The following is a 576716-nucleotide window of genomic DNA, read 5'->3' as shown; positions in this document are numbered from 1 at the left end:
AGTCAATTTTCCAATTGCATAGTAGAAGTAAATCCACTATATCAAGTTGAAAGCTAGTACAATTATTCGTAAATACAGCTTAAGCAGAGCTTAACATTCTACTGGATTTGCAGATTATAAAGGGAGTATTTTTCTGCTTATCAAATATTATTCATGACTTCTTAGATGTCAAAAAATTCCTATAGAGAAAGTATTTCAATAATATCTTTATTTTCAAAGGCACAGATGCAAGTTTTTCTTTAGAAATATTTTCAACCTAGAGCATCTGGACCCCCAGGATCACCTTTTGATCATTTTTTTCCAGTGGAAAGTTTTTAGCACGTTCTGCTACTAGAATAATGACATCGCTGTACCTTGGGTACGAGTTTTAGGTTTTGTGGCTCAAGATACAGCTAATCTCCAATAGCAACCCATGCAATGACTTAGGCTCTCCTTTGACCAATATGGTTTTGTCATCAAATTCCAGGAACCGTGAGGCTGCAGTGAGGGGGACTGTCCTCGATGGTGGCACCGTCCTCTGAGGGCACAGAGCTGCAGTGTGCTCTCTGAGTTTTCTGCCTCTTTCGTTCTTCCAGTCCAGCAGTAGTTCCCTTCTGGCATCAGAAGCCTTGGCGGAGCAGCACGGAGCCTTCTACTCAGTGACCTTCATCTTTCAAATGACAGGTCACATCCCTGGAGACTTGGGAGTGTCTCACTGGAACAGGCAGGTGCACCTCAAGATTGGAAAGGTCCTTTCCCCCACCCCTCCTCTGACACCAAAAGCCTTCAAAGGCAGCCCTTAGCTGGGCACCAAGACAATTGCGGCTCTCTGAAGTCACTAAGCTGACCAACATTAACCAGACCTTCCTCACTCCATTGTCCGGTGGCTCCAGGGAGTGGTGTGTGGAAGGTCCCAAGTCTCCTCGCAGCGGAGATCGCCTGGATTCCTTTTGTGCTTATTGCTCCGCCCCAGGCCTGACTTTTTCATGCAAAGATACCACTATCCAGGTGAGACAGAGGGCATTATTGTCTTTGATAATAGTCTCTGAAATCCAAATGACAAACATCTGCTCCAGTATGGCAAATATCCGTTCCTGGTGAATGCCCTGGAGGGGCAGGGAGAGGACAGAAATTCAAAGCTCTAACTTCATGGAGTGAACCTTTTAGGGCAAAGTCATTCCCCTCAGTCATGGCTGCCAGAGATGCTTGCACAGAAAAATTACCTGCTCTATAAATAGCAAGTGCCAAAGCTCCGGGGCTGACTTTTCTGTGACCTGTACAAAATGAGCGTATTCCAATGAATTTCCTGGCAAACGAGAACGTGTGTTACTGTGCTCCTACCCCTTACCCCGGAGTAGAAAGAGCTGGAAATCAGGGACACTGGGAAAGGCAAGGTCTCAGGTTGAACCTGAGGGGTGAGTAAACTTCGGTGTCCCACTACAAGAGAAGTAGGGTCCAGCTGTTTGCCAATTTCAAAAGTGTCAAACAGTCAGCATCGTCTTGGAAATGTGTCTCACAGTCTTGCTCCTTCCTACAGGGGGTTGGCGGCCAGGACAAGTCCTCAAAATAAAATCAATAACAATCCAAGGTCATGTGAGTTCATCCATCTTTTTCCTTCTGATTCGCCCACATAGGTGTCTCCACGATACTTACTTCTCTTTTTTAAGAAAAAGAAAACTAGCATAGTATGATGCTCTTCCATCAAATCATGTGCATACCAACGTGTGTGGTTGAAATGAGTTTGTTCGCACATCGTGAGTTGATTTTTACATTAGCTCTATCTAGGTCAACTGATTTTGTTATCTGTGATAGAAGGAAATTTCATCGTTCATTATGTTTTTCCTCACCAACTTCCAGCCTGTTTTCTAAACTTTAAGAGGCAGAACTATTGCCTTCCTCAACCAAGACTTTCCTCAGACCCTAAACTATTTCCTGAGAAATACTTTGGCCTTCCTGCCAACAGAGGTGGGGGAAATCTTCACACAGGCCAAAGTGTCTTCATTCTTCCCCATCAGAATACACTGAGGAAGTGTCTACATATCTGACAGCAAGTGCATGTGACAGCGGAACAGATGCCCGGGACAGTGAGCCACAGCCACTAGTGTCCGGGCGTCAGCGGAAGAGGCATTCCTGGGCACCTGACTCCATTGCTCTGGGGCATCGCATGCAGGAAACACGGTGCAAAGAGTCTTTGTGGAGGGGGCTTCCATGTCACCACTTACTTGATGTGTGGCCTCTTTACGAACAACCCCTCCGGTCACCTACCAGATCACCAGGCTCTCCAACTCTCACCCACACACTGAAAGGTGGTTTGCAAGAATCTGTGACCTTCAACCCTCCAACAGTCCTCCTGACAATCCAAGTCCAGATTGCAAAAAGTCACACTCTGGGACAATTGCTCAATTCCTTATTTAGTTAACTAGCATACATAGAGAACTGCTTACAACTTGTATTTAATACTTAAGCATATAGCTTGTTTTACGAAATAGGCTTGGACTAGTAATGGAATTAATATCACTACATCCTTGTGAAGAGCCTGCCTTTATTAATGAAATAATTGCCTCAGTGCAATGTCACGTTCTGTCTTGTCTATTTTCGTTTCACTTTCCAGATAGTTTAAGGCAAAAGAATTGCCCTGAATAGTGACCAATTTTTCAGGTGCAGAGGTTCCGGGGCAAAGACCCTGTGTATTCATTGAGTGAAGTATTGTGTAGCCACAGGAAAAGAGAAATCAATCAGTGAAATCAGTTTCCTATTTTGCTTCATTACAGACTTTGAGCAAGAAAAGTTCTCAGTATCAGTTCTCTCATAAATAAAATGGAAATAAGAACAGTGACTACCACAAAGTATTATGAAAAGACTTAGTGGGTTAATATATGCTAAGTACCTGCAAATTAAAAGAAGAAAAAGCCAAAGAAAAGATTAGGTATTGTTGTTGCTGCTTTTGTTATACTATTAAATCTCTTTGTTCCTGCGAGAGCCTTACGTGTGATTCTTGTTGTAATCCACTGCTAATCCATTCTACAGGTGATAGCATTAATCTAAGATAATATGTGTCAACATATCTAAAAATCAAAAGCCATATCCAATGATGTACAGTAGTCACACAGAAGAAAGCAGGAAAGCCTACTTTATGTTTATTAAGGCACTCTTAGAGCTCTAGAGAAAAATTGGAAAAAGTCTATTTCAAATTACTGAGGTGGCCATCAAAAGCTTTTATGATCCCAAAAAGGTGTCACTGAGGGACTGGAGACATGTGGAACAAATCTCTGCCAGAAGACACCCCCAGGAGATCCTGGGAAGGGAAAAATATTGTCTGAGATGCTCAGCCACAGCCATCATGTTCTGTTCCCTGTGGAAAAGGGAGCATTTCCAGGCATCGTCTGTCCACTCTGCAGGACAGCCAGTGCAGAAAACTGAAGGTCCCCAGAGGCTGCTGGGAGCTGGGCCTTAATACTATGGCGGCCCTTGTTTGCTGAGTAGGCAAATGAAGCTATGAATGGGTAAAAACAGGAATGAACAGGGCCGTCCTTGAGGCTGCAGGCTTGTTCTTCTCCTTTGTTCATTTCTTGTGATTTTCCACACACAGCATAGAAAGCCGCGGTTGAAACTCCAGCTTCATCAGATCTCAACTAAATGTTCGTGTGTCACAGCAAAACACATGGCTGTAATCAGAAACAAACAGCGGCCTTTGGCCTTTCCTACGCCACAGTCCAGCTGATTAAAGGATGTTTCTTACGCCCCCAAACCTCACTCGCCCCTCACTTTGGTGTCACGGATGGGCCCTCTGTTGTCCCACAGGAAGGTCAGCAGGGGGATCATACCCAGTATGTGGGAAACAAAGTGACCTTTTCATGTTTTTATTTTTCTTCTGAAATATGACAACTCTTCCACAAGTCTCCAGACCTCTGCCATCTGTCTTCACCCCCTAACACATAAAGTCGGAAGAACCAGGTAATTAATAAAATGACAAATGACTATTTCTTTACTTGGTAACTCGTAATTTCATCTTAAAGAAGCAGACTACTTTGCCACGACTTTGAGATGATTTCTTCTCTGGGAGAATCAGTGTTATCGTTAAGCTGTTCCTTTAAAGAAATAATAAAATAACTATGGCTTATTTTGAAAATAAAATATGAATAACTAAAATGAATTTTGATTTCTTTTGACTGCACAAATTATTTTGAAAGCTAACAACTCTGCACATTTTTAAAATAGATTCAATCATTCAAACTCAATCACCAATTTTCTACCCCATAATAATTTCTAATCATTTCACAGTGCACACACATCCGCATCTAAATGCCTTCTTCCACATGTCAAAATAAAATTCATATCTATTACCACACCTCTGAACCATCAAATCATTCAAAATGAAGATCATAAAATGAAGATATATGGAAATGAAGTGTAATGCCACAATAGAATGTATTCTGCAGTGTGAGCCTGCAGGCTCCGGGATCACGTGTCTAAAACTTTACAGTGTTTAGCCTTTGCAATCATTTATTTTTTTAACTTTTTAAATACTTTGTAATATTTCCAACTGAAACCAAACTTTGATTTTAAAAAATTCCAACTTGTACAGAAAACATTATCATTTGGGGATCGTCTGCAAAGTGAATACTGTTAACGTCATGGCCACGGCCGCTCCCCCATTTATAAAGACATTGCCATAACTCACACAAACACTCAGATTACAAGAAAAAATTACCTATCGACCACATTAAGTTCTGGATGAGCTTAATTTTCATCCAGAATTTGCTCTTCACATTTGAAAAATGTTTTTCATTGTGTTTTTATTAGTGCAAATAATTCATTAGTGAACAATTTTTTAAAAAATTTAACAATCATCCTTCAATAAATGACAATGAAGAAAAATGAGTGAGTCCCTTCACAATTTCCCCCCTTTGTGACCCCTAACCCTGGACACCATGAAGACACACTGAGAAGACTCCCAAGTACATGCACACAACACGCACACACCTACACTCACACACACCCGGATCCATCCTCTCACGCACATGCAAACACATATGCCCCTGTGCATGCACACAGGTGGGACCACCCTGAGGTCCCAGGACTCTTTCAGGACACCTATCTTCTAGGTGCCCCTTAACAGCGGAATCGTATCTTCTGGGCCTTATACACACCCAGGAATGAACTGCCAGGTGGTGAGCGGCTCCTGACCTGAGTCATGCCTGAGGCAGAAACAGCTACCTGTGTGGTGGGCATGGCCACCTGAGGATGGCAGGTGCTGTCCCAGTCGCTCCGTCAACATCAACCCCGGCAACAGGCCCTCCACCAGAGGGCGAAGCTTTCCTAGAGAGGACAATTTCTCTCTTCCCAAATAAACATGCCCCTGCTTTCTTTCTCTAGCTGGACTACCCACTTCCAAACACCTCGTCCCCATCCTGGTCCCACTGATTGAACACCCACTCAGGATGCGGGAGGCTGAAACAGCTCTTCCATGGCAGGTTCCCATGGAGGGCCAGCAAGGGCACCAGCTCACTCCCCTGGAGCACGCAAGGGACAATGCAGGGAGAACGGAGCGCACGTTTCTTCTTCCTTCTCTCCTCTGTCCCTCGTGAGACTACTCCTGTTTTAGTCAATGGCACCCCTCCCTCACTCAGCATGGCCGACCCATCTGTGACAAAAATGTCCCCTCCCTAGTCTGTCCCCTGTGTCTCACCCTGCTCAGTGCAGGCACACAGGTGTCTTCAGCAGGCCACCCAGCTGGACCTGTTCCATCAGCATAGTACTAAGAGTGACTGCCTTTACCAGAACTAGGTTTAGTGAACCTTTTGTCACAACTTAGTTCATTTTCTAAGTTAGATTTGTTTTTCCTCCATCCAGTCATTTCAAAGTGCTGCTGAACTTCCACACATTCCTATTAACTTGTGTTTCTTGAATTAATATCTCTTCCCAAAGCATCCTACTTGGGCACCAACTGTGAAATCCTCTTCTTTCACATCAATAGGGTGTGATTTGAGGAATCATTTGCATTACTGGTTAAATTAAATATGGCAAATATTGTTTCTGATTCATTAATTAGAAGAACTTAATTTTCATCCAGAATTCACTCTTCACATTTGCAAAATCTTTGTCATTGTGTTTTTATTAGTGCATTATAATTGCACATATCAGCAGGGTTCATGGTGACATTCATACCTGCACATAACATGGTTTACTCCATTTCATTCCCCAACCCCCAATCCTGAAGACATATGACTAGACTCACATTGTGCTCTTTGCTCCTCTCCAAAATCATTTAGGCAGCCTCCACTCTCGCAGTATCTGTAAGAAACTAGAAAGGTAGAATTCTAGGCGTTGCCAGGGACACAATGACATTGCGAGAATTACAATAAAGAATGCTTTTGTTTTTCCTTTCTCAGTAAAATTTGGTATCTTTATTTAGCAACCAGGAGAGATCACTTCCTGGCGAAGTGTAAGTGGAAATACCAGGAAGCAGTCATTAACAAAATGGGCACCAGGGTTAGAGGCAGGAGAGATGTCCAGGGCCCAGAGCCTAGAAATAATGTGCCCAGAAAATCAGTCTCTAGAGCCTGCGTTCATCATCTGTATGAATCACCATGCCATCATTCAGTTTTCAAAAAGTGCTTTAGCAAATAACTTCCTCTCAAATCAAACTGTTTAGCAGAAGGAATTCAGCTTCCCTCTCAGCAACTTCTAGCTCAAAGATTCTGCGGTTCCCTTTGTTTGCATTTTTCAGAGTCCTACAAAGCCCCGAGCCTCATCCACAGAGCACCTCTCTACATAAAAAAAAATGTGAACAGTTAAATTTCCAGCACATGTGTCACAGAAATAAATATTCATTCTTTTCCTCAAAGAATATTTCTTGTACATCACCTATTGTCAAAGCACTGAATTAAGAGCTAGGCCACTACAAATCTGAGCAGAATAAAGTCTTGTCTTAATATTTCAATCCTACAAGGGATTACAAAACAGGTGCATAACAAAGAAATGTAAACTAAGAGAAGTATAAATAAAATGCCTTGGGATTCACAGGAGGTGAAGATTAATTTCACCCTAATAATTAAGATGAAGGCTGCTTCACAGAGGTGTGGTTCAGCTGAAAAGAAGAGTTAGGGAGGTTCATGCAGATTAGTGGTGTCATTGAAAGGAGACTGTCATGGCTAAGGGCAGAGGACCACCACAGGTAACTAGAAGTGAGTTTGGGGACAGAGACCAGCATTCCCCTTCTTCTACCCGCATCCTTAAGGAATGAAGGAAAACACATTAGTTAGCATGCTGTGAGGCTGGACCAAGGACAGCCTCCCTTGCCACCTGAGGAATTGTTGATATTCTCAAGGGAATGGAAACCTCCTCAAGGCAGGATCCTGTGAGTAGATAATCAATAGTCGCATCAAGAAGATGGTCAGCTGTGTGCAAGAAGTAGAATGGAGCACAGATAAAAATGAGACCCTTAGGAGAGGACTGTCACAGGACTTGCAAGAGGGGGAAGGGACCAAAGTGCATGAGACCCACCCAGAGACAGAGCCGGAAGATGAGGGAGAAGCAAAGGAGGAGGGACCACAGAGAGTTCTGAGCAACTGGGAGAATAATGAGGCTGTCCAGAGGCAACATGGAAGAAGGAAAAGGAAGATAATAAGCTCATTTTCAAACATACAAATTGTCCAGTATTTCTGAAAAGTGTGGGCACACGCCAGCAGCGAACTGTGCCAAGCCATCTCCAGAGGACGTCTGGGTTGAATAAACACCACTCAAGTCAATCCTGGAGTAATCAAGGCTGTATTAATACCTGGACGTGGCCTCTGCGGGTCTGTTTCAGCTACTGCTCTCCTTCAAGGGAGAAACCAGCAAGGAGGAGGCCTTGGTGTGACAGTGGCAGGAGGAGGAGGAGAGAGTGCGCTTGAGCGCACTCGCCAAAATCAAGAGGGGACGGAGTTTGCAGGAGTGTGTGCGGGGCAAATGCAGTAGTGAGGGGGGGAATTCTACGTGTCCACGTCCTTTCAAAAACTTCCTAAACCCCGTGGCTTACCAAGCACCTTGCTTACCAATGTCACGCTTTGCCTGCTTCCAGTGCTACAGGAAGATATTACTTGTTTCAGGACACTAGAAATAGGAGCGATACCAGCGTTCTCATCATGTAGACCCAAACACGGACCCAGAGAGGAGGCACTGACCATCGCCTGAAGTGGCGGGTCCAGGGTGACGACAGAACTCCAAATCCTCCAAACAAGACCCCATTTGGCTTTGAGTGGAACAGGATCTGACATCATCAGAGGATTTTGCAGTTCAAACCATTCCCCTTTTGTTTGTCAAAGCTATAAAAATTAAAGATATGAAAAAATTATTCTTGCTAAAATTCTATTTCTGGGGTCACAGCTGCAGGAGCAGGATTAACATATGCTAAAGCTAGAGCTACTCTGAAGGTTGATTGTGCACATCCTTTCAAGCACAGCTTAATCACCCAAGAATGCAGAATCACATTTCCGATGTATTTGAAGCGTGAGAAATATTTATATAATTATTGTCTCATCAGATAAATATTAAAATCCCAAACCACTGCATGTGAGGTCCCTGAATTCAGGTGCCAGCTTTCAGGTCTGTATTAGGCAGTCCTTAAACACCTAGCAAAATCCCATCTTCAAACCGCACAACCTCCAGGAGGCTTCCCCTGACACCCTAGCCTGGGTCAACTCGCATGTCTTGAAATCCCACAGCGTAGCACGTGGGTCCCCAACGTGGCACTCACGTGCCATGACTGGCAGTTATGTGCACCGGCACAATCTGATGTCCCTGCCTCCCTGTGGCATTGTGCAATCGCTAAGGGAAGCAACTACAGCCTCCACGTCAGCATATCCTCTCAGACAGCCTCGTGACATGCATCCTGCTTAGGAGGTGTTAAGTATATTTTCTAAACGAATGATGACTGCGTGGAAATTCTCCTGGGCACTCGGCTTTCCCTTTAAAGTTCTGCCTTAGAATATGGAAAGCAAGATTCTGCCAATTGCACCTCGCCCGCGGCTACTTCTTCACCACTAAATCACAAATGAACACCATCTGCTATTCCTCTCTGCTGGGTCCTCCTGGGACCCCCCTAGGTTAATTGCCCGCTCTTGTTCTAGCCTTGGATTTCTCTCGGTTCTTACTCCCAAGGAAACTCAGTAGGGCCCTGGGTCTTAGATGCTGGTTTCTAAGTATTACCTTCAATACCATATGCTTTTCCTCTTTAAGCTCCTAATTATTGCTTTCTTTTTGTTTATCATCATTTCCTCCCCCTTGAAACGTTCCTTTTCCAGGGCTCTCCTGAAACTCTCCCTTTGAGCCATCTAGACAGCATAAGGCAAGCAGATGGTACTGCGACTACACTGGCAATTACCCCCTGAGAAAAGCATCCTTGTTCCCAAAGCAGGTAATTTGGGCTGAAATAGAACTTCCACCAGAATAGCCCAGGTAATAGGGTGTGGAGCTATAAACATATATGAGTGCACTCCGGGCAACAGGAGCCCTCACCACTAGCTCATGAAAAAACCAGGCTGCTGCTGGGCTCCCTTGAGTGAAGAGTGGCCCCATCTGAAACCGGACATTGCTTGCCAGGAGGAAGCCTGGCCGGCTCCGCCCACTTCCACAGGGAAGGCCGCCTCTGGTCACGGATTCGAACACCTGAACCACAGCAGAGGAACTCGGGATCCACCTCCTCAGCAGTCAGGTGCACTTCTCACACCTAGAGAGAAGCACCAGGCCTTTATTTTTTTTAATGATGTTTATTTTAAAGGAAATTCCTGAGATGAAGTTGCCATCCGTTCGTGAATAGTTTGGACTCCTGGCAAAGTCAGTATAGAATCCTGAAACCCGAGTTTGGGACACAGTGAGAGAAATAAAAAACACCTCTGGGCTTGAGAAGAAACTCAATTTTCCGTGCCCTTTCACCAGGCTTTGGGAACCACAGACTGCCGGAATGCTGCGCTGACCACCAGACTAACTGGAGTGCTTTCAGACCCAGAACGGAGCACTCCGGGTCAGTGGGCAAAGGTGGACCAAGGTCCTCCAAATGAACTTCACAGAAGAAGGGGAGCAGTGAGAAATGGCCGCTTCCCTTTCCAGGCCGGACCAGCCCCAATTACCACCCGTTCTTTGTGGCCATCTTTCCTCTTTCTTTATCTGGTGTAATGGTGCGATGACCCCCAGGCTGCGAGTTTGTCATGGGTCTCATTAAAAAGAAGGTCTGGGTTTTAATATGTATCGAGCGCACAAAAACAAGGCAGTGTGCACTGGACATGAGACAGAGGTTAACTACGTGTCTCTCGTTTGTCGCGTCCTTCCTTCTAGAGATGCCAGCGTGCAGGGATAAAAGGGCTTCTAAACCCAGCAGCTGCACTGAGGTCCGGGAGAGCTGGTGACCGGGTTCATAATGGACAGTCTGTGCTCTGACTCAGCATCCGGGTTTTATTTTGTTTTGTTTTGGGGGTCCTAGGGGTCGAAGCTGGGGATGCTCTACCCCTGAGCTACATCCCCAGTCCTTTTTGTTTTTTGAGGCAGAGTGTTGCTAAGTTGCCCAGACCCGGCTCAAACTAGGGGTCCTCCTACCTCGGTCTACCGAGTTCTGGGACTCCAGGCATGTGACGCCATGCTCAGCTCAGCATCTGGGTTCCTGCGAGGCTGTCCTGTTTCATCTAACCATCTCTTCCTTCAATTAATCTGACATTTACAAACTGTCCAGACTGCCTGTGCTTCCTCTTATCACTCTAAACTCCTTCATGATAAACTTGCTGGGAAGACAGAAAGTCGTAAAAGTGAGGGGTTTCACTTTTTTATTTTTCTACATACGAAGTCTCTTATGGAATTAATTTGCTCCTTAAAAGCTATTCATATTAATTCATGGGAGGTAAGATGCATGTCAGAATGCAGCACCCAGCAGCATCAGAACCTAGAAGCACTCACACTGAAAACCAGTGGTGATCCTTAAGGCTGGGGACCAGGAAAAATAACTCACACACTCACTTGTAGTGTCTACTTAAACCACATTATTTGGTTACTGCTTTGTGCGCTAGTGAGAATATCATCAGAATTCCTTGCCTAAAGGAAGTGACTAATATACCATCTAATATCCAATCATTAATTGATTGATATCCAACATGGACTCTGACAATGTCAACAACTCTGTTTCCAACCAGCTCATAACTGCCCTTCACAAAAAGTCTAATTAATTCCTCCAAACCATACTTGAGAGGCTGAGTAAAGCCATGAACTGCACCTCCTATCCATTTATTAAAACAATTAACATCATGTCAAAGTCAATTTAGACAGGCTGTATCAACATGGCCACAGTCTACATGAGACCCTCCACAACCTGAATCTTGAAAATTAGCCATGGGTTTAATGATGGCCTATATTGAAGTTCTGTCATGGACAATAATAATTTATTAGCTAAAAGGAGCCTGTATGTTCTATGAACTATCTCAACAAACTACAGACTGAGGCATAGAATCTTCCTACTCCTCAGAATGAGGAGTGTCAAATATAGTGTTGATCAAAGTCTGACTCTTTCCAGATCAGAAAGTGACCACAACTGGAACACCCAGGATGAGCTGTTCTCAAAGTGAGGTCCCTAAAGCACACCATCCACATCTAATGGAAGCTTTTCAAGTTATCAGCCCCTACCCCAGACCTTGCGAATCAGAACTGGGGGGTGGGGGGACAGCAATTTGCATCCCATAAACCCCAGGTAATCCTGATGTGCATGCAAGTTTGGGAGCCACTGTCCCTGGGAAGATATTTCTTAAAATGTGATATGAGGACCATTAGTTTTAGAATCATCCAAGTCTGTGGTCAGAATGGCAATCATCAAGAATACAAGTAACAATAAACGTTGGTGAGGATGTGGGGAAAAACATACACTCATACATTGCTGGTGGGACTGCAAATTGGTGAGACTACTTTGGAAAGCAGTATGGAGATTCCTCAGAAAACTTGGAATGAAACCTCCATTTGATCCAGTTAGCCCACTCCTCGGTATATATCCAAAGGACTTAAAATCAGCACACTACAGTGACACAGTCACACCAATGTTTATAGCAGCTCAATTCAAAATAGATAAGCTATGGAACCAAGTTAGGTGCCCTTCAATAGATGAATGGATAAAGAGAATGTGGTATATATACACAAAGGAATTTTACTCAGTCATAAAGAAGAATAAAATTACGGTGTTTGCCAGTAAATTGATGAAACTGGAGACTATCATGCTAAGTGAAATAAGCCAGACCCAAAAATCCAAAGGCTGATTGTTCTCTGATATACGGATGCTAACACACAATAAGGGAAGAGGAGAGAGGGAAAAATAGAGAGTCATTGGATTAGACAAAGGGGAATGAAGGGAAGGGAGGGGGATTGGAATAGGAAAGACAATAGAACGAATTGGATGTAACTTTCCTGTGTTCACATATGAATATTCGACCAGTGTAACTCCACATCATGTTCAACTGCAAGAAGGGGAAGTTATACTCCAGATATGTAAAATATGTCAAAATACATCCAACTGTCATGTATAACTAAAAAGAACAAATAAAGACATTTTTAAATAATTTTTTAAAAAATCATCCAGGTCTAACTCATGGAGCCCACCCTGACCTACTGAACTAGGCAATCTAGAATCTGTATTAAAATTTAAGAATCCAGCAGATTTAAACAAATTAAAGTTTATCCTGCTGAAATCCAAAGGAAATAGGATACCAATTAAAGGACTTGCTGAACATGGTTCATATCTGAAGACATTAGCCTAAGGTCCTCTTTAGACTTGGGCACAAGTAAGGAATCCACAAGAATTGACAGCGGCCTCTCCCTGCCGCTTTCAGAGGCCTGTGGTCAACACGAAAAGCCACTATTTTCTAATTGAATAAAGTAAAATGAAACTGCAGTTGACATCTCCGTGTCCTGGATCATTCCATAATCAGCATTAGGCTGCACTCAGCCCAAGGACTGGGCGTTTCTGTACATCAGATATTTTCTTGCGGTCTGCATGTGGCTGCTGAAGGCACTGGATTTCCCACACGGCCCATCAGTCAGCCACACCATCCATCAGTCCCGGGAAGACGCTCCCCCTCCATCAAAACGCAGCCAGAATTAGTGAGCAAAGACTTGCCAACACCAACAAAATAGCGTCACGTCTGAGGGGCGGCAGATGTTGAAACAGGGAAGGGAGGAAACGCAGAGTGAAAAATGTAAAACCGAGATTAGAAGACAGAAGCCAGGCACCATATTAGGTTTAATAAAAGCCAACCACCTCCCCCTTTATCTTGCTGAATGAAAATAAAAATATCTGCAGGCACATTAACATTCCTGGAACAGAGATTGCGATCACGGAAGCAGCCTCAGCGTCCGACCTCTGCCTCTGAGGCTTGGGAAAATAAAAATCCACGGAAAGGAAACATTGCCTAATTTAAAATCTGCACAGTGTAGCGGGTGGACACATCAGGATTTGCCACATCTCCATACATCAAGCACCCTTATCAAGGTAACATGTGTATTTTGCCAAATTAATCCGTTTTATCCGTATCACTGAAATGGCTGTGTCTGCTCTTTGACTTCACAAACAGCAACAAGAAACAGATTAATCTTTCAGATACTGTAGGACACTGCTTTCTCACAAAAACAATGTGGTACTTTGGAGAAAGCAAGATGTGTGTAATACGAAGGCTGGGGGTGCCAATATCTGGTCTCCCATTTAATTTCTGTGTTAAAGGGAGCAAGTCAGGGAAAACCATCTGAATTTCAATTTTCCCAAGTAAAAAGGATCCCTTATAAGTACTGAGAAATGAAATCTACCACATTATGCTGTCCATGAACATATATACCATGATCAATCCTGTTTTTTGTAATTATAATATGCTAATTAAAATAATAATAATAATAATGGAAAAGAGAGGAGTACAGTAGAACAGAGGGTGGGGGAAAGGGAGAGAATGAGATTGATCACAGTATGTTAAGTGCAGGTACAAATATGCCATAATGAATCCCACTATTAGGTAGAATTATAAGGCATCAAGAAATCACAGGCTCCCCTAAAGGGTTAAATTGGAAAATAGCCGTGAAAATGCCTTAAGAGGAGTGGGTTCTCAAACATGCCACTCGGATCCAAGTTCCCTAATGTTAGGGATTGTGTCTTTTCATACATTTTTCTCTATTGCACATAGTAATATATTCTTAATAGACTAATTAATTAATTACATGTTGTGGGATCCTAGCATTGACCCCAAGGGAGTGCCAGTCAAGCAGACCCAAGTGGACATGGGCTCCAGGGTCCAGAGCCACCTAAGAATGTGGTTTTCCAGAATGGAGCTGCCAGTTAGCACAAGCCCATGTCACAGGTAGGTGGGGAGGGTCCAACAGCAAACATTATATATGTCATCTGACCCAAGGGGCTAGAGCAGGATCTGAAAGGTAAAGCCATTTCAAACACTCCTAAAGGGTCAGGAATTAATACAGAGAATAATAAGGTACAAAAGACCAGGAGTACCCCTTGGTATTTATCCAAAAGAACTAAAACCAGCATCCTACCAGCATACTATAGTGATACATACATACCAATGTTTATAGCAGTGCAATTCACAATAACCAAGTTATAAAACCAGCATAGGTATCTATCAACAGATGATTGCAAAAAGAAAATACGCTGAGTGTGTGTGTGTGTGTGTGTGTGTGTGTGTGTATGTGTGTGTGTGTGTGTGTGTAATGGAGTTTTACTCAGTAATTAAAAAAAATGAAATTTTGGCATTTGCTGATATATGTATGGAACTAAAGAACATCATGTTAAGTGAAATAAGCCATGCTCAGAAAGACGAGGGTCAAGTGTTTTCTCCCATATGCAGAAGCCACAAATAAATAAGGAATTTTTTTAAAGGTGAATCTCATGAATATAGAAGGGAGAACAGTGGAACAGAGGAAGCAGATCAGGGGGAAGGGCAGGGGATGGGCATGAAATTGATCAAAGTACACTATGTGCATGTGTGCGTGCATCACCGTGAATTCCACCTTTATGTGTAATTATAATAAACCAGTTTTAAAAAGTACATTAGTGGAAGGGAGATCAACAGAATAGAGAAAGGGAATCGCAGGGAGTAAGGGGGAGAGAAGGGGAGGGTACTGGGTTGAAATGGTTCAAATCGTGTTATATTCATTTATGAACATGTCAAAATTAACCCCACATGTGTCTCACTATAAGTAAAAATCCATAAATTTTTAAAAAGATAAAATTTTAAAGACCAGTAGTGTCACAAAGAGCAGGGTGGAGACGCCCAGAGGACCTGATACTGGACGGTGGGCACCCAGGACCTATGATTCGCTCTGAGTGACAAGTCAGGGTTAGGGCAGATGGAGCATGGCTGTGTAGTTTTTATTTAACAGTATTTCAATGAGTCAACAGACATGAAGATGGGTGCTCCTTGACCTATGTTACTGGGGTGACATTCCAGTAAACCAACCATATGTGGAAAATGCATTCAATACCCTTAACCTACCAGCCCTCAGGGCTTAGCAGCACAGCACCCTGGAGGGGGTTGGTTGCTTCTCCTGGTGATCTCATGGACACCTGGGAGCTGAAACCCCTGGCACTGCCCAGCATCACAGGGTAGTATCTGCTGCATGTCACAAATCCAGGACGGTCAGGAAGAGAAAGGTGCCAATCCAGAATCCAAAGCATGCTTTCTACTGGGTGCATTGCTTTGTACTATCGTGAGGTCAAAAACTCCGTAACCTAAGCACCCAGGTCAGTGACCGTCTATTTTTGAAAGAACATGGGTGAGTTTCAAGCCAGTTGGACCCAAGTTCAAATCCCACTCCTCCGGGGGCAGCTGTGTGACCTGGTGCTCCTTGCCTAACTTTCTGCAGGGCTGCATTCCCCTCTCCCGTGCCGCAGACAGTAGCACCCTCCCCACAGTGCTCTTGTGAGGCTTAAGTGAAGTCAGGAGTCACCAAGAGCCTGAGAGCCTGCAGTCCCTGGAACACACTCAACAAGTGAATGCTGCTCCCTCCTCCTGCGGCGATTTCTAGCACTTTCTCCTGGCTACGTTCTTTTTTAGCGACTTATTAACCCTGTGGAAGGCAGGAAGTGTTTATTGAAATGAGTTAGAACTGACTCTTTTCTCCTTGCCTCGATATCTGATTCTAGCTTTGGACACGCACGATCAAGTCTTGGATTCTGCATAGAAGGCAGCGGCAGGATGTGGGGAAGCAGTCCCTAGATGCTGGGCTATGGACCCTCCAGGAAAGCCCAACTCGCCCGGGCTGGCCAAGCATGCCCCCCCGGCACTCCAGAGAGTAGAGGCTTCCCTGCAAGTGCCTGTTTCCTACTGAGACATGCCCTTTGTGCATCTTGATGGGGTAGGTTACGTCATCCAGAACATCTGTACAATACGTAACACTCAAACGAGAATGATGTGCATTTCCATCTCCACAAACACAAGTTGTTTCTATGTGTAGGGAGATTTTGCTCTTTTTATGGCCATTTTTAAGCAGACCGTAGGTTGCTCAGACCTACTGTGCTAAAGAAGAACCAGAAGTAACTCTTCCACCGAGTTCCTGTGCCCCCTACCCAGCTCCTATCCATGTCCCTGCCTGCTGCTTCCCCGTCTCTACGACCCACTATTCCCTTCCATTTTTCCACAAAGTTGACTTACTAGTTTCTGTAAATGAGTGAGAACATGTGGTGTTGAGCTTTCTGCGTCTAGCTTACTTCCCTTCTCCCTGTTGGTACTGGGGATGGACCCAGGGCCCATACCCGTGCTAGGCAAGCATTCTACCACTTAGCTACATCCCCAGCCCTTATTTCACTTAATATCATGACCTGCAGTTTCATTCATGCTGCTTTACATGACAGAATTTCACTTTTTAAATGACTGAATATTATTCCATTGTGTAAATAGGTTTTCTTGGGATGGAGGCACTGAGGATCAAACCTAGGGCATTGACCATGCTAGGCAAGTGTTCTACCACTGAACTCCATCCCTTCCTATATGACATTTGATCGGTTTATCCATTTATCCACTGAAAAGTTTCTCTGCCAATTCCATATTTTAGCTATTGTGAACAGTGCTGTGATACACAACCATGAATCGATATCTTTAGCATTCACAGGCGAAATACAAAGAAAGCATGACAGTCGACAATATTGAGTTTATTTATATAGTTAGCACGAATTTATTGAGGTACTACTGTGCTCTGGATGCAGCGATCAGAGCTAGAGACAAGGCATTAAACAGACATTGTCCTGCCCTCAGTAAAATTACAGGCTATTTATCAGGACAGTTTAGTGAAGGATAAGCTGAAGGGTAAGACAATAAGCTAGTCTTAAAATCTTGGTAATATAAGAGAGCAAAGGTATATTTCTCATTCACGTCATGTCTGATAAGCACCTGGCCACTCCTGGGCAGCTCTGTCTCCAGGGCCGACATGCAGATTCAAGCTCCCTTCTCTCAGGATACCATCTTCAACACGTGGTCTTCAAAGAAGCAAAGAGAGGAGGTGCTCAGAACCCCAGCAGCCTGAAGTGGTTTACAACCCTCTATCCACATCCCATTTGCCAGAGTCCAATCACATGGACTGCAAGGGAGACTGAAAATGTCATTTTCCTGTATGTCCCCTGTGATGGGCTGACAGATCTGGCTCCATGAGAATGCTATAGGCCAGACTCTAAGGGAAATGACTAAACAGACTCCATTTTGCTCTGAGACTCCATGTTATGTAGGAAATAAGCTTCTCCCATGGGAACACCCCGCCTCTGTGCCCATCATCAGTTACTTGGTGTGACATGTTTAATAATATACAATGGCAACTCCTATGTAGTAAAGAATTGCTCTCTTTTGATTCCTATTGCTCCTAAACAATGTACCATGTAAACAGTGATTGTGTGAGTGTTAGCAACCATTCTTTAGTTTGTACCTAGGTAAGGGTCATTTTGACCCACTTCCCCCTCTGTCGATGATCTCATGATGTTAATGTGTAATTTTGAATCATAGCAACAGATATTTATGATTGATGTGATTTTTGGTATAAGAACCCCTACAACCCTGTGGTCGGGGCTGTTCTCCCAATAGCCATTTTTTGGGGCATTGTGTGAGACAGTCAGTCAACCGGCTTTAATAAAGACTTTCAAATTTGGACATCTCAGTGGTGATCAGTCTGTTCTTTATTTGCTCCCCAAAACACCCCCAAAAAATATCACAGTGGATTTCATGAACATACAAAATTACATTCGACTCGTCTCCTATTTGCAGACTACCACACTGGATCATAAAAGAAGGGAAGCATTGTCTCCTCCCAGGCCATTCTCTGGAGCTTTTGGTCTGGCAAATGGGGACAAAACATACATAAATAACTGTCCAGAGATTGATTTGATATGTAATATCATTGAGGGAATGAGTTCTGGAGAGACTCAGCTACTAGAGCATATTGAAGACAAAAAGTCAATATGAAAATAATTTGGAGAATGTGATATTTGAACTAAGGCTTGAAGGAAAGGATGAACTTTGATAAGTAAATGTGAGGGGAAAGGCTTCCCATGTGGAGGGAAGAGTGAGAAAAGGAAATATTCAGAAATGGCTGCGAGCCCACTGTGCTTAGCTTTCAAAGGCAAGGCCCAGGTCAAGCTGTGCTCAGCTCTGACCATCACACCTTACTGTTGAAATCGCGCATACCTGCAGCAGGTAGAGGAAGCTGAAGTCGTCGCAAGGACTCAGGCCAGACGATGACGCTCAAAACTAGGGAAGTGCCTGTGCCGCCTCTCTAGTCCGTGCCCCAGGAAAGCAGGTGGCATGTCTTCATCAGCTTCCGTTTCTGTTGTTTTGTTTCATTTTTAATGTCCTTCAATCCCCACCCGCTCCGGACATAGAATACTCATTGGGTAAATGATGAGTGACCACACAGCTACCCAAATGGATGACAAGAGCCCTGCCAACAACAGCGCATGCCAAGAGTACAATGAGAACAGCCGCAAATGCAGAGGGCCCATGCACAAAGTGTGGATTGTGCGGAAGTGAGGAGGCAAGCGGGAAAGAGCCCTCAGCATGGGCTTGCTTGGGTTGGGAGAACCGTCACCTGTCGGTCATGAGGGAGCATGACTAAGAGTCCCGAGAAACAAGCCCTCAGCTGCTGTTCTCTTCACATTTATGCTTCACCTGTGGTGGTTCCCGTGGCGACCTGCAAGCTGGTCCCTGGGAGAGCGGGTTCTGGTTCTGCCTCTGCCCCTTCCTGGCTGACTGCCTCAGTCATGCCAACGTCCTGTCCATGTCTTCACGTCGATGCTGGTCCCCTTAAGCAGATTCAACAGAGGAAGGGAGGATGGATGTAAAAATACTTCAGAAAGACTGAAGTCCTGAACTACAAGAAATGCCCATTTTAAAGGCGATTCTTTCCTTCAAGCAGAGAAGGCAGGAAACTAGCTAAAAGAGCAATGAAAGGTAAAGCTTTATTCCCAGTAGCCTACAAAACACATTAAGATATTGCATCAGATCTCAGACCCAGGTGCAGACTTCAAATTCCAGCACATCCTGTCTGATAGGACAAGATCCACAAGAGAAAAATCTCATGCCCAAAAAGCCTTCCGCCTTGGGCCCTGCAGTTGTGATTAGCTGCTCTTATTTTGCACCCAGAGGTACTGGCTTTAGTCACACTATAGATCAACTCAAATAAGGAATTAGATAAACACAGAAACACCTCACTCTCTGAATCAAACCAAGCTGTCATAGAAAATAACACAACTAAGCAGAAACAAAGGCACCAATAAAGTATTCAAGCAGAACAAAGTGTATTCAAAACCATAACAGGGATTCATTATTACAAATCAAAAGGCCAAGAGGCAGCACGCAGAGCTATCCGTGGCTACCTTTATGGACTTACCCATAATGCAAGAGTGCTGAGGCAGGAATGTGAACAGCCATGCAGGCATAATCATAAGCCACATCTGCAGCAGGCACTCAGCATCACAGGGTGCTTTGATGAGCAACATCTCCTTTAATCCTACAATAACCTCTCTAAAATGGGTATTAGCTTCATTTTACAGAAAATGAAACCAAGATTCAGAGTTTATATGACTTGCCCAAGTTCACATAATAACAAACTCACAGAACCAGAACTCCAACCCAGATGACTCACCTGAGACCCAGGTGTTTCCCATTATGTGACGATTAAATTCTAAACTAACCTGCATTAATTTGCTAGGCCTTCTGGAAGGAAGCCATGTTTTCTCATTCAACTGCATAAACAAAGATGCTCTGGGCATCAGCCATGTTCCAAATCCTGTGCTACGACATGGGAAGACAGTCTTTGATCTCGTGGAGCACACATTTCCTCTAGGAATGCTACAGATTGGTGTTTTCCCTCCAGTACACTACTGTAGAAATAATGGAAATAGTCTAAGTAAAACGGCAATGCCCTAGACATGCACCCCACCCCCCACACATAGCATCATTGGCCTATAAATATATAATATAATATAATATAATATAATAAATGGCCATATAAATACCAAAACAGAGTAGTGTAAATATCACTAGCAGGTTCTGACCAAAAAGGCCTTGTAGCATTCCGCCTCGACTAAGCTTTCCACAAACATCTATCTGACCTCCCTTTCCGTAGATAAGTCATTTTAGAAAAATTGCAATTGTAAATTCTTTCTTTGCTCCTTTGAGATGGAAATTTTCCCAACCCAGCAAGGCCTTTCTTAAGAACCTGTAAGCCATTTATTTAACATTTCAGCACCAAGAAAGATAGGATCCCTGCCTCCCTGGAAGGCTAGGACCCTAACTTCCATCAGCACCAATTAGCAGACACAGATGGCCAAGTCACACTGCTCAATCTCCCCCTAAGGTCTTCCAGCACTTTCATACTAGCTCAAAAACTGTCCCACTTCTGTTTCAGTGCAATTGGATTCAATTTGTCTCCCCCTTTGCAATAACATCTAATAAAGTCTCCCTCACCCGCTTAACTGGTCTGGTGCAATTTTTCTTTTACAGTTCCTAGGTGCCAAGTAGTAACGCAGCTACCACTCATGTGAATTCAAACAGGACAGGCACCCACGACAAAGAGCTTGAGGCACAGGCTTGTGGAGGCACCACATCCAGATCTACGGAGACCCATAAAATGCCACCTATAAAACAAAAAGTCTTGAGCCTGAGAATGTGCTTTGTAAAACTGATAACTTCCAGGACAGAAGATAGAGAGGGAAATTGTTCAGGGGAAGAAGCAGAAAATGGTAAGGAAAAAAAAACAACAGAAATGCCAACATCTCTGTCTCCTGAATTTAGAGAATTAGTTTTAGGAAGCCGCCAGAGTGGGTTCTAACCCAGGCACCAAGCAAGGCTCAGAAGTGGCATTTCCTTCGACCCTGAGTCCTGCTTGTTGTCTGAGCTTTCTGCCCTCTCCTCCTTGTCTTGGTCCACGCTGGACCCCACATCACTCCAGCAATGCCATATTTGCATAGTGCAAGGGGAGTCGTGGGCCTTTTGATGGGGAGCATCTCACTGAGTCCTTAAAACAATCTCTCTGAACCGGGCATTTGCTTCACTTGACAGAAGATGAAACAGAGACTCAGAGCTTTTCCCTTATACAATTACACAGTAATAGAACCAAAACTCTAGCTCCGAGACCCAGGTGTTGCCTCTCATTTTGCCTTGTGGTGACATCCAGCCGTGTGCTCCATTTGCATGACTCACCCCTGAATGCTGCGGGCTGTCAAATGCAGGGTCCTGTGTTTTATGGTTTCACCATTACTTCTCAAAGGTGCAACGGCAGAACCAGCAGCAGATGCATTTGGGAAATGAGCCAGGTCGACTGGTCTTTCAATGTGCTAGAGAGCAGGGTTGCCCGTTCCTCCCACTGAAACCCCAGCAATTTTGCATCCTTCTCTGGCTTCTTCTCTATTCTGAGTACTGCTGGTGCAGGATGGGTAGGTTCAATGATAATGGATTGCATGAGGGTAAAAATCAGTGGATGCCAACCTCAAAAGGATCATTTGTGAGCTTAGACAGGCTCTGGGCTACCGGACCACATGGTTTTTGTTTTTGTTGTTTTGGTTGCTTTGGTTTGAGTTTGGGGTTTGGGGAGGTTTGTTTTTGCTTTTGCATTAGAGGATGTGGAAAAGAAATGTCAAACCTAAGACAATGAATTTAAGAAATGAAAAGATAGAATGTGAAGATGGAATGTGAATTTGTTAGTGAAAAGAAAGTCCTTGGTGCATCCCTGTCTGTGAGGATACAACCCTCATGACCAGAAGGACAAGGACAAAATAAATGAGAACCCTGGAGCCACAAGGCTTCCGAAAACCTATATGTGAGAGTCTTAAAATAGCAATGACAATTATATGGCAGAGAAAATAAAGGTGGACTCAGAAAATTAAGAAAGCACCAAGTTCAGTCTCATCGGGGACAACTGACAACGAGGGACAACAGACTGAAGCAATTAGAGAAAAGAAAAATCAAAACAAAGTCAAGAGACAAAGATCGGAAAACCTGCATCAGTCAGAATCCCAAAGGCTCCCTCACTCTATCTTAATAGTTGACAGTGGGTTTAACCAAACGTATGTGGAGGCAGGGCACCGAGACACCAGAGCGCAGAATCCCAGGGCAGCGTGAGCCTAGGAGCCATTCCCACCCCTGGGTCTACAGGGACGTGAGGGAGAACAATGAGGGGGGCCTTCAAGGTGAGACTCACACAGGGGTCACCCTGAGTGGACCCATGGCCTTGTTGAAAGATCACAGTCGGCTTGAGGTTACGCTTCCAGGAAGACTTCCAGACACTAAAGCCTCCCACCTACTCCCTTCTCCCTCTCTACCTCCTCCAGTGTCTCCCCACTGACTACATCCAACCAGAGACAATAGGAGGAGAGTGCTGTGATTTAAGTCCTGCCAGCTAGCCTCCCAAGCCAGAGCCAGAGGAAAAGGTGGAAAGGCACCAAGGGAAAATGTCCAGCTCAGCATCAGGAGAACAGGAATCAACATCTCTGACCTGGGTATAGACTTGATTCCAACAGCTGAACTGCCCAGCTACGGGATGGCAGTGGAAAGGAGAACACCATGTTCACAGGGCCTGTTCTGGCTCCATGTGGAGAACACAAAACGGACTTCACTTACAAACTATCCACCTTTCCAAGCACATATGTATATAAAATCTTAATTTTCTTTCTGTGTAGGTTATAAAGAATATTAACACCAAAGCAGCATTGACACTATTAAATCTGTTGAGAAAGCAAGATCGTGTCACCAGGCAGAAAACCTGTTCTCTAATAAGTACTCTTGAAAAATGGCCCTAATATGGTTTTTTCCAACGTGAGTTTCAGAGACCTCCTTCAGCCTGCACAAATTAAGAATTCAGCCTCTCTGCTGCCAGACGTCCCTGCTCCAGGGCTGGGCCCCTCCTCAGGCAGCCTGCCTATGTTCTCTGCACCAGCTCATTAGTAATCTCTCTCTAAACACTCAGCTTCCCCAGTCCATCTCTTGTAGTCAGTTGAGATTTCTCTTTGGAACATGGCATGCTGAGGTTGAGAAAATAAACACCAGTATTTTTCTTTGGTATGTGCCAAAGAGTTATGGCTGCAGTTATTGCTGGCCCACGTGGCCACAGTTAGTTTCCGATGAACATGCACCTCTCATTTATTAAAGACTATCTGATTTAAGATGCAATAATAAAAAAGTGTTTTTCTACCTATGGCATCAATTATACAGATTGGCTTTCTGGGGGGGAAAGTAAGGGGGCATCATCACCAGCCCTTGGATTTCCAACTTAATTCGCAGTTATCACAATAGTACAACTTCTTATTTGGTGCCCGAGGTTGATGAATTCTCCACAGACTGTCAGTAATTACTCTCAAATATCTATTAGAGGACGTGGGAAATCGCCGTGATGTGCTGACTCAGTCGTGGGTGTGAAAGACTCCCTCCCCTTCCTTCTCTGGGTCCGAGATTTCATCATGATATATCTTACCTGATTCACCCAGGAAAGTTCTATTAAATTTCAAATTATCTAATCAGACTGCTGATGTTATGTTAAGATATACATAAAAGGGACTACAGGCATGATATAGTTATGCATGTCACCCTAGAGGAAGAAAATGCAAAATAAGGCCCCAGATGGCACCAACGGCAGCCACAGCAAGAGCGTTTCAGGAACATAGAGACCAACCATGGGACGCCCTCCCTCCCTGTGATCCCGCTGCAGTTTGGACCCTTTGGTTTCAAGCGGGTGGAACTCAACCTGTACTTGACCAAGGGCGAGTGACTGGATGTCACACTGAGAAGCTGGAGCCTCAGGAATGGCAGAAACATATGGCATCATCAGCTCGCTCTCCCACCAGCCTCAGCCGTCTTCCCCGGTGCACTTGACTTGTCCTCACTTGCTGCGGTCATTTCTCTCCTTGAGGCTGAGGGTAAAAGGCCCACACAAGCTCCAGGTACGCTCTTCCGAGTGTGGAGCCCACGGTGCACAGGCCCTTACAGATATGGAAGCGGGGAATTGGGACTCCAGGCTGGTGCAGAATTTCAGGACCAGGGAGAGCTTTGGAGCTATGCCCATCCCAAAGTCTGACGGTAAGTGAAGGGAGAGCAATGAGCGGGTTCTGCAAGGTGAGACCTACACGAGAGGGCCATCCTGAATGGACCCATGGTCTCATCGAAGTAACACAATCAGTGTGAGGTTTCCCTTCCAGGAGACTCCTGGGGACTCAAGACTCCAACCTCACATCCTCTCTCTCTGCCTATTCTGGGGCTCCCCATTGGCCACATCCAAGGAGAGGCAAGTGGTAAGTCATGCTGGGGAACAGGAAAGGACACTGTATGTGCTAGATAAGGCACTTTAGGACCATCTAAGTGAAAAACAGGCAGTTCTTCAAAGGAAAGGAATGTAATTACCAGTAGGTGAACAGGAAGGAGCATGGATGGACAAGACCAGGAATGTCCAGTACGTCAAACCCAGAAGCCTCCATCCCAGACCCAGGCATCAGGTTTTTTGGGAGTTCAGGGAAACAAAGATGAGATCCTGAGCAGACATACAGGACACTGTGCAGCCTTTAAGACAAGCAGTTGCTTATTATTTGGTTTCTTCCTCTTCGATCCCTGAGGAGAAAATGGAAGAATTTTATCCTTCGTGTGGTGGAGAGGGAAGAGGGATGAGACATGAACTGGGAACCTGGAAAACAAGCATGAGATCTTTTCAGGGTGGATTTCTCTGCCCTCTAGACACCAACAGCAAACAACAAACAAAGAGATCCAATTTTCTTTTAGTTCTCCAGACTAGAGTTTTTTCATAAAATCTTCAAATACAGTCCATAATGACCCAGTGGTCCTTCAACTGACCAGGAGGAAGAGCATAAGGTATTAAGTTGCATAGCTCATACCCATTCCTCTCTATGCCAATTTCTGGAGTTTTCTTAAACGATCAACACTTTCTTGTGACTGAAGAGTTGATTGTGTATTTTGAAACAAAGGTAACTGATGAATCTCCCTTTCCCTACTCCCCTGTTTTGTCAGACAAGGCAAGTCCAATGTGATCTAGAAGCACTGTGGATTCCTCTTAGAAGTGGAGGAAAAGAAAACACTTCTGTGTGGTCTTCTGGAGCTCTGTTCACTGACCAAATGTTTTCCATAGGCCTGGTGGATGGGCAGGATCACTTGTCCCAAAAAAAAGGAACAAGGATCCTGCCATCCAGAATATCAGATAAGAAAGTCATACAAACCAATAAATCCTAATATAAGGGGAGGCAAGAACGTGAATGACCACTCACACAGAAGGCTGGAGGAAAGGTGGCACTCTGCTCGGGGCACGGGTGAAGGGCTCTAGGCGAGGTGACTTGAAGAAAAAGTGAGACTTTTGCCAAGCATACTTATGGGGCAGAATTGTGGCACACCAGGCAAATAGTTCTGTGTGAGAGTCATCATGGAAGTGGGAAAATGTACAACATGGTGATTCAGATATGAGAACCAGGCACTGATAGAAAGTTCTGGAAAATGGAATTTCACTGGGAGACTACAGTAGCTGGGGAGAGTCTCTGTATTCCAGGTGTGTTAATTTCATAAGGTTGCCATTACAAGTTGCCTAACAATGGGTGACTTCAAAGAAAAGAAATGTATTTTCTCTCAGTTCAGGAACCAAAAACTAAAATCAAGGTGGAGACTTTCTTGGCATCCAGGAGCCCCAGAAGTTGGTTGGTTTGCAGTTGAATAACCCCAGCTTCCGTTGTCCTTTGATGTTCTCCCTATATCAATGGTCGTCTCTGTGTCCTCTCTCCACTTATGACACACGAATCATACTGGATTTAGGGCCCTCCCTACTCCAGTATGGCCTCGCTCTAATGTACATCTTCATGATATCTACAAAGTCTTATTTCCAAATAAGGTCACATTCATAGGTACCAGGGTTAAGACATCAACATACCATTTGGGGAAAACAGTTTAACCCACAGCACCATGGTGGCTGATCAAAGGAAAATTGCAAAGGATAAGTTAAACTGAAAAGGAAGACTTTATTGCTGGAGGATCTTAGGGGATATTGGCCAGTATGACCTGGTCATCTATGTTTGCTAATTGGTGCTGATGGAAGTTAGCATCCTACCTTCTCAGGAAGATTGGAGACAGAGACCCTACCTTTTTTCATGCTGAAATTAAAAAAAAAAAAAAAAAATTGGCTTACAGGTCTGTAAGAAAGACATTGCTGATTGTGAAGATTCACATCTCAAAGGAGCAAAGAAAGCATTTGCAATTGCAGATTTTCTAAGGTCTAAGGAAAGAAAAACTCAAGGGCCTGGAGTCTGGAAGAAGCTGTCTAAAATTTAGGCAAGCTGAGGGGACACTGGGCTGTCTTGGTCACTGGTTATCCCAACACCAGTATTTTAATGGTATACAACGGTCACGGGGCTCACGGGTGTATCTAGATTATGGCTTCTCCCCACAGACTGGCACCATGAGCAGCCTATTCCATTCGTTTCTGTGTGTCTTGACATAAAAATGTTTAAATACTTGCTGAAATTTGCTTCTATGGAAGAAATTTTGAAGACCATGTGAAGGGAAGTCTATAAGGAAACAGAAATCAACACAGAGTAACTTACTATGAACTGCTGAAATGTTTTACAGCAGTGTTGAAGAAGATAAGAGACCAGGAGTACTCTTAAAATGTCTGAAATGGTCTCCAAAATTGAGAATAATTCACTGGAGTAGCAGGTGGAGCCAAACAGCCTTACATACAAAAGGCATGCATTCTCTAGTTTTTTGAGGTGTTTGGACAGATAGCTTGAAAAGTAATCACCCATACCTTATAAACCAAAACCCATCAGCTGTGGACTCCATGAAATCAACCTTCCCTCATCACCCAAATGTGGGGCAAGAAGCAGAGGAAGGGGGTTTGGGGAAAGGTGGGAAAAGATTCTTTAGAGTTGGTCCACTTGACAGGTTAAAAAGCAGCACTCAAAAACATCTTTGACAGATCTTGACAAGCCCAAGATCTTCCAAGGACCATGGGTTTTTGAATCACACATTATATTTGGTCTGTAGACTTTAATTTAATTAAAAATGATGTAATAAACCTTGCAAACAAGTCCACTGGGGCATGATTAGATAGCAATAATCTTTCCCCGTTCACCTAGAAAAGAACTCTGTCAGTAAACAGCTTGGATCTAGAGATACCAAATTTGTCACTGTTGAATTGCACCCGTCTGTTTATGGGGATGACTTGTACTCTAAATCAGGGATTGACAAACGTTTTCCTCAAAGGGCCAGATAGCAGATATTTTTGACTTAGTGAGGGCCTTACACTCTCTGTTATGCTACTCAAATCTGTAGCACAAAAGTTACCATCCACGATGTGGAGAGAAATGGGCATGGAGTCAAAAGAGATATGCTTGGCAGTGTTCCAACGAAGTTTTATTTATGGGAACAGAAATTTGAATTTCACATACAATATTATTTTTCTTTTGATTTGCTCTCAGCTCAAAAGCTGTACAAAGACAGGTGGTGGACCAGATTTGGCCTGAAGGCTGTAGATTGCTCACCCCTGGTCTAAACGAAAAAAGAATTGAAAATTCGGTGTAGATCCAGGGGAACTCATTTTCTTGCCTTTCATCAAAATATGAGCCAGTCTAAGAAAACATTCCTGGCACCCATGTTGACAAAAAGAGAAGAAGATCGGGGATTTAGGTGTCTTGCCAATGTCTTGGACTCATCATCGCCTAACAGGGCGTGGCTACAGTCGGTGCTAACACACACTGAAGGCCCTGAATGTACGTTAGACTCACGTCAATTTCAAAAACTATGACAGCAGACATTTGTGAGAATATTCACCAGACCAATTAAATGAGCCTCTCTCAGAGGAGAAGGATAGCCACCTTTAAACCTGTTTTTAAAGATGCCTGCTGCCCACAAGGCCAGCTTGGAAGTTGACTGGATTGCTTTGGGGTGGGCCTAGGCTCAGGTAGCTTTTAAAGGTCTCTGGGTGACTCTAAAGTACAGCCAGGACTGTGAGCGCTGGCCTAGGTTTCAAAGGAGGAGAGTTTGATGCACGAGCCTCATGGGACCCATCAATTGTGCCCACACCTGAAAGCAGCTTGGGCAGGGGCTGCCCTGCAGGCAGCTCATGATGTGAAATGCCCAGGCCCTCCACGGTCGGTTTCAAGACCTCGCAGCTTCTCACCCGAAGGTCCACTATTCCCAGTCAGCTCCCATGCTCCACAGTTCGTATCTCAATTGCTCCTTTCCCAAAACACATGACCTTCAAATTCAGCCTTCTATCACTGTCTTGTACAGCAGGGTTCTCAAAGTCTGCCCCCACCCAGGAGCATCAGGATCGCCTGAAAACGAGTCAGAAAGGTTCGTTCTCCAGCCCCTCCCAAACATGTTGTAAACTCAGAGGGTGGTTCCCAGAAGTTTGGATTTTACCAATCCCTCCTGGTGATTCTGAAGCACACTCAAGCTCTGATAACCCACAGCAGAGAGAAGTGAACAAGAAGGGATTTTGAAGACATCATTTAATCAATCAGCGATTGGTCAAGCAAATGTTAACAGTGGAGTAAAATTTGGAAAGCTAAGACTTTCAGAATTTTAGCTCCTGATGACTTAGCACACTCAAACTCCAACCCAAAAGATAAAGTGGATCTTTTAGTCCAAAACTGAAATTCTTGGAGATTGACATCTGCTATATTAGAATGTTCTCTTGAACTAGATTTTATAAAACACACCACAAGGACTGTCATTTCTAGGTCACTAACATAGAACCTACTTTGAAAATGAGACACAGAACCATCATTTATTACTTGCTGGCAAATTGAAACTCCTGTGAGGGAGTCTGGGGTTGGGAGGGTGCAGGAGAGGGTCGGGTGACAGCCGCACTCCAGAGCTGTGAGGGGCTGGACCCGCTCCCAGCTGGAAAACTACAGGATAGCTCACCAGTCACTCAGGATTGGCCTGCTTTCAGAACCTCTGGTTCCTTTTATTTTCATTGGCGACCTTGCCACCAAAAATGCAAGCCCCAGAGGGACACAAAGCGTGGAGTCTATGTACCCCTGCAATTTGAGCAGAGCAGCTCCAAGCAGGTTCTCCTTGCAGATTGTTTTCAGTTCTGGTTCCTGGCAGGTTTGCAGAACAGAAGGATGATTGTCACTGGCACAATGCACTGAAGGTTCCCTGGCCTTTCACCATGTCTCCTGTCTCCCTTGGCATGCAGGGGCATGCTTTTATTGGCTTACATTTTACTAGCCTAGAAACACTAAAATTTAAAGAGCCACTAGCTCCCAGGAACTCAACATTACCCAAGATTAAGGGCTTAAAATGACTTCCAGGGACTAGAAGTGGGCATGTGTGTATTGAAAAGATGCTGCAAACTCCTCACTTCCCAGGAACCTTTCCCTCACACTCAAGGGCCACTCATTTTCTCCTCTTCTCTCTTCTTTTCTGTTATGGGGCGCAACTTAAGAACAGACTGATCACCACTGAGAAGTCCAAATTTGAGAGTCTTTATTAAGCTGACTGTCTCACACAATGCCCCCAAAAATGGCTACTGGGAGAATAGCCCTGACCACAGGTTGTAGGGGTTCTTATACCAAAAATCACATCAATCGTAAGTATCTGTTGCTATGATTCGAAATTACACATTAACATCATGAGATCATCGACAGAGGGGGAAGTGGGTCAAAATGACCCTTACCTAGGTACAAACTAAAGAATGGTCGCTAACATCCACACAATCACTGTTCACATGGTACATTGTTCAGGAGCAATAGGAATCAAAAGAGAGCAATTCTTTACTACATAGGAGTTGCCATTGTATATTATTAAACATGTCACACCAAGTAACTGATGATGGGCACAGAGGCGGGGTGTTCCCATGGAAGAAGCTTATTTCCTACATAACATGGAGTCTCAGAGCAAAATGGAGTCTGTTTAGTCATTTCCCTTAGAGTCTGGCCTATAGCATCCTCATGGAGCCAGATCTGTCAGCCCGTCACACTTCTCTTCATCTTCTCTCTCTCTCTCTCTCTCTCTCTCTCTCTCTCTCTCTCTCTCTCTCTCTCTCTCTCTTTGACCTGTCAGTATATGGACTAGTAGAACAAATACTATTCTGATTTTCACAAAGTGCAAGTTCTGTGATTTATATATTGGTGCCCACTGCTTATTAATATATTTACCTGCATGGTTTTCCTGATTATAAATATATGCAAATTTCCAGTGGTATGCTGCTAAATGCTTAACAACTAGGTGGAAAGAATTAGGTAGAGAGCAGAGAAGTCTGAGTTTGTCCTCACCATAGAGTACATATTTCCACCCTGGCCCAATCAAGCTACCAAGCAGACACCAGTGCATGCAGAGCTGGGAAAGATGCAAACCTGCAGACCATTATGCATGCATTTTGATGCATTTCAAGTATGTATTATATTTTATATCACTTATTTAATTATAAGTTTTACAATTTAATATCAGATGGGTGGGTGGGTACCAGGGATTGAACTCGGGGGTACTTAACCACCCCAACCTTTTTTATATATCCATATATATATATATATTTTTTTTTTTTTTTTTTTTTTTGAGACAGTGTCTCACTAAGCTAAGGGGCTCACTAAGTTGCTGAGGCTGGCTTTGAACTTGCAATCCCCCCGCCTCAGCCTCCCCAGCCACTGGGATTACAGGTGTATGCCACCATGCTAGATTCACAATTTAATTTTAATAATGTACATGTTGACCGGTAACTCACAAAATTTCTGAAAACTTAATAACTGGCTCTCCCAAACTGATAAGAGGTTGCTCCAGAGCACCACTGTAAATAACCTTCTCATAGTGTTCTCAAATTTTTTAACCAATCCCTCCTGGTGGGTCTTCCAGGGAGCCCCATGTGGAGGTTATACTCCTAACCATCCCCTCACCATACAGCACTGGGTGGACAGGGATGGAGACAGCCCCACTCAACAGCCTCCTTGCCTTATAAGTCATTGGCTTTAGGTATGTCTCTCTCTCTTTCCCCCAAAGGCTAGGTATGTTCCTTAGGAATAGAGACTTACTGTTTGTCTAGGTTTGCTAATGTTTATCATCAAAATGGGGCTCAAAATGTGTTCACTACAGCTAAGTCACTGCACAGCTAGAAAACAAGGTGGAATGACTTTCAGTGGGCAGTGTTCTAACCTGGATTATGGCTCAACCCTCATGGAAACCTGTTGGTGGATCAGAGCAGTAGCAGAGAGCACAGGTAAAACTCCAAGTACTTCTAGCGTGTTGGTCAAAGCTGCTCCAGGGCTCTAAAGCAGGTGGTCCCCCCAAAATGAGGTCACCTATCTGTGCATCTGGAGGCAGACCTTTGCTATGCCATACTCTGTGTGAGCGTGAGCGTGTGTACTCATGTGCGGATGTGTAAAAATAGTGCTAAAATCTCTCAAGTCATCCAGAGAAATGGTATCAGGGGAGAATTAACAGAGGAGAATTAAGAAGTCTCTCAAAGACATTTTTATCTCAGGGAAAGTGGGGCACCACCCACCGCTGCCTCTACCCAGGAGAGAAACTGCTTAGCAAATGCTGATACGCCATGAACCTTAAAAGGCAGGTTCACAGAGACATTTTCTTTTTAACTTCAGTGAGAGAAACACACCACTAAATATTCCAAACTGCTGCTCTCAATTTGTCAAAGAGACAAAAGAAACAGCAGGCGTGTTAGAGGCACGGCCATCTAAACACACCAGACGGTACGAAGCCTGTCTCCTGGGGGGAATCTTGAAAAATAATCAGTGCACAACAAATATTATTAAGTGGCAAAAAGCAAACACAGTAAAATACAGGTGGAAAATATACTTTAGGCAGTAACCGGGCTGGAGAAACAAGACAAATAAGGAACTTCAAAAGACTTCAGGCTCTAATTAGAAGGGCAATGAGAAGTTACTGCCAACCAGTGAGAAGGTGCAGGCTGCAGATGCGACCAGGGTAAGCAACAATGAAGTGCAAGCAGAGGGGGACATACTGCCCAGATGCTGACCCTTATGCTATTGTTCCTATTAAATTCAAACAGAAATCAAAATTGTATACATAGAAGAAGAGCAGGCTTAAGGAGTTTTAACATAGTGTCAACATATAAAATTTGTACCCTAGCCAAGAAATTAAAGTGGATCAAGGTTCTCTTTGGTCTCCAATCCCGGTGTTTTATCCACTGCTGTATTTGATCATGTCCTGCACTTGGAGGAACCCAGCTGCAAGGAAGGACATGAAGCATGATAATTGCTCAAGGCACCCCCTGCAAGGTTCAAGGATGATGTGAGTTTAAGCCACGGGGCCAAGGCGGCGAAAACTTCCCACCGATTCTATGGTTACCAGGAGTGAAAGGTGACCTCACAGTTGGAGCCTTGAAGTTCTTCCGGACTCAAGTAAGGAGAGTTCCCGGAGACCTGGTGTGACTGGTAGGAGGGATGCAGAGGCTGATCAAAGGTTCAGCTCTGCAAAACAAAAATGAAAATGTCCTTGGGGTTCTGAAGGTGGGTATGCACCACAGTCCTCAAGCTGCTGTGATCTTGTCTGATGGGACGTTTATCCATGTTTGGAGACACTAACTGTCACAGTAGAGGAGGGTGTGACTCATATCCAGAGGGTAGAGAGTAGGGATGTCACCAAGCAACCTATAGTTCAGAGGATGACTTCCACCTCAGAGAAGGATCGAGTCACCAGTGCTGAGCTAGAGAATCAAGGTGTAGACCGAGAAGCAGAAACAGGACTGAAGGATGAGAAGAACAGAGCAGCAGCACAGGATGTACAGGAAGTGGAAGGTATGAGGCAGTGTCAAACCGACCGCGCATGAGAAAGTTAGGATGGGCAAGTTGCCACAAGGACAAGGACAGAGTCAAGGAAATAGGATGAATCAGAAGTCCTACTGTGTCCTCTGCGAAATATTTATTGGCTGGAGGAGGCTGCATGGGAGATTTGAGGTCACTTGTGAGGCAGGATATTCAGTGTAGAGGGACTCACCCCTGTGTAAATCACCTTTAGACTGCAGGGGAGAAGAGAGAGGGACAAGGTACGTGGTCTCTAGATCAGTGGCTGATGAATTCTCAAAATAAACCTATTTGTTTGTTTTAGGAGCATTTTTTTTTTTCCCTGAGTAGCAGAAAGAGTGAAACTTTACAAAAGTTGGGACTTACCTTGAATAAAAAGAATCACCTAGAAAGATGCCCCAATCTATAAATTCTACAAAAATGTGTGCCCCATTTATATGAGAGAAAAAAATTATGAAAGAAAACCAAGCTACAAAGGTATATGCACAATTTATGTGAGGAAATAACTAAAATTGTGAAAGAAGACAAAATAGAAATCTTATGTTCTTTTAAGAGTTAAATGTAATTCCAGTTAAAATGCCAGTGGGATTTTATTTGGAATAAGATATGTTGATTCTACATATAGTGTGGTATGTGGAAAAACAAATAAAACAAGGGCATCCAGAAAACCTCTGAGAAATAAGAGCAATGATACTGACTTTTATAGACATTAAAATACACTCTGAAGCTTCAATGATTAAAAAGTGTGCCACGTCACTAGTGTATAAACAAAGCTCATTAGAATACAATAGGAGGTTCCAAAATAGACACAAGTATGTACAGAAATTTGGTGCATTCTGAAAATGTCATTTTAAATTAGAAGAAAAATGGATTTCAAAGAGCTCTCTTCCAGGAAAGAAAAATAAAAGCAAACTCCTACCTAACACTTTGTATAAAAATAAAAACAGATGGAGGGCGGGCATCTACTTGGTAGGCAAACGCTCTACCACCAAACTACATCTTTAGAACCCCCACCTTTATTTTTTTATTAACAAAATATTTAAACACTGAAAATGAAGCACTTAAAAGTACTAGAAGAAACAACAAACAAAAAAGACAGAAAATCAGAAATTGTAGCATCAATATCCTATGAATATACCATCAAGAGCAGAGCTTCTTCCTCAATTCTTTAGCCTTCCACGTTGCTCTCTGGGACCCTGGAACAGAAAGTGCAGACGACTCCAGCAGTATCTCTGGGACAACTGTCCACCTTAGACCAAGGGGTTCTGTGGCCTGGATTTCATTCTGCATCATGTTGACCTGCCCTTACAGAGCCAACCCCAACAGCAAATCTACAAACCCATGGATTGTGGTAGGTAGTCCAAATCTACCGAATTCTACCAGTGGATTTTGTTTTTATCATGCCTTAGACAGTCTCCTTGTAGTCTCCTTGGAACTAAGTACCTATGCTCTTTTTTTTTTTTTTTTTTTAGAAATTTGTGTTCACTGATCCATGGATGTTGCAATACCACCATAAATCCCTGCATCATCAGGCACACTGAGAAAGATTTTATTTTTGGTTGTTTCTTATATTCTCATCTACTTTACCATGAAGCAAAGCCTTTACCCAAATTCCAAAGGGCTGCAACATTAAAAGGATTTCAATGACCCAATGTCAACAGTGGTGCATGATGAACTGAGAAATGTGGAAAACCCCGTTCTTTATCCAAAGAGCCTGCACATGGAGCAACTTTGTGTCAGTCCTCTTGTGATGTTCTTTTCAGAGCCAGAGTGTTTTGCCAATACTTTGGCTAGACCGATTTAAAAATATAGTTGGAAATGACACCTCTAAGTGAATTAGTAATGAGGGGACTTGATAAGGTCAGCACATAGGTAGACTGTGATCATCTTTCAAAATCTGCTTATCTTAGTGTTTATTTAGATCAAATCACCAGAAAATGCCTTATCAAGACATCCTAAAAATGACCACAGAGATACCCTAAAAATTTACACTAAAATAAAACATGTATTTCTTCAAAAGATTATACATATAATTTTTGGTTTTGCTGTATATTCTTTTTCTGTTACTGATATTATTACTTATTTTGGAGAATTCATTCATTCTCATCAAAGTCTCGTGAATGTCACTTCTTATAATCATTGCCCTCAATTCTTCTTTAAACATGAGTTCTAAGAAATACATACAAGCCTGCCTTGGGAATCCAGTTTTCACTTCTAATGACCACAGAAAATACATGAAAATTTCAAATCTTGATGAAATCTAAAGAAGTTTGACTTTGTTGAGCAAGAAAAAAATTATATCTAACTTAGGGTAACCTATAACATACATTAAATAAATTTGAATATCACCCAATTAGTATTTTATTTTCAATTTGCATTTGGTTGAAGTAATTAACATTAAGACAAATTATAATCATCCTAAAACACTTGAAAGCTACTGTTCACTTTTGTGTAGAACTCTTACTATATCATTTAAATATTAACATTCACATGAATAAGTTCATGTGAAAACACAGGAATAAAACAGAAGCACTAATACTAATTAAATTTGTGATAGGAAAGGATTAAAATATTTTCTGCTTAAAAATGATAGCAAAGTTTCTTTGGGAATGTCTATAGGCCAATGCATGGGAAAGTCAAAATTATAAAACTCAGTTTTTTATTTACTACTAGTCTATAAACATCTTGGTTTCTCAAACAACCGAAACTTAAAAGCTGAAGGAGGAAAGAGAAGAACATTCCAGAAGTGCCTGCCATCTTCCAACCACTACCCTGAAGTCTTACGTCTATGCATGACCTTATATTACTGCAAGAAAGGTCACACAGGGCATGAGCTAGCATGTGACTCTAAGCACATTGCACTAGCTCTCCCAATTTCTGACAGCTAACCTTCTAGTAAATGCAGCTTAGTATTCAGTATTTAGTATTTCCCCAATGTCATATATTTTTTACCATCCAAGAATTTTCCAAAGGCTTACAGAAAATAATCCTATTTGATTTCATTTACTGTGTCATTTTCCAAATTAATATGATGGCAGAACCCTCTCACTCTTCTACAAATAGCAGATTAGGGAACATCATACTGCACCAGCCTTTCTGGTGAGGATAAATCGAATATATTATGAAAAATACAAATGATACAATTTATATTTGGATGATCAAAACAAACTCATAAGAGGGAGCCTGTATCTGCCTGCAATGCTGTGTCCTCTCTAATAGTCCAAGATGCAATTTGCCCCAGCAACTCATCATCAAGTGTTGCCGCTTAAGGTCTCTCTCCAGAAATACTTGCACTAAAGAGAGGAGTGTTCAAATCCCTCTTCCTATCCAAGGGAAGATTTGCTGGAGGATCTCACTGGAGCAGCTAAGCTCTGCAAATCTCAGCACCCCATGATGACCTGCTCAGCATCATGACCCAACCTATCTCAAGCTGCTTTTATAAATGTAACAAGGTATCACTTTCCACCAATGCACAGAAACAGTGAAGGAGTGAGCTGTTTATAAAGCAAGCTGAGCTACCTCTTTGAAAAGGATAGAGCTGAAGACGCAAGGTGCCCCAACCTGGCAAACTCATTGATTTCAGGTAAAGAATGGGTTTCCATTTTTTGTTTTTTTTTTTTTTTAAGTAGCATGAACAGTGAAATGTGCAACTTTGTAAATCCAAAACACATTATATGAAAATGACTTTTCTTAAAATCAGGAAGAAACAAAAATTATCTTTGACTACAAGTTTGCTAAAGTATGATATTGCAACCATAATTTCCACATTTAAACATGAAGTATATGCCTAATTTAGGTTTATCAAAGTGAATATCGAAAAACCAAAGGCAATTTAAATGCAGATAATCTCCTATTTTCTTGTTATTGCATTGTCACAGAAAGGTCAACAGAATAAGCAAGACTATGTTACAGAATCTCAACTCTAATATTATCACAGATGCCTCTATTCACAGGTGTTTTTCCCTTGCATCATTGTGTATTAAGTACTGCGTTAAAATGGAACAATGAAAATTTCAAATCCAAGTTTTAGACTCATAACAAAGGAGGCATTGATAGTTCCCCACATACCCACTTACTTGGCAGAATTAAAAACATGCGGTTCTAAGAATTAATTCACTCACTTTAATGCTTCTATACATAGCTACTTCTAAAACATCAATTGTGGGCTCAGTCTGTGCTGAAGACACTGGAGGAGAACGCATGCGCACACACCTAACGCGGCCCCTCCCTCACAGAATTTACAGTCCACTTACAGATCAAAATAAGAATGAAAATGGCTGAACATGACCTTACAACTTCCATCCTTGCTGTTCAGAGGCTAGACTCAAAACACCCCGCTCTCTCTACAGACTTCCCCCAAACCTGAGATGGGGTTTCACCCAGTTCCCACACAGCTCGTTGACTTTCAGAAGTGAGCAGTACCTTCATGCTCAGGTCTGCGTAAACTCCATTGCAAGATTGCGTGAGAGTGTTGGTAAAGCTAACATAATTCAGAAAGAAAGGATGCAGACTACCACGTACTCACTGCAAATACTATTGCACACATAGTACGTACCCAGCACCACTGGGCACCGCAGACACAGCAGTGAGCAAAAGACAGAGACTCCTCCCTCCTGAGGCAAGTGTTCTGGTGGGGCAAGGAAGTGAATCAATACTAAATATTTATCAAGTCCTGTTCTCCGCAGAAGCAGAGACCATGCTGGGAATTGGTTGTGGATGCTATTTACATAGAAGAGTCTGGAAAGTCTTCTCTGATCTTTGGAGCAGAGAACTGAAGATGTCAAGCAGAAAAACACACCAAACCAAGAGGAGTGCATGCAGAGGTGCTGGGGAGACATGGGTGCGCAACTCTGGGGATCAGCGAGGAGGCCAGAGTGGCAGGACGGAAGTGCAAAGGGGATAGGTGGGAAAAAGGGCTAGAGAGGGACGTGCCTGTGGGGCACAGTGCCAGAGCCATCGGTGCCACATCTGACCCAAACATGGGCTGGAAGCACTGTTACCCAGACTTGAAGGCACACAAGATTCCTCTAATCTGAAAGGAAAGAAATAAACTCAAGATTCACATTGCTGTGTTGGCCGTCTGATTTTCCAACATTCCCAGTATGTCTGAGAACATTCAAAGGAAGAGCCAGATTCGACTCGGACATCTCTTCAAAATCAGTCACCCATTCCTGGCCATTTCCTCCCAGGCGACCAACTTCTTGCAGCCAACTGAATCCATCTGACCAGCTCACTGGCTCTCTGTCTTTACTTTATTCTGAAAATCTCTCAAAAAATTAGAAAGTATAATCAAACGAGTCACATATGTCTCCTTGTGAACAGAAAACTTCTGAAAGACTATTTAAAATGTCTGAATAAAAAAAAAATTAAATCCTTGGTGGCCTCAGTCTGCTACCAGCATAAAGTTAACAGAGAGCTTAAGAATGCAAAAAAGTAAGTTTTCAGACGCCTGTCTGATGAAGATGTTCGAGCGTGGATTGGAAAAGAGGTGAGAGCTAATCAAGCAAGCTGATCTCATCCTAAACACACGTTAATTTATGAGGTGTTAACAGCATGAGAATTAACCCAAGAAATAGCTGCTCATTTTATTAAGCAGGAAGAATCCAAATGTGCTGCTCTCATTATAACAGAAATAGGAAATAGGTCCTGCCAAAAGACAAGTAGATAATGACTGAAATGGGTTTTATAGGGACAACATGCCTCCTAAGTAGTCCAGTCCCTTTGAAGTTCAAGATACTGAATTAGGAGCCAAACTGTAAAACTGGTTTCTTTAGCCTTAATAGGAACGCATGGGCAATGGTTGGCTGTTCTCTTCAATTTCCTCAGCTTTCACTGAGGAAAATTCCATTTCACTACTTCCTGAGGGGTATCTTTTGGATTTGTTCATTCTTTCTAAGTGCTAATATTATGGTTTTTCTCTACTGTGTGTCTATAGACCTCAAAACAATCACTTGCAAATTCCAAGGCACAAAAAAATCAATGTACCCTAGTTTCATTTATTGGAAATCTTCTGAAAGGTCATTGGAGTGCATAGCCCAATATTCTGAATATAATTTCTCGTGGTCTGGGATTCATCATGAAGTTTTTTGTTCACATATGAAAAAAAAATCCCATCATTTAATTGGACCCTACTACTTTTATAAAGTCTTTTCCAATCAGCTACTTAAAATGATATCTCCTGCCTTTGAAATTCTCCAGCAACTGTGGCCTGTATTATTCATTTATCAATTTATTTTATAGTGCTTCTTGATAGCTCTTCTATTTTTGCATTTAAGTGCTATTTTAATATTTTATTATTGCATTTTTCCTTACTTGGGGTTTAGCCAGATTTTTAAAACTTAAAAAATAGGAGGAATTAAAGAGCTAAACACACTCTCACCCACACTCAGACAGCTAGGGACATGGTTGGAATATTTCAATTCCTCCCAACAATTTGTTGATTAGGTTTCATGACCTTGGATAAATTGTTGGAGAACAGTGACCAGCTGCCCACTACTGCACGCAAGCACTGATCCCCAAGCAACTAAATCTTCCCCAAAATACTTACTCAAGCCTGAGTAAGTCAATCTATAAAGAAAATCACAGTCTCCACAATACTGAAGCACACAAACATTGTCATTGAGACGTGTACAAGGCAGGGTGTGAGAGAAACTCAACTTTGAGTTTCTAGTCCAGAGATTATTGCTATTGTGACTTCATGTAAGTTACAAAAACTCTCTATGGCTCCCTCTTCTCATCTGTGTCAATGTGACAGTATTTCCAGAAGAGAGCTAAAAACCCCTGGCTGTCAAGGCCCTCACTGGACACTAGCAGGTGTCTATCATTAGCCAGCTGCTCTCAGGGACAGGAGAAGTCTTGTATCCAAGAGTGTTTTTACTTTTAGGGAAAAATCAAAGCTTTTGCCCAATTTTGTTAGTCAAACGAGCTCTGTCCCAGGCAATTTTGTGGACTAAATTACCTTACAAACTCTTCTTTGGTTTTACTCTTATTCAGAATACTTTTTCCACAGGGTCTTGTCTTGCGTTGCATTCACATAGTTGCAAAGTGTTTATGTTGTTTGAATACATGAGCAAGTGAATAAGCTAAGTGATGGACATTGACTGATTTCCTAAAGAATTACCCAATTCAATTATTGGGCTCTAAGTGAGTAGAAAAGAGGTTAAAAGTAAAAACAGCCCATTGATCATGGTTTTCACTTTCCAGTTGATTACCATGCCATTAAGTAGAAAACCTACAGTTCTAGCAGGACTTCATGAAGAAAAACATTTTCATGCTTTAAGCGAGATAACATCTCATGAGGCTATTGTATAGCACGGGATAAAAGAATTGCAAAGAATTAGGAATCAGCTATAAAACTCTCCACTACCACTCTTTCTTGCTCATCCTTCTTTAATGCCATGATTTGATGATTTCACTAAGTTTAACAGGAAACTGACAATTCCTGGAGAAGTTGGAATTTTCATCTTAGCCTTTTCAGTTTAAAATGAGGTCTCTCCAGAGCTTGGTCCATACGATTCTGCACACATTGGAATATCCCACACGACCTGCAAGTGGAAGTTTTGACCTAAATTTCCTTTCTTCACAAAAGATATTGTGTTCCACCTGGTCTACAAATGAATGTTTTTAAATTGCCCTCCCCCAAACGCATTAACTTTTGGAATTGTGACTGACTCATTTCTTTGAGACATTTTCAGAAAAATGCTGATCCTAACAGATTTGCTTTCAAAAATCTGGATATGATTTCCATAACATTTTGGGGGCAGAATGCCAAATGCTTAGAAGTATTAAAGATATTGTAAATGACCATGCAGATGTACAGAAAATGTTATCAACTATGAAAGTCACCAACTGGAAAAGTTTGACAATTAACTCTTACATTTCCTCAGCTACAAATTTATCTGGATCAACTTCTTCAATAAATCTGATTTCCTCTGATTTACAAAGTAATCCTGGGGGAAGGTGTTATGAACAGACAGAATGTGGAGGATTTGCAGGACTATGAATTTCCCCTGCACAATACTATAAAAGTAGATGCACATCAATAGACACCTGTCCAAAGGCATAGATTGCAATACTAAAAGTGAGACCTGATGTAAACTTTATTTGGGGTGATACTTATGCATCCATTTAGGTTCATCCACTGTAACAAATGAATTCTCTGGTGAGAGACACTGGTTGGTATTGGGGGAGACTCTACGTAGGTGGGTAGTGGACATACAGGATATTTCTTTATCTACTTCATTTTGCTGTGACTCAAAAACTACTCTAAAAACAAAGCCTATGTTAAGACACAATCTCAGTGTTATTAGAAAGGGGAGAAGATTGGTACCATCATAGAAATGGAGAGATTTGTCCTGTGACCTCTACAGGTGTGGCATTACCACCCACTCTCTGTTCTCTGTAGGGTCTATACTTCCTCACCTAGGTGGTAGGTACACTTTGTGAACATGGATCAAGCCATATAATTATGTTCTGTGTGCCTTTTGATCTGCAAATTGTAAACCAAAAAGTTTTTAAATGGTTTACACTAAATTATATTGACCTGAAGCTTAGCAGTTACTTTAGTTGATTGGCACAGTTCGCTTTACCAGGACATGTGGTATTCCCAAGGTTTATTCATCTATTTAATTTTATAGCTATCAAAATAGATGTAGAGCTATAAAATTTTATGTACATTTAATCTGAGAGATGTATTCAATCCTATATATTTTGAAATACATGACAAATTCATTACAGTCAATAATGATCTAGCTTGCGTTCACTTTAGTATCTCTCTTCCCTTCCTCTCTTCTATCTTTAATCTATTTTATACTTGGTCTATCACCTTCATGATAGTAGACAAAGAAGGAAAATGAGATCCAAGTCATTTAATGTTTCGTTACTATAGTAGGTAGGCCCAAAGTCTCTTATTATAAAGGAGGTAAATTGTATATCCCAAAGAAAAATGTGATGATTATCAATGGCTCACTCATTTTCATGCCACTTGATGTTTGATTCCTCCCAGTCCCAAACTCATATACTGAAATTCTAACCCGCAAAGAGATGGTTTGGAGAGATGGGGACCTTGATAAATTACCTCCTGAATGAGATTAGTGCCCTTATAAAAGAAACCACCAGAGTTTTCCAGTCTTCTTTCCACTAAGTGAGGATCCAAGGATAAGTCAGTCATTGGTGAACCAGAAGGTAGACCTTTTCAGACACCAGTCTACAGGTCCACTAACCTTGGACTGCCTTTCTTCCAGAACTGTAACAAGTAAGTTCCTGTTATTTACCAACTACCTAATCTGTGGTGCTTTAGTTATAGAAGCCAGAATGACTAAGGCACTTCAGATGCAATCATAAATAAAATCATGACTCCTGCATGGGACCTATTAATTACAGTTTCATATTTGAACATCCAATCAGTTACTTTGGATGTTGTACCAAAGAACTTCCCCTTGTTTTTTCCTTTTAGTTTTTTCCAGAAATGGCTAATGGATTCTTACTATGACATCTATGTGCTTGCTAGTCTTTTGTTTGATTTATAGTTTTCACCTATGGGATGCCTGTTCTATCATTTCACGTGCTCCTCCAGATCCTTATGGCTTAGGAAATCCACTAGGCAAAAAATAGGAACCCAGATTCATAGATGTGTAAGACCCACCCCTTCTGCATGTCTGCAACTCTACCAAATTCCCACCCAGAAGCTGTGAACTTTGCATACAGCTTCCACCAATATCCAACTAACACGAATAACATCTAGAGAGTTTTTCATGGCTATAAAGCACTATTACATGTATTACCTCATTTGATCATTACAATCATCATCTCATATTGTAAGAGGATACTCATTAACCTACTAATTTCATAAGAAAGAAACTTGTCAGTAAATATCTCTTAAAAAAAGTTACAGTGGGAAACATTGCTTGTAGTACAGCCAAGAACAATGGACATGACAAACATTTGTTAGGTGGAAAATATACAAAGGTACTGAGAATACTATTTCAACAACTCCACTTTGTATTTTATCTAACTTTTTCTTAAAACCTTGCACATAAAACCGATCAAAAGGTTCAAGTCAAACCATTAATTGGGGCTTTGAGTGCATCTTCCCCAGCTGGAAAAATGTTTCTCTTTGTCAAGGTGTACAATTAAGAATCCATGTTAATGGCAAGATGATAAGGTTGTTCTGAATTATCTAGACTGACTTCACTCACATAACATTAACAAATTGTTGATTCTCTCATTGTAGATCATCCTTCAAAACAATAGCAAAACTATTTTACTCTGAATTTTATGCAGTATTTAATATATATGAAAGTGCTATTTTAGACATGATCCTAGTTTTTTCCAGTCATATAATATTATTTATCACAAAATTGACATATCCTGCATGAAAATTTAAATTGTGATGAATTATGAGGTTAGCAGATCTCAAGTAAAGGTCATGACTTTGTCAACAGAAAGTGCCTTTCACATGTGTGATTAATAACAAAATTAACTCAATTTTTTGCTAAATTCCCTGTATAAGATTGTGAAGTCCATACCACAAAGATGATAGATATTCTTAATCAGAAGTACCAGAGTTCTCATTAGGTACTCATTAAACCTCCACACCTTAGGATAACCTTGAGAGTTGCATTAGACACTAATGAGTATATGCTTTCATTGTATAACTCTTATTAATGATAATGGAATATGCATGCATGCCACAAAGATAGTATAGATTAATAGTAAAAATAAGAACAATTGGACTTTCATAGCCTAATACCAAAATAAAATATACATATTTTTATTGATTTTTTTAAAATTAAGCTTTCTACATAAATGCCACAGGGTGAAAATTAGTTGAAAGAAAAAAACCTTCAGGCATTTAAATATTGACAATAACAAGTTAAGATTTTTTTAAAAATCTGAATTTTTAGACCAAGAATAATCCTTTTAGAACAAAGCAATAATTTAGGATTCCATAGATGTTACTGTCAAGTTCCTTAAAGTATTTTGTTAGCAGTAGAATTGCTGAATTAATAAAATACTAATCTCTCCTCTGTCCTATTTTGTTTATTATTGTTGTTGCTTTTCTTATTTAAAATATTCCCTTGCTATGAAGAAATGCCTTGCTATGAGGAAAGATATTATATAGGTCAGATAAAACCCAGAGTACTAAGAGCCCAACTATTTACTTCCTCTTGATTCTGGGCATGTCAGAAAATTATTTAATATGTTTATTATCCAAACTGTGTTTCAAGTTAATCTGAAGTTGAAAATCTCCTAAGAGTTCCAAGGCATCTACTCATGAATAGTACTGTCCTTCGGGAAGTTCTTTCTCCTTGTTGCCTAAATTGTCCTGATGTACTTAAATTCCAATTCTTCTTGAATTCTTTTTGGAGATGAGGAAAACAAGGTCACCATCTTGGAACAGTAGAATCTTTGATTCGATGACATTATCCCTCTACCAAATAGTCATTTTCTTCTCACACACTGCTAGCATTGAGAATCTCAGAAATACAAAAGGTGGCCAATTGAAATTGTTAAGACATTATTATTTATAATTAGCTGAGATTTACTCTGAGTGATTTCTGCCTAAAAGGTCTAGCTCCAAAAGATGAATGGAACACGTTTAATTCCTCTTCGATATAACAGACCTCAAATGCATGAAGACTCGTTTCTGTGCTGATGTCTCTTTTCCCATTGAATATTTGCAGGACCTTCAACCACAGCTCATGTGCAGTAGGGTTCACCACCCACTCACCTCTCTGCATAGTGTCAGAGGTGCTCTCCTGCTTTGGACAGACACCTGGAATTCAGCACGCTCCTCTGGCGTGGGCTTAGCAGTACTGAGTGCCGGGAGCTTATTATCTTCTGTGAACTGGGGAACATTCTGGTCTCTATTCATGCAGCCTAGGATTGCATTAAATCTTTTGTCAGCCTCAGCACCTTGGATAACCCTCCATATCCATGGATACATTACCAGGAGGGAATTGAGAGAAACTTTTAACAGACCATCTAGTCTTACCCCCTGATGCCCTGATCAAATGGCAGTGCTTTTTAGCAGGTTATCTGGAAACTTGTATAAATGGGTCATTAAAAACACTGTCATTATTGAAGCACTAAAAAGAGGAAAAAAGATTGTTCAAACTTCCCTTATTCATTCTTGTACTTGTGGATTCTGTATTTCTTATTGAGCTGCGGCCATGCCTGACTGGGACAGAAAAATGAAGAACGGACCCCTGAATCTGTCTCAGTTCCCAGGATTCTCAGACAGGAAAATCAACAGTAACACACTGTGTGCCAGAGCTATGACCAAGGGGCATGGCAGTGGCCTCAGAGCACAGAAGAGGAACACCCAACCCAGCCACGGTAAGATGGAGGTCATGGGGTCATCACAGAGGGTCTCATTCAAGAACAAGCAAGCGTCCTCCTAGCTCCCTCTCTGCTACCCTCAAAGAGTGTCTTGGTGCTAAAAGATGAATGAATTCATATTTAAAATAACACAAATTAGAAAGTTGGACAGTTAATGAATCAATGGGTTAGTTTATTCATGGATTAACTAATTCATTAATAATGAGGATTTCACGTACCTAGTAATTTGGAGATAACAGATGGACACGTTTGTAGAGTGGTAAACATTTGGTTAATGATAGTTTGAACTCGTGGAGCCAGAATAGGCAATGGGACTGGAGAAAGCAGTAAGGGACGAAGGGCAGGTAGACAGAAGAACCAGCTGGTGCTGCTGTTGCAAACGTCTAGGAAAAAGAGTGGGGGAGGGAAGGAGGGACTGATGTGGGAGACACTGAGGGCCACATAGTCGTCAGAGGCAAGGATACAGCTCATAAATCCCTGCTTTCTTGCTTGGGCAAGAAGGTTGCACTTCCCAACCTTCAGACGAGAGGTGGAGCAGGTTTCGAAAGTGGGGAGGTTGACAAATCAAGTTCAATGTGGGATTCAGCGTAAGACAGAGCTTTCATAAGAGGTGCCGGTTCCCATGCTCTAATTGAGGGAGAGCTAAATATAGATCTCTGGGCCCATCAAAGGGCATAAATGATAATTGTCCTTGGTCCGGGTGAGATCACCCAGGGGAAGTACACAATGTGGTGAGGAAAAGAGTAACAAGAAGACCCAGAAAGCACAAGTACCCCGGGGGCAGTCTAAGGAAGAGAAGTCCACATCTGGACTTCAAGAGCATCTGTAAGATACAAGGGACTGAACATATTTGTATGCTGAGTGACAAAGTCCAGGTGAGCAGAATTGAAAACACAGGCAGGTCAGAATAATTAATGGGTCAAGCTTCTTGCATTTATCTCTATTTCTGGAAAGTTCTAGTATCTCTCAGACTTTAATTATAAATTGTGAACTTTACTCCCAAAGACTATATGTTTCTAAGAGATCAGCTAAAAGAACATTTTCTTAATTGTTAACCACTTTTCTTGGGTATCTTTTTCATATTCAGGGTCTCTTCTCAGCTACCACTGGATGTTGAAATTTCTCTCCAAAGTGTTTTAGAAAAGCTGAGCTAGAGGCTGAGTCTGAGTTCAGATATGGGGACTTGAGAGGGAGTTTGGATCTTCTTCTTTGTGAATAGTAAGCTCCCAACCATTAATACCCAGTGTCCCTCCACTGCAATGACCAGATGCTGTGGATAAGCTGATGTTGAATAAGACAACTTCCTTAAGACCTCAGTTATGCAGAAACCCAGGGCCATGGGCCATTCCCGATAGGAGATAGTTCACCACTTACAGCAACCAACCTTCTCCCATGCCTTTTCACATTTTTGATAAAATTTTTCCCTAAAGGCTATCTACAAATATTTCTATCTAAAAATGTTTCTAATCATGTTATATGCAGGAAGGAGAAAATATGAAAGGAGCTCCCTCAACTTAATACCGCCAAGTTTCCCAGCCTCCACATATTTATGTCTCTCCTCTGCCTTCCTTCCTCAAACCTGATCAAGTGATGTGGATTATAGCAAAATCCACTCCTCTTTGGGGCACTGGACTATATCTTCATTTACCTCCACATAGACTTTGCCTGGCAATTGTCAGGAGTCTTCTCCTGTCTCTTTTGCATCCTTACATTTTCCCTCATGACTAGAATGTTCCTTTAAATGCAGTCATACTAGGTCATACTCACCTTGGCAGCTAATGTGCAATATCATGCCCAGCTAAGTCTATGCTTTCTTCAAAGAATGACCTCAAGCAAGGGGTGACTGTTCCCTCTGTGCCTCTTTTCTCTCCTTCCAGCTTCTCCACTACTGATACCAGATTTCTTCTCCTCCCACCAGCTGACCAAGTCAAGATGACCAGCGAGCCCCATGTTGGAACACCCAGAGGTCACTCTTCCACAGCTGTGATAACCTGCTCATTAGCCTTCCACAAACGCTCGCCTCTGTGGCCCTTTCCACTCCCTCCGTCCTGGAGGGCTGCTTGGTTTCTAGCACCACACTCTCACTGGCTCCCCTGTCACCTTCCTGAGAGCCCCTTTGCAAGTTCCCTTTGTCCACTCTCTCCTCCTCCTGTGCTCCCCGCTTTTCTATCTAGCCTGAATCTTATGCTCAAAATTGCAAGACAGCATTTGTGATTCACACCCCAAATCCTTGCTAAGTGTTCATTTCAGTAAAGGCCCACACCCTCATCCACACTGTCACTCAGGAAAAGTCTGGGAATGTCCCTCCCTGCCTGCTCCCGTCCCTCCACTCCCCACATGCAGTCACCTGCAAATCTTGCCATGGCTGCTCCTCAAATAGACCTGACGCTCCTCCCAACTCCCCATCTCTGCTGCTCCCACCAAGTCCAGGAGCCAGACTAGCCCGCCTGAGCCTCCCTGGCCACTGGCACATTTTTCTAGCTCCACTTTTACTTCTCTGCAGTTCTGAGTCATCTTTCAACCTGTTTCAAATGATGTCAGTCTCCTCAGTAAGACTCTCCGATTGTTTCCCTCGCCACACAGAATAGATCCAGGCACACAGGGCCCCGCCTCCTCTCCCGCCTGAGTTTTCCCTCTACTCGCCATGTTCACCTTCACCCCGTGAGTCTTCTGTTCTTTGCAGTCACAAAGCCAGTTCCAACCTGAGGGTCTGTGCACCCATTTGTCCTCTACCTGGGGCCCCTCCCCTCCATTCCTGACAGGGAGTCTTCTTCGGCTCATTCAGTCTCCCCCGAAAGGTCCCCAGATATTAGAGCCATCCCCGGCCATCTTCCCTAGGCTCAGAAGCTACAAGTTGGGACTCCCTCACACTGTCCCCTCTTCATCTTATCACCTTTCACTATCTAAAATTAATCTTTTTATTCACATTTTATATGATTATTTATTTCCCTCCACTAAAATCAAACCAAGTGCCTTGTCTATTTTAGTCACTGTAGGATCCTCCCAGAGCCCAGTATAAAGAAGTGTTTAATAAATAATAAATCAATGGTAAACCAGGGGCAAATGCTGCTTGGCTATGATCCTAGATTTCCTGACAAATTGAAACAGCTTTTATGGAGATAACAATTTTCTCCCTCAAATGTTGAAACCCTCATAACCCGACTGAGGTATATGAAAACCTCTGATTTAAAATTGTAAAGTTGAATGAGGAGCCTGAAGGAATTTGTTTGGACATGCAATCTATACAAGTGTTGAGTAAAGACATTTATATGTGACCTCTCCCAATAAAATTAAATCGTCCTTAGAAAATTTAAGTGCTGTTGACTACTATTATATAGTGAAGGGGTCATAAGAACATTAACAATAGAGTCTAACTTCATTTTTAAACTAGGAAAACAAACTTTGTGGAAATCACCCAGATATATTTCAGTGGGAGGCAAGGACACAGAAAAGTTTAGAAACTTAAATTGCCTTCCTACGAATAAGTGCCTAAGTGGCAATTAGTGGCATCCTGGTAATATGACCCAGTAAGATATCTAGGGGACCACACTCTGGGAAACAGAAGACCTTGAGGAGGGGAAGCCTCCAGCACACTTGGAAACAGTCCGGGCATTGTCTTCAACAAAGTGGTCAGATCATTAGACCAGTGTCCTGAACTCATAAAGGGTTCCCAAGCTGGAGGTCCCCCGTAGGCTGTTTGCAGGTCCCTCCCTGCCTGTGTATCCATGGTGATTAGATTTCCTGGGTTAGAGTACAAGGCCTGAGCACATGTCTTTGGGGAGCTAGTTGCAGACGCCAGGTGGGGAGTTGACAAGGCTTGGGGGATGCTCTGAGCAGAGGAAAGGGGCTGGTGATTGTCACTCAGGCCTCCAGCAAGAAGGAAAAGGGAGCGTGGGGATCCAATTTGGGGCTAACGAGCAGCACAAAATGGATTTGCAGTAAAAATGACAGTGTGATTTCTTAATACCGCAGCAGCAGCAGTGATGGCCAGGCTGAGCGGGACTCGGGAGAGCTCAGGGGCTGCACGGGTGGCCCGCAGGCCCTAGACCTCAGGGATGCTCAGAACTCACGTTTTCTCCTCTGTAAAAACACATCCATGGTTACTGTTTTCTCTGGGTTGCTGGAGGAATTTAATATCAATCAGCCCCAGGGAAGGACCTCATGGAGACAGCTGCTGCTAACAGAGGGCTCAAACTGCAGCTTGCATCCGCTTTCCCAATTCCACCTCTGCCGTCATTGCTTGGCCATCACCCCTCAGTCCATCTGTTTCTAGCGCCTCTTTCTGTCCCCAACTCAATACTGGTCATTCATCTATAAGATCCAGCACTTCTTAAAATTGAAAATAAATCATGGCTTATTTCCTGCATACGCCCCCTCTCCATGGTGCTCGGCACGGCCGAGCTTGGGGGTCAAGCAGAGCTCTGTCTGCATCCTAGCTCAGTGTTCATTGAACATTCTGAGTGAAGGGCTAGCAATCTGTCAGGGCTGCCATTGCACTGACCAATGGAGAGGTGAGAGAAGGTCAGGGTTCCCGTATGAGGAACACTAAAATGTGTTAGAGTATGAACTTTTAAGTAACCTCTCTAAGACAGTTCTTTCCTTACTTCTGAATCATCAGCAAAGAAACACTGACCGGGAGACCATTTACCACTGCTGTGACCTCTACAAGGTGACTACTCCGGGCCTCCATCTCTCAACCAAAATTGGAAATCACAGTGGCAGACCCACTGAGATGAGGTGCAGTCGAGGTGTTTGTTGGAAACCAGTTTCAAATGTCCTTTTATGCAAGAGTAATCATTTTTACAACAAATGGGGTCAGTAATCTGAAGGTACTGAGCAAATTCAGTAGAAATTCAGGGGATGCACTATTTGCTTTGCCCTTAGACAGTTCCCAGGAAACCTCATCAGACATTGGAGCTCAGCAGCCTCTATGTCACAGGCACCAACGCTTGGAGTGTGACTTAGAACAGAGAACATGAGATTTGCCACAGATATGCATTCTCTTGTTTTGCTTCCCTGCATTTAGCTGAGGTTACCTAACTAGTTCTAGATCAAAGGGCAGGGGAGGGAAAGAGTGTATGACTTTCCTCCTCCTTACAGTGGAATGTAAGTTTTCATCTTAGAACTGTCAAAAATAAACTAGCATCTGTGTAGGCAGTTACATAAGTTTTACATTGTTAATATTGTATTTTAAAGGGAGATTCAAGACATTAAACTCAGACAACAGGCATGACAAAAAAGAACTCACCCAAGTACCATTCCACATTATCCTACCTAATATTATGTAGGTAAAACTGAGTCCTGTCTGGGGATAAAATAACCATCTTTATTTGAAAATATTGAGTGTGTTGTTGGTGCAGGACCATTTCCCAACCCAAAAAAAAAAAAAAAAAAACCAACAAAAAATAATTATTTTATTTTATTTTTTAAATGTTTCAGTTTTACGGAGATAAGATTGACAAAATGGTACAAATTGAAGATACACAATGTGATCTTTTGTTATACATTGTGTAATAATTACCACCTGCAAACTAATTAACACATTGATCATCTCCCATAACTTTCATTTTCTGAATGCGGCACAGGCATTGGGGAAGAACTCTCTCAGCAATTCTCAAGCATACAATACAGTATTTCTAACAATAACACCATGCTGTACCCTGAAGCTCCAGAATGGATTAAAAAAATATAAATACAAATCTTAAAATGGTATAATAATTACAAAATCACCATGAGACTCACAGGCGACAGTCCATTTTCTGTTTGTGTTTTGTCTTTAGCTTCTCCTGTTGTGGGGGGAGGGGGAGAAGTTGGCTCATTGCATTCCTGGACAACTGAAACCAGTCCTGTGATTGGCATGTTTTGCTCCTCTCCTCCCCAGACGGAGACCACTCAGCTCTGCAGAGACTCATGCCTCTGGCTAAGCCGACTGGCTCTGCCTGTCACTCTCAGCCTGGTATCTCCTCCAGCCTTTGGGTTTCTCTGCCTGCTTTTGAGGGCACCCATCCTCCCTGGCTCCCTGGACTTCTAGATAAAAGTTTGGTTCCGCTTGCACCCAGGGTACCACATAATAACCCTTGCATTGGTTCGTCTTTCAGTTTGGCTAATGACCCCTGGCTCTCACCTAATGGAGTCTTCCAGTCTGCCAGAGTGAGTGGCTATTTTTTTATCCAAAAGACCATTCATGGAGTCAGCTTGGCAGGTGACTTGAACATCCCACCAAGAGTGTCAAGGTGAGTACTCCCCCTCCTCAGTTGATCGGACGTGCTCCTAGCTTTCACGAATAGAATTGCCCCAGTAGCATGCGGGCAGTTCAGCATCTGCAGACATTTCATTTCTTAGGGATGTCCAGCTAAGATTTCCTCTTAGGAGAACAAAATATCCATTCTGAACAAAAACACAGAAATAGACCTGGAACAATATTGCTCTCTCTTGTCCAAACCTGCCCAGTTCCCATGGGGAGACATCCAAGACTTGTAACCAACCAACTTACATGATCTTCTAAGTTTCCAAGTCTGAAAAAACAAGGCGGCACCAAGCCAGGTTTAGTTTAAGTCTAACAAAGCTGATCATCCTCAAGTTCCATTTTAACGGGGAAAAATAACAAGTGGTCATAAATTATTTTCTAAGGTTACTCTAGACAAGGTGCAAAGAAATATTGTTACTGTAGTGTCCACAGTGCCTTTGATGCCAGCCCCATACCCGCTACACAAATGGCCCTTCTCTTAGCAAGGGGGTCTGACTGCTGCTTACTGTTCCCCTGTCTGATTTTTTTCAGGACAGCAAGGGAGCTGGCTGGGATGAACTCATTCCCAAAAGGCTCTTTCAATTGTCTACAGCAGAAAACAAAGCCTGCGGGGGGAGGGGAGGAGGACATACTAAGTGACCTCAAAAATTAACCAGTGACAATCAAGGGGTATTCTAGGGCTTCACTCAGCCTCAGGATCCTGGAGACCTGCCTCACACAGAGACCAACAGGTAGTGCCTGGTTACTGCTGAGCATCAAGCATCTCCCAGGCTTTTTAGGCGTCATCACCAAGAACAAAGAATGTCGGGCCGGGCACGGGAGGTGGTCAGAAGGAGGGACCAGCCAGGACAAATTGTCCTGAGCATCAAAGGCCACAGAAGCAAAGTACACCCAAGTCATTGAAGGAAGCTGGGTCTCAATAGAGGGAGGACTCTGCTCCCGGTCCAGTGCTGCTGGCCTTGAGCATGTGACTGCAGGATGGCCCGGCAACCTCCTGACCTTATGTCCTTTCACGTTTAGTTGAAAAAAGAGTATGGCAGCTGACCCAAGCAGGAACAATCAGCTTCTGCTAGAGATTTGGAATTAGAAAGCAAAAGAGAATATTTGACTCACTTTTCGAGGTCATGATCTAGGCCAGTGGGCATGATAATAGCTGAAGTTCACTTGATTTAGTCGACTTTTGTGTTATTTTGACCAAAAAACCTGACAAGAACATAAAGGAGGAAAAGTTTATTTCAGCTCGTGATTTCAGAGGTTCAGTCCATGGTTGACCAACTCCATAGTTCTGGACCACAGCCAAGGCAGAATATTATGGTGGAAGGGCGTGGTGAAGGAAAGCAGCTCAGGACATGTCAACCAGGAACAGAGAGAAAGAACTCTGCTCACCAAGAACAAAATACAACCTGGGCCTGGGGCTATAGTTCAGTTGGCAGAGTGCTTGCCTCTCATGCACAAGGCCCTGGGTTCAATCCCCAGCACCACACACACACACACACACACACACACACACGCACACACACACACACACAAAATACACATACATATGTAAACTGCAATGGCATGCCCCAGGGACCTACCTCCTCCAGTCACACCCTCCCCACCCACAGCTTACAATTACTGCCCAGTTAATCCATTTCTGTGAACTCATCCACTGATTAGGTTAGGACTCTCACAATCTAACTGCTTCATCCCTGAGTGTTCTTGCTTTGTCTCACACATGAGCTTTTGGGGGACACTTCATGTCTACACCATAACACCACAGTTCCAAGTACTTCAAGTGCAGGACCTATATGGTCAAGGGGTGAACCACCTTCACCCACCAATCAAGTAAGCAGAGAGAGCCACAGTGGGGATAAATAAGAAAGGAGCAGAAGCATGGGCTGAGGCATGTAGCCCGATTGTCTTCAGAGGCAGCCCTGGGGAAGAATATGCCCACACTGTTTAATATTGTTTCTATTTCATAACCAAGTGGAAATCTGACTCATCTTTGAACTCTAAGCAAAAACTGTCATTCATTTGTTTATTCATTCAGCAGCATTTATTGACGGAAAAGCTGCTCCAAGCACAATACTGAACAATAAAAACAATTCACATTCGAGTGACGCCTGATTGAGGATAAACAAGATAATACAGAAAGTAAATCATACACCTTGTTAGAGTTGTAGGAAAAGTAGTGCGGGATAAAAAGAATCCTAAGTGTTGGAGGTACAGTGCATTTTAAACAGGTGATGAAAGTAGGCTTTCCTCAAATGAGAAGAGATTTTTAAAAAGTGAAAAGGGAGTTGTGCCAGTATGGAGAATCAAAACCCTTTCTGATAAAATAGCCAGTGCAAAGGCACTGGGGTGGAGACTTACACAACGTGTTCCAGAAATGAAAAGGAGAACAGTGTGGCCCCAGGCAGAATGAGGGAGAGTGGCAGAAGCTGAGGTCAGGGAGGCAAGGGGGCATGGTGATGCAGGGCCTCATAGGCCAACGCAGGGATGCTTGTCTTTTGTTCTGAGAGAAACCGGGAGCCTCGGAGGTGTTCATGAGGAGAATGACATTATCTGACTTATAGGATTGGTGGAGGGACTAATGCGACAGGAGCACACAGGGGAAGCAGTGCAGCAGAGAGCGCGTGGCCTGAGCCAGCGTGGTTGTGGGGACAGGGAGCGCGGCTCAGCTCTGAGGTGGGTGTGCAGGGTGAGCCCAAATCATCTCTTGACACTAATAATTCACATTATTACTTTGTTATCACCTTGAACACACTAACTGTGCATTTATTCCCCTTACTGATTGTTCACTTTTGAGTCCAGCCTGTACTAAACTTTCTAAGCAGTGAAAGACAATTTTAAGCAAGGATTCTAAACCCAATGGAATCTAATGGGAGTTAAAGAAGCCTGCTACTTAATTAATTAAAATACTTAGAGAAATGTCAGAAAGAAATAAAGGTCAGCAGTGTAAGAGTTCAGAAGTATGTACCTCCTGAGTCAGGGACTGAAGCTGCCCAAATTCTACAGGAGACTTCTAGAAAGAGTCACCTCACAGTCTGTGGGCCGCTGTGCTTCTAGCATTTATACCATGTTAGAAGGGACAGTGGCCTAGAAGTCTGTAGGTTTCCAGTTTGTTTTGTTGTCTTGTTGAACAACTATATTGAGATTGGCAGCTCTGATGGAAGTCCACACTTGCATGGGGAAAATCAGACTTTTTCCTGCAGGAGATCCAAGTGCTGCTGGTGGACAGCCCTGGATGTCAGCCTGCTTTGGAAATTGACTCAGACAAGGAGAGCGGCTTCTCGAATCACAGGCCTCCTTCCTTCCCAGGGAGGCCCAGCCCCTCACACACCCAACTCGGGAAGGAAGCAACACCCCTGCTCCAGTGCCCTCTGCACACCTGGCCGAGGCCACCACATGAAAGCCTGACCTCTCTCTGCCCTGTCCTGCTTCCTTCCCTGACCCGTGCAGGTGATGAACTGCAGAACGCACCTTCTGCCACGCTCTGCTTCCCGAAGAGCACTCTGCAATCCACGTGCAACTAAGTCCTGTGAGCTAGAAAGGCGGGCTTCTGTGCTGTATTCCCACCAGAGTCCAGTTCCAAATTCAGGGTGTCATTGAGTGGACTCTGATGCTTTTCCTTTTGGCCCATAGCTGCCAGAAAACTTCAGGCTAAATGCAATGATGAATGATAAATAAGAACACGTTCTTGCTGTCTAGAAATATCTGCACCCTCTGCTCCCATTTTGCAACACTGATCTCTAATCTTAAAAGTCCCTCTGCCCTTGCTCCTTAGGAATAAAATCAGCACATCATCTGGGGAAGGATCTGTAAGGTGAAGGTTAAATTTTTAGGTACTTCTGGCTGGCTGAACCAGGGCCCAGAGACCATAATGCAGAAAACAAGGCTTCACTCTGTAGCCTGAATAATCTCCCTGCTCTATCCTTAAAGATCATTCAGAAAAGATGCAAATCCAATTCCAAAACCCCAAACCACAATTTAAGTGTTTGCTGAAGCTGCCCGGAGGATAAGACCAAAGGGGAGGTGACAGGAGGGTACAGAGCGGAACTTCTATAAACCCTGTCTAATTTCTCATTCCAGAACCATTAAGACCCTGCTGATTTCAAGTCTTAAAGACTCAAATCAAATTTGAATGAGAAAATGCTGGGGTTTTTGGTTGTTGTTGTTTTGTTTTGTTTTGTTTTGTTTTTTTCTCAAATGCCTGGAAGGCGTGGGGCAGGGCCTGCTTCCGCCAGAGGGCAATGAACCCTGGGGACCCAGGGGTGTCATTAGGATTCCTGTCTTCCTGTCACCTGACTAAGCTATCTCCCTGTTCATTTAGTCTCCAAGGACTTTCACCACATAGTGGAAAAGACAGTCACAACTACTGCAGGTGCACCGTCATTGCAGCTGAGGAACCAGAAGAGAGACTGTTCCCTTTCCCAGGCCACCCAGAGGCGTGCCGGCAGCTCTGCCAACGGTCCGCGTGGATTGCTGGCTCTCCAGGAGAGGGGGGAGATGCATGCACTCATCTAACCCACCTGGAGCAGGTCCACCCTAAGAAAGAGGCATTCCCCTGGGGGCGTGGGGAGGGACACGCCCTCAGACTCCATCTAGAGTTACCAAGTCAGCCAGTCCCCAGGGCTCACAGGAACCCATCCTGTGCTCTTAGAAGCCTGGTCCCAGGGGCTGGGGAGGTAGCTCAGTTGGTAGAGTGCTTGCTTTGTAAGAACAAGACCCTGGGTCTGATCCCCAGCACCCCCCCAAAAAAAAGAAGAAGAAGCCTGGTCCAAGCTGACTTCCCTCACTCTTTGGTTGAGTTCATCGACACCCCCCCAACTCCAAGATCATCTATTCTGCTCTGTGTCTGCTTCCCACCTACCTTTTGTCAGTCACTTTAGCTTCTCTCCAACTTCCTCAAGTTCATATTTACCCCTCACCAGGAGGTAAGTGAGCAAAGCCCCCTTTTTCTTAGATAGTGAAAAAAGGACAAATGATTATAGAGCATTGCCAATTGCTACTTACCATAGCCCTGAGTATTCACTTCTTAACTCTAGTAGCTTTCGTTTTATGAGTTTTGGTTGGAGAGCGGGGCCTCGGGAAAGCTGGAAAGGCTGGAAGAAGGGTTTGATTGCCTCAGTTCCACTCACATCCCAGGTCAGGCTGTGAGCCTGCTCAAAATCCAGTGGAAGTGTCCAAAATTCTAAGATTAGGGGCCCAGTGACAAACCGGGAAGAAGAATATTCTGCCCAGCAATGCTCGGACATGGAAATGAATAGAAGTTTGGGATTATCTGTCCCCAGCATCCTTCATGTGACCAGTTGACAGCCAATGGCAGAGGAAGGCATTTCCAAGAGGCCTCATGGGCATGTCCAGAGGATGTCCAAAGCTGAGCATCAACTGCATACAGTGTGACAAACTGGATCAGGACCCATGTAAGGTAATCCTTTGGAGACTCTGAAGCAGGAGGCACTAGAGAGGTGTCTCTGCCAGTCCGGTCAAATGGTCCATCCAGACTAGAATTATTTTGTAGCCATAAAAGTGAGACCATTCGAATTTCATATATAAAGAGCTCCAACATATTTCTAAGGCATTGAGAACTGAACAGCTAAATAAAAGGTCACTTTTGAAAGAAAAATGTAATGAACATGATAATGTAAGAAACACAAATGCTCAGCATCCGTGGCAACAATATGTGCAATTAAAGAAAAAGATTCTTTTAATGCAGTAAAAATATGGTTTTAGCCACACCGTCATACTGACAGCCTAGTACACTACCAGTGGCAATGTAAAATGGCACAAATATATTGGAAATTCATTTAATCACATGCATGAAAGTTTCTTAAGATATTTGGTCTTTTACTGAAAAATAACTCTTCTTTAATTTAGAGAGCTTTAAGTACACAGAAAGCATTATACAAAGCAATGTTAATATTTTTGTACTTATCAAACATCTTAAGATATGTAAATATATATCCAGTAGTAGAAGACTATAATTACATAACTATGCTATATGAACTCAATTAAATTTTATGCAGATATTAAAAATAAGTATTATGTAGGTTATAATATAATTCAGAAATTGTCTGTTACGATGTAAAGTGGAAACTGCATGTACAATATCATTAAAAGCAATACAAGATTATGTGTTATAAAAGAAGAGGATGTTGTAAAAGAAAATAACCCTAAATGCAGATATGTGTGCAAAGTGAAACTAGAAAAGTTTATATCCTTTTTTCTATTACCAAATCGTATCATTCTTATAATGGGAAAAAGAGATCATGGAAATGTTCCCCTTAGAAATCGGCAGAACATAAATAAAAAATAATACTATTCCTGCCCTTTTCTGTATCTATTTTTTGCTGGTTCTCGTGCAACACTGTGTTTCCTATATTATAGGAATGCATATGTACAAGTGTATAATGAAATTATTAACTTCAAAATGTCCTTCCTATTATTTAGAATTTATAAAGTGATTTCTTTAGGACTTTTACAAATTGAAGAAGCTGTGGGACTTTATGCTGGAAAAAGAACACATTTAATTTGTAGGAGGTTTTTAAAGGAGTGATAGACATTCCAGTGTAACGTGCTCTGTGCTTTTGTGTGTGTGTGTGTGTGTGTGTGTGTGTGGTGGTGGTGGGGATCAAACCCAGGGCCTCACATAGGGAGGCTAATGCTTTGCCACTGAATCACATCCCTATAGCCCTTTTGCAGCATTTATAAGGCCACCCTGGCAGTGTGTTCTGGGTGGAAGTCAGTGAACCAAGTCCAACCAAGGAATTATAAGGCCTTAGTCATCTTCTCCCTGCCCTTTTTTGGAGTAAGTAGTGCCCGGGTAAATAGAGAACTGGGTTTACACTGTAGCAACAACAATGTGTCGTTGAACCCTATGAAGACAAAAAACAAAAAACAAAAACAAAAAAAGTCTTACTAAACTCTTCCTGAAAAAACATGAATGATGCTCCCTGGCTTCAGGTGTAGTGTTGGAAGTGAATAATTCATTCAGGAAAAAGTCGTTGTAAATCCTAAAACTATTGGATGAAAGTTGATGAGGAAGGAATAAGATAATTACAATGTTTCAAAATGTCTTCCAACCAATTATTTTGCTAATTACAAAAGGGGAAATAGTAACTTTCCAGAGGAGAAACCTGGCAGAAACCACATTAAGTGATCAAAGTTAACATTGGCAATACTGGAGCAGAGCTGAGAGCGAAGCCCACATCGTACCCACTGTTGGCCCCAGATCCCCAACCAGCAGTGAGTGGCAGGGCCGAGGGGGCTCGACCTCCAGCAGGGGCCAAGTGTGCCCACTGTTCTCTTCAAGGGGCCTTTTCCTATGTGACACAGCAAGATGCCACCTGTCAAGTGGACATTTGAGCCCACTGCTGCCTGACTGGAGTCTACCCTCTTCCTGCTCGGTCACACTGTATCTAGTTGGAAATGCCATCACAGGATGATTTAATCAGTTAACCACACGACAGAGATTAGTCTTCACAAGAATAAAAACCAGAATATTTGCACAAGCAAAAGTCACCAACTTGAATGATTGTTGCCTTGACATGTGAAATGGAAGAACTGGGTGAGGAAGGAGGAAGTGGCACGTGGCCAGGGCCAGGTAACCTGGAGGACAGATGCTCATTCTGAACAGGCATCAGGGACTGCCGGTGTCACCAGGTCTCCTGACTCTTCCTGAAAAGGAGCTCTGAATGTGCATGAAGCTGTCCAGACGTTAAACATGGGCGGTTAACTCCTAAAGCTAAAACACGCCTGGCCAAACTGAACACAGCTACGTGCCTCCTGTGGCCTGCGGGCAGCCCCGACAACCAACGGGCTGTTGTTCTTTGTCTTGTGGGTGCGGGTCTTGTCTTCCTGCATGGTGTCGACCTGGGTGCCTCACTGCAGGGTCCCATCCCAGGCCTACTGCAGGCAGATGAGCCTCGGCTGAGGTCAGGACAGGTGCTGTTACAGATGTGACCCGGGGGTGTCGGGGGGATGGAAGAGGACTCCAGCTCCTGAGCCAGCCATCTCCAGCCCTCCTGATGGGCACCGGCAGCCAAGGTGACGATACTGCTGAGAAATAACAACACATGCCTGAGAAAGATGCACTTCAGTTATTCATAATTATGTGAGTTTAAATTGACAAGGTAGAAGGAATAGAATTGTATTTGCACTTAAATGAGAGAATTCAGAGCTTCCTTCTCTTTTGCAGCACTGATTCCTTGATCAGACTGCCTGGGTTCAAATCATTTACCACCTATGACCTTGAGCACGTTATTGAACCTGAACATCGGTATCCCCATCTCCACGGTGTATGGAATGACGGTATCCACCTGACGGTGTGGTGAATAGTCAATGACCCAAGAGGGTTTTATGCATTATCTATTATTATTATGTGCAAGTAACTAATGAAGAATAATGTAAGAAAATAACTAAAATGTATGGTCATAAATATTAACATAAAAGTCTTAATTTGCAAGGGCAGGAAACAGCTTCCTACAAGTTCCTTTAAAATCTAATACCGGTAATTCAAGAATCTCTTCAGTAGAATTGAATGATGATATAGCTACCAAAGCCGTTAGAATTCTGCATAATTTTAAAGCAGATACTTTCTTTATAGATACTCAGAATGAAATAATAAAAAATAGATGATAATGGAAATAGTTCAGATACTTGGAGTATTTTTCCCAGCATAAAAAGCTGATGTATCTGTGACTCTGTATGAGGGTGACATAAAATATCAATTCAGGAAAAGAATGATAAAAACTTTTTTTAAAGCATTTTGTCAGATCCCTTCTAAAACTGCTAAATTGCCTTTCTACTCTCAATAACACAAGTCAGAAGCCTCAAAGCCAGTATAAAAAATGGGAAACAATCCATCTTAGAAGCAGCACCTGATAGGAGAAAACAGGATTTCCAAATCAATTTGTCATGATCCAATATGGATTAAGCAGTTTATTTGTTTTGACATTTCTCATTTGCTAAGTGCCAGCATGGCAAAGTAATCTCTCTGTGCTACAGACACAGGCCAGAACATTTATTATTATTTATTTAGGGGATTTATAGCCCCCTTTCCTCCAGAGAAGTCATTTGGAAGCAGAAATATCTTGAAATTGAGACTGCATGTGGTTTCACCTGATAATAGATTAATCTCATCAGTTCACCCCTGCAATGGAAAACCATGCTCTACAGCCTTGGACACGGTGGGAAAACCCTCCAGATTGATGTAGAGAACGAACACTCACGCCTCACACAAAGTGATAGGCAATAATTCGTGTTCTAGAGCATTCTCAGTCCAATAGACTTCGATCCTCCCCATTTGTTTTACTGTTCAGCTGGGGAGGAAGAGAACCTGGACTCTTGATAGAGACTCTGTAAGGCTTCAAGAGATGGGACCCGGCAGTGGAATGCCCTTTCGCTTGGAGTCAAACCTGCTTTGAACCCAAGTACTTCATTTACTAACTGTTTTATATTAAGTAAGTCACACAAGCTTCTCTGAACTTAAGTTTCTTCACACTTGAGGCAGGAATAATACTTTTCTTATGAATTCCAGAGAAATTCAAAGCAGATAATACAAATAAACTGACCAGCTTAAGATTTAGCCCACAGAACCACCATAAACATTGCCCTTCCCTCCAGTCACCCCAAGAGCCCCAGGCCCTCCCTTTGTGGGTCTTAGAAGGTGTGGGTGGGAGGATGGACACCTTCCCCTGGTGCAGACTCACATAACTTAAGTGGATTCCCAGAAGCCTTACCAAAATGTCCTCATCAGTCCACTGGAAGACAGGGTTTTTGAAAAAGCAGGATGAACCCCAGTTTTATGCATGAAAGTTTGGCAAAAATATATCACATAAAAGAAGATGGAGGAATCAGAGCAAAGTGACCTGATCAGTGAGGCATCTTTATCTGGAAGTGGTGATGATTCAGCTCTTCACTGAAAAGCCAGGAATGTCACTAGAAAATAGGTATTTCTAGCTTCCCAGACCTGACCTCCCTAAGTAGGTACCACTTGACATTAAGATCAGCTCACTTGGGCTGGGGTAGTGGCTCAGTGGTAGCATGCTCACCTAGCATGTGTGAGGCCCTGGGTTTGATTCTCAGTACCACATAAAAATAAAATAAAGGTATTGTGTCTACCTACAAAAAAAAATTAAATAAATAAAGACTTTTTAAAAGATGGTGATGCTCTAAAAAAATAGATCTGCTCACACTTCTGCTATTTTGACTTGTTTTTATATTCCTTCGTGAGTGCTATATGTAATGATTTTGTTTTGAACACATTAGCTTTTTTGTGTTAGAATTTCTCTTTACAGTTTGACACTGCTGTGGTTTAGACAGGCGATGTCCCCTGAATAGCTCATGTGGCAATGCAGAGGTGATATGATTAAATTATGAGAACTATGATCTAGTCAGTGGATTCATACATTCAATGGATCAATATTGTGGATGGATTATGGAGTAGTAACTGTAGGCAGCTATAGCATGACTGGAGGAAGCAGGTCATGGGAGTCGTGCTCTTGTAGACTATATTTTTGTTCCTGGCTCATTGCTCATCTCTCTGTCTCTTTCTCTGCTTTCCAGAGTCCATGAACTGAGCAGCTTTTCTCTACCACACCCTGCCGCCATGATGTGCTGCCGGACCTCAAGCCCAGAGCAATGCAGTTGGCCTACCATGGACTGAGCCTCTGAAACCATGAGCCCCAAATCATCTTTTCCTCCTGTGAGTTGTTCTTGTCAGGTGCTTTGGTCACAGCAATGAGAAGCCAATTATCTCAGATCCTAAAAAGAACAAACTAACAATACCCAAGGAGGATGCTTCTGCCTTTAGAAGGGAGCGGACAGGAGGGAAGAAGGGAACAGATTCAAAATTCTGTGTTTTCAGGTTCCAAAATTAAACTAAGTGAATATTGTGCACATGTGTGCACAAGCTGATCTCTGCTTGGTGACCACAGAGTGAGTCTGTAGTAACTTAGGACTCTCCCAAATCCAAATCAATGCTCTGGCTAAATAAAATCTGAATTATAAGAGCAACTATTTTGGAGGGGCTTGTGCTGGCAGTTCCAGGCTGAACATTTCCCATGCACAACTTTGATTAATCCTCTTGGCAATACCATGAGGCAAAAGGGATTGGGAAAATGTGTTTCTGGCCTTTTTGCTTCTACAGTAGGAAGCTGGCTCTCCTCCATGAACACTCGCAAGTTGAGAAATTCCCTAGGCATAGACAGGGAAATTAAATGCTGGACAGTTAACAGGAATAACAAAGGTCTAACCCTGAATCTTTTCAATTTCTGCTGCTTACTGCCTGTGTGTGTGTTGCCTCAAAACATAAATAGATAGATCCATAAAGTTCTCCTTCTTACATCCCCAACCTCAGAATGTTGTAAGATTGCAGTCTACAGGCCGAAGTGGAAGGCACAAATGGCTTGCTCAGCCTATCTTAGCCCTAAAACTGCCTGTGTTGGGACTGATGAAATCTCAATTCCCAGACCTACCAGATTCCTCTTTAGTCTGGTTGAAAATGATTAAAACCATTGAATTGTTTTAAAATTAAACATTCTTAAGGAAATTGCTGGAGTGAACATATCTCACAAGTTTAACACACTCAAAACTGTCTACAAATGGTTCTATTAGACCATATTGCCAACCTGAGTCCCAGTCATGGACATTTTGCCAATAGGACCACTGGAATTCTCAATTTTGGGTGTCCAGTGTATTCAAGAATGTCATTTGTACCTACCTGTCATCATTCCATAGCATCTTTTAAATTTAAGTAAAGCTAAATTTTAGTACTACAGGAATCTGGTTTAAAAAGTTAAGTTCTGACTAAGACTGCCTGGTCTCAAACCCTGGCTCTTTCACTTACTAGATTTATGACTTTGGGAAAAATATTTCACCTGTCAGAGTCTTAATTTTCTTATCTGTAAATTAGGGATGCTAACAGTCTCTGCCTGGCAAGGTTATTGTAAGGATTAACAATAATCCATAACGATGTATATTAAAGAAACTAGAATAGTTTCTAACATATTTGAATCCTGGGAAATCCTATGTATAACATTTTTATGACAAAGTTGAGGCCAAAGAAGATTAAGTAACTTGTCTACAATATAGCTAATATACAGAGGTATAATTTTTCTAAATTCATTTCAAAGAATTAGCTGAGGTCTCTGAAGAGTTATGAAAAAATAATTGAAAACAAAGAGCAGAGGACATAATTAACAACAAATTAAGAAATCTAAACCCAAGTTTCTTTATCTCTAAAATGGGGGAGTTGGGGACAGATTTCTGGGTTAAGGTGTACTTGTGTAGAAATTCCCATTCTCCAAATTCTCCCTGTTAAAATAGTTATGAGAACTTGAAAAAAATTTAAATGTGTATCATTCCATGAAATTAAGGGAAATAGCATATCATTTGTGTGATTTGGAAGGAGTTCTCTGTATGTAGGAAAAGGATGGAGATGGACTGACCAATGTTCACATTGTTCTCCAGAACAAATCAGTATGTCCTGCTGAGATGACAGTAGGGAAAAGCCAAACCTTACACTTGCCATCCAACGGCCTCCCAACAGCTTAAGTAGAGGACCTGCAAATTCAAAGACAACAACAAAACCTGCACCCATCTCCAGACACCTCACCTCACCTGCTATTCAGGTACATACCTGTAGGTCGCAAAATTAGGTTCTCCATTTGGCCACCACCACTACCCTATTTATCACACACACATATTGGCACACCCCTTCCACAGTCTTTCTAATTCCTAGAACTTCAAGAGCCTCATGACCAAGCCAACAGTGTAATTTGTGGAAATAAATGAAGACCAATGAATGAGAACGAGCTAAGACTATTCAGAACTCAACAGACCAGCAGAGTCAACAACCACCTCTTGTGTCTTGGCAGAGACTCAAAGGCAGGCAGAGGAGTAGGAGAGCTTCCCAGTGGGTAAACCAGAGGCTCCAGGTGCATCCTGAATGGAGCTGTTGGCCAGCGGAAGATACAGATAGGCTGACTGGATGCAGGCCATCCTATGTGGTTGGCTAGTGGCATATTTGGCTTTCTCCGGTTGGTCCTAAAGTGGAAGCAGGGGCGAGAACCAGCGAAACTTAGTTATTAATCAAGTCCTGACCATTGGGGCTGATTGTTACAGTGCTTATTGTGTGGCTGTCTGAACTCTTTGCAAGAGATAGTGATCTGACTTTCTTCACATCTGACTTATAGATAGTAAGCTGGCTTCCTATCTGACCACTATAGATATTAGGGTGGTTTCCTGGGCTGTGTGATGCAGATCTATTTTTACACACAGTGTGCTTAGTGTTTGTATATTCATTCTCTCAAATTTATTGCATTTTGGGATATGCATGTGAAGACATAGAGAGAGAAAATCCTGTTATCAGAATATGCCAGAAAATTCTAATTTTTCATATAAAGCCTCTGATTAGAAAAGAATCATGGACTGTCACAGGTTTTGTGATAGCAGAATTTCTCAACTCCAGAGGCAGAGTGAGCCAGAAGGTAAGAGAAGAGTTCATCTCAGTCTAAAAGAACTATATTGGACTAAATTCTATTTTCAAGAAACATTCTGCTTTTGTTCTGAGACAGGTTTACAACAAGCAGTTAAGTGGACATCGAGAGCAGTCAAGAGTGACTTTGTATTCCATCAATGCCAAAGGAAGATAATCAATAAATCAGCATTCAAAGGGGGACGTATCCACAACCTTGAAGATTTCAAGGAGTCATAGCTCAAGAAATTGTTTTCTACCCATAAAAGAATTTAGAAAATATTCACCTTTTTCTTTAAGATATGTAAGAAATCATAGTTTCCATTGGGAAAAAATAGGGTATGCAGCCCTAAAAAGAGATGAAGGAAAGACAAAAAGACAAAAGGCTGAATTTTAAACTAAAATCAGAAAAAAATAATTGGCCTAAAACTACAAGAGTAGAAATGAAATTCAAAGGTAAGCATCTGTAAAGAAAATAAATTTCATCTATTTAGTTCCTACTTAAGGGCAACTAAAGAAATCAACCTCATAATACGAAGGAAAATATAAAAAGTTTAGGAGTAAATGATAAAATGGGAGTAAGAAAAAAAGAAAAAATACATATATATGTAAAATAGAAGGCAGGGGAAAGGAAAATTCCTTGAAATGGAAAATTAGCTGCTTCTATATATCCAAAGGGTCCACAATATTCCAGGAAGAGAATATAAAACTTGGCAATAATGTTGAATTTCAAAAATCAAGGGACAACATAACTGATTTTCAACAATAAAAGAAATTTCATATTATCCTCATATTTCTCCTTCATCAGAAGAGATTTCAGAAGAAAATGGAGCAATGTCTATGCAGTTGGATGAAAGATCAGAGAATTTCCTAAATCAAATCAGCTGTTTGTTTAGAAAGGGAGGAATTGTTTTTCAGATATGTTAGGAAACTGAAAAAATAATTTAATGAAAATGAAAGGATTTCAAACATGAAGGGTATGGAAGTTTAAAAACTGAGTCTGAACACCAACTAAAGTTAAACATGTAGGTACACATCTAAAACATGTTTTGTAGGTAAGATAAAAAAAATAACAGAATGAATCAAACAACATTGCCCTATGTAAATTTATGATTACACAAATGGTATGCCTTGACTCCATGTACAAATAGAGAAACAACATGTGTCCCATTTGTTTAAATAATAAAAAAAGAAAGAAAAAAAACTTTTAAATTATATTTTAAATAATAGGGCAAAAAAAGTAGTTTACCAGATTTCTGAAGTTTACTAATAATTACATGTATTAATGCAATTCATATTCACTAACAAAATGGTAAAAGTGTGAAGTTTGCTAAAAATGTCTAAAAGATCATTTTTACATAGGACTGAGTAAGAAGTTATTGTACTGTTAGTCATTGATTATAAGAAAAATTTAGATTGCTCTGTGTTTTGGAAAAACTTCTAATTTCCAATGAAGTCAAAAACAGGATGCACACCTGTTTTCCAAATTACTACAGAACCAAAAAGCAAGATCCATGTATCTGCAAAGAATAAAAATAGCTAATATTTATTTCATTCTCATTCCATGCCAGGTGCTCTTCATGATTGCTTTCTCCTTTTTTTCCCCCCTCATTTATTCCCTAAAATCATTCATGAAGCAAATGCCATTACTTTCCCCATTTTTAAGGGATGACACTGACAACCAGAAAGATTGATTCAGTAAATTATTTGGAGACAAGCAGCTGGTGAGTGTTGGAACTAGTATTTTAGGCCATGGGGTTGGGCTGCAGAGCTAGTGCTGCACCCCTAGAACGTGTTTCCTTCCAGATGCTGCCTCCAGCTTATGACGGACCAGGAACCCTGCTAACATTTCATTGCATCTTTCTGCAACTCTATGAGGATGGTCATGATCCTAAAAAGAAGATGCAGAAAAGGGTGACCATAGCTGTCAGCCCAGAATGAAATGATAACAAGAAAACAGAAAAAGAACTAAATAAAAAAAGTCACAATAAGATATGCGATAATCAGCAACAAAAAGAGCAGTCAATGTTAATACCATAGTGCTCAGTATCAAACACATGAGATATAGTAAAATTAAAAAGGGACTCATGACACTATATAGATGATATAAGCTTAAAATATAATTAGACCAATATGCAAAAAATGTATACTCCCCATAATATAATGGCATAAGTATATTTTATAACCTATAACTTTATAACCTATAACCCTATAAATTGTGTTTTTAAATTTGGAGATATGTATTTCCACATTTGAAATGAAAGGAAAAATGAACAAAAAATAAAAATAGTGTGAACCCCTTCAATATGCCAATATCAAAATGGGATAGGTCAGAGAGTGAAAGACATAGAGAATTTTTTTAAGTAATTAATAAATTAATCTTAAGCTAAATCGAGTTTTGAATTCTACAGAAAAATCATCAATAGTAAACAGATCTTAAACTCAGCCAATTTCAATTCCACAGTTATAGAGGTAGACGTTATTCTAGAGGCCAGATTATTAAATAGAAGACTCTAATATTATAAATTAATTTGTTCACATAATACAAATAAATCTTGAATACTAAAACAATTAGAAGATTAATAGACAAAACGAGAGGAGAAAAAAATCACAAATTAAAACTATGAGAAGGCCAAAAAATGAATACCTAAACCTAAAGATATCAAAACAGTTCAAACAAACAGAAAAAAATACTAATATGAGATTTAATAGACAGAGCATAAACATACTAAAAATAAGTTAACCAGAATGTGATTTATGTGTGAATAGAAAAGAATGAAAAATAACAATATAGGAAAAATTAAAATTAATATATTTATATGTCATAGTGGCTTCTTAGTAAGTTCAATAAACTGAAATGCCAAATTAAAAAAATTCAAAAGTAGGGGAAAAAGTTAAATCAGAAATATGGATTTTTTTAAAAATTCATATTAAGAATTTGGTATATGTCAAAGAAATGGAGATTATACTAGAACAATATTAAATGACCAAACTCAACTAAAAGGAAGTTGAAAACCTGAATGTGACTAAAAACTAAGAATGCACCAGGAAGAGATCATTTCCACAGTGTCTGGGCACATGGGTCAATTACTTCAAACTTTAACAAACCAGATCATCCCCGTCTTTTCAACATCTTTTCAGCACCTAGGAGAAAAGCTAAGCTGAGCAACTCACCTTAGGAATCTACCATAGTACTCAAACAGTTTGACACTAAGCAGAAATCACAGATCAGCCCAGGTATTTTGTATGTGTATGTAAAAGTCCTAACGAATCTTAGCAAATTTACGATCTGCTAAAGATACTTTGTGTGCTTTAAAAAGGATTCTAGCATTATAACAATAAAGCATTATTAACCCAAATCAGAAAAATGTTGTAATTGATGATTTTAAAGGACATTTCATAAAATGTAATCATTATTTTTGATTGTACAAGATTTAACAGTCTTAGAAATAAGAACGAAAGACAGAGTAACAATCTCATCCTAAAAATCATTGCCATTGTTAAGCCAGTGAGAATCAACCTGGCAGAGTGGTGAAAAAACAATGAATTGACAGTGGCAGTGTAATAATTTTCTTGAGTGTGATTTGGAAATGTAGTGCAGAGAGAAGGAAGTGAAAGAAAGGGAAAGAGAAAGAGAGGAAGAAATGCAGAAAATACTCATAGCATTACAGGGTGGCCAGACTTGGCAGGGTTTACTCCCTTGTACTTTTGTTTCTCAAATTTTATGATACGTATTTGTTAAGGAAGAAGCAATAATACACACGCTACTTCGGTTAAGCTTAAAAACATTTTGAGGAGTGGAACTAGACCATCTCTGAGTGACTTCCAGTTACAAATTATTCTGCTGCTCTTATGGTAACCCCATTCTGTCCCCACTGTTACTGAATGAGGGAACCATGTATATCTCAACCATTTTCATTACTGAGCATGATCTATCAAGAACTTTAGATTTTTATTTCCTTTATCAAAGATTTTTTTCAATAAAGGAAATTATTAATAAAATTCCTGCTGCTTCTCTCAATTATATTAAGAAGTAAACAATGGAAATAATTGATTGGAACATATTCAAATGTTTCCAGAAATTATTTAGACTCCCCAATTAAGAAAGCAGGTCTTCTTTTTTAAATTTGTTCTATTTAGTTATCCATGACAGCAAAATGCATTTTGATTCATTATACACAAATGGAGTACAAATTTTCATTTCCTTGGTTGTACAGGATGTAGAGTCACACCATTCAGGCATTCATACATGCACAAAGGGTAATGATGTCTGTATCATTCCAACATCTTTCCCATCCCCTGACCCCCCCTCCACTCCCCTCTGCCCAATCCAAATTTCCTCCATTCTTCCCTTACCCTCCCCCCACCCTGTTATGTATCAGCATCTACTTATCAGAAAAAAATTTGGTCTTTGGTGTATGGGGATTGGCTTATCTCAGCATGATATTCTCCAACTCCATTCATTAACCTGCAATGTCATAATTTTATTCTTCTTGAAGGCTGAGTAATATTCCATTGTGTATATATACCACAATTTCTTTATCCATTCATCTATTGAGGGACATCTAGGTTAGTTCCACTTTAGCTATTGTGAATTGAGCTGTTATAAACATGGACATGGCTGCATCACTGTACTATGCTGATTTTAAGTCCTTTGGGTATAGGCTGAGGAGTGGTATAGCTGGGTCAAATGGTGGTTCCATTCCAAGTAGGAAAGCAGGTCCTGCAAGCTATATCTTGCAAATGAATTTGAAATATTCCTAAATGGAAGGTTTTTTTCATTTCCTGACCACATGGGCAATATATGAGTTGACAAAGACCGTTAATTTGAGTTTTAAAAAAATTTCGCTTAAATTTGAGGAAGGGTTGCTCAACTGGATTTTAAAAGAGATGCTAAGGTATTTTCCATTCACTTCTTCAGATAGTCATTCATTGACTCAAATCTCTTTATTATTGTATAATTATAAATTATTAATAAGAATTAATTTTTGTCTTTAGAGAAATGAAAGTTCATTGTCATTACATATAATCTTTAATTATATGTACAAATAAAATTTAAAAATGCAAAGTAAGCATATACTAAATAGCAGTCAAGCTAAACTGCAGTTCCAAACAGGTTTTCACAAACACATGACAAATAATCGACTCCATTTTTTTATTCTCTTAAGATGTGGGCAAGAAGTCTGTCTGCTCACTTAGCAAAATGAAGTCCAAAATGCAATTGATGAGCTTGGATTTCATCTCCAGCCCATTGGTCTCATTTCTTCCTTATTTGATAGTTTAAAACTCATATTTCTTCATTTTCATGTAAGTTCACTTCTCTTTGGGAATCTGAAGGGAATACCATCAAAACTTGCTTACTGAGTCCCAGCAAAGGTAAGATTGCTTTGGGGAGATTATTTCTTAGAATAGAAATTCCATTATTTCCATCTACTGTCAAGGTAATCTTTTACTACAGAGACAAATTCCCAATCTAATTAATCATTACTCTGATTTTTTAGTATCTAAAAGCTAAAAGAACTTGTAGTTTATTATATATTTGAACATGAGCTAGACATATCTACTTGATTCAATGAAATAGTTTCTGCTGTCTTCTAACAATTCTCTGTAATAAACTATATTGCATTTTCTTATATACCCATTTTTTTAAACATATTTTTTGCTCTTTTGAACATTCTTGTTTTTTTATCTTTTTGTAATTCTGAGACACTTTTTTTTTTTTATCTTTTTGTAATTCTGAGACACATCTTCTGTAACACATAAGTTCCTCTAGTATTTCTCTATGAATTGTCATGTGATGCGTAATGAACTCTACCCTGGCCAACAGAAGTAGGTGAATGCTACTGGAAAGGCCACAAAGACCACTCCTCAGCCCTCCCTCCCTCTGAGAGCATCCACCCTGGGACACAGCCATTTGATTTCTGTGCAGCCGGAGTCAGGGACTGGTTTTAAGCTGAGCTACAGAAGGATGTGACTACTTGGCTCTCTTATTCATTTGGATAACTTCAATATGTTTGAACTGAGTTGTTCAGTTTTGCTCTTAAGCATGGGTTGTTCATTTCAATACATGGCTTTTCTAATTTGCGAAAACCGTTGTACAATTGCTGATGTCACACAGTCCAAAACTTCAAAGCTAACTTCAATTTAGCACTTATATGCTGGGTCTCTCTTGAAAAATAATTTCCATTAATCTTCAATCCTAATCCATTCAATTAATAATTTTGTTCTTCATATGCATAGCACTCGGAACCCCTGTGTTGAGTGTGGACATTGAACACATGGCATCTGAGATTCTCAAAGAAGCAAGTTGCGATGGGGCAGCAGACTCTGTCCACTCTTCTGTGTCTTGGTTTCACCAGCTTTGATTGTAGCCCATCAAGATAGAAAGAGGACACTTTAAGACATCCAGAAAAGTCAAAATATATCAAAACAGATAAAAGTGGGAAAGAACCAACAACATAAAATGGACTTTCACGGGGCCAGGAGTTCTTCCTTTTAAATCATTCATAGGCTTAGTCAGACGCTGTATCCAGCCTGCTCCTCCCCTAAGCAGAGCTGGCTTATCCAATTATAATATAGGCGATGAATTCAGTTCAGCTTTGTGAGACCAAAAACACCAACTAAGAGTGGCTGAAGCAAGAAGTAATTTCTTGCTCATAAATACAGACTAAGCACAAAGACTCCACAATCTTCGGGCACCAGGCCATTCCCACCACCTGGCAGCAGCCTCGTGGATGAAGATGGAAGCACCCTCTCTAGTCACATGTCCCCATGCAGGCAGAGGGGCAGAGGAAAGGACAGAGGTACAGGCTCCCTCCCAATAAGGGTCCTTCCTGGAAAATGTCTATCCCACTCCTGTTCATCTCACTTTAGCTAGAATTTAATTATATGGCCATACCAGCTGTGAATGAGGTTGGGGAATTTCGTCTTTATTCTAGGAAATTATGTCCCCAGCTAGCATTTGGGAGTTTTATGATTAAAGAAGAAGAGAGAATGGATATTGAGGGAAAACTATCATTGTCTGCCAGAGAACCAATTATTAAATAATGATCTGAATAATTTAATGACACATGAAATCTGACCGTCTCCTCTTAGGCTCAGTACGGCTTTGCCTCAGTGGGGTCTGACTGATTAGTTTTGTCCTAAAACCAAATTTGATTGTAGAGGAGATAGTATTGAGCACAATATTTATATTTATCATGGTATCATAAGTAAATACTCATATAAATCACACTAAATGACCTATGGATAGCATTACATGCACACAAAATAGAATGTATGTTACAGTTCATGCATGTTGAAAATTTAAGTATTGTTTCAGTAAACACATGAAAATGTTCATCTCTAACCTGATTACACCAGAGGAATTTGTCTTCTTGCTGATGTTATTTGCTTAGTTATCTTTTAATAATTCCAATAATGATAATTCCCCATATGAACTTGAAACCAATTAGTCCAGAATTTGCAGGGTGTAGGAAGGAGGCTTGGGTCCCAGGATGCTGTCTCTTCCCAGCACCTTCTAAAGTGTAAGATTCCATCTGGTAGCTACTACCCAAGCCTTAACCATAAGCATTAAACAGTGCAGTGCTGATGCTTTTAATTGCACTCAAGAGTAAAGTGCAATTAAGAAAATCAGTGATGTGATTGATCTCACTGTATATGGAAGACTTTTGCACTAAATAAAGTTAAGTCACTAAGGTGAATTAAATTCGTTCCTGACTCTTTTGAAATCTTTCACCTTTTTTTCTTGTAGGTTAATTATATAAAGCAATTACAATGATATAATGTGCAGTAACAAACTACTTTCTAAGTACAGAGGGCAAGAATACTAAAGCACTCGACATGTTAGAAAATATAAAAAGACTTAACAGAGACCCCTTCGTGTCTTGATAAAGGCTGTTGAATGCTACCTGTGAGTACAGGTGGCTGCACATCTCAGAACCAACCACTTTCTGGTGGTCAAGCTTCTTGGTGGTTTCAACACTCCAGGTGAAGTGGACAGTCTTAGAAGATAAAGCCCTTTCCTAAAACCGTAATGTGGGGGCAGAGCCCTATGGCTACGCATGCAGAACTGGGCTTCTACCGATGACCAATATGACTTCTAATCACTCACTCTCTCTGGAGGGAGATGGCCTCAGACCCGAAGCTCAGACATTTGACCAGTGCAGCCCCAGTCCCCTTCTATCTCCAGAATCCTAAGTCTGCACCTAGCAGTTGTACTACTTGGAAAGAAAATTACTAATTCAGAATTTCTTCTCCAAAGCATTGCATCAGTTCTTCCGATCATAGGTCATCCAAGAATAGCAGCAATGACTAGAGGGAAAATCCTCAATTTGAGCCTCTCGCAGGGGCCCTGACAATTCAAATACACTCAGTTAAGGCAGTGTGGTCAGAGCACATTCAGAGGAGTGCACTTAGCACAGAAAACACCTGGCATGTGGACTCATTTCCTGATCTCTAGTGAGTACCACTGCATAACACTTTTGAGACTTTCTAAGAGATATTGGTCATGGGGTGGGTAGTGTTCACAAAGCCCAAAGAAAATAACATTTTCAGAACTGGTGATAGAGGTGCAGAGGGTCAAGGTGTAAATGCCACCAAAAAAGTGAATACAAGAATCAATAAGGAAGCTTGGTTGGAAACTAGGGTAGTTGTGATGTGCATCCAACAAGGAGTGCATGTTGGGTCCAGACTAATGAACCATGGATACAGTAATGGGGTGTGATTCGCAGCCTCAGAGGGGAGTCCAGAGACTGGGGCGTTTGGCCCCAGTTACCTGCCTCTTTTTAGGGACACTGATGAAAAAAATGGCATGTGGTTGATTGAACAGACACTGAGGGTCTAAGGAAGCATGTAGAACACCCCAAACTACCCAGAGGCAGGGCCAGACAAAGGAAAGACTAATGGACTCAAGAGAACTAAGATCAATATCTTAGGTCAATTGTATAATCAATACTCTCCTTATTGCTCACTGAAGAATCCCAGTTTTCCTTGTTGTCAATACGTCCTGCAGAAAACTCCCTTTCACTGCCTCTCTTGCAAAGGAGGCACACAGGGGTGGTCAACAGGCTCAGGGACAGATCCGGCCCAGAGGAGGTCAACAGAAAGCTTTGAGGCTGCCATCCTCTCCCAAGTTAGGAAAAGCAAAACACCTCTAAAGGAGGCAGCCTGTTCCAACCTGAGGCATGTATATGAGGCTAGACGCAGGCCGCCATCTTGTAACAAGCTGGTTGACAGAAGCCATGAGGAAAGTGTGGCAGGACAGAAGGGCAAGAGGAGGCTTGGGACACCGGGATGTCCCATTTTGGGCTCTTGGGGGAATAAACCACTATTTGACAAAGCCACCTTGCATGCAGGGTATAACATTCAATACGCAGTAGCCAAGTAATGACAGTGTAATGGCACTTCCTGACTCACAGTGACGAGGAAACAGGGAGCCTAGAAACGTAGAGCTGTAGAACACTTCCTGTGCATCCAGTGTGTGCCCATAGGTGCCAGCCACATGCCTCTCAGAGATAACATAATCTCCTTTAAGATTAAAAAAGAAATTAAGCATCTTTAAGGAGCCAGATGGACTCAGAACATCAAGACAAATGTGACAAGACGCTCTGCGTATCCTTACCAAGCAGAGGAGTGTGCGTGCCGTTTTGATAAACAATGGAGGAAAGACAGAAAGCAACTAAAATTAGAATCATGCCAGAGCCCTGACATTTCAGATGATATTAAAACTACAAACTGGCACTTATAAATGACAAGAAACACACAGGAGACGAACACATCTGCCTTGTGCAGCTGATTAAAAGTTTGAAAGGAAACATTAAGACTCAGCACTTACAGATAATGCCTAAAGAATTTCAGATTAGTTGTAGGGAGACAAAGAGGAAAGTACTGTTTTTCTGGCTCACGAGGAAGAAATGAGGCCCCAACACCTGGCTGCTGAAGCAAACAAACTCCCTTGGGCTGCTGTGGATGTAGTGCTCGACCTGGGTAGACTTCAACCTCTGTGTGAACTGGCCAAAGCGGAGGGGTGGCGTGGGTAAGCCCGGGGACATCCCATAGGCGGGGCAAGCGTTGTCGGTGGCTACATGAGCTCAAGGAAAGTCCAAAGAAGAAAAGACCCGTTGGCCCAAGAGTCATTTTTGTTAAGAAAACCCAGTCCTTCCCAGGACTCCCAGCCAGCAGAGCTTTCCAATGGGTGCTCAGTCAGGAGCATGGTTAAGGAGCCCTTGCCTTCCCGTTGGAGGAGGTAACGCATCAGACTCATTGTATACGAAGACTGGTCAAGAGCTGTCACCAAGTCTCACCCAGAGCTGACCGCCACCTCATCATTCCCAACTCAGGATAGACCCTCTGAGCAAAGGTGGTACCAGGCACGCAGCAGAGATTGAACTGAAGGCGAAACAGTTCTTATTCACCTGCTAAGAACTTGACAGAAATGTTAGGAAGCCTCTATGTTAACAAAAATGAAAAGTACTTTAATGGAAAGAAACTTGAATTTTAATTGTGTCTATACCCAGTAGATGAAGAAAATCTTAGCCACATGCTCTTCTTTGGAAAAGGAACAGCATGTCGTTAAAGAGAGAAAGGCTTTGATTGGAACACCAGCTCTCCTCACAACCAGGTGTGGCCTGGATTTGTTCACCAATGCAGCAAAACCTCAGTCACCCTGCATGTAAAGGGCATCGTGACAGCTGAGGTGCAGGCAATCAGGGAGGGCTGAATAAGATGGCTTCAGCAAGGTTTTGATCAGCAGTAGCTGAAGTGAAGTTATCCTTGGCCATCTTTAAAACGTGACTCACCGTGGCTTCACAAGTAAAACATAGGTTCGAGGGTAAATCTTCATTCTAAAATACATTTAGACGATAGAAAGAGGACTTCTGATCCTTGATCTGAGAATTTTAAACCACATTGGTGTTGGAAGTTTCTGCCTCACTCCAAGCAACCAGCTAATGATAAAGAGAAGTGTGCACTCTGCCCTTGGACCCAGGGGCCACCCTCACCTCCAAAGGGCCAATAAAGAGTATGTTTGCCCAGAACAGGAGGTGCCTGGGGTGAAGCAATGAAAGCTGATCCAGGATGAAGTGAACTCAGGCCTGTGTCGCAGAGTGGGGTGGAGGGAACAGGAGCAATGCAAGCTCAGCACATCTGGTCCTAAATGTCACAGAGTCTCAGAACAATAGTGAGCGCTGGCCAGACGAACAGCTGGAGATGCCAGAGGCCTGGATCCAGCAGGTGAGGTCACACAAATGGCACGGGTGTTGCTGAGCAGCCACCCCCACCAGCCAAGGGGGACTCAAGCTCTCTCAGAACAGTTATGACATGGAGCTGGCTCTGCCCGTCATCCTGAGCGAGCACACGTTCAGAGCAGTCCCATTGTTTAGGTTGCACAGAAGTCTTTTGAGCAGAGATGACCCCGTCTCATCTCTTCATGAGAGTCTCCGGCTCCACTCAGCTCCACAGGGAAACCCTTGCCTTCTGTCTGCTCCCTGGCAACTTAGTAGCTTTGTGGTGGCAGAAAACATGGTTCTTGGTATTTGGGGACCTGTTTGTTCTACAAAGCTTTCTGATTCCAAATTCTCAAACGTGACCCACCCGTCTCTTTCTGATGACTGGATAGTCTGATAAAATCTCTGTAATAACATAAGCAAGGGTAAAATTTTTATTTCCTTTTGGAGCTAAAATTTAAGTGAGGTTCTTAAAGAGGGGGCTGTAGCAACCCTGGAAGTCCCAAGCACAGTCAGCAGCGGCTCTTTCCCAATCATGATTTGACTGAGCGCATCTTCACTGTGTGTTGTTTTCCTCAAAGTGACCAACTCACGTGGTTCATTTTTAAGAAAATAACAGCCACATACCCAAATCCGATAACCATGGTTCTTCTTTTCCACCATTCTTTCAAGGAAAAACATGTTATTCTACATAAAGGTGGCAGTTAGCTTAGGAAAGCACGAGGGCTTTCCTGGAGACAGTGTCCCGTGGTATACAGTAGACGCACATCTAACCACCTATCATGTCATCACATACAATGTTTTTTAAATGCACTAACGGGTTGAGATTTCATGAAATAAACAATCATGTTGCTTCATCACAGACCCGTTCCAGAGGACGTGGCTGTGTTCACTTTTGTCTCTGCTTGACTCTGAGGCGGGAGGGGAGATTCTGAGGACCCTCAGCACAGTTCATCCAGTGCCTGGATGTGTACAAAGCAGCCCTTGTATTATTCTCCTTTGCTTTTGCAACAACAGTGCAAATGTCAACAAAAACCAAAAGGCAAACTTGTTGGCAGTGACAAAATTTGACCTTTCCAGAGGGGAAAAAATGGAAATTTAGAACACTTGTATCACCTCTGGAAACTTCTCAGTACTTACAGATTTTGTGATGAAATTAGTAGTGATATTAGCAAATGTGGTTTTTCAGTGTTGTGCTATGAAATGTGACAACAATTGGAAGATTCACAAAGGAATATGTTGGGTTTTAAAGGAATAGACGATGTTTTCAGATTCCACATTGCAACTAACCTTTAAAAAACTACCACTTACCCCACTTGTCAAGTGTTGTCAGGCTGTAGTATCAAAGAAGCCTATGAAGGCTATTGCATATCCCCTTCTTTCCCAGCAACATTATCCAGGGGGCAGATATTCTTCATATCCTTCAACCAAAACCGTATATTGCAGCTACGAGGTCCAAATCTCTTTTATCAAATAAGACATGAAAGAGATTTCCAAAATGCAAAGAAATGTACTGTCTTTCTCACTGAAATCTTGTCTTAGGAAATATGGTTATTTTTAATAAAATATATCTTATTTACCTAGAATGAGTTTATCATTGGCATTGTAAATGAATTAGTGAAAAAACTATATTTTCTCAATTTTAAGTCCTAGTGGAATAAATGTCAGTAAAAACCCGCATGAACAAAACTCTTTGGGGTTCTCAAGAAATTTTAAGAAAGTATAAATGGGACCTGCAATGAACCGTGACAGTTTCTACCTTAAACTGGAAAAATTCTAAGTACCCAAAAAGTAGTGTGAGGTAAGACAAGTCTTTGTGTACCTCGTGTGAATTATTCAGGGCATCTTCAGTGGCAAGCAGAATAACTACCCTCTAAAGCATCCAAGTCCTAATTCCCAGAATCTGTGTGTTCGTTCATGTGGCAAAAGAGAATTAAGACTGCAGATGGAATTAAAGTTGCTAACCAGCTGCAACTTGGATAATCCAGGTGGACCTAATATAATCACAAGGGTCTTTAAATGTGAAAGAATGAAGCAGAAGAGAGCAAGTCGGAATGATGTGATGTGGGAAAGACCCCCAACAGCCACTGCTGGCTTTGAAGATTGGAAGAGATTGCAGCTCTGGAAGCTGTGACATGGGAGGAAACAGAGCCACCCCTGGAGGCTTCAGAAGGGAACACGGCCCTGCCACCTCCCAACCCAGCAATACCATTTTAGATTTCTAGTCTCCAGAACTGAGAGAGAGCAAATTCGTGTTGTTTTAAGCCACCGACAATGTCAGATTTACCTGATGCCTGTGATCCCAGAAATCAGCCCTCTGTCACAGTGTGCTCTAGGAAGTCAATAATTGCAGAAAATCAGTCTTTCTTACATGATTTGGATAAGGTTCATCTTGAATCTGCCCATAATGAGGCCAGACACAGACCCTCGGTTATGGCTGGATAGGAGGTGTACCCCCCCAAACCTCCTGTTAATGCAGAAATGTTCAGAGATGGAATGATTGGTCTGTGAGTGCTGTAATCTAACAGTCCATCCTAGTCTGAATGGACTGACTGGATGGTGACTGTAGGCAGGTGGGGCGTGGCTGGAGGAGGTGGGTCACTGGGGCATGCCTGGGGAGGGTGGATCTTCACTGTAGCCCCTTCTCCCACATCCACCTCTGCTTCCCATCCCTGCCAGGAACTGAGCAGCTTTCCTCCACTGGGCCCTTCCACCATGATGTGCTGCCTCACCTTGGGCCAGAGCAATGGAGTCAGTCATCTACAGATGGAAACCATGAGCACCAAATAAACGTTTCCTGCTCTAAGTTTTTACTCCTAGGCATTTTGATCACAACAATGAAAAATCAAACTAAAACAGCCTCCAGATGCCCATTCTGTGCCTCATCAAAGACTAGCGATGCTGCTTTGTCCACACTGTCAACTGGAACAGAATACACCGAGGTCAAAGTTCAGCTCAGCTTCTCCCTCAGGCCACTGAAATTCAGCCCACCCACAATCAGAGCCAGAATGCAGCCCCTCGTGGATGCCCTCTCCTGAGGGGAGGTGACTTCAGGATAAGATGTCCTCCAGGGGAAGCCCTGTCATGGGACCGCTCATCATCCCCTTACTACGGGGGACTTCCAGCCCTGTTTACTCTTCCTCAGGAAGGAAAAGCCTTTTTCTTCCTGACCTCTGAGATCTACACAGCCTTCAGAGTCACAGCGTTCTCCTCTGGCAACAGTACCTCACCCTCTAGCAGTAATCTTTTCCAGAACCTCTCTAAGGAGGCTGGACTTGTTGTTTATCGGCAGCATTGGGAGAAGGAAAAGCGCAGGATTATGAGTTAACCGCATGGTTTCCCACTCGCCTATAGTTCCTATCGAATGACAGGATGGTCATGCTCATGCCAACAATGGTGACAACGTGAGATTGAAGGTTTATCAAGACGATGCTCAATAGCACAGCAAGAAGTCCCAAAGAACTTCTGAAATTCCTCAAGGGCCCAGCATCACTGCTACCCAGGATAACTCCTCCACTGTCCAAATAACAAGCTAGGCTCACTTCTTACACATGACTTTGCATGTGAAAACTCTTATTTCATTTAAAGTGGAAAAGCCAGCCTTGAAGAATATGCACGTGTATACCGATCCCTGGGTGAAAAATGGAGACTAATCCTCTGGTTCATAACACTGAAACCCTTGAGGTCACAAGGGAGGAGGCATTGGCAAGGACGTCCTCCAGCAGGAATGACTGTCTCTCTGTCAGCACTCTTTTGAGCACAGAAGGGTGCAGCGAAAGCAATCCTGAGAGAGGGTGTGTTGCAGTTGCAAAATCAAAATCAAAACCCTCTACTTCTTAAGAAATCATTGTGACCTCCCAAGACACCCTGATGAGCAGATGTTTGAGTAATGTTGGGTGCTCTCTTAGTGTCTTCAGTTGTCACTTCTAAGTTGAAGCTTTAAAACCGAAGGCACACAAGGACCCCTGGATTTTGTTAGCACGCACCTGTAAGTCTGTGACGCACATGTACGATTGCACTCACACATCTCCACCAGGCCATAGGGCCCCAACGTGGCCTGTTTCTCGACCCTCCCTATCCAAATCCACAGGTTGCAAATTTTATCTATCCAGAACACTCACTATGATGGAGAAAAAAAATCACTGCACCAAAGTCATCAAACACACACTCTTCTTAGCTGTCTCCAACTCTTCCACACAGTAGGTAGAATCTGAGATTCCGGGTTTATCATCCTATGAAACTCAGCACAGCACAGGTAATTCCTGATATCTCACAAAGCGAAAGGTTTTTAAATGGGGAGACCTACCCACAGCTGCACTCCTGGCCACGTTTTATCACTGTTCCATTCCTTTCTGGAGCCCGGAGTCCTGGTTTACATTTCCCCTGCAGCTTGATACCTGCAGGATGCTCTCCCAGCCGACTGGCTGCAGCAGGGGCCATGGCCCTCCTCCAAGGAGCTCATGTTGCTGGGGTTTCCACGCGGCCACCAGACAAAACAGCAGCTTGCCACCAGGTGAGGGTTGGAGGCTGTCAAGGGTTAGGCAAAGCCAAAGAACAGAGCAGGGTTTCCTACAGGTGACAGACAATCTCCCGCTCTTGGCCCACATTGGATTCCTCGCTATGCAGGTGCTTCCTAACCTGGGGTTCCTGCCATTAGATGCAAAGTCGTGGAGGGTGATCAGGGGTGGAAACAGCTCTTATCAGAATCACAGTAAAAGCTTAAAACCATCTTAATAAACTTTAAAATTCAACGGAGTCAAAATACATTCTGTAAATTCTACAGCACAGCTCAACTATTAAAAATAATTTATCTTGTATCTCTGTTTTAAGTTCTGTTGTAACAAAAGAACTTTCTTATTTATTTTCTTGCAGAGGCCCAAGGAAAAAAAATTGAAGAGAAATAAGGGGGAAAGCAAAGAAAGACAGGAAAAACAAGTTGGTGGTGTAAGAAAACTTAACCAGCTAGATAAGAGTAAAATGTAAAGGAAATTTTTTTTTTTAAAAAATGTGTTTTAAATGAAGAATTGCTACAGTACTAGAATCAGAACTAGAAGGAACACTTATTTCAAAAGTCCTTGGGTTGTGTGAACCCCGTTAATGATTCATCTAACTCTCGTGCACTCACCCACTCTCAACTCACCAGCAGCAAGTGTTGTCCCTCACCCAGAGGAGTGGGCAAGGGGGCAAGGAGGTAACAGGTGGTCAAACAAAAGACACAGAGGACAAAAGCACCTGATCAGAACGTACTGGAGGGCCAGGGTCAAGATTCAAGGTTCAAGGATCCTTGATTGGTCCCTGAGACCCACACACTCTCCCAGATCCCACCTTGAGTTTTGACAGCTTTCTCTCCAGAGGACTGTGGGCAAGGCAGGAGGCTGCATGGCCTGCGCTGCAGCTTCCCACTGCTGGCTCAGTCCTACTGCTGACCCCTGCAGCCCGCGCTCTCCTTTGTCTGCACAGAGCACACCTACTGACAGTTTCTTTCTCCCTGGCCTCCTCACTACTGATGACTCCCCTAGACCCAGGGATGTTGAAGATGAGGACCACCTCTCATTTGTCCCTGTAGACCCAGCACCTGACAGAGGTTTTGGCAAAGAGAAGGAAGCCTCTGTGTAATGGACTCAGACTTTACTCATCTGACAAGCACACACTAGTCACTACGGTACCCCGGATCCACGCCATGAGCAAAGGACCCAAAGATGAGTGAGTACCAGCTTGTGCTTTCAAAAAGCTGCCGGTCTAATGGAAATGAATGTAAATCTATCAAGTTCTGCAGCAGAAAATAGTACCTAAGCTTATTCCCTCTGGTTCCTTCTCCACAAGGCCAGTTATTCCATCGTGTTTGGAGAAAGCCACATGACTGCCAATCACGCCATGCTTAATGAAGTTTCTATAACCTGATATTTTTTAAGTTAAATTCAAGTTAACAGAGACCTAAAGATAGTAGGGTTGGGTAAGGGAAGTATAAGAAAGAATGGAAGAAGATTAAATCTGAATAAAAGCGGAGTAAAAAGGTAATGAGATTTCACTGTAGAAGTAAAGTAGTTTATATTGTATCTCTGTTTTAAGTTGGTTTGTTTCTTTGTCTCAAGTGAAGGCTAAGAGGAAACTTTCCCTCTATTCTTCAGAAAATCCACAGCTGGCCCAGGAGGCCAAGCACGTACTCAGTTCCTACCACAAGTCTTCATTTATAGCATTCTACTATTTTTAAAAATGGATTTCTATAAAATGCTTGATAATGTGGACTGGTTTCTTTGGGGTCTGCCTCTGCACTACAGCTGCATAAAAAAAAGACATTAATAACTTCTCCGTTAATGGGTTTTTCAGAGTCTCCGAAGACTCACCTTATACACTAAAACTCCACTTAGCCCCTGGCTAAATCCTGATTGCCCTTGGAAGGCATCTTCAGGACACAGCGCTGGAGTCGAAGATGGCCCTTTTGAGAAATGACTTCTCGTGCTGTGCACAAGGTGCTCACAGACCACAGAGCCCAGGTGCTGTCCTTCCAATGTCATTTTACCTTCACCCAAGAAACGCCCGGTAAGTGGAGGTCATCAGTGACCTGGGTAGTGAGGCTCTACCCCGACTTGGGAGGTGGCATTGAACTATTTCACATTTTTTGTCCTTTGCCAAGACATTCTAGTCCACTCACCCAGCTGTCAGTTTTATGTGGTGACGTGGAGTTCCCAGGAAAAGGGAAAAAGACTCCATGAAAGCACAATTTCCTAACTGTGGCATATATAAAATGTATGTGCAAATGAGTGTGTGTGTGTGTGTGTGTGTGTGTGTGTGTGTGTGTGCAGAACAAAAATCTGAAATACCCAGTTCAATGTCACCTCCTGAGTTGAGGATACACACTTGCTGCTTCTGTCAGTGAAATTCTTATACAAAAAAATTTAAATATTATATTCCAATATGAAAATTTGAGTCCGCTTCCAGACTTTTATTATCTGCATAACTGTATTACATATACATGTATATACATGCATGGGGCCATGACATGACAGACGATAGACCTTCAGAAAGTAGGAACCATGGCAGGTTCACGTCTGCTCTGGTGCTGAGATTTTAGCCTTCCAGTGAAACAAAGTGTCTACCTCTGCAAGTATCCTCCTTGTCGGGATTAATGACTGTTACTAGCCTGAATTAGCTTAGCAAATAAAACCTGAAATCAGATGCAATCAGAAAGGTCCCAGAGCCCAGTTGCTGAAGCAGGAGTTCTTTATCTTCTGTGAGTTATAGATAGCTTTAAGAATTTTTTTTTCTTTAAATACACGTATGTACCCACACAAAAGGGTTTGTATGTCGTTTCTGGAGGATGACAGGCCCTGACAGCCACTCCAGAGCATCTTGCTCTGAAGCAGCTCACCCCTTCCTGGCCCACCCGCTGGTCCCTCCCCAGTTTGTTCTGTGCCCTCTTCAGCTCCACCCCAAGAGCACTCCTTCAGGAAGCCACCACCAGGTCCTCGGAGTGGTCCTCCTGCGCCCCCCCACACTGCCCTTGGAGAAGCGGCAGTCTGGCTCACAAAGCAACACTGACTGTAGACAGATGACAAATGTTTGTGGTGTTGAGATCCGTTCCAAACGAATGACAGTCTCGGGCTACTCAGCGCTCTGTCAGGAGGCTGTCAGGGACTGCCTGTGCTCCTGCATGTCCCAGGAAGCCTGGCCAACTGGCGCTCACAGGAGGTGACATCTATCAACAGCATCAGCCTCCCGGGCACCCAGCAGCACAGCAAATGCTCAAACCCAACGCATGACAGAAGAGACCCTGGGGCAGCAGCTGCAAGGGTGCAACAGAGAAAAGTCCTCTCCAAAATGTGAGTTTGGGGTTAGGGTTCAGTGCAGCACGCAGGCTGAAATCCCAGGGTGTGGGCTCCGCAGGTCTCATTCTGCTCCTTGTGCAAGCCAATTGCTGAAGCACCATGAGCCTCAGTTTCCCCAAATAGAAAATGGGGATGACTAAAGGGGAAAAAAAGCTTCGTTTTCCACAGTTACTGTAATGGTAAATGTGATGGTAACAGATGCAGATACAAAGCCTTGCACAGTACCTATTAGTTTTAAGTACTCAAGAGATCACAACAGAAGAGTAAATGCAAGTTGATTCTAGCACATGAAAACTATGTGCATTCTCCAAGAGCTGCTCGGGGATGCCGTGGCCTGCTTGGTCTCCCAGAAGAACACCCGCGTTCTGGGTGGCTTCACCAACACAGGTTCATTCCTCGTATTTCTCCTCCCACTTGTGGATGGCTGTCCTGTGACTGGGCTCTCACAGGGTGGGGTGGAGAAAGACAAGAAGGGGAGGAGAGGGAGCTTTCTGGGGTCTCTTCCTATAAGGACACTAGTCCCATCAGACCAGGGTCCCACCCTATGACTTCACCTAGTCACCTCCTTAGAGGGCCTGCTTCCAACTGTGGTCACACTGGTTGTTAGGGTTTCCACATGTGAGTTGGAGGGGAGTGGACAATCCAGGTCCTAACGAGTAGTAATTGGTTTTATTCTTCTTAGGAATTTGGAAAATGAGGCCAAAACTAAGATATTTTCTCTCATTTACAAATTTTAGACATTTCAAAATAAGAAAAATAAAATTTCTGAATTGAAAAAAAGTGGCCCATCTAAAATAAATTTATCTTTCTCTGAGTTAAGAGGGAGACACGCCAATCAAAGAAGTCCTTCCACATCTGAGCACTGTACTAAATGCTTATGCAAATCGAGGTTTGGGTAATGGAGCACACCGCACCATGGGACAGGACACAGGGCACGAGGTGCCCGGGAGCAAAGGCAGAGGGCCAGCTTCTGTCCTCCCGACCCAACCTGCACCAGAGCTACCATCAGAGGGTAGTGGGAGCAAATATCCTAAGGTTCATGGCACACAGAGACTGAGGAGGCAGGAAGGGGACCCTTTCTAAACCGGGGGACACCTGCGAGCTTTCTGCTAAGTCCGCGTGGTTCTCCTTCTCACTCATCCTGGAGAAACTGAAATGTGAGAAACGAGCAAAGCCCTCCCGCACTTCCAAGCTTCTCAGTCTGCGTCCAGCTGTTCTTCTGGCTTGGACACACTTCCTCCTTCCCGGATGCAGAAGCATCCTTCAAGTCCCTTGGCAATGACATTGACTTTGGCTCTGTGATTTCTCAGAGATCCTCCAGTCCATCAGCATTCTCCCTCCCTCCCTCCCTCCTTCCCTCTCTCTCTCTCTCTCTCTCTCTCTCTCTCTCTCTCTCTCTCTCTCACACACACACACACACACACACACACACACACACACACACACACCCATTCCTCTGTCCCTGTGTCCCAATATATTTTCATTTCCCCACATTTACTACTCTCAATTTTAGCAAGTTCTTCAGCTTTCCCTTTCTGTTTCCGCGCATAGAAAATGGATATGGTATTAACATTTATCTCACAGTTTTGTGATAGGCTATAGAATAAAAAACGTGAAGCATTTAATATTTGGATGTCATATTTTAGGCACCTAGTACATCTTTGCCTAATATTGCAGCGTGCTTTTTGTAACTTGAGTATTTCACATATCTTGAATAATTTTCTGTTAACTACATAATATTTACAGGGCTCCATCAACATAGCTAGGGGCATCTAAAATTATGCATGCCATGTTCCTCTAAAAAAGTAGGCTGAATTTGTAATTATGTGATATATTTATGATTTTCCCCCGCAAATCTTTCATCTTTTCAAATCGGCCTTGGTGAAGCATAATTTATACCTGATATAAACGCACCCATCTCATGTAAGGTGTGGTGTGTTGTGACAAATGCTTACGCTGTGGTAAACACCCCCATGCTGAAGACAGGACACTTCCATCTCCCCGTAAGAGCCACTGTGCCGGAGTCCAGGCAAGCCCATTCTGTCTCCACCCAAGGAAACACTGTTCTACTCTGTCACTGAAGATCAGTTTTACCTGAGCTATACCTTTGTATAAGTCAAATCCTACATTATATTTTCATTTTTTTCTGGCTTCTTTTGCTCAGCTGGGTATTTTTTGAGATTTGCCCATATCAAATCCACCCCTGGCTCATTCCTACTTATTGTTGAATAGTGTTCCCACTGTATGGATATACCACCATTTGTGTATATAACGTCACCTGAAGACGGATGTCTGGATGTTCCCTCTTGTCTAGGGTGAAGTAACCCACCATGAACACTTCAGTGCCAGTCTCCATGTGAATATATCCCCATTTCTCTTGGAGTGGAATCACAAGTCAATTCAGCAAGTGTGTATTTATAAGAAATTGTTGTTTTCCACATTTTGATGCCTCCTGTCCCCAGCAATGGACAATTCCACGGCATCACCAACATTTGGTATGACAAAGCCTTTTTCCTTTTCACAATTCTAGCAGACAGGCCGTGGTATCATTTATATTCCCATGATGGCTGGTAATGGCCGCCATCTTTCATGTGTTTCATGTCCATTGCATTGTCCTTGAAGCAAAGGGGGACAGTAAAACGCCACGCCCTGGATGCCCCTTTCTGTCTCCGCACACCTAGCCAAGCTAAGGAAACAATGAGCACAAACCTGGGCTGGAAATCCAGGTACCCGTCATCTTGAAGAACTGACTTTCTCTCATGCATGCTGGGAACCAGGGCAAGCTAATACGGTCTGCAGAAAGCTGCTTTCTCATATGAACAGGACAGTGTCTCCTAGGGACACTGGTCATACAAGCTAACTAAGCAGGCCAGCACTGGCAATGCCACTCCTTCTGCAACCAGCTCTGAGGGGAGCTGGGCACAGATCTGAGGGCACCATGGGAAGGATACACATCACTTGTCCATATAGCCGCCACTGGACAAACCGCATGAGAGAGGGGACGCACATCTTGGTGAAGCACCATGAGGGACAGAGGGGCCATCAGTCAACCTGTCACCACTGAACTCTTCTTGGAGCCATCACTGACCTCTTGTGAGTTTTTCCAATAAATCATATGTCTCCCATGCCATCCCTGGGTACTTTCTTTGGTCAGTCTGCAACCTACCCCACCGCCCTGGCATAAATGGGCTCCGCACAAGACAGCCATTCATATGCTATCTTTGGTGCAGCACCTGTTCAAATGGACGGCCTGTTTTTCCATCTTATTACTGAGTTGTAGAAATTCTTTTTTTTTTTTTTTTTTTTTTTTTAGAAATTCTTTATACATTCTAAATACAAGTTATTTGTAAAATGTACATGTAGTAACACATCTTCCCAATTTTTGGCTATTCTTTCGTGTTCTCAACTACGTCTCTTAAAGAACTTTCTCATACAGACCAATCATTTTTCTCTAATTTTAGTTTTTGTGTACTGAGAAACTTTTTCTTACCCTAATGTCACACACATTTACCCTTATGTTTTTGCTGAGTAGCTTTATGGTTTTAGTTTTAACAGTTAGCTCTATGATCCACTTAAAGTATATTTTTGTGTAAGTTGCAAGGTAATTTTTTTTTTCCATATGGGATGTTCTTCCAGAACCATTTAGAAAAAGAAAAAAGAATAACTCGGATAACTTTGTTGAAAACCAATTGATTGTATATCTGCAGGCCTACTTTTAGGCTCAATATTCTCTTGCATTGCTCTTTGTGTCTATTCTCAGGCCAGAACCACAGTCCTGAACTGCTAAGTCTTGAAATCAGGCAATGTAAATGCTTTACCTTCCTTCTGCTTTTTCAAAATTGTTATTCTTCAGCACTCTCTGATGGAAATTTTTGCAATGATAAAAAATTTCTGTATCTGTGTTGTCCAATACAATATCCTTTAGCCACCTGCAACTAATGGTATTCAAAATCTGGCTATTATGTCTGAGAAAAAATTTTTAACTTTACTTAATTTAACTTAAAGCCTTAAATAGTGGGGAGTGGCTACCATGTTGGACATCAAATTTATTTACCTTTACATAGAAATTTTAGAGTCCTTGTACAAGTCTACACAAATAGCTTTCTGGGATTTTGATTCAGATTGCACAGAATCTATAGATCAATAGGGAGAACTGATATCTTTATTTTGAGTTCTAAATTCAAAATAACTCTTTCCATTTACATAGACCTCAGTCATCCATATACATTTCTGCACACAGATCTTACACCATCCACTCAGGCTTCTATAACAACATATTACAACCTGGGCAGCTGATAAATAACAGAAATTTATTTGTCACAGTTCTGGATGCCAGAAAATCCAAGATCAAGATGTGAAGTAGATTCAGAGTCCTAAGGCGAGGCCCTTTCCTAGTCACCAAGGGTGCCTTCTAGCTGTGCATCCATGTGGTCTTGGTGGAAGTCACTGATGGAGCCTTCTAGCTGTGCACCTGTGTGGTCTTGGTGGAAGTCACCAATGGGGCCTTCTAGCTGTGCGCCTGTGTGGTCTTGGTGGAAGTCACTGATGGAGCCCTCTAGCTGGGAGCCCTTGTGGACTTGGTGGAAGTCACTGATGGAGCCCTCTAGCTGGGAGCCCTTGTGGACTTGGTGGAAGTCACTGATGGAGCCCTCTAGCTGTGAGCCCTTGTGGACTTGGTGGAAGTCACTGATGGAGCCTTCTAGCTGTGAGCCCTTGTGGACTTGGTGGAAGTCACTGATGGAGCCCTCTAGCTGCGTGCCCTTGTGGACTTGGTGGAAGTCAGTGATGGAGCCTTCTAGCTGTGAGCCCTTGTGGACTTGGTGGAAGTCACTGATGGAGCCTTCTAGCTGTGAGCCCTTGTGGACTTGGTGGAAGTCACTGATGGAGCCCTCTAGTTGCGTGCCCTTGTGGAATTGGTGGAAGTCACTGATGGAGCCCTCTAGCTGTGAGCCCTTGTGGACTTGGTGGAAGTCACTGATGGAGCCCTCTAGCTGTGAGCCCTTGTGGACTTGGTGGAAGTCACTGATGGAGCCCTCTAGCTGTGAGCCCTTGTGGTCTTGGTGGAAGTCACTGATGGAGCCTTCTAGCTGCGTGCCCATGTGGACTTGGTGGAAGTCAGTGATGGAGCCTTCTAGCTGTGAGCCCTTGTGGACTTGGTGGAAGTCACTGATGGAGCCTTCTAGCTGTGAGCCCTTGTGGACTTGGTGGAAGTCACTGCTGGAGCCTTCTAGCTGTGTGCCCATGTGGTCTTGGTGGAAGTCAATGATGGAGCCCTCTAGCTGTGTGCCCCTGTTAACTTGGTGGACATGGGCAATAAGCTCCCTCAGGCCCCTTTTATAAGGGCGCTGATCCCATCCACAACGCTTCACCTCATGACCTTATAACTTCCCAAAGGTCCACCTCTTAATTCTATCACCTCAGAAGTTAAGATTTCATCATATGAATTTGAGGAGAGGGAACAAACATTCAAGCCAGAACTCATGTTTTATCTAAATTATCCCTAAGTGTTGTTTTTTCCATGCAATAGTAAATGGTATTTTTATTCTTTCTTTTCAATTTTTATAACTAATACATTGAAACAAAGTTGATTTTTGTATATTAAAATTACATCCTGAAATCTTACTAAGTACTCAGATTTGCATTTGCTTTCATAAATTATGTATTCCTGAGGCTTTTGGGCATGCATATTCATACCATCTCTATATAAAGACCCTTTTACTCCTCCTTGCCAATCTCAGTCCCTTCCTCCTTTTTCTGGCCATATTGCCCTACACAGAATCTGTGGTACAATGCTGGATTTAAGTGACGAAAGCAGCTCTTTGTCTTGCTCCAGGCATAGAGGAATAACTTCAGTAAATTGGAAATCGTTTTTTTCTAGACACCCTTTACTATATTGAGGAGGTTTCCTTACACTCCTAGTCTACCGAAAGTTTTTACTATGAATGGATGCTGTGTTTGTGAAATTCTTTTCTTCAACTACCAGGATATTATGTGATTTTTCTGTTTTTTAGTTTGTTAATACAGTTTTTTCACCGATGCATTTCCAAACATTAACCTTACCTTTGCATTCCAGAAAAAAACCTCTACTTGGTTACAATGCTTCTATACATTGCTTATTTCAGTTTGCTAAGGATTTTTGCATTTTATGTCCATGAGGATATTGATTATAATTCTGGCTTGCATTGTTCATGATGAGATATCACAGGTTGTTCTAATTTCACTCTCCTGTACACAATGTGTGTTCCCCCCTTGCGTTCTTTAAGATTTTTCTCTTTTTAAGCAGTTTTCAGCAATTTCATTGTGACATGTCTCAGTGTGTGTGTGTGTGTGTGTGTGTGTGTGTGTGTGTGTGTGTGTGTGTGTGTTGGTGCATGCCATGCGCGGACATTTCCAGAGCTTGTTACACTTTTTAAATCTGTTTGCTTTTAAAGATTTTCTCAAATTTTGGAAAAAGTTTGGGGATTTTCCCCTCAATGAATTTTTGCTCTCACTCCTTTGGTACTCCAAATGCATTGGGCTGCCTGATATGATGTCACAGTCCCTGAGCCTTGTTCAGTTTTTCTTGCTGTAGCCTTTAGCCTTGAGCACATTCACAGTTCCAAAGTCCTTATTTGCTAATTACATCATCTATGTCATTTCTGAGTCTATTTCTGATGAGTTATTGTCCTCTTGATTATAGGTCACATGTTGTCCACTTCTCTGTCCAGTAATGTCTAATTGGATGGGGGCGACCGATGCCGCTTCTGCTCTGCTACTGCCTGTTGCTGTTTCCTTTGAAGCATTGTGCTTGTTTTGGCAAGTGGGTACGTTAGATGTCAGCCTGCTGCTCTTCGTGTCTGTAGTTCCAATGGCAGCAGAATTAGGACGGCCTTGATTCTGGGGCTCTTTTACCTCTGCTACTAGACACAGCATTCCGGAGCCCCTCCTAAGACAGGGCCGTCTGGAGTCTCCACTGAGCAGCTGGGGTTGTCCACAAGTTCTTTGTCTGACTTGACAGAGGTCACTTTCTCCTAGGGCTGCCAGCTCTGAGAACTGTTTGATAATAGCCCCAACGTACTTACTATCTACCCAGCCTGCGAATTTCATCCTGTGTGTAGGAAGATGGATGGTCAGCCAAAGATTAAGAGGACACAATGCCAAGTTTGGGGGATCTTCCTCTGAGTAGCTCCTTTCCACTCCATACTCCGTCCTGCAGATCCAACTTCCTTCTCTGTCTTCTCTCTCAGGACGACCACTATGCTCAGCTGGTTATCTCTCTGCTTGCATCACGGTCCAAAAAGTGCTTTCAAGCAGAAATCTGGGGGACAATAAGATCTGCTATAGGACTTCCTGAATCCAGGGTTTACACTCCTGGATTACCAGCTCCTATATTTACTAGCTATGTGACCTTCAGCAAGTTGTGTTATCTCCAAGAACCTCAGCTATCCCACCTTTAAAATTGTAATAATAATAGTACCTACACCTAGAGTCACTGGGAAGTTGAAATGAGTTTGTAGATGAACAAAATTGGAAACAGTATTTGGCACAAAGAAATGGTAGATACGCCCTAGGTATTGCTGCTATTGCTACCCACTAGAAGCTTGTGTATCTGAAGAACAGACGAAGCATAAAGCAGGAAGCTCACAAGGGAGTGGACAGAAGCACTTTGGTGAGTGTGCGACCAGATGCTGCCTCCGTAAGGGTGTTTGCATGGTCCCTGATGGCCCCTAGTCTTCATGCAAAGATGATGTGCCTCGAGCTGAACCCCAGGCCTCTTCACACGTCACCAGGACCACGAAGCCAAGTCTACCCTCTGGGTCACACACTTGCTCCATCTCCTTGCCAGAATGGCTCCAGCCAAGACTCACATTTCTGTAATCATTCCTCCTCATCTCCTAACACCCTCCCTCTGTCTCCCAGAGGATAAGAGCAGGCTCCACCTCAACTTCCGTCCTGTTCACCACAGCACAAGCTCCCATGGTCCCAGTACCCACCTCCAGCAGGACTGGGCCAATGAAGGGTCTAGACTTTTCACTAACTGTCCAGAGTAAAAAGTTAGTACTACAAAGAAGTGCTGGGAGTCAGGGACCCTGGGAAGTATTTTGATCCTAGCTAAACAAAAAAAGCCAACTTAAAAACTCTTCTCCTTCCTGCCTACTTGATGGCTCTGACTGTCATATATATGAAGACCATAGTAGCTCCATGCCACCTCTCCACCTCTCCACCTCTCTGGAAACCTCCCCTGTGACTGAGCAACTGGCTGCATCACCCTTGAAGCCATAGCCAGCTTTTTAAGCACCTTGAACTTTTCCTCTCTTTCTTGTCTCAAATTCCTTTTTCCCTTATTTTTATTTTCCTCAGATTTTGTTCTTCAATAAAGCATAACATGCGTGCTTGACCTCAGGCTATATTTTCTTGGGTGAAAACAAGTTGTTTTCTTCTAATAATATAGATCAACTTGCACTGACACATATTCTGCATCTTCTCTTTTTGCATATTCATTGTCTATTGTTAAACATTCATTATCTTTTGTTGTAACAAAATATCCAACACTTAGTGGCTTAAATCAATAAACGTTTATTATCTCACAGTTTCTGTGGCTATGAAATTCAGAAGCAGCTTAGTTGGATGGTTGCAGCTTAAGGTCTCCCATGAGGTTGCAGTAAAGACACCAGGCAGGGCTTCAGGCAGCTGAAGGCCCAACTGAGGCCAGAGCATCTGCTTCCAAGATGGCGAACTCACATAGCTACCAGCAAAAGGCTTCAGCATGCTGTTAACTCTTGGCAGAAGGTCAGTGTTTCTCCATAGGTTTGTTTAAGTGTCCTCATAACAGAGCTGTGTTTCCTCCAAAAGACATGTTCCAAGAGAAGGCAACAAGGAAAACGCAGTGCCTTTTATGACTTAGTCTTCAAAGTGACACACCTTCATTCTCCCTTATTCAAGTTACCAAGGGGAGTATAATAATTCTCTACCTTTTGAAGGGAAGAGTGCAGACAGATATTAAAAGCACCACACCTTGTTCCCCTGGTTGCCAATAATATGTTTATAAGACCAATCAGCGGAGGAATGGTCCATAGAGTTGAAATGATCCCACAAAAGGACTAAACTAATGGCCACCAATAGCACTCTACTGGGCTCTGACTGTCTATCAAACACCATTCACCATCATAAATGATTCACACTTGTTTTCAGAGGTAAGTACAATGCCAAGGAAATCACCTTGAAACCATTTTGATTCATTCTCTGTGTTTTATGCCCTCCTCTTCTCTCTCTGACCTATATCTGCATTTTATAAACCATATCTGATACAGTTTGGATCTGGAATGTTGCCCAAAGGTTTATGTGTTGAAGCGAGGTCCCCAGTGCAGCGATGTTCATAGTGGGAGATTTTGGGAAGTTATAGTGTTGTGAGCACTCTGATCTCACAGTCCACAATTGAATGAGCTATTGAGCAGGATGGATCCCATAGGAGGTGGGACCTAGTTGAAGGGAGTTGGTCCTTGGGGAGTGGCACTGAGGACTATATCCTACCCCTGGACCCTTCCCTTTCTCACTGTCTCTCTCTCTTCTTCCCGATCATCATGAAGAAAGCCGTCGTGCCTCACCTCACCCTTCCACCTGACATAACACCTCAGCACAAGTCCAGAAACAATAGAATCAGCCAACCATGGACTGAAACCTCAAAATCCATGAGCCACAATAAAACTTTCTTCATCATTTAAGTTGTTTTTCTCAGGCATTTTGTCACGGCAATGAAAAGCTGACTTACACAACGTGCCAACAAGTTATTTACATTGATTGCTTCTACTACTGGTAATGAATGCTATCAAACATCAATGTTCTCCATTTTCAGTAATTACAGGTTATTAGAAGAAATAAGTTATCAAACAAAAATCACTACAGCATAATATCTGGCATGGTAGCTGTTCAACAAATGTGTTCCTCTAAATTAAAAAAATATCCAAATAAACCACTTACTCATCAACCAATAACTCTTGGTATATTGCTGTTTGAATCAATGCAACTATAATCTTGTGGGTTCCAGTTCATACAATTTGAATTTACTTTCCTCTGTCTCTAAAAGGTAATAGGTAACTTGTCTCTTTGATCTAATTATTTTTTGTGTGTTGGGGGGGAGCAAGATAGATAGATGAATAAACATGTCAGGCAGGTATTTCTACTTAACTGTCTTCCTCCCTACTTCAGGTGTCCCTTTGACCTTGGTGAAAAATGAAGTAAATCTCTCACTCTGCAGTTTTAATGAGGTTATTACCCTGCATAACCAATGAGGTTGCAGCTTATGTCACAAGTTTTCTACTTCAAAATATATTCTTTCACCTACTAAAAGAATTAACCTTTTAACTGAAAATAAACTTTAATTGCTGGTCATGGCTAGAACTTCAGATGTGGTATTACTATTATTTAAGATGAATACTTTGCATACATATAAAGGTAAACCTTGTGAATAGCTACTCATTAAAGATCTTTATGTCTGTTGGTCATAGGATCTTAGGTCCTATGTACAGTCAACTTTTAATTATTTGCATTAATAGGTAACAATATAATTGAAATTAATGAACCATTAACTGCATTGTATCTTCCAAAATTCTTTCTTGTTCTCTTTATCACAACATGGAACACACTTAAATAACCTAAATTTGATCCCTATTTCTACTACCCTTGCTTAAGCTGCTAATAAGCAAAGAAGAGTCAAAATAGGTTCACTGGAAGAAAAGCTAAGCACTGAGTATACTCAAAAGTGAATGTTCATCATGCAAAAATATAAGAATTAACTATGCTTCTAGGTATAAGAGCAGAATGAAAGAATACTTTGTCTAGTAGTAATTATAAGTGGTAAACCCTTAGGTCAAGAAATAGTGCTTTTGCAACTTGAGAGGTAGAGGCAGGAGGATCACAAGTTCAAAGTCAGCCTCAGCAATTTAGCAAGGCCTTAAGTCACTTGGCAAGACCCTGTATCAAAACAAAACAAAAAACAAATTTAAAGGCTGAGATATAGCTTTGTGGTTAAGCACCCCGGGTTCAAACCTCAGTATAAATGAAAGAAAGAATAAAAGACGGAGGGAGGGAGGGAGGGAGGGAAGGAAGGAAGGAAGGAAGGAAGGAAGGAAGGAAGGAAGGAAGGAAGGAAGGAAGGAAGGAAGGAAGGAAGGGAGGGAGGGAAGGGGAAAAGAAGAAAGCTTTCAACTAGGTCCATAAATAGTTTTTAACTCATATTCCAACTTCACATGGTACATGATGCTAGAGCATGTGTTCAAACCATGGAGAAACTCAGAACCAAAGGCATGGAGGAAAGAGTGGTACACATCTAGACTTCTGAAAACAGTGCTACTCGTGATAAACTGCTTGAACCACTTTATATCCAGCCTCCCCATTTAATCCACATAAACCTCAACTTTGAGCCAGGATAATGGGCTTCTACAGATGGTCAAATGCAGATTACCATTTGCTGTTAATTCCCTTCACTCCACCTCCATTAATCCAGCTGCCAGGCGGATTCTCAGTACACTGTGCTCACTCCCAAAAGAGGACAGCAGCAATGACAGCAGCTATCCTGCAAGTTCAACTCAGAGAAGGAAACAAGGAAGGAAAAATCCCAGCCCATGAGAAAAGTCAGACGGTCCCAGCTTCGGAAAGGGCTTGTAATGCTCTGCTCGGGAGGAAATGACGTTGCAAGCTTGCTGTCCTTGAACTCTAGCTGGTGAAGACCATCATGAGAATTGACCCAACTTTCTTGGTGGCTCTGTTCTTGGGTTAGGGACAGGATAATGGGCTTCTACAGATGTAGTAGAGCTGGATTCCACCTGGAAGCTTCTGGAAGACATTTACTTGTACAAAAGCATCTATTCGATAGAAGGCCAATGCCAAACTACTATGCATTGGACAGATAGGGCTACCCAATGTCTCCTTATTTACCTTCCATTTCCTTCAAAAGTGGCACGCATTGCTTTGATACTGCTGACTCTCTGGAAGTTGACTCAAGGTATCTATCCGGCTTAGCAGAGAGAGAATCCAACACTTGGTCTCCAAGAACCAAGGAAGCGATTTGACAATTGCTCTTCTCAGAGCATGGGGATCGCTTAACATTCCTGCGGGACCTGCTTCCCCCATGCTCTACACACAGCGCCACAGAGCACTTAGTCACCAGGATCTCTTCAGAATCCATTTCTTTAATGAGTGCTTTGCCCTTACAGAGCTGACTCAGACAGATGCATACGGCCCCTGCGGTTGATGTGCCCTAGATCTTGAATGTCCTTCCAAACAAATGCCCAATAGCTGAGAGCCCATTTATTTGGAGAGACAAATGCATTTATTCCCACTGCAGCCCTGCAGGTAAGGTCTGGCAGTTTGGAAACAGAAAGAGGAAAAACTCTCTTTATATCGTATGCCTTATATACGATGTCAATCACAACAGCAAGACCAAATTTACACAACACTTCCTACTCTAATTTTAATATTTTGTATGTAGAGTTGGTTATGCTTTAAGGACTGACTCTTAATGTCACAAGTACCATTTATCCTATTACTCTAACGGGTCCTAAATTACATCCATGTGCAATTTTTACCTAAATATTGATATTGTCCTTGATATTGAAATGGTGGCTTATTATTTTTGAACTCTTCCAGGCCACTTCCCTTTGTGATTCTACTTTCTCCTATTTTTTCTTCACCAGTCCCATGCTATGTAACCTGGAATGAGTCACCTCACCGCCTTCGTCCTGAAGTTGTTCACCTGTGAAGTGCCAACATAACAAATCCTACCGCCCAGGCTTGATGAAAGAGTCGACTCTGTTAATCACAGAACTGAACTGAGGTGGGTACAGACCCAGGCCACTCTGAGTCAATGCCATCATCAGAGAGAGGAAAACCAACAAATCAGGTAACAGTAACTGAAACTTCCATATTACACAGTGAATGTTAGTAAGTGCTATTAACTTTTAATAACCAAAAGCTGGTTACCCAACAGGACCACCTTCCAGGTATCCTTGTCCTAAATGTGCTTGTCTCTTTCAGTTCTCTTTGGTCAGCCATGTGCCCATGACTAGCTGCCTCCTGACCAGTGTGCCCTCTGTCCTGTGCTTCTGCTCTTCAGGCTCCTAAAGACGCAGTTTCATGCTGTCCTCTGGCTCCAGGCTCCTCTGGCTGCCTTGGGTACTTCACACAACACCTGTCCTCCAGCGCATCCCCCATAGCATCCTTCGCAGAGGTAAGCAAGCAGTGGGCACAAGTGCCTGTTCAGGGCTGGAAGCTGCTCCAGACAGGGGCTGGGAACAGACATTGTGAGCAGGCCCTGGGCAAATCTTCATGGACAGGCCATCAGAGCTGTCTGAGCTCAGTCTTCCGTCCATCACCTTGTGGTTCAAAGAGGGATTTATGTTTAAGTGTGCTTATAGTATATTCAAACAGAAATAAAACTTGCCACCAGCTAGTGGTCACTTTGCCCGTGTTATACTCCTATTTTTTTGACTTTCTTGGGCAATTCCATGGGACCCTGAATGAAGAATTATTTGGAAGAGAAGTGAAGCTTGCCTAAATCCAGAATAGCAGTGGCTCAATTGGGTCGATCTAGCCAGGTCTCTGAAAGAGCCGCATGCCAGGAGCAGCCTGCCCTTGGCTTCCCTCATCTCCACTGTTACTGCCACCAACATGCTGGGAGGTTGACCACCTCCTGCTTGCGTCCCAAATCACCTCTAAGCCTTTTTCTCTCCTATTCTCAAATTATCCCTGCCCCAACACCCCTTCATGATGAGCCATCAGTCTAATCATCGCCCCCATCTTCAGGGGTACACCCTGGCACAGGGGGCGGAAATTCCACGTTCTAGCATTCAAAGCCCTGCAGAAGGCTAGCTCCAGCCTGTCCTCCTAGCCCTCTCCTTGGCTTGCTTACACACGCCACGTCCTCCAGCAAGGCCGGATCTTTCCTAGCAATCTTCCTCAATGATTTGCAATTCTATTTCCACCAGAAACTTACTCTCCCAACTGTCCCTCGCTCTTGCTCATTCTCCATATCAAATGCTACTTCCCGCCTGACCACAATCACCATCCTCCCACACTCACCAGATGCAATCCCTTCCGTGTCGAACCTCTCCAGTGCCGTGGTGCTCCTCTCTGTGGGCCCTCAGCACATCCTGTGCTGCATCACAGTCCTCCGTACTGAATTTCTCTTTGTCATCATCAAACCACATTCACCCTCAGGGTAAAGACCTTACCATTAGATCCTCCGTCATGCTGAAAACAGAGCTTGACGAGCTGAAGGCACTGAGTTAGCACTCGTCAACTTGAATTGAAGATTGTATTGTGGCGAAATATCCTTTTATTTACTTTATATTATTTTGTTTTATTTTGCAAATCTTACTCTTATCAATCTAATATTTATTTTCCCCTTTTGAATTCCTATTATTGACAGTGAAAAATATTCTCAGTGTGCTGTGTCTATATACCTAAAGCCAAAGACAGATACAGAGGTCAGAGAGAGAGATTGCATTTAAAATTTCCAGATTCAAGTCCAAGGATATCTCGTGTTCTTAGATAGCCAGCATAATGCACCAAGCTCTGGCTCCCCTGACATAAAGCTTAAAAGACAAGTTCACGCTTCTACTTTGGGGTGCTTACTTCTCATTTATCCTTTGTTTTATCTCTAAGTCTTTTCCCCGCACTGTGGTTTCGAATATGTAACTCAAATTCATGGTTGGAAACTCAAACCCCAGAGCCATACACAGTGTAGGGAGGTGGGGCTAATAAGAGGTGACTGGGGTAGGAGGTCCCAGGCCTCAGGAGTGGATTGATTTTGTTACTGCAGGAGCGAGTGGTCATAAAAGTGAGTCTGCCTTCATGTTTTCTCTTGCACACATTCACTTGCTCTTTTACCTTCTGGTATGTTAAAAGACAACAACAAGAGCCTCACCAGAAGAGGTGCCTGGCCATCAGACTTCTCAGCCTCCAGAACTGCAAAACATGAACTTATTTGCTTCATAAATTTCCCAGTCTGTGGAAATCTATCACAGCAACAGAGCATACACAAAGACAGTCCCTGGCCAATTTCCCGTCTGATCCATTTTCTCATTGCAAACAGTTTACAAATGCAAAATATGAAGATTTGATTTTAAAAAGTTACGGAGGCTGATAGAAAACAGCCTCACACTATGTCCTCACACTTTTCTTCTCAGTCTCTGTGGTTTCTTCTTTCTAGACCTATCTAGTCCTTTAAATGTTGTGAATTCTAAAGAAATGATGAGCAAATTTACTGTGAAAGAATACACTTGGGTACTGTGGCTTCATAGTCAGTATTTTAAACACAAAACAAAAGGATGTAAGTTGAAGAGATTGCCACAGTGTTTTGTCTGGCTTTTCTAGTAAGAGCTCCTGGAAAAATAAACTATTTTTTTTAAATAGATTTTTCTAAGGCCTATCATAGCCCAGCATATTGAACACAAGGTGTGGAAAAAAAAAAAAAAGTAATAAGGAAAAAAGTGTTGATATTTTTTGTTTGTTTGTTTCCAGATTCTTTAAAAAGCACTAAATTGCTAAAGAAAGCAAGAAAGAAAGCTGCCATTGACAGAGTTAGCCCAGGCTGTCTTTCATAGTAAGTAAATTGAAGGATCAAAAGGAAGACTTTCAACTACCTCCCACGGCACCTGTCAATGTCCAGGGTAAAGGAAACAACGCGGTCACATCCCCCTGAAGACTCCAACACAGCTGTCTGTCTGAATGTCCACGTGGATGCTTACCGCGACTCGCCTTTGTGAACACACACTCAGGTACCTGTGTGTTACACATCCAGTGAGATCCAAGGCGACTACACAGGTTGAAAGATCAGAGGCTGAGCATCTAGGAAACCCTTTGTCCTTGACCTTCTAGGGCAGATCTGCCCTGGAGGATGAACGGGGTTGGGCTGTAAAAGGGCTCACACACTGGAACACACATTTTAAGGGAAAGAGGTACTATTTTAGGCATTGTTCCATTCCGAGTCTCCATTTAGACATTTCTACTTTTGCAAAGACTCAAATACTCTTATAAGAAAAATGTCTATATATTTGGCTCTTGCTATTTCCTAACCTTAAAATTCCTTCCATTCTTTATTCTTTTTATTAGGATGGCCAGATTTAGCAGGTAAAAATACAGGGCATCCAATTAAATTTTAATTTCGGATAAATAATGAATTATTTTTAGTATAAGTATATTTCAGATAATATTTGGGATATGCTTATGCCAAAAAAAAATTCATTGTTTATCTGGAACTATAATTTAAATAATGAACATTTTTTACTGTGTGTCCCAAATATTACACAGGAAACGTTTACATTGAAAAAGTATTTGTTGTCTCTCTGAAATTCTAATCTAGTGGTTGTCTTGTATTTTGTCCAGCAACTCTGCTCCTGTATGAATTCTCCCATCATGTGAAACCCATATCAAATCCCATTTTTTTCAGTGAATGTTTTCATATCGATCTCATTTTGAAAGGATTAATACATTTTTTCATTCAGTCAACAGAATTGAACACTATTGTCCTCCACAAACTGTGTTAGACACAGGGATAAAACAAACAACCCACAGTTAAAAGGCAGAGGGGCGGGGAGGATGCTGCCAGCAGGGACATGAGTCTGCTCTGCTCCTAACTGTCCCATCTGCCTTCGATTCCTGCCTCTCTTGCTCACAGTAGGCACTGACATTCATCCATTTTACTTCACAAAGTCCTTTTTCCACTCACTGACTCTTCATTCTTAAAAGACAGCACAAGTTGCACTAAAACCAAAAGGAGAAATTGTGACTTTTTCCTTGTACTAAATATAAGAGACTCTTCTCCGTGCACTTTACACAAGTATTTGATCCTCACTCTGTACACTTTATATGCCACTTTATGGAAGAGGAAACAAAGGCACAAAGTGGTCCAGTTTCCACACCCCAAATAGGTGCTGAGATTCAGAGCCAACAGTCTGGCTCCAGAATGTTCTATTGCCACTCTATAATACAGTAACCTAGCAATATTAAAAGAATCCAATTAAATTAGCTTCTGGATGCTTTTGCAGACACTTAGTATGTTCTCCTTTTAATTTTTAAAGAGCAATCCTTACCATGTTTTTAACGATCCATAAATGAACCATATAGGCTCAAGTATGACTCAAGGGGAAAAATGCTAAGAGGAAGTTAACCCAAACTGTGCCATCTCACTAACAAAGGCATATGTTCCACTCCGGGTTCCCTACCTTGCAGACTTCCTGATGATCCAGTCTGTGCCGCAGACCACAGTCTGATCCAGCCACCAAAGTACTGCCAGACAGTAGACGGGCTGATGGATCTAAGGCCTTCACAGGGGCTTTTTAACTTCAGGCTAGTTATTGCAGAGTTGAAATAGCTTAAAACATCCTTAAACACTTGTTTTAGAATTTTTGGTAAGAAATTCTGATAAAACTGAGCAAGGGACAGAGAGGCACCTGGGACTGGGTGTCGTAACTACAGCTTGACTGCAGACAGCCACAATAAATCCAATGAACGTCCCAAAGACTGGAGGCTTCCAGATCTGTGCCGTGTGGGGCTACTGATGAATGTTAAAAACATAGCAGGTTAGCCTCACTGTTCCTGTCTCACTTAGACTGAAGTGTTACATTAGGGAAGTTTAACTTAGTGCCGTCTTTGCAATTAAATTATGATGCTAAGATAAGAAAAATAAGTCAAATTGCTGAGGAAGGTTTATTTGTCCCTAGATGGAATACTCACACCAAAGCAAAGGATCTAATAATATTTTTTAAAGTCTATTACCTGCAAAACATAGTTTATGGTCTCTCCCACTTTAAGAGTTAGAAGAGAAAGCAGAAATGAGAACTTAGAGAAAATAGTATTTAATACCTTATATAAACCAAAAGTTTCAAAATCTCAAAAATCCACAAAACTCTCTCATTTGGGGTCAACTGTCCTGCACATACATGAACACAGTCTTGGTATATAACGGATAACACTTTGACATTTAGAAAAGCATGAAATGTCAACAGACACACCTTGAGTAAACAGGGCACAAAGGCCTGTGTCTGTAACTACAAAGCCAGACGAGTCAGGCGAACAAGAGTCTCCAGGGCTGGAGGACTTTAAAGGCTTGTTCGCTCAGTAGCACCTTCTCTAGAATCTGGCCAGCCCCTCTCGAGTGTGGGTGAGTGTGCCGAATCTCCCTAGAGGTCAGGGGTCATTTCCACCAAAGACTCATCACTGGGACTAATTTATTAACAATGAAGAAAGAAACAGGGCGAGACCAGGCAGGCACCTTGAAAGCGTATTTTTCCATCTCTCCCGCAACAAACACTTTGGTCTCTCTTTGCACCTTCTCCCACTTTTCCTTGCAATCCTTAGAGAATCCGGGTGCTCAGGGAAGCATGAGTAGGTGACCAAGAACAGTGGAAGGGAAATTAACGTGAAATGCTGGCAAGGTTGGGAACAGGTTGGCGGGTGGGCAGAGGAACAGTGCAGGGCTCTGATGGAGAGCAACAATCGTCCTTATGTTGGTCTGGAGCTGAGAAAAAGCCTGGCAATCACAGACTGTCCTTTTCAAAAATTGTGATTCAAAGAGGCGTCACATAACATTTCCCATCTCAATCCTATTTAAATGCACAGTGCAGTAGTATTGGTCCTGTCTCCACAGTTGTGAAACCAGTCTCTGCAACTTTCCATCTTAGAAAACTGCCACTCTGCCCTGTGACCAGTAGCCGCCTCCGTCCCCTGGCGCAGCCCCCACTTCTTGGCTGCTATTGACTTCTAAGGTTTCTACCCCTGTAGACACCTCACCAGCAGTAGCCTTGCCTTCTGAGGTCTGGCTCCTCTCACTCAGCGGAGTGTGTTCAGAGTCCGTTCAACATAGCAACTGAGATGAGTGCTTCTGTTTTAAGGCTAATATCCCACTGTTTCGATATACCACACTTCTTGTCCATCCATCCACCAGTTGATATTTAAGTGGCTTCCTTTCACCTCTACCATCGTGAACCATGACATGAGCATGCAAATATCTCTTTCAGATACTGCTTCTTGTTCTTTGGGTTATATACACAGCAGTAGGATTTCTGGGCCACTTTTTTTTTTCCCCATTTCTTAAGGAATGTCGAGACTTTTCTTAGTTAACCTTACTATTACTTGTTTTTTTCCAGGTACCTGTACTTCCAACTCCATGGACAGCTGGGGACAACCTTCTGCTGGCCCCTCAAACACAGATTGAGCTGCTACTGAGAAAAACCAAGCCTTTCCATTCTGCTTTTTTACATTGTCCTGCAAAGGGGAGACCCCGCCCTCCTCTTTACTTGGCACCTTTGGGACAGAAGCGGTACTGACTCCCTCTAGGAATTGGCTGTGGTTTCCAGTTTTCACTGAAGACCAGCCAGGGACACAAACATGATTTGTGTTTCAAGGAATGATCTTCTTTCTCTCCTTGTTGGAGAAAGGATCTCAGTAATTTTTAGGTAAAAGAGAGAGAAGAGAGGATAAGGGAAGAGAAGGGGAAAATATATTATTTTGGGATACTTTATATGAAACACATATATCATGAGTCATGAGAATAATTTACAGAATTAGATAGTGCCCACCAAAAACGTAAGATGAAGATTATCTCTTGCAAATTAAATTATCAAAATAGATACATCAAGGAAAATACAGATGTGATACAAAAATCTCCTGAAAGATAGGATGTTTCCAGGAAAGTCTCTAAAAAATTTAAGGCTTAGAGTTCCACAAAATCTTAGCTGAATATTAGTTTCAGCTAATGTGACTAATCAGAGAAATTATAATTCTAAGCTTATGGGAACATCAGGGGCGGGTCAACAAGAGGCCAAAGAAAGGTGTGTGTGAATTGGAGAAATGTTCTGGTTTACATCAAGCATCGTTCAGAAGGAAGCAATGCTGACTGGGACAGACACACCGCTGTCCCTGAGGTCTCTGGCATTGGGAATGTGGAAGGCAAGTAGAGTTCCTTGCATTTGCCATAGGCTGGGGCAGGCAGGGTCGGGGCAAGAACAGCCCAAGAGTATCTATTTCCTGTGTTCCATATCATCAACGAGCAGAATTTTCAGTTTCCCTAAGGTATCCTGACACGGGGGGTACCATGTGAATTGAGGAGGAGCCATGTGAATTGAGGCCACTGGAAATAAATTGTCTCCATTGACATGAATAGTAATTAGGCAGTGTGGTTCATAGATCACTGTTGAGTGAGTTGACTTAAGGTTTTAGCCTTGGGGAAGTTAATAAACTCCAACCACTCTGCACCCACAAACCTTCCATCAAGTCAGTCACAAGGAGAACTCCCCTGATCCCTGTTTAGCTATGCAATCCCCTTACCACATCCTGAGTTATGGAAGCCCCAAAAGTGGACAACTGCTTGGAATACAGATGAGTTCTTACAGCCAGAAATCATTAATGTCTCAAAGATTATTCTGCCACATCTGCAACAAAAATTCAAAATGCTTTCCTCGATAATTATCAAATGTTGAGATAACTCTCAGTGAAACAGATGGAATAAATTATGGTTAAATATTTAAACATTTATTGGGACCAAAGTAACTTTTCAGACAATCAAAGATTCCAGAATAATATTCCTCAAGATGTAGTGGAGGTTTTTAGAATTCTTACCACATCTGAGGACCTCTGCTCTTTTTATCAGGTACTTGGTAACAGAGGAGGGCACTTTAAGGGACAACTTCCAAGTCAATGGGACTTTCAGCTTGTGGAAATGAGATATGCCACGGGAAAATCAAGCCCATGTGTGAGTAAACTGTGGCGCCTCCAAAGGCTCCACAGAATGGACACCCATTGATTTGAAATCACACATTTACCAGAACTAAAGAATGTTCCTAAACAAGACTTTCCCATATGATATCATCAGCATCAGTCACTCTATAATGAGGCTCCATAACATATCCCAAACTACAGAGGGGTTGACAATAGTGACATCTAATCCATAAAAATTCAAGTGTTAGCTCTCCATACCATTGAATTACATATCCTATTCTTCTTTATTTCTGGTACATTCTTTCTCAGAAACCCTGAAGATTAAGTTTTCTTTTGGTAGTTTGTGCATATCAATATTTTTACATACAAGTTTGCTAGAAGATGGAACAGTAGGAAGACAGAAAAATCCACTTACCATAAAAAATGTTTCTATCCACAATCCCTCTTTCCTGTTATTTTCCTGGTTAAAATTCAGCTTCATCTTTGAGAAAGAGATTAGTTTGAAAAGAATAAATGGAATATTCCTCAAGATATGCAAAGCAATCTCCATTTATATCAAACGAGAAGGGTGGACTAAAATAAAATATAAGTTCAATCACACCTGTAATATTTGGTGACTACATGAACTTGAAACAATATAGAATAATTAAAGTAAAAGGCCAAAAACAACCAGCAGCAAACCCTGGGGTGAGGTCTGGGATGATATTCACTAGTACAACCTATCCTACTGCCATACTGTTTTCAGAATGCAGATTACACATGAATTATAAATTCCAAATAGATTCTCATTGACAAAAAGAAATTCACATACAAATATCAATCTATATAAAAGGTCAAAAGAAGATAAAAGAAAAAGGAATATTTGATAATTTGTCAATGTGAAACTAACAACGTTAAGGCAAAGTTAATTATTTTTAACCAACATTCCCACAAGACTAAAATAGGTGTAAAATTCTTTTAAAAAGAACTGCATGAAGATGTTGAAGAGTTAATAAGGTAAGAAGTATAGAGACCTAAGGAAATTTTTTTTTAATATAGAGGCTGTTTTCCTCCATGGTTTGTTCTTAGGATTCCAGAAGAGAGAGTAGAGAGAATTAGCTGTAGAGTCAGTAGCTTCCAGTGATGGAAGACAGTGCTGACAGTGATTGGAGTCGGTACATAATAAAAATAGCCAAGAACTCAGGAGAGAGAACAACATAATTAAAATCCAGGGCTTGAGGTTGGTGGGGAATGGAATCTGATCCCCGTGGCTCCAGTGAATTATAAAAGATGTGTTCACTGTGTTCAAGAAAACCAAAAACAAAACTGATATGTTCATCAGAGAATTGGGCCATCTAAAAATAACAAAAATTACAGAAATAAAAACTACAATAACTGAAATGAGGAAGATACGGATCAATCGGTTAACACAGTTGAATGAAAGATGAATTGATGAACTGGTAGGTATACAAGAAGAAGAGAATCAAAAGAAAAGATAGAAAAAAATCTAGAAAATATATGAGAGTAAGCGCCTCAGAAAGCGTAGTTGGAAGGCCTATGGTGTGTCTGAGACAGCTGGCCAGAATGGAGAAGGTACTGAGCAATGCATTTAAAATCACTATGAAGCCCAAGCAAGACATGTTAAAAAAAAAAAAAAAAAAAAAAAAGAGGATATATAAACACACCATATAAAACGATGGAAACCAAAGAAAAAGAGGAAACACTAAAATCAGTCAGAGTCGTGAGGCAAGCCTATACTCCCAGCAGCTCGAGAAGCCAAGGACGGATGATCAGGAGTTTAAAGTCAGCCTTGGCAATTTAATGAGGCTCTAAGCAACTCAGTGAGAACTTGTCTCAAAATTAAAAAATAAAAAAATGGGCTGTGGCTCAGTGGTTAAGAAACCCTGGGTTCAATCCTTGGCTTTATATATATATATATATTTTTTTTTTTTCCCATGATTTTGCAGCACTATTCACAATAGTCAAGATATAGGATCAACTTAGGTGTCCACCAAAACATTAGTGGATAAACAAATGTAATGTTCTCTCTCTCCCTCCTTCCCTCTCTCTCTCTCTTTCTTTCTCTCAATGGAATACTATTCTATCATAAAGAAGAATGAAATCCTGCCAAGTGCAACAATATTGATGTATCTGAAGGACACTATGTCAAGATAAATGAACCAGACACAGAAAAACACATTCTGTATGATCTTATGCACATGTGGGATCTAAAAATGTCAATCTTGTAGAAGCAGAGAGTTAAATGGCACTTACCAGAAGCTGGGATGGGTAGAGGGGTGGGAGAACCAGGTTAGAGAATATGTGGTTACAGTCAGACAGAAGAATTTCAGGAGATCTTTGATACAACAAGCTGACTAGAGTTAATGTAGAAAGTAGATGTTATATGCTCTTACCACAGAAATGACAGCTTTGTGAGTTAATGGTTTGATTAGCTGGATTGAACCAGTCCATCATGCTGTGCACAAAATGTAAAATGTTACTTATCAATTTTAAATATCAGCAAAATTTTAAAAGAATAAACAAATACAATATCAATAATGTATTTGTTGAGATTGGATAAACTAATTTTTTTAAAAAGTCTGATTAGTTTAAATTAAACTAATTTTTTTTAATTTTGACATATATTATAAGAAAAATACATTAAAAACACACCATTCATTGATTTTTTTTTTTTTTTTTCCTAAAGTGAACACTTTTTAAAGCACTGCTCAGGTTAAGAAACATCACCAGCAACTCAGATCTCGCCTATGGACCCTCCCCCACACTGTTTCCCTCCTCTCTTCCAAGTGGACCTGATTTCCAAGGTAATCACTTCCTTGCTTTTCTTTAAAATTTTGCCATCTAAGCATGCCTCCCTAATGAGCGTGGTAGAATTCCCTCTCTTTTTTTAGCATTTTAAATAACTGGAATCATATACTGCTGGTTCCGGTAATGCTGAGTTGCTTATAATAAACTCATTCTCCTGCAGATAGCAATGATAAATTCTGGAGAAAACCAAAAAAAACACTAAAAAGGCCTTTGAAAGTAATAAATAACCACCACAGGCAGTAAGAAACCGAAAGGGATCTGACTCTTGAAAACGTGAGCAGTCTGGGAAGGTGTGAACGGCAACACTTCTCTCCTGGAGACAGCCCTGGGCCCTGGCGGCTTGAGGTCTCAGGGAACAGGCTTGGGGACTGCTGGTACACCCAGAAGTGAAGGAAGAAACGCAGGAAGAAGGACGATAGTTCTGCATACAGTCTCCTTCAAATCCTGCACAGGGGAGGCCCCTAGGAGCCAGCAGAAGGGGCTGGTGGCTAAAAGCTGATCTCAGATTTCAGTTCCTGCCCACCACCCGCGAAACAAGGCGTAGATCTGAGTTCTTCCACATTAGAGGGGTATAGTAAATACCTCAGGCCTTCCAACGAAATCTAAGAGGGGCTGTGTCTTAGGAATAAAATCTGTCTCAGAACTCAGAGTCCAGCCATCAGACGAAGTGCAAAGTCAAGCAGACCTCCCTTTCCAAGTAAAAACCCAGCCCGCAGACGGTCCACGCAGTCAGCCCGTGCCTTGAGTGCCTGCTGAGACAACAAGCACCAGTGTTCAGAGGAAGAGTCCATAACCAGAGTCACCCCGAGGACGCCTCCACGGGCAGACTCTCCGCAAGGTATGATGCACAGTGTCCCCTGCACACTTGAAATAAACCTAGTTATCTAAAGAAACAGGAAAATGTGACTCGTCATCAAGAGGGAAAGTGAGGAAGTCTAGAAACAGACCTCAACATGGGACGTTTTGCTTAACAAATATTAAGTCCAGCAAGGCCCCTTCCACAAAGGAACAAAATAGTTTGAATAAAAATACCATCTAGAAATGAAGGAGTTGAGATACACAACTTAAAGCTAAGAATCTAGACTGCTAATGTCAAAGGTAAGAAAAAGAAGAGGTGAATTCTGTAGTAGCCAGGCTCCCAAAACCTGTCTGACAACCACCATTTTATCCACCATGAGTGAACCATGTCCTAAGATTGGTCACTAATATTTCTAAACATGGAACCAGATTGGCCCAATATCTGTATATTTATTTAATCAAGGGAAGGAAAGAGATGAGCACAGGGGTGTGGACTACTTGGGGCTGAGTCACTGTGCACATCTTAGATCCCAGAGAGCACATGGTCCTCAGTTCCAGGAGGGGTAAATTCAGGGAAGGATATTTAGCAAACTCTGAAAAGTAAACAGAACCTATCGGAACACACAACTTTAACCAAGTTCTCCTGTGCATTGAGGATCACAAATAATTCAACAGACACATTCTCAGCTCTAAAACTCTCTCAGAGAATTAAGGGAAAAGATGTCAGATAAGTCAGCCAAAAGTTCAGAGAAAATCACTGAAGTTATATGAGGACACACACTCCTGGAGATTCACAGGCAAACATGAGTAAAATGAGACAGAATCGCATATGAAATTTGTGAAAGTAGGAGGAATGGAAGGAGCAGGAAAGAAGAGAGAGGAAGTGTGGAGGAAGAGAAAAAGGAAAGTTATAAGAAGGAAAGGAAGCGGTGTGTGAGACACAGAAAGAATGGACTCCAGAAGGAAGACTCCATCAAGGAACACAGGGAAACCCCTTGCAGGTGCCACCTGAGAACAATGGCAGATGAACATCACAGAGTGAAATTTAACAGGTCAAACACGAAAAATTAGAGCTTTGAGTGAAAATTTATATTGCAGAACCAAGTTTATAATTTGAGGAAAAAAAATATTTCCAAGGTTAAAAAAATAATCTTGAAATGATAAGGAATCATATAGACGGACAAAAGGTGAAAAAATCATGGTAAATGCAAGAGATGGAGGGAAACTTTTTAAAATAAGAGCATAAGTGATGGAAATAAATAATCGAAATAAAATAATTGATTTTACTTAAATATAGATGTTTTAAAACATGAGAAACAGGGAAAACATCCCAAAGATGTAAGCAAACTTCTCTGATTAAAAGAAAAAAAGAAAATAAAGTACATTTGAATCCAAGGATATTTGAAGAGCACATTTGTTCTAAAATATGGTGATACTGTGTGGTCAACCTGGACGCCTGTTCTAATTTTGTTTCTGAACTTTCCAAGACAAAGAATAAATTCTTTAGTTATTCAAGAAGAGGGAAAAATGCTTATAAGGAGGGAAACATTCAGCCACCCTCAGAACTCTCCACAGCAACATGCAGGGCCCAAAGACCCAGTGATGTTCATGGAGGTGGGTGGAAATAGCCGTAAACAAGATAGCACCCCATCAGATTTTTATTTGAGTCAGAAAGCAAAATGGTAGACATTTTCCCGTGTACATGTATGGTTACACAAATGGTGTGACTCTACATTGTGTACAACCAGAGAAATAAAAAGTTGTGCCCCATTTATGTACAATAAATCAATTTTTTTAATAAAAAAACAAAAAGATGACATCTATGCCATTCTCTCTTATGATTCTGAGGGTGCACCGGGCTCAGCAGGGTGGTTTTGCTACTCTCACAGGAAGGAACTGAGAAATAAAATACCATGAACCTTTCTAGATAAAAATAATTAGCAAACACACACCCAAAAAGAAGCAAGGTCAAAAATAAAACTAAGAAGAACCCCAAAATGGAAAAGCCCTTTATAGTGAATTATAATTGGCCACATTTCATTTTTGTCATATTTCCCAGTAAAAGGTGAAGTGTTTGTTTCTCCCACCCTAACTCTGCAGCAGGAACAGTGGTGTGCCTTCAGGGGGACTGGCAGCTTCTGCTCCCTCCTGTAGGGAAGCCCTCTCTGGGATACCCAGGCCACAAGGGGCCACGTGCAGTTGCTCCACTCAACAGCTCCACTGTGCTTCCAGCTGTAACTGGCATCAACCGCCAGTACCTGAGAGAATCATCTCGCCTGCTCCAGCCTCCTCTGACACCAGGTCCAGTAGCAAAACCACCCTGCTGAGCCCAGTCCACCCTCAAAATCGCAGGAGAGAATGGCAGAGATGTCTTTTTTTTAATTTTTAAAATTTCTTTTGATTCATTGTACACAAATGGGGCACAACTTTTCATTTCTCCGGTTGTACACAATGTAGAGTCACACCATTCCTGCATTCCTACATGTACATAGGGTAATGTTTGTCTCATTCCACCATCTTTCTTTCCCCCATCCACACCCTTCCCCTCATTTCCCTCTACACAATCCAATGTTCATCCATTCTTCTCTTACCCCCTCCACCCCCCATTATGTATCAGCATCCACTCATTGGAGAAAACATTTGGCCTTTGACTTTTTGTATTGGCTTATTTCACTTAATATGATATTCTCCAGCTCCATCCATTTACCTGCAAATGCCATGATTTTATTCTTCATTATGGTTGAGTAATATTCCATTGTGTATATATACCACAGTTTCTTTATCCGTTCATCTATTGAAGGATATCTAGGGTGGTTCCACAATCTAGCTATTGTGAATTGAGCTGCTATAAACATTGATGTGGCTATGTAATTGTAGTATTCTGATTTTAAATTCTTTGTGTATAGGCCAAGGACTATGAGGGCTGGGTTAAATGGTGGTTCCATTCCAAGCATTCTAAGGAATCTCCATACTGCTTTCCAGAGTGACTGCACCAATTTGCAGTCCCACGAGCAATGTATGAGTGTACCTTTCCCCCCACTACCTCACCAACACCTGTTGTTGCTTGTATTCTTGATAATCGCCATTCTAATTGGGGTGAGATGGAATCTTAGAGTAGTTTTGATTTGCATTTCTCTTATTACTAGAGCTGTTGAACATTTTTTCATATATCTGTTGCTCACTTGTATATCTTCTTCTATGAAGTGTCTGCTCAGTTTCTTAGTGTAAAGTTTTTTGAGTTCTTTATAAATTCTGGAGATTAGTGCTCTATCTGAAGTGTGGTGTGGTAAAAATTTTATCCCACTCTGTAGGCTCTTTCTTCACATTGTTGACTCACTTTGCTGAAAAAAAGCTTTTTAGTTTGAGTCCATCCCACTTATTGATTCCTGCTTTTATTTCTTGTGCTTTGGGAATCTTGTTAAAGAAGTCTGGTCCTAACATGACATGATGAAGATTTAGGCCTACTTTTTCTCCTATTTGGTGAAGGGTCTCTGATCTAATTCCTAGATCCTTGATCCATTTTGAGTTGAGTTTTGTGCAGGGTGAGAGATAGGGGTTTAATTTCATTTTGCTACCTATGGATTTCCAATTTTCCCAGCACTTTTTGTTGAAGGAGCTATCTTTTCTCTGTTGTATGTTTTTGGCACCTTTGTCTAGTATGAGAAAACTGTGTTTACATGGGTTTGTCTCTGTGTCCTCTATTCTGTACCATTGGTCTACCTGTCTATTTTGGTGCCAATACCATACCATTTTGTTACTATTGCTCTGTAGTACAGTTGAAGGTCTGGTATTGTGATACCCCCTGCTTTACTCTTCCTGCTAAGGATTGTTTTGGCTATTCTGGGTTCCTTTTTCTTCCAGATGAATTTCATGATTGATTTCTCTATTTCTATGAGGTACACCATTGGAATTTTAATTGAAATTGCACTGAACTTGTATAGCACTTTTGGTAGTATGGCCATTTTGACAATATTAATTCTGCCTATCCAAGAACATAGGAGATCTTTCCATCTTCTAAGGTTTTCTTTAATTTATTTCCTTAGTGTTCTGTAGTTTTCATTGTAGAGGTCTTTCACCTCGTTTGTTATATTGATTCCAAAATATTTTTTTGAGGATATTGTGAATGGGGAAATTTCTTAATTGATAAACCCTTAACCACCCTAATGAAGAGAAGAAGAGAAAATAACTCAAATTACTAAAATTTGTCATGAAAAAGGAAATATCACATCAGACACTATTGAAATAGAAAACACAATTAGAAGCTATTTTGAAAATCTGTACTCCAACATCATTCTAAATGGAGAAAAACTGAAAGCTTTTCCTCTAAAAACTGGACCAAGGCAGGGATGCCCTCTTTCACCACTTCTATTCAACATCATCCTTGAAACACTAGCCAGAGCAACTAGACAGACCAAAGAAATTAAAGGGATAGGAACAGGAAAAGGAGAACTCAAGCTGTCACTATTTGCCAGATAACATGATTCTATATTTAGAGGATTCAGAAAACTCATAGAACTCATAAATGAATTCAGCAAAGTAGAAGAATATAAAACCAACACTCTTGAATCTAATGCATTTCTCTTCGTAAGTGACAAATCCTCAGAAAGAGAAATCAGGAAAACCAGCCCATTCACAATAGACGCCGTCTTCAAACACTTGGTGTCCAGGTGTGTTGTTAGGTAGCATTGGAAAACTAAAAACGCCAGCATAAAAGGATTGGGATCCAGCTCTAAGTCCATCTTAACAGACTCACTGTGGACACCATAGCCATGGAGAGGAGCGCAAGCATTACCGCGATGGTGGAGGAAGACTGTCCAAGAGGCAGCCTCCCCATTTCTCCGCAAGTGAAAGCGGAGTCCTCACGGTGACTCTCCTGCCCTGCTGGACCTGCTTCCATCTGCACAGTGCTGCCCTTCCTACTAGCTGCTCGGCCTCGCTCTCCTCCAGCCTGCTGGCCTCCCTGCGGGGCCCCCCAGCTGCCAGGCAGCCCCAGGGATTGGCCAGCTATCCCTGTGCAGGCGTGGCCCAGGTCAGGACTCGCTGACCCCTGCTATTCCCAGGTCTTGCCCCGTGATGGGCTCCCGGAGAGCATGCGCTCGCCCTCTGCCCCGCACCTGGCGCCCTCATCCCTCTCACCTGGGCGGGGTTTGTCCCCTATTTTTGTTGACGACATTATGATCTTGCTTATTCTCATTCTGTATTTCCTCTCCTCCCCGCTCCGCAGTACGTTCCAAAGGGACCGGAATCTAGTTTTTTTCACTAGTGTGTCCCAAGGGCCCAGCACAGCTCTTGGCTGGTGGCAGATGCTGCACCTACGTGCACAGATACAACTTGGAAGGTGGAGACAGGCTTAGAAGGAAAGTGAGATGCTAATTTCCCACCTTGTATGCTAGGAAATCAACACTGCATATAAAATTCAAGTCGTTTTGTGAATTCAACATTTTATGTTTTCCATGATGCCTTCAAGGTCTTTATCTGAAGTTCTATAATTGGTTGCATTTAATATTCTTCCTTTTCAACTCATATCAAATAATTTTAATACATCGGATCTTTTAAATAGTACTGGTAGCAGGATCATCTTTTTGTAAGCTTATCTTTTCATACACAGATGACCTTTCCCTTCCCTCTGTCTGCAGAGGGTATGTCTGGATTGATGCACGCTTAACACTGGCAAAAGTCCATTCTCTGGGGTGGTATTTAGACGGTTTCTTACTCCCTTCTATAAGCCTATTGGCATTACTTGAAGTCTTTGGCATGAATATACATTGCTTGTGAAAATTATAAAGCTAAAGTTAAATGATAAATTACTGCTTATAAAGCATCACTACCTAAATGTCCCCAAAGCAGCTAGTACTCGACATGTCCAACACTTGACTCACCTCAAGCTTTCCCCCCAACTTCTTAACACATCTCACTTGAAATTTAACTCTACCTCCGACTCTTTCTGCTTTAACAAGGCAAGGCGTTTACCAAGTGTCCTTTGTCTCTAACTTGAGTGTCTCACATCCATTTCTGCTTCTTCATTCCTCTGTCAGGATCAAAACTTTGCAGGGGAAGTTAATGTCTTCACATATCATTCAAGTATTCCAGCCCTCCTTAACCACGTTTCCACCTTGGAATCCTCTCCTGCAATCCAAGCACCCCGAGACAACATAGGTGCATCCCCACAGAGCTAAGACCAAGTGAGAGCACAGTGAGGAGGTGTCTGCCTGAAATCCAAAAAGGAGAAGTCTCAGGAAAACCCAGACCGGCTGACCCCTTAGTCTTGGGCTTCAGGCCTCCAAAACTGAGATGAGATAAATTTCTGTTAAGTGGCCCAGTGAGTAGTATTTTGTTATGGAGACCTTCAAACACTAACGCAGAGGGCATGTGCTTTATTAAACAGGTTCTTACTCTGAACATTGTCTCTCAAAGTAGTATAGAGCACAGGCCTTCTGGGTGATGGGTGTACAGTTGCATGCCTTCGACTAGCTAGGTCCATGATCCCCCCCAAGGTCCCCGAGGTCCACCTCCCAGGGTCAGGATGTGGTGGACATAACTCTTTTCTGAGAAGCTAACTCTCGGTCTTGGTCTTGAAGGCCACAACAAAGAAGGGAAGTCCAGGAAGTTTTTTTGTTTTTTTGTTTTTTTTTAAATATGGATTTTTTTTATTATTATTTTTATTTAGTATTTAATTTTTTACAGACTGCATTTTGATTCATTGTACACAAATGGGGTACATCATTTCGTTTCTATGGTTGTACACAATGTAGATTCACACCATTCGTGTAATCATACATGTACATAGGGGAATGATGTCTGTCTCATTTCACCATTTTTAATACCCTGCTCCCTCTCATTTCCTTCTACATATTCTAAAGTTCCCCCATTAGTCTCTCATTCCCCACCCCCCATTATATTCATCCTCCACTTATCAGGGAAAACATTCAGCCTTTGGTTTTTTGGGTTTGGCTTATTTCACTTAGCATGATATTTTCCAATTCCATCCATTTATTTGCAAATGCCATAATATTATTCTTCTTTATGGCTGAATAGTATTCCATTGTGTATATTTACCAGAGTTTCTTTATCCATTCATCTGTTGAAGGGCATCTAGGTTGGCATCTTACTCTGAACATTGTCTAGCTATTGTGAATTGAGCTGCTATAAACATCGATGTGGCTGTGTTACTGTGGTTTGCTGATTTTAAGTCCTTTGGGTATAAACCGGGGAGTGGGATAACTGGGTCAAATGGTGGTTCCATTCCAAGTTTTCTGAAGAATCTCCATACTGCTTTCCAGAGTGGCTGCACTAATTTGCAACCCCACCAGCAATGTACAAGTGTGCCTTTCTCCCCACATCCACGCCAACATCTATCATTGTTTGTGTTCTTGATAGTAGCCATTACAATTGGAGTAAGATGAAATCTTAGAGTTCTTTCAATTTGCATTTCTCTAATTACTAGAGATGTTGAACACTTTTTCATGTATTATTAATTGCCTGTGTGTCTTCTTCTGTAAAGTGTCTGTTCAGTTCCTTGGCCCATTTATTGATTGTGTTCTTTGTATTTTTGTTGTAAAGTTTTGTAAGTTCTTTATAAATTTTGGAGATAAGTACTCTATCTGAAGTGCGTGTGAAAAAGATTTTCTCCACTCTGTAAGCTCTCTCTTTACATTCTTGATCATATCCTTTGCTGAGAAAAAGCTTTTTAGATTGAGTCCATCCCATTTATTGATTCTTGCTTTGATTTCTTGTGCTTTGGGAGTCTTATTGAGGAAGTCTGATCCTAAGTCAACATGATGAAGATTTGGGTCTACTCTGTCTTCTGTTACGTGCAGGGTCTCTGGTCTGATTCCTATGTCTTTGATTCATTTTGAGTTTAGTTTTGTGCAGGGTGAAAGATAGAGGTTTAATTTCATTTTACTGCATATGGATTTCTAGTTTTCCCAGCACCATTTGTTGAACAGACTATCTTTTCTCCATTGTATGTTTTTGGCTCCTTTGTCTAGTATGAGGTGACTGTATTTATGTGGTTTTTGTCTCTGTGTCGTCTATTCTGTACCATTGGTCTGCCTCTCTATTTTGGTGCCAATATCTTGCTGTTTTTGTTACTATTGCTCTGTAGTATAGTTTAATGTCTGGTATTGTGATACCTCCTGTTTCACTTTTTCTATTCAGGATTGTTTTGGCTATTTGAGGTCTCTTGTTCTTCCAGATGAAGTTCATGATTGCTTTCTCTATTTCTGTGAGGAATGTCATTGGGATTTTAATTGGAATTGCATTGACTCTGTATAGTGCCTTTGACAGAATGACCATTTTGAAATGTTAATTCTGCCTATACAAGAACATGGGAGATCTTTCCATCTTCAAAGGTTTTCTTCAATTTCTTTCTTTAATGTTCTATAGTTTTCATTGTAGAGGTCTGTCACCTCTTTCGTTAGATTAATTCCCAAGTATTTTATTTATTTATTTTTTTGGGCTATTGTGAATGGAGTGGTTTTCCTAATTTCTCTTTCAGAGGATTCATCACTTATGAATAGAAATGCATTAGATTTACATGTATTGATTTTATATCCTGCTACTTTGCTGAATTCATTTATTAGTTCTAGAAGTTTTCTAGTGGAGTTTTTGGGATCTTCTAAATATATGATCATGTCATCAGCAAATAGTGACAGCTTTAGTACTTCTTTTCCTATTTGTATTCCTTTAATTTCTTTGGTCTGTCTAATTGCTCTGGCAAGTGTTTCAAGGATGATGTTGAATAGAAGTGGTGAAAGAGGGCATCCCTGTCTTCTTCCAGTTTTTAGAGGGAATGCTTTCAGTTTTTCTCCATTAAGAATGATGTTGGCTGTGGGCTTAGCATAGATAGCCACTACAATGTTGAGGTATGTTTCTACTATTCTTATTTTTTCTAGTGTTTTAAGCATGAAGGGGGTGCTATATTTTATCAAATGCTTTCTCAGCATCAATTGAAAAAATCATGTTATTCTTAACTTTAAATCTATTGATGTGGTGAATTACATTTATTGATTTCTGGATGTTGAACCAACTTTGCATCCCTGGGATAAACCCCACTTGATCATGGTGCACTATCTTTTTAATATATTTATATATATATTAAAAATATATATATTTGCCAGTATTTTGTTAAGGATTTTTGCATCTATGTTCATGAGGGATATTGGTCTAAAGTTTTCTTTCTTTGATGTGTCTTTGTCTGGTTTTGGTATCAGAGTGATACTAGCCTCATAGAATGAATTTGGAAGGGTTCTTCCTTTTCTATTTCCTGCAATACTTCGAGGAGTATTGGTATCAGTTCTTTAAAGGTCTTGTAGAATTTGGCTGAGAATCCATCTGGTCCTGGGCTTTCTTGGTTGGTAGGCTTTTGATGGCTTTTTCTATTTCAGTGCTTGAAATTGATCTGTTTAGATTGTGTACGTCTTCCTGTTTCAGTTTGGGAGGATCATATGTCTCTAAAAATTTGTCGATGTCTTCAATTTTTTCCTGTTTTGTTGGAGTATATATTTTCAAAGTAGCTTCTAATTATGTGATATATTTCAATGGTGTCTGTCATGATCTTTCCTTTTTCATCACGATTTCTAATAATTTGAGTTTTTTCTCTCCTCTTCGTTAGTGTGGCTAGGGGTTTATCAATTTTGTTTACTTTTTCAAAGAACCAACTTTTTGTTTTGTCAATTTTTTGAATTGTTTCTCTTATTTCAATTTCATTGATTTCAGCTCTGATTTTAATTATTTCCTATTTTCTACTATTTTTGGTGTTGATCTGTTCTTTTTCTAGGGCTTTGAGGTGTAATGTTAGGTTGTTTAGTTGTTGACTTTTTATTTTTTTAATGTATGAGCTCAATGCAATGAACTTTCCTCTTATTACTGCTTTCATAGTGTCCCAGAGATTTTGATATGTTGTGTCATTGTTCTCATTTACTTCTAAGAATTTTTTTTTTTATTTCTTACCTGATGTATTCTGTTATCATTGCATCATTCAGTAGCATATTATTTAGTCTCCAGGTACATGAGTAGCTTTCGTTTGTTATTTTATCATTCATTTCTAATTGCATTCCATTATGGTCTGATAAGATACAGGGTATGATCTCTATTTTTTTGTATTTACTAATGGCTTTTTTGTGGCATACATATGGTCTATTTTGGAAAAGGATCCATGAGCTGCTGAGAAGAAAGTATATTCACTTGATGATGGATGAAATACTCTGTATATGTCCATTAAGTCTATATCATTGATTGTGTTGTTTAGTTCTATAGTTTCTTTGTTCTGTTTTTGTTTGGAGGATCTATCCAGTGGTGAGAGTGGTGTGTTAAAGTCCCCCACTATTAATATGTTTTGGTCTATTTGATTCTTAAAATTGAGAAGGGTTTATTTGATATGCTTGGATGCTCCATTGTTTGGGGCATAAATATTTAAAATTGTTGTATCTTGCTGTTCTATGCTTCCCTTAAGCAGTATGAAATGTCCTTCTTTATCCCTTCTGACTAATTTAGGTTTGAAGTCCACTTTATCTGATATGAGAATGGAGATCCCTGCTTTTTTACTGGGTCCATGTGCATGGTATGTTTTTCCCCATCCTTTCACCTTTAGTCTGTGGATGTCTTTTTCTATGAGATGAGTCTCTTGAAAGCAGCATATTGTTGGGTCATTCTTTTTAATCCAATCTGCTAGTCTGTGTCTTTTGATTATTGAATTTAGGCCATTGACATTCAAGGTTATTATTGAGATATGATTTGTATTCGTGCTTATTTTGACTTACTTTTGGTTTTTTACTTGTCCTTTGATTGGCTTTTCCTTTAGGTAGTTCCTCCCTTTCCTGACTTGTATTATTGTTTTTCACTTCCTCCTCACGAAATATTTTGCTGAGAATGTTCTGTAGGGCAGGATTTCTATTTGTAAATTCTTTTAACTTTTGTGTATCATGGAAAGATTTTATTTCATTGTCAAATCTGAAGGTTAGTTTTGCTGGGTATAGGATTCTTGGTTGGCATCCGTGTTCTTTCAGAGATTGAAATATATTGCTCCAGGCCCTTCTTGCTTTTAGTGTCTGGGCTGAAAAATCTGCTGATATCTGTATTGGTTTCCCCTTATATGTAATCTGATGCCTTTCTCTAGCAGCCTTTAAAATCCTATCTTTATTTTGTATTTGAGGTATTTTCATTATAATGTGTCTTGGTGTGGATCTGTTGTGATTCTGTGCACTTGGTGTTCTGTAAGCCTCTTGTACTTGATTTTCCATTTCAATTTTCAGGCTTGGGAAATTTTCTTATATTATCTCACTGAACAGGTTGTTCGTGCCTTTGGTTTGTATCTCTGTGCCTTCCTCAATCCCAATAATTCTTAAATTCAGTCTTTTCATGATATCCCATAATTCTTGGAGGTTCCGTTCATGACTTCTTAACATCTTCTCAGTTTGTCCAACTTTATTTTCAAGATTAAATATTTTGTCTTCATTGTCTGAGATTCTGTCTTCCACAAGGTCTGTTCTGTTGGTGAGGCTTTCTATTGAGTTTTTAATTTGGTTTATTGTTTCTTTCATCTCAAGTATTTCTGTTTGATTTTTTTTCAGAATCTCTATCTCTTTATTGAAGTGTTCTTTGCTTCTTGCATTTGCTCTTTTAACTGTTTACTGAAATGGTCATGCATTGCCTGCATTCGCTCTCTTATCTCATCTTTTGCTTCAGGGATCATTTTAATCATGCAGATTCTAAACTCTTTTTCTGTCATTTCTACTGTCATGCTGTCTTTGGAGTCTATCACAATAGCATCTTGGTTTGTAAGGGACACTTTCTTCCCCTGTTTTTTCATATTGTTTCTGTATATTCCCCTCTAGCAGTAAAGAGATACTGAAGTTTGCCCCCTGCAGGATTATTATGACCCTGCAGTTTTCTACTACCTCTCCTTTGAAAGAGAGATCAATACCAATAGCACCCAATACAAAGAAAATGTAGCCCTGAACCAGATAAGCCCTATAAAGACTTTAACATTTTTAAAATAAACAGGATCAGTTCAATTACTATTTACAATATTTCTAGTTGTGAACAAGAGGATGGGGAAGGGTGTAGGATGTAAGTGAGTAAATAGAGGTACTTGTCAAAGGGCCTCCAGTCTCTGTAGGTGTCTCAAGAAGGGAGCTGCCCTTCCAATCATGATGGCCACACCCTCAAGAATAATTCAAAATGCCTTCACCAGCCTCCAAAGAAGCTGAGGAGCCCAGCTAGGGTGTGCTGTGTCAGCACGGAGGCAGGTGCAGTGTCCCTCAGCAGTAGGGGGGCAGGCGAGCAGGCAGGCTCAGCTACTGGCCTCTGACCTCCATGGGGTTGGCGGGGAGGCACAGGCTCAGCATCGGTTTGACCTTGGTGTCTCCAGGCCGTTTTGAGAGGAATCAATGAGAAACTACTCAAGAAGCTGGGAAGCTGGGACTGCAGTAGGCCTGAGGCCAAAGAGGAGTGAGAGAGAAGAGCTGAGAGGGAGCCTCTCGTCACTTAGCAAAAGTGAATCTCAATCACACAGTGACTCTGACTGGCGAGACGAGAAGAAGAGAGGGGACGGCTTACACAATCAGGGTGGAGGAAAGCTGAATCTACCATGGGGCAGGGAATGTCCACCACAGGGGCTTCCACGCCGGGTGTGGAGCTGGGCCATGGTCTAACCAAGTGCACTCAGGAAGAGCATGTACTCCTTCCTTTGCTCGGCATGTGTTTCTTTCCTGACACTTTTCTGGTACCAAATATCATACTAAATAAGAGAGTAACTTCCCTGAATAGCTCATGGGACTGATATTATGTCCCTCAAGACGTATGTGCTGATGTTCTATCACTCAATACCTCTGGATGTCCTTACTGGGAAACAGGGTCTTTGCAGGTGACCAAGCTGGGATGAGGTCTTTGGAAGGGACCCTAATGCAATATGATTGGGTCCTTATAAAAGGGGGGCATTTGGACAAAGAGAGAAAGCCATGTGGAAATGAAAGCAGAGATCAGGACCACAGTTCTACAAGCCAATGAATGACAAAGATTGCCAGTGAAGCCCCCGAAACTCAGAGAGGGTCCTGGATCAGGTGGCTCCTCACACCCTCAGAAGGAAACCACCCTGCTAACTTTGACCTTGGATTTCTGGACTCCAAAACTGGTAGACCATAAACTTCTGTTGTTGAAGCTACACACTTTGTGGTATTTTGTTAAAGTGATGATAAATAAGTCCACAAATGAATGACAATAGACCCCTAGGTTGTAAGGAGTAACAGAGTACCAGGATCTGACACGGGAGCAGGGGAACTTGTTTAAACAGGGTCATCAGGAAAGGCTTCTCTGAGGAATTATATTTGAAGAAGACTTAAATGAAGTAAGGGAATTAATGCCCCTAAGATCAAATGGGAAAGTATTCTGGGCAAAGCAGCAGCAAGAACAAAATCATGAGGGAGAAATGAGCTCATTTTATCCAGGAACAGTGAGAACACCAAAAATGACTGGCACAAGAACAGGAAGATCAGATGGACTGGAATAGGCTCTTTAAGGCCTTTGACAATTCAGTGGTTAGGATTTTATTCTGTATGGTGGGAACACATTGGGGCACCAGAGTAGAGGTTGGCATAATCTAGTGATTTTAGTTTTTGTTGGCTTTTCATTACTATAACAAATAACTGAGATAATCAAGTTACAAAGAGAAAAGGTTTATTTGGGCTCATAGTTTTAAGGGTTTCAATCCATGATCAGCTGACTGTGTTACTTTGGGGCCAGTGGCGAAGCAGCACAGCATGGTAGGAGAACCTTGTGGAGCAGAACCTTTCATCTGATGACTGGCAGGAAAAAGAGAAAGAAGGAGGGGGTCAGGTTCCACCATTCTCTTTGAAGGTCTCCTGGGCCCTCCCCTTAAAGTTCCCATCACCTCCCATTGGGGCCAAATGGGGACCTAGTCTTTAACACATGAACTTTGGGGAACATTCAAGATCCAAACTATAACACGTTGTTTTGTTTATTTTTGTTTGTGAAGATGGCTTCTTGGAGAAGAGACTTTGGTGGAGGGAGGCTGACGACTGAGACCACAGACACTGTTGGCATGGGAGGGGGCAGCGGGGCAGGGCCTGGGATGCAAAGGTGGAGGGCCTGGAGGAGGGGGCAGAAGCTGCGGAGGAGCTGGCCCAAGAAGGAAAATTGGTCATGACACCAGCGCCATCTGGTGGAGTCGCTGCTCCAGGTATTAAACTGGAGCCATGAGGAAGGTGAGTTGCATTTCTCAGGAAGTTCCTGCTAAATAGACCAGCTCAGAGCCAACAGCGGAGGTGCTGCTGAACTAACTCGTGTGGTCATCCTTCAGTCGATGGGAAGAAGACGTTCTGTGATACAGGTGTTAAAGTCTCTTTTCCTTTGCTGCCAGCCCCTAAGGAGTTTGTCAGAGGAAGTGACCTAGGGCCAGGGGCACGTGCTAAACAAGAACAAATGGTCTGCACAGTCCCTCAGCTCACTGGCCTTAAGAAAGCAAGACACTGGGAGGGTGTCAAGGAGTGTTTGATTCCAACCCTATGACAGAATGACCGGACACCAAGGTGCCATCCAGGTGGCTTCTGCAGAAGCCCATCTCTTTGGCTTCATGTGGTACCTTCCTGCTGTCCTCACATGGTCTTCCTGTGTGTGCCACATGCAGACCTCCCTGGTGGCACTTGGTAGGTTCAGCTTTCCTCTTCCTATGGGGACACCACTGTAATGGCTTCCTTCTGACTCAAGTGCCTCTACATCCTCAACTCCAAATACAGTTACATTCTGAGGTACTAGAAGTGAGAGTTTCAATAAATGAAATTTATGGGGACACAATCAATCTGTAACATATGATTTTCATAAATTCACAGAAATATTTAGATGATTAGCAAGAAAATCACAATAGATAAGCAACATTCAGCTTTTACTAGAACATATTAATAACAAAAGCTCCCAAGAACTCAGTGGCTTACACAAAGTCTGAGCAGCTATGGTTCTGTTGCCTTGTCTTCTCATTCCAGGAACAGATAAAGGAGAAACTTTGAGCTTGAATTTGCCATTCCCATGGAAATGAGAAAGAATAGATAAAAAGATTTTCTGCTTGAGGGTGAAATCCCCTCCCCACTGCAATCTCCCTGGTTTCACATCCATACTTAACAATAAACTACGCTCCTACAACAGGAAAACTATGCAGAGTCCAATTCAACAGGTGTGGTGGTAGAAACCCATTACAGGGAAGCAGGAAGCAATCAACTGAGAGCAAAATGCAATCTACCACCAGCTAGGTCACTGCTTTCCAGAAAGGTAGTAGCCACTCAGCTTCCAACCATAACCCAAGATTGTGAGTAACATTAAGGTTCTTCAAGTTGGCAAGAGACAACACAGCATAGGCAAAACACATGACTTAGTTTTCTCTTTTAAGATTACCTATTATGAATGAACCAGAAAGCAAACAAAGGTTGCTTTCTATCAAAAGAACTCCGTGGAAGGTTTATCATGGAGCTTAATGATTGTAAACATTTAGAAAGAGTTTAATTGTTAATCAGAAGACATAAGATAGTTAAGACAGCCAACACTTATTAAATGATGAAAACAAGCTGCCATCGCCACCTGCCTCCTGGCCCTTCTCGCCCCTCTGGACACCATCCTCTTCTGCACCCTGCCTTAATCTCTCAGGACTGCTCAGGTACAGAGTCACTGCTCGCCTTCTCTAGACCAGGATAGATGTCTATCCCGGGTATGTTCTTATCAACTGTTTTGTCTTGTTTTGACTCTGTATTGAAGCGTGGCTCACTGTGACTCCATTCAGCCTCTACTCTTCCGTACTAGACAATGACTGTCCTGACCTCTGACACCATAGGTGAGCTTGACATACTTGTGTATGTTCTTTATGTCTGGCTTCTCGCACTCATCACTAGATTTGTGGTAATAGAGCATTCACGTAATTGATGTATGAGGTCCTGGATGTGAATATACCAAAATGTGTTTAGCCCTCTACCCTAGGAGAACACTTGAATAGCTTCCACTTTAAAGCTCTTACAAATGGAGCTACCATGAACATTCTAGTTCAGGTATTCAGGGAACTTCACTTATAGATTTCCTTCTTTACCTAGGACTGGAATGACCAGGACATAAGTCATGTGGACATTTAAATTTAATTTTGTTCCAAAGTGGTTGTACCATCTTCCATATATTCAAATAAAGCTTCACATTCATTCATTCACGTCTTAATAGTTTCAGGGTATTTTCAAAAGAAGATAACCAAGAACCCAGTTATTCTAAACCCAAGCCTGAAGGTGTTTTCCTCAGGTCAGTTCTGATCTTTCTATCTGCCCATTCTCCCCCAGAGCTACACTGTCTTCTCCTTTAACTCCTGGTCAGTGGTTCATAACTTTTTCTCCCCAGGGTAATTTTTTTGTTTGTTTCAAAGAGGGTTAGCGGAGACTCCAAATGACTCTAAATGTGGAATTTCTGAGTTCCATAGATTGATCTGTCAGAAGGAACTGGAAAAAGAGGGAAGGAGATCATTTCAGCACAGGAATGTGTTCAGCAGAATCAGTCAAATCTCAGATGGCTGTTGATCTGAATAGAGCCATCCCTGATAAAATACCACCAAAAATGAAAAGCTCATCCTTTATCATGTGAACTGCAGGGCAAACACGCTGGCAAGCTAGTGACCCTGCTTCTCCTAACCATACGTGGGAGCCAAGGGGAAGCCTCAGACGCCACAGTAAATGGCAACCTTCCATGTCTTCACCCGTGAGGCCCCATAAGGAATCTGCTGCTGGTTTCTCTAGGAACACCTGTATGTGAGGCCAGAGTACTGAGGAGACAGAACAGCCAAGTGAGAAAGGCAATAGGAAGCCAAGCCCCAGCCTCCCGACTGCCCCCCCAGGTGTGCATCTGCTCCTCCATTCTGTGTCACAGACATGGAGAGCAATTTTTACATATTTAGATATTTTCCATGCCTGGATGTGAATGTAGCTGAAGTTAAGGGTAGTAATTAATTGTGAATCACTCCAATACTTGAATAGAAGGCCTCTCGAGTCTAATGTGCAAATTTATGTAAAAACAATGTGAAAATTAGAAATGCATTGGCACATTTTTTTAACCAGAACTGTAGCACTCTGTCTAGTCAAACAGACTGCTCATTTGCAAGTTGTCTATATGCAAAGCATTCTGCCCTCGGGAGCCTAAAATCTCCTTAGCAAGTCATCTGAAATTTGAGAAGAGCTTCATTCTGAACCAGCTTTCTGCTCCCTTCAAGTCCTCTCTTCCGTTTCCAGCAATGTGGACAAAAAGACTAAGAAGAGACTGCCCCTGGCCAACCCAGACCAAACAGGGCCCGAACCAGGAGGCCCACCCTGGTCTACCACCAGACTTCAAGAGAGCTTGTCTGACTGGGCCTGTCTTGACCCTCTGTATCAGTCTTCCACTGTAGCCTTTCCAACTTAAGAGCAATTTCAAAGTCCAAATGCGTCCTTACATTCTCTTTGCAGACAAGACATGGGGAAGTAGAGAGGGTTTTTGCTTTTAGGTCCCAGGCTACCTTTCTGGTTTTCAGTAATGTTTGAAGTTTACCGAGAGCAAGGCAGGAAGTCAGAAAACATGAACACTGTACACAGTCCACTTCACCCAGCCCAGGGGAAAAGAGAGCTGTCAGGGACAGGTGCTAAGGTGCAACAGCAGGAGGAGCACTCGGCTCACCTTGCCCTTGGAGGGCTGGCACCTGCAAAGATGTGAGCCAGAGGTCAGTCCCAGGAGATGCTTAGAGAGGCCATCAGGGCAGGGCCAAGTCATTGCACACCCAGAAGTGGGAGGAGAGGCCTCTTTGGGAATTACCTAACTAATCATTTAGTGCTGGGAGAGGCAGTGGAAGGAGACAGGAGGAGCTCCCAGGAACTGGCAGGCAGCCAACTGATTCTGATTCTGGAAGTGGGTGGGGGTGGGGTTTGGCAGAGCTAATGGCAGCCCACCTGTGCCAGAAAAGACAGACCATGAGTGTGAAAGCTGAAGAGAGGCACTCCTGAGACAGGAGCTGCGTCAACAGGGAGTGGGAATGGTCGCCACCCTCCAAAGAAGTGGCTCGGGTTTTCCGCGCAGCTCAATTCCAAGTTAAAGGGGCACCACCCACAGGCTCCCAGCTTCTGAGATGCTTGGCTCTGCTTAGCCCTCTGCATGGTGGCCCCTGCAGGACCACAGCTCATGGCGAAAAGGCCCATCTTCCCATGCCGAGCTGTCCAGTTGTGACCTGTCCTCACCAGCTCAGGTCCTACTGCTGTCCAACTGCTGTGAAGACCTGGACATTCATAATGTGGTCTCCAGATCAGCACTGTCACCATCAACTCACTCCAGGCTTCTAAAACCAGAAGTTGCATCTTAACAGCCCGGGACTCCTGAGCACCACGTTGAGACAGTCCATTCTGAGACCTGGCTCTGAATCTCCACTAAGCCAAACCAACCTTTTTCTGCCCAGAGCCAAGAAGCTGAGTTCCACTATTTTCCAATTACCAGCTGTGTAACCTTGCAGAAAGCATTTCACTTCCTCAACCCTCAGGTCCTCATCTGGAAAACAGGGGGGGGGGGGGGGGGGGGGCGGCTAATCGTACTTAATTTAAGATGATTGAATTGAACGATAAATTAGAATTTGACCTACCAATTGTGAATCATGTGGCAATATTCAATTTTATTCCTGTGCTGTTTCCTGACTCAATAATTGAGTTATAAACATCTGAGAACAGGACAATCTCTCCTCAACCATTTTTTCTCTTTTTATCTCCGTTATATACCTAAATACAGTGCTCTGCCCATAACGAGGGTGACTATTTGACATTTACAACGATCAATCTCCCTGAGGATCCCTCCCTGACAAAAAAAAAAAAAAATTAATTTCAATTCCTGATTCTTAAGCACAAAGAGATACTGTCACTTTGACCTAATCCTCTGAGGTTCATCCCTCTAAATAATTGTATTGTCTCTATCTATAAAGCACTTTGTTACTATGGCAACACATGCATAATTACATGTGTAGGTAATTGAGGGTGGCTCTGCCAGCTAGACTCCTTCCCACCAGAAAACACCCTGTCTTCCCAAAAGTGATTCTCCCATAGGTTTGTGTCAAGGCCCTAGAAGTTTCTCAAACTTACATATACTTTATGCAAATTACGATTTAATACAAGTAAGCAGAAAATTGGAAATCTGGGTTCTGTTTCAGTCTAGAAATTAATTTGCAAGATAACTTGGCACAGGGCACTTGGCTTTTCCAAGCCCAGTCCACCCTATTTTATAGGGAGGTAAGGGAACAACATGCTTTCCTACCCCTCAACCCCTACAATGTCCTACAACATTCAGAGATTTTAATTGTCACTTAGCTGAAATTATTCAACAAACCTTCCATGCATTAAACATTAACACAGTCATTTCTGTGTGGCACAGTTCATTATCATGCCAATAAATGATTAATTATAACATTCTGTCTGGGCCAGTAATTTTGCTGGACTTTTATGATTCATTATTTGTGCTATGTTGTAATGCTACTCTCGAAACTGACATTCTAACATTTATTGTTTTTTATTGCTTCTCTAAGGTGGCTTTTGAAAGAGACACCAAGGGCCACACACATGTCTAGAAAGGGTTTAAAAGTTTGATGTGAAGTAAGCATTGCTTCATTCATCTTGGCTGGCAGTAGAGACAAGGGGACCGTGCTCCTGTGGTCTGGCAATTGGGGCAGCAAACCCAGAGATGAGTAATTCCACGGTCTGCTTAGCCAACGCAACAGTTTGTGAAGGTGCATCCTGTGTGGTACCTGAGAGCAACTTCAATGCCATCCTCAGTTTGATCGTGAGCACCGTGCTGACCGTGCTCTTGGCCTTGGTGATGTTCTCCATGGGATGCAACGTGGAAATCGGGAAGTTCCTGGGCCACTTGAAGCGGCCGTGGGGCATCTTTATTGGCTTCCTCTGTCAGTTTGGAATCATGCCCCTCACGGGATTCGTCCTGTCGCTGTCCTTTGGCATCCTCCCTGTGCAGGCCGTGGTGGTGCTCATCATGGGCTGCTGCCCAGGAGGGACGGCCTCCAACATCCTCGCCTACTGGGTTGATGGTGACATGGACCTGAGGTAAGACGTCTCTCTTCCAGCTTCTGCAGCCTTCTTGGGATAACTTTTTTCAAAGTCCATGGCATTTTGAATGTCAGTCCAAACTGCCATTTTGAGGCCAAACTAAGGAATTAAGCAAGAGAGAAAAAATGCATGCCTGTGCCTCTGCTGCAGCTGCGTGGCTGTTCGAATTTGGGACTTACAGTCAATTGTGCTTTTTTTTTAAATTATTTTTTTTATTTTTACAGACTGCATTTTGATTCATTGTACACAAATGGGTACCTCTTTTCATTTCTCTGGTTGTGCACGATGTGGATCCACACCATTCGTGTAATCATACATGTGCATAGGGCCATGATGTCTGTCTCATTCCACCATCTTTCATAACCCCCCATTTCCTTCTACATAATCTAACTGTGCTTTTAACGCTAACTCATTAACAGCAAGTTGCATAATTGCTTATTATCTCTGGGAAAAGAATCAAAGTTTTTCAAAAGCGAAATCTTGCCCAAGTCAGAAGCCATAGCTGAGAAAGTTTGTTTTGTTGGTATCAGAAAAAGACAAAAAACACTTTCTTTGTCGTGGCAAGGAACTCTGAGGGCAGATATAAAATCAAACTGTTCATTAAACTTTAGAATCTTTGTTAAGATGATAGTCAACTCTACCAAACCACCAGTTCTTTGGGCAGACTCTTGGTATTAAACCTAAAGAAGAATCTATAAATGTGTTTTACTTCTTCTGACACTGAATACATATATGCACAAAATCAAAAATAACCCTCCGGCAGTCTTTTTTAAAATCATGCTTAACTTACTATACAATAAACAGAAAATGGTTTCTCTGCTTCCCACAGAGTAATCTAAATTGTAATGTTTGTCCAATTCGTCATGTGCCAGTCTGAACTAGCACCAAGAGGGGAAAAGCCTAATAGAAATAAGAAGAAGCATTAATGGGACTAGACCAAGAATTTTAATATGGGAAATTGAATAGACAAATGTCTTTTTCCTTACCTCACATTCCTCATTTCCTGTGAAAGATATGCATTTCTGAAAACCATCCAGGTGTTAATGCAGCATGTGCTTATTAAATACCACACTGCAGGCAGTCAGCCCTGTTAATCCCCGACTAGTACACGCAAAGGAGAGACTCTCCAAGCGAGGAAATGTAAGGCTGAATGGAAGGAGCGCCCTCTGAGCAATTACAAACCTGCCGTGGCACCTCAACCCCAGAAGCTTCAGAAAAGTCTCACACACCGCATGCCCTCCGTGACTCTTTCACCTAAGGAAATGCAGTATCTGCCTCACCACAGATTTTTTTAAGGAAAGCCCCGTGAAAGAGCACAGGCTGGCAGGCACTGCGCAGGCCTAGCTCACCTGGGAACCACAGTGCAGCAAGGGGTGTCCTACACTTGGATTAGGTTTGCCCAGACCGCAGAGATGAGAATTCTAAAAGCTAGCACCTACTCTACAGAAGGGAGTGAGTGATCTTCGACCACCACGTCATTGTCACTTTTGAGCAGCACTGGCTTCCCGCTCAGCAGCACAGCTTGCACCTCGGGGCAAGACCACTCATGAAAACCTCTCCTAAAACAGAAGCGCTTGCCTGTGGGAACCCACTCTGTCCTCTGCAAGCTCAAGGTAAACCAAATCTAAAAGCCCCAAATTCCACTGGTGTGGTTTTAAAAGAAACGTTGATTCTCTTGAACAGGAGATGACTAAATAATCCTGTCTACTTCGTGTTACAATCCCCATACATTATTTTTTTTCATAAATCAATTAAAAACTACAATATGAAATCTTGCAGAAAACCTCCAACTGGATCAGTGTGTAGGACACCTTCTTCAAGTTGGGGTGAGCCTTGGATGGAGCACGTAGCACAGAAATTTTCTATTTCAATTATATAAACTGTGCACTTCATGAATTCCCCCTTGTGATACAAAGTACCCATAATATCATCCTCTGTCCAGTCTGAGTCCACCTGTATAGCAGCCCAACTAGACATTTTAGCACAGCGGGTAATAGTGTTTAGCACAAAGGACCCTCAGCACTGAGAAAATGGTAGCTCTGCCACCAGGTAAGAAGATGGAATCTTGAATTACATACGTGAGGAGGAAATGTTCAAAGATTTCTCTTTTTTATTTAATTATTTTTTTATTTTTACAGACTGCATTTTGATTCATTGTACACAAATGGGGCACATCTTTTCCTTTCTGTGGTTGTACAGATGTAGATTCATAACATTCGTGTAATCATACATGTGCGTAGGGGAATGATGTCTGTCTCATTCCACCATTTTTCATGCCCCTGCCCCCTCCTCCCTCTCATTTCCCTCTACATAATCTAAAGTTCTTTCATTCTTCTCTCACCCCCCTCCCCAACCCCCAGGGAAAATATTCAACCTTTGAGTTTTGGGGGATTGCCTTACTTCACTTAGCATGATATTCTCCAATTCCATCCATTATTTCTGCAAATGCCATAATATTATCTTCTTTATGGCTGAATAATATTCCACTGTGTATATATGCCAGAGTTTATTTATCCATTCACATGTTGAAGGACTATATTCAACATCTCTAGTAATTAGAGAAATGCAAATTAAAATTCTAAGATTTCATCTTACTCCAATTAGATTGGCTATTATCAAGAACACAAAAAATAATAGCTGTTGGCATGGATGTAGGGGAAAAGGCACACTTTTACATTGCTGGTGGCTTTGCAAATTGTTGCAGCCACACTGGAAAGCACTATGGAGATTCCTCAGAAAACTTGGAATGGAATCACTATTTGACCCAGCTACCCCACTCCTTGGTTTATACCTGAAAGACTTAAAATTAGCATACTACACTGGCATAGCCACATCAATGTTTATATCTGCTAAACTCATAATAGTTAGATTGTGGAACCAACCTAGATGCCCTTCAACAGATGAATGGGCAAATATTTCTTTAAATCAAATTGAGAAAGTAAAACACCAACTATTAAGAGCCTTCCAAAACTTTTTATTTCTGTGGAGTATTAGGTAACTGTCAAACCTCATGATATCGTACTTAGACTGTGCTACCCACATTTATATCTCCAGTTTTGTACTCTTAGAACTTCCCTCCCTTTTCTACCTGCCAATCATGACTGTCACACTACAGGTACCTTCTCCATTGAGCTAATGCACATGGCCAGCAAAGCAATTCCGCCTGGATGTGGTTCCCAGGACACAAAACCAAAACTTTTCCCCTTCCTCCGATCTTCTCTTCTGAGATGGGAACCATTGCATTCTACAATCTCTAGTGACTGAAAAGATGATTGACAGGTAGATAGACAGATAGACACATGCAGACATAGACAGTCATCTGTGCTCACTGAAGCACAGCAAGTGGAGTTTCAGCTTTTTCCTTGATTACCCCCAGCCTGCAAAGTTGTCATTTGTGAATGCTTGGTGCACAGATAATTTCTGCCTAAGTTGCAACTATGTTGCAGCAAAATATGCTCAAAATCTGTCAGGGAGCAATGAAGGTGACCTTTTGAGTGGTGGCCTAGACCCACAGATCACGGACCCAAGTGTGCCACCTCCTTAATGTTTGCTTTACCACCAGATATGGGTAAACGCCTGATCTCCCCACCTTTCGCAAAGGCGCTAGCCACACCAGCCAGGACTTCTCCTTACTCCCCTTCCTTGGTTTCTTTGGAGAACCCATTTCCTTGGTCTCCCCAGTTCCTTCAGAGCCACCTGCTCACTACACTCCGTATTCTCTAGATCTCTTACTTTATAGCTTTGGCTATCCATGGCCAAATACTGTTCCATTTTTCACCTTCCAGTTTAGTTGCTCAAGATCCCCAAGATCCCCAACCTTCTGGCTTATCCCAAGTTCAAAGGGAGCCCTCTGTTTCAGCTCCATAGAGACCCATGTCCTCTCTATTCCGGTGGAACTAACCTAACACCATTTGATCCTTCTCTCTCTCCTGCCCCAAAGCAAACTTTGCTTCTCTCACGTGGCATTGTTTTTATTTCGCGATCTAATGTTTATTAGACACTCTTTTGTTCCATGAACAGTGCTAAGTACTCAAAACGCATTGGTGTGTTTGATACTTCAGAAGATTCTGAGGTTGGCACTACTATTCCCTGTGTTTGGCAGAGATCCTGTGGCGTTCCTCCAGTTTCTAGCAACACCTACGTTCTCTTCTTTTGACCCTTCCACTTGGCGTTCTGATTCCAATACGACGACAATCCTTTGCATTCCTTGCTACTGGTTTTGCTGAATCCCTGAGTATTCACCGGATTCTCACATTGACTCCTTCATGCCTGTGCACATCAAACTTCCCCCTGGCAGTGAATAGAACGAAGGCCAGGAATTAAAGTCAAAAGCTTTTTTATTTTTCTATACATTAATATTTTCTTTCGTTCCAATATAAGTTCATGGTGTTATTTCTATTTTTGATACCCACACACTTTATAGAATTCACATTATTCATGAAAAAGAATTTTCTTTTGCTAATTTATCCCCCCACTTTGCACATTAAAATTCTCAGTCTGTGAGAATTTATGTTTCATTATCATTTTGAGGGGCTTGACTTTGTTCTTGTTATTGGGTAGAGATCATCATATTACAGCCACCTATTCTCTTGTGCCTCTGTGACATCATGCTGTGAAAACTGCTCACTAAATTTAAACCATTGCCTCTCCAATTCCTAATTTGTCCCTCCTCATGGTCTTTAAGAAATATCTCTTGAATGGTACTCACCAAATTATATTGTTAAATTGTGTGCATGTGTGAATACATAACACAGATCTCACTATTACATATGATTACAATGTACCAATAAAAATAAAAGACATTTTCAAAAAATAGTAACTGCTCTCATGGGCTGGGATGTTTGTCAGTGGTCAAGCACTTGCCAAGCATGTGCTCAATGCTACATCTGTCCAGGGAAGTCTTTCAGAGAAAGTGCTCTTAGTTTCCTGATTCTATTTGTAGTGGAACATAAAATATTTGCATTTAAAAATAACACTAACTGGCTGTCACTAATGGTATCCTAAGAACTGGACACCGTTGGTAACAGCAATCACAATCTACATTTGAGATAAGGAATCTGGCAAAGAGAAGCCAAGTCAACTGTCCAGAGTCACTCACCGAATGGCACTGCTGCCAGGGTCCAGAGCTGTTGGGTCCTGACAACCGGACATAGTCTCCCATTCACAGCAAAAATAAGAGAAAACAATACAGACAAGGAAAATGAATTGATCACAGTTCAGCTAATCTTCCCCCTTTCTACAAAAACATTACAATTCATGAAAACAAAATCCAGGGAATATACATATGTTCCTATGCTGTGCTAGCCATAGATAGAATTCTGCTCCCTTTGGTGCCCTCCTGGGCCAGGTTAACAGCTCTCCAGTTTGCATCCTCAGCATGAGGAAGCTGGGACAGGGAAAATACATGTGACCAGGAAACAGGAAAGGAAAAAATATATTGTGTGACTTTCAGTCTCAAAGGGACTCCGTAACTGCTCTGCGTTCTTCCCACCATGCAGTGTGTGATGCCCTAAGAGCCCAGGCATGGAATCGTTCTGCCCCACAGGCAGAGAATGTGCACAGGGCACTTTTGAAGGGAACCAGGAAGCACCGCTACCCCAAAATCTCTCTTCCATCCACTGTCACAGTGCTGAAAACAGTACCATTTGATATTGATTCCTCCATGCACATCATAAGCCAAAATCCAATTACGCAGTCTGTCCCCCTTACAAAAACAGACATGCTTTAAGCAGGAATAACACCAGACCCCCATTCTTCTGAATACAGATTTGGTAAGTTGTCAATGGCTTAGTCCTCAGAATCCAGGCCTACCTTGCCTGCAGGCACACTTCGTTTTGTTTTAACTGTCAGTTTCCTCTTCTCCATTTGGGCAATAATTTGAGTGCTTGATAGAGAGGCAATGAGGCCTCCTCCCCTCGGCTCAGGTGTTCTCCTCCAAGGCCCAGGAAGGCCCAGCTCATACCAGCACAGACAGAGGCAAAGACCCCCATCATCCTGTGGTCCTGGCTGGTATAAATGCATTTGCTGTTGTCTGAAGAGTTTCAGGCTCCTTGTACCTTATTTAATAATTGATTTAAGCATTGAATAACTGCTATGATTCTTGAGAACAAACAGGGAGGGAAGGAGAGTAGAAGGTGAAGTAGAGACACCAGATATGGGTGGTGGCGCCCCAGGCCAGGTTCTGCAGAAACCTGGACATGTGTGTGCTTCTGCCCATTGTACCCGGTAATGTCACTGGCTGAGACAGTTTCTTGCAAGATTTTCAAGTCATGAATTGAAAATGAAACAGCCTGTCCCCTAGAAAACCCAGATGGACATCTCAATGTGCTCACTTCCTTACAGCGTCAGCATGACCACGTGTTCCACACTGCTCGCCCTGGGAATGATGCCCTTGTGCCTCTTCATCTACACCAAGATGTGGGTGGACTCTGGGACCATCGTCATTCCCTATGACAGCATAGGTAAGTCACTCCTCTGCGAGATTGTGTCCCATACCAACCTCGAACCGCCCGTTTATTCCTGACTCGAATCTCAGACAGGCTCAAGCTCAGTCACTGTTCACCTCTTAGAGTAGCAGCAGTTTGGGCCTAATTAGAATTTCCTTATAAAGTCACCCCAACGTTTGGGTGAGAATTGGCAGGATGCAAATTCTAAAGCTTGACCCAATAGGAGGACCTGAGTTTCTGTCAATTCAAATAATCAGGGAGAGGAGCCAACAGAGGACACCCCCTCCAGCAGTCTACCGAGGGGGCTTCGGCGGCTGGCCCCTGTGGGGCCTCCAGCTTTTCCTAAAGTAGAGAGTGAGTTGTTCATAGCAGTGGGAGATCGCACCCAGATCTCAGGAAACTCACGTGACGCTCTCGAGATGGAGCCCTCAGGAGCGGCAGCACGGGACACTCGGAGACGGAGTCCACAGGAGCAGCTCTGGACCGGGCACCACATCCTGATGCACCGTGGATGTGACTTGCTAGTTATGACCGTCTCCTTTCATTTCAACGTTTACATGTTCCTCTCTGTTTGTGGGAGGATGGAGGAGGGTGGGAGATGGAGTGGTTGGCTTAACACAGGGACGGGGTCATGGGAGGACAAGAGAGCTGGCCTGTGGGAAGCTGGCCTTCTCTAGAACTGTGTAAGGAAGGTGCCATGGAAGGGCTCCAGGGCCTGGGTGCCGACCTCCAGGCTGGCTGCTTGCTCAGCGGCCTCCTCTCCAGCCATTCCGGGAAACACGGGTCTTTCTGGGGACCTGCCTCCTAAAGGTGTGGGTCTCTCATGGAGGGGAGCAGAAAACAAGCAGCGACTCCCTGGGGTGTTTGTAGGAGGGAGTCCTGTTGGGAGGGGAGCTACACCCACACTCCCCTCCGGTCTGAGGTGTGCTGTTCCTGTGGTCGGACCTGATTGAAGCTATATCCAACCAAACTGGAACAAACCTCCTGAGCACCTATGGGGAGGATCGATATTGTGACACTTTCCTGCAGTCTCTTTTCTCTCCCCTACTTTGACCATAAATATTAGATTCAAAAACCAAAAGAAAAGCAGTCCTCCTTGATACATGCTATTCAGCATAGGCTTTCTCTGTACAAGCTCCTCCTATTGACCCATGGGAAACCCCATCATATCAGACATCATCTCCTGAATCCAGCCTCAGAGTGGCCCTCCTGCTGCTAACCCTGGGCTGCTCCTCCATGAACAGATTTCTTAGAGTTAAAGAATGCAGTTCATTTGAAAGGCCTCTCAAAGAACCTGCTTGATTGATAACTGAGCAATTTTGATTACCTGTTATTCACTGCTTAAGAAAAGAACTTAAACCTGAAATATTCTCCTCTTGATATTCATTTCCTTCTGGAAAATACCTATGGGAATGTTGGGTAATTATAACTACCATGCAAATGGCTTATGCCCTGTCCTTTAATGGGAATAAACTTCGAAAGGAGGAGAAAATGAGATATACACCAGCACTTCAGTGGTGGTGGAAGTCATCACAAAAGAAGTTAAAGAAGAAAAGAGGAAAGGAAAGAAAAACAAAGATGAGTTTGAAACACAGAGATATCAGCTCTGTTTATTCACAGTGTTTGCTCAGCCCTATTCTCCAACCTACTCTTTTTTGCTGTTGGTTTTCCTAGTTTTTTAATGATTAAAAAAAAAAATGAGCTGACAGTCTCGAGAGATGCTATCATCGCTTTATAAATGTGGCTGTTGCATCTCAGGGCAATTGTTTAATTTGCCCAAGATTACTAAGGAGATGGAAGGGCCCCTGGCGGGCTCCCCAGCCTGCTCTGGGGGCTGGTTCTGCAAGCTCCAGGATCCAGGAAACTCTGCTGGGCCCCCTCAGGTGATGGTACCTGGAGGGGAGGAGCCTCTTCACTGCTGGACACAAAGAAAACTCCGGGGGCGGGGGGGGTGCTGCCCCCATGCCTGGGGGTGAGTCTTGTACCAGAACCACACTGTCACCTAATTCTTACCAGCACAGTGAGCAGACAGTTCTGCCCATTCCACACAGGGCGACACCCAGCACAGAGGGCCCAGGTGACTGGAGCAGTTTCCAGTTTGTGAATAATGAACGGTTCAGCGCCAAGTCCACCTGGCTGCCACTTCCTCCGCGGAATTCCTTCACTCTCGTTTATTCTCACTTTCTGTTCTTGCCTCCCATACCTCCTGAGTAAACTCCACTGAAGCGAGCCCACGGTTTCAGTGGTAGGGTGCAAGCAGTTGCTTCTTATCTACACAGACATCTTAGGGAGAGCCCGGGTGTGGCAGGAGCTGATCCTGGGAGAGAAGAGCAGCATCCCCTGGCCCCCTGGGGAGTAAAGGCCTCTCCAGCAGAGCCACACCGCAGGCTTGAGGAGGGCAACTTCAAATCCCTGGAAAACTTCAGCTGGCCACCTCTGGTCAGGAGAGGCAGAGCGTTCTGCCCTGGATCCTGGCCAGTCATCCTGCTTGCCCGTTTCTCTGGCCTTGGGCTGCCCCACAGAGAATCAGGACTCCAAGAAAGAGGTGCCAAGTAGATGCCACCTGTTAAAAGTATAACACCCAAACCTAACCTGAAATTCTTTCCAACTTAAGCCACCACAATGCAAACAAGCTGTGTCAAGGTAATCTTAATGTAAGGCCTACAGACTTCACGACATATAGGGAGTAGTCCAGAGATTCAAGAAAGGAAGTCTCCTTCCCCCAACCCCCAACATATAGGGTGCAGGTACACCCAAAGGGGATTCTCCTGGGCCTGCCTCAGGCCTCCTGCCCATGTCCCTCGTCCCACCCTGTCTCCTTACTTCCTCCTACCCATCCTTCCTCCCGGCTCTTGGTTTCCTTAGCCATTCTCTAATTTTGCTGAGTATTGTCTGGGCAAATGTAATTGTTGACCCTTATATACTCACGAGTGCTAGAAGGCTGACAAAAACATTGCTTTTTCATCATCATTATATTTATTTTAAGTTAATAAGATAGTACTGGAATCCAGGATCTGTTTTCCAGTCCTTAGTCATTTATCCCAACACTAGGCCACATCCACTCTCAGAATTTCATGATTTGATTCCACTTTCTCACACTGTTTGAAAAGGAGATTTGAAAAAGAAACAGCCCACAGGAAGTTAGCAGTTGTGGTACTATATTATATAAAGGCAGCTATTTGACAAATGAGTGTTAAACAATATGGAGAAACAAACCATAAGTCACAAGAACAGCAGTAAATTTAACATCGAGAGATTCAAGTGTGACTCTTTCACCTGCCTTTGTTAGCATGTTGCTGCAAAGAACTATAATTACAGAGAGGTGGCCAAATATATTACCTCATGGAAAATTTAAAGTATGTTCTTCCAACCATTCTCTCACTGTGGTGTGGGTGTGAATAACTGAAGTTGGTTTTATCCAGAAGTCATTAGTCTTTAGAATGCCTGGAGATCTTGAGCAAATTTTGAATATTTTCTTCTATTTCTCTTATTTCTACAACCATGAAGTAACACAGAGAAGTCAAATAGCATCTATGAACACCACAAGAACATACAGGGGCACGTGCACACACACACACTCACACACACACACACACACACACACACTCACACAAACTTTGGCAAGATAATTTTCCTAAAATATAATGATCCAATAGACAAAGGAAGACAAAATTCTGACAAATTGAAATAAAAGGATATTGGCAATATAAGGAACCCTGAAAAATCAACCCAGGATTTATATAACCAATATTATAATACTCTTAATTGTCAACCAGTAATATGAAATTAGCTCCTGGAGTGGGTAAAAGGTGTGTGTGTGTGTGTGTGTGTGTGGGTAAAAGGTGTCTGTGTGTGTGTGTGTGTGTGTGTGTGTGTGTGTACACACACATGTGTGATTCCACATTCCATTTTGTGGGTTCAAGAAGCGCTACCTGCATCATGTTTGGGCTGCTTACATGTTGTCTCCTGTGTCGTATGTTCTGTTGATCCAACTCCTCTTCTGTCATCTGCAGGGACTTCTTTGGTGGCTCTTGTCATTCCTGTTTCTATTGGAATGTTTGTTAATCACAAATGGCCTGCAATAGCGAAGGTCATACTTAAAGTAAGTACCCATGCTACAGGCTGTGCAGTTAGGTGCTCCACCCGAGACCTGGAATGAAGGAATGGTTCCATCCACTGAGTTGTTTTGTCCTCCTTGTTCAGCTACCTCTAGGGCCTGAAGTTACTATCCATACAGTCTCCTTTCCCAGAACGCCCTTCTTGTTCCCATCCACAGGGTCAACATCTATCCATCCTTTTAGACACTGGTTCAAACCTTACCTCTTGGTTTTACACTACCCAGTGCCTGCAGTGCATTGCTATTGTCTCTATCATGGGAGTTTTGTTACAAATATACCTCAACAACTATCTTAGGAATTAGAACAAATTCTTCCAAAGTCTATAACTGTATGACCAATTCAGTACCTGCCAATTTGTAGGTGTTCATACACACACACACAGATTTGCAGTATATATATATTGATCATTCATTCCCTTTCATCACCAGCTATGTATATTTAGATTATATAAATACAGCTATAAATGCTATAGAGAGATTCTACTGCACAGGGGACAAAGTAAGCTAGTAGAAATTCCTTGCATCTCTACAGAAAAAAAGTTAAGATTTCCAAATATGTTCAGATGTAAAAAGGAGAAAGCAATAGCAACAGTGGCTTATGTCTGTAAATGCATTGTTTAAATTATAGAGTTTTATATTCATTTTTTATTACCATAACCATCATAAAAGGTGGCGGGAGCAAGTTTTTATCCCTAAGTACATATGAAGAAATGAAGATTCAGAAAGGTTCACGATCGACCCAAGAAGACGAACTGGGAGGAGCTGTATCTGGAAGCCAGGTCTTCCTGGGTCCTGCTGTGGTGGATTCTCTTCCACTCTGGCAGATAATGGGCAAGCTAGAAAACCCTCTTCAGGCCCTTTGAGCATGCATGCTGTACGTCCTGCTCTTTCCTTAAAGATAAGAATGCAGGGCATGCCCCAGTGTTTCCCATGGGCTGATTGGCTGTCCAGCTCCATCACCCCAAGGGAAGGCATCTTCTTGGCGGTCATCCTGAACGTGCCCTGACAGGACCGCTGGATTCCGTGTGCCTCTCTTCCAGGTCGGATCCATCGCCGGTGCCATCCTCATTGTGGTCCTCGCTGTGGTGGGAGGAATACTCTACCAGAGTGCCTGGATCATCGAACCCAGGCTGTGGATTATAGGGACCATATTTCCTATAGCTGGCTACAGCCTGGGATTTTTTCTGGCTAGAATAGCTGGTCAGCCCTGGTACAGGTACGGTGTTTTGGTGTTTTGGACTGGGAATTTCCATCTGTAAGAGCTGTGCTGTGGTTTGCTAAGACTGCCATAACAAAGGGTCACAAACTGAGCAAAGTAAGCAACAGAAATTCATGGCCCTGCGTTTTTTTGGAGACCGGAAGTGAGAAGGAAGGCATTATGGGTTGATTTTTTCCTGAGGGCTACAAGGAAAGGAGAGGCCTGTGTCCTTGGCTGGGACACGCCCATGATCTCCTCTGTGTCACTTCATCTGTGTATATCTGATTAAGGCAACCCCAACGACCTCATCGTGACTAATTAGAACTGCATTGACCTTATTTCCACACAAGGTCACATTCCGATATGCCAGGGTTAGTGCTTCCACATACAAATTTGATGGGGGAACATAATCAACCCATAACAGCAGTAAATACTAATAAGCTCAAATTCCTTCACACTTAATCACTTTCACCCATTTCTATGTTGTTCTAAATAGACTCATTCATTCCGAAGTTACTCAAGTCCCCAAAAAGCAAATACTGACTGCCTTTATTTTTATTACTTTATTTAATTTTATTTATTTTGCTCAAATTCTTCTGGACCATTCCCTATCCAGTGCAGATCAGACTCTTCCATTGCTGTGTGTTCTTATTCTCCATGAAGAGTGACTTTAACAGAAACGATGCATTTGGCCCTGTAATGCTCCTGGGTCACCCACTCCCACCCCAGCAAAGGGCGAGCATCATGCAAAGGTGCTGAATAGCAGAAAAGGTTTCACATTTATGAATGAGTACTAAGTAAAAACATCTCCTCCCCTCCTAGTTCATCTAAATCAGCAGACAGGGAGAAAAGCAGGCGTAGGAAGCCGTGCACTCTGAGGTCGGGGGAGCTGAGCAGTGGGCAGTAAGGAGGGGCAGTGTTTGAGGTGGGCCCCACCACTCACCACCCGCAGGACTTCAGGCCAGGCATGTTTCCTCCAAGTTTTCTTATTTGTGGGACAGGGGCAATAATTTCTACCTTGCAGGGTTTTGATCAGGCTTTAATCACAGCAGATTTAACAATAAACAATTGTAGCAAATACTGTACCTTGAATATTTTCTGCATCCTGCTCTGGGCTCTATGTCTTTACCAGGGACAGAATTGAAAAGGGTGAATGAACCATCTTTGCCATTTATGGAACACTATTCTAAATGAGTCTGTTCTTCAACCCATGATACGTCACATAAGTGTACATTTATTTATACCGTATGTAATATATCATTGTTTATATGACATGCTATATTGATATTCAATATACAGTTATATATGAAAATGCATACATGAACTATGTACACCCAAATCAGAGACCACACATGCAGTCTACACGCCCGTTGTCATTATATCCGCTTTTAAGGTCACACAACAACAGCCGAACAGAGCAAGAACTAAAGCGCCTGTCCTCCCAACCTCCCCGCAGGTGCCGCACGGTTGCTTTGGAAACGGGGATGCAGAACACGCAGCTGTGCTCCACGATCGTGCAGCTCTCCTTCACCCCCGAGGAGCTGAACCTCGTGTTCACCTTCCCGCTCATCTACAGCGTTTTCCAGCTCCTTTTTGCGGCAATATTATTAGGAAGTAAGCAACAGCACCAATCGGACTTCTTTGTGACATTCCTCCTGGAGAAACCATCGCTAACATGGTCATTTTTAAAATTCCCCATTCCTGGCAGTGAATTGTACAAGTAAATGAGAGGGACAGCCCAAGACTTCCTGGCAGCAATACTTTTATGAAAAGGATTGAAGGGAGATTATTTTTATTTTTAAGTCAAAAGTAACGGAAGCCAATTCTCTCCATGAGTTTCTTTTCTTTAGTGATTAGGGAAAGCGTTAACCTGTTAGGACCATTTTACTGTGTGCCTTTCTAAATGCTTCCAAAGGACTCAGAACTTGATGATTTTCCCCCAAACTACATCTTAATATGCTTTGTAAATATGGGATATGCATCAGAAATATGCAAAGGGCATTTATCAGGCAACAACCTGAGATATAACAATAAGGCAGGCATGCGTGTCATCTAAATACTCACATAATTGAAGCAAGTTAAGCAAAAATGTCTTTAATTATCAGGGCAGTTAGCAGCCAGCCTGATTCTTAATTTTACTCCCCTATAACATACATTTCCATCCTGACCCACTGGCCTTCACCCAGTTGAAACTTTTCCCTGCATTTTACTTTCCAAGGACTAATGATATTTAATCTCTATTTTTAAGTTCTTTTTTAAAAAATATATCAGCTACTTTTTAAAGTTTCATGGTATTTTTAATGGGACATATTAGGCGCTTGACAAAAATAATGTGCATATTAAGCTACGAAACGTCTGGAGACAGTTTGGCTTTGTTTTCCTGCATAGCTCCGACATACTTCCAACCTCCTCTGCACACCAGACTTGCTATGGTTCTCCGAGCAGGGGCTTTTCTTCTAGAATAGGACTCTTGAGATCCCTGAAAACGTTGCCCTCATTTAATCTGATTCAAGGGATGCAGGTCCACAGCCTCATAACCTCGTTTTCTTGTGTAATAGTCTTGTTTCGTTGCATCAAGTCCTACCCAGTTTGGCACATGGTGAGATTGGTCACATAATCAGTGATGTCCACTAGACGAGGGCTGGTCCACAGTAAAACCAAAGGCATGAGGTGAATGAAGAGTCCAAAAGAGATTAAGCACATGGACTGAAGGAGCCAGGGAAGAGCGTGCTGGCGTTGTCTGGTGCTTTCCTGGTTTCATCCTTAGGCAGGGCAATAAGGAAGACATCTTTATGAAGTCTGTACAATGCTGAAAACATATTTGATGAATTAGAGCATAAATATTTTTTTGAAACGAAGAGAGGAAGGAAAGGAAAAAGGATGGACCACACACAGGACTGAAATCCTGAAGAAGTCAGGGGTTGCCCTGAGCGAATATTCCTGAAGTTTCGAGCTCAGTCTTCCTCAGGTGTGGCCATCCCCCTTGCCGTGAGGGGTTGGGTAGTGGGACTGCATTCTCTTAGCAGTCTCCATTCTACAGAAAATGCGAACTGCTTTGTGAGTCAGGCATTATAATCACTGTCCCAAGTAACTTTGCCATTTATCATCATGAAATGTACTTAGCCTCCTGTGTATTGTTTTCCAGTTTATGTCGCATACAAGAAATACTGCGGGAAAAACAATGCAGAATTTTCTGAGCAAAATGATAACAAAACGGAACCTGAGTCATCATTTCATGCCATGAATGGAGGATTTCAACCAGATGACAAGTAGACACCAAGTGGACAGCAACGAGAAATACTAAATATCCTTAATCTACAACTATGTAGAATTATTTGGCTTGATGGGATAGTTGTTAGGAAAAAGTTAAAGTGAACATTTAAATTTCAATCGAACCTATGTAATAGCTTTGGTACAAAGTGATTGGTGGTCCAATTCTTCCCTGTGACAAATACTGTTTCATATACATATAGTTCCATTTACACACACACACACACACACACACACACACACACACAGAGCTGTCTCTCAGTATCTGTAGAGAACTGGATCCAGAAGACCCTCAGTATCAAAATCCACAGTTGCTCAAGTCCTTTCTATATAAGGTATAATATTTGCACATAACCTCCCATAAGCTTTAAATCATGTCTAGATTACTTGCAACACTTAATACAATGTAGATGTTATGTAAATATTTGTTATACTGTATTGCATAGGGAAAATGACAGGAAAAAAGTCTGCATATGTATTCATATGTATTGCACAGACCTCTTTTTAAAAAATTTTTAACCATGGTTGGTTATATCTGTAGATGCAGAACCTATAGATGAGAGAGTCAATATATACAGGGAAAGAGAGACTATAAGACTGTATATATAGGCATTGAACTATTCACCCAAAATATCTGCAGATCTAACATGACATCGGTAACACTGAGGACCGCCAAACACCTGAACTGAATTTTTAAAACAAAATCTCATAACCCAGAGATAAGCACTTTTTGTATGTTAAAATAGATATCATGAATTATTATTGTAAAGTGATCAATATTTTATTCAGTATTTATGATTGTAAAAAGATTTTTATGAATGTATTCTACTGGCATTTTAATCATTACATTGAACTTTGTGACCTATTTATTTATATATTTTCTTACTATAATATGGGCAAATATCTGACTTCCTGTTTATTTTTTAAAAAATAGCTTTTTTCAGTGATGTAAAGGCAGAAATGAGAGGAACGTGTCACTAAATAGAATTCAATAACCAAATTGAAATCAGGCTTTTAACTCATCAAGAATGTTGTACACCCTGTGGGTCACCCCCAGGGGCAGCTGAAGACCACTAGATACTTCAAGAAAACAGTAAATACTTTTGAATAGACTGAATTTGGCAAATAGCTCTTCCAGCCCTAGAGAGGGACTTTCTGGAAATTTCCCTATAGGGGACATTTGCAGATTGGTGAATAGGACAACTACTCAGTTCATCGGAAGCACCATGTGACACATGCCCCATGAGCCAGCAGGCGGCAGGAGGTGCAGACAGTCTAAGGCTTGGGAGAAATGCCACAGCTCTAGTGGATGAACTAAGGTACTGGAGATACATGGAAAAGCACAAGTAACAGAAAGCCCGTTCAGATAACTAACTAGAGTCCCTCTGATGGGAAGCAGGAAGTAGCAAAAAGAAGAATGCCTCCTTTGCTTCATTCTGCAGCACGATGAATATTCTGCACATTCTCATCTCAGTCCTAGTGGTTTAGTTCCATGCTCCAATGCTTGTGTTCTAAAGGACCCTTCGCATTCGTATGACCTGAATTCAGATCCTGCTGGAACATCAGAGGATTACAGGAACTCCACTCAGCTCTTCCAGGAGAGGGATGAGGGCTTCTGCCTTTCAAAACTGGAGCATGTGTATCTTTTTATACAAGATTCACATTTACAATTGAATAAGGTCTCCATTTTTATCCCATCATTAGACAAATACACCAGAATGAACTTGGGGTTTTTTTTTTGGTTGTTTTTTTTTTTTTTTTTTTTTTTAAGGAGTAGAAGAGAGCAAATACAGATTTTCTTTTTAGAGAATGTCAAAGAATGTGCCTTCAAGGAGGCAAACAGAAGACTTTCAGTCTAGCTGTTAAGGACCTCCCACACTGCTCATCAAACAGAAAGGAGACAGGTGCACTAAAGACACACTGAGAATTCATATCAAAATTTCAGCACACCCAAAGTCAAGGGCCCGGATGCCAGCAGCTGCAGCAGCAGGCTTTTCCTCCCTGTTGATTAAGATACGTGAGCAAGACAGAACTTGGCTTTCTTACATGCTATGGTTTCTTGTGAGTTGTTTTTTTCCCCTAATGTGCTAGAGGGAAGAAAAATAGCTAAGCTTTCTAAAATGACAGCTCTCTATTTTTAAATGAGTTTGAAAAGCCAATTAAATTATGTATTTTATTGCCTCTGTGAATATCATATTAAATGAATATTTTATTTTAAAGGCTTGAATAAATGAAAATAATTTTTGTAATGTCTGGTCTGGTTGAGTCTTTATGAATACTGTCAAGATGTCCTCACTGTTCAATTCTAGAGTTATAAATAAGGTAGAGTTTCTGAGATCTTAAATTGTTCTTTGAAAAGTGCCTGAAAGAAACTCTTAATTAAATACTCTAATAATTAGATCTCCCACTGATACCAATTGAGGTTTTCCCCAAGAAAATCCTATAGAGGGAACATTAATCAAGGATTCTTAAAAATGGTGTGACAATGATAGCTAATTTAAAATAATTATAATAATAAAAGTATTTCATGTACTCATAAATAAAGCTACCCTCCTTTATGAAACGGTGAGACAAATACATAGGTATATATACACAGAGAGAGAGAGAGAGAGAGACTTCAACTAGATAGTTCATGTATTAGCATCTCTCATCAAGGACAACTGAAGAAATCCAGGGTACCAACCTCATCTGACCTCTCAAAGACTTCATCCTGTTCTCCATCTAGGAGACAACTAAGAGTTCACTATTCCAGCATGAATAATGGGATCTTTGATATCCCATTACTTCTTGTTCCTTCACCCCTTCGAAAACTAACTAAGTGTAGAACACAAGTCTTCCGACTATGGTATGAGTATCCATGGGAGGTCACAAAACTGCCCAAGAGGTACACAGGCACAAACAGGGAGCCAGTTTCTATTTCTTCCATTTGTATATGTGTTTTTTCTAAAAACTCCCCTATGTTTGAGCTACCCCAGGACCTCCTTTATCTCTTCCTCTCTCAACCAGAATTCTCCACTTGAAAAACAGCAGAGCCTTATGCTCAGCATTATTAATCTTCCTATGGTGCACTGGCCCAGAGTGGAAAAGTTTAATGAAAAACAATTCAAAATACAATATCTGAGAAAGGCTCATCTTCCCCAGTTGTATGCATACTTGCTTAAGGAATTAGAGATGGAGTCGTTTGGCCCATGTTGTAATATTTTGAATAAAGTCGGGTGAGAGAGAAGACATTCTCCATGAACCTGCCAGCACCTTCCTTGACCCAAGCAGAGCGTCACCTTGGGAGTGATCCTATGAAGGTCACTAAAGAGCATCGGTTAGAAGCACAGGAGAGAACGTGTGTTTCTGTTTTTCCTCCAAGAGATACAAAGTTGTGGCAAACCACTGAACTTTTCTGTCTTAGAATTGGAATTCAGATGTGAGATGGCCTCTACGGGGGTCCACATTAACACATTTGTTAGAATTGGAAAATGCAGTCAGATAATTTTTCTGACAGAAAGAAAGTCCAATTTGGCTAACTGGTTTGACAAGGGCCCTTGCTTTATAAATTAAAAATACAAAGGGCATTTTTTGATAAATTAAATGAGCTCAAAATGTACCTCAAAGCTTTAAAAATATTTAAAATATGATAATATACAAAACACAATATAATTTATCTAAAATACACGAAGAGCTTGAAATTCACCAATAAGAATTCAAGCAAACCAACGTAAAACTGAGCAAAAATTTTGCTTATTTTAGCAAAGGATGGCAACTAGAGCAACTAAACACCAGCATTGCAAACTATGGACATAAGAAGATATTCAACATCATAAAACTGTTAGACAAACACAAATCACAGTAAGGTACCACTGCACACCCAATAAAATAGCAATCGTGGAAAAATACCGAGGATGTCAAATGATGACAAGAATATGACAGCAAATCTTGTAGAGTGCAAGTGGTCCAGCTACTGTGGTAAAGTTAAGCACAGACCAACCAGACAGCCCAGCCATCTTACTCCTAGGGAATTAACCAAAGATCCCTGAAATAAAACAAGAGCAACAGAAAGTCACTCAGGTCCAGGCATCTGGGAAAGGGATTGACAAAAGCGCATGAGGAAACAGGTTGGGTAATGAAAATGCTCTACATGGAGACTTTGGTGTTGATACACAACTTTATACATTTGTCAAAATTCATAGACATGTACCTACAAAACGTGTGCATCCTATTCCATGTAAATTTTACCATAATAAAACTGATCGAAAATTTTATTGGGCAAGATGTAGCAGAGAAATTTATCTACTATTTTTATTTTCCCAGCCCTTTCAGAGAATCCTAAATCAAATTTAAAGCCTCTAAGTGAAGAGTAACAGGCTCTAAGTGCTGTTTGATAAGTCTAGTAAATCCTTTGGTAGCCAGCTTCCCAGAAATTGACGTGGTGAATGACTTCAGTTACAGAAACATTTTGAAATATCAGTATTTCCAGCTCTTGTTTTCAACGGAACAGAAAGAGGGTTCCATCAGGTTGTCAACTCTTGTGCTAAACAAATGTTTTGTTGATAGACCACTATGAGACTTTTATTTGCATGTAACTTGGAAGGAGTTCAGAGTTGAGGGGGGATGTATATCAAAAGTCCTGCTGTCATCATGCACCTCTTTATACATGAAAGGAGGAACTAAACTCCGTCTCAGTCTAAAATAACAGCAAACTTTTACACAAAGCTTTAAGCGTCCCAGGATTTCTTCTAAGTTATTTACATGTGTGAACCCATTGAGGTCTCCACAGTCACTCTCTATAATATTAACCCCTTTTACAATCAAAGGTGAGATTAAATAATTCACCAAATCAGTCTTGAAGCAAGTCAGGGAAATTCACTCAATGGCAGGCTGAAGGGCAGTCACCAAGTCAACTCTGTACTCCTTGATCCCCATCAGGAGCCAGAGCATGTCTTTTACAGCCCAAAACCACAAGCAAAGTAGGTATCTGGTCAAAATAACACAGGTCAGGGTACATTGTACAAGAAGACTTTGCACAGGAATAAAAGAAACACTTTTCAGTCATTACGGGTGGCTGAACAGGGTGTGTGAAGCAGGATGTGGGTTACAGAGGTGGGGTTTTCACATGGGAGAAATGCTTTCTATATGAAATGGAGTCTCAGGGTAAAATGGAGTTGGTCTGGTCAAGGCACATAGAGGTTGACCCACAACATACTCCGGTGTCAGTTGGCAAAATTTGAACTCCAGAAATCTGGTTCTATGGTCCACAGGTTAACTACAGTGCTAAACTATATAATAATCATCCAAATATACATGAAACATCAACTTTTTCATGAGTACACTACATTAGAATAAAATACTCCAGTGGAGAAGGAATCAGAATATGAATACAACAGAAAATGAAAAGCTTTGTGAAATTCCCAAATGTGTAGGTAAAACTTTCTGGTCTCTTTAAGTAGACAATGATTGTCATGAGTTATGCAGATTTCTTTGGGTATATTTTAAAGTGATATAAAGGTTTAATTTTAAATTTTCAGAATTCACAAAATTGTATTTGCAATTTTGGTTGCATTTATTTAATTATTTAATTACTTAATCTTATGGTGACAAATGGTAAATATCAACTTAAAATGTGCAAGACATACGTAGGTTTTTAAAATCTTTTTGAAGTTATGTGAAGTGTCTTTGTTTTTTCCTCTAAATTCCAGAGCTCTGGTCTTCTACTAACTTGCTAAGCATTGCATTTAAAAGTCTGCTTAGGGCTATAAAGGGAGTAGGGGAAAGCTAGTTCTAAAGGATGATCATTGTCATTTCTGGAAATAAAATGAATAACGTATATATTGTGTATGTGTAGGTAATAAGAGAGCTAGTGCCATTATTTAAAATTTAAAATGGCAGTTTGGATGTTTAATAAAAAAAAAATTAAAGCTTCCAGCATGTTGAGCCCACAGGGTTTTTAGCTGAATAACTAACCCACACAACATGAATGGCTGCACACTCCTCAAACCCAGAGAGTTTGAAGAGAAAGGCTTTTAAAAATAGCAAATACAATTTGTCCATTTGCTACTGTGGACAGACAGGGGCTTTATGTCTTCTGGTGCTCAGGAACATTACAGGCTACTAAGCTGCCTCAAAATTTCCAGCCTCTAAAGGTATTCATGAACATGAAACAGACACTCATTAAAAACAAAATGATGGAGAGGAAAAGATTATGCAATGATGTTAAGTGAAAAGTAAATTGGCATTTAGTTATGTTTATATTTAAATGCATGTACATGGTAAGGACCTAAAGGGGTGGAAATTTGAACACACTGAGGAAATGAGGTCATGAATTGATTTTCAATCTTTTTCTACTGTTATGATACGCAAGAAGTAAATAAAAGTCACCTCAAGGGAACGGGGTCCCTTGGGGTCCACATACAGGTCTGGACCAGGGGATGACAGGGACATACCAAGCCTGGCGACTGGTCTACAGTTTCTGCCACCTGCAAGCTCCTTCTTCCTGTGGCCCCTGGGAGGCTTGGCTCTTCACCAGGAAGGTCAGGTGTGGCGAACACCACTGTCTCGTCAGCCCCAACATCCGTGTCCAGTTCCCTCTCCCCCTCCTACCTCTACCACAAACTCACGCTCTCATTGTCACTTGCACATCACTAGCCTGCCAGGAGACACACTTCCAGTTACACAGAGGCAGAAATCTCCTAGGGTGATTTGAGGAGCAGCCAGAGGAAGTTTTTGCTGATGTTGCTACAAAGGTAAAAGAGGCTCCTGGCTCCCCCCCTTGCCCACATTCTTCTGCCTGTAAGACCAACCGCTGCTGCTGCTACCAAGTGAAGAGGGAAGGGTCCAGTACTAGCAGTACTGACCCCTGCAGCAGGGCCAGCAGCTGCCTGCCTCTAGACGCCTGGGCACCTGACCCAAGGAAACACCACTGACTTGGGCTGCTGCAGACCTCATCCCCGTCACTGCTGCGGGAAGCATTCCTCACCTGGAGACCTGGTGATCCCTCGGACCTGGAGTCACCTTAGGCATAAGGTAGCCACACAGATGCCTGAGGAATAGGTACGGGCGAGCAAGAGGAAGTGTAAAGGAGGCAAGGGAATGTCGAGACAAAATTTCTTCATATGGAATTTGGCTTGGGGAGCAAGGTGGAAAGTTCCATAGAGGATTATGACATTTAATTTGCCATGTCTCTCATTATCACAAAAGAAGTTTAATACATACTTGTAAAATTGAATATAGGCTCTGAATCAGATGATGAGAAAGAGTTGCTCATTTTGAAGCCAAAACAATCTTCCCCATAGGCTTACATTTAAAAGTAATTAACACAGAAGTTGCAGATTTGGAGAAGAGGGATTAATTTTTTTTTTTTTTTATTTTCTAGTAGTTACTGCCAAACTCTGTGTTGGAAATATTTCACTTCGTATACAGCACAATTATAATAATTTTTATTAATTCTCCCCAGACTATACACATTTCTTTAAAGAATCATTACACTATTTATTTGATGTAATAAAAAGGAAATCTTTCCATATAGCAATTAGGTGGGGGGTAGAAGGACAGAAAACAAAAATAAAAATTATGTAATTCTAATGTACGGTATTATTTTTTAAAGTTTTCAAATACTCATTTATTTTACTGGGTTTCCATCTGCACATAGAGTTATTTTTCAGACCCTTCTAACACTATCGAGTACACATTAGGCATGTTTTAGGTACTCATTACTAATACAGCAAACCAGAACAAACCTGTGGACAGCAAGCATGTCCGGGTCATCGTGTGAATCGAGAGGAGGTTCTTGGGAATGTGTTTAAATGCTATATTTATTCATCAACTCTCTATAGGATCCCAAAGTAGTATGTTCATTACACCAGGGATTTTAATGTATCAAATGTTGTCCTCCAAAATACAGAAACAATACATGTGCTTCACTTAATCCCCCAAGTGTTAATTCTCATGATGTAAAAAACTGTGAGTGAATCACCAACATGACAGAGTTTTTCTACATTTGGTCTCTAAACTTCCCCAAATGTTTTCTTCCACCACTTCTCCAACCCCTACCACTCCTGCTAGGAGACTTGATCTCTCTCTTCCTCTCCTAGAGAGTCTACTGTCCAGCCTGAGAAATGTCCTCCAGCCCCACAGGAATGCCCCCCCAGGCCACACAGCAAGTCTCCCTCTGAAGTTGTTCCCACATCTCGTCTCCCATGTCCCCATATGTTGGGAGGAGAGAATGAGATCACGTGTCCAGCAAGCACCAACATCTCCAAAGGAGTTACTTCGCCTCACAGGACACACTTCACCATATCAATTAAGATGCCGAAAATTATGTAATTTTCAATTCGTTTGTTTCCTCTTCTTCTCTACCTCTTCTAGACTCCCTTGGTTTTTATTACCTGCATGATCATGTGTACTTTGCGAAGGTTTGTTTTGCTAGTTTTCTCTGTCCTTCTGCAAGCCTCCTACGAAAGTTGGATGAATATTCACTGAACAATGGATATTTTAAAGCATTATAGGTCTTTAAAAGACAAAAGCATCTTTATTCCTCTTCCATCTCCCTAGCAAAAATATTCTTATTCTTGTCTTTCAAATAATCACTATTCCTACTAAGTACTGTAACTTACAAATCACTCACAAGTCACAAAATGTACCTGGGCTCCATACACACGTATCAGCAGTTCATTTAGAGTTATAGCTTGGTGTTAGTACCAAATAAGTCGCTTTGTTTCTTGGATAAACAAACATTTATCCAGGGTACATACGGAACTCTTAACTGAATTATTATAAAATCCTCAGAAAGACTTATGAGTAATGATACCATTTACCAAAGGGCAAACCTCATGACCGTGCCTCGTGTGTGTGTGTGTGTGTGTGTGTGTGTGCGTGCGCACGTGAATAAACAGCCTGCACACTTCTGATGTGTACTATCGATTGTGATATTTATGTAAACATGTTTTCCGTGATGACCACTCTTCCAGAGGCAAGGAGCGTGTTTGCAAAGGGGCAGTCTTTCCATTGGAAACAGTGTGCCTGGGTCCCACAGAGGTTGGCTTGCCTTTGTTTATGACCCTTTTTCTGACACAGGGCCAAGGCTTGAAGGTAAAATTGACTCAACAGCTTCATTCCCCAGGGCAGCATGTCTTAAGTGCCTTGTCCCTGCCCCACCCTTTCTACAATCACCTTTTTCAAGGACTTGAGCATTTTATAGTCTTGTAAAGAAACCATATTACAGCTGATGATGATGATGTACATCAGTCATACACCCGAAGTTCTGTTCATTCCACACTTCCTCTTATCTCCTTTTTTTATGACTCTGTTTTACTGTCATTGGGATTACTGAATCATAACCCTAGGGAGGGAAATGTTCCATTTTAAAAGTACCTTTTTATGTTATTTGAGGGTTACACCCAAATTCTGAATCTTTGCAATATATTGCCTGTCAGTTAATTAATATATTTGTGTGTTATTTCACACAGCATAATGGTATCTCACCCTCCCTTGAAATCCCCCCACCAATGCCTGACTTCCACGTTCAAGGTCTTCTGTGTTCAACCCTGTAGCCTTAGCCCCTCACCTACCGTGGCCGCCTGATATTGTGTGTTAACTAAGTCTGCGACTGTCTACTGTTGAACATCACCACTTTCCAGGGAAAGCCCTCATTTTCTCACAGCTGGACAGCTGCGCTGGTATCTTCGTTTCCTTGGCCTAGTCTCTTCTGTAAGTCTGTATCCCCAGTACTTGACCACACATCCCCTGTTAGGAGTCGAATACCATTTGCTCAATGAATGAATGAAATCATCAGCTAACAGATCGATGTTGTACTATATAACAGGCCTTGGACACTGAGCTCATCAAGGTCACTCCAGTCCCAAAGTCTCAACCCAGACTTCAAATCTGTCATCTGTATTTCCAAGCTATCCCACTCTCAGGACAACCAGATTCCAGGGTCTCTAGCTCTGAAAATGTCTTGCTTTTCACAGAAGCAAACTTTGCCCTGTTACCCCGTGAGTAGATGTCTGCAGTTACTCGTGCCCCTGGTTAGCCTCCCGTGCTCTCCGGCATCCTGCAACATTCGGTGCCAAATAGTAATACAGTTTGGCGTTCTAATTTGCAATGTCACTCCATGAATTCTTACACATATTTCTTTTTTTTTCTCGGCAAGATTTACATAATCATGAAGGACTGAAGCTGTGTCTTAAGGTCTTTGCTTGACTGACTTCAATGATTTAACGACTTGGTATTTCTTTAACTGTCTACATATTCCATTTTACCTTAGGATAGTTGTTTAAAGAAGAAAAATGAAACCAACTTGAAAGCAGAACAAAATCTACACATAACAGGCTTCTGAAAAGAGAGAAAAATACACATTCTACACCGATTTATTAACATGGAACACATACTCAAGCGACCACTAATAGCAGAGTACCCTAAATACTTCCATTTATAGCCCCAGGAAGGGGTAGAATTAAAACATCAGAATTAGAAACAGAGCATTTTACTCTTTTATTGCTCCCTGAAACACACAGAATTGACTTACTAACTCTGCGTATTAGCAGTCAGTTGAAATAGGAAAAGAATATATACACTTTCTCTGTTCTTATATAATAAATGTCTAGAGAAATTTATTTTATTTGAAGGTTTTCTATGTACTTAAGAATAAAAAATTTGTATAACCTGTTTTTTAAAAGCATCTAGCAATAATAAGTCAAAAGAAAGACAATCAACAAAGATAGAAATCAGATACCAAAGAAAGTACCATATAATTTTATTAAGAGTATTTGTTCCTGCAACTCAAAAGTTGAAAATGCTCATGTTGGATAAGTTTCAAAGATAAGAAAAATGACTGAAGATAAGAGTTTATTTCTGATCCTCCAAAGACTAGAGGGCATTTAGTAAAGTACTAAAAATAATAAAGGAAATAACTCTTTTTTTGTTTTTTTGCCTTAAGAAATGTCCTCTGTTAAGGAAATAATTCCACAATTTTTATTCACCATGTTTTCAGATAACTATTTCAGTATTCATTTGACTTTGGTGCTTAATCATAAAATAAGAGTTTTTGAAGAAAGATCTTAAGAACAGAGCCTCCTCTGGGCTGTGCTGTAAGACGATTCGTGCCTCCTCTGCCTCCCCGGCTGGCTGCTTCCCTCTTCCTGACAGGTGTTCACTGTGTGTCACTTAAGCTTCCAGTCTTGTCTTGCATCCCTTTTCCAGAAACCTCCGCTCCACAAACGCAAACCCCTGGAGACTACTCCTTGCCCTTCCAAAGACCAGCTCTGCATCCTGGAACGTCTGTCTCCAGTCCTTCTCCCTATCCAAATCCCGTCCATCCTTCCAGCTCCCGCCCAAGCCCCACCTTTTCAGTGGAGCCCTGTCTGATCATGTCAGTCCCTTCTGAAACTCTGCAGAACTGTGACCTTCCAGCCCCCGCTATGTCCTCTCTCCTCCAGTGGATTTGCTTGTCCTGGTGTAGTGACAGCATGTTTTACATTTCATAAGATGCCTAATTCTTGAAAATGACAGCTCATTCCTTCAACTCTCTCCTGTACTTTCCTGGGTCCACTTCCTGTTAACTTGTCATATGGTGTTGTTATAGGATGAACTCTTGTCTAAACGTTTCTTCTCCTACTCCAGGACGACAGTCTAAGCCTCCTACAACAAGGGATGTGTTTCGTGTTGCGGGGTTCAACCGCCAAGACGAGCAGTATCACGTGATTGTAGCAAGAAATGACTGGGAACTGAGTGGGACACCAGTTCAGCACAGGCGTCGTGGAAGACCAGAGGGTTGGAACAGCAGGACCCTCATGGCTTCACCACTTGGCAGCACTGGAGTGTGAGTCTGCTCTTGCTCTTTACCCTCTGCACCTCGGTCATGGCCTCTGTAAAATGGGGGTGTTCTCTGTAGCTGTCAGTCTTGTGGCTGGAACCAGGGAGCCAGCCGGCTCCTTCTACCATCAGTAACCAGAAGAACGGCCCTGTCCTTGGCAAGAGGCAGTTTTTTACTTAAGAAATCTTAACTGTGCCATTGAACTCTCTTCAGAAAATTTATTGACTCTTATCACTGTATTTTTCTGAAGTTTTTCTTCCAAACTCATAAAGAAACAGTACTGGAAAGCAATAAAAACAAAGGAAAGGAGGCATTTGTAATATATATGTTCACTCTTAAAACCCCAAACAAATGACACCACAAAAGTCTTTACTGTCAAATACCATCTTGTAATCCTCGATGGGTCTCCAACCTCCATCATGAACATACGCTGGAATTGGGAGACGACTTTATGGTTCATTGTTGTTTTGGTCAAAACCTTCAACCTGAGTACACTTGCTTCAGCGTAAACATTCAAAACCACCTTTGGGTGTTTAACATGTAGCAACATTTTTTTTCCTATTTGGGGGCTATTCTGCAGCATGAAGTTCTACCGAAAAGGCCCCTGAGCAGCCAAGTGACAGGCTTCTGGTGGCTGAAATTTGTATGCCTGTGTGATTTTCCGATTCTCACATGCCAAAACAATTAAAGAAGCAGGAGTAGTTTAAAAATTGTCAATTCTTTTTCTTGTTCTGAGTCATTGCACACAGCTCCTGTGCATAATTTGTTCTCCATTATGCAAACTTTAACATCTTGTTTGCCACTGTTCAGATGGAGTTTCTCTCTAATGGAAAGTTTTTACATTTCTGTGAATTGATCATGAGTAAGATTTCAAAATACAAAGTGCAGTCATTCTTCCGAAAGAGGATTGGTGATCAACAACAATCACATGCAGTAAATGCTTAGGGAGGTGAGGGGGTGAACTTACTCTGGACCACTCATTCATCTGAACTTGTTTACTTATCAGGCAAACATTGCACGCCAGGCACTGTATCAGTCCCTGGGAGAAGATCAATTGACTTCCTTTAGGATACTGTAAATCATCTTTCATATGTTTAAGATCTGATCAGCAAATTGAAGACAGAAACATTACCACTCCAGAAGAATGGTCTAAGCATAGAATTTTAAACCAGCCTCTCAACCATTGGCTGTTATCCAATGGCGCTTCTAGCCAGTCTTCAAAGATATTCAATTAAAGAATCTCCCAAAGTCATTATCTAATCCTTCACGGTTTTCAAGACATCAAATATAGTTTCTTAGGTAAATTCAGTGAATCCAAGCTGATAGACCACAAAGGGGTGCTTGATTTGACCCTTGTAAAACTATTTCACTGTTTTGGGCATACTCTTCCTCCCTAGAAAATGCTCTTTGCGATCTTTTTTCTCAGATTCAAGGAATAGATTCATTTATCCCAGGAAATTCTTTCAATCCTTTCGATAAAGGTGTTCACACAAAGAAAGGACATTCTGATCAACCTCAGACAGTATCTAGATAATTCTAGATACAAATATCCTTGGTAAATATGCATTTATTATGCACTTTGCAGAGGGAAGCTATATAATTAATAGCTGATAAAAGAATAACATTTCCTTTAACTTCTCATCTCTCTACTTAAACAGTCTTTCCAATATATCATTCTCTGTTAGTGCACATTGTAACACACTAAACAGGTGGATCATAAAGAGAAACCAGTTACAAAGTTATAAAAACCATTAGCAATATTAAAAAAAACTTCTGCACATGCTGGTATAGGACTCCTCTATTTCTCATTTTTGGAGAAACATTAACCAAACTAGGTGAGAAATTACAGCTCCTGAGTGCTGCACAGAAATAAGAAAGGGTTCTTTGAAGAGGGAAAGAAGGACACCTTCCGTCACCCATACTACCCTTCTCTCAAACCCAGGCAGCTCTGCCTACATAGTCTGAGACTGAGCCTCTGGGCTCACCTCAGGCCAGCCCCTGTGTTCCCAGGCTCCAGGCCAGTGCCATAGATCGATCCTGAGGTCCACTCCAGCCACAGGTGGAATCCTACAGTCCTAGATTCCAGACCTGCCCAGCAGTCTAGGTCCCCAGCCCACCCCAGAGCCAGGTTCACTGCAGCAGCCCTGGACTCCAGACTGCTTTGGGCCTGACTCTCAGGTCCAGACATGCACCAGCAGCCCCAGATTCTTGAATAGCCTAGCAACAGGCTGACCCTACAGCCCAAGGCTTCAGGCGTCCCACTCAGAACAAAGATGGTCCCTGCAACCCCAGTCAGTCAACCTAGCACTGAGAGCTGCTGGCACCTGTGAGTACTGGCTCCCAGCCAGTCCCAGGTTTCAGACCTGCCCATAACCAGGTTAACCCACAGAACCCCAGACGTCAGGCCTGCCCCGTTCTTACACTACCAGTATCCGGATCTCACACCCTAGGCTAGAACCTGTGTAAACAGGCTCCAGGCACCATCCACTGCCAGTGCATCCTGCAGCCCACCCTTCAGGCTGGCCTCTACTATCCCATGCTTCTATAGACCCAGAGTCCAGGCCTGTCTCAGAAGGACTCAGTTCCAGACCATTCCTGACAGACCAAGGCATGTCCGCCCTTACAGACCCAGAACATAGAACTGCCTCCTTGGCCTCAGGCTCCAGTCCTGATGAAGTTCCAGGACAGATCCCATAGATCCAGGCTTCAGGTCTATCCTGATGTACTCAGGAGCCAGACACATGCCAGCACCTGATTGGCCCCTGCAGACTTAGGCTCAGAGTCCACCTCACAACCTGGTCAACCTTTGTTGACCCAAGCCTCAAATTGGACCCTGCAAATACAGGCTGCAGGCCCATGCCTGTGGAGCTAATCAGCAAGTACAGAGCATCCGGGCTCCAAGCTCAAGATTATAGATCAAGGCCTGTCCATGGATTATGCCAGAATCTCTAGATAGGCTGACCAACAAGGGAAGTTTCCATACAAAGCCTGCTTCCTCAAATGCACAGGTATCAATGTAAGGCCATAACAAAACTGGAAAACCAAGGAGATATAACACCACCAAAAGAAGACAATAATCTCCCAGTGGCTGAGATTACCCCACCAAAAATGAACATATATAAACTGCCTGAAAAAGAATCAAAAATAATGATTTTAAGGAAAATGAAATATGGAGAGCAAATTTTAAGAGATATGAAGGGAGAAATAGGAATGGAAAGATCATCCAGACAAAAATCAGCAAGAAAGCCTTGAACTTAAACTACACTTGGACTAAACAGACCTACCAAACATATACAGTACATGCCATCCAACAGCAACAGAATTCACATCCCTCTCAAGTATACATGCAACATTCCCCAGGATAGAAAAGGTATTGGTCACAGGGCTGGGGTTGTGGCTCAGGGGAGAGCACCTGCATAGCAAGTGTGAGGCACTGGGTTCAATCCTCGGCACTGCATAAAAATAAATAAATAAAATTGAGGTATTGTGTCCATTTACAACTAAAAATATTTTTTAAATGAAAATATATTGACCACAAAAATGTCTTTACAAATTTAAAATTGAAATCATATCGAGCATCTTTTCTAGCCAAAATAATATGAAATCAAAATCAGTAACAGGAAGAGTTTTGGAAATTTCACATATTCGTGGAAATTAAACAACAGGCTTCTAAACAACCAATGGAGCAAAGAAGTTAAAAGGAAAATTTAAAAAACATCTTGAGACAAGTGAAAATGAAAACAACATTTCAAAAACTAGAGGATGCAACAAAAGCAGTTCTAAGAGAAAACCTTATAGTAATAAATGCCTACTCAAAAAAGGAGAAAGATCTCAACTAACCTACACTTATACCTTAAGGAACTATAAAAAGAAGAACAAACAAATCTTGAAGTCAGTAGAAGAAAGGAAATAATAAAGAGGAGCACAAAAATAAATGAAATTGAGATTAGAAAAACAATAGAAAAAATGAAACTAAGAGCTGATGTTTTCTGAAAAGAATTAAATTGGCAAACCTTTAGCCAAACTAAGAAAAAAAGAAAAGATTCCAAAAATAAAATCAGAAAACAGTGAGATTACACCCGATGCCACAGAAATACAGAAGGCCATAAAACTTCTATTAGTAATAATATACCAATAAATTGAATGAACAGGAAAACATGGATAAATTTCTAAACACGTGCAACTACCAAGACTGAATCTTAAAAAAGAGAAAATCTGAACAAATAAAAATTACTAAGAAGGCTGAATCAATAATACAAGTTTTCCATTACAGAAAAGCTCAGGATCTGATGGCCTCGTGGCTGAACTCTACCAAACATTCAAAGAATTAATATCAATCCTTCTCCAACTCTTCCAAAACAACTGAAGAAGAGGGGATGAAACTGTAAAACTACTAGAAGAAAAAACAGAGGGAAAGCTACATGACATTAATTTTGACAATGATTTTTTAGATGTGAACTGAAAAGCACTGGCAATAAAAATTAAAAATAGAAATCACATCAAACTAAAACATGTACACAGCCAAGGAAATGATCAACAGAGTGAAAAGACAACACACAGATTGGGAGAAAATATTTGCAACACACATTTGATAAGAGGTTAATATCCAGAAGATGCAAGTAATGTAAACAACTCGGTAACCAGAAGACAACCTGGTTTTAAGTGGGACAACAGACCTGAGTAGACATTTCTCAAAAGAAAAAATTCAGACTGACAAGAGGTGTGTGAAAAATGCTCAACCTCACTAATCATAAGAGAAATGTAAACTAAAGTCATGATAATGTGTCAACTCACCCCGTTAGAATGGCGATCATCAAAAACAAAGAATCAGAAGCGCTGGTGAGGGTGTAGGGAATAGAGAATCCTTGCACACTGTTGGTAAGAGTGTAAATTAATTTAACCATTAGGGAAAACAGCACAGACATTGTTTGAAAAAATAAAAATAGAACTTCCATGGGATCTACAATCCCACTACTGGATATCTGTCCCAAAGAAATGAAATCAGTGTACCAACGACTGCACCCCAGGTTTACTGCAGCACTGTTCACAAGAGCCAAGCCCTGGAATCAACCTCACATTCACCAACAGGCTAAGGGATAAAGAAACAGTGGTATACACACACCATGGAATACTACTCAGCCCTGAAGCAGAAGGAAATCCTGTCCTTTGTGACAAAATGAATGTACCTAGATGACATTGAAGTGCAGTAGGTCAGGTGCAGGAAGATAAATTACCACATGATCTCACTTCTAAGTGGAATCTTAAAAAGGCAAACTAGAGAGTTGGGAGGTGGTGACCAGGAACTGGGTGCTTCAGGATTTAGGAAACTATTGGTCAAAGAAAGCAAAACTTCAATTAGATAAGAAGAATAAGTTTAAGATTTCTTGCACAACGTGATGTCAATAGTCACAGCAAAAACCATGCACTACACTTTGAAAATCCCTGGGAATAGATTTTAAATGTTCTCACTGCAAAAAATTATGTAAAGTAATGAATATGTTAATTATTTCAATTGAGCCATCCCACCACGTACATATAATTCAAAACATCATGTTGTGCACTGTAAATGTATATAGTTTTAATTGTCCATTAAATAATTTTTTAAATTGAGTTTTGTGGAAAGAGAAAAGTAAAGCCTTACTCATTTAATAGCTTGAGTCACTTCAAAGAACTCTTTGATTTTTACAGGTGAGGCCTGGGGATATACACTAGCAGAACAGATGCTTGCCAAAGCTATCCACAATTTTCTAAGGAAGAACATATATACACACACACAAACAAAATGCAATTACTGATCAAATAGTGATATGGTGTCTTTTGTCTAGCAATTTCAGTCATAGCTAGAGCCAGGAAATCTCACAGAGGAAAAACAGATTTCCAAGATAGCCGTTCAATTGGAAGTAGATCAGCAGAGCAGTTACAGTCCTAGGCTGGCCTCCCAGAGGCCTCCTTGGCCAGAAATGGTGGAGACCAGCAGCAATTTCTCAGATTATGCCAGAATCCTGGGACCAACCTGGAACGGAACCACAGAGAAGCTGGAACAGAAGCTGTTTGTTCATTTGCCAACATTTACCTCAGCATGAACCTGCCAAATAGAAAGTGCCAACAAATTTTTAAGAGACTTACTTTTAGCTGCAGAGCAATACAACCTGAGTAAGGATCAAATTGTAGATATCTGTAGTGTCCTTCCTGAGCTCAATGCACTGAATCCTGCCTGATGTCTGATGATAGGAAATACCCTCTCATCAGTTCTCAACCTCAGATAAAACCTCAAGCCCAGTCACTGAAGACAGCTGAGGTTCTTTCCAGCAGCACACGGATGCTGAAAATCCTAAGCGTTAAACGCAAGAACAGTGAAGGCCTAGACGCAGAAAGCATAATACGTGTCTTAACTTATTAAACTTTATATTCCTTTCAGCTGAACGCCGTGTTAAAGGAATGATAAACTGTAATTACTTGGTCATTGGCCCAAAACCAAACTAGTTTTCTATATACGTGTATCCCGGTGAGAGGTCACTTGGAGAGTGGCCGGAGACTGGAGGGGTAAGGGATTCCAGCCTTGTATTGCATTAGGAGTTAATCAAATGTCACGATGCTCTCCCTTAATGATCTATGCAGCCAACACTGCCTTGGTGAGTGGCTGTTTAAATTCGCAGCTTCAAAGCTGGGCAAGTTTGCTAGCAGGAAAACACCCTTGCAGGCAGTCTTTCGGCAGCATCCTCTTTCCCAGCCGTGCACACAGCCCCAGGAACAGCCATCTCTTCGGAAGTGACACAGGATCGATTAGCTTCAGACACCCAGGAAGCTGGACAGAAGCCGGATTCGGACCTGAGCACGTTATCTGTCTACCGTGCACCTCCGCGCGGGGCTGGCCGTGCCCACGCGCCCTGCCACCTTTCCAGCCCGTCTGCACATGTGTGCATCAGAGGCGGGTGAACGCGGCCAGCTTTGGGAGCTCCTCCAGCTCGCTCCATTGCTGATCCTCGCCAGTACTACGCAGCTCAACTCCTCCGGCTCAAGTCGACCAGAAGGAAAACACAGCGTCCCTGGTCGTCTACGTCCCTGTTGCAGCACATTCTGTTCTTTTCCATATTTTGTTTTTGTCTTTCACTCTTATTCAACTTAATCATGTAACACCATATCTGATTTTTTTTTTTTTTTTTTTTTTTTTTTTTTATTCTATGGATACACCAAGAAAAGGAAAGTTGAAGGGAGAGGTCAACACGTAAAAGTGTGATATCTCCAGTCAGAGCCAAATTCCTGAAGGGTTAGCCACTGACAGGCCAAGCAAAATAAGACAGGATCGGCGCTAACTTCATTTTCAAAAGTTCCCACAAGTAAGTTTACAAGTGCCTGGAGGGATGAGTTAGCCTCCATTGTGTCTTGTTTAATTTGGCCATTTTAAGGGCTAACTCTTTTCGAACTTGGCTCTGGTCGTAGATATCACACCTCTACATGTCTGAACTTGATTCTTGACTTGGCTTTTTCAGTGCACATTAAATGTTTCTGATTTGGTATCACTCTAAAAGAATTTGTAAGTGGTTTCTTTGCACTCATGTCTGGGTGGAGTGGGGTCAGGTGTGTTGGTGGGTTTACACTATTAAATTACTATCCACTCCCTCACCCTACCCAACGTCTGCGATCCCAGAGTTCACCTTCTGTGTGGCCATTGAAAGAGTTAGATTCACATGTTGCAATTACAACAAAACAGAATTGATATTTTATGAAGTACATGCATTATCTCTGCCAAGAACTTCTGATTAACACTTTTCACTTGGGAAAAAAGTAAAGAGGAATTGTCTAACTAGTGAACAAAATGCAGAAATTATCATTATTACTGTGAGTTTCTCTAATTATTAAATGGGTAGACCACCATTTATCACAAAACTAACTATATTAAGATTTAGTTTAAGGAAGGACAATTGGAATAAGGTCTGAACATATCCACAGAAATTTACTGTTTTCATTTTCCTCCTCCTCAAAAAAGGAATTCCATTCAGCCTATAGAGATACACAAATCTCAAGATAACCTAACTAGAATAGGTGAACTGGGCTGGAGATGTAGCTCAGTGATAAAGTCTTGCCTAGCATGTTTAAGGTCCTGGGTTCGATCTCCAACACCTAAAAAAAAAAATGGAAAGAAGAAACTGCAAAGATTCATTATTGGAGAAGAAAATGAGTATATGTACTATGAATCTTAGAGTCGGAAAACTGCATCTATTTCCTGAATTACTGGTTTTATAAGCAATGATAAGTCATTTAACCTCAGTGAGCCTCAATTTCTTATGTGTAAAATACAAGTTATGATAATTTCTATCTCATTGGGTTTTTGAGAAAATCACATGAGACTATGGACATAAGAGCCCTGCAGAATATCGATCCCAATACGATATTTCACTAGTATTATTAGAGAATTAGAAAATAAGTGCTGAATTATGACGTGCTGTAACGGTGAGAGTACAAAGATGGAGGATCTTGTTTGAATTGGAGATTATGCGGCGTTCTTTGGAGATGATGCAGTTTGAGGTGGACATGGAAGAACCTGTTCAATTTGAGAAAATACAAGGGGAAAAAGTTGCTAAATAGGAGGTGCAGAGAAGGACCTGGGAGGGGGAGAAGGCTGGCAGCAGATGGAGAGCATACACTGGAAACCCGCTGCTCATGGATGAGGGTCTGGCAGTATGAAGACTGCAGAGAGGGTCCAGAGCAAGGAACAGAAGAGACCAGGGACATTGAAGGAGGCTGCTGTGGACTGTGTGTGTCAGCTCTCCAGCTCCAGGTGTACAGTCACCTGCTTACTCCAGAGTGATGGTGTTCGGAGACGGGGTCAGGGTGAGGTAATGCTGGCAGATGATGTCATGAGGCTGTGGCCCCGTTCTGGTGGGAGTAGTGCCCTTGTAAGAAGAAGGGACTCCAGAGCATTTCTGTATTTTCTTTCTCTCTCTCTCTCTCTCCACCCGCCCCATCAAGCACATGACAAAATGTCAGCCACCTACAAGCCAAGAGAAGGAGCTTCAGAAGGCAACTAACCCTGCAAGCACTTAGATCTTGGACTTCCCTGTCTCCAGAACTGTGGGAAATGCTTTCCACTATTTAAGCCTCCCAGTCAATGGTATTTGTTACAGCAGCCAGAGCTGACTAAGACAAGCCCCAGTTAAGGAAACTTCAAAAGTCCAACAGAGCTGAATGCAGTGGACTACAGGCTCCTGGGGAGAGAGACAGCGGGAATGGGGTATATTGGTAATGAAGCACAGGGTGACATCAAGAATGAGGCTGAAAGCAGAGAATTACTAGGAAGCCATTTCTATCATGGATTGAAGTGGAATGATTGAAATGAAGCAATGGGACAGGAGAGGAGAGACACAATCCAACCCTTCAAAGATACAACAGCATCCAGTGTTTGGGAATAAAGAAGGAAAATCGCCCTGACTCCTAAATTTAGCTTCCCAGGAGAAGCTGGTGAGGCCACCCTGGGCCTACAAACACTCAGAAACTCAAGATCAATCAACTCTCCAAGATGGCCAGCTGATTTGGAGAAGAGCAAACCCATCTCTAACCTGGTCTTCTCAGATTAAATTTCTCAAGCCATCACTGAGTTGAGTTCAAAAGCATATCAGAAATCCAGATAAAATACATCATCCCTGTTGGCTTCCACCTGCCCCTGCCCCTGACTTACTTGCCTCCAAAGTAAAATGGGAAGCCAACAACCATTGCCCCCCTGGCCCTCTGGGCTCTCCTGGTCCTCCCAGTGCCCAGGCCTATTGCTCTAGCCGGGACTCCAGGCTGCCCCTGAAGCTCACAAGCACGCAGCTGCCTACCCCACTCAAAATCAGAACCCCGGTTCCCTAGGTCTTATTTTTTAAGGGCTGATTGTGACAATCTCATTGTTACTAGAACAGAATTTTCCAAAGTGTGCTTCTCTTACCTCGCAAAGGCTTTTCATATTCAAACAAGTTTTAGAAATGCTCTTAACTATGTCCCCTTCTTGGAAATTCACTCAGCACATGCAAAACTTTGGGGAAATTCATAGTTTAATAAAAAAGAAGAGGAGAGAAGGAGAAGAAGACATGGAGGAGGGGAAAGTGGAAAGAAGAGGAAGGAAGAGCGGAAAGTGAGAAGAACAAAAAAAAAGAATGAGGAGAAAATGGAGAGAAGGAGGAGGAGAGAGGGCACGAATTTCTTTCTATTCAGCTCAGGGCTTGCAAACTTCTCAGGTCACAGACCCTTTGTTTACCTAGTGTCTCCCAGAAATCATAGCCTGCTAAATGCATTTTAGGAAAATGTGCATTGAGGGCTTTATACCAGTAATTGGATTAACATGATGCTTGTCCCTGCTAATGTATTTATGCTTTAACTTGAACCTCTAGAAATACACCTCAACCCAAGGGAGCAATTCCTGGAGGGAGAATCCTACACAAACAACAGTCCCTGGAGAGAGAAGATGAGAGGCACAGCCTTTCCTGCCCCACAAAATGTCATCAGGAAACGCAGCAGCTGGGCTGGACACCCTGCAGCTCCTCCATGCCTGGGCCCACCGTGAACAGGAGTCTTAGAGCCAGAGCTTTTTTATTAATCACATTTTCTACATAAAAGCATATGGATATAAAATCCCTGAGGAGAAAATTGAAATGATACGGTTTATCACACAGTTTTCTTTCTGCAGCATTTATTGAAAAAGGCATTATCACATGGAATCCCTTTGAATTGCACTTTGATTTTGTAATTTTATTTATTCATGATTTTCTGATGTTAAGGTGTTGTGAGAGCTTAAAATTCTATTTTGGATCCACCTAATTGTGTTTGAAAAGATCTATAAAAGCTGTTCCTACCGTGTGAATTGCTTGTGTTTGTGGGATGACAACAGGCTGCCTTTGCACTCCCATCCCCTGCCCCTGGACAACTTGCTCAGGGAGAGCCTAACACAGCCTCGCTGACACAGGCAGAAGACCCACCTCCCTTCAGGTGCTCAACCACCTCTGTGGAATGACATTGCTTCCAGTGTCTTCTGTATAATTGATGCTGGATTAGCCAAAGCTTCTAGTAGCTTCTAGCAGCGTGTAAGTACGTTTCCCCTTTTCCTACATTTGTTATCTGCCTCCTTTGCCCCTCACCTACTCCATTTCCTACCACAGCATGAGCAGATGATGCTGTGGAGATGAGATGCCTTCAAATGCAGCCTCATTTCCCGGAGCAGTGAGAGAAGGAACTGACAGTGGCCCCTTGACCTTTAGCAGGCACGTGATTTTGTCTGTTTACTTCCTTCTCAGTCACCTAACATTCATCCATCATCAACAGGAAAAAATCAGAGGCCTGCTTTGCTTATGATGGGATGGGATGGAGACATTTTATGGATCAACTTGACTGAGCTAAGGTTTGCCCAGATAGCTGGTAGAAAATTATTTATGGGTGTGTATGTGAGGGTGTGTAGAAGAGGGAGTGTAGACTCTGACTCAGTACACAGAGTAGAGATCTGCTTTCACCGATGTGGGTGGGCTTTGTCCAATTTACTGAGGGTCTGAATAGAACAAAAGGAGGAAGAAAGTTGAATTCATTCCCTGACTGAGCTGGGATATTAACCTTCTCCCTCCCTTTGACACCAGCATGCCTGACTCTCTGACATTTGGTCTGGGAGTAGGACTTAGGCCATCAGGCCCCAAGTTCTCAGGACTCCAGCTCAGACTTTGGACTCAGACTGAACTACATCACCAGCTTTCCTGGTTCTCCAGGTTAGAGGTGGTAGATCACAGGACTTCTCGGTCTCCATAATCATGTGAGCCGGTTCTCATTAAAAGCATGTGTGTGTGTGTGTGTGTGTGTGTGTGTGTGTGTGTGTGTGTGTGTGTGTCGGGCACACACACACATGCATGCACGTAAAATCTCCCACTGCTTCTGTTTTCTGGACAACTTGAACTAATACATAAGGAAATATGACAAATCACAGCCCATATTTATTTCTGACACAGAATTACAATGTAGTTGGATATGCAACCTTATCACAAACAAAATATTAATGACAGTTGTGAAACAATAATGCAAGCAATGTCTCACTTTTTTATTTTATTGAATAAATTCACTTTCATGGAATACATTCACTTGAAAGAAACAACATTATTTAGCTCCTATTGCATGCCAGGCAGGAATGCATAGGGAGAAGAAGAGCCCCTGCTGACAGGAGCATACTTAAAGTCTAGTGAGAGAGAGAAAAATTAACAAGCACCTACAGAACAGTAGGACAAGGGCTTTGAAAGAAGTATTTCAAGAGTGCTACAGGAAAACCAATTCTAGCCAGCCAAGTCTGGAAAATCTTTTCCAAGAAAATGATCCTGAGGTGAGTTTTGAATTTGAGAAGTCTGCCATAGTAATAAAAGAGATAAGAGCATTTACGTCAAAATGTGCAGAACAACATATTTAAAAGGCTCAGAAGTGAAAAGAAAAGTCTGGGCTCAGGGAACCGTGACACATTTATATGGATGAAGTATTTGTTCCACGCAGAGGTATCAGAGAACAATGATAGGAGACGAGAACCAGTCCAACCACAGAGGGTCTGATCTAGCCTCCAGGAAACCTGAACTGTATCCTCAGGTGGCGAACTGTCATGGTAGCACTGTGGAGAAAGAAGTTGGGTCACTAGGTTAGAGTATTACAAAAGTCATTGTGACGTAAGTATAGGATGATTCTGAATCAGAGCCAATCTGAAAACAGAGGTAACCTGAGCCAAGGGAATCAGTGAGAAATCCAGGAGGAGATGACAACTCCATTCCCTGAGCTAGAGTGTGTGTTTGAGGAGAATCTAGGTCGGTGATGGAGTCTGAACCAACTCAATTCAGGTTTCCTATGGGATACTCCAGTAGGGTGCTCATCAGGACATCAGGCTCTGGGTGAATGGGCTTTTGGTATATAGGTGGCGGCAGAACCATTTGAGTTTGTCAAGTGGTGCGAGTTCATCCAAAGGAGACAGCTCAAAGGGAAGCAAGCAGGATGCCAGCTCTCCTGCCAACTCAACATCCACCAGGCAGGTGGAAGAGAAAGTACCAAAGCAGCTGAGAAGTAGTCCAGAGAAGAATGGGAGAGCTAACGTACAAGCGGTGCTATGGAAACAGTCCCTCATCCTGGGCCTGGGAGCAAAGTGGGATTCCCTGCTCATGATAGGATCTGAGACCTTTGAGTTTTATGGATCTTCTTGGGACCATGATACTAGATAGCATGTCCTGAATGTGAGTGTCCTATGCTTTGTTTTGCTGGTTTGTTAGTAAAACTAATGTGAAAGCAATTTTATTCCTCATCTTTATCTATCTTCAAGCTTGGGGAAGTGTCTGATCTTTTTAGCCCATTTAATTGCCACTTGCACTGTAGAGATAAGGAAAAGGAGGCTGAGAGCTGAGCCTTGTTCACACAGGTAAGAAGTGTTAGTGTCAAATCCAGGCATTTCCCACTGTATTCCACTGGTTCTACTGACATCCCCATTTGTATTCTGAGTGTGTGTGTGTGTGTGTGTGTGTGTGTGTGTGTGTGTCCTTTCCATTCCTTTCTTCCAAATTAATCCAAGCTAAAATGATGGACTGTTTTCAAAATTTGACCTTTCAGCCGTCAGTAAGCTAGAATCTCATTGCTCTTTGTGAAAAGCACCTTATATAAAAGGCAGATGAGTAAAGAATTTTAGTTCTTCTTACAGTGTGAATGCTCATTTTTTTTTTTCTGTCTTAGTTCTCCTTCTGCTATTTGGAAAAGACCAAAATAGAAAAAAAAATGAGGAATGAATGTATGAAAACTTCAACAAAATTTCAGTCAAGTCTTAGAAGAGCATTAGTCAATGCCATTGATCACATTTTAACATGAAAGTAGTCTGAGGAGAAATAAATCAACTCCAGTAAACATACATAAACATTCTACCAAAAAAAAATGCAAAAATAATTTTCATGACCTTGCAACAGGTCCATGAAAAAGACCCAGGAGAACCTTAAAAGACAATTGATCTAAACATTGATGTCATATTTGGGAGTTAAGACTACTATGGAATCTTGAGTAAAAGACTGTGCAAATGGGGTGCTGGGGGAGATTAGGTCAAGTTAAAGAAGCTATTTTTGTTTAATCTAAGAAAATAACATTTTTCAAAGCATCATAAAGTGTCCCCAGGGATAGAAATTATTATGCTGCTGTGAGCAGAAAACTTGGTTCAGAACTCATTACCAAGTGGCATTTCCACAAGTAGCAGGGGAACATGCTGTTTCCTATCAGACATTACATCCAGAGTCTGGGTAGGTTTCTTTCCTGAATCAGAGCCTAAAAATCTACTTCATTTCCTCACCTTTGCCCAACATTTATAAGTATCCAAGTTTCACCAGTGGTCATGAGTCGTAGACAAAGCACTCCAAATCCCTGAGCTGTAAAACTTATTTTAAAAAGCAACTTGTAAATTCAGCAGCTTACTTCAGTTTCTTCCTGTCAACCAATAATGGCCAGCTATTCCCATTCTTAGAGACAGACAAGGAAAACTATCACAGCCAAAAATAATTTTCTTTCTTCTAAACTAGAATAAATCATCTTTGGTTGGACTTTGCCTCCATTTCTTCCTCCCTGGAGGATCATTGTGGAATTTAGTGCTATGGCCTTAATTATCAGCTTTAGGTTTTGCTTTTGGGCTGTCACTGCAAGTTACCAAGAGCATCCATCGTGCTGTTCACGGTTGCCCTGGCATCTTGAGAACCCCCAGCAGTACTGCAATAGTACGTTATTCCTCCAATCCTCACAAAAGCCCTGGAAAGCAGAAATAGCACCATGGTTAATCTACTTTTAAAAGCATGAAAATGTTTCCAAGGTGTGCATAATTCTACCCAATTGAAGTAATATGCCTCCTTACCTATAACTTCATAGTTATAGGTAAGAGTTCACTCTTACCAGAGTCAGAGTTCACTCCTGACATGGAGGTTCATGAGGACCAACACTTTGTGTTGATTTCTAGGTGGGTGAAAGGATGGATGGGCAAATGGATAGGTGAGTGGTTCTATGCCTTCACTTTTCCACTTCTCATCTCATAGAGGTGGGTGAATGGAAATGGATGGATGGATGGATGGATGAATGGATGGATGGATGGATGGATGGATGGATGGATGGATGGATGGATGGATGGATGGATAGATGGGTGGATGGAGAAGTGAGTGGATGGATGGAGGATATGTGAATGGAAAGATGGGTGATGTGAGTGATGAATAAATGGAAGATGGTGGGTAGGTGAGTGGGTAGATGAATCAATGGATGGCATGCTGACACTGACCACAGACATCATTCTATGACACAGGTTAGTCCACAAGAATCAATAGTGACATCTAGGAGGGGCTACAGGAAAAAAATCCACAGAGAAAAAGGAAGCATTAGTTGAGTTAGAAATGGAATGTTAGCTGCAAGAAATCTTTAGAAAAATAAAGCATATTTGAGTGAGCATGTTTGAAATTAAATCAAAATGCAGGGTTTAAGCAAGGTGCAGTGGCTTATACACCTATAATCCCAGCCGCTACTCAGGAGGCTGAGGTAGGAGGATTGCAAGTTCAAAGCCAGTCACAGCAACTTAGAGAGGCTCTGTTGCAAAGTTTAAAAAAAAAAAAATTTTTTTTAAGGAGCTGGAGAGGTAGCTCAGTGGTTAAGCATCCTGGGTTCAACGCTGAGTTTAGTATTGCCCCAATTCTACAAGGTACCACAAGGTTTGCTTCAGGATGATGAAGAAGAAACTAAGGTACGAGCCAAACCATGTAGCCTCCAGCCCACTCCCCAACCCCAAATGAAGCTGAATAGCTCCACAGGGATTGCGTTTGTGTGTTGTGGGTCTATAAAATATTTTACTGAAAAAACAGTTCCAAATTTTGGAAACGATAAAAGTCAATGAGAAATGAACGAGTGATTGAGTACTTCAACAAATTTCTTCCCAGCCTTACCGTAGCATTGATCAATAGCACTGATCATATTTTAACTTCAATGACCATGTAGCATATTGATAAAATTAAAATAATATCCAAACCCAGTCCCTCGACTAGGAAGAACGATGCCTTGCTTACTTCACAGGAACACCATGAGAATCATCTGATGAACAGCAAGCAGAAAAGGATTTGAGACCCACCAAGAACTTTATAAGAATGAAGCATTACCCGAATCATACGAAATAAGAAAGAACTTGAGACATAAGAACCAAGTCCTCTCGCTGTGCTTTTCCTTATGTCCTTTCCCATTCATCCAGGCAGACATATGTCCCTGTAGGCTCCGTCTTTGCACTAAATCATAACCTTGGGGTATCTTATCCTGCCCTCTATTCCTTTCACTTCTGCAGAAAGTGACACTATGAACATTAGAACGAGGTAAGAAGAAATTGGTTGCAGGTGAGTGGACTGGGGAGTACAAAATAGGGTCAGCAAGGATGTTCATTTTGGTTTTCAAGGCCAATCTTGTGTGGGGTAGGGTAGGAGGACTTCCTGAATGCCTTCCTTAGGCCTTCTACATGGGTCATCTTAAGATTCTTAAGACCATCTAAAATAAGTCATCAAATCATTTAATATAAAGCCTCAAATCAAAGTTGAACCAGACTTCCAACAGTCTCACTCTGCCTACAGCAATTTGAACCCTCTGGGAAGCCAGAAGCCAATTGTTTTCTAAAGTGTATTTTAGGTAAGATATTTTCTGATGTGCTTCTGATATTTCAATATTATTTGGGTTACCTATTACTGTGTAACAAACCACCTTAATACCTTATATCTAAAAGTAGTAGTAAGCACTTACTGCCTCTCATAATGCCACAGGTTGACCAGGAGACTCTTCTGATGTTCTCCCACGGTGTCTTCCATGAGATTGTAATGGGAGGCTGCCTGGGGCTGCAGTCAGCTAGCAGCTCAGTTAGCAAGGTGGGTAACTGAGCCCCTCTCCCTTTCTCATGATTTCTGTATGATTTCTTCGGCAAGATAAACACCACTGCATGGTACTCAAAATAAAAAAAATTTAAAAAAGACTATTCCAAGGGGAAGAAAAAAGTAGAAACTAGCAGTCTCTGAAAAACTGAGCCCAGAACAGGTACTGTATTACGACTGTCGCCTTCCCTGGTCAGCATGGACAGAATGCAGGAGAAGACTGCACAAATATGAATACCCTAAGGCAGAGTTCACTGGGGACCGCCCTTGGAAGCTCAGTGCCATACAACGCAACTATTAAAAACTGCTTCTACTAAGCAAAAACTTAAAAAGGAGGAGCCTGCCAACACTGCACGTATCATGGTTTTTCAGAACAAGGATCACAGGTGTCTTCCTGGAGCGTGTGGTTTCGCTGACAGACCTTAGATGCTTTCTGCATAAGCATTCAGTGGCTGTGATCACAAAGGCTAGAACGAAGGCACATGGCTGCTTATAAACTAAGATTATAAGGTAACAGAGAAAGCAAGAGAGTCAGGTTGAAGGAACTCTTCTGATAACTGTGACAGATAAAAAAAACAACTTTAGCAAGGGCCACCCATCCTCAGCAGTAATGAGCTACAACAGACTCAAAATCTGGCCCTCCCTCCACATCTCACCCTTCTAATTATCCCGCTTTCTTGGTTGCAATACTGCAATCATACATTAAAGCCTACAAGTCTTTGAACTCTTAATGTGTCTTCAAAGTTGAAAATAAGTGGTTACTCTAGAAACCCCTTTCTTAACAGCAAAGGGGAGAAATAGTCTGAGTAAAACAACTCATGTTATCTATAAGACAACGCTGTCTCTCCTGCTCTATCTTAACCTGCAAGTCATATTATTAATGAGCCACTTAACTGACAGCTCAGGGAGCCTATTATGGTACATGATAACTCAGTGTTTTGTAAGGCTACTTACCATACTCCATCCTTATATGACTCCCCTAACGGTATTGCATCAAAATACTTTTTCTCAGAAAACCCAAAAAGATTAGTCAAATCACTTTTTTTGAGATTGTTATACTCGAGATGACAAGTTTCAAAATAATGTATTCTGAAACTCAAGGAGAAAAAGGAAAGAAAAGAAAGCGGCTGTGTCCTTCCCCTGCGGCGGCTCTGGGATGGCATCTCAGAGAGCATTCTGGAAAGATGGCTGTCCAATTGCACAGTCCTTCGTCATTCCTTCCACGATCACTTGCTCTGTGCCAGGCACAGCGACCGCTGGCCCCTGCCCTCAAATATTTTATAACCCACTCACAGAGTGATAAGCATCGAACATATGACGGTGGGGACCAGGATGAGATGCATGAGTGGAAGGAGCCATCGAAGAAAGGATCCCCCCGCCTGCTTCAGGGGATCCAGGGAGACGTGTGGGAAGAAGTCAAGTGAAGGATCAGGAAGAGTGTCCCTTCTCATTAGCAGGGCAAAGCGTGCTTGGGAAAACAAGTGACCAAGGAAGGGATGTGGGACATTCTCGTGTGTTCAGAGATGCAAAGGCGAGCACACTGGAGGAGAGAAGAGTGCAGGTGGCAGAGGAACAGACACAGGGACAAGGCCACGGAGGGAGGGCTCTGCTTTGCTTGCAGAGGAAGGAGCTGAGGAATTGAGAACAGAGGTGCACCACTACCACATTTGTTTGAGAGGTTCTGGGAGGGAGAGCCAGCTTTACCTGGCAGAGGGGCTTTCTCCAAGGCTGTTGAGGAAACTGCTACCTCAACAGCCGCATCATCAGCCACGCTCACCTTCACTACAAACCCTGGTGAATGCCCATCAACCTAAGGAGAAGTCTACCCCAATGCCTCTCTAATGTTATTTGCACTGGACACTTGTAGAAAATGATAAGACAGAGACAGCAGGCATGGCATGGTAAAATTTTAGGTTTCTCAAACTGGGAAACAGTCACACAAAAATATGGTACATCTGCCTAGCATGCCAGTTTTTCTGAAAATTTCTATGGCAAAAATAAAAGTGTAGATACTCTTCAAAAATCAGCATGATATTTTAAGATCTGAAAGTAGGACTTCTAAGCTTTGTGTTCTAACCTGTAATTCAAACTCTTTTCAAAATATCCACCCTTAACCCACTCCTAGGGGACTGTGTCCTTCTCCTGTACCATTATGGGTGCACGGTGGAAATGTCGGGGTCCAGAGCCCCATAAATTATGTACAGAGAAGGATAATCCCCTGAGTAATAAGTGCATTCTAGGGGCAACACATTAGGTACACTCTGCTCTAATTCCACCTAAGTCCATATATAAGTTAACACCAAACGTTTAAAGACAGGAATAATAGCACACTGGATTTTCTCATCCACCATTTAACCTCTGTCAACAGCCCTGCCTGTTTCATAAGGTTGTTTTAAGGATTAAACAAGGAAATGAAAGCACTTTGTAAACTGTAAAGTGCTACCCTGATGTAATGTTTCATTAACAAATTAATTTACAAATGGCTAGGACAAGGCGCCCTTTGACTGAAGGTTTCATTCCTATGTGCATGGAGGGGAAATGCTCTCGCGTGGCGTACTGAACAAAATGAAGGGCCCTGGCGGCATTTCCTGATGTCATGACACAGACGTACAGAAGTCCCATCATTCCCTTCGCACAGTGGCAGCTGGGCAGCGGGTGCAAACCCATCTGGTTCTCGTGTTGCCTGGATGGAGGGTTTTCACTCCGCTGAATTTGAACGGATCCTCCTGAGCTTCCAACAAATGATTGCAGTCAGAGCAAACTGTCCCCAACCTGGTCCCTGCCCCTTGATGTGCTCCATCAGCAAACCCTAAGCTATCTCCTGAGACAAGGGCCAAATGGCAGAAGTTGGGTTGGTGACACCGGAGCTTGTGACTGGTTTTACTGAACCGTAGTGTTCCCTTCAACTGAGAAGTCATACGTGCGACATTCGGAGGTGAACCAAACGTAAACCAGGCCTGCCCAATTTGCAATGTTCTCAGCAGTGTATTTGTGGGAAATACATTTCTTGGAAGTTTGCCACTTCTTTTTGAATGTCGTGGCTTAGTGATGGTGGTGGAGTTGCTGGGACAAACGCTAAGACTGAACGTGAATGCCCGGCTTAAAAAAAAAAAGCTCTCTCTCAAGGAAATACACAGCTAGTTCTGTCTGTTAAAAAAAAACTACTATTTAATCATGGAATAATTATTATACATAAGTATGAAAATTAAATAATGATGTATTGTTTGATTAAAGTATTGAATTATGTAGTCAAATCTTGTGTCAAATGCAAAATATTTGACTTTCACTCCCCTCTGAGACCATGGTATATTCTTATTAATAGATCATTCTATAGGAGTAGAAAAGATTAAAAGACAATTAAGGGCTAATCTTAGCATCTGGTGTTTTTTACCAGAATTATCCAAACCAAATCCAGCAATGTAGAATAATTTAAGATACACCAACCCTAAAATCTATCAGATCACTATAGGACATTGGCCAAGACCTAGGATACATGGAAAACAGGATTTTCCTCATTTATCTTACATTAATAGCATCTCCACTAAAAGACGGATCCCAGCCAGTAGCTGAGGAGGCAAATGTGGTCCTTAATAAGCAGGAAATATGGTTGGGGGCATTAAATGACATTAAAAACGTTTCTTCTACTTAAACGAGGAACTTGTATGAACACTGATGTCATGAAATCCAATTTTTACTTCTCAGCTCCTGCACTGTGGACCTGTCTTGATTCACATTCCTACTTGTGCTGGTTTCCATACGCTCACTTTTATCTGGTCCTGATCAAAATGAACGTGTGTGATGGTATCACACCTGTGTAAAGCTCTGCTCTTGGGTTCACTGCACACAGTTTGGGTGACATCAGTATTAAACGGAGCTCTGCAGAAGGCTGACAGATGGAGAAGATCAAAGTTCTCAGGAAGCAAGCGAGTGTTGGTGTTGATGTTTGGACGAAACAGAACAGAGACCAGAGAGAACAGATCCTTCCGTGGCTCACAAGACACTCTTGATCAGGTTTTATCATTATTGTGTTGTTGGGATAAGAATATTCACGTTTGAGGACATTCTATTCTATTTAAAAAAGCATTTGTTATGGTTTAGATATGAGGTGTCCCCAAAAGCTCATGTGTGAGACAATGCATGAAAGTTTTAACCTAATCTGTGATTCAATCCCCTGATAGGGATTAACTGAGTGGTAACTGGGCAGGCAGGGCGTGGCTTGAGTGGGTGGGTCCCTGAGGATGTGCCTTTGGAGTATGTATCTTGTCCTTGTGGAGTGAGCTCTCTCTTTGTGCCTTAGTGCCATGTCCCAAGCCACTTTCCTGTGCCACACTCCTCTGCCATGATGTTCTCCCTCACCTGGGGCCCATAGCAACGGAGCCAGCCATTTATGGACTGAGACCTCTGAAACTGTGAGCCCCAAAACAAACTTCTCCTCTGAAAAAGGTCTTTGTCAGGCCTTTTGGTCACATCAGCAAAAAAGTTGACTAAAACAGCACTGCACATATTTTTAATACTGTCAAAAGTCCTGTGAAGTGGACGTTATTATCATTGTCTTCATTTCACAGAAGAGGAAACCAGGCTCACAGAGGTGATGAGACTCTCCAGGACTCACACTCGGTCAGAGACAATGGAAATACAACCCAGCTTCTCTGATTCTAGTCTCAGTGTTTTGTTTTTGTTTTTGTTTTCCATGTAGCCCATTGTTTCCTTTCTGTACAAACATGTGCAATGTTTCTGCAGGGCTGAGAGGAGTTACTGGAATATAGAACTGGACTTTAAAATTCAGAAATTTCAGTGAATACCTTCAATTGCATGAGCCGCTTCCTGGCTGTAAAGCAGTTGCTGACCCTGGTTCTTCTCGTCTGTCAGTTAACCTCTCCTTTGCCTTCTTGCTGCTGACCTGTCCTGCTCCTCCTCTCTTATTGGCATCCAGGAGCCCTGGGCAGGGCAGCAGCAGAAGGGAAGAGAAGAGGGTTGTGGTTTCTGGTCCATAGAGTAGACTCCATCACTAAGATGTCTCCCCACACATGCCATCCAAAGGCTTAAGGTAACACATTCTTCCTTAGGAAAGAAAACTAGCTGATGAAATTGCTCACATGACCATAAATATGAAACAGGATTTTCAAACTGAATGATAAATTGCCTGCTTATCGAGAGATGGTCTTGTTGACTAAAGATCATCGGCCAACATGACTCATGTAGTAAGAATCCCTTCAGCCCCGCATTTCATAAGGAAAGGTGAAGAGACAGGTGTTTCCTGTCCTCCAGGCTTATCACCAAGAACAGAGATAAGCTAGCCAGTACAAGAAGAATGAGGATCCACTCCCAAATCCTCCAAGACTTTCTGCAGGTTGGTCACTTCCCACCTCTCCTCAGTGAGCATCAGCCAGGGAAAGAAGGATGGACCCCCACTGGATCAGAGACCTTAACCCTCAAGATCTGCTGAGACCAGCCGGCAGGAGAAGCTGAGTAAATGTCACTCATATCCTCAGATGCTCAAAAGGCCCAGAAACTGACAGTAATCACCTTCTCTCAATACCCTTCTCCTTACATGCAGAATATCAGACAGTTAAGGAATAAACTCCTTTGGCAAACTTAAACTTGATCTCAACTCCCATCCTAGACTGTTTCCAAGTGGCCACCCTCAGATCATAAGTTAATCGTGCATTTGTGCAGAGAAATACGCTCCAGCCTCACAAGTATGTCACACAGCAGAGGTTGACTACTGCCCATTAACAACTGGCTCCTTTGGAAAATGTTGAATCTATTATCCATGATCAAGGGTTTTGTCTCTATTTGAGTCAATATTATTTCTTCAATGTATATCAGCACTTAAGTCTGTTTATATACTTCAACCAAGGATTGTGGCAGGCCTTTGAACAAAGTGTCCATTTGATACTTAATAACCCTCTTATCTCAGATTCAGTAATTCTGTTTTAAGCCTCTCACTATTTCAACCTCCATTTTATATCTGCCCATAAGCCATAATGAGAAGAAAGCCTTGCTTTGGAAATTCATAAGTGCACTAAGATGGAACACAGTAGTTCCTCAATAAATAATTGTTGAGTAAAATAAAAAGGATCTGCCTGGCAGAACTGAGAAGTTAGGAATGATGGAAGAGAGGCAGAAGAGCCCAGCAAGCACCCTTCGGTACTTAAGGGCCCCATGCGGGACAGCACAGAGGAGCAGGCTAGTGCAGGCTGGCACAGAACACTCCAAACAATGCTGGCCTCGCCCTCGGAAATTCACATTTTTGTTCTCTCTCTTCCGTCAGGCAGGTCTTTCTGGGAAGTATTTACAGAATCTTTTCTTGAATCAGAAGCCTTCTTCAGTTTTTCTTTCCCAAAAGAAAGTGTACATGAGGGAACACCTATATATATATTTTTTTCTGTTGGAAGACTGAGAAAGTACATATCCTTTATTAAAAAGAAAAAAAAAATCTCATTTGGGTGAAGGTTAAGGAGGCCAGCTGGGGTTCTTGCAGTCTGACCAAGAAATATCTATGTTATTCTTTCCCTTTTTCTTTTGGGTTTAAAGTTCTATGATATTATAAGAAACAACAAAGGGCTCTTCCATAAATCACCTACGTGCTAAGGTGGCAGACAAGCTGAGGACAGAATTCATGCTTTTTGCTCATGAATTTCAACAAAAAGAAGCCTCTGCTACCTTTTCAGCAAGGATTCTTCTAAAAGTCTTTGTCCTCTCTGAAGCATTCCTCTCCAAAAATTAAATTAATCAGGATCATTTCCCCCTAAAAATTATTTCCAAAAGTAGGACTAGAATCATGCTTTAGGAGTCCTCTCAAACACAGCTGATTCAAGTCCCCTCTGAGGTCCTGTCAAAGCACTTCCTCTGGATCACCAGAGACCTAGGGCTGTAACCCAGAGTGGAGTCACAGGATCTGGCCCTGTCTTCAGAGAGTAGAAAGAAAGAGCAAATAAGGACTGTGGCCTCAGAAACTGAGACAGTGTCCCAATATGTGAAATCCATAAGAGGATTAAGGCAAACATTATTTTTTTTACTAATGCTTCCTCATGGCTTAGTAAAGTTCCTGGTAAATAATAGGGGAAGTCTTCAATCAATGAATGAATGACTCAGACCCAACATTTAGCGATCCAGACCACACCATTGATTGCACATGTTCAGGACACAAGGATTTTTTTTAATCCACTCTGTGTAGTGTGCCCTCAAAAACCAAGTTGCTGTTAGGGGGCCACTATGTCCCCCAACCACACAGCTGCGCACGGCCCCCTGGAGGAGAGCAGGCAGACTCTAATCCCTTTGGAGGACAGTGTGTCCAGTTGACACAGTGAGAGTCCAGTTCCACCCAGACCACTGACTTGTTCTCTTTTTTACTGAGTCTATCACCAGAGTTCAGGCAAGTGACCAAATCTTTGTGCCTCAGGTAAAGAAAAGTAGAGTCAACAGTGAAAAGGTGACTGGGACCTCAGGTCTTCAGGGACACCCCCCTCCCCTTTCACTGTGAAGGACATCAGAGAACATCCTAAAATGTACAGCAGAGGCAGATGGAGTTGCTACCAAGGAGAACCAGAGAGTCTGCTGATCTGAACCACTTTGTATTGTAGCCTTTCGTTTACAAACCCCGAAACCCACCTTAAGAGCAATCAGGTTGCCTCCTTTGCCTTGAACAGTGTGTAATCAACCCTAGGGCAGGTGGGGTCAGAGCCGCAGGGTGCCGTAGGAACACAGACCACCCAGGAGCACCGTCTCAAAGGTGTCCTCCCCATCACTTTGGATGTTGAAGCTCAGACAAGAGGTAAGGTCTGAACCAGGAACTGGCAGTGAGTCTCCAAGACCATAGAGGAAACCCAAAGGACAAATCGCAGTTAGGATGGTGTCTGAAAGCAAAAAGCCACTCAAAACCAGGAAGAATGAAATAAACAAATTAATGATGCCAGGCTCTCAGGTCAACAGATGGAGCCAGGGCTGTCCTTTGGCACTTTGGCATTGACCTGCAGCGGGAGTCGAGGGGACTGGTAGGAGGTGCGGGATCACACACCCAAGGAGAAGCCCAGGGCAAGAACTTCTCTAGGTTTTGCAAAGGAGTCACTTCCCAAATGTGGAGATTTTAAGATCAACTCCCCAGGAGTAGGGGAAATGTATACTGATCTTGCCATCTATTTCACTTTATGCGTGCCTTCATGCTTTATTAAGATGTGCCAAGAAATAATGACCCGAACTTCTGTAGAACTGCCATTCCTTGGCATTTAACTAGGATGCTGAAGTGAGGCAAAGGAACAATGCTAGCCAGTTTTCATTGCAAATACCCCTTTTTCTTGGCTTTTTAGCATTTGGTTCCTTCCCATCCTGCCTCCCTCAGTGAACCATAATTTCGTTAAGATGTGAGTCTTCCATCCAACTTTAGGATTTCTCTGCTCTCTGGGAGTTAGTCCTCTGGGATGCCATATGCGGTACTAACGGGCTCAACAATATCACAGTCACGCACAAGCAAAATTGACAGAAATCCAGTCACTAGATGTGAAATCATGTTACAATTTAGTCCTTTCCTGTTTCGCTGCCCGGTGCTTCAGGTGGTAAAGCTGGACGCGGGCACCTTGACGCAGGGCCATATGATTTTTAGAGAACCAGGTGAGGCGAAAGAGGACGAAGAGCTCTCCCTTATTCAAGCAAGAATGTTGATAGGGAGGCATTTTTCTGTTAATGTTGTCCACAAGCATGACTTTAAATTCTCTCTAAATGTTCAAAAGGAAATGCTGATGCAAATGTATATCATGTTGCTGTTAAAAATCTGCAGAATAATGTCGAGGGAAATGTAAACTCCACAGATGAATTGAGTGTAATTTATCAATGTATCAGTAAATGTTTATTGTGCATTTTTGAGCCCTAGGCACTGTACTAAGCCAGTTTTTATGGAATAAACCTAGTAAAAATCATACCACTGTGTCCAAACCCTCTAGGAGTAAAGATTTTTTTTTAATTGCATGAAAAGAACTAGCTTAAAAGCAGTGGAAGAAATCTTTGTGATGGAGTTGGTTACATAAAAGTACAAACCTTTATTTCTCGAAATGTAAGCCAATCCAAGGGCAAGCAACAAAACAAAAAGTATATATGGATGTATGTAATTATCTCACCCAAGGATAATGTCCTTGATGTATGAGGAGGTCGTATATCATGATAAGACATTGAGATTCCATGAAATAAAGAGTTCTCAGACACAACATTCACAAAAGAGGACATATATAATGGTTTATTTACATATTCAAAAAATTAACCTCAGTAATTAGTCAAAGAAATGAAACTTAAAACAGCAACAAAAAAAGGCAATTTAATTTACCAATTTGGCCAAGACATGTTTAATGATAATTGAAAATCTAACCATCTATTCTTGTGTGAATCTTGGCCATCTTGGACATAAGGAAAAGAAACAGATTTGTCCTCTACCCCCCAGGTACAGCAGCAAGATAGGAGGGGAAATCCATATCAATAAATAACAGAAGACAGAATCTCTGGAGAAAATAGATTTTTAATTAACAGAATTGAAGAACTGCAAATGTGGAGGAGGGCAGATAATAGCCTGGGGATCTGCTTCGTCCCCTGAGAAATCAGGGGACAATTCCCCTAGTGCAGGGAACCGGAAGGAACCGCAGGAACATGGAAGATCCTGTTAGATTGAGCAAGACAGTCAGCACGCTTACTGCCGAGTCCAGAAGGCTCTCCCTTGCTGTGGCCATCGGGATGTGCTCCGGTCGTAGGGTCAACACTGCAGTGAAGGAGCTTGCCTGGACTCAGACCTGGAGGTGTGCCCACCCAGCTCTTGGCTGGAGTGATGGAGCTGGTGGATTCTAGAATATCAGAAGCAGCAGATGGACTGCATATTCCTCAGAAAGCCCCCAACTCAATTTTAAAAAGACATTGCATGACAGCTGTGTATCAAAACAGTCTGTGTTGTTCATCAGACACAAACCTAAGGGCCTGAACAATCATGCAGAGGTCATGATCATGTTGACAGCGCTTGTGTCAGACCTTCACACGTGCTCCTCCTTGGTGGGAGCATAGTGCTGCTCCCTGAGAGGAACCAGGGTTCACGACAGGCAGGAACAAGCGTAGTGAACACCCAGGAGCCCTGGTCCTACTCCTCAGCCCAGGTCACGGCGTTCAGCCCACTGCACTCTGAAAGTGGGTGTAAATACAACTGAACTTACTCCCAAGAAAAACGTTCAAGTGCAGCCGTGCAATGTCTTTCTTAGCAGCGACACTAAGCACCATCCTGAGGATACTTCAAAGTGTGCATTTTAGAGGATGAAAGACTCATTAGGTCAGTTTTTGTAGACCAATTAGTGGGGAATGTGGATCCAAAAGAGTAACTTCAGTTTTAGAATGTTGACCCGTGGCCCTTCCAGCAATAATTATTTAGAGTCATTATCTTTTCAGGACACTCTCTGTTCAAGATAAGAGATGCTCAAACCTATGCAAGGCCTTCCATCTCTTAAAGGAGCAGGGAAGTTATCCAACTCACTCAAAAGTCCTGTAAAAGTCTCTTTGAGAAACTAACTTCAAAGGCACCAGAAGCGAGACTTTTTGTATACACAAAACATTTCTACATTCCCCCCAAGCAGGATTCCTTTGCCTATCTGAAGATGACTATGGGTTTATGTCTTCATGCAGTTCACATAATTTAGTCCCAAACCAAAACCTACAAAGTCAAAGTCTAGGAAAAGTTAATAAAAAAAAACAAAGAGTCAACAAACAAATGAATCTGTAGTTTGAGAGGATGAATAGTATACTAACTTTTAAATAGGATAAATACCACTTGGGATTTGTCTAGGATATACAATTTGGGAATGGAATTCCATCATTGAGTAATTAATACAAAATGAATCATAGACCTACATATAAGAGCAAAAATGATTAAACTTTTCAGAGAAACGTAAGAGAAAAATTTTCATGACCTTGAGTTCACCAAAATTAAAATCATTTGTACTTCAAATAACATCCTTAAGAAAATGAAATGACAAGTCACAGACCAGAAAAAAAAAAAAACCTGTAAATTATATGCATAGCAGAAGACTTGCATCTAGAATAGTCCATGCAAATGAAATATAAGACAGATAGACATATAAACAAATGCTGAAATGAACCTACAAACAGTGTAAAATGGGCAATGTCCACAGGAACAATAATCAGTTGCAATAAAACAAAACACAACTTGCATTTCTCTGAAGAAATTTTTATCTGCTACATGACCAGCTTTCCAAAAGTTCCCTTTCATCTCCACAGAGTTGTAAAGACTCTGGGTCAAAGGGAAGCCCAGCAGAGACAACTTGGATGGATGAGCGAATCACAACACCCACTGAATCTCAAAGTCTTTCACAGTTCTTTGTACGCAACCTCTTGAGACTTCATGACAAAAATGGTATTTAAGTATAGAATATTTCAAAATGAAGTTTCCTCGTTGCGAACTGTTTTCCTGGTAGTGTCTGTATTCTTCTACTCTTCAGAAGTTGGTTCACTTCTAGTTCAGCCAATGGGATCTGGTTTCCTCAAAGTCCTTCTATGCATTATGACTTCAACACCAGAAATCTAATGCAGGACTCCTGTGCACCTAGAGAAGCTGCCAGATCCAGTCCACATCACTGAAGGACTGACCACCCCACCTATTTAAGCCCAGAAGGACTGAACTGCACTACCTTCCATAGTCCAGCTCTGGTCCCTCAATTAAGTGTGAACTTCTGCTTTGGAAAACCAGAAGCTATTTCTTCAGAAAGTAGGTAGGCCATGGTTCATATTTAGAGTGTAAACTATGCTGAAACTGAGCGAAAACTGGGGTCCAGATCCAACAATGCCCCCACATGGGGGCTTCCCTATGTCACTACCTGCTGGAGGGACCAGGTCAGAATGACCCAGGTTAGCATAAACTTGGCCTTTGAACTCTGGGAACCATGGACTAGATACATTAGGGTCCTGCCGACTTCCCTGCGATACATGTATAAAGACAAACAAGACGAGCTAATTATCATGCCTGTTATAGTATGTATCAGACATGTTTTATTTATAAATAAAAACTGATTAGTGACCCCAAACCCTTCAGCAGTGTAATTGTACAAGTACAGACATTTCAAGGAGAAATCACACTATCCATATGACAGCCACCCCATCAATATTAAATGAGATGCTATTAAATGTAGACCTGTCTTAGAATGCTGTACGTAGCACTCACAAGAGAGCCCAGTGCCAGAAAGATACAGGAGGGCCCCATCTGAGGCTAAGGCAGCAAGGTTCTTTCCTCATGCAGGTAAATGTCAGTTCAGAACTTCCTGAAGCATGTAGTGGGTACTGCAGTCTGCTCATGACCGGGAACCAACGCAGCTCGTGAATCCTGGTGATCAAATCACTCTAGCAAGAATATGAGTTCCTGAATCAAAGAAAGCTACAGGGACTAGGTGCAGCGGTATACACCTATACTCCCAGCAGCTCGGGAGGCTGAGGCAGGAGGATTGTAAGTGCAAAGCCAGCTTTAGCAACTTAGTGAGGCTCTAAGCAACTTCCCAAGACCCTGCCTCTAAATAAAATATAAAGCAGGCTAGGGATGTGGCTCAGGGGTTAAGCACCTGTTTTCAATCCCCAGTACCAAAAAGAAAAAAGAGAAAGAAAGAAAGAAAGAAAGAAAGAAAGAAAGAAAGAAAGAAAGAAAGAAAGAAAGAAAGAAAGAAAAGAAAAGAAAAGAAAGAATTCATTCTACAGGGTCTCCATAAAATAGAGCAGAACTTGGAGATACGTCCCAAAACCTTGCAGGTCCTAAGGAAGGTAAGAGATTCTTTTATAAAGACCTCTACCCAGAGATAGAGCAGAACATGCCGGCATAGATCAATTGACACAAGCACTCCAGTGTTTCTGTATTTATGTAGTGGCATAAAAATAGACATGAAAAAAATGTTAAAAATCGCCATTTTTAACTCAATAATGTGAATAACAGAAGTTAAACTCTACTCTGTCCCTGACCTCGATGGCCATCTCAGGGGACAGATTCAGTAATAGGCTAAGATTCAAGGACAGTGTGGTGGTATCTGTTTTGTGCATTATGGGAACATTGTTTAAAGCAGAGCATTTCATGAGATTTTTTTTTAAGAAGGCTGAAAGTATCATAATGTTATATAATCAACCATGGGACACAACCCACAGGCACTCTATCAAAGACTGAATCTTAGAATTTCAGGGTGAGACTGTAAATGAATATGCACCCTGAAACCTTTTTCCAACTTCCTTCCTGGGCAAGGGACAGGACATTTGAATTTGGTGAAAGATCCTGAATCAGCACTGAAGACAACATCATCCAAGAGGATGCTTTGTGATTGGATTAAACAGTATCACCTGTCATGTGCTAAAAAGGCTTATCTGATAAAGCCCAGGGTTCTGATATTGAAAGGTGATTAAGGAAGTAAGCAGCCTGTTAAATATTAAGCATTTCTTGGAATGTGAACACTGTGCTAGAGGTTACAGCATCATAGGAAGTGAATCTGCCAAGGAGCTCAAAGTCTTCAGCTCCAACCTTCTGTTGAAGCACTAAGAAGTCGAAGTGTCTAAATGCACTCCAGGGACCCTGAAAGGGCACGTGACTGCAGGAGGGTGCTCTTCTTCTCCAGTCCCCGATGCTTTCTCTTCAGGCTGCAACACCATTGCCTCTAGCAGCTTAGTTCCTTGAGAAATAAGGTTTAATCCATTAGCTCAGCAACTTTCAAATTAGGGCTTTCCATTGGCTACGTATTTTCCTGTTTTCCTTCCTCCACAATGTGGCCAGGTTTCTCTGGTCTTGCCTGATGCTGCTACAAATCCAGTCCTTCTATTTATTCTATAAATAGGACCTATTATGTGCCAAGCGGTCTATCAGACACACTCGATGAATTCGTGGCCACGAGGTCTTGCTGTCAAGCCTTTGGAACCCTGAGAGTCTGGTTTTCTGCTTCAGACTCACGCTGTGTCTACTCCGAGGCACAAGGGTGCATATCACGGATCCTGTATGGTTGCTCTCTCCAGCCTGCAAGATCTCCACCCCTACAGCTTCTAATGCCTTCCTTAAACTTACTTATTTCCATTTTAGGGATTTCCATCCTCAACTCTCAACTAGTAAAGCCATTTCCAATCCACTGCACACAGTGTCTAACTTGTGCCCAATTTTTCAGATATGCCCACTCCCATTTCCCACCCCTGTGATCTCTGCCTCCATAATACAGGGTGGAGTAAGATACCTTGTTATGGTATTTAGAACTGAACCTAATAACACTCCGTGCCTATTTGCATGTGACTCAATATAAAGACAAATGCTTCTTGCCTGATCCTTTATATCATTCCAATACCCTTTGCCTCCTTCCCTTCCTTCCTCCTCTTTCTCCTTCTTCCAGAACATCCTGAAATCCCAGGTTCTCTATGAAGATATAGAAACTACCTCTACAATTCATCAATTTCAAACACCATCATACTTACAGCATAACATACTCCAAAATACTTAGATTTTTAAAATAAATCTAATGTGTATATACCTGAAGGAAATTCCCATGTTTCATATGAATTAAGCACTTGTGTTCATTATTCTACATTAGTGTAGACAATTTCTAGTGATGAAGATTACTCAGTAAATGATCATTGATGTTTGCTACTTGAAGTGTGAATGATAAGAAACAGGATATGAAGGTTGAAACAGGAGGAAGCTCTTCTGCCTATTTGGCCACTTCCATGGGAACTGATCACTTAGAAGATAAATAGCACATAAGAATTTCTCTTCTTGATTTTGGTGGATTGTGGGATTTAGAAAGAGGAGGACTAGAGGGAGTTTGAGAAGTATGAGGTTCTTTTTTTTAAATACTTTTTCAGTTGAAGATGGACACAGACCTTTATTTATTTATTTATCTATTTATTTATTTTTATGTAATGCTGAGGATCAGACCCAGTGCCTCACACATACCAGACAAGTGCTCTATCACTGAGCCACAGCCCCAACCAAGTATGAGGTTCTTTTATGTTTTTATTAAATAGAACAGGACCCAGAAACCTCAGAGTGAGGCACAGATATTCCGTGAGAATTTAGCCAGGCACCCTGAGAAGCCACTCCGCATCTCTACAACACAATTCTTCTCATATATCAGATGATAGAATTGGACTTGAAGGCTCTCTGATCCACCCAAAATGGAACTATACAACTTCACTATGAAATGAGCCAGGCAAGAAGGTGTGCTACATCATAATTCTCTCATCTTCAATTTGTATCTACTGACATTCCAGAATTTGGAAGATATTCTGAGGGCATCAGTATACCTTAGTGGTGGTAAGCAGCAACCAAAAAAGCAATATAGAAAAGTGTTTCACTCCATTGTTAAACTTTGGTGCTCACCCTGGAAATGTCTGAGATATTTTTGGAAGTTATACAGAATGGACAATAAGCTACATTGCATTAACTCCTGGAAACATTAACAATATGGGTAGGTAACCAAAGGACATTCAGAATCACAGATATTTGCAAAACATCACATCAGTGCTATTTAAAATATCCATATGTAAATGAATGTTGGGGAAATCAAAGGTCACTTGAAGTTTTCAGCTAATTACTCCATAGGGTCAAAAAGGCAGCCAAAGTAATGAGTGAGTAGGAGGCTCTCTGGACCACAATCCTTGCTTTAAACTGCAGCTGGGACCTAGAGGTACAAAGGGAGAGGACCAAGTACCTGTGGGGAAGACCTATGTGTTGAGAAGATAAAATAAAGGCAAGCATTCTGACCCCAATGGTATTCTTCACTTGGGAATTTAGTAAGTTCCCACAATGCATTGAGCACAGTCCCCACCTCCAGTTAAAAGAATGCGCAAAATGTTGATCTATACATGATGTGAGTTTGCAATCAAGTTAGTGAGAAAATGAACTAATGCTTACCACATCGTTAGGAAAATGATTATATGCTCAACACTTGGAGGCCATAAACTCATACAAATCTATAAAGAGGGATAAAAAAGATTCTATGCTCTGGAGTTGTTGAGATTTTCTCGAGAACGGTGGAGTAAATCAAGAAGACTATGTTGGAATTCTTACTCTGGTCATGCTCCTGCTTTTTAGTGTCCAGGGCTGCCTGTGTGCTGGGAACAGACATCTTCAGGAGACCACATGGCAAGCGGAAAAGCACCAGTCTGCTTATAGAAGAATAACGTCCTTCTTGGTGATGGAGCTGTTGGTAACCCAGGCAGGAAAGGGTAGCAATCCTGCCATGAAAAATTAGCACATGGGATGGTTTTATTCTAGCTTCTCCTACAATTAGGAGACAGACTCAATTAGGATGTGGCCTGTGGGCATTAGGTGCGATTGCCATCCTAGGGACAAACTGCATTCAGTTAAAAGAACTTACTCAATTCACCAACCCAGTAAAGAGGCAGCATCTAAACCTCAGGCCGATTCCATTCACAGTTGGGCCAGACATAAAACTGTACTAACCTTTATAACCACCACACGATTCAGCGTCTGGAAGGAGATGGAGAACTGTCCATCCTCACGCTCCCAAACCCAAATTTTTCTGTTGCTGGATATCTCTCTAAAACCTAACTGTGGCTCTGGCTCTGCCCTGCTCAGAAACCTCATATGATTCCCAGTCCTGCCCTGTGGAGTCTACATTCCTTTTCTCTGGATTTCCCATCTATTTCCCATCATTATCTTAGCCTGAAGCTCTCCAAACTGGGTTACACAGAGTACTCTGCACACATGTCGATCACTGCCTGACTGGTTCCCTCTACCCAACTGAGTGTCCATCCCCCATTGCCCCAACCCCATTGTGAGGTTTTAGAAATACATCCATACATCCACAAATTCTTGACATCCCTCCCATTGAGAGATGGGACATAATACTCCTATTAAATGTGGGATGAACTTATTGGTAGCTGACTTCTAATGAATTAAATTAAGCACAAGTAAAAATACCCTCAAAACTAGGTTATAAAAAGCTGTCTTTCTCTCTCTCTCTCTCTCTCTCTCTCTCTCTCTCTCTCTCTCTCTCTCTCTCTCTCTCTTTCTCTCTCTCTCTCATTGCTGGCTCAGGCAAGCTTGTTGATGGGCCCACATAGTGAGCAACAGAGGCCTCCCACCAATAGCCAGCAGAGCACTGAGCCTTCTGCCAAGATCCATGAGAGGGAGCCATTTGGAAGCAGACCCTCCGTCCCCTTTGGGCCTTCAAATACTGCAGTCGTAGCCAGCAGCTGGACTGCATTCATGAAAGGCCCTGAGCAGAACCACAGCTGAGCTGCTCCCAAGTCCCTGACCTACAGAAGCTGCATGAAGTGATAACTCTTTGTTGTTTTAAGGCACTAAGTTTTGGATATCATCTGTTATGCAGCAGTAGATGATGATGATGATGATAATAATAATAATAATAATAATAATAACTAAGCATTCACTAATGATTACATATTGACCCATTTCTAAATGTCTAGACTCTAAGTGCATTTCATGACTTGGATTAAAAGCGTCCTCCACAGTCACTCCTGGCCCGCCTGGATTGAAGTAGTGTATAAAATCCTGTCAGGCAGGATCTTACCTCTCTTGAAGAATTTCATATCTCCACACAGTGATGTATATGACCTGTGCAATTTTTTCTCTCCTATTAGAGTTTTAAGCTCCTTAAAGATGTGGGCCCAAATATTTCTTCTTATTATCTCATCACAGGAGTAACATGCATTTTTAAAATATGTGCATCCAGATTTTCAATTGAAAATTCTTTCCTCAATATTCTCATTTGTGTTTTTGTTGGAATATTAGTAAGGAGTTCTATGTGGTCAAGTTAAGAAACAATGTAAAAGGTATTTAATTCCTTCGTATCTTTTACGAAAGGAGAAAACTACTCAGGGTAAAAGAAGTAATGTACCCAAATTTGCCAAGAATATTAGTTAAGAGATGAGGATATTAGAGTTTTGGTGTTAGTCCTTGCCCAAAACTATTACAGAATTCAAATTAGGTACATGGAAATCAAGAGATAGCTATGTTCTTAACCAAATAGCAGAGTCCTTGCCCATTCTTCTTCCAACTGAAGGCAGAAACCATTCTCTTTCACACTGTTTGTAATCTGACATCACCCCTCTTACTGTGGCGTCCCCCAGTGTGTACAATATTAATGAAGCATCAACAGCAACATATGAAAAGTGAATAACCAACTCTGATTATTTGTATCTAAAATCCAGACTTCCCATTTCCTCTGAGTAATGGGAAATGTGAAAACTGATTATGAATTGAACATGCAATGTTCAGAGCATTTGGCTTTTAAAAATGAAAGCACAAAAATCATTATGCTTTCCTGGAGCTCCCCAGACACAATTATATAAAGGGACGGATTCTTCCTGCCAGCCCTTGTCTTTGCCACTGGTAAGAAGAAATGCTGTCAAAGCTCTTCCCCCTGCTTCTTTTGCAAAATGCCTATTATCCACCAATGTTCAGTAGTCAACAGAGCTCAGATTTGGGCAGAATTAGCCCCAGTGGACAAACCATGCTTACCTCTTATGCAACCAGATTTGATCCTTGATCTGATGATAAAACTATTGAGACATTTTGTATAGAGGTAATTGTTTTTAGAGTAAATCAGTACTCATTTGCAGATTATTGTATACTGTAAAACTTTGATTTATATATGACCTGTCAGGCATTCTTGCATAAAAGACAGGAAGTCAGTTGTCCCTTTTGCCAAGCAACAATGACAAAAGAGCAGTGAGTTCCCAAGGGTCAGTCATGTCCAGTCTGCTCTCAAATGTTAAAGTAATATTTTCAGTTCAAATTTTTGATAAGTTAAGAAAAGCATCATCCTCTTAGTTTCCAAAGCGCACCCTTGAATATTTGACTGCCCTTGTTCCAACCTTCTGTCTGCTCTCAAAGTGGAGGAGGGGGAGATCACACCTAGAGAGGCTGGAAGCCCTTTGAGGTATGTCAATTACATGGCCAAGCATTAGATTATAGCACATCTCTGCATTATTCTCCACACTAGATAAATGAAATAAAGATTTAGGCAATAATTCAGGGAATTTAATCAATGTTAGCCATCAATATAGGTGATTCAAGACAGTATAATTTTAGTCCTTGGTAGTAAAAGTGTTAGGCCTGGATTTTCCAGATAAATAACTCTATATTTCTCTTTGTCAGTGTGGATGAAACTTCAGGGTATATAGAGTAAAACTTTATTTTTTTTTCATTAGACATACCTGTCATTCAAATTCACTCTTTACAACAGCATATTCCATACAAACCAAACTAATGGACTCTCTCACGCTGTTGTTATTCATTTTCCTCATGAGTCCTGGACTAAGCTCTCCCACCCCCTCCTCTTGGTTAGTTTAATCAGCATGACCTGAGCCCTACTGAATTTTAACTGGCAGAAGGAGGCCACCCACAGCGCAGCCACAGATTGAAGTAAAGCTCATCACAACACAACTTCCTGAAAGGAAATGTGAAGAACTAGGACTACAGAAAAACCACCACTCCACCACATCCCCCGGGAAGGGAAGAGGGGGAAGGAAGTTGCCTGAGAGACCCGGAAGAACTCATTGAGGTAATTCCACATTGCTACTGGTGTCTGCAGAATGTGCTGGGAAAGCAGCTGTGTGCACCCAATACGTGGAGCAATAGGTATTGGCCAGTGGTGACTCTGACAGACTGTGTTAAAAAAGAGACTTTTCTGACAGCAATTAAATATGCACCAAAAAAATGTCTGTGTGAGATGAAAATTCAGTTATCACATTAGTCTGTTGGCTATTGCCACAGAGATGAGAGTCATGTCAAGGTGGCTCTGTATCCCAGCTTGTCCAGGACAGTCCTGGCTCTGCCCTTACTCTTGAAAAAATATGTCTTTTGCACAATAAATTATATAATCACCCAAATTTTTAATTATTATTTAAAAAGAAAGAACAATGATATAAAAAATGCATAATGAATCTTAAAGAAAGCTATCTTATCTACTTCATATATTCTGATATTTCTCAGTTTCTGGGAGAGTAACCAAAAAATATACAGTTATCATCAGTGTTCAACTTGCACCCCACATATATTCACACACACAAACAACACATTTTTCTGGTGCTGCCTTTACACACATGTCCAAGTCAACTCACAGAAAAGAATTGACTCTTATGTGCCAATCAGTGTGTAACTTCATCAGATACCAAGATCGAGACCCACTTGCTCACTTTCTCTTCCTGATGCCACTTCATTCCATATTGCTGGGCACACATCCTAGAGTTAAAAGCATATCATTTAATGTGTACTATATTAATGTGCTGAGAAACCATTGTGAGTTGGATTGAACATACATAAATAGTGACAAAATACATTGCCCAAGACCTGGTTGTACTAGAAAAAATTCTGATCCACTGGCCAGTAACTGCCCTAAGCTCTGGCTTCAGAGGCTAGGAGAGTATCTCCACCTGGAGAGCTCACAAGACCCCACCCCTCTGCTTCAGGGACACTGTTCCAGATTCTGTCCAGCTATAAAGAAAATTTCCTGTCTTATTTTTCTTAACTATTTTTTAATTTATTTTTTAAATATGTATTTGTTCTAATTAGTTGTACATGACAGTAAAATGCATTTATACATTTTGATAGATCATACATAAATGGAGTGTAATTTCTCACTTTTCTGATTATACATAATGTAGGATCATATTGGTCATGCAGTCACACATGTACATGAGGTGATAATGTCTGTTTCACTCTACTACCCTTCCTTACTCCCATACTCCTTTTTCCCTCCCTTCAGTCCCCTGTACTAATATAAAGTAACTCCATTTTTCCCTATCCCCCACTTATTGTGAATTAGCATCTTCATATCAGAGAACACATTCAACCTTTGGTTTTTTGGATTTGGTTTATTTCACTTATCATGATATTCTCTAACTCCATCCATTTACCAGCAAATGCCAGAATTCCATTCTTCTTTAAAACTGAGTAATATTACATCACACACACACATATATATATATATACCACATTTTCTTTATCCATTCATCTATTGAGGACATCTAGGTTGGTTCCACAGTTTAGCTATTGTGAGTCGAGCTGCTATAAACATTGATATGGTGCGTCAGTGTCGTATGCTGATTTTTAAGTCCTTTGGGTGTAAACCAAGGAGTGGGATAGCTGGGTCAAATGGTGATTCCATTCCAAGTTTTTCTTTTTTATTCCTGTTATTTTTTTCCTTCCCCCCCACCCCTCCCACCCCTCTTTTCCCTCTATACAGTCCCTCCTTCCTCCACTCTTGCCCCCTTCCCACCCCCCATTATGTGTCACCATCCGCTTATCAGCAAGATCATTCGTCCTTTGGTTTTTTGAGGTTGGCTTGTCTCACTGAGCATGAGATTCATTCTGGTGTCTTTCTATTCCCATCCCTCTGCCTTCCCTTCATCTTTGTCTAATCCAATGGACTTCTATCCTTCCTTTCACCCCCCACATTTATTGTGTGTTAGCATCTGCATATCAGAGAACATTCAACCTTTGGTTTTTTGGGATTGGCTTATTTCACTTAGCATGATAGTCTCCAGCTCTATCCATTTACTGGCAAATGCCATGATTCCATTCTTCTTTATGGCTGGATAATATTCCATTGTGTATATGTACTGCATTTTCTTTATCCATTTATTTTTTGAAGGGCATGTAGGCTGGTTCCATAGCTTAAATATTGTAAATTGAGCTACTATAAACATTGATGTGGCTGTGTCACTGTAGAAAGCTGATTTTAAGTCCTTTGGGTATAAACTGAGGAGTGGGATGACTGGGTCAAATAGTGGTTCCATTCCTGGTATTTTCAGAAATCCCCATGCTGCTCCTGAGGGTGGTAGCACCAGTTTGCAGTCTCACCAACAGTGAGTGAGCATACCCTTTTCCCCCATCCTTGCCAACATTTATTGTTATTTGTATTCTTGATCATTGGTTTTCTGGCAGAAGTGGGATAAAAATTTCATTTCTCTAATTGCTAGAGATGTTCAACATAATTTTCACATATTTGTTGACCATTCATATTTCTTCTTCTGTGAAGTGCCTTTTCATTTTCTTTGCCCATTTATTGATTGGGTTATTTTCTTTTTTTTCTTTTTTCTTTTTTTTTTTTTGGTATTAAGCTTTTTGAGTTCTTTTTATATACTAGAAATTATGCCCTATCTGAGGTGCAGGTGGCAAAGATCTTCTCCCGTTTTCTAGGCTCTTTCTTCATGTTCATGTTTCCTTTGCTGAGAAGAAGCTTTTTCATTTGTATCCATCCCATTTATTGATTCTTGTTTTTTACCTCTTGTGCTTTAGGAGCCTTGTTAAGCCAGTTCCTAAGCCAATGGTGAAGATATGAACCTACTTTTTCTTTTTTTAGGTTCAGGGTCTCTGGGTCTAATTCCTAGGTCCTTGATACTTTGAGTTGATTTTTGTGCAGAGTGAGATATAGGGGTTTAATGTAATTTTACTACATATGGATTTCCAGTTTTCCCAGCACCATTTGTTGAAGAGTCTCTCTTTTCTCCATTGTATGTTTTTGGCCCCTTTGTCTAGTATGAGAAAACTGTATTTATGTGGGTTTGTCTCTGTGTCTTCTATTCTGTACCACTGGTCTACCTGTCTATTTTGGTGCCAATAGACAATGAAGGAGGAGGAGGAGGAGGGGGAGAGAGAGAGAGGGGAGCACCTGGGTGGACCAGACAGCAGGAGCACCGGAGGCCCAGGCCAAAGCCCTCCTGGCCCTGGAGCTGCCCAGGGGCATCAGGGCCAGCGGTGTGTACCTCTGAAGCCACTTTGCTCTGCAGTGGGGCCACCACCTGGGAAAGGGGATATGGGGGCAAAGAAAAAGGAGATTCTTTTCTATTTTATTTTTTTTAATTTTAATTTATTTTTATTGTAAACAAATGGGATACATGTTGTTTCTGTTTGTACATGGAGTCAAGGCATACCATTTGCGTAATCATAAATTTACATAGGGTAATGATGTTTGATTCATTCTGTTATTTTTTCCTTCCCCCCACCCCTCCCACCCCTCTTTTCCCTCTATACAGTCCCTCCTTCCTCCACTCTTGCCCCCTTCCCACCGCCATTATGTGTCACCATCCGCTTATCAGTGAGATAATTCGTCCTTTGGTTTTTTGAGATTGGCTTATCTCACTGAGCATGAGATTCTCCAATTTCATCAATTTGCCTGCAAATGCTATAATTTTATTATTCTTTATAGCTGAGTAATATTCCATTGTGGGTGTGTATATATATATATATATATATATATCCACTCATCAACTGAAGGGCTTCTAGGTTGGTTCCACAATCTGGCTATTGTGAATTGAACAGCTATGAACATTGATGTGGCTGCATCACTGTAGTATGCTGATGTTAAGTCCTTTGGGTATAGGCCGAGGAGTGGGATAGCTGGGTCAAATGGTGGGTCCATTCCAAGTTTTCTGAGGAATCTCCATACTGCTTTCCAGAGTGGCTGCACTAATTTGCAGCCCCACCAGCAATGTATGAGTGTACCTTTCTCCCCACATCCTCTCCAACACCTATTGTTGCTTGTGTTCTTGATAATCACCATTCCAATTGGGGTGAGATGGAATCTTAGGATAGTTTTGATTTGCATTTCTCTTATTACTAAAGATGTTGGACATTTTTTCATATGTTTGTTGATTGTTTGTAGATCTTCTTCTGTGAAGTGTCTGTTCATATCCTTAGCCCATTTGTTGATTGGGTTATTTGTATTCTTCTTGTAGTTTTTTGAGTTCTTTATATATTCTGGAAATTAGTGCTCTATCTGATGTATGAGTGGCAAAGATATTCTCCCACTCTGTAGGCTCTCTCTTCACATTGCTGATAGTTTACTTTGCTGAGAGAAAGCTATTTAGTTTGAATCTGTCCCAGTTATTGATTCTTGCTTTTATTTCTTGTGCTATGGGAATCCTGTTAAGGAAGTCTGATCCTAAGCCAATAAGTTGAAGATTTGGACCTACTTTTTCTTCTATAAGATGCAGGGTCTCTGGTCTGATTTCAAGGTCCTTGATCCATTGTAAGTTGATTTTTGTGCAGGGTGAGAGATAACATTCCTAGTTTTCCAAGGAATCTCCATACTGCTTTCCATAATGGTTGCACCATTTTGTACTGCTACCAGCAATGTATGAGTGTACCTTTTTCCCCACATCCTCACCAACATTTATTGTTGCTTGTGTTCTTGATAATTGCCATCCTGATAAGAGTGAGATAAAATCTTAAGTAGTTTTGATTTGCATTTCTCTAATTGCTAGAGATGTTGAATATTTTTCATATATTTGTTGATCGCTTGTATATCTTCTTCAGTGACGTGTCTGTTCAGTTCCTTAGCGCATTTATTGATTGGGTTATTTGGTTTTTGGTGTTAAGATTTTTGAGTTTTTTATATGCCCATCCTTAGCAAGAAAAGTGAAGCAGGAGGCATCACAATACCAGACCTCAAACTATACTACAGTGATATAGTAATAAAAACGGCATGTTACTGGCACCAAAACAGACATGTGGACCAATGGTACAGAACAGAAGACACAGAGACAAACCCACATAAATACATTTATCTCATACTAGACAAAGATGCCAAAAACATTCACTGGAGAAAAGATAGCCTATTCAACAAATGGTTTTAGGAAAAATGGAAAGCCACATGTAACAAAATGAAATTAAACTTTTATCTCTCACTCTGCACCAAACTCAACTCACAGTGGATCAAAGACTTAGGCACTAGAACAGAGATCCTGTGACTACTAGAAGAAAAAGTAGGCCCAAATCTTCACCATGTCGGCCTAGGATCTGACTTCCTTTACAAGATCCCTAAAGTGCAAGACGTTAAATCAAGAAACAATAAATGGGATGGATTCGAACTAAAAAGCTTATTTTCAGCAAAAGAAGAGCCTACAGATTGGGAGAAAATCTTTACATACTTGCACCTCAGATAAAGCATTAATCTCTACGATATGTAAAGAACTCAAAAAACAACACCAGAAAAACAAATTCCTTTTATTTCAGTGAATAATTAAGCATGGCTCTTGCTTGGAAGGTTAGACTAGTAGGGAAAACAGAAACTAGATGTCTATAGTACAAAATGTGACATAAGTACCACCAAGTAGATACAAAGTACTATTAAAGTTCAAAAGAAGGAAGGAAGCAGTCCTGTTGGGGCAGGGATGGGAAAGAACAGGCAGTGGAGATCTCTGGCATTGCCTTGAGGTTATATAATAAGATTACCTAACGGCAGGGATGTGGAGGGGGAGGAATAGGCAGCCCAGGTGGGAACAGCATAAATAAAGGTCTGGGGTTCAAACGGGGAGAATACAATTAGAATAAAACAATTCAAGCCAGCAGACTAGCTACTAGAAGTAAGATATGGCCTGTTTAAAAGAGGTAGATTTCTTCTATACCTGTTATAGCTGGAGAGATAGATCGAGGAAGGAAGAACAGGTTCACAGCATCTGTGTACATGTGCGAATACCTACGACTTTACTGAAAATGTACATGATTGCTAAATGCTCATTTGCAAAGTGCACAGATTGAATAATCTACTACTGCACACATTGGCACAACAGCTGCTTTTTACTCAGAGAAAGAGAAAATCTGCCAGGAGCCCCACAGAGCCCTATTGTATCAAAGATTCAAATTGTATGTGAGAGTCAGGAGACAGAAGATCCCAAATCCACACCTGTAAAATTTCTTAAGTTCACGTTCAGCAGCTCAGATCTGAGTCTCACACTGCATTTGCAGATCAAGTGCTGGAAGGAAGCAGAGTCTGGGAGAAGCAATTACTATGTTGAAGCTGACACGCCGTAGTGTCTTCTGGATTCAGTGACAGAGTCTCGCTTTCCCCACTCTAAGTCTCAATCAGTTTGATTGATGCACAGATATGTTCCTCTCCCTCCTCCCTGGGGAAGGAGAGGAATATGAAGTGCAATCTTGCAGATGGAAAGTGGTTTAATACACATCATCTTAATTTCCAATGATGGAGAAAGAAGAAAAAGAACAAGAATTCTAAGTAGCAGAGAAAGGTTCAAGGTTAATTTGATTGGCAATATATGAGATGCCACTTACCTCAGGCCATTTCAAATTGCCCCTCATTCTCTCCACAGTGAATGAAATTATTCTTTCCAAAGACAGAGGGATCAACCGATAATGGCGGTTATTACATATTCATACACCACTTTACATTCTGTAGCTCACTTGGCAGGAATTCTCGCAAGTCTCTCTTCACAGATGCCCTACCAGAGAGGTGAGGGTGGAAATGAGTGAGGTCTCATGGGCACTTTTTGGTGGACAGAGGAACAGCAATGGGCGGCATGTCAGAATTATCTGGAAGACATCACACCTGTGCTGTGCAGGTGATCCATGCTATGCCTCGGCTTTTGCCTGGACTTCCTATGAGCCTCTGGACCTTCCTGGATGTACTTTTCTAAGACTTGGTACTTTCATGAAGGACACACTTTGTAACTCACACTTTTAACAATAAGGAGTACTTCCCAGGACTCTCCAAGGAGTACTACCAAGAGGCTGAAAAAAAAAATCACTTTTTTAGGAATATAAGGCAATTCTCTGTGTTAAGGATGATTTCCTAGCCTAGAGAATGGAAGAGACTTTTTAAAAAATTAAGAATAAAAAGTAAAACAAGAGAAATCCTATCATGAGTTTTTACATGCAGTCGAGTTTCCAACTTGAATGCAACAAACACACACCTGAGAGCACAATCCCAGTGCAACTGGAGCTACATCAGTTCCACCAACATTCATTTGCTGTCTTTCATGCACCTGACACGGGACTGAAAGTTGCAACCCCCATAAAAGCCAACTGAGGTCACAAGGTCAAAGACCTGGCCAGAGACTGGGCTCTTAACGACAGCCAAATTATAGGAAGCTGAGCAGGAAAGGTGGATGCGAGAGCAAACCCGCCCATCCTGGAGAAGAAACACGCAGCTCCCCGGGGCTCAGTCATCAGCCTCACACTCTTAAACCATGATCTCTCCCTTTCTGTCTCTCCCCAGTTACTTAGTGACATGGCCAATTGTCGAATTGCAATTCATGATTAACTCTCCCCCTTCAAGGTCGGTGACAGCCCTATGTGATGACAGTGCTCAAGGCAACACAGGACTCAGATAAACCTTGGAATGTTGACCCCTCATAAGTGGAGTGTAATTAAAAGGTGTGCCTGAGCCCGAGCCAACTGTTTGAAACCTGATGTCGCTGAATTTATCCAGAACATCTGTCCATGAATGATCTTCACAAGCCCATAGTTCAGGGCAATTTTTATAGAGCACTAAAAATATGCATGAAATTAATGACAGAAAATAAGCCTGAACTTTTGAAATGAACTCTTACTAACAATTTGATTTTAAATGATTTAAATTTTATATACCTCTGGATGATATCAAGTAAATTCCAATACTTCAAGAGTAAACTGTTGCCCTGTTCTTACAGTGTGTTCTGACACACACATTTCTTGAAGAATTGCTCCTTAGAGTTGTTTCTGACCAGAATTGTTTTCAGTGCAAATGATTTTTATTACTAACTGAATTGGAGCTCCCCCAAATGTAATGTAGAGAGGAATAGAAAGAGAAAGTTCCCACTAAAACTGTATTAGAGTAGTCTCGCTACAGTCCCCCCTAAATATCACTGGGAGATGCAGGATGCATGTTGACTATTTATGTCTCAAGGGCACTCAAGGACATTGCTTAAGGAACAGGAAACAAAAAGTTACCCCAAGAAAAGAGTTGATTGATCCAAGTTCAGCAGTAAGTCAGGTTGGAAGGATCAACCTGGAATAAGGAAACACACTTAGGAACTAGGAATGTGTTTAGGTAAACTAAAGTCATTTCAAAAAAATCTATCTAGGGGTTTATGTTTTAAAATATAAGAGCATCTAAAAGATACCCATGTAACCCAGAGTGGTAAGAACAGAACTGAATGAGCAAATGGACCTACATCTGAAAGAAAAGTTTGCCAGGGGTTTGCTCAGGTGTCCATCAGAGAGAGACAGGGACAGAAACAGAGTGACCAACAGTCAAGACTTGTCATCAGCAGTCCATGGCTCAGTGGCAACCATGTGGATGTTTTTCCAACTATTCCTCAGACGTTAAAGTGCCATTACTCATCTACAAAATGAGGATCATGGCACCTGCCCCCAGAGTCATAAGGACTGAGTGAATTTAAAACCTAGCACCACACCTAGTGTGCAGTCAGCTCTCAACAAATGCATGCTGTTGCTTTATGTCACAGGTATCATGCTTTTACCCCTTGGTGGCTAGCCATGAATTTTTTTTTTTTTTTTTTTTTTTTTTTTTTTGCTGAAAATAGGTACTCAACCACAGTCCTTTCCTTCCCAGTAACCACAGAGCGTACACTAAACTCCTTCCATGCTGACTTGGCAAATTGGAGAGCCCAGCTGATCCACTTCAACTTCGGCAGATGCCAGGTTGACTGAATTTGTTACTGAAAGCTCAGTCCTTGTCCCTGGTGCCAATCCAAAAATGAGAACATGGTTTTGAGAAAAGGAAAAGAAGTTTCATTGCTTTGCAAGCAAAGGAGAAGCACAGGGAACTCCTGTCCCAGAGGCTGTGATTCTGTCCATCTGCAAGAACAGGGGGTGTCTTAGGAGGTGACTCAAAGCTACATATTCCATATGTCCTCTGTCAGCGTTGTAATTCACTTATTCATTTGGAAGACAGTCATTTCTGAGACCTTCTGGTGCCATCCCCAAAGTCTGAATTACTTTGTTCCCGTGGTAAGTGTGTGCTCAAGGACAGATAATTCTGCCTAAGATGGGGAAGAAAGATAATCTTGCTTCCCCTGAGATCGGGGATGGGGAGAGATTAGGGAGGAACATAAAGGAAGAGAAAGAAACATGTCCCTTTTAAAAATAAGTCACAGTGGCAGAGAAGCAAGGGCTATATCCAAAGCTTAAAATGGACCGGACCCCTGTTGCAGACATGGGACAAACTGCATTACTCCACTTGTAAGAGCCACTGAAATAGCCAAACTCATAGAGGTAGAAAGCAGATTGGCTGCTGCCAGGGGATGTAGGAATGTGGAGATGCTGTTCAACAGGAGTAAAATTTCCACAGGCGTAAGGTTGAACACCTGTAGTTGAACAGGTAGGAAGACAAGCAAGTTATAGACATATACTGTGTAACACTGGACCTATAGTTAACAGCACTGTATTTCACACTTAAAGATTTCTTAAGGTCTCATGTTAAGTGCTCCTCCCACAATACAAAATAAATCATTTTAAGTGAACTGTAGCTGATAGAGTTCTAAGACTGCAAATCTCTCCAAGCGACATCAACTCAAAACTTCAGAGGTCTTCCAGACTATCTTGTAGACAAAAGTGGATTATTTGGTAAAAGGTAAGTAAATAAAACTTTCCATTCGGCAGGCCTAAGTGAGGTCTCTCTCAAAAGGATCCAGGTGTACTCCAAGTAAAAATGAGCCAAGCAGGAAGGTAAGCAATCAATTTGGGAGGACGTATAAGCATCTGAAAGTCAGAAAAGTAAAAATACTAACTCACATAATGGAAAGCGCCTCTGGCAACACAAAGCCATTAGGCCAGCCTGGTAGTTATTCCCTTTCAAAAGCTCTCAGAAGATGAAAGCCCAGGCCTGCAGCCCCACCCTAGGTCCCCTCATGGAGACCCACACCCACTCTTCACCCCACTCCGCTCCCAGGCTGTGCTACAGCACATTTGGCTCAAATGCGTGCACACATGCAACCTTGCCAAGGATTTGCAGCACAGGTGCATGTTCTGAATGGCAGACGAGTGTCAGCAAACGCTGCTTTCGTGGCCTTTAATACTAGCGAGTTTCCTACCTTTGATCATTCTCTTGATGTGCTCCCTACAACGGCCCAATTTTACTCACAATAAAACGTTGCTATGTGCAATATCATGTTCTCCTGATAATTATTCATAACATTTTGGGATAATTTTTGCTGTTTTTATAATGACACTCACTTTCTCTATCTCTCACTTTTTCATTTCAAACATTAGTACACATTTTAAATCTATTGAACCATCCAGAGCTAGCCACAGCATCACAGGAAAACCTCTGGGCTTTCCACTTGCGTCTTAGGTGTTTGCATTATCATTTGAATGTATAGTCCGCTTTTTTTTTTTTTATTTCAGCCATCATTCACATTGTTATTAGCTTCTCCATTTAGATCCTGCTTTTAAAAGTACGCGAAGAAAATCCACAGTGGTATCAGCATAGGAGCTATTAATAAAAGGGAAATATTAACAACGATGTGAAGGATGAAATTTAATTGTGAATTGTAAGGCTTTGTGAGTGCCAGGCAGAAAGCTAAGTACGTTACATTCATGACCTCATTTAATCTATAAGACAGTTTTCACACCCACTTTACTGATGAGAAACTGAGAAATATGACAATGCTAAGAAGAGACAAAATTCAGAATCCCACCTGCGAGTCCCAGCACCTAGACTCTTAAACCTTATACCATGTGCAGAACCCTTCATGTGCTCCTTCATGCATGTGCTTTCGTTCAAAATACATTTCAAGGTTGAAGTAGCCAAAAGAAATCCACACATTATGGAATAAAGGCTTTGGCACTTTAAAACTCCTTTAAACTTTCTTTTTTTTTCCTTCGAATGTACCTCCTTGCTATTACCTGGTTTCCATTCAGTCACAGTTAGAAAGCAATAAAAGGGTCACAACACAAATGAGACTAAAATAACACGGGTAGCCAGCACAGCTATTCGTAGGAACACAGAACAACATGAAAGTCAAGTCTAAAGCCTCCCCACATGGCTTCGGCTGCCTGCCCAGTAGCAACCAGCCTGGCTTCGCAACAACCAGCCACACACTGCAGAACTCCGTGTTTTTGCCCACAGTGAAATGTCCAGCTCTGCGGTGTTATTATGGGCTTCGTAGAACAGTCTGCATAAGGTCGTATTTGCATAAGTCAAGTGTTCCGTGATCTGCACAGTGCCTGTACCTAATACAGGATCAAATCGCCGCCGTGGGCTGTGATTAGCCCTCCAGATTGCCCTAAATACCAGCCAGCAGCCACTTAAAGAGAAGCGGCTGGAAATGCAGGCGGGGAATGGCAGTCAACCTCCCCCAAACCCAGAAGCCTCAGAAGCCATTCAAGAGAGCGTGTGGCCTCCCCTGTGTCCTTTGATTCCGTAACTTAGTACAAAGGGAAGAGTCTGGGGTGTGCTGGTGGCAACGAGGGGACTTCAAAAGACCGTGTGTGGTGACGCCGTCAGATTGTCCTCCCTGGAAAGGAGGTACTCGTTAGCCAAGTGGTTCCCAATTGAACATCCAGAAGTCCTGACCCTGCTGCCAAGCAGCTTCAGGATTGAAAGAGAAAGGCCAGTTAATGCAGCCACAGGTCTTCAGTCTGTCCCTCAACCCGTATGACTGTTTTATCTGTCGAACACCTGGGGTCCCATGCGTGGTTTGATTGTGAAGAGAACCTGATGTTAAGTATGAAGATAGAAACGCCACCGGCTCAGGACAGCATTCACCTTTACTTACACAGTATGGTAAGGATGAGAGATTCGGGGTTTTGCCCAGTAAGTCCGGGCTGGACAGTGGCAAAGCCGAAAGTGGAACCCACAAGTTCAGGTTTCTGGCCCAGCACCTCGAGCTTTCAGCCACCGCCTCTTGCTTCTCTCTACACCCACTCCAGAACCTCCGCTGCTACTTTTCTTAATGTTGGTGAATAGGGAAGAGTGTGCGGCACACAGATAATTCTTCCAACAAATCTTTAAAAAGTGGGCAGACCTGTGATCAGCATAAGGCATGTGGCCTTTGGACTTGGGGGAACTGCACCTGCTTCCAAATCCCATAGGGATGAGGAGCACGGTTTTCCTGGGTCTAGCCCATTTCCTGCAGTAATTACATTATATCATTTTCTAGGCCTTACTGAACGTAGGCACATCTTTTGACTCAACATAGAAATTAGCCTTTCTACAGAAAAGGTGCAAAAATATGTATGCTGCTGGGAACATACAATTTTTTAGTTTGATAGTGCTTCACAGATCACCCAGTCCAACTCTTTACTAACTGTAAGTGAAGGAAATTGAGACCTAGAATGCTGGGTGGTGCCATGAGGCTGTTAGTACCTAACCAAGGCTGAAAACCAGAGCGGCAGGTCTGCGCCAGCTCTTCCCCACCGCACGGTCCAGCTGGGGCAGTCAAACGCCCGAGGGGAGCTTCAAAGGGCCCAATGTCCCTCCTGACTTCAGTGGCCCCGTTCATGGCTGCACACATGACACATGGCATGCTCCTTGCCACAGTTGGCAGCTCCTTGCTCATGGGCTGAGCCCTGACTGCCAAGCACTTCCAGGGACCTTTGCTATACGTTCTCATAAACCCTCCTCCTCTCCTTCTTAGCTCATTCTGTCTGTTCAACACTGTGATTTCCTGACCCCAGCACCACATCTAGAACATAAGCAAAAGTCGAATGAATGAGAAAATGAGTAAGTGAATGGACAGTCAGGTGACTCTCACGCCCTCACAAGTGCTTCTGTTACTACCCTTGTTACATCCTATGTACACCATGTGTTCACGTTCAGTCTCCCTGAAAATCTAGGCGCTTTCTTGAGAGCAGTAGCTGTGCCTTGTAGTGCTGACAGTACTAGCTTATGCCTTGTTAATACAAAGAATCCAGCTAATGAGTATTCTTCAGATAAATAAGTCTAATTCATTCATTAATAAACCAAATGATCCTGAACATCTGATAGGGTCAAATATACATACTTCTTGCTCCAATGACTGACCAGTTGGTTGACTGGTAAAACTCCATAAAAATTAAAACATTCCCAGGTCATAGTTTTAGGAAGCTATCTTCCATAATAAAATTTGAGTGTTTTGTGGAAACTTGAAAAACGCCTACTTCTGACGCAAGTCCTCTTGATTCTTTCCTTTCATCTTCTCTTTGCCTCCCCACTTGTTACATTGTGGACTAAGTTCTGACTTTTGTTCAGAACAAGGTGCAAACAGAAACCATGCCATGGAAGTAAATCCCTCTCTACACATCACTTCAAGTTCATTGATTCACAGCTTCAAAAACCAAAAAGGGGTCGAAGTTCAGGGTAACCTCTTATGACTGTGAGCATCACAGCCTGTAATAAAATAGTCACAGAGCTACTGTTTATTGGATTTGAGAAGGTCATCCTGAGCATGCCTCAAGGGTTAGTGCCTAAGTGTACCGTGGGCAATGCCTTGGATTATCTGTACCCTTTAAGAACCCCTTTGCAAAGCAGATGTGACAGCTGTGGACAAGAGAACAGCGTGCACGTGCACACACACACACACACAGGTGCACACACACACCTTCTCCACTAACATTTGACTTCACTTTTGAAATCCTACAAGGTCTATTCTACAAAATGGAAACATAACAGAGACACCTTCTCAACAGCCATTGAAAATGAAAAGGCAACAGGAGTTGGTCTTTGATCTTTTGACCACGTTCCATGTGGGATGAAAAGAATAGTCCCTCTTTGGCAGCAGGTGTGTGTGTGCACGTAAGTGCATGTGTACTCTGCTGTTAACCTGGTGCTCAGCAGAAATGAGGAGCTGATTTATAACTGAAATCTATCATTGATCTCAAACATTTTGTTTCATGCATCATTTTGTAATTTTTTCGGGGTACCTCTTGGTAAGATGATACTTAATTGCTTGCTACCTAAGCTGTGTCTCAAACCCTGAGTGTCCAAAGGCACGGCTCCATGGGCATGCCACCTGTGGGAGGAGCTCCCACATGAAGTGTGCAACACCCAGAAGTTAGAGATGCCATACATCCTGGGTCCCCGCTCAAGATGAAGCTGATAGTCAAACATTATTCGGGCACGTCTAGTCAATTGGTAGAGTTAGCCCCTCAGGAGTATATCTGGAGGACATACTAAAAATCCTCACAGAGATGTTATCAAAGTGAACAAGGGCAGAATGAGCATGACACAGAATGAAAACCTGAGTATCCGAGGACTCTGAATATGACAAGCTCTGTTAGTCAGCTTTTCATTACTATAATAAAATACCTGAGATAATCAACTTACAAAGAAGAAAGTTTCATTTTGCCTATCAGCTGTGGAGTTTTAGTCTTAGTCCATTGCTTTGGAGCTTTGGACCTTTGGCAAGGTAGCATGTCAGAGCAGAAGTGTCTGCCAGAGTAAGATTCTTGACAGGGAATGACAGAAAAAGATGAGTGGACTGCAGTCTCCCTATCCCCCCTTCAAGAACGTGTCCCCAGTAACCTGAAGACCACCGAGTAAACCCCACTTCTTGAAAGTTTCCAACACTTTCAAACAGCACCAAGCAGAGGACTAAGCTTTGAACACAAGGACTTCTGGGGAACATTTCAGATCCAAACCTAGCAGGTCCTCTTACCTGACTTTGCCTCCCAATTTAGTAACAAAAACTCCTGACTGAAGCCCGCAGGGGAAGAGAGAGTATGAGGGGAAGAGAGGCCGGACGACTGCTTCATAAAACCCCTCCGCTTAGGGAAACGCCCCTTCCCTACCGAAAATATCAACAATAACACAATTAAAAGGTGGGAGGAAGAGGAAGGTGGACATGACAGAACAGCAGCCAGTCTGCCTCACAGTAAAGTGCGCGGTGGGTCCAGGCACCTCTGGGGCTCCAGGGCCTCCCACGATGATCTGCAAACCCTGTTCCCAGGGAGGGATCGTGTTCGCACCTGGCGATACCAGATGTGCTCAGTAGCAGCTGGGGAGTTTCTGCAGTTTGAAGTGCTTGTGAGCCTCCTGGGAAAAGTGAGAATGTGGGTCATTACTAGTCAAGTGCCCCCACTTGTACCCACAACCCAGGGAGGCCTGTGGAAACTCAGGAGATACACATATGCCTTTAAATACATTTAAAAATCTAAATGACCATCAAATATATGTGTATTGGGGTCTATAACCGCCATGATCAAGTTCAGATTGCATTTAAACAAAATTTATTAGCTGTCTGTTACATACAGTCCATTGAATCTAGTTCCTTGTTTAAAAATCATCTTAAACACGGTCCTTTTACAGATTGAATGTGGTATATTTCTCATTGTACACTCAGACACATTTCTACATAAGAACGCACACCTCTGTAACTTCTTGGAGCAGATGAGCTGAGCTTCTGGTAACTTGACACTCATGTCACTACCATCAACCAAATCAGCCAGTTTCAAGGCCTGTAAGTTGCAAAGGAAATTGTCAAAAATGTATGTATGTGCTTGACTCTGAAGCAAAAGAAATTGAGGCACCTCAAGTTAGAGGCCACCAGCTTAGGATGATACATACATTTAAGGTTATCAATTTCAAGTTTAGTTACCTGTACTCCCCTGGACAACAACAGCATAAGAAGTGACAAGTGACAGCAAGAGACGAAACGAAAGACACAAAACAGCCCAGAATCTGTGTGCTTGATGAGGTGCACAGGCTGAGGCATCTGCCAGCCTCGAGGCACACACACATCACCACGTGTCAATTCACTCTCTACCCGTTAAAGTCTCCGAGCCATCAGAAGGAACTGGTCAGTGCCCCATCTCCTCTGGTAATCCACACAACCCAACACATCCAGACTCCTTCAGCTTTGCTTGATGCACTCACTTTCAGGCTTAAGCACTGGAATATGCTTCACAAACTACGGTTTGGAGACAGAATACCTGGCCAGGGTTAAACAGCAAGTTCGCAGAAAAACCAAAATGAGACCCCATGCTCTGATGCCTGAAAGCTGTGTGAAAAGGGATGAGGATTTCAGAACTTACAGGACCTAAGTGGTATCTTCATCTCAACCTCCTATTTTGAAGGTAAACTCATTGAGATCTAGAGAGATAAGTGACTTGCTCAGGGTCACAACTCAGTGATGGGCAGACCTGGGACAAGAAGATAGGTCTCAAGAACTCTAGTCCCATATTCTTGTCATAAAATGTGCTAAGACACATTTCCTAAGATAGTCAAATGGGACTTACAGCTTATCACTAAACACCTGTCTTTGGCTGTCCTCTTCACAGCAGGCATGCTATGTGAAGAAGCTACAGCTCAGCTCCCGTGAGCTTCACCCTAGTAGGAGAATGAGGGAAATAAGTGGATGGAGTCTCTGTAGCAAATGCACAGCATTCACCACCCAAAGAAGATTGAATTTTTTTTTTTTTTTTTCGGTATCAGGGATTGAACCCAGGGGCCCTTAACCACTGAACCACATCCCCAGCCCTTTTTATTTTTTATTTAGAGACAGGGCTTCTGTCTAAATTGCTGAGGTTGGCTTTGAACTTGCATCTCCTGCCTCAGCTTCTGGACGCTGGCATTAAGGGTGTGCACCACTGAAGTAGATGTTTTAACCCACTGCTGCCACACATTTCAGTTTGAGAGATTCAGTGAAGGGAAAGTATATCCTAGGAAGATAACAAAGGGAATGAGGGTGAAGTTTATGCACACCTCTTACACAAACTTTCAGTTTTCCAATTTATTAAAAACCTACTACGTGTGGGAAGTCTGCCCCTTCAAGTACACTAAGTCCTTAAATGTACCCAGCTCGGTCTCCAAAGGGTGACCTCAAATCTTCCAACAGTGCCTGTGAAATTTAATAATTGGAAGGCCAACACCAAATCTCATTTATTGCTGCTTTAAATGAAATAGATCACAGTTAATAAAAAGCCTGCAAATTAAAGTAACCCAGCAGTCTTAACTAGCAATTAAAATGACTCTTTTTTTCTATAAAAGGTGAAGCCATATGCTGGAGCAGGTTTTTTGTCACATGCAAGATAAATGAGCAGTCTGGCTCAGCGGGGAATAGTACCAGTTGATATAGGAGGATCAGTTGCAGAATCGAAATCCCATTGAGAACGTCAGGATCCTTGATACCAGTTACCTATAGACACGGATTCAAGGACCATCCTGCAAAAACCCACATGCAAAGTATGTGACCTCTTTCCTCCCATCCCCAGGGCAGAAAGGGAGAACAAGTGTCCAATATCTTAAAGGTTGTTTCAAGTGTGGATTCCAACAAAAGCTGTGCCTGACTGCCGCCCTCCTCACCAGTACTGATGGGTACGTGACCCTACTACAGGAGGACTAGGGATGGGGCACAGGCTCGGGGAGGGAAGCACTTGGCCACATCCAGAGCAATGCCAGAGGATTCCTGAAAACACATTGAAAGGGATAACGTGTGCTCTGGAGAGTGCCAGTCATCTGCTAAGAAGGCAGCAGTGGCCTATGAAGCTGGACATGGTGTCACATAATATAATATGACAGCATCCAATCTCTGCAGGCTCTGCTCTGAAGGACTTCTCCGCAGGTGCCTTGACTGGACTCAGCATTCTCACTAGCCTGCATAGGAAAGAAGCAGAGACAGTGGAAGCAACTCACCTTATGGAAAGGCAGAAAATAACTACCGAGAACAGAAGACAGAAAGAAAACATGAGTAGAAAGAAGGAAAAGATAGACTAGATAGTAGAAAGGTAGGTTGATGATAGTTAGAGGTCTAAATGGCAGAAGGGATGGGGGTTTGGTGATTGGCCAGTGAATGATCAGAAGGAAAGAAGAGTCAAAGACACTTTTTAGATGCCTACTTTGTTCTGCTTGCTGAACTTCAAGCTTTCCATGCATCATCTTGTACACTACATCTGTGATGGACACAGATATTTTGCTTTCTTTACACATAAACTATCAACATAATTAATAACTCTACCAAAGTTGGAGTTACATCTTGGTTCTATGTAGGTGCAAAACCCTAGGGTTTTCCATTAACCCACACAGCTTCTCATTCAAGGTCATGCCAAAAATCTGAAGATGCTATTTTAGAGAATGAAATGCAAGCTACCACCAATTAATGCAGAATTATAAACTACACCCTGAAATGTACTCAACAATTTATCCACATGCATCTTACGAAACATCAGTATAAAAAGTCAAGAGAGAGTGCACAGTTCCTGTCCGATGGCAAGTGAGAGTCACTTTTCTGACTAATACCATCTTCTGTCTTTTCTTGTCTTCACATTCCACATGGTCCCCACACTCCAGCACACAACTGTCTTTCCTTACTGGTGGTTCTCGTATGTTAATGGATATAGAAATTGCCAAAGATTTAGTCAAAAATGCAAATGCAGATTCTGGCTCAGAAGTTCTGGAATCTGAGATCCAGCTGTTCCAACAAGCCCCAGCTGATATTGGTGTTTCTAGCCTAAAGACCACACTTTAGGAGACTAACCCTACTTTATACCTCTTATTAAGGGAAAACCAAATCTTGTTACACATAGAGGGATATGTAGCATTATTCTCTGGGCACTAAGAACATTTAATACAAATAATAAGAACAAATGTGACCTGGACTCAGGGGATTTGGGGCTGTAGGTACACTTGAAGGAGGCGCCTCTGTGAGTTGTAGAAACCACTGTCCCGACAATTTGCCCAGATAGAGCTCTCTGTTAGCACAAAAAAAAAAAAAAAAAAAAGACGCCATCTTGATGCAATTTAAATATATATTTACTTCTTTTTCATGATCTTTCACCCATTTAATTTTCTCTGAGAGATTATTCAGGTCACTTTTTAAATGGGTTTCAATGTTTCCAGGGCTGCAGCTCATTATAAAAATGTTCACAGCAGATAGAATCTTGCTTCGGCACAGCACTATTTTAAAGTTGGCAGACACTGAAATTGGTATGCGGATATTGTACCATAAACATTAATTTAGTATTATGTGGAAGGTTGATTGATTAATAAATACATAAGCCAGGAAGCCTAATTTAACTCTTAATTCACTTTTTTTTATTTCACAGAGAGGGAAAAATTAATCTAGAAGTGTTGATTGATTGAGAAGTTTAGTCCCGTCTAGACAGCAATGGAAAATGACTATGAACCTGGGACTTTGCAAACTGCATCATTTGCAAAATAAACCCGATCAACAAATTTCATCATGTGGTGATTGATGGCCAGAGAGGAGCGGCTGTAAGGGATCGTGAAGGAGCAGAATATATAATCAACGGAGGAAGCCGCCCCCCATGCAGGATGGATAAAGAAGAAATAATTAGTAAATATTTTCTGCTCAGAGGTGGACACAAATGAAAGAAAATACACTTGAAATTTTAAAAATTAATGAGCATCAGGGCACTCCAGTAGACTAGCAAATTAAAATCAGTACATTGCATTAAGAATGTACAGGACATAAACGTATCTCAGCTATTGTGGGACCACTGCAAAGACTGATGAGAGGAAACAACGTAGACTCTTGCTATGATTAAAAGGTCACATTTACGCACCAAATGTTCTACATCCAGATTTAAATAGTGTTGATTTTTTTTCTAAAAGCAAGGGATACATACTCATTGTTGTCATTTTGAAGAGTAGCAATTAAGCAGGGCAAGACAATTGCTTATAAATTAGACCTGTATCTCCTTCCTGTGATTCGGTTTTCCAGCTCATGTTTACACAAGGACAACCAAGGTCAAGTTCTAAGCCCTAAGCCTGGGAAAGCTGGCCTGGAGATCAACAATACTGTTAGTATTTATTGTGTTCATGGAAGATATGGAAAGAAGGAAGATAAGAAGGGAACATTTGAGGACCTGTGTAATAGGAAATACAAATTCGTGACCTTGCAGCTCTGCAGGTCAGAATGCTCTCTGCAATGGGGTCCTATGCTGTGAGGCTTAGGAGGCTAATCTAGGCATCATCAGGACTGTGTTCCATTTTGAAGGATCTGGGGAAGAACTTACTTCCAAGTTCATTTAAAGATACTGCGTGAATTCAGTTCCCCACAGTTATAGGGCCAGGTCCCCATTCCTCGCAGATCTCAATGGCTAGATCTCACACCGAGAGGTGCCCACATTCCTTATCTTGCTTTCTATGTGGACCTTCTAGCTGGGTGGGTCCCCTTCACACTTTCAATCTCTCTGACTTTCCGTTCTGCTGAACCTCTCAAACTCCAGTCAGGGAAAGTTCTTCATTTAAAAGGATTTACTGTGATTAGATTGGGCCCATCAGATAATCAGCAATAATCTTAATATCTTAAAAGTCCATACACTTTAGCCCAGTGCAGTGGCACATGCTTGTTATCCCAGATACTAAAGAGAGTCTGAGGCAGAACTATCCCAAGTTCAAGGTCAGTCTGGGAAAGTTAGAGAGATGCTGTCTCCAAACAAAATAAAATTCAGGTTCAGGATATAGCTCCATGATCAAGCACTTGGCCAGCATGCACAAGGCAGTGGGTTCAGTTCCCAGTATTATAAAAATAAATACATAGATAAGTCCATAAACCTTAATTTTCTGCAGTTTCTTTTGCACATGCTGTATTCACAGGATTCAGAGGTTGAGGTGGACAATTCTAAGGGGCCTTTCTGCCTACCATAGCCTGACTTGGGACCTCAGAATTTCCATTTCTAACAAGTTCGTAGGTGATGCTGATGCTGCTGGTCTGGGCACCACACTTTGAGAAGTCTGCTCTAGACTCCCCCAGTATGGTCTGTAGCATCACCTTGGAGCTTTTTAGAAATGCAGAAACTCCAGCCTCATCCCAGATTTACTGGAGTAAGAAGTTGCAATTGAACAAAATCTCCAAGTAACTTATGTGCATGGTAAAGTTTGAGAAGCATTGCCCTACAGTCAGTGAATAGAGTAAATTTCTTTATTTATTCCTCAAACCTTTTGGAAAGATATAATTCCCTGTCGTTCAGGCATTACTTCCCCCACCCCCACCCCTCGGCAGGGTGCAGAACGAGTATCTTACTTACAAAGTTGCGCTTATACAGAATTCTTGCACTGTCTCTCCAAGCAGTTTTAATTTGCTCATTCTCATTCCCAATTTTAATTAAAAAAATATCTGGGGAAACTCCCCATGATCTCAGCTATAGCAATGTTTAGCACCTGTGAGGTGGATTTTTCTATTCATTGGACTGCCATGAGGGATATTTCCCTCCTTTGGTCACTGCCTTGAGGGGATCTCCCTCCTTTGGTCACATGCCAGTACGATGGGAATAGATTAGATTACAAATGACACTCAGATGGGTTCTAGAAGGAACTGCAGAACTGGCCATCATCCAGGACCAGAGACAGAGTGAGGACCATCAGGTGCAGCACACTCTGCATTTACTTCACCATTAATGGAATTTCCTCAGTCCTGGGAAGAGATTCAGCAGGATCAAAGGGCCCAGAGGGGAATGAAATATCATTAACCATTTTACTGGAGATGTTATTGGCTTTCTGTGAGTTACCATTACAAGAGAGTGACCGCAGTTAGATGAATTGAAGAAAACTGCAGAATGATGAAGACAGCCTATGACTAAATACACAGAGAATTTCCATCTCTGTCCCCAAAATTCCTAAATGGAATTGTTGAAGTCTAATTAGATAACCAAAGGGGAGTGGGATATGTTCCAAGATGTTGACATTAACTGAAAATTATCTCTATCTTCCTGCTTTTTCTTACATAAGGTGCAATAAGGAGAACAAAATGAATATGGAAGGAAGTTTGGGAATAATGAGAAGATAAAGGGCACAGAACAGTGCTGTCAAGTAAATTATATCTGCAAAAGACAAACCAACCACCCCCTTTTCTCTATCTTTCACACACGCACGTGCACGCACACACACACACACACACCACATATGCACACACAAAGTCGGCAGTTTTCGTTTTTTAGAGCTCTCTCCAGGTGATAATAGTTCCTGGTATCTGCTTAAATCAGCTGATCATCCTTGAATGATCACAAAGAATCATATAAACCACTTCCCCTTGCCAGCACATTGTCTCTACCCTTGAATTCTTGGAAGACCAGGGGATCATTTCCAACACTTAACCAAATGCCCTAAAACATTACTAAATACTCATCAATAATTGTTGTGCATTGACAGAGAATGCACAGAGACAGCAGTGCAGAAAAAATTTATGAGAATAAATAAAATACCTGAAACTACAAGCAAATCACACAGCCATGTTGATAAGGCAATAGCCATTCAAGCAAGACAAGGAACAAAAGTCTAAGAGGAAATTTGCAGAGAAAAACAATTCCTATGTCCCTGGTCAGTGCCAATCTCCACCACCAGTTCTGGAAACTATTTACTTCAAGAAGCATTAAAAAAAAAAAAAAAAAAAAAAAAAAAAAATCACTGCTTCCTGAAATCTGAAGAGTGTTTATCTTTTAAAACCACCTGGCAAAATAGCTTAACATTCAGCCCATCATGGACATGCCAGCGTTCTTTTTGATCTGTGTTTATTGGAGGTGGAGGAAGAAATGGTAAAGAGCCAGATCAAAGGTGGGATCTCTCTCGGGTCACTGTGAAGAAACAAGATGCCCTTTCACTGGATAGTTGACCCAGTGGAGAATAGCCAAGGGGGTGGCATGCAACCAATAAATTTCAAATCTTTTTTTCCTATAATTGAGCTCTGTGAAATATTCTACTTCATTTCGATAGCTAGTCTGTGGTGGAGCTCTTCTTTAGAGGCTAATTAAAACTATTTGCATTTGTTTGGAATTTCACCATTCAAAATGGTAGAATGACTGGTTAGTCACCTCTTCTGGAGTTCATACCTGGACCCCACTGCAGTGAAGGGCCGCACTGCTTTTTTTCATCTAAGCACCATCATGAAAGGCATTTTCTAACTCCTGCCATCACAATTCTTCCATTCTCACTAGCTTTCAATCAATCTAGTTCCTCTTCCCTTCCATCCAACTCTGTCCTAAACCCTTCACTGGGCAGAGCAAGGTGAGCATATACGTAAGGATGAGGGAAAGAGGAGACTGTGTCATCTAAAGTCACTGGCAGAGTCTGAGCAAGGTCAGGAGTGTTCACCTGGGAGGGGCGAGTTGGCACAGTTGTGGGATTGCACGTGGGGAGGAGCTGCCATGTTGATAGAAGATGATTACATGCTGAGGAGTCAACTACTCCATGTCCTAAGGGTGAGGGGACCATGGTTGCTCACTGAGAAAAGAATTAGAAATACACAAAAGAAGAAAACTAAAACAAAGCCTATAGTGTTGGTATTAACTTGTTTTCCATATAGATGAGACATATATGTCTGTGAATACCTTTTTTACATAAACATTTGTATTTGTATGTGCATATCCATATGCATTTCCTGGGTCCATCCATTGAGAGGACCTACATGGAGTAACATCCCAGAGGCAATGAGCACATTCAGCATCCAGACCCTGGCTTCTAAGTACCATGCTCTGTTGAAAGAAATGAAATCTCCATGAAGAAAAAGCCAATTCTAGGATGGAGACCAGGAAATGTCAAGGGCAATTCAATTCTCAAAGAATGCTGGGGTTATAATGCATGTCAAAAGAACACAAGCCAGCTAAATGAGCCCTTACCAACCCAATTAGGGACAATCTGAGCGTCAAAGTAAATAATGATATTAATAGATGACAATCCATTGAATAAAAGGGAAAATCCATACATTGATAGTTACAAAAAGTAATGAATGAAAAACCAAAGGTTTTATACCAAATGGGTTTCTTAAAGTATTTCAAAGTTACTCACCCAAAATTCCATTTTTGTTACAAAATACAAAATAATTATAGCAGAGAAGACTGACAACATTCATCAGCTGGTCAATGAGCACAAATCAGTAATGGAAGAAATATGAATCATTTACCACCTGGTAAGATGCCATGAAAAGACAGTGATGCATCCGTAATATTGTTTCCAAAACTGATTAAGGTTTAGTAGAAAATATCAGGCCTGCAATCTCCAAAGGAGTCAAAATTGTGAAAGTCAAAGGAAGACTGAAAAATGTTGCCTGGATGAAGGATGGACAGAGACAAGACAACTGAAGGCGAGATGTGACTCATTTTTCTCTAACAGGCGTTGGAACTCTTGGCACTCTTGAGGGAGTTAAGAGTAGATGGTGGTGATGTATCAATGTTAATTTTCTGACTTCAGTGGTTGCATTTGGGAATGCTAGGCATCAGACCATTCAGGAAGAAGGAAGGAATGAAGAGTAGAGGAGGAGAAATAGTTGTTTGTACTGACTTTGAAACTTTTCTGTGAGTTTATTTAAATTTTAAAGTTTAAGTTTTTTAAATGAGTAAAATTATATGAAAGACACAATAAAAAAAAAATCCTTCAGTTCCCAATGCTTCTCTCCCTTGGAGATTTCATTCCTTCTCATCTGCCATTATCCCCACTATCCTGTTCGTGCAATGTCTCTCTGCACCAGTGATTTGTTGCTGCAGGAAAATCACCCCCAAATATGGTGGCTTAAAACAACAGCAATCTATTTATAAAACTCAAGCTTTCACAGTTCAGCAAGTTTCTATGAGATCAGCTGGGGAATTCTGGTAGACTGAGCAGTGGCTGACTCATGGGTTTGCAGTCAGCTTCCAGTCCCACTGGGCACCTGTACTTCCAGGGGTTAGCTGGCTATCATCTGGGCCCACCAAGGCAAAGAGGCCATGTGTCTATAATTGCCCAACTGGCAAGGCCAGACTTGTCCCCATGGCCACTCAGGGTTGCAAGAGGGAAAACCAGCAAACTCAGTGAACCTGTTCTGCATCTTCCTGTCTCTGCTGGCTTCACATCTGCACCTGTCATCTGCACCTGTCCTACTGGGAATTCTTACAACCAAGCCCACAGTGAGCACAGGAAAGTACATGGAACTCAAATAACGCACCCAGTCCGCCACGCTCCCGAATCTCTATTTTAAATTCCATCCTACTTGGAAATGCCTCCTAGACATCTCTCCATGGTGAATCTCAAATTTTATATGAATGAAGTTCATCATATTACAGGCAATATGACATCATGGATAAAACTAAGTTTCTAGTCAGTTCTGAGTTTGAATTCCACTTGTGAAATTTTGGTCAAGTTACTATCTTAAGATGACTTACTTCTATTTGCAATAAAATAACATTATCCAATAGAGTTCTTATGGGGATTAAACAAGATAATGTACCATCAACCTTAGCATATAGCAGGCATCAAACCAATTTTTTGATGTTATCCATCATTTCTATAGAAAAACATACTCCCCTTTTAAAATGCCTGTCTTCACCAGCTCCTGGTCATCCAGACCTGGGGAACACTGGTTTTCTTTCTTCTTTCCCCATTTGTGTGCAACCTGCCTATCTAATGCACAGGGATGAACAATTACACTGACCCATTTATCAAAGTGCCAATCATATCATGGCCTTTTATATTCTTTTAATTTTTAGGAAGATTTTTAATTATTTAGTTAATTCCATTTAGTCAATTCCAATTGAGTTAATTTCACTTCTGTGGTTTTATCCAACAAACACTGAGTATTGAGAGATGAGCTCACCACCTTTCAGACCTCTCACAGAAGCCGGATGTCCTCCTCCATTCTGGGCTGACACTGGCGGTACCCACAGCCAGGGAGTCAGGACACAAACCTGAGGACGCTCCATGATGTTGTTCTCATCCACTCACTCAGATTATTCATCACAAAGTCTCACTGACTTCCGCCCCGTAGGGTAGCACAGTGCTTAAGAGTTGCACTGCCTGGATTCGAGTTTTGCCTCCAACACTTACTAGGAAGTGATTGTAGACAAGATACTGAATCTTTCTGTTTTGGATTTCTCATCTGTCAAATGGGATGACAGTAAAGTGCTCCCTTAGACAGAGCGGGAGGAGCAAACGAAAGGTACTTGCAGCAGGTGCTTTGGCAGGATTGGCTGCTGTTATGGCCCCGTGAATCCTTCCTTTCCTCTCCCTCCCTGCTTGCTGCCACCTCAGCTCACTCTTCCTCTCAGGAACAAGGACACCACCATTCAGTAGTAGTCACTCTCTCCTGTTCATCACCCCCCCAGAGCCAGAGAAATCCGCGCACCTGGAAAATTCCAGTGTGCCACTCCACAGAGATCTGCCTTCCAGACTTTCTGGACTGGAGACCAACTTGTCTCCTGATCAAGTCTCAGGAACAGAACATACTTTTGTAAAAACACAATAAAAAGCAACTTGTGGAAACTTTAGTAGAAAACAAACATATACCACAGAAAAGCCCAACATTCTCAGCTAGGAGATGGGACAGGCACGGTGTGGCAAACTGAGTTTCCAAACACACAACTCTAATTTCTGTTCTCATCTCTTCACAAACCAAGACCAACGGTCCCTGAAGCAACCACCCTCAGCAAAGCCGGGTTAGGAGCCCTTGGCCACCTATGGTCTGGCTGGTTTCAGGTCTGCCCTGATCCTGTTGTCTCCCTGTGCCCTCCGTGCCCCAACTCTTCCTCACGCATCATGTTCATGTGTTAAGTATCTATTTACATGGGGTCTGCCCCGCGGGCAATTTTCCTATGTCCGGTCCCTCCCGCATACGCTTCCCTTTCCTCCTTCCAGTTCTGTGACCAGAAAACTCCTAAACATCTGTTAAAATCCTACACAGGTAATCATGGCACTCAGTCTTCGTAGGTGCTGTTTGGAATTGTGCCAGGACTCTGTCCCCGACACCAGGCTGGCCAAAACCCTGCCCCGGAACTCTTTCTGCTTGGCTGCTGGCTCTCCTGTGCCTGGTCCCTTGTCTTTAGAGTTGCAAGTCGCTCAAGCCTGCTCCCTCCACCAAGGCTGGAACAGGGCTGCTACTTCTCTATAATCCAGAAACTTCCTCTCTGAGTAACCAAAGCCATCTGAGATTTTGGGAGAAAGCCTGCTCAGTTTATCCCTCGACCCTCTTCCTAGGGTAACTGGGGCCAGGAATTTGAAGACTAATCCAGACAATATTAAAGGACGTCAGCTCCTATCTCAAAATCTTTCCAAACAACTATTCTGGGTGGTACTAGGTCCTACCTCCCAGGACCGCCATCATATAAAACAGTTGACTCTTCAAGGAATATTTCCCACACAAAAGATTTCAGTCTTGGGAGGCAGTTGTCCATGGGTCTGTCTCCCTTCCGCACTTCTGAGTGGAGGCATGGACAGCCTTACTCTTTTTCTAGGATGTTTGAACAGTTGGAGGATAAAGTATCTTCTGGGACAGAGGGCAGAAATGCCTACTGTCCAGCAAGATAGACATAATGTCTCCCTCCTGGGCACAAGACAGGCAGGTTGTCTGTAGCCCATTTACTAGAAAAGAGTGAGGTTTCCTAAGCTCAAGAGTCCCTGGGCTATATGCACAGCATCTCAGACTCCTCTGTGTTGCTCCTGGGACCTTAAGGACAAAGCAAACTGACGTGAGCATGAGACACATGCTGCTGGCTAAGCAAGGAGTGCAGAGGTTCTTGGTGTATTACCCAGGCCAGCCATGTCTTCCACGCATCCACGGAACACAGCATTAGCTCAGAAGTAGAATAAAATCTCAGAACTGTCACCGTTCTTGGCATTGACGTGGGCCAGAGAACTATTTCCAGGACCTGACACACTGGAGCTAAGTCATGCAGTCTTATGAGTTCGTCATCAGGGCTTGTTAGAAGACAAACGGAAGAGCCCAGGGAAGGGAGGAAGTGTCCCCACATGACTCACTCAGGGAAACTCCCGGAGAGGGGTGGTCAGATGATCAGTGTTCAGTTTGGTTTGCTGGTTTTTGAGGTTGTTTTGGTTGCAGTCATGAAGATAAATCAATGTGCTTAAGTCATCCTTTTTGAGTTAAAAATTATATCAGTATTATCCATAATCTTGAAATGGCTAGTTTCTGTGCTTCCCAGATTGAAGTCTAAGAAAAACAATGTATTCTTCTTTGTAGTGTTAATCAGTGTGCCAAGAAAAATAGACGTTCCTTGCACTATTAAGTTAGTCTTTTAACTGCAAATAAGATGCGGTACTTTTTTTTTTTAAACTGAGCCCCTTCTGGATACTTTAATACTTCAATAAATATTTTGAATCACAAAATTGGGAAAATTAGCATAGGGCCCAGCCCAAGCTAATCTGATCAGAAGGCCTTTGCTTGGACAGCCCTGACTAATACTTCCCAGAATCATTGTTCCACTCCTCCCGATATGAGTAATGTTTGTATAATCCATTTAAAAATCACTACAGCATTATAAGCAAACAAATGAAATTATAATTGAATAAAATTAATCTTGAGCTGAATTTGCTTTGAAAATATGTCTGTGGGTTTAGGATTCTGTGGTCCTAGACCTTCACAGTCTACATAAAATAAAATACTGCAGAGGGCCATATCCATCTGTTTTCTGTCCCAATGACCTACAAGATAATGTGAATTGCACAGGAACAAAACACAGGAGTTTTGAGGTTTATCTTGTACATTTGGGATTTTATTTACTTCTCTGAGAATTTGCTTAGAGTTTTATTATACTTTAGGTCATTGAAAGCAAAGTATAACACACCTATTACTTCCATGTAGAAAAGTACAAGTTATGTATAACTATATGTCTTATGTGCACACACATATATCATATATAGATATTTCTGAAACATCTATGCAAGTTTCTTAACTATAAAACAAAAAGAATTAGGAAGCCAAGTAAGACACAACTTGATAGACCTTTGGTTGTTGGTCACTTAATAGTTGAAATAAGGTTTAATCACTGTCAAGTACACCCAAATAAAAATACTAGCAGTCTCTTCAATCAGTGGTATTGGGTCAACCAGAGATCCACACACAGAAGACTTCAATTGGTCCCTTATGCAAAAATCACTTCAAAATGGATGAAAGACCTAAGCCTAAGACCTGAAACCATAAACCCACAGGAAGAAAAAAAGGGAAAAGCTCCTCAATATTGATCTGGGCAAAGATTTCTTGAATGAGACTTCAAAAGAACAGACACCAAAAGCAGAAATAGATAATTTGGACTGCCTCAAACCAAAAAGCATCTGCATAGCCAAGAAAACAATCCACACAGTGAGGAGACAACCCACAGACCAAGAGGAAGTGTTTGCCAACTGCACATCTGATAAGCAGCTATTATCCAAAGTATGTAAGGAACTCAAACAACTCAACAACAGGGAAACAAATAACCTGATTTAAAAATGGGCAAAGGATCAGACATATAAATGGCCAAGAGATATATGAAAAAAAAATACTCAACATCACTAACCATTACAGAAATACAAATTAAAATTACCATAACACCTCATGCCTGTTAAAAGATCAGTTACCAAAAAATAAAATGTAACAAGACTGGTGCGGATGTGGGACAAAAGGAAACTTGTATACTGTGGGTGGAAAATAGCACAGAGGGTCCTCAAAGAGCTGAAGATGGACTTACCAGGTGATCCAGCAATCCCACTACTGCATAAATATCAAAGGAATTGAAATCAGGAGGTAGATGAGACATCTGCTCTTCTATGTTCATTTCAGCATGGTTCACAGTAGCCAAGATTTGGAAGCAACCAAAGTGTCCATCAAAAGAGGACTGGGTGAAGAAAATGTGGTACATATACACTCTGAGAACACACAGTCTTTACAAACAAGGAAATCCTGCCACTGTGTCAACATGGATGAAACTGAAGACCCGTGGACTAAATGAAATGAGCCAGGCACAGAAAAACAAATACTGTATGAGCTCCTTCACATGTGTACTCTAAATAAGTGGACCTCAGAGAAACAGAGAATAGAGAAGGGGTTGCCAGAGGCTGGGGACAGGGAGGAGAAGGATATTGATCACAGAGAGAGTATGCAGCTTCAGCGAGGCTGAAGGAATGAGTTTTAGTGATCTACTTCTGTTTCAATGAATGGTGGCCACTGTTTGTGACCATGTATTGTATATTTCAAAATTGTTGGGCTGGGGTTGTAGCTCAGTGGTAGAGTGCTTGCCTAGCACATATGAGTCACTGGGTTCAGCACCACATAAAAACATAAATAAATAAAGTTATAAAAATTGTTAAAGAATAAATTTTTAATGTTCTCATCACAGAAAATGATACCTTGGTAAGGTGATGAAGATATTAATTAGCTGGATTTAATTTTTCTATAATGTATAACTAGATCAAAACATCATATTTTATCCCATAAACATACACAGTTATTTTCTGTCAATTAGAAAGTTGACCCCTCACCCCAGAAAGAATGGCTATTATGAAAAAAACTAAAGGGAGCAAATGCTGACTAAGATGTGAAGAAAAGGGAAAACTTCCACACTGTTGGTAGGACTGTAAGTTTAGTCTAGCCCTTATGGAATTTTGTATGGAGGTTCCTCAAAAAATTAAAGATAGCTATACCACAATTAAGTGTATATTCAAAGGAAAGGAAATCAGTAGTCGAAGACATAGCTACCCTGCTGTGTTCACTGCAGTACTACAGTAGCCAAGAAAGAGAAAGAACTTGTGTCCATCAACTGGAGAATGAAGAAATGTACTTACATGCAAAGAGCACTATTCAGTCACAAGAAGGGACACCATGGTAGAACTTGAAACTGTGGAAGCCAGGCACAGAGAGACAAGTGCCACACCATCTCACTCACCTGTGGACTCCAAAAGAGTTGATTTCATAGAAGTGAAGTAGAATGTGGTTACCAGAGGCCGGGCAGGAAGGAGGGCAAAGAAGGATGGGAAAAGGTGGATTGGTGGGTACTGAGTCACCTCAGATAGCAGCAGGAAGTTCTGGTGTGCTCTTGCACACAGGGTTACAATAGATAATAATACTGTGGTATATACTTTTAAAAGTAGGATGAAAGAATTTTGGAAGTTTTTAATCATAAAAATATGAAAAATGTTTGAGAAAATAGATCTGTTCAACCCAATTTAAACATTGTACAAGCTACACGTGTATGGAAATAGTACATGGTACCCATCAATATGTACAATTTTGTTTTTAATGTCAGTTAAACATAAATCATTAAAAGAAAAATAATTAAATAAATTAGCTTATTTTTTAAAAAGGAAAAGTTACAAAAAATGTAAACATCATTTCCTTAGAATCAAAGGGCCAATTAATAATCCCCACATTGAAAAAGGTCTACTAGCCACTGTCCATGGGTTTTTCCAGGACTCTCTGGGCTGTGGACAGCATTCCAGTCTTTCCAAAGCACAACTGAGTTCAAGTCACCCCCCTTTCCAGGAACTCCAAACAGTACCCCATAGGCTATGGAGTATGTTATGAATTCTTTAATTTACAATGATTTAAAGAGCTGGGCATCTCAGCCCCTTCTGTGTTCCCAGTCTTAAAAAGCTGGTGTGAGAGGAGCAATTCACCTTACCCAGCCTTTTCATAGATCAATCATCTCTGCAGAAAGACTGAGACTCAGGGTGCTGTTGTGTGTCCCCAACACGTTTCATTTTCCTCCTGGACACACCAAAGACTCTTTCTAAGCCTCTGACATCTCATCAGAGCCACGTTCTGAGTAGCTCTGGCCTATGCAGTGTGGGTAGATTTAAGTTATTGTTAGGCCTGGTCCCTAAAAGACCCTCCACACTCTGTCCCTCTCCCTCTTTCTGTGATGACAGGTAGACCTGCATAAAGATGATGACATTCTGAAATGTGTACCTAAAGCACCTATAGCAAGACTTCCTATCCTGTCTCCTCACCCTTCAAACCACACAGGATTGTGATATTAGGAAACATTCCATTTGCATTGTTTTTTTGTCACTGAGTTTCAGGCCTTCTTTGTTATTGCAGCATAAACTACCTTATTCTAACATGAGCCAGAAATTAACTCCATCCTTTTGGACATGAAAAAGATAAAGTTCCAAAAAATGACCTCCAAATGCATATGGTTAATAATTGGGACTACAGACTCAGATCTTCACTTTCAGATCATTTAAGCTTCCCATTTCCTTCTTCTCCCTTTCCTGCACTCCCAAAATGATCATATAGCACAGCTGCACTGAAATCCCTCAGGTTCCCTAAGCACCCAGTGCACTTTGCTATCTCCGGCCTAGCCTGTGGCGTTGCTGTGGTGAAGTCTCTCCCCTCTCTGTGTGCCTGGGACTCCTACCCATCCAGGTCTGACTCCAAGGGTCTCCACAGAAGTCTTTCCCCTGCTTCCAACAGCCGTTCATCTCACCACTCAGCTCACGTGGCATTTGTCTTTCCCTTTATTATAGTTCTTTTAATATCATGGAAATGCATCTGTTCTCTCCCATTAGACCAAAGCTTCCTCAAAGAAGAAGACCGTATTTATTCTCTTAGGCACAACCTACCATGTATAGCACTGTATCTTACATGAGATGCTCCATAAATATTTGCACATAGTTTACTTCATATTTTAATACCTTTAGAAATGTTAACATATTTTCTACTTCTTTTAATTATTTTAACTGATCCTGGCCTCAAGACAAAGCATGCAAAGTGTGCTTTCTCATTTCTTCTTCTTCTTCATTTTTATATTTAGCCATGCTAGGGTTTGCTAAACAAGTGCTCTACCACTGAGCTGCACCCCCAGTCCATGACTTCTCTTTTGAAAGTGCTTCTTTAGTGATAGTATTTCAAAAACAAAAGAATTGACAAGAACACTAGAAGCAATATTGGGTTTCACATTGCCTTGCATATAAGTAACTGGAGAATCATGTTGAATGAATGAACGTGGTGTTGTAACATTTTAATCTCTCATTAGCAGGTGCATGGACTTACCGTGAATATCAATGGAAGTCACTTCTGATAATAATGCAGAAGAAAAATATATGCAAAGAATCTCCTGGACATGGTGTCCACTTTGATCTTCCTTTTAAGTACGGTACTTTAGTTCTGATTTTTAAAGTACACTTTGAAATCCTCTGATCTTCTCTAATGAGCTACTTGATTATAGAAGGCCTTGCTTCATGTTTTAGAAAGGAATATGTGGTGTCTACATTAGCCAGAGCTGGACTGGGGGAATAGTGGAGCAGATTATTAACAAGCCTTGTTCTTTTTTTTTTTTTTTTTTTTTTTTTTTTTTTTTTTTTTTTTTGTTATCACAAACCAATTTACTTCAGCAATTTTTACCTACTAAAAAAAAGTACACAAATTAGAGTGTGTCTTTAAAAATGAATCACTTCTAAATAAACTTTAGATGCAATTAGAATTATGATACTTATTATGAAGGGCTGTGCCTCCTTCCATTTGGCACTAGTGACAAAGGTTAAAAATGTCCTTCTATAAAATATCACATAATTAAACAAAGCAATTTTATAATTACCCACTACACAACTGGATAAATTCCAAGTTTCATAATTATTTTAACCTATATATGATCTACTTGTGCAAAAAAGAAAAGAAGTTCAACATATTAAATAACACATTTGCTCTTCAGCATAATTTAGCTTTGTTCTCATTTTTCACAATTTGTGCGGCTACTCCTGTTTAAAAAAAAATAAAATAACAAATAGTTTTCTCCTTCTTTTAGCTCTCTCCTCAAATAACTATGCGGATAAAGCTGTAGCATTGGTCAAACTGAGCATAGGAAATGAAACAAAAAGTCGTGTCTGGCCTTATCTTAAAAACTCGACAGAGAGAGAGAGAGAGAGAGAGAGGGAGGGCAACAGGTGCAAGAATAATGCCTAAGGAGAGGTTGAAGGAACTCATTATAATAATCTGATAAAGACAAAATTCTGTAAGAAGCAAATCTCTATTTCCCAATAGGATCACATTACAACACTCTGTAGGCAAATTTCCACCATCCCTCCTGGGTTGGATTCCTGAAGGTTTCAGTCTAAACTGCAAACCTTACCCACATCCTTTCAGACTACCAAGGGAGCAGGGGACCCCACGGACCAAATAAACATCCAGCAAACTCACCCCCTTTCTGTCACACTGTATGTTGAACATTGCCTGTGAGCAATTCCTCAGAAGGAATCCGTTCTACACAACCCACACACTTTGAGATGAGAAGAAAAGGAAAAAAACTTTTTAAACCATCTCCCAGAATTTCCAGGTCACTGGATGAATTTTAAAATCACAACAATGACCAAGTGCTTTCATCAAATATCCATGATTCACCTTAGGCATTTTGCTGAGTACCAATCCTAATACCTTGGCCAGATTTCACCTTTGGGGAGTCCCCTTGTTGATTATTAGCCATTTTACTATGGAAGCAGTGTTCTTGCTCTAGGCTCAGAACACTTCTCCACGGTACACTGAGCAAATGTCCCCAGATGTCACGAAGCTGGATGGAGTTTCCACAGATGAAAAATCTAAAGTGATGACATCTGTTGAACTTTCGTTAAGATCTCACTCTTAGCTCTTGAGGTAACATTTCCAGATGATCACTTTTACCTTCTGGAAAATTGCGAAACAGAACATGCTGACCAATGAGTTACTGGGTCCAAGTCCAATGTCACTCCAGGACTCACCGCCCCACACACACACCCCAGGCTGTGCATTCAGACCAAGGAGGAGCAAGAGTCATGACTTCAGCCATCCAGGCAGGGCAGCCTGCATTTATTTGTCTCAGTCTCCCCTCTGTCTGAGTTTTGGAATATAAACATAGGATTAAACTATGATCTCTGCACATATTGGACATCTAGGTAAGTTTCTACTAGAAAATAACTTGGAGCAATATAGAAAGGACATATACTTATTCATCACTTAATATGCCAGACACCTGGCTAGGTATAAAAATCATCATTTTAAATCCATCCTCTAACTTTTTTAAACGTGAGAAAACAAGAGTTCTAATAATTTAAGTGACTTCTCAAGGTCACACAATAAAGAAGAAGCAAGACAGCACCCACCTTCACGGTCATAAGTTTCATAGTTTCACCTCCATGGATTTTAAGTTTACATTTTTTAACCTTTAAATCTTATTTTCTTTGTAGAATGGTAATGTTCCCAGGGTCACATAGCTGATAATTGTCCACTGGATTTCCAGCTCTTTCCACCATAACACATTCCGAAGAAACATTTAACCTTCCTTTGTTGATTTTTTTCTTCCTTCAGTCTCTTCCTGCTCAAAACTTGTGGATCATCTTGAAGCCACCTTCCCTCTCCCTGACACATCTTCAGCGCATTAACAAAGACCTGGTGATTCTACTTCCAGAACAAAACTTAAACCCATCCTTTCTCTCCAGCTCTAGGGCTGACGGCCACCACAAGCAGCCCATGCTGACTGGGCTCCCTCATCCTTTCTTTCTCCAGTCCCCCAACAGCGATAAGGGAATCTTCTGGAATCCCCAATTAGGCCAAGTTACCCCTTCCCTAAAACCTTTCATTGACTTTTTTATTTCATTTGGATTACCCCACAAATGCAGGCCACATAGCCCATCTGGATTACCCCACAATCATTTTCCCCTATTTCCCCACCCACTGTCCATTGTTGCTGACCTGCAAAAGTTCCAAGGTTTCTCTGGTCTCAGGGGTCTTGTACGTGCTATTCCTTGTGGCAGGAGCATGCATCCTCCAAGTAGTTATTAAGCTCCAGGTACTTCTTTGCCGGCCACTCCATCCGCTTAGACTGGGCCCCCTCTCGTCCTCTGCTCCAGGTTGAAGTGTGCCTGCCCAGACTCATATGCCGAAGTCTTGAACCTCAAAGTGATGGTTATATCTGGAAAGGGGCTTCTGGAAAGTCCTCCAGGTTAAGTGAACCTTTAGAATGAGGCTACTCTAGGACCCTTTTAAGGGGAGGCCAGAGGAATGTGTCTCTGTCTCTCTCCCAGCCATAAATCTGCGCTAGATCCTAACTGAATAATGTTACCATTATTGCTACCAATATTGGCATCTTGATCTCAGAATTACAGCACTCAGAACTGTAAGAAATTTTTTTAAAAAATTCTGTTCTTTAAATCACTCATTCCATGACATTTTGTCATGACAGCCTCAGCAAGTTAATACACATTCTTTGTTTTCTATGCTAGTTACTAAGTAGCAACAACAAAGTGATCCAAAGATACAATGGTTTCAACCACATGGAGCTCCTTCCTCTGCCACACTACAACAGAAGGTCTGCTGTCTCCAGGACAAGGTTTTCATCTTAGAGGGCAAGGTGGCTGCTTCAGTTCTCAGCATCTCCCAGGCTGCAGGAAGGCAGAAAGTGCCAGGGGAATGCACAAGCCTCCCTTTTCGGACACAAACCAGAAGTGGCAGGAAGAATTATCTTATGTACCATTGGCCATCACTTGGACAAGCTGCAAGAGTTGCTGGGTGTGTGGTCATGTTCCCAGCTGACACTCAGTTAGCCCATCATTAAGATGGACAGAACAGACACAGGTGAAGAAGGAGCAGCCTCCAGTCTCTCTCATCCAGATGTATTTCAAGTAGTAAGCACATATTCACTCGTTCCATGCCTCTTCTCCTTTGGACTGTAAGCTTGACAAGGAAGAAACTCAACGTGTTTGAATCACTGTGATGCCAAGCATAGTTCCTAGAACATACATGAAGATTCATAAATGTTGCCTGACTGAAGAAGCAAGCAAGCATGTTCTTTTTGGGTTATACAATCTGGAAAGCCCTACCTGCCTCGAAATATACTCCTCAGAAAATAAAATATATACTGGGGTGGATGGGTGGGATATGTGTGTCTCCTCTCACCCCTGCCAATTCCAATGCTGCATCCATTCTTCAAAGCCCATATCCTTCTTCCTTCAAAATCTCATCTGGGGTCCTGGGAAGGTAGCACATTGGTATGGTACTTGCCTAGCATATGCAGGGCCCTGGGTTCAATCCCTAGTGCTGAAATTAAAAAAAAAAAAAACCTCACCTGGGGCTTACTAACACTCCATTGAAATTTTTCTTGGTCAGGTTTCTATGTCAATCTAAGGTTCCATTTGTCATTACCAGTCATTTCCTTTTACTCTTATAATTTATTCTGCCTTGTTTTCCCCTTTTAAATAACGTTACTTTGAAACCTCTAACCAAATAGGCTAGTTACTTTTGAGGTATGGTTGATTGTGCCTTCATTCTTTCACCAGAATTAAACTTTACTCTTTGATTGACCACTTCCTTCATTTCATTCAACAGCTATTGGAATATCTACTTTATGTACTGTGCTAATCAGCAAGAATACAAAAATCTAATAGAAGCTCACTTCCTCAAGAAAGCTCAGAGTCTGCTTGTGAGGCAGGGTAGCCAATAAGCAATTCAAAGGCAATGTAACGTGTGCTATAACCGAGGTGTGTTTAGAAAACTATGGGAACATATTTATGGAGTACCTGGTTATCTTTTTTGATCTATGATTAGCATCAAATCATCTCAACTTTAAAGATAAGGATGTTGAGAATCAGAGCCTAGGAATTTGCCCAAGGTTAGACAACCAGGAAGTGAAAAGGCAATTGACAATTCAATGTTGATAACAAACTCAGCGTCCTTCCCCTCTGCAATGCCCTAATGCAGATTCTATTCTACTTAATGCAAGTACTCTTAAGATGGCACCCAGTTCTGCTGCTTCTTCTCCATGTCCACGAACACCCAGTTCAAGTCAGGCCTCCACAACATCCTTAATGTAATGACCACTCATGGTTTTTACTTCAACCTAGGATCTTTGTCAGAACTATACACACGAGAGGGATACAGTGCAGGGAGAGAATACCTTCGTTTTCTGGTGTTTCCCTTATGTATGGCTGCAAACTACTCCAAGACCCTGGGGATTAAAACAATGATTTATCTCTCATTGTTCTGAGTGTTGGGTGAACCTGACTGGGTAGTTCTTGCTCAGGGTTTCATGCAGTTGCAGTCAGATATTGGCAGTAATCATCAGAGTACTGGTCCTGGTTCCTGGGCTAAGATGGCTGGAATAACTGGGAGCTGGTCAGATGTGGCCACATGGTGAGCTTGGGCTACCTCCCAGCATCAAGTCTCAGGGTAGCTGGACCGCTTACGTGACAAATGGCTGCTTCCAGAACAAACTCAGTTTCCTTATCTAAAATGTTGAAAACAGTATTAGCTCATTGGTCTGGTGTGAGAATTAAACGAAAGCAACTGTGTACAGTGTCATGAGCCAGACAGGTGCTCAGTAAATGTCAGTTTCTTTTGCCATTATGCTCCCTCCTTACTCACAAGCAGGAGATAGAATAGGGTTTCCATAAAAAGTTGGTTAAATGAATGAATGAGTGAACTGCAAATCATGGAGTTCCAAAGTAACCTTCTTGGGACACATCATGCATTGTGTCTCTCTCATAGGAATGCAGAGCATCTTCTAAAAAATTACTAAACACAGATCTCGGGACCCCCCCCCCACCTTTTGGTGCCCATCCCCCCACACCTGCCCCAGGCAGACAGACCTCTGGGCTTCTCATGGCCTCTCCACACTCCCTGTAGCACAGACTGCAACGCCACAACATAGAAGGTACTGAAAACTACCCCTTGTGGTACAGGAGCCAACTGAAAGAGCTCCCCATGGCCCAAGTTGAACCAATTTGATGGACAAAATGAGCACAATTGTATTGCATTATAACCCAAATATAAAATAAATGCCCATGAGGCCATACACACATAAATAAATGATTAAATGAGTAAATTAGTAAATGAAAGGGAAAAATCTCCTTGCAGAATTCCAAATAATTTACTTGGCTATTTCACCCTCTGGTGGGTGAGGCACATACCCCCAATATCACGTAAGGCCACACATAGTTACTTCTGTATGAAGAGTACAATATGGAAGAGATTTCTTTTCTAAAGTGACTTTTCAGTGGAGAAACCTGACAAAAATTACTTAAGTCAGGTGATCAAAGCGAACATCAAGAGTCATAAGTCACGTTAACAAAATTTCCCTTGATATGTGTGTTGAGAATGACACTCCACCTCTGTGCTCACCCACTCCAAAACCTATCCTCCGAGTCCATTGAGAAAAATTGCAGACAGGTCCTAGCTGGGGGATGAGTATTTAACCCATCCTCCTCAAAAACGTCAGGGTTTTCAAAAACTAGGGAAATCTGAGAAACCACCACAGTCAGGAGGAGCACATGAGACACAATGGCTGGATGTCATGTGGATTCTGGATGAGATCCTGGCACAGGGAAAGGACATTGGGTAAAAGCTAAGGAGATCTGAACCAACTATGGATTTTAGTTAAAATAATGTATAGATAGCATTGGTTCATTATCAGAGCACATGCACCATACTAATTCAAGAGGCTAACAACAGGAGAAACTGGGTACACAACACATGGGAAATTTCTACGCTATCTTCACCATTTTCTATAACTCTAAAAAATATACTTCAACTGGGAGGGAAAAAAAAATGACACCTTGCTAAATACTGCCCTCCTATCTGCGGCATAGAAAAGACGGTCATCTTCTGAGACTGTGGGAGCTACAGGGACCAGGCCAGGGCAGGCTCAGGTCCTGGAGACAGATGAGCATCTGTCTGTGTGTGGAGTTGGGGTTTGGCATTTACCGTGTAAAATTGTGTATCCACAGGAATCCAACCTGCCTTCTGCCTGCACGTTTTTGTTCAAGACATAGCAGTCTTTCCAATCCCCAAGATCAAGACCTCAAAGTCAGTCCATCTCTCTTTTGCCCCATTTTCTAAGGCCAGTTGCCTGTAACTCAGATTTTATCTCAAATCTAGTATCTGGCCTCATGCCACTGTCTTAGTTCAGGTCCTCAGCATCAGTCATATCATGCCTCTGTAATGACCTCACTCCCAGCCCCCTCTCCAAGTTCAATCCTTCTGAGGTCACCAGAGTTAGCTTCACTAGACAGGTGAAAGTGCTTCATGGGTAAACGTTCCTAAAAATTCCCCACTCGAAATGAGTGGGAGGGGTATGAAAGGGGGTGAAATTAGACATCATTACCCTTTGTACAGGTATGATTACACGAATGGTGTGAATGTACATAGTGCACAACCACAGAGATGAAATGATGTACCCCATTTGTGTACAATGAATCGAAATGCAGTCTGTAAAAATAAAAAACAATCCCCCACTCGGGTAGAACGTAGGCCTGCTTGACGGGGAGAAGGCCCTTCTCACCCTGACTCCAGTTCACACTTCTCTCTGCCTCTTGCCCCTCCTTCTGCTGCACCTGGCACAGTGGTCACGCCAGTCCACCCCTGCATGTCCACGGACAAGCCAGGCTCTATGGGCAATGACCAAGCAGACTCCGTTCTACCCTGAGCCTCCATGTCATGTGGGAAGTGCTTCTCCCATGGCAACACCCCGCCTCTCTACCCACCAACAGGTGCTTAGCACAGCATGTTCGGCAACACAAAACGGCAATTCTTATATAACATAAAATTGTTCTCTTTTTGGTTCCTATTTTTCTTGGACAATGTACCCTGTCAGAGAATGACTGTCAGATGTTAGTAACCATTCTTTAACTTGTACCTGAATAAGCTCATTTTGACCCACTTCCCCTTCTGCTTATGATTTTAGAACTCATGATGTTAGTTTGTAGTTTTGAATCATAACATCAGCCACTTATGATCCGTGTACTGACATGCTTTACTTATACCCCCTGCAACTCTATACTGTTGTAGGGACTGTTTTCCCAATAGCCATTTAAGGAGTTGTGTGAAACAGTCAACTGGCTGGCTAATGAAGACTCTCAAATTTGGACTTCTCAGTGGTGGTCAGTCTGTTCTTAAGTTGCGCCCCACAACAGTCCTATGTTCTCATGGTTCATGCTTCTGCATGAAGCTCCAACAGGAATGTTCTGGTTACCCTCCCTTGTCCCTGTGTTCCCTTACAAGATGAGCCACCCACTCCACAAGCCTCATCTCGGAAGTATCTATTATGGAACCTTCCTTTGACTCTCTCAGGTAGAAATGACCCATTCCTAGGTAGGCTCATCCATATCTGATGATACCAACTGCCACAAGAGTAATTGTGTGAGGAACACATATGGCGTCCACAGTCTATGTGTGACAGCTTTCACAGGCGGCACCCAATCAGAGTATGCTGGGCCCTCCCTTCTGACTCATGATAACCTCTGGAGACCCCTGCCCCTGTGCACCACCACTTCTGACCCCATCAGAAGCTTCTTTCTCAAATGACTGTGTCCCCGGGGGGCTCAGCTGAGGATTGGCCAAGACAGTCTAAAGCAGGAAACAGCAGAATTAGGAAAGAATGGGTACTTTGCACATTAGCCAGAGGCAGAAGCACAGAAGGCAGCCCAGCTGGTGGTGGTTCTCCTTTTGTTCAAATACCTGTGTCATTAGTATCTCCTGCTGACTCAGGATGAAGCAGCCATGGCTATTAAGAGGTCAAGGGTAACCATTTGCTTTTCCCAGTGACTACAGTGTCCCATTGTTTCTTGATGACTAAGCAAAGCCTTACAGATTCCAATAGAGAACATCAGCAAGCCCCCGCCCAGTCCCCGAGCACATAGGCTGTTGTCCACTGACTAAGTGGCCGGTGCGAGCCTCTTCAGAGCTCTTGAAGTCTACGAAATGCTTCCCCAGAATAGCCAGCTATACCATCAGGATCACAGATCCAGAAAAATGAATGACAGACCAACTTACCAGATGAAATTATAAAATAAACTTCCTCAAATAAATCATACAGAACCCCTAACATGTTCACATGTATTGCTATTTAAGTTTAAAATTGTGCCCCGGACCACAGAATGCAAAACCTGCATTCACAGATTATTTTTCCAAAGTTCATTTTAAAGAAGAATATATTTTATCACAATAAATTTATTTACTTTTGCAAAATCTGTCTAATAACATAAATTATAAAGTTCCTGAGTTTTTTTCTCCCAGTTTATTTGTTTTCATATTTCTTAACTATTCTCCTTAATGTTAATTCTCCTGATTCTGCAAAACACATAATGACAATGCTTAACATGAGGAGAGAAGGAGATTGGCACAAAATTATTAGAGCCAGCGCTCACGGTTAGGCCCTCCCATTCTGGTCCTCCACCAGAGCCAAACCTGTTTTCCAGGATCCTGACAATACCAAATGTGACTCTCTACCCAAAGTAGAAATTTAATAAATTTTAAAGATGAGTACTATATTCTGTGATCTGCTTAATGCAAGTTCATGAAATTTTATAAGTTGAGGTCAAATGAACTTGCCAATATCAAGTAACTAATATGTTAATAAGCATCAAAACCAGAAATCCCACGTTTCGATGCAAAACCCAGCCCCCGACACAGTTGCACACAGAGGACTCCAGACTCAGAAGGGCCCCTTGCTTGGCTTAATGCTCAGTTGTTGCCATCCTGAAGTTCTTAATACTTTTGTCTTTGAACTTGGGTTTTGTAAGTGGAGCCCAAGGGAAAATGAGGCCTACACATGAACAGGCATGGAATATGCAGGTCGGTTTCTGCTCTGTGCTGCTGCATGGTGACCCAAAAGCACAGAATTTCAGTGGTCCTAAGGTGTGTGGACTTCCAGAGTACGAGGTCTGTGACTGAGTGGGGCACAGACGTGCTTTCTGTCAAACCAGAACTTGCTTCAAATGCATAAAGAAGGCAGTGACATTCTAAGAAAGCTGAACCATCAAGGAATCTGTTGTGGGTTGAATTGTATCCACCCCCATATACGCACACAGCTCCTATGTCCACGTCCTAACCATTGTACCTCTGAAAGTAACCATGCTTGCAAAAAGGATCTTTGCAGATGTTAGATAGGACAAGTTAGGGCTGGGACTACAGATCAGTTGGTAGAGTACCTGCCTTGCCTGCACAGGCCCTGGATTCAATCCCCAGCACCACCAAAAAAAAAAAAAAAAAAAAAAAAAAAAGGAAAGAAAGGACAAGTTAGGACAACTTCCTACTGGAATTCTGTAACTCTAACAATATGACAGGTATCCTTACCAAAAGAGAAAATGTGGGGAGAACATCATATGAAGTTTAGAGTTATGCTGCCGAAAGTCAAGCAACTACTAGAGGCCTGGCTGGAAAATCCTTCCCTAGCACCTTCCAAGGGAGCAAGACCCTGGCAACACCTTGATCTCCAAGTTCTGGCCTCCAGAATAGTGAGCCAACACATTCCTGTGGATTTAGAAAAACAAAACAGATTTATATTTTTATTTCAATAGTGTCTCTAGATGAGTATTAAATAGCAATGAGGTAAAAAGTCCCTTTTTTAAATTTTTTCTCTTCTCCAAACTGATATTTGCATCAGAGTTAGCAACTGATAACAGAGATTATGAAAATTCTGGCTAAAATTAAAATGCCAAAACTAGATCTTCTGGATAATGAGAAACTGATTGGCTCTATTACTGAAGAGCAAATGAAAACAGCAATAGAGAAATTCGCAAGTAACAAGCCTCCCGTGGTGATGAGTACCAGTTGGAATAGGATAAAGCTTTTGAGAGTGAATCAAAGGATCTGCGATACAGGATTTATGAGGAATATCTACTCACGAGACCCATGAAAGCACAGTGCAAGGGCCTTTGTTCTTATAATCTGTCACAAGTACCAACGTTGGTCCTGTTTGCTTAATTAATTGCACTGGGGGGGAAAAACCTTCCAGGTAGTAAATGAATAGAATAAATTCAGGTTGAGATTGGTGGTGGTTTCTCGCATGACTGCTCTTACAATACATGTAAAATTATAATACGTGCAAAACTATTATATGTATAAATTTTCTAATTTAAAAGTGTTTAAACCTCCCTTCTCTGGCAATTTACAAATTTGCACAGGAAACCTTTATCATGTAGAAGAATATTTACAAAGACTCTCAAGCAAACTTCATTTTAAGAACTTTAGCAAATGAAATATAAAGCCTGAACCCCTGCATGCCACTCATTTGCCAGGAAAGAGCTGCTTTCTTCCTGGAATAAACACCTGGGACATAGACCTATAGACGCCTCTTCGCTCCATTTAGTCTGTTGACAAAAGAAGTTTATGTTTGATTCAACGGTGAAGTGATTTAAGGTAAAAGTTAAAAGCCAACCACCCTTTATAACTTCATTTTGCTTCAATAGGCTCGTCCCACTTTTCAAAATACTTTTAAAATGTCCACTTCATCAAAACTCACCAGAATTTGCAAGTAAACACTTAAAAACAAACAGACAAAAGACAAAAATATAAAGTAACTGTGCTTAACAGCACTTAGCAAGTGGGAAAGGATTAAAACCCAAATCTCTTCAGCCAAGGAAAACTTTCCTGACAGGCGACACTCAGACACGCCTTAAAAACATTGCAGTTGATCATTTGTTTGTCCTCTTTGGTTTTTCCCAAACTATAGCCCCATACTACCTGAGTGCAAAGAAAATGAGAAATTCCATGTTATTTCAACTGCTTCTGAAATCACACTAAGAGCCAACACAAATGACAACACACAAGCATACACCGGCAAAGGACTTTTTTATCTTGAGTCCATGTTTCTGAGACCACTTGTCTCTGCTGAACCCAAAAGCCCTTGATGTAGATGAAGGACTCAGTACCAGTTCCAAGGCAAGATTGCCTGACTGATAGGTTGTTCAACCAAAAATATTTCTTTCCTTGTCTTACACATCTTAAGTTTTACTTCCCAGTGAAGTGAGAGGTGACTTATCACATGCTGAAGATGCAGGAATTAGTCACATCAGGTTCACTTAAGTGTACTGACCATAAGAATTCTTTAAAACATTAAAACTTTGTAGTAATACACAACTGACTTATAAACTGATTCTTTGACATTTTTCTTACCCTCAGTTTGCATGTGAAATTAATATATCTATTTTTCAAATACCAAAACCAGGCTGACTAAAGACTATTATAGATTTTTATGTTTATAGAAATACACTGTTACTTCACTTTGCCAAAACTATTACAGATTACTGGAGAAGCCATAACAGAAAACAAATTACTAAGGACATTATTAACTGTTTGGTGCTTCCAGCTCCTATGGAAATACTAATATTGTGTGTTCATGAGAATAGGATAGTGGTATATTTAACATGGAATTAATATTCTCTCCAGGTAGAGTTTTGAGTTTTTTATTTTGCTTTTGTTTAAGCATGTTGGTCAAACTCCCATAAAAACCAATGTCTTTCAAAATGCAGCAGTGAGATCTTCCTAGTGACACACTTTATTCTGAAGGTTGCATTCCAGAACAATTTATTATTGTTGTGAGAGTGACTTCAGAAGACATAATGGCCAGGAGCCATAGCTCAAAAGGTGGTCAACTTTAAAAAAAAAAAAAAAAAAAAAAGTTCCATAGGGCTTCCTTAGGGTAAGGAATGAGACCTGGCCCCACACCACCCAGAAATATCAGGCTCTAGAGACTATTGAGTCAAACCCCAAATCCTAGATTCATTCCAAAAATATTCAAATTGGGCTTAAAGCAGGCCATGGCCCAGTGAGAAGTGTTGGGTGTATATGTACAAAGCACCTAAGTCTGCAGAAGCAGGCAGTGGGCAGAGGTCCATCCTGAAACATGGCGGGAGACCGTCCTGCTAATAAGAAAAACAAGCATCCCATAGGAGGGAGTGAGCAGAAGTGTTACAGCTCAGAGACCCAAAACAGCCAGATGTGCACTGTGCTTCAACGGTAAGGTAAGAATAGGGGGCGGTGTGGGTATAAGGTAGATCTCTGCTGGAAGAGGTCAGCTATTCCAAGGAAGCATCCTCCCAGACTGGCTTAGAGACACCAACCAGGGCATGTGAGTGTGTAGGTTCCAGAAGGAAGTCCTGCAAGCAGAGTATGAGAGATTGTGGGCAAGGGCAGGGTATGAGAGATGTGGCAGGCTGCATGTGTTTACATCCTGGCTCTGCCCCTTTCCAACTCTGTGACCTTAGGCATGTGGCTCACTCATTTGTGAAACAGGAATAGTCACAGTATCTATCTTAGAGTCATCGGGAGGATTAAAGCAGTTAATTATTTGTAAGGTGTTTTGCACGCATCTGGCAAAGAGTAAGTACTACTTAAGCCCTTGGTAAACAAAATAGTGGCTAAGGCCATTAAGTATTGGGTCTTCACCAAGAACACCTGCTCTGTATTCCAGACTTGAAGGAGCTGTGTTTTTAGCAAAAAAAAAAAAAAAACAAGACACACAAAGAATAGTCTGTGACTATGCTTCTTAACCCACAACCTGCCCTAAGGACGAACTCCAGTCTTGACTCCAGTATTAACTGAACTGAGCCTATAGAAGAAGTCACAGGGTTCCTCCTAAAGGTGACACCAGGTCCCCTACAGAAACAGAAAATGAGTCCTTGCTTTAGTGGACAGCTGAGAACAAAGGCAGCAGATGGATGAGTCCAGGGCACAGCCAGGAGCAGAGATGCTCCTCCTCTGGGGCTCCGGTTATCCTTGGCCTCTCTGACAAGCAATCTTTCCTTTTTATAGGTTCTTCAGAAAGAAATACAAGGTTATTAAGAACATTTTTTAATTCGCAAAGCCCTGATAGTCTTGGGTAACTCTGTCATAACTACTGAGTTATGCATCCTGATTGTATATAAAATAAAGTGTGTATATATGAACAAATGAAAAATGAACCACAATATTCCCTGTAATTGCAGCTACAATCACCTAAATGGATCATTAAAAACTTTATAGGAACACACTGGATCGTACTTTGTCTCCAATTTAAACTTGTGTGGCCCAAGGGTCATCCAACCTCATTCACACAAATAGACAAGATCATGCTGGACTATTCGCTGGCTAAATTCTGTGGGATTTATACTACAAACAGTTGTCTTCTACTGAAAGTAACAAAAAAGAACTTCTCTCAAGTCCATCATTGTGAAATAAATACATGATGGATACATGGGTGCAGTACAGAATGCTGACTTTTCAATTCAGCCATCCCAACCTATAATATGACAGAATCAGAGCTGATTAAAAATTAATTACTGCACTTAACTCTTTTATGATAAAATGTTGATGTTTACAATTTAGAAACCATACTTCTCTTTAAAATGCAAATTAATTTTAATGCCTCAGTGTATGTCCCCTCTCACACCCCCACCCTTACCCAAATATGCCTCTACCTAGAAAGGTAACAAATGAGAAAACCCAGATGAAATGTAGCTTGTACTTCCCAGCAGCTGGGGAGGCTGAGGCAGGAGGATGGCCTGTTCAAAGCCAGCCTCAGCCATGGTGAGGCACTAAGCAACTCAATGAGACGCTGTCTCTAAATTTAAAAATTACAAAGTAGGGCTGGGGATGTGGCTCAGTGGTTGAGAGTGCCCCTGAGTTCAATCCCCAGTACCAAAAAAAACAAAATTTTTATATATATGAAACTTGTACTGGACGGACATCATGAGAGTGTGTTGCATTTATATACAATTCCTAAAAAAAATCCTAAAGTGTTTTTTAATGAGATAATAAATCTACTTTTGAAAATAAAAGGAAGAAGAAAATGGAATCAGAAGAAGGAAAAGAACAATTTCTAAAGAGACTAAGAAAAGGCATCTGATGTCACAAATTACATTACCTTTCAACACAACTGTGCTCCCTGGTGGGAAGTTCTAAAAGGTTTAGTTTAAATTTTTTAGAAGTTTGTTTCATGTAAGCTGCACCACATATGCCAAATGATCCATTAAGGGCGTTCCATTACAGCTTAAAGAGTTCTGAGTTAAACACAGAGGGCCGCCACCGAAGATGAAAACCCTCGGCTCCATTTCCATTTGAGGTAACTCTGCGAGAAGATATTATCCACAGAACATTTGCTGTGTTAAGGCAAGCATTGATACGATGCCCTCAGAACTTTCCAGATGATTTGGGAGCTTCCGACCCTGCTGGACCAAAGTCCATCTGCCTTAATGTTTTGGAATGTGAGTCGATTCCCATTATTCACATACAGGATCTACATGGGTACAGTGCACACTGGAAACATGCTTAGGAACCTAAGTTAGACCTCTGTGTTTTCATAAGGACTTTGTTCCACCATATCAACCCATTCTTTTCTTGACCCACATCCCCAAGAACTTCTATCTTGAGTCTTCTCAAGCTAGCAGTTTCAGAATTTGAAATGGAGACCATTCAGACTTCTAAAGCATCCTGATCTTGTATTGTTACTTATCCTGCTTTCCTCTGTAGCTAAGTGTCCTGGGAACACCTCTGTGGCCAGAATTACATAAGTAGCATCTTCAAGGTTAGGAAAGAAAATTGATAGCTGCAAGTCACGGTGAACGATCCGATTCAAGACACTGGGTGTGTCCTGAGAATGTTCTACCACATGAGCCCCTGAAGTTGGGTCAGAGTCAATGGTGCAAAAATATCCTGTGGATCTTGAACAAATGCCATATGGGAAGAGGGAGACACTCGATACCCTAGAGGGCGAAGCAAAAGATGCATGTTTTAAAGATACTTATTTCTTGGAGGAAGTGAGACAGCTTAATTCTGGAAAGTACAGTTGATTCACATTCGTCCTTTATCTCCCTCTCTTCTCACTCATTCGCTCTCACTAGAAATCACCAGACTCGGCCAGGGATTTGGGAAAGGTAGGCAAGGACGCAGCTGGTTTCAGAGGGGTCAGGAGCAAAACAGGTAGGTCTGGGCATCTATCTTTAAATCTTGCACAGGTAGAGAGAGTGAGGGTGCATTCTGAGGATGAACAACAACCTTGAGTCAGGAATTGCTGTGGCACATTCAAGGACCAGGGAGGGCACCTGCTTTGCCACATCACAGATTAACGTTGGGAGGTGAGGAGGGAGGTTATGGCAAAGGTTCTTGAGTACACCTAGGGGCTTCAATTTGTCCTGCACACAATAAGAAGCCATTAAAGGCTCTCCATATAATGGAACGTGCATTCCGTGAAGGCTTATCTAAAAGTGCTAAAGAGACTTGGATGAACAGGATCAGTTGGGAAAACTGGAAAATGAGAAGTGTCAGAACGCCTTGGGCCAGCCCTCTCCTGTTGGCTCCATAGGACGCTTGGTGTCCAAGGGGGTCACAGGAGCAGGGGAAAGTGAGAAACTGCTCCCACCCTGCCTCCCCTCTCCCCAGAGCTGAGCCAACCACATCATGAGATGAAGGCCCCAGAGTCCAAGTCCTTGTGTCCGTCCACTCCTGTTGGCTTTCTGAGGAAGTGTGGCTAGATAAGGGAACGCCTTTGGTTTTAGGGGAATTAGAATCCCAATTACCCTGGCTAAAGGGCCTCAATCTGCAGAGGCCCCTTATCAAAGAAAATCATCTTCCTACATGTCCTTCATGCCAGATCCAGCCCTCCTGAAGTTCTCTCCACCTTCCTCTCCAGTTTAAGACCCAGAACGCCACCTCAAGCCAGAGCAGACTGCCAGCCTCTGCCAAGCACAGCTCCGCTCTCCCTCCACCTCCTGGGCCTCCACCTGTGCTGAGCTCAGCCCACCTCTCACTGCTTGTCTCCAGGGGCCACAGTGGTCCTGAGCCACTTTCTTATTGGGGATGCGGCCACCTGGGAAGCTGGAGAGAGCCATGCAAGGTCTGAAATGCAGCAGAAGAAAGAACGAAGCTTCAAATAAAACCCAAGGCCTGATTTCTGGTGCCAGGTCACCAGGAAAGGGCTACATGGCCATTCGTTCCAGAAACATTTCCACGGCATCTTATGATTCTCTGAAGCATGTCCACAGAACGAAATCTTAAAATGCCTTTATGGCACCAGTATTTGGTCCGAAGACCTGAAAATTCATAGTCAAAAATTATACAAGCAAACAAAGAGAGAGGATGAGAAAGAGACGTCTCTGTCTCTCTTCTTTCAAAGTGATTTAAATTAGGCCATTGAAGATAAACTCAGAATGCTGGCTCTCAAGAATTCTTCATGACCAAATCAAGGTCGATCTCATTTCTTTCCTGTAATACGAATTTTGAATTTTTATATCATAATCTATTTTGTAAAATATTTGCATTTTAAATGAAGGTGAGAGAAGGCAAAGAACAGAAAAATGAAAATGTTAATGCATTACAATAGACACGGCTACTGAGGGACTTTGGTCTAATCAGCCACCTCCAAAAAATATTCCCACAAGAAAATAAGATTTCCACATTAAACCCAACCCAACGTCCTAAAAACAGAGGTGTGTCTAACAGTGCTACACAAGGATGTGTTATGGGAGGCCTGAGTTTGCCCCAAAATATTTATTAAGCATGATTTATGTACTAGAGACTTACTAAGTTTGAGGGGATTGCCATTTTTTTTTAAATTTCAATAATAGCAACAATTCGATTTCTTGGAATAAGTGTGATAAATACAAAACACTATGGAAACACACAAGTACAGTAATAGGTTCAGAAAATGGAGCCAGAGGAGACACTTCCTAGGGAGAGTGGTTTCCAGTTGGGATATTGGTGAGGAGGAGGAACTGACCAGGCATCTAAGTGGGCACTGTAGGGATAGCTGCCACAGGCATAGGGACACAGCACTGTGGCTGATCATAGGACACATAGGGGTCTCTCTGTAGGTTGTATCACCCATGAGAGTAAGGTTCCAGGAAGCAAGTTGTAAGAGGGTGTTGTGGTTTGAATCTGGAATGTCCCCCATGGGCTTCTGTGTTGAGGGGTTGGCCCCCAGGGCAGCACTGTTCAGAAGTGGGGAGCAATTGGCTCATGAGGCGTCTGGTCTCATCAATGGACCAACTCATGGATGGATTTGCAGCTGAACAGACTATTGGGAGTTGGGGGGAAACCATAGGAGTTGAGACCTAGTTGAAGAGAGTGGGTCCTTGCAGGCATGCCCTTGGGGATTGTACTTTGCCCCTGACCCCTTCTTTCTCTCTGCTTCCCAGCACCATGAAGTGAGGCAGCTCTGCTCCACAACACACCCCCTGCCATGATGTTCTGCCTCACCACAAGCCCATGGCAATAGGGCCAAGTGACAATGGACTGAAACCTCTAAAAACATGAGCCAAAATAAGTCTTGCTTCATGTAAGTTGATTTCTTCAAGTCCTGTGTCGTAGCAACAGAAAGCTGACTAACACAGAAAGGAACAGAGAATAAGGTGGCAAAGGTCAAATCATGAAGACTGTGTGCCATGTGAAGGCTCTTGGCCTGTGTCCGGAAGGCAATGGGGAGCCATGAAGGGGTTTTAAGAGAACTGACACCGTCAGATTCGTCGTTGGGAACTCTCACTCCAGTGTCAGAGCTGAGGATAAACTGAGCTGGGGTTGGAATGGAGGTGAGAAAACTAGGTAGGAGGATAGGGAACATTCCAGAGAGAAAGGGCCAAGCCCTCAATTAGGATGATGGGAGTGTGAATACGACAGAGAGAGTGGGAAAAGATGAGAAATAGGTCAACTCAGCGGAGCTGGGCCCCTTCTGGGTGAAGAGACAATCAAAGAGTTCATAACTTTTGATTGTACAATAGGTGAACGGTGAAGCGATTCTCCGAGTGAGTGTGCACGTAGGCAGGAAAGGTAAATCTAGGTTGAAAGATCGCTGTGGAAATTAGCCAAGTAGAAACATCTTGGACTTGGCTAATGTCTAACCTCAAAGACTGACACCCAAAACTGTTTATATCCCTACGGTAGAAAAATGACATTGTTGTCCACAAAACTAACTTATCTCAGACTTTCAGATATACAGTATTTGCAGTTACCAACTTTGGGGTTAATGTGTTCTAGAAACATATTACTCACATTCAAAGTACTTCTTGTTTTTTTTTTTGTTTGTTTGTTTGTTTGTTTCTGGAAAGATCCATTGCCACACACTTTTGGAACTTACTGAAGATCTAACTGTTTGGGATTGCTTAACTCAGAGGCACTAACTCATCCCACATCTTCCCTCCATCCTCACCTTCTCAGCGGGCCCTCTCCTGTCCACACCCCTATTTAAAGCACACCACCCCCGCCCACGGCCCCCAAAGTTCAGACCCTGCACTATTTTTTAATAGCATGTGGCTTTTAGCAAGTATCACTTACTAGATTAACTGCTAATATTTGGTCTCCTTACACTTGCATTTACAATGTCAACTCAACAGAAAAAGAGAGATTTCTCCTGTTTCAGTCTTTAGTTGTAGAGCTGAGTATCATGCCTGACACCCAACAGGCCTGCAATAAAACTATTCATTGAATGAATATGAGTGAATAAGAAGTGGATTCTTTTTTCCAACCAGAGTTTCCAGAGTTCTGGTCTTCACCAGAAAGACTAAAAGCCAGAGGAGGTCACTAGGTAGGTTGGCGGGAACTTTTCCTCCAAACTGTCCACTGCGCAACCTGGCTGGGACTCCCCACTAGAGACTCTACCAGGTCTCTAGTATCACAGATCTTTTCTCTCCTTCTTCCTTTCACTCATTCACCCATTTTTATGCACACATTTTGAGAAGTCTTTGAACGAAAGGACTCATAGGTACTAAGCATTTCACTGCTGACACTAACTTGTGAAATTTGAAAAAAAAAAAAAAAAAAAAAAGCCTGTATTAATTTTCTTTTATTCTAGACACAAAGCCAGATGCTATGCTACAGAGGATTTTTAAAAGGTAAAAAGCCATGGATCTGTGCTCAAGAACCACACATCAGAGGTAGGAAGATAGAAAGTGAATACATATGACTGGGTAAGATCTATCTTTCCAAAGAAGGGACATTTGAGCTGAGTCTGGGGGACAAGATGCGTTTGGTGAATGGAATAAGAAAAGAGTCACTTTCAAAGTGAACGAACAGTAAGAATTAAGGCCTAGAGGCATGCAGGGGCAGGACCCACTTGAACTTCCTGTCATCTGCCTGTGTCGACTCAAATGAACAAAGTATGGACCATTAATTACAGTTACTTCTGAAACTGAATTTGTATGATCTGTATTTTATAATCAGAGATATCAAAAATAACCGAGGGGACTGGGTTTATTTTCTTTTTGGTAACCATAGAGAAGCTTGTGTCCAGCTAGTGCTGGCCCTGAGTGATGAGGACACTTCTCCCTACTTTTACTATTTCATCAAGTCACAAAAACTCTTTAATGACCTCCTGAGTACAGAGAAAAATGGAGAAATACATAGGAAGAGTGGAAGTGCACAAGGGAGATCGAATAACGGTTTAAAACAGCTTGTCCCACACCATTCCCTTCTCTTGATGCAGTGGTTCTGAATTTCCATACGTTATGGACTCCAGAACCCATGAAAGTTGCGAACAGTTTCTCCAGGAAATTGTGCATGTGCATTCTTGCTCAGGGTTCGGTCCAAAGAAGAGAATCCACCCAGAAACTGTAGTTTTTACCTTTCTACCCGTTACAGGTAGACTAGAAGGAGGAAGTGAGTTCCAAAGACATAGAAGGGGGTTAGTAAGAAGCATGTGCAAACATTCCCCACATGTCCATGAGCCCCAGGATCAAAACCCCTCCATGGACTGAAGACCTTAGAACAGGAAGCCTTGCCCAGAGTGAAGATGCAGATCCAAACTCTGCGCAAGCACCGAAAGCAGCAGGCATGGCCACTGCTTCATCCAAGCCTTCGGCCAGTGGGGCACCTGGGGAGCCCGAATTAGAACGCTGTCAGAAGCCTTCGCTGTGAGGAGCTGTCGTGTGGCCTGTGTCTTCAACACCCTCATCTGCAAAATGGTCTAATATAAATCCTACCCTACTTGTTCCTGGCATTGCTGTGAAAATCCCAGTAGTGAGCTGTCGAGTGTTCACAAATGATAGTTATGGTTATTATCTGATTTGTGACTAGAGGCCACCTGTATGGGATCAATAGCTGCTTCTACAACCCACTTCAAAGTAAAAACTCTTACCTGCCACCATGCCCTAATCATTTCATAGTAAATAGTGTGAAATAAAAGCAGCTGCTTCAAGATCAGATCTGTAAGTGTTACCAGACTGATCAAGTAGCCTTTCCACTGACAGACATCACTTTAACCTGGCCGAATCAATAGTGTTATCCTTGAGCAAGTCGGTGTGGAAGGCCAGGTGTGCTTAAGATTCCCCGAGCAAGCCAGGGAGCTTGTTCAGTTTCCTCCTTGAAATGCACTCGACACTCCAGTCCCACCTGAGCTCACGATCTCGCCACCTGCCCAACCGCCTCCCGATCCTCACTGTGCTCACCGTCCACTGCACCACTGACCCTCCAGCTGGCTGTAATCGCCCTCAAGTCCATGGGCCCCTCCCCAGTGCACACATTCAGTAAGTACAAACCCTGTCACTGTCCCGGCATTTCCTTTCCCCCCATTGATCCTGTTTCTGCCCGGCTCTCTCGGTCTCCTGCAGAAGAGATGGCAGAATCCGCCTACACGTGCATTCTTGTTACTGGGTGCAGTTTCTCTACAGGCGAATTGCATCAAGCTTCTTAGTGTCTCACTAACTCCAAGGCAGCCCTACCAACTTTGATTCTGCAAAATTCCACAAATTACTAACAGGGTGGTGCTAAAAATCCCCCCCTAGGAAGGTGAATCATGTGAATTTTGGTTGTTTAGATGTAAGCTGCGTCATTAGATCATTCCTCTTTCACCTTCACAAGGCTCTTCCGCCATCAGGCCCACGTGGCTGATGACAGTCCACCCAGCCCTCGGGGTGCGTATTCAGCTGGTTTATCTTTCTCGACCCTCCAATTTTTGGTCATCCTTAGATCTGCCTCCTGTAAATCAGATGCGGCTGACTTCGAGTCTGTTTGTCCCGGGGACTGTACAGAATGTTTGATCTGCTCTGATCACCTCTGACCTCTGGATAACAAGTGGCAAGTGTGACCTGGTGTCCTCGCGGTGTTTGATGCCCTCTCATGTCGCGCCTTCTTTCCTCCCATTTCTAGGCCTTTTTCCTCCTTTATGCCCCCTGTTGAGTTCATCAGGCCTCACATCCTTTCCTCTCCTCGACTCACTCGAAAGTTCTAAATCCGACCTCAGTTCTTTCAGTATTTTGATGTGCTGCTCCCACTTGAGGCTACACAAACACAGGGTGATGGCGAAGGGTGTAGCTCTGGTAGAGCGCAGGCCTCGCGGGAGCAGAGCCATGGGTTCTGTCCCCAGCACTGAAAAACCAAAATAGGGTCATGGGGGACGATGGGCATAAGGGCAGCGGTACCAGCCCAGGAGGAGGCCCAGGTGGCGCACCCATTCCCCGCCCGGCTCTCCTCGTCCTGCAGGGTCTTCCACACTCTCCCACAATACAGTAAATTTTGCCATAACAAATAGTCCTTGGGCTGTAACTGCCTACTTACAAATACATCAAGCATCCCTTCATTTATTCTCTGTATAAGAAAAGGCACTGTCCTGGTGATAAGATGGACGGCAATGAATGATACAGAGTTGCAGTTCTCTTGGGGTTAGCACTCCAGTAGGAAGGAACAGACACTGTATAGATCATCTGATAGAAAGAGAGATGGAACGAGGAGAGGGGAAGGGAAGAGAAAGGAAGGGAAGGAAAGAGGGAAGGGAGGAAGGAAGGACGTCATGAGTAAGGCTTAGTCAGAAAATCAAACCAAGGTTTAATTAAGGAGATCGTCTGGGTTAACAACGGTTCAGACTGGATGGTCTGACCCTACCGTGACGCTGAGCTGAAATCTGATGGAGGAGATCTGAGCCCTTCAAAGGCAAGACAAGAGCATCCCAGGTCCCTGGAGCCATCTGTGCAAAGGCGCTGGGGGACAGGCATTGCTCTTCCCCAAAGCCCAGGAAACAAGTGTGAATGAAATTCAGTTAGACCCTGGGAGGGAGATCCGAAATAAGGTCAGAGAAGCAGACATGCACCAGACCACAGGGGGATGTGCACCAGGACAGCAGCCTGCAGCTGGCTGCACCTGTGCTCAGAAGTCACGGGAGTTTCAAGTAAGAAAATGTCATCACCTGAATTCCATCTTTAAAATTCACACTGGCTGGGGAACCCTTGCACACTATTGGTGGAAATGTAAACTAGGACAGCCCTATGGAAAATAGCATGGAGTTTCCTCAAAAAGCTAAAGTCGATCCTGCAATCCCACAACTGAATACACAGCATGGGAAGTAAAATCAGTGTGTCAGAGACGCAACTGCCCTCCCGTGTGTGTGGCAGCACTAGTCACTAAGGTCAAGAAATGGAAATAACGTAAGCATCCACCAACGAATGAATGGATACAAGATAAAGAAATGTGATGTGCACGTGCGCGCGCGCGCACACACACACACACACACACACACACACACAGAGGAATGGTATCCAGCCATTAAAAGGCTGAAATTCTATCATTTGCAGCAACGTGGATGGAACTGGAAATGATTATACGAAGCAGAATAAGCCAGGCACCGCATGATCTCACTCTTCCCCAAGGTCACCCACCCGTGACAACTGGATCGAGAACCTTCCCTCTACAGCAGAATCCAAAAGAACTGGTCTCATAGAAGTTGAGCATAGACTGGGGAGGGGCGGGGGAGGGAGGGATGGGGAGAGGTTGACCAGCGGGAGCTGCATGGCAGCTAGTTAGTCAGGTCGCTATCACAGAGTGGGTATATCACAGAGTAGGGTATATGTTTTTAAAAAAGCTAGAAGAAACTTTTTTTTTTAATTTTCACCAAAAATAAATAGTGAATAATGCCTGATTAAATACGCTTAATCTGCTTTTAAAATTACACAACGTATTCATGTATCAAAGCATCCCATGGTGCCCCATTAATGAGTTTAATTTTTTTTATGTATCTGTCAAAAATATATTTAAAAAGCATATCACACTGGCAGATGCATGTTGGAAATGAAGAACTTTTTGAGGTGCATAAAAATGAAACGTGGGCAGTTCCATACTTCCTGGCCCGATGCCCGTCTCCCCTGAAACCACTGTCGCAGCCACTACGTCTGTACACCAAGCTCTGGTCTCGTGGCGCCATCTCGTGGTAAGAATGGGAACTGCTTGATTCCATATCCTCTGAAAATACCTAGGTCTTTCCAGAATATTCCCCCACAAGGCAGTACCTCATCAAATTCATTCAGTCCCACTTTAAAAAGTATCTTTTATTCTATTTCTTATTTTATTTTTTGTTTTGCTATATATTAAGATGGTAGATTTTTTTTCATTATAAGTAAAACAAAATTTGGGTGAGATGTTAATGGATGAGGTTATATTCTTAAGAATGGAATTTACTCTTAGTTCTAATAGGTTTTGTGAAAAAAGGAGTATCGAGTTATCCCTCTTAAAAACCACTCACAACACTTCTAGAATATGACAAAGGGGTAAATAAGATGATTCCTGATGCTGCTTGCTGAGAGGTTTGATGTCAAGTTCCAGAGCTTGTTTCAGCTCAGAATGCGATCCTAAATGTGTAATCATGACATCTGAGGCAGCTGGCGAGTGCCAAAGAAGTACAGGATTTCCCTTTTTCTTTAAGAAAGTAGTAATTTGAAGTAGCTTTGTCTCAAAGGGAAAAGCCATTTATAAGCGGCAGTTGGCGATTGCCGAAGCTGGCTCTGGCTACTTCAGACGTATGTACGGAAATTACTGCCTTTTCCAGGACTCTCATGGTCAGTCAGACAACCCCAACTTTCTCTTGGCTGAAACAAAACAGCTCTTTTTATATTAATTTAAATACATGACACCAAGGCCATCGAGCCCCTTTGAGAGGTTTTTCCATTCACAAATAGGTGGTTGATTGCAATGATACAGGGAGAACTAGTCTTCTCTGGTATTTTCTTGTCCATCAAATTGAAAGACCTTAAAAGCAATGCTTACCCGCCCCACTGTATTCAGGAACTTTGACACATGATAGCAAGTCTGTGAAAAATTTATTTCACTGGGCATAAAGCTCTCCCGCTGTTTTCCTCGGCAAGATTGAGGCAGTGAATTTTCACCCCACTTGTAATTAGAGTGACTCTTACTTTGGGGATACTTCTGGATCCTTCCACATCAAAGTAAGATCTGGAGAATCAATGGAAAAATTCCTCTTTCTGGGAAAAATAATTAAAATGCGACTTTTGGTAGCTGTGGCGGGCTCTAATGAGACGGGCCTTTGCTCTTGATAGTGACCGGCCCTCTCCCAGCCCGGCTCTGCTGCGGTATTATCCCAGCGAGCCTCGTCTCCTGGGCTCACTCTACATGAAATGAGTTAGAGGTCTCGGCCCTCTCCTTAGCAGAGCCTTGTCACAGAATCTTTCTCCGCCATCGGCAGCAATTAGCACTAATTGGTACCCAGGGCACCCGTCGAACGCAAGGTCAGTGATGGAGTGAACAGGCAGAACGAATTACCCTTTCGCCTCTGGAAGTGAACTTATCGTTGTGTGTGCAGTTGCTCTGATCCTGCTACTTGGGCAGGGCTGAGGAGGTGGATTAAGGAGGAATTTACTCTCTGAGGCTGTCAAACAAGACGACTGAGGAGGGTCAGCTCACTGGCAAAACAAAGGGGCTGAGTTATGGCCTCCTCCTCCACCCCCACATTACCTCACCCTTTCCTATCTCTCTCCCCACCTTCAGTTTCTCCCTGCAATATTATAAATCCAATCAAAGCAAGTGCTCCGTCAGCGTTTTCTCTCTCCTTCGCCTCAGAGTGCACACTGTTTATCCTCATTACTGTGTGACCCGGGGCGCCCAGTGGCTGCGAATGGACATTGTCATTTGTCTTTGCATCTCTGTGAACTCATCCTACCCACCTCGCAAGAGATGAGGGAGCATCACAAAGATGTGTAAAATAAGACCTGTGCAAAACTTTGTCTTTGCAGATCATCAATTCTGCTAAGTGCCCTTGTGTTGGTGATCCTGATATCTGTACCATAGCTGCTTAAGTCAGGGGGTGGAAAAATCCTTGGGAGTGTTATCAGGGAACAATTAATAATCCCTTCTTCTGCTACAAGTAGCCACCAGATGACTTGGCATCACTCACAAGACGACAGAAGGCAAAGGAATGTTGGCGTTCTGCCATCTTAGAAAGCTCATTTCTTCCACTGAATTCCGATGCCAGTGCTTGTCTGAAGGTTGAGCAGAAAGGACTCAAAAAGGAAGTGGGCATTTGATTACAAGACTCACAGCAAATAAACAAAAGTCTCGGGGTATCCATCAGCGCCCTTCTGTCTTCCTACGGAGAGCAAAAGTTTTGAAACTAAGCAAAACCCATTCGTTTCCCACCTTGCGTTACTTAGAAATGCCTTTCATCTGAGTTTTAAGTGTTCCTGTGGGAGATGAGAACCTAGAAATGTTGACCTAGAAATAATCCAACCTTACAGAGATGCCTGAGCCCAGACATTAGCCAAAGCCAGGAGGGACCTTTTAGTGCCATTTATAACTAGATCAATATGTCAGCTGGTCCTGCCCTAACCTCACTCAGGTTTTGTCCGAATTGGAAGATTAACCCAGAAACAAAATTGCAGGAAGCAGCATAGCCGCCATAGATATTGCAAGGAAGGGATCTGTTTTCTTAAGTCTTCCCCTTCATAGAAGGGTGCAAGATGAGTAGCTGAGGATCCGCTTGAGCATCTTTTTTATTCTCAGTGACCAGCATAATGCCTAGCAAAAGAAATACTCAACCACCATTTGCCACATCGAAGAATGGATAAATCACTAAAGAGTCACTCAAAGGCGAGGAAGGAGTAGGCTTTATAGAACTCCCGAATCTACTCACCCAGCCAAAGGGATGCTCTCTGCTAACGTCGATCAAGGAGCCTAGAGTGAAATGAAAAGGGTGTACCATCAGCTGAAGGAATACCCTTTCACTGAATCAGTCGACAAACATTGACTGACACCTGCCGCATGCCAGGCCGCTTGGACGCAAAGATGCACCTTGGCTGTAATGGTAGTTCAGCCTAGTTGAAGGACAGAGATGGACCCAACACAGCACGATGTGAAAGGCCGTCCTAGGGAGCCCCAGCGGGGAGGCTGTGTTTGAACTGGTCTCTCTAGAGGGATCCCAAACCCAGCTGGGAGGGAGCCGACAGAGAAGGAAGGGAGGAAGGAGAGGGTTGAGTGAGCTGGGAGGAGACCACCAGAACACAAGCTGGACTCCGCCACAGGCCAGAGCAGAAGGCAGGGAGAGAGCAGGCCCGTTCATCTGGGAGGGCGGTTTACGCCCTGGGTCAGTGAGGCCGCGCTCCTTTGTCCCTATTCACTCCTGCCCTTCTCGGAAGCTTCCAGGGAATGCGGGTTTCCGGGCAGACACTGTAAGGTTTGTTTTTTAAAGATGGTATCCCATGTGGGGAAATGTTAACTTTGGGGTACAAAATTTCAGTTAGATAAAAAGGAGTAAGTTCAAAAGATTTACTGTATGGCAGTGTAGCTAATAGCAATGTATTATCTTCTCCGAAATTGCTAAGAGGAAAAATTGCTGTGTTCTCACATTTAAAAAAGACACATGTGTGAGGATGACCCTGTGTTCATGAGCCCAGTGTAAACGTTCCAGGGCGACTACGTATTTCAAACCAACCTGTTGTGCACAATAGAGACTGCTTTCATTTGCCAATTTAAAAATATTCTACGACTTTAAAAATAGAGCAGGATACGGGGGATGGGTTGGAACAGAAGAAAAACCAAGTCAGGGAGGCCACTGTCTATTTTAAGGGCAGTATTTGGGAGGTAAAATTGATGCATCTGGATGGTGAAATGATGGGAAAGTGAGAAGGGAATACAGACTGAAGATAACCCTTGAATTTCAGCCAGGGCAACTGATAGTTGGTAAAAGACTAGATTTAGTGGGCACAGTGGCACATGCCTGTAATTCCAGCAGCTTAGGAGGCTGAGGCGGGAGGATCTCAAGTTCAAGGCCAGCCTCAGCAATTTAGTGAGGCCCTAAGCAACTTAGCAAGAACCTGTCTCAAAATTTAAAAAATAAATAAATAAAATGGGCTGGAAATGTGGCTTAATGGTAAAGTGCCCCTGAGTTCCCAGTACTATAAAAAAAAAAAAAGAAAGAAAGAAAGAAAAAAAGTCCTTTTAAACACTTGGTTCAATAATTTGAACTCCAGAAAAGAGATAGTTTGCCTCTCAAATAGTCTTGAGTCCTCATGGCTTCATTGAACTATTATGTGGTTAAAAGTGTGAGCACATGAAGTATGTTTCCTGTGTCAGAAAATAACAAGAAACACTTGATTCCAGGCGCCTCACAGAGGTCAAGCATGCTCTTGTGGTATTATGATTTCACCCAGGTGGGCTGGGGAGATAGCTCAGCTGGTAGAGTGCTTGCCTCACAAGCATAAGGCCCTGGGTTCGATCCCCAGTACTACCAAAAAAAAAAAAAAAAACGTTTCACCCAGGTGAAGTTCATGCTTTTTGGGCCCTGGGTATATGCGAAATGAAGGATGGAATACATTTCCAGGATAAAGACGCTACCTCCTCCTTTCACTCCTAATGTCCTGATTTGCTAATGCAGTCTCAATTTCACCCACCTAAGGGAAGTGTGCATCTGGTTTTCTTATGAAAGTCTGAGCTCAGAAGCCTGTGAAGCTGTTCAAGACCCAGAAGGGAATACTGACAGGCAGGTGAACAGTGCCTTCTGCAGATGTGAGGCCGTTCCCCCCACCCCCACCCCCTCCTCCCTTGGCAATGGCCTTGCAGACTTCTGCCTCCTCTGCCTCAGGCCTCGGGGATCCAGACCTGTACATTATTCATTTTACCTTCAGCGCCCAGAGCGCACACTTTCCAACACAAGGACAGATGGGTGGACACAGCTATGCTAACAGCCACTTCCCCGTTGCAGAAATGTACCTGAAAATCACATTTTCCCAAGCTCCCCCTCAGGCATTTTAAACACTCAAATGCAGGTAGACTTTTCAATTTTACACTGAAGTTAGCAAGTACTCTGCTATGCAGGAGTTTTAGTCAATTCTAAAAGGAAGAAGTATTCTTAAAAAGCTATAAGCAGCTTAAATATAGTTTTGCACAATAAGCTGTTTCATTTGGGTTTTAATCTGTATCAAAATTAGACAGTAAAATTTTTATTACTTCCCAACTGGTTCTAGCAAAGGTTTTATTTTGTGTCCTTACTTTCTCTTTTCTCTCACAAATCCAGGAAATTAAGGATAAAACGCACATTAACAATGTTTATGTTACAAATGTAAACACAGGGAAGTCTGGAAACATTTTAATAAGGTTCTCATACTCATTTTAATTCATCCATGCTGTGTCGTGCAAAATCTATATATTCTTGTGCTGCTTTCCATACATATAGTTTACTGAGGAATAGATATGCCTCTGCAAATTCTGTTTACAAAGAGAATACTCATTTTTGCCTTCATTGACTTGAATCTATGACCCAAATAAACTAAGTTACCCAATTGTTTCACAGGTAATTTACACACACTAAGAGCTTAATTTTTCTTCTCGTGCTCCTTAGTAATGCCTATCAGGATGACCAATCAAATAGACTTCATAATCTCCTAAGCCTCCACAAAAGCTATTTTCTTTTTTCTCTTCAACTTACTATCTGAAATATACCATAGAGGATGAGAAGCAGGAGAGAATTTAAATGCCACATGAATTATCCTTGGAATTTGTATTTTTCAGCCAAAAAAGAACTTTTTTCCAAAGAATGCTCTTGTAAATAGGGACTTTGAAGAAAGCAGAGCTGTGCACTGAACTGAGCGTCCTGCAGAGCGCCTTCCAGAGCAGATGATTCCACTTTCCTGCTCAGTCCTGCCTGCACAGGATCTGCTAACGGCAAGCCATCTTCTCTTCTAGAACCCTGCACAAAACACTTGAAGGAGCTAAGTCCCAATGCAACAGATTTCTTGATATCTAATCACAGCTGCCTGATTGTACTGCTGATAGTCTTCTAAAATTCCAAATCAGCTTATTAATGTCATCATGTATTTCTTCAGTGAATAGAACGAGAACTCCAACAGCATTGGCTTTTTAAGTCAATAATAAGGATGGAAAGCATCAAAATGATTAGGCACAAAAACATTGAGAATTCATCTTTAAATTGCTACCAAAGGAAAGGAAAATAAAAAAGTTGGAAGTCATTAATTCTATGGAACAACATTCTTACTCCTAATAAAAAAAAATAAAATGCCATACACGCAGATATTGGCCAAGATAAAGAAGCCAAGTTACATCTAGCAAATATTTTTCACCTCTTTGACCATTTTTGACAATATTTAGCATTGTGAGAAATAAGTAAATAGAAGGTTTGACATCTGTAGGTACCTGTATTTTCATAAAAAAAAAAAAACTTGTAACAGATTTAATCAGGTTACTATGATAAGATGATCTATCAAGAGAAATAATTTCCCAGTTATCCCACTCCTCGGTTTATACCCAAAGAACTTAAAAATCAGCACACTACAGTGATGGAGCCACATCAATGTTTATAGCAGCTCAATCACAATAGCTATACTATGGAACCCACCTAGGTGCCCTTCAACAGATGAATGGATAAAGAAAATGTGATACACACACACACACAATGGAATATTACTCAGCTTTAAAGAAAAATGAAATTATGGCTCTTGCTGGTAAATGGATGGAGTTAGAGAATATCATGCTAAGCAAAATAAGCCAAATCCATAAAAAACAAAGACCGAATGTTTTCTCTGACATGCGGGTGCTCATTCACCATGCGGGTGTGAAGAATGGAGTTACTTTACATTAGGTAGAGGGGAGTGAAGGGAGGAAGAAGGGTCTGGGGGTAGGAAGGATAGTAGAGTGAAAGAAACTCTATTACCTCATGTACATATATGACTGCATGACTGATGTGATCCTACAATAGGTACAATCAGAAAAATGAGAAATTATACTCCATTTATGTATACTCCATCAAAATATATAAATGCATTCTACTGTCATGTACAACTAATTAGAACAAATTTTTAAAAATTTTTTAAAGAAATAATTTAAGAGGAACTAAAGTTTAAAAAATAAAAATCTTTTTTTAATTAAAAAAAAATAATAATAAAATTTTTTTCCCAGAAAGACCTATGCTCTCCTTGATGCTGCTTTGTCACTAGAAGCCTGGCTGTGATAGGCACCTGTAACACTGAGCACAGACCTGGAGAACAGTGGCAAGGGCCCTGTGGCCCCCCATAGCCTGACCATAAAGAGAACCAGCAAAAGCACCACCTGCCTATAGTAATTCCCCTGGGTGAAGAATCTGCTGCCAATTGTCTAAGACCAAGCAAGTCTCAAGCTCTTCAATGGTCCAGAGTCAATCCTAATAAGACTAATTATATTCTGCTAACTTGGGAAAGTGGAGTATACCAATTTGTTCTTAATCTTAAACAAAAAAGTGGGAAGCACAATATTTTTGCACCCGTGTCTTGGTTCATATATGTTTCAATAGTGAAATATAAACAAAGCTAGGAAATTCAACTTAAATAAAAAGTGGACATAAATATGCCAACTCTAAAGGTCAGTATAGCTGCCTTTGGCTCTGTGCTATTTTGAAATGATTAGTCTATGTCCAATAGTAAGATTTCTTTTAAAAAGGAAAGTTCCAAAGCAAGTTTATTACTGTGACTTAACTTGAGCTTTCTGGAGAGAACATAAGTGGTTTTAAGAAAATATTTAATATGGCTTTCAAATTCCCTAAATAAATCTACATACATCCAAAAAAATGTCTAATACCAAATATAAAGTTTATTTCACTTTTTACCCTTCAGATGGAGCCAAGTTCAGGTAGGTACCTAAATTTCTGAGCTCCTTGTGGATGGCAACTCCCTCCTATTTCTTATCTCTTGCATGGGTTTGAGTAATTTCAGAAGTTATCAAAAGGGAAGCATTGGACTCTGAGATTCTAAAGCAAATAACTGAGTTTACAGAGGGCAGGAATTTCCACTGGAAATTCCAATTGTATTCTCCCTGATTGGATCCTGACGGCACACCAATGCAGTCTAATAGTACACTTCCAATGGAGAGGTAAAATCAAAATCCGAGAAAGAACACTTCTTGATTTCTACCCTATCTGTGACATGTCTGTATTCCATTGTTAAGGTGTTAAACACATCAGGAGAAAGTCTCTCCATCCGGGTGAGACTGCCTCCACAGCACTGTCTCAGGTTTTGGAGACCACAATTAAAGAGGTGATATTGAATGAAAGGAGTACATGCAAGAAGAATAATCAAGATTCTGAAAGGAATGTCAAATGACCAATGATTAAAAAGGAATTGGAGACATTTTTCCCATGGTGGGGAAAAAAAAAAGACAGATTGCCTTAGACTCTCCTCATTGCATTTTTACAGAAAATGCTCATTTTATATAGAAAATGTTTATTTTGCTAGTTATGAGAGGAAAACAGATTTATTCCCCAAGTAAGGAAGTGTTTTCTCATAATTAGAATATACTGTTTTTTTTTTTATTCAAAGATTGGGGTCCCTTCCCCCAAACAATTCCCATTAACCTCTAACGTAGTTTTAAATTTCAGGTTCCTAATAGTTTATATATTTGATTAACACAATATACTAAAAAAAAATTTTTTTTGCATCAGAATTCTGAATCATTTCTGGATCTGAGGATTTCTTTAAAGCAACACAATAAGCCAAAAATCACTTGATTTGGTGCCAGTATAAATAATTCTTATTTCCTTACAGATTGGATTATAGAGAGAACCAGGACAGCATGAACTTTAGTAACAGCTTAGGTTAAAATCCCTCCTTCACCATGTATAACCTGTCATGACCTCAGCCAGTCTTGTAACCTCACTAAGCTTTAATTGCCCCATCAGAAAAGTGGGACAATTTAACTCTCATGTGATATTTTGCTCACAAGCCTGTTGTAAGGATTAAATGAGATAATGAATGAAAGAGCTCGGTAAACTCCTTGATTCAGAGATACCCCTCAGCATAGAACAGCTCTTGTGGGAGAGTTCATCAGGCCCTGCCACACCCCACCAGGGCCTGGTGTGTGCTTGCCCATGCACCGTCACACACACATAGGGAAGGGGCCGGTGCGTAGGACACATGTTCATATACATCATCCACAAGTAAACATGTCAATACACACTCAAATACAACTTGCTTTTTTTTTTTTTTTTACTTTTTATTTTATTGGAGATTATCATGTAGTTAAAAGATACAGAGAGAACCCTAGTATCCTTCATCTTTTTATATAATTCAACATTTTCATATCATTTAGGCCTCATAGTCAGTATTTTTTGTCCTCTATCCAATTTACTGATACAAAGTCTGGAACTAATAAAAGTCACCAAGGTGACCTGGCCATGAACACACCCAGAGATGGGCAGGTGTTCTCTCCCCTGGGGCCTTGCAGTCACTCTGGGTTCTTCTAACTTGCATTCTTCCACGCGGCTCCTGGCCACGGCTTTGTGACTGCAGAGCCCCTGTTCTGTGAGGCTGACGTCCGGAGCTCTTGGGTGCAGTGGCTCATTGGGCAAAGCATGCAATTTGTGTCTAACAGAGTGATATTCCAATTCCATTGATTAGATCAATTCATATTCCAGTGCTGAAGAGAGGCAAATGTTTTCTTTCCTCCAAAAACAATTACTCCGTATTGACCGAGCTCCAGGGGAATTGTATCCTAGGATGTGGCTAACGCTGGTTTCAATACAGTTGGAGTCTCTCATGTGGAAAATTCTCTATTTAGCAATTACATGCAAAGAGAAAACTTGGAATTCATAAGAGGTTCAGTAAATCACAAGCCATGAAGAGTGCAGTAAAAGCCAATGAAAGTCTGGGCACAGTTAGTCACATACACCCAACCAATATTTCCCCCAAAATAACCAATCAACAGTATCACGTGAGAGCTTTTAAAAAATACAGATTTATGCACCAAAATACACCCAACTCCACCCCAAAGGTTCTAGCTCAGCAGACTGAGACAGGACCAGGGAAACAGCATTTCTACAGAGCTTCGAGGAGCGCCTGCTGGACGTCCAAGGTGAGAACAGCACCCTGGCCCTCATCTTTCCATGCAATGACTGTGCTCAGGGTAGGAAAGAGAAAATACCTCCCTTCACCGCCACCTCCAGAACTTTCTCATTTCCAATGTTAAAATTGTTTTCTACAATGATCATGATAAATTCCAGTTTTGGGGTTTTTTTTGTTTTTCTTTTTTTTTTGTTTTTTGTTTTTTTTTTTTTTTTTTTTGCGGTGCTGGGGCTTGAACCCAGGGCCTTGTGCTCGCGAGGCGAGCACTCTACCAACTGAGCTATGAGCTATATCCCCAGCCCTAAATTCTAGTTTTTGAAATTATTACATAGAGATTTCCGTTGGAGGAATTTTTAGGCTATTTCATAAAAGAATATGACTCTAATACATCCCAAAATTGGAGTGAAAAATATGGTAGCCTAGAATATTACACTAGAATATTACACTTGTAACCATAAAAGGAAAGTCCTCCTGATGTCGATGTCTCCTACTAGCTCATCCAGCAGTGGTGAAGGTGCTAACCAGCAGGATCCGTGCCTAGGTACACATCTACATGATGAAACAAGGCCTCTTCTTGGTGAGCTTCTCCCTGTCCCCACCTCAGCCCCTACAGATGTCTCTGTGCATCACAAATCCTACCCATGCTGCTGGAACTGCTTGTGTAGATCAGAAACTCCCCTCTGAAGACATTACACCTGTGGAGAGTCAAATCTCTGAGACTGGGAGCATTAACACATTTTTTAATTAAGATCCTGTCTGACTATGAAGCTATTACAAACTGTAGCAATAAAATCAAGCATGGTCTCTGTCTGTTCTTTAATAGCTTACAAGCATTTTATATTCAGAGTCCCCAAGCTGAAATTCCAAGAAATATCCCCCTTAGTCCTGAGCTGTAAAATAAGCTCTGCAAGATTTTCCTCACTCCTTCAGTCTGTAGACTATTTTTGAACCCACTTTGTTAGGTTCAAATGGACATAATTGGTACATGTAATAAAAGAATATAAAATGCAGGTAGAAGGGTTAGTCTATATCATGGTGTGTTGAATATGCCATGGTGTGTGTCTTGGAAGGGATGAAGGCCTCCTGGGTAGAGTGGTCATTCCAGGAGGAAGAGAGTGCCTCTTAAGGTTGTGGGTCATCGGACATAGCAGACTAGGTGACCAGAGGATAGAGTGCATCAGCCAGATGCAGATAACATTCTCATGTACAAAATGCCCCGGGCTCACATGACGAGCACTTGGTAGAAGGGTATGAGAACAACAGGTCTCAAAATGTGGTCCCCAGCTAGGGTCGACATCCCCTAGAAACTCAGTAGAAATGCAACTCCTTGTGTCCATTCCAGACCCAATGAGTCAGAAACTCTGGGCTGTGCCAACTCAGGCTTGAACAAAACTCCGTGATTCTGACACACAACCAAGACTGAGGGCCACAGGTGTTCTCTCAGGCCATAAGACTCAAGCCCTCTCTTCCCACCCCGCAGACTCTTCACTTGCTTCCTCTGTCCGTCTTCCCTTGCTTCACTGCCCAGCCCTTCTCTCATCACTGGACACACTCATACACACTCATTCACTCACTCACAGCCAAACACACACTGGTACAGTGTTCAAAGACTGGGAAAACCAGGCATTATTTTTTCCTTTCCTCGGAGTATTTATTTCATAACGTGCATAGAGCTGAGGAGAGGGGCAGAATTTAAACAATCCCTAATTAAGGAAGATGGCACCATGTATTTATCACATCATACAGTTGTGTGTTTACCCTGTACCACTTTTGATGCCTTTGCATATAATCTTTCATAATTCAATTCACTCGTTTAAATCATTTCTTTTATTTTCACTTGTTTATTCAGAAGGGAAAGTTCATTTGGCAGATCACTGGGGCCTCCCAGTGGCAACTGTACGTCATTTCCAACTGGGATTTTATTCTGGGAGCTTTGAGAGAATGGTAACTAAATCCTTAGATTTTCACCTGAAAGAAGCATAAAATAGAACAAAGCAAGAATTTTACCAAAATAGATAATATCAGCTGAAATTTCTGCAGAGGTTGGTTTTGCTGCCTTGCGTCTATCAAATTTGGTATGCAGTGCTTGCTCAGTAGAGATGACAGGGACTTCAGATTCTGCAGGTCAAGGTGAAAAACAACCAGAAACACATACCATAAAGATACCATCAGAGTGAGGTTCCTTCCTCTCATCCTGCCCTTGAAGTGGGGACTACTTGGGGTAGCCTTCACCCTCTCAGCCCCGGAATATTCCGTGTCACTGGGTCTCACCATGGCTCCCCAGAGGCAGCGGGAACCGGGGAACCGTGCTCTGACCCTGGCCCTCACTCTGACATCACAGAAGCACACTGAGCCATTCACTCCTGCAGCAGCAAACACCCGTCACCTGTCGAAGGATCCAGCCGGGGCATGAGGCTCACTCTGCAAATCAGCCTCCCAGAGCAAGGTGCCTGTCATCAGAGCAGTGCAGGCTGACGACACCAACAGCCATTTCACTTAGACCAGGACATTGCTGTGGCAGGTGCCAGTGTCCCTTCCGCCTCACTCAGTGTCCCTGTGACCTCTGCCTTGGCTGTGGGAGGCCCTGCTGCCTGAGTCACATGCCCTTGCCTTGAAGGACAGCTGGAAGGTGGTTTCCAGGAACTGCTGTCCTCGCCTCACCCCAGCGCTGAAGTCTGCTGATGCAGCTGGGCGGCACCGCCTAGTAACAGACCCACATGCATCAGCATCATTCACGCAGCCTAGTCACAAACAGATCAGATGATGTTTTAAAGTTCAGCCCCGCCCCCTTGGCCTTCTCCGCTGAAGAGTCACTTGAGGGCACCCTACGCCTTGTTCACATCACTCTTCCTGAGCCCTCGTCAAGAAAGAGAACGGCACTGGCTCCCACCTGGGCGCCTCCTCAGCACAAAAGGGTCTTTTTTGTTTACCACTCTGGCTGCTTTGAGATCACCAGATAGCCTTAAAGTCATTAGTCTAATCTGTGTTCAATATTCCTTGCAAAGAAATATGTGATTAACCCTTTTCCGGGTATATACAAACACTTTGTAAAAGCATCCGATTAAAGATGTGCTGTAAAAAGGGTTGTCCTTCCAGGTCCACCTCTAGAGTATTCCACTTGAACTAATTTGTACTCAGGAGACCAACAATGACAATAGTCACTAAATTGGCATCTCCCATTCAACTGGCATACAATTCAAATTCAGGGTGTTCTTGCAGAACTCAAGTGCAATGCCCCGAAAAGAGCACAAGCTTTAGGGGCGCTATAAAGGTCAAGGTTCCCGACCCAGCAGTCACAAGTGTGTGACTTTGGGGAAGACACTCCGGAAAACCTCAATATCCACCCAGGCAAACTGCTCTAGGGCTGCTGGGAAATCTCCAAAACAGGTTGAAAGCAGGGAGTACCCCATTGATTGTAGGTATTACTCCAGCAGGAATTAATGGAAGCTGCAATTTTCCCCATCAGTGGCTCAAACAAGTCATGGTCAGCTGCCTCTAAAGCTTGGCATGTGCTGTTCCTTCCACCCAGAACCCACCCCTTCCCTCCTGCTGCCCTCAGCCTGCCCCTCCTTTGCCAGCTCCAGCTGGCTTCTCCTGGCAGCCTGCATGGCTCCCTGGCCCTGGGTTGGGATCCCCACCTTCAGGACACCCACCACACTTCCCCTACCACACCAGCGACGTCACTGCCTCTGCCCTTCCCACTGAACTCAAAGTCTCCAGAACTGGCCCTATCCTTTCCCTGCTGCCCATAGCTCCTGCTTGGCACTTTGTGGGTTTTCAATAAATGAATGACAACCACTAGGCAGCTTTCTAAAGAATAAAAAGTAAAACGCAAAGAAAATAAAAAGTTGTTGCACTGATTATTTTGCATTCTTCTAATTGCCTTTAAGTTTCCTTTTTTAATTTCTTTTTTGGTAGTGGGAATTGAATCTAGGGGCATTTAACCACTGAGTCACATCCCAAGCCCATTTTATATTTTATTTTGAGACAGGGTCTTACTAAGTTGCTTAGGATCTCACTAAGTTGCTGAGGTTGGCTTTGAATTCACGATCCTCCTGCCTCAGCCTCCTGAGCCATTGGGATTACAGGGAAGCACCGCCACACCCAGCCATGTCTCCTTATTTTTTAAACAATAAGTTGAAATCTATTCCCAGGACCTCCAGCCCTTTGTTCCCTTCACCCCAAAAATGCTGTGCAGAGTTATTCCTCAACTCCTCTTTCAGATACATGATGATGAAATGTGTTAATATGTTTGTATTTCTCTATTAAGTTGCCTGTTAGTCAATGAGCAAGGCTTTGGCGGGAGAGTGTTAATAATTTACTGGTTGCAAACTGTAGGTTTAACCTGAACACCAGGTGGGTAGAAACGTTACTCATATTTTTTATTCTAAGAATTTCTCACATTTTTATGGCCTATTCTTTGGTCTTATTTATGATGGTTTATGACAAAGAGACAACCCTTACCATTATGATTTATCCTCTACCAACAAAGGAAACAGAAAGAGATAAGAAATCCAAATTAAATCATGACACATATCCAAAAATCCAGTGAAAGCAAGGGGCTGACCTCATAATTTAAATTAAAACCAAGAAGAACATACATGTTACAGACTGTGAACAAAGAAAATTTCAAAACCTCAACAACAAAATGTAACATTTGCCCAGTAAGTGATTTTCAAATGCCCATCTTATATTTGTGACACTATGAAATAACACCTGGCTATTAAGTTATTTTTAATGGCATACCTTAATCTTATTTTGCTTGTGCATTTGTTTGAAAAACCAAACAATACTTTTTGGTATGGAAAATTGATACTGATTGACAGCAGATATGCAGTATTTTTCTTTATATTTTTTTTTTCTTTTTTTCCTACTAATGTCATTTATCACAAACTTGACCTGGGCATCTGTTTTCATTTTAGTGATCCCTTAAAATTCTTTAATGGCAAGTGCCAGCTCTAAAATTTGATTGGATTTTATAGAAAGACAATTGCCTTAGAAACAAAGAAATTGGAGAATTGAGAGGCAGAAGTCCTGCCTGTGAGCTTGTCCAATAAAAGCACTGTTTGTGATAGAGGCCAAGGGTTAGCTCAATAGTACAAGCCATCCATAGCACAGGCTCAGCAATCTAAGAACCACAGAGTAATACGCCATCCATGCAAAAGCTAATGGAATCCTGAACAAATGCAGTTAATATAACCTCAGATCTAATTGATGCTAACTAAGGCCACCTAAGACACCCGGTCTAACTAATACTACCATACAATTATTCAGAACACTGTCTTTGATTTCATGTGGCACTTGGAAGCAGAGCAAATATTGACATTGGGCTTGCAGGTAAAAAGCTAGGCTTAATTTCACATCACAAACTCAGAAGACAAAAGCTATGTGTGGAACTCATTTGTGAACCACACCAGTCTTTGTAAAGAAGACATAAAGAACTGAGTCCACACACACTCCCACACAATCACAGAACCCCTGTACTTTAAATTTAATGTTTGCTTTGCCTATATCCTCCCAACTTCTGCAAATGTGTTTACCTACTCCATTCACAATTTTGTTTCCAATTGTTGCCTTATAATTTGTTTTTAAAATGCACATATTTGACAATTTTTATTTTCTCCATGCACAGATTTCCATGAAACCCAAATTAAAATGAAGTAACAAGAAGCACACTATATTAATATTCTCATAGTTTCACCAGTTAACTTCCTTGCCTGATTTATTTAACATGGACTGACTTCAATTCTTGTTTAGAAACAAATCCTGGTTTTTTTCAAAGTTAGTACATACAAATCTCATCTTGCATCAAAATCCTGCCAAATGGATATATTTGTAAATTATTTATCTGCTTATATGCAAATGGTAACACTTAAAATCAGTTAGACATAGCCTGTAAAGACAGGGCATTCTCAGAGAACACCGACTTCCAGGAATTTGAGGCCTTACAGAAAAAAGAAATATTCCATTCTATTATGTTTTCCCATCTTTTTATTCTATCACAATAATCTGTTTACACTATTGACTGTAAATCTCTTAGAAATTTATTTACCCAAAGCCACTCATTATCCAAAAAAGAAGAAAGAGAGAAGAGAAAATAAATAAGACAAAACATAAAAATTCTGATTGAGCTGGGTACATTGGCACACTCCTATAATCCCAGCAGTTTAGGAGGCTGAGGCAGGAGAATTGCAAGTTCAAGGTCAGCCTGGGCAACTTATAAGACCCTGTCCCAAAATAAAAAATAAAAAAGGACTGGGGATGCAGTTGAGTAGTAAAGCACCCCTGGTTTCAATCCCTGGTACCAAAAAAATTAAAATCTGATCAATAAAAATAGTTTCAAATGAAAGAAGATATATCATTAAATTCTAAGGATATTAATGCAACCCTTAATATCCTGAAGTCAGTTGACACAGTCTGGGGTACAAAACTCTCATGGTTATCTGTATGACATCTTAAACTGCAGAGAGTCTCCTACAGGTTGGTTTGTCTTCTGTGGAGCAATAAATATTTTGATTTAACCTCTCTTACAACCTTGACTATCAGTATGAACATTCTATTGAAAATCCAGAAAGTTACTGCAAGAATTAGAACAAGGATTTTAATAACATCGTCCAACTTCTCAAAAAGCCAGAAACAAAGGGGCAAAAACTCACAATAGAACTTCTCCGGATTGAAGTTAACAAATCAGTTGCTATTCATAAAAAAAAAAAGATGTTGTAAGATAGAAATAGCCTATTCAAATTTTATCTTCAAAAATTGAATTATTATAAAATTAACTTGAAAAGTATGGAGAAACTGCAGCAAAAATAAAAGTGGACAAGTTCTCGGAATGAAGGAAGTGAGGAGCCACAGTGTGGGGTGGTGCCCGCTTCTGCAGGAGAGAGCCACGAACAGAACGAGACTGTGGATCTGATGTGCGCCTGACAGACCCACACAGAGAAAGAGGAGCTTGGAAGGACCACATGGTTAGTTTAGTCCTCAACCCGTCTTTATAAGGACACCTCGTCTAGTCTATCTAAAAATACTCCTCAGTGATATCCCAACAGCCATTTTGCTCCCTTGGTACCCAGATCCTCACTGAGGCATCCACAGCCCTCAGGCCCCAGTGACTCTGAGACACTGTGAGGAACCCGGGAACTCTGCTGGGCAGTTCTAAACCAGCGTGGGTTCAATCCCTGGTGTGTGTGTATGTATATGCATGAATAAATAAATAAATGAATGAATCACATTTTTCAGACTCAATGGATACTAACACAACTGTGGAGGGAGCAGAATCTCAAAAAAAAAACAAAACAAAAACCCAGAATACCCCCACGTCTGATCTCTTCCTGCGTCCAACCTCAGGGCTCGGTCCTCATTTTATTCTCTCTGACTCCCTGAAGGAGCTTCCCAAACCACCCCTTAGCTGAGGACTCTCCACCTATGTTCAGTGGCTCAGACAGAGCACGTCAGCCAGCCTGACTGTCTCCCTCACGCTCCACACTCTCCTTGGAAGGAAGCCCTGCTGGTTCCAGCTTCCAAATGCATCTAGAAATGACCACTTTTCACCCCCAAGCAGATTCCCTGCCGCCAGCTGCCACCCTGTCTGGCTGACTGCCCAAGCCTCTCGGTTGGCCTTTAGTCCCTGCATTCCAGTCCCAAAACATCAGCCAGAGTGGCTGCTGTGGTTTGGATCTTCACTGCCCACCCTGCCACCCGAAGCTCCAGTGTTGGGCTTGGTCCCCAATGCGGCAATGTTCAGAGGTGGGGCCTTTGAGAGTCTGACTGATCATGAGGGCTCTGGCCTCAGCAGTGGATTAGTCCATGGATGGATTCATAACTTACTGGCATATTAGGAGATAGAGGAAACTTCTGAAGACAGGACCTTGTTAGAGGAAGAAGGTCACTGGAGGCATACCCCTGAAGGGGATACTGGAACCGTGGCCCCTTTCTCTCTCTCTCTAGTTCACAGCCATCGTGAAGTGAACAGCTTTGTTTCAGCATGCATTCTCCACCGTGAGGTCTGGCCTCAGGCCCAAAGTGATGAAGCCGAGTAACCACAGGTTAAAATCTCTGAAACCATGAGCCAAAATAAACCTTTCCTTCTTTAAATTCATTAATCACAGGTATTTTGTCACAGAAATGGAAAGCTAACAGTGGTCCTTACATAAAATAACATTATTTACTATTCTACTCAAAACCATCGAGTCATTTTCCATGTAGCCAGAGAAAAAGTCAAAGTTCTTTCAGTGACCAGTGACCTAAAAGTTTGTAGTGGACACTGTGACATGCTGCCCAGATCCTCCTCAGAATGACTTATTACCCAGCTGCTGTAAGTGCTATTGGCAGACAGTCCACAGCTGTCACCATCTTCAGGAAAAGCTTCAGCTGAAGAGTGGCCTCACCCAAGGTCACAGAGTCTTCCAGGGACAACATATCCATGACTGATTCACATGAAGTTCTCAAGGCCTGGACACCTTGTCCCAGTCGGGACTATCCCAGAAGGCCACTTGAGGTCCAGCACTCCTCTGTCCTACTTCCTTCTGCTCCTTTCCATCAGCCTTCAGCCCAACAGCACAGTCTGACAAGTGACCTGCACACCACCTTCCCTCTTCAAGTCCATCTGTGGAGAACTCAGCCCACAACGAAGGCCTCCCTGGTCGGGGACCGCTGGCGCCCCTCCAGCTTCAGCGCCCGTGGGTCTCCAGTGCTTGCTCATCAAGCCCAGCCTCGGAGGTTCCCTGGAGGATGGGCAGCTTCTGCCATCAGGCCCCGGCAGGCTGCTCCCTCTCCCTTCAACACACTGCCCTCCTTCCTTCCTGTGCTCCTCAGGTGGCACCTCCTACAGAAGCCTACGCTGACCCGTGGGCCAGGGAGCAAGAGGACAGTTTCAAGCAGGAACAGTTCTTTCTTTTCCTAAAATATTGGCTTATCCTTCTGGGTACACATTTCCTTCCAAATAAATGACTTTGGTTGTTTAAAAAAGTTTGGAAATTGCTGTTTTAAATACATAAAGACAGTGCAGAGATTAGGAACACAGGCTTCAGGCTCAAACAGAGCTGGGCTTGAATGTGCTAGCACCGTGCTCCACGGACATGCAGCCTGGGGTCTCTCAGCCTTATTTCTTTATCTGTGAATTAGGGATAATGATATTATGGTCCTTCTCAGAATGGTTGTGAGGTTTAAATGACTTCATGTGGGTAACAGACTGTGAAAACGACAAAGATGCATGTAAATACTGGGAGATAGTGAGATGGGCCTAAGAAACCCCACACACCAAAAACTCCACTGGAGAATGCCTGCACCCTGGCTTGCAAATCAGGGTCCCCAGAAATCATCTTCTCAGCTATGCTCAACCCTGAGCTGACAGATAACTTTCACAGAGTAGAGAGGACTGATCCCCACGAGTAGTGTCACCCCCAGGGCACAGTGACAGCCTAACTGTGAACACCGCAGAGTGGTCGCCACCAAACCATGTGGTTACATGGAACAGAGCCCTAATTCTTTGCTCTTTTTGTACTGGCTTTAATTACTTGAAGTTTAATCTTTAAGCCCCATGTAGAAAAAAAAAAAAAAAAACACTCAAAATTTCAAATATCTAGGTCTATATGTTTGTTCATCAGAAGAGCTTCATACTGTAAGACCAGCCATATGTCTGGTTGAGATTAGAGGCCTAAACCTTTTCATGTATTTTCAACAGTTAATTTGTTTCATAAAAAACAGAAACAAAGAATTTATATTTGTTTCTGTTTTTTATGAAACAAATTAACTTTACTTGGCTTAAAAATAAAACAATAATTCCTCCAAAATCTCAACTATTCTTACGGTGCTTTCATTCATTTTTTATTTAGCAGCATGAAAAGTCCTTGCCCACAACTTTAAATCGATAGGCTGTTTTCAAAGGTTACACTGGAGACCCTCCCTGCCAAGCAGAGGAGAGAGAACACTTCTGAGCTTGCTAAATGCAAACCACAAACGTCCAACATTTTCCATTACACTATGGATCTACCTTTTCAGATTTATTTGCAGACCACACTATTGTCAATTTTTTTATTTCTACCAAGAGACTCCTTTAGGCCAATGGCTAAAAGAATGAACAACAATGTCCATTTTAGATTTATCATTATTAAAACTATCATTTGTAATTTACACATTAAAATGCTTGTAACATTTATTGAAAATGGTAAAAATAAATGGTGCTAGAGGGATGAGGAGAACTGACAATGAACACACAGGGACTTTGCAAAAGTCCTAATTACCATGTGATTAGAAGGTAATCCTTAGTACTGGTGGAGACAGACTAGGAACAAGTTACCCCAATCCTACAGCTGCATCTCTTGTATGCAAAATCCCTGCCTCCGGTAAGGCAAATTTGGGAAACTATCTTCTATTCTCAAAGAAGTGTGTGTGTGAGAGAGAGAGTGTGTGTGTGTGTGTGTGTGTGTGTGTGTGTGTGTGTGTGTGTGTGTGTTTGGGTGTTGTACATTTCCCCTTGGGAAAACAGTGGTGCATCAGATCATTCAGGTTTTCTTTAGTGTAATAATCTACTAAAAATCACCTGAGCACTTCAATGTCCTCATTAAAGGATATTATGCACTCCTCCGATTTTTTTTCATAGCTTTATATAACTTAATATTCAAGCTAGGGAAGCTGGAAATTTCCTCCAGATCAAACAACTCCTTAAATCTATCTACAAATTTATTTTCTTTTTCCAACCTGAACTTCATGGCCCAGAGAACGATGGTCGTCTCTTTGCACAGATGGTCAAAGGTAAGGAGGAGTTCTTCCAGGAAGGGGTGGGCATAGACAACATCCGCTGCCAGGACATAATCAAAGCTATTGGAGGCCCTGGGGAAGTTTCTGTCTAAAGCTACTCCCCAGGAGAGTTCCTTAACCTGAGGCAAATGCTTGCATTTCATTTTGGTATTTCGGAAAATATTATACTGCAGGTTTCCAAGTAATTCAGGCAAGTCTGTCGCAGTCACACGAGCACCTGTAAAACAAAGATTGGTAGGAAAAGTAACCTCCATGAAATAAGGTCAGACTGACATGCACTCTGCTATTCTGCTTAATTGTTTGGCCCAAAGAAAAGTCTGGTTAGCACATCCAGAAGAAAAAAAAAGAGTCCCCTGATATTCTTGTATACCATGGCATTTTTTTGTGCTCCTAGTTTTTTCTTAGTTGATGTTGTTGTTTTCTACTTATGTACCATATGTTAGAAGAAAAATAACTGGAAGAGATATTCAAAATCTTTGGTACCCTGACAAGAAAAATCTAAAGTCATTGGGCAAAAAAGAAATAGTTACTTCCCCAAAAGATTTCTGGGCCTCAGTCATGTGAGACCAAGCGAGTGCACGTAACATCCTGTAGGTAAACAGGAAATGCTCATGTCAGAGTATTGGAGGAAAAAACCTTTTCCATGCATCACTGGGACAGTATCTTGACATCCATGCTTATCCTAAGTTTTCAAGTTGACCCCTTTTGCAAGTGTAAATCTTCCCATAATGAGATGTCTAAAACCCAGCCATAATATATATAGAGAGGTCATAGAGTCAAAGATCATAGATGCAGGACAAATGCTTAGATGAAGGGGACAGAAAGAACTTCCAAGTTACAAGTATATAGGAGTGGTCATTTTCAAGCAGAAGGAACAAATTTATAGAAATTTCATTCTTAAAGAGAATTTGGGGGGCTGGGGAGATAGCTCAGCTGGTAGAGTGCTTGCCTTGCAAGCATAAGGCCCTAAGTTCGATCCACAGTACCACAAAAAAAAGAGAGAGAGAGAGAGAGAGAGAGAGAGAGAGAGAGAGAGAATTTTGAGCAGTATCAGAACCTGAAAATAATCTAAATAAAATTAGGGATGGTGAAATCTACAGCATCAGACAAGCACAGGCCAGAATACAAACGGGAAAGCAAAGCTGGAAAAGAAATCTAGTTTGGCTCAGAACAAATTAGAATCCACTCCTTAGCCACAATGTCAAGTTTCTCTTAACATTGATGCAGTAATGTTTTCGTAAAAAGTATTAAAATGGGAGGGAAATATGCATATCATTGGCACAGTCACAGAACCTTCAAATTCTAATGTGGGTGAAATCTTTCATTTTCAACAAATCTTTTTAAATCCCAAGATCAGGAACATGCCCTGCCCATACTAAGTATAAACTATCTGTTAATTTTGAGAACTTAGTGTCTAAAAGAACTATCACTTTGAAAATACTGACTAAATAAGACCTCCATCTTTTGATGTTTAAGGTAGACAAACTCACTGAAGGGATCAATTCTTCTTAATAAAACAAATGACTTCCCAAAACACAAACTCTGCCTCTGTATTTGGAGGCTTTCAGTATAAATCAAATAGTGTCTCTGACTCTACCCATACCAAATGGAATAGTGACTTTGGAAAGCATGTGGACAGAGCTATTTCTTTAAAATATTTGGGAGGACTTCAAGAGTCCTGCATCTCTCCAGTGTTTAGAAAGTTGTAAATTGCTAAATCTCAAATTCCTCTCAAGATTGGAGAGTGGCAGGTGTGTACTTCTGAAGATCAAGGAAATCAAGACAGATTTGGGTAGTGCACATTAGAGAAGGCAGCTAAATTAAGGCGATGAAATAGATTACAACAAAGAAAGACTGAACTGAATAGGCTCAGGTGAGCTTGGAGATGATTGCACGTTCAGTAGGAAAGATGCTGATGAAAGAAGGAATAAAAGAATGGAAACAAACTGAGAAAATAAATCCAAACACCTAAAAATAGAAGCAGATGTGTGACTGCTACATGATTTCTAATATCCCTCTCTATTCTAATAGGTGCTGTTTCATAAAAGCACAGGATTTCAAAACCCAAAAGGAATGTACAGCTACCTAGGAACATTGAAATAATACTAAAATCTAAAGAACACCAAAATCAGCATCAAGAGATTATTTAAGCCTGTTTCACAGTCTACTCTAACAACCAGGATGCTGCACTGGGTACTTCAGCTCAGGTTTGTGGGTTAGTGCTCTGTGGAAGAATCACCAAAACTTACACAGAAAATTCAGGAGTGAAATGGTCAAGAGACATGAACACTGGTACAATTTATTGATGAAGTCCATTTAAACAATGAACTTTTCAAAGAGACTAGGGTCATAGCACATTGGAGAGTAAAGACTACTTATATTGGATCATTACATTCTCATCCCCCATTTAATCAAAAATACTACTTACCAAGTAAACTTGCCACAATGGAAACCAGCCCTGTTCCAGCTCCAATTTCAATCACATTTTTGTCAACCATATTATACTGCTTTGCATTTGTTTCCAGGAAATAGCATAAAACAAGTGCCTACAAAAATTAAAAAAAAAAAAAAAAATGGTGCTTGGCAAGCCGCAACTGAGAGCAAGATGAAATTCCAGTGGATAAATGTGCCACTGATGTTGTATGTATGCCCATGTGAGTATCATAGCATCTGTGGGTGTTCATAGACTTCATTCCAGGAAATCATCAGCAGAATTGCATCCCCAATAGGTTGAACATTTTGTCCAAAAATAGTCTTTAGGGATTATTGGGAAGAAAGAGAGAAATAACTAAAAGTATAGAATTTAGTTGCTTAAGTTTGGTCATGTTTAAAGGAAGCAATTTGTAATAATACTAGTCATCTAAAGTAGGGTATGGGCTGGGGCAGGCTACATTGGTTGGTCTGTATCCTTCATGCTCAGTTGTTAAAGAAGTGGGTTCCCTTTGATAATATTCTGCATGTGAGACTCATGCAGATGTCACTATAATTGTTTAACTCAAATGGAGTCAGTAAAATGGGAAATAAAAACATTGACAGTTCTAAACTCTATAGTCATAAAAAAACTGAAGGAGTAAACAACATTTTTATGTGTCTCACAAATTTTGATAAAGTTAGAAATAGAATTAATTAGTGGAAATAGTTTCCCAATTGCATGATTTCTAAATTTTAGTGCTATGTGAGATCACATAGTAGAATTATACAACTTGTTTCCTTCTTCCATGTAAAACACATCAGTGGACAAAACTGACTGGAAAACAATAAGCATCTACCAAATTTTTGTATGAAATTATACCGAGGGCCAAACAACAGCACCGTAACAGTCCATGGCTTCAGTAATACGAATCTCATGACCAGCGAAATGAAAGGCTTCCCAGGAAATGCTTGTTACCAGAGTTGGTATAAAACATCTCGCCATGATCTCTGAGACCACCTGCTTGTCATTGTAGTCTTCTCTGGGCTCTGCAAGGAAATCAAAGAGGTAGCAGGTATCTTAGAAACCCAAGAGAGAGGAGCAGCACCTGGTGGAAATGTAGCATTTTCTAGCCTCAGTTACTTTCAAACATTTGCTGACCTTAGATGAAACTAAAAAGAAAGATATACTGTCAAAATACCTCACAATGTAAGCTGACATTCCATACATCAGGATGTCCATGTTTTTCTGTTTTCTATAGAAGTTGATGTCACACTATCCATTTCTGCAATGCTAAATGAAACATGAAGTGATTGACATACTACTTAAGCAATATGTTGGGCAGGGGACACAGCTTGGAGGTAAGGTGCTTGCCTATGGTGTGCGAGAGAAGAAAGAAGGAAGAAAGGAAGGAAGGAAGGAAGGAAGGAAGGGAGGGAGGGAGGGAGGGAGCAGAGGGGAGAGGAGAAAGGAAAATGTTTCCAAAGACCACCAATCAGTTCTTCCTGAACAAGAGAAAAGACTATGATGGGACGTATGATCCCACCTTTTTGTAGTGTCTACACATTGTGATTCCAGGTATTTTAGTGACATATAGTAGGCTATTCTGTTTAACTTGCTTTTAACCAGACAAAAGATGTGTAATACCATCCAACAATATGCCCTAATATTATTTATTATTTTATATTATTATTCTGGGGCACTCATGGGATGTTGGCGTCTACAATTTTACATATGGTCAATAAGTAACATTAACTACTTAATTATGGATCACATACTTAACATGCTAGAACATGTTATATTATAATGTTATGTTATATTGTTATATTATAATACGTTATAATAATATTGCACTTAATTTTGTTGTTGTTGCTGTTCTAGGGATTGAATCCATTGGCACTTAACCACTGAGCTACATCCCCAGCCCTTTTTATTTTTTATTTTGAAGCAGGGTCTCACTAAGTTTCTTAGAGTTTCGCTAAGTTTCTGAGGCTAGCTTTGAACTTGTGATCCTCCTACCTCAGCCTCCTGACAGGTGTGTGCCACCATGCCTGGCTGCACTTAATTTTTGCAATAACTATATAGTACATATTATTAGTTTCACTGATAACAAGATAATGTAATTTCAGAGAATTACATTAACTTGACCAAGCCCACACAAGGTATAAATGAAGAAGCCAAAATGTGAGCTTCACTGTGGTTGCTCCAAAGCCTCCTTTCTATAGTCTTAAAAAGCTGTGTGATTTTTTTTAAAATCTAATTATCTCTAAGAATTTACAAACTTAAGTAAAAAATGTGAAAGACAGAAGAAACTGTATCAAATGATGTCAAGAGACAAACAATATGTGTAAAGTGCTTAGCATATTGCCTGCTATGTGGTGCCTAAAAATTACTATTATTACTATTATGATGATGATGATGATGAAAGTATAGAGAAGTCTATTAGAAGAGAAACAAGGAGGAGCACCCTCAAGGGAGAGAACAGGTCCTCTCACAGAAGAGACAAAAAGTCTGATCATAGTTGTTAGTGTTACTATTTTGATCATGAAACTCAGATGGAACAGACCACCAGTTAACCAAACCCTGGATTGTGTGGCACAGACTTGAAAACTCATCAGCTCAGTAGCGCCGTGGCTGAGGTGCTCTGAGTGGTTGCGTGAAGGAAGTCTGTCCGCAGTCAACCTTTGTTCTAATGTGACTTTCATTGACAGAGAAGCTGTTTCTCTCTCACACCAGCCCCTAAAATCCTCCTCTCCTTCCGTCCTTTCTGCTCTCTCAGGTCCCGCTGGAGTCCTGCCAGTCACCTCTCCTTCCCCAGCACTCATGAAGCCAGGCTTAGTTCTTTCCAGAAGAGAAGATGGAAAATGAAGACCAACTGTGCATCTAAGGAGGAAAGAGCATGAGAAAAACAAATCCAACAGAAAAACAGCTTTTAATTCCTAAATAGGAAGAGAGGAGGTAGCAAAGACTCATTTTAACCACTTAAGCCAGAGTAACCTTTGTTCCTCAGCTAGCCCACTCACTGGACAACGCTGTGCTACAGACCTGGTGTGCACCAGGCCCAGTGCTGGGTGGTGGAAATATGGTGGCTGGCCAGACAGATGTGGTCGGTCCCCTCAGGAGCACTAGAAAAACAGACGCAGTTTCTCCAGACCTCAACAATGCCTGTGATATCTCAGGGCATATTCATGAGAAATACCAGATTGGATGCAAGTTTTTCCAAAAACCCCCAAAAGCATTTGACTTCAATACCCACTTACAGAGAGCCTTTTGATGAATAGTGTGTTCTCAGCTTTACCCTGTGGAACACTTCTGTCAATGGTTTGACTGACTGGTGATATTAAGGGTTTGATCAAATTTCCAAATGGTCTGTAGAGGGAGCAAAAAATATGCTAAAATTATTGGTGATGCAAAATATCTTGATGGACTATAAGAGTGTATTGGATTTAATAATGTGAGATGTAATACAGGTGGATATAAAGATAGTATTCTGGTTGAGTTTAGCAGGACTATTTGGTGTGGAGACAGATATAATAGATATGTAGGTTTAATTGGCCACAAGTTCAAAATGAGTCAAAAGTATAAGACCAGCATCAATAAAAGCTAGTACACCCAGGTCATGTTAAGAATATAATTTCTAAAATGAGGGCAGTACAGCTCTGTTCTATAATGCTGGTCAGATCATACTGTTAGTCCTAAGCAGTTGCAGAAGCCTCACTATAGAGGAATGCCAAGTAACTGGAGGAACTGGGAGATGAAATATTTTGAAACTCAGTCACAGGAGGACAATTTGAAGAGATCAACCTGTTCCTCAAAAGCAGAAAAGACCTGAGGGAACTTTAAAGACCTAGGAATTAGAAGAATTAAGGGTGTGTGTGTGAATGTGTGTGTGTGTGTGTGTGTGTGTGTGTGTGTGTGTGTGTGTGCGCCCTGCATAGAATCTAGACAGAACCATGTGTTTCACAAAAGAACTCCCACTAAGCTACAGCCCATGGGAAGGGGCCTGTCCATCACCTGACTCTCCCACTATCACATTGTCCCTCAGCAGAGATGCAACAAAAACAGCAAGATGAAAAATTGGTATTCTTCAGCAAAAGCCACCTCTTCTAATATATTCCACCAGACTTCTCCTTAAATAACTGCATGCATTTGCATTCAGAAGAGCTCCAAGAACCAAATATTATTGGTAATGTGTTTTATTTGAACTTTAACTTTCATTCCACTACATGCACTTGCTTGCTAAGATTGCAGGGGTGGGGGAGGAGGTTTGCTGTGGAAGCTCTTTAGGGAAAAGCAGAGAACATTAATTGCTTCCTTGACCTTTAGCTCAGCATGTCCTCTTGGGCCTCCTTGCCTACTCCTTGTAAATGCAGCCCTCCTTTGACAAGTCACCTAAGGTACCAGGGATTAATAGATGTTAGAGTATACCAAATCCCAGGAGCATCTCTCAAAGTTCCAGCCTTTGATACAGAAACTTTGCCAGTGAATATTTACTGGTACAATTTGACATCTCTGACTTTGCACGTTCTTTTAAAGGTTAGTTGGCCAGATTAGTGCTGCTGTCTAACGAGTCAGTGATAACAAATGAATTTCTGGCTTTCTGAATGCACTGAGCTAGTAGTCATTGCTTTTTGATAATGACCATATCTTTGCCTTCATATGGGAATGAAATTTTTAAAATATGAATACATTATTATAATTGACAATTATACTTCCAAGATAAAGGGGCTTGAAAAATATTTTGTGAAACAACTACAGCCACTATTAATGGCATGTAGACTAAAAAAGAACAATTTTATCTAACATATATGGCAATTCAAAACTAGTAATGCTTCAGCTCCCAAAACTAGTAATGCAACTATGATGATCTTGTATCATATAGAAACCATCATCAGGTTGAATAAAATTTAACTGATAATGTTTTATATTAATATTGCTTTGCATTTAAATGTCATATGACTACTATAGACATTTCATAAGAAATAACACTCAAAATTAGCATAATTTATACCATAAAACCAAAATATGTTGAACATGGCTGCTTAAAACAATTTGTTAAAAGAGGAATCAGATCTTTGTAAGGACCACATCAATGAAATGATCGAGTTTCTTTTGAAATGACTGATGAAGCTTAAAACAAAATTTCTTTATGACAAAAATCACAATAATGTCTAGATGTAAAATGTGGGATTTTAAGAGGAAACACACACATATCTCTATGATTATTTCCATCTTAAAATACTGGATATTCTTACCCTGCATGAACTTCTACTTAAAGATCTTGAGGTAATCATTATAACACAGTGGTAATTTTTATTTAAATGAAAAGACACATGTGATATTAAGTTCTAGTAATGACACCACCTACTTCCAGGTTGAAAACAAGAATCCCTCACCTAGAATCTGATGGGAAGAGCAGTATACTATGTAGGCATCCTTGGAGCAGCCTCCTTGCAATAGAAGGGAGGGATCTATGCCCCAATCACAATTTACAGGAACACTTCCTCAAGCCACATACTCAGTTGTTTACTGAATATGGGATTTAGTGTTGAAAAGATCCATGATTCATAGTTTTGGTTCTTAGATAAGATTTGAAGAACAATTTCCCCCAAAAATTATAACACTGTCACACATTGGAATTCTAGAAGCATTTCTGAACAATTTTCCCACATATATTCTCTCCTTGTTTTCTAGCACTTGGGTAATGGGACAAAAACTGGATCACATAGCACAAAATACTAGATCTTGACTTTCCTGGGGGAAAGTCTGAAAACTCCTGATGTCTGCATCTTTAGATGAAAGCTGTCTACCTAATCTTAGAGTAGTATTTTCTTGATGAATTTAATATTGAAACATAAGCATCAAAAGATCTTAAATAAAACATAATCAAGACATAGTATTATAATTATGTTGCTATCTTGGGCTTATCTATTTTAGTGCTTTTTCATACAAAAAAAAAAAAGTCTTAACACCATTTTCCTGCTATTAAATCTTTACTGATTTAAAATACACCAGGTGCTCTTGTTCTCCTGAGAACTAAAGGGATTTCAGGTACGAAGTGAAAATTAGCAATATTCTGCCACATTATGAAGACTATTCTCCTGAGAAAAACTCAATGTCGAATTGATTTTAGTGCTGGATTACAGCAAGCCTTCAAAAATAGCAACTTCATCTACAGTCTTCTCTTTTATACCTTTAAGGTCAGTAAGAACAATAATAAATGAAGGGTCAGAGCATGGAAATACACTAAAGAATAAAAGGAGAAAAACAGCAACTTTTTAATAGCAATGACAAGTGAATTTGAACTTCCATTTGTGGGCTGTCATGAGAAGATGTCAGCAAAAATTCAAGTCAAGCCACTCTCCTAAATCAAAGCGACTGTCATTCAATCTTCTGTTCAAAGAAGAGTGTCATGTGCTTTTTTTCAAAATGCCTACAGATTTTTTAAAACTGTTAAAGATATTTTCAGATTAATGGCACAGGCTAATCTGAAATGTGCAATTCTGAAGACCTCAGCAGTGCCGAGGTCTTGAGCCCTTATGTTGAAATGGGTTCCTGAGAGGATTCCAGATACATTCTGCAGGCCAGTGTGCTGAGTTTCAGGAACAAGGAATATGAAACTCTTAGTGGAGTAGACATTTTATATCTTTACAGAAGAAAAAAAAAATCCTCTTTTAGTGAGACTGCTCAGGATGCAAATATAAAACAAAGAAGAAACTCAATTAGTTGAACTCAACACTCCTTGAATCATGAACGGGAAGGATTCTATTCCAATGTCAGTGGCATTGGGAAGTGCTTGGAAAGCCCCTCTCTAAGAAAAGCACCCAAGTTGGTGGGATCAGGAGAAGCACTCTTTAGGAGGAGATTTGTGCTCAGGGAGCTATGAAAAGATCCAGGTGCATCTTGGGTCATTGTGGAAAAGAAGCCTGAAGAAGCAGGTTGAGACCAGACTCGGCAGTGTTGATCCTTGTCCTGCAAGGGCGGAGCAGCCAGGAACTGACATGATCAGATGTGATGTTTAATAACTACTTCTGTTATGGCTTAGATATGAGATCTCTCCCAAAAGCTCACGTGTAAGACAATGCAAGAAAGATTAGAGGTGAAATGACTGTGTTATGAGGGCCTTGACCTAATCAGTACGTTAATCCCGATAGGGATTAAGTGGGTGCTAACTGTAGGCAGGTAGGTATGTCTGGAGGAGGTGGGCCATTTGGGGCATGCCTTTGGGGTTTATATTTTGTGAGCTAAGCTTAGTCTCTCCCTCTGCTTCCTGGTGCAATGTCCTGAGCTACCTTCCTCCTCCATGCCCTTTTGACATGTCCTGCCTCACCTTGGGCACAGAGCAATTGAGTTGGCCATGTGTGGACTGATTCCTCTGAAACCACAAGCCCCAAATAAACTTTTCCTCTAAAATTATTCTTGTCAGGTATTTTGGCCACAGCAGTGAAAAAGCTGACTAACACAATCTCTGGTGGCAGTGGCTGAGAGGAAGGTGACATCAGAAGCAAATGAGAAGACCTTCAAAGGCCTAGGTGACAAGTCTGAATGAGGGCACCAGACATGAGTTGAGGGTGGAGCCTGACCTGTGTCCTGTGAAGTGGCATGTGCCTCCTCTTGGGAACAGCAGCCGGCACCCAAACCTGACATTCAAACCAGAGTTTTGAAGGCATCTGAGCAGATTGAGACAGTAAACTGAAGAGCTATTTTTATTTAACATGTGGAAAATTAGTCACTTTTTAGCTGATACTTATTCTGGTTACTTTTGAACATTTAAAATGTGTTAATGAGTAATTCTCACATTAGTAATTACATGCACTATAGTACCCCAACTATAATGTCAAATATTTTACCTCAAACTACTCTGGTAGTTTCTTAAACAGGGAGAGAATTACTCAGGTAAACTTTCTTCTTTATGTATCAAGGCAATATTATTCATAAAAGTCATATTACCTATTAATCCAACTCTGTAAAGATTTATGGAAGTCCTCCAGGGAGATTTTCACATGATACCCTGAGTAGAACGTAATACTAGGCCTGAAGGGAGTCAACTGACTGGTGACCAGAAATACAAAACCATCTCTAAAGAGCAAGCCTAAGTCTAGCCAGTCGCCTGGTTGTAGTTAATTCATTCATTCACCCATCTATTGAACACCCAGGCTCCATGACTACAAAGACAGACCAACGTGTAAGTGCTGTAACAGAGGCTCAACCAGATAATTCAAAAATTCAAAGTTCCATGTCTCAGGAGTTCAGCAAAGAAATTACCTGAACCTTCATGATATTGGTTTGCCCGTCAAGTAAGATAACAGGAGACGTGCCCCACATAGGAAACAATATGTGCAAGCCCCCTGGCAAAACGTCTCTCGACCAATTTTACAATTTGAGGCACTCTGAGAACAAGAATATGAGATAAGGGGGTAGTAGCAGTAGCACGAGATAAGAGACTTTATGTCACCCTTAGAAGTTTTGATTCTATCCTATAGGAAATAATGAGATACTGAATAACTTTAAGCAGAAGCCCAATGTGACAAGATTTGAATTTTAAAAATATCATGCAAGCCACTGTGTGGAAAAAGAACCAGAGAGGGTAAAGAAAGCTAGTCCAGAGTGAGCCAGCTGATTAAAGGCAGCTAACACTGGAGAGAAGAAGCACTAAAGATCGGAATGAAGGCAGTTGCTGCTGGGAAGGGGGGATGAGCAGCAGGAACCCAAGGGAGGAAAGCAGGTGAAAGCACCCGGTGTGACGGGAAGGGCGTGAAGGAGCGGCAAGGGCTGGGACGATTCCATCCCCGGTAGCCAGGGAAGTGACTGTCACGCACTGAGACAGAAATTATACTAAGGGGCAAATCTGCAGAGGAAACCCACAGTCCATGCATGTTCATCTGTGACCTGGTGCACTGGCCGTGGAGGGGTGCCGCTCAGAGGAGGAGAACCTGCTGAAAGGAGCATAGTGGCCAGCAGTGCCCGCTCTGTGCCTTTGGCTCCTTGAGACCCCTCCCCCTGGGGCTGCTCCAAAGCCAGCCCATCCCGTGTAGGGTGCTCTTCCAGGGGTCAGCGTCAGCTCAGGGGCTCCCCTCGCCTACCTGAGACCCTCTCACAACTGAGGTGCAGTCGGAGGCGCGTCCCACCCAGCCTCTCCATCTCTCCCCTTCACAGGCTGGGATCCGAAAGTGCTGCCTACTTCTGCTCCTCCTTCTCTATCCCCACAAACATCTCCCCAAATAAAGCCCTTGCCCCTCTATCCCATGTTGGTGTTACTCCTGAAAGGACCCCGACTGACGCAAGGCAGTGTAGCAAAGTCTAATCAGCAACTGGAATGCTCCGAGTCGCTGTGCACAGGAACCACTGACTCCTGGGGAGGACGAGTCTCCCTGTGGCTGCAGACCCTCAGGAAACCGTTTTAGAACACTATGCCACAGTGCCGGAGCTGGAGAAGGCCGCTGGCTAGACAGGCAGACATGGGCTACGTGGCATTGTTGGTATGGACCAGCTTTCAGACAACTTAGATTATGACGCAGCGTCAGAATTGTGTAGAAAGGAAATTGCCAGCACCTGCCCTAGTCCTGTTGTAATCTGTGCATAAATGAGTAACATTTTACTGTGCTTCAATCTTCCTGCTGGTTTTGAAATATGAGAACTGAGGAGAAGGGGTTTGCTCCATCCTTTCCAAGTAAGAGATACTAAGTATAAAAGAGCTGGGGCAGGACAAATCAATACCCTCCAGAGCATGGGGACTCGGTGTTCCCCTCCTGCACCGAGGCTTTGCCAACTCGCCGCCTGGCTCTGCTCTAATAGCACACGCTTGATCTCCTGGCACTGTGCTTTTGAATGAATTTTTAAAGCTTTAATTGGCTATATAGATGATTATGAGGTGTGTTTGTTCATGTTGTAAAATATTTTAATATTAGTTCTGTCTCAACCTTACCTTGAACTTCTTCCACTTCCTTTGTAATTTGCCAAATTATCATGAGCACAGCTGAAACCAAGAATTGTTACTAATGGTAATTATAATGATGTAATTTTATTCATAAACTACACAAAAACTGCATCTTCATTCAAATTATCTAAATGGTTGGATTCTCTAAGTGATTACAACTTAGATGTTTAGGTTTGCAAGAATCCCTACAGGAAAACCATTGCTGTTTAAGCCAGGTAAGCTGCCAACCCTGGGCACGCTCCCAACTCTCTCAACCTGAAGCCATGTTCACCTAGGTAGAAGCCACCTGGGGTGGCCAAACAAGGGAAAAGCAGGATGACAATTCTAGAAAGCATCACATATGTATAGACAAGGAGAGAAAGAGAGAAAGAAACCAAGGTGATTTTATTTGTTTTGAATTGCTCTGCAAAATCATGGTTTTTGTTCTGGTCTCTGTCAAGAGTATCTACAGGTCTGTACTTTTAATCTAGAAATAATGGTGTACTTGTATTGTGAAATCCACACTTCATATGTAAGACTACATAAAAATTGTGGGTTGATTTAAATAATTACACTGATGGTAGAACTCAAACTTAAATTCTTACATCTAGAGGTCAAATTGCACATTAACACATACTTCATATTAAGCTATGTAAAAATGGTGGGCTGATTTCAAATAATTACACTGGTAGTAGAACTCAAATTCTTTCTTCAGCTAGAGGTAAAATTATATCATGTATTTGCCTCTAATTAAAAGAGGGATGGTCCATAAACACATTACAGACGTTTTTATAGCCTAAATTCATCATTCATATAAGCATTAGCAAAATCTTCAATTTTCATATAAAACTATTTTGATCTCTCTTGCAAGCTTCTTATCTGAAACAACTTACAAATCACAAACATGCATTTCACACATGGCACTTGGTAAAAATAAAATATTCCATCTTTAAAGATAAAGAAAAAACTAAATATATAGTAAGACTATATGCTTAAAAAGATAAGCTCTAAATACTTAGTAAGTCTATATAGTTTATTTATTTTCTGCCAAAATTATCTCAAACATTCCCCAAGATACTAGGTTTAACAGCAGTAGGCATAAAAAATTACTGGTGATATCTACAGGTTAGCAAACACAAGGTGAGATGCAACATGCAGTCAATCAAAGTCCAGGCTCCCTTGGGGACAGGGATGAAAACTGCAAAAGTAACATTTCATATTCTACTAATTATTTGTCTTCTTAGAATTGATCAAATGGTAAAAAGAAACAAAATTATTTACCTTCTTGAACTTCTGGCTCCATCAAGTGATCAATCAATGGATGGCTATATATTGGTGTTCTCTTGATCATTTCTTGAAAACTAGGCAAGCAATAAAATGTCAAATGGTATTAATAAAGTAGAAATATGTACTGAGCATATTCATGCTTAACTGATAAGTGTAACTTCAAATATAGCTGAGGGAACATTGAAGCACCACATTATAAAAAAGCACCATTTAATCAAGACCAACTCAACACTACTTAGTACCAGTCAAAACTGGAACAAAGGTTTCAGTGTCAGAAATTCTATCAACTACTAGAGAAAGAACACATTCCTCACCAGAAAGGAACGCAGCTGCCACAGAAGAGACATCACATCTTTTGCTTGCCTAGGAGACAGCAGTTCTAAAATTTAAGAGGTGATTAAAACATTGGGAAGAAATAGGTTATGTTTGGTACAGTGAAAACTGCAATATTAATCTAAAATAAAGCATCCTAGCAACGGATACAAAGTTCACTTGTTCCTATCTATGCGTCATTAGCACGTCCTCAATGTCAAACAGCACCACGGCCAGATGATCTTCCAAATAACTTCTAACATCTATGCACACCATCCCAGAAGACATCTAAGACTGAATAAATCGAAGCACTACATGCCTCTCAAATGGAGCCAATAATCAGAATTAGCTAAAATGAGCCATTACTCAAATTTTGCAAAAGTTTGATTGGTATCATATAAGCTATCACAGTACTACCATAAATTAGTAAAACACTCCTTTCTTCCAAAGATCCCAAACCACTTTTCAGTCACATACTTTACAGCATGCCTCAGTAAGTTAGAAGCCAAATTATTTTCCCTACAGTTTACAAACAAGGTCACAGCGCAAATAAAAGAAAGACATATCTTTTGTTCCCAATTTAGTATCTCTTCCATTTAAGAAAGCAGTCTTTATTATACCTGTCCACATGAAAGGTAGTATGTATTAAATGTTAAGCCTGACACACCTACATGACTTAGCCGAGTTTACAGAAGGTTAAAAAGTATCATCCACAACTTCGGTTTTGTTGCTGAGCCCTCTGGTAGAGGCTGAAGGTTTGCATCAAAGCACAGTTTACTACTGTACACACTGGCAACGGGGCCATGCAGAAGGATTAGGATCCAACAGCTGCAGCTACCACGCCTCTGGTTACACAGCAGTGAGGCTGGGACACCCTACGGAGTGGGCTGAAGTACAGCAGAATAAGCACGGTCCATGAAAGAGTTAAAACTAACAGCTGAATGCAAACCACTCCCACAAGAGAGCAAAGACTGTACAGAGGAAGGGATCCAGTTCTCCCACGTCAATGTCCAGGCTTGTTCTACTACTCCACAGCTATGACGTCTCATGAAATGGAGGCCATGTAATTTTCACATGCCCAGTCTGGATGTGAACAGTGTTTTCAGAATCCAACAATTGCATCAGACTGTGCGCAGCACCGTCCTGCACCTAGGAATCAAATCATCCCCACTCCTTCCTATTCAGAGGGAATGGCAGGCTGAGTGTGTTCATCTCTGCCCTGCGCAGGTATGCTGCGCACTTGTAGGCATCACAGACGTTCCTGTCTCTGAAAGACCCTCCTTGATACAAGTTACTAGAGGTAACAAAGCCAAGCAATGTGGCAAAGTTAAACTTGAAACTGCAAGAAACACCTGACACACCATGACCTAACACAGAGGTGAACTAGAACTCTGCTGTACTTGGCAGGCCTGAGCTTCAGGAGGCTCCAGGTTAGTTGCTCCTGTCAATAATTAGCTTGTGATTTTGACCATATACTTAGCATGCTTTCTGGCTTTCTTTTCTACTAAACAGGAATATAAAAGGCACATAATATACTTGTTGTGGGTAAATATTATTGGTAAAAAACATTCTAGAAAGTCTAAAATCCTAAACAATGCAAACTCCTATTTATAGGCAGTTAATTTGGGGCAAAGGACACTCTTGACTATTTTTAAAAGAATAAAGAATTACTTGATATATAAAAATTATGACTTCTTCAAAGAGCTGTTTGAACGATCATGCAATCCTTAGTGCTGCACTTCTTCAGAAGCAGACTCCCTAAGTCAATCATCTTAGCCAACTGTTGACACAACATTTAAGTTATACAGAACGGTTTAAAAAGCAGACACAGCCTCCTACTGTGTGTATCCTAGAGCAGACCTCTACTTCCATTAGGAACCAGAAAAGCAGGTTTTCAAATACACACAAACACACGTATGCTCACACGCTCCTGCAGGACAGCATCAGAGCTGTCTCAGCACCAAGAACTCCACACACTGATTACTGGCAAAGGGAAAGAGGCTGAGAAGCCCAAGAGGAAATGTGACCCAGCACAGCTTCAGGCAACTTCACCGAAGTGTGCAGACAAAAGAACAGCTGGCAAGGCATCCAGGCATGGAGGGCCTGGATCCCACAGAAGGAAGTACACCTGACACACTCACTGACCTTGCACTCAAAGTAATGAATGATTATGCTGTTTAGGGGAAGAGGTGAATTTCCCAAGCATGAGAAGGCAAAAAGCAAAGTTCAGAAGAGAAACACCAGACTTTCAGTTGCTACTCCTGGAAAACCACCTGTAGGAATAAGGACTGACTAGCAGCTAGAGTCTTGTAAAGACTGAAAACCAGACTTGAATCCACTGTGTTCTGACTTGAAGTGATCAGCCCTGCTGCCTGGCATAAAACCTCTGGAATCCCAAGCGGGGATCAGAACAGCCACAATCTCCCATTTAGAATTCCTTTCACTCAAAATTCACCAAGTGCATCGACAGACTATAGAAATAAACACACAGGTGACCCAGATAATGGAATCATTTGATATAGACTTCGAAGTAATTGTGATGATCAAAAAACGTGGAAAACTACACCAAAGAACTACAGTCTATAAAAAACATGAGTGGACTAGAAAGGAAGGATAAATAACAATAAATGAAACAACTCAATATGTGGGTTTGACAGCACATGTGGATAAAGCTGGAGAAAAGGTTGATGAGCTGGAAGAAAATTTTATAGAAAATGTATATGATGGTACCACCTTGATGTAACAGGTACATCAATTTGCTTTGAATAATAATAAGTTTGCTTTGCTGCTGATTATTTTCAGAAGGCAATCTATTTTTCTAAGTAAAACAAAACCCTGGAAATTTGAGTTAGATTTGGGTTCAGGTAAAACATTTCATTGACTAGATGAGTGACTTTCATCGTCAGTTAATGTCTCTAAACTTGCCTATTCCCTTGTAAAAGGATTATTCTTTGGTTATAAGGTTAAATGGGAAAAGAGGATGTACTATCAAATGGTTCTATAAATATCATATTTTCAGCATGTTTCTCATGGTCCTGAACATCCATTTACCCCTTATTCCTAGGCGTAGACCAGGAAGAAACCACATTTCTAAGCATGTCTTTGTGTGGCCATATGCTCAGTTCAGGTCAATGAAATGGAAGAAAAGTGACTTTTTTAGTCATTCTTAATGTAAGACATTCTGCTTGTCCTGGATTTTGGTTCTCTCCTCTTCCAGGAGGGTGAAAAACTGATGTAGTGGTCACCCAGTACACTCTGTTCAAGCAAGACACCCCAAGGGATGGCTGAACTGGGTTCTGAATAGCTCCCAAGACAACTACTTCCTCTGCTGACTGGTCAGACAGTTGAATAAGAGAGAAAGAAGGTTCTAGCTTATTTAGACCATGTATATGAGGTTCTCTGTTCCAGTGATAGACTTTATACCAGCTAACAAAGAGCAAAACAAATTTGAATTATTTATTAAAGTCAACAAAGTTAAAAATTTTTAGCACTGTTCTCCACCCACATGTATATGCAGAAAACTCCCAATCATCAGTACCTTTGAAAAATACCAATGGTATGAAAAAAAGTTTCCCATTCCAGCTAAAATGTTCTACTTCAAATACTTGTAGTGCAAAGAATCATCAAGAAATGATTTGAGCTTATTTGTGTGGAAGTCATTTTCAACTTAAGAAGGAAGCTGCTGGAGAAGACTGAGAGAAGCAGAAGCCATATTTGAAATTGAGAAGGAACAGCTATATATAGTACAATTATTTGAGAAGTTCAGCCTAAAATTGTGAGGAGTCATTCAAAATTTGTTGAAAGGCATCTATTTGTATCTTATCTTCTTTGGTGAAGACTTCCAACTTCAAATGATGGAAACAGGGAAAGATGGAAATATGAAAGATGCCAAAAGGATTATGATCTTAAGAAGGCACCTCTGAAGGTATCCTAGACTCAAAGTAGCAGGCAGTACTATCCTTGGAAGCAATCAGGTGTAGCTCTTGCTGGAGGTCCTGCAGGGGAATCCTAAAGTAACCTAGGCTGATCACTGGACACGCAGCTGTCAATAGTAGTCAATACCTAAAGTGGACCCACCTACACCAGCATGATGAAGCCGAGCTACCAAATCCATTTACAGAGAAGTCAGCTTCTGACAAATGAAGGGGTGTCAAAGCAAACATTACAGCATAGAGGTTCCCATAGTTAATGATCACAGGAAGCATGAAGCACCCCAGTTAGGTTTCCTAATTAATTGCTAAAATTCACAGCAAACATGTTCTTCAAATGCGCTCCAGCAGTGAGGTTCCCTCCTGCTATCCTTTTAAGAAGAGCTTGAGGGAAAATGGCAAGCAGTGGGGGACATGAATTTTCTTCATTGCTGGAGCCGCCACTAGTGTGGAATGAAAAGTGTGGGTGTCGTTTGTCTCACCTATGTGTGAGTCAGAGGGACACCCCTGAGAGTGGGTGCTGGTCAGTGCAGATCCTTTGTCTTTTCTTTTTCTAGTGTGGTCAGAAAGCACCGGACAGCGTAAGATAATGCAATCAGGAGGAGATGGTCTCTGAGTAGAAGGAAGCACCCCATGTGGCAGAGGACACACGTGGCATCCTGACACACCGTCAGGTCTGGCACCCAATCTTTTCAAAATCGCACACTAAATAAAAAGACTGTGCCAACATTTTATTACATCCTCACAAATTCATTGAGCGCTGTGTCCCACACAGCCACCGAGAGGCAGTTTCTGAATCAGGTGTTCCTGGCCCGTCCCCTGGCACGTCTCAGCCTCCCTTTCCTCTTCCCAAACACGGGCCTGGCTGTCACCAGGGTGGCCTTCGAGTTTCTGCCCCCGTCGTCCTCGCTGGAGCTGCTCGTGCTCACGCCCGCCTCCTGCCCTCCTGTGCGGGCGCCGATTCTCCGCTCCTCAGCAGCTCTTCTCCTTTGCGTGTTCCTCAGAGGTGAACCTTCAGCATCCTCACCTGAAGAGGCACCAGACTCCGAGAGGCAGGCCTCCCCCAAAAACCCACCACATTCATCCCCACCTCTGGGCCCCGACAGCCTCCCCCGCTTCAGGCTCGAGGCCGCCTCTGATTTCTCGGCGAGGCTTCTCTTCTGGGCTTTGCCCTCTGCCTCCTCAAGCATCTCACTCTCTCTCTCCATAGCAACAGAAGCCGCTTCCACCTCGCTGGCTTCTTCTTCCCTTTCCTTCCTCAGCATACACGTCACAGCTCTGTTTAGTCTCTGGCTCTTAATGCGTTTAGCATCTTGCTTCTCCTGCTGAGCCAGTCTAAAGAATGAATCGATTCGGAGCTGTGTCTAAAATAAAATAAGACAACAAATTAGACAAGTAAAGTTTCTAAACCACATGAACAAGCTCTGCCTTGACTGCTCACGTTGGATTACTACTCAGAGAATGCTGATTCACATCCCCAAAAGCCAGTTCTCTTCCGATTAATCACATGAATTTCAGTGATTTCTAAATCACGCTGAAAGCAATACCTGCACTAACTCTGTCGACTAAGTCCTCCATTCACATCTTGAACAACAAATTTCTGAGGTACTCAAAGAGCATCACGGTAGAGAGCAATAAAATTTCACTGGGCTTGTTTCTAAGTTCTACATCTCCTTCTTCTAAAATATTCTAATCACATAATACCTCCAGAAGGCAAGTTCACAGGATATATTAAGAACTTTAAGAAATACTCATCCCTTGGGAAGATACTCTTTAAAAAGTTACATGTGACACAAGTTTTAGGCTTAATGTTCATCACAGCATTATTTACCAAAACCTTAAAACTGAAGGTTTAACAAGCAAATTGAGCTAATTCAAACCTCGTTAATGAAATGCATACTGGTCATCTGAAATTATGAAAACTATGCAGTACACAGAAGAAAATCTCATGTGAATAAGCAGGGTGGGAGGAAGGCTGTATCAAGATGCATGTATGGATAGCAACAAATAAATGTAGGAAAAGAATATGAACTGCAGCATAAACCTCTAATTTAGAAAAGGTCAACAGGCAGTTTTAATCCAGTGTGTTCACTTTCTAATTATGAAAATAAACTTATGTTAAGTTCAATAGTGTGAAGGGAGAAAGTATTACAACAAAATGTATCTCAAGTGGAAACCAGTCTCTTTCGCCGCTGGATGATGCTTGCAGTAGGGAGAGGTCATCAGACAAATAAGAGGGACCCCCTGGAAATGCTCTTTACAGCGTTTTTGTTTTTTTTAAGTGAACTTAACCAAACTTAATGGAACTTCATTTGATTATCTTAAACGATATTATCTCATTTCTGCTAAACAGTGGATGCGTGTGCTTTGTGGAATGCTTCTGTGGTGGGCAAAGGCTTGCTTTACATGAGCAGGAACACGTGGACAGAGCGAGACCCAGTCACTTACCCAGGGGAGTCCTACAAGGTCCTACAAGGCCTCTCCTCCTCCAGATCCTCTCCTACTGAGGTACTATATTACTTAGCTTATACTATAAAGATCTACGTACAAACCATAAATTAAGAATTGCTTGTAATTGAGAAGCATTACTAACCAGAACTGTTCTGGACCTGGATACTTCCTAAGCTTTTAAAAAATGACAATAACACCAAAGGGTAATATATTTAATCAGAAATGTTTACTGTAAAATTATTATTTCTTTCAAAGTTGGAATAAGAAAGGACATACAGTCCAGCCCTAAGAGAGATACTGTGAAGACTAAGTCCAATAAGTCTTTTTTCTATTTCCTCAGTTCTTTATCTAAAATATCATTTCAGAATGTATGTTGCATACCCAAAGAATTAACTGGCTAATCTTCAACAGCGCCAATCAAAGCCCTACTAAGTTCACCCTTCAGTGTGAAGTCAGGGAAAGAGCCACCCATTTACCTGCTGGACACTCAGTTGCTTTAATACGGGAAACAGAGATTCGTCCGTCTTCGTCCTGTTCCAGCCAAAATACCGCTGGCAAAATATGCAGGCAGTTAAGATTATAAATGCTTCAAAGGTACTTCAGAAGTGATAAATAAAAGATCCAAAGAACTGACCCTTTATTCCCTTCCACAAGAATTTCATATTTAAAACATTAAAGAAGTAAAGATAAAAAGATAATAAATTATTCCAACATGATCATCTGCAGTGTGTTCTTTTCAATTCTGAAAGGCAAAAGAAACTCCACCCTCATTTTAGGTCATCAGACTTGTGACTATGAAAAGCCTGACCTAGAATAAAACAAGTTTCAGATATCTTACCTACAAGAGGAAAAAATAAGCTGTAGCTAGATTAATTCTACCTGACAATTTTAAACATCAACTGAAATTCTTATTCGAGTATACAGAACAGAAAACCAGCAATAAAAGACAAAATTATCTGGGGCATGGGATGTGGCAATGTGGTACAGTGCTTTCCCAGCCCTCGTGAGGCCCTGGGTTCAAATCTCAGCAACACAAAAAAATCATCATCTTTCCTTTTCTCCATAATAAATAATACTAAGTATGTGTTTGTGTCTGTGAATGCCATCATGGCTATCTGAAAGAAGGTCCTCTTTAATACTGAGAGGGGAAAAGCAACTAAAAGGAGGGTCTCAGGAGAATGTGTATCAGGGAAAAATGATCCAAGCTCCGGTTCAAAAGTTCTGGACAAACCCGACTACAGCTCAATATCCCTTATGTTCTGAGATTCAAGGATACTCTCTAATCTTGTCCAGATCGGGTTTCCCCCACAGAAACGAGCCCTTGGAGTCATCCACCACAGGTCTGAGGTAAGCATCCGCAACCGCTGGGTTAGGGAAACCAGGGGAGAGTTGCAGCTTCCGTAGTTTTTTCTTCACTTTGGTGTCATAGGGATTGGGTCTTATCTTCTTATTTTTTTGTGCTTCATGCCACCACTCTCTAAAAAGGCAAAGGAAACATTTATAAAGCAACGAGACAGTGTAGTGCAAGCACTGCTGGTAAAGAGCTAAGCGTGGAGTTCAGATATTGAAAATTCAAGTCCTAACCCCAATGCAAAGTGAATGATGTACAGAACACTAATTGTATTGCTTTTGGTATCATTAACCACAAGGAAGAGTGCTAGGAACACTGATTGAATGACTGCTCTGTGCTTGGTACCGTTCAATATTTTACCTACCCAGTAATCAACCACACAAGCAGAGTCCTATCATCGGCCTCACCCAGAGAGGAAACTGAATTCAGAAAGAAGATACTTGCTCAAGATTTTGTAGCTGGAAGTGAAAAGCCTCACCCAGAGCTTTCACACATAATTACATTACCACAAAAGTCACAATTTCTTCAGGTCTCCTGCTCAGCAGTAATAGGAAGCAATGTATTTGCATTATTCACCTCTAACAAAATGCAATGGTGGATCCAAGAGTATTCAATAAAAGGTGAAAATGCCAAGAACATGACAAATTTTACAGCTGCATAACAAATTAACATAAGGCATCATATCATTTTTCCCCCAGAGAGGAACAAGCATATAATGGGAAAAGACCAATAGGTATAATAAATAATAATACAAAATATTATTTCTTATGTGTTAAGCAATGTTCTAAGAAAGAAATGGCTATTTTTTTCTTTATATTTTATCCATTTTTCAATTTTTTCCATTCTAATACTCATCTATTATTTCTTTAACTCCTCTAATGTGGTTAAAGAAAGTCACAGATTTTTTGATATTCTTTCCATAAAGAAGTGGGATCAGGGGGAGGTTCAGGGGAATTAATTGATTTAATTATATTATATGCATGTATGAAAATGCCACAATAAAACCCAGTATTTGTATACTTAATATGTTCCTATGAAAAGAAAGAAGTGGGGCCAGACAGCTCTGTGACGGCTGGCCAGTGTAACAGACAGGAAGTAGCACTGCTGGGCTAGGAGACAATCCTTTCCACTTTCCCCTTCCTGCCTCTTGGAACACCTGCTCTTGTGAGCAGCCACCAGGCTGTGAGGAAGCCCAAGCTCGTGAGAAGATCCATATGGAGCGGGTCCAAGGACCCAGCCCACAGTTCTGTCTAGGCTCCCAGCTGACAGCTAGATCACCTGGCCAACATGTGTGTCAGCTACTTAAACAGAACCTTGAGCCCAGATGAGCTGTTCAAACAACATGGAGCAGAAAGAAAACACACCCATGGAGCTGACTAAACTTTAGACTCATGAGCAAAACAAATGACTTCTGCCACTTGAAGCCACTGAGATTATAAGGTAGTTTGTAATGCAGCAGCAGAATACCAGGAAAAATAAAAAGTATAGCATTAGGAAAAATAAACAGCATAAAAGTTAAAAACATAAAAATAATCCTCACCAATCCATGGATTCAATGGAATACACCTGACCCCGACTCACCAAAAAAAAAAGAAACCACCTATATCTCAGTGCCACTGCTTCACGTCCTCACTGATGTTAAGAAGCAGTCGTGGAGTGGTGCCAGCCTGTTCCACCTCACGACACACGAGTGCCATCTATTGTTGAGAAGACTAACTGCAGTCTCTGTTGTGGTACCAAAACACACACACACACAAATAACAATAACAATAACAATAATGATAATAATAATAATGATCTATCTTTATCACTTTTATAACCCTGTTTCCAAGGTTGCACTGGGGAAAAGCCCTTGGGCCTGCCACCGCTGCTTTACTTTTGAATTTCATCATGATTGCCAGCTAGGAGAATGTGCTCAGCACACTGTGGGCTCATGGAGCCTAAAAGACCACTACTCCTTAAACAAGAGGGCCAGACACTTAACATCCAGGACCAACAGTGGCATCTGTCAATCAGTGTCGCTATGGGAAGAGAACAGGGAGAAGGGACAACTGTGATGAAACTGAAGGATCTGTGCACAGGAGGGGAACTGCGGCTGCTCGGCTCTGCTGCTTTGGACTACGAGGGAACCTTTGCCCCTGAATCTAAACTTTTTGTGAAATCACCCCACATCAAATGTTGGTGGCCAGTTCAAAAATTAAAGCTCTATGAAAGTACACACTGCATAAGTCAAACCAGATGCAGAGGACTACACAAAGCCAGATGGTCCAAAATAGCTCCACTTTAAAGAATGATTGACTAGCCAGAGTCTGGCAAGGAGTTTAGGAGAACAGAAAATCAAGGTCACGCATCCGTTCCACTGGCCTCCCACCACTCCTCCACATTAACTCTGCACGCATCCTGAACCCCCAAGTCAGGCAGGGCCCAGGCTGCTCCCATCTTCTCTTCAAGCTTCTAGAATACCAAAGACAGAAACTGCTAAAGCTGACTCTAAGAAGTATATAACACTGTCCCAATCTTGTTAAAAAAAAAAAAAAAAAAAGTAATTACAATGTACATTGAGTATAATGTGCATAGAAAAAATTAAAAATTACATAAACCAAGATGTTTAAAGTAGGTCCTTTTTAATTCATACTTCACTAACTGTTATGTGCTTATTTCATCTGTATAATAAAGTTACTTATCATTTTTCAAGTTATTTACCTATCATGATATATGAGTTACCTAGTAACATCCCTGATATATAAATTTCATCAACAATAAGAAAAATATGGGAAGAGAGAAAAATAAAGCATTAAATAAGATACTCTGGTACCTGTGTCAAGTCTGAATGTAGGTCAGCACTCATTACTACAATTTCTTATTTCATTCCAGTGACTCTGATCACTGGTTCTCCAAACCAGAACATGCCCACATTTTCCAACCACAGGACAAAGGAGATATAACTGGATAGAATACTAAATCATTACTGTCAACGTCAGAGGATGCTATCATGTCCTGTGATTATGCCAAACACATAGAACCGTACAATTAAGGGGGTGAATTCTATGGTGTGCGCATTGTACTTCAGAATTTTTTTTAAAGAAGATGCCATTGAGGGAAAACCTTAAGATAGAACTGTCTTTTCTTTCTTTGTCTTTTTTCCCCCTTCTTTGCAGTGTTGGGGCCCCACACATGCTAGACAAATGCTCTACCACTGAACTACACCCCCAGCCCAAGAAAGAACTCCTTCCCAGATGTGCTGCCGACTCCCACCATCTCAGAGTCACCAGAACTAGGAGCTGACCGGCACAACTTTGGGGTCTAGACAGAACGAGTTTCCACCACTGCACATAGCACAGAATTCCAAGGTGAGAAGGACAGCAAGCTGCAGGCCCCTCAGAACACTGACCACAGCAGTCACGTTTGATCCTCTGCACCCCAAGGGCATGGGAGCCCCTCAGCCTTCATATCCCCGAGGCCTGCACAGTATCTGACACACAGTCACTACTCAAAAAATACTTGAACGGACAGAAAGGCTAGTACATTCCTCCCTTGGGACCAGGAAAGCCTGGTGCCACTAACAAGGAACCTGACTCTGACCTCATGAGGACTCCAGGGGCTAAGCAACACCTCCTGCTATTCTCTCGGTCCACAATGATCTGTGACAGCTCATGACTTAAGAAAAAGTTCCATTTGCTAGAATGGGTGGGTACTTTTGCAAAAATCTGAATTAAAAAATGAAAAGGAACTTACGAGAACTTTAGGAGAGGTTCCAGGCCATGTCCAGGGAATTCATTGAGAATTTCCATGGCTGTTACACAGCCTACGGTTGGTATTCCTTCAGTGTAATCACTTCCAAGCAAATAGGCCAAATTTATTAATTTGTTCCGGTCCAATCCTCCAAGAGTAACAATTTTAATTTAAATATTTATAACATTTATAAACATCTTATTACATAATTATACACACACACACACTCAACAGCCAAAAATATCCTTTTATTATCTGAAATAGATTTTTCTTAAAATGGAATTCTGTTCAGATTTTTAAAGTTTCCTCTACTCTCACAGCTTCAAATTTCCTCTGTATGCTGACCTTCAAATTTAACTAAACTAGCTTGGCTCTCTCTGAACCACAGTCACATATATTCAGCTACAAGCTCAGTATCTCCACCTGGGGATCCAATGGGCATCCCAAATTTGACACACTGCAGCCTGAACTCTTCCTCTCCCAGCTCCACTCCTCTTCCTCAGCCTCCCTCATCTTACTGGTGGCAGGTCCACAGCATAGGCTGCTCAGGATGTACAGTCCTGACTCCTCTCCCCTCCCACACCAGTGGCCCCGTCCCTCCTCCAGGGCACCACAGGGCCTTGATGGGGTCTCCTACTACTCTCCCAGGGTAACTCCTCCCACTCATGCTGGCCTCCTTGGAGCGGACTTCCACCTTGGGGCCTCTGCATGTGGGAGTCCCTTCCAGTGCTTCTCGCTAAGCGGATCGGTCCAGAGCACCTGTCTATCTCCATAAGGCCCTAAGGTTACCTATAAACATGGCTTCTCCCGACAACTACTACGGAACAGTGCGCGCCGCTCAGTGACTGCGGCCCTCCTCTCCCTTTGCTGCTCTCTTTCCTACACAGCGGCACCACCAACTGTCAAATTATGACATATGTGTTTGCTTATCATGTTTCTCCTAGGAGACTGCTTCATCCTGTTTCCCTTTCGTCAAGAATAACTGACATTCAGGGCTCACTCAATGGGTATTTGCAGAAAGAATGAGTGACCAACACTAGGACACCAGCGGGGGCCATGAGCAGGAGTCACTCCACCCACTTCCTCTCTCCCCTCCTGGTTCACTCTGAAGAGCTGATGACTAGTCAACTAACCAGGTCAGATGATTAAGCTCAAAAAAGACCTAAATATACCAGGACTTGGAATGAAGTCCAGTTTTCAAAATCCTATTTCACCACATAAGCAAAAGATCACTTACATGAAAACTTGTATGCACCTAACCATTTCCAATAAGGCATCAAATTAGTTCCCTAGAAAGAAACAATTCATCAGGCAAAATGCAAACGTAAATTCCAGAAAGCAATCATACCTAATTGGTTGTGAAAGTCCACATACTGATAATATTCTACAAATTTGTTTTTATTAAAAAAGTTCTTATAGACGTGCCGTGCTCCAAACAGCCAGATGTCACTATCATCGGTGATGGTTCCAGAAGTCTGGTCAGTGAGGTCCAGAATAGCACACTGTGCCTCTGCCTCCATGGGAGCTTCGATGTAGGGAATGCCAAACAGGCGCAGAAGCTCCTGCAATTAGACAGAGCAAGCCCAGGGAAATGCACACGGGCCCCGGCAAGGGGGAGCAGGGCTTCAAGATGCCATCCCAGCCTTCCCTCGGGAGCCTAAGGAAGGGATGCAGAGTCCCCAGCCAAGGAGCATACCTGGCTTTCCAGGAACATCTGTCCCGTTACAGTGGCAGCAATCCGCTCCTGCTGCTGCTTCTGAGCTTTCAGAGAATTCTGTTGCGCTAAGAGGTTGCTCTCCAGGGCTTCCAGCTCCTCCTATGGAATAATTTTTCATTTGTAGATAATTATAGTAATAATGCAATTAAGTTCATTTGTTACCAAAAGCCTGTATTTAGTCTGACTGAAAATATCAATAACTTCTTCTCCTTATGAAGTATTCCACATAGATTTCTGAGCAAGTCTCTGTAATACCTCAAGTTCCCTTACTAAGACACAAGAAAAGCAAAGTCTATCCCAGACAGTCATCTAGATAGAAAAGAAGCCATCAACAGGAAGATGCATTATAAAGAGCTAATGAATTTTCGTCCAACAACTCCTTAAAACTCAAAAGCCACTCAACTTGGCTTTGTAGCAATAAGTTAAAAACATGCTACATTATTACCAAATTAATATCTTGCCATTCATTGGGGGAGTCCTCTGCTTCCTGTTCAGCTTCTTTGTGTGGGTCAGTGTCAGAGTCCTTGCCTTCTGGGTTTTCCTGAAGGAGACTCTGGGTGCCACCAGGGGCTTCTCCCTCCTCAGTTCCTCTTGGCTCCTCTTCGCCTTGTTCAGAGGGAGGTTTGGAAGCTTCAAGTTCCTCATCACTCATCACACTCTGCACTTCTATGAAGCTTCCTATACAAAATAACAAGGTCGCTTCACTTACAGCTGAAACATTAAATTATCCTGAAACCTTCAATACCTTTCTGAAGAACCTGAAAAATGTTGTGCCCAAAGAGAAAGGCTGAATTTAGTAGAAAACATGCAATTAATGTTACTACTAAACAAATTCAATCTTAAATGCCTGTAACTTCAAAACACCTTTTCAATTGAACTGTGTTTAAAGGTAGAAACCAAACTCTCTAAGATTTGTATATTAGCTTTATATAACTATGTCCTAAGTTACCTAATACTGTTTAAAAATTTTGAAAAGGAAAATTATCAAAGTATAAATTGTTAAATATGGTTATATGCCATTTCACTATGAAGAGAGTAAATAAAGCTGAAAGAATTCTGGGTAATAAGAGAAACAGCTCTTCCTCTTCCACATTCCTTCCCTCTTCTCTTGTGATCTTTTCTTAATAAATACATATTGGTTCCCTTCCTTGCTTCAGGGGAGGGGGATGGCAAGGTCTGTCCAACCTGTGAGGAGACAATCAAAACAAAAGGAACAGGCCGAGGAGGAGCCAGTGGGATGGGGAGATGATTAGAGATAAAGCAAGAAGCAGCAGATAGGTAAATATAGTGAAGATAATGGGAGGTTTCTCACTTTTCAGAAAATTATAAAGACAGGGGAGGTTAGAATAAATCTTGAATGTTGGGAATTACAGGTATCACTGTGAACACAAAGAGTTTAACACAAAGACACAGAAATAAATACAGATGTGTGCACACCACGTGCATCTGTGTATATATACATAAATGTAGCTCCTGACTCCCTTGCTGAGGGAACAGTGAGCACTCAGCACCCAGCCAGCTCCCTGAAAGAAGAAGGGGTTCTCGGTGAAAAGAGCAGGGTCAGGGCACAGTAAGCGCAAGACAGGCCTGGAACATCTATGCCAGAAAGTAAGGAAATGCTCAAAATGTACTGGAGAATTGTCAAAACCACAGGAGCCAGCTTGAAGAGGCCCCACTGGCCAAAGCTGGGACGACCCAAGCAACAAAATACATTGTCAGAGTATCCGATTGTAACTCATTGAATAAAGCCGGAATACAGGCGTCCATGCAGAAAAAAATGATAGTAAATGGGGAGAACAGAGAGATCTTCCTTATAGTAGAGTGCCCACTAATAAATATATCAGGAGTGGCTCAGTTAGAAAGCTACCATTTGTAACATAGCTACAATTTACACAGATAAAATTATCAATGGATGCTAAAACAAGTAGCTAAAAGTGTGTTCAGGGGCACAGTACTTCCTAATCACAACTGGGAAATCACGACTTTAGAATGTAGAGGCCGAACGGACACCAGGACACAAAGTGAGAGTGCATGTGTACAGAGATCTTCATTATTTAGGGTTACAGTCTATAAGGTTATGTGAACAGTAAACTGGCAAATAAAGAATCATAGCTCCTAGAGGGAAACAGGTCTATATATATGAACACACTGCACATACATTATCTTCAATCCTAAACAACCCATCTTGGCAGATTATGTTTTCTCCATTTTACAACAAGGAACGAGGTTCAGAAGTGTCAGGTAGCTTGCTAGAGGTTACCCTACTCACAGGTGCTGGAGCTGGGATGCAAACCTCTGGGCTACTACTTCTGCTTCTACTACACTGTCACCCCACTGTTCCCACCCTCTGGCCACCTCTGCAGCAGCACTGAATCAAGGCAGATCTCAGTGGGGAACAGTGTGGTGACTGAAACTCCCACACCCTGCAAATTTTGGCAAAAGACTGTGAGTACTGATTCTGGAGTTACAAATAAGTTTGTACCAATGTGACAGCTATACATGATGAGTACAAGCAGCATAACTGTGCATAAAGAAATAGATACATATATAATATCCGTGGAGGGAAAGCCTAACAACAGAGGCAGACAAAGTAAGAAATGACAAAAACAAATTTAAAATGCTTGTCACTGAGGTACTGGGCAAAGGAGACCAAGAATTAAAGGAAAGTCTCAGCTTTGCCTTCTCCCACTACAGGCTCCCTCCCTTTAAAGCCAACAACAACAAAGTTTAGCAAAGCAGGAGAGATGAGGACAGCAGCCCTAGCTGTGTGTCCCTGTGAACGTCGTTTCACCTCTTTCTGGTTCCTCATCTGTAAAAAGCAGGATAGGGGCTACACTAAGGGGCCTCTCGGTTCCCACACCCCCTCTGCCGCTCTGAATTAACACAGCACCTACCATCAGATTCACTTTCTTCAGATTCCATTTCCACTGGTTCCAAGGAATTCAGAACTGAAATTAGCTCCTGGCCCGCGGGTTTAGTTGTCTCGCATTCCTGGTTGGTTTTGGGGAAATTCCCATGCTCTGTAGCATTTGAGGGTACATTATTTTCTAGGTTACCTATTGCCTCTGAAGGGACACTTACTATGTCCCTCCTTTCTTGCAAAGTGCCAATGCCAGTGACCTCAGCAGGATTTGCTCCACCTTCTCTTTCTTCATCACTCGACAAAGCAGAGGAACCATATCCACTCTGGGATGGGCCAGCACCTGCCCACAGCTCGAGCTCCTCAGGATGTGTTTCGCTCTTGGGTTCAAAAGCTGCGCTTGTGGGAAGTGCCTGTGTCAGTTCCTGTCCCGAGGGGAGCCTGGGCATGTCACTGTGTGGAAGAGGACCCCTCTTAGCCTCGTCCATGGACTCAGTGTTCGTCTGAGAGACTCTGTTCTCCGTGTGAGTGAGTGACATGTGTTCTTCTGGAACACCAGACTCACTGCCTTGATTAACTACAGTGCTCAACAAATGAGCTGAGTCTGCCAGCTCCTCTCCACGGCTAGCGCTGGCCCCATGCTCCTCCTCGAAGTTCACGCTGGCTGGAGGAGGGCCCGTGGAGAACAGCCCTCCTCCCACTTCTCTCGCTCTAGGCCCTTCGCCGTGCTCTCTGCTGGGGCTGTCTCTAGGCAGCATCCTCACTCTTGGCCCTCCTGTCTGCATGCTGTCCCCCACACTCACTCTCACGTCGTCGTCATCATCAAGCGCTCTCTGAATAGCCAAGAGGGTCCGTGGGGATATGGAGCCTTGGTCTGCCGCTGCACTCCTCTGGTCATGCTGCCTCAGAGCCCCACTCTCCAGCTCCTCCTCCGAGCTACTGCCTAGCATGGCGGCTTGCAGAGCGAGCAATGTTCTTGGGGAAGGAGGGGTGGCATCGGGTTCTTTCTCTGGCTTTGGGTTTTCACCAGGTGATGACTTCATGTCAAAAGACATGTTGTGCATTTTGCTGGAAGAAGGAAGAGACTCCGAATCCACTTCTTCAACTTTCTTAGCTTGAACGCCTTAAGAGAAAGTAAAACACTTCTCACCACACAGTTTCACAGTGTGACCATAAACTTCTAGTAAGATGACCAAGGGAATACTGGTTCCCATAATGAAGTTAAAAATTTTACTGAAACAGCAACTAATTGTTAGCTAACAGGTTAGTTAGTTACATAGCAACTCAGTTCATTTTAAATTGGGTTGGCACTGGGTTCATCCATTAATAGCTACATAAGCTGGACTTCATTACCATTATCCCGGGCTGGTAGTTTACTGAACTCAGAGCCACTATGTATTTTTGGTTTTTGACTGTTAAGATACCTTTTATCAAGATGTAGTGTGAAGTGTCCTCAGAGACCACTCTCCTCGATTCCACCTCCTTCAGAAAACCCCCTTCCTCTTCATACTGCTTCTGGATTTGTCCTGAGTGCTGCTGATTCATTTCCTTTTGGACATTTTCTATGTGCTGGTTTAGATAGTTTTTTTTAAGCAAGCCTTTGAGTTGGTACTGTGAAAAGTCATTGGATTCCTAGTGGCAAAATTTACAAATGAAATTGCTGTTTTACATTTAATACAGATAATATTCCATCCTTCCCCCTCAAAAAAGGACAAAGAATAATTGCCTGTTTTCACTGGTAGTTTCACACTATACAAATACATTTGTTTATTTTATAGTATTGTAACATATTATAAAAATAAAAGTTGAACATTAGGAAAGACTATACCGGCCTTTTTAAAAAAATAAATCTTTAAAACAAAAGGATTAGGGGTTGGGGAGATAGCTCAGTCAGTAGAGTGCTTGCCTTGTAAGCACAAGGCCCTGGGTTTGATCCCCAGCACCAAAAAAAAAAGAAAAGAAAGCAACATTACAACAGATGTCACAGAAATCAATAAAAAAGATCATAAGAGACCATAAGAGACTACAATGAACAATTAGGTACCAACAAGTTGTATAATAGAAGAAATGTATAAATTCCTAGATGCATACAATATACCAAGGCAAAATGAAAGTCTAAAACAAAAGAATTAAACAAAAGAAATTATGGAAATTGTGGATACTGTTCACAATTTAATCATTTATTCCAAAAATATTTATTGAGTGTATACATGACAATCTTGATCAAGGCTTAACACATAGATAATCTAGATATGCAAGTAAATATGCAAGTGCCCAACCAATAAGTCAAAGTAATCACAGATACTAACAGTAATAGTAAAATTTATAAAGATTTTCTGTAAAGGGCACTCTTCTATACACTTTGATATGAACCATCTCAATTTATTCTCACACCCACCCTATGAGATATATCATTATTTCCCTTCTGCAAATGAGATTAAGTAACTTGCCCAAAGTCAAAAGGCTAATAAGTGGTAGATCTGGGATCCAAAACAGACAGATTTGCCAAAACTGAGCTATTACCATTATGATGAGTACTACTGCTCACCCTCACTACTAGTATCAACACCACCTTTACACAATGTACACGTGATTTAAAACCTGGAAGACTCAGCATCCCGGTTCCATCAAAATGACAGATGCAATGAGCTGCTATTCCACACCACCATTCAGTACTGACCCCAAGGTGCCACCTTGCAAAAGGAGATCAGAAGGAGGTAATGACAAATTGCCTTCTCCACTATTGCCTGCATGACCCAAATTCTATTTCCTCAAGAACTACCCAGAGAGCCTGCGTGAAATAAAATGCCTGATACACAGAAGGGGCCTGAATATTTTCCCCTGAAACAAAAATAAATTTACTTCTGTACATCCAAAGACCCAAGGATCCCATTTTGGTTCGCCTTAGTACTTTCCTATCTTCACAATTCCACATGGAAAAACAGAAGAAAGCAAGAGGAAAAGAAAAATATTCTGCCCTTTTCATACTTCTCTTATCAATTTAAGTACTCAAAATCTGCAGAATCTTTTCAAAAATTACTATGTCCCTCAGTAGGGATAACGCCATGAGATTTGCTTTGGTGGGCTAAAGGAGAACTATGGAATTTTAACTAACCATTTCACCTCTGCATTGCTTCAAATAATGTTGTTCTTCACTTGATGAATTCTCCCCCACCCCAAGAGGGATAATGTTTAATTTCACCAATTTTGCATTTTATGCCAGAGAGCTATTCAGGTGTATGCTTAGAGAATATAGCTCCCATTAAGAGTACAAAACAAGATCACTGTGTTGCAATTTATGAAGAGAAGGTAACTGCATGAATTTACTAAACTTTCCTTCGTCATGAAATATACATGTTCTTAAACAGCAAAAATGCTTCTATTTTACGCTAAAACCAAGGACTGAGTCATATTTGTGCATACGGTTATCCTGGACTGAAACATTTACTTTAATAAGGTGGAAAATTTACAATATAGATGTTATCAACAGGCTCCAAACCAGCATTAGAATGAATTTCTAAAATTAATTTCTTTTTCCTTAATATATGTTAATTATAGAATATTTGAGGAAGCTTAAGTGACAAAGGAGAAAATAATTATCCCATGTGTCACTGCCCAGGGTCAATGTCATGAACACCTTGTTGCACTTCCCTCCTATCTTTTTAAACTCTACATGCCAGAAACTAAGATATAATATCAGTACTGTTCATCAAATTTCTCTTCTAATGAAAAGTTATGCTGATGTTTTTAATTCTAAGTATTAATACACTACTGTATACTAATGTCTATTTCACCTCTGGCATTGCTTCAAACAATGTTCTTCTTCGCTTGGTAAATTCTTTCATATCAGTCAAGATTTCATGCTTTATTTCCGGGGGTAGGCTGCTGAAGTCCTCAGACTCAATATCTATTGCATGAGGATTACGGAAGAACTCTTCCTATAAAGAGTAAAATATAACACAATGAAATTAACATTTCATACATTTAGTTCAATTCACAGTTATACTATAATGAATTTGAGTATCAAAGAATATTATCTCCTTCACTAGGAAACTTGAGAAAATGTTCATTTTAAAAACTTATATATACAGTACAACTTGAATTATAAAAACATTATCATTAAAATATGTACAGTGAGAATTTTAAAACACATCCACAGATTCTTTGACATTCTTATCTAATTCTCCTCTTAAATAGTCATTGGTCCCAGGAACTGGCTTCTAACCAATAGGAAGCAACTTCCAAAGCTTGATTAAAAAGATAGCAAAGTTCCTGCCTGGAACTTTCTTCTGGAATGCTTGTCCTTAGAACAGAGCTGCCATGCTGGGGAAAAGCCCAGGCCACGTGGAGGCCACATGCAGGTATTTTGGTGGCCAGTCTCAATGAGCTGACAGCCAGCATCAACTGCCAAATATAGGAGTAGAGAAACTTATGGAGTGACTCCAGTCCCAGGTATAGTCTAACTACACCAAGCTACACAGCAAGAGATGACTAGAAAATTTGCACACATGCACACACACAAGTGCATGTACACACGTACATTTGGTGCATATTCACATACCCAAATAAAACACAGGTATTCAACCAGATGGGGTGGGGAACATGCTCTACAGTATACCAAAATGTTACTCCAAGTTACTCCAGGTGGTATGCTTTCTATATTCTACACAAGCACATAGTACTATGTATTGATCGGTCATTTAGTTGGTTATAAAGAAAATGGTTTACTTTGGACAAAAAGATATGCATAATGGCAAATTCTACATGGGTGTGCATATATGCACACACATATATGCACTAATATGTGTATCTACACATAAAAATACACAATAAAAAGAGAATTTGTGTTTACTTTTATCAGGGACTTTGATTAATTTATAATAATAATCAATAGTATTCATTTTCATGTCAACCATTTCAAATAACAAAATACATTCTAAATTTCAGAATTATTTAAATACCTGTAATGCTTGTTTCTGATCCATTCTTTCTTGCCATTCTTTTTCATCTTCTTCTTCTGAACTGAAAGTCAAGCACATATTTACAAAACCTATGATTTTTAAAGCCTAAGAAGATTTTCTGAGTGCAAGATGTTGCTAGTTTTAGAGGGTAATGACAGTAAATAAGCCCACAAGATCTGGGCTGCCAGAGGTCTCCAGGTAAGTCAGCAACCGCAACACAACCTCATAGCCTGCACCACAGGGGAAGGGCAGGCTGCTGAAGGTGAACCCGTGAGAGTCAGCTCAGCCCTGTCTGGGGAGTCATGGAAACTTTTCATGCCTCCTAAATTACCCATAAGAAAATGTGGTGTCTAGCTGTGGGGTGCAGAGAGGTTTGTGGAGGGAAGTTTCCAAACAGAAGAACTAAGTTTCAGAACTATCTGAAAACAAGGAAAAGAAAGGCTGCCTGTGGCCAGTGTGGTGACCAAAAGATGAAGCAGGAGAAGTGGGATTAAGGGCTGATATTTAATCCTCAAGAAATGAGACAGCAGAAATGCTTTAAATAAGGAAATGACAATATCAGATTTGGGTTTTTAACAGGATCCATATTATGAAACAGAGATCAGGTTTGGGGTTGGGGGTCACTACAAAAAGGGTGACACCAAGGACGAGGACACAAAGGAGCTGAGAAACTACTCCAGCGGTCTGAGAAAAGACAACTGTGCTGGCAATGGAGTCAGACACCTGGGCCGAGCCCGTGCTACCTTGCCTCCTGGGAGCCCCTGAGAAAGGAACGGGGGCTAGGGACAAAGACAAACCATCAAGACTCCTAGTGCTCCACCTATGTGTCAAACACAGAAGCTGCCAAGGTCAACAGGCAGCCAGAGCAAGAGGAGTTCAGAGAGCACCTGAGAAGGCACAGTCCCAGAACGTAAGCTGGCAGGACGTGTGATCTTGGGGCTGAGAAGCAAGCACACCCAAGTGCCAAGTGCTCCCTGGACTGGGCAGCAAAGGTGTGGCACATGGCATCTCAGCATGATGGTGAAGATGAAGCAGGTAGTGAGAGCACAGGCAAGCAAAGTGTAAGAGAACTAGAATTCTTGTCTTCCAAATTGTAAATCCAGTGCTAGCAAAGGCTCTTCAGTAAGAAAAAGAACAATGAATCACCAAAACACAAAGACAAGTTAGCAAATGATAAATTTAGATTTTGGAACATATTCCAAAGGGTATAGAGAAAGGATATTTTAGGTTCATTAATAAAACCCCACATGCCTTATCAGGTAGATATAGCATAAATTTTTAACTGTCTCAATACCACAATGACTGAAGTAAAATATTCTTAAATAAACACTTACCTATGTTTTTCTTCCTCTTGTAAAGGTGGCAAAACATAGATGTCATCATCTCTTTGAACTTGTGTGAGACTGGGTAGTGCTTCATTTCTGAAAAGAAAACACAACTTGGCAAACAGAGAGTACACAGAAAGTATTTTGAGTTGGTCATCTTCCCACGCTGGTTACCAAACCTGCTCAAAGGTGATGGCTTTCCCGCTCCTGGCGGGTCTCCAGCACTGTGGGAGCTAAATACAGCCCAGAGGAAAAAAGGGGACTCACAGGGGCGGCTCTGGCCACAACCGCCGCCCCCACCAGTCAAAAGAAGGAGCTTTCTAAAGAACCATGTCAGGCTGGGCATGCGGCTTCCTGACAGAGCACTTGCTTAGCACGTGTAAGGCCTGGAGTTCAATCCCAGCACTGCAAAATTAATCACTGCATGAATGAAGGAATAAAAATGTAAGCGTTGTGCCCTCCCAGCCTTTTCTCATTAGCAAGACCCATTTTCATGGAAGAGGAACTTTCACCAATTTAAACTACCAGAACCAGGGACATCCTACTTATCCCTCTCATTTCACTCTCTATTTTCTGTTGAGAATTAAAACTAGGGAATGAGAACCATAGGAATCAATACAAAAAGGAAACATTTTTAATCTCTGAAATTACTGTAATTTCCTCTTGCCTTTTCCTGCTGAAGGCAGTTTTGATAGCCTGTCTTTTCAAAAATGTTTTCAAAAGCTTCTCTGTAGTTTTTCTGGAGTCACTGGAGGCCAAATCCTTCCTCTGCCTTCTTTTTGCCTATGAAAAGAAAGGATGCAAGATCTGAATTCAGAGTATTCATTTATTAAGAACATTTCTGTGCTTTTATTTTCCATAAAATCTGGCTTGTTTGAGCTTTGAGATGCTGTCTGTCCCAGAGTTTCCTCCTCATGGTGTATCAATGAGCACTCTGCTACATGAAGCTTCCAAAGCTTCCACCTACTAATTATTTATATCAGCGGGGAATTATTAGCTACTTTCAGGCTCTTTTAAATGTTTTTCAATAGGGCCCAAGAAGTTTAAAGCTTGATATATAATCAAATAAGTGTTTCCCAAAATGAATGACTACATAAATTCTTTAAAATGCTGTTATGCCAAGAAGGATTTCTATATTACTTTTTTATACAAATGCATTACTTGTAACTCTGCTCCTCAACATCCAAGATTCTGTCAGAAGAAACCCTAAAATGTATAGAAACATCTTAAAAAGAAATGTCCAACTAGGGATAAATGGGACAGTCTCTGTGCTTATGGTTGAGATAAGGCAGAAACAACTAAGAGATCCTCTTTTCCTCTGTAATCTTTCCAGAAAAGGACTTAACACAGAGTATGGCAAACTAAAACATTCAAGTCTAGACATGTAGAGAGGCAGCAAATGTCCTCAAGCATTTATGAATCCTCACTTCTACCCTACATCCTCACTTGGATAATAATCTGTCTGATATGATTATAAACTAATGAGCTGATATTTTCTATATATGTCATATAAATGGCTACTATTATCTGGATTGCTTGAACCTTTTTAAAACTACTTTCACAACAATAAGGAAAATCATTCACAATCTTTTACATCACACCCAAGTTCCTCACAGAAAATCCGCTTTATCACCACCTGGAACCTTAGTGCTGCCTCCTGAGACCCAACCCACCTTTAAAGGAAGGCATGGTACCGCTGAGGATACCAATCTCAGCTTCAGACAGGCATTTCTTAAACAGGTTTTCTTTAAGGTTCTGAGCAATGGTAGCACAGAAGGAACAAATGTGGAATACCTAAACAGATACTCTAAAGAGAAAATTCTCAAGTTTAAGAATTCTACTAGTTCCAGTTAAATTTTAACATCATACCATGATATACGCTCATATACCTCTTTTTAAAAAGAAAAACTGCTTGTTTGTTAAAGATACATTTGAAAAGGCAGTTGAAATTAAATTGGCTATGTGTCAATAAGTCTTGGTATCTAAAACTCTAAAAAGAAAACAAAATCAGAAGATACCTACCAAAGTCTGCTTCTTCAACAATGGAGCATCACCATCAAACACAAAAATAGGGCGAATTCGAAAAAATAAGAGTTTGCAGAGTCGATGAAACAAAGTGAGAAGATGGGCATTTTCTATCGAGTTCCCGTGGTGATCCCGGACGCCTTTAAGGGCTTGGTTTAGCCAAATGCTGATATCTGGGAGGACTGGTAAAGGAAAGTGTGCTGGGAAAGGAAAGTGAAAGGAAAGTCCTCATTCTCCCACATTCAGTCTCCTATACTTGATAACACCAAGCACTGGACACCAAGATTACCACTCATCTGAGGTTTTAAAATGACAGGCCCTAACGGGATCTAACAAGAGCACTTAACTTTTACTTCGGCCTATTACTACTATTCACGTACTTAATTTTTATACCATACAAAGACAGATATGCCCTTTAAATAGTCTAAGGCAAAGAACTGCTTCTTTCAGAAAAAAAAAAAAAAAAAAAAAAAAAAAAAAGAAGAAGAAGAAAGAACTAACCTACCTAGTGATCTCTAAAGAATATTTGTAAACTAGCTGGAATTTTCTGGAGGATGATTTGACAATTCCTGGCACATTCTGTTTTACCTAAGAACTCCATTTCCAGGAACTCATCCTCAAGAAGTCACGACTTAACAAGATTCACTTACAAGAATGCTTGTACATGGCAAGGAAAATTCCAGAGCAATTCAAAAGCTTTGCAACAGTTCTGCCAAAATACCAAGGAGCTCTTAAAAATGGAAGTTGAAGGAGCATGTTTAGTGACAAGGAAGACAGTCACAAATACTACTACAGAAAGTGTACCAGGTAATGCAAATATGTGAAATATAATTCCATTTACAGTACCTGTAATGCTAAATGTAAAAAACTACAATGTCAGACACCAAAATATTAAAGAGCACTTATTGCTGCTAAAACTAAAGGTAATTTATGTTTCCTTCTTAAAGTTTTCATTCCAATTTTCTAACACATGCTCCCTTAGAAATGCAGTTTGTGTTTGTCCACGGGAGGCCCAGCACCCTGCTGTGTTCTGCTCATTCTTTGCCAGCTCCTCTAAGGCACCACGGAGGAGCTCTCTTCAGCTCTCCTAGGCCTTCTTCCTCCTGTCTGCAGCACTCTGCAGGCCTCCTCAGCCCCACCCCACACCCTACCCACCTGTGCGTCTAATGTAGAATGCTCTCCTAACCCCAGATCGAACAGCCTAGTAGTCACCCCTACCTGACACCTCGAAGATATTTCAAATGGAACTCATGTGTCCACCAGGCCACTCAGGCCTCTGCCTCAGTGACTGCCACTCCTGTTCACCTGAGAGAATTCCAGTGTCCTGCCAAGTACACACCTCCTCCAACCACTGACAGATCCTACCAATTCTATCTTCCAGTGTATCTTCAAAAAACATTTGAACCTCAGCAATAACAGTAAAAGCCCCGTGTAGCTCCCCACTGCCTCTAGGATAACACCCAAAGTTCTCCCATGACCTACAAAAGGCCTGAATGACCTGGCTCTGCTCATTTCTCCCATCACATTTTAAACCAATAAGCTCCTTCCTGTCTCAAGTGTCTCCTCACATGCTCCTTCCTCTTCCTCTGAAACATTTGCCCCCTCTCTCAGTCTAGTTACCTCCTACTGAGGTCTCAGTCTATGGGTCCCTCTCCTAGCCTAGATCAAGACCTCTAGTTACACATCCCAATTCAAAAATGCATTATTATGTGGCAGAAATTTTTCAATGCACTGCAGATGCAGTGCTGGACAGTTATTGCCCTTATGGAGTTTACAATCTAGCAGAGAAAAGCAGAGCCTGTGAACTCCACAGCTCACCTAATCTCTATGACTAGGGATCCATTCAGGTCAGTGGCTCTTATTCCTGCTGTTAAAACTGGATATAAAGCTTTTGAAATATAGATTACTAAATCCCATAAGCCTAAAATACTAAGTCACAGAGACTTAGATGGGTCTTTTTTCTTACTTTTAAATTTATCATGGGTAGTGTCAATTCTCAGCCAGTGTTGAGAGCTCCAGCTTGAAATTCTTAGAGAATACATAAAATGAGACAAGCTGTAAATATTTGCATAATTTGACTTGTCTAATTCCAGAAAGTTATATAAGGCAAAATTAAATTTCTACAAGGAGTAGAAAAGTTAAAATCTGCAGCAAAGCCAAAAACCACTTCACAGTTAAAATCCCAAAGAACCAATAACTTTTAAACAAAACAACAGAATTCCCTTTGTTCTAGAGTTAGATGACTATATTTTTAACTAATTCCCATTAGTATGTACAGCTTAGAGAGTAATAACTTCATAATACACGTAAGTGTATTTTATAAATGTTAAGGTCCATAGAGAAAAAATTTAAACTGCTGATTGTATATTATTTAACAGACATTGAAATCATATAAATAAACCAGACATTCAACTATTGAGATGGTTCAAAACCACTTTATTTTTAAAGATCTAAAAACAAACTATGAACCTAGTACAATCAAGGATAAGTTCTTTATTAACAAAAAAAAATCTAAATTTCAGATGTCTGAATTCTCCTGAAGATAAAGAAATATCAATTACACAAGTAATCAGGTACTATATATGAGCTTATCATTGCAACTAGACTGACAGTCCTCTTTAGCTAAAGGACTCGTTCTTTGATAAAAGCCTAAAAGGCTCATAAAATTATGACTTTATATTCCAAATGGGCCTCTTTGAGCCATCTGCAAATATATAATCTAAATTACATGGTTTACCTTTCCTTACTTTGACGTCCTACCAAATTAGAAATGTGATCTTGGTGTTTCAATAGTTTTACAAAATCTTAACTCTTTAAAAGGACTGAAATATAGAATGACCTAAATCTTATGCTGACGTTTTAAGGTTCCTGTCAATGAAAACCATCTTTTCACCCGCTGCTAGTTCTAAGGCAATCTTTAGAATGCAATTGTATCAAGAAACCACTGGAGGGCAACAGCGCGGGTGCTTTAAAAGAACTTCCTTTTCCCCAACTCAGGGTACCCTCAACAAAAGCTCCGAAGCTGAACATTAAATACGGATATATCTGAATATTGCCCACTAGGGGGAAAGTGGCAATTATCCTATTATACGTTTTAAAATCATCAGTGTTGCTCTTCAGACAATGGCTTCTTTCCGGTTCTCCATTAGGAAACCGGTATGAGGTTCCACCAGCTTCGGGGAACCGGGGAGAGAACAGGCACTCGGTCAATTCAATAGTACTTAGGGAATACAAATGCCCAAATCTGAAAAACAGCATCACGTGTTCACAATGAAAACATAATTCCAAAGACACGAAACCAGCCAAATATGCACACAAGCAACTATCCTTCACAAGTCAACCTCCGGGACTGGGAGGAAAATCATTCACCGCACACCTTTTGAAAACTTTCCAATGTTGTAACATGAATCTCTTATTCCAAAAATCATAATTTAAAGAGCTACCGATTCAAAAGGAAAAGGTCAGACACCTGTTCACACTGCCTCCTTCTTAAGTAACTCGACTGAGCAAGACCCCGAAGGGGAGGCAAACCACCGGGTGGACTGCTCCCGGCCGACCTCCCGCCCGGGACAATCACTTTAGGATTCGCAAAACTTCTCCAGGAACTCCTTCATTGCTCAGGCCGAGCCCTCGTGTGGCGCTACGATCACCTGCACTCGGCAGACGGGCCGTCAAAGCCCAGCATTCCAAGCAGAGCTGCATCGCGAGCCCTGCACCCGCGGCCCCGAGGCGAAGGATACCCACGGCGAGGACCTTCCCTTCCAGCGCCTCGGGGCTGACCTGCCGCCCCGAGCACTCCAGCAGCTTCCAGAGCCCCTGGACACCCATAGGGCAGGCGCGTCCCGGGTCGGCCTTTCACTCTAGCTCGTCGACAGCGGGTCACGCAACCGCCCGGGACCCAAGAAACCAGCTGCCACTCAGGACCGGAAGACAATACGGAAGCCACGTTTCCCGGGGAACTGAGCGCATGAGGAAGGGGAAACCCCCGCCGGAGCACTTCCGGGCGGGTGACACCGCCTCCCGGAAGAGAACGGACGGGAACGGACGGCGTTGGAGAAGTAGGGCCTCGTCGGTCAGAGCTTTAGTTCAGATATTTGCTCTCCTAATGAAAGACCGGGGGTGGGCGGGCAGCGCGGATATGACAAACGACACAAGACGTAACTCCGATTCTGCTAGCTTTTCTCGGGTAGGTCTGTCACTCCACAAGAAACGGTGCCCTCTTCGCTTCCCTCCCATAGAATGCGTAGGGCGGAAGTCCCGCCTCCGGCGCTGACGTAAATTCTCTGCGCCCATAGCATCCCGGAAGCGAGTGAGCGTTTCCGCCGTGGTGTCGGGGTCTTGGGCCCCTCCTCCCCGTCAGTCCCATCGTTAAAATGTCTCAATATTGGCCCAGAGCGTTTTTTTGCGGGAAAGCGACTTTTATGTTATTTTCAGTACCATTTTTCTCCCTCTTCCCAATTGTGAAGTCTCGATATGGTTCCCTTTGTGTTTTAAAACAGGATTTGTACAATAGCATGTAGTAACTAGATAGTAATACAGTTCAAAGCTTTATCCTTGAAATATAGCTTAGTTTTCTCCAGTACCTAAAACTTAGCATATCACTGTTTGTGGTCAGAAATGGCAAGAAATTAATTGCCAGAGTAGCTCCAACAGTCTGGCTCTCCAACCCTCAGGCCAACATTCAAATCACCACCGTACCCAACTAAAGCGGTTAGCGTTGCAGCGATCACATTTACTAAGAATTTATATCTTCAGATGTACCCAGGGCATAGAAGCAGTATTGCAGACTGTTGGCGAAGTTTAAAGTGATGTGTGCAGTGCTCTCAACAACTAGCTGTCAAGTGAGAGTATTAGCATATACATTTGTTGAAATTTAAATGACAGTATTGAGAAGAGATTCTGGTCCAGCGAAAAGGTTGATTTAAAAGAGCAGGCACTTGCTCAAGTATATCAGAAATCAGTTTTTAGCAAAACCATTTGTGCCCAAACACAGTTCATGGTAGTCATGTTTAGTTACCTTAGACTAGTCCATCAGGAATGCGCCTTATAAAGGGCTTTTTGCATTTCCTCCATGCGTAAAGTAGTACCCTGAAATTGTTCAGAGTTGTTTTACTGAGGGTTGATCCCCAGCACCACTGAAAAGTAAGAAAGAAGAATGAAGCCTTTATGCTATCCCCATATCAAATATGATTAGTGTGTTTATAAGAAGAGGAAATTTGAACCCATAGACTCTCCAGGGACACCCCCACCCACACAGGAAAAGCCACATGAGACACAATAAGAAGGTGATCATCTGCAAGTTTAAGAAAGGCTTGAGAAAACACCAAACCTGCCAAGATCTTGTCTTGGACTTCTAGACTCCAAAACTGAGAAAATAAGTTTCTCTTTTGCAAACCACCTAATCTGTGGTATTTTGCTATGGCAGCTCTAGCACACCAAGACACTGTTGTCCTAGACAAGTCTCTTCACCCATGAGAGCTTTAGTTCTTGCCAGCAAAATGGGAGTGCCATTAACTTTTTAGGTTGTTCTGAGGTCACAGTTCTAAAGTGAAACGCCTAGGCATAATGGTACTCATACTAGTTTCTGAGTGAATGACTGGCAGGGTGGAAACACTGCATGAAATAGAGTTGAAGAATGTGACAGCCTAGAGCACCTGCCTGAGCCCTTTCAGCATCTGGGAGGAGGCAAACTGGGAAGAACTGTAGCTGCTGCACCAGTGTGGCCTAATGATGGGGTGTAGCTCTGTGACAATGATAATAGTGTGAGAGGAATAGTTACAGAATTTGACCTAAATCAACTTTGTTTCTGAGAGCTGAGTAAAAAACAATCAGCCAGTGTGGGAAGCTGAATGCTGTAAGTGATTTTAACATCAAAGCAGTGCTCTTGAACATGAAATGCTTTTGAAGGAACAGCCACTAAGGGGTGTATATTTGATTTACAAGGAATTGGTTTCTTCAGATGCTGTTGAAAAGGCTCTCTATAAAGAATCTAAACAGTAAAACAGAAATATATTAGAATAATAGTAGCACTTAAATTGTATTTCCTATCTACAAGGCACTGTTTTAAACAAGACATGTATTAGATTATTCATTCTTTAAAACCATTTTTCCATTTACCCATGAGGAAATAAGCACATAAAATTAATCTTAATTTGCCCTGAGGCAATATTGCCGGTAAGTGCAGAACCAGCATTTTAACTTTCATTGCATATATGGAGACTCATATGAGTTGATCAAGAAATGGAATAGAATAGGAATGTTACTAGTTTTCAAAGAGAAATGTGCAATAACTCTCCCATTGCCAGCAATTTTTGGTAATACTGTGCCACAAAACCTAAACTTCACTTTGCTCCAAATAACTGCCAGACTTCTAAACCAAGTTATTAAATCAAGACCTTTATAAAAATTATTGATTAGTATGCATACTGCATAAACTCTCTTTTCCTAGGCATCACCCAGTTCTTTAATGTCTTATTTTTCATTTTCTCCTTTCTTCTCTTTGCTCTTCCTACCTATCTCTTCTCTGAAATATAAACTATATGAAATAGCCTATATTCAAAATTATACTTTCATTTGGTTCAAGTAATATGAGTCACATTTTCTATATATATAAGAGAAAATGTGATTATATTATATATATTATATGTTATATTCTATATATAATACAAGAGTCACACTGTTTCATTGATTACAAAAGTAAAGATTCAAGATGGTTTCCTATAACACACTAGTTAGGCAAAGCTGAGAAATTATCATGTACTTCAAAGTTATAAGGGTATTCCCTTATCTAAAATAAAGGTTTGATAACACATGATTAAAAGTAGAAAACAAAATTTTATTAGATGAAAACCTTTTAAAAGTTCCAGTATGAAGTAACAAAATCAACAACCTACAAACCTCTCAGACCTTTGCATTTCAAGCAAAATATTCTCTTCAGAAAAATGACCATTTCATAATATATATCCCTTTCTGTAGGCTAAACGTGTATGTGTGGACAAATGGATATAAAATTTAAGAGAAAAAAATGAAACTTTTAAAAATAAAAATCTGAACCCTCTCCTTGAGGTGTATTGCAATATGGTTACCAACATATTCAGCACCTTGTAATCACCAAGTTACTGATTTAAGTCCTGGAACAAGCCCCTGAAAGGAAAGAACAAGAGATCCTAGTTGTTTGTGAAGTTGGTTGGCAGAAGAAAACCTGACAGCAGCTAGAGAGGAGCTCAAATACATGAAACCCACACTTCCAAAATATTTAACACTTGCTTCAAAAAGATAATTGTCTATATGGTAACAGCTCAGAGTTTAGAATGCAGAGAGTGTCCTTGGAGTGACCTGGGCATTCCTGATGCATCTGCAAAGCTGTTATTAACATATGTCGCCACTTGAAGGACCAATCAAGTATCAAAAGATCTCCCTGCAGATTACTTGGGTACAGAAACTTTGGATGCCACATGTTCTTTTACTCAATCCCTAAACCAGGTTTATTCTAGACTTACAGGAATCTTTAAAGACTTAAGGTTCTTGTCAATGTTTGATTCTAACACACCAAGTCAGAAAAGTCAAGAAGGAATCAATGCACTAAGTCACCCATTGCACCAATAGAAAAGACAGGTTTTTTTGAGTCTATTCTCTTTTGCCTCTTTATTGAGAATCCTGAGACAGTTAATCAGGAAACAAATGAGGCGAGCAAGATACTGCTATTAGTGAAAGAACTACTAGACTCAAAATAATTTTTAAATGAGCTTTAACCATTAGCAAAACCTAGAAATCAGCAGCCCCCAGTTTTTAAGGGCAGACAATGCCTTACATCTTCATCTTAGGAATAAAACTATCTGTAACAAATATCTAGGGATCAAGTTATAAATCACTTCATGCTTAAGTATTTCAAATCTTGATGCTGTTAAGTAAATTTGTTTCTGTTTAGAAATAGTTGTGAATTTTTGAATTTTATGAAACTTTTTGTCCAGATTGTTTATATACTCTTAACTTTAAAAGGGCAATAATCTGTGCTTATCTGCTTATATGTCTGAAATCGCCCATGATAATCATATATAAGCTTATTTACTAGAAACTACAAGGTTATGCTTTGTACCACAAGATCTGTTCTATTAACTTAGACACTGAAATCTTCCACTGTCGTAATGCAGTCCTGTAGGTAAGCTGTATGGATAACACCGTGCTGAGAACTTAGTGGGTCACTCATTCCCATCGTAATCACTGTAGCCCTGGTAGCCACTGTTCCTTCTTTCGTGGATGCTAGACATCTTTTTCCATGCTGAGTCCTGATGGAAACTAGCACTGAAGGACCGGCCCAGACGCCCATGCTGCTTCTTGGAAATATTGTCTTCACTCTCAGATTTAGCGATTCCCTGGGCATGTGCTGGAGGTTGTGATTCTTGTCTGATGGTTCCAAAGGGAAAGTTCCAAAGCCCAAATCTTTGCCAGTGAAGTCTCTGGAAGGCTAGGAGGCAGTGCAAATTCCCCCCAACCTGAAAAGAGAAAAAAAAGCAAGTGAAGAAAATATAGAGAAATTAATTGTGAGCCCCGGTATCCCCTTTTTTCTTTGTTGTTGTTTTCCTTTTCCACATTCCTAAGAACAGTGCTTTGCTGTTCAGATATCAGAGCGCACTATCCTATACATCCTTCCTGACAGCTGTCTTTACAGAACATAACAAAGCCCACAGGAGCCAAAACACCTCTCCCACCCCAGGTGCCTCTACACACACTCACTGCCTCTTCTGCCTAACTCAAACACCAAGATCAACCGTCTTCCTCTCCCATTCTTCATGTACTCTTGTGTTAATGAATTTTATTGGGGATGTTTACTCAATCAACATTGTGTATCTACTTTTCTCTGAAAGGTTCCCTCTCAGCCTTGTTGAACACATGCTCTGACCCATGATCATAATTAATTTGGTCCTAGTTCAGCCAAGATGATGTAACTGGACCAAGGCCAGTCAGTCCCAGTCTAGACTGTTCATATGAAAGGGAGACATAAATTGAAAGACGATGATCTTCAAGAAATAATCAGAGGAAAGGAGAGCCAAGGGTAGCTACAGCCTCCCTAAGAGTGAGGATTACTAGCTAAATGGATCCTGCTCTCATTCCTACACTGGGTGCCATTCTCTGATGACTATAGGCTCTTTTCCTTGCCTTTGAGTCATAAACACAGCCCTAGATCTTTAAAATACTTTTCTGTCCAATATGGTCTAAACAAGTTTCTATTATTTACCACCTAAAGAGTGCTGAGTAAAACACTGCAGTGTGGTCATTTGGGAAATCCCTTCAAACACAATGGTATTCTTCTTACCTTCTTTGTTTTTCGAAACTGCAGCCCTCTCTCTAAGTGCCGGATATCTAGGTACTCTGGATTTTGAGTGTTTAGATCAGTAACAATATCTGCCCATCTGTAGTTAAAAAGAAAGAACACAATACAACTTTCTTTAGGTCCCTATCATTTCACAAGACCAAGTTACTAAAATATTAACAAAAGAGTAATTGGTGATAATTCCTGTCTCAGCATTGTTCCATCTACTAAGCTTTAAAAACTTCTTGTTTCTATGACAATTGTGTTTCTCCAACTGTTGTCAAGGTTCATAGTTCATAAGTTACTTTTCTTGTAAAATAAATAAAATGTCAGCATGTTAGATAACAACCTTCAGGCAAAGGCTGGAACATGTCTTAATTTCTTTTGAATTACAGCATTTTTTGAAATGGAGTCTGCTATGTTGCCCAGTATGGCCTCTAACTCCTGGCCTCAAGCAATCCTCTTGCCTTAGCCTCCTGAGTAGCTGTATCTACAGGCACAGGCTACTATGCCAGGTTAAATTTTTAATTAAAAGATAACATATCTCCATTAATAGACAACATGATTGTGCAGAAAATCCAATTGTTACAAAACAATTACTAAAATTATTAAGTATTAAATATGGAAGATTCAGGGTCTACATAGGAAAATCAGTTATTTATTTGTGTATGACCAGCAAATAACAACAAAATTAATTTTTAAAAAGTTAATTTAAATGTCATTGAAAAATATAAAACACTTAGGAAACAATTTACCAAGAGATGCATATGACTGTTGAAAAATACACAACATTGCTGATTTTATCTTAATCAAAATCTCAAGGTTTTTTTTAGCAGAAATCAACAAATTCTGAAAATTTTATAGAAGAATATAGGTTCTAGATAGTTTCTTAAATGAAGAAGCAGACACAGAAGAATTTTGTGTCATCCCATTTATATGAGATTCAAGAAGAGGCAAAGCAAAAATATGATGAGGAAATTGCAACTCAGGTTGCCTGTGGGAACAGACAAGAATGGAAAATGGGGGTACTTTCTATGGCAATGAAAATGGACCACTTCTTCATGGGGTGATGAACTTTTCAGAACCTGTCTAATTATACAATTGAGATCCATGATTTCATGACATCTAAATCTTACCTCCATTAAAGAAGGAAAAAAACAAGAAAGTCAACATACTTTTTACAGTGGATGGCAGGATGTTTTCTACTTGATTCTCCAATTAAGATCCAGTATTCTACTTCCTGTGGTGAGAGAGGACCCCTGCTAAATATAAAATACATTTGCGGTAAGCCTAATAAATGTCATTAACCCCCTTGAGTACACTGCCTCAACTATATATGAAAGGGTATGCTAAAATGCATTCAAAGATGGCATTCATTAATCTAGAATGAATATTAGATTTCAGGCTTGGGCAAACTTCTGAAGGTCATTAAAGACAGCATATAAGTTCAATGTAAGTCTAAATTCCCTATTCAGAATCTAGGGTTCAAGGATTTTATGTATCACCAGATCCTAGAAGGATAAAAGAATCCTAGCCTGCTACCAGAATTCTTCAACCACTCTTCTCTCACCATGCAGGCAAGAAATTTCAGCAGGTATGATAAAATTACAAGCCTAAAACAATAATGCACTGATACAACTTTTAACTACACTGATTTCCTAGACTCAGCCCTGGACATCCGGACTCAAACAAGTCTGGGATGGAGCCTCGAGATCCGCATGGCTTCCTTCCTTTCCTTTTTTTTTTTTAATTCCAGGTGATTCTTCAGGACAGGTGTTTCAAAGACACCCTCTTTTAAAGGGCACAAAATGTTCTGCATTGGTAGATGCCTGAAGTAAGGTGAAGCTGTAGGACATAACTGTAAAAGAATCATAATAATGTATACCTCACTTATAAAAATTTCACCCCCAGAGAGATGAACAAAGCATTTCAGGATTTGGAGAGAACAAAGTTTCCCTCTTGTTCCTCATTCTCAAAATGATAATATCCGACTTACTGGTTCCCAGAACTTGATCCTGTCTGCCTTAGGCTCTCTCTCTCTCTCTCTGCACACCGTCAGGCTGCTGAGTGTGACACCAAGGCCTCCAGCCTCAAATAACCCATCCGGTCCCCATGATTAAGCCATGTTCTGCCAGCAAGACATCTGCCTTCCCTGACGAGGCAGCTACCAAAAATTGACTAGTCTCTTCCTCCCCCACCAATCCAGGTATTAACAAAACAGAACCTCAACAGAGTGAGATGGCCATGCCTGCCCGAACCTTTACACAAAGTGTACGCGTATTATGGTTTGGGTGTGACGTGTCCCCCGAAAGCTCATGTGTGAGAACGCAAAAGGTTTACAGAAGTCACTGGGTTGCAAGAACCTTAACTCAAGCAGTGAATTAATCCCATGATGGGATTAACTGAGTGATGGGTAGGGTGGGGCTGAAGGAGGTGGGCAGAGGGGGCATGGCTTTGGGGTATATATTTTGTATCTGGTGGGTGGAGTATCTCTGCTTCCTGATCATCGTGCGAGTCACTCGCTTCCCTCCACCACACTCTTCCACCATGATGCTCAGCCTCACCTTGAGACCCAAGGAATGGAGCCAGCTGTTTATGAACTGAGACCTCTGCAACTGGGAGCCCTCAAATTAGCTTTTCCTCCTCTACAATTGTTCTAGTTGGGTCTTCTAGTCATAGCAGCGAAAAAGCTGACTAGAACAACATGGCTTCTGTTTTCACTGGTTCTTAACTAGAATACATCCCCCTTTGCCTTTAACATCCTGGCTTTCTCTCAAACATCATGAAGAAAACTTGCCAAGGGGAAAAGAAAAGTATTCAAACTCAGTCACCTTCTCTTTTTTTAGGATTGTCTCTTTCAGAAAGGTACAAGTTTTCCTATATGTAAAAATAAATAGTTCATAATATAGATACTCAGAGTTTGTCAAAGAAAGAAGCAAATATAACCATGAAGGTAATATAGTGCCTGACATTAGAAATAAAAATGGGCTCTGTTTCCCTGCAACCAGGACAAAGGGAGAACCCTGATACACTGCATGTTTTTCACTTGAAGAAGGGAAGATAAAATCCCATGTTTTTCACTCTAAGATGGAAGATGCTTTTCACTTCACTGAGCTATAGCAATCCTCTTAACACACTGTTCACGTGGGACATTGGATGAGGGAATGGAGACACTGTGGAAAGGACTTTGCAACAATTTTATAAGAGACATAAGAGTGATTCTTCAAATGACTTTCTCATAATGGCTGTACAACAGTAAAGGGTATTTGTTAAACTACAATTAAGTACACGTAATTCTGCAAAAAAGCTATGTAATCTTTAAAGAACAGTCTAAGTTGATGTAAGGAAAGTAGATACTAAGTTTTCAATTTCTAGGAGACTTAGAATATTTTTAAATATTCCTTAAAACACTTTCCACAACACACTTTCCTGTTGAAGTACCCAAATAAAATACATAAACGCTTACCTGAATGCTTTATTCGCTTTAAGGGGAGTTGCTTCAAAGCCAATTGGACAAAAATAATGATTTTGGCAATGATAGATATAAGCCAGTGACTCATCTTTCAATCCACGTGTTAACTTCGACAAGGCTCCTGAAGCTACAAGAACAGAACCAAACACACTGAGAGCCCGTACAGCAGTGGTCATTCTTTATACAATGGACTAGTTAAGACTGAAAGACAGAGAAGACATTGCTTGGAACACACTGACACTGCTGGGGGCAAGGAGAAGCTATCAAAAGGTACAAAAACATTAATGAATTTATTTTCACTTTCACTTTTAAGACTGAAATTCAGACACATTCAATAGCAAAAAAGAACTGAAATATGTCTTTGTTTACCAACACCTTCTAATAATACGCAAAGTTGTCTATGAGACTTGATTCCTATAGGAAACCCAGTAACTTGAGCCTACCACGGTGCTCTCAACTTTTCTGGTTGTGCACATCAGTCACTCAAAATTCTGAATATGTAGCATGCCCAGTTTGATCACATTTGTTCATAAACTGCATACATATACTACTGTACTAATGAGGCTTTCCAAAAGACAAAAGTAAACTCTTTAACTTAGATTAAAATATACATAGACATTCTAATGTGGCTGTGGTATGTACATCCCAATTTAAAGACCACTGATATATATATAGAAAAAAGAGATTCTGGGTAAAAATTAAGCTCCAGAAGTGCCTATTTCCCCCACTAACACACTTTCTTTGTCCACATCTTTCTACAAAAGTTACACAGATAAGAAGAGTAATTTTCCCAAAGTGGTAAGAAATTCAGGCTGGAGCACCACAACGAGCTCTTCTAACCATTCTCCTCCTCTATTTCCCATAACTATAAGAGTTGTCAAGTAATTTCAAAAGCATTACCATAAGAAACAAGTTTTTACCAGCACTCAGTACTCAAAGCCATTAACTGAGGTTTCATTAACTTGCATTCCTGGAAGAAATTAAATTATTCATTAACAAATAGCCCATTAAAACTGGAAATCCTAAAAATAGTAGATAAAAGCTTGCAAATTACAGTTACAATGATTGATTTTCTAGGCACTGAAATAGCTGAAGACCACTAAAAACAGCAGGTCAATGACTGGAACAGGGAGCCAAGAAGGCTGGCTTCTCCCCTGCCCCACACCTTCCCTCTGCCCGTGGAGACAATAACATTTCTGGCTTAAATTCTTTCTCCAAAGTTGTTGTTTCTCCTCCTCCTCCTCCTCCTCCTTTAGTACCAAACCACATCCCCGGTCCCCAAAATTTCATCTAAACCGTCCATACGGATCTCTACTGCCTGGCCTACCACCAGGGCATCCCTGCACAGCTAGGGGATTTTTCTCTACCACACTCACTATTTCATAATGACAAATGATAGTAAGTTTTTGTGGGCTTTGCTTGTATACATCTGACAATCTAAAGACTGATAACCCTGGGCAGCTCTAGATAAAGAATTTTAAGAACTGAAATTCAGAAAATAGTATTTCATTTCCAAAACTAAACTTAATTGTAGTTAGGGTATATGCATCTTCATGTGTGCATTTAGCCATCTTATAAGCTCAATGGTTATAAAAGACATTTATGTACACAAGTGAGTTAGAAAAACTCTCAAAATCTTTCTAAAGTTGTAAAAATTATAATTTAAACTTTTTTCAAAAGAATGTTTGGTATGACTTTTCATTGGAAATCTTTATGTATTCCTTGTTTTCCTCCTCTGTTAATTCTAATGTAATACAAAAGTTTAATGACTGTGAATAGTAATACTTTAATGTCATGAAATGTATTCAAGATATCATGAGCAAATGAGGTAGGTAAGAAAGTCTCCTGTCATTAAGATTCACATTGCTTTGTCGCTGTGAATGTTCTTTCACCATGACCTATTTTTCTGGAAGACATGAGATGGTTTTTCTCCTCTGGAGTGATGTTTATGGGCTTATTATTATGTAAGACATGTAGAATATCTACCTACATGACTTAAAATATTAAGTTAGAATGTTCATGGGTTTACAACAATCAGGGATATGACATCATTCCATGTAGCTTAAATTAGAGATCAACAAACCTCTCCTTAACGGGCCACCTAGTAAACAGCTTAGGCTTGCAGGTCACAGGTACTGCTCACCCAGCTCAGCTCTGCCACTGCAGCATGGGAGCAGCATGGGCATGTGTGAGCCAGTGGATGCAACAGTGTTGCAATAAAATTTTATTAACACAACAGACCCCATGTGCAGGGGCAGTAGTTTGCCAACCTCGTGCCAATAAATTTAGATCAATAATTTTTAAACTTTTTTTGAGATACAGCCCCTTTTTCAAAGAAAATTTACATGGCAGACTAGTCCATTAAAAGAATAAAAGCAGAGCTGCTAAGGAAAAAAATAAACTGGGAAGACTATAGGTGCCCACCCTCTCTCCTGCCAGCCAGAATCTGCAGGACTCAAGTGCGCACAGTTTGAAAATTATGGTATTTCCTATCAATGGAAAACCATGCTCTTGATAGAGGCCGGATACCAACTCTTTAGGAAGGCTACATCGGTGGTTCTCAAAGCTGAGAATGGAGGGTTTGTTGAACGGTACATTGATGACACTACCCTCAGAACAGCTGAGCCTGAGCAGGTCCGTGGTGGAGACCAAGACTCCGCGTTTCTAACATGTAATCGGGTGATGCTGATGTTGGTCCAGAGATCGCAGTTTGAGAGCCACTGGTCTAGAGTTAAGAGGAAATTTTAATTTAACTCAATTCATGAGCACCTTGTAATTATATTAGATACTGCAAGGAAACAATAGGAAAGAGGACGCAGGTAACTTTAATATAAGGTGGATTAAGACAGGACCACAAAAGGGATATAGAATTAAAGGAGAAAGTGCACGTTGGGTTTGAGGAATCACGAAGAGGTGGCATTTCAAGATGGAACTTAATGAGGTGGTGGGATTTCAACAAACCTACGCAGAGGAAAGTGTGTGAGATGAGAAAACAAAACCACAGGAGAGGGAGGGATGTGTCAGGGAACAGCACGTCGCCTGGTTTAGAACAGAGGGTACAATAGTAGAAAGCAGCCTACCGTAGGACACCCCCACAATTTCAGGACAAAGCCAGAAAAAGATCACCTCTGAAACAAAAGACAATAAATACATCATTTAATACATTACAGTAGTCATCCAAGAGAGTGATTCTGTGAACGAGAAGACACGAATGTGTTAGTGACGGGAGCCAAACCCAGAACAATTCAGTCTAGACCTGTGTATATCTAAAAAATCTGCAACTTAATGACAGAGAAACCACCACTAAATGGAGTCATGAACTTCAGAAGAGAAAGAAGAGATCCAAACTACAGGAAATAGCAGGTCTGCCATGTGGTTGAAAGAAGCCAGTGTCCTGAGCCGCCAACACGAGAATTTAGGTCCATTTGGTAGAATGAGGCTCACCTTATTACATTAACATCTGACATTTTTAAAATTTGTTTAGTATGAGCTTGTCCTAGAGAGGACTGATCATCTGTACAAGACCCCTGCAACTCTAGAAGAATGTATTGAATGTATTTTTTACACCTTCGATGATAAGAATAGATTCTGGAACTGCGATCTGTTATTCAGCAGCATCCCATCATCCTCACCCTCTTAACAGCTTTAAATACCACAGGTTTAAGGACAGCAGTGGAAGGCCAATCTGCATTGGTCTGGAATGATGCCAAGGGATTTGTGCCACAAGCAAGCACCTAAGAGCTCCTGAGGGGTGTTAGCACTACACGGTAGAGATTTATCTGGCATTGTGTTTAGTATGAACTGGAGAAAAACAGTGGATGAGGAAAATGGAACATTAATGCACTATCCCCCTGAGGTATGTGGAGATGCTCAGGAAACACGAGTTCCAGCCATGGGTAGGATATGTGGGCCTTATGCCTTGATGAGGAAGAGGTTGATATTCTCTGTTAGGCCAAAGTAATGAACTGCAATACCCACTGGAAAACAAAATGTAGACACCTGAACAAAAGTCACATTTTCAAGCCAGCTGATTTAAAAAAAAAAAAAGAATCTGGACTTCCCTGGTACAAATTATGGTGGTCAAGGGAAGTGATCTGAATGGATGGCTAACATTGTCAACATCTACCACAAACTTTCATCGCTACTACTTACACCTCTGAAAAAATACTTAAATTCACATTAACAATTAAATTTTATCAAAGTCTCTACAATTTTCTTTTATTCTGTGAGTGAACTCCATTTACTGAGGGCCCACTGGAAATGAATGCGTGCTCAACCCAGGGAGTTACTGTCAAAGAGGCAGAATCCCAGGAAAATTCAAGCCCATTGTGGAAAACAATCCATAAAAAATAATTTAAACATAAAAAGAAGCTACATTACAGAGTATTTTTTAAAAATAAGCGGCAGCAACTGACAAAGGTTTTCACTACTGAATATTCAAGATACAATTGAGAAAAGCCTATCTCTGTAACTCTTTATTCTACAGTGAGATCAGAAAAGATGCTTACACAGCCTCACTCCTCCCTGAATACAATCGGAAGCTGTGGGGGAACATGCTCAGGTCATGGGCATCACACATGGAATCACAGCTATACAGGACCATCCCTATGGATAAGGAGCCGAACACCCAGACTGAAAAGATTAAATATAAGACAGCATATACCAAATGTCAGATGACAGATGCAGATATTTAGCACTATAAGAGGTAAGAGGAATTTAGGCTAAAATGGCCAGGTTAAAGTGGTCAAATGGTTCAGGGCTTCTGTGGGACCAGTGGCAAAGTGGAGGAAGACCAGAGAGTTTCAGGGCAGTAAGCAGATTAATTACCCTTCAGGAAATGCACATAGAAAAGAGAACAGGAACAATTCAAGAATTCAAGTGTTCTAAAATGAAAAATAGCAATAAAAGTGGGAAAATGTTTTACTAAAACTTAAAGAAATTTGCAGAAACCACCACTGATCCGTTGTCTCCCTTCCAAAAAGGGAAATTAGGTAGTTTATCCCATTCCTCAAAAAAAGAGACTGGATGTATGTTAGAGGAAGTTTAAACACACAAGTTAAAAAGTCAGTGCAACCCAGTACCACACATCCTGCATATTCTGGATTGTTAAGGCAGCTGGACAGCATGTCCATCAAATCATTAAGCTTAAATGTGTCATGAAGAACTTGAGAGGTGGCAGACTACTGGAAAATGAAACAAAGCACAGAATTTCAAAAGATCTACAAATAAAACTCTCTAATAAACTACTGTATAAAATCTTGAAGTTGTCCAGAACATTTGGTCAAAACTCTTTTGAAATACCAGAATAGCAGTTCCTTGAGGAATCAACTCTCTCCAGGGTCCTTTTGAGTATGTTCTTAATTAGGATTTATATTTTCTTCCTTTGAGAATTTAATTAAATGTGTATGACTCATGTTTCCTCTATACCCAGAGTTTCTTGTTCTTTCATATTCTAGTTTTTATGGGTGTTCATGATTCCCTTGATTTGTCCTTGATTTCACATACCATCTTTTCATTACATCCTCCCACTCCATCTTGATGCTGCCAAAAGCCTGCGAAAAAGCTCTGATGAGATCCTCCTGTGATCAGCAGCCCACAGGCAAGGACGTGAAAGGAGTAAGAGTCCTTATTCGGTGTCTCCCAGGGTCCTACTCAGACCAGTCTTGAGACACAGCCGGGAAGTGCATAGCATGACTTTCCACCTGTCCTACACACATATGTGTAGGACATGCCCCCCACTGGTAATTTCTATTCCAACCTTTTGGTCCATGCTTCAGTAGGTTTTACCTTTTACTGAACATGTATAACATAGAAGGCAATATCCAGGGCACTGCTAATGTACATTCAGGCCTTTAGGAAAAGATAACAACTAGCAAACAACTAGCAGTCTGAAAACTGCCAAGGAAGAGATTCCAAGAGACACCAGAAGGATGCCAGACGGGCAGGGCTAGCACTTGAGTGCAGATGCTGTTGTGTTTGGGAGGTGAGGAGAGGGAGAGGGGGCTGCAACCAGAAGGGAGCTGGAGAAAGAGGAAGCTAAGTATTTCCTTCCTATGTCAGGACCAAGAGAACTTCCAAAGGAAGAAGGCCAGCTTTTTAAATGGAAAAAAAAGCAAAACTCCCTTCTAGAAGCTTCCTGACCCCTGTCTGCTGAGTTCCTCCTGCCTCATTTCCTCAACCTAGGATTCATTAAATCAGCTGCTTATGAGCACTAAGTATCAGGGTGGTGATGCATACATGACAAGAACCTGGGTTTTGGTCTCAAGGAAGCTCAGGGTTTTTTTTTTTTTAAGAAACTGACTCTTATTTCAAGAACACCATAGCCGTGGAACAAAAGTTCTATCAGAGGCACACACAAATGTTGTGATAATCTAGGGGATGGAGGGATTTAATCTTGCCTGGCAAGCAGAAGAAACAGTCTTTCTCACATTTGAGTCCAGAATGAACAGCTGAATAGGAAAGTAAGAAAACACTGCATTCCATCACGTTCCACAACAGGCCTTTCCATAGGCAGGGCGCTAAGAGCGCCCTGTACGTTGTGGGGGGAAAAAAAGGTAGAGAGAGGAGCCCAACGCAGCCCTGCAAAGAGACCGGAAGGTGAGCTGCCAGTCCCTCAAGTGCCAGGGAGGTATGTGGGCATCATCAGCTAAGGCCAGGTTTGGCAAGCTCCCACCCACAAGCTAAACCAAGACTGCAGCCTGTTTTGAAAAGCCATGAAGCTTAATGAACGAAGGGCTTCAGAATGAAAACCATGATAGAAAAAAATTTAAAACACGCAAACTAAATGGACAGTATCAGAAGCAAATCAGACAAGTAACAACCTGGAAAACATATCCTTTTAAAGTTTTAAATTGCCTGACCCATTACTGAGAAGGATTGGTGACAGTCTGCCTAGAAATTAAAAAAAAAAAAAAAAAAAAAAAATCAACAAAAATTTCAAGCTGTCTTTCCTCAGGGCCAGAGAGGCCCCAGGTGAATGCACAGAACTCAGTCAGAATAGAAGCTAGCGCTGTGGAGTCCTCACTCCCCACAGAAGCACGGTGCTAAGTAAATCACAAACAGGTCCTGTTTTGTTTACCATGTCCGATACAGTGAGCACAAATACTAAAAGACAAAGGGTTTACACAAGGACACAGCAAGTTACTTTTTCAAGGTCACAAAATGAGCATGCCTAGAAACCCACACATACTCTCCAAGTTGCCCACCTGGATAAACCCAATGGAGGTCAACAGAAATGCATTTTACTCAGTGTTTAGTCCCTGACCTTGGTAAATCATACACCCTCTGTTGACAACAGCTCTCTCCTGGACTAATCCTTGAGCCCTCTTCTCAGCCAGCCTCAACTTGGGCTTGTGTGTCCAGTTTTTGCAAGAATCTTGCAAAAGTCAGCTTAAATAGAATCCTCCACCCCTGGTAGCTGATTAAGTTCCTTATCACCCCCATCCTTGATGTCTAAGCCCTTGATCTGCCTTAAGCAGGAAGTCTGATATGGTATTTGGCAAGAATCCTCCTGCCCTTGAAGTCTCCTCTAGTAACTGACCCTTGACTCTGCTCCTTGACTGTGCGTTCTCAGCTGTCTCTTGTATTTGGAGTTGAGTCCAATCTTCCTTCCTTTTGTCAGAGCCTATCGCAACGATCCTGAGTCATCTTCCTTCCATTTCAACAAGCATCAGAGTCGTTTTTCTTTAACACGAAATTACATTCATCAGATTTGTAAAGTCAAAAAGATTATTGTGCAATTTTCGAATGGACATTGTTAAATAATACAAATGATTTAATTAGTAGCTGACTAATCTTTAAGATCAACTCCATTTTGTATCTCTGTTGTAACCAAGACAGTTTTATAATAGAGCTTTGTCACTTTCACACTCTGGCATCAGACATTCTTAAATCCTTTCATTCCCTTATAGGACAAGGAACTGTAATGCTCTGCTTATTCCCAAAGGTATTATACTAGCTCATACACATGCACACGGCCTGGACCAAGACAATACAAACAGTGTCAGAGCCATGTTTATGATGCACCTTAAAGTTCTAAAAGCTCTTCATGCAAATATCAGAAGAGGTAAACATTCAACTGTGTGTTGAAGAGTCCCTACAGATTACCATCATGATTTTCCATTTGGATGAAAGTAGCACTGTGTTGAGAGTTTACATAATGTCTCAAGAATCAAAATAGCCCATCTTGAGTTGGACACTAAAGCAGGTTTGTGTGCACAAATCTTGTATATGTTCACCTACCTGTTTCTCCAGCTGTTTTATTCTTTCCATGAGGCTTATATAGAACATAGGAACATCCTTTTACATGGAAATGGTCATTAATTTGTCTAAACCATCTGAAAATAACAAGAAGATTTGCTTATAGCACCAATTCTTTAACAAGGAAGGCCATTATTTGAATTCTAGGGAAATTCAAACCCAACCCAAGCTCAACAAATCTATGAGAGGTCATGGCATCAAGGTACATGATTTACCATCAGCATATACCTACAGTATCAGTATCTTGCAGAACTAGAAATAAGGGATTGCCTCTAAGTAGTGCTTCGTACCTCATGAGTGTTGTGTTGCCAGTGAAAGGGCCAAACCTGATCTCTTCAAATGGGGGTTGAAAGCCCAAAATATGCAAAGCCTCTTCTTGTGTAATAGGTGGAAGACTATAAGAGAAACATCGTCTTTCATTTTACAGTTCCAATCACACACAAATATCTGCCTCAATGTTAACACATCTATCTGGCTTGCACACAGTTCAGCACTACTCTTTGTTTTTATTTTATTGAAAAGAAGACATGCATATATTTTAAGCTAAAAAGACTAGTAATACAATGCAGCAATTTTTTCTTAATTTATGAAAAACCTATTCTCAGCCTTCCATTACAGAGAAAGCAACATTGAACCACTTTCAAATTTGGAATTGGAGAAACCAATAAAGTGACATACTTACCTTCCAGCTCCCATTGTGCTATATAAGAAATTCCAACAAGAAATTAATGAGGAGATGCCACATGAAGTCTTATATTGTGGTCGGCTTATGCAGTACCTGAAAAAATAAAAGGCTGTTTTCATTTGAAAAAATAAGAAAAAGACATAACAGAAACATTCATCTCATGATAACTTAAAGTGTTAATATAAATAAAAGCAATGTAAAACCTTTATTCATTTTAAATATTTTATATTTATTAAACATAATAAATGCATAACAAAAATAAATCTTCTGTTTTAATAAGAATAGCTAATTATGACTATTAAAGTGAATAGTATCCAAACCAATGGAAAGATAGATGATATATGGATTTAGATATCAACTCTCAATTTCAGCCTGAATGCCTAGCTGAGCTGCATCCACAATTATTTGCAACTTCTGAAATACTGGGGAAACAAAGCAAAGCATTGTCCCCCACTTATCAAGTTTTCAGTGAGATTCTTCAACTCAAAACTAAAAAATATCCATTTATCACCCACTGTGTCCAGTGAAGGCCCTGGGCAAGAATCTATTGAGCAGAAGAACTATCACAGAGGGTTTTAAAAATGAAACACAAAAACCCTTGCATGGCACAATTCAGTTGCACTGTGTAATCCAGACAATTTTCCAAGTAGTACTGTTTCAAGGGAAATGAGAAAGGCTTACGTGGACATAAGGAAAAGAAACAGACCACAGGTTTCAGTTTTAAAGAAGAAATAAGGTTAGCTTTCACATGATCTTTTCCTAACTAATGAAGATAGTAATGAGTGGCCAAAGTGAAAAAGAAAAACAAGCCTTATTGTTGTAATTACAATTTTAGTCTTACCTAGAAAATTATTTATAAAAAAAGAAAAATTTCATATATATATATATATATATATGTTGTGTGCATGTTTGTATATGTACTTATAATGCAGACAGATATGTACACAAATCAGCAAAGACCCTCAAATGTATATATGGAACTGTGAACATTAAGATGCTGAGATATAAAAAATAATCACAGTCATTTTATTTAATATGCTGTTTCATGGGTTTTAACATTATTCCCTAAATAGATATGCCAGCTCCTTGTATCTGTGAATGTGACCTTATTTGGAAATAGGGTCTCTGCAGATATATTCAAGTTAATGATATGAGGACATACTGAAGTAGGGTAGGCCCTTAATTAAATGACTGGTGTCCGTCTAAGAAGAGAAAAGAGACAGGGAGGCAAAGACCACAAATGCATGGAGGAAGACCTTGAGGTTCCATGCAAATTTTAGAATTTTTTTTTTTCCATTTCTACAAAAATTGTCTCTGAGATTTTCATAGGGATGGCACTGAATCTGTAGATTCCTTTGGGAAGTATAGACATTTTAATGATAATTGAGTCTTTCCAATCCATGAACATGAGACCACTTTCCATTAACTTATGTCTTTAGTTTATTTCAGCAATGTTTTACAATTTTCAGTGAATAAGTCTTTTACATCCTTGGTTAAGTTTAGGCTTAATTATTTTATTATTTTTGATACTATTGTAAAAGGGATTCTCTTCTTAATTTCCCATTTGCATTGTTCATTGTTAGTGTATAGAAATGCACTTGATTTTTGTGTGTTGATTTTGTAGTATATAACTTCATTGAACTTGCTTATTAGTTCTAACATTATTATTATATAGCATCTTGGATTGTCTATATATACAATTGTGTCATCTGCTTGATTATTTTTTCTCTTCGTTATACTTTTCTTTTTCTTCCTAATTTTTCTAGCTAGGATTTCCAGTACTATTTTGAATAGAAGTAGTGATATTGGGCATCCTTGCCTTCTTCCTAATCTTAGAGGAAAAGTTTTCTGTTTTTCATCATGAGTTCAATGTTACCTGTGGCTTTTCATATATGCCCTTCATTATACTGAGGTAGTTTCCATCTAGCATGTTAAGTGTTTTTATAATGAAAGCAAGTTGAATGTTATTAAATTCCTTTTCTGTTTCAGATGAGTTATAAAAGCTTTGACTGTAATTCTATTAATATGGGGTATTACAATGATTGTTTTTTTAAAATAAAAATACAAAGCTGAATTTATTGCTTACTGTAAAGGAGGGCTATGCTAGTCAGACAGTCTCTCCAAAAATACCAACTGATACACTGATTGATTTTTATACATTGAACCTTCCGTGCATTCCAAGAGTAAGTGTCACGGAATATAATATTTTAATGTGCTGTTGAATTTGAATTTCTAATTTTTTGGTAAGGAGTTTTGAATCAATATTCCTTAAGAACATTCATCTGTATATTTCTTATAGTATCTCTGTCTGATCTTGGTATCAGGGTAACTGGCCTCATAAAATGAATTTGTAAGTATTCTTTCCTCTTCAAATTGTTGGAAGTATTTGAGAAGGATTGGTGTTTGAGTCTTCCTAACAATCAAGAGGGTCATGGTGTTCTTAACACCTAAAAATATAGGTAACTTGTGTTCCACTCTTGAAATCACTACCTTCCCTAAAATTCACTAGTATCTTCAACTGGAAGTCAGGCAGGAAGATGATAAAGTGGTGGTTAGTAGTGCCTTCTTCTGCATTTCTGCCATGCTAACCTGAATATCCACAAAAAACTCTGCAGATTCTCCCCCACACTACTGCTCTCATCCCTTGATCAGTCCAAAGGATCACTGGATGGTTTAGGGACCATCACATGAACATTTAAGAAGACCTGCATTGCTTGAGGCCTGCAGTAGTAGTCTGTGCTACTCTGAGTCTTCTCTGCACAGGATATAGTAAGTACATTTTAGATGCTATGGTTCAGGGATGTTGCTATTTCTTTGTTCTAAAGAAGATGGATCGTTTTCCCTGGTTTTCATTTTGCTGTTTTTGTCATTCATGGGTTTTCAGAAAGGAATAGAGTTTTTTAAAAACCTATATTTACTCTGTCATATTCAAATCACCCCCTTCCATCTTAAACACTTCACAAATCCTTGGGCATCCCAAGGCATCCCGTAAAGCTAGTTTTCCTCCACTGACCTTTGATCCTCTCAAGATTCAAGGTGACAACTAATTCACTGGAATACCATTAATTTTTTAGTGAGAAAAGAAGGACAATTTACTAATGTCCTTATTCAAGTAATCAATATGAGTATGAATTTCAATGTAAAAATTTTTGTGGACAAGTGATTGTTATGTGGTCCACTCTGATGAAGCACCAGCAACTCATTCATTTATTGATTTTTTTCTTTTTTCTGTTGTGAATAATTGTGCCAGAGTTCAACCTTTTGGATTGTTTTACAAGTCCAATAATATACAGTGTTTTATATGTCACAAAATGTATGTTTATAAATATTTGGAAGTATTATATGCATACAAATTCTTATAATACCAAGTGTGGCCTAACTCATACAGAATTTAAGATTTTTTTAAAAAGATGGAGGCCAAGAAAAATTTCCCGTAAGATTTTTCATACTTCTTCATCAGTTCAAACTTGTTAACTGGTCTTGTTCACAACCAGGTTAAAACTTTTACCAACATTCTACTATCTTCTATAGGCCTTCCTATTCCAACCCTAATCTTGCAATAGTCTCAGTGGGAAAGAGCCCCAGGATTATTCCCCTGGAGGCATTTCTCCCATCTGTCCTTCCTAGTCTGTCTTTATCACATGTTATAACATTAACATGTAATTACACATACTTGTTGTTAAAACAGATCATAAGCTCTAAAAGCTTTGAAGCAAAAATGTGCAAAGCCATTCTTCAAAGAAGCCTGAATTAATGTTTTGATTTTTGTGTTTCTTCTCCAATACATACTACATATTCACTACTCCCAATTTATCTCTGTAAAATGGGCTTTCTTTAAGAAATCTTCGATGGTTTATCTCTATCCTTAGGAAAAAATATGGGCTAGGTGTGAAGACATTTTCAAACAATCTGGGAACTGAATTCAGCCTACGATTTATATGTTAAGGAAATATTGCTAATTTTATTAGATCTGAGACTAGTACTATGAGTACATTAAAAAGTCATTTATAGAAATGAAGCTTAGGTAATTTATGAAAATCATGATAAATATCAGCCTTAATTGAAAGTTCTTCAGCAAAGAAAAACTAGGCATACAACTCTTCAAAATGTGACCATTTGGATAACCATTGTGTGGACTCACAGATGAGTCTTTTTAGTTATACATGACAGTAGAATCCTTTTGACATAATTATAAAAGCATGGAATATATCTTGTTCTAATTCAGGCCCCAGTACCTCTCCTTTCACATAGATTATTCTAGTGGCCAGGAAAGTCTGGGGAACATGGGCATGGCTCATGATTAATCTACTCCAAAAATTTGTGGTACCCTTTGAATATTTAAAAATCCTGGATATAATCTGAGAACTAGAAATATTTACCACATATAATTTATAAACTTATAAATAGCAAAATTATTGCCAAAATATGTATTTTAAAAATTGAAAATAAAAACTGTCACGATAGCAGTACCATCGTCTGAGGTCTAATACTTTCCGCTGTTTAATGTCCTCAAGAGGAGAATGCTGAGGACACTCCCTCTGATGTCTTCCTTTTTTCTCTGAAGTTTTTTTCTTGGAAACTTGTTTCTTCACATTGCCTAGAATACAAGGGACTAAAATAAACAAACTGCTTGTTATGAAGTAAACTGCCATGATAAAAATCACATATCAAAATTTAAAAGCAACTGCCATAAGCTCTAAAAATGATATTTGCAAACGCAGTGAAGTAATATGTGTATTTTCAAGAATAGTTCCCTACCCTGAAAAGAAAGCAAGACAATAAAAACTGATCAACCAGGGTTGCTATCTCCTCTCAAGTTCTTACATTGCAAGTACAGAGCTAGCCACTTGGCTGGTGAAAAATCAATCACAAAATCTTTTTAGCCACATCTAGAAAATCAAGTGACCAACAGTAAACTATTAAACTAGACCACTTCCAGAAAATGAATCCTTTCTATAAAACAGTAAAACCACATTAATACAAGTCTGTTAAAAAGCGAAAGCACTGGCTGCAGTAACGTGATTATGGATACTTAAAAACCCCTTGAGGCCTTCAGAGACACACACCGGATGGCAAAGGATGCACATGTGCACATTAGCACCAGGAACCAGAATGGTAGGCAGTCTCCTCTCCAGGCAGACGCATGTATGTATGTATGCACGTATACACACAACACACGCACGCACATACATACGCTTCTCCCCAGACACAGACCACCAACAGTGGTTACCAACAGGGGAGGAGAGAGTTAGCAGCTGAGCAAAAGGGAGAGTGAAAATTTACCTATTTAATTTTTATACCTTTGAATATCTGAAACATGCTAATAGATTTTTCAGTCACAAAATTATACAAATTAAAATATTAATAATGTTCAAATTCATTTTGTTAAAAGGCTATTAATTAACATTTCAGGCAACTATACCCAAATACTTTAAATTCTTTGATAAAAATTAACTGAGGATTAATATTTTATTTTTATGAGTTATCCATAAGTTATAAAACAGACTGTACAGATACATTCTTAGTAAAGACACACGGCTAGGGAATTGTGTTATTCATTCAAAGTGCCTTTAACAGCCAGGAGTGGTGGCACACATCTGTAATCCCAGCAACTTCGGGGGCTGAGGCAGGGGATCAGGAGTTTAAAGCCAGCCTCAGCAGATTAGCAAGGCACTTAGCAACTCAGATGACCCTGTCTCTGAATAAAATATAAAAAAGGGCTGGGGTGTGGCTCAGTGGTTCAGCGTCCTTGGGTTCAATCCTCGGTACCAAAAAAAAAAGAAGCAGCAGCAGTGACCCCCTCCGTTTAAATTATTCCTAGTCTTCACAGGGAACAACATATTTTTCACAAAGCTGAGCAACCAACCACTGATAAACATGGTCTAAAACTCATTGTGCCAACTCTCCCTCACTGATTAAATGAATTGTAGAGTCAGAGGACAGAACATGGCTTTCCACCATTCCCTAAAATATCTTCGCTGCCTAATCATGACTTAATTCCCTTGACAGTTTTCCTAGCCACCTGGTTTCCAGCTAACAAAACATGGAAATCTACAACAGCAGCAGGCCACAGAGTGGTCTGTTCCCACACTTTCCTCCAAGGGCTGAGGAGCCTGTCTTCTGTGCACTGTTTACTTCTGAGTCAAGAGGGAAAAAACATAAAAAAAACAAAACCCCCTTAAAATTAAGGAAGTAACTTCTCTTGGGGGGAATGAGATAACCAAGCAGGCTCTCAGCCTTCTGGGGTTGACAGATGTACCAGAAAATTAGGAGTTAAAAATCGGACCAGTCTTCAAGGCTATAAAATTAAGATAACTCACCAGGAAAAGGGAGATAGGGAAGCCAGCTCAGCCTTCTGAGGTCATGTTGTCAACATTAACACCAAGAAGCCACAGCTAGGCAAGGTCACTAAAATCAAACCCACAGAGATTGGACAATAGTGTTCCCTGTTTTGAAAAAAATATCAAGGACTCTCCCAGATGATAAGGAGCAACACCAGGGGTGAGGGGTGAATGCACCCACAGAATAGTCACTGAGGTTACCCACAGCCCCCTCTACTTCTTTGGCCTGGCACACCCCAATGTGAGACTTCGGGTGGTAATGAGACCTGCATGAAGAGGCAGGCTGAAGAAGAGACCAGCCCAGCTAAAACCCTGTGGAGGTGGTGGCATCAGGGACTGGGACCCTGCTACCCTGCAGATGCTGTGAAAGCTCTACACCTCTGTCCTTTGCTTTAGGCAGCTCTCTCATCAGCACTGTCTCCTTTCTGGCTCAGGAAGAACCCTCCACTGAAGCGCCTCCTTCCTTTTACACATGTGTTTCACCTGATTCTTCTGGTAGAGAGCAAGAGAACCCACTGAGGCAGCGGGTCCTAAAGACAAAAGGAATCTATGTCAAAGTGGAAGCCAAGATGGGAACAGAGAAGAACAACCTCTGAACACTTCTGTCTCCCTATCACATCAACTCAGCACCTCTGCCCTCTGCCCTTGTCATTACCATACCCCTTCTTCCATTGCCCACCCTACCCATAGCACACCACATACCCCAACACCACACACACACACACACACACACATACACATACACTATACTGGCTTTTAGAAACAGATATAAAGCTAGCAAATAGAAGAAAAAGCATCATCATTTTTACTTGAAGGAGCATAAGACAGTTCTGGGCAATTACCATCAATGGAAAGCAGGAAGGGGCATAAAAAGGGGAGTCACAAAGAAAGGAAGGCCCAAAGTCAATGTATAAATAGGGGCCAAATCTTGGGTTGACCCCTGAGTCATGCAGGCATGGAGCAAGCCCCAAGCAAAACAAATGAGACTAAAAGGACTGAACTGAGAACACAGCTGTCCCCAAAAGATAGAACTTGCAATCTTGGTTCAACCAAATTAATTGCATGTCAAAATAAAAAACTCAGCACCCTTTGGAAAATGTACCAGAGTCAACGTAACAGTCTTGCTATCTAGGAAACAATCCAAAATTAGAACATGTGGGAAAACTAAAAAATATGACTCTCTCATACAAAATACATAAGATCAACTTTGACATAACCCAGATTTTGAAATGTGCAGATAGAATTTTAAGGCAGGTATTAGAATTACACATTGAGATCTATCAAATGCTCTCTTAATAAATGAAAATACAGCAAACCTTTCCAGGTAAGAAAGAAAGGCTAGAAATATAAATTCTAGAACTAAAATAAAAGGACAGAAAAAGATATCCACGCAAATACTAATCAAAAGAAAGCTGCAACAGTTACATCAGTATCAAAACCAGTGGCTTTCAGAACAATGAATACTGCCAAGGATAATGAAAGACATTTCATAATGATAAAAGGGGCAAGCTCATGAAGAAGGGAAAAAACTCATAAATGATAAATAAATAAAATAAAAAAGTATGTCCATCTACAACTAAAAAAAATTTTAAAAACTCATAAATGTATGTGCATCTTATATCAGCTTCAAATCACAGTTTTTAAAAATCCACAGAATGAACTGGAGAGCAGAGAGCAGCAGGAATCTGTCTCCCCACATGGACAACAATTATACCCCCAAATCTGTCTGTTACAACTACCTGAGAACTGTGGAATCTCATGAGAAGGATGGTGGCTTCCAGGGAAAGGCTTGCAGAGTAAACTGTGGATGATTGAAGTCAAGTTTGGCTCAGAGCAAGGTAGAGTCTACCCAGCCCCAGCTCAGGGTCAGGCAAGAATGCAAGTGATCCTGAGCAATCTCTTCCAGGCAGCTTGAGGGAGCCAGGCTGCACAACAGGGACCATGTCCTACAAAATTTGGGGATATGAGCTCTAATTGCTGATTGCTGCTTCTGGTCTTAAAAGCGCTGGTGCGTGGATGGACAGCTGTTCCTTCACCCACTCCCACGCAGCTCCCCTGTCCCCTCCAGAGGATGAAAAGTACCAATGCCCTTTTGTGTCATTTTTTCCTTTTTTAAAAATTCTTCATTTTTCTTTTTTGTCCTTTTTTGGGAACCAAACATTTAAGTTCTAGGATATTCAAAAGCAACAACAAAGGCTGGGGATGTAGCTCAGTTGGTAGAGTGTTTGCCTTGCAAGCACAGGCCCTGGGTTCAATCCCCAGCACCACAAAACAAAACAAAACAAAACAAAACAAATCAAAAAACATACAGAGTGTAATTTAGAAAGTCACTGTGCATACCCAAGAAAGACATAGGCTCAAAGAAAGACCTCAGAAGCCCTTAAGTTTAGACCCAGTCTGATAAGCAGCACAGATACAGCCTACAGCAATCAAAAAACAACAAAAAGTCAACAAATCCTAGGGAAGAGAATAATCTGATTTCTAGAGTTACTACATTATTACATATATAATATATAAAATATATATACAAAGGGAAATAACAATAAAGAGAAAACCTAAAAAGAAGCCAAATGGAAATTCTTAAGCTGAATAATACAAAATGAAATAAGGAATTCACTAGAGGGATTCAACAGCAGATTTGACCAGGCAGAAGAAACAATTAGTAGAACAAATAGAACAACTGAAAATATTGAGTCTCACCATCCAGAATCTTTGAAGGCCAAAAGGCAGCAAGCAGAATGATCTTTTTAAAGTGCTAAAAGAAGGAGGGATATCAGCCAAGACTCCTGGGACTTGCAATACTGCCCTTCAAAAGTGAAGGAAAAATTAAGACATTCCCTAACAAAAACTGGAGGAGTTCATTACCAGTAGAACTGGTCTGCAAGGAAAGCTACAGAGAGTCCTACAGGTTGAAATGAAAGGACACTAACTTGGCAGTAACTCAAAGTCATGTGATGAGAGAAAGATCTCAGTGAATGGACTTACATGGACATCTATAAAAGCACTAGTTTATCTTTGATTTGCAACTCCACTTTTTTTTTCTTTTTCTTTTTTTTTGGGGGGGGGGGGGGTGCTGGGGATCGAACCCAGGGCCCCTGCTTCCCTGCTTGCAAGGCAAGCACTCTACCGACTGAGCTATCTCCCCAGCCCCGCAACTCCACTTTTTGCACTGTGCATGACTTAAGAGATTAATGCATTTTAAAAAAAAACTTATTAGTTTAAAAGTTAGTATTATTATTACTTTGGTTTGTAAGTTTACACTTTTTTCTATATTATTTAGGATGTCAATGCATAAAAATGTTAGTTTATGTTGTGGAACATACCACAGATCAAGATGTAATGCTGTAACATCATTAACTGCAGGATTGTGAGGGTAAAGCTTATAGGAACAGAAGTTTTGAATGTTACTGAAGTTAAGATGGTAAAAGTGCAAACTGGATTGTTATAATATTAGAATGTCCAATGTGACCCTTACAGCTACCACAAAGAATATAGCTATGGAATACACATATGCGAAGAAAAGGGAGCAAAAAAGAATTAAAAGATCTCACTGCAAAAAATAACACAAAGCTGTCTTTCTGTCCTCCACCCCCTTCCACCCCATTTTCCTCTACACCATCCAAAGTTCCTTCATTCTTCTCTTCCCCCGGCGATCCCCCTCATTATAAAGATTTTAATAAAAAATAAAATAAAATAAAAATAAATAAATAAATAAATAAGAAGATCCACCTCTAAAAAAAAATAAATAACACAAAGCAAGACAGTAAGGCAGAAAATGAAGGGAAAAAAAGGTGTAAGGCATGTAGAAAACAAACAGCACAAGGACAGAAGTGAAGTCCCTCCTTATCAGTACTCACCTGAAATGCAAAGGAACCAACTGCCCTGATCTAAAAACAGAGAGTGGATCTAACAAAGCGGATCTCACTCTACGTGCTCCATTCACTTCAGATTGGAGACACAGGTCAGCTGGAAGGGGAAGAGTGGAAAAGGAAGTCCAAGCAAATTCTAAGCAGAAGAGAGCAGGGTGGCCCTAAGTAAGAGTCCCCAAAGATGAACACTGTCTGACTGCACTTACGTGCTGTCCCCAGAGTCATCAGATTCAGAGACAAGAGTGGAATGGCGGTGGCCAGGTGCTGAGGAAAGAGGGAAGGGGGAGAGAGTTTTAGTGGGTACAGAGTTTCAGCTTGGCAAGATGAAAAGAGACCTGAAAATGACAATAATGAACATACTTAGTGCCGCTGAATCGTACACAGAAAAATCGGTTAAGACGGCAAATTTTATGTCAATAGCTGTTTACTGCCATTTAAAAAAAAAGTATTATCTTTAAAGGAAATTAAATGGTGAAATGATGACTCTCCAACCGTTGTCAGCAACGGACAGAACAAGAGTTAAAGACAGAAGATGAGAACACGTTCGAGCATTGACCTAATTAATATCGATAGATACACCCAGTGATTGCAGAGTGCACTTCTTCTCTAGTGCACACGGTACATTCACCAAGACAGGCCATATGCTGGGCCATAACACAGGTCTCAGGGCAGCGTAGAAGACTGAGACCATATGTCCTCTGTTCACCGTGGTATTAAATTAGAAATCACTATTTAGAAAAAAAAAAAAACCAAATACCTGAAAATGAAACAGCACGCGCCTAAGTAAGGCACATACATATCAAAGAAGAAATTGCGAAGTAAATTAGAAAATACTTCAGATTAAATAATAGTAATAATAATAATAATAAAGGGTATCAAAGCCACTGCAGCTAAAGCAGCACTTCAGAACAACCCCAAGCATTACATGCATAAGGGCAGAAAAGTCTCCGATCAGTGATCTAAGCTTCCATTTTACAAAGTCAGAAAATGAAGAGCAAAGTAAACCCAAAGTAAGGTGAAGAAAGGAAACAACAGAGCAGAAATCAATGAAATAAAACAAACAACCAAGAAAATTAGCAAACTAAAAGCGGAAAAACTACTGAACTCCTACTTAGACTTAACAGGAAAAGAAAAAGAAAGAAATGACCATCCTAAGGAGTAAGGCACAGTTATCACTGAAGATAGTACCCTTAACAGAGGGATGAGGAGTCTGTGGTCTTAGATGGGGTGGCCAGACTAACATGCATCACAAACTAACAGGACTGAAGATCACGCCATAATCTTAGCTAGAGACTTAAACAGTCCTCTGAAAACCCCCAGAAAAAAGTAGACACTTCCCAACTTGGTTAGGAGACCTGCATATCCTCAGTTTAAAACCCTAAAAGAAGGCATTATAAGAAGGAAAATGAAAAACTCATAAATGTTGACACAAAATGAAATTTCCCACATGCCTCCAAAATCATAAATTTACATAACATTCTGTGAAACAGCGTGATTTCACAAATGGACAAGCAAAGTCTGGAGGTTTTACAGCACAACAAAGAGGCCCAGAAGTCAAACACAAATCCAAGCTCTACCTCGTGACAGTCGTGCAACTCTGAGCAGAAGATTTATTCCCTCTAAGCCTCACTTTCTTCACCTATAAAATGAGGACATTTTATAGTGTAGATCTCACAAAATTCATGTATTACTGTGAGTTCAGAATGAAGAATTGAAGAGCATTAGTTCCTACCACAGAACCACCCTGCTGTGATTATAAAAGCTCATGCACTGAACCATAAGTGAATGGCATCCACCTAAGTTGCACAGTACACAACCTACTCTGTGGTACCTGAAGACTTCACTGGGTGCGCAAAACATTTTAACAATGAAAGGTATAAGGTTATCATATAACAAAAAGAAAACTAAATGTTTTCTAGTTTAGGAAATATGACTTCATGGTGCAAAACTACAAAATAACAGCATTATTCTAGATACATCATTGACCTTGTCTAAGTTACTGTGTACTTATCTGTAATCCTGTTTTTAAAATATTCTTTGATATTCAAATCAAAATGCATTCCCATTGGGAATGCATTAATGAACTAATTGACCTATGCCCAAGGTTCCTTTATTTTAACCACAATGACAGACAAGATGATGGCAATGGTCAGTGTTATAAAAAGAAAACATGTTTAACTGCAAGATTGAAAAAAAAAGTGTTTTCTCATTGCTTACATGGATGATCATCAGGGCTCCTTCCTTACCTGATTTGTGTTTCAAATTTGTAGTCACCCCGTCAAATTCTGATTTATCAATTTCCCATGCAAGAGGTAGCTTGCCCAGGCTGTTGGATAAGTTTTCCAAGGTATTTTCTTCATTATAGATTATTTCTGATGTACTCGTTGGGATACCAATGTACCTTGACGAATTATTTCCAGAAGATAATGAGGTACTATCAGGGAGGCAAGAAGAGCGGGCAGGATTTGGGGTTTTATAGATTGAGGTTGCCTGGTTGAGAAAGGCATAGTCTGAACAGATGGCATAAATTTTTTCCCGAGTATGAGTCACAGGACAACTCCACGGATAATGCCCATCTCCTTTGGGACCCAGGGGTGCTTCTGAGGCACTTGTGCAGAAAGATTTGACAGCACCTTGTAGATTTTCTTCCGGAGACATCCTCTCAGATTTGTGTCCACCATTTCCAGAATCATTGGACCTTTCGGTTTCCGCAACGTTAGGCATTGAATGCAACTGTGAAAGTTTCTATTACTATGAAAACGTTGCAAGCCTTTCTGTTTCTTGAAGAATAACTTTGACAATTATTTACAGCATTCTGTAAAATCTTGATAGGCGTCAAATGGGATCCTAAGAAAAGAGGGAGGAGAAAGGGTGATCAACAACCCACACGACACTAAAAATTACATTAGGTATTCTTCACATGCCTTCATTCAATCCATGTTGATTTTCTAATGACTATAGGCCTAGACTTATGATCACTAGGCATCCATCTTATTTTAAAAGTTAGCTTAAAATAAAAGATTAGGAAAATAAAAATATAAATAACGGTTAAAAAATGGGCTGAGTATCTGAACAGCCACCTCTCCAAAGACAACAGAGAAATGTCCAAGGAGCACATGAAAGGATGGGCAGCATCACTAGCCACCACGGAAATACACATCAAAAGCTCAAGGAGGTACCAACTCCAAAGAGCTGGCTGGCTATAACCAAATGGCAGTTGATAGCCAGAGTTGACAACAATGTGAAGAAACTGCAACCCTCACACATTGACAGAAATGTAAAACGGTGCACGGATTTGGGAGAGATCTTCACACATTTAAATGGAGTCGTATGGTCTAGCAAGTTCGTTCCTAGGTACACACCCAAGAAAAGTGGAAACAGGTCCACACGTTACCAGCAGCTTTACTCCCAACAGCCCAAAACAGGAAGCAACCTGGAGGCCCATCAACTAACTTATGCTCAGTGGTATATCCACACAATGTCAGTAAAAAGAAGTACTGATCCATGATACAACATGAATGAAATTCAAGAACATTACACCAAGTGAAAGAAGGCAGCCACCAAGGAAAAGATACTGCATGATTTCATTTATACAGTGTTTAGAACAGGCAGGTCTATAGGGAGGGAGCTTAGTGGCTGCCTATGGCTGGAGGGTTGGGTGTGATGAGGTTTTATTATTTTTTTTGAATAATGAAAATATCCAATAAATGATTGTGTGTGGTGGTGAATGCACAACTTTGTGAACATACCAAAATACACTAAACGCCAGTGAAGCATACCCCTTAAAGGATGGTCTGGATGGTGTGCAAATTATATCTAAACAAAGCTATATATAAAATAGCACTTTTGGCAAGATTATTGAAAAAGTATATAGGCAACAAAGATATATGATAGTAATGGCTATGATCTAAATTCACAAATAATACAGAATTTTAATCTTTAAGATTCTCCACCTGAGCAAAACCAACAGGTCCAATCCAGGTGTCACTTACTTCTGATTCATCTCCGAAGGCTAAATTTCAAAACTAATCTGATTCTTTTGAAGAAGAAAATAGAAAAGTTTAAATAACACCTCAGGTCACTCAAAGTAGCTGCAGATTCATATAAAAGGGAGTCCTTCATGACTCAAACCATCCCAGATAATGTGGGGGACACTGTGAGGCAGGCAGGTGCGGAGCAGAGAGCGCAGATTTCTCTGGGTTCTAGTGACAGGCGGCACATAAGAGATTCAATCCACTGTGGGGGATCAGTCTGACTCTCTACAGTTAGTATCTCTCCCCTTTGCTTACCTTAAACATCAGAAACAAAAATAATGTTTGTAAACTACAGAAAAATTATTATATAAAAAGTCACCCAGATATTGAGTGAACCAAGTCTATAACGAAGGCTGTAATAATGGAGATATTTTATTCAGTTTCCAGCTTCTCCTGATCCCTGAGCAGAAACTGGAGAGGAACAGTAGTTCCTTCGTGGAGTTTAGGGAAACAGACTCCATGTGAGGAGGGCTCCATAGGAGGACTCCATACGTGTTAGCCGGGGTGCAGTTTCCTTCACTCCAAGGAATGCTTCCCTTCGGCTCATGACTTCAAGGAGGGCATTTGAGTAGCGCGCAGGACTGGCCTGAGAGGTGCAGCACCCCCAAACATGGAACCTGCATAGTTTCATTTTGGAAATTTCCACTTTCTTTTTGGGTAAAGAAATTTTAGGAACATGTGTATCCCATCTCTAGACAGAAGCAATTAAGCTTCTTCCTCTTTTTTGTGGTATAGGAAGATGCAAAAGAACGCCGAGCCTGAGGTTACCAGTCAAATTCTGGTCTTCTCCCAGGATGGTGTCTCTGAGTCTCAGAGATGTCCTAAAGTAGTATTTTCTACTTCTTATGTGCCATCCTCATGCCCTTCTTGAAAAGTTAGTGTGGAGAATGGGGTCTGTGGTGTTGGGGTTATGTGGCTAGGCTGGAGTAGGTGAGGAAGAGACCAAGTGTCCTGTGTAGAGCAAAGGACAGAGGCCACTGGCGCAGGCTGGGTGGGAGGCGATGGAGCTGTCCCAGGCACTGCCCTTTCTATATCACCATCCTAGGCTTAGCTGCACTTTGCCATAGCTTCCTTCTGCAGCTAAATGAAATTTTGCTGGTGGAACCAATTCTCTATATGTCAGTTTGGTAATTTTATGAAGTAGGCTCATTTGGAACATATATAATGGGTATTTGGATCAAAAATAAAGGCAAAGGGAAATTAAGTCAGGATTAGGCTTCCTGGAAGCTACGGCCAAGAAAGAATACAGCACTTCATTAATAAATACACAACAGTCTGGTTTCATATGTGTTTGGGGTTTGTATGCTTTCAAAGAATGGTCACTGAACAAGAATGCACTCTTTGGTTGCAGTTTTAAAAAAAAAAAAAAAGAAAAAGAAGATCATCAACATGAAGTTGTGTTTTATATTGTCACTAAAAACCAAGGGTATCAAAATCTCACTTGAACCATTTTATATGTAAATTTACCTTTAAAAATTTTGTGTACTATTTATGAGTTTTATATTGTCACTAAAAAACCAAGGGTATCAAAATCTCACGTGAACCATTTTATATGTAAATTTACCTTTAAAATTTTTGTGTACTATTTATTATATGAGTAAAATGCAGGAAAATTACAAAGTACCAAAAGATATCACACAGAAAATAAAATTTATCTAAAACTTGTGATCCAACCCATGCTAGTATTTATTTTCTCCCATACTGCCTCTGATCCACGTCTACTCTCCACAAGCCAGAGGCGCCTTACCACTGTGTCCTCAGAACTTTGCTCAGATCTTGGCTTTCTCACAGTGAACTCAGCACAATTTATTGCTGATAACAGAATCATTACAGACATCGATTTTTGTATTATGTTGTAATTACAGCGTTGGGAAATCCTGGAAATACTTCAGTATATAGAAGGGTGGATTGTTCCTGCTCTTAGCCTGCAGCTGTCATGGCGGTAACATGATGGGTCTTCTTTTATCTCCATACTTATAAACCATTCTCAATTCCGTGCTCTCTTCCAGCTCCCCACCTCACACCCACTAGCTGACCTTTCTAATCTGACTTGTATGCGCACATTAGAAAACAAAGTTTGCTACACATTATGATCAGAGAACTTCCCCCCCTAAAATCCTCTGCTCTGGGAGCAAAAGGTCAATTCCCCATCTGGCCCCAGATCTATTTCTTTAGCTCTTCCTCACACCACGCCCCCACCTCCCCAGCCCCACCCCCAACCTCCACACTTCTTGATTCTCTGTGGTGCTTTCTCCTCCCACACACCCTCCTTTATTAATTCCCAATCATCTTTCAAACGTCCATACAGATCACTTTCTGGAGAAGTTTTCTTTTCTATTCAAACTAGACCAGGTAATCCAGTATACATTGGGGTACCTTTCCTGCACAGGTGTTCCTGGGATGTAACTGTGTATTTGTGCATGAGTACATGCTGTGCGTGTGTATGTGTTGGTATGATAAAGGTGTGCCTCCTGCAAGCCTGGTTCCTGACTATTGCATCCCCAGGGCCTAACACCTGTAGAAGTCTGGTTCAAAGAATATTTTTGAAGTGCATGGATCCTACCAGGTATTACTGTAAGCCCTCAATTTGATGGAGGTTCCCTCATCCATATATGGGAGGCATTGATATATTAATACTTACTAATAAGAATAACCGCAGGATCTAATGGTCTATTCATAATATCATGTCGCAAGCAACAGAAATGTTGTTGTGTGCAAAGCAAAATTGAATGAAATGGCAAGCTTTGAATGCAGAAGTAGGAAAATGATTTGTAAATGGCATTGGAACACACTGTTCTTAAACATACTGTTTTTAAGTCCAGTATTCACAGATCAGGTCATATTCCTTTCAAGGTATTTTTTAAATCTGTATTCTTCAGTATCAAGTCTTCCGGAGAACTAAACATCTCCTAAAACCTTCCACATACTACGACTATGATCTATGCTCTGTATGGAAGGCGGCGGAGACACAGGGGCCGTTGAGCGACTTACTAAGGGCTGAATGTGTCCAAGAGCGCGGGACCGGAGGCGCTAAACCCAGCCCAGTCCCGACCTTCCCAGCCGGTGCCCTCCCCACCGCGGCAGCCCCCTGGCCTCGCGGTCACACCCCGCCTCCCAGCGCTGAGGCCCGCGGCCTGGCAAAGGTTACCCGGACTCCTCGCGCCCGCGCCGGGGCCAGGCTCCTGGGGAGACCGCGCGCGTCCCGCCGCCTCCGCTGCGACGCCCACGGCGCGGCCCGGCTGGGGGACGCCGGACCACCGAGGCGGCCTCCCAGGCCGGTGCTCGCCGTGCAGTCGCTGCGTCCGAGGCGGCGCCGGCAGAGAGAAGGCGGTGCGGTGCGCCCGGTGCCGCCGCCCGCCGCGCGTCCCGCGCCCTCCCGCGGCCCAGCGGCCCGGGTCCCCGCAGCGGCCGAGACAGCCCAGGCCTCCTGGCCGCCCCCGCCCTCCTCCCGGCTCCGGCGCCGGAAGACCGGGTCCGCCGCAAGGGGGAGCACGCGGAGGCCCAAGTGGCCGCCACGAACCTGTCCGCGGACCCAGGGGCGTCCTGGGGCCAAGGCTCCGGGGCGGCTGGGACCTGGACAGTTACTGCCCTCGGGAGAAGAGCTGAGGCTCCCGATTCCGGATGTGAAAGAAAGCGTTTATAGTCCTAAGGACAATGGCGACAAGCAGAGGGGAACCCCCCGCCTTGGTCCCAATGGGCCGGCTTTGGCGCACCGAGTCGCCCGCCCGCAAGCCGGTTTCCCGGGGGCCCCAGAAGGGTGGAGGGAAGCAGAGAGCAGAGGGGGCGGCGCCCGGCGTCGGGCTGACCCCGAGGCGTCTCCCGTCGCGCACCCGCACACCTCCTGGGTGACGGCCCTGGCCGGGGGCGGGCGTGCAGCGGGAGGAGACGGCCACCGCGAGCTGGGTGCCCGGGTCCTGCCGAGCGTGGCGCGGAGACCAGAGCCAGGCTAGCGGCCACCGATGTCTGTCGGGCACCTTCAATGGAGCTTTGTTCCCGAGAGGGCTCGTTCTTTCTACCCTGGCGCCTCTCTCTGGCTCTGCGACCCTACTCCTTCTTGGAAGGACAGACACCGATGCAGTCCGTTCGAACGCGACAGGGCTCTGGAGAGGCTGGACCTCTCTGCCCGGGAAGCGATGGAGGTTCCTAGATAGGCACGCAGGGCAGCAGGCCCCGCCGGGGGCAGCCGGGTGCCCCGCGGAGGGTCCGGTGTGCGGGGCGCACTGCTGGAGGTCACCTCGGCTTCTGCCCACTCTCCCATGTACCTCTGGCCGGTTCGCCGGGTTGGGTCGCTGCAGCCCTGGTGGAACCGTGCGCCGGACCTGGATCACAGCTGCCAGCGCGCCGCCCGCGACGTGCCTCGGGTTACCATGGGGCTGGCGTCTCTGGTCCCATCGGAGCGCGCAGGGACAGCGCTTTGGGCTTCGGTGGCCGGCCACCGGTCGTCGGACATCAGTGACAACACCTTCCTTCCGCCCCTCCTTTTATATCTAACCTTTGCACGTGCTGAGGATGTGGTGACCAAAGAAATTAAAAATCTTAGCTGTGACTGCAGACCCTTGTGCCCCTCTATTAGGCATCTGTAGTGATGACCTCTGTCCCGAAAGCGATGACCGAAAAGTAGAATATGGGTGAGAGTTGGTTTTAAAAAAAAAGAAAAAAGCAAAAGGGCGGGGGGAGCAGGGAGGAAGCGGGGAAAGGAAGAAAGAAAGAAAGAAGCTGGCAGGATTTCCGCTAGTCCTGCGGCGAACTACATGTCCCAGGGAGCCTGGGGCGCCGGGCCGCGTGTCCACTCCGCCATCCACTTGGAGAAGCCCTTACTAAGCCTGGCCCCGCGCACGGCCAATCCCCTCTCCTGGAACCTCGGCTGGAACCTGAGACGGATTCGCCCCCCGAAAGATGCTCCAGCAGCAAAAATAGCACAAGTTTATCATTGTCCCAAGAAAGGGACGCAGCGCGGTTCTTACCGGTTTTAGCAGAACGCCTGGCATCCTTCAGCTGGACACGCCCGCGCTCGGGTTGTGACTTTGTGGAGACAGTGGAGAGGCGAGCAAGCGCCTGCCCTGCACTTTAAACGACACTTCTGGAGCCGCCTTAGCCGCCGGGACCCACCGAAGTCCCGCTGCTGGTGTCCCCTTCTTACACGACTGCATTTATCCGCGAATCATCTCGAGAGTCCGACTTGTAAATGTTCAGCATTTTGCTGCTTTACTGCTTTTTTCTGGGGACTGTTCCAGCACTTGCCGAGACCGGCGGAGAGAGGCGACTGAGCCCAGAGAAGAGCGAAATATGGGGACCGGGACTGAAAGCAGATGTCGTCCTTCCCGCCCGCTATTTCTATATTCAGGCGGTGGATACATCAGGGGATAAGTAAGTCGAGAAGGGACTCCTTAAGTATTCGGGAATGGGTTTTAGACTTTGTTTCTTCCTTCACTTCTCATCCACCCCAAAACTTGCTTCTCCACAGCAGTTTAATTCCAGATTATTTGGGTGCTATGCACATCTGGATTTCCCTTCCCAATTTTTCTCTGTAGTTTTAGAAATAATTAGGAATTGCCATACGTAATATAATAATAGCTCTTCTCTTAGATGTTTTGGTAGGTATTCTTGTATTATCAGGGCAAAACAAAGCTCCTACTTTTAGTTAGATGTGCTATTTCTAACGACTTTTTGCACAAACTATTGTAAGGAATTAAGCTTAGTTGTTAGAAACTTGATCAGCTTCATTTTTCTGTGGTGCTGCCCCAGAGTTTCAGGTAGACATCTGCAGGTAAGCATGTTTTAGAACCCAAGAAGAAAAATTAACTACTATTTAACACTTTAGAGTTTAAAAGAAAAGTTTGGAAATACTAAATTCCTATATGATTATAACAAAAATTTTTTTTAATTCCAATGAACTCAATACTTTAAAATTATACTTTAAACATATTTATGTATATTTTATAAGAAAATCTATGTTGGGAATAAAATGTTTTCCAGGTGTTAGGGGTGTAGCTCAGTGGTAGAGCACTCACCTAGCATATGTGAGGCTCAGGGTTCAGTCCCTAGCGCTGAAAAAAAAAAGTTTTCCAAAGAAAAAGATGGGTGTAATTTTTGTCACTTGGCTACAAATAGTACAGTTGGAGAAACAAATACCACCTCAACAGCAAGAGCACTCCCTCCACAAACACTTTTATTTACAAAGATGACATACTACCTACCTTGCTTTTGCCCACAGCTGGGACTGATTTACAGTTCTGATATTTTTAAGAATCATTGAGAGTGATTTTTCAAAATAAGATCATCTTTGCAGGCACAACATTTGATCACAGATTTTCTGATGTAACAGCCATGAAATAAAGAGCAGGCTGATATATTGTTATATATGGAATGTATAAATATTTGCATGCTTACATAGATTAGTAATATTAACATATCCCTTTGTCATTGTCCAATGAAACTTATATGCTATTTTGATCACTGTCTTCCTCTTTATTTTTTTTCTAAATTCCTGATCCATCATATTCATTCTGGCACCAAAAGCGTAAAAGAGAAGAAGCAAGCATGTTAGAAGAAGAATGTGGAGAACAGTAGTTTACTTGACTGAATAGCACAATCATTTGGTGCTTATTCCTTAAAATAACCTCTGTATCTCATTGCTCTTCCCACCACAGATTCACGTTTTCTCCAGGTGAAAAGGTGTTCCAGGTTAAAATCTCAGCACCAGATGAGCAGTTCACAAGAGTTGGAGTCCAGGTTTTAGACCGGAAGGATGGGTCCTTCATAGTAAGATACAGAATGTATGCAAGCTACAAAAATCTGAAGGTAGAAGTTAAATTCCAAGGTCAACATGTAGCCAAATCTCCATATATTTTAAAAGGTAATTTGGAACACAGTTTTATAACAATAGTACTTAAACATGATAATATATGTCATTCCACCAACAAAAACAACTTGGTATTTTTTTTTTTTTTTTCCCCACTGAGAGTAAAAAGATGTGTCCTACCTGAAAGCTAAGGTAGGAATCTTGGTAAAAGAGAGAAATTCAAAATTTGAGTGGAAATTGTAGTTTGCTAAAGAGCAAGGGACATTATTAGAGAATTTGCTGTCTGAAAACATAATGTTAGCAAGAATAATCGAGCTGTATATATGATCCTGTATGATACTTTGTTAATTGGAGATAGAAGACTTATGTTACTGAGAAAAGTTATTGAAACTCGGTAGACCACTTTAGGAAGGGAAATGGCTTGAAGCAGAGGGGAGGTTGGCTATTGTTTTTGTCTTCATTCCGATGCCATTTTTTCAGGGAAATTCTCTGATGGTTTCTAATTTAGGATGAGACCTTGGCTTTGTTTTCCAGGCCATTCTTTCCCTCTCAGAGGAGGCAGGACCCCAAAACTCTGGGGAAGCATTGTATGTAACAAAGACATCCCAAGAATGGTCATGTTTCTTGTCTGGGTTCCTTTCCTACCTCCCATTAGGTATAGAATAACCATCTGAACCTTAAAAAATACTGCATTCTCAGTACTTCCTGGATCAGGTGGGAGTCTGAGGATTACGGAAAGGAATGACAGTAAAAATCCATTCAGATTCTGCTACATTGTGTTAGTATTATTTCTATAAATGTGCAATTAACTCATCATAATGAAATAGACTGTTTTGAGGATTATTTTTGCAATTTTATATTTCTTTTTTTAAAAGCATTATAGAGGTTATTTGTTTACTTTTGTTGTTCTTGATGTTTCGCCCATTGAAAAAAGTACCTTAGACACTTTAAGAACCCATTTATGCAATGTACCATTGAAATATTATTACAAATTTTGTCTTTCATTGAGAAAGGTATATTCGTCTAACATTCTTTTACCAATATTTGGTGATTCTTAAGTACCCCAAACATAAAGAGCAATGAACTATAATATCCACTGTAGAGGATACATTAGAACCCATCAATTTGTTTTTTGAGCTCGTGTAAAGTAGACTTGAACATGAAGACGTCACAGGAGTTCATGGGGAAGAGCTGTCAAGAAGGCTGGGACTTATTCAGAATGCCCCAATGTAATAGAAGTGTGTTTCTTTTTAAAATACGTTTTCAATCCATATGCCTTCCTACTTCACTAGTCGCAGTTCAAGAAGCCTGCGTTTTGGGTACTTGTTACGTGTGTCAAATGCTGAGTGAAATGTTTCATCTTGCACTTTGCTGTTTGTGTGCAAACAGGGCCGGTTTATCATGAGAACTGTGACTGTCCTTTGGAGGACAGTGCAGCCTGGCTACAGAAGATGAACTGCCCAGGAACCATTGCTCAGATTCAGAAAGATCTGGCACATTTCCCTACTGTCGATCCAGAAAAGATCGCAGCAGAAGTCCCACAAAGATTTGGGCAGAGGCAGAGCTTGTGTCACTACACCTTAAAGAATAACAAGGTACAACACGTGATTGAGGTTCCCTTGATTTCCTGATGCTGTTTCGTTTTGACCATTTGACTGCAATTGGCTAAACAGTTCTTTAAACATCATCCTCATCGCAATCATTGTAACAAGCTTTTCCTCAGTCAAGTCTGACAGTACTTTTAGACTAATGTAAGAAATGTTAAATTCTCTTTTAGGTTTACATCAAAACTCATGGTGAACATGTAGGTTTTAGAATTTTCATGGATGCCATACTACTTTCTTTGACAAGAAAGGTTAGTATATCTTTTCCCTGAGTCATAAAAGGTGATTTTAATCCAGCTTTCATAATATAGTTTTTCCCAGAATAAAACATAACAATATCAGGGATATTCTATTCTAGAGCCTTATTATAATAATATTCTGAAGTTGTATGTAGGATGCCTGTGTTAGTTTTCAGGGCTACTGTGGCAAAGTGCTGGAGATGGAGCGCCTTAAAACAACAATGTATTCTCTCATGGTTCTGGAGGCCAGAAATCCAAGATCAAAGTGCCAGCAGGGCCACCCTCCCTCTGAGATTGTGAAGGTCTTCTTCCCTGCCTCTGGCTGTCCTCTGTCCTTGGTGTTCCCTGGTGTACCTCACTCTGCTCTCTCCTCTCACTACGTGGCCTCTTGCCTTCTTGTGTCTGTCTGTCTCTTCTCTTTTCATAGGAACATTAGTCATTTTAGATTAATGGACCACCCTCCTCCAGTGTAACCTCATCTTAACTAATTACATCTGCAACGACCCACTTTCCAAATAAGGTCATTCGAATATACTGAGGTTTAGGACTTTAGCATATTTTTTTAGGGGAATCAATTTGACCCATAACAATGCCTTACAGAGGAAAGAAAATTCCTGTGGTAAAATGATTTTGATACTAAACCTACTTTGAGTCCAAAGAAGATTACCCCTCTTCTGAATCCTGTTCCTTGGCATAATTTGCTTTAATAGGATTTGAGTGGAGTAGTTCCACAGTGTTAAAATGGCTGAAATGAAAATTATACCAACATTTTTTACCAATTGTGTATTTATGTAAAATCTATTATAACATTTACTTATTCAATAATGTGTGCATATCTTGATTGAATAACTCATGGGAAATCATACTTTTCGTCTCAAGATTGCAAAGCATATTCAGTCAGTGACTCCTAAATATAGTAATACTTAGTACCAGTATTATGCCTCCTTTAGGCTAAGACATCAGATTACTGGCAAATAGTTCTTGCTTATCTGTGTCCATGGGAAAAATAAGAATTTTCTTCAGGACTCCAATTTCTCGAGATGCTTCTCAGATGGACCAACACAATGCCTACCTAAACAAATAAATATGTATATATACATCTTGCTTTGCAAATATTCCAAGCATTTTCCATGGCTAATAATCAGGTTCTTTCAACGTGTTCACAGCATTTGTCAGTCAGAGCTGCATAGCTTGGAAGTTCCTATTTTGGCCTTTGTGTGTCCCTGAATTTATGTCCTGTTCCTACCACCCACGTGGTCTAAAATGGAAACATCTGGCTCATTAGCAAGAAACTAGGGCTAGAGTCCCACTGCTCGGAAAAGAATTCTTAGAATTGCTTTCTAGCAATTCTTTCTTTGCTTGTCGTAGCCTGTCTTGGCAGCTTTGGAACAGAGATTACCTTTGCCACCTCATTCTCCTGTAGTGAGTCTGTTGGCCAATTTAGACATCTCAGAAAGGAAACTTAGAATGCTTATACATGTGACCACATTTGGAAAAGTTACCCACTATTCAAGCCAGAGTCATCATTGCCTAAAGCTTATAAGGTTGTCCTTTCATTTGGTGCACTGCTAATTTTAATTGATAAGTATAAGATAGTATGCAGTGCAAGAACTGCAAATAAGCACTTCGTTTTCTGTTTCCTAGGTGAAGATGCCAGATGTGGAGTTTTTTGTTAATTTGGGAGACTGGCCTTTGGAAAAAAAGAAATCCAGCTCAAACATCCATCCAATCTTTTCCTGGTGTGGCTCTACAGATTCTAAGGACATCGTGATGCCCACCTACGACTTGACGGACTCTGTTCTAGAAACCATGGGCCGGTGAGAGACGGGTCAGGGTCCCCCAGCCTCAGCTTGCTCTCTTTGGTGAGTTCTTTTCTCCGCCTTTGTGATGTGATGGTTTGGGAGGAAGACGCGAGGCACTTTCTGTGTTCTAGAGTAAGTCTGGATATGATGTCTGTACAAGCCAACACGGGGCCTCCCTGGGAAAGGAAGAACTCTACTGCTGTCTGGAGAGGGCGAGACAGCCGCAAGGAGAGACTTGAGCTGGTGAAGCTCAGTAGGAAACATCCGGAACTCATCGATGCTGCCTTCACCAACTTTTTCTTCTTTAAACACGACGAGAGCCTGTATGGTCCCATTGTGAAACACATCTCTTTTTTTGATTTCTTCAAGGTATCGTTAGTGACCAATCCTTTCTGCTTTTTGTGTAAATAGCACTTTGGGAAAGGGAAATCGAAGCCTGTAAATCACAGGGGATGAGAGAATGGGCTTGAACAGCCTGCGTCTGTACTCGCCACCCAGCCCTGACGTTGAATTATGCACGAGGGAGCTCAGAGCCTGAGGAGAGCTCTGAATTTTTCCCCAGCTAACCCTTAAGATAAGCTCATGTCAGCTCAAATCCTTTATTATTGATAAGTTCACAAAAGTCATTTTACAAAGACTTCTCACCAGAAATACAGCGCCAACAACAGACTAAAGAAGATGAAAACCAGGTGTCTGTTGTCATACCTTCTGGTGAGGAGTGACTTGAAACACTGACGTTCTGCCTGGGAATTCTGGGATGGCTTTTCACATCTAGAATGAGGATTACTCATGTTTCCCAGGAAGTGATACTTTTTCTAACAGCTCCTTTTCTCAGACAGTGCACAGAGCCCTGCTCCCTAGATCACTGAGGGCAGCGGGGTGTTTGTAGTACCCTGGGTTAGAAAGAGAGATGGCAAAAGGTAGTCACCCATCCTCCATGCAAGGGAAGGCAAATGATTAGTGAACTGTCTGCTCCATAGACAGGTTTTCCTTCAGTGGCTTACATGAAGGAAGGTACACCCAGATAATGCTGTGTGTTGAATTGTCATTATTTTTTCATAGGCCTATGTCAAAGAAAGGAATAACCACAACTAGAGAACAGATACAAGCCATTTGTCATATCATGCCTTGGCTTTTTCCTGCCTGCTGAATTTTCTAGAACTAAGGCTATCGATGACCAGAGCTCTGTGAATATTTTTACTCATAGATGTTTCTTGCCCCAGAGCTTGTTAATTTCCTTGAGACATTTGGGTGTCCCTGGTGTTTAAAAAGTATGATTAACATGGCACAGAATTTGCCATTATTAGGTACTTATGCAATCCATAAAAAAGTAGAGGATGGGGCGGGCTGGGGATATAGCTCAGTTGGTAGAGTACTTGCCTTGCATGCATAAGGCCCTGGGTTCAATCCCCAGCACCACCAAAAAAAAAAAGTAGAGGAACTGCAAGGTTGCAAATCTATTTTTTTTTTTTTTTTATGTTGTAGCCTTAGGATGACCCTTGCATTTCATTGGCTTCTTCATTATTAGATTTGTTTCTCTCTTTCTGAAATTTAGGACCATATCAAAATAAGCATTTAGCTTTAGGTCAGCATGTTACATAATCATAATTACCAAATGGCAAAGGCAGAGGGCAAAACCTGGCCCCTGCCTTTGCCAATTGTATCTGCAGATGGCAGACTGATGCATGGAATGTGGAGAGAAAAAAAAAGAATGGAAAGTAGGAATTTAGTGGAGGTTCTTGTACTTTACTACTGTTTTGCAGCATAAGTATCAAATAAATATTGATGGCACTGTAGCGGCATATCGCCTACCCTACCTGCTGGTGGGTGACAGTGTTGTGCTGAAGCAGGACTCCATCTACTATGAACACTTCTACAATGAGCTGCAGCCCTGGAAACACTACATTCCAGTGAAAAGCAACCTCAGTGATCTGCTGGAAAAACTTAAATGGGCAAAAGACCATGATGAAGAGGTAAGGTCAGTCTCCTGGAAGGCTTGCCTCCACTGTGCCAGGTATCGCTGGTATGTTTGCAATGTCTTGTGCTTGGAGAATGTACAGGATGCTCAGATACAAAAATGGGAAACTGCCTGCCCAGGAGTGGTACAGTAGTACCCTGGAGCAAACACAGCCCTGATCTTAGATCAATTGTCCACTCTGCATGTGAAACAAAAGCTAAGCCTCATCCTGATTATATTTTCTCTATTGGTAAACATTGTAAGCACCATGATTGCCTCCACTAACAATGTGAAAATTAAGATGGCCAGTCTGGCAAGAGATGTCACTAACCTCTGTGGCATAAAATGAGGGATTACAGGAATTAGCTTCAAGCTAATGGCTGAAAACTGTGAAAAAAGTGCACTAATATAGCTACACCTTGCATTTCCTTTACAAAGCCACTGTTCCTTTGCTTGCTGTATATCGTCTCTCTCCAAGAGAGGTTTAACTCTAAGAAACACAATAGGACTCCTCAGACTTTCAAGTCTTGAAAACCTGCCTTTGATTTGAACAGATGTAGTCTGTTAAACATTCCTCTGCCACAGGAGAACCCCGAGGCCATGCTTCCTGTTGTTGTCTCACTGTGCTCATTCTGGAGTTTTGTTTGCATCTGTCTACGAAGGAAAAAAAGACGCTTCATGAAAGGATTTTTGTTTTATTCCCAAAGGCAAAGAAGATAGCAAAAGCAGGACAAGAATTTGCAAGAAATAATCTCATGGGTGATGACATATTCTGTTATTACTTTAAACTTTTCCAGGTTAGTATTTTTCAAAATAGTCATGTAACTTACAACTGGACATGTTAGAGGCATATTTCACTCAATTTCTAAAAATACATGTACATTTTAACAATTTCTAAGATCATATTAATATAAGGCGAGTCAGGTCCCTCTTTTGGGGGAAAATCAAGACAACTACTAAGTAGTAATACTATATAGTTGAAAAATGAGGATTAGCTAATGGAAAATATTACAACATCAAGTGAAAGGACTAATATTAGAACTATGTGGTATGTAGTTAGGAAACTGGTCTCCTATCCTGCAAAGTTACCATACATGGGTTTATATTTTCTCTTATTGTTATGTTGCTGCTGCCTTGCCATTTCTTTGTGTAAACAGCTCAAAGTATGTGTTTGGGCCCCTTGTCATGACACCCAGTTGGGCCATGACTTCTCTTGGAAATTATTTCCACAGACCTAAGCATTTTGGGATTGTAGTCAAAGCATATCTGATAATTTCAAAGAACATTAGAAAAATACAGCAGTAAAGATGCCATTTGCTAATAATAGCATTAGATCTAGATTTGGCTTCCTATCTTAAAATTACAGATATTGAGCCCTATACTGTAGGCTCTGCTGCAAAGCAAACTTGTGATCTATTTCTGGTTTGTACTGCCCCCTCCTATTTTGTAATCTTCCCTAGGAGGTGTTGAAGTGATACAGAAGGTGCACTGTATCAAATGCATGAACTGGGGGGACTCATATCTGAATTTCCAAAGATCCACTGGGTGGTGTTTACTCATTCACAAAGATTTAGCGTCAGCGCCTATCCCGGGGTGAGAACTTAGTGAATGAGGATACCAATTGAGGCTGTGCAAGCCATGGAGGGGAAGGCAGAAATTGTATCTGTCCTCAGATTCTCATTCTAGGGTAGTTCATGTGCAAAATTATTTTCACTCTAAGGTGAAAGAAGGTGGTTAAAATAAAGTCATATAAATTAGGAATAGAATAATGACAGGTTAGGATCAAACAACCAGAGTTCAAAGAACTTGAGGACTCAAACTCTGTTGTTGGGCATTTGGGAATTACAGAGGACTTTGCACATCACATTTTTACATACACACATGAATTGAGTGAATCTCGGTCTGCAAATTCCAGTGTGTCTCATTTGATGTATGCAATTACAAGTGTTGGATAAGGGACACTTTTCTATTGTCACTTATCAGGAATATGCCAACTTACAAGTGAGCGAGCCCCAGATCCGAGAGGGCATGAAGAGGGTAGAACCACAGACCGAGGATGACCTCTTTCCTTGCACGTGCCACAGGAAAAAGGTAACAGAAGGGAACTTCTGGCCAGTGTCAGTGCAAGAACTCATGTTGATCCAAGTTTTCACCCATCCCTCCAGTCATTCAATCAGGGAAGAAACAGTGGAGTTCTTCCTGAACCTCCAAGCAACTCAGTCTACCAAGGAGATGGCTATCATAGATAATAACAGTTTACTAGAAAAGGTTCAGCCACGTGAGAGCCAGGGTAGCTCTCTGGCAAGGCTGAGCGAGGCCTTTTTCAATTTGAAAATTCAGATCACATGGCATTTGAACAGATGTTAGAAGTTTGAAGAGTATTTTCACATGGATCATCTGATGCCCTCATCTCCCCACGTGATAGGTTTGGCAAAGGTCATCATTCCATTGCAGAAGTGAAAAAATATACAACCATGAGTATTCATGCTACAGCATTTAAAAACAATCTCTGTTGATGGCACCTCATGATGACCTCATTTGCAAAGTTCAGATTCACATATGGACTTAGAAGGCTTGAAAGATCCTTAGAAGTCATACAGTGATTGTCTTTTATTCACGGTTTGCAAAACTGAGCTCACAGAGGAATTTGGCTCAAAATTATCTAGCAGGATTATAACAAAGCAGAACCATATCAAGATCAGATTGTGTATATTTGTACATGGAGATGCAGTGTGGCAGAGGAGTATTTCGATTATAGTTGGATTTTTGTTTGGAGGAATACAAATTGCAGTTTTCTGCATTTCTTATATATTTATGTGTGTGTAAATATGCTGGCTAGACATTAAGAAAAATCATCTTTTTTTCTGAACAAACATAGTCAGAATTGTGGTATTATAATCAAATATGAGAAGGCAGATTTGACAATGATTATGTCTGCCTCTCAAGGATGTTTAAAAGCAATAAGATGACCACTGGCCCCAGTGATGTGACAAAACCAGTTCATGTGAGCTCACCAACTATTAAGTATTCAGGAATTTCACACACTAGTTAAATTTTTGCTAGCTTGGAATCATTCTTTGGAGAGTATTTATATCATGACAGTCAGCATATGCTACAAATCAGAATTTTGGTTGTTTTGGTTTTGTTTTCTCTTTTTTTTTTTTGGAGAACTGATTTACCACTAGCTCACTGACCCTTGAGTGGTACAGAATCAGTGCTGATCCCTGTCAAGGTCATGAAATCACTTCAAGCCAATGGTTCCCCTCACCAAATTTGTGATTTAGTGTTACGACACTTGCTGCTTTGGCTCCTGTGGAGTCTGTACTATTGAATTTTTTTCTTTATCTGTGATTGAGAGGAGGTACCAATTAGTATCTTCCACTGATTACTGGAAGTTAGCAACAGGATAATAGCTCTGTTTGTATGTTGTTCTGTTCTTTGCCAGCTCTTCACTGATAGTGTTCCTCACACAAGGGCTTTACAGTTGTACAGATACATGGAAGTTTGGGTTCCCTGTCAGCAGGCCTGTGTTTTAGTAAGCTCTTTCACCACTGTAACTAAAAGGATCTGACCAGCACAACTGTAGAGGAGAAAAGGTTTACTAGAGGGCTCACAGTTTCAGAGGTCTTAGTCCATAGAAGGCCAGCTCCATTCCTCAGGGCTCGAGGTGAGGCAGAACATCATGGCAGAAGAGTGTGGTGAAGGATTGAAGCTCACATGAGGATCAAGAAGCAGAGAGAAACCCCCCTCCACACCAGATACAAAATATATACCCCATAGCCACGCCCCAATTCTCAACTCCTCCACCCACACCTACCACACCCTAATTGGGTTAAGACTCTGACAACCCAATCATTTCTCCTCTGAACCTTTCTGCATTGTCTCACACGTGAGATTTTGGGGGACACCTCATATCCAAACCATAACACCCTATGAAACACAATGTGATTTGCACTGGGATGATTCTAATCCTCTGGAAATAGATCTGGGTCCTAAAATCATGGAGCAGAAACTTGGCTTTTTTCTTCCTCTCCCATTTAGGGGAGAATAAATAATCGTCTCATAAAACTTCTTGATGGCTCTTAATACGTTGCTTCTTAATTGCAGACCAAAGATGAACTCTGATATGCAAAATACCTTTCATTCAAATAATGGTGCTCTGAAGACTCTTCTCAGCAGAAAAGAAGAATATTTTTTTAAGTATTAATTCCCCAATGAAAAATCTGCTGTGTGATTATGTGCATTATGAAGATTTTTCTACTATACATTATTCCCATGATTGTCCTTTAAAGCACATTTTTAGAATTTTATAATAAAAGCATCTTTATTTTAAAGGCTTCTGTTGTGCTATTATTAGCTGTATTGGGACCATGAACAGAAAGATGGGGGGGGTGGGCTTGACTCAGCAGCCTGCTTGCCACCTCCCTGCCTTCATCTACATGACCAAGCAGGAGACCTCTGACTCCTTTAAACCACTGCTATTTTGGAAATTCACTCACTCAAGCAAACCTAATCCTAACTAATGTGTCACACAAGGCCTGTTTTAATGTGACCTCTGCCTGTGTCTTTAGTCAGACCTCTCCCCACTTTCTAATGCCTACCTGAGACCTGGGTAAACTTTATGCCACGGTTCTGTCAATGACTGTTTCCCTACTGCCGCGGTATTTGCTTTTCCCTTGGTCTGGAATGGCAGGACCTACGCTTCTTCGTCCAGCGTAGACATCCCTCAGTACTAGAGTCACTAGCCAGTGCCCCGTGTTATCTCCTGTCAGTTTTCTTGGGCTGCCTTGGCAAACCTCCACAAACTGGGTGACTCAAATCAACAGAAATCTTTTTCTCTACAGGCCCGTTCTGGAGGCCAGAAGTCTGAATTCAAGGTGCCAGCTGCCTCTGGAGGCTCTGAGGGACAATTGCTCCCAACACCTTCCCCCAACCGGTGGCCACTGGCAGTTCTTGGAATTCAGTGGCTTCCACTGCCTCTGTGTGTCCATTTTCTCCTTATCAAGACATCTGTCATTAGACTTAGGGCCTGCTCTAAATCCAGTACAATCTCATCTCAAGAATTTTCATATTTGCAAAGACTTCTTTCTAAATAGGGTCACATTTCACAGGCACCCAAGCTAAGATCTGGACGTATTTTGGAAGGCCACTATTCAACATCTTCTAAGAACATTGCCTTGAAATCAGGAACAATGTGAGGATTCCCAATCAGACGCATCTAACATAGCACACGGGAGGTGTAAGCCAGCACAGTGAGTCTAGAAAAAGAAAGTACAAGAATTAAATAACAGTTGTCATTAAAAGCTGATGATACACTATCATACACAAAAAATCCAGACAAATCTATGGACAAATTGTTGGAATTAACAAGAAAATTTGGCATTTGCAGGATATGAAACCAGAATACAAAATTCAATTGCATTTCAATAGACTAGCTAGTAATGGAAAATTAAATTAAAAGGCATAAAATAGAACTTAATAGCTTTAAAAACAGTGCAGTACTTATTTGAAGAATTAAATGTAACAGAAATGAATGACACAACATTTGAAAAAATCTAATTAAATTGAAAGATATATGTTTGTAGCTTGGCAAAATGAATGTCAATTCTCCCCTACATAGAGTCAATGTAATCCTTATAAAAAATTTGCCCTGCCCATTTTTTTTAGAACTTCACCAATTTCTAAAAAGTTCATGTGCCTATAAAGTCTAAAAACCAATCATTCTTGAGAAAGAATGGATTGTGAGAACTTCCCACATTAAGTAGCAAGATGTTTTATAATGCTATAGTATTCAAGACCTTGTGATATTGGTGCACAGATAGGAAAAAAAAAAAAAAACAGCTGGAATATTAAGACATAAACAGGCCCATGTTTATGTGAACACGCAGTCTAGCATGGAGAACTGCTGGAGAAATGGCCTGTATTTCCGTGAAGGGAACTGCGATGTCTGGATATACACATGTGGAAGAAGAGTCGGGTCTAGTACACACTACATCAAAGATCAGTTCCGTGGGCTGGGGTATAGCTCAGTGGGAGAGAACTTGCCTAGCATGTATGAAGCCCTGACTTTGATCCCGAGTACTGCAAGAATAAATAAACAAAGAGCAATTCCACAAGACTAGTGACAAAAGGCAAAACATAATGTTTTTAAACATTGTCTCATTATCTAATAGTACAAGATTCAGCAGCTAAAATGGTCAAATAATTATTTTTTTCACTTTGTGACTCTACTAAAGCCTTTGGAATTGTTGCCAAAATACAGCAAATCTCAACATTTATGGAACATATGTTTCTCATTACACAACTCTTTCCCCTGCCCCTTCCTTCTGAGAGAGATGCCATTTCAATCCATCACAGTCGCACCACCACAAATGGACCGAGTGTTCCCTGGACCTGAGTGACATTTTGTCCTAGCAGGAATTCCTCTCATGAGCACAGCTCCAATAGTAAAATGAGTCAAAGGGAGGTGTTGATGGGACAGAATTCCTCATCTATCCTGCTTGCCTTACAAAGCTCTTAATTCTAAATGGGGAGACATGAGATTCCAGTGAGGAATTTGGGCCTGACTTAGCCGCTGAACATTAAGTGTGTGATCTGTTGATGACAACCTTTGGCACATGGCTTCTGTCAGCATCTTTCAAAGTTTGGTATAGAGAACTGGACTTTCAGTTTGATCATTTCAATTGGGTATTAAAAACTGAGTTGAAAGTTCCATGGGATCATATAAGCATACATAAGTGTTTCCCTCTCCAAAACTTTTTTCCTGCAATTCATTTTTCATTGAACAATACACCATTATGTTACATCTAAGTTTCTTTTTAAAAAAGAATAATATCTTGGTTGGTAGTGGTGGCACATGCCTGTAATCCCAGAATTTAGGGAGGCTGAACAGGAGGGCTCAAGTTCAAAGCCAGCCACGGCTTAGTAAGGCACTGTCTCAAAATTTAAAAAATAAGAAGAACTGGGAATTTACCTCAATGGTAGAGTGCTCCTGGGTCCAATCCCCAGTACTTCAAATATTAATAATAATAACAATAATAATAATTTGATGGAGGAGAGGTAGTCATGGCTATAAAGAATTAGCTTGAGGCCAAGTGCAGGGTGTATACCTATAATCCTAGTGACTCAGGAGGCTGAGGCACAGGGATCAGTTTGAGGCCAGCCTCAGCAACTTACCATGGCCCTAAACAGTTAAGTGAGTCCCTGCCTCCAAATAAAAAAAATGAAAATAACTGGGGATGTAGCTCTATGGTAAAGCTTATTTTACAAGGGGGTTCATCTCCTGGACCAAAAAAAAAAAAAAATGTAGTTTGAGGGATACTCTTGATGATGGCTTACTCTGTATCTTGATGTGGTAGTGATTACATGAATGGAGATAAAAATACATAGAACTACACACACACATACATGAGACGAGTGCATGTCTGGTGTCTAAACTCCTGAATTGTTCTAATTTCAGGTTCCTATTTTTGGTATTACATTACAACTACCCAAGATGGCTTCCATCAGGGGAAACTGAACACAGGGCCTCCTTGATCATACTTTTGTAACTCTCCACAAATCTATGATTAGTCCAAAATAAAGAATTAAAAGATAGGTTAATTTTTGATAATTGACAAAATACATGCTCGTAATTTAAAAAGTCAGCTCTTTCCAATTTCTATCCTCTCCTGAACAGAACCACCATTATCAGTGTGTAGACTTCCAGACATTTCTTGGATGCACAAACGCAGAAGGTAGGTCTAGCAGGGCCTCAAACCACAATGGTTCATCCTCTCCATCCATTCTGTGGGAAGAATTGTTTCTAATGTTTCGCTCTCTCAAAACGAAGGCCTTCTGCTGTGAATTACTGAAGCCAAAGCCATGGGTCACTTAAATTTCTAACATAAAGGAAACTGAGACCACATAAACTCTGTTTCCATCCACAGAGAAGTAAATCCCATTTCCCTCTGCTGAACAACTGGGTAATTTGAAAAGAATAATATTTCATTACAGGTGAAACATGCAATTCAGATTTTAGCCCATAAATAAAGCTTATATATTAGTTTCCTGTCGGTCCTGTGAAAGGCTACCACAAACTTAGTAGTCAAATACAAGACAAATGTATTTTACCATCTGGAGGTCAGAGCCTGAAATCAGTTTCACTGGGCTAATGTCAAGGCGCTGTCAGGGCTGGCTCCATCTGGAGTCTCCGAGGAGAGAAAAACAACCTTTTCCTTGCCGCCCCCCGCCCCCCTGCTTCTTCTACAGCTTCATTCTTTACATTTCTTGGCTTGGGATTCCTTCTTCCATCCTCCCATCAGCAGCTAGGCATCGTCAAATGTCTCCGTTTTTGTTGCCACATCACTTTCTGTCTCCGAATGGTTTGACAGTATTAGTCCTTTGAGTCAAAAAGTGCAAGTAAGTCGAATGCCCATCAGCTGGTAAAAGGATACACAAAACTGCTTGCACCAATGGGTAGTAAAAGCAGTAAAAAGAAGAGTTATAAAACGGAACCAAGTACTGAAGCATGCCACGACTTGGGTGAGTCTTGAAAACACCGCAAGTGCAAAGAGGCAGATAGGAGAGACCTTGTTGTACGATGCCACTTAGGCGCAGCGTCCAGAACGGCTGACTCCAGAGACCGAGGGTCGGCTAGGTGTCGGCCAGGGCTGGGGGTGGGACAGGGAGCGGCAGGATTCATTTGGGGGGTGATTTAAATGGCGATGGTCACAAATGGTTGCAAAACGACTAGAAATCACTCAATGGTAGGCTTAGAACTAGTGAATTTAAGGCATGTAAAGTTGTTAAAAAAAATTAGCAGCCAATTAAGTGTTCATCAAGACTAATTTGGGAAAACACGCACGCTAAATGTCCATGAATAACTGTTTCCTGGAATTCGTTTCCTCCTGTATGACAGGAGGGCCGCCACCACCTGCTCTGGGCTTGGGGAGGACCTCAGACCTCTACTTGCCGGGCCCGCTGCACACAGCGAAGACCTGCGGAAAAACGCACCACGCAAACCCAGCTGCTCGCGGGGAGCTCACGGTGCGGGGGAGCCCCGGCCTGCAGCCCCCGCGAGAAGGCCCGGCCGGAGTGACGGGGCGCGGCCCGGCCGGCCTCGAGGCGAGGCGCCGGGCTCACGTGCCGATGAGTCGGGACCAGCCGGCGAGGGCGCGGGCCAGACACCACTCGGGTGGCTGTCTCGGGAACCCGAAGGTCCGGGCGAGGCCAGGCTCGGCGAGGCCCGTGCGACGAGTGGCTGCCTTCTGCGCTTATGTGAAAGTGGGGCAAACGTGACTGCGGAATCCATCGCCCGGCGTGGAAAGAGACGGGTCAGGGTCGACCGCGTGCTCTGCAGCGGCGCGGAGGGCCCGGGGACAGCCTCTGGCTACCGCAGGGGAGGCCCGCCCTCGGGGCCGCCCGGCGCCGCCGCCCCGCCCACAGCCCTGGCGGCGGGAAGCCCGCGGGCGCGAACGGGCGGGAGAACGCCTGCTCCCGGCGTGCCCCGCGGGCGGGGCGGGGCCTGCGGGGGCGGGGCCTGCGCACGCGTGCGTCGTTGCGGACCGCGCTGACGGGGCTGCGAGGCGGTCGCTTCGAGCATACTAGCTTGTGCTCTGAAGAGAGGTGAGGGCGGTTGGGCGCCGGCGGCGGTGTTTGCTTTCCCGGGTGAGTGCGGCGGGGACGGTGGGCGCCGCCGCACAGGGAGCGGCTTCCCGCGGCGTGGGGGCTGCGGGCCGCGACGGAAGGCGGCGGGTGGAGCGCGGGAGGCTCCCCGGGCCCCGGAGCCGGGGCGCCGCGCAGGGCCGCCCGGGGGCGCGGCGGACGGCGGCGGGTAAGTGGGGCCCCCGGGCGCCGCGGAGCCCGCGGCCCGCCCGGACCTGCGCCGGTGCGGTTTCGGGGGTGTGGTGGCCGCGACCCCCGCGCACTCGGGCGCCGGCGTTTTCTTCGCCCCGCGACGGCGGACGTGGCGCGGGAGACGTAGCGGTGCGCGAACGTTTTTTAACCGAAAGTCGGTGCCCGCGGCGCCGGGTGCGGCCGCGCGTCCCGCCGGAGCGGCTGCGGGGTGTTGGGTGGCTCTTCCCCGCCGGCACCCAAGGACCCGAGGCCGAGCCGGCGTCAGCCCTGAATCCGCACCAGGACCGGAGGCGAAGCCCGCCCTGCAGGGCAGGTCGTGGGCCGGCGTCGTGCAGGTGGCGCGGCGGGCTCGGGAGCACGGGGACGCGGGCGCCGGCCGGCGGGGCCGGGCGGGAGGCCGAGGCTGCAAACACGCACCTGTTTGACTGCCCTGAAGTCTCGCTAAAATATGGGTGGAGGTGTTGGGTCTTTCGTGTTGTTTTTAAGACATGACCCACAGCAGTAGAGCGCTCGGGAAACGCTAGCAGTCGAATAATGGGTTCTAGGAAGCAAGTGTCTCGACAGACCTTCGCATAATTCTAAACCAGCCGCGGGGAATGCTGCACACAACTCTGTACAAACCAGTCCTCAAAAGCAAAAGGCACGGAAGCTGCAGCACCCGACCCCGCGGGGACGCGAGTGGAGGGTCGTGCAGGGGTGCGAGGCTTGAACAGCAATAAAGCAGCAGTTAGGTCTGCAGGTCTCCTTTCTCACTTCACGCTCCCGAGTGACTGCCTGTCTTGCTGTTAGAAGAGCGGAACTCATGGCATAATTGATTATAGGGGTACATTTATGAAAATAAGGATAGCGAAACCTGGATTCTTACATCCCCTTTTCCCATTCGCCTCGCAGAACTCCTGTGGCCAGACTTTTTTTTTTTTTTTTTTTTTTTTGCGCGGATCAAACCCAGGGCCTTAGCACTCTACCAACTGAGCTATCTCCCCAGCCGCAGACTGATAACTCTTAGTGTTCAAATAAGAGAATTCTACACACACACACAAACGAAGAGTTGATCACAGTGATTTCAGTGAGAAAGGGAAATAAACTTGGTGTCTGGGGGGAAGCGTGTGAAGAGACGTCACTATTTTTGTTATTTTAATTTTTTTAACACATGCTTGTATTGCCTGTTTAAAGTGAAATATATTTTTTTTAAATACGAAAATGCTTTTTGAAGAAGCAGTTCCTGTCCCAGGAATTTATATTATCTCTTATATCTATATACATGTGAAACTAGTGAAAATACAGTACTACATGGAATGATAAACATGAAGTAGGTAATATTGGTGCCTTCATAGGGGGAGTCTGGATGAAAGATGAAGGTGGAATGAGAGGGGCTTTTTCACTGTATATTCTTTGTATCTTTTAAACTTCAAAACATATTACCTGTTAAATGAATGAATGTTAATGTGGACACCGTGAATGATGGAGATTCTGATGCTGATAATCTGAAAAATAAAAATTCTCTTTTAAAAGGAATGCCGCATAACAATCCCAAAATTTCAACAGACTTAGATCATTTCATGGTCAGGGTTCTTCAGTACAGCTGTGATTTTGATCTTAGGTGGACTAGGCTGGACTCTAGACTTTATAGTTTGGGGTTCAAATTTATTCCATGTTTCTTAATTCTGGGACCAGGCTGAAAATGCAGAACTACTGGAGCATGTTTACTTGTGGCTCAGGGTGAAAATTGAAAAGGACTTCTAAGAATTTGCCTTGTCTCTTGATAGAAGTAGCACGATGAAATGCCTACTTTTATTCTGTTAAACCAAGTCACACAGCCAAACCCAGAGTCAGTAGGATGAAGGTGTATTATTTACCCTTTGGAAGCCACTGCAAAGTTGCATGCAAGGGTGTGGATACATGCTTCTTTTACAAGGAGAGGGGGATGAGAGTGATGATGAAAAAAATGAGTTAACAGATGCAAAGATCTTTATTGAGGATGGTTGAGAATAAAGTTGCTTACAAAAATATATATTAATATATTTTTTAAAATTAAAATTGGCCAAGATAACAGCATCCTACTTTAAAATGAAATATTTTAAGGCTTCCATGTCAAGGTACCACATTTGGTTTATGTATCTGCCAGCCCCATACCCTGCCTTATAGTCAATTCTGAGCACTGATAGAAACATTGTTTGATTAAGTATTATACATATAAAGACATCAGTTTTTAGAGGTGTAGTTCTGAATGTGTTTATTTCAACTACTGAATGTGTTCATTCATAGTTCTTATGTCATATCCATGTCTGACAACTCACCTTTCACAACAGAATCTTCTTTTCAGGGAGATGTCCTTTGCTTCTCAGATGTAATGCACTTTAAGTTTATTATTCAACAGTGAAAATGAGTCATACAGAGGTAATAATATTTTCATACGTTATGTATCTTCAGGTTTCCTTTTTTTAAAAAATTGTAATCATATGGCTTCAGAGTGATTTTCTTATTTTCAAATTGCACTGTGAGAGGCAGTACAGCATTAGCAGTAAGAGTAAGGACTGTGGAGCAGACTGCCTGAGTTTGAATTTCAGCTAGTGGTTATATTATCTTGGGCAAATTACTTAACCTGCTGTGCCCTGACTATGAAAATGGGAATAATAGTAGTACTTGCCTCATAGAATTGTAAGAAAGGTTTAAATGAGTTAATACATATAAAGCACTTATAGTACCTGACACACTTAAGTATTAACTATTATTAATAGCATTCGTTTTTATTTGGAGGCCATGATTTGAGTCATGAGTCTCCCCAAACAAACATGTATAGTGTATTCACTTGTCTGAATAGTCAAGAAGTGATTTAATTCCTTATTCTCTTGAATTTCAGGTTAAGTTAAAAATACCTTTTGGAAATAAATTACTGGATGCGGTTTGTTTGGTACCTAGCAAGAGCTTAACATACGGAATAATTCTTACACATGGAGCATCAGGAGATATGAATCTTCCTCATTTGATGTCACTAGCATCCCATCTTGCATCTCATGGCTTTTTTTGCCTGAGATTTACCTGTAAAGGCCTTAATATTGTGCATAGAATTAAGGCATATAAAGCAGTTTTGGTAAGAAAATTTCTTTGTATTTACCTTTAATAAGATTCTGTTTAAATTCTTAATAAATTTAAGGCAAATTTTGTTAGCAGTCATTTGGTTTTATTAAAAAAATCTTCTAATGAGTATCCTCAGGAACATAACAGTACATGAAGGCCATTTAGTGGTCAAATTTGCCTTTTTTTTTTTTTTTTTTTTTTTTTTTTTTTGCTGTCAGTTTCCAGGGAGATGAATGCACACATCGTAAATTTTCCTCCATGATATTGCCCAGGAAGCTACTTGGTGTTTTCTCACTGAAATCACATAACTTTAGAATATAGTACTGGCATTCTGGAACGTTTTACCTACTGTGCAAATATGACAGTGTTTTCTATATGTTTTGTTTAAGGATAATGCTTGCTTAAAATTCGTGGGTAAAGCCCAAATCTGAAATTTCTTTTCATCTAAATTATTTCAAGCTTGCCAAGTTTTTCAGATTTTAATTAGATGTATTATAAAATTAGAATCCTTTACTAGCCTTTTAAAAATAATTTGTTAACAATAGCTCAGTGCTTTGAATATTTTTGTAAAGGCAAATTGGTATTTTTTCTTACATATTTGTGTTACCCAATATGATTTAATAGTGAACAGAAAAGGAAAGAACTGATCTCTTTTAAGAAGAATCTTTTAAGGTTTTTGTGATTGTGTAGATTTTCATACATGTTAGTAATGATAAGGAATAATGTGTTGACTTTCCAGTGGAACATTATATAGGAGAAGAATTGATAATTTTTTGGTTGATTTATCTAGAATTACTTAAAGACCTCAGGAGAATACAAACTTGCAGGTGTTTTCCTTGGAGGTAAGTTGCAATACTTGTGAATACTTGTTAGCTATCATTTTAATATTAAAATTATTTGATAATAGAAAGTTCATTTAAGGCTTTTGTTTGTTTTGGTAAGTGTCCTCCTTGATATATTTTGTTTATTTAAAGCAAATTTGAACCTTACTTGTAATAACCTAAGGAACTCTTTTTTTTTTTGGAACAGGGATTGAACCCAGGGGCACTTAACCACTGAGCCACATTCTTAGCTTCTTTTTGTATTTTATTTGGAGATAGGATTTCACTGAGTTGTTTAGGGCCTCACTAAGTTGCTGAGGCTGCTTTGAACTTGTGATCCTCCTGTCTCAGCCTCCCAGGTTGCTGGGTTTACAGGCATGCACCACCATGACTGTCAGTAATTGCTTTATTTAAATGTGACTTTAGCTGCATCAGGTTTTGGTTTTTTACAAGGTTATATAGTTTTCCATTATGGAAATCGTAACTTGTTGCCATTATTTAGAGCTAAATAATTTTTTCAATGAACAAACACAAACAGTAAACTGAAATCTGTTGCTGCTACTTTATGTAAATGTTTGTATTTCAAACTGAACTTAATTTTAATTGATTTTAGGTCGCTCAATGGGCTCAAGAGCAGCTGCTTCTGTAATGTGTCATATTGAGCCAGATGATGCTGATGGTTTTGTTCGAGGTCTCATTTGTATTTCTTATCCACTGCACCATCCAAAACAACAGCATAAACTCAGAGATGAAGATCTCTTTCGTATAAAAGATCCTGTACTGTTTGTGTCAGGTTCAGCAGATGAAATGTGTGAGAAGGTGAATTACAACTCAATGTCTATTTGAATCAGAGAGTGAAATACCCTGGAAATGAGATATTAACTGCAAAATTCAGTCTCCTTTAAAAAGATACTTACTTGTCTACTGCTAGTTTTGGGCCTTCATTACCCTGTTACTCTGGAGAACCTAAAAATAGGAGTATACTGACAAAATGCATCTTTCTGGAAAGAGAGTTGGTAAATGGATTAACCCTTATTTGGAAAGTGAAGGATTAATATCTAAATGCTCTGATTTGGGGATTATGAAGTTGTACTTTGGTTTGCCATTTCATCATTCAGGCAGATTGTTATAAAATTCACTCCAGAAAGGGTTGACAGTGTTCGCATATTATGAAACATTAGTTCAGTATTAAAAAACATCTTTGTATTTCCTAGAACATATCATGTCCTTGGAAGATTCCCCCCCCGCCCCCAGGGGCTTCAATTTACTTAACTCTCCATTGTTGGCAGTGTTATTGTCCATTTCCTTGGACACATTCCATTTCCTTGCACATTCCATTACTCTATAGAAAGTTATGTATAGAGTAGGTATTAAATGAGTACTTGGTAAGTGGATGTAGTATGGGGGGGTGGGGGAGAATCCTTTATTAAACAATACAACATTAGTCTAGCATCCTCTTCTTTTTCCTCTTAGAACTTGTTGGAGAAAGTGGCACAGAAAATGCAAGCTCCCAATAAAATCCATTGGATTGAGAAGGCAAATCATTCCATGGCAGTGAAAGGACGGTCAACAAATGATGTTTTCAAAGAAATAAATACACAGATTTTGTTTTGGATCCAAGAAATCACTGAAATGGACAAGAAATAATTGTCATGTAGTTAAAAGCCATGTTATTTTGAATACAAGTACAGTTAATTTGATAAAGAACAATATACCTCTCAGCATTATGAGATATATTTCAGACTAATGTTCTTTAATGTTGCCTATTTTTGAAACACATTTTAATTGTGAAGCTAATATCCTTTGCAAAATGTCTTTTGAAAGCACTGTTATAGTTGTATGAAGATGATGTACAAATATTAAAGGTGGTCTAAATATAATTTATTTTCACTAGTATAGTTAAGCTTTGAAAAAATTAAACATTTGAATTTTGTTACAACAGTGCTTTTGTCTTATTGATATGCAACTGAAAAAAGTAATTTTGTAGAACAGTGTCATCTTTAATGAAGAGAAATGGGGGTCGGGGCTGTAGGTCAATGGTAAAGCACTTGCCTAGTATTTGTAAGACCCTTAGTTTCAATTCCCAGCACTACAAAAGAACTAGTCAGGTGTGGCGGCATGGGCCTATAATCCCAGTAGCTGAGGAGGCTGAGAAAGGAGGATTGCAAGCCTGAGCAACTTAGCAAGTCTCTGTCTCAAAAAATAAAATGGGCTGGGAATGTGGCTCAGTGGTTAAGCACCCCTACATTCAATCCTTGGTACCAAGTAAAGGAAAGAAACTCAACAAGTTAATTTACTGTTATTAAACCTAGTTAGATTTATGGAGTTACATACATCTTTTCACCTAAAAGGATAGGAATGGAGATTCATTTCAAATGTGAGACTGAACACTTAGAATGAAGTAACAATTTTCATTGAAGAAGCTTTTACTGAATGTGTTAAAAGTGAAGCTTCATTAGGGTTGCACATATGGTAAAACTTAGAGCTTACAATATGGTGCATGAAACCAATAGGTATACCACTATCTAAGGGGAGAGTTGATCAATGACTAAATGGTTAGACTAATGTGGTATATCTTAGGCAGAATTGGGGCACTTAATTTTGTCTTGGAAAATTCAGTTCAGCATCTTCTGAACTGAAGTTTAAATGGTATTAAGTAATATACATTTAAAAAATCTGTATATCCCGTAAGATGCACAAATAATGAAGTTGTTATAAAGAAATGTGTAGCAAGGAATGGTTTTCTGTAGAAAGGATTTACTATAGAATTTCTATAGTAAGAATATACTCCTTTCCCTAATTTCCCTATTGCACTTAATGTTTAGCCCTTTACACCAGCCTCAGGTGGCCCAGACAGCACATTTTTTTAGGTTCCTCATCTTCCTGCCATGGTAAAATCAGTGGATTTAATTATTTTACTAAATATAGCATAAAGAATGAAAACCTAGGTAGGAGCATCCAGATCATTCATATTATAGAATGAAATCAAGTACAACTACATGAAAATTCTTATATCTACTCTATGAGACCAACTCATTTCCTGAACACAACCTAAATTTTTTAAAAAAAGAATAGTTACTTAAAATGGGTATAAAAACTATATCCAGAGTTGTCAATATAATCACTGGTCTGTTAACTATAACGGGAATAATACTGAAGCAGAAGTAAAATTAATAGGAAAAACAGGACAACTTATTGCAAGTTAAATATTCTATAAAGTACTATGACAAATGAACTTAAAAGGTTACTAGCCAGGCTATACAGTTACAAGGCTTACCAGAGATCATGGAAGCCATCATGTTGCTTCCACTGGTAGGCTCTAATTAATGGCATCTGCTCACCCAGTCCAGTGCTGCCCAGCTGGAGGTGTCCCCTAGGGAACGTTTGGCAATGTCTGGAAACTTGTTACTACTGGAGTGGTGGTACTGTGGTATCCCGTAAGTAGAAGAAAGGGATATTGCTGAATCCTGCAATGCAGGACAAGAGCCACAACAAGGAAGTACTCCGTTCAAGATGGTAGTAGTGCCATGTTGAGAAGTTTGTCTTAGGCAAACCAGTCTTGGGATTATCTTTAAATGCTTTCTCTCTTACCATTAGCTCTTCTACATGCTCATTTGCTTCCTTTCAGTTGCTAAATCTTGGGTTTTCGTTGTCTAAAAGTCCCTTGATTCCACCTCTTTGCTCTTGGTACCACCATCACTCTAATTGAAGCCTTCATCAATTTTCATCTGTGTAATTGCAATAACCTCATTGATTTTCTTTTTTGTCCCTTTGCTTTGATTGATCAATTCATCTTTCCAACCCCAAATCTTGAGTGACTCCACAATAGGACTCTATCAACAGTTAGGTTTTCCTCTTCATATTCGAGCTAACCTGGATTACCCAAAGCTTTTGTATAAAGGAAAGTCTGTCTCTTCTTCCTGAAACTTCATCTTTGCCTGTTCTAAATGCTACTCATCCTTAAAACATTTTTTCTCCCTCTTTGCAGCTTTCCTTGAATGACTCCCAAAATAAGTATCTTTGTCAGTCACACTGCCTTCTCGATAATACATTTGCAGGATCCCATTTATATTACAAGCTTCTTCAAGTCAGGGAATGTTTTTTAGTCATCTTTAAAGCACTTTTTGTTCTTTGTTCAGTGCCTTTTTTATTCAGTAAATATTTGTTGCATTGAAATAAGATTATTAGAAGGAATATTTCTAATCTTTATGAACAATCCCTGAATTTATGTTGCTCTTTTATATACTTTTGAAACTTTCCTGTTAAAGAAAACCTGGCTTATAAAGTCCAAATAGCTCAAAGAATGTGACAGGGGCTGGGTGTATATGTAGCTCATTGGTAGAGCCCTTGCCTACCAATAGTAGTATATGGAGGCCTTAGGTTTGGTTCAGTCCCTAGTGCTGGATGGAAAAAAATTGTATTCAACAAGTACTATGTTTTCCCAATTTTTCTGAGAATCTTGGAAACTCCCTGATCCGTTCCATTCTACTTCCCCCTCCATCCTGTATGGCACCTCTCCTACCACCCTGCTTCATGTTTTCACTGTCAGTTGCCTTGCAAGGGTTCTTATGTATGTTCTTTGAAATCTTCAGGATTTTGCTGATTCAAAGGATGTCCTCTATCTGATGTTAGGCAGATCCTAGGAACGTACATATTTGGTATACCAAACTGAGAACACTTACATATCAAGTAGACAGTATTCATCTATAGTTTTATTTTATGTGGTGCTGAGGATCGAACCCAGGCACTCTACCACTGAGCCACAACCCCAGCCTGTAATGTATTTTTTATTTTTATTTTTAGGCAAGAATAGAAGTTTATATTTTGTCTCATGTACCTGGTTTTGTGAAAAAAAATTCTAATAAAGTATTTTAAAGCAATATATATATATAGACACACACACACACTATGGACTGGTGATGTAGCTTAGAGATAGAGCCCTTTCCTGGGTTTGCAAGGCCTGGGGTTTGAGCCCCAGCAGTGAGCACTGCAAAAAGGATGTGAACATTTTATTTTCTCCTCTGGTATAGAGTGAAGATAGTGGTTGCCTGAAAAGCAAGAAATTAGGTAAATATCACAAAATTACATATTTTAATATGAAATTTATTTAGCATGAATTTCTTCCACTAATACTGACTTTTTTTTTTTTTTTTTTTTTTTTGGTATCAGGGATCGAACCCAGGGGCACTTAACCATTGGGCCACATTCCCAACCCTTCTTTGTATTTTATTTAGAGACGAGGTCTTGCTAAATTGCTAAGTGCCTCACTAAATTGCTGAGGCTGGCATTGAACTCAGATCCTCCTGCCTCAGCCTCCCTAGCTGGGATTACAGGCATGTGCCACTGCGCCCAGCCAGAATTTTAGAATTAGAGTGTTTTTCTTGTCGTTTGTGTTCTTTATTACTGTTAGTAATGGACTTTCTCTGATGTTCTTTTTGTTTTAACTTCATGATTGTTTAAATCTATTTTAGTACTTTTTTTTCTTTTTTTAAATCTAGAACAAGGGACAAGCATCTATGCTGAACAATAGGTGATTATACTTTATTAGTAGGCAAGAACATAAGAAACAACTAAGCCCTGGAGGGCAATAATATTAAACCATGTAAACTATTTTCAGGAGCAGTAAGCAGCAACTCCTTTTCAGTTCTTATAAGCTATGCAGTGGAATCCTAGTGAGGGACTCGACCACAAAGCTTAGAAGGATTTAAATAACTAGAGAGTAAAGTATTAAAATAAAGAAGCCCCTTTATGAAAGTTAATATTAAACAAATTAGAATTTCTGCAAGTAAATGAAAAAAATCAGACTTTTTACTAGCTGCCTTAAGTTTTAAAGGAAAATCTTGTAGAATAAAATCACCCCCCCCCCACAAAACTTAAGTAAAACATTTTAAAATCTAAAAAAACTCAAATACACAAAGAAGTACGGGGGGGGGGCAAAAGGTCTTTAAAAAAATCACTCACTTAAATACATGGAGAGGGTACAAAAAGGATGTGTTTTATTAGAGTGCTAGAAAAATTCAGAGAAATTGCTCAAGTTTCATCCAGAGCTAATGAATACCTATCATGCATTCTGGAGGACTATCCTTTGCAAAGACAAAACCCAAGGTCAGAGTTTAACCTAAGGATTATACCTGGGCTATAGTGCATTCGACTGGACTGTAAATTCTGATATTCGTGATCCTCAGTTCTCAAGGAAAATAAGAACTTGGTAAATTTTTACTGCACTCAGAGAAGGCCTGAACCCTTTACTCCAGTAGAACAAATAGTAGTTCTTTCCTTAACCCATCCCAAGAAGATGAAGCCAGAAGAGGTATGGAGTACTGTTTCTTTGAAGAGGGAACTGTTTCTCTTCGAAGGAACTGTTCATCTTCAAAGGAACAGACTCGGTATCCAAAGTGGTGTTAACATTTTTCATTAGTGTTAACATTTTTCATTACTTACTCAGACTAATTACTTGTGATTAAACTTGTATTTGCTCAGGAAACATACAGGCCTGCCCTCTAGACTTAAGCAACTGGGCAGTACTTAGAGCTACCTTTGCCCCACCCTTAATTCTGACATTGAAAGGACATCACAAGTAGCTCCTTAGAATTGTCATGGACATTGGGGTGAAGGAAATTGACCTGGGGGCTGGTTCAAAGTCTAACTTTAGTTTTCAGCATATCAATAGATTGTTGAAGGAAACTTGCCAGCAGAACCCTCTAACAAAAAGAAATATAAAATGAAGTGTTCTGAAACAAAAATAAATAAAATAGGCTCATAAAACCTACATAGTGGCAGTGAGACATATCTATACTAAATCCTTAAGTGGGATTTATTTGAAATTCAAATTAAATTGGCCATCCAGTTTTTTATTTATTAAATCTGTCGACCTTACATTCATTCTAAAAAAAGGATTCTATCTTCCTTACTACAAAGAAACATGGAATACACTATTATTGGTCATAATAGAAATGATTGTATCAAATGCCTACTACCAATTCAAATTTATTATGTATTTTTAAATTATAAGACTGGGATAGTCCAACTATACTAAGGAATTGTGTATTAGAATTGCATTCCTGATTATGAAATTAATAGAGGATAATTTTTATTATCATTTTATTTTTATTAGAACATTATAGTTATACACTGTAGCTGGGTTGGTTCATCCAAACAATATATTCATGAAATCCAACCACTCCATTTCAGTCCCAGTTCCTCTCCTACCCACTCCCCTCACCCTTATGTGGTGCTTTTCACACACAAAAGTAGAATTCCCTGTGGTTTGTCTATATATGCACATGATGTGATTTGTTAGATTCACTCCACATTTTCTCCCATTTCCCATCCCTCCTTCCTTCCCTTGAGTGTTCTCCTCTACTGACCTTTCCTATATCTTTATGATATCCAATCCCCACCTCCCACCCTTTTCCTTATTTTGCTGTAGCTTCCACATATGAGAAAAAACATTCAACCATTGAGTCTGCCTTATTTCACTTAGCATTATGTCCTCCATTCCACCTATTTATCAGCAAACACCATAATATCATTCTTCTTTAGGCGGAATAAAACTCCATTGTGTGTATTTACCACATTTTCTTCATTCATTCATCTATTGATGGGCACTGGGCTGATTAAAATTTTTTAATTAAAAAAGATCATAGCACTGTACATGTCTCCCCAGTGAACTTCCATTATTGCTGAAGTAAGCTGATATGAGCTCAGTTAAATACCCACTGTGACACGTACTTCACTTTACTGAGACCCAGAGCAATCATTGCTGCATTTGATAAGACACTGAACAGCACTGAAGTTTTTTTTCTGGCAGAACTTTGCATATGATTATGAGATGGACATACCAGCTTTTTGTGTTTTGGAGCACCTGAAATGTAGGAATTCTGAATGAGATACCAATCTATTTTACATGCTTTGTTAAAATGTCAAAGCCATATTGTTCCTTTAAAAATGAAGTGAAGGGTACATTGGAAGATAATACATTTTTTACATTACTGGATCTTCTGGAGTCCTGGATTTTTCAAAATGACTGGACAACAATCATCTTTATAATTTTCCTAGGAATTATTTTTGAAATAATACTCATAAAAATTTGTGAATTCTTTACGGAGAAGACTGTACCTCCAGAAATAGATAGTTCAATTTCCTGGGAGGTAAGAATAAATGTTGACTTCCCCGGCTCCTATTTTTCAGAATTATACATCAGAATAATTAGTAGCATTTTTAACTTTGATATTTGAATTACTTCACTAACATTTTATTTTCTCCCCTGAAATAGAGTGAAGATAGTAGTTGCCTGAAAAGCAAGAAATTGGGTAAATATCACAAAATTACATATTTTAATATAAAATTTATTTAGCATGAATTTCTTCCACTGATACTGTGACTTTTTAATTCCCATTTTGCTCTAGGGAATTGGTCCATCATTCCACCATCTTCAGAAGAAGGGTAAGTGATACATTTTGAAATTAAGTGAAGTAGCTTGGTTGCATTCTATATAAAGTACATTTTCTTGAATTTCAGAGGATTTTCTCATGTATAAGGGACTATAACTGTTCAACATTAGAATTCAGTCTAACATTTATTTTCAATGATTATGTTCCAAGTTGTGTTAAGGGCTTTTCACATACTTATATGATCCTTCAAAGTAGGTAATGTTTTGTTTTTATAGATAAGGAAGAATTAAGCTTGGAGAGGCTAACTGACTTCCTTTCTTACTATAAGTTCTTTCTCACTACACACAAAGCAGTAGTAATCACCACTTCTTATACTCCACAATCAAAAAAAAAAAAAAAAAATTCATTTAGCATCTACTGTGGACCAAGCTAACACCAGATGCTACCAATTCGACATAAAAGGACTTTATAGTATCAGAACCTTATCAGCAGGCTAAAGGTAGCTCAGTGCTAAGGATGAAATACTGGCATCAGCACTGCTCTGGTTGCTATCAATATTTTAGTTGTTTTCACTGAAATTTGTTCAACCATTATTAGGTATCTACTGTACAAGGGACATTGTTTGATAGTGGGTTATTAAAGGTAAGATAATCTCTGATCTCAAAAAGCTTATATTTTTGTGGAGAGACATATACATTAATGCTAGTGCCTTGTGGTATGGTAACAGTGATAGAAATATGACCATATTTAGGAGCTACCCACGCCAGCCTTAAGATGTCAGGAATGGTTTCATCCAGGTTATGCTGGAGTTTTTGAAGGACCAGTGAAAATTAGCCTGAAAAAGAGAGTTGGGAGGATAAGAAAGGTATTCCAGGACGTGAGCAAAGGCAAAGAAGAAAGAAACAGCAGGCTATGTGAAAGAAATGACAGTTATTTCAGAGTTGCTGTAATGTTAACATTCACTCAGAGATGGTAGTAAGAGATAAATGTGAGGGGGTACACAGGGTCCAAGCATGGAGGGCTCTCTATACCATGTTAAGAAGCTTGGATTGAATTATGTAGACAGTATCTACTAAAGCTACTTAAGCATGAGTTTGTGTTTCAGCTAGGCCACTTTTTTAAAATAAATATCCAAAAGTTCATATTTACATCAACAAATTCAGTCAAATTGTGGCATATAGATCTTTACCACAAAATTCCACTTGATGAATGTAGAAATAATTAAAAAGAGAAAACCATCACTAAACAGACATCATATAATAATTGATACAGATGATTTGCCTTGCATGATTAAACCATGTAGAGAAATTATTATGAGAAACAGATATTTACATCACCTCAAAGTTCATCCTTAAAAAATAATTACTATTACAAAAGGAAAAACAATTTCTTTAACAGATAAATCTGTCAGATAACACACGTTAACCAGGAATCAAGTTGGGAATTATCAATAATAGGATATATCAATAACATTGAGGCACTAAGAAGAAAATATCACACTATTGTTTCTCTGCCATCATGAATTTCATTCTAAATAATGAGAAATCACTAGATAAATTAAAACTTAGGAACATTCTGCACAGTGGCTGACCTTAAAAACTGTCAATGCAGTGAAAGAAAATGAAAAATCCAAGAATTGCATGCTAAGAATTAGTACATATCTACTTTGTAGATCTCAAGAGTTTATTGTTATTTTGTCTACTTTATCTCTGGTCTCTCTTGTTTTTTTTTTTTTTTTTTTTCAGTTCATTTTAGGTACACATGACAGTAGAGTGTATTTTGACATATTGTACACACCTGGAGTATAACTTATTTTAATTAGGATCCCATTCTTGTGGTTGTACATGATGTGGAGTTTCACTGGTGGTATATTCACATATGAACACAGGAGAGTTATGTCTGATTCATTTCACTATCTTTTTTGAAGACTGAATACAAAGATTACTTTGTTAGTCTAATGTCTTTCATTTGACTATAGGGCTTTTTAAAGTTATGCAGGTCACTTTATGTCGTGTTGGGTCCTAGAAGCTGTAGTTGTGAGGTGGGTATCTTGAGAAGCTAGAGCACTCTCTGGAGGTACAGGTGGGTAGGATCCTTTTGGGGAGCTGGGATGCAACTTGGGCACCTCAGTGACACAGAGTAAATCCAGCTGGACTGACCAAGTCAGTGTTTGAAGCATTTCAGGGCTAAGGCATGCACTATGATCCAGGGTTCACATAGAATTCAAAGCCAAAGGGTTCACAGGTAAGGATTATTTCCAAAGAAATGGGAGAGAAGGATTTTCTGCTTCAGAGTCAGAGACAAGGCACTCTGCATGCCATTGTTCCTTGCCTACCTAGGCAAGGATTAATTCTTCAGTAGCTCCTGTGTAGGGGATACTAGGGGAGGATATAGCAGTCACTCCTAAATTGAACTTTCACTTTCCATGATTTCAGTTACCCAATGTCAACTATGGTCTGAAAATTTAACAGAAAATTCTAGAAATAAACTGTTTTAAATTGCACACCATTCTGAGTAGCATGATGAAATCTCATGCCAACCCTTTCTGTTCTGCCCAGCATGTGCATTGTCCCTTAGTCCAGCATATTCACACTGAATATGCCATCTTCCTATTAGCCACTAAATGCTGGTTATCAGCCTGTGTTCAAGTAATCTTTATTTACTTAAAAGCAGCTCCAAAGCATGAGAGCAGTGATGCTGGCAATAGTAGATATGCACAAGAGAAGCCACATAAAGCTTCCTTTAAGTAAAAAGATGAAAATAAAGCATGATTTTTTGAAACAGAAAGAGACCACATTCATACAACATTTATTATACTATATTGTTATTATTGTTCCACTTTATTATTAATCTACTGCTGGGCCTAATTTATAAATTAAACTTTAGGGGGTTTAATCCCCAGCACCATGAAGAAACACATAAGTAAACTTCATCATAGGTAGATATATATAAGTAAAAGTATATATAAGGTTTAGTACTATCAGTGGGGTCTTGGAACATATTCCTGGGGATAAGGGTGGGCTACTGTAATTGAGAAGAGATTAGTGCAGTGACATTAAGAGGAGGAATAGGGAAGAGATATGGCTCCTATAACAGCAGCACATTGTGGGAAAAACCACAAATATTGGGTTAAAAATGGTGTAACTTCTTATCATGCCTCTTAACCAGTGGCATGGATTTGGGCCGATAGTTTAAAGTCACTATACTCCCCCTCCTTGTTTTCAAAGTAGGAGTTAGAAGAACTACCTATTAGGGGTATCATCAAGTTTGGTTAAAATGATATGTGTAACAAGGCAAAAATATTTTACCCTAGCACTATAATTTCCTCTTGGGGACAGACCTATATTTGAGATAGCATCTTAAAAGATTAGTTTGAAATAGAAGGGTTTGAATATTGTTACAAGTCCAGACCACAAAATGGTTAAAGTACACTGCATTAGAGATACGCTGAGTAGATTTTTGTCTTGCTTATGAAATGAGAGAAAGAGGAAAGTGACGCTGGGCATAAAGGAGGGAGATGCAAATTAGATGGGTGTGAGACTCAGGACTGTATGGCCTAAAGGATGAATCCACCTCTCACTGTCTGAAATCAGGGGAGCCAAGCTGGCTCGGCATGATCTCAGTAAGAAAGCAAACTGCTGGTTTTACATGGGACTTAGGGGATGATTTGTTTTAGGGTTGGCCTCACTTGTAGGTGCATATCATGGGAGAATCTACTACCAGTTACTGGACTTTCAAAGCTTTAACCTGTCATTCACTATTGGTATCAGAAGTGTATTTCCTGAAGTGAGTTATCATTGATAAAATACTTTAAAAGCAGATTTGATGTTTATTTTTTACTATGATTATTGAGCTGCCATTGATGGATTTAATTGACTTAGAACCAGTTGTGTTACTACTTAACATGGCTATAAAACTGTCAGTCTTCCTAGGAGCACAGGGTGTTCCTGTTAAATTCAAAGGTCAGTGCAGATTTTCTGGTGGGGCAGAGGCTAAAGGACATTTCACAAGTGGGAAGACATACCTGGTGCTTAAGTAGGAGCTCCTTACATTCCTTTAATAACTATTTTGTCAGCCTCAAGATCCTCACTAAAGTCAGCCACAATTATGAGTGATTTGTTTAATTCATATGAAATTGAGGAAAGGATTGTATGTTCACATCAGCTTGTTGTAGAGGAAGGTTAGCAATCAGAAACTTAGTGGGGAATGACCACTCAGCAATATTTACTGAGGGCCTCTCTGTGCCAGGCATTGTTCTAGGCTCTTTAGGTACATTAGTGTGAACAAAACAGAGACTCCTGCCTGTTTTTTTCTTTTTTTTTTTTTTTTTTTTTTTTTTTTTTTTTCTTATTTTTTTGGCAGGGGGTAGAGGGAGGATATCCAATAATGAACAATAACATAACAAATTGTACAGGATGTCAAAGATGATATGTGAAATCAGAGAGAGCCATGCTGGCCCAACTTGATTTCAGTGAGCAGAGGAAGCTGCTAATCTTACTTTGGATTTGGGAGAATGGTTTGTTTTAGGTATTCCTTATGTTGGGATTAGATCACACCTGTTCCTACACTAATGTGATTCCTAATCATTTCAGGTAGTATGTGTGTTTGGAGAGTACACATCATGATGTGAAATGTTGACTTAGTAAGGACAGACCTTGGTACCAAGGACTATGTACTAAAAGTAATAGGTAGATAACAAAAATGTATATACAGCCTATATTAGTTTGCTAGGACTGTCCTAAGAGTGTACCACAGACTGGGTGGCATAAACAACAGATACTACTTCCTCATTGTTCTGGAGCTGGTAAATCCAAGATCAGTGTGTTAGCAGGTCAGGTTTCTCCTGAGCCCTCTCTCCTCTCTCCTTGATTTGTAGACAGGCATTTTTTTCCTTTTTTAAAGTTTTTTTTTTTTTTTACTTGTAGATGGACACAGTACCTTTATTTTATTTATTTATTTTTATGTGGTGCCTCACATGTGCTAAGCAGGCACTCTCCCACTGAGCTGCAACCCCAGCCCCAGGCAGGCACTTTCTTGCTATGTCCTCACATGGTCTTTTCTAAGTATGCATATGTCTCTTTGTCCAGATTCCTCTTCTTGATAAGAGTTACACCAAAACTTTTCACACTGAGATATCTGAAAGGGCTTATTGAACCATTGCAGATGCTAGCCAGAAATGACAGACCAGTTCTGTGACAAGTTCCCATAGCCCCCAGCGGCAAGACTAGGTTGCATTTAGAAAAATGCCCTCTGGACTAGAGCTAAGAGCATTTTAAAATATTTTTTATTTTAAAAGGCAGGCCTAAGTTGTTTACATTGAACTTACATCTTAGGTGGGAAGATCATGATTACATGAAGCAGGAAGGCTGTAGGATAGGAGGACAAGACAGAAGGAGAAGTTGTTGTTTCTTCTGAATTGGGTATGGTTGTGAGCAAGGTGCAACAGCACCTTCGGAGTCATGATTTGAGTTGGGTTAAGGCTATAATGTACATTCAACAGCATGAAAAGCTCTTTAGTTCTTTTAGGTCTGTAGCTTGTTAAGTAATTAACTTCCCCCCATCTCACTTCCTTTTTCATCCTCTGGCCCTTTTTAATTAAATTCAGGATATTTCAGAATTTTTCTCTTATTATAAAGGGCACCAGACATATAGGATTAGGACCACATCTTACAGACCCAGTTTAACTTTGTTACTTTTTAAGGCCTTACAGTATTTCACAGCATAATCATTGCCACCACATTAATATATATTCACAAATATTCTGTACACCAAAGACAGTTTAGTAATAAATGATTAAGTAATACCAGCACAATTTAAAAAGCAAAAAACCTTCACATAATGGTTGCACTCCACTTTTTTGAAAAAAAAAAAAAAAAAAAAAAAAAATGGCCTAAAATGACAATTGTGCGGTGAAATACAGTATATCCAAATGTAGTCATATGAATTAGGAACCACCCTTTTGATCTCAGTTAACCTTAATTTCCCATTTCAAAGCCTTATTTCTAAATATGTGCATATTATGAGTAACTGGGGTTAAGACTTCAACATATGAATTTTGAGAGAACACAATTCAAGCTATATAACATTTTAAAATTCACCAAATATTTTTGTATTGTCTGTAGAAAAATACATAATTATTAGCATAGCCTAAAATACCCCAAATTCTAATTAGCCAAATCCCAATTAGTGAAATTTAACAAATAATTTTTGTATTGGGGTAGATCATGATGATTTGATATGCTACCTTTACTTTTTAATTTTTTTTCAGCAAGGAGTATTACTAAAAGTAAGGTCACACTTCCAGTAAACTAGGAGATAACCTGTGTTTCTCAAATAGCTAGTGAGTTATCGTTACCTAGTTTATTTAGTTTCAGTTTTTCATTTTAGATTTGTCCTTTCATGAAACAAGAATTTTTTTTCAAAATTTATCTTGTATCAGATACACCGAGAGGACAGATTTCTAACTGGGCATAGTGGCATATGCCCATAATCCCAGAGATTCTGAAGGCTAAGGCAGAAGGATTGTGAGTTTACGACCAGTCTCATCAATTTAACAAGATCCTGTCAAAAGAAAAAAAGAAAAAAAAATTTAAAAGTTGGGGGATATAGCTCAGTGGTAGAGCAACCCTGGGTTCAACCCCCAGTATGGAAAAAACCTAAAGGATAAAAATAAATAAGTAATAAATAAGCAAACAGCTCAGATTTCTAAACTGTACACCCAGAGTATCTGACTTAGTATAGGTAGGATGAAGCCTGGGAATTTCTAACAAGTTAGACCAGGGTTCACCAGAAAAACAGAACCAGTGGAACCAATAGAATAATTGTATGTAATTAGCCCACGCAACTATGGCAACTAACAGGTCCAAAATCTGCAGTTTAAATCCAAGAATTGACAGGCTGGGGAGATAGCTCAGCTGGTAGAGTGCTTGCCTTGCAAGCACAAAGCCCTGAGTTTGATCCCCAGTACCGCAAAAAAAAAAAAAAAAAATCTAAGTATTGTATTGGCAGAATTTCCTCTTGCTCTGGAGAGGCCATTCTTCTGTTCTATATAGGTCTTCAGCTGATTATGTGAGACCTACCCACATTAGAGACCATAATCTTCTTTACCCAGAGTTCATTAATTTAAATGTTAATCTTATCCCCTCACAGAAACATCCAGAATAATGTTTTACCACCTATCTGGTCACAGTGACTCATAAAATTAACCATCATTCCAAATAAAGCTATTGGTCTGAGCACTCATTAGGTTGAGACTGATCATTTGAGGTAGATGGATATTGGAATTTTGGCAAGTCAGCTGCTATGCATGTTACTCCTCCATGGCTCCAATCCAAAATCGTAGGCCTCCCCTAAATGTAACCCTTTCTGTTGATCACAGTTAAGATATTCTTTCTATCTATAGAAAGCTACAGTTTACATTATTGAACTCTTTTTCTGTTGTACCTACTAAATTTCCATAAGGATATTTCTTCTTTTTAAATTTTTATATAGAAAACAGAAACAAACTGATATTTTTTGTAAAAGAATGTAATCTTAACTAGCCACTTTGACTCATTGCTGTCAAAAATAGACTGAGAGAGGTTACAATAGAAATTTTCTCATTCTCTAAAATATGTACATGATTTCCTTTCACTTTTTAAATCACAGTTGATTGATTTATTAAATAAAAAGAACTGTGTAATTAATTATCTTGTAATGTGTATCATCTTTCCTTTCATCACTATATCGACCTGTTTTTGTATATGATACTGAGCTTCATTAATCTAGAGTGAGTCCTTATGAGAAATATATTCTAAGTGGTAGTTCATTTGCACAATTTTCTTATGTTTCAGAGTTGATGTCTTTTCAGAAAGAATTACTTCATCACTTACATCTGAAGAAAATGAAGGTAACTTTGAAAACAAAATTTTATCAGAGGAGGAAATAATATGGGCAGGTGCCGATGAAAGTGAGTATCGAGTAAGTCACTTTTGTGAAAGCCACATGCCATCTTCAATTGGGACCAACTCACCTTTGTCATTGTTTCATTCAAAAGTAAGAGAAATTTTTCGAAGTGATAGAGAGCATCCAGAAAATGAATATGAAGCAGTACAATTTTCCTCAAAGAAATTATTTTCAGTAATGAAAACCAACAAAAATAAAAATGTAAGGTTTTCTTCTGATCATAGTTTTTCAAAAACTTATAAATACTCTGTAGAAAATGAAGATCTCAATATGGCACCATGCCCTCCTGCTCTTTTATTTCTTTCTAGAGACCAAATTAAACTTCTGGAAGAAAATGTGAGAAACCGAATTCCTTTAAAACACAGAACATTAGAAGTTATAACTACTTATCTGCACTCACTATCTCAAGAGTCATTGATTCAGAATCAACATTCTGTTGAGATGGTTATTTCTGCCCAAGCACAAGCTTCTTTTCCAGAACAAAATGCTATGCAGAATCAAGGATTTTATGAAACACAATTTACTAGTCAAGCCCAACAATTTATTCCCAACCAAGAATCAATCAACAGCCAACCTATCAAGGCCAACAATTTTGCTCAAGCTCAAGATCTGATAACAAAACCATTTTCCAGCGGTACACGAGACTCCTTCCAAGCCAAAGATGTAGATAGGAGCCAACATTGTTTCGAAGCCCCATGTTTTGTTGAGGCACAAGATTCAATCAGGGGCTTAGAGTTTGATGAATATTTACATGAGGCCCAATATTCTGTTTGGTTTGAAGATTCTAACAATATTAAAAATTTGATCAAGGAGCAAGAAAGTGTTTTTAAGAATGCTGAATTTCTAGTTTTAACATTCAATCCAAAGTCAATTGCTGCATGTATGTCACAACTAAAGCTGGGAAAGCCAGAAGGCCAGCAACAGATTGCCTTATCAGAATTAAACCAGTGTTCTGTGTGTAGCTCAGTGCTCCTTCCACCTACTGTTAAAGGGCAGAAAAACAGAAGAAAAGCACCAAATAGTAAAAGCAAACTCAGTCTTAAAGTTCCATCTCTAAAAGCAAAGAAAAAACCTTCATACCTATCAAAAAGCATAATATATCACACTTCAAAAAACAGGAATGAGTTAGAATGTGAGAGTAACACTGTTAAGAAAAAATTACATCAAAGGAAAGATATATCAGATACAACTTTGCATCCTATTTCTGTCTTCAGGCTTAGTACTCATCACATTAAGAAGTATTTCAGAACAAACCTAGTGACAGACATGCCACACATACTAAAATGTAGATATTTTCTGCAAAAGCAAAATAAGTCACTAGATACAGAGAAAATCAATTTTGCAGTTTCTATTAAGAGAGAAAATTCAGGCATCATTGAAAATGTAAAGCTGTATGACAGAGAAAATACTGGACTAAAAAATATTACACCGAAAATGTTACCTCAGCTAGAACCATATTTCATAGTGAACCCTGATGAAGTAGAAGCATCTTGTTCATTATTAGAAGCAAACCAGAAAAGTACAGAGTCTCCTAAAGACCTTAAGCAAACACTTGACCCACAAATTCCAAAGCATGATATGCCTTTAGAAGAAATGATTTCAGAACCTGTGCAGAAACTTATTTCATCTCCTAAGATGAAATCAAACAGAGGTATGAAAGTACAGGAGGATCTACCAAGTAAGAAGTCCCATCTACCACTTTCAAATGGAGAGGAGTTTGCAGCTAGTACACCAAACATGCAGAGGTGTTTTCCAGAGGAAAATACACAGCAACAAAAAGATTTTCTGAAAATTTGTCTAGAATTGTCAGATGTCAATTTACTCATTTCCCTAGGAACCAAAAAGCATATAAGTGGTGAAGACTCAGAAGGCATAAAAAGCCCTTTAAGTACAGAAAGTGTCAATCTGAAGCAAAAGAAACCACTAAGACTTAATATTTCAGAATATGGTAACCTGAGTGAAAGTGAGGAACTGGAATGCAACACTGTAAGCTTTATAAAAAATATGCGTCAAGATGAAAGGATATCTGATGCATTTGATAATGCCACTTACACTACCATTCCTGAGCCACCCAATATGGAAATGCATGGCAGATTAAAAGCCAAGACAGATAAATCAGCAGTAGTAATAAGGGGAAGTCATTCAGCATCGAAACAAGAGAAGTTGCCAGGTGCTAAGAGAGCACAGAAGACAAAATACATTGATCAAAACTCTGTGTTTAAAAAACCACAACAATATGACAGTGAACAAGAGGAACAAGAGGAACAAGAAGCAGTTCCACAGCTGACCCCAGATTTCAGGTTCAGCGTACATCTGAAACAAAAGCCCCAATATGTCAAATTTGAAATGGAAGAGATCTGTTCAGGAAGTAGAAAAGTGCAAAATAAAGAACAAGGAATACCATCACAGATTCTTTCTGAACAAACTGTTCTGGGGCCTAGTTCATGCCCCATGATGGATCCATTTCAAATTGAGAAACTGAAGCAAAACACAGACAGACCTTCAGGTAAAGAAAATGCAATGGATCCTATGAATCTGATCATTCCAGAGAACTTGCCAGTTGGTGAATATTTAATTGAAACAATGGAGTGTGGGGTCACCTTTGGTGGAAACCCCAGAAAGACATTGGATGATCATATTACAGAAGAGGAGGAAGACTTAAAAACATATTTACCTGCAGTTGCCATGAGGGCTTTTCAAATCAGAAAAATACTGTCAGAAACAAAAAATGTATTCAATGCCAAACATGCAATTATGAAAGTAAAGAAGCCAGTAATTTCATTGAAGTTTTGTACCAAAAGACATGATGCTCCAAGCCATAGGAAAAAATTGCGAGATGGTTTTGAAGTCATAATTAAGAATATGCTGCAAGATAAAATTTTGGCAGACGTACTCCTGGACGTCTGCCCTCACGTGTCTATTTTGCCTAATGGTAGAATGTATAGCATACTAAATGAAGAGAAAATAAGTCATATCGGTCTTGTACAAGAGAAATCCTACATCAATAAGGAAAATGAATCTCAAAACACACTAGAAGCTAACTTGCAAGATGAAGTGAATGAGGCCAGAGAAGCTCTACCAAAGACAGTCCCTCATCCTCATCCAGTGGAGGAGAGAAAAGCAGAGAAAGAAATGCATCATCCAGTCCCATTTACCGAAACCATGAAGGAATCTGTTGAGTTCCTTAGAATGGCTTCACCTCACACCGAAAATGTAAAGAGAAGTCTAGCAACACAGACAGACTTCCAGTGCACAGCAGGATTGGAGATGTCTACTCCAATAGGGAAATCACTAATGGGAGTCCCTTTCAATCAAACAAAAGAAAATAATGTTCCAAGTATTGGTAGTGATACAAGGGAAATGGGTTACCATTTTGCAGAGGAAAAGGCAGAATTACCAAAAAATTTACAAGAAACTTCCCCAGAACCTTTTAATTGTTACATGCCTGTGTTATCTTGCTCTAAACAGAAGAAAAACAGAGTAAAATTTGCAAATATAACAAATACAGTGAAACTCAAATATATAAAAATGAAGATAATGAAACCACCAGTCTCACAAATTTCCAGTATCACATGCCATAGAGATAAATTGAACTTTAAAACCCAGGTTAAAAAGATGAACCGAGTTAAAGAATTGGAACCCGAATGTCTAAACACCCTCTATTCTCTTGTATGCAGCACGTTGCTGGGAAATTTCTCTCATGCTCACGTAAAGCAAGGAGAACCAGCAAGTAAAAAGTATGTTGATGTCTTTGCTAAAAGTGGTTTAGTATCTGAGGGAGAGGACAATTTCCAAGAGGAAGAGGAACAAAAAGCTTTCCTAGAAGCAACTCCACAATATGGCCAACACCTGAGGTCTGACACATGTCAAATAAAGAAAACCCACCTTGAGGAATCAGACCTACCACTGATCTGTTTAACACAGGAGCTGCCTATTATTGGGCAAGATGTGCAGCAGAAAACAGGCTTCCCACAAACTACTTTGGAGGCTAGTTTCAAAATGGATACCACAGAAACTGAACTATGGAAAACCAGCCAAACACAAAATGACTTAGAAGTTCCTATGGGTCCTGATATTCCACTTCCCCAAGCAGGGAGCTCATCACACAGTGAATTTAAGAACACAGTGATGAAATGTGATTTGTCATCTGGTAGAAACCCTAAAAAGGAACTAGATTCATATTTTATGGAAAAAAAATCAGAGGTGCCTATGGATGAGCAAGTGACATTCCTGCAGTCTTCTGATTCCATTACAGTACCCTTTGTTTCTAAATATAAAAGGCAGAAAAAAATATTAAGATTAGCATGGAGGCAAACACCAGAGAGTCACAGACTTAGAACTGTGAGGGAAATAAAACCATCAATTTTACATATGCTTAGTGGCAGGTATGGCAAGGAACTGCAGAGCAATATTAAAATGAAGATGAAAGGTCCACAGCAAAGGGAAAGTGCAGCAGATGCATTTTGGGACATCATTCACTCCAACATCAAAACGAGGAGAAGTTTAAATGTGGCAAGAATAAAAACACAAACAATAACAAGTTTTGGTTATATGCAGTCAATGCAAGAGAAATCCCCAAAGGGAAGAAAAGTATATTGCCTAGATTCTACTTATGTGAATAGTTTCTCTAACAGGCTAAAATGTGGAAAGGAGAGGGAAGGGGAACCTGAAGCTTTACAGATTCCAGAGAATGGACATGGCTTCATATTCAGTGCATATCAGAAGAGAGATCATGGCCTTGTTGAATTTGGTGAGAAACCACATCAACCAGGAAGTACAAATATGCAGGTACAACCAGAGACACATCTTACACTAACTCTCTGGCGTTCTACTTCATGCCCTGCACTAGATCAGTTTCAGTCTGAAAAGCTGGAGAATTATGCTAGGTTTTCACCTCCAAGAACTAGGGATGCAAAGGTTGTTTCTGCAAGAAAAGATTTTGGAGTCCCATCTGATGTACGCTATCACAAGGAACAGGCTGATGGTAATGAAAATAAAGGAACAGTGGCTTTTCATTTCTGCACACCAGCTTTATCTACATCTGCAAGGAAGAGAAACTTCAAACAATTTTCAGAAAATAAAATTTTAGTGAATCCCAAATATGGAACTAGGAAGGCAAAGAAATTACCAGTTTCACACATGCTCAATATCAAGGGTGGTGCTAGTCCAAACTGTAGGAAAAAATCAGTATGGAACTTAAACAAAATGAAAGAGATGTATCAAAATAAAAAAGTGGCAGATAAAATGTACTCTTCAGTGATTATTACATCTGATATTAATATGTACAACAAAATAGAAACCAAAAAAGGCACAAGAGAAAAAAGACTCAGTTCTACAAAAGTAAAGCAAGGGAATGTTACTTCAGATGACATCAAAGAAACCAAACTTCAAGATCAAGAGAAAGAAAAAAGTAAACAGGAAGCATTATTAAAAGTGATTCCACAATACAGCCAACATTTCATATTCTGTTCAGACCAGAGGAAGGATCATGACCATTATAAATCAAAAAACCAAGGAAGCAGGAAAATTCTCCTTGTTACAGAACAAGATGTCCCACAGCAGACTCAACCTGCAGATCTAGGGCAAGGACAGAAGCCAAAGAAAGACCTCCAGATGCAAAATGGCACGATATGTACAACAAGTTTAAAGATTCCTTTTCTAAAATCAGAGGAATCATCAACTGGTGAAGTTTTAATTGGTACAGAAAAATATGGCATCCCAAATGATGGGAAGTATATGGGGGAACCACACAGCTGGGGCGAAGAGGAAAAAGTAGGGTTTAAATGTGATCGACAGGCAACTGTACTAGAGTCTTCCAGTGTCTCCACAACTAATCTACCTAAATCTAGAAGGCAGAGAAAGACACTGACATCCAGAGCCTTAAAAAGAAAAATGAGTCCCACGTGGATGATTATGAAGGCAAGAAAAACTCCAATTTCGAAGATATTTAATATTCCACAGGGTGGTTGTCAGAAAAATCTGTCTCCAAAGGCCCTGATAACACAGATAGTTGAAATTTTACCATGTTGCAGCGTCATACCTGCTGGTTTTCATGTGGTCATACCAGAAGATCCAATAGCAGAGAAAAAGAAAAGATCAGCACAAGAATTACCAGCAGTGATTCTGGAGTGTTTGGATTCTTCCACACTTGTTTTATCTGCATCTAAAGGAGAGAAAAACAAGTTAATGAAAAAGAGACATAAAATGAGTCCAAAATGCATCACTTTGAAGGCAAAGAAGACACTGCTTTCCCAGACATTTAATATTACAGGACGTCACACACCAAGCCATCGAAGGCAATTCAACTCTGAAACTACAATGAAACAAGGTAAACCAGTGGCAGATGTATTCTTAAATACCATTTGCTCTCTCATGCCTGTGCTGCCTGTCATAAAAGTGTGTGACAAAATGGAAAAGACTGATAGGCTGGGGAAAACAAGGTGTAGCGGCAGGCTGCAACAGCAAGAGCAGTCAGCACTTGAAGAGGGAGACTGGTGTGCACATTCAGGTGGTGTTGGCTTGAGCCCTGATGGCACTAAGGGTACAAAAGTCCAAGGTGGAGGGACAGCCCTGCTGGTGTCCCAGCACTTCAGCTTCAGTACTCACGGAATAAAGACGACTAACTTGGTGAAATCAGATCTAGAACTGAAGACTTCAGCAAGCAACAAAATCCCAGACATCCTTTCTACACCTCCAAAACTGCAGCAGCAAACAGTTGCTGCACAGTGTGGATTAAATTCTGTTTCAAATTCTTTTCCATTTGAGAAGCTACCAAAACAAACAAAATCACAAAAAGACTTAAAAGAAATATGGAGTGGAAAGATTTCATCTCCAATGGCAGAAAAACCAGTTAGTGAATTTTTAATTGATACAACAGATAGTCATGTCCTATTTGAAAGAGGCCCTGGGAAGGAATTTGCTAGTCTTACTCCAGAGGGAAAGGCATGTTTGCAAAAGGATTTACAAGATAGACCTCTAGGGCCTCTTGATTTTTCCATGCCTACTTCATCTGAATTTAAATGGCAAAGAAATGCAATACAAACTGCTAAGTGTGTAACTGGGAAAACACAGATGCCTTTAATTTTTGAGAGAAGTAATATCACTAGATATTGTGCCCTTAATCATAGAAAGAAAAGGAAATTCATCTTGAAAAACATGACCAAAGAAACATGTCAAGATATATCAAATAAATTCACAAATACCTTTTTTCCCACACTTGTTTCACCCGGCATCAAAATGCATAAAAAAGGTGAATCAGCAAGAAGCCCGTTAAGAAAAACAAGCAATGTTACACAATTAAAGCAATATGAACTGAAAAGATTGTATACATACCCCTCAAATAAATGGACTATGTCAAGCAACACATTAGAAGCAAGGTGGCAAAATGAAGAAGAAAGAAAGGGCAAAGAAGTGTTAGTTGATGCAGGTCCACAATTCCTGAAGAGTGCAGAAAAGAGAAAAGGTCAAAATCTGCTTATTCCAGAGCAAGATGTACAGAAACAAACAATGGTTTCAGAAAATACATTGGAGTCTATTTGTTCTCCTCTAATGACTTCATTTCAAATTAAAAATCTACAGGACTTTACACCACAAAAGAACATACTACATAAAATAGGTGAAAAGTTTCCATGTCCAAAATCAGAGAAGGTAATATTTGATGACCTTTTAATTGATGAAATAGAATATAATACAACATCTGATGGGACTCCTATAATGATGCTGGATACTCACAGTGTAGTTTCCCTGCCCTGTGAGGCAGGAGAAGAAAATAAAAATGCACAAAAAGTGAAAAAACGCACCATTGATCAAAATATCCTAGCTACCAACCCAGGGAACTTAGCATTTGACAATCCATGTGATAAAAATTCTTTAAAGAAACTGGGTAGTCATATTGTCAAGAAAGATGATGAGGTGCAAAGAGATTTACTAACAGTGGGAATGCTGTCTTTACTTGGTGCCAGAAAGCAGAGAAATGTATTGAAATTTCCAGAAAGTCAATCTCTCATGAGTCCCAAACGTGTAACTATGAAGGCAAAGAAGGCTGTTTGTTCACAGATGCTGAACGTCACCAAGCATGGCAGTCTGTACCATAGGGGAAAAGAGGAATGCAATGTAAAATCTATGTTAAAAGACAACCAACAAAATAAAAGTAGAGTTCACACATTTTTGTTTCCTTTACCTGTCTTAACTGGTACCAAAGTAGGTAGTGAAGTACATAGGAGTTCAAAACCTGAGAGGGACGAACCAAGAGTAAAAATATACCATCATATTCTTCCAGAATTAGAAAAGTTGCCACACGAAGACACACAAAAAGTCAGTTTGACTGGTATGCAAAACAGACTTAACGATGCAGTGAAAATGAATGTGCAACACACAGGGGTACGGGAGAATATCCAAGACGTGCCATCAGGGTCTGTTCCACACTACAGCCAACACTTGAGCTTTGGTGCATATCAAATGGAACCCCTTGCCTCTCACAAATCAGAGACTGATCCGAAGAGGTCAGAAGGCAGAAGGACTCAGAATTTGTCCCATATAGCACAAGAAACACACCTTCAAGAAACTATTTTGGAGCCCGTTTCTGAACACATGATTAATTTTCAAGTTGAAACAATGAAAATAAGTCCTCATATGCAGAAAGAAGCAAAAATTATGGTAGGTCTGAAGACTTCATCCCCAAGTGCAGAGGAATTGGAGATCATTTCAACAGTGAGTAATATGCCCTGGGATGGAAATCCTAGAAGGAAATGGGATCGTCCAGTTTTGGGGGAAAAGACTTGCAATCACAAGGACTTCTTAAGAACATCTTTAAAACCTTTAGATCTCTCCAGCCATGTATCCTCTGAATCTAAAAGTGAGAACTACACATTAGATTTTCTAAGGAAAAAAAGTATAATGAGTCCCAAGCATATAACTCTGAAGGCAAAAAAACCACTAATTTCAAAATTGCTTAATATCTCAAGGTATCATATGGGAGGCCATAGAAAGAAAAAGCAGCACAACATGAAGCACAAGATGAGAGATGTGCAGTGCTGCACTAGTGTCACAGAAGTATTACTGGAGGCCTCTCAAGGTACTAAGAGTCCTCCATCCAAATTAATGATTGATAAGCTCTCATTGGATACAACTATGAGGGGCATTCAGTTCAACAGAACATTTCAAAGAACTCTGGTGGATCATATTACAGAGGAAAAGGCAGAGTTAGGAAAAAACATAACCAAAACTTTGTTGGGGCCTTCTGATTTTTTCATGCCTGGTTTCCTTGACTGTAAAAGCCAGGCAAGCATGGTAAAGTTTTCAGAAAATGAAACTATATTGAATCCCAGGTGTGTGACCACAAAGGAAGAGAAGCCACCAGTTTCACAGATACCTAAAATCAATAGATACTTTGAGACAAAACATAGCAAGAAATTTAAATCTAATTTAAGAACCAGAATGAAAACAATGTGGCAAGGTAACAGTGTGACTGGCTCATTTTCAAATGCCATTTGCTTCACACCAAATATCTCTGACATTAAAAAGCAAAATAAGTTAAAAATGGAGGCAGTGTCAAGGTTTAGTCATACACAGCTAACACAGCAGTTGCCAGCTGGAGGCATATCATTGTATTCCAGTTCCACTGACAAGAGCAGTTCTTCCAGCTTTTTAAGGGAAGCAAAACTGCATGATGGAGAATATGGGAAAGAGAAAAGAGAACCTCCAGTGAAAACCAGTTCATTCTACATAAAAAGTTTAATAGTAAATGAACGTCCCATAAAGGTACCTGATCCTGGCAAATCAGAAGTCATTCTTCTAGGAGAATCATTTTTCCCTAAAAAACAGATATATGAAGAGGATCCAGGAAAAAATGTCAAAGTAGAAAATACTAAAAATGTGCAGGCAAGTTACAGAGTTGGACCATCCAAGATGGAGAAACCACCTATTTTTGCAGAATTAGACAAAACAAAAGGTAATGCTGTATTTAGTCGAAAGGGACTTGATCAAAAGGGAATTGACCAATCTGTTCTAAAAGAAAAAGCACCATACCATTTGACTGGCATCATGGATTCTGTTGGCAGGCATTTAACTGTGTCAGAAGAAATTGAAAGACAGACTGATAATCTAAACATAGTTAGCACATCAGTTCCTAAAGGTATATTTTCAAAGGTAAAGCGATCAGCAGTTTCACAACCACTTAATGATGCAGGTCATGCTGCTGTAGGCATTCCTAAGAAAAAGAAGCAGAACTTTGAAGCCCAAAAGATAAAAGTAGAGAGACAAAAAGCTATATTAAGTACTGAAATGAAATCTGTACATGCCTCTATGCCAATGCTATGCTGTATGAAAATGGAACAATCACCTAGTACCTGGGGTACACATGAGAAATCTTCTGAAAAGGGAAAGTCCCCTCACAAAGCAGAAGTTAGGGAGAAAGAGGAGTATGGACAACAGATTTTGTCTAGAACAGCTCCACAGGATATCCAGCCATTTGAGTTTGGAGCAGATCAAATGAGAGAGCCTAATCCTTTAAGCTCAGAAGCACCTTTAATTGATACAGTGTGCCCTGAGAAGATCGTTCCTCAGAAAACAGAAATTTATTTAATAGATCAAGAAGCAAAGATAAAACCTGTGGAGTTGTTTAGTCCAGAGTCTGTTTCTTTCTCTAACATAAATCCTCCTCAAACTGAAAACCAGAAGAAAGAATTCCAGACTGCAAATGGTGAAACACTAACAAATCCCAAGGCTTTTTCCCTGCAAAAGAAACAACAAGAGCCCCAGGAAAAATCTGGGGAGAAAGAGGAGTATGGACAACAGATTTTGTCTAGAACAGCTCCACAGGATATCCAGCCATTTAAGTTTGGAGCAGATCAATTGAAAGAGCCTGATCCTTTAAGCTCAGAAGCACCTTTAATCGATACAGTGTGCCCTGAGAAGATCGTTCCTCAGAAAACAATTTATTTAATAGATCAAGAAGCAAAGATAAAACCTGTAGAATTGTTTAATCCAGAGTCTGTTTCTTTTTCTAACATAAATCCTCAAATTGAAACGCAGAAGAAAGAATTCCAGACTACCGATGGTGAGACACTAACAAATCCTGAAACCTTTGCCCTGCAAGAGAGACAGCAAGAGCCCTGTATCTCAGGAGATACCTGGAGTTCTCCATATGCCTACATACCCATGTACCCTGAAATTGTAAGACACAAAAGTAAGGTGGAAATAGCAGATGTGGAAAATACTAGGCATACCAAACAGGTAAAACTGAAGGCAAAGAGAACACGAGTTTCCTGGCTGCTTGGATGTAGTTCTAGGAACAATAAAAAGGAGCTAGTAGGGAACATTCTGCAGGAGAAAGCATTCCGATTGAGTAAAACTGCAACCAGCCTAGTTCAGAAAGCTAGTTTTGACTCTCGATTCCCTGTGTCTTGCCTTAAAAAACCTACAGAAATAAAAATGCAGAAGGACAAGTTAAAGGAGAGGATAAGTACTTTTTCACAGCCAATGCCAGAGAAACCACTAAATGACCAGCAGATGTCTTTGTCAGAATGCATTGGAAAACCAGAAAAGAATGTTAGAGAAGGACAGATCCACCAACGCATTTTAGTAGACATGCCCCAACAGTCCCTACGGTCACAACAAATGAAAGAGCAGCCTCCTGTCAAATTAGACTATTTGGAAAGAAAGGTGTGTCCTGATCCCATTTCACAGAAAGATGAAACCGATTACATTGGACTTGACCATGACAAATTGAAAGTTGATTTGGAAAAAGAAATACACCCTGTTATATTTTCACAGAAGAGAGAAATTAGTGGTAGTAGGCTCAGCACACCAAGAATTAGAACAGATACAGAACTTGATTTCCTCATTGCACAAGGAGTGAGACAAAGACTTGCAGATGTTGCCAGACATTCAATTTTAGTTCCACTGGGAAGAGAAAGATCAAAGAAAATGAATATTTCATTAAGTTCAAAAGGACAGAATATATTTACTTATAAAAAGCCAGAATCGCCGAAACAAGAAAGTATTTTCCCGATAGACATGAATTCTGTCTCTTGCCCCATCAGGGAACCTCTTCATTTAGAAAACACAGGACAGGTAGCTAAGGAAGATGTGTATATTAACAGAAAAAATATTTCTCCTCTATTGGGAAGAAAAGAATTAAAGGAAACGGATAACTTAATAGTGTGCAAAGGACAGAATTTTCTAAAGCTAAAGAATCCACCCAAAATTCATGCAGCACAAAGAAGACACATGAAAGCAAGTCACACGCCTGAAAGTATTTTGGGTTCTGCATCTTGCCCCAGTAAGGAGCCTGTTCCTTTAAAAGAGGCAGTAAATACAAGGAAAGAAAATGGTAGACTCTCTAGTAGTTCCAGTGTAAATCGATGGGGAAAAGAGCAAACAGAATTAACTGATACTCTATTAAAATTAAATAGGCAGAAAGTGGACTTTTCAAAAAAATTGCGGGCAAGGCAACTGAATACTTGCAACCAGAACAAAGAAAAGATTCTAGAATCCATTTTCGCTTGCACATTACATCATCTTCATATTGAAAATGCAAAGAAACAAACCTCAGCAAAAGCAATACTACCGTCAGAAGTTTTGAACTCAATGGTAGAAAAAGCATCAAATGAAGTTAGTATTCTGGAAGATCACCCTCCATGTACAGAAGGAATTAATATGCCTATTACAGGAACAGAAGAACATCTACAAGACAGTATATGCAAGGTTTTTCCAACATCTGTTACTCACTCTCTGATGGATACATATCAGTTTACTTTGCTACAGATAAAGAGAGCATTGAAGGCAATAAATAATCCATGCTACCACACTTTGATTACAGAAAGGAAACAGCAAAAGAAAAAAAGTATGTATAAGGCTCTTCCACAGTCTGCATCTGAAAATGGTATTCCAATGCTAGATACTGTAAATACCATACATTGTGACTCTTCAACTTCACAGATGAGGAAAACATTAAAGCAAATGGATGTTACAGATGGATATACTCAAAAAAGGAAAAAAGAATCAAAACCACAGCACCTATCAATTTTCTATAAGGACTTGGAGGAGTGTATATTTTATCCTCAGAAGTATCCCTGTCTCTGGCCACATTCAGTTCCTCCAACAAAACAGGGATTAGCAGAAATGGGTAGTGTGTTACGCAGGATAGAAGAACTAAACCTGTTTTCTACAGATCAACCAGGCACTGTATATGAGTATGAACTGGAACAGAGTGTGCCCCCAGTTACTCCAAGGCACATGAGAAAACAAGACATAATGTCTATACAACCATGCAGTGAAGATAAAAAACACATGACTTGTTTATTTTCAAAAGAAAAGCAATCATCATATGGGGCACAGGTAATGGAGTCAATATCAAATGGAAGTTCATCCAAACTAAGAGTCGGAACAAAAGTACAATCACATAAGGTAAATCCAGAGGAGGGGTATCTACCCAGAATACTTTTACATTCCCTTTCTGTATGTATGTCTGTTCTACATGAAAGTGAAAGACAGAAGGATAGCCTAAAACAAGGCATTATGAAAGACATAATATGCCCCAAAATAAAAGCTCTAGAGATGAGTGCTACTGACTCTGATAACCAAAGCAACAGAGTGGAACAGCAGCAGAATGTAAAGGAGAAAACAGTAAGTACAAGACTCAGAAAGGGTGATCTAGGTTCAGATGTGAGAAAAACAGATCAGCCCATCCTTTCTTTACCTCACTTCAAATTGGATAAAGAAAAAATTGATGGGGTTATCTCAAATGTGAAAAGAAGAAAACAACATATATCACAGGAAGAAGATAGAGTGAAAGCAGTGGAAATGGAAGAAATAATGAACCCTTACTTTACGTTGAAGGCAGAGAAATCACTGTCACATATATTCAATAGAAAGGACTCACCACTGTTGAAAATTATAAAACCAGAAAGCAAGGTACAAGAAGATAAAGGTAAATTAGATGTGAAACTGAGGCTCTCTTGTGCTTCCTTGCCATCTCTATCACATCCTAATTTAAATTCAAGGATAAAAGTAAGAAAAGATAAATCGGGAATACTAAAGAGCTGCCTTCCACCACTAAAGCCCCAGGCATCTTTAAATATCAGAAGAACCTCATATTCAGAGTCAACTAGTAGACATCACTTAAATAACATAATGGAATCAAAATGTTTACTACAGAAGAAAAAAGGAGGTAGAAAAAATATAGTAGATGTGAAAGATATAATTGGCCTTATATGTATCATTCTGAAGGGGAAGAATTCACCTTTTAAACACTTCATGTATAGGAAGGAATTACAGTGGTACAACAAAGAACAAAAGAAATATATGCAGGAGGATAAAAAAAATCAAGATGTAGTTCAGAATGAATTCTGGGATTCCATTCCTCCACCTCACCCAGAATGGGATCCTACAATAAAAGATGTATACATGCAAGGAATAATAAGGTTCTGTCTTCCATTATTGACACTTCAGGAATTGTCAGATGGAATGGGAATATATAAGGAGCCAATTGATGATATTTTAAGCAGCATAAAAAGAGCAAAATGTATGAAAAATATATATCCTACCTCCAACAGTGTAAAAGATGCTGTAGTGCTTACAATGCAGAAAGAAGAGGAAAGTGTAAATATGGAAAAATTAATACTTTTGAAAGAAAGAAAATCATTGGCAATTTCGCAACAAATTCAGTTAGGCATCAAAGAGCAAGAGAAAAAGCTACAACAAATTAAAGGTGAATCAAATGTGATTTTGACCAGTACTAATACTTGCATACCTTCTCCTTCTCATTTAAAATTGGATACAAGGATAGGAAAAACTGCCTGCATAACTGAGGTGAGAAGATATTTTCTTCCCGAACTATCGTACCAGAAATCATCAGATACAGTGAGAAAACCAAGTAAAGATTCCACTGAGGGTAATATCACAAGTGGTACACAAAAAGTAAAAGAATATATGGCACAGAAAGAAGAGGGTGAAGTAAAAATAGTAGCTGAGAAAGACATGTTGTATCCAAAAGCTAAAGGTCTGGAAGGAAATGGAGCACTTTCACAGGACCTACCATCGAGTCCTAAAGAGCAAGGGAAGACAGATCCAGGGGACAAAGTCAGCTGCTTTGTTGCAGCAAGTAAAGCCCAAGACAAATGGGATCGAGAAGGTAAACGTCAAGGGGAAGTGAATCAAAAGAGTAGAAAGCAAGGAAAAATAGACCAGGAAAGTGAAAGTGAGCAGGAAATAGTTCTGCATGTATGTATGCCTTCTGAACCTTCTCTGGCTCATCATAATGCAGGAAAAGAAGATACACAGGAAATAACAAGAACTGCTATTTCACCATTACAGGACCATGAATTATTTGATAGAAGGAAAATGATACATACAAAATCAATTGGGGAGGAGAAATCACATGTTGTAAAACCTGTACAAAAATACAAGATCCAGAAAGAGATGGAGAGAAGAAACACAGTAAACGTGAAACACAGAATACATGCTGAGGATGTGACTTTCAAGGCAAAACCATTAAAACTTCTACATGAACCCACTATCACTGGCCATGGTAGCCCAAAAACTAGAGAACAGGCAAACATAAATAAAAAATTGGGATGTGTGCAGGAAAGAAAACATGAACTACATGAAGTACTTCCTTTACCTCACTGTAAATCAAACAAAGGAGTAGAAATCATGGAACAAAAACAAGAAGTAGCAAGGTCCTTTCTTCTACCTTCACACCACATGGAATCGTCAGATGTAGGAAAATTGAATTCTGTAGTGTCACCTTTGAAAGACATCTCCAGTGATTCAAAAAGAACAGAATGCCTGACACACAAAGAAGAGGATAAAGAAAATGTTTTAAAGAAAAGCATAGTGCATCCCAAGCACAAAGCTGTGAAGACAAAGGAATCACTCATGGACAATATGCTAAAAACAAAGAAACTGCAAGTGAACATCACACAGCAAAAGAAACAGAGACAGGAAGGAAATGAGGATACAGATGTGCTTCTCAAAACAACTTATTCTTTTATCACTTCTTCACCTCTCTTTGAATTAGACACAATGAAAGATGATGATGAACCAGGAAAAATAAAAAGCTACATACCACATCCTGTGCTGCAGGAATCATTGCCTTCATGTCAAACAACACTTAGAGAGTCCATTGCTAGCTGTGCAAAGAGAAAATACTATGCAAAGCAAAGAAAACAGTGTTTATCACAGAAAGAAGGCAGAGTACAACCGTCAGCCACTAGGAGCTTGATACGCCCCAGTGGCTCCACTTTCAAGGCAAAGACCTCAGCACATCCTCATGTATTCAGTGTCTATGAGCGCAGTGCTCTGCATAACAGACAGGAACCACAGGGGGGCACCAGAGAAAAAGAAGGACTGAAGCAAGAAAAAACAAGAGATCTTAATGTGGTTCTGACAGAAATATGCCCTGTACCTTCTCCATCTCACCACAGCGTCTCTCCTTCACAAGTAAAGCTTCCCAAGTTATCAGTTGCAGGGAGACTTGGACTCGCTGATTCACAGGAAGGTGCTGGCTCACATAATACAACATCGGGGGCAAAGGAACGTGTGCCATGTGGGGAGGTAAGGGATAGAGTGGAAATAAGAGGTACAGAAAGTAGCATACTCCCCAACCAAAGAAGTTTGAGAACAGAGGCATCCCCACATCCACATCTGTATAATAGAAAGAAACTACCTTTGAATAGTAAAAAAGAAAGGAAAGAAGAACAGGAGGGCAAAAGAGAACCAGGAGTGGTTCTGAGGAAAAGATCCTTACTATCTCCATCTTACTTGGAGTGGGATACTAGAATGAATAGGCAGGAAAGAACCCTGGGAAGAACACAATTCTCTTTCCCACCATTAAAGATTCAAGATGCATCAGATTCAGATAAAAAAGCATGTACTGAGTCATTGGATAGTTACATGTTAAGTAACATTAAAGAACCAGTACATTCCATTGCAAAGCAAGAAGAAAAAGATAGACTCAAAAAAGACATAAAAGACATCAAGATCCCCAAATATATGGATCTGAAGGTACAGAAATCATCACTTTCATATTCACTCAATACTAAAGAACTGCCATGGAAAATCAAGGAACAAAAAGAAAAAATGCAGGAATATAAAAGTAAACTATTTATGGATCTGTCAAATAGAATTACAAAATCGTCTCTCTCACTTATGCAGTTCAAGGAACCAAGTACAGGGAGACTAGCATGTCCAGAAACAATTGATGGAAAACTTTCAAATGAGGTAGAAGAATTAAAAGAACACATGCTACAGAAAGAGAATATCATAGTGGATCCCAAGGATACTTGTTTAAAGACAAAGAAATCATGTATTTTACATACACAATTAGGTGACCTTCAGTGGAAATCTGGAAAACAAGAGGAAAAGATTCTAGAAGGTAAAAGTGAGGTAGATATGATGCTGACTGAGACTTCTGCTAAATCTCCTCCACTTTTGCCTGATGTGAATACCAGGATTGAGGAAGAAAGTATACCAGTGTCAGCAAGATCCTCTTTTTCCATAGTAAACTTCCAGGAATCATTGCATTCTGAAGGAGGCATATGTATAAAGCCAATTACTGGTGATATTTTAATCTGTCTACCAAAAGGAAAACAGCATGTCCAACAGAATGAGGAAGAGGATGGAGTACAGATAATAAAGGTCGTATTCCCCAAACATCAAGAAAGGAAGGTGCAGGAATGTCCAGAGGAACCTTCTGCTACATTACCATCTCTGCCTCACCACAAGTTGGATACAAAAACAAAACTAGATGATGAACTGCTAAGACTTCCAGGGTCTGCTTTGCCAAAAGTATCAAGTGTAGGGAAAACAGTACCGACAGGGTCAGTTGGTGGTGATATCATGAAAGATGTTGAATATGAAAAACAGCATATGTCTCAGAAAGAAAAGATAGATAGAGGGAAAATAGTAGGTAGGCAAAACACAGATATATCTTTGAATGCAAAGAAGTCACCTTCTTCCTATAAGCTCCATAGAACAGAACTGCATATGACTATGAGTGGACACAAAGGGAAAGAACATGAAGGTCCAGGGGAACCACAAGGGATAGTCACGAGAAAAATTTATGCTTTCAACTCTTCTCCACCCAACCTTAAACTGGATAAAGATACACAAGTAGATGAAGAGAAACTTGGAAATAGAACGTCTGTGCTTCCACTAATGTGTTCAGCATTATCAGATGCAGAGAAAATAGCAGGTACAAAGGCAATGAGTGGTGATGTAAGGAAAAGAAAGCAACAGATGTCATGGAAAGAAGAAAGGTATGAGCTGAAAACAGTAGATATGAAGATTGGGGTGCACTGCAAAGAGGCAAGGCTTTCACCAATTCCACATATCCTTAATATGAAGGAATTTGTTCTGAATATGAAGGTGCTGGAGAAAAAAGTGCACGAAGGAAAAGATGAATCGTGTGTGGTTTTGACAAGGACTTTTTTTTCCATACCATCAGCACCTCTCCTTTATCTGGATTCGGGGAACAAGGCAGGGAAAGACTCAGCAGGGATGTCAGGATCCTCTTGTTCACAGCAAGATGCCCAGGAGCTATTAGATGCCCAGAAAAGAGCAATCAGAGGATCAGTTGAAGGTGATAGTAAAAATGCTGTTAAGCAAGCAGAACAGCATGCGCCCCAGAAAAAGGCAGAGCAACAGTGGGCCTCAGACTTCATGGTCAGTGCCCAGCAAAGGAATGACTCGCCACAGGCCAAATCAGAAAGAGATTTAATTTCCAAAGATGAGAACATTTATTTCACAAGATTTGGTACAACACAAAATGGGAAAAGAGTGGAATTGCACTTCACAGGGCAAAAGACTCAGCCAGAAAGATTCAGAGAACCTTTTGGTATGTTTTATTCCTACCGCACAATGGATGCAATTAAAACTGGAAATCTGAAGAGGGAAACTGAAATAACATACAACTTAAATCAGAAATTAAGTCCTGGGGTTTCAGCTTCACTGCCGGGGGCAACAACCAAGGAAATATGTATCAAATTTGACACCCCTATAGGTTCAGAAGGAATTTCTGTTCCAGAGAGAGATGCCCATCAAGAAATTTCATCAGAAGTATCTCTAGGATATGTGGATTCATGTAAATTTGATATGCCAGAGAAAGATGTACAAAGTAACAATAAAATAAGCAAAATATTTTCTCCCAAAGTGTTAGCACCACAGACAAAGCAATCACTTGAAAAAGTAAATTGCACCAAATCAGATACCTCTCAAAATGTAGAACAAGTTATTATGGAAAAACAAGCAGTGCCCTTGTCTGAGAGTGAACAAGAGAACGGCCCAAATTCTGTGCTTTCTCTTAAGTCTCCAATTCAGAATGGAAAGCACAAGACACCCTTGGAAATAGATGTGGTCAAGAAAACTACAGCTGACTCCAGCCTACAGGTATTACCGGCAATACACATGGATATTACAGAGTTTAATACCATAACAGGAAAAGAAAGTCAGGCATTACTGGTTTCAGAACAAGAGGAATGTGTTCTAGAATTGCATTCAGAGTCCCTTAACCCACTCTGTACTTTTCAAATTCAATCTGGACTTCTGGTGGAAGAAGATGAAACTAACACAACTACCACTGTACATCTGGAACGGAAGTTAGAGATGGCCGGTAACATTACTGTGAATCAGGAAGAAGAGAAATTGGAAATACACCCACAGAGACCTATACATCTAGAAGAGAACAAGATGGAAATGCACAAGAATAATTCTGGTAGTCTGGAGAAGGAGGACACAGGATCATTCTCAAGCAGTCCTGCAAGGCTTCATTATTTACCTCCAAGAACAGAGGAGTCTCATAGCAAGACTCGGGTAATCACACGTAAGGAGAACATCTGCCCCATCAAGCAAAAGCACAAAGAGGAACTAGAGTTGGCTAGGGTAAAACAAAACATTCAAGTACAAAAACCCCTTCAACAAAACATTCTGGATTCACTTTATGCCTATATTCCTCTTTCTTTCAAAGACCAGAAAGGCAAATTGACAAGAGCAGATCTGGAAAGAAAACTGAGCCCCAGACACTTAACTATGAAAGTATCAAATCACCCAATTTCACAGATTCTTGGTTCCATAGGACATAGTACTCCAAGCAATAGGATGAAATTACAATATGAGTTTAACAAACCAGAAAGTAAATTTTCTTGGGGCAAACCTGCCCCAGAAATACTTATCAGAAGTATCTGTGCTTCCATGATGAGGCCACCACAAAGTGTAGAAACTATAAAATCTAGGACAAACCGAGACCGGGAAAAGAGAGTCTGTCTTTCTAAATTTCGGGGGCAATCACCAAATGCTGGTGAAATTCTCAAGAGGGACACCTCAACAATTGTAAAAAAGGAACGAAATTTTAAAGGCCCAGTTCCCCAGAAGTCTCAACCCTTTGCACCGCACGAACGACAAATGCAGAAGCGTTGTCGTGTGAAATCAGAAGCAAGCCTCAGGAGGAAAACAAGTGGGAAAACAGAAGTAGGTAAGAAAGCAAGTAAGAAAACCCCACAGAGAGAAAGAAGGATCATTCCAGGGCATGATGTCCTAAGGGTCATTAAAAGGCCTGACTCACGTAGGATTGAGCAAGAAGAAAAGATACCAGAACGCATCCTGAGACCTACGAAGCGCTCATCTGTGCTTAACGCTCCAAAGGAAATTGTGGAGGCTCACATGAGAAGGACCGTAAGTGTGACTGAACCAGCTCTATTGGAGGAAGAACCACAGCGTGAGACTCCTCTTGAAGCCAGGGAGTGTCCCTTACTCCCTAAGCAAAGGGATCAGGGTGAACTGGCCTGGGACACCACCTCCCAAGAGGTCCAGCAGCAAGTGGCTGTTCCAGGAACTGTGCCCACACCACTGCAAGTGAGAAGCGATGAGACCGAAACACCTTCAGGTGCTACAAGTGCAGAAAGTTTATTTTTTATTTATGAAGCAATTAAAGCTGCCCTTGACTCCCAAGTAAAAAGTATGATCCAAGACAAAGTTTCATATGAGAAACTGGAAAGATCGCAGGCCTGGAAGCCTGAGGACCTGGCTTCCCCCACACCTTTCCCAGAGAGTCCGGGTACATCATCAACCGCAGTGTGTTCCGATCTGCAGCACAAACCCCTTTTAAGATATTATAATCCTGAAGATAAAAATAAACTGTCCAATCATTTGGGGTCAAAAGCACTTGAAATAAAACTGAGTCTGATGCCAGAGTTGGCAAAAAAATCCTTACAAATGTTTGACTTTTGTCCCACCGAGGCTATTTCTGAAGATAATAGCTGGAGGCTCTACCCAGGGCATAAAAAGATGAGTTTTATGTCTCCAGAAGGGGTGGATAGTATACAGCTTAACTTAAATCACAATTACCAAGAAGATTCACCTCCTCTCAGCTGTATGAAGACATTGCTGGTTAATGTTTCAAGCAGCGGCAGCAAGGATTTCATTTCAAAGTTAAACAGTATGAATAACCTAGAAAATGAGATGTCTTCAGTGATCTTGACTGGTGAGATGCCACTGCCTCATATTCTCCAGAAGTACTCAGTCAAAGGAAAAGACAAGCTTGTCATGCACTTTTCTATGAAAATATTGGAAATACAAATGAAAGCCCTTCCCAGAGTTGTAAGAGAATCTTGTGCAGTAGCCACTGCCCAGGATAGAACAAAACCTTTATCTAACTGCATTCATTCTGTCAAAGTTCCAAAGCGTAAAAACAGAATTTTCTTACTCTTTGAAGAAAAATCCCTTCATCAGATCGATCTTGATCTACAATACAAATACCTTCGCTTTCTGCTGGGGCTTTCTGATGAAAGTATGTTCCCCAAGCCAAATGCTCTACCCAGACACATTCTTAAGCTGAACCCCACTTCAGTTTGTAACAAAGTAGATGATGGTAGAGAAAGCCATTCTCTTTCCTTTGACACAGAACTGTTAGAACAGCATATTTCTTTCAAAAAGCAAAACCCCCACAAAAACTCATTATTCTTCAGAAAGTTCTTGGAGCCAACCTACACGTGTACCTTTGATCTCAGTCTACCCAGTAGGGAGCAGGAAGATACTAGAGCTGTTTCAGAGCTCAAATCTGACATAACTCCAGAAAAAGATGAACAATACAGTATGTGGTTTCAAGAAACAAATACATATAAGCCTTTTGATTTAAGGATGCAGGAAAATGCTGCTGGCTTAGTTAACTCACGATCTACTCAGACTTCTGAAGATTGTATTGATACTCAGATAAATGCTAAGAGTCCAGCTAACTTGGACAGGTGCTCCTTCCCAGAGACATGCGAGAGTCAGGAATGTATGTTTTTAGAAACCAACTCTTACTTAAGTCAGGAGTCACAAAACATTCTCTTGGAATTACAGAAAGGCATTCCTTTGAAAAATTTTTCCAAGATGAAAGAAGTCACAACTTACTTGCAGCAATTTTGCAAGGAAGATTCGGGCTCCCACCACGTCAGAGCCTGTAGGAGACATACCTTGCTCATGAAACCGCCTTCCTCTGAAAAGCACAGAAACAGGAAATACAGGTCATCTTCCAAAATGCAGCCTCCTGACTGGTGGTGTCACCGTTCAGTTAACAGTCTGGACAGTCAGTCTCTGTCTCCTTCCATCTCACTCAGAGAAGAGCAGCTTTCATGGACTTCAGGGAGCAGGACAGGATACTCTGTAGCTTCCCTAACTGAGTCAAATATGGAAGTACATCTTACAAATGCCCAATGCAAGTCTCACATGTACCTGGAAAGCAAAGAAAGAAAGAAGGCCAAATTTGATTTATTCAGAAAGAACAGCGTTCATGGGGACAGTAACCACATTCATACACGTAGCAAAGAGATACACACAAGAAAGAGGAAAGTGTGTGATTGTGACTCAGGAGGATCAAATTATTCCCCAAGTAAACATAGGTCATCATCAAAAACTCATCACATGGGTGCTGACTTCCATTCTGACAAAAAACAAGACCAGCCCTTTTTTTATGCCTGTGTACCAGCTGATTCCCTGGAGATTATACCCAAAACCATTCGCTGGACTATTCCACAAAAAACCTTAAGGAAGGGAAACTTCAGAATTCCGCTGGTGGTAAACACTTCAAGTCCTTGGAATATATGGAGTTCATCTAAAAAGTTATTGGGGTCACTCTCAGGGTCATTTAGTACTGTTCATCAGAGTTGATGTCATCACATCTAGATTCCTCTGGATTGGAACTCTGGTCACTTTGATGGTACTCTGTGACAAATAAAGTAATAGAATATCAAATGGTGTCCTCAGGAAGTGTCTTCTTAGCTGATGGGCTTTATCTCCACAGTAGATCTGTACATGTGTTCTGGCACGCCAGGATGGAAGAGCCAGTGACTTTGGGTTCAGTCCTACCGTGCACAAGCTCTACTTTTAGTTGATGTTGCTGCCTCACAATCCTAAGAGGAGTGGCCCACAGCCTCAAAGACCTTTCACCCTACACCTCTGAGTGGAGGGCAAGTGGGAGGAATTGTAGCCCACACGTGAGATGGAGACTGTTTATAGAGTGAGGATTCCAGTGTTCAGTGCCACAAAATAGGGAACAAGTATTGAGTTGTGAGCACCGAGTTTGACAACCAGATTGAATATCCTAATACTTATTATTTTCTAGAGAACTCTAGGTGTGTATGTGAGTGTGTGCATGCACACACACACACACCCACAATAGTATGATAGACTTGTATGCACCTATTTACTGGATTGCAGGCTCTCTATAGCAAATCTGCATTATCCACTTCCATCACTTTTCCTTCATCATTTTGAAACAAATCCTAGATATAAGATATGTCATTTGATCCAAAATATTTTATTGCATATCTCCATAAGAACTATTTTTAACATAACTATTATCACATCTAAAAATATGGTAATTGCTTCTTAAAATCCAAATAGAATACACAGTGTTGCAGCATCATTTAAAATGTGTTCTTCGGGAGATTGCCTATCACTTCTGGCAATACAAATTAGGCTATTTCAATAGCTTAATTTCTTACCACAGATTATACAGGAGGACTTCTTACATTGTGAAGAACCATCACTAAAATATCAAATGTCCATTTGTCAGAAGGGAAAAACAAGTTTAAAACTTGAAAATTAAATCAGATACAAGGACTGGAGTTGTAGCTCAGTGGTGGAGCCCTTGCCTAGCACGTGTGAGGTACAGGTTCAATCAGCACCACATAAAAATAAATAAAATAAAGGTACTGTGTCCATCTACAACCAAGAATCAATTAAAAATAAATCAAATACAAAAAGGCATATTTATTCAGAGCAAGAGAAGAAATCATACATTTCAATTTTTATAAAGCTCATTGAACCAAAAACATTGTAAGGCCAGAAAAATATCTTTCTACTTAGCTGCTAGATAGACACTTTTCCACATTTTTTGACTATTTGATCACCTTTTCATAAGACAATTTTGTAATGTCAGTTATATAAAGATCAAGAGTAATATAGTCTTTTAGGGTTGATAGCAAGTTGCCATCAATGATTTATTATTATAAATCTTGCTAACTCTGGCAACTTTGTATCAACAGGATATGGCAGATGTGGTAAAGCAAACCAGTAAGTTGGAATGCATAAACTATGTGACTTCACCCATAGAAGTCCTTACTGCTTGTGGTATTGGCATAGGTTTGTACCCAACAAAATTCTGGTCAATCTATACCATGAAGTCCTCATTAAAAAAAAAAAAAAAAGTATAGTCAATATATGCTCTGTAGTATTTTCCTGCTAGAAGAAAACATGCAGTTTAACTAGATGTTGAAGAGAGAAATTTGTAGCTTAGAATTTCACACATGTGATGAATGGAAGCCTCTTCCAGAGCCCACTTTCCCACACTGGGTCTTCTTAGTTACCCACATTCCTCCAGTCCTGGGTCCTGTAGGAAGCCTTCACCCTGTAACATAGCCCAGCCTTGCACGTCTGTGTTACTGCCTGGGATATGTTCTTCACAGTGAACAGGATTCCTGGAAGCAGTTTCTACACCCAAATATGTGACTGTCAATCACATTAATATATAGCCCACTAATAAATTAAATACATCCTAAATCTACTTGCTCTCAGTTCAGTCCCCAACATGTCTGCAGCTTCTCCAACCTCACCAGAGATGAAACCAGATGTAGAGGATATGTCAGAGTAGAAAAAGGTAATGCTTTTAATTAAGGGCAGTGAAAATATTTTACAAATCTGTGAGGCCCTAAAGCTCAGACTCCTTTAGCTTTTATAGCATAAATGCTTTTGAAAATCAGATAACATAAGTTTATTAATTTCCATATTTCAGCAACAGTTATTCAAATATCTACCATGTGCCAGGCCTTATGCTAAGAATTGGAACTAAACATTAACAACCACAATCTCGACTTGGAAATCTTAAGAGCTGGATTAGAGAAGCAAACATTCTCCTGAAAGACTCATCACACACGCAGACACACATGGACACCAACATAGCCTGCTGCCATCTCATTCCAACACACATGTGTTGCTGATATCTTTGCTGGAGAAAACAAAGCAGGTCTGAGGTTACAATTATTTAGACTAAGCCATCTATTGAGAATTATACATTTGGAGTAGATGTTGACAAAAAGATGAATATCCAAATCTAATCTTTTAGAATTCAAGACTCCAGGGCTGGGGCTGGGGTTATGGCTCAGTGGTAGAGAGCTTGCCTATTGTAAGAGATCCCACAAAAACCACACCGGACACAGGAAATCACATAAGAGGGTTTATTAAGCAAACAGTGTCTCCCTGCAGGGTAAGAGAGAAAATGAGAGGAAAAGAAAGGGAAAGAGGGCATGTACAAGAAAGTGTTAAAAGCGAGGAGGAGAAAGTAAGCAAGTGCGTAGGAGAGAAAAGCAAGAGAAAAGGTGGTGGGGTAGCTACCATGAAGCAGTTGAAGTCTGCCAGGCTAACAGGGGACCAATAACTGAGAAGGATACTCGCAATCTGACTGATGAACCAATAGCTAGCTAGGATGTTCACAGACTGACAGTAGTTGGGAGGCGGGAAAATGGCTGCAATGGAAAGGGCGGGGTGAGCAGCTTTGTACATTACACCTACTGTGTGTGAGGCACTGGGTTTGAGCCTCAGCACCACGTAAAAATAAATAAAGGTGTCCACCTACAACTAAAAAAATTTTTGAAGAAAAGACTGCAGGGAGCAGAAGTAGATGTTTCTTCTTGGGTTTAAATACCCAGAGTAGATGGTGGTGATGTACCATATTCCATTAAAACAGAAGAGATACTCAAATTTGAAGGTAATGAGGGAAGTTGCTGGGGTGAGGTGGAGAGAATGTCATCATTTATACACTGCAAGTTTTAGATTTAGGTCTAAAATTTTCTACTGCACACAACTACACCCCTCAAGGGCTTTGACTCATTACTTTGAAGAAAAAGGGAAAGCAACAGGAATACATCTTAATGTCACAGGTTCCCGGATGTTCTCAGTTAATAATGACTAGAGTCTGAATTTTTCTGTTGTAATTCTAAGCCAAAATAAATGATAATTAAATAACCTAGATCCAGACAATTTAATTAGAATTTGTATCTTAACATTTTAGATGTTATTTGAAAAAAATAACAAATAAAATTAAATTTTAGACAGTTTCCTTCTTAACTGCAATTACTTAGTGGGGTATGTGTATCTGTTGAATGCCACAAAGCTCCTCAGACTTTGGAATCAGATTGGATATGCCACACTTATTCTTGTGCAGTATTTGCTTTTATTTTATCAGTGATTGAAAACTCAGCGTGAGAAAAGAATTACCTAACAGCAAGGAATGTGGAACCAAGAAACAGCAACATCGAGCTAGCAGTTCACGCTGTGTCCAGCAGGTGCCGCTGTGTTCCCCTCACAAGCCGAAAACACTCATCACCATAGAGCACACGTTTGGAACCGATGTCTTATTTTCTGTATCCACCCCCACCCCCCGACCCCCCGAGAGCCAAGTCTTTAAGAACAATAGGACAATGAGGGGTGGTATGGGTGGGGGAAAGGGAAGATTAAAAGGATCGGTGATCGTTGCTTTCTACCACCAGGTTACCCTCAGTACACATAGCCATTCTGACAGACCAGTTTATATTTGTGACAACAAATCTCTGGGGAGCCTTAGTTCATTTCCATAGTCTTCACCATCCAGCTCTCCTTCATCCTTCGCTTTTCTCCTCAAATCTTGAACACCTTCTGGCCCACCCTCACAAGCAGAGGGCCTTGCTTAGACATCACCAAGAAGGGAAGGGACTTCACAGACTGCTGCGCTTAGCCAGGGCCTGTTTATTTACTCCATGCTGTTTCTCTTAGTCCCCTGGGCTGCTGTAACCAAATACCTTGGATGGAACATGGACGTATTATAGTTCTGGAGACCAGGAGAGTCAAGATCAAGGTGCCAGCAGATGTAATGTTTGTTGGGAACCTGTTTTCTCTGTCCTCACCTGGCAGAAGGGTAAAAAGGACCAAACAGGCTTCCTCACATCCCACCCCCTTTTTGAAGTACTGAGGATCAAACCCAGGACTTCCCTCAAGCCCGGGAAGGTCTCTGTCATTGAGCCACTCCCCGGCAATGTCTATGTTGTATTTGGAGACAGGGTCTTGCTAAGTTGCCCACGCTGCCCTTGAACTTGGAATCTGCTTGTCACAGCCTCTCAAGTCTTGAGGACCACGGGCCTCTGCCACCACAGGACTCCTCGAGCCCTTTCGTAAGGGCTCCGATCCCATTCAGGAGGCTCCACCTCACCTCTGGTTACCTCCTAAAGACTTCATCTCTTAAGACTAATGCTCTGGGGATTAACCTTCAACAGGAATTTTGGAGACAGAGGCCTAGGGTTCATCTACTCAGGAAATCATGAACATACACTTCTCTACCACATCATCACGGCTCTGCCAAGTCATTTCTTTTTTTCTTTTTTTTTTTTTATTGTAAACAAATGGGATACATGTTGTTTCTCCAAGTCATTTCTAAGAGCATACTTGCTGTCATTTCTTTTGTTATGCCACCTGCAGTTCCCCTCAGTGCTTGACAAGGATTCCGCTGAGTAATAAAGATGTTTGCAAAGTCTCATCTCCTTGGGAATTTGGTTGCGGCTTTCCTTCCTTGCTTGCTTAATATGTGTAAGTTTACTATTGATATTTTATGTTTTCCCTGAAGATAGGGGTCTTAACAGAACCAGGATTAGAACATAAAAAACCAGACTTCTTATGGAACAGTGATTTCAGATTTAGTCATTTGCTATGAAACTCTATGTAACCAAGATTGCTATGAGAAAACACCAAAACAGATTCTAGCTGCCGATCCCCTGTTGACTACTCTCAGATGACCTGAAACACATAGGCAAATAATTCCAACCCCATCAGGAAGGATGAACAGGAACAGAAGAAATAAAGGGTTCCTCAATGTTAAGTTCACACAGTGTAAGATGATATCATATATTTGTTAGCTTAAAATGTCTAACATTTACTAACTGTAGCAGTAGTCACATGACTGACGTTTATTCAACCCTACTGAGCTTGCTTTAAACTTTATGATTAAATATTAATATGCCTTATTGTTTAGTTATAGGTTATCACAAGTGAACAATTACTAGAATAATTAGAATACTTCATTGTCTGGTAATGATCATACAAAATATTTTTGTTTTTTTCCTTGTGACCTTTTCCTGTTCTGAAAAAACATGTGTAACTGCCTTCCTTTTAATGTATAAAAAGCTGGCTGGGCAAAACAAAATTTAGAACTTATCATCCATTCCTTGAGTTTGTGTTGCTTTGTTCTGTGCGCCGACGCCTCCTCCATCACCCGAGACCACTACGACCCCTGCTCGGCTGGACCCCAGCATCTTTTGTCTAAAAAATTAAGCAAGAACCATCTATGACTCCTGTTATGGTGTAGACCTGAATGACCCTAATGCTCATGTGTTGAAGACTGGGTCTGCAGTGCATCCATATCTAGAGGTGGAACTGTGGGGAAGTGAATGGATCATGAAGATTGCAACCTCATCAATGAATGAATTCACGTGGTGGAATAATAAATTGAATGGACTACTAGAAGAGGTGGAAACTATAGGTAGGTGGGAGTGGGTGGAGGAAGCCCGTCACTGGGAACATACCCCGGAACTGCATCTGTCTACCTGGTCCTTTTCTCTCTATCACTCTCTTTTCCCACACTCTACCTCCAAGATTCCATGAGCTAAGCAACCTTCCTCCTCCATGACCTTCCACCATGATGTTCTGCCTCACCTCAGGCCCAGAGCAATGGAGCCAGCTGACCATGGACTAAGACTCTGGAACTATGAGCCAAAGTAAGCCTCTCCTCTTTCAAATGTTCTGGTCACAGTGATGAAAAACTGAGTACCCCAAGGATGTGTGCATAAAGGGACCTAAATGATAAGGTCTCTTCATTCCACCGTTTGCTACTTTTAAAGTATGTATTTGGAGTTTGGGAAGACTCTCAAGTGACCTATTCATGAAACCAACCAGCAACACAGCAGTAGGTTTTAGAAGAGAAGTATGATGTCAAATAACATTGTGATACACATCCTGAATCTGTAGTCATTAAATATTCATACTAGTGAACTGTAATTACTTATATCTGCATATTGTAGCTCCCAGAGCAAACACTGAAAATTTAAAACTGCCCCCAAAACTTTAATAGGGGTATACTAACAAAATCCTCAAATAAATCAAAATGGAATGTTAAAAATGTTTCAAATAACCTCCCATAGGAAGGTAGGAAAAGGAAAGCAGAAAAAAAACCAAAAGGACCAAACATTTCAAAATATAATAAAATGGTCAACTTAGCTCCTACTATATTAATAATTATCTAGTATGTAAATGTTCTAAATATGCCATTAAAACCATATTGAGGATCAGAATTATGACCCAATTATGACCCTGTTCACTGTATGAAACTCATTCAAAGATAATGATAGAAATAGATTGAAATGATGGAAAAGATACACCCAGGCATACACTAATCAAAAGAAAACTGAACTGACTGTACTAATATCAGATGAAGTGGATTGCAGAGCAAAGAAAATTTCCATGGACAGAGTAAGATTAAATGATAAAACGGTCAATCCCTTAAGAAGACTAAATAGTTCTGAATCATGTATACTAAAAACAGCAGAGCTTCAAAGCATGCCAAGCAAAACCAACAGACCCATAAAGAGGACATAATGTGGACAGGTCCACATCAGTATTTGGGGATTTCAACACCCTCTTTCAGTAACTAATAGAAAATCAACAAAGAAGACAAAATACCTGAGTAGCACCGTAGACCAAAGTTCACCTAGATGGTGAGGTCTCTGGGTCAGTGAGATCTACCTAAAATTTACTGAAAATAGACCCTAGGTTAATGGGCACCTTGGCATGCACCAAAACAGAAAATATCCTAGGTCATAAAACAAACTGAAATCATGTAGAGTGTGTTTTCTGACCATAATGGGAAAAAAACTAGAGAATTCATAACAGGTAAAAGGAAAACCTCCACATATTTGGAAACTGAAAAATACACTACCAAATACTCTACAAGTCAAAGAAGACACCTCAACGAAATTTAAAAACACACTGAATTAAACAAAAATGAAAATATACTATATGAGACTGGGAATGTAGCTAAATGGTAAGTGCTTATCTAACCAGATAAAACACTGTGGGTTTAATACCCAACAACACACACACATACACATACACACAAAATCCACCAAAGAAATGAAAACAAAAGAAAAAGGAAATTTTACGCTATATGAATATGTGAACTAGGGCAGTTCTTAGAGGGAAAATCATACTAAATTTACATTTAAAAAAGAAAAAGTTCTCAAATCAATAATTAGGTTACTACTTCAAGAAATTAGGAAAAGAAGAACAAAATAAATGTAAACAGAAGCAAGAAAATAAGCACAAGAGCAGAAATCAAGGGAATTGAAAGCAATAACAAAAAAGTTATTCAAATCAAAAGAGTTCTTTTAAGACTTTTGAAGGCTCAATAAAATTGATAGCTAGATTAACAGAATTAAAAAGACAAATTTACAGTTCAGAAACTAATAAGGGAGTATCACTACAGACCCCCAAAGACATTGAATGACTTATGGACTGACAGATCTGACTCCATGAGAATGCTATAGGCCAGACTAAGGGAAATGACTAAACAGACTCCATTTTGCTCTGAGACTCCATGTTATGTAGGAAATAAGCTTCTCCCATGGGAACACCCCGCCTCTGTGCCCATCATCAGTTACTTGGTGTGACATGTTTAATAATATACAATGGCAACTCCTATGTGGTGAAGAATTGCTCTCTTTTGATTCCTATTGCTCCTAAACAATGTACCATGTGAACAGTGATTGTGTGGATGTTAGCGACCATTCTTTAGTTTGTACCTAGGTAAGGGTCATTCTGACCCACTTCCCCCTCTGTCGATGATCTCATGATGTTAATGTGTAATTTCAAATCATAACAACAGACACTTATGATTAATGTGATTTTTGGTATAAGAACCCCTACAACCTGTGGTCTGGGCTGTTCTCCCAATAGCCGTTTTTGGGGCATTGTGTGAGACAGTCAGCCGGCCAGCTTAATAAAGACTCTCAAACTTGGACTTCTCAGTGGTGATCGGTCTGTTCTTAAGTTGCGCCCCATAACATTTGGAGGCCCCAGCGAGATCCTCGCTGCCTGGTGGGTAACCACCGCTCACCACTGACCTGGAAACTCCTGCGGAGGGGAGAGGCCACAGCACTGCTCCTAGGGGAAGGCCTCTGAGAGACGTTCCTCAGCCCCAGGCTGCACGTCTGAGGAGCCCCGCCCCAGGACTGAACTAGATTCTCCGAGAGAGTCACCTGTTTCTGCACCCCTGGGGGACCAGTGAGTTTGTTTCTGGCGGATCCGCATCTGGGGACTCTGAGGAAGACTGGATGCAGCATTACTTCCCGAGTCCAGGGCTGGCAAGACGTTCGTTTGCTCAGTCCCTCTGGTCTGGAATCTGGAGTGGCCACTTGTCTGTGTCTTTGGTGTTTTATCTGTTCTGTGTTTGCTTGTCCTTTTCTGTTTTTTTTGTTGCCTTTAAGTGTAAGCATGGGTCAGTCTCCCTCACGTCAATCATGTACTGCCCTCCAGTGCATGTTAATTAATTTCCAGGAATTCCAGAAGAGAGCCAGTGACTACGGAACCCGCTGCAATGTCTTTTCTCTAAATTCTGCGAGAGAGAATGACCAACTTTCGAAGTCAGATGGCCCCCTCAGGGGACCAGCCAAGTTTTCTTGGGCAGCCTGAACATCCTGATCAAATGTTTTGTAGTCAATTTGGGTAAAAAAAAAAAATGGTTAAAAATGTTTTTACCCATGTTCACTGAAGCTTACATTAAAATGTAAACCGCTGCCAATAGGAACTTGAACTATTGGACTTGGTCCACCAAAATGCCAGGCTAAAATTTTGATGACTGCTATCCAAGAGACCAGGAAAACTGGTTTAGAACAAGACCCCAACCTGAGGGGGCTCTCCCAGGAGACCAATGGAAGCAGCTCCCTTGCTGTCTCTTCGGGAAACTCCTTCAGGAAGGGATAGGGCATAACCTTGTCTATATTCTCTTAATTCTTTTTCAACTCGGGATGGAGGCCAAAAAGACTTTTAAAATTCTATTGTTTCTGAGTTCATAATTTTGATCTGGTGCACCTAGGTTAATTTTTAATCAGACCTGTTTTATCCAAATATAAAGATTTTCTTAATGCTCTGTTTCATTAAGAGGCCAGTTTACAAGGGTTAACTCTCAGTCTAATGGGTTTTAAGAAATAAGCTATAAGGTCTTTGTCCATCTGTTTATTTTATGTATATGTACACTGGTGTGTTGTCATGTCCACATATATTTGGTACCAAAATTGACATATGAGCTCATAAATTAAAATTTTTAAAAAGTAGATCCAAATATTTTTGATTCACATGATTTAAAAGGTTTTTAAATTGGGTAAACAAAAATATGGCTTTCAAGTTACTAACAGTTTTGTTTCCAGGTGGTAAAAAAATACATAAAATGTCTAATATCCATAGTTTCTAGGTTTTTCTTCAACAGGAAAGAAATGACTGATATGGCTCAATACAATTCTCTGATAACTTGGCTTTTAAAAAAAATAACTAAATTAGATTTAACATGTATGGAATTGATCATGGATGTGTTTGTTAGAGATATCTGATTGGTTTAGAGAGTTAAAATGCTGTTAAATATAACATCAAGTACTCTTAACTCTTTAAATTCCACAGAGTAACATACTTAAAACATTTTTGGTGTTTTCATAAACTGGTAAATAAAAAAATGATTTAAATTTACTTTGTGTTATCACTGAAAACATGGTTACTAAAAGTCTTAACAGGTATTATTCTATATAAAGGGTCCAAAAGTTTCAGCTGTATTTAAATAGAGTTCTGTAAGTAACAAAGTATTTCATCAGATGAAAATGGAGTAGTTTATCTAAATTCAGAAATTTACAAAGGTTGTTTCAGAATATAAATTTTTAAAGGGGATCAATAGATTAAAAAACTACAAGGTTTTAGATATAAAAATATGTTTTAGTAAAAAATGTTTCTAGATAAAAAAGTCTTTATGTGATAAAATAAGGCTGTAATACATCTAAGTAAACAACAAGTGTCTAAGTGATCAAAAATGTTAATTAAGAGTAAATTTTAAAAGGTTTACATGTATATGTAAGTAACACAAGAGTTAAAACTATTCAAGGTTTTTTCCTAAGGTCAAATATTAATGTACTGATATAAACCAAATTTCAGTCTATATGCTAAAATGACCAATAATTCTGAAAGCATTAATTTACTCTTAACATTGTATCTGTTAAGGTTTATTCTCTAGAACAACTAGTATTAAAAAATTGGGGGGTTTGTACAATTCTGGTTAAACAGCAACTGTTATTTTAGAGTATTGTACTACATTACAAAGTCTAAATTTTCTTTAAAAGTTAACATGGTTATATAAAAACATCAATGCATTATGATTCTGTTACTACTTTTTATATATTAAAGTGTTCATATCTTCCAGGTGTACAAGTCTTTAAAAGGTTTAAAAGAACATTCTATCAAGCTGGTGTTCTCTACCTAAAGTCATAATGGTAATTTTAAAACTTATCAGAATAAGAATTTTATTGGAGATTTATTTATATCTTTTAGTGTTCTGTAACTGGACCTGAACCTTATGTTACCTTCTGCACTGGATAATATGTAAATGTATTTCTAAAAGATAATGAGAGTCTGATCTGTTTAAAAGTTAATATCATAAAATAGGAAAACATTTTGCCACTTTACTACACAAAAGGAAAGCTAAACAGCTTTCTTTGAATTGCATTTTGTATTTTCCTTGTATACTGTGTAACTGTTGACTGATTAATGTTTACAGAGGTACTGCTTCACGAACAATCTAAATCAATAGGACAGATAATATAGACCCCAGTTTAATAAAAGTGGGTAAATGACTATAAAGTCATAGACATTAAAGTTAAAACCCAGTACTCTTACTGTATGACTGGTGAAACTGACTTGCTGGATGTTTGAGATCAAAACATAAAGATTGAGATGAAAATAAAGGGGTCTAGAGAACCAATATTTGGCTCTTGCCCTCAGAGTCAGCCTAAACCCAGAAACAAGAGAACTTCTCTAAGGAGCTTTGCAACTCTGGGCCACACAACCTTCCAATCAGGGAGATTGAATAGACCACTAGAGGATGAAAAGCCAATCAGTGCACCTGCCTGCAGAGGAGGGTCCTTGGGAAAGGGAGTCATCCTTAATGCTTCCAAAGGAAGGCACCTCATCAAGAAGACCCTACCAGATGAATAGCACTAAAGGAGCTAAGAAACTGCTCTCAAGTTCCCCAAGAGTGACCCTTATGGGAACTCAGTTGACTCTTAACAGCAGATAGGAACAAGGTCAATTTGACCAGCTTGATCTTAAATACCTAGCAAAAACAGTTAAAACCAAAACACAGTCATTCCTGGACATTTTAAAAACTAAACAATAGTTATTTTAATGTAACTTGAGATGTACACTTGTGTTAGTCTCCCAAAATAAGTAAAACTAGAGGTAGCAAAAAGATTCTTAGACGAAAATGCCTGATAATTATCAAAAGAAACTGCCAGAGTTATAAGTTTTTAGTCAGTTTAAGGCCTACAGATCTTTCTAACCTCTGAAACAGGTAGACTTAATCAATGTTTGCTAATATGATTCTCTAACCCTAAGTAACAAAAATGAAGGGATCTCTACTGAACAAAGAGATCATGCCAATAAAAAGATATTTTACAAAAATCAGATGACAGTAAATAATTTAAGTAAATGTTGTGTTTACATTCCTGATAAATCTGACAGTGTTAAGATTTACAATTGAGACCTTATCCTCTCCAGCCTTGTTAGACTTTGTTAGGCCTTTTTATGTAAACAATGTCTCAGCTCTTCCACCTCCTGGTAAGAGATTATTAATTTCTATCTTCTTCATGATATTCATTGACATGTTCCAGATGCTATTTATTTTGTGCTTATGGTTTTTTGTTTCTTTCATAAAACAAGACTTTTGCCCCTAGAAAGATCCAATTTCTAAAAAGGAACTTTTTACTGCTTGCCCCACCCCCACATCGCCCCCTCTCAGGAAGCAGCAAGAGCCGTCATCGCCCTTTTTCCTTACAGCAGTAAAAAGTCCCTAAAATTAGAGGGGTAGTAATAAGAATTTTAAAAGACAGTCAATTTAGATAGGTAAATTAGGTTAAATCACAAAAATAAGGGCCAGTTTGGGTCCAGAAAGTTGGAGGCAAATGACCTCTGAGAGATTAAAAGGTTAATCCTTCCAGAGCCCTTCCTCCACCCTTACCAAGAACCTGCTCCTGTTCTAACCTATTATTAAGTCTCTCTAACAGGTTCAACTTACGAGAAAACCAGCCCCAAGAGACCACTGATTTCCAACACCCATTTCAGTCAGAAGACTATGTCTACATCAAATTGTTCCAGAAAGGACTATCACCTGGCTGAAATGGAAGGGACCTTACTCACAACATGGGCTCATCACACGTGAGTCAAGACAACAGAAAAATGGACAGCCCTCAGAGACCCCAACCACCATCCAAAGATAAGACTGAAGAAATGTTAATCATGTTTTTTCTCTTGCTTGGACTATGTCAGGAATAACTCTGTGCTTAACCGTTCAACTTTTTGAGATTACCAAATGGGCTAAATTCTGTATACCTTTATGATGGATAGTGATAAAAGGAACATATAGGGCTCATATTTAAACAAGCGGCCCCTGTCTTAGTTCCCCTCCTAATGGGAATAGGTATAATGGGCTCCACAGCTATAGAAACCATTGCACTGATTACTGGAAATCAGAATTTCAAAACTAAGTAGACAAATAGATTTGGACTTAAATATGTTAGAGATAAAATCCAGTCTGTTAAGCTAATGGTGTTACACACTCACTATAGTCACCTATACACTACTAATGCATCAATGATTTGATGATGTACATAAAACCAGTGGGAAATGTGATGGGCTGACAGATCTGACTCCATGAGAATGTTATAGGCCAGGCTCTAAGAGAAATGTCTAAACAGACTCCATTTTGCTCTGAGACTCCATGTTATGTAGGAAATAAGCTTCTCCCATGGGAACACCCTGCCTCTGTGCCCATCATCAGTTACTTGGTGTGACATGTTTAATAATATACAATGGCAACTCCTATGTAGTAAAGAATTGCTCTCTTTTGATTCCTATTGCTCCTAAACAATGTACCATGTGAACAGTGATTGTGTGGATGTGTAACCATTCTTTGGTTTGTACCTAGGTAAGGGTCATTTTGACCCACTTCCCCCTCTATTGATGATCTCATGATGTTGATGTGTAATTTCAGATCATAGCAACAGACACTTATGATTAATGTGATTTTTGGTATAAGAACCCCTACAACCCTGTGGTCAGGGCTGTTCTCCCAATAGCTATATTTTGGGGCATTGTGTGAGACAGTCAGCCGGTCGGATTAATAAAGACTCTCAAATTTGGATTTCTCAGTGGTGATCGGTCTGTTCTTCAGTTGCGCCCCATAACACTGTATGTATATGAATTGGACAATTGAGATGAATTGGACCAATTCCTCAAAAACCAAAAATTACCAAAACATTTCATAAATGAAATAAATCATATGACTACTTCTATAACATTTAAAGAAAATAAATTTTTATTTTAAATCTTTGTGAAAGATATCTTCAAGCTCAGATGATTCCACTGGAGAATTGTAGCAAACCTTTAAAGAAGAAATAGTATTACTTCTACACAATCTCTTCCAGAAAATAGAAAAGGAAACATTTCTCAACTCATTTTATGATATCAGTATTACCCAAGAGCAAAACCAGATGGAGACAGTACCAAAAACAAAAGTTCTGACTAAAACCCCTCAAAACATAGATGCATACATCCTCAAATACATTAGTATATTAACTCAATATGTTAAAATATTAACATACACAAGTGATTTATTTCATAAATTAAAAACTGGCTTAATATACAAAAAATAGTGCAATCCATCATATAAAAGACTAAAGAAGAAAAATAATATGATACTCGTTGATGTGAAAAAAACATTTAATAAAATTCAGTACCCATTCTTGATAAAAAGCACTTAGCAAATGAGAAATAGACAAGAATTTCTTCAACCTGATAAAAAAACATCTAAAAACTGTACTTAACTTCACACTTAATGGTTAAGGCTGAAAGTTTTTTCCTTAAATTCAGGAGATGGTTGTTGCCACCTGCAGCAACAATCCCGCAGTCATTTATCAGAGGTGGACTGGAACTGAACTACTTTATCTGGGCTACTTCCTTGCTTGTTTTTTCTACAAGTTTATAGAGGAAAAGAGGCTTTGCTTACTTTTAGTTTTAGAGGAAGACAGGCTTTGCGAGGAAGAAAGACTTTGCTCAGAGGAAGAGAGACTTTGCTTAAGAGGAAGAGAGACTTTGCTTAGAGGAAGAAAGACTTTGCTTAATTTTAGAGGTGCTACTTCTTAGAGTTCTGCTGCTGCTTCTTAGAGGTCTGCTGCTTCTTCTTAGAGGTGCGTCCTGCATCCTGCGTCCTAAAGGTGCATGCTAGAGGTGTGTGCTATCAGAGGTGCTTCTGAGTGGTGCGTCCTGCGACCTGCGATCTGGAGGTGTCTGCTTAGTTCTGTGTTCTGCGAACTGCAACCTTCATTCTGCGATCTGCAACCTGTGTTCTGCCATCTATCAGAGGTGCTGCTTATCCGAGGTGCTTCCTATAGGTGCGTGTCTCATATACCTAAGACAGCCAATCAGCTTAGGATTAAGTAGCACGGTTGGAGCATGCGCCACAGTACCAATCAAGAAAGAATGAGGAACATCTGTTGACCACTAGCGCAGAGGAGACATTAACTAATCAGGCAAAAGAAGATCACGCCGTGTTAACACTAATTATGCACCACCTCTTGGCTCAACGCCAGCCGCCATCCTAGGGCTACCCAAACATGTCACTGCAGATGGTCATTTTAACCACAGCAATTAAACAAAGCACTGAAAATACTAACCAGTACAATAAGAATAGAAAAGGCATATGAATTGGGGAAAAAAAGTAAAACTTTCTATTTGTGGACAATGTGATTGCTTATGCAGAAAATTCCAAAGAATCTAGGGGAAAACACCCGGAGCTCATAGGTGAGTTTGACAAGGTAGTAGAATACATGGTCATCACACAAAAAAAATCAGTATTTCTAAGTCATTTCTACCTGTAATGACCACTTAGAAACTGAAATTTAAAATATCACATTTACAATCACTGAACATAGAAGAAATACATAGATATTCACACATGAACAAGAAGTACATGTCAAAACTGGCAAAACCTGAAAAAGGTCTGTGAGTCCAGATAATTACATTGTATCACTATCCTATTTGTCTGTAATGTACTATAATTATATAAGGGTTATCATTGGGGGAAGCAAGTCCAAGTGTACATGGAAACCATCTGTACTGTTTTTACAGCTTCATGTCAGTCTAACATTATTTAAAAGTAAAAAGTAAAGAGAGACAAAACAGTCTATTTGGGTACCTATAACAAATGCCTTAGCCTGGGTGGCTTATAAAAACAGAAATTTGTTGCTCTCAGTTCTAAAGGCTTCGAAGTCCAAGATCAAGATCTAGATTCTGTGTCTGGTAAGGGGCCATTTTCTAGATGGTGACTTCTACCTGTATCCTCACATAGTGACCTAATCCCCTTCATCACCTAATCACCCCCCTAAACCCCATCTCCTAATGCTACCACATTGAGGGGTAGCTTTCAACATGTGGATTTGAGAAAGACCTAAACATTCAGACCATAGCAAAAGTAAGCAAGTGGAAGGAAAAAACTCAATTCATGTGTAACTCCTCTTTCTTTCACATTACATATCTAATTCAGCAGAAAATTCTGTTAGCTCTAATAATCATGACTCTGACCTCTTATCATCTCCTCTGCTACCACTCTGAGCTAAACTGCATCACCTCTTGCATGGGGGGCACTTCCTAATTGTCCTCCCATTCCTTTCTTTCCATGAGCCAGCACAGAAGCCAAATCACTCTACACCTCACGATTTCCAATGGCCCCTCATTTCATTCAAAGGAAAATAAAAAACATTTTACAACAGCCTTCGAGGCCCTGCCTGGTCCGGCGTCTTCTAACCTTCTGATTTCATCACATACTTCTCTTCCTGGGATTCTATTCTAGCCGCCCTGGCTTCCCTTCTGTCCCTTGAATGTACCAGATCTACTTCTACTGGGGCCTTTGCTCTAGCCTAATTCCCTTTTCAGAGAGCTTTTCCCCAAACATTTGTTGAGTTACTTGAATGAGAAAAGAATTAGAACAAGAATGTCAGTTTAATGTACATTCTAAAACGCTTTCATCCCTTCACTTAAATATCCCACTTTGGCTTCTCCAAGTGCTGCTCTGGTAACATCAAGGAGTTACTTGAATGACATGTACTTATCGTATCATTTGCAGTATCATTTAATAAGAGCAACAAATAGGAATTTTTGGAAATAGCAATTGCTAATTCCTGGATCTGGGAAAGCAAGATGGGCATAGAACTCTGCGTTGCTTGGAAGCAGTGATTCTTCCAGAGATACCTATGAGGTACTGCTGAGCTGGACAAAGGTCAGTTACAGAAAAGAACCTGACCATGGCAGTGGTCAGCCAATGGGAATTTGAGCATGTAAAGCAACAGTTACTATCAATTTGAAGAGGATGAGTCCATGCAAGCAAAAACAAAAGCATTGAATCTGTGATCATAACATGAGTAAAAGTGATGTGAAGTAGGCCAAAAGACAGCTGTCTCTTAAACACCTCAGCATTTAGTGTGGCCTAAACCCTTAGAGAACTCTATCCAACCAGCAATCCAGATTATGGTGGTGGTACAGTACAAATCTGGGGTGTAAGGCAAATTATTTTAAATAAATGCTTGTTGCGGACTCTTCTTCAGACTCACTCAGCTTAGTCTGGTTATGAAGGAAAAGCAGTTCTTTTTTTTCTTTCTTTCTTTCTTTTTTGGGTGCTGGGGATCGAACTCAGGGCCTTGTGCTTACAAGGCAAGCACTCTACCGACTGAGCTATCTCCCCAGCCCCACAGTTCTTTTTTAAGAAGAGAGCAGATGTTCCTTTCTGCGTCTTCCAGGCGCAGGGCCTCCAGAGGAAGACCTGTTGCCACCATTGGTCTCCTCCAGAATCTTTAGGCTCTCCTGTGGCTTAAGCTTTTGCAAAAAATTTCAGTAAATTTTCCAGGTGACTTTTGCTCTTTATCACATACACCTGTGAATGCGATCCAACCACGCTTGGTACCTCCTTGGTGGAGGAAGGGAAAGGGGAAATTGCATAAAAAAATCCCATGGGGGTACGGCTTAGCTCAGTGGTAGAACAATTGCCTAGCATAAAAGAGACCCTGAGATTGAACCTTAGCACTGCCCAAAGAAAATTCCAGAAATGAACATCTTGATATTTTCCATTCACACAGCGAAGAGGAATTACTTTGCTGAAGGGAAGGTAGGATGAGCCCCTTCTGATTGACACTCTTCCTTGACTTGTCTTCCTTCTATGTTGAAAATGCACGGCTCCTCAGAGCACTCTGAAAAGTGCTCAGTAGCAGTAGAGACAGATGGAGCTCAAAGGCTGTGAGTTCTCACCAACAACCAATAAAAATACATACGCCTCACAACCAGGGCTGAATCCTTAGCTACGTCCCACATTAGTGGTGTGAAGAGGAATAATATATCATGGCCCAGTGTCATCTCCAAATGGGGACAGTACAGTCATGACTATGTTCAGACCTCTGGTGATAAACACTGTTAGTCTTTTGGAACTTGAATGAGTACATACAGTGGCAAATCTATGAAAAATGGCTGGTCAACTGAGAAGACAGATTAACAGAGCTAATACATGGAAACAAATTTGCCTGTCCATTGAAGGGGTACAACTAGATTATGGAAAGTTAACATACTTTAAAATAAATAACCAAACTTTTAAAATGTTTTGAAAATACTGAACTGCATTGGTCAACTTTGAATGAGAAGATTGCTGAAAATGTTCTGTTAAGCCAAAAAAGAGTCTTTAAGGGGCTAGAAGCTATTACTATCTCCCTATCTTTTGAAAAAAATCAAATGAGAGAAGATGACCTCTGTCTAAACTTGGAAAGTGTAAAACTTACTCGAGTTCAAATACAACTTTTATTCTTTTGTGCCAAATATAATTTTAATAGAAAACTAAAGTATGAGTAACATGTAATGAATACAATATTCAAAGACTTAGAAAATCTGTAATACTAGTATAATAAAAGCATCATAGCTTTGGAGTCAGACAAACATGAATTTGAGTCTTTTATTTTTTAATATTTTTTTATTTATGATGGACCTTCATTTTATTTATTTACATGTGGTTCTGAGAATCAAACCCAGTGCCTCACACATTCTAGGAAAGTGCTCCACCACTGAGCCACAACCTGCACCCCATGAATCTGATTCTTGTTATTGATTTAATTTATCAATCTCATTTAAAGCCAATGCAGTCCCAGAGACATCCAGGAACCAAGGCTACTATGTGGATATGGGGCAGAGGAGCCTATTCTTTATGTTACTCTTAAAGGAATACTGGTAAAGTTCTAAAATTGATGGTCTGACATGAAGTAAAGCAAATCACTGACTTGCCTTCGAATTTTTGAAATGAAAGGAAATTTGCTCTCATCATCTAACCAACTCTCCCAATTTGACTTGTCAGAGTAGAAGAAAAAATCCTAGATTGGTTTCCAGGCTAGTCGTGCATGTGTATATTACAAATGTGTATGTTTATTATCACCATCTCAGGCCAGTTCTGGTCCCATATTAAAATCCACAGGGGTAGGGAGAGAACGAGTCTGTTACTTTGCAGCAACATAGTGATAGCTCCATACAATTTCACATTCCATTTCTTTGTAGACTTCATAGCCCCTGCAGGGAAACTATACCACCATAGCCATTTTTTCTCATTTCATAACCACAAAATTACATATTTGAAATGGCTATCGGTTTTACTATAACACTGATCTATTCCTGGTTCCTTCTGCACACCATATAAATATATCCATGGCTTTTCCAGCAACTCGGATTTTTCCTTCAGTTATCCATCTTAACCAACTCATTGGTAGATTTAGATCATGCACATCATCACGCGATCACAAGAATTGTTACAAAATAAGTTATGTCAACTCACCTTGCTGACAAAAGTGGACAGGGACTCTGGAAAGGAAGGCTTGACCTTTAGCATGCATCTGAACTAATTGTGAGCCTTGGCACAGGAAATGTACCCAGCATCAGCATGACTCTGCATCCACTTTCAAGTTAACATGGCATCCATTCTTCAAAACTCAGCTATTGCTGAGTACATCCCAAGCACTAAGTAATACCATCCTGATGTACAAAAGCTAGCTCTGTGGCCAGACTCTGAGAGACCAATCATTTGGGAAGTTCTGTCCTCAAACATGGCAGGGAGGTTTATCAGCCAACATTATTAAGCAAAAAGCATTTTTATATACAGTATATCATTTAATCCCAAACCTGCTATTGTTACTCCCATTTTACAAAGGTAGAAACTGAGGTTTAAAGGTCCCATAACTTGCCCAAAGTTTCTAATAAAGGAGCAGCTGGAGCTCTGCCCTCAGTCTAATTCCCAGGCCTTAGTAGAGAACAGAATACACACTTCACATTACCTTGAAAGGTCAGGTGTGAGATCTTAAAGGTGCTTACTTCAGGCTCTTTTCAGACATGGAGAAGAGTCATCAATGCAGTTAGAAAAGTTTCAGGAGTCTGGTCTCCTCTCTGCCATCTTGGAACTCCCCCCACACACCTGTTTTTGCAAAGCGATTTCTCCTCCTAGCCCACGGGGAGCATCCCAGAAGCAGAAGAACCTAAGCTCACAGCTAGAGGCCCAGGGTCAGGTCCAGGTGTGTTACCATCTGCAGAACCTCCCTGGGCGTCCTTTTATAAAGTAGGAGGATTGTACTCGATTAACGATTTCCCCCTTTTTTTGGGGGGTGGGGGGAGTCTTAGTTTCCATATGTTACCCAGACTTGTCTGGAAGTGGTGATCTCAAGTGGTCCTCCCACCTCAGCCTCCCACTGAGCTATGAGTACAGGTGTGTACCACCATGCCCAGCTTAAGGTACTGGACACTTTAGGTAATCTCAACGGTCTCTTCCTAACCTAAGATGACGTGATCTGCAGCGGGTTTTCAAAAGTCTTTCTTTGAAGCTCAAACCAACCTATGGTCATCTCCTCCCCTCTGAATTCATGGTTCATCATTTGCAATGAGCCATGTACAATGTGCCCAAACATTTAGGTAGACCAGGAAAGACTGTAGGGGAGAACCACATACCATTTATCTAAATATGTAAAACTTAGAGATCAAACTATGAAGCTGTCATGTAAAACACATTCTGTCCTTGGAGTGTGACAAACCTTTCCATACCCTGAAGCCCAGGCTTGCATTTAGAATGGTCGGAGAGCTTGGAGATCTGCCCTAGAGAGGAACAATACAGTCAGGGCCACCCTTGGCTCAGGACTCTGGCTATATCCCTCCCCCTTCCTCTTTGACAAGGAAGAGGGGTGTCAGTTCCTGGGTGTGGACACACCAGCACACACACAAGCTCCATCAGCTCCCCCAACGCATACACACAGATGCGTCCTTATAAACAACAGATAGTGGTTCACAGTTCTGGAAGCTGGAAGTCCAAGATTCAGGGTGCCAGCATGTTCGGGTTCTGATGTATCTCTCTACCAGGTTGCAGCCTGCGGTCTTTCCATTGTATTCTCATGGAGAAAGGACAAGAGAACTCCCCTGGTATCTCTTTTATAAAGGCACTAATACCGCTCACAAGGTCTCCTCCTCGTGACCTCATGACCTACTTTACTCCCAAAGGTCTACCCCATCACATCAACCTCTTGGGGTTAAGATTTCTACAAGTGAATTTTGAGAGGACATATATCCAGTCCATAACATAAGTAAATATCTTATTTACAGGCTGTTGATGGATTTTTCTTTGCAGAAGACCTTTTCTGTTACAAGAATATTTAGCATTTATACAGAATTCTAGAAACCTAAATAACCTGCAATCAACCATTTAGGTTAAACCACGTGTGTATCATGAGAGTCATAGCTCCAAAATATTTCTGCCCCACTTCATATCTCGCCATCTTTGAGTCAATTTTCTAAGCTATTTGTGAGTTATTATAAGTAGATTTCCCTAGTGTATTTATAGAACCTGAGTGTTATACTCTCTGAAACGGGGCATATTTGCCCAGTTATCTTGAAATACATAGCGAATCGTTGTAAGCCACGGTTAACCCACAGCTCGCTGCATGTATTTGCAAGAACACACTCATTCAACCGCCTTCCGGAGCAAGGTACAGAACACTGCCAGCACCTCGGGAGCCACATCTGGACTCTCCCCAGAAATCACCCCAACAAAACCACTCTTCTGACTCTCGTCTCCGGAGACTCTCTTCGCCTCTTCTGTTTTGCGATATTGTGCCGATGGAACCACAGGATGTGTACTCCTTGTGTCTGGTTTCTTCCACTTGATATCTTATTTGTGACAGTTTGGTGTGTAGAACTTGTGGTCTATCCTTATTGTCGAATAATATTCCAGTGCATGAACACGTCCCCGTTTATCCATTCTCCGGTCTGCCCTGGAAAATGACTGAGAATGGGCACAAAGGAAAACCCGAGGATGGATACGGATGGGTGCTTATGGGGCAGGCAGGAGCGGGAGAAGCCCTGGCTGACTCCAAGCCATTTCTCTGTCAGGCTAAGGAGACGGGGGCCACACTGTGGTCGGTGATCTTTAAGAGAATCACAGATGGGGCAGCCGCTCATGGGAGGTGTTTGCAACGGCTTGGGAGAACACCGGCATTTTCCTTAGATGTGAAACTCCAGGAGCTTTAGTTCTAAACCACAAAGATTATTACTGCCTCTCTCTTCTCCCTCCCTCCCAGGTGCTTGCCCTCATTGCTGTGAAATTGCTGTACCCCATTCTGGTCGCTCTCAACTCGTCTGTTCCCCCTAATGATCCCCTATTCATACCCAGACTTTCTTCCAAAAGGGTCAGGTAAGAGGGACAAGGACATTTTTAATGAACTTAGAAAGCATCTGGTGCACATAGGACGTTCTGAGGGGTCTTGGTGAGCAGTATGTGCAAGCAAAGTGCCCTGGTCCTTCTGAGTCTTATGATGTCGGCCTGTCAGTCCCACAGAGGATGAGGGCCTCAGCCAGAACAAAACTCGAATTTCCTAGTTTATTTTGGGTCTAACATTCTGTCGAAAACCATAAAACCAGAGAAGTATGGGGTTGCTGTGATGGCAAAGAAAGACGCATCGTGACTGGAGAGGGCCAGAGTGAAATCCCAGTTTTCAAAACAGCACTTTTTTTTTTTCTTTTTTTTTGCAGTGCTGGGGATTGAACAAAGGGCCTTGTGCTTACAAGGCAAGCACTCTACCGACTGAGTTATCTCCCCAGCCCCTAACAGGTCCCTTTGTCACCTGCCTACCCCACTTTCATCCTGATTGTTGCCTAGGAAGTGGCCAGAGATTATAATCCCTCTGTGGTCCCAGCTGTATTCAGTGACAAGGTGCTTTACTGAGAGGTGTGGACCAGAGGGAGGGGTGAGGGAAGCAGGGTTCAATCTTTTGAGTCAAATTTTTAGGCGATTGCTCCAATGATCAACAACACCAGACGCCTCTGGCTGGCAGGGAGAGTGGAAGGGCTGCTGACACCTGTCTGTCCATTACCAGGGAGCATTTGCAGTGGAAGGTACGAATTGTTGGACTGCTGCTGATCCAGAAAGCTGACAATTAAACAGAGGTGAATTTTAAGGGCCTCAATTGAGCGTCCAGAGTTGGCTAATTGAATTGCAACAAAAACACCAAAACCCTGAAAATATGTCAAGAGTGGCATGTGCTCCTCCCCCATCGCCCCATAAGGGAGCTGAAGGTCTGAATCCATCAATCAAGCTGCTGGGAACAGCAAGAGCAGCACCCTGTGCCCTGCAGCCTCTCCATGGCCACCAAGCAGGCCACCTTGAGCTGGGGCTGCAGTCTGATATGCAGGATCCCTGCAGCAGGAACATGGAGTCCTTGGCTTTGTGCCCAGGCTGTACGTATGTCCAACATGCGGCACGACTTGGGACCCAGGTAACAAGGGGGCAGTCTGGCAGCCCAGGCTTCAGCCAGGTATGGCTCTAACAATGTCATCTGAGGAGGATCCTGTCTGCGTCTGTGTGAGTGAGATGGTCCTGGCAGCAATCACAACTGGCAGCCTCCAAAGGGTCGTCAACATGTGAAAAGCAGCAGACCAAGCGTCTGCCATTTGCCATCCACAACAGCCTAAGAATGAGTAAAGTACAGGACATCTACGCCAAGGGACAATCGGCCAGAACAACAAAGACAGTGAGCTCTGTCCTCTGGGCAGAGACTCCCTGTCTGTCTTTGACCCTATGTGGGCAGCATGCCACAGAACCCAGTGGACACCAAAGCATCAGTGACCCAGGCCAGGCATTTAGGGGAAACTGTGCCCCCGAAAGCCACAGCTTTGCTTTGGGTGGTGAAGTGGGACATGAAATTTTCCTTTGATATTGTAAACTGTGAGATCACTGGCATTTTTTAATACTTAAGTGTAATTAATATCATAAAAACATGCATCATTCAAAAAAAAAAAAAAATTTCCCTTTGAGGTCCAGAGGTGACTTTTCCACTGAAAGCCGAGGTGCTGCTGAGAGGCTGGCTGAATTTCATCTTCCAGTGAAGGACCTTCCTTCATCTTCCCTCCTTCATCTTCCTTCGTCTTCTACGCCAGTCCTTCCACCTCCTCAGTCATGGAGTCTAAGTTCACTGACCTAAGAGTGGAAAGATCAGTCCACAGAGTCACATGACCTCCGTGGGCCAGGTGTACAGATTCAGTGGCAGCCAGAGAGCAAACTGATAGCAGTGCCTCAAAAGGGGCATGCTCTGTGGTTATAAGTCTAAAACTTATACGTGTGCATCTGGGCAGAGACTGTCTTCTGTGGCCAGAGACCCTAATTGGCAAAGTCATTGGTCTCAGTGACTCATAGCTCGCAAAGCCAGGAGGGCAAGAATTCCCAAGCATGCTAACATGTCCCTCCATGTGGTTCCTCCCAGGCAGAATCATCCCCTCTGCTACTGATGGGCAGAACGTATAAGCTTAGAACACATGGATTCCTATTCCACATCCAGATAGCCAGCATACGACAACAACATTAATTTTACATCTTATTAAAAAGAGATAAATTTCATATACTTATTCAAAAGAATCTTTACTTGTGTCTATTTCTGCTTGGGTCCAGTCAGGAAAAGAAACCACCCCAGAACTCGAACATGGAAATTGAATGTAAAGTATAACAGGGGTTTGGAATAATGGTGCATCAACTCATAAGAGCAGAACTCTAAAGAATGTAGAATTAACAAATATAGGAGAAATGACTGTTGAGGACTGAGCTGGAACTTGCTCTGTCAACAGGACAGAGATCCAGAGCTTGTCAAGAAGGCACGGCCAAGGCTCTCCAAACGGCAGGGAAGTCGTCATGGTAGCGTTCTGGTCCGGGCTTGAACATCTGCTCCAGAGGGTGCCCAGGCAAGCTGCGCAGGGGCAGAACAGAGCTACAGGATCACCCGAGGATACAGTAGGGGGGGTAAACTGATAGCCACTGGGTGCTGCTGGCACCATGCCCTCTGGGAGCTCTGCAGGATCTGGACCCTGGAGAAACCATGTGCTAGAGAAGCTGCTGGTCTACAGAAGCACATCTGGGCTGGGGACAGAACCCTTTCCTAGTGCATCATCTACTAACAGAATTTAGCCTCCTTCATCTGACTGAGGCTACTTGTTTAAGTTCCCACATTAAATTTTACAGAGCAGGCATAAAGGGTGAGACAATAATAACTCCATGGCTGACATGACGTATCTGTTAGAAGGGACCTTTCATTGTATCTTCTTTTTATTTTTATTTTTTGGAATTATTATTATTATTATTATTATTATTATTGGTGAAGCTGGGGATCAGAGCCAGGGCCTCGTGCATGCTACGCAAGTACTCTAACACTGAGCTACATCCCATCCCATGTATCCACCCATGTTTTTAAAAAAAAGATGGAAGGAAACATGATAAAACATTAAGTTCAAATTCTAAGTGTGAGAATTTTAGTGTTTATTAGTTTGTAACTTTCTATATAAGCTTAGCAAAGAAAATATTGGTGAGAAAAGTGATACTTTGCTTAAACTTGAGAAGCTGGCGCTGATAGTTGAACTTCTCCACTTACAAAGAAACTGATTTATACCAACTCTTCAAACCTGTGTGATCTGAATTCTGTTGAGGAAAGAAGCTGTTCCTGTGTTCATTTACACATCTTATTCAAATATTTAATGAGCATTTTTTCTATGCCAATAACCAGACCAGCTACAATGTCTCAACTATCATGTTCCATCTGGGTCCAGTGAGCAAGAGAGAAATGCTCAGAAAATTAAACTGAACTACAAGACCAGAACTTACTAAGAAAGTGTTCTAGAAGACCTTGTGGTGGCTAACGTTTGAGTTGTGCTAAAGGAAATAGTAAGAATTACCTGGGCAAAGAGAGGCAGCGAGAAATTTCCAGAGAGAAAAACAATTGTTTGGGGAAAAACAAAAAAAGTTTCTCAGTTTTTCACCTATGAAATAATGAAGACAAGAGATTGGAAAAAGATACGCTCTAAGGAACAGCTATAAGAGTGAACTCTATTCTAAATAAAATGATTTACGTTGCTGGTGTTAGCGCATTTATAAATGATCTATGATCCTTCCACTCCACTGCGCCAGGAGAGCTAAAAAAAGAGAGGCTGTATTTGGGTCTCAATTTCCCAGCAATCTGCTAATGCAGAAGGGTTTAAGTGGTTGGAATCGCTCAGCATGCACTTCAGACTAGAATCAACACTTTCTGGGACAGGTGACACAGGTATCTTTGGTAAAATTCGCATTTTATCGCATGTGTCCCCTCTTATATGAAAGGAGAGTGACGTTTTGGTGCTGTGACCCGTGTATCCTGGGCTTAGGGAGAGGCACGGCTAGATGAGGGGGTTGTTTCCATGCGGGTGTGGTGAGTATTCCGATCGCATTGCCTATGTATGAAGGCATGCTACAGTCTTTGTTTTGGGAGGGGGAAGAAGCCACAGTTGTTGTTTCAATACCCAAAGTGATTCACACGTCTGGAATGAAGAGACGATCCTGCATTGGAGCCACCAATAATGCCACCTCTGTTGCTGTGCCGGGCAGGGGACCAAGGCTAGGACTAGTCAGCTGACTGTCCACACATGTGTAAAGCACTTAAGCTGTCTGCGATTCAGGGTTTCGACTTGCACGGACCTGACGATTGACTTCTGACTTCCACTCGGGGTTTTCTATTAACGTTGTGAGACAGGGTTAGGAGAATAGTGACCCATCACAACTGTTTTCTCAGAGAACTGAAATGGAGCCTGCCCTGTTGTTGGGAAGAAAGTCTCTTAATCAGGAAGCTGTCTTGAAGATTTGGTTGCCATTTACCTTTTTTGTTGTTGTTGTTGCCATGTATGTAGGAAGATTTTTTTTTAAAGTAGATTTTATTCTTAGAACAGTTTTAGGTTACAGGAAATTGAGTGGAAAATACAGAGAACTCCCGATTACTCCATGTGCCACGCATCCCTCCCCCATATTTTGATGGACTTACACTGATACATTGTTCTCACCAAAAGTCCACAGTTTACAGTTCACTTCCCCCCCCCCCCCGCCCTAGGGATTGACTCATGGGTACTTTATCACAGAGTTACACCTTGTTTTGAGATAGGATCTCACTAAGTTGCTGAGGCTGACCTTGAACTTGCGATTCTCCTGCCCCAGCCTTGGGAGTCGCTGGGAATTGTAGGCACGTGGCATCGTACTTGGCTAGGGTTCATTCTTAACACTGGGCATTCTGTGGGTTTGTACAAACGTATGGTATGTGTCCAACATCATAGGATCCTGCAGAGTATAGTCACTGTCCTGAAATTCCTCTGTGCTCTCTGCTCTTGTTCTCCCAACTCTCAGCCCCTAGTAACCACTGATCATTTTATTATCTCTGTAACTCTGCCTTTTCCAGACTGTCACATGAGCCTTTTCAGACCAGCTTCTCCCACACAGTAATATGCCTTTGAAGACGCTCTGTGTCATTTTGTGACTTAATAGTATTTCTTTGTAGCCCTGAATTGTACCCCATCATCCAGATGTGTCACACTTTGTCCCTTCGCCTACTTCACCAACCAAGTTCTGGCAATTCTCAATAGAACTGCTACAACATCTGTGTGCAGGCTTTTGAGCTGACGTGTTTTCAGCTCTTTGGGGTAAGGCGGAAGGAGGGCGATTCTGAATCACACGATAAGAGCATGTTAGGTTTGTAAAAAACCACCAAACCCTCTTCCAGAGTAGCTCTACGTTTTGCATTCTCGCCAGGAAGGAATGAGGCCGCCTGTTTCTCCAGAATCTCACCGGCATTTGGTGGTGTCCGTGTTCTGGATTTGGTCATTTTAAGAGGTGTACAGTAGAATCTCATTTTAACTGCAGTCCCCTACTGATATTGGACATCTCTTCTTGGGCTTATTTGCCATCTGTACGTCTTCTTTGGCTTCTGTTCAGGTTTTTGTCCATTTGTAAATTAAATGGCTTATTTTCTTATCATTGAGTTTCAAGAGTTTGTGTTTGTGTGGTGTGTGTGGTGCATGTGTGGTGTATTTTGGATAATAATTCTCTATCAGAAATGTCTTTGGCAAATATATTCCCTCATCTCTGGTTTATCTTGTTTCCTTGGTGGTGTCTTTTTAATTTTAAAGGCTCCAGCTTGTCAGATTTTCTTTATTGGATGAAGTTGTTTTGGTTTCACTCATTGTTTTCCTTTCCACTCTGATGAAGACTGCGGTCCTCTGGTCCTCTGGAAACCTGCTGGCCTGGGAGAGGTGACAGGCAGGGTGGGAACTCCCTTCCTCCACACTGTCCCAGGTGGTGGTGACTTGAGCTTAAAATGAGATAACGTTTGTGGACCCGTTTTTCACTGAAAAGCAGCTGTCCACACGACAGGAGCATCAAGAAAAGAGACCCATGTATCCTCGCGGTTGCCAGTGGCACTGGAAATCCAAGCGACAAAGCGCTGCAAACACCCTCTTTGATTCCAGAGCTTTGAAGAGCTTGAGAACTTTCACCACCTCTGGAAGAGAGCGGATCTGCACTGGTGCCACTGTCTCTGGGACAAAGATTCTCGGCTGGACCAAACTTGACGCAGGCTTCTGAACCTTTGCTTGGCCTCTGTGGGCACTTGTAAGAACTGGTTTAGCCGAAGCCCCTGTGCTCAGTGTCAGCTCCCTCTTCAAGTCTCAGGGTCTGGAACTTTCACCCTCCCCCCCATCCCTGCGGGGAGAATCCTGATAGGTCAGTTCACTGGAAGCCCCACCCCTGATATTAGTGATTTTCCATTCACTGACTGCCCCCACCCTGCCCCACTTTGTTGCTACTCCACTTGGAATTCTCACTTGCTGATGCGAGGTAGAGCTGAGACAGGTCCCTCCCCCAGTGCAAGACCCCATTGGGTGCTGCCTCCTCCTACCTCGATGGTCCTAGGCAGAGTGCACCCCGCGCTTCAACAAGCCTCACTGGTGTCTTTCCTTTAACAGAAGCACCAGGAATTGTTTTGTGCTGTGCACGAGTTTCCTACTTTACTTTTATCTCCTGCTTCAGGTTCCCCACCCCATTTGTTCTGATAAAATAAATGAAACCGCAGCTAAATTTAACTGAATAATTTTAAAAGGCAACAAAAAGAAAACAGAGACAAAAATCAAGTCGAGAGAGAGGGAGAGAAAGAAATGAATTAGCCTGGGCCAGTGGTAGCCGCTGGGGTTTTGCATCTCAGGCTGCAGGCCTGGCTGCAGGGCGGGCGGACCTCGAAGGACGGGTGTGGAAGTGGCCTACTGAGGTAAGATACAGGAAGAGGAGGGAAAATCAGGAAGATGAGAGAAAGAAGAGTAGGAGAGGACAACAGGTCAAGTTCCCAAAATTGCTCACTTATGTTGCTGAGAGCTAGCCATCGACTAGAGGTAGGAATTACACCAACAAACCTTTTTTAATTTTTTTCCAACAGTGAAGATGGATTTTCTTCTCACCAGATCAGTAATGTATACTCACTGTAGAAAATTCAGTCAGTGCCTGAAGGTGCATCAGACACCCCTCGACTGGCTCTTCAAACCATCCCCCTACAGCCTACTTCAGGGGTGGTAGCCCGCCCATCTGGGCTCCTTGATCACAACCAAGGGTGTCTCTGCTCAGGCCCTGTCCCATCTGCTGCCCAATCCCAGGCTTCTCCTGTGCAAGCGTGTCAGGCACCTTTGGAACTGCTGGTTCTTAGGCAAGAGAACCCAGAAACACGGTGGAGCCATGTTCCAGGTCACCCTTGACCCCTGGCTAACAGGAACAAGTAGAAAGTGTTCCCCCTTGGTCCTCTGGGTGAATAATCCTGAGGTGTAGTTCAGAAAGCTCCTGAGAAGTCGCAGGGAAGGGAGTTCCGGTGACCTGCCACCAGAAAGTGCATCCTCACATTGGCTCTCCCTCTTGGCATCTCTTCCTGTTTCCCAGCAGGGCAGCACTTCCAAATAACCTTCCAGGAGGAGCCCAGAGTGAGACAGCATGTAAGGAAGTAAGAAAAAAGCACCCGAACACAGCCCTCCGGGTATAACACCCTGGTTATGTTACGGCGAGATCGCAGTGAATCACCAAGTCCATCTTACAGGACACGGAACCATCCTTATCCACCAGCTGGCGGGATGTGGGGCAGGATGCAGTCTGCACGTTTGACCCCCTCCAGAGGTTAGAGTACACCTTTTATACCATAAGTAAGGCGTGTCAGTACATCAACCATAAGTGGCTGTTGCTATGACAGAGAATGGTTAGGTGCACTGCCCAAGAAAAGTGGAACCCAGGGGGACAATATCACATTGTATAAGAATTGCCATTTTGTGTGCCAAACATGCTATGCTAGGCAACCGTTGATGGGCACAGAGGCGAAGTTTTCTCATGGGAGAAGCATTTCCTACATGGCATGGAGTCTTAGGGTAAAATGGAGTCTGTTTGGTCATTGCCCATGTAGCCTAGCCCATAGCAAGCATGATCATAACAAGTGATTTTTTAAAAATCCAGCCTTTTTTTTTTTTTTTTTTTGGTATTGATAACTTATTTTAATGAATTTGTCTTTTAATACAAGCATAAAACAAGATTCCAACCATTTTAACTACAGTTAAATCCAAACTTCAAAACTGACCAATAATTAATAACAAGTTCATTTTGAAAAGTTTTCAACTATTAAGAATATCATATATAATACAGAACTCAATTTAATGCTGTCACAGTATTAAAAAAAACTTCTTAGCATTCCAAGAGTATCAAAAGTGCTCCACCTGTCAAAAAGAAAATCATTTTTCTTAAGCAAGTATAGTACCTGCTGGTGTTTACAGTCGTTAAAAATTAAAAGCAAAGAACTTTCAACTTGAATATGACTTGAGTACTTCTAAGCCATATGAAAGTTCTACCTGATACAGGTAGTAGGTTCATGGTCTTGATATAAGAAATCATGTCACAGTTTGAATGTCAGAACTGTACTTTTAAAACCATAAATAAAGAAACTCTAACATCACTTAGTATCTTTTCTTATTTGTTTTTTATTTTGTCAATAAGAAACCAGATTTAATGTCATCATTCTTCAATCAAAAAAGACCATGAGAATTCAGTTGATCTATTTCTTAGCTTACTATTAAATGTGCACAATTCTTTTCAAAGCTGAACATTTTCACATGAAGGTAATCAGTTTTCATTTAAAATAAAATTAATAGTACATGTACAAGTAGATTATAACTAAACGTAGCCATATGTAATCTAATAGGAATCATTCAAACAAAAACTGAGAAAGTAGCCACTAGAAAGGAGACATGGAAGAAACAAATTTAAATAGAGATAATACTTTTTGCTGAATCACTAAGACAACTGCTACCAGAACTGTAATCAGAAGAAGTGAAGTCAGAGAGAACATGTGAAATGTGAAAATTTTTTCTACAGTTGAAATAAATGTGTTTTAAGGATGGGGCAGGAGAGCCAATCCATGTTTTATAATTTCAGAAAACTGAAAGTATCAAACATGGAATTAGTAATTTATCAAAATTGCACCCCTGATTTTCACAAGGGGAAAAAAACAGTTTTTTAAACAAGGGCATAAAACAGACTTCAAATTGAAACATACTAACAATATGGTGTTTTTACTGAAAAAAAATGCAGAGATAAAATTAAGTTAAATTCAGTATCTCCATTTTAAGGGGCAAAATTATAATGTTCAATAGCAAACATATTGTAGGAAAATTACTCTTCAGTGCTCAAAATTAAATAGGAATTTTAAAGATGCCACTGCCTCATATTCTCCAGAAGTACTCAGTCAAAGGAAAAGACAAGCTTGTCATGCACTTTTCTATGAAAATATTGGAAATACAAATGAAAGCCCTTCCCAGAGTTGTAAGAGAATCTTGTGCAGTAGCCACTGCCCAGGATAGAACAAAACCTTTATCTAACTGCATTCATTCTGTCAAAGTTCCAAAGCGTAAAAACAGAATTTTCTTACTCTTTGAAGAAAAATCCCTTCATCAGATCGATCTTGATCTACAATACAAATACCTTCGCTTTCTGCTGGGGCTTTCTGATGAAAGTATGTTCCCCAAGCCAAATGCTCTACCCAGACACATTCTTAAGCTGAACCCCACTTCAGTTTGTAACAAAGTAGATGATGGTAGAGAAAGCCATTCTCTTTCCTTTGACACAGAACTGTTAGAACAGCATATTTCTTTCAAAAAGCAAAACCCCCACAAAAACTCATTATTCTTCAGAAAGTTCTTGGAGCCAACCTACACGTGTACCTTTGATCTCAGTCTACCCAGTAGGGAGCAGGAAGATACTAGAGCTGTTTCAGAGCTCAAATCTGACATAACTCCAGAAAAAGATGAACAATACAGTATGTGGTTTCAAGAAACAAATACATATAAGCCTTTTGATTTAAGGATGCAGGAAAATGCTGCTGGCTTAGTTAACTCACGATCTACTCAGACTTCTGAAGATTGTATTGATACTCAGATAAATGCTAAGAGTCCAGCTAACTTGGACAGGTGCTCCTTCCCAGAGACATGCGAGAGTCAGGAATGTATGTTTTTAGAAACCAACTCTTACTTAAGTCAGGAGTCACAAAACATTCTCTTGGAATTACAGAAAGGCATTCCTTTGAAAAATTTTTCCAAGATGAAAGAAGTCACAACTTACTTGCAGCAATTTTGCAAGGAAGATTCGGGCTCCCACCACGTCAGAGCCTGTAGGAGACATACCTTGCTCATGAAACCGCCTTCCTCTGAAAAGCACAGAAACAGGAAATACAGGTCATCTTCCAAAATGCAGCCTCCTGACTGGTGGTGTCACCGTTCAGTTAACAGTCTGGACAGTCAGTCTCTGTCTCCTTCCATCTCACTCAGAGAAGAGCAGCTTTCATGGACTTCAGGGAGCAGGACAGGATACTCTGTAGCTTCCCTAACTGAGTCAAATATGGAAGTACATCTTACAAATGCCCAATGCAAGTCTCACATGTACCTGGAAAGCAAAGAAAGAAAGAAGGCCAAATTTGATTTATTCAGAAAGAACAGCGTTCATGGGGACAGTAACTACATTCATACACGTAGCAAAGAGATACACACAAGAAAGAGGAAAGTGTGTGATTGTGACTCAGGAGGATCAAATTATTCCCCAAGTAAACATAGGTCATCATCAAAAACTCATCACATGGGTGCTGACTTCCATTCTGACAAAAAACAAGACCAGCCCTTTTTTTATGCCTGTGTACCAGCTGATTCCCTGGAGATTATACCCAAAACCATTCGCTGGACTATTCCACAAAAAACCTTAAGGAAGGGAAACTTCAGAATTCCGCTGGTGGTAAACACTTCAAGTCCTTGGAATATATGGAGTTCATCTAAAAAGTTATTGGGGTCACTCTCAGGGTCATTTAGTACTGTTCATCAGAGTTGATGTCATCACATCTAGATTCCTCTGGATTGGAACTCTGGTCACTTTGATGGTACTCTGTGACAAATAAAGTAATAGAATATCAAATGGTGTCCTCAGGAAGTGTCTTCTTAGCTGATGGGCTTTATCTCCACAGTAGATCTGTACATGTGTTCTGGCACGCCAGGATGGAAGAGCCAGTGACTTTGGGTTCAGTCCTACCGTGCACAAGCTCTACTTTTAGTTGATGTTGCTGCCTCACAATCCTAAGAGGAGTGGCCCACAGCCTCAAAGACCTTTCACCCTACACCTCTGAGTGGAGGGCAAGTGGGAGGAATTGTAGCCCACACGTGAGATGGAGACTGTTTATAGAGTGAGGATTCCAGTGTTCAGTGCCACAAAATAGGGAACAAGTATTGAGTTGTGAGCACCGAGTTTGACAACCAGATTGAATATCCTAATACTTATTATTTTCTAGAGAACTCTAGGTGTGTATGTGAGTGTGTGCATGCACACACACACACCCACAATAGTATGATAGACTTGTATGCACCTATTTACTGGATTGCAGGCTCTCTATAGCAAATCTGCATTATCCACTTCCATCACTTTTCCTTCATCATTTTGAAACAAATCCTAGATATAAGATATGTCATTTGATCCAAAAATATTTTATTGCATATCTCCATAAGAACTATTTTTAACATAACTATTATCACATCTAAAAATATGGTAATTGCTTCTTAAAATCCAAATAGAATACACAGTGTTGCAGCATCATTTAAAATGTGTTCTTCGGGAGATTGCCTATCACTTCTGGCAATACAAATTAGGCTATTTCAATAGCTTAATTTCTTACCACAGATTATACAGGAGGACTTCTTACATTGTGAAGAACCATCACTAAAATATCAAATGTCCATTTGTCAGAAGGGAAAAACAAGTTTAAAACTTGAAAATTAAATCAGATACAAGGACTGGAGTTGTAGCTCAGTGGTGGAGCCCTTGCCTAGCACGTGTGAGGTACAGGTTCAATCAGCACCACATAAAAATAAATAAAATAAAGGTACTGTGTCCATCTACAACCAAGAATCAATTAAAATAAATCAAATACAAAAAGGCATATTTATTCAGAGCAAGAGAAGAAAATACATTTCAATTTTTATAAAGCTCATTGAACCAAAAACATTGTAAGGCCAGAAAAATATCTTTCTACTTAGCTGCTAGATAGACACTTTTCCACATTTTTTGACTATTTGATCACCTTTTCATAAGACAATTTTGTAATGTCAGTTATATAAAGATCAAGAGTAATATAGTCTTTTAGGGTTGATAGCAAGTTGCCATCAATGATTTATTATTATAAATCTTGCTAACTCTGGCAACTTTGTATCAACAGGATATGGCAGATGTGGTAAAGCAAACCAGTAAGTTGGAATGCATAAACTATGTGACTTCACCCATAGAAGTCCTTACTGCTTGTGGTATTGGCATAGGTTTGTACCCAACAAAATTCTGGTCAATCTATACCATGAAGTCCTCATTAAAAAAAAAAAAAAAAGTATAGTCAATATATGCTCTGTAGTATTTTCCTGCTAGAAGAAAACATGCAGTTTAACTAGATGTTGAAGAGAGAAATTTTGTAGCTTAGAATTTCACACATGTGATGAATGGAAGCCTCTTCCAGAGCCCACTTTCCCACACTGGGTCTTCTTAGTTACCCACATTCCTCCAGTCCTGGGTCCTGTAGGAAGCCTTCACCCTGTAACATAGCCCAGCCTTGCACGTCTGTGTTACTGCCTGGGATATGTTCTTCACAGTGAACAGGATTCCTGGAAGCAGTTTCTACACCCAAATATGTGACTGTCAATCACATTAATATATAGCCCACTAATAAATTAAATACATCCTAAATCTACTTGCTCTCAGTTCAGTCCCCAACATGTCTGCAGCTTCTCCAACCTCACCAGAGATGAAACCAGATGTAGAGGATATGTCAGAGTAGAAAAAGGTAATGCTTTTAATTAAGGGCAGTGAAAATATTTTACAAATCTGTGAGGCCCTAAAGCTCAGACTCCTTTAGCTTTTATAGCATAAATGCTTTTGAAAATCAGATAACATAAGTTTATTAATTTCCATATTTCAGCAACAGTTATTCAAATATCTACCATGTGCCAGGCCTTATGCTAAGAATTGGAACTAAACATTAACAACCACAATCTCGACTTGGAAATCTTAAGAGCTGGATTAGAGAAGCAAACATTCTCCTGAAAGACTCATCACACACGCAGACACACATGGACACCAACATAGCCTGCTGCCATCTCATTCCAACACACATGTGTTGCTGATATCTTTGCTGGAGAAAACAAAGCAGGTCTGAGGTTACAATTATTTAGACTAAGCCATCTATTGAGAATTATACATTTGGAGTAGATGTTGACAAAAAGATGAATATCCAAATCTAATCTTTTAGAATTCAAGACTCCAGGGCTGGGGCTGGGGTTATGGCTCAGTGGTAGAGAGCTTGCCTATTGTAAGAGATCCCACAAAAACCACACCGGACACAGGAAATCACATAAGAGGGTTTATTAAGCAAACAGTGTCTCCCTGCAGGGTAAGAGAGAAAATGCGAGGAAAAGAAAGGGAAAGAGGGCATGTACAAGAAAGTGTTAAAAGCGAGGAGGAGAAAGTAAGCAAGTGCGTAGGAGAGAAAAGCAAGAGAAAAGGTGGTGGGGTAGCTACCATGAAGCAGTTGAAGTCTGCCAGGCTAACAGGGGACCAATAACTGAGAAGGATACTCGCAATCTGACTGATGAACCAATAGCTAGCTAGGATGTTCACAGACTGACAGTAGTTGGGAGGCGGGAAATGGCTGCAATGGAAAGGGCGGGGTGAGCAGCTTTGTACATTACACCTACTGTGTGTGAGGCACTGGGTTTGAGCCTCAGCACCACGTAAAAATAAATAAAGGTGTCCACCTACAACTAAAAAATTTTTGAAGAAAAGACTGCAGGGAGCAGAAGTAGATGTTTCTTCTTGGGTTTAAATACCCAGAGTAGATGGTGGTGATGTACCATATTCCATTAAAACAGAAGAGATACTCAAATTTGAAGGTAATGAGGGAAGTTGCTGGGGTGAGGTGGAGAGAATGTCATCATTTATACACTGCAAGTTTTAGATTTAGGTCTAAAATTTTCTACTGCACACAACTACACCCCTCAAGGGCTTTGACTCATTACTTTGAAGAAAAAGGGAAAGCAACAGGAATACATCTTAATGTCACAGGTTCCCGGATGTTCTCAGTTAATAATGACTAGAGTCTGAATTTTTCTGTTGTAATTCTAAGCCAAAATAAATGATAATTAAATAACCTAGATCCAGACAATTTAATTAGAATTTGTATCTTAACATTTTAGATGTTATTTGAAAAAAATAACAAATAAAATTAAATTTTCGACAGTTTCCTTCTTAACTGCAATTACTTAGTGGGGTATGTGTATCTGTTGAATGCCACAAAGCTCCTCAGACTTTGGAATCAGATTGGATATGCCACACTTATTCTTGTGCAGTATTTGCTTTTATTTTATCAGTGATTGAAAACTCAGCGTGAGAAAAGAATTACCTAACAGCAAGGAATGTGGAACCAAGAAACAGCAACATCGAGCTAGCAGTTCACGCTGTGTCCAGCAGGTGCCGCTGTGTTCCCCTCACAAGCCGAAAACACTCATCACCATAGAGCACACGTTTGGAACCGATGTCTTATTTTCTGTATCCACCCCCACCCCCCGACCCCCCGAGAGCCAAGTCTTTAAGAACAATAGGACAATGAGGGGTGGTATGGGTGGGGGAAAGGGAAGATTAAAAGGATCGGTGATCGTTGCTTTCTACCACCAGGTTACCCTCAGTACACATAGCCCTCTGACAGACCAGTTTATATTTGTGACAACAAATCTCTGGGGAGCCTTAGTTCATTTCCATAGTCTTCACCATCCAGCTCTCCTTCATCCTTCGCTTTTCTCCTCAAATCTTGAACACCTTCTGGCCCACCCTCACAAGCAGAGGGCCTTGCTTAGACATCACCAAGAAGGGAAGGGACTTCACAGACTGCTGCGCTTAGCCAGGGCCTGTTTATTTACTCCATGCTGTTTCTCTTAGTCCCCTGGGCTGCTGTAACCAAATACCTTGGATGGAACATGGACGTATTATAGTTCTGGAGACCAGGAGAGTCAAGATCAAGGTGCCAGCAGATGTAATGTTTGTTGGGAACCTGTTTTCTCTGTCCTCACCTGGCAGAAGGGTAAAAAGGACCAAACAGGCTTCCTCACATCCCACCCCCTTTTTGAAGTACTGAGGATCAAACCCAGGACTTCCCTCAAGCCGGGAAGGTCTCTGTCATTGAGCCACTCCCCGGCAATGTCTATGTTGTATTTGGAGACAGGGTCTTGCTAAGTTGCCCACGCTGCCCTTGAACTTGGAATCTGCTTGTCACAGCCTCTCAAGTCTTGAGGACCACGGGCCTCTGCCACCACAGGACTCCTCGAGCCCTTTCGTAAGGGCTCCGATCCCATTCAGGAGGCTCCACCTCACCTCTGGTTACCTCCTAAAGACTTCATCTCTTAAGACTAATGCTCTGGGGATTAACCTTCAACAGGAATTTTGGAGACAGAGGCCTAGGGTTCATCTACTCAGGAAATCATGAACATACACTTCTCTACCACATCATCACGGCTCTGCCAAGTCATTTCTTTTTTTCTTTTTTTTTTTATTGTAAACAAATGGGATACATGTTGTTTCTCCAAGTCATTTCTAAGAGCATACTTGCTGTCATTTCTTTTTGTTATGCCACCTGCAGTTCCCCTCAGTGCTTGACAAGGATTCCGCTGAGTAATAAAGATGTTTGCAAAGTCTCATCTCCTTGGGAATTTGGTTGCGGCTTTCCTTCCTTGCTTGCTTAATATGTGTAAGTTTACTATTGATATTTTATGTTTTCCCTGAAGATAGGGGTCTTAACAGAACCAGGATTAGAACATAAAAACCAGACTTCTTATGGAACAGTGATTTCAGATTTAGTCATTTGCTATGAAACTCTATGTAACCAAGATTGCTATGAGAAAACACCAAAACAGATTCTAGCTGCCGATCCCCTGTTGACTACTCTCAGATGACCTGAAACACATAGGCAAATAATTCCAACCCCATCAGGAAGGATGAACAGGAACAGAAGAAATAAAGGGTTCCTCAATGTTAAGTTCACACAGTGTAAGATGATATCATATATTTGTTAGCTTAAAATGTCTAACATTTACTAACTGTAGCAGTAGTCACATGACTGACGTTTATTCAACCCTACTGAGCTTGCTTTAAACTTTATGATTAAATATTAATATGCCTTATTGTTTAGTTATAGGTTATCACAAGTGAACAATTACTAGAATACTTAGAATACTTCATTGTCTGGTAATGATCATACAAAATATTTTGGTTTTTTTCCTTGTGACCTTTTCCTGTTCTGAAAAAACATGTGTAACTGCCTTCCTTTTAATGTATAAAAAGCTGGCTGGGCAAAACAAAATTTAGAACTTATCATCCATTCCTTGAGTTTGTGTTGCTTGTTCTGTGCGCCGACGCCTCCTCCATCACCCGAGACCACTACGACCCCTGCTCGGCTGGACCCCAGCATCTTTGTCTAAAAATTAAGCAAGAACCATCTATGACTCCTGTTATGGTGTAGACCTGAATGACCCTAATGCTCATGTGTGAAGACTGGGTCTGCAGTGCATCCATATCTAGAGGTGGAACTGTGGGGAAGTGAATGGATCATGAAGATTGCAACCTCCTCAATGAATGAATTCACGTGGTGGAATAATAAATTGAATGGACTACTAGAAGAGGTGGAAACTATAGGTAGGTGGGAGTGGGTGGAGGAAGCCCGTCACTGGGAACATACCCCGGAACTGCATCTGTCTACCTGGTCCTTTTCTCTCTATCACTCTCTTTTCCCACACTCTACCTCCAAGATTCCATGAGCTAAGCAACCTTCCTCCTCCATGACCTTCCACCATGATGTTCTGCCTCACCTCAGGCCCAGAGCAATGGAGCCAGCTGACCATGGACTAAGGACTCTGGAACTATGAGCCAAAGTAAGCCTCCTCTTTCAAATGTTCTGTCACAGTGATGAAAAACTGAGTACCCCAAGGATGTGTGCATAAAGGGACCTAAATGATAAGGTCTCTTCATTCCACCGTTTGCTACTTTTAAAGTATGTATTTGGAGTTTGGGAAGACTCTCAAGTGACCTATTCATGAAACCAACCAGCAACACAGCAGTAGGTTTAGAAGAGAAGTATGATGTCAAATAACATTGTGATACACATCCTGAATCTGTAGTCATTAAATATTCATACTAGTGAACTGTAATTACTTATATCTGCATATTGTAGCTCCCCAGAGCAAACACTGAAATTTAAAACTGCCCCCAAAACTTTAATAGGGGTATACTAACAAAATCCTCAAATAAATCAAAATGGAATGTTAAAATGTTTCAAATAACCTCCCATAGGAAGGTAGGAAAAGGAAAGCAGAAAAAAAAACCAAAAGGACCAAACATTTCAAAATATAATAAATGGTCAACTTAGCTCCTACTATATAATAATTATCTAGTATGTAAATGTTCTAAATATGCCATTAAAACCATATTGAGGATCAGAATTATGACCCAATTATGACCCTGTTCACTGTATGAAACTCATTCAAAGATAATGATAGAAATAGATTGAATGATGGAAAAGATACACCCAGGCATACACTAATCAAAAGAAAACTGAACTGACTGTACTAATATCAGATGAAGTGGATTGCAGAGCAAAGAAAATTTCCATGGACAGAGTAAGATTAAATGATAAAACGGTCAATCCCTTAAGAAGACTAAATAGTTCTGAATCATGTATACTAAAAACAGCAGAGCTTCAAAGCATGCCAAGCAAAACCAACAGACCCATAAAGAGGACATAATGTGGACAGGTCCACATCAGTATTTGGGGATTTCAACACCCTCTTTCAGTAACTAATAGAAAATCAACAAGAAGACAAATACCTGAGTAGCACCGTAGACCAAAGTTCACCTAGATGGGTGAGGTCTCTGGGTCAGTGAGATCTACCTAAAATTTACTGAAACTAGACCCTAGGTTAATGGCACCTTGGCATGCACCAAAACAGAAAATATCCTAGGTCATAAAACAAACTGAAATCATGTAGAGTGTGTTTTCTGACCATAATGGGAAAAAAACTAGAGAATTCATAACAGGTAAAAGGAAAACCTCCACATATTTGGAAACTGAAAAATACACTACCAAATACTCTACAAGTCAAAGAAGACACCTCAACGGAAATTTAAAAACACACTGAATTAAACAAAAATGAAAATATACTATATGAGACTGGGAATGTAGCTAAATGGTAAAGTGCTTATCTAACAGATAAAACACTGTGGGTTTAATACCCAACAACACACACACATACACATACACACAAAATCCACCAAAGAAATGAAAAAAAAAGAAAAAGGAAATTTTACGCTATATGAATATGTGAACTAGGGCAGTTCTTAGAGGGAAAATCATACTAAATTTACATTTAAAAAAGAAAAAGTTCTCAAATCAATAATTAGGTTACTACTTCAAGAAATTAGGAAAAGAAGAACAAATACATGTAAACAGAAGCAAGAAAATAAGCACAAGAGCAGAAATCAAGGGAATTGAAAGCAATAACAAAAGTTATTCAAATCAAAAGAGTTCTTTTTTAAGACTTTTGAAGGCTCAATAAATTGATAGCTAGATTAACAAGAATTAAAAAGACAAATTTACAAGTTCAGAAACTAATAAGGGAGTATCACTACAGACCCCAAAGACATTGAATGACTTATGGACTGACAGATCTGACTCCATGAGAATGCTATAGGCTAGACTAAGGGAATGACTAAACAGACTCCATTTTGCTCTGAGACTCCATGTTATGTAGGAAATAAGCTTCTCCATGGGAACACCCCGCCTCTGTGCCCATCATCAGTTACTGGTGTGACATGTTTTAATAATATACAATGGCAACTCCTATGTGGTGAAGAATTGCTCTCTTTTGATCCTATTGCTCCTAAACAATGTACCATGTGAACAGTGATTGGTGTGGATGTTAGCGACCATTCTTTAGTTTGTACCTAGGTAAGGGTCATTCTGACCCACTTCCCCCTCTGTCGATGATCTCATGATGTTAATGTGTAATTTCAAATCATAACAACAGACACTTATGATTAATGTGATTTTTGGTATAAGAACCCCTACAACCTGTGGTCTGGGCTGTTCTCCCAATAGCCGTTTTTGGGGCATTGTGTGAGACAGTCAGCCGGCCAGCTTAATAAAGACTCTCAAACTTGGACTTCTCAGTGGTGATCGGTCTGTTCTTAAGTTGCGCCCCATAACATTTGGAGGCCCCCAGCGAGATCCTCGCTGCCTGGTGGTAACCACCGCTCACCACTGACCTGGAAACTCCTGCGGAGGGGAGAGGCCACAGCACTGCTCCTAGGGGAAGGCCTCTGAGAGACGTTCCTCAGCCCCAGGCTGCACGTCTGAGGAGCCCCGCCCCAGGACTGAACTAGATTCTCCGAGAGAGTCACCTGTTTCTGCACCCCTGGGGGACCAGTGAGTTTGTTTCTGGCGGATCCGCATCTGGGGACTCTGAGGAAGACTGGATGCAGCATTACTTCCCGAGTCCAGGGCTGGCAAGACGTTCGTTGCTCAGTCCCTCTGGTCTGGAATCTGGAGTGGCCACTTGTCTGTGTCTTTGGTGTTTTATCTGTTCTGTGTTTGCTTGTCCTTTTCTGTTTTTTTGTTGCCTTTAAGTGTAAGCATGGGTCAGTCTCCCTCACGTCAATCATGTACTGCCCTCCAGTGCATGTTAATTAATTTCCAGGAATTCCAGAAGAGAGCCAGTGACTACGGAACCCGCTGCAATGTCTTTTCTCTAAATTCTGCGAGAGAGAATGACCAACTTTCGAAGTCAGATGGCCCCCTCAGGGGACCACCAAGTTTTCTTTGGGCAGCCTGAACATCCTGATCAAATGTTTTGTAGTCAAATTTGGGTAAAAAAAAAAAATGGTTAAAAATGTTTTTACCCATGTTCACTGAAGCTTACATTAAAATGTAACCGCTGCCAATAGGAACTTGAACTATTGGACTTGTCCACCAAAATGCCAGGCTAAAATTTTGATGACTGCTATCCAAGAGACCAGGAAAACTGGTTTAGAACAAGACCCAACCTGAGGGGGCTCTCCCAGGAGACCAATGGAAGCAGCTCCCTTGCTGTCTCTTCGGAAACTCCTTCAGGAAGGGATAGGGCATAACCTTGTCTATATTCTCTTAATTCTGTTTCACCTACTCGGGATGGAAGGGGGCCCCAAAAAGACTTTATTAAAATTCATTGTTTCTGAGTATCAATTTTGATCTGGTGCACCTAGGTTAATTTTTAATCAGACCTGTTTATCAAATATAAAGATTTTCTAATGCTCTGTTCATTAAGAGGCCAGTTTAACAGGGTTAAACTCTCAGTCTAATGGGTTTTAAGAAATAAGCTATAAGGTCTTGTCCATCTGTTTATTTTATGTTATGTACACTGGTGTGTTGTCATGTCCACATATATTTGGTACCAAAATTGACATATGAGCTCATAAATTAAAATTTTTTAAAAAGTAGATCAAATATTTTTGATTCACATGATTTAAAAGGTTTTTAAATTGGGTAAACAAAAATATGGCTTTCAAGTTACTAACAGTTTTGTTTCCAGGTGGTAAAAAAATACATAAAATGTCTAATATCCATAGTTTCTAGGTTTTTCTTCAACAGGAAAGAAATGACTGATATGGCTCAATACAATTCTCTGATAACTTGGCTTTTAAAAAAAATAACTAAATTAGATTTAACATGTATGGAATTGATCATGGATGTGTTTGTTAGAGATATCTGATTGGTTTAGAGAGTTAAAATGCTGTTAAATATAACATCAAGTACTCTTAACTCTTTAAATTCCACAGAGTAACATACTTAAAACATTTTTGGTGTTTTCATAAACTGGTAAATAAAAAAATGATTTAAATTTACTTTGTGTTATCACTGAAAACATGGTTACTAAAAGTCTTAACAGGTATTATTCTATATAAAGGGTCCAAAGTTTCAGCTGTATTTAAATAGAGTTCTGTACAGTAACAAGTATTTATCAGATGAAAATGGAGTAGTTTATCTAAATTCAGAAATTTACAAAGGTTGTTTCAGAATATAAATTTTTAAAGGGGATCAATAGATTAAAAAACTACAAGGTTTTAGATATAAAAATATGTTTTAGTAAAAAATGTTTCTAGATAAAAAAGTCTTTATGTGATAAAATAAGGCTGTAATACATCTAAGTAAACAACAAGTGTCTAAGTGATCAAAAATGTTAATTAAGAGTAAATTTTAAAAGGTTTACATGTATATGTAAGTAACACAAGAGTTAAACTATTCAAGGTTTTTTCCTAAGGTCAAATATTAATGTACTGATATAAACCAAATTTCAGTCTATATGCTAAAATGACCAATAATTCTGAAAGCATTAATTTACTCTTAACATTGTATCTGTTAAGGTTTATTCTCTAGAACAACTAGTATTAAAAAATTGGGGGTTTGTACAATTCTGGTTAAACAGCAACTGTTATTTTAGAGTATTGTACTACATTACAAAGTCTAAATTTTCTTTTAAAAGTTTAAACATGGTTTAATATAAAAACATCAATGCAATTATGATTCTGTTACTCTTTTTATATATTAAAGTGTTCATATCTTCCAGGTGTACAAGTCTTTAAAAGGTTTAAAAGAACATTCTATCAAGCTGGTGTTCTCTACCTAAAGTCATAATGGTAATTTTAAACTTATCAGAATAAGAAATTTTATTGGAGATTTATTTATATCTTTTAGTGTTCTGTAACTGGACCTGAACCTTATGTTACCTTCTGCACTGGGATAAATATGTAAATGTATTTCTAAAAGATAATGAGAGTCTGATCTGTTTAAAAGTTAATATCATAAAATAGGAAAACATTTTGCCACTTTACTACACAAAAGGAAAGCTAAACAGCTTTCTTTGAATTGCATTTTGTATTTTCCTTGTATACTGTGTAACTGTTGACTGATTAATGTTTTACAGAGGTACTGCTTCACGAACAATCTAAATCAATAGGACAGATAATATAGACCCCAGTTTAATAAAAGTGGGTAAATGACTATAAAGTCATAGACATTAAAGTTAAAACCCAGTACTCTTACTGTATGACTGGTGAAACTGACTTGCTGGATGTTTGAGATCAAAACATAAAGATTGAGATGAAAATAAAGGGGTCTAGAGAACCAATATTTGGCTCTTGCCCTCAGAGTCAGCCTAAACCCAGAAAACAAGAGAACTTCTCTAAGGAGCTTTGCAACTCTGGGCCACACAACCTTCCAATCAGGGAGATTGATAAGACCACTAGAGGATGAAAAGCCAATCAGTGCACCTGCTGCAGAGGAGGGTCCTTGGGAAAGGGAGTCATCCTTAATGCTTCCAAAGGAAGGCACCTCATCAAGAAGACCCTACCAGATGAATAGCACTAAAGGAGCTAAGAAACTGCTCTCAAGTTCCCCAAGAGTGACCCTTATGGGAACTCAGTTGACTCTTAACAGCAGATAGGAACAAGGTCAATTTGACCAGCTTGATCTTAAATACCTAGCAAAAACAGTTAAACCAAAACACAGTCATTCCTGGACATTTTAAAACTAAACACTAGTTATTTTAATGTAACTTGAGATGTACACTTGTGTTAGTCTCCCAAAATAAGTAAAACTAGAGGTAGCAAAAAGATTCTTAGACGAAAATGCCTGATAATTATCAAAAGAAACTGCCAGAGTTATAAGTTTTTAGTCAGTTTAAGGCCTACAGATCTTTCTAACCTCTGAAACAGGTAGACTTAATCAATGTTTGCTAATATGATTCTCTAACCCTAAGTAACAAAATGAAGGGATCTCTACTGAACAAAGAGATCATGCCAATAAAAAGATATTTTACAAAAATCAGATGACAGTAAATAATTTAAGTAAATGTTGTGTTTACATTCCTGATAAATCTGACAGTGTTAAGATTTACAATTGAGACCTTATCCTCTCCAGCCTTGTTAGACTTTGTTTAGGCCTTTTTATGTAAACAATTGTCTCAGCTCTTCCACCTCCTGTAAGAGATTATTAATTTCTATCCTTCTTCATGATATTCATTGACATGTTCCAGATGCTATTTATTTTGTGCTTATGGTTTTTTGTTTCTTTCATAAAACAAGACTTTTGCCCCTAGAAAGATCCAATTTCTAAAAAGGAACTTTTTACTGCTTGCCCCACCCCCACATCGCCCCCTCTCAGGAAGCAGCAAGAGCCGTCATCGCCCTTTTCCTTACAGCAGTAAAAAGTCCCTAAAATTAGAGGGGTAGTAATAAGAATTTTAAAAGACAGTCAATTTAGATAGGTAAATTAGGTTAAATCACAAAAAATAAGGGCCAGTTTGGGTCCAGAAAAGTTGGAGGCAAATGACCTCTGAGAGATTAAAAGGTTAATCCTTCCAGAGCCCTTCCTCCACCCTTACCAAGAACCTGCTCCTGTTCTAACCTATTATTAAGTCTCTCTAACAGGTTTCAACTTACGAGGAAAACCAGCCCCCAAGAGACCACTGATTTCCAACACCCATTTTCAGTCAGAAGACTATGTCTACATCAATTGTTCCAGAAAGGACTATCACCTGGCTGAAATGGAAGGGACCTTACTCACAACATGGGCTCATCACACGTGAGTCAAGACAACAGAAAAATGGACAGCCCTCAGAGACCCCAACCACCATCCAAAGATAAGACTGAAGAAATGTTAATCATGTTTTTCTCTTGCATGGACTATGTCAGGAATAACTCTGTGCTTAACCGTTCAACTTTTTGAGATTACCAAATGGGCTAAATTCTGTATACCTTTATGATGGATAGTGATAAAAGGAACATATAGGGCTCATATTTAAACAAGCGGCCCCTGTCTTAGTTCCCCTCCTAATGGGAATAGGTATAATGGGCTCCACAGCTATAGAAACCATTGCACTGATTACTGGAAATCAGAATTTCAAAACTAAGTAGACAAATAGATTTGGACTTAAATATGTTTAGAGATAAAATCCAGTCTGTTAAGCTAATGGTGTTACACACTCACTATAGTCAACCTATACACTACTAATGCATCAATGATTTGATGATGTACATAAAAACCAGTGGGAAATGTGATGGGCTGACAGATCTGACTCCATGAGAATGTTATAGGCCAGGCTCTAAGAGAAATGTCTAAACAGACTCCATTTTGCTCTGAGACTCCATGTTATGTAGGAAATAAGCTTCTCCCATGGGAACACCCCTGCCTCTGTGCCCATCATCAGTTACTTGGTGTGACATGTTTAATAATATACAATGGCAACTCTATGTAGTAAAGAATTGCTCTCTTTTGATTCCTATTGCTCCTAAACAATGTACCATGTGAACAGTGATTGTGTGGATGTGTAACCATTCTTGGTTTGTACCTAGGTAGGGTCATTTTGACCCACTTCCCCCTCTATTGATGATCTCATGATGTTGATGTGTAATTTCAGATCATAGCAACAGACACTTATGATTAATGTGATTTTTGGTATAAGAACCCCTACAACCCTGTGGTCAGGGCTGTTCTCCCAATAGCTATATTTTGGGGCATTGTGTGAGACAGTCAGCCGGTCGGATTAATAAAGACTCTCAAATTTGGATTTCTCAGTGGTGATCGGTCTGTTCTTCAGTTGCGCCCATAACACTGTATGTATATGAATGGACAATTGAGATGAATTGGACCAATTCCTCAAAAACAAAAAATTACCAAAACATTTCATAAATGAAATAAATCATATGACTACTTCTATAACATTTAAAGAAAATAAATTTTTATTTTAAATCTTTGTGAAAGATATCTTCAAGCTCAGATGATTCCACTGGAGAATTGTAGCAAACCTTTAAAGAAGAAATAGTATTACTTCTACACAATCTCTTCCAGAAAATAGAAAAGGAAACATTTCTCAACTCATTTTATGATATCAGTATTACCCAAGAGCAAAACCAGATGGAGACAGTACCAAAAACAAAAGTTCTGACTAAAACCCCTCAAAACATAGATGCATACATCCTCAAATACATTAGTATATTAACTCAATATGTTAAATATTAACATACACAAGTGATTATTTCATAAATTAAAAACTGGCTTAATATACAAAAAATAGTGCAATCCATCATATAAAAGACTAAAGAAGAAAAATAATATGATACTCGTTGATGTGAAAAAAACATTTAATAAAATTCAGTACCCATTCTTGATAAAAAGCACTTAGCAAATGAGAAATAGACAAGAATTTCTTCAACCTGATAAAAAAAACATCTAAAAACTGTACTTAACTTCACACTTAATGGTTAAGGCTGAAAGTTTTTTCCTTAAATTCAGGAGATGGTTGTTGCCACCTGCAGCAACAATCCCGCAGTCATTTATCAGAGGTGGACTGGAACTGAACTACTTTATCTGGGCTACTTCCTTGCTTGTTTTTTTCTACAAGTTTATAGAGGAAAAGAGGCTTTGCTTACTTTTAGTTTTAGAGGAAGACAGGCTTTGCTAGGAAGAAGACTTTGCTCAGAGGAAGAGAGACTTTGCTTAAGAGGAAGAGAGACTTTGCTTAGAGGAAGAAAGACTTTGCTTAATTTTAGAGGTGCTACTTCTTAGAGTTTCTGCTGCTGCTTCTTAGAGGTCTGCTGCTTCTTCTTAGAGGTGCGTCCTGCATCCTGCGTCCTAAAGGTGCATGCTAGAGGTGTGTGCTATCAGAGGTGCTTCTGAGTGGTGCGTCCTGCGACCTGCGATCTGGAGGTGTCTGCTTAGTTCTGTGTTCTGCGAACTGCAACCTTCATTCTGCGATCTGCAACCTGTGTTCTGCCATCTATCAGAGGTGCTGCTTATCCGAGGTGCTTCCTATAGGTGCGTGTCTCATATACCTAAGACAGCCAATCAGCTTAGGATTAAGTAGCACGGTTGGAGCATGCGCCACAGTACCAATCAAGAAAGAATGAGGAACATCTGTTGACCACTAGCGCAGAGGAGACATTAACTAATCAGGCAAAAGAAGATCACGCCGTGTTAACACTAATTATGCACCACCTCTTGGCTCAACGCCAGCCGCCATCCTAGGGCTACCCAAACATGTCACTGCAGATGGTCATTTTAACCACAGCAATTAAACAAAGCACTGAAAATACTAACCAGTACAATAAGAATAGAAAAGGCATATGAATTGGGGAAAAAAAGTAAAACTTTCTATTTGTGGACAATGTGATTGCTTATGCAGAAAATTCCAAAGAATCTAGGGGAAAACACCCGGAGCTCATAGGTGAGTTTGACAAGGTAGTAGAATACATGGTCATCACACAAAAAAATCAGTATTTCTAAGTCATTTCTACCTGTAATGACCACTTAGAAACTGAAATTTAAAATATCACATTTACAATCACTGAACATAGAAGAAATACATAGATATTCACACATGAACAAGAAGTACATGTCAAAACTGGCAAAACCTGAAAAAGGTCTGTGAGTCCAGATAATTACATTGTATCACTATCCTATTTGTCTGTAATGTACTATAATTATATAAGGGTTATCATTGGGGGAAGCAAGTCCAAGTGTACATGGAAACCATCTGTACTGTTTTTACAGCTTCATGTCAGTCTAACATTATTTAAAAGTAAAAAGTAAAGAGAGACAAAACAGTCTATTTGGGTACCTATAACAAATGCCTTAGCCTGGGTGGCTTATAAAAACAGAAATTTGTTTCTCTCAGTTCTAAAGGCTTCGAAGTCCAAGATCAAGATCTAGATTCTGTGTCTGGTAAGGGGCCATTTTCTAGATGGTGACTTCTACCTGTATCCTCACATAGTGACCTAATCCCCTTCATCACCTAATCACCCCCCTAAACCCCATCTCCTAATGCTACCACATTGAGGGGTAGCTTTCAACATGTGGATTTGAGAAAGACCTAAACATTCAGACCATAGCAAAAGTAAGCAAGTGGAAGGAAAAACTCAATTCATGTGTAACTCCTCTTTCTTTCACATTACATATCTAATTCAGCAGAAAATTCTGTTAGCTCTAATAATCATGACTCTGACCTCTTATCATCTCCTCTGCTACCACTCTGAGCTAAACTGCATCACCTCTTGCATGGGGGGCACTTCCTAATTGTCCTCCCATTCCTTTCTTTCCATGAGCCAGCACAGAAGCCAAATCACTCTACACCTCACGATTTCCAATGGCCCCTCATTTCATTCAAAGGAAAATAAAAACATTTTACAACAGCCTTCGAGGCCCTGCCTGGTCCGGCGTCTTCTAACCTTCTGATTTCATCACATACTTCTCTTCCTGGGATTCTATTCTAGCCGCCCTGGCTTCCCTTCTGTCCCTTGAATGTACCAGATCTACTTCTACTGGGGCCTTTGCTCTAGCCTAATTCCCTTTTCAGAGAGCTTTTCCCCAAACATTTGTTGAGTTACTTGAATGAGAAAAGAATTAGAACAAGAATGTCAGTTTAATGTACATTCTAAAACGCTTTCATCCCTTCACTTAAATATCCCACTTTGGCTTCTCCAAGTGCTGCTCTGGTAACATCAAGGAGTTACTTGAATGACATGTACTTATCGTATCATTTGCAGTATCATTTAATAAGAGCAACAAATAGGAATTTTTGGAAATAGCAATTGCTAATTCCTGGATCTGGGAAAGCAAGATGGGCATAGAACTCTGCGTTGCTTGGAAGCAGTGATTCTTCCAGAGATACCTATGAGGTACTGCTGAGCTGGACAAAGGTCAGTTACAGAAAAGAACCTGACCATGGCAGTGGTCAGCCAATGGGAATTTGAGCATGTAAAGCAACAGTTACTATCAATTTGAAGAGGATGAGTCCATGCAAGCAAAAACAAAAGCATTGAATCTGTGATCATAACATGAGTAAAAGTGATGTGAAGTAGGCCAAAAGACAGCTGTCTCTTAAACACCTCAGCATTTAGTGTGGCCTAAACCCTTAGAGAACTCTATCCAACCAGCAATCCAGATTATGGTGGTGGTACAGTACAAATCTGGGGTGTAAGGCAAATTATTTTAAATAAATGCTTGTTGCGGACTCTTCTTCAGACTCACTCAGCTTAGTCTGGTTATGAAGGAAAAGCAGTTCTTTTTTTTTCTTTCTTTCTTTCTTTTTTGGGTGCTGGGGATCGAACTCAGGGCCTTGTGCTTACAAGGCAAGCACTCTACCGACTGAGCTATCTCCCCAGCCCCACAGTTCTTTTTTAAGAAGAGAGCAGATGTTCCTTTCTGCGTCTTCCAGGCGCAGGGCCTCCAGAGGAAGACCTGTTGCCACCATTGGTCTCCTCCAGAATCTTTAGGCTCTCCTGTGGCTTAAGCTTTTGCAAAAAATTTCAGTAAATTTTCCAGGTGACTTTTGCTCTTTATCACATACACCTGTGAATGCGATCCAACCACGCTTGGTACCTCCCTTGGTGGAGGAAGGGAAAGGGGAAATTGCATAAAAAAAATCCCATGGGGGTACGGCTTAGCTCAGTGGTAGAACAATTGCCTAGCATAAAAGAGACCCTGAGATTGAACCTTAGCACTGCCCAAAGAAAATTCCAGAAATGAACATCTTGATATTTTCCATTCACACAGCGAAGAGGAATTACTTTGCTGAAGGGAAGGTAGGATGAGCCCCTTCTGATTGACACTCTTCCTTGACTTGTCTTCCTTCTATGTTGAAAATGCACGGCTCCTCAGAGCACTCTGAAAAGTGCTCAGTAGCAGTAGAGACAGATGGAGCTCAAAGGCTGTGAGTTCTCACCAACAACCAATAAAAATACATACGCCTCACAACCAGGGCTGAATCCTTAGCTACGTCCCACATTAGTGGTGTGAAGAGGAATAATATATCATGGCCCAGTGTCATCTCCAAATGGGGACAGTACAGTCATGACTATGTTCAGACCTCTGGTGATAAACACTGTTAGTCTTTTGGAACTTGAATGAGTACATACAGTGGCAAATCTATGAAAAATGGCTGGTCAACTGAGAAGACAGATTAACAGAGCTAATACATGGAAACAAATTTGCCTGTCCATTGAAGGGGTACAACTAGATTATGGAAAGTTAACATACTTTAAAATAAATAACCAAACTTTTAAAATGTTTTGAAAATACTGAACTGCATTGGTCAACTTTGAATGAGAAGATTGCTGAAAATGTTCTGTTAAGCCAAAAAAGAGTCTTTAAGGGGCTAGAAGCTATTACTATCTCCCTATCTTTTGAAAAAAATCAAATGAGAGAAGATGACCTCTGTCTAAACTTGGAAAGTGTAAAACTTACTCGAGTTCAAATACAACTTTTATTCTTTTGTGCCAAATATAATTTTAATAGAAAACTAAAGTATGAGTAACATGTAATGAATACAATATTCAAAGACTTAGAAAATCTGTAATACTAGTATAATAAAAGCATCATAGCTTTGGAGTCAGACAAACATGAATTTGAGTCTTTTATTTTTTAATATTTTTTTATTTATGATGGACCTTCATTTTATTTATTTACATGTGGTTCTGAGAATCAAACCCAGTGCCTCACACATTCTAGGAAAGTGCTCCACCACTGAGCCACAACCTGCACCCCATGAATCTGATTCTTGTTATTGATTTAATTTATCAATCTCATTTTAAAGCCAATGCAGTCCCAGAGACATCCAGGAACCAAGGCTACTATGTGGATATGGGGCAGAGGAGCCTATTCTTTATGTTACTCTTAAAGGAATACTGGTAAAGTTCTAAAATTGATGGTCTGACATGAAGTAAAGCAAATCACTGACTTGCCTTCGAATTTTTGAAATGAAAGGAAATTTGCTCTCATCATCTAACCAACTCTCCCAATTTGACTTGTCAGAGTAGAAGAAAAAATCCTAGATTGGTTTCCAGGCTAGTCGTGCATGTGTATATTACAAATGTGTATGTTTATTATCACCATCTCAGGCCAGTTCTGGTCCCATATTAAAATCCACAGGGGTAGGGAGAGAACGAGTCTGTTACTTTGCAGCAACATAGTGATAGCTCCATACAATTTCACATTCCATTTCTTTGTAGACTTCATAGCCCCTGCAGGGAAACTATACCACCATAGCCATTTTTTCTCATTTCATAACCACAAAATTACATATTTGAAATGGCTATCGGTTTTACTATAACACTGATCTATTCCTGGTTCCTTCTGCACACCATATAAATATATCCATGGCTTTTCCAGCAACTCGGATTTTTCCTTCAGTTATCCATCTTAACCAACTCATTGGTAGATTTAGATCATGCACATCATCACGCGATCACAAGAATTGTTACAAATAAGTTATGTCAACTCACCTTGCTGACAAAAGTGGACAGGGACTCTGGAAAGGAAGGCTTGACCTTTAGCATGCATCTGAACTAATTGTGAGCCTTGGCACAGGAAATGTACCCAGCATCAGCATGACTCTGCATCCACTTTCAAGTTAACATGGCATCCATTCTTCAAAACTCAGCTATTGCTGAGTACATCCCAAGCACTAAGTAATACCATCCTGATGTACAAAAGCTAGCTCTGTGGCCAGACTCTGAGAGACCAATCATTTGGGAAGTTCTGTCCTCAAACATGGCAGGGAGGTTTATCAGCCAACATTATTAAGCAAAAAGCATTTTTATATACAGTATATCATTTAATCCCAAACCTGCTATTGTTACTCCCATTTTACAAAGGTAGAAACTGAGGTTTAAAGGTCCCATAACTTGCCCAAAGTTTCTAATAAAGGAGCAGCTGGAGCTCTGCCCTCAGTCTAATTCCCAGGCCTTAGTAGAGAACAGAATACACACTTCACATTACCTTGAAAGGTCAGGTGTGAGATCTTAAAGGTGCTTACTTCAGGCTCTTTTCAGACATGGAGAAGAGTCATCAATGCAGTTAGAAAAGTTTCAGGAGTCTGGTCTCCTCTCTGCCATCTTGGAACTCCCCCCACACACCTGTTTTGCAAAGCGATTTCTCCTCCTAGCCCACGGGGAGCATCCCAGAAGCAGAAGAACCTAAGCTCACAGCTAGAGGCCCAGGGTCAGGTCCAGGTGTGTTACCATCTGCAGAACCTCCCTGGGCGTCCTTTTATAAAGTAGGAGGATTGTACTCGATTAACGATTTCCCCCTTTTTTTGGGGGGTGGGGGGAGTCTTAGTTTCCATATGTTACCCAGACTTGTCTGGAAGTGGTGATCTCAAGTGGTCCTCCCACCTCAGCCTCCCACTGAGCTATGAGTACAGGTGTGTACCACCATGCCCAGCTTAAGGTACTGGACACTTTAGGTAATCTCAACGGTCTCTTCCTAACCTAAGATGACGTGATCTGCAGCGGGTTTTCAAAAGTCTTTCTTTGAAGCTCAAACCAACCTATGGTCATCTCCTCCCCTCTGAATTCATGGTTCATCATTTGCAATGAGCCATGTACAATGTGCCCAAACATTTAGGTAGACCAGGAAAGACTGTAGGGGAGAACCACATACCATTTATCTAAATATGTAAAACTTAGAGATCAAACTATGAAGCTGTCATGTAAAACACATTCTGTCCTTGGAGTGTGACAAACCTTTCCATACCCTGAAGCCCAGGCTTGCATTTAGAATGGTCGGAGAGCTTGGAGATCTGCCCTAGAGAGGAACAATACAGTCAGGGCCACCCTTGGCTCAGGACTCTGGCTATATCCCTCCCCCTTCCTCTTTGACAAGGAAGAGGGGTGTCAGTTCCTGGGTGTGGACACACCAGCACACACACAAGCTCCATCAGCTCCCCCAACGCATACACACAGATGCGTCCTTATAAACAACAGATAGTGGTTCACAGTTCTGGAAGCTGGAAGTCCAAGATTCAGGGTGCCAGCATGTTCGGGTTCTGATGTATCTCTCTACCAGGTTGCAGCCTGCGGTCTTTCCATTGTATTCTCATGGAGAAAGGACAAGAGAACTCCCCTGGTATCTCTTTTATAAAGGCACTAATACCGCTCACAAGGTCTCCTCCTCGTGACCTCATGACCTACTTTACTCCCAAAGGTCTACCCCATCACATCAACCTCTTGGGGTTAAGATTTCTACAAGTGAATTTTGAGAGGACATATATCCAGTCCATAACATAAGTAAATATCTTATTTACAGGCTGTTGATGGATTTTTCTTTGCAGAAGACCTTTTCTGTTACAAGAATATTTAGCATTTATACAGAATTCTAGAAACCTAAATAACCTGCAATCAACCATTTAGGTTAAACCACGTGTGTATCATGAGAGTCATAGCTCCAAAATATTTCTGCCCCACTTCATATCTCGCCATCTTTGAGTCAATTTTCTAAGCTATTTGTGAGTTATTATAAGTAGATTTCCCTAGTGTATTTATAGAACCTGAGTGTTATACTCTCTGAAACGGGGCATATTTGCCCAGTTATCTTGAAATACATAGCGAATCGTTGTAAGCCACGGTTAACCCACAGCTCGCTGCATGTATTTGCAAGAACACACTCATTCAACCGCCTTCCGGAGCAAGGTACAGAACACTGCCAGCACCTCGGGAGCCACATCTGGACTCTCCCCAGAAATCACCCCAACAAAACCACTCTTCTGACTCTCGTCTCCGGAGACTCTCTTCGCCTCTTCTGTTTTGCGATATTGTGCCGATGGAACCACAGGATGTGTACTCCTTGTGTCTGGTTTCTTCCACTTGATATCTTATTTGTGACAGTTTGGTGTGTAGAACTTGTGGTCTATCCTTATTGTCGAATAATATTCCAGTGCATGAACACGTCCCCGTTTATCCATTCTCCGGTCTGCCCTGGAAAATGACTGAGAATGGGCACAAAGGAAAACCCGAGGATGGATACGGATGGGTGCTTATGGGGCAGGCAGGAGCGGGAGAAGCCCTGGCTGACTCCAAGCCATTTCTCTGTCAGGCTAAGGAGACGGGGGCCACACTGTGGTCGGTGATCTTTAAGAGAATCACAGATGGGGCAGCCGCTCATGGGAGGTGTTTGCAACGGCTTGGGAGAACACCGGCATTTTCCTTAGATGTGAAACTCCAGGAGCTTTAGTTCTAAACCACAAAGATTATTACTGCCTCTCTCTTCTCCCTCCCTCCCAGGTGCTTGCCCTCATTGCTGTGAAATTGCTGTACCCCATTCTGGTCGCTCTCAACTCGTCTGTTCCCCCTAATGATCCCCTATTCATACCCAGACTTTCTTCCAAAAGGGTCAGGTAAGAGGGACAAGGACATTTTTAATGAACTTAGAAAGCATCTGGTGCACATAGGACGTTCTGAGGGGTCTTGGTGAGCAGTATGTGCAAGCAAAGTGCCCTGGTCCTTCTGAGTCTTATGATGTCGGCCTGTCAGTCCCACAGAGGATGAGGGCCTCAGCCAGAACAAAACTCGAATTTCCTAGTTTATTTTGGGTCTAACATTCTGTCGAAAACCATAAAACCAGAGAAGTATGGGGTTGCTGTGATGGCAAAGAAAGACGCATCGTGACTGGAGAGGGCCAGAGTGAAATCCCAGTTTTCAAAACAGCACTTTTTTTTTTTTTCTTTTTTTTTGCAGTGCTGGGGATTGAACAAAGGGCCTTGTGCTTACAAGGCAAGCACTCTACCGACTGAGTTATCTCCCCAGCCCCTAACAGGTCCCTTTGTCACCTGCCTACCCCACTTTCATCCTGATTGTTGCCTAGGAAGTGGCCAGAGATTATAATCCCTCTGTGGTCCCAGCTGTATTCAGTGACAAGGTGCTTTACTGAGAGGTGTGGACCAGAGGGAGGGGTGAGGGAAGCAGGGTTCAATCTTTTGAGTCAAATTTTTAGGCGATTGCTCCAATGATCAACAACACCAGACGCCTCTGGCTGGCAGGGAGAGTGGAAGGGCTGCTGACACCTGTCTGTCCATTACCAGGGAGCATTTGCAGTGGAAGGTACGAATTGTTGGACTGCTGCTGATCCAGAAAGCTGACAATTAAACAGAGGTGAATTTTAAGGGCCTCAATTGAGCGTCCAGAGTTGGCTAATTGAATTGCAACAAAAACACCAAAACCCTGAAAATATGTCAAGAGTGGCATGTGCTCCTCCCCCATCGCCCCATAAGGGAGCTGAAGGTCTGAATCCATCAATCAAGCTGCTGGGAACAGCAAGAGCAGCACCCTGTGCCCTGCAGCCTCTCCATGGCCACCAAGCAGGCCACCTTGAGCTGGGGCTGCAGTCTGATATGCAGGATCCCTGCAGCAGGAACATGGAGTCCTTGGCTTTGTGCCCAGGCTGTACGTATGTCCAACATGCGGCACGACTTGGGACCCAGGTAACAAGGGGGCAGTCTGGCAGCCCAGGCTTCAGCCAGGTATGGCTCTAACAATGTCATCTGAGGAGGATCCTGTCTGCGTCTGTGTGAGTGAGATGGTCCTGGCAGCAATCACAACTGGCAGCCTCCAAAGGGTCGTCAACATGTGAAAAGCAGCAGACCAAGCGTCTGCCATTTGCCATCCACAACAGCCTAAGAATGAGTAAAGTACAGGACATCTACGCCAAGGGACAATCGGCCAGAACAACAAAGACAGTGAGCTCTGTCCTCTGGGCAGAGACTCCCTGTCTGTCTTTGACCCTATGTGGGCAGCATGCCACAGAACCCAGTGGACACCAAAGCATCAGTGACCCAGGCCAGGCATTTAGGGGAAACTGTGCCCCCGAAAGCCACAGCTTTGCTTTGGGTGGTGAAGTGGGACATGAAATTTTCCTTTGATATTGTAAACTGTGAGATCACTGGCATTTTTTAATACTTAAGTGTAATTAATATCATAAAAACATGCATCATTCAAAAAAAAAAAAAATTTCCCTTTGAGGTCCAGAGGTGACTTTTCCACTGAAAGCCGAGGTGCTGCTGAGAGGCTGGCTGAATTTCATCTTCCAGTGAAGGACCTTCCTTCATCTTCCCTCCTTCATCTTCCTTCGTCTTCTACGCCAGTCCTTCCCACCTCCTCAGTCATGGAGTCTAAGTTCACTGACCTAAGAGTGGAAAGATCAGTCCACAGAGTCACATGACCTCCGTGGGCCAGGTGTACAGATTCAGTGGCAGCCAGAGAGCAAACTGATAGCAGTGCCTCAAAAGGGGCATGCTCTGTGGTTATAAGTCTAAAACTTATACGTGTGCATCTGGGCAGAGACTGTCTTCTGTGGCCAGAGACCCTAATTGGCAAAGTCATTGGTCTCAGTGACTCATAGCTCGCAAAGCCAGGAGGGCAAGAATTCCCAAGCATGCTAACATGTCCCTCCATGTGGTTCCTCCCAGGCAGAATCATCCCCTCTGCTACTGATGGGCAGAACGTATAAGCTTAGAACACATGGATTCCTATTCCACATCCAGATAGCCAGCATACGACAACAACATTAATTTTACATCTTATTAAAAAGAGATAAATTTCATATACTTATTCAAAAGAATCTTTACTTGTGTCTATTTCTGCTTGGGTCCAGTCAGGAAAAAGAAACCACCCCAGAACTCGAACATGGAAATTGAATGTAAAGTATAACAGGGGTTTGGAATAATGGTGCATCAACTCATAAGAGCAGAACTCTAAAGAATGTAGAATTAACAAATATAGGAGAAATGACTGTTGAGGACTGAGCTGGAACTTGCTCTGTCAACAGGACAGAGATCCAGAGCTTGTCAAGAAGGCACGGCCAAGGCTCTCCAAACGGCAGGGAAGTCGTCATGGTAGCGTTCTGGTCCGGGCTTGAACATCTGCTCCAGAGGGTGCCCAGGCAAGCTGCGCAGGGGCAGAACAGAGCTACAGGATCACCCGAGGATACAGTAGGGGGGGTAAACTGATAGCCACTGGGTGCTGCTGGCACCATGCCCTCTGGGAGCTCTGCAGGATCTGGACCCTGGAGAAACCATGTGCTAGAGAAGCTGCTGGTCTACAGAAGCACATCTGGGCTGGGGACAGAACCCTTTCCTAGTGCATCATCTACTAACAGAATTTAGCCTCCTTCATCTGACTGAGGCTACTTGTTTAAGTTCCCACATTAAATTTTACAGAGCAGGCATAAAGGGTGAGACAATAATAACTCCATGGCTGACATGACGTATCTGTTAGAAGGGACCTTTCATTGTATCTTCTTTTTTATTTTTTATTTTTTGGAATTATTATTATTATTATTATTATTATTATTGGTGAAGCTGGGGATCAGAGCCAGGGCCTCGTGCATGCTACGCAAGTACTCTAACACTGAGCTACATCCCCATCCCATGTATCCACCCATGTTTTTAAAAAAAAGATGGAAGGAAACATGATAAAACATTAAGTTCAAATTCTAAGTGTGAGAATTTTAGTGTTTATTAGTTTGTAACTTTCTATATAAGCTTAGCAAAGAAAATATTGGTGAGAAAAGTGATACTTTGCTTAAACTTGAGAAGCTGGCGCTGATAGTTGAACTTCTCCACTTACAAAGAAACTGATTTATACCAACTCTTCAAACCTGTGTGATCTGAATTCTGTTGAGGAAAGAAGCTGTTCCTGTGTTCATTTACACATCTTATTCAAATATTTAATGAGCATTTTTTCTATGCCAATAACCAGACCAGCTACAATGTCTCAACTATCATGTTCCTCTGGGTCCAGTGAGCAAGAGAGAAATGCTCAGAAAATTAAACTGAACTACAAGACCAGAACTTACTAAGAAAGTGTTCTAGAAGACCTTGTGGTGGCTAACGTTTGAGTTGTGCTAAAGGAAATAGTAAGAATTACCTGGGCAAAGAGAGGCAGCGAGAAATTTCCAGAGAGAAAAACAATTGTTTGGGGAAAAACAAAAAAGTTTCTCAGTTTTTCACCTATGAAATAATGAAGACAAGAGATTGGAAAAAGATACGCTCTAAGGAACAGCTATAAGAGTGAACTCTATTCTAAATAAAATGATTTACGTTTGCTGGTGTTAGCGCATTTATAAATGATCTATGATCCTTCCACTCCACTGCGCCAGGAGAGCTAAAAAAAGAGAGGCTGTATTTGGGTCTCAATTTCCCAGCAATCTGCTAATGCAGAAGGGTTTAAGTGGTTGGAATCGCTCAGCATGCACTTCAGACTAGAATCAACACTTTCTGGGACAGGTGACACAGGTATCTTTGGTAAAATTCGCATTTTATCGCATGTGTCCCCTCTTATATGGAAGGAGAGTGACGTTTTGGTGCTGTGACCCGTGTATCCTGGGCTTAGGGAGAGGCACGGCTAGATGAGGGGGTTGTTTCCATGCGGGTGTGGTGAGTATTCCGATCGCATTGCCTATGTATGAAGGCATGCTACAGTCTTTGTTTTTGGAGGGGGAAGAAGCCACAGTTGTTGTTTCAATACCCAAAGTGATTCACACGTCTGGAATGAAGAGACGATCCTGCATTGGAGCCACCAATAATGCCACCTCTGTTGCTGTGCCGGGCAGGGGACCAAGGCTAGGACTAGTCAGCTGACTGTCCACACATGTGTAAAGCACTTAAGCTGTCTGCGATTCAGGGTTTCGACTTGCACGGACCTGACGATTGACTTCTGACTTCCACTCGGGGTTTTCTATTAACGTTGTGAGACAGGGTTAGGAGAATAGTGACCCATCACAACTGTTTTCTCAGAGAACTGAAATGGAGCCTGCCCTGTTGTTGGGAAGAAAGTCTCTTAATCAGGAAGCTGTCTTGAAGATTTGGTTGCCATTTACCTTTTTTTGTTGTTGTTGTTGCCATGTATGTAGGAAGATTTTTTTTTTAAAGTAGATTTTATTTCTTAGAACAGTTTTAGGTTACAGGAAATTGAGTGGAAAATACAGAGAACTCCCGATTACTCCATGTGCCACGCATCCCTCCCCCATATTTTGATGGACTTACACTGATACATTGTTCTCACCAAAAGTCCACAGTTTACAGTTCACTTCCCCCACCCCCCCGCCCTAGGGATTGACTCATGGGTACTTTATCACAGAGTTACACCTTCTTTTGAGATAGGATCTCACTAAGTTGCTGAGGCTGACCTTGAACTTGCGATTCTCCTGCCCCAGCCTTGGGAGTCGCTGGGAATTGTAGGCACGTGGCATCGTACTTGGCTAGGGTTCATTCTTAACACTGGGCATTCTGTGGGTTAGTACAAACGTATGGTATGTGTCCAACATCATAGGATCCTGCAGAGTATAGTCACTGTCCTGAAATTCCTCTGTGCTCTCTGCTCTTGTTCTCCCAACTCTCAGCCCCTAGTAACCACTGATCATTTTATTATCTCTGTAACTCTGCCTTTTCCAGACTGTCACATGAGCCTTTTCAGACCAGCTTCTCCCACACAGTAATATGCCTTTGAAGACGCTCTGTGTCATTTTGTGACTTAATAGCTTATTTCTTTGTAGCCCTGAATTGTACCCCATCATCCAGATGTGTCACACTTTGTCCCTTCGCCTACTTCACCAACCAAGTTCTGGCAATTCTCAATAGAACTGCTACAAACATCTGTGTGCAGGCTTTTGAGCTGACGTGTTTTCAGCTCTTTGGGGTAAGGCGGAAGGAGGGCGATTCTGAATCACACGATAAGAGCATGTTAGGTTTGTAAAAAACCACCAAACCCTCTTCCAGAGTAGCTCTACGTTTTGCATTCTCGCCAGGAAGGAATGAGGCCGCCTGTTTCTCCAGAATCTCACCGGCATTTGGTGGTGTCCGTGTTCTGGATTTGGTCATTTTAAGAGGTGTACAGTAGAATCTCATTTTAACTGCAGTCCCCTACTGATATTGGACATCTCTTCTTGGGCTTATTTGCCATCTGTACGTCTTCTTTGGCTTCTGTTCAGGTTTTTGTCCATTTGTAAATTAAATGGCTTATTTTCTTATCATTGAGTTTCAAGAGTTTGTGTTTGTGTGTGTGTGTGTGGTGCATGTGTGGTGTATTTTGGATAATAATTCTCTATCAGAAATGTCTTTGGCAAATATATTCCCTCATCTCTGGTTTATCTTGTTTCCTTGGTGGTGTCTTTTTAATTTTAAAGGCTCCAGCTTGTCAGATTTTCTTTATTGGATGAAGTTGTTTTGGTTTCACTCATTGTTTTCCTTTCCACTCTGATGAAGACTGCGGTCCTCTGGTCCTCTGGACAACCTGCTGGCCTGGGAGAGGTGACAGGCAGGGTGGGAACTCCCTTCCTCCACACTGTCCCAGGTGGTGGTGACTTGAGCTTAAAATGAGATAACGTTTGTGGACCCGTTTTTCACTGAAAAGCAGCTGTCCACACGACAGGAGCATCAAGAAAAGAGACCCATGTATCCTCGCGGTTGCCAGTGGCACTGGAAATCCAAGCGACAAAGCGCTGCAAACACCCTCTTTGATTCCAGAGCTTTGAAGAGCTTGAGAACTTTCACCACCTCTGGAAGAGAGCGGATCTGCACTGGTGCCACTGTCTCTGGGACAAAGATTCTCGGCTGGACCAAACTTGACGCAGGCTTCTGAACCTTTGCTTGGCCTCTGTGGGCACTTGTAAGAACTGGTTTAGCCGAAGCCCCTGTGCTCAGTGTCAGCTCCCTCTTCAAGTCTCAGGGTCTGGAACTTTCACCCTCCCCCCCATCCCTGCGGGGAGAATCCTGATAGGTCAGTTCACTGGAAGCCCCACCCCTGATATTAGTGATTTTCCATTCACTGACTGCCCCCACCCTGCCCCACTTTGTTGCTACTCCACTTGGAATTCTCACTTGCTGATGCGAGGTAGAGCTGAGACAGGTCCCTCCCCCAGTGCAAGACCCCATTGGGTGCTGCCTCCTCCTACCTCGATGGTCCTAGGCAGAGTGCACACCCCGCGCTTCAACAAGCCTCACTGGTGTCTTTCCTTTAACAGAAGCACCAGGAATTGTTTTGTGCTGTGCACGAGTTTCCTACTTTACTTTTATCTCCTGCTTCAGGTTCCCCACCCCATTTGTTCTGATAAAAATAAATGAAACCGCAGCTAAATTTAACTGAATAATTTTAAAAGGCAACAAAAAGAAAACAGAGACAAAAATCAAGTCGAGAGAGAGGGAGAGAAAGAAAATGAATTAGCCTGGGCCAGTGGTAGCCGCTGGGGTTTTGCATCTCAGGCTGCAGGCCTGGCTGCAGGGCGGGCGGACCTCGAAGGACGGGTGTGGAAGTGGCCTACTGAGGTAAGATACAGGAAGAGGAGGGAAAATCAGGAAGATGAGAGAAAGAAGAGTAGGAGAGGACAACAGGTCAAGTTCCCAAAATTGCTCACTTATGTTGCTGAAGAGCTAGCCATCGACTAGAGGTAGGAATTACACCAACAAACCTTTTTTTAATTTTTTTCCAACAGTGAAGATGGATTTTCTTCTCACCAGATCAGTAATGTATACTCACTGTAGAAAATTCAGTCAGTGCCTGAAGGTGCATCAGACACCCCTCGACTGGCTCTTCAAACCATCCAGCCCCTACAGCCTACTTCAGGGGTGGTAGCCCGCCCATCTGGGCTCCTTGATCACAACCAAGGGTGTCTCTGCTCAGGCCCTGTCCCATCTGCTGCCCAATCCCAGGCTTCTCCTGTGCAAGCGTGTCAGGCACCTTTGGAACTGCTGGTTCTTAGGCAAGAGAACCCAGAAACACGGTGGAGCCATGCTCCAGGTCACCCTTGACCCCTGGCTAACAGGAACAAGTAGAAAGTGTTCCCCCTTGGTCCTCTGGGTGAATAATCCTGAGGTGTAGTTCAGAAAGCTCCTGAGAAGTCGCAGGGAAGGGAGTTCCGGTGACCTGCCACCAGAAAGTGCATCCTCACATTGGCTCTCCCTTCTTGGCATCTCTTCCTGTTTCCCAGCAGGGCAGCACTTCCAAATAACCTTCCAGGAGGAGCCCAGAGTGAGACAGCATGTAAGGAAGTAAGAAAAAAGCACCCGAACACAGCCCTCCGGGTATAACACCCTGGTTATGTTACGGCGAGATCGCAGTGAATCACCAAGTCCATCTTACAGCAGGACACGGAACCATCCTTATCCACCAGCTGGCGGGATGTGGGGCAGGATGCAGTCTGCACGTTTGACCCCCTCCAGAGGTTAGAGTACACCTTTTATACCATAAGTAAGGCGTGTCAGTACATCAACCATAAGTGGCTGTTGCTATGACAGAGAATGGTTAGGTGCACTGCCCAAGAAAAGTGGAACCCAGAGGGAGGACAATATCACATTGTATAAGAATTGCCATTTTGTGTTGCCAAACATGCTATGCTAGGCAACCGTTGATGGGCACAGAGGCGAAGTTTTCTCATGGGAGAAGCATTTCCTACATGGCATGGAGTCTTAGGGTAAAATGGAGTCTGTTTGGTCATTGCCCATGTAGCCTAGCCCATAGCAAGCATGATCATATCACAAGTGATTTTTTAAAAATCCAGCCTTTTTTTTTTTTTTTTTTGTATTGAATAACTTATTTTAATGAATTTGTCTTTTAATACAAGCATAAAACAAGATTCCAACCATTTTAACTACAGTTAAATCCAAACTTCAAAACTGACCAATAATTAATAACAAGTTCATTTTGAAAAGTTTTCAACTATTAAGAATATCATATATAATACAGAACTCAATTTAATGCTGTCACAGTATTAAAAATAAACTTCTTAGCATTCCAAGAGTATCAAAAGTGCTCCACCTGTCAAAAAGAAAATCATTTTTCTTAAGCAAGTATAGTACCTGCTGGTGTTTACAGTCGTTAAAAATTAAAAGCAAAGAACTTTCAACTTGAATATGACTTGAGTACTTCTAAGCCATATGAAAGTTCTACCTGATACAGGTAGTAGGTTCATGGTCTTGATATAAGAAATCATGTCACAGTTTGAATGTCAGAACTGTACTTTTAAAACCATAAAATAAAGAAACTCTAACATCACTTAGTATCTTTTCTTATTTGTTTTTTATTTTGTCAATAAGAAACCAGATTTAATGTCATCATTCTTCAATCAAAAAAGACGACCATGAGAATTCAGTTGATCTATTTCTTAGCTGATTACTATTAAATGTGCACACAATTCTTTTCAAAGCTGAACATTTTCACATGAAGGTAATCAGTTTTCATTTAAAATAAAATTAATAGTACATGTACAAGTAGATTATAACTAAACGTAGCCATATGTAATCTAATAGGAATCATTCAAACAAAAAACTGAGAAAGTAGCCACTAGAAAGGAGACATGGAAGAAACAAATTTAAATAGAGATAATACTTTTTGCTGAATCACTAAGACAACTGCTACCAGAACTGTAATCAGAAGAAGTGAAGTCAGAGAGAACATGTGAAATGTGAAAATTTTTTCTACAGTTGAAATAAATGTGTTTTAAGGATGGGGCAGGGAGAGCCAATCCCATGTTTTATAATTTCAGAAAACTGAAAGTATCAAACATGGAATTAGTAATTTATCAAAAATTGCACCCCTGATTTTCCACAAGGGGGAAAAAAACAGTTTTTTAAACAAGGGCATAAAACAGACTTCAAATTGAAACTCATACTAACAATATGGTGTTTTTACTGAAAAAAACTGCTAGAGATAAAATTAAGTTAAATTTCAGGTATTCTCCATTTTAATGTGGGCAAAATTATAATGTTCATATAGCAAACATATTTTAGGAAAAGTTTACTGCCTTCAGTGCTCAAAATTAAATAGGAATTTTAATTTTTTAATCAATTAATTTTCTACACCTAGAAATTATGATGGTAATGTAAAATAAAAGTTTAATTCTGCTGAACTAAGCTCAAAGAGATTCATATTTTTTTAATGTATGAAAATACCTAATTTTTAAAAGTTTTAAATTTTTATAACTTCTTTTATCAATGTAAAACTTCAAATAATCACAAAAGATACTTTATGTCAGAAAAAATTCACATGATACACTCATGACACTCAAGAATTACAATCAAGAAAGTGGTAGTCACCCTAAAACAGAATTTCTTTCTTTTTGTCACCTCCATTCCTTATATATAATCTTTATTTCACATCATCTACATAGAAATATTTATCACAATTTGATAGGTAGAAAGAAAATTTTTTTGCCTTCTAGAGCTCAAGAAAATTTACTCGGTCTTCTTAGTATGTTTCCTTTTAACATCTAAACCATCAGTCGTAGGTTTTGAAACTGATGAACCAGTGCCATTGGAAGATGATTTTGTTCCACATTTCTTTTTTTTTTTTTTTTTTTTTTTTCCCTTTTTATTTTTTTATTTTTTATTTATTTTTTTTTTTATTGTAAACAAATGGGATACATGTTGTTTCTCTGTTTGTACATGGCGTAAAGGCATACCATTTGTATAATCATAAATTTATATAGAGCAATGTTGTTTGATTCATTCTGTTATTTTTTCCCTTCCCCCCACCCCTCCCACCCCTCTTTACCCTCTATACAGTAGTTCCTTCCTCCATACTTGCCCCCCTCCCTAACCCTAACTCTAACCCTTCCCTCCCCCCCATTATGTGTCAACCTCCACTTATTAGCGATATCATTCGTCCTTTGGCTTTTTGAGATTGGCTTATCTCACTTAGCATGATATTCTCCAATTTCATCCATTTGCCTGCAAATGTCATAATTTTATCATTCTTTATGGCTGAGTAATATTCCATAGTATATATATACCACAGTTTCTTTATCCACTCATCAATTGAAGGGCATCTAGGTTGGTTCCACAGTCTGGCTATTGTGAATTGAGCAGCTATGAACATTGATGTGGCTGTATTTCTGTAGTATGCAGATTTTAAGTCCTTTGGGTATAGGCCAAGGAGTGGGATAGCTGGGTCAAATGGTGGTTCCATTCCAAGTTTTCTAAGGAATCTCCACACTGCTTTCCATAGCGGCTGCACTAATTTGCAGCCCCACCAGCAGTGTATGAGTGTACCTTTCTCCCCACATCCTCGCCAACACCTGTTGTTGCTCGTATTCTTGATAATCGCCATTCTAATTGGGGTGAGATGGAATCTTAGGGTGGTTTTGATTTGCATTTCTCTTATTACTAGAGATGTTGAACATTTTTCCATATGTTTGTTGATTGCTTGTAGATCTTCTTCTGTGAAGTATCTATTCATTTCCTTAGCCCATTTGTTGACTGGACTATTTGAATTCTTGGAGTAGAGTTTTTTGAGTTCTTTATAGATTCTGGAGATTAGTGCTCTATCTGAAGTATGATTGGCAAAGATATTCTCCCACTCCGTAGGCTCTTTCTTGGCATTGCTGATAGTTTCCTTTGCTGAGAGAAAGCTTTTTAGTTTGAATCTATCCCAGTGGTTGATTCTAGCTTTTATTTCTTGTGCTATGGGAGTCCTGTGAAGGAAGTCTGGTCCTAGACCAACAAGGTGAAGATTTGGACCTACTTTTTCTTCTATAAGATGCAGGGTCTCTGGTCTGATTCCGAGGTCCTTAATCCATTTTGAGTTTAGTTTCGTGCATGGTGAGAGATATGGGTTTAGTTTCATTCTGTTGCATATGGATTTCCAATTCTCCCAGCACCATTTGTTGAAGAGGCTATCTTTTCTCCATTGCATATTTTTGGCCCCTTTATCCAGTATGAGAAAATTGTATTTATTTGGGTTTGTGTCCGTGTCCTCTATTCTGTACCATTGATCTACCTTTCTATTTTGGTACCAATACCATGCTGTTTTTGTTACTATTGCTTTGTAGTAGAGTTGAAGATCTGGTATTGCAATACCCCCTGTTTCACTCTTCCTGCTAAGGATTGCTTTAGCTATTCTGGGTTTCTTATTCTTCCAGATGAATTTCATAATTGCTTGCTCTATTTCTGTAAGGTACGTCATTGGGATTTTAATTGGAATTGCATTGAATTTGTATAGCACTTTTGGTAGTATGGCCATTTTGACAATATTAATTCTTCCTATCCAAGAACATGGAAGATCTTTCCATCTTCTAAGGTGTTCTTTAATTTCTTTCTTTAGTGTTGTATAGTTCTCATTGTAGAGGTCTTTCACCTCTTTTGTGAGATTGATTCCCAAGTATTTTATTTTTTTCGAGGCTATTGTGAATGGGGTAGTTTTCCTAATTTCTCTTTCTGAAGATTCATCACTTATGTATAAAAATACGTTGGATTTATGGGCATTGATCTTGTAACCTGCTACTTTACTGAAATCACTTATGAGTTCTAAGAGTTTTCTGGTGGAATTTCCAGGTTCCTCTAAATATATAATCATGTCATCAGCGAACAGGGATAGTTTGAGTTCTTCTTTTCCAATTCGTATCCCTTTAATTTCTTTGGTTTGTCTAATTGCTCTGGCCAGAGTCTCAAGAACGATGTTGAATAGAAGTGGTGAAAGAGGGCATCCCTGCCTTGTTCCAGTTTTTAGGGGGAATGCTTTCAGTTTTTCACCATTTAGAATGATATTAGCCGTGGGCTTAGCATAAATGGCCTTTACAATATTAAGGAATGTTCCCACTATCCCTATTTTTTCTAGTGTTTTGAGCATGAAGGGGTGCTGTATTTTATCAAATGCTTTTTCTGCATCTATTGAAATAATCATGTGATTCTTGACTTTAAGTCTATTAATATGGTGAATTACGTTTATTGATTTCCTGATGTTGAACCAACCTTGCATCCCTGGGATGAAACCCACTTGATCATGGTGCACTATCTTTTTAATATGTTTTTGTATGCGATTTGCTAAAATTTTGTTGAGAATTTTTGCGTCGATGTTCATTAAGGATATTGGTCTGAAATTTTCTTTCCTTGATGAGTCTCTGTCTGGTTTGGGTATCAGTGTGATATTGGCTTCATAGAATGAGTTTGGGAGGGTTCCCTCCTCTTCTATTTTATGGAATACTTTGAGAAGTATTGGAATGAGCTCTTCCTTAAAGGTTTTGTAGAACTCGGCTGAGAACCCATCTGGTCCCGGACTTTTCTTTGTTGGTAGGCTTTTGATGACTTCTTCTATTTCAGTACTTGAAATTGGACTATTTAAATTGTTTATGTCCTCCTCATTCAGTTTAGGCAATTCATATGTCTCTAGAAACCTGTTGATGTCTTCGAAATTTTCTATTTTGTTGGAGTATAGATTTTCAAAATAGCTTCTAATTATGTTTTGTATTTCCATCCTGTCTGTTGTGATATTTCCTTGTTCATTCCGAATTTTAGTGATTTGGGTTTTCTCTCGTCTTCTCTTTGTTAGTGTGGCTAAAGGTTTATCAATTTTGTTTATTTTTTCGAAGAACCAACTATTTATTTTGTCAATTTTTTGTATTGTTTCTTTTGTTTCAATTTCATTGATTTCAGCTCTGAGTTTAACTATTTCCTGTCTTCTACTACTTTTGGTGCTGTTCTGTTCTTCTTTTTCTAAGGCTTTGAGCTGTAGTGTCAGGTTGTTTATTTGTTGAGTTTTACTTCTTTTATTAAATGCGCTCCATGAAATAAATTTCCCTCTAAGTACTGCTTTCATAGTGTCCCAGAGATTTTGATATGATGTTTCTTTGTTCTCATTTACCTCTAAGAATTTTTTTAATTTCCTTCCTAATATCTTCTGTTATCCATTCATCATATAATAGCATATTGTTTAATCTCCAGATGTTGGAATAGTTTCTGTGTTTTACTCTTTCATTTATTTCTAACTTCAATCCATTATGATCTGATAGAATACATGCTAGTGTCTCTATCTTCTTGTATTTGCTAACATTAGCTTTGTGGCATAATATATGGTCTATTTTAGAGAAGGATCCATGTGCTGCTGAGAAGAAAGTGTATTCACTCTTGGTTGGATGGAATATTCTATAAATGTCCGTTAAGTCTAAATTATTGATTGTGTTGTTGAGATCTATGGTTTCTTTGTTCAATTTTTGTCTGGAAGATCTGTCCAGTGGTGAGAGCGGCGTGTTAAAATCACCTAGTATTATTGTGTTGTGGTCTATTTGGTTTCTGAAATTGAGAAGGATTTGTTTGACATACATAGATGAGCCACTGTTTGGGGCATAGATGTTTATGATTGTTATATCTTGCTGATTTATGCTTCCCTTAAGCAGTATGAAATGACCTTCTTTATCCCTTCTGACTAACTTTGGCTTGAAGTCCACATTATCGGAAATGAGGATGGATACTCCAGCTTTTTTGCTGAGTCCATGTGCATGGTATGTTTTTCCCCATCCTTTCACCTTTAATCTATGGGTATCTTTTTCTATGAGGTGAGTCTCTTGCAGGCAACATATTGTTGGATCTTTCTTTTTAATCCAGTCTGCCAGTCTATGTCTTTTGATTGATGAATTCAGGCCATTAACATTCAGGGTTATTATAGAGAACTGATTTGGTTTCCCGGTCATTTGGTTCATTTTTAAAATTTTGTTTATTTATTTGTTTGACACAACTTGTTTCCTCCTTTATTTGACAATTCCTTTAGGATAATTCCTCCCTTTGCTGATTTGCTTCTTTGTTTTTCATCTCTTCCTCATGGAATATTTTGTTGAGAATGTTCTGTAATGCTGGCTTTCTTTTTGTAAATTCTTTTAGCTTTTGTTTATCATGGAAGGATTTTATTTCATCGTCAAATTTGAAGGTAAGTTTTGCTGGGTATAAGATTCTTGGTTGGCATCCATTTTCTTTCAGGGCTTGAAAAATGTTGTTCCAGGACCTTCTAGCTTTTAGGGTCTGGATTGAAAAATCTGCTGATATGCGTATTGGTTTCCCCCTGAATGTAATTTGGTTCTTTTCTCTCACAGCCTTTAAAATTCTGTCTTTATTTTGTATGTTAGGTATTTTCATTATAATGTGCCTTGGTGTGGGTCTGTTGTAATTTTGTGTATTTGGAGTCCTGTAAGCCTCTTGAACTTGATTTTCCATTTCATTCTTCAGATTTGGGAAATTTTCTGATATTATTTCATTGAATAGGTTGTTCATTCCTTTGGCTTGTTTCTCTAGGCCTTCCTCAATCCCAATAATTCTTAAATTTGGCCTTTTCATGATATCCCATAGTTCTTGTAGATTCTGTTCATGGTTTCTTACCATCTTCTCTGTTTGTTCAGCTTTGTTTTCAAGGTTAAATATTTTGTCTTCAATGTCTGAGGTTCTGTCTTCCAGGTGTTCTATCCTATTGGATATGCTTTCTATGGAGTTCTTAATTTGGTTTATTGTTTCCTTCATGTCAAGGATTTCTGTTTGGTTTTTTTTCAATATCTCTAACTCTTTATTGAAATGATCTTTTGCTTCCTGTATTTGCTCTTTTAACTGTCGATTGGTGCGATCAATCAATGCTTGCATTTGCTCTTTCATCTCATCATTCAATGCTTGCATTTGCTCTTTCATCTCCTCGTTTGCTTCTCTGATCATTTTAATTATGTACATTCTGAACTCCTTTTCTGTCATTTCTTCTGCCATGCTGTCATTGGGTTTTATTGATGTAACATCTAGATTTGTTTGCAGCATTTTCTTTCCTTGTTTTCTCATGTTGTTCAGATATCAGTGGACCGCTGAGATATTGCAGATTTCCTCTGATTTACAATGTCCCTGAAGATTTCTATATATATCCCCTCTTAGCCTTCAGTAGGCTGAAGTCTTGGAGGAAGTTGATAATGCGGTGCTCCACAAGGAAGCTGCCTCTCTAGGAGTGGTGGCCTTCAGGTGGGGTATATTCCCTGCTAGTGGGCAGAGGTGCCTCCACTTGTTGACCAATGGTCATCCAAAGGGGACCTAGGCTGTGGGCTGAGGCAAGGCCTGTTTGGGCCTGTGTCTCTGGTTTTACCGTCCTTGTGGGGAAACCTCACCAGGCAGGGAAGACTCACCCAGTGGGGAGGTCTCGCTGGTCAGTTTCCTCCTAGAGGTTCCCCTCAATTTACAGCTACTGCCTGGGCTGGGCTGCCTTCCTCTGCAAAGTTTCCAGGGGCCTGGCCCTACCTCCTGGGCCTGGGAGCCTCACCCTTCGCAGATGAATCTCCTTAGGCTGCCCCTCCTCAGAGAATTTGCCCATAGGCCTGGAACCTTCGCTCCGCCCTAAGCCTGTCTCTGTGCGGCTCTTCCACCCAGAAGCCTCCTAGATCCTGGGACCCTGTTCTGCACCTAATCGCCTGGCTGCGTGGCCCCTCCTCTGAGCAGCCACCTGTGGCCCCGAACAATCGCTCTGAGTCCCAGAGACCCGCCACACGCCTCTTCCTCCAGACAGCCGCCCAGTATGCCGGTGCGGTCACTAGGAGTCCAAGAAACTCACTTCGTGCCTCCTCCTCCCACCAACCACCCGTAGCCCGGGGCAATCAATCACTCCGAGTCAAAGTGACCCTCCCCGTTCCTCCTCCTTCTCCAGATAACCCCCCGGGTGTTCAGGAGCAGTCCCTCTGAGTGGCTCTGAATCCACGTGACCCGCTGCACGGGTCCTCTGGGCACCGCCCGGAGCTCTGGTGCGGCCCCTCAAGACCAAGCGTCCCACCACGCTTCTCCTCCAGGCAGCCCCCCTGTGTTCAGGAGCTGTCACTTTAAGACCAAACAACTCACCACTCGCCTTCTCCTCTGAGCAGCCGCCTGGAGCGCTAATGCAGTCACTGCGAGTCCAAAGGACCCGCCGCGCTCCTTCTCCTCCTTCTCCTACTCCTCCGGGCAGGCCCCGGGGTTCAGAAGTGGTCAGAGTCCAAACAGCTCGCCACGCAGCCCCTTCTCTGGCAACCGCCTGTAGTTCCCGTGTAGTCACCCGAATCCAAGCGGCCGCTCCTCTTCCTCCTCGTCCTCAGGGCAGGCCCCGGGGTTCAGAAGCGTCGTTCTGATTCCAAACAGCTCGCCGCGCAGCTTCTCCTCTGGCAACCGCCTGCAGCTCTGGCGCAGTCTCTCCGAATCCAAGTGGCCACGCTCCTCTCCTCCTCCTCAGGGCAGGCCCCGGTGTCCTGAGTCCACACAGTTCTCCCCGCCACTCCTCCCCCGGGCAGCCGCCGGAGCCCCAGTGGCTGCTCCGAGTCCCAGCGCTGTGCCGAGCGGCCTCCTCTACGGCGCTCCAGCGGGGGGAGGGGCGTCTCGCCGGCAGTTCTACTTCACAAAGTTTCCTGCTTTCCGGGACCCCCGTCCCATCCGGGATGCCCCCCCAGGGGGTGAGAGTCACCCGGCTACTTTGAGTTGGTCCCAAGCGTCTCAATATCTCCTCTCTTGAATCCTGAGTTCTGGAGCAACACGTAATGCAGCCACCCTCTAGGCCGCCATCTTGAAAAAAGCCTGTTCCACATTTCTTATCACACAATGAAAACTGGTTCTGCCAGCCAAAGAGCATCCGACTCAGTATATCCTCAAAAGGAGCAAGAGTCACAGAAGAAGTCTCCGTAATCATCATGGTTATCTTTGTGGTCACAAGAAAGATGGTATAAAGGAACATAAGATTATGCTTTGAAATGGCCAGATGCTTGGTGTGCTGAAATGTGAAGATAAGGGACCCCAGCAGGGTTACCTTGGAAGGGTAGGACATCTTCAGCCATTCATCACCTTCTGGTTTCCAATCTCCTTTTACCAACTGTTCAAAATTCGTAATAATAATACCACCTGCACCTTGGGCCCATCCAATAGCTATCATGACTAGCCAGCCATTTTTGTAATAGCTATTAGCATGTGTGACTCCACCTACTATTTTCCAAGTTCTGGTCACTTCCTTCATTCCCGCAGCAAGAAGTTGAACAGGTAAGAATGACTAGCCCTGGGAAATTAGGTCCCATGGGCAAAAAAATATAATATACCAGATTGAAGATGCCAGTAAAATATTAGTGTGGATTGCAAGAAACCTCAGCGGAGGCTCTGCAAGCAGTATACATGATAAAATTCCTCCACCAAAACAGTGGAGCATAGCAGTAAACCAGCTTGAAACAGGATTCCTCCAGGCCCCTTCCACTGCTCCTTGTACATGGCAGATTGCTGACTGATTTATCTATTAAGTGGATCCATCACCGGCCCGATGCTTCAGCGCCATCACGGAAACCAGGTAGTGGGCGATGTCAAAAAGGGGAACATGGACGTGCGGGAGAAGGCCAGAGTCAGCTCCTCCCACGGAGAGTCCATGGCGACAACCGACCGCGGCAGCCGAAGCAGCCCCGGCGCCCGGTTCCCCTCCGGCGCGGAGGGAGTGGGGGCTAAAAATCCAGCCTTTATCATCATTATTATCATGTGCACATCCCTCTTTTCCTTGCTCCCAGCTAATTCCCTCTTTGTCAGCTCCCACTCGCTAATTTCAGTATGTGTCCTGTACTTTTCTGGATGGTCATATGATCACACTCTGACACATGCAGGCACATTGCCACGCACACACAGACCACCAGTTGGGCTGCACTAGAATGCCATGTGCTGACAAGACCCCAGCATCTCAGTAGTTGGTTGCCCCAGTTTTTGTCTTGATGGTATAAGATCTGCAGGCCCTGCAGCAACTTCCTGGGGCAGGCGGTGCCCAGGATGACTGTTGTCCTTGAGGCAGCTGAGCCATTGAGGCAGCTTTATAGGATGTCCCCATCATTCTCCATCCCAAGTCTGTGCTTTCACAAGGGCAGAGGAGAGAGACTCAGAACTGGTCAGGGGTCTTTTCTTCCAGAACTTTCCAGGGTAGATATGGTAAAGGTGTTGCCATCTCTAGGTGAAGGAAACAGCTTCACAGATGAAGTGATTTGTCTGAGGCCACAAGTGGCAAACAGGAGGACAAAATGCCCTAGCTGCCTCCTCCAGCCCTTTCTAGCTGTACCAGTACTTAAATAGTGCAGTGCATTTCCTCCAGACCTTGACGCCATGGCTTGCAGGAGAGCATGTGCATCAAATCCGAGTTTGCCCTGGAAGCAGGGAAAGAATGAAAGGAATTTCCCTCTGTGGAACTTCCCAGAATAGTTCCACCAGGTAAACACATTCTTTCCTAATAGAAACCTGTTTGGAAAAAATTGCCTTTCTGAACACTAGTCAACTGCTGTTGCTAAAATCAGAGCATGATTCGTTACAACTAAGTCCACCCTAAAAAGTGCCATTTCCAACGGGCAGACGGCGACGTGGAGAGAGCAGGGAGCAGAGGCTGCTGGCTGAGCTGCAGGGTGGCACAGCACGGCCCCGGGAGGGCTCACCCAGAGGGCTCTGGGAGAAGACCAGCGGGCTGTCCTGTGCACTTGCGTGTGTTTTGGAGAACTGGATGTGTGTGGTTGTCTCTATTTTTTATTTTATTTTTTGGAACCGGGTCTGACAGGGAAACTAGAGCTAAGGCCTAAGTTTCCTCCTTATTCTCAAAGTTCAATAACTGTGAAGGGATGTTTCCATACTGACAAAGGTATCTGGACCCATTTGTCCTGGGGTTAAGGTGAGCTTCAAAAGGCTGTCGTCTATTTGAGTGTAAGACAAAAGAAACATCTTTACCCAATCAACACTCTCGAAGACGTTTTCTGTGTTAGAATTTCTCATCGAAACCTGTTTCCAAGCACAGCACATGAAGGTAATGTCACAGGCCTTGAGCTCAGCCCCAGAGCAGTCTTGGCTGCCGTGATGCATGAAACCTGGCAGCTGCCCATTGTGTTACATGCTCTTGCAGTTGGAGATCTTTCTAATAAAATCATAATAAAGTTTCTTTGAGAAGAAATCTGCCTTAAGAAAGGGATTGGGAAAGAAATTTAAAAGTTGAAACAAACGACTGTTCTTCAAAATGCTTGTAAGTCCATCAAGGCAACTCACTGGTTTTGTGAGAGCTGCTTTATAGGAGCAGATGATCAACCAACAGCCTGTGGTTGAGTATGAGACTCAGGTGCCCAGAACAGGCATGTGCTCTGTTTAAAGTGAAATGACAATAACTTCACTCAGTCCTTCCAGACCTATTGGGTTATTTCCCTCATGGTCTTTCCCTCTTTCATGTGCAATGGGTGTCATGATATAAAGAGCATTTAGGAGTAAGCAAAAGTGAATTCTCCCACGTCTACCAGTCTGACACGTGTGGGTGGATTTGGTCTTTTAAGTTGATTCTTTTTGCCACGTACATACACATGGGTGTGTCCCAGGCACCTGCGTAGGTAAGGGGTTTAACTGTTGCCTGGATAGGTTTTGAACACCCGCTTTGTATCTATGATGGCGATCTCTCTGCAGCCTGACAGTGCATCTGCTGCTGTCACACCAAGGCACGAAGAGTCCCTTTCTAAGCTCCCGCGGTACAGGATTTCTGGGTCTAAGGCAATCCAGTGATGAAAATGAATCATCAAGGGCTGAGTTCTGTTTCCCCAGGTGTGAAGACAGAACACCCGAGAAAGGCTGGGGCAACCTAGAAAGCAGATTTTATATAAAGGATAGGCCAGAGACAGACTCCTCTGCAGAGAAGAGCTCAGTGTCTGAGGAAGGGGGGGTCCTGACCCTTTTACACATTGTAGAGTTCCTTTGTTTTCATGGACCCCTTCTCCCCTTATCTTGCCTACTGACTAGTGACCAAAAAGTGGGAATGAAGCCTTCCAGGGCTTCTGCCCAAACAGGCAGGAAAGGAACCTCCCAGGAGGTACTTCCTTAACAACTTCTTGGGAGGAACAATTCCCTGGAGGCAGGTATCCTTGGCAACAGGCGGAGGAGGGGGGAGTGTCCTGAAGGTATTAGCATTTTATTTCCTCCTGAATTAGCCCCCATCTTTGTGACCCAATCATATTTTACCTACACTGTCTTTTTGTCCCCCAACCTCCATGGTGGGATGTGGTCTCAGTCTCTCCATCCCACCTGGTGGAATGAATGGGCTCTTTGTCCTGGAACTCTCAGGGGCTGGCCCCAAAGTCTGTAGGTGAGGGGGCATAGTTTCAGCCCTAAGTCATTGGACAGAGAGGGTTCTATCTTTGTGTCACTGCATTATCAGACATCTGAGGGACCAGAAATTGTGAAGGTGCATGATTTCACTGAAACCAAATATTTTCTGCACTGAAAATCACACATCTGACTAATGTTCTCAGTTCCTGGGGTTCTTAAAGAACATCTAGCTCTTCAAGATATCCTCTCATCTTTGAGAGTGGATTCCCATCAGTCTTCCCAGATAAGTAACTGTGGTATCTACCTCTTACATTTGTCTGATCATGTTTCTTTTTTGTGAAACCTTTGAGGAAGATCATGTGAAAAGCACGGAGCCTGTCATTCATATTCAAATTCCGGAATTGCAGCCAGTGGGAAGCAGAGGTTATTGTCTGTGGCCACCTGGGATTGCCTCCTGCTGAGGGAGGAACAAGTGAACTGGGGAAGATGTGCACATCTTCTAGAGATTTGGACTTGGGAAGAGCCACTCCATCTACTCTGCTGCAACAGCCATTAGGTTATCTTCCGTTGGAGGGAGTGTGGGCCTCCATTTTGGAATTGTGTTGATGGAAGTGAGAAAGTGTGTATGCATGGGGTGGCCAAGAAGGAGATGTGAGCCACACATCCCTCAAGCCTGCTCCTCATGATTTCGTGGGATGCTTCTGACCCTCTGTAGCCTGGACTGTAGGGTTTAGCTTAGGACCAAGTGAAACCAGGCAGGATCTTTCCCTCAGACCCTGAACCTTGTCCACAGGTGTGGGAGATAACCAACTGGAAGCTGAAAGAAAAGGCTTCTGAACTCCTGCTGCTGAGATCTCTGAAGTGGGAGCACCCCTGGCTCCTACATTTCTCAAGCCTGAGTCTTCATTTTTTCATTTGATTGGGTGTCTGACCCAGAATCCTCCCAAAGAGCCCTCTTGATTCAACTGCGCTAGAGTCACATGAATCACAGCCCAAAACACTAATTTATTAATCATCTTCTTGGGGTACGATGGGCACCAGGCACCAAATTCTTGAGACATGAACTTGATTTACTTCCCATGAGACTGTAAAGAAGAGTGGGGCTGTCGTGGACACAGTCGGACCTCACTCAGTGCTCAGACACACCCGAGTGCCCAGCTGCTGCCCTCTGTGCCTGAGGTGTTGCCGTAAAAATACCCCAGAAGTTCTCAGAACCTGAAGTAGCATGATTTCAACTGCATGATTCTCCCAGCTTTCCTCCCACGGTCCAGTTTGGGTGCCCACTGAGGGCGCTGGCTTCTTGGCACTCGCCTGGGTGACTTCCACCTTCCTGGCTGTGTTACTCACGCTTCCCAGACAAAATGCTTCTGCTCACATCCTTGTCTTCACATCTGTTTCTTGGAGAAACCAGACTAAGTAAGACACGAGTGGGGAAGATAGAGCTCCACATCGGCCAGGTGCTACTTGCTCTGTGAATGCCAGTCGACACTGAGGGACAGAGGAGGCAAGACTCTCACCCATGGTCACTCAGCTAGTAGGTAGAGTGTTCAGGATGGTCATCACCCTGATGGCAGCTCTGGTCCACTGCCTGGACAAGGGCTTCTGGAACCTGGCACTGTTGGCACTTGGGGCCAGGTAATTCTTTGTGGGGCTTGACGTACATGTTGCAGGATGTTAATCAGCATCCCAGCTGCTGTGCACAGGTTGCCATAGCACCCCACCTCCTGTTGTGACAACCAAACAAGAAAGCTTCCCCAAATTGCAAGATGTCCTCTGTCAGGAGGGCAGGATTCCCCCAAGAGAACCAGGGGCAAGAGAGCCAGGTTTGAGCAGAAAAAGTGGAGGACATCAAGGGTCAGTGCTGAAGGAGGGAAGCAGAGGGACAGCACACGGACCGCCCGTCCTGGACCCCGCGTAAGCCCATCGCTGTCTGTGTCTTCTGACTCCGGCCCTGGCCCACTTTCCAGTGTGCTGGGCTTGCTGGGATCAATTGTTCCACTGCTGTGCTTGTTAGAAAGTTCTTTCCTACTGAGCCCTGGCTGCCTCCTGGTAACTTACTTCATCAGTGAGCCCTGCAGAGCGGGGCAGAGCCCTGTGGAGGGCTTAATCCCTCCTCACGGGCTGGCACTTGAACTATTTGAAAACAACTCGTGTGCCCGCCCTGCGCACGCCGCCAGCCAGCGCCTCCCCGGCCTCTGGGCGGCTTCCTGGTGCTCAGGCACTGGGAAAATTCACTCCGAAAACAAAGGCGGTGACCGCACCTGCCAGGGAACAGTTGTCACAGGGACGATGACATCTGGTGGAATAAGTGACGGGAATGCAGGATGCAATCCCAGAAGTGGACCTACTGGGAGCAGGAGAGCGGTAGGACGGTGGGGCGGGAAACGCCAGGTCTCCCCCAGCACTTCAGGAATGGAGAGAAGACCGGTAGCTGTGGACCACGACACACCCAGGCAAAGCTCCCAAATTCCAAGAAACGGATATAAAGAACAAAAATAATGATGGCAAGAAGTGAGTACAAAGGTCGGATGGAATCACTATTAATTCAGCCTGCTGGTTAAACACAGCCCTACACAGATGAGAACAATTAATCAGTTTCCATTTGCCTGAGGCTTTCCTTGACATGACCGATATTCTATTTTAAGGGTTTCCGAGCCCCATTAAGGAGCACCTTCCTTTGTTTGTTTTCTGTCTGTTTTTCACTAAATAAATCACAATGGCTTGCTCTTTGGGGGGGGGGGTCTTTCTGAGGTTCTATTCCTGCTGCCCCTTCTAAACAGCCCAGAGGCAACGCTAAGCCTTGACTCATGTCCCTTCGAATGGACATAAAGATGTTCTCCTTTCTTCCTCACAAATGCCTTCCTTTCCTCTGGGCAGAGGCTCATGTTATTTCTGGCTGCTCCCATCCAGGTCCTGGGCAGAGTCTGCAGCAGACACTCCCCTCCCTTGAGCCTCAAGGCGTTTAGATGATGAGCACAAAGTTCATAGTCTTAAAGACCCCAGCTGCCCAACCCCCGCTTCTTTTAAAAAGTAAACTAGAAGTTCCCCTTGCAAACTGCACCACAGCAACTGGGCACCTCCTGGAAGTCTCTGTTTAGCTGGAGTGATATTTATGGACCTTTTGAGGGCAATTCCATTTCATGTTGCAATCTCTCTCTCTCTGTCTCTCTCTCTCTCTCTGTCTCTCTCACACTCCCCCCCACTCTCTCATGGGGTGGGGGTGGGGAAGAGAGAGAATTCTAGCAAAGCAGCATGCCTCTGAAGAGTGGCGGGTAATGCTCCCCTAAATAACTTGAACTTCCACTGGCTGGCTTTTGTTCATGAAAAGCTAATCCTTTCAGGTACAGACCTATATAAAACATCAGGGATTAAAGAGTGCCTGGAAACCGCAAATCTCTTCTGCACCATAAGGTAAAGACATATCTAAACTAACAGAAATCATTTTGAGGTGTACTAACAAGGAATCTTTTTTTTTTTTTTTAAACTGTCCAATCCTTTAAAAATATGAATGCATGATATAGACTCTACAGGACTTATTTTTGCAGCTTGTTTTTCAATGTATAGCTATCTTTGGAAGAAAAAAGAATTTGTCATGTCAACTACAATGAAGGGAGGGAGTGACTGTCTCACAAGGAAAAATATCAGCTGGTATTTGACTGAAAACAACTCTCCTCTTGCATGCCAGATGCAGAAATGTGTTGAATTTAATGTGCAGCATCTCACGGGGACAGGTGGGATTTCCACATTCAGTGTTAAGCTGCAGTCTCCTCTGAAGTTTGGAGATGACGATAGCAGTTGATAATGTATGTGCGAGAGGCTTTGAGTGGGTTACTGCTCTCAATACCCACAGCCCTCATAGGAGGGGGGGAAACATTACTGCCCTTTCAACACGGATCACACGGATCACACGTGGCAGAACCCCCAGATGGAGGCTTCTCACCAGAGCTGAGGGGTCTGCACTCAGAACCTGCTACGTACTTTTCAATAGCTAGTCTGCTATTTTTTAGGCAGGACCATTAACTTCCTGAAATTGTGGGGAAGCAGAAAAGAAGCAGCAAGTATTTGCAAGAGAAAAAACTCTTGTGTAGCCCAGACCGCAGGAGCAGTCTCCGCTGGTTTGGTGAGCTAGAGAATTGGGGTGAATAGTTGAATGGTTGCTTCTAGAGCCAGTGAAAATGTCACGTTACATCCACCACAGTCTCCTTTCTGTGAGTTCTCCATTCTGCTGCATGGAGGTGAGAGAGGCAGGCACCCTCTCAGGGTGTGGGATGGAATTCCAGATGCCGCACGGGGCGGGGGGTACTTCTCTGTGCCTTTGTTCATTGGTCAGCTCCTCGTCTGAATGACTGGCTTTGGGATTGGTTTTCTGCATGCTCAGTAGTCACGGTTGGGCGGGTGTCTAGTTACCATCCACCACTGGCTGAAACAATAGGATAGAGCAGCTCTGTGTGTAGAATAAACCCAGATGGTACAAATGGATGGGGAAAAGCATTTACATTTTGTCACAGCATGGACCTAAGGCAAGCCAAGGTTGTGAGTAATTTCAGGACCAACTAGACAAGGAACACCAAGGCTGACCCCAGGCAGCTTGGGCTGGGCCGCCCGGTCTGCAAATGGGCTTCTGCTCTGCCTCAGGGCCCTGTCTCTGGCCAGCTGCGGCTGCTCTTGGGCTGCTTTTCAGCCTCTCCCTGTCTGGACTTCTCCCACCTGAGAAAGGGTGTGACAACATGCCTGTGTCGTGGGGTTGTTGAGAGGGTCACCCGTGTACATGCAGAGCACTGGGCTGGGCAGTGGTGAGCACGGCGGTCGTCCTGCTGCCCTGGCCATTGCTGCTGTGATGCCAGTCAGTGATGCCCACAGACGGTCTCCTGGCTCCAGCTGGGGAGTGCTCTGTGCTTTAATGATCACTTTTGCCATTGTGTCTCTCACATTGCCCCAGGGGTGAGGCAGATGCTGTCATCCCCTTTCTGCTGGTGAGGAAATGGGTGCTGAGGGGATTAGGTGGCTTGCCGAGTGTGAAGAGTGGAGAGCCAGGCCAGTGGCTGGCTTGCAGCCCAGCACTTTCTACCGTCTTCCAGAGAGCCTCAGATGAAAGCAGAGCAGCCTGGCGCTCGCTCCAAAGCCTGGCTTGGCTCCCCAACCAGGATGCCATTACCCTCTAGTACCCCCGATGGTATGCAACGCTGGGCAGATCTTCTTTGTTGGAATTCAGCTCCAAAAGCTATTAGAAATGCATGTCGGACCCCCCAGAACTTAGTGATGTGTTACAATACTTGGTGGTGGCAGAGAATGGCAAAGAATAAATTTACAAAATACCCAAAACCTCCTGCAGCCCCGAGCGAGGGTGCTTGTTCCCAAGCTACGCCTGCTCTGTTTGCATTTCCCCACGTGTAGACCGGGTTGTGTTTAAGGTTCTCTCTGTACCTTGCTCTAGCAAAGCCAAATGGCAGCTCCTTGGGTGGCTGCCTTGCTCTCCCAGGGAACTAAGCTGAATAGCAGCCGTTCTTTTCGGCTCAGCAGATGCTAAGGCGATAAGCTAGGCTTCTGGATCCTTCAGGGAGAGTCAGACTTTCCTTGGGCCAAGTAACTCGGGTCTTGTCCAGTTCCTTTTCCTAGCAGGCTCCAGCTATGGACGCGTGTCTCAGCTCTGCGAAGCGGTCCCCGTGCCTGGAGGAGGCACCGAGCTCCCCAGGTGGCTGGTTGGAGGCGGAGGAGGGGGATCTTCAGGAAGAGGGCACCGGGGAAGCCCCAGCAGGTAAACTCCTTTTGCTCGCCGCCACAGCTTTCCTCAGTTGCTTTCCCAGTGACGACATTTTCAAGTAAACTTCAGCAGCAAGGATTTCTGTTTCCTTTTGACTCTAGATTCTTATCTCAATGAAGTGTGGTTGACAACGCCTTTGTGCCTAGAGACTAAAGCGTCATCCCGATTTTCTCATTTGCTTTATCAAGTCTGCAACTTTCTTTTGTCTTGTATTTATTTAAATCTGAGAGTGTCCTACTTTTGTAGCAAGAACTTTAAAAACAGTTTGCCCTTTGCCGAATTGTATTCCGGCAGCGTCGCAGTGCAGGGGACCCTTGTCAACCACAGTGCATTTGCCCGTCAGGACAGCAGGGCAGCTGCATTTCTGGGCACAGCCTCAGAGGTGCGTAAATAATAGACATAAAAATCGATATGATAAGAGCCATTTAAAACACAATCATTTAAGGTAGTAAAATATGTCTTTACTAAATGAGGATGTGATTTATTTTTACTGCCTCATTTACATAAAAATGCAACTCTACCTTCTCTCTCAAATCTGATCTCTGAACTACCAGAGACAAAATAGACAAAACAGAGGAAAATATTTAAAGTGCCACAATCATATAATTTTCTGTTTTTGTAGAACTTCTGAGGGTCTTATGGGAAAATATTTGTTTGTCAGTGTTTCTTAATAATGTTGTTTGGAAAAGTATACTGTCGGGCTTATGATTTGTCAGTTCACTTACTTGTGAAGGGATGGACTATGCAAAAACCACCAACTATTCCTAAGTCCTGAGAGAAAAATGAGTCCCCAAGAGGTGGTCGTGGGGGGAAGAGAGGAGGGTGCGCCCGGGTATGGAGAGGGGCACAGGGGCTGGAGGGGTTCCTGGGGTCTGGCTGGCCCAGTCTCCTGGCCCAGTGGCATGCTGGAGATGGCAATTGAGTTTCAGGAACTCTGGAGCTGGTTGTGGAATGTGGCTGCATTAAAACTCTGGTCATATAACCTTAGAATTCAATAGCTTATATTAAAGACCAAAGTCTCTTAAGAAACTGAAATAATAAATGCTCAATGCTCCTCAGCAGGTACTTTACTCCATTTCACTCTCACCTGTTCCTCCCGAGGTGGTTTCTGTGGGCTGTATTTGTGTGCGGGGAATGGGGCCAGGTGGTGTGCTACTGCCTGTCTTTCCCCATCATGTCGCAGTCCTTGGAACTCGGCCACGGTGGGAGGCATTGACCAGACACTTCATCTCTCAGAACTGACTGCTGCACATGCACACCGCTGCTTGTCCTCTGCCTTCCGTCTCTGAACCAGCACTTGGTCTGCCTCTCAGCCCCAGGGTGAGGAGTTAGCCCTCTTCCGTCACTCAGAAACACTGGGCTGCTTTTGTCCGATGTGCACAGCTTCCTATGACCAGAGGCAGGTGAAGGCGGACAGTCTCCTCCTTCCCCAGCAGCCTCCTGACCACCCCCTGACAGGGCATGTGACAGTGAAGAAAAACTCTCAGGCCACACTGGCTGTTTATTGCCAGGCTCTTGCCAGCTCAGTGAAGCTCACCTTTTTGAGATTCCCCTTCCAAGTAGTGGAACACTCAAAGGAGAACCATGGCCATGGACGACACTGGGCAGAGCTCAGGGCGACTGACACTAATTTACAGATGACTCGCCTCACCTGCACTGTGGCCAAGGATCATTTCCTAAAGTGCTGCACGCTGATACTTGGGTAAAATACAACGAAAACAGTCAAAAAGAAATGAAACACACAGAGACATATTCGGGCCCTTTCTTCATAATTGTACCAGACAGACACCATCAAATTCTTGTGTTTCTAAGTGTGTACTCCACATTTCCTCACTGATCGACTGGCCTGTTGGGATTGACATGCTGCCTGGCAGCCAGAACCGCACTGGCGGTGCTTGAAATCACTGTGGGACCTGCCTGCCAGGGGTGGACCGCAGGTCGCGCTTCTTCGCAGGCCCACTCTCCTCGCTTTGTAGCCACACCCCTCCTCCACCTTGCGTGGCTACTTCTGATGAGGGCACTTCAAATGTTAACTGACAGCTGTTCTCCCGAGTCCATATTTCACTGCTGGTTAGAGATCTTCTTTCACATCCCAGTCAACAGGCAAATTTCCTGCAGATGAAGCCAGGCCCTGGGCTCCTCGACTCCTCCCTGAAGATCCCTTCTCGTGGCTGATGTCCACGTCCTTTCTCCAGCCAGTCAACGTCCCTGAGCGCGCGTGCGCTCAGCATCCTCTCTCCTGACATTTGGGCTTGCTGCTCTTTTATGCTGAAACCCTCTGCAAACCTGTAACGATCTGTGATTCTGTGATGTCAGCTCCGTCAGGTGCTCTTCCCTCATTTTATATGCTATTTGAGAGCTGCTATCATGGGTCACGGGGGTTAAAGGAGTATTTAAAGCATTAGTAACTTAATAGCCAGGGCTCATCTGACAGCCGCCCCGACTCTAGTAGAGCTGGCTCCACTGCTGGTGGCCTGTGCCTTTTGAGGGGCAGTTGCGGGAAGGATTTTGGGAACACACAGCAGCCAGCATGTGGGAATGTTACTTCACTTCAAGACCTAAAAATAGCTGGGTTCATGTTCACCTAGTTCCTCCTTAATTGCAGAGAATTAACTCCTGTGCCATTTTCCTGATAATTTCGTTTAATCCTGGCTCCAAACCACAGCCTGGGGATGGGTCTGCACCCCTCCTGCCCTCTTGTGGAGAAGGAAGACGCCAAGGGCATCCTTAGCATTTTGCTGTACTATGAAAATGTCACCTCTGAATCTTGCGTCCCGTCCTCTCATAAACCAGTGTGGTGTTAACTGCACTCAGTGTAGGTTTGCCTGGATCGATGGTGCATGAGGCCTGTCTTATTTTTGTGCTTCACAGATGCTAACGACATAGAATCGTCTCTTCGTAGCCTCCAGAAATTCATTCCTACAGATTATGCCAGCTACACACAGGAGCATTACCAGTTTGCTGGCAAGAAGATCGTCATCCAAGAGTCCATAGAGAGCTACGGAGCGGTGGTGTGGCCCGCGGTGAGAGCACAGTAACGTGTGGGCTGGCCGTCGTTCTGGAGATGACAGTTTTGTACATCCGTGCCACTGTGCTTCTCAAGTTGAGGAGGGTTTACCTGGTTCCCCAGAGATGCTGGTGGTGGGCTTGGGCCCCAGAGAAGCACAGCCTTGGTTTTGCTTACGTACAAAGTAAGCCCACGTTAACTGCAATTACAATGCAACGCTATTCTCACCTCGTGTCGGGAAGGTGGGCGTTCAGAGGTTCTCTTGGCTGGTGAAGGGCCTGGGGCACCATGGCTGTTTCCCCCCTAAAGGCTGTCAGCCTGAGCTTAGAAAGGCTCCAGAGCAGAACTTCTCAGCCTTTGTTCTGAGTCACACTGAGATCTTAAAATGCAGATTCTGATTCAGGTGTGGTGTGGTTTTGTGTGTGTGTGTCAGACTGTGGTCCTGCATTTCTTACAAACTCCCCAGTGATGCACATCTCCTGGTCCAGGAACCCTGATCAAAGGTTCTCAGGAGCTGTTGAGGCAGTCCTGGGAAGTGGTAGCCAGTGAGCTGGGAGAAGAGGAGCCAAAGGGCCTCAGGCCCTTAGGGCTCTGCTCCCTTCTAAGCAAAGAGCTCTATATTTACATCTTATTCATGAGTATGATTTCCTTCAAAGACTTTCTTTTGCTTAATAAGTCTGAAAATACCTACTGTCTTCCCAGCTTCTTATTCTAATGCATTTAGTGAACAGACAACTATGGTGGTGGTAGCAGATTGGGGATAGAAACAGAACATACGTCCACTCGATTGTTTTTTTGCTAAGGCCTCAGCCCTTTGTGCACCGAATCCACCTCTCTTCAGCCCTCCCCATCCTGAAAGCTTTAGAAGAATCACAAGTCAGGTGGGAAGACCCTTCGGGGTGCCAGGCTCTGTGGAGGAGCTCACTTCAGGTTTGCTCACAGGGCTAGAGGGTTGGGTGTTTGTAACATCAAAAGTTGTAGCTGTTCCTGAGAGAAGTTTTATCTCCAGAGGACCCCTGACTGGAGGACAGGGAAGCAGGCGTCCTCTGGCCAGGCCAGGTGACACTCTCCTCTTATTGAGTGCCCTCATGGCAAATACTCAACTCCTTCCTCAAAACTCCCCTTCTCAACTCTGAGCACCTTGCAAAGTGCTGCAGGTTGGTGCTGTTTGACACCTGCCATTGTCTCGCCGGGTGGCCTCACCTGAAGTGCCCCCGCTCATCTTTCCACACTTGGCTCACCTCTCCCTGGCACCTGAATGCACCCCTGACTCCCAGAGGCCTCCATCTTGCCCCTCCCCCCTGGTGTATACCTCCTTTAGGTCACTGGAATCACTGCAATCGGTTTATAATTGGTTTACCTCCCTCTAGCCCTGCCACCAAGTACCTTGGCAGTAGAGAAAACAGTGATATTCATCTTTGCATGTGTCATTTCCCTATACACAGATGGGGACCAAATAAACTGACTTATGGGGTAAAGACTAAAGTTCTAGCCTTGTCCCTGGCAATCATGAGTGGCAGGTCTGGATCACCCTGGCCACTCCTCTCTGACCTAGGCTAGAATATGGAGTCCAGAGGCAGAAGAGCATATCTACAGCTGGGGCTGAAACATAAAAAGTTATAGAGCTCAATACCTTTTCATCTGTGTTCACAGTCCCAACTCTAGTCTGCTTATACTCCAATAACTTTCTCGTGCATAATTCTTCCTGTTCTCTCTAATCCAGGGCATTGCTTGTGGACACTTCCTTGGCATAAATTATACCTGGAGAAGCAATGCAAATCGAACATTCATTTCCTCTTTGCAGAAATGTCAGGAGAAGGTAGAGAGAGAAGAGAGTGAATAAAGGAGAGGGATGATTGATTTCATGTATAATGAACAATTTGTCCATAATTCAAAGTGTGGTCCACAGGCCAGCAGGCTAGCATCACCTGGGGGCTGATCCAGACATGCAGAATTTCCAGCCCCACCCCTAATCTACAAGAGAAGGATCTGCATCTTAATAAGCTATCCAGGGCATTTGTTGGCACACTAAAGTCTGCAAAGCACTGTTCTGGTAGCCTGTTTCTTTGATGAACCACTTAACAAGAAACCAAGAAACTACCCAGTTGTCCAAGACAGCACAGTCCTAATGAAGCTGAATTTTGATGAGTTGGGAGAGAGGAGTTCAAGTTGTACAACACTCTACATGCAGTTGGAGACCTGAAATGATGAAAGCAGTGGAAGAAGTTGCTGCTTGTTTAGCTACATTTTGTTTCCGTTTGTAAGAGTTAAGCTGATCTGCAGATCTTCTCGTTTTTGTTTTGAGATTGGTCATATCTATTATAGTCAATTCAATGAATCTGTTTCTCCAGTTCATGACATGCAATGTATTATAGCTCTTATGTTCCAGAGGTCTAAATATGGCATTGAATGGACTTTTGGTTCTTTTGAACCCTTCAATAAACAAAATGTTGTCTTTCAGTATTTAACTCTGATGGTAGAAGGGGCTGCTACTGGTTTCCAACATTCCAAATCCCAGGTGAAAATCTCAGTCATTCATGTGTTTTAGGCCACAGCTTTGTGCCAGTATTTGGAGGAACATCAAGAGGAGTTGAATCTCCAAGATGCCAAAGTACTCGAAATTGGTGCTGGACCAGGCCTTGTTTCCATCGTGGCCAGCATCCTAGGTGGGTTTGTTCCTTCCTTCCTGATGGTGTTGCGAAAGACCTTCACTGTGACAATGACAGTGAGTGCTTGTGTGTGGCAGGCTGTGGCAAGTGCTTGGCCACGATTTCACTCACTGGATCTCCCCAGTGCCATGGGGCAGGAATCACGAGTGTCACCTGCAGAGATGACTGAGTCTTAGGCTGAGCAGCTCCTCCAGCCCACCCAGTTTTCAAAGCGACCACGTTGAGAGTCCAGAGGTGTGACTCTGAGCCCTGGAGGTCTTCGCCTCAGTTACTGACACCCAGCTGGGGAGACCGGGGAGCTTGCTAATCCCCTTGCAGTGTTCAGAATGGGCCCACCCACAGGAAAGAATCATCCAGCTTGACTTCTGGCAAGTGTGTTCAGCCTGTCTGCCAATGGGCCCAGGTTGAGGGGCCCGGTTGTCTTACGATCCTCCCCAGGTGCATCAATACTGTGACCACCCGTGTCTCCAGGTGATCGTTATCGTTTCTCCTTCTTTCAGGAGCTCAAGTCACAGCGACAGATTTACCTGATGTCCTAGGAAACCTTCAGTACAATCTCTTAAAAAACACCTTGAAATGCACAGCACATCTGCCTGAGGTGAAGGAGCTGGTGTGGGGGGAGGGCCTGGAGCAGAACTTCCCCAGGGCGGCCCTGCGATACGACTACGTCCTGGCCTCTGACGTGGTCTACCACCATTACTTCTTGGACAAGCTGCTCCCCACCATGGCACACCTTTCCCAGCAGGGGACCGTGGTACTTTGGGCGAACAAGTTCAGGTTCAGCACAGATTATGAGTTCTTAGATAAATTCAAGCAGGTATTTGATACGACTCTTTTAGCTGAATATCCAGAGTCCACAGTCAAACTTTTTAAGGGGACACTGAAATGGAACTAAGTAAAACAGCACGTATTTCAAAATGTTAGGATGTCTTTTGAATTGGGTTAGAAGTGGCACAGGCAATGGGACTTTTTTCCTAAGACTGAGGCAGTAGTGCATGAACACGACGTGTGAACCTAGAAGAGATGTAACTTAACACTAAAGCAACTTCACATACATTTCAGACTATCAGATATTTAGATTAAAATATCTACACAGAAAACATAAAACATGAAAGTAGCTTTGTTGGCTTTCAAGAGCCTCGATTTAAGTGTTCAACAAGTCTGACGTGAGTAAGTTAATGAAGAAGGGGACTTCTCCCTTATTTCTGCTGTTGAGCTCAGGTCTCGCTCTGGTCGATGTACTTTTTCATATGATTTTTGACACTGAGCTTGAAAGGATCGTTATAACAGTGTGAAGAAGCTACTTATACAGATTTTAATTGTAGCAAGGGGAAAGAATTTTGAGTGGTAGAAAATGTATAGGTTTAACATGGATTAAACGTGGAAAACATAGAAACTGCTGAAAAGAGGAAACAGATGCTGTCTTAGAAAAGTCTGAAGAGAATTTGTACAACTCCCCTCCCTTCGTGTCTACTACCTGTGACAATTTCAAGGTGAATTTCTGGATTGTCTAGTTTCTTTGTAACTTTATGATTAAAGTTCTTAAAAACTAGGAAACAATGGAATTTTTGTTCTAATAAAAAGCAGGCTATAAAAAATAAAAAGCAAATACTATTACTTATTAAGAAATGGAGCTTATCCTTTGAGATAGGGAAGAATTAAAAACTAGTTACACTGTTTCTTTCTAACTTTACACTGGAGATTTTAGCTAATGTGGTAAAGGAAAGAAAATAAATAAAATCTGAAAACTTGTAAAGGAAGAAATAAAAACTGCACTATTCTCAGATGATGTGATTGTGTTAGGCCAGGCTAGCAAACTTTCTGTAAAGGGCCAGATAACAAGTATTTTACACTTAGCAGGCCACATACTGTTTGTACAGACTGTTCCTTGCTTTTTGGCTTTTAAAATCATTTATTAAAAGGTTAAGAACTATTCTTGGCCTATGAAAACAGGCTGTGAGTTGGATCTGGCCTGTAGGTCATAGTTTGCTGACTTCCGGAGCTGCAGGCAACTTACAGTGACATTACTGCACCCTGACAGAGCAGGTTCCTGCTCAGGTGTGAGCCTCCCGAGAAAATAAAGGGTCTGAAATAATCAGTAAGAAATAAGATGAAGCCGAAGATTAGACACAATAAGTGGAGCCCTGATGGGTCTTCCAGTCCCGATAGGAACTGAAACTGAACAATTGAAAAAGGCCCGGATTCCTTATTTAAGGGGGAGGACATCAAAGGCAGGAGGGATAGGGTTCAGCTGGAGGAGTTCAGTTTTGGTGTGGCAGGGGTCTTGCCGTAAACAGGCTGACTGGTGTTTGGTAGGCTATACCCATCTCGGGGGAGGCTGTGCTTGAACTTGAGCAGTGAGCTAGGACAGGGTGCCACATGAATCAGGTGGTCTCGAACCAGTGGATTCCGACTGGGGATTCCTAAAACCAAGCTTCCCTGCCTAATGGCTGGAATGTTGCTCAGTTCCCACACGTGGTTCACAGGTGGCCCCCAGCAAATATGCAAATCTCAATATCACTTATAAGTACTAACCACAGATAGTTGGAAAACAAAATTTCAATAAAGATACAACTTATAATAGCAATGTCAAATACAGAGAAATAAATATCTACCAAAATATATGGGAACTCAAATTTATACCAATATTGAAAAAGTTTAAAGATACCTAATAGGGAGAGAAACCAAGTTTGTGCATTGGAAGACATTTCAAAGCTATCAATTTTTCTCCTAATTGATCAACAGGTTATACAGCCACTACCAAAATCCCAGTATGCATTCTTGTGCGCCTTGTCCAGCTGATTCTAATTAAAATGAAAAGTCCAAAAGGAAGAATCTGGAAGATCTGCTTTATTAGACGTCAAGAACTATTTTAAAGATGTGATGATCGAGAAAGCAGTTAGTATTGTTTGCTAAGACTACTACAATTGGTATTTCTAAAAGTGAACTTTAAAGCCACTTGTAAAAAATGTGTTTCTATAAATTTAAGGGTAAAATAAACATTCTAGATATAATTTTTTTTTCTTTTTTGTGGTACAGAGGATTGAACCTAGGGCCTTGTGCATGTGAGGCAAGCACTCTACCAACTGAGCTATATCCCCAGCTCTCTAGATATAATTTCAAGGATTTATTTGCCTGTTTTCTCCTTCATTGATATTGCCAATTAAGAACATGAGTTTTCAAGGAATACCTTGAGGATGAATGTTTTAAAATACTCCTTAATTTCTGCAGAGATTAAAATTTCTTTTCTTTCAAAACCACTAGTAGTGTGTTCATCAGCTAACATCAAAAGCTATCTGATAAACCCCATTTGTAAGATTTTAAAATTAATACTTAAAATAATGAGAGGAAATTTTGTGTCCCCTACTTCCACCAAGTAAATAAAAAATAAAGTTAAATCTGGGCTGAGGCAGTAGCCTTGATTTCCTTCTCTCCAAAGGGAAGAAAAACGCCTTTTGCAATGACCTCTCCTAGAATATAGAAATTATAAGATCAGGCCCCCAAAACAGATGAACAGTTGTAGGAAATGACAGATGTCTTCCATAGCTGGACAAGCACAGGATGCTCACCTTGATTCCTGATGGCCCTGGTCAGTGGCTGCTGCCTCTGTCTAATGAACAAGGGTGGGAAAGGGTAAGTCCATCTGGAAACCATTGGTTTGTGTGAACTTCAGTACCCAGTCAATGTTAATAGGCATGTCAGTCGATGGAAAATAGGGTTCAGAAGTAGAACCACATGAGATCAACTGATTTTGACAAAGGTGCCAAGATAATTTATTAGGATAAGTATAAGCACAGATTTTTAAACCAGTGGTGTTAGAATAAAATATACACACACACACACCCCACAGACTCCTGAACCTTCTTTCATTTCATACACAAAAATCAAATTGAAAGAGATCATAAACCTAAATACAAGAGCTACATCTATACCAACTATAAAACTTCCAGAAGATACCATAAGATACATCTTCATTACCTTGGGTTAGCTATGATACCAGAAATACAACTCTTAAGTGAAAAACATTTTGAACTTAACCTTATCAAAATAAAAAACTTTTATTCTTCAAAAGATACCATTGAGCAGTACACTGGACTGGGCGCAGTGGTGTGCACCTGTAAATCCCAGTGACTTAGGAGGCTGAGGCAGGAGGACTGCAAGTTCAAGGTCAGCCTCAGCAACCTAGTGAGGCCCAAAGCAACTCTGTGAGACCCTGTCTCAAAATAAAAAATAAGGACTGGGGTTGGGCTCAGTGGTAGAATGCTTGCCTAGCATGTGTGAAGCACTGGGTTTGATCCTCAGCACCACATAAAAATAAATAGAATAAAGGTATTGTGTCCATCTACAACTGTATTAGTCGACTTTTTCGCTGCTGTGACTAAATGACTCAAGCAGCACAGGGTAAAGGAGAAAAGGTTTATTTGAGGGCTCACAGTTTCAGAAGTCTTAGTTCACAGAAGGCTGGCTCCATTCCTTACCTTGAGGTGAGGCAGAACATCATGGCGGAAGAGCATGGCAGGCAGAGGAAGCAGCTTGCATCATCAGGAAGTGAAGAGGGGGAGGTGGGGAGAGGGGGAGAGAGAGAGAGAGAGAGGGAGAGAGAGAGAGAGAGAGAGAGAGAGAGAGAGAGAGAGAGAGAGAGAGAGAGAGAGAGAGAGAGAGAGAGAGAGGGCTTGTATCCAAAATATATTAAAAAAACTACAACTCAATAATGAGACAGACAATCCAACTAAAAAAAAAAAAAAAATGGGCAAAAACTGGAACAGAAACTTCACCAAAGATACACAAATGTCTATTATTTGTAATAGAAAGGCAAATTAAACCTACAATGAATGACAATAACACAACCAAACACTAGAATGACCAAAGTTAAGGTGACAGTATCAAGAATCCATGAGGATGTACAAAACTATCAGACTTCGCTAGTGGAGATGCAAGATGGTATAGCCACTTTGGAAGTTTGCTGGTTTCTTACAATGTTTGAAAAGAAATATTTCATTGAACAGCAGTTTCGTTTCTAGATGTGGGTAAACAAAATACGGTACATTATGCAATATAGTACTACTCAGCAATAAAAAGAACTAATACACACTACAGACAATGTGGATGAAACCCAAGAACATCACACTGAATGAAAGCAGGCATAAGATTATGTATTTGCCAGAAATTTCTAGAACAGTCGAAACTGTGGTGACAGAAAGCAGCCCATTGCTTGTTTGGGGCTGGGGTAGGAATGGACTAGACATTGACTACAAATGAACATGAGTGACTGGAATGTTCTAGAAGTAAATTATGTTGATGGTTGCACTAGACATTGAATTATACACAACTTATGGTGGGCAAAGTGTACCTCATAAAGTCGTTTAAAAATCCCATGAGGTTTTCCAAATGTTATTTCCAATTTTCTTTCAAACCCTCTACCTTTGAAGTATATGATGTACAGAAATCTTTGAAGAAAATTGTAGAAATGGGACCCTGTCCCCTAAATCTCTTCTTGAACTTACAAATGTATTTCTTTTACATTTCCAGGGGTAAGGAAATAATTCTATGCTGTTTTGTGAATGGATAGAAAAGCTGAATTGATTGCAGTTATCTTGTTTTATTATAGAAAATTCAAATACGTGGAAAGTAGACAAATTCCACACATTAAATATACGTGGTTTATTATCTGGCTACTGTAACTCAACAATGCCATCCTGAGAGAACAGCACCATGAACACCCACCCCCACATAAATGTTCAACTCATGACTTCTCTTCTAGACCTCTGTTTATTCTCTCCTGTACTAACTTGCAGCAAATCACAGGGAAGACCTTTCCATAAGTTCAATTTGTATTCATATAACACTATTAGCACATCTTAAGATATTTAATATCAAATAATTACTTAGAAACATATTAAACACATCTAGTGTTTAAATTTCAAAGAAGTCATGGCATTTTCGTTTGTTTCAATCAAGACCCAAAAAAAGGCGCATGTTTTTTGGTGATGTTTCTACCTACTGCATCATGTGAACTGCCATCTCAAGAGATCCTTTCATTTGTTCCTCTATTCTTGGTTCTTCTAATGAATTACACATTTTAATGACCCAGGCGTGGAATCAACTAGGCCAAAGCTTTGCCTAGATCAGCCAAATGCCAGCCAAGTCACACTCATGAAAATAAACTGTTGGAAGCCACCAAGTCTTGAGGTGGATCACCCACAGAATTACGGAGACCGTATGTTAATAATTAATTTGTAACATCAAACATTTAACAAAAGGCAATTATATACAAAGTATTTCCGATTGCTTTGCATTTGACTCACACTGTGGATAAGACCTAAGTGGTTGGGTTCTAGAGAGAATCTGGCCTAGCTGGCTGGGGATGCCGGCAGGCCTGGCTGCAGGGTGAAGCCCGTCACAGTGCTAACTTTCGGGCTAACACGGCTTGAATAAGTTATACTCGTACTTGATGATTGTCTGAGATTCTCACAAAAGCGGGGGTTCTAAGTGAAATTAAAGCAGCTCTTGCCTGAGCTGGAAGCAGCTGGTGTTCCACAGCAGACGAAGCTCCCCATCACCTTTGGCCTTGCGGTCCCAGAGGACTGGCGGGCAGTGCAGTGTCCCTCCTGTGGGAGCAGCGCTTACACCCTCCTTCCCTGGAGGGTCTAGGAAGGGATGTTAGCTGGCTTCCTTTTTCAATCTAATGTTCTTTACTCTTGACGAGGTTACCTCTTCTAGGTCTATTATGTTCAGTCTCATGGTTCCAAGCTTATTATCACCTTCTTACTCTTGGACAAGAAACCCTCTCCACACAAGTTGTTTTTGGGTGGAGTGGTGGTGTACAGGGTCCTTTTTATCCACCTCCCTACACCCAGGCTTCTTAGCTCCTAGAGGTGAAGGAGACCCCACCTATTCCTATGCTGGCTTCCTGCGAGTGCAGGAAGACTCCCAATTCAGATTAAATAATTTTTGAGCTGGAGCTGACACACCAAATCCAACACTATTTTCCTGGTCAGGTGCTTAGGCTTGTCAGTGTCTGACCATGTTAGACAGCAGGCTAACACTTCCAGGACTGGTCCCTGTACTTAAGTCCAGGGGTGGGATAAAGTGAGAAAGGGAGGTCTGAGATTTGTAGTGTCCCAGAGGAGGATCATGCTGGGCTCTTTTGGGATAAGGATGCAGGTAATACTAGGACTGAGATATCTCATGACTGCAAAATCACTAGTAATAATTAGGAGTTGCCTATCATCACTGGAAACAGGTCAGTGAACTAGTGCTGAGCACTCTTTAATGTTCCTTTAAAAAGCTATCTTTACCCAGTTCTTTGTTTTCAGTGGGCATGGGGCAAACACTGGCCACTCTGACCACAAGCAGACTGAAAAGCACCATCTTCCCTCATGCACACTTTCTTACACAATAATTGATCTACTCACATAGAAACAGGAATGATTTTACTGAGGACACGTTCTTCTAGAGCTCATTCAGAGCTTATTCTCCGACCCAGACAGAGCAGCTGCCTTTGGCTAGAGCACTGTGAATGAATGTGTGGCAGGTCAATAAACTGCACTGAAGAAACAGGAGGCCCGAGGGCCAAAACTGACCAATGGAGGAAGCTGCCCCGGACTGTGAACAGGTTCTGAAGTGTCCAGCAGCCAATCAGTAGTGTGAGCTCGGGAAGTCACCTTACTCTTCCCAGGTTTTGATTCTGCTTCAGGACTAAGCCTATAATGTGTGGGGTTGTAATGTGTACAGATGGCAGTACTTGAAATACCATGAGCGAACATGCTGGTGTGGCTGTTCGTGGAGGGACTTTTGACTGTAGATACTGTGTGCAAAATGATTTTGTATTTGTGCAAAATGTTTGCATATTTGCATTTTCTTATAAAGGCTCTGATGCTTTCATCAGATAAAAAGCAGTTCTGAGTGACCAGACTAGATTAGTTGGTAGGTCATCTACAGCAGTAAATTCTACAAGAACAAGATGAAAAAAACCACACGTACACACAAACAATTTGCTGTTTGATAAGTAACTACAGATGTTTTAATATCGTCTATTTCTGACTGTTTCATGGAGGCAGGATAAAAGAAGCAAGAATAGCAGCCAGGAAAAAGATAATAAAAAGTTAAACATACACAAAAGCTAATCACACAATAAGAACTGGAAATATATTCAAATAATTGCAAGCCTATAAGAAACAGTATAAAATAAATTACTTAATTTTTTTGTCTGTGGATTTAATATATATTATTTGTTTTAACCCCCAATTTGATTTATGAAAAATTAAGACCACCTTTAAGAAGCTTCAATATTCACTTTTATTATTTATAAAAAAAAAATTAAGGTATCAGAGTGCATATGGTGTACTGTGATTCTGGTTTAGCACATTTATTCATGTGTTTTACATTATTTCAACTTAAACATACCACATGTGTATCTTTACAATACCTGATAAAGAGTCAGCTGTCTGGCACTTATACACGCATTATTAATTCATCTGATGCTGTTTACTTCAAGAGGATGTAAAAAAATGACTTGCCTATCACAACGCCAAGGTGAAAATTTATTGAAACAATTATGTTCTAGCAAATGCTACACATTTGTGAAGGGTTTTTTTTTTTTTTTTCTCCTTAATTGAATGTAAACATTTGCAAAAGAAAAAAAAAAATCTGGAAATGATGTTCTGTTAATTTTTAGTCCAATAAATAATTTTAGCTACGCTCAATGTAGCTTTAAGGCCTTTATACAATTGAAAAAAATTAAAGTTGAGCATGTTAAAACCCTGTTCATTTATAAAATAAAAAATAGAATTTTACAGGTTTGCGTTAAAAGTTGCTCTTCTGAACCTATCATGCACATAAGAAGCTGTGACCCAACTCAAAGTGCTCAGTGCTGGCAGCAGGGCACATCCTCTTCTGCCAGCCGTGTGAGGCATTAAGAAAACACCATGATGTCAGAGTCTACATTTACATGTATTAAGCCACACGCCAGTGAATTCTCTGATAAATATGGTATTGTTTTAATGATCAGTATTGATAGTGGATGAAAACATGCATTAGACTAAAATGCCACAAATTTGTTCTTATATCCATTCACTATAAAACTTTCTTTTTTAAAATTTAAAGTCTTGGTTCTTATTTTAGAATACGCAATAATCAGGAGGATACATGATGGGAAGCCAGTTTTCAGTAAAAGATGCACAATGGGTCCATCCAAGTAATTTCATCAGCTACAATAAAACACAATTAATATATTACTAAAAGAGACGACAGATTTCCAAGCTCAATACTTAGGGTGAATTAGCCATCAACTACTTAGTTAACAGTAAAGTAGAGGCAAACAGAACCTTCCTTCTTTCCATCAAGCAACCCTAAGTTCACCACCCACCAACCTTCCTTTGTACCACCCAGCTTTATTATCAGCCAGCCCACCCATCTGACTGTCATCCCTAAAACTTTCCTTCTTTTCCTCTTTACTAACCTGCCATCCTTTCTTTCCAGCCTAACTTACTTCCTTTCCTGGGAACTACCAACCTATCCTTCTTTCGCTCGTTTTTTCTGGGTGCCTGCTATTAGGTAAGACACTGTTCTAGGAACCGAGAAGCCAGCACTAAACCAACTCCCCACTTTTAGGAAACAGGTTCCATGCAGGAAAAACAAATAAGCGAGTATGAAGGTATTGATCAGGTGTAAGATGAAAACAAATGGTATGCTACAGGGTGTAACTGGGAGGTGAAGATGGTCAAGTAGGGATCTCCAAGGAGGTGGCACTTCAGGTGAATTCTTCTCTGTGAAAAGTCTGGGGACGAGCTTTCCATACAGATACTATAGGCAGTGACCAGGGTCTTCAGAGGGAAGTGTGTGGCTGTTTCCAGCCACTGGAGAGAGTTTGGTGTGGCAGAAACAAAGAAGAGGAGCAAGTGTGGTGTGAGACATGGCTGGAGAGAGGTGGGCAAGGACTCAAAGGCTAAGGGGAGGGTTGGGTTTATTCTAATGTGACAGAGATTCCCAGCAGGCATCGAAAGACACCTTTACAGCTGTTGGGTGCAGAACAGACATAGTGGGGCAGAGCAGAGGGGAGAAAGTGCCCAATGTCAATGTCTGGGAGCACTGCTGGCCTCACATTTGTATCATGTGATTCACAAGTTATGATCTGTGATGAGATCACACTAGACATAGTGACAATCAGCTCCAGAGAGAGTTCTCTTACCCTAGTGAAAAATCTAAAGGACCTACTTTAAACTGTATTCAACTGGGACTCACTGGCTAATGCATACTTGTATGCAGAAAAAGTTCCAAGGGTATTAAGATAATCTACAGCTGACTGTGCCAAATAATTCTGAAGAAACCTACTGGTCCATTTTACATCCAAATTTAGTGTTAAATACAAATGTAACTGCCCTACACTAGATAAATACAAATGTAACTGCATCTGGTACCACCAAAACACCTGCCATCATATATCATTCAGGATAAATCAATAATGCATGTGAAGCACTTACAGAAATAATTTCTGAAAAATTCTGTAAGTTTTTAATACTTAAAATTAACTTGTATAGAAATTTCAACTACAGAATTTCTCTTCTATAATGTGATATATGATAAAATAATGAACAAAATGTTCTATGATCTCAAGCGAAGAAAATCAAATACAAACTGTGAGTTCAACCACTTTAGAACTGAGGTGTCACATATTTAAAAGAAATGTTTCCTTCTATAAGGAAAACTTTATCTTCCAATTATATAAAATAAATAATGCATTGTGCCCTTGTTGAAAACATTTGAGACTAATACAGGTCTCTCCTCGCCCCCCACAGAAGTGAAGAAAATTTTAAAAATTTAAATAGTTTACTGAGGTCTCTCATACACATTACATTAATTAAAGTAAAAATAGTCATAGCACCAGTATTATTATGTCACTGCCATAAACTCTTTACTCTTGTCATTGGGCAATACTGAAGTGACATTTAACAAAGACAATTTTAACATCACTTACTTGAATACAATTTTTCCAGTTTTCCTTAGTTGGTTTTTCTTCCACAAGTTTAGTTGCAAATTTAAGGCCTCTCCCATACATTTTATTTACTAATGCATGCTTGTATGCAAATGTCAAAACCTATGACATAGAACAAGATAAAGGTTATCTATGGAATGGTTACATTTTAAGACATGTAACTTTAATAATAAAAGAATTAAGGCTATAACAGAAGTGTAGATAAAATGAGTGTGTTACTTCAAGCACATTTTTTTCTAAAATACAAGTAGTATCTTTGAAAGTACTGAGTAATTCCGCAGAAGAGGTAATTTATTTTGGGGACAATAACTAGTAATGTGAGAGGTCACTAGCTGTTGAAATCTACTTTAAAATGTCTCTTCGTGCAAAAGAAACCAGAGTTGACATAAATAATTGCAAAAACAAAAATTAGGGTAGATATACAAAAAATGTAAAGATTCACGATAAATCACTAAAACTGCAGATGAGGACAAAGTTCAAAAAAGTTATCAGATTATATAAACACGTCCCTTTTGTACCTTTCATTATTATATCTGTCAAATCTGCTTGTTATCATTTGTTCACATTTTGGTCTCCACTTCAGAACGTGGAGAATGTCCTCAAAGGAAGGACTCCTGTCACACTGATGTGTATTCTGGAGCCAAGCAAGAGCTCAACAACTGTTGCCACAATGTAGTGAACAGACAAGCCGTACACGGCCCTCAATCCAGCAGCACCACTGCAAAGGCAGAATTATCCATAAGAGTCTTATTGTGACGATCACCAAGTGTTTATCAAGCTCTGCTACATTCCTCAAAAGACAGGCCCAGGTTCTTGTTCACTTTAGCCTCTGGTAGCACAGTGTCTGGCACACAGTAGACCTTCAACAACTGTTAATAACAGCAGGGAATTTTGGGGGACTATTCATGTATTTAATAGCATCATAACACCCTAGTGCAGGTACTGTCCCTGTCCTCATTCGACAGACAAGAAACTGGAGCATCAGAACGGAGTAATCTGCCTAAATTCACAGATTAAAAATGGTAGAGACAGGAGTCAAACTCCAGGGGTGGAATTTCAGATCTAAGTTCTTAACTTCTGTGCAGTTTTGACTCCTTCAGTTTCCTGAACGAGACTGAGATACCTTCTGTAAATCCACTTCTCTACTGTGGTAGAAAATCTGAAGCATATAGGAAGAATTTTTTCCTACTTTCAGGTTCTTTTCTGCAAATTACCAGAGTAAATTCTGAGAGCAAGTGGCTGATGACTAAAACAAAGAGCAGGTCTGTCCCGGGTGAGGAAAATTCTGCTGCTTTACTTTGTGCCTCTACAGCCTCTACAGCAAGGAAGACTGGCAGAAACTTGTAGTTACCTAATCTCTTCTCTCCTCTCTCTGCAGTACTGGGATGCTCCATCACTGAGCTACATCCCCAGTCCTTTTTATTTTTTATTTTGAGACGGGGTCTTGCTAAATTGCTGAGGTTGGCCTCAAACTTTGGATCCTCCTGCCTCAGCCTCTTGAGTAGCTGGGATTAAAGGAGTGTGCCACACCTGGCTTAGTAGTTATATAATCTCTTTTGTCAGAATTATAGTAGAGAGCTGAAGGGGATTGAAAATATTTTTATAACTAAAATCCAAAATAATTTATCAGTGTTACATTTTCCAAACTAGGGTTCAAAACTGAGTAGCTCTCAATTAAAATAATTATTTAGAAGTTAGGCAGTTTTGATGAAAATAATATCTAAGCAACCAGTATAACAAAACATACATAGCACATCAACAAGGTAGGGAGGTCTGAAGATGCTTCTAGATGATCTCTTTGATTTAGCTTCATAAATAACTGGTTAAACTAAAGGACTATCACATATATTTTCCAACTGTTTTCCAGATTATCATGGGTAAACAGAACATCAAGTAGTAAAGATATGAAGTAATGGTAAATGCTTTCAAAACAGGCAGGACAAGCGTGAGGCAGCAGGTCACAGTGTCCTCCTCAGAGCGAAGCCGAGCTTCCTTTCGTTCTTTCCTTCCTCTTTTGGCAGCAGGGAGGCTCAAAAATGTGTGTTCAAACAAGAAGCAGAGGATTACCTTATTGTCAAAAAGATCAGTCCATTTTGTAGTTTCCCAAAATGTTTCCGACAGAGACTCCAGAGTACTCTCTCCTTCATCTTCCTTTCCTTCTGCATCACCAGCTGCCGCCCCATCGTGAGCCTGCGTGTGAAGAAGGTGGTCTGCCAGGGCACATCCTTTCCTACAAAGCGCATCTACCAGGGTGGATTTCTGTTTGTCCATATCACTGGAGAGTAGTTAAGAAAATATTTCACAGATCAGGAAAATTCGTTAGGATGACAGTTTTACCTAAAATTAAGCGCATGCATTCTTTTACCTAAGATTTACGAAGCAGAAATATTTTAGAACCACATAATACACTTGTATTTTACATCAAATATGATTCCTTATCAATGAATATTAAATGAGCCACTACATCACACACACAGATTAAATGAATTAGAAAGTTGTGCTTGGTCAAAACAGAACACCATCAGCAATAGAGCTGAAAGGGTAATCATTTCAAAACTGTCAGCGACAGAACCCTAGGCCAAGTCTCTTCGGTCTCTAGATTTCTTACAAATAGCCATTATTAAATCTTCACCTGTATATACAGGAAGTCAGGTTCTTCTAGGCATGAATTTTCATGTACAAACAGAGCAAACATAACGCTTACTGTGAACATGCCTGAAACCGTCCTAGCATTTTAACATATTAATCCATTGACATTCAGTTCTGTAAGATATCTCTCATTATCCCCATTTTGTGAAGGAGAAAACTGAAACCCAAAAAGATTACAAATCTGTCCACAGCCCTGCAGTTCCAAGTGGCGGATGTGGGGCTCAGGCTTAGCAGTCTGCCTCTGCGTCATGCTCTCAGTCTCTGGTGAACTGCTTCTCTCTAGTGCAGGAACAACACACACAGGTGCCCGGGACATACAAGACACTCAACAACCAACGAATGAAACATGGTCACAACCCTCCTCCAGGGAAAAGTGCTAGTCTCCAGAGTGCTTGCTTATTTTTGACATTCTGTCCGACTTATGTCAGATAAAAATGAAGACCATGAGGACTGAGAGTGCTGAGAAAGTGACCAGGAGGCAGGACGCTGTGGATGACCCAAGAGTAAGACTGGCTCTGAAGGAGCAGGGTGACGCGAGTGGCTTGTGGGAACTGCTGGGACTAAATCAACCAGAATCAGTAGGAAAGACAATTCCCAGTCCAACCACCTGGGGGCTCCAAGGCTCATCCCTTAACCTCTCAGCGGAGTCCTGCTGATTGAAGAGGCTACATGGTGGGGCAAGTGAAGACAAAGTACTGTGACAATGCGCTGCCGAAAAACACTTCCCAAGACAGGGCACGCTATGGTCCAAAGCCCACCTGATCCTGTGACCTCCTACCTAAGAAGCCATTACAATTTTAACGCATTTGCAATGGAGGTGAAATTATGTCTGTAAGTTGCTTAACGGTTTAGCACCAAGTTTCAGTTTTAAAGAACCAACATTCACTCACGTTTTGTGGAAACACGCCTGAGAGCTGCTTGAACACTCTGGACTTGGGAACAACAGGACTTACGAGTTGATCTTTGGGGCATCTGTACAGCTTCTCATTTACTGAATGACCCTCTTTCTCCCACCTTTCAGATGCCAGGTGCCCATCCCACCTGCCCCCTTAACAGTCTTTCACTTATGTTTTATGACAACCCTGGGAGTCAGGCACAGCCATGATTCCCACTTTGTGAAGGAGAATGGGCACTACGGAACAGAACTGGACAGCAAGGCAGGCTTTGTCACCCTCACCACAAATGGCCCATCCTTACTGCTCGGAGGAGGCTGGAAGGATGCAGAAGGCAAGCTGGGGGCAACCTGGGTGTTTTCAACTTGCCAAACCTGGACTAAATCGACTGCAAGAGGCCTATTTTAGCATCCTCTCATTCGATCATCTATTTTCCACACATCTAGAATATTCCGTTCCTATACTCTTGTTCCTTAATATGACCTACTCAGACAGAACACCCTTATTAACTCCGGGAACTTTCCCCATTCAGAGGAAAGGCTTTCCCTCCTGTAGGCTTCTGTAACTTCAAATACTGGTACATCCTATCTGGAAGTTTCGTCTTCTGTATTAGATTACAAATTTTCTTAAGGTAGTGTGTCTTCTTCATTTTTTAAGTTCTCCCAGTGAAGTCTTACATAGAGTATTTGCTCAATAGACACCTTCTGAATCAGATCTAGTTAGGTATCCATTAAAGTGATGATCACCACATCTCGGAAGCAACTCTATGTGAATCCTAAGTTTAACATTAGTGACTAAATAAGTGGTTCAAATTTAATTAAAAGTTGGTATCAGATCACATACAAAAAGTATCATTTTGAGGACTGTACAATGGCTATTGTATCATTTTTTTACATGAGTGACTGAAGTGAAAATAATTTTACATGGAAATGAGAAATCCTGCTAACAGTAATACCCAAAAAGAAATAATGACCATTTCCTGATAGCATCTCCTCAACACCATCTCTCAAGCTTGCATATGGTGCCCTGCTCAAAGGCAACCCGGTCTGCCGTTTCAGTCTGCCAAAGAAAGGTCCCAGGAAAATACTTTCTTATAGCAATGGACAAACTGATCCAATGTTGTCAGAACCTTAAAGCCAGTTTAACTTTTAGCATTTTACAATGTGTTTTGGCTCCTTTCTAGATATATCCCAATTTATTTCAAAGCCCTTATAGGTATGGTGTTTAACAGCAAGTACCCTGTGATTATATCACCATCGACAGTCATTAGAGTCAGGGTTCAGCACTCTCCAAAGAGCAGAAACTGAAGAAAACCCTAAGATGATAACAGTGGGGAAGAGAACATTTCTAGTTCACTGTAACCTGGAATTGAATTTCTTCTGTGGATAAAATTTAGGAAATACAAGCAAAACATCAGGAGCGATAAATGGACCTTAATATTTACCGAAATAGCAAGATAAGCCAGATGTGTTATTTCACAAACACTTGAGTGTGAAGAAATTATACTATTTTCACAAAGTAACTGACACTAGAAAGTGTAGGGGACAGTTGACATCCGGCACCGTGGTGAACTTGGTTGGGGAAGGTGCAAAAGGGGCCTGTGACCCCTGATGTTCTGGGAAGGCAGGTGTAACGTGCTCAAGGCCAGACTCCTGCAGGGGATGGAACACTGACTGGTGAGAAGGAAGGAGAACTGCAGCGCAGACCAGGCACAGACCCTGCACACCAGGGGCCGGAACAGGAGCCAGTGCTGAAGGCCAGGGGGCAGGGCTGGGCTGGAAGATCAGCCCTGGGGAAGGTAGAAAGGACGGTAGCGAGGTGGGCACGGGAGGGCGTGGAGAAGAGCCGTGCAGCTCCTCCAGAGGGGACAGGAGCACCGGAGAAGCGAAAGGCACGGCCAGTCTAAGGCTGCTTTTCCCCACTTCCCAGCAGGCACCTTGGCCCTGTCCTCTCAACCTCCCGAGCACCACTTTCTCATATCCTATAAGACTGGGATAACAATGCCCCACTCACAGGCTGTTTGAAAGACTAATGACAAATGAGGTAATGTACTTAAAAGCCCCAAATAGTCTAGTACATGTTGGCATTGGATAAACGGTGGTTACATTTTCTACCATTTTTATTGTAATAATTAACAATAATGACAAAAGGGCAAGTTTTTAAAATTATTTCTTTGGAAAATATGAGAGGGCACTGACAATGGCCAAATGACCACTTTTTTTTTTTTTTTAAATAAATTTTATTCCACTTGAAAATTACTGCTTGTAAAGTCATGATATCCTATAATGTCAATATGGACAATGTGATGGCAAGAGTTTGAGGAATTTGCTATTCCAAATATTTTAGAAAAAAAATACTGAATAAAGCAGATAGAACTATTGAGGAAAATTATTTAAGGCAGCCTAAACAATTTAGGTTATTACTTATAATAACTAAAGGAATATATTTTTACCCTTATAAGTTAAAAACACCCAATGCTGAAAATAAACCAGTGACAGGAAAACTTGATGCAGGTGAGCTATAGGGTGATAGAATCCACAGAAGCGGGGGCCAGGTGTAGTGGCACGTGCTTGTAATCCCAGGAGGCTGAGGCAGGAGGATTGAAGTTCTAGGCCAGCCTCAGCACCTGAGCAAGACCCTGTCTCAAAAAGGGGTCGGCGATGTAGGTCAATAGTAGAGCACTTGCAAAGCTCTGGGCTCAATCCTACCACTGCCGGGGAGAGGGGGTGGGAGTTCACAAAAGGGTGTAAGTGACCAAACACAGAACACAGCCTGGTTCAGAGGCACTGGACCATCACACCTCTCTCACACACACACACACACACACACACACACACACACACACACACACACACACACACACACACACACACGGGTGGAAAGAACCACACACACACACACACACACACACACACACACACACACACGGGTGGAAAGAACCACACCACGCACCAGGGAGCCCAGCTGAGCTCCAACATCTGCATGCAGTCTCAGGTCTTACGAAGACTAAACTCTGAACTATCTGCCATTCTCCCCAGCTAAGGAGAGTCACAGAAAACTAAGGTTGCCAGATGACAGATTTAACCTACTGTTTAAAATATTTATTCTATGGGGCATTACAAACTGAAATTTATATTTTTCATGCCACTGGTCATTAAATAACTTAAAAGTTAATTCGAGGTGTCATGCTTTCGTCCTCCCAATCTGTCCAGTTCACACAGACCCCAAGAGGAGGACACACTACTTGGTCACAGCTACTTGAACCTCTCCACCTTGGCACACCTAAGGTACAGAACGCAAAATGCTTTCCTGGCTGAGTCTTAAAAGGACTGAAGATTATTAAAACCTTTCTTAGAAGGGAGTACCCAAATATTAGGAACACATCAGACATCAGAAAAAAATACCCTCAATAACATCAGTCCCTAATTTTTATACAAATAACTAAGAAATGAGATGCAAGAAAGATTATTTACTGGTTAGGTACTTTTTTATAGTAGCTGCATCAGGCCTGGGGTCAGTCTTCATTGCAATATAAACTGCTAGGGCCGTCTGATCTATATGAGAGATAACAGCATTTGCAGCCTCGACAATTTCATTAAGTCTTTTCATTCGTTCCTGGTGAGAAAAAAAAAGAAGAAAAAAGACAAAACTGAGTATAATAGTCAGTACAATAAAGCATTTGGTTTTTGCTGTCTCAACCATGAGAGCTGCATCTGCAGAGGGAGCCAGGTCATTTACTGGCAGCCCAGGGGCTCTGTGCTATCTCCTAACGAAGACTTCTTGTAACCTGCCAGTGTCTCTGGGAAACTTGAGTGTAGACATAAAATTTACACTCCCTGCTGTAGAACAACAGTGGGGGCAAACTGAACATAAAGTCTACAAAAATGGTTTGTTTTTTCACAAAGGAAACTAATTTTCTGCACTTCATAAGATTTCTGAGATGTGACTGGCTATGTTATTCCACACATCAAAACAAGTAAAAAGGAAAATCAAGAAAATAAATAAAGAAGTAAAAAAGAAAAGCACTAGCTGATGAAATAAACTGTTTCTAATCCACCATTAAAACTGATGAGAGTAACAAGATTATAATCATAGAGACCAACTGTGATCACCACAGTGCTCAGCAGTGGCTTTTCTCTTATGCAAGTCTCTTAAGAGCTCTCCTTTAAACACACTCCAGGTCACCTGCCACTCTTCCTGATATCTAACTGATTACAGCTGGCATTTCCCTCTGCCATGATTAAGAATGTGCACTGGCCCACGTTAAGACAGTCTGGAACAGTGGCTAAAACTTACAAAGGACAATCATCAAGGAGTTAACACAAAGCAGAGCTGCAACACAGGTGTTCATATTTCCATCTGGCCAGGGCCCCGCCCTTTGGGTCAAGGTCACAAGTCAACCCACAGGCTGTCTTCTCTACTACCCCTCTCAATGACCACAGACTACCAAGGTCCTACCTCAGTATGGACACATACTATATGCTACCCAGCATTACTGCCAGTCAACTCCCAGCAGTGGCTAGGTCCTATAACCCCCTTAATGAAAACAGCAAAACAGGACACTCGATTTGGGGAAACATGTTTCAGTTGGCAAGAACAGACTGCAAAGATATGGATGAACCCTATTCAAAGTACAAATCTTAGCTAATATTATAGACAAAATAAGATTTATTTAAAAACCACACATGTCCAACCTTTTCAGCATCCAACTGATGAAGCCGTGCAACATACAGGGGAAGGTAAGTGGGATACGTTTCTTTCAATTCATTATAAATGTCACTAGAATCCAGCCTAGGGAGGGAAGAAAGAGAAACAGTCACTATTTTCTTTTAAAAAGAACGTTTATCTTCTCTATTATTTAACACTGTTTAGAAGTTCCAGTCAAGAAATAAGACATCAATTTGAAATACAGATGTCATTGACAAAGAAGGGCACTATTTGCAGGTAATACAAATGCTTACCTCGAACACCAAGAACAGCAAACTGAAAGGTATTTCATGTAAGAGTTCTATTAGATGTTCAGATGAAAATAAACACCAGTAGCTTTCTTACATACCAACTATAAACAGATTTGTTAAAAATGAGGAAAACTACATGCCTATTAAAAAGGAGAAAATAGCACAGTCACAAATAGCAAGAAAGAGTAAAGGTCTAGAAGTGCCTGAGATCTATATGAAGAACATTCTAAACTTTTCTGAACATTTCTAAAGTCTCAAGTAAGCAGACATAAAGCAGTGTTTTCCCTGTAGACTAAGGATGCTAACCACCTTTTTTATTATCTTCCTTGTAGAAATGTCCGTTGAAATTCTTTGACTATTTATAAAACTGGGCCATTTGACTCTGGATCACTGACTTGTAATTCTTCATATATTCTGATAGAAGTTCCTCAGGGATAAATATTTTCACTCCTTCTCACTGTCCTGATGCTATGCTTTCAGAACTAAATGTTTTTAATTTTGATGAAGTCTCAATTATTTACCTTTTCTTTTCTTATGTGTGCTTTTGGAATCTTAACTAAGAATACTTTGCCCAATCCAAAGTCAAGAAGATTTACCACGATGTCTTCAACCAGAAACTTCAGCTCTAAGATACATTTTAAGTTACTTTGTGTAGATGTGAGGCAAAGGTCCAGCTTCTTTCTCTGTACAGCTGTCTAACTGACCCTGTAGCTTTTGTTGAAAACATTACTTTTTCATTGAATGGTTTTGGCACTGGTACCCTTGTCAAAATTCAAATGGCAGGAGAGTGACATATCTTTCTGAGTGACAACCCTACTTTTGAAGCTGGGAACTCTTGGGGGAGGGAGTGAGCCTGGGGTCTCCTTGGCATCTGGCCAGGTGTGGTGTCACAGTGTCCTGAGCACTGGGGTCCAGTGGTCTCATCGTTATTTCCCAAATGGGAGGAAAGTAACAAGATTATAACCAGAGAGTTGAACTGTGATCACCAGAATGCTCAGCAGTTGGCTTTTCTCTTATTCAAGTCTTTTAAAAGCAGAAGGGAACCCCCACTTCGAGACTGCATTCTGCTGGAACCTAGCCTCAGCAGCAGGTATCTGGCAAGATGAGAAATGATGTCCTGGTTCCCTCTGAAAACAAAGTGCTTCCTCTCGTGGGAACTGGGCAGGAGACAGCCTATGTTCACAGTGGCACCAGTTTGAAGTTAAATTTCTCCCAATTGCTAAACTGGGAGGAGGGAGAGAGGCAGTGGTCTTTGCTGGAATATCACCTGTCTTTCACTTTTCTTACCAAATTTTTGTAGATATCTCTGAGCAGATATTTGTTCACTTGCTGTATGACCTTAGGATGATTTTTAGAGGGTTGTTCTTTAAAAAAACGATTTTCACTAGTTTAGTGGGAGCAGAATCATTGGGGGCCACAGGCTGTCATCTCTATAGGAGTCAATCTTCGAGGTTTCACTTGTGAGAAATTTATGTTGTATTGTCAAGTTCTTATCCTCCAAAAAGTGAAAACAGACTCAAGACTTGGACTCCTGGCTGAGAAACAGCCTAGCTTTAAATGGGAAGGTATATTTGTATGTGGACCCACACAAAATGGCTCAATCCTTGGGAACTGTTTTTACATTATAAAGACCTCTGCTCCCTCCCTCTAAGACTTCATAACCGCAAGCATGCATATGTAATCAGCTAAAAACCAGTGGTGAAACACTGCATAACAAGTGGAAAAAGGAACTAATTCAACTACATAGAATAGACTATTATGGAAAAAATAAGCCAAAAGTCAAAGCTGGGGGAAAATCTGTGACAAGTACAGAAAAGCATTAATATCTTCTATATTAAAAAGTTTAAACTGACAAGAAAAATCTAATGTCCTAATAAACAAATGGCAAAGAACATATTTAACTGAAGAAGTTACACAAATAATAAATAACTTGCTAAAAGTTCAACTTTAATGGCTAAAAAAAATGTAATTACATAATGTAAGAGCAATAATGGCCTCATTTTTGCATCCTGTAGTAGCACATATATACACAGATGAAATATAAATTATATTTGCACTAGAAAGCAATTTAGCAAAACAGTTCAAGAGGACTTAAAAATTAATATTTGACTCAAAAATTACACTATGCTAAAAATTTAACCTGATGGAAGTTAAAAAAGTCTTCATAAGAATGCTCATCATAGCATTAGAGAAAAGTTTAAATAGATTACATTGCATCCTTAGGACCATCAACCATACTGTAATTAAAAATGATTCTTTATTGGGCTATTAAATCACACAGGAAATGCTCATACCGCCTCCCCCCCGCCAAATAACTGGAAAACTAGGGCACATTATCATTTGCACTGCTATATGGAAAAATATAAAGACAAATAATAAAAGGACAATGATTATCTTTGTATGGTAGGAAAAAATTACCTCTCTTTTCCTTCATATACCTACTCACCAATAAAATTCTCTTTCAGAGCAAATTAAGGTGATTGAAATATTAAAATTTATCAGAAAAATTATAAAAATGAATATAAATACAAGAAACATTTAGAAGAAACTATAATCCTACCCTCCGCCAATAGCAGTTTTGAATAGAATCTGGATATCCACACAACATTGTAGTTGGAAAAATAAAATTAAACATCTGGAGGAACAAAATTCACTCAAAAACCTACTTTGTCATCCACTGAATTTTAAGATCCCGTAATGCTTCAGTAAACTCTTCTTTTAAATCTTTCTCTTTTTCTGAATCTTTTTCTTTATCTTTGCTGCCATTCTTAGTCTTTGTTGGTGGAGGTATTAGGTAGTAATGGACAGGAATTACATCCTATGAATGTCGAGAGAGAATTTTAGGTTAATATGCTTAATTTTATGTACTATAAAATCATGGTTAATAGCTGAGTATCATGTAACCTGAGTTGTGTCTGAGTTGTACTACCTTATATTTCAGATTCTAAGGGTCATAATTTATCAAAGTGTTAATCTGCAATCACAATACTTTTTTCCAAACTTTAAAGTACTAAAACTTCTAATAGCTCCTTTGAAATAAAGGCAATAACAACAAACTTTTCTCCATTTGAGTGTATTTGGTATTCTTAGCTCTACTTGACAGACTAATGACAGAAGTACATGACCTTTCACACTTTCATCTAAGCAGGAGAGGGAATAAGATAAAGATATAAAGAGATAAGATCTTCATTTTCAAGTAAATTTAAGAGGCATTTACACCTTTGTTTAATCAATAGGACTTGGTGAGTTTCTTCCAAGTGCCAGGTAATGTTCTAACTGGTGAAAAACAGGGCAGACAAGGCCCTTTCCTGTCCTTACAAACACACATTCTAATGGGGGAACTTAGAAATAAACATATAAGAAAGTAAGCGATTTCTGATAGTGACTTCTGATGCTGTGAAGAAACTAAAACAATAAAAGGACAGAGAGTGATGGTTAGGTAAGGTGGGGGAACCGATATAGACAGAGTGGCAATGGAAAACTAAATGGATCTAAAATGAGCTACATGAATGAGTATAAATACACCTAAATAATCTAACTGAAGAGAGGAGGCAGGCCCAGTTCAGGAAGTAGTGTTCGAAGGCAGAGCAGCAGACACTGTAAGCAGGACTTGATGGAGTATAGTTTAACAATTAGATGTTAAGTACACAACAGAGCCTAACAATAGTTTTATGCGAAGTAGTTGATTTAAGACACAACTAAAGAGTTTTGCTTTTAAATGACTTGATCCTATGTGGATTTAAAATTTTGGTTTGTTTTCTCATAACCTCCCCATAATATTTGGAGAATGGATCACAGAAGGCCAAAGTAGAGGCAGGACAAGTTAGGAAGCAAACCTAGGAATGGCGACGTGGCATTAGAACAGAGAACAGGTTGTGGAAACTGAAGAAAATGACCAGATTTGAGATAGAGTTGCTGACAGTGTTGGAAACAATGGGACGAGGAAGACCACCAGGGCAGGGGACGGGGAAGGGTGAGCCCAGGGCTTGTCCCAAAGCATGCTAGCAGCTAGAGGCACTGTGACCTGGGAAGAAAGCAAAAGCAATCTGGGGTCATGGAAACCTTTTAAGAAAAACTATCACGAAGAAAGAAGCAACCAAGTGACAGCAGGGCTGGGGTGGTGTCCACCAGGGAAGGAGGGGAGCAGACACCTGGCTGGCAGGAGCCTGTGACCACCTTGGTAAGAGCAGTGCCACTGGGCAGCTGGGATAAAGGCCAACAAAGAGAACAGGGAGGGAATAAGTCTACAGTTCTTCTGAGAAATTTTACTTTGAAGAGAACAGAGAAATGAAGTGTAAAAACATTTGTTTTATGGTAGGAAGGCTTTTCTTACAAAAAGCAATGCATTGTTTGGAAAATGAAATCACATGTTACACACACTAGGTTTGTTTTTGGCATGAAAACTGGTTGTCTTTAATTAAATCATTATTTATCAAGCCAGTTTCTCAAACACTATCTTCATGTTTATATTAAAAATAATGTTAAATCAAATCATATATTCATTTTAATTAAGTTCTTAGGAGCAGAACAAATTTTTATCAATAAGACCTTTGCTGCTGTCATTACAGTATTTAAGGAAAAAAAATTAACACAAATTGAGACAAAAATAGTATTACAAGGCCTTACTCTTCTAAACAGAATTTTTCAGTGTATATACTACAAAAATAAGTTCATTTTTAACAAAATTCTCAGTACAACTCAATTTTGGGTGTAAAATGCTACAACAGCAAATATGAAGAACTACTGTTGTAGTTTTAATAGTATTTCAACACAAAATAATAACTACTTAGTTATCTCGTAATTCATTTATAGCACAGAAAACCACTTTGACATGAGATTCCATACAAACCTATCTGTAGCCCTTGGGCACCCTTCCGAGGTCAGGAACAGGGCCTGAATGAAGGTTTTATGTGAAGTGTGAGAATGGGAAAGGAAACAGGCTATGTTGCTTAGCTTTTCCAGAACCCTGCCACAGTCTGGTGGTTGACTCTCCTGAGTGGGCGCTGCCTTGGGGAAAGCCAAGTTAAGGTGTCTGCAAATAGTCTACCGCCAAGGCCCTACCGAAACATCGCCTGGGCATTGCCCACTGCACACAGACAAGGCATCCAGGAATTAAAGGTAGAAGAGGCTTCCAGTATTCACTTTTTGTTAAGGCAATTCTATTCTCTTCATCATCCAGTGTGTCAGAATAAGAATGCCACTTGTCAGGCAGTACACACTCATTCTAAAAGCAACAGTGCCCTCCCTCAGTTTCCCAGACTAGGAAGAATTGTGACATCTATGAGTAGGAAGTCTATGTAGTATTGTAAGGCAATTTCTCTTCTGAAACTCAGAGGTAAGGCATTTGCTATTACCGCTTTAATACTAAAGAAAGAAAATAGAAATAATTAAAAAAGAGCAATCCACTAAAATTAATTTAAAATAAAAAATTAACAAAGACCTATAAAAAGTAGAAAGAAATACTATCATGGAAAGCTTAATCTATTAGAAAAAATATAAATCAAGCCTTTATAATCAGCACCATTATAAATGCTAGTAAAATTTTATAAAATACTTCAGGACAAGAATTTATTATTATTAAAATTTCAAGTCTGGTAGTTTTAATTCATTTATGATCAAAAGAAAATGAATCTGCTTTTCATTTGTGGTATCAAAATAATTTTGTTCTTTTTTTGCAATAAGTATCTTTTCAACTCACTTCTCCAGGGCTTAATGCAAGGTTGATTTAATAGAAATGATTTTGTACCTTAAATCTTGACTAGGGGTTAAAAAGACAGCCAAGAAGCATCATCAGAGCAGAAAAGCTCTGTAGAGTTTTCCATAGTGGACATTCAATGGTAAATTTAAAAAGTATTACAGTTCTTTACAAAGTATTTCAGTGGTGTTCAAACTGACAGTCAAACTCACCTGCCAAACTACTCTTTGGGCGGCATAACACATTGCCATTTACATTCTGTTTCAAAAATGCAAATTTTTTAGTTCTCAAAATTATTATTAGCTATAAATTTAAAAAAATTTAAAAGGTTTATACGAACTAAAATAACTAAAGATTAACTCATTTGAATGCTATATATGGTCTTTTAAAAGTAAATTCTTTCATATTACATATCCATATGTAATTTTCTTTGTAATTTGCTTACGCTGCTTAGTTTAAAGTCAGAGCTTCACTGTGTACTTGCACCGAAGACAGGAAGGAAAAGGTAGAAGTCACCATAGAGGCCAAGTTCCTCACACAAAGCCTTCCGAGCCATCAAGTAATGACAATCTGATTCATTCAACACTTTTTTGCCTTGCACAACTTAACCCAAACAAAATCCACCAGAACTCCCCCAAAGTCAACCAAAATATGCAAGAGGAAAGAAAAAAACAAACAAAAAGCAATTGGGCATGATCTTGATGACATGCATCTTCTATCTTCAGGATTCCGAAAATACCTTCTCCCCATTCTCCAAAGCAATGACCTTTGAACTATCTTTGTGACAACCCAAAGACACAAACATCAATATATAAAATGAAATGCAGTTTTTAAATGCTGGTTCTGTTTCTTTGAATAAATTTACACAACCCTTAAATGGAACAAAATGTTCAATTGAGACATACTGGTCTTTACTCCTCTATCTGGGAAGATAATTCCTGGAGTGTACTATGTTTGAACGAAGCATTTATCATTGTACAACGGTATGGACATTTGAATAAAGGAATTTTACCTATTATAAAATGGTGATCCCCAGTTCCACAGCACTATAAATTAAGAAATGTACTGACTCTTCCACTGCGGTACTCCCTGCTGAAGGAAAGGCTAAACAGTGCCAGTGGGGCTTCCCTGGATCACTCCCTTTAAATCTTCTATGTTGAGTTACTTTTGGCTCTAGCAGTCCATAAAGACTGTCTATGTGCTAGGGGAAGACGAGCAGAACACTGGAAGGCAAAATCTGCTCATATTTAGTATGAGCTTCCATTTTTTGTCAGCAGTTCATATTTCTGATCCTGTGATCTCCACTGGGGTGTTCTGACTCTGTCCTTCCAGAACTAGATTAGATTCAAGAGCAGGGAATAAACTTCACTTCAGAAAGCTGGAATATTCTATTAATCATATTATTCAGTTTAAAAGAGATTTTAATTTGGAATATAAATGCTTTGGCCTTTACGGTTAAAATTTTATGCTGATCTCTTTATAAGATTTTAGATATATAAAATTTCAAATTTTATTACTTGATATCATATCTGTGGCAAGAAATGAACAGCATTAAAATTTTCTGAAACACAGGAACAACAGGAGTTTTCTAGCAATTTATGGTTGGTAAAAACCTTTAGAAAAGCAGTATGTTAACACTGCTCGTAGGCAATGAAGAGCTCTGTACTAAAGAATGTAAAGAAAGAAGACTAAGGATGAGATTAAAAAAAAAGATTTATAATAGTGACAGAAAGTTTAACTAATATGTAAATAAGGTTTTAAGACATTGTTTTTAAGAACTGACAATCAGTACCTTTTTAAATTTTCCTTGTCGTTTGGCTGCAGACTGCCCCTGGGAGTTAGAACGACATTCTGTAAGAAAACATGCACAATCTACACAGGATGGAGACACCACCTCTGTCTGATTTTCTTCAACTTGCATTCCACCTGCATGTGTCTGTGATCCAAATGGCACGCTTTTATACAAAGCAACACTGCCACTTCGAGTTTTCAAATACAAGTATGCTCCTCTAAGAACAGACGTTTTTCTGCTTTTTATCTAAAGTATTTGGGGATCAAACTTCATTACTTAAGATTAAGAACAAATGCAGCTGACAGTCTGCAGGATCCGATTCTGAAGGGTGTCATCACAATAACACAAGCCTACGTATTCTTATAAAAAGCATCATTCAGGGTATCATGAAAGTCAAACAGAAGCAGAACAAATGGTTACCTCCCACCTGCCAAAAACATCAGAAAAACAAAACTACTCATCAAGAAAGATTCAATAAATAATGCAATGGAAATTATAATGCACTCAGCAGCTTAGGTTACTGCTCTAAGAAAGTCTACCTTACTGACTACAGTTAACCAACTATGGTTCATCCCACATAGCTGTGATTTAGTTTCACAATTGCTTCTGAAGCCACAGTCAGGAAGTACTAAAAATTCATGAATTTTTAAGGCATGTTTTTACTAACAATTCATTTGTTATGCTTGTCACAGAAAGTGGACTCTTCGCAAGAGTCGTCTGGGTGCAAAGTTCAGAGTTGTAGCCTCATAATTGAAGCAGCTATGCTCCCCAGGAAACAAACAAACAAAAAAGACTATGAGGATTTCTTAAATTCCAAAATCAACTACTGACTTACTTCAAATTATACTAAAGGATAACTAAGAAATGAGACCCAAGAAACATCGGGACAAACAATTTCTCTAAGCACGAAATTTTTAATTATGATTCAATGGCAGTGAATAAATGACCTTGTTTCAATAGTGACAAAAAATAAATATATAATTTTTAAGATGAATAAAATCTCGTTTTGATAATATTAATAAACTCCAGCATTAAGTGGTAGACTTACTTAGTTTTGTAAGAACTGACACTAAGTTGTAAGAATGCAAAGCTGTTAAGAATAGCTTTAGTGAGTATTGACTGAAATGACACTATGACAAAAGGTGACACGGATGGATGTAAGTACCATTCTCATAGTGAATCTGTAGTGAAAACACAGATGGAAAAAACTGACAAATACCTTACAAGTTGTAACATTTGTTTCTAAACAAGCAGAGACAGGTTTCTAAGAGAAAGCATGATTTTGAAACAATAAAAGGCGATGCCCAAAGACATCTCATATATTTGCCTACATTAATTACGTAATATTTCAATAAGAGAAAGGTCTGCTTAAGCATGAAAAATGTTGTTCATTTGTAATAAATGTTCTAATTGGCTTTTAGAAGCAACCCAAGAGAATGTGATTTATTCCAATTTCCATAATATTGGCGAAAATTCTACAGCATGATTTAATTTTAAACACTTCATTTATTTAAGCGAAGTTTGATGTGGATCTACAGATTTCATAAGAAATTCAAGTACATCTGCCACTGAGGCAGGATGGGTTCAGGGCCAGAGCACACAGGCTTGCAGAAAAGATGACTCAATCTTTAGAAAATAAGACACATTTTAAATGATAGGCAAATATTAATCCTCTTTCACTAGTTACTCAAGAAAAAACACTTTTAAACTGCCTCCCCTCAACCCATGGATATTCTATTTTACCTAATCTGAAATGTAGAACTAATTCCCATCTTTAAAGAAATGGAAATTTTGGAATAGACAGTTTCAGTGTAAAATAACTAATACTTACAGCTTTCTTGCCAAGTTCAGTCTTTGACAATGTTAGTGATCCTGCAAGGTAGCATCCGGGTCCCGCCCCTTTAGGTATTCTAGTGGGAAAATTAAAGAGGAAAAAAGCAACAAAGAAGAAAGTTTCACAAAGATAATTAGGGGAAAAACATCAAAACAATTCTGTGCTGAAAAAATTCCCATAGCTAAGATTTTAAAAAACAAAAACAAAAAACAAAACAAAACAAAAAACCAAAAAAAATCCTTCAGTCTAAAATGATAATATTCTACAACAATTAGGCCTAATACAATGAACTGAAATTGGAAAAACCACAGTTCAAATAACAGGTTAAGTATTAGCAAAGTCATCACTTACTTGTCATCGGGTAAGGAAGTAACAAAGAATGGTTGGTTATATTTGGGTGGTAACGTCAAGTTGCTTGATTTCTTCTTTCCTAGAAGTGCAAGACTATGATTTTCATGAATATCTAAGCTCAAGGTATTAGATAACCTATGAGAAACAATAAATGGAAGGTCTTTAAGACGCTCCAGGTCACTGATTTGTTCATGACGAATCTGTAGTCGAATTGTATAATCTCCCTTCTCCAATTTCAAAGAATACTAAAAAAAAAAAAAAAAAAAAAAAAAAAAAAAGAACATTTGGGAAAAGTTAAGGATAACCAAGTAAGAGGAAATGACAATAAGAGGATAAAGAGAAACAGTTCCCTTTACAGAGTGTCCACCAGGTGGGAGGGACAGCACAAGTGAACAAAGACACATGCACAGAATGCCCAGTGTGCCAGCGAGCAGACAGAGGACATCCTGCTGCTACTCCACGGCACACAGGCAGTGAAACCAGGGAGCTCAAGTCAGGTCTGACTCCTAGGCCCTTACTCTTTCCACAATACTCCCATATTCTTGGCTAAACCAGTGTCCATACTAGACTTACAAAAGCAATTTTTGTTTTCAGTTCATGGGTCCACAAAGACATATACAAAATACAAAAAAAAAATTAGTAAAACTGAAGTGCTGTATAGTATCTAAAACAAATACACATGGTGTGTATGCATACATATAACTTCTGGTGATGTTTACACTACAACTCAAATGTCACACCCGCTTAGAGCAAACAGGAAAGAGGACGCCAACAGAGTTCAAAGCATACAGAGTGACCGTGTTCATGAAGAATGGATGTTGTATTTTGCATAAGCACTTTCTTCTAAGATCTGAAAAGTAACTGAAGTAATGGGACCGCAGTGATTCAGTCTGCACTGAGATGAGACTGCTGCTTGCTTTGAGGAAAAACTTTCAATCAGGAATAAGATTTCTATAAATTATGATCAAAAGACTTCAATATGACCACACAAAGCACAGTGCCTGGTATGATTTAAAAGTGCTCAATACACAGTTGTCAGATTAAGAAGTAGATCTGAAAGTGGTAACAAACTGAAGCCACCTGGACACTGCTTAATGTTCCCTTTAGCTCACTAGACCTGGGGCCATTTTGAGGTGCTCATGTACCTAGGATGACCTGCCTTCCACTTTCACATAGGTGGCAGCAGTGTGCAGGAATGAGAAGTACTATACAGTTACACTGCACTAGGGGCATAGCTGGGTGGAAAAGCTTGTACTCAGCATGCACAAGACACCAGCACCTCAAACAACAAACTACACTGTCCAGGGCATCATGCATGTCCTCCTCTAACACCACGCGATCAGCTCAACTGCACAGCAGAAGAGCTGTCAGTCTGTTCCTCAACAACTACAACAGGCTAGGAAGTTTCTGTAGTTGGAAAAGTACTAACTGCAAGACCATGGCATCTGTAAAAAGCACAAATATTACAATAACAAGGAATCAGGGTTCCATTAGTTCATGGAATAGCTTCTAACAAATTCTAACAAATCGTTGCCAATTTTATACCTGATGTGGATAGGCATCGCCTGAACCCATCTGTCTTTTGTTCTGGTCAAAAATAATCCACAGTTGACTGTCAAATTCTGATTCATATAACAATTCACAAAGAAGTGGGCAGCTTGGAGTTACTTCTCCACTCTTAGGCTATAAAAAAATAAAGAATGATTATACGATGTGGTTTACATATAATTTCTTTCTTTATTTGGGGGGCGGGGGAACCAGGGATTGAACTCAGGGGCACTCGACCACTGAACCACGTCTCCAGCCCTATTTTGTATTTTATTTAGAGACAGGGTCTCACTGAGTTGCTTAGCACCTCACTTTCACTGAGGCTCGTTTTAAACTTGCCACCCTCCTGCCTCAGCCTCCCGAGCCGCTGGTTACGTATGATTTCTAATACAGATTTTGAATGCTGGTATCAACATAAGACTTTTTCATCAAAAAGTATTCAAAATACTTTCTTGTGAAAATTCTGAAAATGTAGAACATCTAGTATTTTGACGCTAATTAAAGACACTTTTCTTTAAAATGTCAAAAAATATAAACATAGCTAATATGTTCTCATTAACCAAGCAATATTCTTCAGGACCTCTAATTATAAAATTGAAATCTGACAATTCATCTCCCTAACACCAAAACCAAATTCATATTTGTTCTTCGACTGTCTACTCTGCTGAAATCTCACTATAGAAACTCTGACCCAGTGTTCACACTGGTTTCAGGTACTGTCACTCATTCCACCTGGGGGCCATTCTGAGCTCTCACTCCTCTGAGGACTCCTTCAGCAAGCTATCATGCCTGGCACCATAATCTGAAGGACTGTGCCAACTCTGGATCAGAATGCATGAAGAAACAGGTATCTCTGATCATAAAACCTAAAACTTCAAGGTCAGGTCACCACCAAATCATGCTTTTCTGACTCCACATCAGGATGGTACTTAGATGAGTAGAAACCATAATTTCCTAAGCATAATCCCAAATTAACCAGGGTTAACAACTTGATTCAGTGATTCATAAAACATAACATTTCATCATGTGGGTATACTTTACCAGGCAAACACTTACTTGATGAAAGTTATAGGTCAGGACCATCTCATAGAGTTGACGATTATTTGGCAAAACATCTCTTGCTCCTAAAGGTTTTGTTTTTGCACTCACTGGGCTATAATAAAGCAATCATATAATTGATTTGATTCAAGAGTTCATTTCAGGGGACAAAATGATAAGCAATAAAATTTATAATATATACAAAAGTAACCGTGAGCATTCCTGAAAACTCTTTCAGTATACGTCATAATATTTTAATCATTAACACATACAGTTCTTTATTGCCCACATCATAGCAATACCATTTAAATTTTGCAAAAAATATTACAAAGACAATATTTTCAAAATAAAAATATCATCAAATATTGCAAGCAGCTCTCAGCCTAACTAAATCTCACCACTAGGGTGGACAATCACTAACAGTGCTAGGACAGTTTTGATTTGCACCTTTCTGTTCAAACTGCTGGTGGTGCTGTACTGGCAGAGCAGGGGTTACACCTTGGCCTTGTCCTAATCCAGGGAACAGCATTTCATTTTTTTAGAATCCTCTAAAAACAAGTTAACTAAAGTGTAGATTTTTACAAAGGAAAGCACTGAGATTAGGAAAATCAGTTTTTAAAAGTAAAAAATGTCAAATTTGTTAATTTTATTATCCCATTTATATAACATGTTAGCAGAGATACCCTGTGGATAGCAGAGGACAGATGATTCTATTGGTCTATTTTATAGTTTGTAAGATACATACATACATTATAAAAAGTTCTCTCTTTTTGTGGGGGGTGGATTATAATATTCACAGAACTTTCTAATTACCAGATTCTGGACTACAGTGAGTCCTAGATATTAAAATCAAAGGTAATGCTTTGATATCACTAATACTTTGTTCCAATTTTTGAGATCTAGGGGTAAAAGTTCAAGAAGATACAAGCTCGATGTACCCTCAACTACTATTCCCTAATGGGTTCTCTCTCTCTTTTTTTTTTTTTTTTTTAGTATTTTTTAGTTGTCAGTGGATTTTAATTTAATTTATTTATTTATATGTGGTGTTAAGAATCGAACCCAGTTCCTCACACATGCGAGGTAAGTGCTCTACCACTGTGCTACAACCCCAGCCCACAACAAGTTCTCTTAATGCATTTACTACCAGGCTGCATGCTACTATGGGTTAAGGTCAGATTAAACAATAAAAACAAGGGCTCTCCTTAACACAGCATTAAGGAGAGTGCAGCTGAGGTCCCTGTTCTCCAGGGGGAGCTGCTGAGACAGAGTCCAGCAAGACCTGCCAGCATTTGCGACTTCTGGAAATGAGCGGCTAAGGATGTGAAAATTAAAATCAGAGAGAATGTTAACTTGTTGCTTTCTGTCAAAAAATGAAAAGGTTAATGCCCACCAATCCTTACTGACAGGACAGATATCTTCTGTCCTAAGCTTTCCCAGCCACCTGGGACAGTGAGGACAGAAAGTGCTGCTGTGCTGACTTGCAGAGACCTGTGAAGGCTCCAAAGCTGCAAAGTCAAACTGGATTTTCGTCTTGAGCATTCACACCTAGCTTAAGAAAAATGACTTTTCAAAGAGTGTAAGAGATTCCCTACCCACATCCACCATCAACATTCGTAGCCCCTAAAAATTCACTGAGTGATACCGTAGTGTTTGGACCCAGTTCTTCAAAGTTATGCAGGGAGCCAGATCTTCATATTTTAAGGAAGACTGAACATCAAAACGGTTGATTCCTTCTGATGCGTGCTACAAAGGATATTTAACAAATTAATTTCCCAAACTTCAACTGAAAATAAATAGTACTTTGTATCTAAAATCAATGTATCTAACATAAAATTTATAAACACCCATGAACAAAGATTATTATTTTCATAACCATGGATAATTTCCCCAATAAGATTTAAATATAACCAATAAAATTATTTTTCAGTAACATAAATAAATCTCATTTAAAAATGATGAAAATATCATAGAACTTACAATGTTTAATTGAGGAGCAGTACAGACTATCCCATGGAAAGAAATGGTATAATCAATATTGACATCACTTAGACTTGCCCACCAACGAGCAATACAAAATTCAATTGCTTTCCCACCCTGCAGATAAAAATAAGAATAAATTATAATATGCAGACCTTTTATTTATTTTTCCTAAAATTACGAAATATAAAAATTAGCTGTTTTTTTCTTTTTAGCAATTTTCTGATTTGTAGTCAGAAAACTCAAAGGACTTTTGTCATTTGTGCTAGGTGTTAGGCAAGTTATACCTGTAGACTTAGATGGCTATCAGTACTTAAATACATAATCATTTATCATAATCTTACACTTTTTAATCATAAAAGATTTGAGGCAGATTTTGGAAGCATGTATAGTAAAATGCTGAAAAAGTGGAATAAAAATTAGGATCAAAAGAAAAATAATTAAGAGTAAGGATAAGAGAAAGGATATAACTTTATAAGGTATATTCAACAGGCACAGTTGAATTTTAGGCTAAGAGCGTCCTGCAAACTACAAGAAAATGAAATTATGGTGACACCTTTCTCCCTGTTAAGTAATAAAAGTAAAAAGGGAAGAAAAACTGTTCCTAGGACTGTTTTTTTTTTTTTTTTTTTTTTTTTTTTTTATTGTAAACAAATGGGATACATGTTGTTTCTCTGTTTGTACATGGCGTAAAGGCATACCATTTGTGTAATCATAAATTTACATAGAGCAATGTTGTTTGATTCATTCTGTTATTTTTTTCCCTTCCCCCCACCCCTCCCACCCCTCTTTACCCTCTATACAGTAGTTCCTTCCTCTATACTTGCCCCCCTCCCTAACCCTAACTCTAACCCTTCCCTCCCCCCCATTATGTGTCAACCTCCACTTATTAGCGATATCATTCGTCCTTTGGCTTTTTGAGATTGGCTTATCTCACTTAGCATGATATTCTCCAATTTCATCCATTGCCTGCAAATGTCATAATTTTATCATTCTTTATGGCTGAGTAATATTCCATAGTATATATATACCACAGTTTCTTTATCCACTCATCAATTGAAGGGCATCTAGGTTGGTTCCACAGTCTGGCTATTGTGAATTGAGCAGCTATGAACATTGATGTGGCTGTATTTCTGTAGTATGCAGATTTTAAGTCCTTTGGGTATAGGCCAAGGAGTGGGATAGCTGGGTCAAATGGTGGTTCCATTCCAAGTTTTCTAAGGAATCTCCACACTGCTTTCCATAGCGGCTGCACTAATTTGCAGCCCCACCAGCAGTGTATGAGTGTACCTTTCTCCCCACATCCTCGCCAACACCTGTTGTTGCTCGTATTCTTGATAATCGCCATTCTAATTGGGGTGAGATGGAACCTTAGGGTGGTTTTGATTTGCATTTCTCTTATTACTAGAGATGTTGAACATTTTTCCATATGTTTGTTGATTGCTTGTAGATCTTCTTCTGTGAAGTGTCTATTCATTTCCTTAGCCCATTTGTTGACTGGACTGTTTGAATTCTTGGAGTAGAGTTTTTTGAGTTCTTTATAGATTCTGGAGATTAGTGCTCTATCTGAAGTATGATTGGCAAAGATATTCTCCCACTCTGTAGGCTCTTTCTTCGCATTGCTGATAGTTTCCTTTGCTGAGAGAAAGCTTTTTAGTTTGAATCTATCCCAGTGGTTGATTCTAGCTTCTATTTCTTGTGCTATGGGAGTCCTGTTAAGGAAGTCTGGTCCTAGACCAACAAGATGAAGATTTGGACCTACTTTTTCTTCTATAATCTGCAGGGTCTCTGGTCTGATTCCGAGGTCCTTAATCCATTTTGAGTTTAGTTTCGTGCATGGTGAGAGATATGGGTTTAGTTTCATTCTGTTGCATATGGATTTCCAATTCTCCCAGCACCATTTGTTGAAGAGGCTATCTTTTCTCCATTGCATATTTTTGGCCCCTTTGTCTAGTATGAGAAAATTGTATTTATTTGGGTTTGTGTCCGTGTCCTCTATTCTGTACCATTGATCTACCTTTCTACCTAGGACTGTTTTAAATTAAGTTTCTTAAGGAATCAAGTCCACTAGAAAGTTTAAAGAAACCAATTACATAACATGAACATAGAGGACACGAAAGTGACAGAAACATGAGAGATGTGGGAAAGACACACCAACTGAGGCAGAGCAGCAAGTGTGAGTAAGAACACGGTACGTCCACCTTCCTCACTTCCTATACCACAGCCTAGAGCGGAAATCCGCCCTTTCGTGAGGGCACCTGACACCAAGCACCTCACATTCTCGAGGTATTAATAAAATAAATGACCTGGAGAAAAGTGTTCCATAAGGAAATAATTATACAGAGGAACCAAGTTAAACCAGTGTCCAAATTATGAAGTGTCAGAATCCACCAGATTAGCACTTTTCCTTAACTAAATTATTCAAGAGTTAAAAAGAGATGCATATTTACATCCAATACTTAGGTTTAAGTACCCTAATTAGACTACTTATCTCCCACTTCATTTATTTGGTATGAACAAAATTCACAGTCCTAATGTACTCTGGATAGAAACTATAAAGTCAAATTCAAATAGTCAGTCTTAGCCCATACCAAAAAGGAAAGTGAAGTTTCAAGCTGTTAAATAAACTTACTAGGACAGGAAAAGCTTCCGTCAGAGTTCCTTTTTCTGGAAGGGAGCAGAACTTATAGAATTCATGACTTCGATATGCTCTTTGCTTTACAAGCTGTACTGCATGAAGAACAAACTTGGCCGACACCTCAGAAGAACACGAACACACAGTAACTTCTAAAATAAGAAGGAAAGAAGCAAAGCTTTAAACTAGTCAGACCATAAAGTGGTTTTAATACTGACGTTTGTTTAGGCAATAATATATAATGAATAAAAAGATATACTGAAATAAAACCCATGTACCTCCTTAAAAACACAAACAGAACATTAATAAAGCCAGAGAGCAGAAGATAATCTGCAGGAAAGATAAATGGGCATTAAAATGAGCTGCCCTCTTGCTGCAAGCACCAGGAGACACACTGCCCACAGGTGGACAACACTATTATCCTTATCAGATACCTCTTAGAGACCCTCCTTTTTTGCTGGTTTTAGCTGAAAACCAATCAATTCCTCATAAAGCAAAGAGGATTATAATTTTTTTAAAATCTCTATTATTTATCTTGGCCTAAATTCCATTAGTATCTATTCAATCAACTTCTTTGATCATTTTTCCCAGTCTCTCTTGTCCCTCTTGGTCTCTCTCCACCTGGTCTGCTCCTGGAGAAGGATCATCAGAGCATACTTTACCAAAAGGCAGTGTTGGAAATGAGCCCAAACCACTGTGAGACAAGACCAGCAGCTTATCAAAAGAATACTCTCTCTGCTCTAACTCACGGGAAGTGGAGCAAGGTTCAGTTTTTTGTGGTTCACAAGGACAAGTGGGCACACAGCTCTTGGAATCCAATCAACTGCTGAGAGTACAAAATCTAGCATTATGACAATATTTCTAATTATTTGAAATAGAAATCACTGTAATACACTTCTACTCTAACACTGTAAAATGCTGAGATACTTGCATTCTAGATAATTTAATAACTTTTCAAAACACTTGAGAGAAACTATTTTTGTTATTAACCTAAACAAATCATCATAATCATAACTGTCATTTACCACTAAATATGTAAGCAATAAATTCAGTATTAATTAACCATAGATTTTTATTCTTTAATATCACTGGTGTGCATTTTACTGGAGACTTGAGCTATACAACTCTGAGAGACCCTATGTGAATGGTACTACAGAGATGTTCAATTTAGCACCTCTAACCCTGAGCCCCAGAATAACTGTCAAGCATATGAGTGTAATCTCAACATGGACAAGCTATGTCCCAGGTGCCTCCTAAGATCTCTAATCCTTACAGTTTAAACATAATTAGTTGAAAGAGAAGTTTGGTCAATGAAGCAACCTGCCCCAAGTAAGCATTAAGATACGGCAGAGTCTGGGTCTGAGGCCCAAACTGTCAATTCCAAAGCTCCACTGCTCCACGCTGTCTCCCTCTGATCCAGGTTCCTGTAGTCACCAAGTAAGTCAGAGGTTTGGACTAGATGCTGCCAAGGACCCTCCTTGGGGAAAAGGCCTCTAGAAACAATCCTCCTCTATGGAGCTCAACACCTCACCCTGGAACATATGGTGCATAAAAGTATGTTTAGGGAATAGGTCTATCGCACCTCCTGACTGTCCTCAGGAAGAAAGCAACACTCTAGCAGTGTCACTGTAATTGGAGTGCAATTTAAGAGGATACACTGAACCCTGTTTCAAATCGGTACTCTAACTTGCAGTTTTTATTATTTATTACTTTGCCCTTACCCATTACATGTAGTAAGAAAAGTCTTACATTTTCTGTGATATCAAGAGGGGGGGAGACAGACAAACTGCATTTAGACAAATGACTAGAAGAGTACAAAGAACCAGAGATAAGTTCTTCTCAACTAGGTCTCACATGTGTATTTCATGATGTCATTTTAAACAAATGTTCAGAAGAGATACACCTGTATTTACACATAAGCACAAAAATGCTTTCCTAAGCCAAATATAAGCTTTTTTTTTTTTAATAATGATAGCTCGGACTGGACAAGATAACCTGTGTAAAATGCTGAACAATGTGTCCACACCCTAGAAGTATTCAGTAATGCTGGTTATTAATTTAAATTGGATTCATATATCTGTAACACAAAATCATTACAGAGACAGGATGTCTGTTAAAATAAGTGGTTAAGGGGTGGGGCTATAGCTCAGTGGTAGAGCGCTTGCCTTTCATGAGTGGGCTTCTGGGTTTGATCCTCAGCACTACATAAATAAAATAAATAAAGGCATTGTATTCATGTACAACTAAAATCTAAAAATAAATAAATAAATAAATAAAATGGTCCAGACAAATATACTTACCAGCCCATGTTGCACCCTCAGGAACCTCAATGAAATGCCTTCGAATCTGACCAGGTTTAAAATGTACATCCGTAAAGGCTAGATCATAATGTGAAGACTCATTTACTCTGAAAATAAATTTAAAAAATTATTAAATGTGGAATTGTCATACAAATAGCTATGTTTGTAACAAGCCCACTAGCACCGTAGATTATATACAATATGTGCAAGAGTAGTTCACTAGAAATAAACATTGGGACTTATTACAAGCTGGTTATAAAACAGTAGACAAAAATATCACCTCATTTTTAACATGTTAGCAGAGGTAATCTTTGGGTAGCAGAGGACGGATGATTCTACTTGCTTATTTTATAATTTGTGAGATACATTTAAAAAGCTCACAGTCTTTTTTGTTAAAGAAATTCTACAATATTTACAAAATTTTCTAATTACTAGATTCTAGACTATAGTGAGTCCTATTAAAATCAAAGGTAATGTATATTTTGTGTCACTGATAACTGTCTTACAGCTATGAGGGAAACTAGGATTAAGCCCCTCATGTAGCTTCAAAATGCCCCCACACCGTAAAACAGTAAAGATAAACCATCTCCATAAGAAATCAAAGAAACATAAAGGTCAAACCTTCTATAGAAAGTATGTGCTAGAGTCAAGCTCTTGTCAGGAGGACAAACATTTAATGAGTGTTTGTAAGCAGTAGCTAGATATAGAACAATGAGTAAAATTATAATCCCTTTACCTAAACAAATTAGTGGGGACAGAGATATTTTACACACTAGGGACATGTCAGGGAAAACTGATGAAGAATTCTTGGTTCATTCAAAGGGAGCCTGCAGAAGCTTCCTGCAGGAGAAATGTTATCAGCTGATTGCTGAAGCTCTTACACAGGGCCTTGTTGAAATTTCCACTGCACTTCTAGACAATGCATGACTGAGAATTAACTTTTGTATACAATTTTCCCACATACATACCATGTTAAAAATTAACCTTTGTTTCATCCTATATGCCTCATGGGCTGAGACCTGTTGCATATTTCATCTGAGTAACTAATACAACAGAAACTGGTAATTTAGAACTTTCCCTTGTTTTCCATATTCCTGCAATCCCAATCTCACTCTCTATCTACTAATCAATTTGTTTTGTGCACCCTATCTCATAGGGTCCATATAGGATGGAGTAAGATATAGTCTCTGCCTTCTGAGGGCTCACAAATAGCATAAATAAATAAATTTTGTCCTGGGTCATGTCAAAAGTGTCGTGATGCAGGAAGACTGGACTCCTTTTATTAAGATGCCCAGAAGAGAGCCTGGTCAGTTAAGGGACCTCAGCCATGCACATGCTCTTATCTCCTAGGAAAGCTGGGGAGTCTGAGCAGAAAGCTGTTCAGAATATCAATGGTGTTTGAGTGCCAGGAAGCACTGAGCTGGGGCCACAGTGGTTGAGGAGTCATCACTTGCTATTTTAAGGAGCCTGAGTTTGATATTTGGAGCTAACACTGATGTATTTTAAGCAGGAGTAACATGATCAATGTGAGCTCCCTGATTCCAGGGTGGACAAGGAGGAAAGGGTTAAGAGCACGGAAGGACAAGGTGACTACAGAGGCAGAAGAGTCGGGAGGCAAGGAAGGTGGAGTGGAGGATGAAGCGACTCTGCCAAGGGCCACGGAGGGCTTGGGGAAGCGGAAGCTGAGTGACCTCTTTCCTGTGCAATGTGGGGCTCAATAGCAGCCCCCTCGGAAGCAGACTCAGTGAAGCAGGTGAGAAGAGGCCAGGCGCCATCCTTGTTCTCACAGCTGACAGGGACTAGCAGCCGACGCACGCAGGTTATCTGGCACTGGCCTAGTAACCCTTCAGAAGTTCACAGTACTCCACACAGCCATTAACAACTTGGAGGTAACAGCAAGTTGCAAACAACCTCTTACTTACTTCGCTGCTATGACGGCAGTGATGGGAACTCTGAACAGAGGCCCTGCATTGGGGGAGGCTATGTCGTAGCCGCAAACCTTGAAAGAAACACAGTCAGTTTCAATACCTATAAACATACTTGCAGACAGGGAATTTAAAAGGATAATCTAGTCACAGAATAAATTAATCTTAAAACTGAAAGATCCTACACATAAGTGAACCAGGTTTCTTGACACTAGGTCACATAAGTATTAGCAAAAAGCCCTAACAAATATATATAAAAACCCTTCACTAATTGAGCCTAAGAGGGAAGTGAGACATCAAATAAAAAATAATTGCATTTTAACTGCATTAGCTCAAACTATTATTACAGAAAACTCTGGAGGTAAAGTTACTATGATACTATTCTGTTTACATACAACTACCATATGTCTAACAGATGCTTTCTCCACCTGAGTATGCAGCTCAGGTTTAACTGAATCAAGCAAATGATGAATTAGAAGGAAACCTAAATGAAAAGGCTTTGCTGTTCTGCTTGTTGCTCTTGCCTTCTTCACACAAGGACAAATTATATCTTAAAGTACCCAACTGCACAGGTAGACCGGATGAGCTACAAAATCTGGCAAGTAGAAAGGCTGAGTTGTTTCTCAACAAGAAAGCAACACCTGGGAAATACACTTGGGATTGTTTACTTTTTACTCTTGCTTTTTGTTTTTCTGGTACTGGGGATTGAACTGAGGGGCACTCTACCACTGAACTACAATCTCAGCCCTTTTTATTTTTGAGACAGGGTCTTGCTAGGTTGCCCAGGCTGGCCTCAAACCTGTGATCCTCCTGCCTCAGCATCCCAAGTTGCTGGGAATATGGGCCTGCACCACTGCACCTGGACTCTCGACCATTTTAAAGAGTAAAGAAATGAAAAAGATATGCCAATACCTCTGTATAATGCAATCCTTCTCGTAAGCCTCTGGGGTCCACACGTATGTTTATGTGTCTACATTGATTCATAAGTTCCAAATGGCTGGGACACTGAACCCAAGATGAATTTGAAGTTAAAGCTAAATGAAGCTGAAGGGATATTTTTTCAGAGTTTTCTGGCATTAAAAAGACCAAAAATTAAAATCAGCATTTTCCCCCTTTCCTTGCATTTCAAAAAGTTCTATCTCCTGTCAAGATAATTTAGCAACCTAGCTTGGTCTGTTTTAACCTACACTAGACATGGACACTCAAAACTCAGCTTAACTAAAACTGCCATGAATTTTATTGCATTTAGTATACTCATGACGATCTCTTTCATAATTTCACCAGACACTGCTATGCCTTAAAACACAGAATTTCAGTGGACATTTTACATCACCATGTGCAGGTAACAGCACCTGAGTAAAATAAAGACTGTCAAATATACAGTGATGCATTCCCGACACCTGTGATTTCCCTCAGCTGTTACCACTTTCCACTCTCACCTGAAAGCTCTGGCTTACACCCAAGTAGTAAATGGGGAAAGAAAGGGAATATGTTATTTTACTATCAGTTTAATAAAACATAGGTCACTGAAGGCCTGTCCTGCTGTTTTCCTTGCTGGTTGAGATTAACTGAATTACCATGATACTGGGACCCCTCATTGCCCCAGTTTCCCTAAAGTCTATTAGTTTATTAATCATCTTGTCAGTTCACACTCTTCTTCAAAGCACTGGCCATAAAACACCTCCGTCATGCAGTATTCGTCTGAACCATCAATGTGAATGCTTTAGCTCACTGCCAGCCTCTTACCTACCTGTGTTCTCTGGAAATACAGGCTCAATGCCAACGCCATGATCTGAAGGTGCAGCCACCTGCACGGGATCTCGGAGGTAGATGCCACGGTTATTTCCAACAGTAACAGTAAAACCTAGTCTATTAGCAAATGATGTATTCTGAACGAGGTAGTCATAGGCTTTGTCAACCTAATTAAAAGAATACGACTGGTAAGATATAAATGGGTGAAGAAAATATTCTATTACAAATATCAATCAACCTGACTTCAGTTGTAACAAAGTATTATAAACAAAAAGTTTCTATATTCACTTCTTTCTACTACTCAATGCTCCAACTCAGACACCAATTCTACATTTGTACCACCAGATGAACCTTCCGTTTCATTCTTCATTCACATTCTTAAGAAGCTGGAACTTCCACCTGCCATTGTGACTGACAAGCTTTTCTATTTCTGTTTTACTAAAATAAATCTATCTTAACTATAAGATTTGATTTGGGTTCCTTTTTGCTCTTCTACAGCCATGTGATCTGGAATTTAGCCATACTGAATCATGTTACAATAGAAGATACTCTTATGTTATTTTAATGGTGCTTTACAATACAGACAACGATACCTGAATAATACCATGTCCTTGGGCAAATACTTCTATATTGTCAGCCTTCACTGCAGTGTTTTCTAGAGCTCTTCTGACTGAGTGAACTGTGTAGTCAACATTATTAGCCTTCAGACCTAAAATTAAAAAACAAAAGAAAATTGTGTGAGCCTGCTACTGGAAACCTTTCTCCAACCAGTGTAATGACAGGTACTCTCTGGTTTTCAAGTGTTGCATTTCAATACTCATTTTAAAATCTCTTTTTAACTGAACTCAACAATCTGGCTCAATTGCTTGTACTGCAGACTTCACTCAAAAATCAACACATACTGATTGGCAGGCTGCACAAAGGTGACATCAATGCACAAAGCAGATGCCCAATGACATTTGACATTTTCTTTAAGGTATTGTTGGTCAAACATCATTGGCACAGATTTCAATTCACATGCATGGTATAAACCTCAGGGGAATTAAGGCAAAAGGCAGTGGAGGTTTTGTATCAGACCAAGTAAATGAGAATTGTTAAGGACTGGATCCAGGGACTGTGATATTAAAAGATTTCCAGGGGATTCTAGCATGTAGCCAGGTTGAGAACTATGGGAAGGTTAGGGAGGTCACCAATTTGTCAGTCTTATATTATGGTTATTGATAAAAGATAACTACTGATTCATTTTTGTCCTCTCTAGAGCTTGTGAAACACTTAAACACTTAACTGTAATAAGCCATAAGAGCAAATCAAGGGCAAAATCAATTTTGTCCATGAGAATCCAAAAAAAGACAAAGCACTATCATAGGAAGAGGTAGATGACCTGGATCTGGATTTTACAAAATGCACAGGAGTTTGGTGCACTCCTATAATCCTAGCTCCTAGAGAAGCTGAGGCAGGAGGAGTCCAAGTTCAAGGCCAGCCTGGGCAGTTTAGCAAGACCCTGACTCAAATAAAATTAAAAAGGGCTGGGAATATAGCTCAGTGACAGAGCACTGTCTAACATGCATGAGGCTCTGAGTTCAATCTCTAGCATCCCAACCCCACCCTGCCACAGAATGCATAGGAGTTTGCAGGGCCAAAAAGGACTTAGAGGTAGAGAGATGGCTGACTCAAACTGGCAAATGATGTGGCATTGACCGGTGTTTGAAAATCAGTGATAAAACTATTGGCTTTTGTCTTTATCTCTTAGCACCAGCAGAGACGAGCCAAGTCGAGTCGACAGTAGGCAGAGGAGTCAGCTGTGGGAGTCAGAAAAGGGGTGAATGAAGGAGGCAGGGGAGACAAACGTGAACAGAGGGACACTTCTGAGGGGGGAGCTTCACAGCAGCTTGTCCACCCTGAGACCTAGGCAGCCCTGATAACACCCCAGAAATCCCTCTATTCCACTTAATTCTGCTCCATACATTTCTCACAATCTAACATGTAATATAAATACTTTAAAATTTTGTTCAAAGTCTGTCTCCACCAATTATAGCATTGACTTGAAACAGGCAAGGTGTTTTACATGTTCTCTTCATTAATTTAGCCTCAGATAAGAATCAGTTCGAAAATCATTTACAGCAAAGAGCCAATAAATATGTTCACCAAATGAATGACAAAACAAATGATCATTATCACATAAATCATTTCCTACTTGAAACTTTACTGTGTGTGTCCAGGACATTACCAAATATACCATGTTTTCTCACCATGTGAACTGCACAAAACATGCAGTCAGTAGTAGGAGAAGAGGGCGGTCACAGGTAATATCCTCACCTGAGAGTATCAGGGCAATGCCCCCACACGCGTTGGGGGAAGACATCGACGTCCCGTTCATTAGCTGAGTCCCCCTCAACGTCCAGTTAGGGACAGAAGCAATGGCTCCTCCTGGTGCACTGATACTCACGCCAAGGGCCCCGTCGGCACTAAACAGAAAGCCATTGAGGTTTGTTCACGATGTTGAAAGGGGGTACATATGGGCATTCCTGAGAAGGCCACTGGTCAACTCCATTATAGTCCAACACCATGGACTACTTGCAGTCATTACAAAGGATGACACAGATATGAGGAATCAATGGGCTAAGACCTAGCACATTCATTTCTCCATCATGCAGCAGTTATTTTTCCTCACAAGTGGACATAAATCTCTGTGTTGTCTGTGTCTGGATTTATGTGTGACAGGCCAAAGGTATCGGGTATGTTTAGAGAGAGAAAATACAATATTCAGACTCCTTGATGACGTTTTCCATGTTTACAATCTAATTCAGTATTGTATAATAGAAATATAAAGCAGGTCATATATGTAATTTGAAATTTTCTAAGAGCCACATTTTAAAAAAACTAACAGGAGACTGGTGAAATTAATTTTAATAACATTTTATTTAACAAAACATATCCAAAATATCATTTCAAAATGTAGTTGATAAAGAATAAAAATGAGGTCACTTACAATTTTTTTTTTTTCCTTTTTGCACTAAGTCTTCGGAATTCAGTGTATGCTTTATACTTACCATAGCACATCTCAATTCAGACAAATCTCACAAGACTGGTGGCTGCCAGACCCGACAGCTCAGGTCTAACAGGACTGCCTAGCTGAGGGCTTCGACTAACGAGGCTCGGGAGTTAAAAGCCCTTGGAGTTCATGATCACACTGTCATCCAACACAAGTTCTATCCTCTGTCCCCAGGAAAGGACTAACGTAAGGGCGTGCTACCTCCCCACGGAGGCCGTTCTTCCACTGTGATTCTCCCCTAACCAAGTGAGCGTTTGCTTCTGGCTAGAAATATTACGGCAATTTGGTCTTACATTTTTACAGAGTTGAAGACAATGCACGTATATCACTTCCAAAATGCGTCGGTGGCACCCTTTGAGTGAATATCTTTAAGTGAACATTATTGGGTAAATACCTGTTGACCTATAAAGATGCTCACCCCATATTCCTGAGTGACAAAAGTACATGAACAGCATGATTTGCCATTTATGGACAGGAGAATGACTAAAAGGATGTTTATCAAAATGTCACATGTACATATATACCACTCACAGATAATGAGATTTACTGTGATTTTCACTTTCTTACTTGCACTGTGTTATCTACCAATATTCAAAATGAGCAGTGGGTATTTTATAATGGAAAAAATAAGTTGAAAGAGTCATGAATTTTAATTGAGTATAACCTTTTCACTAGCTTGTCAACTGGCTGGGTAATCTTAAAGCATTTTCTAAGTATTTAAAACAGTATTCTAAAACTGAGATTAATGAAACATCAATAAATGTTTCTTTAAAATTAACAACAAATTAGTGATATTTTCCTTCTAAACTATTACACATAAGAGGAACTCAAATCCTTTTGTGCAGATATTATTGGGTAATCTGTCTTTGAGAGGCCACACTTGCAAACATCAGGTAATCAAGAAAATGTTGTATGTGTAATGCTCAATACTGACTGAAGGAGAGGAAGTGGTTTTCAAAGAGCACTATGGAATATTAATCTTCGTTCAGAGATTATTAATCCATGTTTTTACCTTACATCTAATAACTAAACCAAGTATTTGCAATAATATTTCATGTGTATAGAGGTAAGAATGCAGCAAATTCTCTCAATTCTTAGAAGAAACGATTTGTGAACTAATATCTACTCTAAGCTTCTCTTACAATTCATGAGCTTTGGTGTTTTCTTAAAATGTATCTTTATACATTTTGTTTTTGTAGTTTGGTACTGGGGATTGAACCCAGGACCTTACTCATGTTAAACCTGAGCTCTACCACTGAGCTACAATCCACTGAACCCTGCACTTGAAATAATTCTTTAAATGTTCTATGGCAAATAAGATTGGCAAAGGTTGGAGTAAACAATTCTCCAATTCTTTGTTTTTACATCGAACCTAACACATTTTAATAATTTGATACTTTGGTTAACTGAATATAAAATATATAAACCTTTGCTAACTTACGGCTCTCTTAGTCATTCTTATTCAGTGGCATTAGTTGGGCTGCTGAGGGCAGTCTATGGTCATGGTAGGAGATAAAGTTTTCCAATCTACAGAGACTGCCAGTCTGACTGGTTTCCAGGACAGTCTACAATAAACTAGTGGAATAAGTTTACATTTTAAAGAAGAAATGACCTACAGAAGATTAGGAAGATATGTGTAATTCAAAGAATTAACATTACCACATTTGCTCTGATTCTAACCAATTTTTGAATCTTATCTTCCAGTATTTCTTGTTAATCTATTTTATATTCCAAACACGTCCAACTATTAGTTACTTCCTGCCAAACCACTGAGTTTAGTATAATAAATTAGTTTTATACTACAACATGCTTATCTTTGGTTCAGGCTGTCCTTGCCATATAGAACTCCCTTCTCTCTCAATGTTCTATCAATCCTTCAAGGGTGACTCAAATACCACATCCTCCATGAAGGGTTCAGGTGACTGCTCCCACCTCTGTGGTCCCATCTCTTACAATGACATTCTGAACATGGATCACAACATGTTCATTCATGCCTTGCCCACTTGGTGCCATGCAGGCACCAAGAGATTTGCTGATCTGGACTCAAAGTCTATTCTAAATTAACTCCAAAGAGTCAAAGAGATGAATTAAAATAGGCTTTATTTTTTAGACGGTGCCAGTAATCACTGATGTAATAAAGAGAAATTATAAAAATTAGGACTTAACATACTTCTGGAGAAAGATAATCAGTTCCCTGAACTGGACAAATATAGTTGAGAGGGTGTGAGTGAACCTAAACAGATGAACATCATTTGTTAATAAGAACTTGCTCACTTATGGATCTCACTCAAGAGGTTCAAAGAAAGTTATAACTTCAAAAGCATGAACACAGGTACACAGGCTCTGTAACTGCAATGCTTTTTACAAGTGCTTAGGGCTTTTGTTACACCAAAGCTCAAACATCAAATTATTTAAAACAAGGCCATCACCACTCATTATCACGTAAAGTTTAACCAAGCACATGTAATGGTCCCATGTACTGCCTCACCCACCTTGGACCTCTAGAAGACCATGTGTACTGATTTGCAGGTAACTTCTCTCTCAGAGAATACTCAGCAACCATCATATCCGGGGAAACATAAGCACCAACACCTGTGAGATGAAATTCATCATTAGCAAAAGGAAATAAAATTGACTCAGTGGATCTTAATTTTCCCAATGAACTCTACTGTTTACATGGGTAAACTGCATAATACCTTGTAAAACAGAAGAGAAAATTTAACAGGGACACAGGGAAGCTTACTATGTATCAGACATCATTCTAAGCCTTCTGCTAACTTGCAGTATTATGCCACCTTTCCCTATTAGACAACTTATTCCAGGTTTACTTAAATTTTAATACATTCTAGACAAGCTAGTTTCCCTATTATGACTTCATTTCCTGAGGACACATTTAGTCTATAGTGTTTTGAACAAAGGAGAGATACAATTAACATTTGATTAACTGGCTTTTGGTCTGCTTGTTTTTAGACATTTCTACTTCTAAAGCAGGAAACTAACCTATCACACTTGACGTGGTGCCGCCTGGACAACCGACAGTGGAAAGGCATGGACCGTTATTTCCAGCACTGGAGACATAAATTATATTGTGCTTCCATACTGCTTCATTAATTACTTCACAAATTCTCCTGAAAAAGAATATTCCTTTGAATTACACTGTCCCATTTCTTATTTACATCAAAAAACAAATTATAAATGGGATTCGAATTATAGACGTTAAACAGTAACTATAAAGAAGGGGTGTGCATTAGAATCACTCAGTTGACCTTCTTAAAATAAAAATACTCAGTCTCTACTCACAGAGTATATATAGTACCAAAATGCTATTTAAATATGTGGTTACACAGATGTTGGCAGTTCTACTTTTGATGGAACGTGATATAGTCATGTCAAAATGAGGCCCCCCTCTTTGGATTTTAGCACAGGGAAGGAGTTAGGAGGCCAGTCTAAATGTGGGGAAAATGTTGGATGCAAAACTTTATGTGGAAAAATATACTACAAAGTACTACAATGTTAACAGTGTCTGGAGAATGTGGCAATAAATGGTTCCATTTCCATCCTCCACTTCAATGTATCAGAGACACTCCTCGAGGTATTCTTATACATATTTTCACCAGGAATTATCTTACCCCCAAAGTCAGTATATTTAGTGGCAAACATAAAGGGGAAATAAGGCAGAACTGGTGACCATAAGATGTAAGAACTTTGATCAGAGATCTTTAGAGACAACAAGAAAACTTTACTGGCATTAATTAAAGAGGAAGAAGTTAGCCAGGTGCGTGCCTGTAATCCCAGCAGCTTGGGAGGCTGAGGCAGGAGGATCACGAATTCAAAGCCAGCCTCAGCAATTTAGGGTGTCTCTTAGCAACACAACAAGACCCTGTCTCTAAATAAAATATAAAAAAAGGACTGGAGTTGTGGCTCAGTGCTTAAGTGCCCCTGGGCCCAATCCTTGGTACCAAAAAAAGAAAGAAAAGAAAAGGAAGCAGTTAGACCATGAAAAAGAAAATGGAGTTAATATAAAAAATGTACAGGGCAAAGGTTCACCAATGTCCTAAATATGAATATCTCAGCAAGGAAAGAACATTAGGGAAAAATGACTTTAAAAGAATAAATGTCCAAGGAGAGAAGGATACTCATGGAGGTGAAAAAGATCCCGAGACACGAGAAGGGGCAATACTGCATGGGGGAATGAAACTCAGGAGGAGGACAGGGTGCACGTCGCAGGGCAGTAAAGCCACCTCCCATGAGAAACCCAGGACCCGCTAGTTGAGAAAATTATTTGAAAACAGCAAGCTACAGGGTCTACCTTGGTAAAATTTCCCATTTTGACAGGATTTCAAATATAAAGTTTTATGAACCAGATAACTGGTGTATTTTAGTGGCTTGTTGGTCAGAGTCAGGGAGAGTTGATTGGTAAATAAGAACTCTAAATAAAGTAACTTAAATAGATACTATTGTGAAGAAAAAAAGGTAAGGTGACATCAGGTTAATGCCACAGCACTGGACTTTGAGTAAGACACTGATGGCACGGCAAGGAAGGAGGCGAGCGGGTAGAGGAACAAACCCTTCGAGTGCAGAGAGTGAATGTGGACGAACACCAGCAAGGTCTGCACATCAGCTGCAGGGCCACTCCAGGGAACAGCAGGGTTTGGCAAGCCTAGGGAAGGCTCCAGGGTGACTGTGAAATGGCAATTATAACAATGGACAGTCTGATGGATCTAAGCTGGCTGGCAAGAACAGTGAGGATGCAGTGGAGCCATCAGAGAAAACACCAGAGGGCTTGGTAGCCTGAACGTCTCAGGAGAACCTAGGGCAGGCTACCCTAGGCACAGGGGATGCTCAGAACTGAGATTTCAGGGATGGTGCAGCGGCTGGCACTGGGCGAGGCTACATGGTTATCACACCACCACGCTTCCACGGGGATGTTCACTCCATGTGCTTGAACTATTCATGTCCGCCAGCTGGGGTTCTACATTCTGTAACAACTGTCAGGGACAGCTCTACAGCAACTGTCAGGGAATACTCACCCAGAATTTGGCCAGTGAGTTGCTTCTCCATAGCTGTAGTTGACAAGATCACACTTATGATTTATGACTTCTATCATCTATTAAAAAGATTAAGAGGCTAGTTTAGGCAGCTGAACTAATTTAGAAAAAGAGTAGCTAATAAAATAAAGGCATGGATTCTATAGATTCTTGACCAATCATATTCTAATTTATAAGTTATTTCCACACCAAAGGGCAGGCGGAAACAAACACTGTAGTAGTCAATAAAAAAATAAAATCAGTGTTTCTATGAATGGAATGGGACTAGAGGAAGAGAGCCAGTGGCAAGACTAGTCCTTATGAGATTTTAAAATCATTAAAGTTACAAATCAAAATGAAATGTAGAATATTAAAAGTTTTAAATTCCTTTTAGGCTAATGTAATGGAGCAGGCTGCGTTAAGATGACATTTTCTCTAAAAGTATCACAGAATTGTCTGCTGGAAAATTTACTAGAAACGATGAGTATAAAATAAGTATTTTCTTTCACAAAGGTTTTAAACTGAAAAGCTTTTTCCTAATAACTTTTATTAAAAATAACTTTTAAAGTTAATAGAAAATGTTTGCTTTTTAAAATAAAGTACTGTACACAAAATATTGTTCAATGTATTCTTGGTAAACCAGAAGCACTTTATAACCCAAAAAATATCCAAGATTAATCATTAACCTAAATCAACAATTCATAAACACTCACAGCTCTTATGAGACCTGTGCCTGTTTCCATCGTGCTCAACCTCGTATCACCAATTTTTATTGATAGAATTTGAGCACCAGGAGCTACTCCATTCCTTTCAGGTTCTTCTGGAAAATGTCCGGCAGCTATGCTCGCTACATGTGTGCCATGCGCTCCTAGAAGCAACAAGGGGGAAAATGACAAAAATACAGAAAGTACGAAAATTTTAGCCATTCATTTCGATTTGCATATCAGTCATGATAAAAATAATTTAAAAAGCACCCTGATCTATATATCTAATGGTGTACTATCTTCAGTCTATTATGATTCACAAACAATAAAACTTCTTGAATTAGATACTTTTTTCTATCATGGATTCTAGTCTGTTCATTGAAAGTCAAAATGTAAGTCACAAAGGAGAGAGAATATCTGCAATACATACAAGGTATAAATAGTTTATATCCAGAATATATAATTTTTCTAGAATATATAATCTTTCTCAGTAATTATATATTCTGAATATATACACATATATATATCCAAATGACAAAAATATTTTCACATATGAAAATTTTAACCATTCATTTCAATTTGCATATTACTAGTTAGTCATTATATATTGGATATATATACTCTTTCCAGAATATATAATCTATAAGCTTTATATAATCTAAAGGCTATATAATCTTTCAAATTCAAAAAGGAGAACTTCCCCACCCCTCCTCGCAAATGGTTAAAACATTTGAAAAAGTGCTTCACAAAAGAGGATATCCAGATGGCAAATAAACAAGGAAAGATGTTTCAAATTCATTAGTTATCAGGAAACTGCAAATGAAAGCCATAATCAGATGCCTCTGCGTTCTTTTACAGGGTGGCTAGATTTCTGAGGGCTGACAGGAGCGACCACGTGCTGGGTAGAAGTGCAAGGTGAGCACCCACCTTGCCCCTATCGACACACCTGACAGAAACGCATGCACATGTACACAAAACAGCCAAGGCAGCATTAACTGTAAAATTCAAAAACCAAAACAACTTTCAGGTCTATTAATAGTAAGGGGACATATGGCATTTTCAATCCACAGAACTGACAATAAATAAATATGAACTGCTTCTATGCATTGAGATGAAGCTCACAAAAATAAGGCTGAACTAAAGTTTCATACAAGAGGATTTATATTGTTTATATAAATAGAAAACGGCTGAACCACATGAAATTGCCACTATTTTACCATTTCCAACTTATAAAAGACAACATCACATGGCCCAAAGTAATGTGGCAATGAAAATGAGGATAGTAGTTAAATTTGGGGTAGGAGTAAGGATATCGAGTAGCAGATACAAGATGGGGGTGGGGGTTTTTATAATATTTTGATTTTTGACCTGGGTGTAGTTACACAGGATCATCTACTTCATGATAATTCAATGAGTATACAATATGAGATTTGCAATGCTTTCCTGTACATATGGTACTTATCAATAAAATAAAACACAAACCTAAGTGAGAAGTTTCTTAGTAGACAACGAGTACAGAAAAATATTGCCACTACTGTCAGGAAACCAACAGAAGACAATGATAATAGCAGATGGCACTGGGCCTGTCTATAATGGGGACAGATGAGAGGTGGCACTCAGAAGTGAGGAACAAGATCCTTCCAAGTGGGTCGGCCACAATGCTGAGACAACTCTGTTCTAACCAACTGCTGTCACACAAGAAATATGCACCCGATGCTGCCAAGTCTGCCTTACTTTTTTTTCTAACCTCACTGCCTATATATAACAGGTCAAAGAAAGTCGTTATAGTAAAGAAGCTGCCACGACCACACACTGAAGAGGATGTGGGAACACTGGAGGTCTGCTGAGGGAGCACCAGAGGAAAACAGCTTGGGAGCTTTTAAAGCTCAATATGTATTTAGCCACAACCAACCAGTTCTCTTTGAGATTGGTCCAAAATAAACAACCTATTTTCCACACAGAGGCTTATACACAAATGTTGAAACATCTCAATGTCCACCAATAAGTGAATGAATAAACAGTGTGGTGCACTCACATGATGAAATATGACTCAGCAAAATGAGGAGCACACTACAATCACAGCAGTGACCAATCTCAAAAATCACCATGCTGAGTGAAAGAGGCAGGCAAAAAACCCCATATTTCTTATTCCACTTGTATAAAATTCTAGAAAATACAAAGTAATCTAGAGTGGACAGAAAACAGATCAGTAACTCTGGGGATGAAGGGCAGAGGCTGGATCACAAAGGAAGACCAGCTAGATGTTGGAGGCAACAGGTATGTTCATTATCTTGGTGGTGGCTTATCAGGTGTACATGTTAATCAAAACTTACTGAATTATAGATGCATGTGCAGTTTACTACACCTCAGCTATACCTCAATGAACATGGGGGTGAAAGAGCTATCCACCCTCCTTCATTATCCTTTCAATCCCCTCTCACAAACTAACCATTTGAAGCTACTGTGTGCAATATTTGCATCTGTTCTTATACTTTTAACCACAAAAGTACACATATCCATAAACCTGCATAGTACTTATTTGGTATGTTTTCAAATTATACTAAGTGTTTTGTTATCAATATAGTGTTTCATTAAAGCTTATTTGAGGTTCACACACATATATACATGTATATTTATTCATTTTGATTGTTATGTAATATTCCATAGTATGAATAACACAATTTTTAAAAACCTACTTTTTGTTAATAGATAATTAACAAAAATTAATTAATTAGATGGCTTCCAACTGTTTTGAAATTACACAGAAAGCTGTGGTAAGAATTCTTTTAAATGATTCTCCATACTCATGAATGAATTTTTCAAGGGTTAATATTTGGAAGTGAAGTTACTGATTAGAAGAATCATGTTGATGGGTTTTGTGATACTGGCCCATATGCTTGTATTCTCAGAACAAATAGTACATGGTTATGACTTTAAAAACAACGCCAAATCAAATCACAGCTACAAGACTAGATCTAATCCTTTAGTGAGAATCTCTAGATTAAATTCTCTACAAAGTTGCTTTGGGCTACAGGAATTCGTTGTCTTACTCAGTGAGAAATTTATTTCTCATTAGTAAATATGAAACAGAATACCCTCCACTGGTCACAATGGAGAGCAGGTTTCCATCGTCATAATATTCACAGAGTAATTCAACATCTCAGCCGTGCCAAAAGAGCCATATTCTTGGGCTTCTTTGTAGTTTCTCATACAGTAGATTACTCAAAGTCTCCGTCTTCATTTGAATCAATGCAGCTCTGTTAATTGAAAGAAAAAGCAGGTTCCAAAATACATCGTCTTCCCCCTTCCTAAAGAAGATCGCGTACCACAGCTCCTCTGTCCCCTTCTCCTACCCGCCTATTCCCACCATCGCAGACGCAGCAGCTAGAACCCTTTGCTTCACAGAGCCGGCAGGAAGGCCAGGTCAAAGAATGCCCAGGATGCCTAAGCATACGCACAGAGGCCTCAGAACGCAGCCTGCTACGGTCTCCAGCAGAGATCCATCTGGCCACTGAGGAAATAAGAAACGAGAACCAGTGCTTGGGCTGGAGCTTTAAGATTAGGTCAGGACGGTTCTGATATATGGCCTAGGGCTTACTTCCTGCTGATTCTGTTAGTACTCGTTCTGTGAGCTGGACAGTTCATGCAGGTTCCCTGAAACTGGAGAAACTACATTGAGCTATAGTCTCATATCTACCAGAGCCTTGAGCAAAAACATTTTTTTTTTTTAACAAAAAGTATTTTCTACATATTTTTATTGGTTGTTCTACTTGTTCTTTCCCCATTTTGTTAACTGTTTAATTAAAAACATATACATATATATATATTTTTTTTTTCATTACAGAATTTACTAGTAAATGGACAGAATGGAAACGCAGAGCATTGTGCTAAGTGAAAACCAAGGGTTGAATGTCTTCTCTCATATGTGGCAACTAGAGCAAAATTGGAGTTGGCGAGGAGAGGGACTGGATATCATGAAGATGTAGGGAAGCTCAGTAGAAGAGGGAAATAGGGAGGGAGGAGGTACAGAAAAGGGAGGAAGTATGGAATGATTTAACAAAAATCACACTAAATATACATGTATATATACATATACGTACGCATAAAGCACCAATCAAAAATACAAATACACAAACAAGTGAAAGGATGATCAGTAGAGTAGAGAAAGGAGAAGAAGGGCAGGGAGGGAGGAAGAGAATGGCGGGGGAGGGGGTTGTCACCCAGCCTGAAATGGAATAAATCACATTCCATGATTTTGTCAAAATGAACCCAACTAGTATGTATAACTATAGTGTCCTAATAAAATATATATACTTCAAATACTTTAGAAGATAGCCTGATTAAATTACACATATATCTATTATTAAAATGAAAACATTAATATTATTAATATAAATATGAAATACAAATCATTTAAAGATCAATTTATGTTTTTAGCTGTCAGATCTTAGGACATGTTTTTTAAAATAAGAATTTTTTTTTTTTTAACAAGCTAAGCAAGTCAGTCAAGATTGCTAAAATGAACAATGGAAGTTCTCTAGTATTGTACACAGACCATTTATGCTGAATGACCATTTACACTAAATAAGACTGAACCATAGGCATCATTAATAAACTAAAAAGGAAGGCTCCCTCAAAATTTGTCTTTACAATATACCAATGGTGATATCCCAAAATGATCTACAGCATTTCAAACACCTATGGGGAAAATGGCAAAGAGAAAACAAGTAGCATATCAAACAGAATCAGGATTGAGATGAACATGTAAAATGTATGCCACCAAATCACATGCTACAGAGTGCACAACATTTGTCTCCAAAATGTACGTAATTGGCCAGCAACCCTCCAGGAAGGCATCTAGGAAGTCCTCCCATCGTTCCCCTTCAGTTCATCTGACCACCACAGTCCATTTCTGTATTTCCACTGTCTTGTCCTTACGTATGCTGCCTGATGAGTTGACAGCTCGTCTATAGCTATGGTGATTTCAAGTCTGATCATCTGATTCCTGCTTTAAACCCTCCTACATCTTCCAATGGCTCTCAGCATAATGCTCAAACTCCACAACAAGGGCCCTCACTCTCCCATCTCAACTTACCTCCCCTATGTTCTCCTCCCGCCACACTCTCTATGGCCATATCAAGCTTCTCACATTCCTCCAGTGACCTCTATTCTTTTCTTCCACCTTCAAAACCCTTTTCTACTCTCTGCTTAATTAATTGGCTCATAATTCATTTTTCAACTTAAGATGTTCCCTTTGGGAAATTCTTGAAACTTCTTAGCCTGCTTCCATGTTCCCAATACATGCTTCCACAGAGTCTAGAATTCATGGAATAGCTTCTATACTACAAAGAAGGCACTCAATAAACATTTGAAAAATAATGAAGGAATTAATGAGTCAACAACATGCCACAGCAAAGGCAATGACACTTCCCAGGTCAGTGCCTTATAATGAGCATCAGCGTGGAGTGACTCAACAATGTGAGCATCTCTCTAATGCACTCCACGGAAGGCAAATATAGTTTTGTAAAAGTCCAGCTTTATGAGGGTCTGGCTGGCTAAATTCAAGGAGTTGCTGTTGGAATCCAGGGCAAGGAATATGGCATGAAGTTCACAAAGCAGATGAGTGAGAGTGAGGAGGGGCTGAGGTTTGATATGTTACTTGACATTTTCCACACATTTCTTTGTCAATTTTGTCAATTATGGAAAGAATACACAGCTTTCATCAAGAATCACAAAGGAGCCAGGCTTGGGGTGCATGCCCATAATCCCAGCAGCTCCAGAGGCTGAGGCAGGAGGATATCACAAGTTCAAAGCCAGCCTCAGCAAAAGTGAGGCTCTAAGCAATTTATTGAGACCCTCTCTCTAATAAAATACAAAACAGGGCTCAATCCCGTTACCCTCCAAAAACCAAAACCATAACAAAAAAAAAAAACACACAAAGGAAACATGACATAATGATGTAGCAAACACTACCAAAAGAAAAGGATTAATAGTCTTTTCTTTATACAATCTTCTGTAAACAGTTTCTCTCAACCTTTTTTGTTCCATTTTGAATGAAATCAAGTTTGACACTATACATTCTGATAAATGCTCCAAGAAAAGAGTAGCACTATTAAGTTACCTGTTAAGTGCAGAGATAGGGGTTCATAAATTAGAAGTGTGGTAGGAGGGGGGCAGACTTGACACTCTTAACAAAAATAAAACAAGGTATTTAAAGAATAGGTCACTTTACCTCTCCTTAGAAATGGCTGACATTTCTGAAATGAGAACATTTGCAGATAGTGCCTAAATTCTAAATTCATACTAGGTACTGTGAGATCTTTAAGATTCTCCTCAAAGAGTCTGAGATCAAAGTACTACAGGATATATACCATATTATGTAAAAAGAAAAGTTAAGGGGCTGGGGCTGTGGCTCAGTGGTAGTGTGCTCACCTAGCATGCATGAGGCCCTGGGTTCAATCCTCAGCACCACATAAAAATAAAATAAAGGCATTGTATCCACTTACAACTGAAAAATATTTTAAAAAAGTTAAATTGTTTCTGGTAGCACCAGAAAGCATAATTCTGCTGTATTTCACTGATTATAATAAAATTTTCTGAAATATTCCTCTGGGATCTTAGATTTTATTAGTTCTAATGTTTGACTAAACATCATTTCCAACACAAAAGTTCTAAAAGAAGTATCAGCATAGTTGCTAGCCAATGACTAAAACTGAATCAGTTTATTGGACTGCTGGAAGGATAAGGAAACCTTCTGGAAACACACTGGTGCCCTGGGCTCTACTAACTATTAAAGTTCAAAGGTTTGTACAAAACTAAAGTTGACTTGGTTCTCAAATAGATTCACTGAGTGATGCTGTCAAATAAACCAGACTTTGTATAGCTTTAAGAGTTTAATGTGAGAAAGAGAAAGAGAGAGAGAGAGACCCTTTTAAGTGAAGATCTATACAAAGCTTACCTCCAGGCTTCACCATCATGCCACACCAAGCAGTCATACACGGGGCCAGGATCACTATATTTTTTCTCAAAAGAATTTAGTAATTCCACTTGACTTTGAAGTTCTTCTTTGATTAGTTTGTTCACCTAATTAATTAGAAAATATATTGTTTAGTATACTTTGTGCTTCTGAAAGTTTTATCAACACACGACCAAAGACACAGTGTTAACCAATAGTAAAATCATTTTGCTCTGGAAAAATGTTAAGAAATGCTAAGAAATATTTCCTTTTATATATATGCGTGCCTATCTATCTATCTATCTATCTATCTATCTATCTATACACACACACACACACACACACACACACACATAAAAGGAAAGAGTTAAATTTATATATAGGACATTAGTTGTATTTTTGTTCAACTGGGATTCACTGAACCCAGGGCCCAGCACTTTTTTTTTTTTTTTCTTTTTCTATTTTGAGACAGGGTCTCACTAAGTTGTTCAGAGCCTCACTAAATTTTTGAGGGTGTCCTTGAACTTGTGATCCTCCTGCCTCAGTCTCCTGAGTGGCTGGGATTATAGGCATGCAACCTTAGGTCATTGGTTCTGACCTAGCTGCACTTTAATTAGTGGTTCTAGGAAGCTTTAAAAATGCCTACCTCCCTCACAAGGCTTAAATTTAATTTCTCTCTATTACACAAGCCTGGTCAGTTTTAAAAGCTCTTCATGTGATTCTAACAGCAGTCAGGGCTGGGAGCCATTTTTGATTAAGAAAAGCACATGCATGTATTAAAAGAATAATTCAGAAGGATAAACACCAGGCCGTGCTGATCATCCCCGGGAGGTGAGATTTTGAAGGCTTTTCATTGATTACATTGATTCAGAAAAACGTAATGGGCAAGGATAGAGAACAATGGGTGCTTTCTTATATATATTATGGGAATATAAATTGCTATAATCACTTTATGACCTACCAAAAGACATACACAACAATGTTTAAAATGCATTATTCTTTTTTTAAGTAGTTTTTTTAGTTATAGATGGACACAAAACCTTTATTTATTTTACATGGTGCTGAGGACCAAACCCACTGCCTCACATGTGGTAGATAAGCACTCTACCACTGAGCCACAACCCAGCCCAAATAGCATCATTCTTAATAAAAGACAAAGCAAGAAACAATATGAAAAATGGACAAACTGTGGTTCATTCATAGAAGAGAACATCTGGAGGAAAGAAAATGAACTGCAGCACCCAGAACATGGATGCACATCACGCCCTGAGCAAAGGATATGCGCTCATGAGACAACATGAGCCTGCTTCCACCTCACAAAAACTATTCTGTGGTTCTACCAGTCAGTGGACAGCCACCTCTGGGGAGTAGGTGGCGGGAGGGACTTCCCAGTGCTGCTTACAGGAGAGAATCCAAAACGCAACACTGAGCATTTACTTTCTTTTACCTACATGCTAAGTTTTAAAACACTGACACGTATGTAAATTAACTTTAGCATAAACAAAAAAGGAAAAAGGAAAAATTGACCTAAGGAGAAAATTACGAGAAAAAAAGAAAACCTGTGAGAAAGCATTCTACTTTTCCCCTAAGCACTCAGTCATACAGTTTGGTGGCAACATCTAGACACAAGTGACTAGCACCAACTTGGGAAGAGCCGTTGTTGGCAACATCAAATTCTTCCTGTTTTCTACAGGCTTCTGCAAGGGCCACTCTGTGAACAGGATCCCAGATTTTTTCCTTCCGTTCTTTCTGCAATGACAAAAAAAGTGACCTTAAGATCAGACTGACAAATACTCAGATAAATCTCAATGATTGTTTATATACATGGACTTTGTTGTCAGCAACTGTGATGCTCCACCACTCTCATTTGAGGGTTTAAAAGAATCACTTCTAAATAAGTTGATGAAGTAACAGATCACTTATTAATACATGGTTAGTTAATTCATTACAGTTAGATTTAAGAGAACAAATATACCAAGACATGGTATTTTTAGATTCATATTCTCAGATTTAAATCTTCACCTTCTCTAACAATACATAGTACCATGTCCATAAACTGACTTCTCATTTAAAATAAGAAAATACGGCATCCTGGGCCCACATAGTTTCCGGGAATGCAGTGAAGCAAGTGCCAGCAGAGGACCAGAGGAAGGTTGCAACTGCATTTTTGGGGACATCTGTGCCTCAATTTCCTTCCTCTGAAGGTTTTCTTCATCTGCTCTGATGGGATATAGTTTTGTGTTACTGAAACTCATCTTAATCTTATCTCCAGTTTCTTTAACCCACAGTGTTTCCTGACAGAAGTCTGCTAGTCTATGAATCCTTTCTAGTAAAATAGACAATTCAGCTAAGCTAAAGGAAAGGTCCACGTCAACTTAACCTCTCTATTTGTATGACAACTTGTACCTATACAACACAATCTTAATACACTGCATACAACTGCCATGGTGTCTGTGTATTTCAGCCTGAAACTTTAAAATAAAACAGTACTCAATCAGAGTTACATGTATTAGAGTAAGTTCTTCTGGTTCACAGACCCCAGCAGAAGCAAAAAACAACATTGTGATCAGATCATGAGGCCACAAATCTTATCCATCAGGATCAGTTTCAAGGGCTATATCTTACTTATCATTGAAATGCTGGATGTGTATCAGCACTAGTGTCACAGCAGACTTCTAAAGTGGTACTGAACAATTCAGTAGCCATTAGCCCATTTTCCTATTTCAACTTAAAACTTAAAATATTACATAAAATTACAGTTTCAATGCCGTAGTCACACTAGCTCCATTAAAGTTCTCAGTAGGTCTGGTGGCTAGTGACTCTCCTAGTGGAAAGAGCAGATACCCAAACTTCAAACAGTCCCATCATTACAGGAAGTTCTATGGAATGGCACTATTTTAAAGCAGGCTCCTTACCACTCCTACTTATGACTCTTCTACCCCGAACAACAGAGTTGTGTCTCTTAAACCTGTACTTCAGCAGTTTTAGGTCTGCTTCTTATCTTAGTACTGAATAATAATGAACTAGGAGTAAGAAGATCTGTCAAGCAGCAAGAAAAAAAAATGCAAATTATAGAAACTGTAGAAACAGAAATAAATAAGGAGGCCTGGACTTTAACTGTCTTTAACCTTTATCAAATAAAAATCCCTTCAGAAATTCAATGAAAGCTCTATGCCATCTCCCAGAAAAACACAAACTAAAGTATGAGTATAATTTTGGCATGTACAGATTCTCCAGCCTTATCCATGCATCCAGGATTAAGAACCACAACTTTAAATGGATAACATTTCATTGAACAGAATCAACTTTTTTTTTTTTTAAGAAATATACTTTTCTTTTTTAAAATGTGGTGCTGAAGATCCAACCCAGTGACTCACACATGCTAGGCAAGCACTCTACCACTGAGCCACAACCCCAGCCCAAGCAGTCATTTTTTTAAAAGCTTCCCAACCCCCCAGCCCCCACAAATAATTAAGAGTTAAGGAGACTCAATGACAATTTATTTTCCCCCAATCGAAATAAAATCTGAGGAAGGAAATAGGAAGTCACTGATACTAAGTTTACGTTACCTGTATCCTTTCCTTGAGAGCCTTTGGATAGAAGTCATAGCCATTTTTAATGCCAATATGATATTTGCCTGAAGGATTTGTCCAGCTTGCAGGAATCTATAGAAAAAAGAAAATTGTTCATTCACTCAGTGCTTCCCAAAGCCAATGACTCACCACTGGGGAAGAGTATTTTATATCAACTTCAATAGCTCATGTGGGATAAGCAGGCCCATGTACTACAAGACTATTTCCAATATTCTAAGTAGTCACTTAATATTTCTATGACTTCTTTTTCTTGGAGGATCCATAAATGAGGAAAGATGATTCAACTAGACTTCCTTTCCTTTAAGTAATGCATTCTTCTTTACAAAGTGCTTCCAAAATATACTATTTCATTAAACCACAAAGATTATTATTAGTCCTCTTTTCCTTTTTTTTTGTGTGGGAGATACTTCAGATTGAACTTAGGGCCTCACACATACTAGGCAAGTGCTCCACCACTGAGCTACACGCTCCCCTCTCCTTTTATTTTGAGACAGGGTCTCACTAAGTTGCTTAGGGCTGGCTTCAAACTTGTGATCCTCCTGCCTTAGCCTTCCAAGTATCTGGGATTACAGGGATATGCCATGATTAGTTCTTAAACAGAGCCGACACTTCATCTCCTCCTTCGCTATGCTAGTGCCCCAAATAATGGAGAGGGGAAGCAATTTAACAACCTTCTCCACACTTAATTTCCTTTTAAGAAAAAGAATCTCAGTCTTCTCTACAACACCACAGGCATAATGCAAAGATACTAAACAAGAGCTCTTGGAGTCCTTATGAAAAATGCTCTATCAAATCGTGTTAATTACATATAAAATCTTTTCAACTACCTCACAGTATATAAAAAAACAGTTAAAGTTTTAATTAATAGAATGATATAAATAGTATGCCCCGTTTCCAAATGGAGCAAGCAAAGCAGCAAAGAGAAATTAAATTACACCCCCACCAAATAACAGAAGTGTCAAAAACTGGAACCTAGTTCCACTGTAGAGACCAAAAAATTCAGTACAAAGGACATGGGATTTAAAATCAGATAAATACGGCTGTGAATCTAAACTCTACCAACAACAAGGGGCACTTGCAGGGCTATTTCTGCTTTTGTCCAGGGAAAACAATCCCTATTTTAGGATTCTCAGGAATAACAAAGTGCACTAAGCTTTAGCCCATCTGAAATGTCAAAATGTGGGTATCCAAGCCCTCTGTAGCACACGACCCCAACTATCAAGCATTGAAATGTGCACAGATTATGAGATGAGCCATCCACCCCTTGGAACTGGCCAACTCATCAACTCTCACTTGTGTGGTGTCTTCACCCAAGTGTTTCATCCAAACATCTTCTGGGCAGACAACTTTTGGGTGAACGTTACTCACAACAAAATACAGGAAATCAGTATTAAAGGCCTCTGTGTCATTAATCATTTCTGAATCAACTGGATATTCAGAGCATGTAAAAGTTCAAATATGCTGGCATATAAACTAGTGCTTATTATTCAAAACTTATCAATCTTCTTTTGAGAATAGGGATTCTTAACTTTCATCCCACAGTATTGCAAAAACAATAATAAAGCGTGGCAACAACACAGTTAGTCCTAACAGAACCACAAGTACCCACTAAACAGGGGTGTCATGACTGTTGGCTAGTGGCAGCTTCTTTGTAGGAAGAGACTACAAAAAACTGTGAAATGCCTAAGGAGTAAACAGAATAGCGAATAAAAACACTGAAAGGACTGGGGTTATAGCTCAGTGTAGAGCGCTTGCCTCAGCATCACATAATAAATAAATAAATAAAATGCAGGGGTGTTCATCTACAACTAAAATAATAGTTAAACACTGAAAAATTAAAGTGTTAAAACATGTTTAATCACAATTATTTAAAAGACATAATACAATAAAAATAATCCAATGAACTAATTTATACTTAATTCTCAATGATACCAGAATCTGTAGAATCCATGGAATCAGATACATCTCAAATCAAAACTTTTTGTTTTCCTTAGTGAAGGCAGATTAGATGATTATAAAAGTACACAAAAAAATCAGAGAATAAGTTATAACTATGGTTATGCTAACTAAGTTAGAGTAAAGCTAACTTTATCCTATGAGACAACCATGGACTATATTACTTTATTTTACACATTTGAGTATTCTACATATTTTTGGTCTCTGAGAATCAAACTTTTACATTTGACCATTTTAGGCTGATTGTTAAAATGGTTCAAATCCCACAGTGCAATAAGATTTTAATGTATAAAAATTTCATATATAAAACCTCTTTTCTCATTATTCTCTCAAAGAGAGAGGGCCCAACAATAGAATATTTTTCTTAATGAGCCAAGTGTCATTTATGAGTGTTTCCATACCATATGGTAAGATCCAACACCCTTTTAGGTTTTTCTTTTGTTTTTTGCCTCAAAACTACACATAAGCCTTGCCAGCCCCATGGCACATAAAAGTGTACATACACCATTTCCTTGGCTGCTGTGGCATCTAAACACTGTACTATCTGTGGCCACATCATTCAGTACTCCTGGATTTATTTAAAAAATTTTTTTTAAATATATGTCTAAATATTAATGATTTAAAAAATAACTTCAACTTAAATGTGGTGAAAACAAAACAAAAAACAAAGAAAAGAAAAACAAAACACTGCTCCTTTTCAAAATTAGAATGGGAAGGGGGTGACAACCCCAAAACCAAAATGAGGAAATGAGGCTTTAGGAGGTCAACACATTTTGAAGTTTGCACAGTAAAAAGGAGGAACTGAAAATCAGTGGGGGAAATCATGGAATATATGATGTTGGGACACTGGGTCTTATGGCAAAAAGGGAATCAGACTTCTATTTCAAACAAAGCATAAAATCAATTACAGTCAAATCCCAGAACAAATATGAGAGAAAAAGTGAAACTTTTTAGAAATATATGAGAATTATCTTCATGATCATGGGGCCAAGAATTCAGGAGGTTAAAAAAAACCCTAATCAGCTAGGTGCAGTGATGTATACCTGTAATCCCAGCTACTCAGAAGACTAAAGCAAGAAGGCAAGTTTAAGGCCAGTCTCAGCAACTTAACAAGATCAGTCTCAAAATAAAATAAAAAGTGCTGGGGCTGTAACTCAGGGGTACAGCATCTGCCTAATTAGCATGCATGAGGCCCTGGGTTCAATCCCCAGCACCTCAAACATACCCACATCCTAATCAAAAGGTCAAAGATAGAGATATTCAATTAAATTTAAAAACTTCCAGGCATCAAGATACAATACATGGAAAGTAAAAATACATGTATAGAATGGAAGAAGACTCCTGCAAATACACAAATACACACAAAGAAACCCACAAAATCGGTAAGAAAGCAACAGACAACTCAGCAGAATAAATGAAGATGCAAAGGACCTTTAGTAAGTACTCCACAAAGAAGAAATCAAAATCTTAAATACATGAAAAGGCACTCAATTTCATTAGTAAACAGGGAAGTGCAAATTAAGGCCACAATGTGATATATCTAGCTTCCCAGCACATTTTCAAAAATCAAAGTCTGAATATACTAAGTGTTAAAAAGGCAGTACAAATACGCGGAAGAACTATTTGACATGACCTATTAGAGCTGATCTCCATGAGTCAGCGATTTCACTTCCAGGCATGAACAGAAGATGGGTACGAGAATTGTTAGTGAGGGCTGGGGCTGTAACTCAGTAGCACTTGTGAGGCAATGGGTTCAATCCTTTGCACAGCATAAAAAGAAATAAAATTAAAAATTTCTGTCCATCTACAACTAAAAAAAAAAAAAAAAAAAAAAGAAGAAGTTAGTAACAGTCCCAAACAGTTGTGATAACAACTGTTCATCACAGTGGAATGGCTAGCACACGCTATACATACACCATGGCATATTACACAGCTTGGCTACCAAGAAATTACTGTCACATGCAACAAAATAGAGAAAATCTCATGGATCTCAAGACGCACTCTTGAAAACACCACTGAGGGAAAGGAAAGTAAGTATTATAGAAATGGAGCTATTCCATGTGAGTTCAAAAATAGATAACTACAATGTATGTATTCACACACTCAATGGTAAAACTACAAAGAAAGCAAATGAAAAGATTATCACAAAAAAAAACCTGATAGTGATGTGGGAGAAAGGCAGGAATTTTATGAGATATGGCATATTCTTTGTCTTGACCGTATGCTAGATATAGTGTATTTGCTTTAACTCATTCATAAAAACGAATCTATGCATTTTGTACACTTTATGTATGCACATTTTAGCAATAAAGGCTTAAGATTCTATTCACTTTTGCTTCTAACCTGCTCATGGGAGGACCAGCCCTAAGCAATGGACCACAAGCTTCTCACAGAAGCCTATATGAATATCATTTTTAGAAAAAGAAACTACTGACTGAAATGTTCAAATTACTAACTAGTCATTCATCTTAAACTGGGAGAGGAATAAAACACTGTCAGCAGTTTAATGGGCTATTTGAAGGAGAAAATAGAATACGTCAATTTATTTAAGAACATACATAAGTCAAAGAAAGTCAAGATCATACTATAGTGATTTCTGAAAACTGTGTCCTAAGAACTGCAGAGATCTAACTACCAGAGTCCAGTACTACATAACTGCTGCTTTCACTGACTTCTGCAAAACATCTAACCAGCCTCTGGTGGGTACTTTTCTGTGTGAATGGGAAGAAAGCTACAACCAAGAAGACAGGGCAGAAAGTTTGTGCAATAAGCACTGCTCTCCCATTGCCCTACTCCAGATCCTGTCCAAACTTCACCAATCACTAACTCTTCCTATAAGAACCAGAAAGAGTTAGGGCTCAACTTTCTGCAGAACCGTACACTGCAAAGGAGAAAGACGCAACATTCTGGAAACAGTCTGCATGTGGTAGCTCAGGTCACAGGCATGGCAGGGGAGTTCCCAAATACTGAAGCCAATCCCCCAAAACAAAAGGCTGAATGTTCTTTCTGATATGGGGGTGCGAACCCCCAACGAAGGAGGGTGGGGAGGGGAAGAATAGATGTTCACTGGATTCCGACAAAGGGAAGAGAAGGGGAGGGAGGCGAGGGAACAGGAAGGACAGAAGAATCAAAATCAGACGTGACTCCCCAGCCTTGTATCTGAATACACAACCAGGGCAACTCCACATCACGTACACCACAGATTGGGTCCTGACTAGAAGTCATACGCCACGGTATGGTGTAATAGGCCAAAATACATTCTACTTGCCATGTGAAACTAAAAAGAACCAAATACAAATAGAAGATTTAAACAAACAAAACAGGCTTTCTGTTACTCCCCTCAACTTCTGGGTCCAGACAGGTTAAGGCTCCCGTTCACATAACTGAACATTCCAACGGGGTATGAGGGTACACTAATAGTTTGGGGGTACTCAGAACAGCATCATTGTTTTACCACCAAAAGACCTACACAAGCAAGAGAGCTTCCACATCTTGTAGCACCCTGCTAAACAAGAGCAGTCAGGATGACTAGACACCCATGGAAAATATCTTAATTAGAAAGCAAAGAACAATGAGAAAAGGAAGGTAAGGTGGTAGAGAAAAGAGGAAAAAACAGGGAGGAGAGGGGAGGAGAGGAGAGGAGAGGAGAGGAAGGAGAGGGGAGGGGAGGGGGGGGGGGGGGGGGGGGGGGGAGGGGAGGGGAGGGAGGGGGAGGGGGGGAGAGGAGGAGAGGGGAGGAGAGGAGAGGAAGGAGAGGGGAGGAGAGGAAGGAGGGAGGAGAGGGGGGAGGAGGAGAGGGGAGGAGGAGGTGTTAGAAGCAGAAGAGAACGCTAAGAAAGGAAAATGGGAGGAGAAAGAGGAATGTAAGTAAAAAGAGGAAGAAAAGGTATCAAAATAATCAAAAATAAACCAGCAAAAAGAAGATCAGCAGAGCAGAGGGAAGAGAAATAGGGAAAGGAAGGTAGGAGAGAAGGAAAGGAATGGGGATTGAAATCAGATTCTATGCATGTATGATTTTTTCAAAATTGAACCCACCTACTATGTATGACTGATAATACTCTAAAAAAAATTTTTTTTTGGAGGAGGAGGAGGAAAGAAAGAAATTGAAAAGTTATATTGTCAGAGATAAAAAGTTGCAAACATGATACAAAAAACATGCCTAACATGCTAAGAGAATATGAAGGGCTTCAGAGTTAGGAGATAATATTGAGAAAATTTTTCAAACTCTCTCATGAAGAGAAAGAAAAAAAGCAATGAAGAAAAGAGAGAAAAATACAAAATGGAGGACCCATTCAAGAGGTCCAATGTCCAAATCGTAGGTCCAACTTAACAGGAATTTCAGATATAAGAACAGGAAAAACAACAGGACATTTTTCCAAGAGACAATGCAATCATTCCTGGGGAAATAAAAGGCCTGAGGGTTAATTCATTTTTTCTGCATGCTAATTTTACAGATAAAATCCAAAATTAGAAAAAAATACCAAAAAATAAAAAGTATTTGCATGTTACTTAAAATGCTGAATATAATATATTGACAATTAAGCCCGGTGGGAGATGAACTTATTAGAAACCTGTAGATATTCATGTTTTTACACTATGGGCACTGAACACAATTAAATTTAAACCCCATTATACTGATGGGCTGAGAATACTGAGCAGTAGGGCTAAAGAAAAATATGTCTCAAGTTGAAGAAAAAAAAAATAGGCATTAATTTATAATACATTATCTTTTTAATAAGGTTTTATAAGGTACTACAACTAAATTCAAGCACCAGCAACATCAGTTCAGGTGGCTTATTTAAAGGTGGGTTACTATAGTTATTAAGATTCTAAATCTATAAAATTTACTAGGAATGCTCTCTAGTATTTCAGAGTAACATATTTCCCTCCAAACTAATTTTACTTCTTGGTTTGACAAGACAGAATACTGAATCACAGTCAAATTCTTGTCATCCTCCATACTCATTAGCTAATATCCCATGATTTGCTCTAGGCCTCTTTTTGGAATTAGTTTTCATGTTAAGCTTACCCAAGTCTTTCTACCATAGACACAGAATAAGAAAAAGTCAGTCACTAAGTCTATAGGTAGTATGTTTAAACATTTCTTCATGTTCATATTCACTCAGGAATATTATGAAGGAACAGGAACATCACAGAGGCCAAAACTGTTTGTGGTCATTTCTTCTCCCTGCCCCCGCTCTTTTTTATTTTTGTGCTGAGGATTAAACCCAGGGTCTTGTGCACGCAAGGCAAGTGCTTTACCACTGAGCTATATCCCAGCCCCTCCACTATTCTCCATTTTGAGATAGACTCTTGCTAAATTACCCAGGTTGCCCTGAAACTTTTGGTCCTCCTGTCTGAGCCTCTTGAGTAGCTGAGATTACAGGTATTTGTCACGGAGCCCAGTATTTTCTTCACCTTTCTATTCAAAATTTAAAACAATTTGTCAACCTATTGAAAAAAAAAATCCCAATTCTAAGTGTTTTATCAAACAACAAAACAATGGCTTCTTTCAAGATTGTCCTAATGATCCCCACTTCTTGGCACTCATGCTCCTATGAAATCCCCTCCTCCTAAATGTGTTATGCATTTGTTGATGCATATCCAATAGACAGAATAAACAGAATTTAGTGAAGTGATGAGCTATCACTTCTAAGATGATTTTATAAGTGATGGGTTGTCTCTTCTAAGATGACTTCACAAAGACCATAGCTTTCATCTTGGGTACTCTCTGGGTTCATTCACCTAAAGGAATCCAGCTACTGTGCTGTCAAGCAGCACTGTGGAAAGAATCAAGGCCTTCCTGTGTAACTCTGGCTAAGCCTGGTAACAAGCCTGCCCCTCTAAGTAGATAGTCAATGACAAGAGTTTACAATCTGTGAGATCCTTACTGGAGACACCAGATAAGTCAAACCCCAGATTCCTGGCTCACAAAAACTGATGTCATCAACTGTCTCTCATTTCAAACCTCAGGTTTTGGGAGTAATTTGTTATGCAGCAACTACACTACCACCAAAGGTAACCTAAAAACACTACAAGCTTTGAGGTAACAGTACAAAAACAAAAGGTGAAAAAACGATCAATAAGATAAAAGCTCTTACCTTAAGCACTCTTCCTGAAAGACCAATAATTTCACCATCTTTGGCTCTACTTCTGTAGCAGTATTCACATCACCACTTCCTGTTGTATCAATGATATCAATGATTTTTGGTTTTCCGTCTGTTGTAACCTGAAAATTGAGACAATTATAATATGAATTAGATTTTAGGTTTTTATCCTTAAAGAAAGCAGTGCGAATGTCTCTGTGTGTGCGCACATGGCAAAATTTCTTACAAATACTGCATTCATTTTGTGTGTGTGTGTGGTGGGAGGGGGGGGGGGTGCACCAGGGATTAGACCCAGCACTTGGGGCATGCTAGCCAAGTGCTCTACCGTTGTGTTGCCTTGCCAGTCCATCTACATTCATTTTAAAAAGGGAACTGTATTGTTTTAAGACAAAAGCCTAACAAATATTAACCACAAATTTTATCATGAAAAGACAGAATCCTTCAAGTGGTTTCATATATTCATAAACATTTTCAAAATATTTAGGTGTACAAAAATTCCTTACCTCACAGATCACATACTGAAGAAATCATCAATAAGTAAAAAGCAAAATATGCAAAGTTATACAGGGAAGGGAGAAAGGGTGTGGGTTTTCAATTTTACCTCAGTTGATCAAAAAAGACCCAGCTGAGAAGGTAACATTTGAGAAAAGATTTGAAGAAGGCAAACTTTAGAGTGGACATGTGCAAAACCTTAGGGAACAAATGTTCAAGACCATTCCACTACTGTCATAGGAGCACTACAAATCTAACCAAGCACCAAGCCCCAACATCTGGTTTTCTCTAGGCTTTGCCATCTAGGAATCACAACACCCAAGCTCAAGTCCTTCCCCGATTCTCTAGTTTATACTTCACATCAAAGCTATCAGAGCTATCAGGAAGTACATTTAGTTCTTCCTCTAAAACAGAATTCAAAACCCTCTTCTCTGATTCTCACTACCATGGTTCTGATCCTCCAAACCATCAGCAGCTTGTCTTTCTAAAGTAGTTTACCTCCTTAGAGGTCCCTCAGATTCCACTGTTGGACCCAAGGAACGCAGTATTAAAACAGGCTGTACTGCATCAGTTCTCACTTTTAAACCCTTCAACACATCCACAAAGCACTCCATAGAAGAAGCCCTGCTCTACCTGACCCCTGCCACTCCCAGTCACTTCCACCTCTCACCATGCTCACCTCCTTTCAATCAGAATGTACCAAACTTTTTCCTTTTTGTACACAAGGGTTGGTATTTTGTACACAAGTCTGCCTGGAATTCTTTCTTCAGTTGTTTCACAGTATGCTATCTTATATTTCATATTTTCTAGTAAAGTGCCACCCCTTCAGGAAGGCCTCCCCAATGGCTTCTTTTAAGTGGTTGCCTTCCCAAGCTTCATTATTCTTTCACTGTACCCTGTTTCCATCACAGAACATAATTCAATTTGTAATTACAGGTGATTCCTTATCGATTTCTTCTATCAGAATATATGCTTATTAATAGCAAGAACTGTCTATTTTATTTACCAAAATATACCCAACACCTAACAGTGCTTGCTAGGTACTCAAGAAACATTTATTTCATTACTGAAAGATCCAACACCAATTACTTAGCATTAACTATTAATTTGGGGAAGGTATGGTTTCTTGCCAGCTACAAATTATCATTTGAGCCATAATATGATTGCTACAGGAAATGGTACAATATATTCATACTGTTTTCTTGAGTAAAATCACTACCAGGCTCTTTCTGGACTAGTTTTGCAAAGGGTATTTGCTGCTCTCAGAATATATGTACTAAGTTACCAGCAGGATTCAGGCACAGAAATACAAAGCCTGAAAAAAGTAGACCACTACCCTCAAGAAACAGGAAGGTAACACATGTCAACAGTATAAAAGGACAAAAAGGTCTCTGACTTGCCTTCCACCTGGAGAATTCATACTCTTCAGACAAGCATCGTGTCCACTTCTCAGTCTTTCTGATGAATACATCTCTCCCCAGCACCATATATTTCCTCTGTGGCATATACAAAAACTTTGCACTTAAGATATTCTCCAAGGAAGGAGAGGGAAACTCACTAACTGGAAGAAACACACACTCTTTTTCTTTACAAGGCAAAGCAAGTGGATTGTTGGTGGACCCCAAATTTTATTTCAATCATGTTGCCATAGAACTGAGGGCCTGATACCTTGGAGAGGCCTAAAAGGCCTCCAGGGTACAGCTGTTACGTTTATAAATGGTAATTCTTTAGCAGGATGTTTATTTCTTTTAGCTGTCTGTACTACTAACAAAAATTCTGATAATCAGAAGGCTCAATTTCATAATCAGAAAAAATAATCACTGTGGATATCATAACAAGGTCTAAGAAAATTATACTAAAATTTAAATCACAGATTTGAAAGGATGAACTAAGTATCTAAAATAACAAAGTAACAAAGAAAAATTTAAGAAAATCTATCAAAACAAAATATGGGGAAATTAATACTACCCCATAATTAAAACTAAATAGATTATGTATTAATAAGAAAACAATTTATTTAAAGATGTATTCCAAATAAGTATCTAATTTGGAAGATACCCCATAACCTATCTTCCTATCTTCACTTTCTTATGCAAGGAGGAAACAACACCACTGACTTGAAATCAAGAATAACAAGAGATCACTAATAAGTCAGAGATCCTTCTAATTAGAAACCTCATTATCAGTATAAAGCAAAGGAAAAGCTTAATGAGATATGGTGGCTTATTTACCATCTACTATTTCCACAAGCTTTCCTTACAAAGATCTCTCTCTCTCTCCCATTCACATTTGTATGCACAAATTCTCATCAAAAATTGTCATGTGCAATTTTTCTATCCAGATATTTTTCTTACTTTAACATTAATGGTGACCACTCCATTGAAGATTTTTTAAAAAGAACAGAATTGAGGGTTAGAAAGAAGGTATTTTTAAAAAAGCAAACCATGTAGAATTTTGCAAAGGGGCTCTGGGAGAAGGAAACTGAACTGTAAACACCAGAACTATATCCTTCATCTTTGAGGAGGAAGAGGCGTCACATAGGGAAGGACTGAGAGCCGGCAGAGTAATCATGGATAGAGTCAAGATAATAAGCCCTGAGTCCTGGGATGGGAGACAGAGAGATGCTTACTGAGCTACACCAACAGAAGCTACCCACAAATTTTAAATTACTTTGTGTCTCTACTGTCACCATCATGGTAGAGGACTGATAAGGGCTGGGAGCCATTCATTAAACACTTGTAGAGTGGACCAGAACTCTACAAGTTTGCAAACTAAACCAAACAGAACAAAGTGAATGTGTTTGAAATTTCGGGGGAGATACTGAAAATGTTCTTTTAAGTAAGGGAAGATTTCATAAGCAAAGATTATTTAGTGAATTTTATTTTGAGAACATAATGAATAAGACAGTTATTGCTTACAAATGTTTACTATCAGTTGAGAAGACAGGTGAGTCAAGATAATTATAAGATTATTAATAACAGAGGTAAATATATGAAAGTATACAAAAATAAAACCCAACTTGCGGATGAGGAAGGCTAACTGGAAAAAAGGTAAAAATTAGGAACCAATTACCTATATATGTGATTATTTACTTATTATACTTTATTATATTTTAGAGAGCACAAAAATAGATTTTTACAGGACAATTTGTGTATTCCTTCCCCAAATCATTCCCCTGGCCCAAGAGGAAACTGGACTTTCTCATTATACAAAGATATGCCTTTTTTCCATTCATCAAAAATATGTAGCATTATAAGCAGATTTCATACAAAATAAATTTCAACATATGCTTTCAAATAATTTTAACTTAACTAGTTAAAAGGTATGTGAACAGATATAGTAAAATGAAATACTTTTAAGTCCTTTTGGGAGGTCTGAACAAATCGCTATGAGGGCAAGGAGGGCAAAAAACAGAAATGACTGTCAGCAGAGTATGGGCCTTATTCATATTTGAAGTCATAGGCCGTAACAGAATAGCTAACTCTTAAAAATAAATATATGATGGGGAGGCTAAACTAAATCAGTGGGTTCCCCCAAAAGTAATGGGGTCAAGATCTAGTTGAGTCTTAAAAGGATGAAGCAGGAGTTTACAGGTGATTGTAGAGGGCTTGCTGGCAGACTAAACCCTACATGCAAAGGCACGTGCTGGGAAAACGCCTGCAACTTCTGGGTGCACAGAATAGTAGGAAGTGCTCAAGAGGGAAGCAGAGGGGGAAGAGTGGGGCCTCCAGGGTCTATGACCAGAAGAAATGATGGAGACTGAGATGACACATGAGGCAGCTAGAGGTGGATGGTGTGGGGTTTTACAAAGTGCAAATTTTTGGATTTTTATTCAAAAGCAATTAGAATTCCAGATTTTTTTGTTTTTTAAACAAGGTTGTTTTTTAGCAAAAGCAGCTTAGCAATATGAAGCATGGATCAAAGAGAAACTAGACTGGCGGCTGCCCTGTATGTATTTTCCAGTTAAGTGAAGTTCCATCTTGCATACTGCCTATGAAATCTGACTGGTCCAACTTTACAGCCTACCCCTCTTCCCATCTCTGTTAACAGTCAGTTTGCAAAACATTCAACTCAACCTTAGGAACCTGGCAAGTGCTTGACTATTTGCTAAGGAAATATTTAACCATTTACATATCACTCCTTTCATGCTGTCCATGCTCCATTTTTAACGTGGCTGGACAGCTACCATAGAAGACAACCTGGTCCAAGGAAGTCACAGAGCAATGACAATTTACTGTATTCCTCCAAGTTTTCATTTGCACCTCTCGTCCTTTACTCAGATTCAATTTGGTTCTCCCAGATAGCCAGTTTGGCCTTCTCGTCCTCTTATTTCTCTTCCTTCCTTTATTTCTATCCATCTTTATACCTTAATGATGTTTACATAGATCTACAAAATAAATTGGTCAAAGATTAAGAGGAAAAAGTCTTAAAAATCCACTCATGTTTGCCCACCCTCTTACTGAATCTCTTTTAGGTGGCCCTATTTAAGTCAAAACCTCACACTTAAAGTTGTTAGAAGAATTATGTTTTTATTTGATTTCAATATTTTATTATTTGAATACTTGTTATCATATGCAAATAATACACATTTGCCCTTCAAATAGGTTTTTTTTTCCCCCCTGTGGTGCTGAGAAATTGAACTCACGGCTTTGTGCATGCCGGGCAAGCACTCTATCAACTGAGCTATACCCCCAGCCCTGCCCTTCAAATAGTTATTGAGTAAAGACTCAGCATAAACTCCTTCTGCTAAATAGTACCTAAAAAAATTAGCATTGATTTGATATTTTCTTGAGCACTTGAAAGAGTCACATGTAATTAATCCCTTTCAATTTTCATAGCAACATTATGGGCTGACATTATTTTTACTTTACAGAGAGTAACTAATTTGATAAGCAGAACTGGAAATTCTACAAAGAAATATCTACAGCAGTTCTGCTCCAAACTTTTCTCATCCTCTTATGCTGACAAAAGAACCAGGGAACCATTTAACCCAGCTGTTTTCCTCCCTCCTGTCCCTACAAAAAGTAAATACCACAACAGAATGGGAAACATTACTACTCTGTATCGAAGCCTCAAGGAAGTGAGAGCTGTCACTGTTTTAAGTCTTAGGAATTATTAACACAACAACTAAACAAATACAGTTGTCTGGAGGAAACTCATTACCTGTTTCTCTTCTAATTTATAGAAGCTTCCATGCAGGAAGTGTGTTGTACTTCAGAGTGGTAATGCAGAATTAACACCAGGAAGCAAGATTTCTAGAGTGTCCAGACTGCTACTTCCCCCAGAACTTACTAACTTCCAAAATGCTATCACCATTATCAGAAAGCACAATAAAGGAGTTGGAAGGGGTGGAACATAGGGGGAGGAAGGAGAAAAAGAATTATTAAACTTCACTGTTTAGTGTAGAAAGGGGACTAAGATATACAGATGAAGAACTAATAAGGAAGTGATCAGCATACAGTAGGATTAATCAAGGTAGACTTTGATTTTGAATAATGGTTATATGCAGTTTACTAGATTTCAGTGAAAGGCTAAATTTACAAAAGTTAAAGTTTCAAGATAGATCTTTTTATAACTGAGATATATCTTTTAAAATTACCTTTCAGTATGGCCCCCTGATCTAAAGATATTCAACTAAGGTAAAACTAAATAATTTTAAAACAGTAATAAAGTATGTTCTCTTACGTTTTGAGGTTTTTAAAAATAGAAGTGTAATTTCCTAATGCCTCGAAAGTGCGCCCAAACCAAAGCAAACTGGCTTCTATTTATGTAAAACGAAGACCAAGTCATCAGAATAGATGACCCTAAACAAATAACACTGCAGATCACTTAAAAATTGAGTAAGCAAAACTACTGGAAGAAATGATTCCGGAAGTGGACTGAGTTATCTTCTGGAAACCCGTTTTTGGCGTTTAAAGAGAAAAACTATTTTTCCTAAAATCAAATCTCCCAAACCACAGCACAACAATTAAGTTCTGATAGGTCTTTAGCCCCATCTGTTTTCCACCCTCAGCCCCCAATAATAAAAACCGTACAATTCCTGTTTGACAATATCAGTTGCCAGGTGTCCAAGACAAGAGGGTCTGCAAAGACCGCGACGAGGTGGGAAGGAGCCCCGAGGTGCCCGGCCTGGCGGTGCCCAAGCAAAAAGGGGCTTCCCCTGGGCACGACGCCACCCGGGCTCCCCGGACCAGCCGCGCCAGGCAGCCCGCTTTTGTCTGGCCCGGGGACATGACCCAGTCCGGGACCTCGCCCACCCCGCGCCCGCGGTGCCCGGGCGCCGCCGGGTCCCCTGCGCGGACGCTGGTCCCCCAGCGCCGGGCTCTGCCCTCTGCCTCCTCCTGGCGCCCGGCTATCGGGGCTGCCCGCCCCGGCCCGGGCTCGGCCCAGAGCGGGGATCCGGCCTGCGGGGTGGAAGGCTGCATCCCGCCCGCGTCCCTCGCCGCCGCGCCGGGCCCGCGGGGGCTGCCTCACCTGCATGCCCGGGGCCCCGGGGTCGACCCCCGTGTCCAGGACGGCGATGAGCACCCCCCCGCCCGTCATACTCCGGGTAACGGCAGAGGAAGGAGGCGGCCCCGGTCTCTTTCTTCGGCAGGAGACCGTGAAAAGGGAAGGGCTCCTCGGTCGCGGCGGTGGCCATGGACGCAGGCTGGAGGACGGACGAGGAAGAGGCAAACTGCCAGGCTGCGCGCGGACGAGCAGCGCGAGGACACCCGGGCGGCCGCGGGCAAGCGGCGGGGGCGAGGAGCGGGGCCTTTCCGCCGCCAGCCAATCGCGGCCCGCCAGGGCGAGGCGGCCAATCAGGCACTGCTACGTCAGCTAACGGCGCCGCTCTCCGGAGCGGGGCCTGAGTGTTGCCCCGGCTGCAGCGGAGGGGGCGGAGTCTGCGCGCATTGCTGGAGGGTTCGGTTCTGGAACCCGCCTTTGTAGAGACCCGCAGCGGGCATTTTGAGGAGAACCGGCCTTTAAGCAGAGGGTTCTGGACCGAAGCGCTCCGCAGAAGTCGGGAGCGGCAGGGGCCGCCTGCCGCGAGGAGCGGGGACCCTCCCACGCGGCCGACGGTGGTTTCCAAACTTGAGGTTGTGGAGGAAACTTTCGGTGCAGCCACTGCCGGGCCCCCGCCCGGTGCGACCTGAGCGGGGAGCCGGCTCGCGCGTCTTCTCCCCGGGCAGCCCGCGGATGTCGGAAGTCCCGAACACGCGATTTTGGAGGCGGTCTTAGACTGAGAGGGGTGAAGGTTTTGTGTGCCCTGTGGTGGGCCGCTCTGGGGGTGAGGGGCGGGGCGCGCAGGGTGGGGACAGGCAGCGGTTTCAGTCAACAGGAAGCGGGTTGTTGGCCCTTCTCTGGGCCGTGTAGCCGGTAACAAAGCAGCCGCGGGCCCCTCCTAGCCTCCCTGCTCGCAGTTGGCGTCCGCGACTTCGAAAGACATTTTTTAAAAACTGAAGTTCTTGATTGGTCCTTGCGGCTCTCCTCTAAAATTATCGAGCCATAATTTACAGTTTTTCAGATTCAGATTCACAGTAATGGCAATCAGTTGCTCCGGACTGCAGTCACGGTCCTTTAATGGTCTGTATATTTGTGTTCATTCCGGGGTAATCAGCTTGTTGTGTGCCAAAACCCCGTTTGGTAATTGATGAGCAGTTTTTTGTGTGCCCAAAACCCATCTTCTCAGCTAGTGACCCCCCAACGCCCCTCCTCCGTGTCTGGCGATCGAGTCCAGGGCTGGTCTACCACTGAGCTACTTCCCCAGCCCTTCTCCGCTTTTTGAGTCAGGTCTGGTTTTATTGCCCAGGCTGGCCGTGATCCTGCTACCTTAACCTCCCTAGTCGCTGGCATTACAGACCTGTGCCACCCTCCCGGCCCAGAGCAGTGTTTTTAATGCAGGAAATCTAGAATCAAAAGAAATAAGGTGGGCTGAAGTACAGTTTTTTATTAAAATCAATTTCTTTTTGTGGCAGTAGTTTTGCATTGTGTGTATAATTATATGTGCTTATTTATTGCATTCAATAACAGACCAGTTCCAAGTCTGATAAACTACCATAATTTCAAAATAGTGAAGTGAGCATAAATGAGATATCTGTAGCAATCGCATAGAAAAACTGATTTTTCTTGGTGACAGCATGACAGTAACTGCTACTATTTCTATGGTTATGTTCACATCAGTAATTAAAGGGAACATAGGGAACATTTAATTATGAGTTTGGTTAAAATGAGGATTTTTTTTTTTCCTACACAGGTTTAAAAAAACATTTTTTTTTTAGTTGTAGATGGACACAATACCTTTGTCTTATTTATTTATTTTTATGTGGTGCTGAGTATGAAACCCAGTGCCTCACCTGTGCTAGGCAAGTGCTCTGCCACTGAGCTACAATTCCAGCCCCCTACACAAGTTTTGAGCCCCTCAGTTTCTATCTATGGACTCCAGTTTAAGAATGCCTGATAAAGGGGCTGGGGCCATGACTCAGTGGGAGAATGATTGCCTAGCACTTGTGATGCACTGGGTTCCATTCTCAGCACCATGTAAAAATAAACAAAGGCATTGTGTCCATCTACAACTAAAAATTAAAAAAAAAAAAAAAAAGAATGCCTGGTAAAGAGAATTCCTTTGTATGCCCCTTTCCAACGCACAGAATTTAGGAGACTTTCCATGAATTCTCAATTATTCTAATGACTATAGTGGTTTCGGCCAATTTCTTGAACATTGATTCATTTCAAAAGTTTAGAGATCCATGTTCTCTCTAGTGGGGAGAAAAAGAAAGGTTAATGTTTTCTTTCTTATTTCCAATTGTGTTTACATTACCTGTAGAAAATAATTTTAAATTACTTGAGCAGGATGGAAAAGAGAATGACAAACTCTCAGAAGACATTCAGCCTATAATGTCAGTGAAATGGCTCATTGTTTCAAATGAGCTGAAGTTCAGTCCCTTCATTTTACAGATGAGGAAACAAAGCTAGACAGTTGAATTGACTGCCATGAGTTACAATACAAGTTATTGGAAAAGCTAGCTTCCTGGTTTCATGGTTTTATCTCCAGTATTTTCTGCCTTACCATGTTGTTCCTCCCTGAAAGTCTGACTCTCCACTCAGCGGAGAATAAGGAATGTTCATTAAGAAACCTAATTGGCAGAATTTTTATTAGACTCCTGTAACAATATTTTTCTTTTTTATAAGTATCCCATAAAGATGTTTTATAAAAACTACCCATTGTACAGTTGTAAGTTGACATATAGCTTTGTCATCATAAGATTAAAAAATAATAATGAACATAAATGCTGCATTCTTTAGTGAAACTTACATCTTCCATTTTAATACAACTAGCAGCTCTTTGGTACTAACCATTGTTTTTTTTAATAAAATAAATTTAAAAGACACTTTACATCACTTTCTTCTTGAAAGTGTATTTCCGTTCTACACAGAATTTGATCTGAATGTAATTTCCATTTATAATGGACATATTGGGCATATTGATAATTTATCATCCTCTGC

The 576716-nt window shown here is 41.0% G+C and overlaps 9 protein-coding genes, 1 long non-coding RNA gene and 1 pseudogene across 40 annotated transcripts; 6 read left to right on the top strand and 5 right to left on the bottom strand.

The window, feature by feature from the left end:
* Positions 1-124061: 124061 nt before the first annotated feature.
* SLC10A2 (solute carrier family 10 member 2) lies at positions 124062-144342 on the top strand. 8 transcript variants are annotated; one of them, XM_079136568.1, is made up of 9 exons: positions 124062-124343; positions 124841-124915; positions 125259-125501; positions 128193-128724; positions 135070-135188; positions 139187-139275; positions 140331-140506; positions 141945-142102; positions 143634-144342. In XM_079136568.1, the coding sequence occupies exons 4-9, from the start codon at positions 128348-128350 to the stop codon at positions 143759-143761; spliced, it is 1047 nt and encodes a 348-aa protein (XP_078992694.1). In that variant the 5' UTR covers positions 124062-124343; positions 124841-124915; positions 125259-125501; positions 128193-128347; the 3' UTR covers positions 143762-144342. The 8 variants fall into 8 exon arrangements, with proteins under 8 accessions (XP_078992694.1, XP_078992696.1, XP_078992693.1 ...); XM_079136570.1 differs by having other exon boundaries at positions 124720-124915; positions 125259-125365; XM_079136567.1 differs by lacking the exon at positions 125259-125501.
* Positions 144343-262232: 117890 nt separating this feature from the next.
* LOC306660419 (protein-lysine methyltransferase METTL21E) lies at positions 262233-286565 on the bottom strand. Of its 11 annotated transcripts, none has more exons than XM_079138634.1 (7): positions 283783-286565; positions 283262-283310; positions 282942-283021; positions 281670-281720; positions 272627-272793; positions 271763-271880; positions 269000-269551 (listed from the first exon to the last, which is right to left on the bottom strand). In XM_079138634.1, the coding sequence occupies exons 3-7, from the start codon at positions 283009-283011 to the stop codon at positions 269148-269150; spliced, it is 810 nt and encodes a 269-aa protein (XP_078994760.1). In that variant the 5' UTR covers positions 283012-283021; positions 283262-283310; positions 283783-286565; the 3' UTR covers positions 269000-269147. The 11 variants fall into 11 exon arrangements, with proteins under 11 accessions (XP_078994767.1, XP_078994760.1, XP_078994763.1 ...); XM_079138637.1 differs by having other exon boundaries at positions 283262-283326; positions 283927-286565; XM_079138636.1 differs by having other exon boundaries at positions 283262-283326; positions 283931-286565.
* Positions 286566-287904: 1339 nt separating this feature from the next.
* Positions 287905-311581, bottom strand: ERCC5 (ERCC excision repair 5, endonuclease). Of its 2 annotated transcripts, none has more exons than XM_079138608.1 (15): positions 311351-311581; positions 307608-307783; positions 306253-306368; positions 305595-305681; positions 304261-304321; positions 303094-303237; positions 300724-300931; positions 299334-300422; positions 296885-297117; positions 296419-296538; positions 296071-296284; positions 294726-294870; positions 290916-291116; positions 290116-290200; positions 287905-288552 (listed from the first exon to the last, which is right to left on the bottom strand). In XM_079138608.1, exons 1-15 carry the CDS (start codon positions 311436-311438, stop codon positions 287986-287988), a joined length of 3534 nt encoding a protein of 1177 aa, XP_078994734.1. In that variant the 5' UTR covers positions 311439-311581; the 3' UTR covers positions 287905-287985. The 2 variants fall into 2 exon arrangements, with proteins under 2 accessions (XP_078994734.1, XP_078994733.1); XM_079138607.1 differs by having other exon boundaries at positions 288414-288552; positions 290116-290190.
* LOC306660428 lies at positions 291126-294067 on the top strand. The gene is made up of 2 exons (XR_013763622.1): positions 291126-292430; positions 292461-294067. It is a non-coding gene; the product is annotated as an uncharacterized lncRNA (long non-coding RNA).
* Positions 311582-314424: 2843 nt separating the features above from the next.
* Positions 314425-348286, bottom strand: BIVM (basic, immunoglobulin-like variable motif containing). Of its 8 annotated transcripts, none has more exons than XM_079138626.1 (11): positions 347843-348286; positions 341793-342393; positions 333807-333933; positions 329334-329429; positions 328942-329046; positions 328634-328728; positions 323473-323520; positions 320387-320519; positions 318096-318179; positions 316924-317020; positions 314425-316102 (listed from the first exon to the last, which is right to left on the bottom strand). In XM_079138626.1, the coding sequence occupies exons 2-11, from the start codon at positions 342268-342270 to the stop codon at positions 315809-315811; spliced, it is 1557 nt and encodes a 518-aa protein (XP_078994752.1). In that variant the 5' UTR covers positions 342271-342393; positions 347843-348286; the 3' UTR covers positions 314425-315808. The 8 variants fall into 8 exon arrangements, with proteins under 8 accessions (XP_078994752.1, XP_078994747.1, XP_078994750.1 ...); XM_079138621.1 differs by having other exon boundaries at positions 318096-318182; positions 347843-348282; XM_079138624.1 differs by lacking the exon at positions 347843-348286 and adding an exon at positions 347555-347827 and having other exon boundaries at positions 318096-318182.
* Positions 348287-348433: 147 nt separating this feature from the next.
* Positions 348434-360296, top strand: POGLUT2 (protein O-glucosyltransferase 2). The gene is made up of 10 exons (XM_079138629.1): positions 348434-348947; positions 350231-350436; positions 351772-351977; positions 352160-352237; positions 353870-354042; positions 354159-354396; positions 355791-356000; positions 356692-356781; positions 357968-358075; positions 360092-360296. Exons 1-10 carry the CDS (start codon positions 348766-348768, stop codon positions 360107-360109), a joined length of 1509 nt encoding a protein of 502 aa, XP_078994755.1. The 5' UTR covers positions 348434-348765; the 3' UTR covers positions 360110-360296.
* A 5205-nt stretch (positions 360297-365501) lies between these two features.
* Positions 365502-371661, top strand: TEX30 (testis expressed 30). 4 transcript variants are annotated; one of them, XM_079138649.1, is made up of 6 exons: positions 365502-365632; positions 368145-368218; positions 368682-368912; positions 369690-369741; positions 370334-370539; positions 371194-371661. In XM_079138649.1, the coding sequence occupies exons 2-6, from the start codon at positions 368204-368206 to the stop codon at positions 371365-371367; spliced, it is 678 nt and encodes a 225-aa protein (XP_078994775.1). In that variant the 5' UTR covers positions 365502-365632; positions 368145-368203; the 3' UTR covers positions 371368-371661. The 4 variants fall into 4 exon arrangements, with proteins under 4 accessions (XP_078994775.1, XP_078994778.1, XP_078994776.1 ...); XM_079138650.1 differs by having other exon boundaries at positions 365524-365632; positions 368131-368218; XM_079138651.1 differs by having other exon boundaries at positions 365530-365590.
* Positions 365522-498782, top strand: METTL21C (methyltransferase 21C, AARS1 lysine). 2 transcript variants are annotated; one of them, XM_079138645.1, is made up of 7 exons: positions 365522-365632; positions 377996-378032; positions 378129-378165; positions 491171-491322; positions 494200-494351; positions 496884-497001; positions 497505-498782. In XM_079138645.1, exons 4-7 carry the CDS (start codon positions 491196-491198, stop codon positions 497897-497899), a joined length of 792 nt encoding a protein of 263 aa, XP_078994771.1. In that variant the 5' UTR covers positions 365522-365632; positions 377996-378032; positions 378129-378165; positions 491171-491195; the 3' UTR covers positions 497900-498782. The 2 variants fall into 2 exon arrangements, with proteins under 2 accessions (XP_078994771.1, XP_078994772.1); XM_079138646.1 differs by lacking the exons at positions 365522-365632; positions 377996-378032; positions 378129-378165 and adding an exon at positions 488847-489687.
* CCDC168 (coiled-coil domain containing 168) lies at positions 387492-409552 on the top strand (the record flags this gene model as incomplete). Its single annotated transcript, XM_079136264.1, has 4 exons — positions 387492-389394; positions 390907-391041; positions 391531-392782; positions 394397-409552. 4 exons carry the CDS (start codon positions 387492-387494, stop codon positions 409200-409202), a joined length of 18096 nt encoding a protein of 6031 aa, XP_078992390.1. The 3' UTR covers positions 409203-409552.
* Positions 474523-482891, bottom strand: LOC306658848 (trimeric intracellular cation channel type B-like; annotated as a pseudogene). Its single transcript, XR_013766645.1, has 3 exons — positions 482781-482891; positions 482074-482729; positions 474523-475073 (listed from the first exon to the last, which is right to left on the bottom strand). The product of XR_013766645.1 is annotated as a trimeric intracellular cation channel type B-like (transcript).
* Positions 498783-505278: 6496 nt separating the features above from the next.
* Positions 505279-573970, bottom strand: TPP2 (tripeptidyl peptidase 2). The gene is given in 35 exon segments (XM_079138661.1): positions 505279-506213; positions 507980-508099; positions 510065-510272; positions 515024-515154; positions 516234-516330; positions 519164-519315; positions 523985-524023; positions 525816-525894; positions 526170-526414; positions 527715-527852; positions 528774-528870; positions 530398-530498; positions 530733-530849; positions 533365-533519; positions 535668-535774; positions 537590-537666; positions 538505-538662; positions 539343-539511; positions 539938-540053; positions 541661-541809; positions 544889-544988; positions 545397-545524; positions 547427-547503; positions 548137-548291; position 551223; positions 551225-551265; positions 551268-551348; positions 551351-551382; positions 555086-555210; positions 556727-556831; positions 558652-558747; positions 566733-566773; positions 566776-566860; positions 573705-573761; positions 573763-573970. Coding segments are annotated over 35 exon segments (3777 nt in total). The 5' UTR covers positions 573871-573970; the 3' UTR covers positions 505279-506123.
* Positions 573971-576716: the final 2746 nt, after the last annotated feature.

The sequence above is a fragment of the Sciurus vulgaris genome (assembly GCF_902686455.1).
Source record: "Sciurus vulgaris genome assembly, chromosome: 4".
Taxonomy (NCBI): Eukaryota; Metazoa; Chordata; class Mammalia; order Rodentia; family Sciuridae; genus Sciurus; species Sciurus vulgaris.
The sequence above is the reverse complement of the archived record's forward strand: the minus strand, read 5'-3'. Positions and strand labels throughout refer to the sequence as shown.

Excerpts from the sequence above, each read along its gene's own strand:
- BIVM (XM_079138621.1), bottom strand. The coding sequence starts at position 342,270 with ATGCCTAACGTTGCGGAAACCGAAAGGTCCAATGATTCTGGAAATGGT. Across the intron at positions 328,729-328,941 it reads GGCAACACAACACTCATGAG|ATGGTTTAGACAAATTAATG; the intron begins GTACGAAGCACT and ends TGTTATTTTCAG. Across the intron at positions 320,520-323,472 it reads AATTGTGGGGGTGTCCTACG|CTTCAGGAGCCTTGTCGAAG; the intron begins GTAGGCTGCTTT and ends CTGTTCTTGTAG.
- TEX30 (XM_079138649.1), top strand. Across the intron at positions 368,913-369,689 it reads AGGCATATAAAGCAGTTTTG|AATTACTTAAAGACCTCAGG; the intron begins GTAAGAAAATTT and ends TGATTTATCTAG. Across the intron at positions 369,742-370,333 it reads TGCAGGTGTTTTCCTTGGAG|GTCGCTCAATGGGCTCAAGA; the intron begins GTAAGTTGCAAT and ends AATTGATTTTAG.
- METTL21C (XM_079138645.1), top strand. The coding sequence starts at position 491,196 with ATGGACGCGTGTCTCAGCTCTGCGAAGCGGTCCCCGTGCCTGGAGGAG. Across the intron at positions 491,323-494,199 it reads CACCGGGGAAGCCCCAGCAG|ATGCTAACGACATAGAATCG; the intron begins GTAAACTCCTTT and ends TGTGCTTCACAG. Across the intron at positions 497,002-497,504 it reads CATCGTGGCCAGCATCCTAG|GAGCTCAAGTCACAGCGACA; the intron begins GTGGGTTTGTTC and ends TCCTTCTTTCAG.
- POGLUT2 (XM_079138629.1), top strand. The coding sequence starts at position 348,766 with ATGTTCAGCATTTTGCTGCTTTACTGCTTTTTTCTGGGGACTGTTCCA. Across the intron at positions 350,437-351,771 it reads ATCTCCATATATTTTAAAAG|GGCCGGTTTATCATGAGAAC; the intron begins GTAATTTGGAAC and ends GTGTGCAAACAG. Across the intron at positions 352,238-353,869 it reads TACTTTCTTTGACAAGAAAG|GTGAAGATGCCAGATGTGGA; the intron begins GTTAGTATATCT and ends TCTGTTTCCTAG.
- LOC306660419 (XM_079138631.1), bottom strand. The coding sequence starts at position 283,889 with ATGTGGACAGGTATAATAAAGACTGCTTTCTTAAATGGAAGAGATACT. Across the intron at positions 272,794-282,941 it reads GGAGCCAGAAGTTCAAGAAG|AGCCCAGAGAAGACTACAAT; the intron begins GTAAATAATTTT and ends ATTTCCTTGCAG. Across the intron at positions 269,552-271,762 it reads CATTGTGGCAAGTTTACTTG|GTGCTCGTGTGACTGCGACA; the intron begins GTAAGTAGTATT and ends TTTGTTTTACAG.
- ERCC5 (XM_079138608.1), bottom strand. The coding sequence starts at position 311,438 with ATGGGTGTCCAGGGGCTCTGGAAGCTGCTGGAGTGCTCGGGGCGGCAG. Across the intron at positions 307,784-311,350 it reads AGGGAAGGTCCTCGCCGTGG|ATATCAGCATTTGGCTAAAC; the intron begins GTATCCTTCGCC and ends CAGTCCTCCCAG. Across the intron at positions 297,118-299,333 it reads TGAAGAAAGTGAATCTGATG|GAAGCTTCATAGAAGTGCAG; the intron begins GTAGGTGCTGTG and ends TATTTTGTATAG.
- SLC10A2 (XM_079136564.1), top strand. The coding sequence starts at position 128,348 with ATGAGTAATTCCACGGTCTGCTTAGCCAACGCAACAGTTTGTGAAGGT. Across the intron at positions 128,725-135,069 it reads GATGGTGACATGGACCTGAG|CGTCAGCATGACCACGTGTT; the intron begins GTAAGACGTCTC and ends ACTTCCTTACAG. Across the intron at positions 140,507-141,944 it reads GCTGGTCAGCCCTGGTACAG|GTGCCGCACGGTTGCTTTGG; the intron begins GTACGGTGTTTT and ends ACCTCCCCGCAG.